Here is a 533,886-nt window from a genome sequence, read left to right on the forward strand (position 1 = left end):
CAGTCTTTACTAAAAATACAAAAAGTTAGCCGGGCGTGGTGATGGGCACCTACCTGTAGTCCCAGCTACTCGTGAGACTGAAGCAGGAGAATGGTGTGAACCCAGGAGGCAGAGCTTGCAGTGAGCCGAGATTGCACCACTGCACTCCAGCCTGGGTGACAGAGGAAGACTCCATCTCAAAAACAAAAACAAAAACAAAAACAAAAAAAACAAACAAAAAACCAAAAAAAAAAACCCCAAAGTTGCCATGTTGTGAGGACACTCAAGCCACCCTATGGTGAAGTCTGGGGGCAGGAAATCGAGGCCACCAGCCAAAGAGCCATGTGACAGTGCCATCTTGGAAGTAGATCCTCCAGCCCCAGTCAAACCATCAGATGATGCAGCCCCAGCCGACATAATGACTGCAACTTATTGAGGGACCCTGAATAGGACCCAACCACTAAGCTGCTCCTGAATTCCTGAGCCTTGCATGTTTTGAGCTGCTCCCTTTTGGGGTAATTTGTTCTGTAGCAATGGATATCCAACACAGTATTTTTGTTCTCCTTCCTGTTCAGACTAGAAAATCCAAGCTGGGAGGCTTCCAGGCAGGGAGCCTGGCTTAAGCAAAGGTGTCCTGGCTGGTGCACTTGTTTCAGCAAGAGAAGCTTTCATCAGGATCAAATGGGCTTTGGGTACAGACTGAGCGGTTGGGGTCTGCATCCCTTCCCCGCTTCTGAAGCCTGCAGTGGGGAGCCCCCCTCTCAGCTTCAGGGCTGCCCTCTGGACTCCGGAGTGAGGAGGCTGCATCACAGGTTGTTGCTTTGCAATGGAAAGTGGAACCAAGCAGGCCAGGGATCTCATTCATTCATTGATTCATTCCTTCAATCACAACCAAGCCCCTACAGTGTGCCAGGGGCACCTGCACATGAAGACTCTCCCTGCTGGGACACCGAACAGGACACAGGGTTCTGGGATGGAGGTCACCCCCACGTCCTCAGGTGCAGAGACAGGCAGATGTGGGCAGGGCGGAGGGAGGCCAAGGCTGTACGCTTCCTATTGAGTTAAGACAGTGTGGGAAAGAAGATGGGAGATTGGAAAGCAAGGCCAGAGCTGGGCACCGGGGATGGAGAGTCTTAAAGACAGTCCTGCTCTTTGACCCTGTAATTCTCTTCCTGGGAATCCACCCTAAGGAAGTAATTAGCAAGGCAAACTGCAGTTGAGGGCAAGGCTGTTCGCTATGCACTGTTTACAACAACTAGAAAGTAGAAATAAGTGTTCAGAAATAAGGGAGGTTTACCAACACCAATGCACCTCCCCCACCCACTCTGGAGTTAGATGACCTGGGTACAGATCTTTAAGTCTTCAACCGTGTGGCCACTCTGTGCTCAGTTTCCTCACCTGTGTACAGGGATAAAGAGTCACTATCAGGATTGGATGAGTTGGCACGTGTTGCACACCCAGCTCAGCTGCTGGTACAAAGAACATCCTACGTATTAGCTAATATCACTGTCAAATAGGCTTATGTTTAAAGGTGAGTTGGGGAGTTTTATTTATTTATTTATTTATGATGTTTTAATTTTTATTGTTTGAGACAGGGTCTCACTCTGTCATCCAGGTTGGAGTGCAGTGGTGTGATCATGGCTTACTGCAGCCTTGACCTTCTGGGCTCAAGCGATCCTCCCACCTCAGCCTCCTGAGTAGCTGGGGCCACAGGCACACGCAACCACATCTGGCTATTTTTTTTTTAATGTTTTGTAGAGATGGGGTCTTGTTATGTGTCCAGTTGGTCTCAAGCTCCTGGGCTCAAGCAATACTCCTACCTTGGCTTCCCAAAGTGCTGAGATTACAGGTGTGAGCCACTTTGCCCAGCTTGAATTTTTGAATTTTTGTTTTGTTTTGTTTTGGGGTGCAGTGGTGCAATCACAGCTCATGACCACCTTGAATTCCTAGACTCAAGGGATCCTCCTACCTCAGCCTCCTGAGTAGCTGGGGCCACAGGCATGCACAACTACACCTGGCTATTTTTTTAAAAAACTTTTTGTAGAGACGGGGTCTTGTTATGTTGTCCAGGTTGGTCTCAAGTTCCTGGGCTCAAGCAATGCTCCTACCTTGGCTTCCCAAAGGGCTGAGATTACAGGTGTGAGCCACCTTGCCCAGCTTGAATTTTTGTATTTGTTTTGTTTTGTTTTGGGGTGCAGTGGTGCAATCATAGCTCACAACCACCTTGAATTCCTGGACTCAAGGGATCCTTCTACCTCAGCCTCCCAAGTAGTTGAGACTACAGGCATGCACCAGCATGCCTGGCTTATGTTTTAATTTTTTTGTAGAGATGGGATCTCATTATGTTGCCCAGGCTGGTCTTGAACTCTTGGGCTCAAGCAATCCTCCTGCCTCAGCCTCCCAAAGTGTTGGGATTACAGGTATAAGTCACTACACCTGGCTTGAGTTTTCGGGTTTTGAAGAACGTGAGGGAAATTCTCACAATCACATGGGATCTATCATATAACCTCAGTCTGGGCAAGACAGGGTCAGTGGGGCACACTCACCCCTGCCTCGGTCATTGTCACATAGCAGCAGTAGGTGCTGCAAGAACAGACGTTAAAGGAGGATTTGCTGAATGGTTGTGAGAGGAAATGGGAGGGACACATCAAGCCCACATACATAGCACCCGGTTGCCTTATGGTGGCTTTTGCCAAAGCAGAGATGTAAATAGCAGTGGCTTCTTTGGAGGTGACCCAGGAAGCGCTGGAAGGCGAGTGGAGGGGGAGATGGGGAGAGGAAGGCATCCGTAACTGTGTGTGCTGTGTGTTAGATGAAGCACTGGGCACTGGGGCTGGAGAGCCCAGGGGAACTCTGGGAAACATGTAGAACATGCCCTTCCAAAGCACGAGGGAGCTGGGGTATTTATCCTCTGACTCTTCCAACCTTCATCTGCCATCGGCTGAGGGCTGTACTCGTGGGGAGAAGGTGCAATGGCAGGTCTTGGCACGTTCTGGAAGATTGAGCACTGAGTGGCAAGTGGATGGAGATCTAATGGTGCGAGCTGCATTGGTACATGGTGAATGTTGAATAAACACTGTTATTGTTTTCCCAACCCAACCCCAAGTGCCTGCCACAGAAACATCATGAAGATCCTTCTCCCCGTCCACGTTGCACATCAGTACAGACAAATAGATTCCCAAGAAGTTGCTGGTCCTGCTGGCCCAATATTTACAAGTCTCTGGCAATTACTAAGAAAAGAGAAGCTGGGCAAAGTGGCTCACACCTATAATCCCAGCACTTTGGGAGGCCAAGGTGCAAGGATATCTTGAGTCCAGGAGTTGCCCAGACCAGCCTGGGCAACATAGCAAAACCCAGTCTGTACAAAAAATGAAATAAATTAGCTGGTATGCACCTGTAGTCCTAGCTACATGGTGGTGTGCACCTGTAGTCCTAGCTACTTAGGAGGCTGAGGCAGGAGAATCAGAGGATCACTTGAGCACAGGAGGTAGAGGCTGCCATGAGCCATGATGGTGCCACTGCTCTACAGCCTGGGCAACAGAGTGAGACCCTGTCTCAAAAAGAAGGAAAAAGAAGAAGAAGAAAAAAGAAAACAGAGACTAGAAGGAAGCACCCCAAAATAGTAACCAGGCTTATCTCTGGGTACAGTGATAATAGGTGATTTTTATAATTGGAATATAAATGTGAAATTTAAAAGAAATACAGATGGCATGGGGCAGGAGCTACCATGAAGAAAACACACAAGGAGTGTCTCTGCTTTAGGCCCACAGTGAACTGCATGGTAGTAAAACAAATGAATGTTTGCTGAACAGCTGCTGTGTGCTGGCCAAGCCCTGGGGTGCACGATCTTATTTCCTCCTGTCACTGCCCTGGGAGGGAAGACAGGACCTTGCCTCTGCTTGTGTACCAGTCAGTTTTGTCTGTGCTATTCTGCGCAACAACCACTCCCAATATTCAGTGGCTTACAGAAACAGCATTTATTTTCCTGGCTCATAGATCTGCCAGGTTCAGGCCTGTGCCACATGTCTGTCAGCCTTCTGGGACCAAGAAATGTTCTCATGGCCATGAGGAAACTACAGAGTGTGCCTCTTAAGGCCAAGGTAAGTCATACAGCCAAGTCCAAGGTTGATAGTGTAGGAGACACAGTGGATGCACCAGGCAAAGGGTGTGGACATGTAATTCTCTAACAGTGAGGGAGGACTTAGGAGCAAGGGTTCCAACACCCCAAGAGCCATCACTCACCTGCAGCCCCTTCTAGAGTCAATGACTCGCTAGAACCCATCGCCCACCTGCAGCCCCTTCTAGAGTCAATGACTCCCTAGAACCCATCGCCCACCTGCAGCCCCTTCTAGAGTCAATGACTCCCTAGAACCCATCGCCCACCTGCAGCCCCTTCTAGAGTCAATGACTCCCTAGAACCCATCGCCCACCTGCAGCCCCTTCTAGAGTCAATGACTCCCTAGAACCCATCGCCCACCTGCAGCCCCTTCTAGAGTCAATGACTCCCTAGAACCCATCGCCCACCTGCAGCCCCTTCTAGAGTCAATGACTCCCTAGAACCCATCGCCCACCTGCAGCCCCTTCTAGAGTCAATGACTCCCTAGAACCCATCGCCCACCTGTAGCCCCTTCTAGAGTCAATGACTCCCTAGAACCCATCGCCCACCTGTAGCCCCTTCTAGAGTCAATGACTCCCTAGAACCCATCGCCCACCTGTAGCCCCTTCTAGAGTCAATGACTCCCTAGAACCCATCGCCCACCTGCAGCCCCTTCTAGAGTCAATGACTCCCTAGAACCCATCGCCCACCTGCAGCCCCTTCTAGAGTCAATGACTCCCTAGAACCCATCGCCCACCTGCAGCCCATCGCCCACCTGCAACCCCTTCTAGAGTCAATGACTCTCCAGAGCCATCACCCACCTCAAGCCTCTCAGAGTTGATGACTCCAGCCTGGATCTCTCTGGACTCTGGACTTGTATATCTGACGCCCACTCCATGCCCTTCCTGGAGGTCTAATAGGCAGCTGAAACGTAACACAGCCAGAATAAAACTCCTGATCACAGCCCGTTTCTCCTCCAGGTCTCCCCATCTCAGTGAGTGGCCCCACCATCCACCTGTGTCATGGGCCCCGGCTTTTGGCTCCGTCCCGCTACCTTACTCCTCATCTACTCCATCAGTCAGGCCTCCTGGCGCCATCTCCAAAACTTGTCCCACGTCCACGTCTGTCCATGTCTCACTGACTCTACTGCCAATGCCCCAGTCTGAACTACCTTCATCTCCTGCCAGGACAGCTGGCCTGACCTCCTCACTGGTCCCCACCACCCCAGAGGCCCTCAGAGCCCATCCTTGACACAGCAGCTAGAATGAGCGTGCAAAATTGTCCGTCAGCTCATGGCACGCCCCTTTCTCCCCACCTGCAATCTTCCAATGGTTTTTTCTTTTTCTTTTTTTTTAAAGATAGAGTCTCGGCCGGGCGCGGTGGCTCAAGCCTGTAATCCCAGCACTTTGGGAGGCCGAGACGGGCGGATCACGAGGTCAGGAGATCAAGACCATCCTGGCTAACACGGTGAAACCCCATCTCTACTAAAAAATACAAAAAAACCACAAAAAACTAGCCGGGCGAGGTGGCGGGCGCCTGTAGTCCCAGCTACTCGGGAGGCTGAGGCAGGAGAATGGCGTAAACCCGGGAGGTGGAGCTTGCAGTGAGCTGAGATCCGGCCACTGCACTCCAGCCTGGGCGACAGAGCCAGACTCCCTCTCAAAAAAAAAAAAAAAAAAAAAAAAGATAGAGTCTCACTCCATTGCCCAGGCTGGAGTGCAATGGTGCCATCTTGGCTCACTGCAACCTCCACCTCCCTGGTTCAAGCAATTCTGCTGTCTCAGCCTCCCAGGTAGCTGGGATTACAGGTGCCCGTCACTAAGCTTGGCTAATTTTTGTATTTTTAGTAGAGACGGGGTTTCACCATATTGGTCAGGCTGGTCTCGACCTCCTGACCTCAGGTGATCCACCTGCGTCGGCCTCCCACAGTGCTGGGATTACAGGTGTAAGCCACCATGCCCGACCCTTCAGTGGTTTTCTATTGCAACCGTGTGCTATCCAAACTCATCACCGGTGTGTACCTTCCATCGCTCATTCTCTCTCCAGTCTCATTTCTCCTCCCACTTGTCACTGCTCCAAACACAAGGCTTCTTTTCACATCTTAACACACACCAGCCTCGTTCCTGCCTGAGGACTTTACACCTGCCACTCCCTCAGCACCTCCCATGTGGTCCTTCAAATACCACCTCCTCACAGCCTCCTCCCCAGCCATTCTATATGACCTCCTTACTGGTCCCCACCACCCCAGAGCCCCTCAGAATCCATCCTCGACACAGCAGCTAGAATGAGCGTGCAAAATTGTCCGTCAGCTCATGGCTTGCCCCTTTCTCCCCACCTGCAATCTTCCAGCGGTTTTGTTTTCTTATCACCATTGAATGTGTCTTATTTGTTCATTATAATTAAACTATACATGCTAGTACTCAATAAATATTTGTTGAAAGAACCTGCTGGTGGATGGGATGTGGGAGGTAGGGGTAGAGGCGAGAGAACGAGAGTCTCCCAGGGCACACGGGTGGTCGGGGGAGCTTTCAGGTAGGCCTGCAAGGAAACCTGGGTTCCGTTGGGGGCACCGCTCAGGAACACCAGGCTCTGTGAATCCCCCCGAGGCTCAGGCAGGGAGCTCCCCATCAAGGAGCAATACAGGTGGGGCTCTAACCAAGGTTCTCTCTACGCAGCTTCACCTCCTTCTCCAGGCAGGGGCGTCAAAGTGGGGCCCAGAGTATGAGAAGTGCAGCACCCGGAACCCCAACCACAAAGCCTTGGGCTCTAGGAAGCCAACTTAAAGCCAAGGCCATGCCCCCAGGGAATGGGCAGACGGGCAGAAATTCTACCTGGGGGAAAGGAAGATGCCAGGGGAAGATTTCTCCTGCAAATTGATAACCACGGGCCAGTTGAAGATTTGGGGATTTGAATGGATAATTCTGCTAGTAGGAGTGTCAAGCAGTACAGCCATGTCGGAAAGCAATTTGTCCGTTTTTTTTTTATAAGGGCACGGCTGTTTGGTCGCTGATGTTAGAGGGTGCTGGGTACTTGCAGCTATGCAGGTGGGAGGGGTGACTGGGAAACAGAACTGAGATTGGCAGCCCTTCCGTACCACTGGCAGATTTCTGAGGTTTGACTCAGATGCCAACATCCTCGGAGGCACAGATGACAACTGATCTGCCCTTCCCTCCCCACCACGGCTTTAAGACACACCCTCTGGCAGGAGTGGTGCCAAACGGGGATACCTACCAGGGCAGAGCTGCACCCAGGGACAGGCGGTCCCCCCATCCGAAGAGCCCAAACTGAATTAGGACAAGGCAGAGTGGGTGAGGCTGCAGAGGAGGTGCTGGGTGGATGTTTGTGGAATGACTGACTAAAGGAATGAATTGAGCAAGTGAGTGACAAGGGCACCTGGCGCACACACACCACAGCCACCATCTCTCACTGTGACACTCAAAGGGACGCTGGAAGAAAACCGGGGACCTGGAACCCCAAGTGTTCCTAGTGGGGGTATCAAACAGGACAGCCACATCGTAAAGGAATTTTGTAGTGTCTGATAAAGTTAAACACAGTCCCACCCTATGACCCAGCAATTCCACTCCTGGGTATATGACCAAAGAATGTGTACTAGGGACAAGTGCACAAATGTCCACAGCAACACCGTTCTCAACAGCTCCAACTGGAAGCAGGTCAAATGCCCACCAACAGGAAAATGGTTAAGCAGATTGTGGCAGAACCATATGATGAAATACACGGTAATAAAAAGGAGTGAGCTGCCAATGTACACACAACATGGATGCACCCACAGCTCACCTGGGAAGCGAAGGAGTGAAGGAAGCCAGACCCAAAAGAGTACGCCCTGCAGGTCTCCATTTACATAAAGTCAGAAAAGGCAAAAAATAAGCTGACAGAAATCAGAACGGTGGTTGCAGGGGAAGCTACTGGAAAGGGGCACGGAAACTTTCTAGGGTGACAGAAATGTTCTCTGTCTTTTTTGTTTGTTTTGACACAGAGTCTCACTCTGTCACCCAGGCTGGAGTGCAATGGCACAATCTCGGCTTACTGCAACCTCTGCTGCCCAGGTTCAAGCGATTCTCCTGCCTCAGCCTCCTGAGTAGCTGGGATAACGGCACCTGCCACCGCGCCCGGTTAATTTTTGTATTTTAGTAGAGACGGGGTTTCACCATATTGGTCAGGCTGGTCTTGAAGTCCTGACCTCGTGATCCACCCGCCTCGGCCTCCCAAAGTGCTGGGATTATAGGCATAAGCCACCACACCCGGCCATCTTTTTTTTTTTTTTTAAGCAGGGTCTTGCTCTGTCATCCAGGCTGGAGGGCAGGGCAGTGGCACGATCATGGCTTGCGGCAGCCTCAAGCTCCTGGGCTCAAGGGACCAGTCTTCCCAGTAGCTGGAATCACAGGCACACGTCACCACTCCCAGCTAATTTTTTCTGTTTCTTGTAGAGATGGATTCTCACCATGTTGCCCAGGCTGGTCTCAAACTCCTGAGCTCAAGCCATCCTCTCGCCTGGGCTTCCCAAAGCACTGGGAATCCAGGTGTGAGTCACCACGCCTGGCCATGTTTTGTGTCTTGATTGGCATGGTGGTCAAAACTCCCCCAATGGTACCCTTAAGATGTGTCCATCTTAATAGATGTAAATTTGACTTTAAAATTTAAGAAAGAAAATAAAAATAGGCGTTCGAGAAGAAGAGACTTTTGCTTCCAACAATATGCAGACCAGACACCCAAACAAAAACTTGGATACAATAACTTGGATCCTTTTCAAGGCACAGCCAAATAGGAGCAGCAGGAAACCCAGAGCAGCTGGGGCTGAAGCCATGGAGGCCAAAGGCATCACCAGTTATGGGCACCATGGCCTTGGGTGTCATGGCCCAGGACACAGGCCTTGGGCCCCAAGGAGGCAGGGAGCCAGACCCAAACTAAAGCCAGGGCCACACCCTGAATGAACTGGCAGAGTAGGAAAATTCTCTCTGCAGGGGAAAAAGGAAGATGACAAGGAAACTAGGAAGATGACAAGGAAAAAATTTCCCCCATAAATTAATAAGCACAGGCCTGTCCTCATGAATATTTTGGATCTGAATTTATTCTACATGCAAGACGGGAACTAAACTTCAAGCAGTCTGAGGTTTGGAGTGTCTTCCGGTGCCTCATGGAAATACAAGCTCATCCCCCAGGGAGAGACGGACTCCCGGCCTAGACACACTGATTCCCATGGATAAAGCTCTGACAAAGATGGAACTCGCAATGCAAAATTGCAAAACACGTGACACAACAAGCCACCATACATGAGAGCTGGAGGAATTAACAACTAACAGGATTTGCACCCCAGGGACTTCAGATGGTGGAATTCTGGTAGACAGAATCTAACAGAAGGATGAGAAGAAGACACAGCATTTTTGAAAGTTTGGCCTCTTGTTGTTTGGTCGGGATGCGGCCACAGGTGGTATTCAGACTTCCATGCAAGAATTTCATTTAGGCCGGGCGCGGTGGCTCAAGCCTGTAATCCCAGCACTTTGGGAGGCCGAGGCGGGTGGATCACGAGGTCAGGAGATCGAGTCTATCCTGGCTAACATGGTGAAACCCCGTCTCTACTAAAAATACAAAAAACTAGCCGGGCGTGGTGGCGGGCGCCTGTAGTCTCAGCTACTTGGGAGGCTGAGGCGGGAGAATGGCGTGAACCCGGGAGGCGGAGCTTGCAGTGAGCCGAGATCACGCCACTGCACTCCAGCCTGGGAGCACAGCGAGACTCCGTCTCAAAAAAAAAAAAAAAAAGAATTTCATTTACCACACCCAGTTCCTCTCATTCAACAAGAAACGTTTGCACCCCAAGTGTCAGCTGCCCAGGGGTCCCCAAATTCTGCATCTGTGAGGTTAGAATGTGTCTCTAAAATGCAGATTGAAGTGATACAAGCTCAGGTACTCCCTCCTCAACCCCTGGTTGGATTTCCTGCTCGGCCTGAATTCTGGGTCCCAATAGGACCCCTCTTCTCCCCTCCCGACCTGTGCTGGACAGCTCCCTCTTCCCTTCCTGGACTTTGGTGTGAGGTACGGCCCACTCTTTTCATTTCCCCAAACCATCACCAACACAAGACTATTGAGCAGGGCGGACTTTATACCAAGGATTGGAGGATAATGAATGGGATTCTGCAGCATGACACTGAAAATCACTTTCCATGCAAGAGCAAACATCCCCTGGTGTGTATGGCGTCAGTGCTGTGGTTGCCAGCACTGTGGGCCCTCCCCCGAACCCCAACTGCCTGGGGGTTCTGCCCCCTACCTCATGCTGTCTCCCCTCCACCCCTCCACCTGGGCATTTCTTGCTGGGTTTCCTGCAGCTTCTCCTCCCAGGTCAGCCTCGAGCCTCTGCTTTTCACACCTAAATAGTCCATCAGGATGTTCTGCTGAAAAAAGAAAAAAAAAAGCCAGTTTTTTCCCTAAGAGGAACTCTGCATCCAGCTTTTCAAATCACGTTTCCCCTTTCTGCTCTGCATTTATTGAGCACTGATTCTGTTAGAAGACCTGTGGGAAGGGCTAGGGACACAAAGACAGAACTGGCAGGTGCTGTCCTCACCTGGAGTGACCACATTGTCCTGTTCCTGGGTTCTAGCCTCAGCCTTGACAGTCCAGCCTCAGACACAAGATGCCACACACAGCATTCCAGTGGGCTCAGGGCACAGACCCACCACCCATGCACCCACGAATTGACACAAAGGCTGCACACACACTCACACACACAAACACTCTCACACACACTCACTCACACATACACATGCACACACACACTCACACAAACACACTCACACGCACACACATTCACACACACACAAACATGCACACACGGTCACACACACTCATACACACACTCACACACACAAACATGCACACACGTTCACACACACGCACACACACAAACATGCACACACATTCACACACACAACCATACACAAGCACACACATTCACACACACACAACCACACACACCTATTCACGCAAACATGCACACACATTCACACACACAAACACGCACACACATTCACGCACACACACATTCACATGCACTCATACACTCACACGCACAAACACACACACTCACACAAACACACACACACATTCACACACACACTCTCACACTCACACACACATTCTCTCCGTGCTAATTCTCACCTTTGATCACGGCCTCTAGTCTGTCATCACCACTCAATGTTGACAAAGCAAAATAGAAAGAAAGAAATTCGGCCTGTCACTTGGACTCCCCCCACCCCCCACCAGGCTTGGCAGCCCCCACCCCCACCTCCGCCTTTGTATTATGGGTTTATGTCAAGGTATGTTGGATTCTAAATTAAATGTCAGCCCACTGTACATTTCTGGCTCCAGCCGTAGAAAATGAGGAGCCGGCGTTGGAGACCATCCAGTCGTTCAGCTCCCCGTGCCTAACCGTGAGGGGTGACAAGCCCATTGAATCACTGCACAGTAGATTTCCACGCCACAGGAAGCCAAGATGCATTTATTTTTAATGATAAATGTGACTGTCAGAGTTAAGTTGAAACAGCTTTATGGTGAGAGCTGAGTGCCCTTGGCAGTGCGGGGCAGAGGCTGAGCGGATGGGGACCAGAGGTCCCGACCTTCTGGCCAGTCAGTCCCCCAGGCCCAGAGAGACAAGCACATTGGCTATTCTGCCCACGTCCGCTAAGCCCTGCTGAATGCTGGCTCAGCGCGCTCACCGGGTAACTCAGGCCCAGCTCTGGCAGACCAAGAGGCACCGAGGTACTGAAGAAAGAGAGATGGTCTCTGGAAGTGCACAGACTAGGGTTCAAATTCTGCCCCACTGGCCAGCCTCAGTGGCTCACGCCTGTAATCCCAGCACTTTAGGAGGTCGAGGTGGGCAAATCAGGAGGTCAAGAGATCGAGACCATCCTGGCAAACATGGTAAAACCCTGTCTCTACTAAAACTACAAAAATTAGCTGGGCGTAGTGGTGTGCGCATGTAGTCCTAGCTACTAGGGAGGCTGAGGCAGGAGAATCGCTTGAACCCAGGAGGTTGCAGTGAGCCAACAAGCCGAGATCTCACTACTGCACTCCAACCTGGCAACCAATAGAGACTCTGTCTCAAAAAAAAAAAAAAAAAAAAAAAAAAAAAAAAAAAATCTGCCCCACTAATGGCTGTGTGGTCTTGATCGAGTTACTTAACCTCTCTGAGCTTCTATTGCCTCATCTAGAAAATGAGGCTATTAATAACACTTACAGGTCTTGGGTGAGGATTGCTTGAAATAAGATGGTATTGCTAATGGTATTGATGTATCCAGCACATGGAAAATGTTCGGCAAATGGTAATTCCATATTGATTTTTTTTTTTTGAGACAGTCTTGCTCTGTCACCAAGGCTGGAGTGCAGTGGCACAATCTCGGCTCACTGCAGCCTCCGCCTCACAGGTTCTAAGCGATTCTCCTGCCTCAGTCTCTGGAGTAGCTGGGATTACAGGAGTGCACCACCATGCCTGGCTAATTTTGTACTTTTAGTAGAGATGGGGTATCACCATGTTGGCCAAGCTGGTCTCGAACTCCTGATCTCAGGTGATCTACTGACCTTGCTCTCCCAAAGTGCTGGAATTACAGGTGTGAGCCACTATGCCTGGCCCCATATTGATCGTATCATCTTGTTAATTACACAATTACCCATGTCATGTAATTTACCTTTCTGAATCAGTTTCCTTACCCACAAAATGGGGACAATAGTGCCCACTTAGGGAGGTTGGGAGGATATAAGGTGCCCAGCACAGGGCTGAGCGTAAGGGTGCTGCCAACAGGGGGCTGTTGGTCACGGCTGGCACCCTGAATGTTGTCCCCCTGTTTCCCTGGCTGCTGTTCCTTATCTCCCCTTGGGCTCTTGTTTCCACCCCTCCCATGTCGCCTTACTGCCTGCCCTGCACCCACTCCCTGCTAAGGGAGGGGTCCTGCATTAGGCCCCCAACAGCCGTGCCCCCATATTGAACCTGACCAAGGTCTGATTGGTTGGTACCCGACCAAGGACAGCTGTCTCTGGCCATCTGCCACCTATGATTGATATACCTAGTTCAGTCCTAGATAGGAGTTGCCCATTGGTGGGGCCGTCACATCCAGGTGACCTTGGAAAGGCAAAGTAGGAACAGGCAGAATTGGTGAGGCAGAGAGAGGAAGGTGAGCGGATGCGCAGAGAGTGAACAAGTGTACCAGACAACCTCAAGTCTAACCCCATGCAGCCTCCCGGTCCTGAGTTCCAGCACCCTGAGGTGCTGGCTCATCCCTGACAAGGAATGCTCAGTCTTGGGCCAGCTGGAAAGCCCTGATTCTGTCCTGTCCCATCTGCTGAGCACAGCCAAGCTTGCCCCCAGGGCTCTGTGGCCATCAGCCTTGTCAAAGGGAAATTTGAGGGTGGAGGGCCTGTCTGCTCTGTGGGGTCGGCTGCCCTTTCTCTCGCACAGATCTTGGCTGTGGCTCAGCACAGGCTTCTGGGATCCACTTCCACTTTATTCCTCTCCACCAATTCGGAGGCTCCAGGGAATGGGGGTGGCCCTCCCTTCTCCCAGAACGATGCCCTAAGTATGTCCGCTGAGTGCAGCCTGTAAAGCGCTGAGCAGATGCCTGCAGGCTCATGACAGTCTTGCATCACGGCTGACCCTTCTCCTGGGGTGTTAAGCAGAGGTGTCAGCACAGAGGGGGTGACAGAGTGAGACCCGCTCCCAAAGACACACATGTAAGGCACATCCGCAGGCTGGAAAGTTGAGGAACTTGTGGCTGAGCAGGTGAGATGATTCAACCTCCAACCTCCTCCAACACTCCCAGGAGGAGCCGCTAGGTGGCCCCGCTCACCTGTCCAACAGCGCTTCTGCAGGCCTGGAAGGAGATCCTCCAGAGCGTCCTCCCGTCCTCCGTCCTCCGGTTTGCACCTGCCCAGGTACCCCCGGGTCACTCCCCGAGCTCCGCCTTCCCTTCTGTGGCCCCGCCATTGGAAATGCCTTTCCCTCAGTACCCAGACGCCTGGATGCTGCCTTCATGGGCCTTGGGGGTAGGCTCACACCCCTCCATCCCAGGATGCTTCCCTGACTGCTCGGAGCACACCCCCAAGACCTCCTCCGTTGGCTCTTAGCACCCCTCCCTTGGGTTCTCAGTTCAGCCCCCCACCCCCGCTCCACCCCCAGGGTGATCTTTTATCTGTGCACAAATGCGTCTGAAGTTTACATCCTCTCCCCAGACTGTGGAGTCAGAGCCTTGCGTTTCTGCCACCTGCCTGCTTTGTGCCTGTAACTGCACAGGTGTCTGCAAACCCCGCCACTCCCCACCAATAGGCAAGTCCTTGTTTACGAGGAAACCGAGGCTTGGGGATGACGTGGAATCTGCCCAAGGTCACAGCAGGAACACCTGAGCCTTGCTCTGCTCAGGTGCTGTGATGCACTGTGGCAGAGCCCTTCCGAAGCGTGTGCAGTTAACCCTTTGGCTTACAAGGGGAAACTGAGGCTAGGAGAGGTATGTTGCTTGCCCTCAGCCACACAGCCAGGGCCCTGTGCCCTCTACCACAACCTTCTTCCCAAGTCTGAGGGCCCTGTTAATTAAGCCCTGTTAATCAGTCACCTGCTGACCCTCTTAATTCATAGGAAAGGCCCAAGGGCGAGAAAGAGCCAGAGGCCAGAATTGGAACCTGGGTCTCCTAACTCCCAGCCATTGCTGTGGGATCCTCTCCAACTCCCGGGCCGCCTCAGTCCGGGAAGCCGGGATCCGGCCGCAGGTGAGGCCAGCGGTCGTCCTGGAAGGAAAAGGTGGCTGGGGACAAACAGCTGGTGGCTTGTGAATCCAGCGCCTGGCGGGTGACAGTCTCCTCGGATGGCACGGGGCCCAGGGAGTGCCCCAGCCCAGGCTGGACGCGGCCCCCACCCGCAGCCAGTCTGCCCTGCCGGTGCCGGACGCGTAGAGGGATCGGGAGAGGGACGAAGATGGGGCGACAGACTGGCAGCCAGTGGGGGAGAGACGGAGACGGTGCCAGGGAACAGCGCGGCGGCCAAGGCGCCCCGGGAGCCGGAAAACAGCTTTGGGGAGAAGCGGGGGCGGGGAACGGGGGTGTCTGTCTGGAGCTGGGGGAGCAGAAAAATATGGGGCCGCAGAAAGGGGCGGAGGAGGGGCGGCCGGCGGGCTCGGCGGGAGGGGAGCGCGGCGTCGGGCAGTGTGGGCGCCTCCCGGTCGGAAGCCACAATAGCAGCTCCTTCGCCGCGCAGATTAAGGACTTTGTCAATTACCTCCGAAAGCCGCTCCGGGCGGATTAAATGCTTTTAAAAGTGCTGCTGGTGGGAAGGGGCAACTAAGAAGCCCCCTCCCGGCACAAATCCCCTCCCGGCGGAGGAGAAGGCAGTGGCTGGGACCGCGCGGGGCGCGCCGGGGAGCGCGGGATCCGCCGGGAGCGCGGGCCAAGCGCGGAGCGGCTGGTACTCGCGACCACAGAGCAGTCGACTGTAGCAGTGGCGGGGACCCCCATTTCGCCCACGGGCCGCACGGGCCGCGCGGGCCAGGGGGCGTCGGGTGGGCTCTCCGACCGCCGGCGCGAGGGCACGCGTCTGCGGAAGCGGACTGGGACGCCCCCAGGACCAGGCTCACGCGTCGGGGTCGGGAGCAGGGAGTTCCCCGGGGGCTGGAGACACCACAGCTGGGTGCACTTGCCCCAGAACCTGGACCGAGACCTCGGGGGCCCGCAAGGGCGCACCTCCACCGAACCTGCCCCAGGTGCAGCCAGGGTCTTGGGGCGAGCTCTGCTCCTTGAGCCAGGAGGGAGCCAGGAGGAGCGCCGCGCCACTCCTCCGAGACGCCGAACCGGCCGGCAGGGGCGCCCTTGGGGCCCGCCCCGCGCACGGTGAGTTGTGCGAGTCCGGCCCGGGAGGAAGTTTGAGCAGAGACGCCGCCGGGGGGCTGTCAGGCCCCTCTGGGAGCCAGCAGGAGCAGGGCCGCCCGCGGCTGTTTGCTGCCCTTCGGCCGGCCGCGGTGTCTGGGGGCCAGTTCGGCCTCCTTTCTCTTGGCCTTTTCGGAGGCGGAGTTCACTATCCAAGTCCCCGGGTGTGAGCGCGCGCGTGTGTGTGTGTCGGGGGAGGCCAAGGGGAGCAATATAAAGCAAAGAGAGTCCGAGACCAGAAAAGACGCGGAGATTGAGAAGGAGGGAGGAGGGACGAGGGAGGAGGGAGAGGAGCGCGCCAGGGAGGCGCGGGAGCCGTGAGCGGGGACGGCGCGCAGCGCGAGCGGCGGGCGTTGGGCGGGCGGCTCTCGCGCTCCCGCTCCCGCTCCCGCCCGCACACAGCGGCGCGCTCATCGGCACACGCTTGCCCGCTCCCGGGCCGCCCCGGCGCGGGGCACAGAGGCGGGGACCCGGTGGACAGAGCGCGCCCCGCGCCCGCGCCCGCGCCCACCCCGCTGCCTTTGCGCTCCGCAGCGGCGCGTCGCGCCCGGCGCCCCCGCCAGTCCTACCGGAAGATGGTCAACGACCGGTGGAAGACCATGGGCGGCGCTGCCCAACTTGAAGACCGGCCGCGCGACAAGCCGCAGGTACGCGCGGGCGCTGGGACACTGGGCCTGGGCGGCTGGCCAGGAGGTGGCTGCTCGGGCCGGCGGGGCGGGCACCCAGTGCGGGGGCTGGAGTTTGGAGCGCACCCCTTCGAGGCTCCGGAGGCACGGGTCGGGATGGGGACCCTCCTCTCCTCCTCCCCTAGCCGAGGCTTGAACTCGAGGTTCGATGGGGGCGGCACCCCTGCAGGAACCACGCGCGCTTCGGGCCGGGTACCCTCTGTCCCCGCACCCCCAGCGACCCCCTGGTGCACGGGGGTGCAGAGGGAGTCGGGGACTTACAGTTCGCTGTGTGTCCACAGACAAATCAGTCCCCTTGCTGAGTCTCCGTTTCCTCGCCTCTCCAATGGGCATCTTAGCCACCCACAAAATCTCCACTCTGGGCGCCACCCTCTGTCAGGCACCTGGTCCCGAACCTGACCCCCTGAATCTCCTCTGCATCCTTCCCTCTTTAGCCAGGGCCCTGCATACAGTAGGGGATCAATAAAGATTCATCTCCTGCAGGAACGCTGGGTGTTTTGATTTTCTGACTTTAAGACAAGGAAAGCAGGGCTCCGAGACGGTTGGCTCCTGCCTGAGGCCACGAAGCTCTGCTGGGATTTGAACCCTTGTCTGTGTGCTCCAGGGCTGGTTCATTCCTCCCTTCCTGCTGCCTCTTCAGGGGCAGTGGAGGTGGGGCTTGGAGGGTGCCCAGGGCTGTGCGGTGGAAGCGGGTGAGGGCAGAGCACCCGGGCTGGCCAGCAAGGAGGCTGGAGTCCGGAAGCCGAGGCGGAGGGGAGCCCCAGGGCTGCCCGGGGCTGGGCTGCCAAGGGACTGGGGCAGGCAGGCGAAATGAGGAGGCAGCTCGCTCACCAAGGAGAGGAAAGAGTAGGGCTGCCCATTTTAAATTTTAAATTTCTCCCAGACAGATGTCATTGGGGAAGGAACAGTTCGTGCTTGCAGCTGCAGGAGGGGGTAGCACGGGCAGCCCTTGGTGGTCCCTTCCCCTCAGGAGCTGCAACCTGCTCATTCTTCCTGGTGTGACACTGCTGTGGCACAAGGGCCCAGCCCTCTACGGTTTGCAAAGCCCCTTCCCATTCATCAGCATTACCTCACTTCTCCAAGCAGGCTGGGGGCCAGTGCGTCCCCACATCACAGACCAGGGATCAGAGAGGTTGGGAACATGCCCAAGTCACACGGCACGTTGGCAAGAGAGTGGAGATTCAAATCCTGGTCTAACCACACACCTATCCCACTGCTTCTCGTGGGCGGCCGGGCCCTCTAAAGGTTAGATCTGCACCTAAGCCCCCCTTCAAATAACAAGTTCCCTTCTGCTGAGATCTGACTTCTCCCCCTTAGCAAGAACTGTCTTAACTTCTAGACCTGTCCTCCAAGGCCATTCCTAGCCTGGCGCACTGTGCCTTCCCATTGGTCCCTTACAGGCAGTGACTGTTTGTTATTTGCCAACCCTGGGCCCCACACCACGCCGCCCCATTTCCAGATCTTTTCTGTGTCATCTTGTTTGCTTCCCCAGGCTTACACACACACACACACACACACACATACACACACACACACCCCCCTTCAGTCAGCGACACCCTACATATACTCAAAACCTAACTCAAATGCTGCCACCTCCTCCAGGAAGCCTTCCCTGATGCCCTGTGGCTGTATCTCTAAGTTCTAGTCGTGTTGTAGCTTGTGCCACTCAGCTGCCTTGTCCTGGGCCCCTCCTGCATCAGGAGATCCCTTTGCACACACCCTCCTCTGGAGCCCATCTCTTGTTCTCTGCCCGGGCCCAGGCTCCATTCCTTCCAGGCAGCTCAGGTCAGGCATTGAGGATGTTTGCTGAATCGAACTGCACGAAGCTTCGGCCAGGAAGAGCCTCAGGAGACAGCCAGCAGGCACTGGTCAGGCACTGGTCTGTCTCAAGGGGAGGTGCCTTCTGGGGAATGTTTGAAATGTGGCTTCAAGGCCTCTGGACCGGGCCTTGCCTTCCTCTGTTGCTCCCTGAGGACACAGCTTTCAGCTGCCACCAGGCCACACAGCCCAGCTGTCTGCCCCTTGGCACTGGAGACTGCTTGAAGGCTGTGGCTCCTGGAGCCTGGGCCAATAGCAAGCACCCCCGCCTCCCCTCCCCACCCCTTTGGTGACCCAGCATGTAGACAGCCTGTTCCCTGTGCCGGCTCTGGGCTTGTTTGAAGCTTCAGACAAGAGGCAAGGCCCTTCCTGTGGCCACTGTCAGAAGAAAGAGAGAGCGCTGGCTGCCCTGGTTCCCTTGGGCCTGCCCTCCCTTGGGCCAGCCTTCTCTCCTCCTTTGAGGCCAGGTTCATCTCACCCGCTGACATGCTGTGTGGCTCTGGGTAAGTTACTCCCCCTCTCTGGGCCTGGGCTTCACCATCTGTAAAGTGGGAACAGCAATCTTCACTTCCTCCTCATTTCACAAGGGCTGTTATGAGGGCCACGTGAAATACTGGTGTGTTTTGCAAACTGTAAAGCACTGTATGCTCATGAGGAGGATGCCTCTCACAGCAGCCTGTCCCCTCCACAGGCTGGCTGTGTCCCGGTCTCCTCTCTGCCCACCAGGAAACGCCGTCTGAACATCTGGCTCCTACCAGAGGGGCCTGGCCGAGATTCTTTAATGGGGGATTTTCCTCTGGGAGCATAATGCCGATGCTGCACTCCAAGCACCAGTAGGTCACAGGCCACACCTCTCGTTTCTTAGTCACAGGCACCCTAGGAGCTTGGTGGCAGGGATGATGAACCCATTTGATAGATGAGGAAACTGAGACTAAGAGCTGGAGCGGGGACTCGAACCTGGGTCTTCTTGGACAGCAGACAAGGGCCTCTGTGGGAGGATGGAGGGAAGAGAGGCTGGCCGCCCTTTCTTGGTTCAGCCCACTCAGCCCAAGTTGGGGCTCCAGTGTCCAGGCTGTGTGGTTCCCAGGGCACCAAAAGCACCTGCTGTGAGTGGGTATAGCCCAGGTCCAGAAGTCCTAAAGGATCATTGTCCAAATGTAGCCATTTCTGGGGACGCTGTGGGCCCCCTCTATCCCAGCCCTATCCAGCCTCAGCTCCTCTTTGCTGGGTGACCTTGGATGAGTTGCCAACTCGGACTTTGTTAGCGCATCCTCCCTCTCCCTGCAGATTGGACTTTGTTAGCGCGCCCTCCCTCTCCCTGCAGATTGGACTTTGTTAGCGCGCCCTCCCTCTCCCTGCAGATTGGACTTTGTTAGCGCGCCCTCCCTCTCCCTGCAGAATGAAGAGCCTCTCACACCCTTGGGGCAGAGTGAAACGATATTTGCCAGGAGTTTGGAGGTTGTCAGATGAAAGGCTCTAGAAATAGCAATGATTCTTCTGGTCTTGGAGCGTGGGGCAGGAAGTCACCCTGCAACCATCTCCGCTGGTCAGAGGGGCTTGTTTTTCCCAAGCCACCCTACAGGGAGGTCAACTTCCAACCCACCCCAGGCAAGATCGCTTGATGCTTTCAAAATTTGTAAGAACATTTCAGAAAGAAAGAAAGAAAATCTCTTGGGGAAGTTCTTCCTGATGTCTAACCTAAATCCCTACTGCATTAAATTTACTCAGTGACTATTGAGGGAGGTCCCACCTCATGCTAGGAGGTATAGTCTGGTGGATATGGTCTGTGCCTCAGGGAACTTAGAGTCTCTTGGGGGGCACAAGCTCACAGGTCAGAGGCGATTACAAACCATCATGGGTGCTAGAAAGAAGATTTATGCCTCTTCGTGTCCCTTGGGGTTTGGGTTGAGGTCACTGTGCTAGGCTTGGGGTTTCCCGAGCCCCTCCTTCTGAGCTCACTGTTTAGCCGAGGTGTGGTGTGGCTGAGGAGGCAGAATGGACGGGAGCAGGTGACTGGCCAGATGTTGAGTGAGGGAGGGAGGCCTGGGGAGGTGCCAGCTTTGTGGGGGCAGCAGGTGGGGTTGGTGCCATCCCTGAGTGAGAAATAGGAGGGCTCAGGTTTGGGGTGGAGAGATGCTGGTTTGGGCCTCAGTGGGCTTGAGGCCCCGGTGGGCCCTCTGGGAGGCCAGAGCTGTATGCTGGGGGGATGGCAGGCAAGACCCTTATAGGAAACATCTGGAGAACCCCTATCCATGGTTCAGAGCAAATGCTCCCAGGGAGTGAGACAGCTGGAGGGCTTGGATCCTCCAGGAGGGGCAGAGGCTGGGAGCTCTGTGGGGTGCTCTTATCCCCTTGGACACCTTCAGCCCCTCCTGTGCCCCTCCCTGTGGCCTGAGGCTCCAGATGGCCCTGGCAGGGTTCTTCTGAAGGGCCACCAGCGGGATGGTGGTTCCCGCTCAGATCTCACAGAACAAGCCTGCAGACCCCCTTCCTAAGTCTTTGGGACCCCAGATTGGTGAGCGGAACTACCAGCCCTTCACCCCCAGGGGTGTCTCCGGGACCCTCCCTCTGCCAGGGCCAGGGGCTCAGAGTTCAGCCCTTACTGGCAGTCGTGTGCCCAGCCATGTGCCAGCCGGGCGCGGAGTCGGCTCCTGGGGGACAGGAGGAATTTCCCCAAGGCTCTGGCCTGAGGCAAGGCCCAGTCCTGTCAACCCACGGAGCCCATAAGCCCCCGCCCAGGCTCTGTGCAAGCCTCTACTGGATCCAGAGCGCACAGGACCCCGCCACCTCCAACTTTCCATCTCCCAGTGCAAAGCCCCAGGATGTGTTTTTGTCATGCACAACAGCTGCCTGCCTTGGGCTGGGTGCTCTTAGGAGATGGGGGTGGGTGGCAGGAGGGGCGCTTACCTGGGTCTAACCTGGCCTGGTCTCCCCTGGAGGGAGACGTTCTTCTTCTTACTTTCATCTGTGGAGTATGGTCCCAGTCTCCCCCGGGGACTCCTGCCAGCCAGCTCCCTTAGGAGGTGAGGAGGAAGGGAGGTGTGCCAGCTTAGCAGAGCGCCTTGGCATCAAATCCCTTCCTCCTCAGCTTCCCCCCACCCCGCTTCCTCAGAACCCCCAAGGCTGGGGCCTCAGAGAAGGTAGCCTGGACAGAGGTCACCCTATAACTGAGGCACCCCCGGGGGCTGCCTGCCGCCCTCCTGGCACGAGCCTTATCCTTCTTTTGGCCAAGGCTTCTTAGGCAACCATGAACCCTGGGTGGGCACTGGGGGTCACTCGAGTGAACCAAGCTGAGTCCCTCCAGCTGGAAGCTTATGCAAGTGGTCAGTGGCAGAAGTGGGCTTTGAACCCGGGGCTCCCGGCTTAGGACCTGGTCTCTCTCCTGCCCACCTGCCCGGGATGCCCTGTCTTGGGAGCTGGGGGCTCTCCCCATTCCGCGGCCCCCAGGGAGTGCACCCCGCTTGGCCACGCCAGGACGGATGAATCAGTTCCAGCCTCAGGCACACCAGTTGGGCTGCTCAGCGCCCAGAACCCCCCTTATTATCTCGGGCAGATTTCTTCGCAAGGCACGTAAACGGCAGCCCATAAAAGCGAACAGTACTTCATCTTTAAGGTGATCTCTGAAGACTAATTCTCCTCTGCTGAGTGCCCTGTTTCATCTCCAAGCTCTGCTGTTCCCTGCCTCCAGGGGACCCCCTGCGGCTTCCTCGAGCCCCTCCCCATTTTGGTGCCCTCTGCCTTCCCACCAGGGAGGGGCTTGAGTGGGAGGAGGGTGCAAGATAGGGCAGGGGTGTGGGAGTTGCAGAGAGGAGATGGCTGACCTCTCTGCCATGCCAGCCCCAGCCTCGCCAGCCAGCGGACCTTAATGCTACACAGTCTGGTGATGCGGCCCTGAGCTGCTCGGGGCAAGGTATCTCCCGACGGACTCCAAAAGCATGCATGACAGGGACTTAGCTGCTGACACAGAGCTTTGTCTATCAAACCCAGCCATATTTTAGGCAGAGGAAGGAAATCATAGAACAGCCCAGTTAGCGGCCCTGGCACAGAGGCAATTCCGGAGTGCCCCAATCCTGGGTCCAGGTGGCGGTTCCAGTGCACCTCCCCCACGTGACTTTGGATGAGGGTCTTGTTCTCTGAGTCTCAGTTTTCCAATCTGCGTCGTGAATTCAACCATAGCCTCAACTGCATGGGGTTACTTGGAGAATTCAGTGATGGGAACATGGTCCACGCCCAAGGAATGGCAGTGATGGTGCAGCGCCCACCTGTCTGTAAGCTGCTGACCTGCAGGTGGCTGGGGGCTGGGGAGGGCCTGAAGCTTGCCCATTCTGTGCCAAGCTATCAGAGATGGGCACCGGGTCAGAGGCAGCCCTGCCTCGGGGCCCAGGGCCCAGCCAGGGTCATGAGCCTCTGCCCTACCAAGTCAGGTAGATCTCAGGAATGCCTTCACCCCTGCCCCATGCCAGCTCCCTCCTGTCCATCTGCCTGTCCACCCAGCAGCGGCCATCGGGGCTGCTCTGTGCCAGGTGTTGAGCAGGTCCCTACCTGTGGAGGGGCTCCCAAGTTTCCTGAACTTGGGATTCACTAGTCCCTGAATCCTCAGAAGCTGTGCCCACAGCTTTCACAAGACACCCCGAAAGAGTTAGACAAAGTCAAGAATCACAGTCTATGCACCAGGCATGGTGGCTCGCGCCTGTAATCTCAGCACTTTGGGAGGCCAAGGTGTGAGGATTGCTTGAGCCCAGGTGTTTGAGGCCAGCCTGGGCAAAGTAAGGAGTCCCTATCACTACAAAAATTAAAAAAAAAAAAAAAAATTAGCCGGGCATGATGGTGCATCGTCCCAGCTACTCAAGAGGCTGAGATGGGAAGGTTGCTTGAGCCAAGGAATTTGAGGCTGCAGTGAGCTAGGATTGTGCCCTTGCACTGCAGCCTGGGTGACAGAGTGAGTCCTTGTCTCTTAAAAAAAGAATCCCGCCAGGCGCGGTGGCTCACGCCTGTAATCCCAGCACTTTGGGAGGCCGAGGTCGGTGGATCACGAGGTCAGGAGATCGAGACCATCCTGGCTAACACGGTGAAACCCCGTCTCTACTAAAAATGCAAAAAATTAGCCGGGCGCGGTGGCAGGCACCTGTATTCCCAGCTACTCGGGAGGCGGCTGAGGCAGGAGAATGGCATGAACCCAGGAGGTGGAGCTTGCAGTGAGCTGATATCGCGCCACTGCCCTCCAGCCCGAGTGACAGAGCAAGACTCCGTCTCCAAAAAAAGAATCCCAGTAATCCAAGTCCATAGAACAGGAACTCCCCAAGAGCAGGAGCTGGAGCTGACTGGTCCCCTGATACCTCCTCAGGATTGGCCCAGAGCCTGGTCATGGGGAGATCTAGTGAATGTGGAATAGATGATTGAACGAATGATTGAGTGAATGAAGTTGAAGGCCACAACAATCTGTCTTGTAAGCACCCTCACGGGGGGAGCACAGAGGAAGAGCCCCTCCAAGCTGGGGGGAGTGGAGGGGAAACAGTCAAGGAAGGCTTCCTGGAGGAAGTGACAGCTAGCTGAGCCCTGAAAGAAGAGAATATATTAGGCCAGTGGAAGAGGAGGAGGGGAAGCGGATGCTCCTGGCTAGCCAAGGGAGCAGTTTGTGCAGAGCTGGTGCAGGAAAACTGTGCATTCAGGTCTGGCTGGAGTAAATTGTCTTGATGCGTGGAGCCTGGAATGGACGTAGCCCCCAAGGGGCCCGGGCAGGCATGGAGCACTGAGTCCTGGCAGCCGCATGACAACAGCGACAGACCAAGGAACTCTCTTCCACATCCTGAAAACAAAGCAGATCTCTTTGCTGGGGATCTGCATGTCCAGGCGCATGTCCCCTCCACCCTGTCCTCTTTGGGTGCCAAGTAGGTCATTTGGCAGGTCCTTGTAGAATTTGAATTTACAAAAATGATTCTTTCCTCTGCCTCATCTTCTAGGTAGTACGATACAATGATGTAAGAGGCATCTATCGCTGTACAGTGTATCACTAAGAAAGCAAGCAAACTGTCCATTACAATTGTAAGACGTCCCCCCATGTTGGAGATGCTAAAACGTGAAAAAAAAGAGAAGGTGCATCCCAGCATTGACGACACACAGAAGTAACACTTTGGGTGGAAAAAAAATGTCCTCCAGATGCTGTATGCACATTGATCATGGGATAATAAAAGCCACTAATATTTATTGCGCGAGCACAACGTGCCAGGCACAGCTACAAGCGCTTTAATATACGAAGTCATTTAAAGATAAGTCTCAAATTCAGAAAGTTGAAAATGTGGGGAAAATGTGTCTGAGAGTTGAGGAAATTCAATCATAGGAGGGGCCTGGCCTGGGGAGGAAGGCAGGAGGCTTGGGGCCTAATCCCAGTTCTGCTTTTGTTTGCTGTGTGACTCTGGGAGAGCCCCTTGCCCTCTCTGGGCCTCAGTTTTCCCTTGTGTGTAATGCTCAGGGGCTGTGAGCAAGTCTGCCCAGTGAATCTGGGCCTCCGAGAGCATGTGCAATCACACTCTGGCACCTCCATTCACCACAAGCTGTTCCTCGGCCCTGGCTTCTGGCCAACACAGTGTTTTGTTTTTTGTTTTTTGTTTTTTGTTTTAATCGCGCCTGCCGTTCATTCCCATTTTGTTTGTTTGTTTGTTTGTTTGTTTGTTTGTTTTTGAGATGGAGTCTAGCTCTGTCTCCAGGCTGGAGTTCAGTGGCACGATCTCAGCTCACTGTAACCTCCACCTCTCAGGTTCAAGGGATTCTCGTGCCTCAGCCTCCCGAGTAGCTGGGACTACAGGCATGCGCCACCACGCCCAGCTAATGTTTGTATTTTTAGTAGAGATGGGGTTTCACCTTGTTGGCCAGGACGGTCTCGATCTCCTGACCTCGTGACCTGCCCGCCTCGGCCTCCCAAGTGTTGGCCTTACAGGCGTGAGCCACCGCCCCCGGCCCCGTCCCCGGTTTTGAGATATGGCTTGTTCTGGAGTGACAGCCACTTGTTGCCTCGGCGCCCCTCCTCCTTGGAAGGCAGCAGGCCTCTTCTCCAGGGTGGCCTTAGGGCTACCTGGCCCAGCAGGTTGGCATTTGCCCTGCCAGAGGTCTGCTCTGTGAAGAGGTAGAGGAAGGAGAGAGGATGGGGTGGGGTATGGGGAGGAGGTGCCTGGGAGCCCCCATGTGCCCTGGGGACTAGAGGACAGTGGGACAGAACACGGGATGTGGCCGCCACTGTTGGAAGGGACCTTCCGTGATGGGTGCCCACTACCCCAGGGCACTCGTTCCAGAGACAGCACGAGACCATCTCTAGCATCGCTGCTGTTGCATCACGTCTGTCTCTGACCCGTGTATAGAGAGGTGGGTGTCTCTGTATCGCTCTATTTTACAGGCGAGGAAACTGAGGCTCAGAGAGGTGAGGCCCCTCGCCCAAGGTCACACTGTGGGAAATGCAGCTTGGAGGCCTGAGCCCTGACCCGTCTGGCTGCAGAGGTGGGATCTCCACCTCCAGCCCTTACTGGGTGGTATGGGCTCCACGGGGGCCACACGGCCGCACACACAGGTGACCATGGGTCCTTGGGCTGTCACCGTGCAGGGCATGGGGGGTGGGGGGCAGGCGGCAGGGGCGGCGAGAAGGAAGGCTTGGCCTTCTGCTTGTGTCTGTGTGTCTTTCTGCCTCGGTTTCTATTTCCCATCCTCTCCATCTCCATCTCCCTGCGTCTCCCTGCGTCTCCCTGCATCTCCCTGCGTCTCCCTGTGCCTCCTTGTGTCTCCCTGCATCTCCCTCCCTGTCTCTCCCTACGTCTCCACCTCCCACTCTGGGGCCCTGTCTCTCTCCACTTTCTCCCTGAGGCGCTCGCTGTGTCCCTCTCACTGCATCTGTGCGTGTCCCTGTCTCCCTGTCTCCTTGGACTGTCTCTCAGTGCCTGTCTCATCTCAGTCTCTCTGTGCCATGCCCTCGCCCAGCCCCCAAGAAGGGGCTCCTCTGACCCCAGGTATGCCTCTAATGCTGGCCCCTTCTCTCTCCTGTTTGTCTGTCTGTCTATGTCTGTGTGTCCTGGGCGGGCCTGCAGCGGCCTAGCTGTGGTTACATGCTGTGCACCGTGCTGCTGGCCCTGGCTGTGCTGCTGGCCGTGGCTGTCACCGGTGCCGTGCTGTTCCTGAACCACACCCACACTCCAGGCACGGCGCCCCCGCCTGTCGTCAGCACTGGGGCTGCCGGTGCCAACAGCGCCCTGGTCACTGTGGAGAGGGCAGACAGCTCCCGCCTCAGCATCCTCATCGACCCGCGCTGCCCCGACCTCGCCGACAGCTTCGCACGCCTGGAGAGCGCCCAGGCCTCGGTGCTGGAGGCGCTGACCGAGCACCAGGCCCAGCCACGGCTGGTGGGCGACCAGGAGCATGAGCTGCTGGACACGCTGGCCGACCAGCTGCCGCGGCTGCTGACCCGAGCCTCAGAGCTGCAGACGGAGTGCATGGGGCTGCGGAAGGGGCATGGCACGCTGGGCCAGGGCCTTAGCGCCCTGCAGAGCGAGCAGGGCCGCCTCATCCAGGTAGGGCTGGGGTCTGCATCTTGGGGTCTTGCTAGAGGCAAGGGGTTGGTGCTGCCACGTGCCAGGCGCCTGATGTCCACAGCCTCACTTAATCCCCAAGTGCCCCAGACAAGGGGCTACTGCTGTTCCCATCTACAGACAAGCCCATGAAACTCAGGGAGGTGCAGTCACTCATCCAGGGCCGCACAGCTACTGGGAGCCAGGATTCAAACCCAGTTTCTTTCCCGGTGACCCTGGGTAATTGTATAGCACCCCACGGCATTTGGCACTCAGTCAAATCCAGGGCTCGAGGGCTTCCCCAGTGCTCCAAGATGCGGGCGAGGCAGGGCATTGCGCCCCCATCAGCAGCAAATCGAGGCTTAGAGAGGGGATGTGACTTGCTAAAGATCACGTGACTGGTCAGTGCTACCCCATCAGAGAGAGCCGCACCCCATCTCTCCACGACCCTCCCAGTTCACTACCATGCAATGCCCACAGCTTCCCAGGGACAGAGATACCAGTCCAGGCAACCCAGCCAGACCCCTAGCCTGTCCCAAACCACCTCCACCCTCCCCACCCCTGCCCCCAGCCAGCTCCAGGCGGATCTGGGTGAAGATTTTCCAACTTCAGCTCTGAGACCATACTGGAAGCACCACCCACAAGAAGTTCCTCCTTCATAGGATGAGGGACGTGGGATCATCTCTTCTGCCTCCACCCTTTTCCAGGACAGAAAATGGTGGCCCAGAAAGGGGTGGTGATTTTTTTCCTGGGTGCCGTGGCCGGGTCAGACCTGGAATCCAGCCCCCTTGGAGCCCTGCCCAGCCCCTGGCCCTGTGCCACATCCTCCCGGTGACTCAGATCCATGGAGGCTAGGAGCCAAGCCCCTGCCCCCTTGGGCGCCCCAGCCCCTTCCGCCCCACCTCCCAGCAGCCACTGGGAGAACCAGGCATTTGGTCACTCAGCACTCATGAGCAATGGGCCCCTTCCCTGCCTCTGAAGGCGGCAGCTGGAGAAATTACAGTCCTCATCACCCTGTCTGGGTGACTGATGGGAAGGTGGCTTCCCCTTCCCGGGGTAGAGGGATGTTTAGACTGCCTTCCAGCTGCCGCCCGCCCCCCGGCTGCAACTTCCCCAGGCCTCATCAGCAGGGCTGGGGGCTAGGAGTACCTCCTGACTTTCTGGCTGACCTGGGACCCCTACCTCACTCCAAATCGCCCAGCCCCTGGTCAGCTCAGGCCCAGTTCATGAAGGCGTGCCCTTAGAGCTGGGGTGGGGAATTTAGAAGGAGGGACCCCAGAGTCCTGCCCTCCCAATAGCCTGCGCAGAGGTACAGAGTCTTCCCGCAAGACTAACAGCCTGTCTGGGCCCAGGAGCGCCGGCTCACCTGACATATTTACTCCCCCAAAAATGTTTGATTTGACTCATTCCCCACAGACTGGATGATTCAAGAGACAGTGTGTCTTTATGTTTCATTCAGAGGCAGCGAGCCGTGCTCTTAACTCCTCCCTTCCAAGCTTCCCAGACCCTCAGTCGATCAGACGTGGGTTTCTCAAAGCTGTGCCTGCAGGCACCTTGGGTTGAAATCACCAGAGGTGTTTGTTACAAGGCAACTTCCTGGCCGGGTGCAGTGACTCATGCCATAATCCCAGCACTCTGGGAAGCCGAGGCGGGCAGATTACCTGGAGTCAGGAGTTCAAAACCAGCCTGGCCAACATGGTGAAACCCCGTCTCGACTAAAAATATAAAAATTAGCCGGGCGGGCGCCTGTAATCCCAGCTACTCAGGAGGCTGAGGCAGGAAAATCGCTCAAATCTGGAAGGCAGAGGTTGCAGTGAGTCAAGGTCACGCCACTGCACTCCAGCCTGGGCAACCAAGCGAGACTCTGTCTCAAAAAAAGGAAAAAGCAAGTTCCTGGGCCTCATCCCCAACCCCCCGCAGCCCCCCGGACGGGGGTGATTCTCATGTGTAGTCCCTGAGGCCTGCTGGTCATGGCTGAGCTGAGCCGTTCTGCCCAGAGGGTCTGAGTCCACAGAGCTTAGATCCAGTCTAGGCCCCATCTGTGCCAGCTGTGGGATGCTGGGCAGGTTGCAGCCCCTCTCTGGGCTGGTTCTTCTGACCCATAAAAGGTGCATAACACAGTCTATGCTGAGGGGATATTGGAGGGCCTGGCTACAGGGCTTTGTTGGCTCTGTCACCGTCTGTACCATCAACATCTCCTTATTACTATAGTAGAAATTGTTTGTGAGCTGAAATTTAAACCTATAGGGAACCACCATGCTACTATTGAAAACTCCCTTTTATTTTATTTTATTTTATTTTATTTTATTTTATTTTATTTTTTTCTCTGAGGCGGTCTTACTCTGTCACCCATGCCAGAGAGCAGTGGCGCGATCACGGCTTATTACAATCTCCACCTCCTGGGCTCAAGCAATCCTCCCACCTCAGCCTTCTAAGTAGCAGGCACTACCAGTGTGCACCACCATGTCTAGCTAATTTTTTTGATTTTAAAAAAATGTTTTTGTAGAGAGGTCTTGCTGTGGTGCTCAGGCTGGTCTCAAACTCCTGGCCTCAAGCAATCCACCCACCTTGGCCTCCCCACGTGCTGATATTACTGTGTTGGGCCGAAAATCCCTTTTCTGATAGGAATGATAGGTCTACACCACGTGCTGGGCTCTGTGTTGATGGCACTTTGCAGCCCAATAACCCCAGGAGGTTGGTACATTTGTTATCCCATTTTATTTTATTTTAATTCATTTATTTATTTTTTTGAGACATGGTTGTATCGCTCTGTCACCCAGCTGGAGTGCAGTGGTTCGATCTCGGCTCACTGCAACCTCTGTCTCCCGGGTTCAAGCAATTCTCCTGCCTCTGCCTCCTGAGTAGCTGGGACTATAGGCACGCACCACCATACCCAGCTAATTTTTTTTGTATTTTTAGTAGAGACAGAGTTTCATCATGTTGGCCAGGCTGGTCTCAAACTCCCGACCTTAGGTGATCCACCCGACTTGGCCTCCCAGAGTGGTAGGATTACAGACCTGAGTCACCGCGCCCGGCTTTGTTATCCCATCTTATGGAGAGGCAGACTGAGGCTCTGAGTGGCAGGTGCCTGTGCAAGCTCGCTCACACAGCTAAGCAGTGCTGGGGACAGCAGCTCTGATGCCACTACCTCTAAGCGCTGCCCAGCCTTCCCCTGATGTGCCTGTGCAGCTTGGCGAGTAGAGACTCACTTCGCCATTAATTCGGGGCATGTTTATATGTACATTTTCAACTTTAATCATCTGCTGGTTTAAACGGAGGTCTTCCCTGCCCGTTAGCAAGAGGGAGGAGGCCGTGCCTGAGTTTTCTGAGTGTGTTGTGGCTGTGTTGACTCAGATAAATGGGCAGCACCGGTGTGATTTAACCAAGTGATCTTTGCCGCACACACATCGCAGGGCAGCCCCCACCTGCCGTCTTCCCTCCCGCCCTGGTTTGGGGGTGCTCCCTCTGTCCCTCTGTGGGGCATGAGCTCGTCTACAGGACGCTGCTGTGACGCCCAAACGCTCTGCCTGCTCATCTCTGCTCCTCTCTCCCCCCACCTCATCCCTCACTGAATCACCTGCTCAGCCGAGGGGAAACTGACAAGGAAACTAAAAGCTTTGCAGGGCCCCTGCCTCTGGATGAGCCGAGAATCATATTTTGTAAACTGCCGGCACTGTATATTTCTATTTTCCTTCCGCGAATGGGCTATTATCTGACAAGTGACAGGTTCGGTGTGTAAAGATCTGGCCGACTCCACGCTCGCTGGCTGGCCAGCTGTAGCTTGCTCGCCACCCCTCACCCTCCACGTGGTCCTGCAGCCTCCTGCAGCCCAGGGTGGGGGCAACAGACCTCAGACCCTTCAGGCAGCCAACACAGGCGGAGGTGCTGGGGGACAGCACTGCGCTTGCCAAACTGCAACCCCAGGGCTGTGATGGAGGGAGGGGTGGGAGTGAAGGATGGAGAACAACGGCTGAGCTCCCCAGCCCAGGCTCTCCTGAATCCCCCCGCTCAGAGAAACAGGGCTCATTATCCTGGGTTACAAGGCAGTGGAGACATGGAGAGATTCAGACACTGTTCCCGGGTCACGCAGCTAGTGAATGGGGGAGGGATTGGAGTGAAAACACAAGACAGTCAACACCAGAACCTGGGTCCAAACCACCACCCCGTCCCCATCCTGACCCTGGTCTCCTACACGAGAACACAGCCCCGGGCCCCTTTCCTGCCAGCCCGCCCTGAGGAAGTGGCCTGAGTCCTGGTCCCTGCCCCCAGTGCCATCCTTCACTCTCAGGGATCTCTCTTTCGGGGCCTCAGTTTCTCCATTTGTCACAAGAGATGACAACCCTAAGTCCTCCCTCTGTGGCGTGGTGGGGGACCCAGTGAGCTCATGGACGTCAGAGAGCCACAGAAACTCAGAGTGGTGTTTGCATGGGGAGTGGGGGTGGGATGGGGAAGACCTGTTGGTCCAGAAGCCCTGTGGCCTCCCCAGCCTCAGGGCACCCCTCTGTCAAGTCCAGATCAATCACTCCTGCCTCAGCAGCCTTGCTCAGGATCGGAAGAGGCAGCGGTGGGGATGTCTGGTAGCCTGGAAGGTGCTGTGGGAACTTGGTGTGCCGAGTACCCGGCCGGTCCTTGCGGCTGTGCTGGGCACCTCCCACGTGTTGTCACTGGTCCCCATAACAGTTCGGCCAGGCCAGGGGAGAGGAGGCGTGGTGAGGACACTCACCTCCAGTCCTATAACTGGCAAGTAGACGCGCTGGGCTGAAGCTGGATTTGCCCAACGCTGGGCGCTGTCTCCCCGCACGGCATGGCCTCCTCCAGTTTACTGTTCCCTGGGCTGAGCACGCAGAGATGGCTGAAGAAGACAGCCTGGGGCAGCAGGGGTGGCAGGTGCCTGCTGGAGCTTCCTTCCCTTCCTGCCTGCTCCCCGGCCCTCCCAGCCCTCGAGGTCCCAGAGCACAGGCTCCATCATAACCCGCTGGCCCCTCAGACCACCTTGGACAGGGACCCAGGGGGCAGGGCAGGGCGGGGGCTACCATTGAGCCAGGAGCCCACCTCTGCCTCAGGAGAGGGCCCACTCTGGCCAGTGACCTGCTATGTGCTCCACCCAACCCCCAACAGAGCCCCTGCTCCCTCGGCTCATCCCCTGTGTCCGCAGCTTCTCTCTGAGAGCCAGGGCCACATGGCCCACCTGGTGAACTCCGTCGGCGACGTCCTGGATGCCCTACAGAGGGACCGGGGGCTGGGCCGGCCCCGTGCCAAGGCCGACCTTCAGAGAGCGCCTGCCCGGGGAGCCCGGCCCCGGGGCTGTGCCACTGGTGAGTGGGGCAGGGGCTGCTTTCCTCCGGTGACTTGGGTCCCAGCTGTAGGGAGTGGGGAAGCTGGGGTGAGGGTTCCCAGCCATGAGACTTCCAGGGCCCGACCCTGCTTCCATGTGGCCTGCACTTAAGCCCTCTTGGTCCATTCTCCAGATGAGGAAAGTAAGGCCCAGAGAGGGTGATTCTCTCACCAGGCCTCAGCAGGGAGTGGCAGAGCCAAGGTCGGACTCCAAGGCTGGTGCTCTCTCAACCCCATGGGACCCCCACATGCGTTATCGACGGACAGACAGTGTGGGCGAGGGGGCTGGGCAGGAACGCGCTGGGGGCCGCAGCCACCCTGACGGCCTTGCCTGCCTCAGGCTCCCGGCCCCGAGACTGTCTGGACGTCCTCCTAAGCGGACAGCAGGACGATGGCATCTACTCTGTCTTCCCCACGCACTACCCGGCTGGCTTCCAGGTGTACTGTGACATGCGCACGGACGGCGGCGGCTGGACGGTGAGTGTCCCAGGCCGGGCGGGCAGCAGGACAGGCACCGGGGACCTCGAGGCTGTGTACGTGAACCTGGGCGTTCTGAGCAGCCTCCCACCCAGCCCTCCACCGTGCACCTGTGGACTGGTCCCGTCCCGGTGCCCTTTGGCCTGGCCTGACCCCACCCCTACAGAAGAGGGGAACAGGGGACTCCATGAGCTGACCCTGGGGGACCCACTCTGGAGCGGACATCAGGCAGGAGCCACCTTGGGCTCCCTGAGATCCTCGGCCGTGGCTCTTCCAGTGGGGGGTTTCTAGGCAAGTTGGGGTTTGGGCCTAGGAGGACACGTGGCAGCAGGAACCTGTTGCTAACGTGGGTTCCAGGGCTGTTGTGTGCGGGCGCCTGACTTTTTGAACTACCCAATACACGGCGCATGTGCAGAAGAGAAAGGAGGAGTGTGACTGCTGGGAGCGGAGACCCCCCGCGGCTACAGGCTGACAGGAGCTGTCTGATTCCTGCGCCTCCTGGTTCCTGCTTGGGTGGGAAACAGGAGCGAGATGTCCCAACTGCCAGTCACAGGGCAGGGGCGGGACCACACGAGGTGGTGGGAGAATGGGGCACACACCCTGGTTTGAAGACCCCAGGGCAGCTCCAGAGGGGCCTCTGGGAAGCTCCTTCCAGAAGTGGGTTGGCAAGCTTTGTCTGCAAAGGGCCAGATAGGGAGGCTCGGAGGCCTGCTGTCCACACAGTCCTACAGAGGACGGAGGGAAGCTCTGATCTCCGTAGTAAAACAACTTCCCTCTGTCCTTTGTAGGGAAAACAGCCACAGAGCAAACCAAAAGGCGCAGGCGTGGCTTCGTTCCAGTGATGCTTGTAGACACTGAAATGTAAATGTTATAAAATTTTCATATTCTTCCTTACATGTTATTCAGTGGATATTTAAACTTTTTTCTTTTGATTTTTTAAAAACCATGTTAAGGCAGGGCATGGTGGCTCACAACTGTAATCCCAGCACTTTGGGAGGCTGAGGTGGGTGGATCATCTGAGGTCAGGAGTTTGAGACCAGCCTGGCCAATATGGTGAAACCCTGTCTCTACTAAAAATACAAAAATTAGCCAGGTGTGGTGGCACATGCCTGTAAACCCACTACTCAGGAGGCTAAGGCAGGAGAATCGCTTGAACCCGGGAGGCGGAGGTTGCGGTGAACCGAGACTGAGCCATTGCACTCCAGCCTTGGGTGACAGGGCAAGACTCCATCTCAAAAAAAGCTAAAAAATAAAAATAAATTAAAGCCATCTTAAAAATTCAGACCCTTCTTAGCTTCCTTGCTGTATACAAGCAGGCAGCCGGCAGGAAGTGTCCTGTGGGTGGTGGTTTGCTGACCCCATCCTAGAGCTGGAGACCCCTGGTGGCGGGAGCTGAGCTCACGGCCCCCTTCTCCCGCTGGTGGACTTCTGACCCCCTCCTGAGGCTCAGGCTTGGGGTTGGGCATTAGCAGGGCCAGCACTGGCCGCTGAGTGATTGTGTGCACATTGAAACGACGCATAGTTCTTCCTTTGTGCATACTGGGAAGCTGGGCTTGGAGGAGAACAGATGTGAGCCCTGCCCACTGACTGGGTGCTCTTGAGCAGTGAACAACCTGCACTGCTGTCCCTGGAGGTCTGCGTGCCACCCCGAATGCTGCCCGGCCTTCCCCAGTTGGCTGTGGTTGGGACACCTAGTGACAGTGGAAAGCGGGACTAGGAGGACTGGCTCTTAAAGGCTTCTCCGCTTCACATTTCATTTCAGTTGGACAGATATTTTTGAGCGCCTACTGTATACTGGGTTCTGGGGAAGCACAGAGATGGGGAAGCCCCTGTCCCAGTCCTCCCGAGGAATTTACAGGCCGGGGGGCACTGGGGGTGGAAGAAATCACTATAGTAGAGATGAGGGTAAAGCTTCGTGGAGAAGGGGCATTTCTCATGAGCCATTACAGCGGGGAGGATTTCTGAGTGCGGGCATGAAGGAGAAGGTATTCCAGGAGGAGGGGGCAACCTAACGCGGCTCCCGCGGCACATCTGGGGAGCAGGGCCTGAGAGATTCGTGGTGCATGAGGAGACGAGGCTGGAGTGGTCCGGCCCCAGGCTGCAGGGTTGGGACACACTCGGGAGCTACTGGGGGTGTCGAAGAGAGGAAGACGGGATGGAGACTGTGCTTCAGGCGGGGTGACTTGGCGATGTGCATCCTTGGGCAGTGGCGAGAGGGACAGGGAGGAGGTGTTATGAGCGTTCGGTCCTCAGGTCTCTGATGGGGCCCTGACAGCAGATGTCAGAGAGGCGGGGAGCCTGGAGGTTCTGCGCTCTGGCTCTGTCATCCACAGACCGCCCCAGGCATGGCTCTGAGTCCTGCTGTGTGACCTGGGTCAACTTACCTCGGTTCTCTGAGGCCCCATTTCCTCAGCTGTGAAATGGGGATGCCTGCCTGTATCCTTAGAGCTCTTAACTGCAAGCACAAGAAAGTGGGGGGCTCGGCTGAGAAGGAGTGTGCTGGAGAAAGACTGGGAGGCCAGAGATGCCAGTCAGGACTGCTCAGCCAGGAACAGAGACCCCAGACCAGGCCAGGGGGTGGCCCGGTGAGAACCCCACTGCCCCAGGGCTGCTGCCGCTGAGTGCAGGATGCATCTTGCCCGGGATCTTAGTGTTGACTATCTCTGGTGTATTGATGTCTAGACCCACAAACATCCGGGAAAGGGGCTTAACATCAGACAAAACAAGTGACGGAGAAACAGGAGACAGGGAAGCCTCTTGGCGGGGAGTTTTGGGGGAGGCAAGGTGTAGGCGGCCTGGGTCGGTTTTGAAAGGGGTCAGCCGTCCTCAGCAGAGGCAGGAAGGACGCGGGGAGGCCCGCACAGGCGGGCGGTGGAGGGGCGAGTCCGCCAGCCGGGAAGAGCCTGCTGTGTTAGGAGCCAGCGTGAGAACAGACGAGAATCCCCCCAAGACCCCAAAGATAGACACATCTCTAAACCTGTCTGCAAGCTCCAGAGGAGAGCTTTTAAATGGACTGGAGCTGCTCTGGGGGATAAAAGCTCTTTTGTTTTCCTAACGCTGAGAACGTCTGAGTTATGGCATTTGCTTCAGGGAACCCCTTGGCGGGCGGAACAGTGAGAAGGCACCAGCCGAACCCAGAAATCAGAGTTCAGGGTCAGGACAGGTTTAATGAAAGGTCAGGACGCCGGAGCGGGCCATGCGTCCTCCACTCCGGTGGACGTGAAGCCAGTCTCCCGGGAAGTCAATCAGGATTTGGGCTGGGAGGCGGGTCATTCTGACGGCCTCGGCTTCAGGGGCGATGAGAGGGGAGTCGATGGGGAACTCCCCCCGAGCCCTGGTGCTCAGACACCTGGTTCCGGGGTCTCTGGGAGAGAGGCCGTTCTCATCTGAGAAGTGCTTGCGTGGCCAGTGAGCGTTAGTATCCATTTGGGCCTCCATCAGAAGCAATCTTTTCCCAGGAACCTCTCGACATCTGTCAGGATCACCCCCCTGCCACACGGAATCTCTCAGAAACTCAATTTTTGTTTGGGAAGGAGCTGGCTGCCGCCTCTCCAGCCCCGGATACCATCCATCCTCATTAGACTCCCTGTCCAAACTGCCAGGCCTTGAGCGCCAACGCCACCTGATCCTTCCTGGAGGACAGGCACCTGGAGCTGTGTCCCGAGACCCTGGGGCTGGACACGCTCACCAGAGCCTGCTTCCTGGAGAGACCTGCGTGTCGAGGGTGGAACTCAGCAGCCCTGTCCCCAGGGCCACTTTACAGTTCATACACTCCTGCCCCCTCCCCCAGCATCATGCCAGCGCCCTTCAATCCCTGGAGGCAGGCAGGGCAGCCTCAGAGAAGGCCAGGGATGTGCCCAAGGTCACCCAGCAGCCTCCAGGCCTCCCGCAGTGGCACACACTTATTCTTGTGTTCAAACACTGAGCGCCCAAAGCAAGCCAGGGCCAGGGAGGTCAGCAGTGACTAGACAGGTCAGCAGGCTCCCGGCCTGGCGGACAGAAGGACGAGGAAGCCGACTTGTGCCAGGAATGGGGAGCCCCGGGGCTCAGAGGAGAGACCCCTATTCCAGTCTGGGGGATGGGAGGAGTGAGAGGCAGGGAGACGGTGTGGCTTGTCTGGGGGCCGTGGTAGTTCAGTGCTACTGGCCTGTCTGGTTTAAGGAGGTTTGGGTCCACGACAAGGCAGGGGAGGCGGCAGGGGCTGGGTCATGCAGGTGATCCTCAGACCCCATCATCACTCCCATCACAGGTCCGGCCCTTCCGTGACAGGAGTCCCAGGGGCAGGGACCACACCCTCCTGTGGCCACGTTAGCTTAGGGTGGGCACCACACCCGCACACCCTCGGCGCTCTCTAAATGCTTGCCAGATGATGGCTGTTGGCACCCTTTGGCTGCATAGTCTTATCTCTGTAAGTCTTGCTTTTCTCATCTGTAAAATGGGTACAATGTAGAGCTGCTCTGCAGATGTGGGCGAAGTCAGAACCCTTCACAGGCTGCTCACCCACCTGTGAGGAGTGAGCGGGGAGAGGGGCTGGGAGGGAGTCAGCGCTGAGCCCCGGAGGTTCCCTGTGAACACAGGATCTGGCTCTGCCTTGTAGCATCTTATAATCAAGGGGAGGCAGAGTCGTAAAAAGAAAGACCGGTTTTTCTTATTCAGAAGGTGCCGAGTGGGATGAAGCCAGCCATTGCCAGCCCACACCCCCCACCCCCAGCGCCCCTGGCTGTGTGAGATGCGAGGGTCACATCCCTTCTTGGAGGGCCCTTGCTCATCTGTCCAGTGGGGTGACCCTCTTGCCTGCCTTGCAGGGCCTGGGGAACGGGGTGGCTGTGCCCGGAACCTGCTGCCGGTGGGCGGAAGGAGGGTCTCGGCGCCTGGACTCCCCGCCCCCACCCAGGCTTCCTGTCCTGCTGCACAGTCTTGTCCCCACCGCAATCTGCCGGGGGCAGCGCTGCCCCCTAGGCCTGATTGCCAAGCCCTCATCATTGCATAGTCACTGGCCGGGTCACACACACTGGGTCCAGATCAACATGTCCTTCAGCAGGGACTTGGAGTGGCCACGATGGGACCCTATACCCGCCTGCTCCGATCCAGTCTCCCAACACCACAGTGCCAAGTGGCCCAAACCCTATTCTGTGCGGCCCTGTACTCTGCCAGGTGCTTCCTGTGTGCGAGGTCAGCCAGTACACATCTGCCTGTAATTGGTTCCCCTGGAACGGAGCCCCCACTTCCCCCCACCTGAGCTCTCCAGGCAGGGAGGAAAATCCTGCCCTCACATGGAGAACATCAAAGGAGCCCAGCAGCAGGCGCAGGCTCGGGGAGGGATGAAAAGCTCCCGGGGCCTCCCCAGGTGCCAGCCTGGACCCCTGCGCCGGGGAGGCTGAGCAGCAGGACCTCGGGGTCCAGTAGATGAGATGTTAGCTCCTTCCTACTTGGGCTGCAGCTGTGGCCAGCTCTCCTTGTCCCAGAGGCAGTGGGGGCAGGGGATCTGCTGTGACATTGATGGGCCACAGTGTCCCCACGCTGCTGCCTGGCCCACGCCCTGCCCTGGGGAATGGGTCCTCAGAGCACACACACCTCATAATGGCAAGGTGACTGGTGATTGGTGACAACACCCTCGCGTTTCCTTGGTTCATCGTGCAGAGAAAGCATGCCTCTGTTGGGAGCAGTTTGGATTTTTCAAACTTTTAACGGAAATAGGACAATGCACGTGCAGGGCCCAGCCCCGCGTCCGATGTGGCTCAGCACCCAAGAAACAGCAGCTTGGCAGTGCTGTGCCAAGAGCCGGCAGACACCGACTGCCAAGCCTGGGAATGACGGCAGGGCGCCAAGCCCGGGGGTACCATTTTCAGTCAAAAACAAGGAGTGGGTCCGATTTCCTTCTGGGCTCAGCAGCTGGCTCTGAAGGTGGTGATGTTGGTTAGACCTACTGTGTGCCATCCATTTAGGCATTGACTTTGTTGCGTCTTCCCCACCGGCCCTGCGGGGGCTTAGGCAGAGAGAAACAGATTTGGAAAGGTTCCGCGACCTGTCCGAGGTCATGTGGCCTGTGGGAGGCAGAGCCAGGATTTGAACTCAGGTCTGCCTTGTTCCGGACTGAGCCCAGAGGCCTCCCTGCGGGCACTGCCCAGAGGTGTCCAGAAAGGAGTGAAGGAAAAGCCAGACTCTGGGAATGCCGCAGAGCCGCCCCAGGGCTGCCTGTGAAGGGTTGCCGTAGTGCACACATCCAAGTTCTTTGTTCTTTAAAAACATGAATCCTCCTCTGCCAGGACCCCTCTGCCCCCCTCCGAGAATCACCTGATCAGAAAGCTGGGGAGGCTGGTGGAGGCCACAGCTCCACAACCAACGCAGTCCTGTCTGTAACTGGTTTCTGCAGCCGTTTCATCACAGTCTAGGAAAAGCTGCAGTTGCTGCTTCCAGGGGGCCGTTCTAAGGCATCGGAGACCCTCTCTCCCAATCTCATAGGGTTTGGGCCCACCCATCCCCCATTCCTTGGGTTTCAGCTCCTCTGACCAGCTGGCAAGGCCCTGCTTAATGTGCTGTTCAGCCAGGCATCTCCTCCTCCAGGGAGCCCTCCCAGATAACCACCTCCAACTGCCCCAGGAGAGGGACTCACTCCTTCTCAGGGTTCCGAGCGAGCTCTGTTGAATGCTGTGCACCAGCACATTTAATTCTCATCAAAACTTTGTGGGTTGAGGCGTTTATAATCCCAGCTTTACAGATGAGGAAACTGAGGCCTGGGGTTTGGAGGAATGTACCAGGGTGGGAGCTGCTCGCCCTGTGGCTGCTGGCTTGTGCGTCTGTCTCTCATGGGGCTGTGAGCTTTGAGGGCCAAGGTCATCCCTGTGAGCCCAAGCACACATGGGGTGCTGTGCAGGAGCCCTTACTCTGCAGGGGAGAAGCCACGTATCCTGTTGGCTGGAGTCTGGGTAGGACTCACGTCTCCTGGGTGCCAGCCCAGGGAGCTCCCTGGGAGTGAGCGTTCACTGTCATCCCCACTCCTCTGGCCATCTCAGCCCTGCACACCCAGGTTGCCCACTCCTCCAAGCCTCAGTCTTCTCATCTGCTTAATGGGGGCACCAGCCCTCCCTCCAGGGCTGTGGCAGGAGGGCCAGGCCGTGCTCATCCTCTAAGGCATTGGCTGGGTGCTGGGGCGACCACAGAGCCCAGTTCAGTGCTCAGGACGCCAGCTGCATGTTCTGGGCATGGTGGCAGAGCAGTAGCTGGTTGGTCAGGGTCTGTTTGCAGAGGCAGCCCTGGGCGGGATGCAACCTGCGGAGTGTGAGGCTGCAGCAGCCCAGAGGCCTCTCTGCCTCCTTCGGTCCCCGGGCCCCGTCTGACAACACAGGGCCGTCGGTGGCTGCTGCTGTGTCTTCCTTCCTCTGCGTCAAGAGCTGTCACTCCTTCCTTTGAACCCGCCCAACACCATCTGCAGGACCATGTGGGCCCAGCTCTCCCTTGGCAGAGCCCCTCTAAGTGGCACTTCCAAGATGCGCCGGGCGGCGGGCTTCTGAGAATCCGCACCAAGGAAACACTGTCTGTCTGTCTGCCCACTCGTGGCATCTGCCCAAGAGGCCGCGGCCACAGTGAGTGTTTCTACTCAATCGTTTTCCAGCCAGGACCCAAGAAAGATGCCCCCGGAGCTGGACCAATTCATATTTTGGCCTGAAAACGAATCAGTAATTTTTGTTTCCCTGCCTTTTGCTCCCCGCCTCCATTTTGTTTTGTTTTGTTTCAAGACAGGGTCTCACTCTGTCGCCCAGGCTGGAGTGCAGTGGCGCGATCTCGGCTCACTGCAACGTCCGCCTCCTGGGTTCAAGCGATTCTCCTGCCTCAGCCTCCCGAGTAGCTGGGATGACAGTCAGCCCGCCACCACACCCAGCTAATTTTTGTATTTTTAGTAGAGTTGGGGTTTCGCCATGTTAGCCAGACTGGTCTCGAACTCCTGACCTCAAGTGATCTGCCCGCCTCAGCCTCCCAAAATGCTGGGATTACAGGCGTGGGCCACCGTGCCCAGACTCCCCACCCCTTTTTGCTGAGTGGGGATTCATGTTTGGTGGGTGGGGCAGAAAGAAGGGGAAGTGGACGCCTGGATCCCTTCCTCACTTCCTCCCACTGTCCTCCCATCCCGCCGGTCCTCGTTCTGTAATTAAAGCCCTCTGTGCTTGGCCACATGCAGGCGCCTGGCGTCACCAACGTCCAGCGTCGCTGAAGCTGTTTGCCAGAAATACGAAGTCACAGCTGCAGTTCACCGTGGGCTCAGAGTCAGACTAAACATTCCCCCACACGGGGGAAGCTTGGAGAACCCACCTGGTGATCTGGGCTGTGCTTGGCACTTGCACTAGTCAGGCCACATTGGGCTGTCATTGGCTCGAGGTGGGGGCAGGTTTCCAAGCCTGAGATCCTAGCACAGGGCCCGGCACAGGCAGTCACTCGGGATTTGAACCAAGAAATCAGGACAGCCCACGGCAAAGGTTGTCAGCGGTTCCCAAACCGCGGCAGTACTCCGTGGGCCACTGGCAAAATCAACTGAATCGGTTTGATCAACATTATTTTTCCAGTCAAATAGAGTGGAGTACTACACGATAGAAAATATCAGTGCACTAAGGCCAGGCGCGGTGGCTCACGCCTATAATCCCAGCACTTTGGGAGGCTGTGGCAGGTGGATCACAAGGTCAGGAGTTCCAGACCATCCTGGCCAAGATAGTGAAACCCCGTCTGTACTGAAAATACAAAAAAATTAGCCAGGCGTGGTAGCAGGCGCCTGTAATCCCAGCTGCTCAGGAGGCTGAGGTGGAGAATTGCTTGAACCTGGGAGGTGGTGGTTGCAGTGAGCCGAGATCGTGCCACTGCACCCTAGCCTGGGCGACAGAGTGAGACTCTGTGTCAAAAAAAAAAAAAAAAAAGAAAAGAAAAGAAAAAAGAAAATATCAGTGCGTGCCCTTCTGCATTAAGCTAAGTCTGCAGTCTGGCAGTCTGGATGCATGTGCCAGTGTGGTGACGTCGGCTGCATCTCCCTGGGACATGGTCAGTCTTCAGGTCACTTCTCCAAGGCCAGAACACGGATGTGTCTTGGTGCCTCAAGAGGGGGTCCGCAGTCCGTCACTGCACACGGCAAAGTGCCCACGTTGGCCGACAGTTGCTGCAGCTAATTTTTTTATTTTTTTGAGACAGAGTCTCGCTCTCGTCACCCAGGTTAGAGTGCAGTGGCGGGACCTCGGCTCACTGCAACCTCTGCCTCCCAGGTTCAAGCGATTCTCCTGCCTCAGCCTTCTGAGTAGCTGGGATTATAGGCGCCCACCACCATGCCTGGCTAATTTTTGTATTTTCAATAGAGATGGGGTTTCACCATGTTGACCAGGCTGGTCTCGAACTCCTGGCCTCAGGTGATCTGCCAGCCTCGGCCTCCCAAAGTGCTGGGATTACAGGTGTGAGCCACCGCTCCCGGCCAGTTGCTGCTGTTTCTAAGTGGGTGTTGATTTGGGCTACATGGACAGGAGTGCCAGCCATGTGTGATTTTAGTGTCCTTTCTTGGGCAGAGGCAAAGGCAGAGGGCCAGGTGTGCTCACCCCAATTGATTGGCACCAAGGAGGAGCCCCAGGGGGATGGTGGGGTCACTGTAACTGGCACCCAGACTGGGAGGGCAGTGGGAAAGAGGGGGCCGAGGACTGTGGGTGCAGGGATCAGCTCTTGGCACCAGAGGCCTAGGTAGGGGGGCACACTCAAGGCTGCAGCCACCCTGGTCAGTGGACCCACCACCAAGCGCGAGTGTGGACATAGTGTAGGGCACCGGCAGCGAGGGTAGGTCCAGACAGTCATGGGACTAAAGGCACAAGATGTAGTCGGACCCTGCTTTCTGCTGCTCACGGCCGCCTGGCCTCTGGCCGGTGTCCGAGCTTGGGCCCTGTAAGGGTGGGGCGCCTGGGCTTGGGGAGGGACATGGGCGTGCAGAGAGCACGCAGTCCCCACGCTGAGTCTCGACTGCCCATCATCCCGTCAGGCAGGACACAGGGGCGGGAACAGCCCCTCCCGCCGCATCCTGAAGAGTCAGGGTAGGGCTGGGGTCTGGCGAGTTCCGTACGTGGCAGCACTGGTTCCAGGCATCCCCGGGTGGGAGTGAGTGCTGGAGGCAGAGCCTGGGGGATCCTCTCGGAGGCTGTCGTCTGGGCTACCGGGGCTTCTTGCTGTCATTCTGGATGGTCCCTCTGAGCCTTTTGGAAGAGGCACAGCCGGGCACCTGTACATCAGCCCACCCGCCCCTGGTTGGGCATGCCCACAGGCTGCTGGGGTCTCCCCACCACCCCTACTGTGGCCTACTTCCCTGCATTTCCTGCCCCGCCCAGCAGGCAGACACAGGGCCCAGGACCCTGCCCCTCCTCCAGGGCCACCCTGCTGGCCAGACCTGCTCTTTCCCCATCCTCCATGTCTGTCCTGCCTCACCGGGTTGGGGTCCCCCGAGCACGGTATCTCCTGTGTTCCTTTGCCCTAAGGTCCCTGAGGGCAGAACTGTGGCCTTGTACCCGCTGACTTGGCTTCTGCAGCTGGTGCCTGGCAGGAGATGCTCAGTGGAACATCTGTGTGAATGAGAGGCTGGGACAGACCCCTCGGGAGGGCTGGGGGAGAGTGGAGGCCGGAGGCCGGGAGAGGCGCAGTGGAATCAGGAGCCCTCGCCCAGGCCTGGACCTCGGTGCTGTTGCTCTCCATCCAGCTGGCACTTGCTGGACACCTGCTATGTGCCAGGCCTGAGCTTATTCTCGGTGGATGGTCGTAGCCTGGGAGGAAGGTGTGGCTATGATCTCTGCTTTACAGAGGTGGGTGCTGGGGCCCGGAGAGGTGGGGGTACTTGCCAGGGCTCTCTAAGGCAAAGCTGGGGCCCTGGAACCCAGATACACAACCCCTGCCTTCAGGAACTCCTTTATGGAACTGAGCACTGAGTATGCCCAGGTCCCCAGTCCCTAGGGCAGAGGCCCAGCTGACGGCCAATGCCAGCCAGGCATCCCAGGGGGCTTCGGGCCTGCTGGTCCCTCTAGCTCCCCTCCTCCTTCAGAAACAGGCTCCCGCTGCCCGTTGCCTTCTCGGGGGAGAGCCTGAGCTTCTGCCAGGATTAGGCCTTTGAAAAGGTGCGTGCTCAGGGTCCCAATATGCATCCATCAATACGGCTCTCCACTGCTCCTCAGATCTCCCCGAGCCTGATCGAATTTCCTTCCGCCCCGAGCCGGTCACTCCTGAGGACTTTCAGATTTCAGAGCTGGGCCAGGTTTGAGGCAGCAAAGCACGAAAAAGGAGGTGCCATCTCCCTCCAGCTCCCTGACGTCAGAGCTGCCCAAACGCCGTGACGGACACGTCCCTGAGAGCTTAGAGCATCGGCAAACGCTCACACAGCAGACGCCTCGGGTCAGACTGGGCACCCAGGCAGTTCCGAGCGACTGAAATCAGGCTACTTAGTAATGAAACTGGCAGCTTGCTGGTGCCGCAGCCAGATCTCTAACACATCAGACTGACACAGATGGAGGCCGGCCGGGCCGCGGTAGCTGCCTTGGAGAATAAGCAGGAAAAGTCTTGTTAAACAGAAAGAGGGCTGGGAGGGCTGGGGAGGCCAGCCGGGATGGATTGTCAGCGGATCCTGTAAATACTCCAGGCAGCTCTGGCCGGGACCAGCGTGGTATTATTTCAAAGCAATTTAACCGATGGGATTCCTGACTCCCAAATCAAGAATGTTATTAAAATGAAGAACAGAGGCAGCCTGGGCACTCGTTGGTACCCAAGTCACACCCCGCCAGCTGTGGGCTCCTCGTCCTCCCCTGAGCAGCCACTTGGACTCCGGTTTCCCAGCCCCCCGACCCCCGCCCAGGCTTGTTTTGGGGGAGGGGAGCTTATTGAGGGATGGGGCTCTGGAGGCCAAGCCTGGGGTGTGTGGGGGATGCTCTTGGTTCTCAAAAACTGGAGGATAGGCCGGGCACAGTGGCTCACGCCTGTAATCCCAGCACTTTGGGAGGCCGAGGCAGGCGGATCACGAGGTCAGGAGATCGAGACCATCCTGGCTAACACGGTGAAACTCTGTCTCTACTAAAAATACAAAAAAATTGCCGGGCGTGGTGGCGGGCGCCTGTAGTCCCAGCTACTCAAGAGGCTGAGGCAGGAGAATGGCGTGAACCTGGGAGGCGGAGCTTGCAGTGAACCGAGATTGTGCCAGTGCACTCCAGCCTGGGCGACAGAGTGAGACTCCGCCTCAGAAAAAAAAAAAAAAAAACACTGTTCAGTTTTGTTTTGATCTGGAAAAAGATATTAGGACCCTGCCCCTTCCTCACTTTATTTGACCATTGGGGAAACTGAGGCCCAGAGCAAAGTGCTGGAGGTGGGCCCCAAAGCTGACTTTCCTCCACCCCACCGAGATTCGTTTTTTTTTTTTTTTGAGACGGAGTCTCGCTCTGTCGCCCAGGCTGGAGTGCAGTGGCATGATCTCAGCTCACTGTAACCTCTGCCTCCTGAGCTCAAGCAATTCTCCTGCCTCAGCCTCATGAGTAGCTGGGATTACAGGCACGTGCCACCAAGCCCGGCTAATTTTTGTATTTTTAGTAGAGACAGGGTTTCACCATGTTGACCAGGCTGGTCTCGAACTCCTGACCTTAGGTGATCCACCTGCCTCGGCCTCCCAAAGTGCTGGGATTGCAGACGTGAGTCACCGTGCCTGGCCTACCACTCCCCCCTACCTTTTTTTTTTTTTTTTTGAGAGGGCCCAAGCTGGAGTACAGTGGCATGATCACAGTTCACTGCAGCCTCAACCTCCCGGGCTCAAGGGATCCTCCTGCCTCAGCCTCTCAAGTAGCTAGGATTACAGGCGCCCACCACCACACCTGGCTAATTTTTTAAAATTTTGTGTAGAGACGGGGTCTCACCATGCTGTCTCAAACTCCTGGGCTCAAGCGATGCTCCTGCCTCAGTCTCCCAAAGTGTGGGATTCCAGGTGTGAGCCACAATGCCCGGCCTGGAGTAGCCTCCCGAGCAGCTGGGATTACAGGCATGCGCCACCACACCTGGCTAATTTTTGTACTTTTAGTAGAACCTGGGTTTCATCATATTGGCCAGGCTGGTCTCAAACTCCTGACCTCGTGATCTGCCCATCTCGGCCTCCCTGAGGGGCCATTTCGGGGGCCTGTGGGTGTTTGGGCAGTCCCACCTCGAGCCACCACGAGGCTCTGGAGCCCCTGCTATTTTCCAGGCCCCAGGCTGGGGGCTGTTGGGGGAAGTGGGCAGCCGGACCCCTGCCCTCCCGAGAGGGCAGATCGGGAGCAGGGTGAGAGGAGTCTCTGGGCGGGGTAGGCCCAGCTGTGAGTCCTGGGATGGTCGGTGCCAGCGCCCCATCCCCATCTTCCCTTTGCAGGTGTTTCAGCGCCGGGAGGACGGCTCCGTGAACTTCTTCCGGGGCTGGGACGCCTACCGAGACGGCTTCGGCAGGCTCACCGGGGAGCACTGGCTAGGTGAGCATCCCGCCCGCCTCCCGGCCCAGGTGGGCCTCCTCCCCATGCCTTCCGGACACAGTTGGGTCCCAGCCGCTCCTGAATGGGTTTGGACTGGGTTTCCCGGCACACCTGAGCCAGCTCACAGGTGTCGTCCGTGAAGGTGACAGGCATTCAGAAGGAACCAGGCCAGACATTGCCAACGGAAGTGATTGGCGTGGGTGGGCTCCGAGTGCTCATAAAGGCTGAGGGTCCCACACGCCCTTGGAGGCCAGTTCCTGCCGGGCTTGCCCTGGGACCTGCTCGCTGTCCCGAATCAAGCAAGCTTGGGCAGGTGGTCAGCAGCATCCCAGGCAGCGGGAGGACAGAGGAGGACCCGGCACCGCCCTGCCCACGGGTGCGAGGGACACCAGGCATGTAAATCCCAGGAGCAGCCAGTGGTGCTCCCAGCCAGGGCTCCTGTTTGCGCCTGCAGGCAACCGCACGCCTTCCCGCCACAGTCCCTGCCTGGCACAAAGTAGGGGCTCAGAAGGTTCTGTCAATATTATTATTTACCTTTCAATTCACTCAGTATTGCCGGGCACGGTGGCTCACGCCTGTAATCCCAGCATTTTGGGAGGCCGAGGTGGGTGGATCACGAGGTCAGGAGATCAAGACCATCCTGGCTAACCCGGTGAAACCCCGTCTCCACTAAAAATACAAAAAATTAGCCAGGTGAGGTGGCGGGCACCTGTAGTCCCAGCTACTCGGGAGGCTGAGGCAGGAGAATGGCATGAACCCGGGAGGCGGAGCTTGCAGTGTGCCGAGATCAATCACGCCACTGCACTCCAGCCTGGGTGACAGAGCCAGACTCCGTCTCAAAAAAAAAAAAAAAAAATTCACTCAGTATTTTAAAATTTTTGAAAGTCCTTAACATTTCACTATCTAAACAAAATATTCTAAACAAAACCTCATTTACCTAAAGAAAATATTTATCTTAACAATATCCTAAAAGAATCACAACTTTCAGGTCTACCTATATATTTGGGAGGTGGCTGTGGCTTGACATGAGGTGGGTTTTTCTGGTTGTTCTTGAGATATAATTTACATACAACAGAATTCCCCGTGTGGAAGCGCATGACCCCATGGCTTTTAGTATATTCAGAATATTACATCCATCATCACTGGGTCCAGAATGTTTTCTTCACTCCAGAAGGAAACTCTGTGTCCCCGGGAGCAGTCACTCCCTTGCAGGCTTTGAATATACCTGAAACGCACAGGTGCTGGGGGACGCATGCCCTGAGTGTCATCTGGGCGGCCTCGAATGCCCCACAGTGTCGTCCTGCACTTAAGCCCCCCAGGGTGCGTGCCGACATCCAGGGAGTTCCACAAGCTGCGGTGGTTCCACAACCTTGGGTGGGAGGGAGAGGGTGAGAAGGGTGAGGACATCCGGGGAGTTCCCCAGTGCAGGGCAGAGCTGGCGGGGGAGGGAGAGGGTGAGAAGGGTGTGGACATCTGAGGAACTCCCCTGTGCGGGATCAGGGCTGGTGGGGGGAGGCTTGGGCAGGAAGGAGAGGGTGAGAAGGGTGTGGGCTGGCATGGCTGGCGGGAAGCACCACCTGAGGGGCTGAGAGCGCAGGTCTGGGCACCAGCTGGGGTCAGGGGGGCTCCAGGCCTGTAAGGATGTTCAGTGACACCTTTGGGGTGGTGGCCCCAAAGGCAGGGTTGGGGTGGCGAGGCGGGGCCACCCCTCTGTGTGCATGGAGGCCCCTGGGCAAGATCTGCCACCGATGCCCCCTCCTCACCCGGGCCCACGAGGGCAGGGCCCTCTCCGACCTGCCGTGCCCTGGTCCCTAGGGGGTGCCGGCAACAGGGAAGGTCACACCCCGTGTGGACTTCATGCCCACACCCCGTGCTGAGCCCCGACCCACTGAGCGCCCAGCTACACGCTTCCCATGCATCGTCCCCAAAACCTCACATCTACCTAGTTGGGGGCCCTGCTGTCGTCCCCTCCTTTTAGAGATGAGGAAATTGAGGCCCAGGAAGGGGAGGTCTCTTGTCACAAGCATGCGTGGGTTGGGGTGGGGGGAGCCCCAGCAGGGTCCACACACTGGTGCCCAACCAAACTCGCCTCATCCCCTGAACCTGGTGGATGGCAGGAGGGGAGATGGGGAGACCCTGCCTCAGGCTCCCCAAGCTGGGGGTAAAGAAAAGGACAAGGCGGCAGGAATGAGCTATGCCCTCGCCACCACCCACCCACCCCCGGAGCAGCGGTGATGCCCGTGCTCATGGTATCTTAATTGAAATCTATCAGCAGCCACAGATGGTGCGGGAGGAAGCATTTAAGCAGGTCCTGATTCCAGCATCCTGCAGACGAGCCCTGACAGGAATGTCAACAGCGCCGGTCCCTCCTCTGCCGCACCACCCTCCCCATCCCCTCTCATTGAGTGCTTTGTCTTTTCCTATTGAGTCATGGGAGCTCTTTATATATTAAGGTTATCGATCATTTGTCCAATACACATGATAGGTATTAACTTCTGGCCATTTGTCTTTCAGCTTTTTCTTTTTCTTTTTTGGGGTCATGTTATTACTTATTTCCTAGGAATTTAAGATGTTTATGTACTCAGTTCTGCCACCCTTTTCTTCGTATCATTTCTGGGTTTTAGCCCCTGCTGTCCTTTCCTTCTCTTCCTAGTTTTATTTTAAGTCTCCTTTATTTTTTCTTCTGTTTTTCTTCTCTTTTTTTTTTTTTTTTTTGAGACGGTGTCTTGCTCTATAGTTCAGGCTGGAGTGCAGTGGCATGATCTCGGCTCACTGCAACCTTCACCTCCCGGGTTTAAGCTATTCTCCTGCCTCAGCCTCCCGAGTAGCTGGGATTACAGGCGCCCACCTCCATGCCCGGCTAATTTTTATATTTTTAGTAAAGACAGGGTTTCACCATATTGGCTAGGCTGGTCTCGAACTCCTGACCTCGTGATCTGCCCGTCTCGGCCTCCCAAAGTGCTGAAATTACAGGCGTGAGCCACCATGCCCGCCTTTTCTTTTGTTTTTCTAGTGTTGTTTTAGGTTGAGAGCTTTGGTCCAGCCGGAATCCACTGGGGTGGCCGTGTGAGGTTTAGGGTCTTACTGGTTTCCTGTCCGTTTCAAGCCGTCAGCCCTCTTTCTTACTCCCTGCGATTTGAGCTGGGAGCTGGTGAAGGAGTTGGATCAGGGGCCCAGGGAATCTGGGAAGAACAGCTAACATGGCTGGGGGCGGTTCTGGAAGGAGGGGGAGAGCGGGGAGAGCTGGAGAAAGCCAAAGAGCAAAGACAGGGAGGGAGGGAGGCAGAGAGGGAGGGAGGGAGGTGAAGGAGGGAGGCAGGGAGGCAGGGAGGGAGGGAGGCAGGGAGGCAGGGAGGGAAGGAGGCAGGGAGGCAGGGAGGGAGGGAGGCAGGGAGGCAGGGAGGCAGGCAGGCAGGGAGGCAGGGAGGGAGGCGAGGGAGGGAGGTGAAGGAGGCAGGGAGGGAGGCGAGGAAGGGAGGTGAAGGAGGCAGGGAGGGAAGGAGGCAGAGAGGCAGGCAGGCAGGGAGGCAGGGAGGGAGGCGAGGGAGGGAGGTGAAGGAGGGCGGGAGGCAGGGAGGGCGGGAGGCAGGGAGGCAGGCAGGCAGGCAGGCAGGCAGGCAGGGAGGCGAGGGAGGCAGGCAGGCAGGGAGGCGAGGGAGGGAGGAGGTGGCATGGACTGGAGGAAGGACGGAGAGGAGCCCAGGCCCCAGGTCCCCACACACCCCTCCCTTGGGCGTCCTGCACAGCAGCCCCCAGGACACCGCTCATGAAGCGTCACTCAATCCAGAGGAGTGGCTGATGGAGGCCTTTGGGCCCCAGTGGCCATTTCGTGGTGGGAAAAGGAATCTTCCAGCATCCCCGGCAGGGGCGGTCTCCCTCTCTCCCTATTCCTGCATCGTCTGATTTGTTCTGGGTAAGGTCTGAATAGCAGCAGGGAGTCGGGGCCCTTCTGCCTGGGTTCGAATCCCAGCAGTGCCACTCACCAGCTGTGTGACCTGGGCCAGCTCCTTAACCTCCCTGGGCCTCATTTTCCTCCCCTGTAAAATAGGGAGTCATACGCACTCCTTCCCCGGGGCCTTGGGAAGCAGCAGTCAGCACCTGGATAATGTGTGCAGTGGGCCAGCCCTGCCAGAAAAGCTGCCCAGGGATTCTGTAATTAAATCGGACTCACTCTAATTCCACTGGATTCACTCATCTGCACGAAGGGCTGAGAACGGTGCTGGGCCCTCGTGAGTCCCGTCCAGGTGGCGGCTGTTGTCATGATTACCTCCCGCCTGCCCTTTCGTGGATGATGCTGTCTTGGCCCCTCATGTCCGCCCTGTGCTAGCTGAGCTGGGGCCCAGAGAGGGAGAGCGGCTGCCCTGAGACTCAGCAGCAGGAGAGTCAGGGAGGGGGGACACCGGGTGAGACCCCAGGCTCTTGAAGCCCGTGCTCTGGCCGGTCCTTGGGGAGGAACGGAGGAACGTGGGTTGGGCGGTCAGCTTTGCTGTGACTCCTCCCACAGCAGCTGCTCCTGGTTCCTGGACCTGGTGACTGGGACCAAAGCCTTCTTGTCCGGGCGGGATCAGGGAGGATCCGTACAACCTCCAGCCGGCACACACTGACCCCGGGAGGTGTGGAGACAGGGAGAGGCAGGAGGAGGGAGAAGTGGACGGAATACCACTCGCTGCTACCCACTTGTAAATCATTTCATTAAATGCCCTCTTAATCCAAAGTAATCACACCGGCAGTGAAGCACCTTGGGTGTCTGAGCACATGTGTTTATGGTGAGGGAGGCCTGGCATGAGACCCCGGGCATGGGCAGGGCAGAGCTGAGGTGGGGCGGGGACAGCAGGAGGGAGAGAGTGGAATGGGGGCACAGAGCTGGCCTAGAGGGATGAGGGTGCCGCCTCCTGCCTCCCATTCATTAAGTCAGTGCTGGGTGAGCACCATTGTGCCGGGCCCAGCCCAGGCACTGTGGTCAGCAGTGGTCAGGTTGGACACGCCACTCTCATGGCGCTTCCGCACTGGCGGGGAAACTGACAAGATAGGCAGCCGGAACCCTGAAAGATAAACACCCACAGGGGCAGAGGAGGTCCTCAACGCCGACGGGAGGTCAGGCAGCCTTCCAGAAATGAACAGAAGGTAACCAAGTGAGGAGGAGTAGGGACAAGCATCCCTGGCAGAGGGAACAGCATGTGCGAAGGCCCAGAGGCCTGGTTTAGAAAATGTGAACACCAGATCCTGTCTGGCTCTGGCTGGCGTCTGGGTAAGGGTGCTGTCACCCCCACCTCCTCCCGCCTCCCGCCAGCTCAGAGCCCCAACGTTTGAAAAGCATCACAGCTCCACTTACAGGGAACAGAGAAAACCAAACATGAAATCTGTCGGTCCTCAGTGACTGGCCCAACACAGGCCGACAGGAAGAAGGAAGTAGCCCAGGGCAGACTGCACGCACTTGGTGGCTGTCCCTTTCTGTCCTCAACTGCATGAGCTCAGCTATCATTTATCATTTCTCCCTGGGGATTCGCTTCCTACGCCCCTCAGCTTCTCCCACCATTTTCTCCCCAACTTCAGGCCTCAAGAGGATCCACGCCCTGACCACACAGACTGCCTACGAGCTGCACGTGGACCTGGAGGACTTTGACAATGGCACGGCCTATGCCCGCTACGGGAGCTTTGGCGTGGGCTTGTTCTCCGTGGACCCTGAGGAAGACGGGTACCCGCTCACCGTGGCTGACTATTCCGGCACTGCAGGTGAGGCTCCAGCTGCGGCAGGGATGGGGAAGGGCGTGGCCTGGGAGGATGGAGGACGGAGGAGGTCCTGCCCTCCAAAATGATCAAGGCTCATGGATTTGGCCCCCTTTGAAAGTAATCAGGTTTTTGAAAAATAACAAATATTGATAAACGACCAACCCCACATCACAATCAGAGGCCTGAAACCAATCTAAATTTTTTTTTAAGTAATAAATTTTTCAAATTGAAAGAGTGAACAAGACAGAAAAGGGAAAATTTTCTTCCTTACCAAGGATTCCTCAATCCCTGTCTTCATCAGCTGATTCCGTTGCGTCATAGAAAATGAGCTTCTGTGAAGCTACCGTTCGTTTTTTCATAATAATGTTAATTATGCCCTTCGGCCCTCTGGGGTCAGGGTCGAGGCCACTGGCCTCCACCTCCAAGTCCTACTTGGTCCTCACCCCTGCAAGGCAAATCCAGCAGAGCCTGGACTGTTTTCCCGTTTTGCAGATGAAGAGACTGAGCTCAGAGCCGGGAATCAGGAGACCCGGGGTTCGGGCCTGCTGGGTCTCTAAAGTGTGGTGGCTGGACCCCCTGGGCTGGGTGTCCCCTCTCAGGCCGAGGAGGGGGAGGCAGAAGAGGGAATGTGGAAAAGCCGGGGGAGGGATAGAGACCGCCTAGACCCAGGGGCAGCCCCAGGCACACCTGAGGAGGGACTGCGTGCGTGTGACCTGCATGGACACACCCGGGTGTGGAGGGTGGGTGTGGAGGGGCAGGTGTGCGTGCACGCGTGCACACCAGTGTGTATGTGTGAGAGCACGTGCGTACGTGTATGCCCTCACGTCCAGGTTCACGTGCAGTGTCTTGGTGTCTGCTCACACATGCAACACCAGTGGGCGTACCCGTGCCCCCCGTGCCCACACCTGTGTGCCCCCCTGCACAGGCGACTCCCTCCTGAAGCACAGCGGCATGAGGTTCACCACCAAGGACCGTGACAGCGACCACTCAGAGAACAATTGCGCTGCCTTCTACCGAGGCGCCTGGTGGTACCGCAACTGCCACACGTCCAACCTCAACGGGCAGTACCTGCGTGGTGCCCACACCTCCTATGCCGACGGCGTGGAGTGGTCCTCCTGGACCGGCTGGCAGTACTCACTCAAGTTCTCCGAGATGAAGATCCGGCCGGTCCGGGAGGACCGCTAGACCGGTGCACCTTGTCCTTGGCCCTGCTGGTCCCCATCGCCCCATCGCTGACCCCACCTCACTCCTTCGTGAATGTTCTCCACCCACCTGTGCCTGGCAGACCCACTCCAGCCGGGAGGGGCTGGGCCATCCCTGACACGAAGCCCCCGGGGCTGGTGAAGTCACACATCACCTTCTCACCGTCCCCACCCGCTCCATTTGGCAGCTAACTGATCTCTTGCCTCTGTTGATGGGGGCTGGCAAACTTGACGACCCCAACTCCTGCCCGCCCCCACTGTGGCTCCCGTGCTGTTTGCCGTCCCCTGGCCAGGATGGTGAAGTTTGCCCCAGGCAACCCTCTGCTCTGCCCACCCAAACACCTGGCATTATGGGGACAGAGAGCAGGGGGCAGACAGCACCTCCGGAGTCCTCTTAGCGGATCGTGTGGAACGTCAGGTCTCTCTGAGGTCAGGTCTGAGGCCAGTGTCCTCCAGCCCTTCCAGTGCCAACCCTCACCCCCATTTCCCTAGTGCCCAGATAACCCACCTCTTCCCCCAGGGCCTCGGCCTGGCTGTGGGCTGGGTGGCCCCATCCTACCGTGCCCTGAGGCCAGGAAGGGGAGCTGCTGCCTTTGGGGACCCACGCTCTAAGGCTGAGACCAGTTCCCTGGAGGCCACCCACCCTGTGCCCCGGCAGGCCTGGGGTCTCCAGTCCCCTTACCTGCTGTACCCACCTGCTCTCTGTCTCAAATGAGGCCCAACCTATCTCCCACCCACCCATCCCATTTCTCCTGCCTCTGGAAGGTGGGTGGGGCCCTGCACTGTGGGGCTGGGCTGTGCTAATGGGAAGCTGTTGGTTTTCTGGGCTGGGGCCTAGGCAGGGCTGGGATGAGGCTTGTACCACCCCCACCACCAATTTCCCAGGGACTCCAGGGTCCTGAGGCCTCCTGGGAGGGCCATGGGGGCGGCGACCCCCTCCCTGAGGCCGCTGTCTCCATGGGGAGGCCAACTCCTGCCAGCGACTGTGGCCATTTGGACCCGGGCCAGGCCCAGCGAGTGGTCAAGGGGCAGGGACCACGTCACTGGGCAAATGGGGTCGAGGGGACTGGGGCACCAGACGAGGCACCACCTGGACACTTTCTTGTTGAATCTTCCCAACACCCAGCACGCCGTCATCCCCGCTCCTTGTGTGTGCACATGCAGAGGTGAGACCCGCAGGCTCTCAGGACCAGCAGCTGCAAGGGCAGGGCTGGAGCCGGGTCCTCGGCTTTCTGCTCAGCAGCCCTGGACCCACGTGCATTATTGTGTCAGGCCCAGATGCAGGGCGGTTTTTCCAAGGCACCCCGATGCGGGGCCTCTGAGAGGGCTGGAGTCAGCCTGGGGGAGCTGCCCAGCAGCCCCTCCTCAGGCAGGAGGGGAGGTGGCTTCCTCCAAAGGACACCCGATGGCAGGTGCCTGGGTAGTGTGGGGTTCCATTCTCCCTTCCCCTCCCACGAAAGTTTGTGCTTAAAAAACAATCAATTTGACTCGGCACCACTAGGGGGGCGGTGGGAGAGGCCGTGAGACCTGGCGTCTGTTCCAGCGCCACCAGGTCACCCACATGCGCAGATGTCTGCAGCGCTTCCCTCTGCCGTGGCCCTGGGCTGCTCTGCCTGCTGGACAGGACCTGGTCCCTGCCCTCTCAGTCCTCAGCTGGACGCAGATACACCCAAGAATCAGGTGGTGGCAGCCCAGTGTGGCTGGGCTGGTGGATGGAGCAGCCCAGGTGCGGGGCCACGAGGGGCAAGATGTGGGTAAAATGACCACATGAGATTCAAAGGGAAATCTCCCCTCAGCTCCTCTTCCCACCCTCTAGAAGCCAACGGAGCCCACCCAGACCACCTGGGTTCCCAGGGCACGCTGTCACATTGCAGAGGCCGGGTGGAACTCAAGTTCTCATCCCAGGAGCCCCCACCGACAGGCCCCAGGCGGGAGCTACCAGCCTCCTCATGCCAGCGGCTGCTTAGAAAGTGCCAAGCGCTTTCTGATGTGTCATCAAACAAACTCCTGGTGAGTGTGAAGTTAATGGACTCACAGATGTGTGGGTACAGCAGGAGGCACCGGGGCCCTCGTGCCAGGGCTTGGCTATGGAACAGATGCATCATGGCTGGAGCCTGGCAAGGGGCTGGGGGCAAGTGGAGGGGGCCTTTGGGAGCCTGTGGACCAGGTCCAGGCAGCATCTGTCCTCAGCGGCCGGCTGCACTGGAGATGCTGTCCCTTCCAGAGCCCTGTTGCTGCCCTAGAGCACCAGCCCCCGTCCCAGACCAGGAGAGGGCACACGGCCCCACCAAGCACCAGCTGAATGGGCACAGGGCTTGACATGGTGGGGAGGGCCCAAGCCAGTGCACTGGCCCCACCCTCCCCAGGGGCACCTTCAAAGACTGGCACTGGGAAAAAACGGTCCCTGCGCACCTGCTCTGGGCCACAGCCTCTCACCCTAGCCCTGCAGAGCCTACAGTCTGATACCAGTGCAAATGGCTGTCATCTGAGACTGGAGGACGGGGATGCTAGGAGAGCCCTGGGTGAGGGACAGCTGGAGACCTGTGGGTTGACTGACCAGGCCAAGGGCTGGCGTGTGCACAGGGTTGCCTGGGACCCATGGGCCCCCAACCCTTCTTCATTTGAGGGGAGTAAGCTGAGTGGGAGGGGTCTCTGCATCGCCACACTGGGACTTGGAGGCGGTGCACCTGCGCCGTTGCCTCTCCAGTGCACAGGCAAGTTCTGTGGATCAGCAATGGCCTTCCTCCATTCCCCTCAACTTCGCACACATCTCAGAGTTACACCAAAGGCCACCCAGCTGACTGCCTGAGCACCAGGGTCCAGAGGATGGAAGGACCCTTGGTTTCCATGCTGGTGGCCTCAGCACATTCAGCCAGAGATAGGAACAGAGCTACGAGCCGTTCTCAAACGGCTTTCCCCTGCAACTGCATGTAAATCGGTTTTATAATGTTTGTCTTTGGCAGAAAAGCTGTACCAACAGCGCCCCTCTCTTCCTGGTCCCCCTTACCCTTCCTGCCACCTATCCTCATCCACACAGGCCTCTGGCTGGCTTGGCTGGGGGCAGAGCCCTGGAAGCTGGGAGCCAGGGTCTCTGGAGGCCCTGTCACCCAGGGGCGGGTCTGACCAGGCAGAGATTTGGAGGATTGTTGAACCATCTCAAACCATGAGGACGCTGACTCCAGAGAGGGGAAGGAAGAGGGGGAGGTACCGTTTGTGTGAGATGGGGGGACAGGGGACATGAAGAAGGCCCGTGGCCAGTGGCAGACCCCTGTCCTGTGACTTCAGGAGCAATGCACCAGCAGGAGGACCCAGCAGAGGACACACAGAACCCGCAACAAGGAGACAGGACACTAAGCTTTGACCTCAGCAGACTGGGCTTCCCCAGGGCCTCCATTTCTTCATCTGCTTTCAGAGAAAAGGGTGTCCCCAAACTGTGTGGCCCAAGCAGCCGGCAGGACTTGGCAAACCCAGAGGGCTGAGGTCAGGCCTCGGTGCAATTTGTGGGGAATGTGGGGGAGCTCTGGCCCAAGGCTGGCCACGTTGGCCCCCTATGCGCTGGCAGGTGTGTGTCTCAGGCCACACAGCGCTGGACAGGGCTGCAGAGGGAGCTCAGAGGGCCAGCACAGTGACTGGTGGAAGAAGCCTGGTACGGGAGCGTCGCTAGGAGAGGCTGTGGGTGCTTGGTGTCTGTGCGTTCTGTCTTTAATAAAGTCTCGTGGTGACCCGGCTCCGGTCTCCGCCTCCAGCCCAACTCCACGCCTCATGTCAGAGCTTGAGTGGATCAGATACCCACATGTTCCAGGACTGCCTCTTGCTCTGTCTCCCCTGAACTCCCCCCATCATTATTTTTAGAGACGATCTTGTTCTGTCACCCAGGCTGGAGAGCAGTGGCACAATCACAGCAAACTCCTGGGCTCAAGCGGTCCTCCCACCTCAGCCTCCTGAGTAGGTGAGACTGACTACAGGTGCGCACTACCACACCCAGCAATTTTTTTTCTACTTTTTGTAGAGACGGGCTCTTGCTATGTTGCCCAGGCTGGTTTTGAACTCCTGGGTTCAAGCCACCCTCCCGCCTCGGCCTCCCAAACTGCTGGGATTGCAGGCATGAGCCACCGCACCCAGCCACCATTTTTATTAGAGCAGCCAAAAGGCATTTCCCAGATAGCTTTGGACCCACCAGGGCTGCTCAAGACCCTCTGACTGGGCCAGTTCTGGGCTTTGCAAAGACAGCCTGGGCCTGGTCAGGCGGACGCAGGGCCTGCCTCCTGCACAAGCTGTGCCCAGTGGGGTTGGTCCTCCTGGGGCCTGGGCTCTGGAGGATGAGCCCGGGGCCTGGTCCATCGGTGCATCCCTCCCAGGTCCCCGGGGTGATAAACTATCCCGTGGGTCCCTCCTGTGGCTGGGCCTAGAGTTCCAAGGAACTGAGACACTATTAAGAACGAACAGTCCCCAGTGGCTATTTATTCATAAAACCAATTTGAGGCTTACGGATAAAACAATCCCCGGAGTTTATTTAATAAAATCCAATATTTATTGAGTGCCTGTGTTGGAGGTACTGCATGGGGCCAGTAGAAAGAGCAGCAGTGGTGATGCCCTGTGCTCGGCCTCCGTCCGACACCTGTCGGGGGCAGGCAGCCTGGGAGTCTCACACCCCCCTGTGCAGCCAGAGGTTTCCAAGTTGGGGTTCACAGAACACGAATCCCTCTCTTCCCTCCACCACGGACTCTCACTCAGCCAGCATAGCGCCCGCTGCTCTGACAGCTTGAGGGGGCAGAGGTGGGGTGCCAGAGGAGGGAGGGCAGAGGTAGGGGGGCAGAGGTGGGAGGTCAGAGTGGGGGGTAGAGGTGGGGGCAGAGGAGGGAGGGGCAGAGGAGGGAGGGGCAGAGGTGGGGCAGAGGTGGGGACAGAGGAGGAGGCAGAGTAGGGAGGGGCAGAGGTGGGAGGGGCAGAGGTAGGGGGGCAGAGGTGGGAGGTCAGAGTGGGGGACAGAGGAGGGAGGGGCAGAGGTGGGAGGGGCAGAGGTAGGGGGGCAGAGGTGGGAGGTCAGAGTGGGGGGCAGAGGAGGGAGGGGCAGAGGTGGGGGGACAGAGGTGGGTGGGTAGAAGAGTGAGGGACAGAGGTGAGGGGGCAGAGGTGGGAGGGGCAGAGGTGGGAGGGGCAGAGGTGGAGACTCTGGGGATGCGACTCCTGAGCCAGGCCGCAGAAGTCACAGATCATGGCCACCTGCCTCCCACAGGCCACACGAACCCCAGGTGCAGGTGTGCCCAACTCAACTCCTTTCCCGCAACCACCAGACCAGCCTGAGGCAGCTCCTGGAAAGGTTCAAGGACTCAGTCACAGAGGTCCTCAGACAAGGATCCATGCATTTAGGCAAGAAATTGTGCCCAGCAGCGTGGGAAGCGGCTCCCCAGGGCAGGAGGGGTTCAGCCAGCAGAAATGGAGCGGCAGTTGCCAACAGCACTGGGGACCCGGGCTTAGTTGGGGGCCACCACCCTGTGCCCTCCCCAGCAGCAGTGAACACCGCCTGAGAGGGCACCATGCCACCCCGACAACCCCACCCCACCACACAGGCACTGCGGTCATCCCCAGCCAGGCGGGGAATTGGAAGCTAAGTGAGGTGGAGGTTGGCTGTGGCTGAGTCTGGTGTGGAACCCAATTCGGGAGTGACATGTGGCTAAAGGGGGCTGGAAGGGAGGGGTCGGTGAGCTGAGCCAGGGCCTGAGCTTAGCACAACCAGGCACTGTCACCCCAGTCCCAGCCTCCTCACTTTTGAGAATCCTGGGCAGGCGCTGCTGGTCAGCTTGGCCGTGCGGGGACCTGGCCTGGATCTGTGTCTGGACAGTTTCCCAGGGAACCCCACAGGCTTTGGGGGTGGCCCACTGACTCCACCCCCAGAGCGGCTTCCTCTACCACCAGCCCCACCACCCTGGCACCTCGCCTCCCTGCATTACCCGACAGCATGAAAAGCCTCCAGCACTGGAAGCCGCCCCGATGGGTACTGCCGCTCTTGGACTGCTCTAGCCCCGGCCACCCTGTGCTCCCAGGCAGCCCCAAACCTGCCCACCTGGGCTGTGGTGGCAGAAACAGTGGCACAGTTGTCATCCCCCAGCTGCTCAAGAGGTGGGGGAACCCAGATGCTTCCAGGGGCCCAGGAAGGGCATCTGAAAGCAATTTTTCCGTCCGGGAGTTCCAGGGATGGAGGGGACCAGGCAAACCCCTGGAGTCGGCAGGTTTGGTGCCAAATCCAACACCTGACTGGGCTCCAGGCACCCCGGTCTGATGGGGACAGGTGGGGACCTGAGGCTGGGGAACATGTGGGCCATGTGGGGACCCTCATCCTCACCCCCAGCATTGCTCCCACCCCAGACCCGCCCCTCAAACGCTCCCACCCCAGACCCGCCCCTCACATGCAGGACGTTCTGTGGCCACCACTCAGAGCCACAGACCTCAGTCCTGAAAGAGGACTCTGGGCCCTGTTTCAAAGCAGAATCTTTTCTGGGAGCCCAACATGTCACACACAGGAAAGTGGGGCTTGGCCTGGGGGCAAAGGGGCACGTGCGAGGTAGAGTGGTGTGTGTGGGATACAGGGGTGCCTGCGGGGCAGAGGGGTGTCTGCAGGGTAGAGGGGTACCTGTGGGGCAGAGGGGTGCCTGTGTGGGGCAGAGGGGTGGCCTTTGGGACAGAGGGGTGCCTGTAGGACAGAGGGGTGGCCTGTAGGGGAGAGGGGTGCCTGTGGGACAGAGGGGTGCCTGTGTGGGGCAGAGAGGTGGCCTTTGGGACAGAGGGGTGCCTGTAGGGCAGAGGGGTGGCCTGTAGGGGAGAGGGATGCCTGTGGGACAGAGGGATGCCTGCAGGGTTAGACCCCATGTTACCTTCCCCAACTTCCATGGCCATTCCTGAGGAATTCTGCAAAGCACAGCTTGGGAACCCGAACCTCATTTTACACCACAGGGCACTGAGGCACCCAGAGGGCAGGCATCCGGTTCAGACTCACAGCATGGTAGGGACCCACCCTGGGAGGCACCCCATGGATAACTGGCACTCACTGTCTGAATCAACCAGCACTAACAAGGGAGACAGAAGAACACCACACCCCGTCTCACGAGCACACACATACACACACACGTGTGCACATACTCACGTGGGTGCATACACACACACACACACACACACACAGGACAGGGGCACCTCAGGCCATCGGAGGCAGCCCTGGCCTGGGGGATGGAAGCCGGTTCTGGCCAGCACAGCTCAGTCACCAGCTTCAATCCACAGACTCTCCGCTCGAACCTGGGCGCTCAGCCCTGAAGTGGGGGTTGAGATTCCAACGCCTTCCTCAGGTCACTGGGGAAGTGTCCACAGGCTTTCTATTCCCATGACTTCTGACCCCCCAGCACCCCAGATGCAGGGGTAGGTCAGCTGGGTGAGGGCCCCTGGACTGGGGGAGGTCCTGTGTGCTGTTTCCAACAGTGGTGGGGTGGGGCCGCCTCATCACCCACCTGCCTGCTTTCAGTGGAGGGAGAGTCTCTGCCGGGCAAGGAGCAGAGGCTGGGTCCTCCCGCTGGCCTCCCAGAGGTGACTCTCAGAGACAGTCGGGGCTGCCCAGGGCATGGGGCAGGAGGGGCTGGGGGCCACAGGCAAATGCTCCACTGCTGTCCGGGCCATCTGCGGTCCCCCCTTGGTTGGTTCCTGGAGAACATGCCGCCGAGGGCTCCACCTGCCGGGGAGGTGCACCTGGCTTAGCCACACAGTCCTGTGCCTCTGAAACACGGGCCTCATGGGTTTCTGTGACTTTCCTGCCCATGGGAGCCATCCTGCTAGCTGGGCAGGTGTGTTGGGGGTAGACGTCCACCCACCCCATGTCCTCTCCGGAGAGTGAGGGGCCGACCCAACAAAGACAGGACCCTTAGGGTGATGAAGGGTGGGCTTGGAACCCCCACCAAGGGACTCAAGGGTCTGTGCCCACAATTTGCAGTTAATGATGCTGTCTGCTCTCCTCCAAAGGGCAGCCCGCCTGCCCTCTCATCAGACCACATCCTGTGTTAGGTTTTTTTTTAATCAATGCAGTCAGCACTGCCCCCTTCACCACCGGCGTCCCCAATGGAATCCCAGGGTCAGGAATGCGCAGCAGGCAGTCGGCACAGCGGCAAGCACACTGCGGGCCATATAAAGCGGGGAGAGCCTAGGGCCCATGCCTCCTGGACGAGGACCCAGAGCAGCTCTGCCCAGCCCAGCCCCGGAGCCCAAGAATCCACCAGCCAGCCCTCCTGGGAGCAGTCCCAGCCACATGGTGAGCACAGATGCCCTGTCCCCAGCAGGAACTGCAGCTCAGGCCCTGCCCGGGCAGGAGCCAGGCACGGGCAGTCAGAGGGCACACAGACGTACAGGGAGGGAGGACCCGGAGAGGGGACACCAGTGCCTCACATGCCAACAGCCCGGAGCAGCACAGACTGGTCACGGCTGCCCTGCCAGGGCTGCGACCCAGCCTCACCCCTATGCTTTCCCTGCTGCTTCCTGGCTGTGGGGCCTGAAGCCCTGACTTGCGCTGGGGCCCCCTTTCCAGTGATGAACACCCCCAGTTTCTACCAGATTCTCAAAGGGGTGCATGAAGGGGTCCAGGGCCTGCTCTGTGTCAGGGTGTCTCCTTTCTAGACACCCAGCGGCTACTCCCAGGTGGATTCATCCACCAGGATGGAACGGTCCCCAGTCCACATCACAGTCAGCAGAGTGCTTTCTATGAGGAGGGAATGGGGCTGGGCCCCTGCGGAAAACCACCTCGTGGAAGCCCCACTCTGTGCCCTGATGGGAAGGTTTTCCTGGTGGTATGTGAGGGAGGTCGCTCCATCCCTGGGGGACGAGAGAAGCTTCGAACTGGATTCGGGTAGAAATTGGGGTTGCGTTTATTATTTTTTTAAAAGCTTCCTGGCTGAGCTCGCTTCTTTGAAATGTGTTCAAGGGAGCCATTTCTGGAAAGGGCTCTGGGGACTCCTGTACTGTCTTCTCCAGGGCCGGTGCTCTCTATTCTGGCCTCAGTTTGACTCAGCAGAGGACAAGCCAGCTCCAGCTCCCCTGCAGTCACTGTCAAAAAGGCTTCCTTTGCTAGACAAGGGAGCAAGTGCTTCCAGGGCAGGTTCATTCCAGGAGGATGGGTTTCAGATACCCCGAGTGCCATGTGGAGTACAGAGTAGGGACTTAGGGCACGCCTTCCTGAGTCAAGCCCAGTTAGATCTGGGACTGAACTCCAGCTCTGGCACTGGTAAGGCCATGCGATCTGGGGCAAGTCACCTCAGCTGTTTGAGCCTGATGCCACGCCTGCGAAACAGGAGGGTTGGGAGGACCTAGCAGATATGTATGCTTCTTGAAGAAGCCGTCCGGCCATTACAATTGTGAATTCAGAGCCTCCACTTTCTAGCTGTGTGGCCTGGGCACAATCTCAGTTTTTCTGAGTTTTGTTGCCTGAAAAAGTGGGACTGGCAGGACCTACCTAGCAGGATGACTAAGAAGATGAAGTACAATCACGTGAGAGCTCTTAGCTCGGAGCCTGGCAGACCTATGGTGCCCAGGCCCCAGCGGTGTCTGCACGCTCCTTCCCAGGTGGGTGTCCGAATTAGGCCAGGACCATCAAATCTGTTTCTGGCTTTCAGGAGCAACTCGTTCCCACGTGAAAGAGACATTAGCAGGATGTCCCAGCTAAACGGCAGAGCTAGACCCATTTAGTATTAAGTTGAAAACTAAGGGAGATTGATGCTTTTAACTTTCCACCCCACAGTTCTGCAATGATACGGCTATTTTATAATAAGAGAAAAATGAGCATAAATTTGCTGACTCTCCCGGGGCCGCCTGGGCACTGCTCTGCCATCCAGCAGTGGATTTACAGCGCTAAGCTGCCCAGGCAGGCAGATCGTGGGGACTGCAGGAAAAGAACCGGCCTAATTGGTACAGTCACCTCCAGATCCTAATACAACAGTGGCCTAGTCCCAGCATTGCTCAGAAGCCGGGCTCAGCTGAGCCCTCTGCTCACACCTATGCTGGCGGCCTGTCCCGGGGAAACATTGTGGTGAGTTGCACTTGGCCACACGTGCAGCTTGTAACTCTGCCTCTCTCTCCTCTGGGTCAGATGGTAAGGTCCTACCCCCTGGTCTGCCTCCTCCTCCTGCCGCTGGGCACCTGCTTTCCTCTACTGGACAGAAGAGAGCCCACAGACGCCATGGGTGGCACTGGAGCCAGAGAAAGCTGGGCCGACCTGGCCGAGGGGCCCCGACCCCACTCTGTGTGGGGCTCCTCTCGGTGGCCGAGAGCTTCACAGCCACAGGCCCTGCTTGTCATAACCAGGGGGCTGCAGACATCGGGCAGAGAGCATGCCGGCTGCAGGTTCCGCTTCGGGAGGCAGGATGAAGGCAGTGAGGCCGACGACTTCCTCCCTGCCGGAGGGGTGAAGGCCAGCGGCCCGTTAGGGAACCTGGCTGAGGAGCTCAATGGCTACAGCAGGAAGAAAGGCGGCTTCAGCTTCCGCTTCGGTCGTCGGTGAAGGGCCAGGATGCCTTGGAAGGGTTTGCTGTTTGGACTCACCCCCATTGTCTTCACTCCTGCCTTCTCCCCCAGTCTCAAAGACCACGACACCCAGGTGGTGTAGGCATGGTTACGATGAACGATCCATGGAAGGACAGGTTAGGAGGGTGCTTGCTTTTGATTTCCAACTTTGCTGAAGCGAAAAACTAGGCAGTGTCAAAAAGGAGGCTGTCTTGGCGCCTCGGTCGTCCCAGCCTCTCTCTTCCCCTGGGGCTCTGACTCGGAGCAGCCCCCTGGCCCCAGGGGCACGGAGCTGAGGCTGTGGCTGGGCCATGAATGGGAATAGCAGAGCCAGGCAGCGGGCTGAGGACTTACAGTTGGGTAATCAAAGTTGTGACAGTCTATAGGGACAACTGCAGCTGACATCAGAGTGCAAATGAGTACATTCCACTGGGTACAGAGGATGGTTCTGAAAGTTAAAAACGGAAAAAAAGAATCCGATCCCCTTCTCCATCCCTTTAGCACCAGATCCCCCTGGCAAGAAGCCCCTGCTGTGGTGAGCCTTCCCCTCTGATGGCCGCCCTTCTCCGCAGCCCAGTGTTAGCCCGGCCAGGAGTCTCCTGGGAGATGCATTGGGAAGGAATACGTTTTTGCTACAGCAAGGTTGCATTTCATTTGTTCAAAATCAGAATATGTCGTGTGTATCTTTTCAAATAAAAGGTGTGACAACTGCAAAACCATACTGGAATGCTGGCCGCCCCCACAGTCTGGGTTCTGGGTGCCTTGCCTTTGGGGAGATGGAGCTCCTGTTACCTGGACCCAAACACCCCTCCCCTAGATCCCTGTAACTGGCAGTTGGTCAAAGGTGCAGAGGAACACAATACATGTGCTTTTCACTTCCACCCGGCTGCTCCTTCCCAGGTTTCCTAAGAGCGAGGAGCATTCGGAAAACAATTTCTCTGCGCCGGGGAGAGCCCACGCTCAGCCGGGAGTGGCTGCAGGCCTGAGGCCAGGCAGAGCATCCGTTTCAAACGCGCCTTTGGTGTCTCCTGCATCCCATCCCGTGTCAGAGGCAGCCGTCGGATGCTGCTCACTCCCGGGCTGGCTTCCGCTGCTGAGATGAGAACTTACATTGATGTTACTATGGCAACCCCTCCCCTCCTCCTTTTGAGCTGCAGCTTGCCCCTGTTCACAATTGAATAATTTCCCATTGAGCTGTCACAATTAATTGGTGGATTTTTATTAGCCTTTTAGAACCACACTGGGCTGGGCCCAGCTTGGCACCTTGGAGCATTTCACAGTGTTTTCCATGCTATTAGTGACTTATACTCCTCAGTAGCAGCTCTCAATCCTTGGCAGCCAGAAAGCCACTTCATTAAGGGGTGACAGATCTGAGCCACAAAGAACCAACCTGACTGGGGAGCGGAATGGGTGCTGAGATGGGAGAGAACACTGGAGTCAGAACATCACCTGGTATGAAAGCTGCCGCCTTCTCCGGGAGCTCCTCACCACTTCCCCACCGCTTCCCACACAGACACTGAGGACCCCTAGGCTTGGCGCATGTGCCCTGAGTCTTAGGGCTGCTGTGATGGGGACAAGACAATGATTCCTGAGGCTGGTGGGGGTGGGGGTGTGGGGCACATTGTTCTCTTGGGGTCTGCCATTGTCCGATGACACAGTGGTTCAGGATGCCTCCCGCAAAGGGATGTTGTCACCGCTTGCTGACATGACACTGATGGGGACGGACACATCCCCGGGGTCCTTGCTCTAAGGATGGCCCTGGCACAGGGTGAACAGATTCGCTCACCGTAGGTGTGCTCATGCACCCCATTCTGCTTGACTCAAGGGAGGGGGAGGCAGTAAGCTAGATCAATCCCTTCCTTGGCTCATTCACGCAAAGCAGCCAGAGAATGTGCTCACCAGAGACCGGGTGAAACACAGCAGACTGAGGGCAGAGGGACACCCTGAAGCAAGGTCCCCGGGCCACCCGTCACTTGCCAGCTTCTGTACCCTGAGCAAGGAGTCACCCACGGCCAGTACTTTAGAGAACACCGAGGCTGAACCACCCTGCACATTCCACAGGCTCTTTGGGGATGCACTGGCTGGCTGTTAATTTAGCAGGATTAGATTAACCTTGATGGAGAAACCTGAGATAAAGAACACGGGGGTGGGGGATGCCTTCAAAGCAGTGGATATGCTGTCATTATGCTTTTATCATTTTAAAAAACCCAACAAAGCTATTCTTTCCAGTTTGCTTGTACACTTGAGCTCAATAGCCCTGAAAATCCGAACAATCAAGCTGCTAAGGGCACTGCTGTCAAATCAACTCCCGCTGGGCTTGGCTAAGCTTCCTCTTTAACCCCGTGCCCCGCTGCCAAGCCCACCGTGTCTGTCAAGGTCTTTGGGCCTCTCATGCCACCCCCGTGCCCCCTCAGCCCTCGCTCTCTCCTCCACAGGTAAGATGACCCCTCTCCAGGACGGTGAAGGTGATACTCTAGAAAACATGTATTTTGGAAGCAGAGAGGTGAAGCTCCCCTGGGCGGTGCTGGCTCACTCCACCTGGCCTGGCAGTTCCAACTCCTTCAGCCCAGAGCACCTGCGAGCTGCCTGCATCTGCTCGTTCCATTTATCCAAGACACAAGGCGGTCTTCATCTTGGTGTGTAGATCTAAAGGTATTTAGCTATCAAGATGAATGGAAAATAATTGTCTTTTCCTGTATGTTCGAAATATTAATAAAAATATTTAAGAAAAAAACCCCAAACAAAACAGGCTCCTGGGGGCGGCCAGCCAGACAGCTGCTGTAGTCATCAAGAGGGAAACCACCTCGTCCTAACTTTGCCCAGTGCCAAAGACGCTGCTTGACACATTTCACTGAAGAGCCTGACACGGTACTTTCCAGATTCTGGGCGGGAACGGGGTCATGCCCCGTGCTGCTGGTGCTCCTCCAATCCACAGCTCCTTGGCCCCTCAGAAATGCCCTCCTATAAAAAGAGCTCAGAGGGTTCCCTGATTACAGCAGTGGTATCCACTGGAGTGTGGGGGCAGGGGAGCAAGACGTTAGGTGACCCCCAGGGACAAGGGCAGTGCTGAGAGGGACACTATGGTCAGTCTGGTTTCACCTAATGTCTTCTTGTACAAGGACATTTAGAGTTTGCTTCCCCAGGGCACTCCATTCAGGAAGGCCTCCTGTAAAAGATCTCTGCCGCCCAAGTTGCTGGGCTGGCTATAATATTTGGCTGCTTCTCTTCCACTGTGGAGGGACGAATCCGGCCCTGGGCACAGCTCTCTCCTGGTCCTGTTGGGGCTGTCTGCACTGTCTACAAATTAGGCTGCCATGGTAGGCACATGCTGTGTGACCTTGGCAGAGCTGCCTGACATCTCTGAGCCTCTCAGCTTCCTTACCTGTCAAAGGAGGACAGTAACAAAAACTCCTTCATTAAAAAAAAGTGGTGGGCTTCGCTGGGCGTGGTGGCTCACGCCTGTAATCCCAGCACTTTGGGAGGCTGAGGCGGGTGGATCACGAGGTCAGGAGATCAAGACCATTGTGGCTAACATGGTGAAACCCCGTCTCTACTAAAAATACAAAAAATTAGCCAGGCGTGGTGGTGGGCGCCTGTAGTCCCAGCTACTCGGGAGGCTGAGGCAGGAGAATGGTATGAACCCAGGAGGCGGAGCTTGCAGTGAGTCGAGAAGGCATCACTGGACTCCAGCCTGGGCAACAGAGCAAGACTCCGTCTCAAAAAAAAAAAAAAAAAAAAAAAAAAAAGTGGTGGGCTGGGCGCACTGGCTCACGCCTATAATCCCAGCACTTTGGGAGGCCAAGGTGGGCAGATCATGAGGTCAAGAGATCGAGACCATCCTGGCCAACATGGTGAAACTCCATCTCCACTAAAAATACAAAAATTAGCCGGGCGTGGTGGCGGGCAACTGTAGTCCCAGCTACTCTGGAGGCTGAGGCAGGAGAATCGCTTGAACCTGGGAGGCGGAGGTTGCAGTGAGCGGAGGTTTCGCCATTGCACTCCAGTCTGGGAGACAAGAGCAAAACTCTGTCTCAAAAAAAGGAAAAAAAAATTTTTTTTTGAGACAGGGTCTTACTCTGTTGCCCCAGCTAGAGAGTCTAGTGGTGTGATCATAGCTCACTGCAACCGCCGCCTCCTGGGCTCAAGCAATCCTCCCACCTTAGCCTCCTGACTACTGGCGCGTGCCACCCAGCTAGTTTTTGTATTTTTTGTAGAGATGGGGTCTATGTTGCCCAGGCTGGTCTTGAACTCCCGGCCTCAAGCAATCCACCCACCTCAGCCTCCCAAAGTGCTGGGATTACAGGCATGAGCCACCCTGCCTGGCCTTTTAAGAAAATGTCTAATACCTTAGGTTGGTGTTTCGTAAATAATAACAACGGACCTCGAAGGCAGGACTCGAAAAGACCTGGAAACTGCCGGGTGTGTGCACACAGGTGCATTTTTCTGGGGCTGGGATCCAGTTTTCATTAGGTTCTCAGGAGGTTTTGTGACCCAGAAAAGGTTAAGAAACCACTGTCTTAGAATGTCTAGACCAAACTCAGCTTTTTAAGCTCAGGTGACACCCAGGAAAGACGCCCATTCGGGAGGTGAGAGGCGTCCTCCTCCACACAGCCCCAGTGTGGCTGACTGGCCTCACGTGCAGGAGCTGACTCTGGACATGATGACTCTGGACACACAGCCTCAGTGATTAGCGCTGGGAGGGCAGGGTGACAGTCCACATCTGACACAAGGAAGAAGCCACCAGCTGTGGCTGTCACCAGAATTGTCCCATGTCTTCGTTCAGACCTGGGAGGAGCAGCCATTCAAAGGACAGCCCTGAGAAGCCCCAGGCTTGGTGGATCTGGTGGCCAGCTATGGTTCAACTGGCAAGGAAACTGGGGGCCCCAGCCTGGTTTTGTCCCTGTAAAATGAAAAGCGGAGAATCTGGTGCCTGGCACTGCTCACAGCCACTCACTGTGAGAGCCCTATGGCGGGCGCCACCAGCCCTGGCCCGGCTGGAGTTCCACCTGTCACCCGCCGCACAGCACGTCTCGCTCCAGGTCTCTCAAGGGGAGCTTCACCGAACTGTGATCTTCATATGCTCTGCTAAGCAGGATTCGCACCCCTGACAAACCCGCTGGCCTGATCAGTATCATTATCGGAGTGCGCTACTCACTTCCCAACTGCCCCTTTCCAAGCTGTCAGCTCGGTGGGGACTAAGCCAGGAAAGGGTGGTGGGGCTCAGTCTGAGATGGCCTTCCCGGGCCCCAAAGGCCAGCACACCTCCACTCCTTCCCATCTACACAAAGATCTAAAACACCTGGCTCAAGGAACATAAGTGAGGACGCCTGGGGGCTTAGGGCGGAAAGGTGGAGAGAGAACAGGTGCAGGTGGGGAGGGATTTGCCCTCAGTCAGCAAGGAGCACAGGACCTGACCTCGTCACCCCACTTCCATGTCTTTGCGACAGCCTGACACCACCAGTCAGACGTGGCTTGTACAGTGGCACAGCCCACTCCCAGTGATGCTGGTGGGGCCAAGCTGCCGGCAGGTAAGTGCCAAGGGTACAGAAAGGGTCAAAGCATAGCAGGGCAAGTGCCTGAAAGATGGCTGTGGGCACCCAGGCCGCAGAGGCTCTGGGTAGCTGGGGGCAACCTGCCACTATTCTGCTCTTAAGACCTGATGCTGGACCCCAGCCCTGTTGGGAAAACCGGAACCCACTATATCCCGGCCGCCCCCCCATCACAGGCTCAGAACAACAGGGCAGGATCACAGGCCGAAGCAATCTGCCAAGGATTCTAATGTAAACACTGATTTATTTAAAAAATACTACAGAGGACAGATTTGGATTCAAAAAAAACACAGAGAATCATATACAGAAACAAAATGCACTGGACCCAGAGAAGCAGAGGAGCCACCACAGGCATCCGAGGGAGCAGGGCAGGGCGCTGTGCACACGCCACTTATAAAAGAGCGTCTATAAAAGATGCATACCAACAGATGCGTGTAAAATAGAGTGGCACGTCACGTTAACAGAAAGAAGGGACCAGTACCTCATGGAAACGGGCAGTCGGGGGACCTGGGTGGGCGCTCTGCTTTGTCTTCAAGGCCGCTGTCGGTGACTAGTGCCTCCCTCAGGCTGCGTCACACCCGTCGGGGGCAAAGAGGTGATGTGCTGTAAGAACCGCATAAAACGATCCAGAGGAAACCATTTCTACCAGAAAAATAAAGTACAAGTTTAGGTGATGAGTACAAAGCTAGGGCCTGTGCGAGGCTGCTGGCACGAGGCAGCGTGGGAGGCGGGAAGGTGGCTCCTCCTGGCTCTCCCAGCGTGAAGCCTCGGGGGCGGCCACCTGCCCACTGCTCTTGGAGTTAGCTGTTCTGTCAAGGTCCAGGAGACCCCGGGTCCCTGCCCAGAGTCACAGCCCCTGTACCTGGGCTCCAGCCTGGGGCAGCCTCGGGGAGAAGACGGCAGGCGTGCTCTGTGAAACACTCGAGGCTTTCACTCAGGGGCTCCATTTGTGGTTTTCCTAACACTCCCTGATGACCCCCCACAGAACATGAGGCTATGTCACTCACGGTAATTAAATAAGACATTCGCCCAGTTAGAGTGCAGCCAGGACCAGGACTGCCCAGGCCCTTTCCTCCCGCCTGTGCGCAGGTGCCCGGTGGCAGCTCTGTTCTCTCTCAGGGTGGCTACAGAGAGGCAGGGCTTTGAAATGCTTCAAGAAAAGCAAAGACTGTCTTGTTCCAAAGGAAAGGGCCTTGGAAGAATCTACTTTGTCTTAGAGGAGTGGGGGAGGGGAAGGGCCCTTTCAGGGCACCCAGATGTGTGAAAGGAAAGTTCACTCTGGGCCCTTGCAGACCTGCCTGGGCCCAGTCTGGGGCTATTTGGCACCAGCTGTTCACCCAACTAGCCACTGCCTCCCTTGTCCCCTGCCTCCATTCTGTCGGGGGAGGGATGTTGGCAGTGACAGTGACCTGCCACCCTTGAGACTCAAGCTTTCTTGCCAGGATTCACAGTGCACGTCACAAGAGAGCAAGAGCTGCGCTCTGGGGATGTGGAGAGGACAGATGGAAAGCACATGCCCCGTGCCTCGATCCTTTTCAGCTCCCACCTGCCCAGGACTCAAAGGCTGGTTGGCTTTAGCACCCTGTTTTCCACCCAAATCAAGAGCTGTCCTGCACATGAGGAAATGGCGAGTGCACCCCACCCCGGGCAGCAGCGGAGGACAGACTGACCAGCCGTGATGCATGCCCGTGTGTGCCCTTCCCGAAATGTGGTTCTTGAAACATGTCTTCAGCACAGGACAGGCAAGGCCAGGGAGTGCAGGCAGAGGGCCTGATGCACAAGGCCTCGGTTCAGGCTTCCATTCTTGGAGAAGTGGAAGGAGAAGCCCAGCCAGGGGAGGAGGGGCTCCAGAGAGAAAAAATGAAAAGGACACTCCACATCAGCTGTTCCCACCTGGCCTGGAGAGCTCAGTCTGGAGCACTAGGTGGGAGCGGGGCTGGCGGGTCCTGGCATGCTGACTGCAGTCCACGGAGCAGGAACTCCACAGATAAAACTCGAGGACAGAGATGGAGCAGGGAGCCCGGGTGGGGAAGAGGAAGGTGCGGGAGGGTAGGCGGTGCAAACGTAGGTAGTAGAGCTGGACTCCACAGGGCCCTCAGCTCTGCCTGGTGCAGAGCTCCTGGGCCAAGGTGCTGACTCACTGGTCCCTTGTCAGCCACTGTCACGGGTATGGGAGAGCCCGCATGTGCTGCAGGCAGCTCCGGCGGGCCTGACACCTGACCCCTGACTGCTGCTACCTCTGCACTATGTCACTGATTTCCTTCACCGAACTGAGGAGCTTGCTGAAGTCCTGAGTGGCTGCCGGACCACTGCCTGCTGTCGCCGGGCAGATCTGAAGCTCCCGGAGATTATTCTCCAGTTTGTTGATGGCCTCTCGGAAGGCAAACTTGTTCCTCATTTGCTGGATGGAATCCACGTAGCTCACGCAGAACGTGTAGAGGTTTTTGCCGGCCTCGAGCACTGCACTGTGGCTGGCCATCTGCTCTGAGTTCCTAGAGATGGCGAGGCACAGCGCCTCGGTGCTGTCTAGGACCACGCCCTTGGTGATGGCGCCACTGGCGATCCGCTCTGGAGGTTGGCGGGTTTTCCGAAGAGACACTCGGGTTGATATGAGAGGGATGAAGGCAGTGGAAGACGGCTGGTCCCCTGCCAGGGCTGAGGATGCTGTTGGCAACGTGGAGGGAATGGGGGCTGGGCTGATGGGGGTCCCCGACGGCTTGGTGGACTGTGGCTTTGGAGTGGCCGGGAGCACGGGCTTTTTGAGTCCCTCTCCTGGCTGGCTGGGCTTGGCAGCATCACTGTTCACAGCATCAACCAGGCTCGTGGCTTTTGTCTTTGCACCCGGGCCTGCCTCCCCAGCCGCCTCCTGGCTCGGGCTCTGCGAGGGCTTTCCTCCAGCCTTCCCTGCAGAGGCTGCTGGTGGGGGCGGCGGGGCAGGTTTGAGCCTGGACAATTTCCCCTTGTCCCTTCCTGGCGACTCAGAGGAGTGCTTGTGCCTCCTTATTCTGGACTCCTCGGCGGGGCCCTTGCTGGTGCCTCCTGGTGCACCTGAGCCTGCTTTGCTGGTGGGGGTCACTGGCTCAGCTGCAGCAGGGGTCCCTAAGGCACTGCCCTTTCCAGCTTCTTCCTTGTGGGGGAGGCCTGAGGCAGGGGCCATCATGACCTGCCGCCGGAGGGGTTTTGGAGTCAGGTTGGGCGGGCTGGAGCCTGGGCTGGACTCCATGATGTCTTTGAAGACCTCATCAGCAGCTTCCTCGTTCTTTTTCACCAGCCTGGGCGGGGGCGTTACTGTGCCTCGGGCCACCTGGTCAGACCTGTTCTCCCCTGCCCTCTTCCGAGGCAGAGCCGGCTTCTCACTTTTGTGCCCTCCAAATGTGGACGAGTCAAACTGTCTTCCCGTAGACTGCAAGTCCCGAGGCAGCGTGACCGACCTCCACTCTGTGTCCTTGGCCCCGTGGGGAACGCAGGAGGCCGAGCAGGAGCGCAGGAAGCGCTTGCTGGAGCTGCCACCACCCTCCTCCTCGCCAGTGGCCAGGCGGCTGCTGGTCAGTGTGCTGGACTTCTTCCACAGGTGGGGAGACCGAAAGCCTGAGCCCCCAGACTCCCGGAGGGCTCCATTGGGGACCCCAGCCCCATTGCTGGGCTTTGGGGACTTGGCTGGGTCAGCTGTGTCCAAAGGGGTGAGAGCCAGCGCCCCATTGCTGATGTCTCGGCCCTCTTCCTCGCCGGCCCCCCTGCGCTCCGGCTGGCCGTCCATCTCCCGGAAGGAGCTGCTGCGTTTGGGAGGGGTTGGGGCTGTCTTCTTCTTCTTCTTGATCAAGGCGCTGAACAAGTTGGTCTTTTTGTCTTTGGGGAGAAGGCGTTCATCCTCATTCAGGCCGCCCTCCAGGGGACCTCGCTCTTTTCGAGGGAGCAATGGAGACACGGCAGGCTCATGGTCCAGAGGATCTGAAACGCAAGGGGAAGAGCTGACAACTCCAGACAACTCCAGAGGCTAAGGCAGGAGAATCGCTTGAACCATAGAGGCAGAGGTTGCAGTGAGCTGAGATCTCGCCACTGCACTCCAGCCAAAACAAACAAACAAAAAAATTGTCCAAGGTGAACCCTTCTTATCTCCTATGCATAATGGCCCATTGTCCCTTCCCCACAGTGGGACATAGCCCCTTATTCCCAGAACTCCTTGTAGGCCTATCAGCTAGCTGGCTGGCAGGAAAGCCACAAGTTTTGACCCTTTGCTTGGCCTTGTCATCGTTTTTACTCACCAGAGTGATGTGGGTGGGTTGGGGGACTGCTGCCTTAAAGTAAACCACTGCAGGGATGAAAAGGCCAGGGCCATCCAGCTTTTTGTTCCCATCTTCAGGGAAAGAGACCAAAGCTTTTCTTTTGAGTTGGAGTCTCGCTCATTGCCTAGGCTGGAGTGAAGTGGCGCAATCTCAGCTCACTGCAACCTCCGCCTCCCAGGTTCAAACAGTTCTCCTGCCTCAGCCTCCCAAGTAGCTGGGATTACAGGCACGCGCTACCACGCGTGGCTAATTTTGTATTTTTAGAAGAGACAGGTTTCACCATGGTGGTCAGGCTGGTCTCAAACTCCTGACCTCAGGTGATCAACCCGCCTTGGCCTCCCAAAGTGCTACGATTACAGGCATGAGCCACTGCACCTGGCTCAAAGCCTTTCCTAACAACAATCCTAACAGCAATGACGGCTTTATTGAGAGGAACGTGACACGTGCTTCACCTTTACAACGTCATCTGCTGTGCATTCTCACAACAGCGCTGTAGCACGGTTACAAGTGAGAAAGCTGAGGACAGACGGAGAGAAGGGACTACTTGCCTGGCCTCATGGATGGTGGGCATCAGAGCCGGTTATCAGATCCAGGCCTGTCTGAGCCCAGATGCTTGGGTGCTCCTCTGGGAGCATGGGGTGGGGGCAGCCCCCAGCTTGTGCCAAGGGAGCCTGACCTCATGATTCGCCCACTTTGGCCTCCCAAAGTGCTGGGATGACAGGTGTGAGCCACCACACCTGGCCAACAGTTTTTTAATGAGCACTTTTAAAATATGAATCATAGCTTATAAGAAATCTTTTTGGTAGCCAGAAGCGGTGGCTCACATCTGTCATCCCAGCACTTTGGAAGGCCAAGGCGGGTGGATCACGAGGTCAAGAGATCGAGACCATCCTGGCCAACATGGTGAAACCCAATCTCTACTAAAAAATGCAAAAATTAGCTGGGCATGGTGGCACACGCCTATAGTCCCACCTACTCAGAAGGATGAGGCAGGAGAATTGCTTGAACCTGGGAGGCGGAGGTTGCAGTGAGCCGGGATCACGCCACTGCACTCCAGCCTGGCAACAGAGTGAGACTCCTTCTCAAAAAAAAAAAATCTTTTTGGTGTTGCCAAGCTCCTGCTAGTGAATAACAGAATTTTCCCTCAGAGGTCAGCTTGCAAGAAGAGGTTTTCTGTTGGCACCTGTAACTCAGAACAGAGGTACCAGTGTGCATTTATCAGAACCCAAGGCAGCACGCGGGACATCTGAATCAGGGAACGCCAAAGCCCTCTCAGAACTTTAATCTAGTAGAAGGAGGCCAGGAGAGTGAAATTGTAATGAATTATGCACCACTCGATTTCAGCACTGAGCAGTTAATTGACACCCTCGGCTCACCAAGAGATCACTATCAAAATACCCCTCAGATGAGACTGACAGGCATAAATGAACATGACTGCTGATCACACAGCGTTCCCACAGAGGCCTCCCCCCACTGCTCAGCCACCTGAAATCAGGAAAACCAACAGGAGGAGGGAGGGTGGAAGCTTCTGGACAGTCTATATGCCATAACCTCCAAGGGGGTGAGCGAGATGACCCAGCAGGGGTGAAGCATTGTTAATTTGGACTTATTTAGCATGCAAGCCTTTGAAATGTGCGTTTTGGTACATAACATACACACTATACTCCTACGGTAGTAGACGTATGTACTTTATACACCATATATATGGGCTGCATGTTCATTTTTTTTTAATTTAACTAATATGAGTATGTGATAAAGAAAACTCAGGTTTATAGATTCTGCTGTCAGTAAACATCCCACCATAAATCTCCATGAAGTGGGGATTTGTCTGGTCCCTTCACATGTACCCAGTCTGTGGTCCATTAGAATGGAGTCCACTATTGCCATCCCCAGGATCCTCTACGAACCCAGATGCTTGGCCTAGCCCCCACCTCCAATATGGTTTAGCTGAGTCCCCACCCAAATCTCACCTTGAATGGTAATAACCCCCATGTGTCAAGGGCGGGGTCAGGTGGAGATAAATGAATCATGGGGCAGTTTCTCCCACATTCTCGTGGTAGTGAATAAGTCTCACAAGATCTGATGGTTTTATAAAGCGGACTTCCCCTGCACAAGATCTCTTGCCTGCCACCAAATAAGACATGACTTTGCTCCTCATTCGCCTTCAGCCATGATTGTGAAGCCTCCCTAGTCATGTAGAACTGTGAGTTGGTGAAACTTCTTTCCTTAATAAATTACGCAGTCTTGGGTATGTCTTTATCAGCAGCATGAAAACAAACGAATATACCCTTCAATGCTTTTGTTCAGCTGGTCTGCAGCAGAACCTGGACTGCTGGTTCTGGGGGCCAACCACGAACACAGAACAGAGCCTGGCCTGTAGGCACACTACATAAATGTTGGCAAATATTATTATTGCTAGTGTTTTGAGACCCTCCTGAGCTGATCCCAACTCCCTCGCTTGCCTAGGCAACGGCACCAGAAACATGTTCTTCCCAGAGACCACCAGGACACGGGCTCTGTCCACGGGCGTGTCCTGGTTCCGCCTGGCTGCAGCGAGCTTGTTACATCAGTGCCTTCACCCTGAGCTGCTCATCACGCAGCCTGGTGATTACTATTGTTGCATCTGCTCTGAGACAGCAACCACAGATGCCGCGGCTAACAGGTGGGAGATGGGCTAGCTCCTTGGCGGGCTCCAGAAGCACCTCTGCCTATGGGACTGAACTGACCGCTGGAGCCTATGCTCCTCAGGGACTCCCAGAGGGAGGGGACAGGAGGCAGGTGGGGAGAGGAGAACCTTCTTCCTTCCAAAGCTGAACCACTGACACAGGCTGTGGCTGCACTTCTGTGTGGGCTCCATTCACAGCTTCCCTTTGGCCTATGCTGGCCCGAATGTAGCCTCTGGCAGGGAGGGGAAGAGCAGCAGGGTTTCAGGGGAGTGGGGGACATACCGCTCTCTCCCTGGCCCTTGGAGTGAGGCATCTCAGGCACGTCGGTGGCGTCTCTGTGCTCCGCAGCTCTCCTGGAGGTCCTCGTCTTGGTGGGCAGCTCTGGGGCCTGCAGCAAGGTACTCACAGCCCCACGGATGCCTTGTTTCCCCAGCTCCTTTTCCACTTCTAAGAATCACACAGGGACAGAAACAAAAATCCAGTAGCCATCAGTACTGGTGTTGGCTTGGTATGGTGATTCTCTTTCTTTGTAAGATAACAGTGCTCATGTGCACACAACTAAAGAAAAGGCACGTGGATGCCAGAGAAACAGCCCTTAGCATTTCTCAGAACTCTGCAGGGCTGCAGCAGACAAGAGAGCAAAACACTCCACGCCTCTGCCCAGCTTTCTGGTCTCAGGACAGGCTGGTCTGTGAACTTCCACCAGGAAGTGAACCGAATGACCCAGGCTGCAGTACCCCATGGCCACCCTTTCACTCCACTGCAGGTACCCCGGGATGGGTACTTTACCGTCTGAGATACTGGATTCCTGGAACATGGTTTCAAAGGCTTGGTGGATTTCAGCAAAGGAGGGCCGGTCAGAGGGATTCCACTGCCAACCTGGACAGATGAAACCCAAGTGAGATCATCCATGAGATCTGGCTAGCAATACAGGGCTAGCAGTGTTCAAGGAAAAGTCTAGAATGAAAGTAGCATTCCAATCCTGCTAACCATCTTTTGCTGCAACAAGTTAAAATGACAAATGTCATCATGTCCTATTATAGACATTAAGAGTCTGAAAAGACATTAGATGCTGGCAAGAATATGGATTGTAAAACCCCAGAGAGACAGTGACAGCAAGAGCTGCATTTACAAATATATTTTTCCCAGCCCCACTCTAGTAGGTGTAGAAAATTACTAAGCCGTTTTAAACAGCTCACCTATCTCATTCTTTCTTCATGGTTATCAAAGTCTGAAGTAAAGAAATTCTCACGAAAATGAGACTAACATGAGGACTAAACAGACTAAAAAAGCCTAGTACTGGGGACCAGGAGCAGTCACTCCCATACCCATCTAATTGGAGTATACAATGGCATAACCTTTTTTAACAGTTTGGTAAAATTTATCAAAATTTAAAATCCACGTAGTTCTTTGAATCAACAGTTCAACTTTTAGAAATACCAGCCAAAGTGCCCAGAGATTCGTGTACATGAGTATTTGTTTCTGCTTTGTTTATAATGGCAAAAATCAAACAAATGTGTAAAACAACCAATGCACATCAAAAGAGGACCGGATGAATGAGTGAAATCATTTAATGGAGTGCTAGGCAGCTACATATAAATAAGAGGTGGGGAGAGGGAGAGATCTGAATACATGGACATGTGGGAAAACAGTGTAAGAAATGGCCGTATAAATACCTTCTAAGATATATGAAAACATCCTGTGTGTGCACAGTACAGATAACATATATGGAATTAGAAAAAAACGACTGGATAAAAATTACCTCACGGCCGGGTGCAGTGGCTCACGCCTGTAATCCCAGCACTTTGAGAGGCTGAGGCGGGCGGATCACCTGAGGTCGGGAGTTGGAGACCAGCCTGACCAACATGGAGAAACCCCAACTCTACTAAAAATACGAAATTAGCCAGGCGTGGTGGCGCATGCCTGTAATCCCAGCTACTCGGGAGGCTGAGGCAGGAGAATCGCTTGAACCAGGGAGGTGGAGGTTGAAGTGAGCCAAGATTGTGCCATTGCACTCCAGCCTAGGCAACAAGAGCGTTGAAACTCCGTCTCAAAAAAAAAAAAAAAAAAAATCACCTCGTGAGCTTAGCTACTATAGCAGAAGGTCTGAAGGTAGGACCCAGGAATCTGTATTTAGGAATACACCCAGGTTTGGTAACTATCAATACCATTTTTGCTTTAAAAGACAAGTCATGCACATACTATCTATCTGTAAATAAAGATCAATAGGTATCAAATGGCTACATTAGCTGCTTCTGAAGAACTGGAATGGAGAGAGCTCATGGAAAAACTTTCAACTTTGTGTACACACTCCTGCATAGTTGGAATTTCCTGGAATGCCCACATATACTTGTGAGAACAGGCTGAGGAAGGCTTACATGCTCGCATGAGTTCATAGACCTTCTCTGGGCAGCCTTCTGGGCGCTCCATGCGGTAGTCCTTCTCCAGCAGCTCATACACCTGGGACAGGTCAATTCCCGGGTAAGGGGACATGCCATAGGTAGCAATTTCCCAAAGCAATACTCCAAATGCTGAAAGAAAACCGAAAGAGGCTGTTCAAGATGTGTAGCATTTCACTACACTACATTTAAAATCGGTTACATCTGCAGCAGACCTCAGAAGGGATGGCCCCAGCAGCAGCCCAGGCTCTGACATTTTACCAGACTCTTTATCATCAGAAGACCAGGACAAGGCCGGGTGCAGTTGCTCACGCCTGTAATCCCAGCACTTTGGGAGGCTGGGGTGGGAGGATCGTTTGAGGTCAGGAGTTCAAGATCACCCTGGCCAACATGGCAAAACCCCATCTCTACTAAAAATACAAAATTAGCCAGGTGTGTTGGTGCACAGCAGTCGTCCTGGCTACTTCGGAGGCTGAGGCAGGAGAATTGCTTGAATCTGGGAGGCAGAGGTTGCAGTGAGCCGAGATTGCTCCAGCCTGGGCGACAAGAGCAAGACTCTGTCTCAAAAAAAAACAAAACAAAACAAAAAAAACACCAGGACAGAACAAGACTCAGTAAACTTACCCCACAGACAAACATGCTGGAGGAGGGCAGAAGATGAGTTATCAGACCCTGTGGGGTATTTTAGGTAATGTGACCATCTTGCCGGGATATGTGGTAGAAGGAAACTGGCACTGGAAGTCAGCCGGCCATGTTAACTCATAGCTCTGTGACCAACCAGCTCTGTGCCTAACTGGCCACCACTGCTTTCCGGGTGCACAAGACTATCTCCAAAGCCCCTTCTAACTCTAAACATTTCATAAAAATCTTACAAAATCTTCGAATGTTTTGAAATCTCAGATTATTGCCTTGAAATTCCATTTCCCATTAAAGGGTAAGATTCCTTGGAGAAACGGGTGATTCAGGCCTGGGGCACAGAATGAACCTGCAATAATCTTGTCATTTGAGGGCATGGATATCACAGAAAACTACACAGGTAATGTCAAAATGACTAGGAGCTAATGTGAAGTTCCCACTGGCCAAGATGAGACAATCTGAGTATCAACAGGGAAAATAACCACAGTGGATTGAAACACATCAAATATATATAAATCTGAGAGTTCATAATAATACCACAAATGACAACAACAAAAACCTAATTGGCCACCACTGAAGGGTATTAAGAAACTAACTTGTGCACTTTGGGAGGCCGAGGCGGGCAGATCACGAGGTCAGGAGATTGAGACCATCCTGGCTAATGCGGTGAAACCCCATCTCTACTAAAAATACAAAAAAAATTTAGCCGGGCGCGGTGGTGGGCGCCTGTAGTCTCAGCTACTCGGGAGGCTGAGGCAGGAGAATGGCGTGAACCCTGGAGGCGGAGCTTGCAGTGAGCTGAGATCGCACCACTGCACTCCCGCCTGGGCGACAGAGGGAGACATCATCTCAAAAAAACAAAACAAAACAAAACAAAACAAAAAAAAAACTAACCTGTGGCAGGGCATGGTGGCTCATGCCTATAATCCCAGCACTTTGGGAGGCCAAGGTGGGCAGATTGTCTGAGCTCAGAAGTTCAGGACCAGCCTGGGCAACATGGTGAAGCCCCATCTTTACTAAAAATACAAAAAAAATTAGCCTGGAGTGGTGGCAGGCACCTGCAATCCCAGTTACTTGGGAGACTAAGGCAGAAGAATTGCTTGAAACACAGGAGGCGGAGGTTGCAGTGAGCTGAGATCACGCTACAGCCTGTGTGACAAAGCAAGACTGTCTCCAAAAAAAAGAAACTAATTTGTTATTTTAAGAACTGGTAGGCCGGGCGCGGTGGCTCAAGCCTGTAATCCCAGCACTTTGGGAGGCCGAGACGGGCGGATCACGAGGTCAGGAGATCGAGACCATCCTGGCTAACACAGTGAAACCCGTCTCTACTAAAAATACAAAAAATTAGCCGGGCGTGGTGGCGGCGCCTGTAGTCCCAGCTACTTGGGAGGCTGAGGCAGGAGAATGGCGAGAACCCGGGAGGCGGAGCTTGCAGTGAGCTGAGATCCGGCCACTGCACTCCAGCCTGGGCGACAGAGCGAGACTTCGCCTCAAAAAAAAAAAAAAAAAGAACTGGTAAAAGGCCGGGCGCGGTGGCTCAAGCCTGTAATCCCAACACTTTGGGAGGCCAAGACGGGCGGATCACGAGGTCAGATCGAGACCATCCTGGCTAACACGGTGAAACCCCATCTCTACTAAAAAATACAAAAAACTAGCCGGGCGAGGTGGCGGGCACCTGTAGTCCCAGCTACTTGGGAGGCTGAGGCAGGAGAATGGCGTAAACCCGGGATGCGGAGCTTGCAGTGAGCTGAGATCCGGCCACTGCACTCCAGCCTGGGCGACAGAGCGAGACTCCATCTCAAAAAAAAAAAAAAAGAACTGGTAAATAAAACCAAAGAAGCAAGAATTGATCCTGCTCTTCCTATATGAACTGTACCACTGAGTAACCAAAGAGATGAGGAACTGTTTCTCCTCATACAAGTATTCCACTAACAACTGAATAGGAATGACAGAATTAGAGAATTCCCATCTGGCAACACCTAGTAAACTATTGGATCTAGGCACTGTATATCAATAACTGCTAAAAATTACTCAAAAAAATTTTAAAAAGATAGAAAATCAAGCATTTTGGGGCCGGGCGCAGTGGCTCACAGCTGTATCCCAGCACTCTGGGAGACCGAGGTGGGCAGATCACGAGGTCAGGAGTTCGAGACCATCCTGGCCAACATGGTAAAACCCCTGCCTCTACTAAAAATGCAAAAATTAGTCAGGGGTGGTGGCAGGCACCTGTAATCCCAGCTACTCAGGAGGCTGAGGCAGGAGAATCACTTGAAACCGGAAGGCAGAGGTTGCAGCGAGCCGAGATTGTGCTACTATACTCCAGCCTGGGCAACAAGAGCGAAACTCCGTCTCAAAAAAACAAAACAAAACAAAAACAAAAACAAAAAGAAAGAAAATCAAGCATTTTATGTCTACTGATGGAAGGGCACACCATCTCTTCTGATCCACTCTTACTAAAAGAAAAACAGTCAAACCTGAATGTGATGAGGCTGTCCAGATTCAGCCACCCTTAACTAGGAATATGGAAGCCAGAGGAACATTAAATCACACCATTGGAGACAATGGGCAAAACTCAGAACGTAAGAAACTCTGCGGAACAAATGATGATTTCTTCAATAAACAAACAGCAAGGGAAATAAAGACATGGAGGGGGCTCACAGAGGACACTGTTTTAACAGACAAATCAGCAGATACACTGTGCACCATATTTGGACCTCAGGCCAAAGGTTTTAAAAAAAAAAAAAAAAGGTGGCTGGGTGCAGTGGCTCACACCTGTAATCCCAGCACTTTGGGAGGCCAAGGCAGGTGGATCACCTGAGGTCAGGAGTTCTAGACCAGCCTGGCCAACATGGTGAAACCCCATCTCTACTAAAAATACCAAAAATTAGCTGGGCATGGTGACGGGCGCCTATAATCCCAGCTACTCAAGACACTGAGGCAGGAGAATTGCTTGAACCTGGGAGGCAGAGGCTGCACTGAGCCAAGATTGTACCACTGCACTCCAGCCTGGGTGACAGAGTGAGACTCCCTCTCAAAAAAACAAAAAGAAAGGAAGAGCAAGAAAAAAAGGGGAAAAAAAAGGGAAGAGCAAGAAAGAGGCAGAAAAAAAAAAAAACCAAAAAAAAACCCTCCCGTAGCCAGGAAGGACCACTTCAGTGCAGCAGCAACCCTTACCCCAGACGTCGGACTTGATGGAGAACTTGTTGTAGGCCAGGCTCTCGGGTGCAGTCCATTTGATGGGGAACTTGGCTCCGGCATGGGCTGTGTAGGTGTCCCCTGTCATCAACCTGCTCAGGCCAAAATCAGCTACCTTCACCAAGTGGTTCTCCCCTACCAGGCAGTTTCGGGCAGCAAGATCTCTAAGAAAGAAAAATGTTCACCCATGAGAGCTCCTGGCCAACTTTCCACTTCACAAATCCACCACTGTTGAGCGAAGCTGCAATGCTGACAATGGGAAGATTGAGTCCAGTGCCCTGGAAATTTGTATTAATGCCCACTGCAATTAACACAGTGCCAGCCTCTCAGCAAACACACCTTGAGATAGATCCCAACATCGCGAGAGGCTGGTGCTGGGAGCGGGCTCCCCGGCCCCATGACCTGGAGCAAGTTAATTACCTTGGGACTCAGTTACCTCATCCGTAAAATGAAGACGATAATAATGGCACCCACCTCTTAGGGCTGCTGTGAGTGTAATTAATTAATATGCTAAATGCTTTGATTGATGTGTCGAGAATATTAAGTGCAGTTATTGCTACTCTATGCCAGGCACAGAGACAAACACTTAGCCCAGTCTTTGATTGCAAGAAACTTTTATCAGAGTGCATCTCCACTTGTGATGGGACAAAATAAAACAAAGCCCATGACATTCTTTACCCAAACTGTGTTTCCTACTTCCCTCTTTCTTCCTGATGTGTACCCAAATGTATCCTAAAAACACTCTCCTGTATAATCTGTTTCCTCTCACTTCCTGATTCTCCCAGGGAGGTAGGAATCTAATCTTTGGTTCATGAACATTAACCATGAAATCACAAGGCAAGCGGGAAGAGGGGAATGACAGGAGGCAGCAGCTTGAGGCGATGGTGCACGAGATAGCCTGATCGTCAGCAACGAGAGTGAAATTAAATACAGAAGAGTTGTGCCTAAGAGGATTTTGGTAAAGCATTTTAAGTTCGCTTGAATGAAGAAGGAACAGACCTGGCCGTGCCAAGCAAACCAGAAGTCAAGCAATCTCAATTTGCAGCATCAGAGGGTTCACTTTCCTGAAAGCCAGGGGTATCTGGATCAGGCTCTCGTGGAGCATAGAAAATCTGTCTTACAAGGAGCTGCCAGCATTTCACACATGCTACCCTTATTCCTTGCTATGAAATCTCATGTAGAGGTTTCATACTTGAGCTAATTGGGAAGGAAAGGTCACAGTGGTGGTGTGGAGAACATCTCATATAAAAGACGTCAGCAAAGCCCATCAGGCACTGTCCTGCACAGGCTGTCGCTTTGCTAGGAAGCCATTTCCACTAGCAAAGAATTTGAAGACCGAGATAATTGTGGCACATTTGAAGGTCAAAACACTTCAGGGTTTAAAACAGCAAAGACGCTTAATTTAGACCTCCATATATACAATTCTGACAATTGTGGAAACATCCCTGAACCCGAGGACAGCAAGTGGAGAATGAAAAGATAATAAAGAGAAAGCAGGAAAAAAAAACCACACACACTAAAAAACAAAAGCCATGTATTGGTTGTTCCCATGAGTTTGTGTAAAAGCAATGCCAGCAGCTCCCAGGAAGAGGCCATTACTGATGGACGCTGGCCGCGGAGGAACAATGAGCACTCTCTTTCAGAGGGGCTGTGATTATTAGGAAGGACGCCTTTTATGAACTTCATTTAATATTCCACTTAGCCCAAAATGGTTCAAAAATGAAATATTTCTTACTCCGGGGATTAGCTGCTCCACTGGTCCAGGTCTAGGCCTGGCTGAATTTAGCCCTGGACACATGCCCAAAGCTGGCTTTGCCAGGAGCCTAGTGTTTGCCTTTGTTCCAAGGTTCAATGTGTTGCCAGCACTGAGGTTAGAAGCTGTATCCTGAGACCTCCAAGGCTGGGGCTTTTTGTAAAAGGCTGCCCGGCTCCACGCCCTGCGACTCCATGGTACAGGCTGCCTGGCCAGGCCCCTACCTGTGGATGAAGTTTTTCTTCTCCAGGTACTCCATGGCTGACGAGATCTGAGTGGCCATGTACAGTAGCACCACGGCGTTCACCTCCTGCCGGTTGCACTCCCTCAGGTAGTCCAGCAGGTTCCCGTAGGTCATGAATTCGGTGATGATATAGAACGGGGGCTCCCGGGTGCAGACCCCTGCCAACAAGATACCAAGGACTTCAGCACGTGGCTCCACTCCCGACTGAACAAACAACTGTCTAAAGAAAAAGCCTTCTGAAGGATACTGACTCTGTTTCTAAGTCCTGGGCCCAACTTCCAACATGGTCCCAAGCACCTGTGTCCTGAGACTGGGCTCATGTGGGAGGGACATGGCCAGCCTCTTTTCTTCTTCTCGAGCCAGTGAACTTGAATTTACACAGGGAGAGGCTGCCACAGAATTCAGAAGCAGACCTGGCCCTACCTCAAATGATCTTCACCACCATCAGTTTAGCCCCAAATGGTTATATCTGATGGTTATATGTCTACTCACAGAATCACTTCAGTGAGAAAACTCTGGAAAGTTTCAGAAACTAATTTCAGATTTGCATTTGACTGCTTTTAGGTATCCACTTAAAATAATCACATTCTCTCTCTCATACATACATGTGCGTACGTGCACACACGCACACACCCATCCCATACAGGCCTCATTTTACTGGCGGCTGAACGTCAGCAGAGCTCAAGCGTTCCAGTGAGTTTCATGCAGTGAGCCACCTGTGCTTCTTCTCCAGCACCTGTGTCACCCTGGAGGTGTGGTGTGAGACCCTCTCTTCACAGCCCCAAGCTTACTCACCAAGGAGCTGCACCAGGTTAGGGTGTTTGATCTCTTTCATGACTGCAGCTTCTTTCAAGAACTCTTCCACCTCCATGGTGTCCTCCTGCAGAAGGAAAAAACGAGGGTGAAATTATTTCAGGAAGTGCTTTTCAGTGGGTAAGTACTGGAATGGTTAACGCAAAATGGAGCTTCAGCGCACACTTGTCCTGGGCTGCCTTTTGTGACAGCCACATTGTTGCAGACAGGTTCCATGACAGCTGAACAGCAACCTGATGGCACAAAGAATTTTCCCCTTTGGGGACAAACTTTTTAATTCTCCCCCAGGGCAACAGGGCAAAGCTGGCTTGCATGTACAGACAACCTGCTTCTGGTGCCTGCTAGGCAGGCCACATGTGCTTCCCCACCTCTTGGAGTTTGTGGTGGCGTGGGAGAGCTATACAGGCAAACACCACAGATGTGGCACTCTTTCCCTGGGGAATCTGGTTTCCAAGGGGTGCTAACACACTCACCCTAAAAAACATCACCTGAAGAATCTGAAATGCACCTGATTTAAGGGAAGAGACCCTGATGACAAGAAAGAGATATTGCATCACAAAGAACGAAGTCTCGAAGTATGGTAGCAACAGAGGATGTTGAACTGTTCTGGCACGTGGTGGTGGGCTCTTAATGAAGCAGTCATCCCTGTCTGTCAGGTCAATTACTCAAAGTCTAAAATCATCCTCACCAGCAGCTCCCCTACCAACAAATTCACAACGATCATCAGTACATGTCACATTTTAACAAGTCCACAGTATCTAAATGCCAAGGGGGAGAAAAAGATAGGAGCATGGGCCCAGCACAGACAGGCCGTGACTTCTACAGCTCCTCTCATCTTTTCAGTCTGGGGTCAAGTCTGAAGTGCCGTGGCACTGAGCCCTGGGGAGAGCCCATCACACAGAGCCTTGACCTTGGCCTACATCACTAAGCCTCTTTTTGACTTAAAAAATGCTACTGTCCACTGAGCCAACCATCAGAACAAGAAGCAGGTGGGTGTTAAATGATATGGTCTGTTTGCTGCGAAAACCTGGCTACAAAGGCCAAGAGAGGAAGCGAGATGCCTCCAAGTTTCAACAGAGTTTGGAGAGAAAGACTGTGCAGTGAAACAGAGTGAATGGCTTAAAAATTAGGCACCCAAAGAGGAAGGCTGGATCAACTTTCTGTTAAACGTAGAACCTTATATGTTCTGGCCCCTTTGGGATAACACAGTGTCCTGACGGTCCTACTTGCTGTGGCTGCCCCAGTTCCCCACCCTGCTGTGGAGGAAGCTTCCAGAGGACGGGCCAACCTTTACTTACAGCCTTCTTGCTTTGGCCAATCCTGTTTACAAGTGAAGCGTGACCAATGAGGCTATGTGTCAGCCCATTATCTCTTAGCTCAGGGCTCTGAGAGGCTGAAACTTGGAAACAATTTATTGCTCTTTAAAAATGGTGAGCTGCTCTTAATGTCAATTAAACCTCGTTGGTAGTCACTGTGCCAAGCTGTCCGAGGGGGAAAGAGCTCACCCCTGCCGCCACCCCATTGGCCGTTTAATTCTTCTGAGCCCTCTCTGCTCCGTAACATGCTCAGCAGACCATGCTGTTTTTGGCATGGAGTGCTTTGATTTACCAGGGTGACATGCTAATGTCAAAGGCTGGACAGCGAATGCCTGCCAGCATCCGGGGATTCAATGCTGCTCATGTACAGGACTGGGGTTTTAAGAATCTTGCTTGATCAACAATATGGTTACAAAGTAGCTCTCAAAGGAAGCTTTCTAAACAAGTGGGGTTTTTCTTTTTTGAAGACCACATAATAAACCACACACAATGAAATCATTTCATAAGTATCATTTGCTTTTATAGCTACTGACCCTCTTCTAAAAGACCAAGTAATAATCTTGACAGGCATGTACATGCAAAAGGAACATGGCTTTCAAAGGCAGCCCTCTTCTCATCTGTCTCTCTTTTCTCTCTTACATACACAAAAACACACACGGGAGGAAAGTACAAATAATTCCTTTTCTTACAGAAAAATCAATGTGAATTTGTCTCCCCCTGCTGGAATCAGACCTTGTTCAATTTATAATTTTAACTATTAACAGCAGCAGCCGCGTGCAGTGGCTCACACCTATAATCTCAACACTTTGGGAGGCCAAGGTGGATCACCTGAGTTCAGAACCAACCTGGCCAACATGTTGAAACCCCATCTCTACTAAAAATAAAAAAATTAACCAGGCATGGTGGCGCATGCTACTTGGGAGGCTGAGGCAGGGGAATCACTTGAATTCGGGAGGATGAGGTTGCAGTGAGCTGAGATTGCACCACTGCACTTCAGCGTGCGGGACAGAGTGAGACTTCACCTCAAAATAGAAAACCAAAACAACAACAACAACAAAACAGCCTACGTTTGTAGTTGTGTTAAACTGGAAATATCCTGATGCAATTCTGTGACATTCCTTTACTTTCATTAAAAAATTTCCTATCGTTTTGTTGAAGAGAATTCTCTTTATATAGTAAAATAAAACTAACTTGGATGAATGAGGGTGAAGGAAACACTTTGAGTGAAAGCTATGAATTTTCAGCCTGCTCTCTTCTGTATTTGTTAGGGAGGGAGATGAGTCAACTGGCCTCTCTTTGCATGGACTGACTGGGCTGGCTCAGATGCAAATGAACATTCTGGGTGGTCCAGCAGAGTGGTTAAGAGAATGACTTGTGAATTATACTGACTTCGCTCTGCTGCTGTGTGACCACGGTAAGTTACTCAACCCCTCTGAGTCTGTTTTCTCATCTGCACAACAGAGAGAATGTCAGTATCTCCCTTGTGCACAGAGTGCCAAGAGCAGTTCCTGGAATGCGGCCAGGACTCACTCAGCGGTGCTTGCTTTTATTACTAGTAAGGCAGTTTATCTCTATTCCTGAGTAGACAGAACAGACAGCTCATAGAAAACAAAAGGCTGGTTCTTTAATGAATATTAGGGTTGTTTGTCTTCTCACAGATGCATTCTCCTAGACTCAACATCTCACAGGTATTTCTCTTTTTTTTTTTGCGATGGAGTCTCACTCTGGCCCAGACTGGAGGGCAGTGGCACAATCTCAGCTCACTGCAAGCTCCACCTGCTGGATTCACATCATTCTCCTGCCTTAGCCTCCCCTGTAGCTGGGACTACAGGTGCCCACCACCACACCCAGCTAATTTTTTTTGTATTTTTAGTAGAGACGGGTTTTCACCATGTTAGCCAAGATGGTCTTGATCTCCTGACCTTGTGATTCGCCCGCCTCGGCCTCCCAGAGTGCTGGGATTACAGGTGTGAGCCTCCACGCCCAGCCCTCACAGGTATTTTCTAATCAGTTTCCTCCTTTTTGCTCACCCTCAAGCATAGGTATTCTACAGCATGAAAAAGAGCACTGTTTTTAGAAATGGCTTGGCCTCTCTGGGAGGCCAAGGCAGGCAGATCACTTGAGGCCAGGAGTTTGAGACCAGCCTGGCCACATGGTGAAACCACGTCTCTACTAAAAATGCAAAAATAAGCTGGGTGTGGTGGCAGGAGCCTGTAATGCCAGCTACTGGGGAGGCTCGGGCAGGAGAATTGCTTGAACCCGGGAGGACGTTGCAAGGAACCGAGATCACGCCACTGCACTCCAACCTGAGCAACTGGGTGAAACTGTGTCTGGGGAAAAAAAAAAAAGAAAGAAATGGCTTGGCCTTCCAGCAGTTTCTGTGTAGCAGACTCTCAATGTCTCGCTCTCAGCAGGGATCCCTCTCCCTGAGCAGGGCCATTATCTACTGATAGATCAGTTTCCACATCTGTTTCTGGTTAACCAAATGCTAGGTGAGAGAGGTTACAGGCACAGTGAAACACCACAGGGATTATCCCTATTTCCAATATTCCTTCACCCATCAGATGAATCAGGATCAACATGGCTAAAAACACTGAAGAGACTGCCGGGTGCCGTGGCTCACGCCTGTAATCCCAGCACTCTGGGAGGCCAAGCAGGGCGGATCACGAGGTCAGGAGATCGAGACCATCCTGGCTAACACAGTGAAACCTCACCTCTACTAAAAGTACAAAAAATTAGCCAGGCGTGGTGACATGCACCTGTAGTCCCAGCTACTTGGGAGGCCGAGGCAGGAGAATTGCTTGAACCTGGGAGGCGGAGCTTGCAGTGAGCTGAGATGGCGCCACTGTACTCCAGCTTGGGCGAGAGGGCAAGACTCCGTCTCAAAAACGAAAACAAAAACAAAACACTGGACAGAGATAGACTGAGGAAGGCAGTTCATACTCCAGACGTGGGACTTGAAGCTCAAGAGGAAAGCCCAAGAGAGACCACCTCGCAGAGGAGCCCCCAGAACTCATCTCCCTGGCCAGAGGAGAACCCACTGCAAGGAATGCCTGTCTTTCAAGAGTAAGTGCAGCCTGGCAACAGCAGGCTCTGAGCTGCATGGCCTCTCTCCCTATGCGTGGCCCTCCTTGTGCAGCCAGAGAGCCACTGCGTACAACTGCCAAGTGTACGACTGCCCTACTTCTCGGCTTCTTTCTGGAGCTCCCCAAGTGACACCCATTTCCTGGGAGAAATTAAACCGAAACACACTGTGCTGGGTGGAGGAAACGTGCACTCTCTCAACACCACTGGGGAGTGCAAATTGATGACACAAACTCCTTGGAAGGTACTCTGGCAGTATGGTCAAGGCCATACATGCACATGGTCCCTGATCGGGTAGTTTCAGGAAGCTGACCCACCAGGACAGTTTAACATACATGCAAATGAGGGGAATCCCTGTGCTGCTGTTTAGAGGAGGGCAAAATACTGGAAATAAGACAAAGGCCCACTGAAAGTTGGTACATGTTAAAATATATCCATATAAAAACAAGACAACCTTATGTGTATCGATAAGGAACAACTGCCAAAACACATGATGTGGACAACAGAAGACAGAGATCTGTCTGTCACATATGCGGACTTAGGAAAGACACAGAACTCGAGGGCGGGATAACTTATTCAAAAAAATACATGCTGTATATTATTTTCCACTGTTTAGTAAATTTGTCAGTTAGCTCACGAGTCAAGCTAAATGCCACAGCTCAATCACCAGTGGTCTTTTCCAAATTCTATTACTTAGAGAACTGATTCACAGAAAAAAAAAAAAAAAAACAACACTGATGTACAAACTCCGAATACAGCTCATTTAAAAATTGCTGGCTCATAGCTGGGCACAGTGGCACAAGTCTGTGATCCCTGCTATTCAGGAGGCTGAGGTGGGAGGACTGCTTGAGCCAGGAGTTGGAGGCCAGCTGGGCAACAGAGTGAGACCCCATCCCCCACCTCAAAAAAATTAGGGCTTCTTGCACTTGACTGTTGGTTTTCTTAAGCACATCTTCCCTTTAACAGATAGCAAGACTATGTCCTGCCCAATACTGTCAAAATTCAAGGGTGCAGTTCCCAATGAGCCTTTGTTGTAATTCCAGTTTCCCATCTGCAGGGGTCAGCCTAGTGTCCTCCTTTTTTCCTGTTCTCTTCCCTCTTCCTTCTGCCTGAAAGGTACATGACCCAAGGCTGTTTTACTTGTTCACTATGGAGTCATGGTTAAAAGTAGGCCCTTGCTCCCCCTGCTGGCAAAGGAGGACTCTGGCTCTGTCCTTGGAGAAGCCAGCGATAGGAAACAAACAGACTGGATGGGAGGAGGGTGGGGGAAAACGTGATTTTTTTTTTTAAAGGCATAACTGTGGCTTATGTACATTTTTTACGGTGTTCGAGAAATAAGAACCTGGGTTCAATTTAAAAAAAAGAAGAGCTGAGCTCTCGAGTTGAGTGCCCCGGTTCAAATCCTGATGATGCCACTTCTGGCTGTGTGATGCCAGGTCAGTCACTTAACCTCTCTCTCTTCCATTTTCTCAGCATTAAAATGTTGATACAGGGTGAATGTCCCTTAACTGAAAGGCCTGGGACTACAAGTGTTTCAGAGCTCGGATCTTTGCAGATTTGGGGATTGCCGCACTGTATTACCAGATGAACACCCCAAATTTGAAAACCCAAAATCTGAAATGTTCCAATATGCATTTCCTCTGAGCTGCATGCTGGTGCTCAAAAAGTTTTGGATTTGGGAGCATTTAGGATTTGGGATTTTAGGGTTCAGGATGCTCAACCTGGAAGGATCTTAAGGTTGTGAGGATTCAATGAGATGCAATGTGTAGTAAGCACAGAGGCCTCTGCCAGGCACACAGTAAGGGCACGATGAAAGCTGAACGTTAGCTGCTGCCATGATTTAGAATCCACTCCAGGATTTCAGCTTTTTTTTTTTTTTTTTTTGGAGCCAAGTCTCATTCTGCTGCCCAGACAGGAATGCAGTGGCGCTATGACAGCTCACTACAGCCTCAACCTCCCGGGCTCAGGTAATCCTCCCATGTCAGCCTCCCAAGTCCTAGCCTGTAGCTCAGACTACAGACGTACCACCAGGCTTGGCTAATTTTTTTGGTATTTTTTGTACAGGCAGAGTTTTGTCATGTTGCCCAGGCTGGTCTTGAACTCCTGGGCTCAAGCAATCCACCAGCCTTGGCCTTCCAAAGTGCTGGGATTACAGGTGTAAGCCACCGTGCCCGGCAATTTCAGCTTCTATAGCAAAGGTAAATGCCCAATATTTACACTAATCTTATTTGGCAAATAGGCAACATACTGCAGGGCCATCTGCGCATGGCCGGGAGGAAGGAGGGCTGATTTATTTAGCAGCTGCTTAGTACCGTATTTTCAGTTAACACACCTCCAGAAAGGGACATACTGCCTTTTCCCTAATTAGATACCACTCCAGGTGAATACCCACAGAAATCCACGCAATGACATCCTGTAATTCTTTACCAACTGTGAGATGGTAAGTTAATTAGGCTCTTGGGAAAAATTATTAGAAGTATAATTAAAAGCAGAGTAACATATTATTAGTAAAGCACAGTCTGAAAGGCACCCACTTTAGATTCAGTGATATATAAGAAACCCACCCCCCAAACCATACTGGTCTCCAATAGGTACCCTCCTCTGGAGTGTCCTTCAGTTGTTCAGAAAACAATGCCACAGCATCATCTACTGAAGTAGCATTTCCTCAAATGTCACGTTGTACAACCTGATCTTGGAAGTTTTCAGACAAGCCTTTACTGGTTGAAATCTAGTGTATTTTGCACGTTGAACCTTCCTTCGTTTTACAAATCCTGGTAAAAGTGTGCTGAAATCTAGGCCTTTCTCAGTTTGCTGACCCAGTCAAGCCCCATTTTTTGGGTCTGCTCTTCAACCCTGTGCAACCCAAGGAGCTGGGGGGCACCTGCACAGCCCCCCAGTCCCTCCTTTATTCACTCCCTGGTGGTGTCCCGAGAACTGCTGCGCTGCAATTCTTGCTTCTACTACCTGGACCACGCCATGCCTCAGGTGAAGAACTCTGTCCCATTCATTTTCTAATCCCAGTGTTGAGCCCAGGAACCGTCAAATAGAAATGAGGAACTTGATAAATATTTACTCAATTAAGAAAAAGTCCAGGGCCGGGCGTAGTGGCTTATGCCTATAATCCCAGCACTCTGGGAGGCCACGGTAGGCAGATCACTTGAGGTCAGGAGTTCAAGACTGGCCTGGCCAACAGAGTGAAACCCCGTCTCTACTAAAAATACAAAAATTAGCTGGGCGTGGTGGCAGGTGCCTGTAATCCCAGCTACTCATGAGGCTGAGGAAGGAGAATTGCTTAAACCTGGGGGGCAGAGGTTGCAGTGAGCTGAGATCATGCCACTGCACTCCAACCCAGGCAACAGAGTAAGACTCTGTCTCAAAAAGAAAGAGAAAAGAAAAGAGTCCTATCTGAGAAATATCCAGGGTCCTTAAGGTAACCCAAACCATGCCCCCACCCCAGTGCCAGTCCTGCCCAAAGACAGGCACGAGTTGAACAAGAGATCAGGGAGCCACCTTTGGTTTCCAGGACTAAAGAATGTGATCTCTTCTCTAAAGCAGCCACTTTATACCAGCCAGAAATCATACTTCCCATTTCACTATGTCTTTGGGTGAAGGCATCAGGTCAGTCAGTCCCTAAAAGGCAGGCAGGTGGCTGCAACCAGTCTCAATGTGTGCACCTGACTTCTGAGACGTGTACAAATTAAGCTCTATTTTTCCCAGAGGATGTTTCGGTTCTTTTCTAATAGCTCTAAAAAGGGGCTCCCTCTGTTGATTTCTGTGCACAGGTCAAGGTAATCAAAGTTCATTTAAAACAAGTGGAAATAATGTAAGTCAACACTAGGGGACACCCTCGCCACAGGAAAAAGCCTGGAACACATTTTGAAGAACGCAGAGGGCTGAAAATGAAAACTTCTTTCCCTTGGCGTCCTAAGGGTTTCAAAGAACTTCAAAAGAAGAAAAAAACCTGCCTGGAAACTACAAACACTATTCATTAGTGGAGAGGTAAAGTCCCAGTTAACAAGAAAGACCAGACTATCTGAGTTGGTAAAAATCGAGTTTCCTGGACGCCTTTCTAGCGGGGGCACTGCCACCTCTGCCTGCAGGAGTCTCGGCAGCTGCAGAATTGGAACCCACTGGGGATGCCCAGGGCACCTGCCTTCCAAATCAGCCAACAAAAATCCACAGAAGAGTCAAATGCATTTTGGTTAAATCTTTCAAAACTCAGAGATCTTTTTTTCCTCCTTAACTCTCAGTAGGAAGTGATCTCCATGCCGCACGAACAGCATGGAAATCCACGGCTTTAAAAGAATCTTGCCATAGAATGAGAAAACTTCTCCAAATGACTAATCTTTTTACACTAAAACCCCTCCGTGCTTGTCAGCTCTCACTATATGTGGAAACACACTCGGACTATGAGAATGATTCCACTCCTACAAAGACACAAGGATGATGTAAGACGGAAAAGTCATTTCTGTGGCACCAATGAAGCGCTCGGACAGCAGGCGGGAGGTAGGCTTCCGGGCAGATGCATCGCCTAATGCCAGTAGACACCTTGCCCCCGCCAAGTACCCTGGGAGGCCCCGGCGGTCCCAGCCTACCTTCAAGGTCTTCACGGCCACCGTCAGGCTGTATTTCTTCCACACACCCTCGTACACCTCCCCGTACTGGCCCCCGCCCAGCTTGTGCTTCATGGTGATGTCCGTGCGTTCCATCTCCCACTTGTCGTAGTTGGGGGACACACCGTAGACGGTGGGCTTGTTGCGCTTGGGGGCTGGATAATGGAGCGTGGTGATGAGCCCGTCGGCCACTGTCGAATGATGATGAACCAACTCGGCCAGGGTGTTGAAGCGGCTCTCGGAGGAGACGTAGAGCTGAAGGAAACGGGGAACAGCCTTCAGCCCACAGAGACAAGCAAGCTCAAAGAGCTCATGTGAGCCAGTTTGGCTACTGCACAGCAAAACCTCACATAAGCAGCTCTCCACACAGGACAGAGTGTTTAGAAGACCACTGCTGCTGTCTTTCTCTATGAGTGCTCTAAGTTACTTGCTCAAGCAGAAAGGCACAATAAAGGGCCTCAGGGCCTCTGTACCTGCTGCTGCTCCCTCTGCCTGAAATCTCCCAACCCCTCATCTTCCATGCCCAGTTCTTGCTTCCCGTTCCACGGCCAGTTTTAATGTCCGTGAAGTCTTCCCCAACCATCCAATCTAAAGTCATCATGCGGCACAGGTCATCCTACCACCTGTCTTACTTCTCAGCAATGGACCCACCACTAGCTCATAATTTCCTGTTTATCTGCTTAATTACTGTCTGTCTCCACCTAATAGCATGGAAGCTTCATGAAAGCAGAGCCTTAAGCTGTTTTCATTCCAATGTTGAGTACAGGAAATCAACATGTAGTAAGTACTCAATAAACAACTGTTGATTAAATTAACACACAGTAGAACTTGGTGGGTAGTTGCTGGTAGGAAAAGCAAAGAATTTATTTAATTTATAATTTAAAAGGGATAAACCTAGAATGAAATAGTGATCAGAAGATGAAAACCACTAAACACATCCAACACGAGGAAGCAAAAGGAAGGATTTACAACACATGAGCATTCAGTCCTCATGTGAGAGCCACAGCAGGTGAGGACCTAGGGTCAAACCCTCCATGTAGAGTTTGCATCTGGACACAACAGAGATGGAGAGGAAGGAGAAGGAGCAGGCTGGCAGAAAGCAGCAATGCAGGGGGTGCCAGCTACCTGTTTTCTTCTCTTTTCATTGGTGTGGCAAGGGAATACTTCCTTACCAAAAACAATTCCACATGAAAATCCACATAAAACATCTGGACTCCAGACACATAACTGAATCTACTGGCTTGCTCAGGGCAGCCACCCTTCACTGAAGGTGGAAAGAAGACTTAAAATCACGACTAGGCGTTCAGAAGACTTGCCCAAACTGCAAAGACATGGGAAGAAGGAACAGATTTGGGACAGTGGTAATGCTTAGGACGTGAGGGAGAAAAGGGAACAGGATCAGGCTTCAGCTGTAATAACTTTTTTTTTTTTTTTTTTTGAAATGGAGTCTCGCCGTGTAGCCCAGGCTAGAGTGCAATGGCACGATCTCGGCCCACTGCAACCTCTGCCTCCCGGGTTCAAGCGATTCTCCTGCCTCAGCCTCCTGAGTAGCTGGGACGACAGATGCCCACTACCACGCCCGGCTAATTTTTTGTAATTTTAGTAGAGACAGGGTTTCGCAGTGTTAGCCAGGATGGTCTCAATCTCCTGACCTCGTGATCTGCCTGCCTCGGCCTCCCAAAGTGCTGGGATTACAGGCGTGAGCCAGTGCGCCCGACTACAACTGTAGTATCTTATTACTTAAAAAAAAGAAAAGGGAAGAAAAAGCCTGAAATACACGCAGCAAGGCCAAGGCCTTTGGCTGTGGGTTATGTCAGGCACCATTACTGTATGTCTGTAATAGTAAATAAGAAAAATGTTTTTAAAAGAAGGTAGCTAAGAAATATGCAAATTAGTCCCACTGACAACCCTCAAGAAGGTAAAAAGGATTTGTCAATAGGAAGGTTTCTCTTTCTTTTGTTTTGCTTGGGGAGATAACACAAGTGAATTCCAAAAACTTAGGCAAGCCACAGGCACACACTTTGGGGTTACAATCTTTTGGTAACAATCTTACTAAAATAAAATTCTGAGAAACGCAAAACTTGTCCAGAAAGACAAGGAACTTGCTCCTAGTGTAAGGACTGTGGCCTGGGGACACTGGCTTATCCCTCTGCAAGACAGGGCCTCTGAATGGCAAGACTTTATAGGACATGGCAGCCCCACTTTTATTCTTGAGAGCACGGAAGAGAAGAAGCCTCTGAGTGAACTGCTCTAGGGACAGACCATGAGTCACGCTCAGACCCGCGAACGTGCGCACAGGAATGCATCGGGGAGCGGAAGTCGGCACTGCTGAGGGCTGCCGTTAGCTTCATACTCACACAGCGACATACTCTCTTCAGTACTAGTCACCAACACAAGCGCTGTACACAAAGAAAACGGAGCGGGACTTGGGGTTAGCTCCCAATCCCTGACCCTCTGGAAGAGTCTGTCAGCTGTCCAATTACTTCACTGCAGGTGGCAAGTGCTCCAACCCCTGTTCTCAGGTTAGCTCCGCTGATGGTGTGCTCCCTACCAAGGAGTCTAGAGAAGTGAGAAAAGCCATTCCAAGACATTCCTGGAATCAGAGCACCACTCCCACCTTGGAAATCACTGGCACAGTACAGGGTCAAAGAGCCCGTGTGGCCTGCTGGGCTCCAGGGCAGGGCACCTGGGAGCAAGTCTCATTATCCTTCTCTCCTGTCGGAGCAGGAAGCACAGGCCTCAAAGGAGTGCTCCCCAACTGGCGGATCTGGTTCCTTCACTCCAGTGTGGAATGCTAATGGCTCCCCTAAGTCCTAGTTTATGCAGAATTTCTTGGGCTCATTTGATTCCCCCATTGGCTACTGTGTTAGAGATTTCAGTTACAGGAGGTTTCACTGAATGGCCCAACTTTATCCTTTTCAATAATTAAATTTACAGACCTTGTGACTTAGTTCATTTTTCAACATAAAACTTACATACTGATACTTCCTAAATATTAAAACCATTCTCCCTCAAAGGCACTGCATATTCGGTTCACAGCCATCTTCCCCGTGTCCCACTAACAGTCAAGGCTGGTGCTTGCTCCTGATTAGTTCTAGGTTTTGAGCAGCATTTGTTGGGGAACTGTGTGATCATCAGGAATTCATGGCATGTTCAGGGAAGAAAGTAAAGTCAGTGTCATGAATGCCATGTCATTATGCTATGCATCTGGTTCCATTAACACTCAGGTGCTCAGCCAGGGCTGCTGCCTCTTCCTAATCATGCATGAACCTGAAGGATAGGACTTGTCAAAGAAACTCTTAGAAACAGCGTTTTGCTGGGAGCAGTGGCTCGTACCTGTAATCCCAGCACTTTGGGAGGCCAAGGCGGGCAGATCACGAGGTCAGGTGTTCAAAACCAGCCTGGCCGACATGGTGAAACCCCATCTCTACTAAAAATACAAAAATTAGCCGGGCATGGTGGTGGGTACCTGTAGTCTCAGCTACTTGAGAGGCTGAGGCAGGAGAATCGCTTGAACCTGGGAGGCAGAGGTTGCAGTGAGTCAAGATCATGCCACTGCACTCCAGCCTGCGTGACAGAGTGAGGCTCTGTCTCAAACAAACAAAAAAAAGAAACAGTGTTTCTTCTGACAGCCACACTGACAGGCTAACAGAGCTTAGACTGTGCAACCTTTGGCTGCCTTGGGCCCAGGAGTCCCACCTCAGACATATTGTTTACCGGTTGCTCAGCCAGGAAGCAAGTTCCCCCGAGAGCTGCTCAGACACCAGCAGGAAGGCAAGCCTTGCAGTACAAAAGAACGGTCCAAAGCTCCTTCACTGGAATAGGTGAGCCATGTGCTCAGCTTTTCACCAGGAGGCCTATGCCTGCTGAGCCACTGTCAGGGAGGGTAAACCTTAAACATCCAAGAAGCTGTGTAAATGGTCCCTTCCTGCCACTCGGCTGAAGCTTAGGGCCCTGGATCTGTCACTTCAGCAGACCATGAAAACAAATGTCAACTGGGCAAATTTCTTTCAAGAAAAGGAAAGACTCTATTAAGGACTAGAAGGAATTGAGGAACGTGACAGGGGCATCTCACAGAAGTCAATGAGGTGTGGACAAAAACATTCAGAACTAAGAACTTTAGGCAGGAGGTGGTGAAGAAAAATCAATCTTCAATTCTGCTATGTCGATGGAGGGTTACAACTTTGGGAAAGTATCAGAAAAATGACAATCAAATCCCAGGGTATCCAAAGAGTTCTGAGACTGTCTAGGCTCCTAGGAAATGGCAATGGCTCAGTTTAGTATTGGCCCCTTCAAGAGTCCAGCTCATAACTCCCAGTCCCCAACTCTGAGCCCCGAGCTGGTGGTCCTGGGCTGACTGATGAGCCACAAGGGCTGCTGAAAAGCTCAGAACATGAGGAGAGAGGCAAATAAGAGCCAATAAGGAGGAAGCAGAAAGAAATCCTTGGGGGCCTTATAGAAGAATCTTCTAAATTCAGTTGTTTTCTGAAGATGAACTAATTTAAAAATAAGAACCAAACTTACTCAACCCCAGCCTATTCCTCCTATCAGTCTTAACTTTTCCCCTTAGAAATCCAAAAAGGATTGCATCAAAGTTCTGCTATGTGAGCAGCATTTTTCAGCGGCGAGCCACGTGGTCACACACATAGCTGTGGGAGCTCCCTCTAATGATGTTCACTCATTCCAGCGATACGATCCCACCCAGCACACGCTCCTCGAGTGCAGCCCTCACAGGAAGGAACCTCCGCAGAAGGGACGCTGTGGGCTCAGAAGTCCCCAGGTGCCCACACAGCTGATAGGAGAGTCTTTGCCGGGGGGGAGGGAGGAGGCAAGACGCCAAGGAAAGTGTGATGTGTTGCCCAGTGGCGGACACTGCCTAGTCAGATGAGCTCCCTGTGCTCTACCTGGAATGAAACAAACCCACCTGGCACATACTAGCTTTTAGACAGAGGCCTCTTAGGCAGATTCTCCTTCTTTGGATGAATCTCAAATTCTGCAAATCACGTATCCCATATGCAGGTCTTTCCTTGCCCCTTTGAACAGTATTTTATAACAACCCCTAGCTAATGAGCTGTCACACTAGATCATGCCTGCCTGCATCTGTTCCAAGGTTGCTGATTAAACAGCTCTAGGGAAAAGAAACCATTATCCCGTTCAGTGCAAACCTCAAGTGATTATCTTGGTGCAGCATGACTTGCCTTGGATAGATAGCACAGATGCGAAGCAAGCTGTCTGCTGCAGAAAATCACCTCCTATGGGTGGTGCACCCTGGTGTTCTGATTCACTAGAAAGGTACCCTTGTGGTCTGAAGGCTCTTTCAAAGGGCGCAATGCCCTGAAGTACATCCCTCAGAATGGAAGGACATAGCTCCACCTCCGGGATAAGAACAATAACCCAAAAAGCAAGCTGACAGGCCCATGTCTAGTCACACATGGACAACAGGCTCTGTTGTCCAACATACACACTGCAGTGTTGGTACTAAAGAATTCTGCAGTGGTGGAAAGCATCAGATATGGGCAACAGGACTTCAGCCAGAAGACTTTGGGATGTGAAGAAAAATAAGAAAATTTAAAAAGGAAGTAGATGTACATTCACATGGTACAAGTGAATGTGTGAAGACAGCCAAAAAAAAAAAAAAAGTTAAAAAGCTAAGTGGGGACTAGCCTATCAGATACCACAACACAGTATAAAGCTACAGCAATTACAAGTTTGGTACTGGCATACAGATAGACAGACCAATGGAAGAGAACAGAGAGGTCAACAGGCCTAGATACACATATACACTTGGTATATTTCTAACATGTAGGAAAAAGATGAATTTATTAAATGGCATAAAGATGACTCAAAATATGCCACATGCATATTCAACATAATGAGATGCCAGTCTTTGCCAGTCAGAGTGACAAAGATGTTTTTACATATCTAATAATAAACTGTTGGTGTGGGTTAAGGGGAAACAAGCCCTTTTGTGGATTGTTCGTGGGAGAACAAATTTGTACAATTTCTATAGAGGGTGACTTGGCAATGAACATAACCTTCAATCAGTTCTAGCGACTTATCTACATACACTTACACCACACACAAAGAAGCATGCGCAGCACATTTTCAAACCAGGCCGTGGGCCGCTAGTCAGTCTATGAAATAAATTTAGTGGATTACAACCAGAATTTTTTAAAAAATGAAACAGAACAGAATGAAATACAAAATCAGAGTGCATTACACACATAAAGGTGGGTAAGACTTTATGAAACTTTTGTTATATTTTGAGGGCTGGGTGGTGATGTAAAATGAATTTTTCTTATAGCAGACCCAGATTTTTAAAAAGGTTTGAAAGCCACCTCGTATCAGCATTATTTATAATAACTAAAGATTAGAAGCAACCTAAAAGTCAACCAGCAGGGGACTACTGAAATAAGTGACAGTCCATCCACGGTACATAGTCACTGGTAAGATGAGGCAGCTCTAAACTTGTTGCCATAAAACAATCTCGAAGGTGTATTATCACACGGGAGAAGCACGATGCAGAACAGCCTGGAGCATGCATCATTTGTGTGCCTTTTTGAATATAAACATCCATATAAACATCTATATACCATCCATCTATGTCCAGGTAACTCTGGAAGGAACTAGTAACAGTGCTTGCCTCTGCGCAGGAAAAGTGAATTAAGAGACGACGACTTTTTTTTTTTTTTTTTTTTGAGACGGAGTCTCGCTCTGTCACCCAGGCTGGAGTGCAGTAGCCGGATCTCAGCTCACTGCAAGCTCCGCCTCCTGGGTTTACGCCATTCTCCTGCCTCAGCCTCCCAAGTAGCTGGGACTACAGGGGCCCGCCACTTCGCCTGGCTAGTTTTTTTGTATTTTTTTTAGTAGACATGAGGTTTCACCGTGTTAGCCAGGATGGTCTCGATCTCCTGACCTCGTGATCCGCCCATCTCGGCCTCCCAAAGTGCTGGGATTACAGGCTTGAGCCACCACGCCCGGCAGACGACTACTTTTTACTGTAATTCATCTTGTTCTTTTGAATTTTTGTAACCACATGCATGCATTACATACTATTAAAAAAAATACAGACTGGGCGCAGTGGCTCATGCCTGTAATCCCAGCATTTTGGGAGGCCAAGGAGGGCAGACTGCTTGAGCTCAAGAGTTTGAGACTAACCTGGGCAACATGGCGAGACCCTGTCTCTACTGAACATACAAAAACAGCTGGGCACGGTGGCTCATGCCTGTAATCTCAGTACTCTGGGATGCTGAGGCAGGTGGATCACCTGAGGTCAGGAGTTCGAGACCAGCCTGACCAACATGGTGAAACCTTGTCTCTACTAAAAATACAAAATTATCTAGGCATGGTGGCGTATGCCTGTAATCCCAGCTACTTAGGAGGCTGAGGCAGGAGAAGTGCCTGAACCCGGGAGGCAGAGGTTGCAGTGAGCCGAGATCGCACCATTGCACTCCAGCCTGGGCAATGAGAGCGAAAATGTCATCTCAAAATAAACAAACAAACAACAGCTGGGTGTGGTGGTGTGTGCCTGTGGTCCCAACTACTGAGGAGGCCAAGGTGGGAGGATCACTTGAGCACGGGAAGCAGAGGTTGCAGTGAGCCAAGTTCGCACCACTGTACTCCAGCCTGGGTGACAGAGTAAGACTCTATCTCAAAAAAAAAAAAAAAAAAAAAAAAAAAAAAAAAAAAAAAAACGAAAAACAAACATACACCATCCGGACCACACCAATCCACCTATCTACACTGTACCTCAACTACAGCCTGGTGCAATAGAGCAGACTGTGGGGATCCAAGCCTATTCCATCAATGTCTCACTACACTGATATCGGCAAGATCTCTTTATGCCTCCCTTTCTGCAAAGATGCAGGAATTACAGCAATACCTCAGTCAATGTTAACTCCTCCCTTCTCTTTATGGACTCTGAAGGACTATTTATATGAAGACCACAAAATTACATATGCCACCTCCCTTACAACAATACGCTTTGGGTTTGGTAAGCTGTGGGTCTGATCCTGGTTTTCACTGAAAACTGCATGTGTATATGCACGTACGTCCACACACCTCTCCATGAATGTGTTCATCTGCAGGAAGAAGCCCACATGCCAGGCTTCTGTGGGGGAGGGGATATTAAAGTGGTCTTTCGCTCTGGGAAAGCTAATCTATTATTTGAATTTTTCTAATTGAGGATGATTACTATCATTATAAAATATATCTTTTTTTAAGGAAGAATCTTATTGTAAAAAGTGTGTCCAAAACCCAACAGATATTCCTCCTATTTTAAGTAACTTGCTAACAACAAAACTCTAGCAAGACAATAAGAGAATCATACTGGGCCCAGGAACTTGTAATATCACGGAACCAATCCTCAATAAAGCGTCTTCATAAGGCTAAAAGAATGACTCCTACTGTTTACTTGAAAGATTCTTTAAACATCTTCCTGGTTGAGCTTTCCTGCAATAATTTATCAATCCGACACCAGGACCTCTGGGTTCCCCTGCCCCGGGCCCATCAGCCCCCCTGCCAAGGGTCCCCTACCTTGCCATCAGAAGCAGTGTTGATCCTGTAATGGTACACCCTCCCTTCGTATCTCAGCGAGATGGACCTCTGGCCAGGACTGCTCTCACTCTCCCGCACCAAGAAGCTGCCATTGATCCCGCTGCTCAGCAGATACTCAGCGGCATTGCGGGACACAGGCCCATGGTACCAGGAGTGTTTCTCCAGACTGTTGACTGGCGTGATGTAGTTGCTTGGGACCCAGCCTTGGCCATTTTTGGTTTGGGCTTCACACCATTCCCCATTGTGATTATAGCCTAAGACCCGGAGCTTTTCACCTTAGAAGAAAGGAACCAAATCAGACATATCAGCTCTGGAAACCAGCTTCATTCTTTTTCATTGATTCTTGTGTAACTACTAAAGATTTCCAAATTCCTAAATGCCAATTTCATTTTAACAAGTCTACTTAAAGATATGCATTTATAAGTGTATGAGAATACACATTTATATCTGAAGCTTCCTGTTTGTACGGAACAGATAGGTAAGTATATAGCCTCAGTTTTTATAATCAATTATGTTTATTCAAGTGCTCTGTTCCTAATATAAGACAACATTTTAGGGAAATAATGCTTTTTCTTAGGGGAAAAATTGCATTCAGTATTTTGTTCAGCTGTCCCTTTCAGTATAAAACATAGGGCAAGTTCTGTTTTTGCTCAGGGCTATTGTACAAGAACTCCTCTAAGGAGAGGCGACTCCCTTAGAAACATGCAGTTGTTGTTTTGGATATCCCTGCATTCCAGATTTCAAAGCTGCTCCTTCAATGAGCAAAGGGTGGCAGGTCAAGCCGCAATTCCCAGATCTCTGTTTCCTGCAACCACCACTAGCTGCCCACAACCCTTTTACCTTTAGTTATGCTTAGAGTGTTATCTCCACTGGCCACAAAATCATACAGTGCAACGAAAAGGTTGGGGTCATTTTCACTGGGTCCAGCGAGAAGGTTTTCCTTAGAGTTCCAACGAGCGGCTTCACTCAGACCCTGAGGCTCAAAGTCAGATGCTACTGGCCGCTGAAGGGCTTCTGGAAGAGAAAGGGGGGAACAGAAAAAAGAAAAAGCAAGAGAAAATCGGGAGAAAAAATTAGTTTTATTTTCAGAAGCATAAATATTTATGTTTCCAACATTATACATCCCTAATTTATTTCATTTATTAACATCTATACATACTATTATTATTAAGGTGGTTTTAAAAAAAATCTTCCTTTACTAAATCTTGTGGAAAACATTAAGTATTTTCATTCCAAGGCGGTAATTACTGTTCCCCAATAGTTTGAGCTTTTAAAATTCATTGATTCAATATAAGTTTAGTCAAATTAAAACAGTCTATCCACATATGCGTTTCCCTTTGCTTAAAATATGCAGTGAAAGTTTCTTGTTTTAGCCGGGCACGGTGGCTCACGCCCGTAATCCCAGCACTTTGGGAGGCCAAGCTGGGCGGATCACCAGAGGTCAGGAGTTTGAGACCAACTTGACCAACATGGTGAAACCCCGTCTTCATTAGCCATACAAAAATTAGCTGGGCATGGTGGCGCGTGCCTATAGTCCCAGCTACCCGTGAGGCTGAGGAAGGAGAACCGCTTGAACCCAGGAGGTGGAGGTTGCAGTGAGCAGAGATTGCGCCACTGCACTCCAGCCTGGGTAACGAGAAAGTCCGTCTTAAAATAAAAAGAAAGAAAGAAAAAAAAAAGAGGCCAGGTGTGGTGGCTCACGCCTGTCATCCCAGCACTTTGGGAGGCCGAGGTGGGCGGATCATGAGGTCAGGAGATCCAACATGATGAAACCCCGTCTTTACTAAAAATACAAAAATTAGCCGGGCATGGTGGCAGGTGCCTGTAGTCCCAGCTACTTGGGAGGCTGAGGCAGGAGAACTGCTTGAACCCGGGAGGCGGAGGTTGCAGTGAGCTGAGACGCGCCACTGCACTCCAGCCTGGGCGACAGAGTGAGACTCCATCTCAAAAAAAGAAAAAAAAGAAAAAATAAATAAATAAGAAAAATCAAATTGTGCAGAAGGGCTTAATATGAAAGATAAATACTTTCTATCCCAGTCCTCTCTGCTCCTAGAGGCAGAGCTGTTTTTTTGGTGATCACCCCCACCTCTCTTAAGTATCAGCTGGAGCCCTATTCTCAGCAACAGACACACACCTTCACTGCTGGTTCTTCCAGCTAGGACAGTGTCTCTGAAGGACTTACTTCACAAGACAAGGCTATTAACATCCTACCCATCCTTCCAGCTTTCTTGCCCCCACGGCCACCCTCAAATATGATCTTCTGTACATTTTTTTTTTTTACCTTGTGTAAATTATTATTACAGAATAGAAAAAACTGTTACTAAACTCTTCCATGTTTTGTCTGAAACAGATTCTAAAAGTTGGAAACCAATCAACAGCTCTTAAATTAGAAAATGCGTGAATACTATTCATTACAGGGTCAAATAGGTTATTATTTGTTTCTGAAGTTTCTTCTTGCCTTTTTTATTTTTAACAGGGCTGAAACTCTCCAGAATTTTTTTGTGCTAAAGACAAAGTGTAGACGGGTTCTTGCAAACCAGCAAATCAAATCACCTAAAGTAGATCTTAACAGTTTAAGAACATTGTGGAGTGAAATCCAAATTACTCATTTAAGGAGCTACAATTTAAAAATCACTAACTGGGCTGGGTACGGTGGCTCACGCCTATAACCTTAGAACACTGGGAGGCCGAGGCGGGCAGACTGCCTGAGCTCAGGAGTTCGAAACCAACATGGGTAACATGGTGAAATCCCGTCGCTACTAAAATAGAAAAAACTAGCCAGGCATGGCGGCAGGTGCCTGTAGTCCCAGCTAGCTACTCAGGAGGCTGAGGTAGGAGAATCGCTTGAGGAGGCAGAGGTTGCAGTGAGCTGAGATCTCGTCTCTGCACTCTAGCCTGCAGACAGAGTGAGACGTCGTCTCTAGCTGGGAGACAGAGTAAGACTCCATCTCAAAAAATAAATAAATAATAAAAATAAAAATCATTAACTGAAGTAAACTGTCAGGAACTGTTTCTCTGAAAGAGTAAATCCCAAATAATGTCATTATGATGTTTAGTAATTTTTATGATCTTAAATAGAGAGGCCCGGCGTGGTGGTTCAGGCCTGTAATCCCAGCACTTTGGGAGGCTAAGGTGGGCAGATTACCTGAGGTCAGGAGCTCGAGACAAGCCTGGCCAACATGGCGAAAACCCATCTCTACTAAAAATACAAAAATTAGCCAGGCAAAAATACAAAAATTAGTGGTGGGTGCCTGTAATCCCAGCTACTCAGGAGACTGAGGCAGGAGCATTGCTTGAACCGGGGAGGTGAGGCTGCAGTGAGCTGAGATTGCACCACTGCACTCCAGCCTGGGCAATGGAGTAAGACTCTGTCTCAAAAAAAAAAAAAAAAAAGAAAGAAAGAAAAGAAAAAGAGGAACACTATAATTTGAAAAGAACTTAAGGATCTACCAGATGCTTGAGCCAAACACAAATGGTAACAGAATTATGTTTTAGTTTTCCTTCTCTATGGATTTAGAGGATCCTCACACATTCTTTCCTGGGTAATAACACCATCTCAGGGGTGGGCCTGATTCTGAATTCTCTTTAAAAAACAAAAAAGGACCCACCTGAGAGACTAGCCTAAACTTCTGGAAATATGACCAGAGAACTTTCAGAAATGGATGTGCTCTAAAATATCTCTTTGGGATAAACCAACAGAACATAAATCATAAAGGTCTTCAAGTCTAGCTTCTGTACTACTAACTGAAGTCAACCTTCAGGAACTGTTTCTCTGAAAGGATAAGTCCCAAAATTACATTATTATAACAGTTGGTAATTTTTCTGAATGGTGGGGGGCAAAGATAATTTCAAGCAACAGAGTCTTGCAATACTGCCATCTCCTAGAGTGTGGAAGAAGCTTAGTCATACGTTAGGTTCCCTTTGTCGAGTATTTACATTGACTCTAAAAGTACAACTAGCGCCATCACTATTAGAGATTATCAATTTTATTAAAATATGTGATCTCCGAGGTCAGGAGATCGAGACCATCCTGGCTAACACAGTGAAACCCTGTCTCTACTAAAAATACAAAAAAATCAGTCAAGCATGAAGGCAGGCGCCTGTAGTCCCAGCTACTTGGGAGGCTGAGGCAGAATAGCGTGAACCCAGGAGGCGGAGCTTGCAGTGAGCCGAGATCGCACCACTGCACTCCAGCCTGGGTGACACAGCGAGACTCCGTCTCAAAAAAAAAAAAAAAAAAAAAAAAGTGATCCCCCACCCCCATCTGGTTTATGCTGGTTTGGTAGTCTTGACTGTAGGGCTAAAGACTGTCCTTTGAAATGTAGCTATGTGGGGCTGGGCATGGTGGCTCATGCCTGTTATCCCAGCACTTTGGGAGGCCAAGGCAGGCAGATCACCTGAGGTCAGGAGTTTGAGACCAGGCTGGCCAACATAGCAAAACCCTGTCTCTACCAAAAATAAAAAAATTAGCTGGGCGTGGTGGTACACACCTATAGCCCCAACTACTCAGGATGTTGAGGCACGAGAATCACTTGAACACAGGAGGCAGAGTAAGTTATAGTAAGCTGAGATCATGCCACTGCACTCCAGCCTGGGCAACAGAGTGAGGCTCTGTTTCAAAAAATAAACAAACAGAATGAAATGTGGACATGTGATTAGAGCTTGATGTTTTCTTCTGTAAGTCCTCCCTATAATGAATGTATCATCTCACTTCCAGCTTCAATTTCCTACAGATGGAGGGAGAACTTAGAGCCATTCACTATGCATTCCCACTGTCGAAGCTTTCTAGATTTCTGTAATCCATTCCAATCATTTACAGTTGTCTTACACCTAATTCTATAGTAATTTTTAGAAGTTATCTTCCTGGCCGAGCGCGGTGGCTCACGCCTGTAATCCCAGCACTTTGGGAGGCCGAGACGGGTGGATCACGAGGTCTGGAGATCGAGACCATCCTGGCTAACACGGTGAAACCCCGTCTCTACTAAAAATACAAAAAATTAGCCAGGCATGGAGGCGGGCGCCTGTAGTCCCAGCTACTTGGGAGGCTGAGGCAGGAGAATGGCGTGAACCCGGGAGACGGAGCTTGCAGTGAGCTGAGATTGCACCACTGCACTCCAGCCTGGGCGACAGAGTGAGACTCCGTCTCAACAGAAAAAAAAAAAAAAGTTATCTTCCTTTACTGAGTCTTTCTAAAGCATACATCTTAATTTTCCTAGAAACAATTCCCTTTTCACCCTTGCATTTCATTGGTTTCATATTAACCAAGTAATTACAACAACAGATATATCTGAAAGAAACAGGCTTGGAAACAAACACGACTGGCTCTTGTGGACATGTGCAACAGCAGACAGTGGTAGTGTGGCTACCCCACGGCACATGGGAACTATGGAGGCATGTTTTATAAGGAAGTGAAGAGTGCTGGTCAATTTCGCAAGTCAGTCAAGTGGAAGCCAGTTAAGAGCTTCCACCATCATTATATTAGAAAAACTGTCAGGCAGAGCATTATTGACACACAAGGGCCTTACATACCAACAAGAAAAAGCAAAATCCCTCCATTATGGAAAAAATGGGCAAAGCCATGAACCAGCAATTCACAAAAAATTTACATTATCATTAAAGGTCAGGCACAACGGCTCACACCTGTAATCCTAGCACCTTGGGAGGCCAAGACCGGCAATCACTTGAGCTCAGGAGTTTGAGACTACCCTGGCCAATATGGTGAAACCCCGTCTCTAATAAAAATACAAAAATTAGCCGGGCATGGAGGTGCATGCCTGTAATCCAAGCTGCTAAGGAGCTGAAGCAGGAGAATCACCTGAACCCGGGAGGCGGAGGTTGCAGTGAGCCACGGTCACGGCACTGCACTCCGCCTGGGCAACAGAGTGAGACACCATCCCCCAAAAAAAAAAAATTACCATTAAACATGGAAAGTGTGTGAACTCTTTTTTTTTTTTTTTTTTTTTTTTTTTGAGACGGAGTCTCGCTCTGTCGCCCAGGCTGGAGTGCAGTGGCCTGATCTCAGCTCACTGCAAGCTCCGCCTCCCGGGTTCACGCCATTCTCCTGCCTCAGCCTCCCGAGTAGCTGGGACTACAGGCGCCCGCCACCTCGCCCGGCTAGTTTTTTTTTTTGTAGTTTTAGTAGAGACGGGGTTTCACTGTATTCACCAGGATGGTCTCGATCTCCTGACCTCGTGATCCACCCGTCTCGGCCTCCCAAAGTGCTGGGATTACAGGCTTGAGCCACCGCGCCCGGCCTGAACTCTTGATAATAATCAAGGAAATGCAAATTCCTTGCCAAATCTGCAGACACATCTTTTTGACGCTGACGGCCAGTACGGGTAAGATTTCATAGAAACGGGCACTCTCATACAATGCTAGTAGTAGGTGTATAAATGGAGGGCAACTGGAATATGAACCAGAAGTCTATGAAGAATTTAATATCTGATTTTTTTTCTTACCTCTAGGAATTTATCCTAAGTGATCAACACAATGATTTCTATACACTAATTTTAAATAACAGCACAGAAAAGGGCAAGTACAAAATATCTATCAACACAGAATAAGTTTGTTTATGCTGTATCCATAAAATAGGATATATTTTAATAGCCACTCAAAATATTTTTGGAAAAAATATTCAAGTTTGAGTATTCACAATAATATATTAAGTGTTTATATTACAGTTCAGTATATAGGCAAGGTCCCAATTATGAAAAAATTGAAAGAAGACTAGGAGGAATTTCAAACTGTGAACAGTAGTTAACTCAGGGTGGTGGGATTTTAAGTGCTTTAAATTTTCTTTTTTCTTTTTTTTTTTTTTTTTCTTGAGATGGAGTCTCGGTCTTGTCACTCAGGCTAGAGTGCAATGGCGCGATCTCTGCTCACTGCAACCTCCGCCTTCCGGGTTCAAGCAATTCTCCTGCCTCAGCCTCCTGATTAGCTGGGATTACAGGTGCCCGCCACCACACTTGGCTACTTTTTTTGTATTTTTAGTAGAGATGGGGTTTCACCATGTTGGCCAGGCCGGTCTTGAACTTCTGACCTCAAGTGATAAGCCCGCCTCAGCCTCCCAAAGTGCTGGGATTATAGGCGTGAGCCACCGCGCCTAGCCTTAAATTTTCTTTATACTTTTCTATATTATGGTATATTTCTCACAATAAATGTGGATTGTTTTTATTACCAGAAAACAATGATATAGAAAAACTTTAATAGAAGCCAACTAAAGTTTGTTTTTTTGTGTTTGTTTTTTTTTTGAGTTGGAGTCTCACTCCATCGCCAAGGCTGGAGTGCAGTGGTGCGATCTCAGCTTACTGTAACCTCCGGCTCCCAGGTTCACACGATACTCCTGCCTCAGGCTCCTGAGTAGCTGGGATTACAGACGTGAGTCACTGCGCCTGGCTAATTTTTTGTTTTTGTTTTTGTTTTGCATTTTTAGTAGAGACAGGGTTTTGCCATGTTGGTCAGGCTGGTCTTAAACTCCTGGCCTCAAGTGATGTACCCACCTCAGCCTCCCAAAGCGCTGGGATTACCGGCGTGAGCCACCGTGTCTGGCCCTAAACTTATATAATTGATAATTTAACATGAAAAAGCATGCTGGGGAGGGAGGCCTCCCTCAGGCTGTCCTGAAAAGGCACTTGTGTGCCTCCCTCTGGTGCGTCAACCTCATGGCCATGAGCATACAACTTTGGCAGACCAGGCCCACACAGGAAATTAAACCAAAGTCATGAATACAGAAATGCTTTTCTTCTCAAATGCCATTTGACCTCTTCTATCAAACATTCTGACACATCTGGATTTGATCAAAGTTACATAATCGGGGAAGTGGCCTGGAAAACACCTGGAATAAGCAGAATGCAGCTCCCCACCCAGAGGTGGCCATCCACTTGAAGTGTGGGTTAAAGTGGGACGGTCCCAAACATGTCGACAGATGCTGGGAATGTTATGCAAGAGGATGAGGCCTTTGTTAGGAAGGAAAGGGCCTCCCACTGCTTTTTGATTCAACAGGACGTCAGGCGATCCAAGGCAGTCTCTCAACTTTCCTCTCCAGTTCTTGCTCTATTCCATAAATTAATGGCCAAAGCCCAAAGGGAAGTATTGCTCATGCTTGCCTCTGGACCGAGACACTGAAGCGTAGCCACAGTCCAACACCAAAATCTTCCAGTCAATTCCCAATCCAGGCTGATGTCAAAATTGACTCACAATGTATAAATGCCAAGTTACTTGCTTCATTTCATAGTGAACTATGCTCGTCAACCTTAAAAATGATCACAGCTTACAAGGCCAAAGTTGCAGAAAGTACTTAAATCTTTCTTGCTTAAGACATGAACTTTCCACCGGTCCCTCTGTTAGGAAATGAGATCCCCTAAAGAAGCCCGAAGGCTTCATTCAAAAAAAAGATGCCCCAAATAGTTCCCTTCTTCTGTTCTTCCAGAAGATCTTTTGGCTATTGTCTTGGGAAATAAATTTTAGCATCTGCTATTATTCTTACTTTTTTTAGTGAACATTTTCTGCAGCCTCCTTTCTGAGTCATACTTTAAATAGGTTTAAGATCTGGATCTTCAAAAGTGCCTCTCACTCCACTTAAAACCGTATTGTTATTTTGTCATAATGTTAACAAAAAGGTTTCCACTCACCAACTAAACTCAGAAAAAGTCACTAATTAGCTAGCCGAGCACCAAGAACAGTGACATCTAAAAAATGCCTCAAACCTCTAAAAAGCTCTGGCTCTGGCTATGAGAGTATAAAATTATTTGGAAATTTTGTAAGAACCAGGCCACTGAATTCACTGGAACTGTGCATGATTAACTTGTTTAGACAGTATTCTAAGAAAATGGTTTGGGTCTTTAAAGTAGAATTAAACGATCGTCTTATATAAAAATAATCCTTTCTCAAAGCTATGAGTCACTGATAAAAAATGTTGACAGAAGATTCTCGGACATGGCCTATCTGGCCTAGACTCCAGGGGCTGCTGGTGCTACGCCGGACACTGGCCAACAGTCAGGGAAGGGAAATGCCCATGAACCCCAGCACCGGCTACTTCACAGCCCAAGGGGGGACTTGACCTCCAGGAAAAACATCCCCAGGAAGCTTCCCACCTTCCTGCTGGCACTTGTGCCCAACCTCATAGTTCCTACTAGAGTGCAAGGCAGCCAGCTATGGAGCATTCATTACTGTTCACACTGTGGGCTCTCCGGAAGGTTCTTGGAGACAGTTCAGTGTTGGGGGGACAGGAGATGGAGCATGTCAGACGTGACAAACGTTCCCTTTAATTTTGCTCACATTCAATTATTTAAACTTGTGCTGCTTTATTCATATTTCCTTTGTGGGTCCTTCACTATTATCCTCCAGTTCAAGGAATCTCTGTAATTTAAAAATCTATAAAACAGATCCTTCTAAAAAGAGGCTTCGTGTTTTATTTCATACTCTGTTCCAACGGATGAGATCATGCTCAGACTATTCTCAAGTTATTTTATAACAGTCTCACACAACTTTTCAAAATATGAGCTTAGAGGAAAAGTATTATTTCCCACATTTTGAGCTTGATGAAAGTCATTTTATCTATTTCTACATGGTCCTTTATTTTGTAAATTTACACCTTCACCCAGAGAAGTTAAAATTATTAAAACACACACACACACACACACACACACACACACACACACACACACACACAGAGACATACGTTTAACTGAACACAGCCTTTGTGTTATCTTCAGACCCCAAAACACTGTGTCAGCTGCTAGGGTGCAGGGAGAGGCAGGGCAGTGGCAGAAAGATGTAAAGAACCAGCAGTAGCGCCTGCTCCTCGTGGGAGAAACACAGCTCCTGAAAACTTACAGACTCAACAGCAAAAGTCTAATGGAAGGCCAGCGCTGTCCTGTGGATGAATTTTTTTTTTTTTTTAAATGGAGTTTCGCTCTTGTTGCCCAGGCTGGAATGCAATGGTGCGATCTCGGCTCACTGCAACCTCCCCCTTCCAGGTTCAAGCGATTCTCCTGCCTCAGCCTCCTGCGTAGCTGGGATTACAGCCGTCCACTATCACGCTGGGCTAATTTTTAGTATTTTTTTAAGTAGAGATGGGGTTTCACCATGTTGGCCAGGCTGGTCTCGAATCTGAGTCACCTTGGCCTCCCAAAGTGCTGGGATTATAGATGTGAGCCACGTGCCCAGCCCTGTGGATGAGTCTCTAAGTCCAAGAGCACAGACAGTGGGAGCCAGGAGTTGAGGGGGTGAGCTCACTGGGATGAGGAAGGGGACCCTGAACAAGACAGTGCCTCACAAGGCAAGGAGGATTCACCAGGGACCCATGGCCAGCCTGCCACACCAAGGCCACTAAGGTGGGGCTCCTTACTGTGCTGTGCTATGGACCCCTCTGGCAGCAGGCGATGCCTAGGGACTTCTCACAACGAATTTTTAAATGCACAAAATAAAATACGGAGAATTGCAAAGGAAAACAGTCTTCAAAAGACTTTTTGAAACAGTCCTCAAAATACTTTTAAAAACTTGTAATGATAAGCTCTTATTAATGTATTAAACAGTTGTGTCTTTGTTCGCACATTAAATAACAAGATCCAGTAGCAATTGTGTCATTTCAAAGTAGTGGTGCGAATAATAACCACAACTGTTACCTGATACGAAATACTGGTTTCTGGCCAGGTGTGGTGGCTCACTCCTATAATCCCAGCACTTTGGGAGGCTGAGACGGGCAGATCACCTGAGGTCAGGAGTTCAAGACCAGTCTGGCCAACATGGTGAAACCCTGTCTCTACTAAAGATATAAAAATTAGCTGGGCATGGTGGCAGGCGCCTGTAATCCTAGCTACTCAGGAGGTCGAGGCAGGAGAATCGCTTCAACCTGGGAGGCAGAGGCTGAAGTGAGCTAAGATCATGCCACTGCACTCCAGTCTGAGTGGCAAGAGTGAAACTCGGTCCCCCGACCAAAAAAAAAGAAAAGAAAAGAAAAAAAGAAATACCTGGTTTCTACCAGAGACAGTCACAAGCACTGTAATATTACCGTGGTTTGTTACCTGTGTTCTTAAAAAACTGAAATGCTAAATTTTAGTAAGAGGTTAGTGAAATAAAGTTTTAATTTTTCCCATCAGAGGACATGGAGCCCTTGAATTCTATCCCAGACTCCCAGGGTCTTCCAGGTTAACAACTCTTGCACTAAGGAGTTGGCTCAATAAAACCTCAGCATTCTCACAGGAAGAGCCTAAAAAGGAGACTGGGATAAATCAGTGAGAAGTCCAAATTATGCAATTTTCTTTTAAAATAAATGCAGTTTTATTACTTTCCACTTATAGCCATTACAGGCAGTATATTAAATGAGTTTCTAGAGAAACCTCCTTTAAAAATAAAGTTATTTAAATTAGTCCAAGGTTTAAATATTTCCCCTGGAATCTTTTACATGACAATGTCTTAGCCAATTTTTAAAAAACAAAATTCTCCATCCTAACTCCTATCCCTATCAACACTCCAAATCTTAACTTTTCTTTTTTTTTTTAAAGACAGAGTCTGGATCTGTGGCTGGAGTGTGGTGACGCAATCTTGGCTCACTGCAACCTCCACCTCCCGGGTACAAGCGAATCTCCTGCCTCAGCCTCCCGAGTAGCTGGGACTGCAGGTACGCACCACCATGCCCAGCTAATTTTTGTATTTTTAGTAGAGACGGGGTTTCACCATGTTGGCCAGGCTGGTCGTGAACTCCTGACCTCAAGCGATCTGCCTGCCTCAGCCTCAAATACTAACCTTTCTGAAGATACACAGTCCCTGTCCCTCTCCCTCAACCAGAAAGGGAAAAAAAAAAAAAAAGTGTCACCTTCTAAGAATCTATGGTGAAAAAGTCTCCAATTACTGGAAATGGAATATGAAGCCACTCATAGATAGAGATGCTACTATCTTCAAGGCCATTCTGAACACCTGCCATTCAAGCCCATGTCAGGATCGAGGCTGGAAGTCATCCTCTGTCAGTTCCCACCCTGCATCTTGGCACTTTTCCTCCTCAATCTCTCATTGCTTCTGTCCTTTCCATGTTCCACCACACCCTTGGCTGGGTCCCCCTTTGGCCATTCCACCTCCACTCCCTACTATCAGGGCCATCTTTCTCAAATGCAGATCTGAGTAGGTCACTCTCTTGCTTCAAATCCCCTAGAGATGGCTGCCAGCTGAGAGGCAGAAGAGAGCGTGGGCTTGGGAGGTGGCCCTGTCTGCCAATGGTCAGCTACCACTTACTGGCAGTATCATCGGGGGCAATGCTGGGATCATGATGTGCTTTGTAGGGTAGCTGGCAGCTTGTAGCTAACATGGGACATGTTTTTGAGGGCCTAGGCATGCACAGGCCCTCAAAAAATGGCTGGGGTTGTTATTCCTTCCACCACTATAGTAAAAGTCTGAGCTCCTGAAGTAGGCATGCCAGGCCCTTCAGGGTTGAGTCTGGGAGCATCTGGCCCTCTACCCCTGCTTTCCACTCCAACCTCCCCAAACTCCTTTCAGATCCCCCAGGCCTCCTGTTGCTTGCCTCTCCTGACTGCACTGTGACAAGTACCATTTACTCTCCCGAGAGTTCCCTCCCCAGCCACTTCTGCTCTTCCTGGCCTCCCTATCTCCCAGAAACCTTCTCTAACTGGTCCTTCCTCCTCCCATCACCTCACCCACAACAGGTTGCTTCTCCTTTAACCCATTGGGGTACCTGGTATCTGTCTCTATCACCACCCTGCATCTATCACCCAGTAAGCAATCTGTTCACATGTCCCCTGCAGTACAATAAGCATGGGCTCTGGTGGACAGGCCTTGTTCAAATCTCAGCACCAGCATGTCTTGAAGATGTTTGTTTCTGAGCCTCAGTTTCTCAACCGCACAACAGGGCAACAATGGCATGGCATCAACCTAGTTGGGTTGTCAGGAGGGCTCAATGAATCCTGCATGCAGAGAATTTCTGCATGGATGCCAACTGTGGCACCTGACACTGGGATGCTCACTGCAGAACAACTGTGCCTTCTCTTATCTTATACCATGCCTTCTCTTCTGCTGCCACAATGTAAACTCCTGTGGGGTAGAGACCAAGCCGTCGTATCTCAGAGCCTTCTGTGCCTGCTCAGTGCAACGCAACGACACAGCACTGCTGGGTGAACTCAGATGTAGAACACCCTGCATATGTTTGTCTTTAGCAACAAGGTACTGAATAATGCAGTTTAATAATCTGTTAACCTGTAATAAGAATAGCAATAATGACAGATAGTAAAGTTGAAAAACAAATGCAATCTGACCAGGAAAACCTATATAAAAGCCTAGGGAATGCAATGATTTGTTTTGAATGAAATATAAACCATGGCCAAAATCCTAAAGGTATAATGTAAAAACACAGTTCTCTGTGCTTTCAAAAGAAATAGGATTTGCTCCAGATTCCTAACAGACACCACAGTGAGGTCTCCGGACACCTTCCCAAAAGGTTCCGGGAATTCCTGCACTGGCCACAGATCCAAAGTGTCCAGAGTCAGCCTGCTAATACCCACAAAGGCATTTTTATTGTCACAGGCCATTTGCAACAGACTGAAAGGCCTCCCCTTCTGCTGCCAACCATGGATGGTTTGAAAGCGTTCATTTCACATTTCCTTTTCTTTTAATATGTCTTCATGGACTCCTGCGTCAGCTGACACCAGAGTCACTGGGCTACCCAATTTCCCCAGAAAGCCTTGTTAGCCATCAGTGTTTTTATTGCTGATCTGGGTAAATGAACATGACCCTCCCCACCTCATGGTATTTTGGCTTCAAAAAGCAATGCCTAATTCTATTCATGGCCTGTCTTTAAACACAATTTTAAGGTATTCAATGTACAACACTACTAGCTACATTTGAGGGCTTCTAAGACAGATAAAGACTAGGTTTCTATAGAGAATTTAAGAGTAATGAGGTTAAAGTTTATACAACTTCACGTGAAAGAATAATAGCTAATACTGGCTGATTCCGTACCGAGCGCCAGCACTTCATCTGCACTGAATCCCTATAACCTTATTAGGTAGACTCTATTATGAAGGCATTTGAGGGCAGGAATGGAAACAGAGACATGAAGTTACTGATGGCCTCTTCCTTCAGCTACTCATCCATACATCAGCTGCCTGCCCATCAACTAACTGTCTCCTGTGCTTCACTTGCTCTCATTCTCTCTCCGTACCCACCCACCCCAGCCCCACTGGCCATCCTCTTCCTCTTTGTCCCCCTTCTGTCAGTCTTCCTTCCCTCCCAGCTTGTTTTTTTTTCCCTTTCCTGTCTCAACCTTTTTGTCTCTCAGTCTCTGTCTCTATAGATCTCCCCCTTCTGTCTGTCTCCCCTTCCTCCCTCTCTCTTCTTCCCACCTGTTTCTCTCTGTCTTCCCTATCGCCAGTACTCAACACACACAATATAACAAAAATACTTATGGTGTAACATGGTAAAGAAAGTAGGATTTGAAAACCAACTTCTTTTTTTTTCTTTTTTTGAGATGGAGTTTTCGCTGTTGTTGCCCAGGCTGGAGTGCAATGGCGAGATCTCGGCTCACTGCAACCTCCGCCTCCAGGGTTCAAGTGATTCTCCTGCCTTAGCCTCCTGAGTAGCTGGAATTACAGGCACCTGCCACCATGCCGAGCTACTTTCTTGTATTTTTAGTAGAGACAGGGTTTCAGCATGTTGGCCAGGCCGGTCTCGAATTCCTGACCTCAAGTGATCCACCCGCCTCGGCCTCCCAAAGTGCTGGGATTACAGGCGTGAGCCACCGTGCCTGGCCTGAAAACCAATTTCTAGAGCAAGCTTGTTCAACCCATGGCCCGCAGGCTGCATGTGGCCCAGGACGGCTTTGAATGTAGCCTAATACAAATTTGCAAACTTTCTTAAAAACATTATGAGATTTTTGGCCAGGTGCGGTGGCTCACACCTGTAATCCCAGCACTTTGGGAGGCCGAGGCAGGAGAATGGCATGAACCCAGGAGGCGGAGCTTGCAGTGAGCTGAGATGGTGCCACTGCACTCCAGCCTGGGCGACAAAGTGAGACTCTGTCTCAAAAATAAAAAAAAATTAAAAAAAGAGATTTTTGTGGAATTTGTTTTGTTTAGCTCATCAGCTATCGTTAGTGTTAGTGTATTTCATGTGTGGCCCAAGACAATTCTTCTTCCAATGTGGCCCAGGGAAGTCAAGATTGGACACCCCTGTTCCAGAGTAACCACTCTACTCATCTGAGGACAAAGTTACACTATCAAAACTAAGTAATTATAATTAGCAAGCTATTCCTAATAGCTTTGAAACTGTAACTTCACTATGTAAGAAAACAAGACTGACCACAAGCTGGTAATTGTTGTTTGTTGTTGTTTTGTTTTTGGTTTTTTTTTTTTTTATGAGAAGGAGTTTCGGGCCGGGCGCGGTGGCTCAAGCCTGTAATCCCAGCACTTTGGGAGGCCGAGACGGGCGAATCACGAGGTCAGGAGATGGAGACCATCCTGGCTAACACGGTGAAACCCTGTCTCTACTAAAAAAAAATACAAAAAACTAGCCGGGCGAGGTGGCGGGCGCCTGTAGTCCCAGCTACTCGGGAGGCTGAGGAAGGAGAATGGCGTGAACCCGGGAGGCGGAGCTTGCAGTGAGCTGAGATCCAGCCACTGCACTCCAGCCTGGGTGACAGAGCGAGACTCCGTCTCACAAAAAAAAAAAAAAAAAAAAAGAGAAAGAGTTTAACTCCTGTTGCCCAGGCTGGAGTGCAGTGGCGCAATCTTGGCTCACCGCAACCTCCGCCTCTCGGGTTCAAGCTATTCTCCTGCCTCAGCCTCCCCAGCAGCTGGATTACAGGCATGCGTCACCACGCCCAGCTAATTTTGTATTTTCAGTAGAGACGGGGTTTCTCCATGTTGGTCAGGCTGGTCTCAAACTCCTGACCTCAGGTGATCCGCCCACCTTGGCCTTCCAAAGTGCTGGGATTACAGGCTTGAGCCACTGCGCCCGGCCAGGCTGATAATTGTTAAAGCCATATAGTAAGTACATGGGAGTTCATTATGCTGTCTACTTTTGAGACAGTTTTAGGCTGAGTGAGGTGGTTCATGCCTTTAATTCCAGTACTTTGGGAGGCTGAGGTGGGAGGACTGCTTGAGCCCAGGAGTTCGAGACCAGCCTGGGCAACATAGTGAGACCCATCCCTATTTCTTTAAATTAAAAAAAAAAAAAGAAATAGTTTTAAAAAGTGACACTAAAGAAGAACAAACCTATGAACTTATTTTATAAATTGTTCTTCTGTGTGTTTAATTAAGATCCACCATTATGGAGGAAAAGTCAAGGTCTTCCAATGTCCCATTTGATCTTTAGTTCTTACATATTTAAAGAAGCTATCCATTTATTTTTTTTTTTTCTGCTTTTATTTCAGATCAGTGATTATATTGGCATGATTACAATGACTTGATTTTACAAGGTGATAAGTAACACCAGATTTTCAGTTTTCACGTTTGAGGCTGTGGAAATATTGTCTCTGGACAGGAGAAATAAAATGCCAACCATGAGCCAATGGGAATTTCTCTTCCACATTTAAAATATTCACTATGGGAATAACAGAGGGTTACAGGAAGAGAAGAAATTTTTCAGCCAAAAATCAAGGACAGGAAGTATTAATTATATGCATCAAAACAAACTTAGAAACAAACCGTTTCATTAACAAGAAAAACTATGGGTGGAATCAGCTCAATTCTACCATCACTTCAACTATTAGAGAAACTGGTAAAGCCACCATTTTAGGCTGCTAAATATTTGCTCAAAATAACAACTTACTTTTCTGCTAGGCTCTTGTTCTGTGCCAGGCTCTCTGCTAAACAATTTACATGAAGTCTCTCAACAACTCAGTGAGGTAGGGATCACTACAGGCCTTATTTTAGAAATGGGAACACCAAGGTACAGTGAACCTCAGTGAATGCGCAAGACCAGCCAAGAGCACAGATGGCATCTGGGTCCAGCCTGGCTGGCTCAGGAACTGCCTGCCCGTGCAGAAGAATGGGACCCTAGGAACACTGTGGGAGCCATAAACCTGCCTGGACTAAAGCGCATCTCAGAGGAATTTCGTATCAACATTAATACAAACATACATTTAACTCTTATCGGTTTCAGAGCTTTCCTTCAATCACCTTATAGACCCTCAAAACAATCCTCTAAGGTGGCTGAACAGAGGATGGTCTCTCTGTTTTAGAGGTAAAAACATGGAAACTCAGAGAGGTCAGAGGAAAACTGGCGTCTCCTGCCTCCAAATTGAAAAGTACTGCCACCTAAACTGGGGCCTTTCCTCTTCTCTAGAAACCTCAGAGCGCTGGTGTGAACATGAAGTGAGGCTGTACATGAGTTGCTCAGGCCAGGGCCTGTGACATCATAAATGGTCAGCAATGTTAATAGCACCCAAAATGAAATGGATGGACTGGCCTTTTATTAGGTAACAGAAAGAGTCTCACTTCCTTTGTTACTGAACAAGGGAAGTATCTGATGACCTCAGGAGAGAGCAGAAAGCAAGCATAATCTTCTCCAAAGCTCAAGTTCTAAAAGCGAATCTGTAGGGCTGGCACCACATGAAGCATCCGCTGGAAAGTTAGCTGCTGAAAAGAAGCATTTAAAAGTGGGCCCTTAAAATAACTTTCGAAAGTTCAGGCTGAGGGCAGTGGCTCATGCCTGTAGGGATGCACTTTGGGGAGGCCAAGGTGGGAGGATCACTTGAGGCCAGTAGTTCAACACTGGCCTGGCCTGGGCAAACTAGTGAAAATAGTGAGACTCTGTCTCTACAAAAAAAAAAAAAGAAAAATTTAAATTAGCCAGGTAGCATGTGCCTGCAGCCCCAGCTACTTGGGGAGCTGAGGTAGGAGGGCTGCTCGAGCCCAGGAGCTCAAGGCTGCAGTGAGCTGTGACTGTGCCACTGTAGTCCAGCCTGGGTGACAGAGCAAGATCCTATTTCCAAAAACAACAACAACAACAACAACGAAAAGTTCAAGAAGAGTGCAGTTCACAGACAATAGTGTTTGATTCTACAGTACACAACTGTCACATACATGTACAATATTCATGCACAATGTATGTAAATACAAACACATGAACAAATGAAAATAAAATGAAAAGAAAACCCCGAATTCAAAAGGCTAGTGTTCATGTTTTCTTTGATGTCTCCAGGGGAAAGAAATAATCAGATAATTCAGTGTTCACAGTAGACCGAAGATTGCAAAGCTAAATGTGCTCCTGGTAAATAGATACTGCTCTAAACACGCATCTTCACAAAAAGCTGGAGAGCAAAATTCACATGTTATAAATGCTTATATGTGTACACAGTATTTCTAGAAGGGCACACATAAAACTCCAGGGTGATTACCTCTAGGATGGGAAACTGAATAGGAGAGGGAATTACTTATCACTAAATACCCTTTTAGGATTTCTTACATACAGGTATTTTTATATACATTTAAAAAAATTTAATCCTACTGCGAAAGCTAATCATTTTGCCAGGATCAGGTTTCTAGAAGAGAGAGACTACCCTTATATTTCAGGGATTAATTGGAGGAGTTTCTGGAGATACTATTTTAAAAACCACAGTGAATTCCAAAAAAGACAAATTGTCACAATCAGTAGAGCATCCAGTGGCTAAAAGTGGGCTCTCCCGAGCCAGACAGCATGAGTTCAAATCCCAGTACCCCCACTCACTGACTCTGTGACCCTAGACAAGTTACTTAATCTTCTGATGACTCAGTTTCCTCATCTATAAAATGGAAATAATCATAGTGCTATCATGAAAGATAAGTATATTAGATCACATAGAGTAATGAAACAGTATTTGGCACACAGTAAGCATTTAATAATTGTTAGCCATCTTTATGTTTACCAATGTTGCTTTGACAGCTAGGCTGATTAGCAGGTAGCACGCACCATCAAACTACATTTATGGTGGAAGCTTCTTTGATAGAACGATGAAAAACTTGATCTCATTAAATTCTCTCCCTGACATGGGATGCCTGGGACCCTGAGTGGGCGTCAATAAACACTGACTGACTGACACTGATTGGCTGATTTAGGCTGTCAGTGAGAGTGGAAAGCCTGGATTACTTATCCAGATGTTAGGAACTATTCTGCCCAAAAGACAAATAGCACTTTCAGTCTTTAAGAGACAATCACTGAGGCTTGTTAAATTCTACCAACTACAAAATAATTCCATTTACTTTCTCTAATTAAATATAACAACGAAAAGAAGAAAACTCAGTAAGAAAGAATTCCCAGAGTGACACCTTCCTAGATGAAGGCTTAACTCAAGGCAGTCTGCTGTACTAGAACTTTTTTTTTTTTTTTTTGAGACCTGAGAGTCAACATTATAATTCATTTCAAGACATGTTGGAATAAGATGTTTTAGATTTTTCCCCAAAACAATAATTAAACCAGCCAGGTCCATACTAAATCTCCAGTTTACTCCCAGGAAAACAAAACAATGCCGTGGCAAAGACGTGACCTAAACTTTGCTCCAGCTTTGCAGTTACAAAAGTCCATTCATCCCCGCCTTAGGCACCCATCTGCAAAGTGGAGATGATGATGCCTAACACTTAACTCGTTACAGATGTAAATGAGAATGTGCTCAGAATTTTGAGCAACTTGGAAAAAATAAGCGATGTATTAACTGAAGATGATTTGGACTGCTCAGACGTCAACTTTTAGGGACAAATAAACCATCTCCACCCTCCAAATGCTAGGCTCCGTGAGCCCACTCCACCTAGATGAGCCTTCTCTGGGCCATTCAGCCCCCTGGAATCCCAGAAAGAGAAGAGAAGTGAGGTACACAAACTGTGGCAAGAAGGGCAAACACGTTTCATCCACATCACTAGTGTGAGCTGCATATGTGACTCCAAGCAGGCATTCAGGGTAGAGTCAGAGGTTAAGGAAAGAAAAATAGGTTATAAAATTAATGAGGCCTCTGTTTATTTCTCCTGCTTTTAAAAAAAGAAAACCATGGCATTCTAGCAGAAATTCTACTTGCTCTAAAGTGAGCTTCACAGTTCTACTGTTTTTTTTTTTTTTTACTGAGACACAGTCTTACTCTGTCACCCAGGCTGGAGTGCAGTGGCGCGATCTTGGCTCACTGCAACCTCCACTTCCCGGGTTCAAGCAATTCTCCTGCCTCAGCCTCCCGAGTAGCTGAGATTACAGGCGTGTACCACCAAGCCTGGCTAATTTTTTGTATTTTTAGTAGAAATGGGGTTTCACCATGTTGGCCAGGCTGGTCTCGAAATTCTGACCTCAAATGATCCACCCGTCTCGGCCTCCCAAAGTGTTGGGATTACAGGCGTGAGCCACCGCGCCCGGCCACATTTCTACTCTTATATTTTAAGTCTTAAATGAAAACAACTGTGAAGAACAAGTGCCACTCCATCTCTAAAGCACAGTCTTTCTGCTGAAGGCAACGATCTGGGAGCACCAGTCTCAAATCAGATCAATTACATAGCCACCTAGAAGCAGCGAAAGTGAAGACCCACAACCCTTAATTTACTTTTTTCCATTTAGAAAACTAAAGACTACAACAGGAAAGAAAAATAAAATAAAACAGATGTAATTAAAAAAGGAGAGTAGGTAGAAAGAACGCAAAAGTGAAGCCACCGTGGCCCTGAGCTTCACTTAAGGAACCGAACATGACACCCCAGTACTCTGGGGGACTCCTTGGAAACGCCTTCTTAAATGGGCTATGATCTCTCTCTCTTCCCCTGAAAAGTCAGCGAATTCCTAAGACCTCTTCGTGGTCTGCAGATAAGATGGGGGTGGGGGAGATGGAAAGATCACTTGAAATTCTGTATCCATAAATGGTAGAGTGGTGTTCCTTGTGTACATGATGCTTAATGGAAATCGCATGTTTTCACAAACACGGGTCGATCTTTTTAACACACAGTTCCAATTAACGGTGGAAATTCCATAACGTGGGATCCCAGGGATGTTAAGGCCTGTCGAGTTCACTTTCTCAAACTTTTTCGGGGGAGCCCGCAGTGTGGGGCCCCGGACGCCACCGTCACCATCCGGCGTGGCTCTCCCGGGGCTGGCGCCAGGGCTGGGGGCCACGCTCCGCCGGCGGTGCCTAGGGGCCATCGCGAGAAAGAGAAAGAGACAGAGAGAAAGAGAGAGAGAGACAGAGACAGAGAGAGAGAGAGAAGAGAAAAGAAGAGAAGAGGAGAAGGGAGGAGAAGAGAAGAGGAGAAGAAAGGAGAAGAGAAAGGAGAAAAAGAGAAGCCCCAGGGAGGGCGCAGGAGGGAGCGCGCGGGCGGCGAGGCCTAGGAAGGGCCCAGCAGCAGCGGGAGGGCGCGCGGCTACTCAGCCCAACCCGCGCGGCCCGGGCTTACCTTCCAGATAACAGCTGGAGGACGAGGACAGCCCCTTCTTGGATTTGCAGCCCACCAGCTTCAGGCAGATCTCCAACATTTTCCCGCGCCAGCGACGTCGGGGGCCAGAGCCCCTCTCCCAGCTCGGTCTGCGGGCCCGGCTCAGGCCCGGCTCGGCCTGCGCGCCCCCACGGGCGCTCCCGGCCCCGCCAGGCCGCCCTCACCGCAGCCCCGCGCGCCCGCGCCCGCCCATGGCCGCGGCCGCGTCTCCGCCTCGCCAGGACGCGCCTGTTAACAAAGGGCCCGGAGAGGGCGCCCGCCAGGCCCGCCCCCGCCCCGCCGCCGCCTGCGCCTTAACCCCCTCCTGGCCGCGCCCGTCCACACCCTGGGGCCCCCGGCGTTCCCGAGGCCGTGCCTGGCCCAAAGCCACCGCCGCTTTCCAAAGCCAACCCGGGCCAATGGCGATCCTCGCAGGGGGAAGGCCGCGCGCGGCCGGAGGAGGTCTTTCTCCGCCTGGAAGCGAAGTCCCAACCCCGGCGGGGAGGTTGCAGGCCTGCTCCACTCCACTTTAAAAGCCGCGCGCAACTCCACCGCGTCCTGGGGCGTCCCCAACCTGCACCGCATTTGGCGAGTTTCCCAGTGCGCGGTGCCAGGCAAACCCTCTGACCCGAGGACGCTGGTGAAAATGCAAATTCCTCTGCAGTTACCAATACTAACTGGTCTCATTTCTACTCAACGCGCGTCCTGTGATTAAGGCTGAGGCAGTGGGTGTCTGGGGAGGAAGTCAGAGCTGGCACCCACAGGACAACCACACGGGCGCACGACACTCCGGTCAGGCCGCACACCCAGACCAGGATGTGAGGTCAGGCTGCGAACAGACGGGTGTGAGTTCAGAGTGAGAAGCCTTAGTGCCCACAATGAGAATTTTCAGATGCAGGGTCTGAGCCTCTTCTCTGATTCATTTTCTTTACCAGAGAACTTTTCCCCTTCCTTTGGCCGAGTGCCACGGGGTGAGGGTGGGGAGGAATCATTATTTAAAATCCATTTCATTCAATTCTTTTAAACTCTTGTTTGGACTGACCACAGACAATGTTATAAAGTAGCAGCAATCACAATCGTGTTATTGGCACAGACCCAGAAATCTAGGTCAGAGGGAAACAGTAAGGAACCCAATGGCACCAAATAATTCAGTAAAATCTGGTAAGTTCCCCTCATGACAGGAAAAGGAATTTATTTCATTTATTTATTTCATAAATGGTGTTAATCACAAAACTGCAAAAGGGGGAAGTTTAGTCCACATCTTCTAGCCACGAAGAGTAAGAGCTGACATGTACCAAGCTCTTCCCGTGTGCCATGTTACCTTCATTACTGCATCTGCGCAATTATCTTGTGAGGAAACAGATTATCCCAATTCTTCAGGTTAAAAAAACAAGCAAACAAACAAACAAACGCCACAGATGCTCAGAGAAGTCAAACACCTTGCCCACAGCTGGAAACAAGCGAAGATGGACTCAACCCAGGTCTGCCTGGCTCCAAGGATCAGGCTCCTGACCAGTGGATGATGTTGCCCCTTCACACCAAGAATAAATTCCAAGTGGATTAAAGCACTGGATATCTTTGGTCAAATAACTAGCATTGTCATTATATGTTTCAGAGAAAGCCTTGGTTATGAGACCCTGGCTACTTTCTAGCCTATCCTGTAAGGACAAAAACCCGAGTATCTTGAGTACATCAGGAATGGCTAAGTAACAAGATCTTCACCTAGCTCTGCCAAAAACAGCACATAAAAACTCCAACTGGACTGGATGTGACTAGTGTATATCACAGGGGTTCTCGGCCAGGATGTCATTAACTTTTCACGTGTGTCCTGCCAAATTCTGATGAACATACAACATGCATTTTTACTGCAATTGAATGGACCTACTGCTAGAGTCGTGGTACTAGATCAGGCCTCATGAGCATCCAAGAGGGCACCATCAGGGAAGTTTGCAGCTCCCATCATCTGGAGATGCAGGACGACAGGGTCCCCAGGGGATGGGTGCAGTGACTCTGGATGCTTTCTATGATCTGGGAGGCGCTGTTATTCTGCTGGACGGCCTGCATGTGGTGACTGCTAACGTGTTTGGTGTTGTCTTGAATCTTTCAACCTCTACACATAATGCCAAAAATAACTCAAAAGGGTGCCACCAATACCAACAAGTGAAAAAATACATTATCTGTCTGTTTTGTTGCCCTTTTGGAAAGTTCAGGGGCCTGGTTTCAGACAATAAAAAAGTCTTTCATTATACAGCATTTCATATTAAAGGGCCATATTCAAATTGGCAGCTTAATGCCAGGAATTACACATTATTAGGCATTTTGGAAATTCTAGCCATATCCTTCAATACCGTCTGTTAATACAGGCCCAGATATTTGCTTGCCTTGTGCTGTACTTTATATTGGTATATAAGTTTATTTTTTAAAGCTAATTATTATTACTAATATTCTGCTCCTGAGTCTAAAATGATCTTATCTCTTAAAATGAATAATGCTTATAAACTGTATCCAAATCTTTTTTAGTTATAAAACCATACATCAACAGATCTAACAAAACCCTAAATTAGTGGCAATGAATACTGAAAAAACTGCCAAACTCTACACTACCGTATCAAACCTGGCCTAGTCTCTCCAGATCCAAGTTTTGATGCTTTTGAAACTCACTTGCCAGATATGAAGAGCATTTTGTTATAAGCAAATAAAGGAGAGCTTCAATCTTCTTACCAAAAGAACACCCCAAGAAGGATTCCTTCTAATTAGCCTAAGACCTAAAAGCCATTAGCTAAAAAGACTTTTTAAAAAGAAAGAAAGGGAAAGGAAAGAAATTAAAGACTGTGAACTAACTTGTTTGCTATGTTGCATTAGTTTGGGAAAAAATACACTTTTAATGTGCATGTAATATGTGCCAGTCACTCTTAAGCCTCATAGCAACCTAATGATTTTGTATAGTTTAATTCCATTTCACAGGTAAGAACTGACTGGAGGGAGAGGGGGAAGTATTCTGTCCAAGTTCACACAGCCAGGAGATAGTAAAGGAGGAAGGTCTTGAACTTTGTAAAATGGCAGAAAATTTCCAATTTAAGTGAGAGGTGGATAATATAAATAAGATCAGAAGATGAAATAAATAACATTAACTGTTGGGAAAACATGTCTTAGGAGAAAGTAATTCAGGGAACTAGAGCTATTTAAGAATTTTTTTTTTTGAGACGGTGAAACCCCATCTCTACTAAAAGTACAAAAAAATTAGCTGGGCATGGTGGCGGGCACCTGTAATCCCAGCTAATCGGGAGGCTGAGGCAGAGAATTGCTTGAACCTGGGAGGCGGAAGTTGCAGTGAGCAGACATCGCGCCAACACACTCCAGCCTGGGCGACAGAGCAAGACTCCATCTCAAAAAAAAAAAAAAAAAAAAAAAAAAAGAATATTAAGAAGGAAAGGGGCCGGGCGCGGTGGCTCACGCCTGTAATCCTAGCACTTTGGGAGGCCGAGGCAGGCGGATCACAAGGTCAGGAGATCGAGACCACGGTGAAACCCCGTCTCTACTAAAAATACAAAAAATTAGCCGGGCGCGGTTGTGGGCGCCTGTAGTCCCAGCTACTCGGGAGGCTGAGGCAGGAGAATAGCGTGAACCTGGGAGGCGGAGCTTGCAGTGAGCCGAGATCACGCCACTGCACTCCAGCCTGGGCGACAGAGCGAGACTCCGTCTCAAAAAAAAAAAAAAAAAAAAAAAAAAAGAAGGAAAGGATAAAATCCCCAATTACATTAAAGGGATCTGAACAATGTTTCTAAAAGTATAATCCATGGACAATCTATTTTGAATAATGTGGGGCTTGCTTAAAATGCAGAGTCTTGGTTTCTAGTCTAGAATCAGGATATGTGCAGTGGGCTGGATCTGAAGTTGATCTGCATGCATATGTAAGATGGAAATCCACTGTTTGGGGGCCAGGAGCGGTAGCTCACGCCTGTAATCCCAGTACTTTGGGAGGCCGAGGTGGGTGGATCACCTGAGGTCAGGAGTTCAAGACCAGCCTGGCCAATAAGGGGAAATCCCGTCTCTACTAAAAATACAAAAATTAGCCAGGCGTGGTGGTGCACACCTGTAATCCCAGCTACTCGAGAGGCTGAGGCAGGAGAATCACTTGAACCTGTGGAGGCTGCAGTGTGCCAACACTGCGCCACTGCACTCTAGCCTGGGCAACAGAGCAAGACTCCGTTTCAAAAAAAGAAAAAAAGAAAAGAAATCCGCTGTTTTGGAAGAGGGAAGAGTTGCTTATTTTCACTGGGAGTAGGACAAACAGGAATGGATATTTCTAAAATTTAATTCATTTGAAAGCAATTTCAGAATTTAAGATACGCATAACTCTAGAACAAGTTACCAAAAGAAGACTCTTCTCAGAGGATTAGAGGAGAGAGACTGAATTTTTTTTTTTTTTAATTTGGAATTTAGTCCTATTGAAAAGCTGGGCAGGCACCCACCATAGAAGTGGGTCAAGGGAAGGAGGCAGGATTCAGGATGTGGATGCTCCATCTCTCAGCAGCAGGACTGGGTGTGAGTGCAGGTGGAACAGAGAGAGATGAACCTGACAGGAGGCCTGGCTTGAGACCCCAGGACCAGATGACCCCAGGTCTGGATGACGCCTTCACTGTTTCCAGCACAGCTAGTAGCTTTAGGGGGAGAACAGCAAAGATCTTGAGGTATGTGCATACTATTTCACATGCAAATGCCAACAAAGCCCACTTTCTCTGATTCAGCAAACACTGTCCAGTGAGAGCCTGCCAGGTAGGTCCTCTAGCTCTGTGGGTCTAGTGTATGTCCAACTAAAGGATAAGATAGCTTAAAAAATCATTTCCGTCATACCAGTTTTTGCCACTGTATAGGAACATGTGCATCCCTTTAAGTCTCACATTTTTTCAATCGGGTAGCACTACCTGCTGGTCATGAGTTATGTGTGACAAAGGCTAGTGCTGAGTCTCAGATCTGCCAGTCACTGTGGGGCCATGGGCAATGACTTCACCTCTCAGAGCCTCGATTTTCTTATCTGAAAAATGGGAGGTGGTCATAAGAGCAGTTATCTCACAGGATTATTATGAAGATTAGGAATCATGTATGGAGAGTGCCCGAAGCACAGAAGGTGCTTGATAATCAGTAGCTATTGTTATTTCCAAAAGAGGATTATTCCTGTATCAGGTCTATGTTCCTGCCTACATCTTACTGGGACTCAGGCAAGAGCTCAAGTTAACAAACATGCTATATGAAAATGATTCCAGAAAGCAGTCTGGAGGTTTTCCAAGAGACAAGGAAATCAATTTATCCTATGATGAGAAAGAAACACTAGCTATGAGGTAGGAGTAGCAACTAAGGTTCAAACGTAACAGAGAGCCCCACCTTTCATCCTAAAGCAAAGGTTTGCAACCACAGCTTCAGCAAAACACAAACCCCACACTGCCGCATCTTGGATGGGGGCCTAATTCAGACCCAAGATTTCGTGCACAGGCTGCACAGATGACTGTCCTTCAAATGACAATGATTTTTCTGTTAGTCCTCTTGGTATTTCCACGCTATAATTCTCAGCTGGGGAGCAAATCTGAACTGCCTTAGAGTAAATCCGCTTTCTAGAAAATCTCATTACAGTAAGACTTTACTATATTTTTATAATTAACAAGTCTAAACCTAACTGTTAAACATTTTTCTCTAGAAGGAGAGAATTAATAGTATTAGTATGCTCATTTTTAAAATTAATTTTTCTTTGATTTTTAACAAAGTAATATACATAACATGGTTAAAACTCAAACAGTATTAAAAGTCTTATAAAAAAGGCTAAAAATAGTCTTGTAAAAATCTGGTAATAAAAAACAGCAATCCCATTCCCCTGTCTGTTTCCCCAGAGACAGCCTCCTTCAGATTTTAGCTAATAACATCACTTGCTCTTTCTGAATTCATTAGATTTATCCATTATCTATTAACTTATGACAGCAGTATTATACTATCACCATCCATAACCACCCAAAACAATAAAATCACAATTTGGGGATAAATCAATAGTCAGTGTTTACATTACTAGGATGATGTAAATATTGTTCACTGCTTAGCCAATAATATACTATGAATGTTTCCTTTATTATACAACTTTGTTTATCCTAGAGATATTACCTTGTTTTCATTTCACCAGTCTTCTATATACCTATTACCATTGTCCCTCAAATACTTCAAAGATCTGTCAAATATCTAGTGATATTTTTTCCAATCACTAAAACATTTCAAATATTCTCAGTTCTACTTATTGACTTAAATTCTTCATTTTGCTGGAATTCATCATCCAGTAGCTTCACAGAGGTGGGGCGGGAGGGTGCATGTCTAAAAAAATACCTTTCTTCTACCCTGACAGTTTGTCTGGGTATAGAATTCCAGGTTGAAAATAATTTTCCCAAATGAATTTTGAAGGCATTTATCTACTACTATCTAGTTTCCAGTAAGTATTGTTTAGAGATGCAGTCCCATTCTGGTTCCTGAAAATGACTTGCTTTTTTTCTCTTTGGAAACTTTTAGGATCTTCTAATATTCTTGGTGTTCTGAACTTTCACAATGATATGGCTTGGAGTGAGTCTCTTTCATATATTATTCTGGGTACTCATAAATTCAGAGATTTATGTCATTCAGTTTTGGAAAATACTCACTTCACTAAACTCTGAAATTTTTCCTTACATTTAATGTCTCCTAACTTCTCCTCCATTTGTTTCTTTGTTGTTATCATTATTTTTTTCAGTTTTCATTCTGGAATTCCTACAAAAAGGATATTAAAGCCCTGGGATTGAGTTTCTAATTTTCTTTTCTTTTTCTTTCTTTTTTTTTTTTTGAAACAGAGTTTCACTCTTGTTGCCCAGGCTGGAGTGCAATGGCGTGGTCTCAGCTCACTACAACTTCTGCCTCCTGGGTTCAAGCGATTCTCCTGTCTCAGCCTCCCGAGAGTTTCTAATTTTCTTACCTGTTCTCTCTTATAGTTCTCTCAATAGTCCATGTCTTTGTCTTTATGTTCTGTTAGGTTGGTGCAAAAATAGTCACGGCTTTTGTCATTAAAATGGCAAAAGCCCCAATTACTTTTGTACCAACCCAATACATTCTGAGACAATTTTCCACATCTTCTGTTGGATTTTAAATTTGGGCCATAATGTTTTTAATATTAAACAATTCATTCTTGCTGGGCATGGTAGCTCACGCCTGTAATCCCAGCCCTTTGGGAGGCTGAGGCAAGAGGATCACTTGAGCCCAGGAGTTCAAGACCAGCCTCGGCAACATAGTGAGACCCCATCTCTCTACAAAAAATTAGCCAGGTGTGGTGGTTCGTGCCTGTAGTCCCAGTTGTTCAGGGGGCTGAGGCAGGTTGGGAATGCAATGAGCTGTGATCTTGCCATTGCACTCCAGCCTGGGTGACAAAGAGAGACCATGTCTCAAAAAAGAAAAAAGAAAAAAGAAAAAAATAAATAAAAGAAAAATAATTCATTCTTATTCTGATTGTTATTGTTTTTAAAAGCATCCTGTTTTCTGACATTTGCAATCTCTCTCTCCGAGGATAGCAAAGAGTAGTTCTTTTTTTTAAAGCAGTGTTTTGTGGGAAATGTATAGCTTTATTTATTTATTTACTATTTTTGAGACAGAGTCTCACTCTGTTACCCAGGCTGGAGTGCAATGGCTCAATCTCGGATCACTGCAACCTGCATCTCCCAGGTTCAAGCAATTCTCCTTCCTCAGCCTCCCAATAGCTGGGATTACAGGTGCCTGCCACCACACTCGGTTAATTTTTCTATTTTTAGTGGAGATGGGGTTTCTCCATGTTGGCTAGGCTGGTCTCAAACTCCTGACCGCAGGTGATCTGCCTACCTTGGCCTCCCAAAGCGTTGGGATTAGAGGCGTGAGCTACGGCACCCAGTCTGAATTGTTCTTTTGCACTCTTCTTCTGTTGCCTGCATTGTCTTTATTTCTACCAAGTTCCTATTTTCTGCTATTTGTTTTACCCTTTATCTATTAATATCAGGTTAGAGACTTTCCTCTAATGCTTAGAGAAATTTGGCTGGCCATTCACTCTCTATGAATGAACAACTAAAAAGATGACTGTTAGTTGTGTATGCGTGGAAGGGGCACAGCCACTGGAAGGCTTCAGTGAAAGGAGATGGTGAACTCGCTTTTTCAAGAGAATCCCTAAATGTTGGTATCTACAGGGCTTTTCTCTAGGGTCATTCAACTTTTCCCCCCTAGAAAAGAATATTTCAATCTCTTCTCTATTAGGCCTCTGGCTAGCAGGTATTAGAAGAGGGCTGGGAATTCAATATGCAGACTTTTTAAAAATCTGCTCTTTGCCCACTCAACTATTTTTCAGCCAATGGCCTACCTGGACCCATGCTGGGGGTCAGGCTCCTGAGTCCAGAGCCTCTACAGGGCATTTCTCAACACAATGCCTCTGGTCTCCTGTAGGTGGGAAGGAGAGGTGGTCATCTGACTATATGGGGTTGGAGAGGGGTTTGAAGAATCTAAACTCTCTTTTTACAGGCTTTCAACTGATCCCCTTGATTTCAGCTTCAGGCCTCACCCCCTGCTTTCTGTGGCACTAATGTCTCTAATTTCTGAGCTTTCCCCAGATTCTTACAGGCAAACCAGGTCACTCTTAATCAGGGTCTCTCTCAGAAGAGGTTAGGTTTTGGCATCCTTGGTTCTGCTAAATCTATTACCCCTCTCTTTGCCTTTCTTATCCCCTACTGTCTCCTTTGGGCTCCTTTAGTCCTTACACATCTTCACTTAAAATATACATATATATATTTTGGCCAGGCATGGTGGCTCATGCCTGTAATCCCAGCACTTTGGGAGGCTCAGGCGGCTAGATCATTTGAGCACAGCCTGGCCAACGTGGCGAAACCCCATCTCTACAAATATACAAAAATTTGCTGGGCGTGGTGGCGTGTGCCTGTGATCCCAGCTACTCAGGAAGCTCAGGCAGGAGAATCGCCTGAACCCAGGAGGTGGAGGTTGCAGTGAGCCGAGATTGCGCCGACTCTGTTTCCAAAAAATAAATAAATAAAATAAATCTTTTTATTGTCATTTTAAGAATTTATTTTCCCCGTATTGCAGTTCAGACAACTGTGACACAGATAGGTTATGTAACTTGCACTAGGTCACATACCAAGTTAGTGGCAGGGCAAGGAAAACCCCTATCTTCAAACTCCCTTGTTAGATCCCTTTCCCATTGCATGACACCTACTAGGTACCCATGACAGACATATTTTAGGACACTAGGCTGAAAAACTAAAATTTGTTGCAAACTATAGGTTTTAAATCTTCATTTCGCTGGCGGTGAAGAAACAACAAAACTCTAAATTCTTAAATCCAGTTACAACACTGTACCTTAAGGTTTAATGATAAACAGAAATATTATTAAGCAAAAATTGTTTGGGATATTCTTATTAAACTCTAAGGGCTTGAATTCAACTTAAAGAGATTTTGCCATGGTTTCATGAAATGTCTCTGTCCCTTTACCTTAACTTTTTAAATAAATACCAAATAATTTTATTTTAAATCAGTGTACGTCTTGTTTTTAATCTGAATATTGAAGAAAGATTAAGGTATCTATAAAACAAATAAATGGAAAATAGCAATGTTACAGCTTTGTTGCAATCGAAAATAGCAATGCTGTAAAAACCCTAAACCCTTCAAATTATTATCTGTGTGATAAGATTTATAATGAGGTAAAAACTCAGCCAAGCAGGAGGAACTGATAAAAGAAAAAGCCCAAGCCTGGTTACTGGCAAGCTCCTTTTGTTTAAAGTGTTGTTAACTTTGAATTGGTAAACCAATGGTTAATGTTTTCCTCTCTTTCTCTAAGACTAAAAGAATCTGCGAAAGCAGCAGAGCAGGCCTAGGAGATCACATTACATTTGGGGGTGGGGGAAGAAGGCAGCTGGAGGCGAGGGTAGAGAGAAGGGCTAAAAGGGAAAGAAAACAAGTTGTCTAAACCTCCCCACAGTGTAAAACCCAGCAGGGATTAGGAGGCAGTGGAGGAGCCAGTGTTTACCCAAGATATCTCTGGGGCAGTTGGAACTGGCTATAAAAGTATAGGCTCCTCCGGTATGAATATCCTGTCAGCAGCCTAGAGCTGTACCCCACGAAAGCAAAGTTCTTGGTAATTGTTACCAAGGCTTGAAACCCTAGAAATGAAATACTAAAGGGGAGTTAATGTTTATTTCTTCAAACCATTCAGTACCAATTTGTTTTGTTGTCAAGGTTTTCAACACACACAAAGGACAAATGGAACCAGAAGATTTCTTCCCTCTACTTGTTAGAAATGACTGCTGTCCTTAGAAGAGCAATGGGATCTCTAAACGGAACTGCTCTTTTTCTTCCTTTAAGTGACAGATGTGGCATATTAATCCAGAACTACATATTAACTGAACAAGAGCAGCTACAGTTAACCTTGGAGAAACTGTTCACTAAGTGGCACTGTGGTGATGGCAGGAAAGGGCTAGCTCAGTGGCCATGCAGCCACTTGAAAACAAAACAGCAAAGCAGAGGTTTGCTTTCAAAGGCAACCTGGTAAAAGCTGTCCTCTTTGTTTGCCACCTCTCCTACGAGCTGGTGCGTAAGATCTATATTCTTTACAGCAACACCAAAATCAAATTTAATGTCTAAGTTACTTTCATATTCCCCAAGTGGGGTGGTGAACTGTATGTGTCAGCTTGACTAGGCCCCCAGGATGCCCAGATATTTCCAGGTGTGTCTGTGAGGGTGTTTCTAGAAGAGATTAGCATTTGAATTGGTGAACTGCCTAAGCAGATGGCCCTCCCCACTTTGGCTTGCAGGGCCTGATTAGAACAAAAAGACAGAGTAACCTCAGCACTTTGGGAGGCCGAGGCGGGCAGATCATGAGGTCAGGAGATCGAGACCATCCTGGCTAACAGAGTGAAACCCAGTCTCTACCAAAAATAGAAAAAATTAGCCGGGCGTGGTGGCAGGCGCCTGTAGTCCCAGCTCCTCCGGAGGCTGAGGCAGGAGAATGGCGTGAACCCGGGAGGCGGAGCTTGCAGTGAGCCGAGATCACGCCACTGCACTCCAGCGTAGGCGACAGAGTGAGACTCCGTCTCAAAAAAAGAAAAAAAAAAAAAAGAACAAAAAGACAGAAAAAGGTAGGTTGGATTTACCCTCCCTCTGCCTGACTGCTTGACCTGGGACATGGATCTTCTCCTTCCCTCAGCCTTCTGGGTTCTCAGACCTTCAGACTCAGACTGGAATCCACATCACTGGCCCTCAGCTCTTAGGCCTTCAAACTACACCAGCAGCTTTCCAGGGTCTCCATCTGGCAGAGAGCAGACTGTGGGACTTCTCAGGCTCCATCATCTCAGGAGCCAATACCTTATAATCAATCTCTTCAAAAGACACACATTTAGGATGTCTATTCCGATAGACAGACTCTATTGGTTCCTGTGTCTCTGGAGAGAACCGTAATACACTAGGCAATAATCAGTCATATTTACAGTTATTTCATATGACAAATGTTCTGGTGTAATTCAACAGTAAAATTAACTCCTCAATAACACTTAGGCCAACAACTGCATATCAACTAGACTTTCCTTGATGAAAATGAACAGGAATCCCATACAGGACCCTGGAAGCCCAACACTGGCTCTTGACATCTGTTTTTTCTCTTGTCTTCAACCCCTAAGTTTTAGGCCTTAACCCTTCAGTTGTAGATGGGACACACCACCCCAGAATAAAAGACTTCATTTCCCAGACTCTCTTGTGGCCAGGCACTGCCACAAGACTAAGTGATGGTATGTGGGCAAAAGTGCTGTGAAAGACTTCTGGGTCAGGTTCTTCAAAGCAATAGGCACGCAGTCCCTTTCCTCTTTCTGGTGTCCACTTTCCTCTTTCTGGTGTCCACTGCCTGCGATGGGCCACGGCAGCTGGCGTGGGCATTTTGGATCCTGAGGTAGAAGCTATGCCTTACAGAGTAAGGGACAGGAGGTGTCTGACCTTGAGGAGTCATTGTGCCCCTCAAGAACTGCGACTGTCAGCCTGTTACAGAGAGAAGCATCTTGCTTGTTTGAATTGCTCCTATTTTGGGTCTGTGACAGCCACTTAGTCCTTATGGTAATAATGTTAAAAGTTGAGTTCTAACTCGCATTAACCTAAGAATTCCCCAAATCAATCTTTTGTTTTCTTTCTCCATTGAAAACTGTTAATAGAAGGGGAGGTGTTTGAAACAGTCCTATAACCTTTAGAAAATTAAAGAGTGACCCAAATCATCCCTGTGAAACACGCAGCCCAGTGTCCAGCTCCTAAAAAACATTCCAATATTAAACATTATTATGATTACTATTAACTGTCCCTTTTCCTTTCTATAAACTCGCACTGGTGTAAGGAAGATAAAAAGCTACATGTGCCAAAAACACAAAAATTAGCTGGACGTGGTGGCTCACGCCTGTAGTCCCAGCTACTTCGGAGGCTGAGGCAGAAGAATCGCTTGAACCCAGGAAGCGGAGGTTGTAGTGAGCTGAGATCGTGCCACTGTACTCACCCTAGGCAACAGAGCGAGACTCCGTCTCAAAAACAAAAAACAAAAAACAAAAAACTTGTACCCACAATACAGAGAACTCTTACCACTCAATAAAAAGACTGTGCACAAACTTAAAAAAAAAAAAAAAAAACAGGCAAAAGATTTGAATTCACAGGTCACCAAATATGAAATACAAATGGCTACTAAGCACATAAAAAGATGTTCGGCATCATTAGTCATTCAAGAAATGGAAACTAAAATCACAATGAGATGCTGCTTCACACCCATTCCAATAGCTATAATCAAAAGACAACCCCTGGCACACTGGCGCGTGCCTACAGTCCCAGCTACTAGGGAGGCTGACGCGGGAGGATCACTTGAGCCCAGGAGTTTGAGGCCAGCCTGATCAACATAGCAAGACTCTGTCTTTAAAAAAAAAAAAAAAAAAAAAAAAAGCAGGGGTCGGGGTAGGTGGGCAGACAAAACCAACTATTGGCAAGGACGTGGAGAAATGGAACAATCACACGTTGCTGGTGGGAATGTAAAATGGTACAGTCACTTTAGGAAATAGTTTGGCAGTTTCTCAAAAAGTTAAACATAAACTTACTATAAGACAGCAATTCATCCAGACGTGGTGGCTCACGCCTATAATCCCAGCACTTTGGGAGGCCAAGATGGGTGGATCACCTGAGGTCAGGAGTTTGAGACCAGCCTGACCAACATGGTGAAACCTCGTCTCTACTAAAAATACAAAATTTGCCAGGCATGGTGGCTCACATCTGTAATCCCAGCACTTTGGGAGGCAGAGGCGGGCAGATCACGACGTCAGGAGATCGAGACCATCCTGGCTAACATGGTAAAACCCCGTCTCTACTAAAAATACAAAAACAAAATTAGCCGGGGGTGGTGGCGGGCGCCTGTAGTCCCAGCTACTCGGGAGGCTGAGGCAGGAGAATGGCGTGTACCAGGGAGGCGGAGCTTGCAGTGAGCTGAGATCATGCCACTGCACTCCAGCCCAGGTGACAGAGCAAGGCTCTGTCTCAAAAAAAAAAAAAAAAAAAAAAAAAATTAGCCGGGCGTGGTGGCGCATGCCTGTAATCCCAGCTACTTGGGAGGCCGAGGCAGGAGAATTCCTTGAACCTGGGAGGTGGAAGTTGCAGTGAGCCCAGATGGCACCACTGCACCCCAGCCCAGGCAACAAGAGCAAAACTCTATCTCAAAAAAAGAAAAGACTGAGCAATTATACTTCTAAAAATCTACCCTAGAGAAATGAAAATGTATATCCACACAAAGACTTATACATGGATATATTATAGTAACATTGTTCATGACAACCAAAATTGGAAACAATCCAAATGTTTACCAACTAGTGAATGAACAGAGAAAACATATATCCAAACAATGGAATAATACTCAGCGATAAAAAGGAACAAAGTACTGAGACATGCTATAATCAGATAAACCTCAAAAACATGCTGAGAAAAAAGTCACAAAAGGTCATATATTGTATAAAACTTCATTTACATGAAACATACAGGAAGGACAAATCTATAGAAAAGCAAATGAGTGGTTGCTTGGGGCTGGAGGTGGGAGCGGGACTACTGCAAAGGGACAAAAGGGATCTTTTGCGGATGCCAGAAATGTTCTAAAACTGGATTGTGGGGCCAGGCGTGGTGGCTCACGCCTGTAATCCCAGCACTTTGGGAGGCTAAGGCTGGTGGATCATGAGGTCAGGAGATTGAGACCATTCTGGCTAACATGGTGAAACCCCATCTCTACTAAAAATACAAAAAAATTAGCTGGGCATGGTGGCACGTGCCTGTAATCCCAGCTACTCAGGAGGCTGAGGCAGGAGAATTGCTCAAACCGGGAGGCGGAGGCTGCAGTGTGCCAAGATTGTGCCACTGGACTCCAGCCTGAGTGACAGAGTGAGACTCTGTCTCAGAAAAATAAATAAATAAAAATAAAACTGGATTGTGGTTATGATGAACACTCTAAATTTAGTAGAAATCATTGAATTGAACGTTAAAATGGTAAATTTTATGGCATATAAATTACACCTGAGTAGAACTGCTAATAAAAAAGGGGAAAAAGCAATATGTTACATGATTTTAACACCTTTTTCTAACTGGATGTCATACAAATGACGAGACAAAGAATTAGTAATGCACCCAGTGAGGGCTGCTCAGTTCCAAGCTGCGAACACAGAAAGACTGTGCTGTATGTGTTGCTGGTTTTCAGCTTCTTTACTGATGCTTCTAATGAGAGCCATGTCTGGAGAGTCAGCCTGAAATGATTCCACCCAACTCTGATGCCTCTCTTCCCAACGCCCAGTGCAACGAAACTTCTGCAAAGAAGTGTGTGTGAGGGGAAGGTTGTATATACACAAATGAGATGATCAACACAGGGTGGGAGTAAGGAGATGGAATACAGGTTGACTCAAATAAAGACATCTGAGAGAGCCAGCAATCCAGCACAGCGAAGACAGTGAGGCACAGAAACACATCTACCATTCACAGGAAGCACTTGGACGCCCTCACAAGTAATGGCAGCTTTCCAACCTGCAGCCTTTGCAAAGGCATGAAGGGCTGCCATTTGTAGAGTTCCCAAATACATACCATGACCCCACATGCATCTTATGGGCAGTACAGTTCCAAATGTTAAATCTCTCATGGAAACCAAGTATCATGGTAAATTGGTTAAGATCAAAACGTTAAGAATTAAAAATCTACTGTAGGAAAATTTCTAGGTAGTAAACATGTTTCCAAAGTGCTGAGAAAGAGAAGCCATCAACTAAATATTGGAATTAACAATAAATATTTCATGAGTCTGAAACTTGTGAACTGCAGTGACTGAGGTCCAACAAGCAGAAGTCACCAAAGATAGGGTATAGAGAAGCCAGGTTCTGAAGCTGAGAGCCCACCAATGACCAAAACACCTGGTGTAACATGTCCATACCAGGAATTTTCGGCTGGGCGCGGTAGCTCATGCCTGTAATCCCAGCACTTTGGAAGGCTGAGGCAGGCAGATCACAAGGTCAGGAGTTCGAGACCAGCCTGGCCAGCATGGTGAAACCCCATCTCTGGCCGGGCGCGGTGGCTCAAGCCTGTAATCCCAGCACTTTGGGAGGCCGAGATGGGCAGATCACGAGGTCAGGAGATCGAGAGACGATCCCGGCTAACATGGTGAAACCCCGTCTCTACTAAAAAATACAAAAAAATAGCCGGGCGAGGTGGCGGGCGCCTGTAGTCCCAGCTACTCGGGAGGCTGAGGCAGGAGAATGGCGTAAACCCGGGAGGCGGAGCTTGCAGTGAGCTGAGATCCGGCCACTGCACTCCAGCCTGGGTGACAGAGCAAGACTCCGTCTCAAAAAAAAAAAAAAAAAAAAAAAAAGAAACCCCATCTCTACTAAAAATACAAAAAAAGAGTAGCCGGGCATGGTGGCGTGTGCCTGAAGTCCCAGCTACTCGGGAGGCTGAGGCAGTAGAATTGCTTGAACCTGGGAGGTGGAGGTTGCAGTGAGCTGAGTTCGTGCCTCTGCACTCCAGCCTGGGCAACAGAGTGAGACCCTGTCTCAAAAAAAAAAAAAAAAAAAAAAAAAAAAAAAAAAGGTATTTTTCTTCACTTCCTGGTCTCATTTGGCTGGTTTAGCTCTCCTAAAAATGCTTGAGTTATCAGAGATTTGGGAATGGCCCTTTCATTCAACAAACATTATGGACCCAGCTGTGATGAAGATGACAAAAAAGGATGAGAACATGTCTTTTTTTTTTTTTTTTTTTTTTTTGAGATGGAGTCTCGCTCTGTCACCCAGGCTGGTGTGCAGTGGCGCGATCTCGGCTCACTGCAACCTCCCCACTTCCCGGGTTCAAGCGATTCTCCTGCCTCAGCCTCCCAAATAGCTGGGACTACAGGCATACGCTACCACGCTTGGCTAATTTTTGTATTTTTAGTAGAGACAGGGTTTCACTATGTTGGCCAGGCTGGTCTTGAACTCCTGACCTCGTGATCCGCCCGCCTCGGCCTCCCGAAGTGCTGGGATTAGAGGCATGAGCCACCACGCCTGGCCGGATGAGACAATTTCTGACCTCCAAGGATGCACAGTCTTGAAAAAGAGGCTGGGGGAGAGGGAGAATCAGACACTGAAATAATTGCAAGGCCAGAAAAACTCAATCATAAATATACACACAATAGCTACAGGAGCCCAGAGTGGTTAATTCTGCCTGCAGGTGTTAGGAAAGCATTCTTGGGGGAGAAATGGGAAATGCAGATACAGTAAAAGAATCTTCCTCTTTATCATTTTCCTTTCAGAATTTAGAAATCAATTAAAAACATATGTGACCCATACATAAGGCTGAACTGATCTTCCACAAAGGTGAAAGGGCAATTTAATGAAAAGAGGCTATCTGTTGAACAAATGCTGCTAGAACATCCGAAATCCCTATAGAAAATGATGACTCTAAAGCAGTACCTGGCACCACATACAGCATTTAATGTGGAATGAATTATAAGCCCAAAAGTTGAATTAAAACTTATAAAATTTCTAGAATTTCTTTGTAAACTTGAGTTAGGTGAAGATTTCTTAGCTATAATACAAAATGCATGAACCTTAAGAGAAATCACGGATAAGCTGAAATTTTTTTTTTGAAATGGAGTTTTAATCTGTTGCCCAGGCTGAAGTGCAGCAGTACAATCTTGGCTCACCGCAACCTCTTCCTCCTGGGTTCACGCGATTCTCCTGCCTCAGCCTCCCGAGTACCTGGGACTACAGGTATGCGCCACCACGCCTGGCTAATTTTTATATTTTTAGTGGAGACAGGGTTGTGCCATGTTGGCCTCGCTGGTCTCAAACTCCTGGCCTCAAGTGATCCACCCTCCTTGGTCTCTCAAAGTGCTGGGATTATAGGCGTGAGCCACCCAGCCTGGCCCGATAAACTGAATTTCATCAAAATCAAAAACTTCTGCTGTTCTAAAGATACTGTTAAGAGAATGGAGACAAGTCACAGAACGAAGACCAAATGGAGCAACTGGTGTGAATGCATATGGTGTGAACTGCTGGTAGTAACGCAAAACAGCACCCTTACTTTGTAAAATAGTGTGGCAGTGTCTCCTAAGTTAAGCATATACTTATCCTATGACCTAGCAATTCCACTCCTAATTGTTTACCAAAGAGAAATGAAAACTTATGTCCACACCAAAGCCGACATGTGAATGCTTACAGTGGCTTTACTCATAATCACAAAAAACTGGAAACAACTCAGATTCCTTCAGTGGATGGATGGATCAATACACAGGGTACATCTGTACAATGGAACACTACTCAGCAATAGAAGGGAATGAACCACTGATTACATGCAGTGACACATATGGATCTGTTAGAAATGCTTGTTCCCTGGTGCCATAAAGAAATAGCACTTGGCTGGGCGTGGTGGCTCAAGCCTGTAATCCCAGCACTTTGGGAGGCCGAGACGGGCGGATCACGAGGTCAGGAGATCGAGACCATCCTGGCTAACACGGTGAAACCCCGTCTCTACTAAAAAATACAAAAAATTAGCCAGGCGAGGTGGCGGGCGCCTGTAGTCCCAGCTACTCGGGAGGCTGAGGCAGGAGAATGGCGTGAACCCGGGAGGCGGAGCTTGCAGTGAGCCAAGATTGCGCCACTGCACTCCAGCCTGGGCAACCGAGCGAGACTCCATCTAGAAAAAAAAAAAAAGAAATAGCACTTGAACATAAATTTAATTTCCTCAGCAAGGCCATTTTTTACTTTCTGCAGAAAGGGTACACTCACCAGCAGTTTTGCCACGAGAATACACTGAACAAAGGAGACAGGCTCATTTATCACCTGATGCGTTCACCCTACTGTTGTGTCTAGTTCCCACTGGCTGGAACGGGACCTCATATTCTGTATTTGTCCTGATTGGCTAGTAACTTGGAACTTTTTAAAAGCAGCAAAGGCAGAGGAGAATGAAGGAGGAAGTAACTTGTGGAGTGCTGAGAAAGATAAAAAGCCTTTAAATAAGGAAGAGGAACAGGCTATGACCTAATGCTTGCTTGGGCCAGTATAAGCATGCCAGGGCAAGTATTTAGGCTAAATTGTGAGAGCTAGGAATATAAAGTACATTGATTTCTTTATTACGGCTAGCAGATATTTAAGACTGTTAGCACAGGTCTTTGAATAAATTTTGCTTCTAAGAGAAGTTACTATTTATTCCTAATTAGATGGGGAGGAAAGTCTTTGAAGAGGAACCTCTACTTTACTTTTTATAGATCTTAAATGCATTAGGACTTAAAAGCTTAGACACTTTATAATTCTACTTATATGACATTCCGTAATAAGCAAAATTGAGCAGCAGTTGCCAGGTCTGGGGGGATGACTGACAAAAAAAGAATGAGGGAGAGCAGTGCGGTGGCTCACACCTGTAATCCCAGCACTTTGGGAGGCCAAGGTGGGGGGATCACCTGAGGTGAGGAGTTCAAGACCAGCCTGGCCAAGATGGTGAAACCCTGTCTCTACTAAAACTACAAAAATTAGCCAGGTGTGGTGGTGCGTTCCTGTAATCCCAGCTACTTGGGAGGCTGAGGCAGGAGAATCGCTTGAACCCGGGAGGCAGAGGTTGTAGTCAGCTGAGATAGCACCACTCTGCACTCTAGCCTAGGCAATACAGCGAGACTCCATCTCAAAAAAAAAAAAAAAAAAAAAAGGAATGAGGGAAACATGGAGGACAGGGAATGGTTCTATATCTCAAGTGTGGTGGTAGTTACATGACTGTATGCATTGTTAAAACTCAGTACTGCTCATTAAAATGGGTACATTTTACTGTACGTAAATTATATCTCAATAAAAACACTATTTTCCTGGGGAAAGGATTCTGGGAAAGTGGCAAAATAGGAAGCACCAGGAATCTGTCTCCCCACCTAAATCGGAGTGACAGTACTATTTCAGAGCTCTAGAGTTTCACCATTCCTTTCATCCTAATTGCCCCAAAAGTCTTAACTTGTTCCAGCATCAACTAAACATTCCAGAGTTTCATCTAAGTCAGATATGGGTAAGACTCAAGTCACAATTCATCCTAAGGCAAATTCCCTCCAGCCATGAGCCTGTGAAAGGAAACAAGTTATCTATTTCCAAAACACAATAGCGGGGCAGGCATAGGATAGACATTCCCATTCCAAAAGTGAGAAATAGGCAAGAAGAAAGGGGTAACTAACTGGTCCCAAGTAAGTCCAAAACCTAACAGGGCAAACAGCATTAAGTTAAGAGAATAATCTTTTTGACTCCATGTTCCTGCCTTCTGAGCACACTAGTGGGGCAAGAGGCCAAGGTTTCAGGCAGCCCTGCCCCTATGGCTTTGTTGCGCTCAGCTCATGCTGCAACTTTTACGTGTTAGAGTCTTGTGCCTGCATGTTGCCCAGGATGGAGCTGCTGCTGGTGGTGCTACAGTTCTGGGGTCTGGTGCAGCAGCCCCAGCACTGCAGCTCCACTAGGCATTGCTGTAGTGGGAGCTCTTTGTGATGGCTCTGCCCCTGTGGCTTATGTCTGCCTGGGTCCCCACGATATCTGATACATCCTTTTAAATCTCAGTGGAGGCTGCCAGTCCAGGCACTCTGCACACCTGCAGAGTTGGCACTACATAGATGCTTCCAAGGCTTGCCACTCGCACCCTCCAGAGCAGCAGCATGAACTAACCGCACCTGGGCCTGCTTGAGCCATGGCTGGGTGGCTGAGGGCCACTGGGCCAGAATGCGGTGAGCAGAGACCTGAGGCAGCACTGGACAGCAAATGCTGATTTTCCAAAGCTGCCTAGGGCCACTCTCTTGGGGCTGCCTCATAGATCTTTGAAATGGCTTCTGGGTTGTTCTCCCATTATCTTGACATATAGCACCTGGACTCTTTCTAGCCATGCTAATTCCTTTATCAGAGGGTCACTTGGCCACACCCCTGCATGTTTTTTGTTGTTGTTGTTCTTTACTTAGCTAGGCTGTGAATTTTCCAAATCTTTATGTTATGCTTCCCTCATAAATTACAAATTCTGTCTTTAAATCATTTCTTTTCTCTCTCATTTTACTGTATGCAGTTAAAAGAGGCCACATAGCACCTTAATATTTGGCTTAGAAATTTCTTCTGACAGATATCCTAGTTCATCACTTTTAAATTCTGCCTTCCTTAAAGCCCTTGGGCATGGACACAATTCACCCAAGTTCTTCAAGGCTTTATATACAACAAGGAATGCCTTTATCCGGCTTCCAATAAGAATTCATCATTTCTACCTGGGACCTCATCAGAATGGCCTTTACTGTCTATACTTCTATCAACATTATGATCACAACCACTTAAGTGATCACTGGGAAGTTCCATAGTTCCCTACAGTTCTCTTCTTCAGCTCTCACTAGAATCACTCTCAAATTGGCTCAGTTCAGGACAATACAGGCTTTTTCTAGCCTGCTCCTCCAAATTCTTCCAGCCTCTGTTCCTTACCCAGTTCCAAAGCCACTAACACATTTCCAGGTATTTGTTATAGCAACAACCCAACTTCTTGGAACTATTTTCTATCTTAGTGTTTTGTGCTGCCACGACAGAATACCACAGACTAGATAATTTATAATAAACAGAAATTTATTTTTCACAGTTCTAGAGGCTGGGAAGTCCTAGACGTGGGGACTGCATCTGGCCAAGGGTTCATCATCAATGACAGAATGGCAAAAAGGGTAAGAGAGAGAAAAGGAGGCCAAATTAATCCTTTTTTGTTTTTTGTTTTTGAGACAGGGTCTCACTCTGTTGCCCAGGTTGGAGTGCAGTGGCACAATGTTGGCTCACAGTAACCTCCACCTCCTGGGCTCAAGCGATCCTCCCATCGCCTCAGCCTACTGAGTAGCTGGGACTACAGGCATGTGCCACCAGACCTGGTTAATTTTTGTATTTTTTTTGAGATGGAGTCTTGCTCTGTCACCCAGGCTGGAGTGCAGTGGCGCAATTTCGGCTCACTGCAAGCTCCGCCTCCTGGGTTCACGTCATTCTCCTGTCTCAGCCTCCAGAGTAGGTGGGATTACAGAAGCGCCCACCACCACGCCCTGCTAATTTTTTTGTATTTTAGTAGAGACCAGGTTTCACTGTGTTAGCCAGGATGGTCTCGATCTCCTGACCTCGTGATCTGCCTGCCTTGGCCTCCCAAAGTGCTGGGATTACAGGCGTGAGCCACTGCGCCCGGCCCAATTTTTGTATTTTTTGTAGAGACGTGGTTTCACCCAGGTTTTGGTCTCAAACTCCTGGCCTCAAGTGATCCGCCCACTTTGGCCTCCCAAAGTGCAGGATTAGAGGTGTGAGTCACAGCGCCCAGACCAAACTTGTCCTTTTATAAGGAACCGATTCCTACGATAACAAACCCCTCCCCTTCCCACAGCATTAATCCATTCGTAATGGTGGTGGCCCCAGGACCCAAACACTTCCTATTGGGCCCCACCTCCCAAGACCTCTGCATTAGAGATCAAGTTTCCAACATGTGAACTTTGGGGGACACACTGAAACCACAGTACCATGGTAACCACAAAGAAAATAGCTATGGAATATATACAAAAGGAAATAAGAAAGGAACTTAAATGTTTTACTACAAAAAATCAACTACACAGAAAAAAAAGACAGTAATGCAGGAAATGAGAGACAAAAAAGCTGTAAGGCATATAGAAAACAAAACAAGAAAAATGAAAGAAGTAAATCCCTTCATCAGTCAGACTTAAAAGGAAGGACATTCTGTCATATGCTACAACAGGGAAGAACCTCGAAGACATTATGGTCAGTGAACTGAGACACTCACAAAAAGACAAATACGTTTAATTCTACTTATATAAGGTACTTGGGATAGTCAAACTCATAGAGACAGAAAGCAGAATGGTGGTTGCCAGGAGCTGGGGGAGGGAAAAGGGGAGTTATTGTTTAATGGGTATAGTGTTAAATTTTGCAAGATGAAAAGGGTTCTGGAGGTGGATGATGGTAATGGTTGCACATTAGTAGGAATGTACTTAATCCAACGGATGTATAAAAACAGTTAAGATGCTTAATTTTGTATGAGTGTTTTACACATACATACACACACACACACATACACACACACAAAGTTAAACACCTCCACCACCATTTTCCTTCTGCAAGGCCTCTTTCCTCAGGAAGTCCACTGCTAAGGCCCAGGCTTGGTGCTTCCCTGGGAGTGGCACCTCTTAGGTGTTGTGAGAGGGGACTCCATCACTGCACTCTGAGTGATTTGGCCACTGGGAATTACATAAATGGTCCTAAAGGAGTGCTTGTGATCTATGCCCCATTTGGTTTCTTTCCCTCTTGATTATTTTACTTACTTATTTATTTATTTATTTATTTATTTTTCAAGACTTGAGTCTCGCTCTGTTGCCCAGGCTGGAGTGTGGTGGCGCGATCTCGGGTCACTGCAACCTCCGACTCCCTGGTTCAAGTGATTCTCCTGCCTCAGCCTCCTGAGTAGCTGTGACTACAGGTTTGCACCACTGTGCCCAACAAATTTTTGTATTTTTAGTAGCGATGGGGTTTCGCCATGTTGGCCAGGCTGGTCTCGAACTCCTGGCCTCAAGTGACCTGCCCACCTCACCCTCCAAAAGTGCTGGGATTACAGGCATGAGCCACCATGCCCGGTCTTTCCCTCTTGATTCTTTCTGCCCTATGAGACTCAAAGTGGGATACAGACCAGAAGTCTGCACTAACAAGTAGCTTTATCCACTGTCACCCAATGTGGTAGAAATCCACGCTACATGTGTCCTTCTCTAATACAAACCTCTCTTCACCTGTCTGGGAGAGCACTGGTGGCCATGGAGAGGCAGCTGTGGGTGATAGAGAGAAGTCACGCAGGAGGGCAGGGTCCTGGGTTCCAGTAGGTTCTGAGAGTCTAGGTGAGGCACATCCTCACTCCAGCCTCACTCATCCGCAAAATGGAGGCTGAACCAGATGGCTGCTCTGAGCTATCCTGGCTGAGTCTGTCACCTAATGTAAGGTCTCAAGTAAATTTTCCTCAGCTTCTTCTTGTCAAGGGCTTTTAGAAAATGACTACTTACAATTTATTGACTAGAAAGAGTAAGTCTGCTAATCTACAGACACCAGACTGGCTTCCCCTAAAATCCATAATCAACCAGCACTTCACAAAAGGGATTTAGGAGCCTTTGGGCCACAGGACAAGGGGCAGGTGTCTAGCAACTCATATGAAGAAGCTGGACAGTTAGGCCTGGCTGGATGTAACTGGGAAACTTGGCTTGTATCTCATCACTTTCAGAGCAAACGAGCAAGAAAACTTAATGAAAAACAGTGCCCAGAACCCTGGGTGTTCACCCTCCTGCCAGTAAGCTGCATACAGATGAGGGTGCATACAAGTCTCCTAAGGACTAAGAGCACCATTCAATTAATTCTGCAGCTTTCGACTACTGAAGGTGACAAAACTGTCTTTGGCTCTCCTGTAGAGTTGCACGTCCCTAAAGGAATACTAGCTGCTAAGCCTGCTTAGTGCTTGCGTTTCTGACTTCCTATTCTCAAGGAGCCCCATAAGGGGCACCTGGCAATATTCAACATCTGTCAAAACTGGAAATGCATTTACTCTTTTATATAAGGAAATATACATCATATATATATATATATATATATATATATACACACTCATATTTCTCCGTGTGTGTGTGTGTGGTGTCACTGTATCACTGTTTAAATAAAAAAAGTGTCCATCATTAAGTTAAACTCCAGGTTGACCTTCAAAATGGGATATATTTAGGGCTAGATGGGAGTACACGAAACTTTTCCAGAAGTATGCAGGTATCTTTTTTTTTTTTTTTTTTTTTTGAGACGGAGTCTCGCTCTGTCACCTGGGCTGGAGTGCAGTGGCCGGATCTCAGCTCACCGCAAGCTCTGCCTTCCGGGTTTACGCCATTCTCCTGCCTCAGCCTCCCGAGTAGCTGGGACTACAGGCGCCCAGTGTTTTGTATTTTTTAGTAGAGACGGGGTTTCACCGTGTTAGCCAGATAGTCTCGATCTCCTGACCTCATGATCCGCCCGCCTCGGCCTCCCAAAGTGCTGGGATTACAGGCTTGAGCCACCGCGCCCGGCCTGCAGGTATCTTTTTAAAGAAGGAAACAACTTTCAGATCCTCAATGTCATACATAAGCTTTTCTAAAACTGATCTGCCCGAGGACATCCCTGCCAGTTCTCCTTTCCTGATGTTGCTTTCAAAATCACCCTCTCCCTCTCACACAGGAGAGGAATGCCCCTCATGTGTCCCCATGGGTTTAAACAGTCCTGGGCACCGAATTACAGGCCAAGCTGAGAATACATCACTTTAGAGGGAAAGACGTGAGAGAAAAGCTGCGAAGTGTCATTAAGAAATAAACATGGCTGGGCGTGATGGCTCATGCCTGTAATCCCAGCACTTTGGGAGGCCGAGGCAAGCGGATTACTTGAGGTCAGGAGTTCGAGACCAGCCTGGCCAACATGGTGAAACCCCCGTCTTCACTAAAAATACAAAAATTAGCCGGGCATGGTGGTGCAGGCCTGTAGTCCCAGCTACTCGGGAGGCTGAAGCAGGAGAATCGCTTAAACCTGGGAGGCAGAGGTTGTAGTGATCCAAGATCATGCCACTGCACTACAGCCTGGGTGACAGAGAGAGACTCAGGAACGGAACAGAAGGGAGGGGAAGGAGGAGAAGAGGGGGAGGGGATGGGGAAGGGAGGGGGAGGGGAAGGGGGAAGGGAGGGGGAGGGGAAGGGGAAGGGGAAGGAAGGGAAAATAAAGTATTCCACAAACACTTACTGAGTACTTACTAAGAAATAGGTACTATCTTAGGCTCTAGGGTTATGACGGTAAAATACAGGCAAAAACTCCCTGCCCTCCCAGAGCTCACATTCTAGTGGGGGAAGTCAGATAACAAAAAGAATTAATTAATTACAAACTGTGTAAGACGGTAACAACTGATAGGGAGAAAAAAAAAAAAAGCAGGTTAAGAGGAATCCGGGGCCGGGCGCGGTGGCTCATGCCTATAATCCCAGCACTTTGGGAGGCTGAGGCGGGTGGATCACGAGGTCAGGTGTTCGAGACCTGCCTGACCAACATGGTGAAAGCCCGTCTCTACTAAAAATACAAAAATTAGCCAGGCATGGTGGTGCGCAACTGTAATCCCAGCTACTCAGGAGGCTGAGGCAGGAGAATCGCTTAAACCCAGGAGGCAGAGGTTGCAGTGAGCCAACATTGTGCCACTGCACTCCAGTCTGGCGACAGAGCAAGATTCTGTCTCAAAAAAAAAAAAAAAAAAAAAAAAGAGGAGCGAGGATGCTGGGGTTGGGGGCTGGGAACTGCAATTTTAAATAAGGTGATCAGGGGCCAGGTGCGGTAGCTCACACCTGTAATCCCAGCACTTTGGGAAGCTGAGGCAGGAGGATCGTTTGAGTCCAGGAGTTTGAGATAAACCTGGGCAACATAGTGAGACTCCATCTCTACAAAAAAAATTTTTTTAATTAAAAAGTAAAAATTCAATAAGGTGATCAGAAGAACCATCACTGAAGATGACAACTGAGCAAAGACCCAAAGGAGGTGAAGAGTGAACTATGGAGGAAGCACCTTCCTGGCAGAGAGAACAGCAAGTGTAAAGGCCCTGGGCAGGGAGGATGACTGGGGATCATTCAAGCACGAGCAAAGAGGCCAATGTGGAAGGAACAGAGTCAGCAAGAAGGAGTGTAAAAGGAGGTAAGGTAGAAGTTATAGTGGGTGGGGACATGGGGTGAAGCCTCACAGGTGACTGCCGGGGCTCTATTGCCCAGGCTGGAGTGCAGTGGCACAGTCTTGGGTCAATGCAACCTCTGCCTCCTGGGTTCAGGTGATTCTCTTGCCTCAGCCTCCCAAGTAGCTGGGATTACAGGCACCCTCTACCATGCCTAGCTAATTTTTGTATTTTTAGTAGAGATAGGGTTTCACCACATTGGCCAGGCTGGTCTCCAACTCCTAACCTCAGGTGATCTACCCGCCCTCGCCTCCCAAAGTGCTGGGATTACAGGTGTGAGCCACTGCACCCGGCCTCTGGTGCTTATTTAGAAGGAGCTGGGAAGACAATGGAAGGTTTGCAGCTGAGGTGAGGCAGAAATATGACATTTAAAATTATTAACTCTGGCTGCTGTAGGGAGAAGAGACTAAGGAAATACCAGCAGAAGCAGGGCCCCTGGCCAGCAGGCTAATGAAATCATCCAAGTAAGAGATGACAGGGGCTTGGACAAGCAGAGGTTGTGAAAAGTGGATATGACCTGGATAGATTCTGAAGTTACAGGTACCTGAAAGATTGGTGCAGGGTTTGAGAGAAAAAGAAGAGTCAAGGAAGATCCCAAAATTATTGGCCTAGACAAGCAGAAACATGAAGCTGGGTTTAACTGAACAAAGGAAGAAGTGACTATATCAGATTTGGGGACAAAATATGAAGTTCAGTTTTTTATTTTTATTTATTTATTTAGAGAGAGTCTTACTCTGTCGCCCAGGCTGGAGTGCAGTGGCATGATCTCAGCTCACTGCAACCTCCACCTCCCGGGTTCAAGTGATTCTCCTGTCTCAGCCTCCAGAGTAGCTGGGATTACAGGCGTGTGCAATCATACTCAGCTAATTTTTGTACTTTTAGTAGAGATCGGGTTTCACCATGTTGGCCAGGCTGGTTTGGAACTCCTGACCTCAGGTGATTCACCTGCCTCAGCCTCCCAAAGTGCTGGGATTACAGGCATGAGCCACCATGCCCAGCCTGTCTGATTATTTTCATTTATAGTAAGACTTCAAGTCAGACAGAGGAGCTTATTTTGGCTACTCTAGATCCTTTGTTGCACATGCATTTTAGAATCAGCTGATTTATTTTCACTAAAAACCTTCTGGGATTTTTATTGGAGTGGGTTGCTTCTATAAATTATGTGGGATAGAAGTGACATTTACAGTTGTCCAATCCATAAATTTAGTGATCTCTTCATTAATTCAGGCCTTCTAATTCCTCTCCATGATATTCTGTAGTCTTCATTATGATGGTCTTGCACACCTCTTGCCAGATGGATCCTTAAGTGTTTTTTATGCTACTGTAAATGGTACTCTTATTTCATTTCAGTTTCCAGTTTGTTGCTGGTATATACAGATAGAACTGCTTTTACATTCAATTTACATCTTACAAGTTGCCAAATTCACTTATCAGTTGTTGTAGCTTTTTTGTAGATTTCGTCATTTGTTTTACACAGGCAATCATGTCATCTGAGCATAAAGACAACTTTGCTTTTCCCTTTTCAATCTCGATGTCTTTTATTCCTTTGCCTAGCCATACTGGACAAACTGGAGCCTCTAGTACAATGCTGTGTAGAAGCAGTGATGGCTGACTTCCTTTCTTCGTTTCTGATATTAGGGGTGGAAAGCATTTAGTCTTTCATCATGAAATATGATGTAAGCTGAAGGTTTTTCATAGATGCCCTTCATCAGGTTGAGAAAATTCCCTTCCATTCCTAATTTGCCTATCAGAAGCGGACATCAGATTTTGCCAAATGCATCTACTGCATCTACTGCATCTACTGTGATGATCACAGGGATCTGTTGTTAATTTGCTAAAGTGGACTTGCTAAAATTTTAAGAATCATGAGGGATGTTGGTCTAGTTTTCTGTTCCTGTAATGTCCTTGTCTGGTTTTGGTATCAGACTGACTTCATGGAATGAGACAGAAGTTTCATTACCTCCTTTTCTATTTTCTGAAAAGGTTGTATAGAATTAATACTGTTTCTTCCTTAAATCATTGGTAGAATTCACCCATGGAGCAACCCAGGCCTAGAGTTTTCCTTGTGGGAAGGTTTTTAACTACGAACTCAGTATCTTGAACACATTTGGGGCTATTTAGATGAGTGAACTTTGGCAGTTTGTGTCATTCAAGGAATCTGTTTCTTCTAGATTGCTGATCAATATTCACTTATTACACTTTCAATATCTTTAGAATCTGTGTGATGCCATCTCTTTCATTCCTGATATTACAGTTATCGTCTTCCCTTTTTCCCCCCTGATCAGTCTGGATAGAGGTTTATTAGTTTCATTGTTCTCTCAAATAACTAGCTATTGGTTTCATGATTTCTTTTTTTTTTTTTTTTTTTTGAGACGGAGTCTCGCTCTGTCACCCAAGCTGGAGTGCAGTGGCCGGATCTCAGCTCACTGCAAGCTCCACCTCCCGGGTTCACGCCATTCTCCTGCCTCAGCCTCCCGAGTAGCTGGGACTACAGGCGTCCGCCACCTCGCCCGGCTAGTTTTTTGTATTTTTTTAGTAGAGACGGGGTTTCAACCATGTTAGCCAGGATGGTCTCGATCTCCTGACCTTGTGATCCGCCCGTCTCGGCCTCCCAAAGTGCTGGGATTACAGGCTTGAGCCACCGCGCCCGGCCGGGTTTCATGATTTCTGTACTAGTTTTCTGTTTCACTGATTTCCACACTGGCTTTTTCTTTTTCTTTTATTTTTTTTGAGACGGAGTCTCGTTCTGTCGCCAGGCTGAAGTGCAATGGCACGATCTTGGCTCACTGTAACCTCCAACTCCCTGGTTAAAGCAATTCTCCCGCCTCAGTAGCTAGGATTACACAGGCAAGCGCCACCACGCTCAGGTAATTTTTGTATGGTTAGTAGAAATGGGGTTTCACCATGTTGGCCAGGATGGTCTCGATCTCCTGACCTTGTGATCCGTCTGCTTTAGCCTCCCAAAGTGCTGAGATTACAGACGTGAGCCACCCTGCTTGGCCACACTGGCTTTTTCTTCTGCTTAATAATGGGGTTTCACTAGTCTTCATTTTTTTCTAATTTCTTAAAGTGGGACCCCAGGTCATTGATTTGGGACCTCTGTTCTTTTCTAATATAGATGCTCAACTTAAAATTGGGTTATATCCTGAAAAACCTATCATAAAATTGAAAAATGTAAGTTGAGATATCATAAGTCAGGGACCATCTGTACTATATAAATTTCTCTTTAGCTCCATCCCACAAATTTTATGTGTCACTTTCACCTTCATTCAGTTCCAGATACTTACTAACTTCACTTTTGATTTTTTTCTTTGATCCGTGATTTAAAATTATGTTATTTTCCAAATATTTGAAAGATCTTCCAAATACCTTTCTGTTATTAATTCCTCATTTAATGTGGCCAGAGATCATACTTTTTTTTTTTTTTTTGGAGACAGAGTCTCGCTCTGTCACCCAGGCTGGAGTGCAATGGCGCCATCTCGGCTCACTGCAACCTCCGCCTCCTGGGTTAAAGCAATTCTCCTGCCTCAGTCTCCTGAGTAGCTGAGACTACAGACGAGTGCCACCACGCCCAGCTGATTTTTTGTATTTTTAGTAGAGACGGGGTTTCACCATGTTAGCCAGGATGGTCTCGATCTCCTGGCCTCGTGATCTGCCTGCCTCAGCCTCCTAAAGTGTTGGGATAACAGGCGTGAGCCACCACACCCAGCCAGAGATCATACTTTCTACAAATTGAATTAGCTTACATTCAGTGAGGCTTTTTTTTTTTTTTCACCCCGAGATGGAGTCTCGCTGTTGCACAGTTGGAGTGCAGTAGCGCAATCTCGGCTTACTGCAACCTCTGCCTCCCCGGTTCAAGCGATTCTCCTGCCTCAGCCTCCCGAGTAGCTGGGATTACAGGCGCCTACCACCACACCCAGCTAATTTTTGTTATTTTTAGTAGAGATGGGGTTTCACTATGTCGGCCAGGTTTGTTTCAAACTCCTGACCTCAGGTGATCCGCCTGCCTAGGCCTCCCAAAGTGCTGGGATTACAGCTGTGAACCACCGTGCCCCACACCCGGCCTACTGAGGCTTTTAAATGGCCCAGAAAATGATTTGTCTTGGAAATAGTTCCATATGCACTTGAAAAGAACGTGTGTTCTGCTGTTTAGGGGTCGAATGTTCTACTGAACATCAATTAAGTCAAATCAGTTGATTATATTGCCCAAATCTTCTATATCCTCATTGATTTTTGTTTGTCTACTTGTTCTATCAGTTTTTGTGAGACAGTTGTTAAAACCTTCAACTATAATTATAAATTTATTTCTCCTTGAAAAGTTTGTATTTTGAATCTCTGTTAATACATGCATAAACATTTAGAATTATGTCTTGATGAATTTATCTCTTTATTATTATGAAATAATTCTCCTTTATCCTTGGTGACATTCATTTTAAAATATAGTTTGTTTAATATGTCACTAAGGTTTTCTTTTCATTAATGCTAACATATTAACATCTTTTCCCACTCTTTTGCTTTTAACATATCTGTATTTTTATATTCAAAGTGGGATAACTGTAGACAGCATATAAATATAAATATGAATGCTTTTTTATCCAATCTCACAATGTCTGCTTTTTTTTTTTTTTTTTTTTTTTTTGAGACGGAGTCTCGCTCTGTCACCCAGGCTGGAGTGCGGTGGCCGGATCTCAGCTCACTGCAAGCTCCGCCTCCCGGGTTCACGCCATTCTCCTGCCTCAGCCTCCCGAGTAGCTGGGACTATAGGCGCCCGCCACCTCGCCCGGCTAGTTTTTTGTATTTTTTAGTAGAGACGGGGTTTCACCGTGTTAGCCCGGATGGTCTCGATCTCCTGACCTCGTGATCCGCCCGTCTCGGCCTCCCAAAGTGCTGGGATTACAGGCGTGAGCCACCGCGCCCGGCCAATGTCTGCTTTTAATGAGGATTTTTTTCAAGATACCAAAAAAATCTCGCTGTCACCCTGGAGTGCAGTGGTGTGATCAGAGCTCAATGCAGCCTCAAACTCATGGACTCAAGTGATCCTCCCACCACAGCCTCCTGAATGGAACTACACCACCACACCCGGCTAATTTTTTTTTTTTTTTTGTAGAGATGGGGTCTCACTTGGCTTCCAAGGCTGATCTCAAACTCCTGGCTTCAAGTGATCCTCCTAACCCCCCTCCCCAAAGTGCTGGGATTACAGGTGTGAGCCACTCTGCCCGGTCCTTAATGATGAATTAATTACTGATACGAATTTTAACCTACCGTCTTGCTCTTTGTTTCATATTTGTCACATCTGTTCTGTTTGCTTATCCTGTTTCTTTTTTTCTGCCATCTTTTGGATTATTTAAAGATTTTTATCACAACTTTTTATTGTTGTTGGCTCATTAGCTACAACTCTGCTACTATAGAGTTTATCATATGCATCTTTAACTTATCACAGTCTACCTTCGATTGATATTATACAACTTCACATGTAGTGTAAAAAGCTTACAAGAGTATACTTGTTCTCCCACTCGCAGTCTTTGTGCTACTATTGTCATAAGCTTTACTTCTACGTAAGTTATAAATGCTATAATGTGTAATTACCTCTAAGACATATCTTTTAATGAGATTGAAACAAAAAGAAAAAATATCTTATGTATTTATCCACTTAGTTACCCTTTGCATTGTCTTCATTTCTTTTTATAGCTCCAGTTTTCTTTTATTTGTTTGTTTATTTTTTATTTTTTTTGAGACGGAGTCTTGCTCTGTCGCCCAGGCTGGGGTGCAGTGGCCGGATCTCAGCTCACTGCAAGCTCCACCTCCCGGGTTTACGCCATTCTCCTGCCTCAGCCTCCTGAGTAGCTGGGACTACAGGCGCCCGCCACCTCGCCCGGCTAGTTTTTTATATTTTTTAGTAGAGATGGGGTTTCACCGTGTTAGCCAGGATGGTCTCGATCTCCTGACCTCGTGATCCACCCGTCTCAGCCTCCCAAAGTGCTGGGATTACAGGCTTGAGCCACCGCGCCCGGCCTATTTGTTTGTTTATTTAGACAGAGGGTCTCACTCTGTCACCCAGGCTGGAATGCAGTGGTACGATCATAGCTCACTGCAGCCTGGGACTCCTTGTGGTTCCAGTTTTCTACCAGGTATCATTCTCTTTCTGCTTTAATTAACATCCTTTGATATTTCTTGTACTGTATATCTACTGGTAATAAATTCTTCCTTTTTTTTAATGCCTGAAAGATACCTTATTTTGCCTTCATTTTTGAAAGGTATTTTCACTGAGGAAAGAATTCTAGGTAGACAACTGTTTTCTTTCTTTGCTTTAAATATATTGTTCCACTGTTACCTGGCTTACATTGTTTCCAATGAGAAATCTGGTGTCACCCTGATCTTAGGTATATAATGTATCTTTTTTCTTTGGCCACTTTAAACCATGGTTTTAAGCAATTTGCTTAGGATGTGCCTTAGTATATAGTTTTTCTTTATGTTTCCTGTGCTTGCAGTTCCTCAAGATTCTTGGATCTTTGTGTTAACTGCTTTCATTATACTTGGACATTTTTCAGCCATTTTTCTCTCTCTTTTTTTTTTTTTTTGGTCCCTCATGCCCTCCCTTCCTTCAGGGACTCCAATTCCACATACATTTGGCTACCTGATGTTGTCTCTCTCTTCACTGATGCTGTGTTCATGTATGTTTCTCAGGGTTTCTTTTTTTTTTTTTTGTCTGCTTCATTTTGGATCGTTTCTATGGTTAAGTCTTCAAAATCACAAATCTTTACTTGTGCAATGTTTATTCTGAGTCTTCATTCAGTGTATTTTTCATCTCTATACCTTTCTTTTTTTTTTTTATTTGGAGATGGAATCTTGCTCTCTTGCCCAGGTTAGAGTGGTACGAATCTTGGCTTACTGCAACCTCCACCTCCCAAGTTCAAGTGATTCTCGTGTCTCAGCCTCCCATGTAATTGGGATTACAGGCACGCGCTACCACATCCGGCTAATTTTTGTATTTTTAGTAGAGATGGGGTTTCACCATGTTGGCCAGGCTGGTCTCGAACTCCTGACCTCAGGTGATCCGCCCACCTTGGCCTCCCAAAGTGCTGGCATTACAGGCGTGAGCCACCGTGCCCAGCCATCATCTTTCATGTCTTTACTTAACATATTGAATCTTTTCTTTAGCTTATTTAATACATGGAATACAATTATAATGACTAATGTCTGTAATGTACTACTTATATCATCCGTCTCATTTTTGGTCAGTTTTTGCTTGTATTTTACTACTGCTCATACCTAGTAATTCTAGAATGGCTGGTAAACATTGTGCATTTTACTGCACTGGGTCCTAGATAGTTTTGTATCCCTAAAAATATTCTTCAGCTTTTGTTTGGAAATGGTTTGATCTTTTTGGTCTTGCTCTTAACCTTTGCTAAGCAAGACCAGAAGAGCATTTATTCCCAATATTAATTTTTCCCAACTATTGAGGCAAGATCTTTGTGATGATTAACATTATGTGTCAACTTGACTAGGCCATAGGTGCTCAGATCTTTGGTCAGACATTAGTCTGGCAGACTGCGTAAAGCAGCTTGGCCTCCCTAATGTGGGTAAGCCCCATTCAATCTGTTAAAGGCCTGAATTGAACAAAAAATCTGACCCTTTCCTGAGTAGAAGAGAATTCTTCCTGCCTAACTGCCTTCAAACTGAGACATCAACTTTTCTCTGCCTTTGGACTTGAACCAAAACATTGGCTCTGCCTGGGTCTTGAGCCGGTCAACCTTTGAACTATAGCCACACCACTGGCTCTCCTGAGTCTCCATCTTGCTGACTCACCCTGAAGATTTTGGGACCTGTCAGCCTCCATAATCACATGAGGCAATTCCTTATAATAAATCTCTTCACATGTGCGCGCACGCACACACACACAAACACACACACTCTCTCTCTCTCTCTCTCTCAAGAACCTTCACTAATACAACTCTTCTGAGTACTTGTATAATCAATACCCCTGAATCATGAAATTTTCTACTCCGATACTGGGAACAGGAACTATTTCTGGCCCTGTGTGAACTCCAAAAATGGTTCTCTCTAATCCTGTTGAGTGGTTCCTTCCCTGGACATAAGGGGTTTCCTCACATATATGCACTATCAGTACTCAACCGAATACTCGAGTGGGCTCCCTGTGTATCTCCAGTCCAGTGTTCTCTTCTCTGTGCACCTCTTGCCTCTTTGTTTCTCTGCCTGTGACCTCTAGCTTCCCTGGCTGCCCTGGATTTTCAGTTTTACCTCTTCAATGGGGAGAGACTGCTGGGGCCTGCTGATGTTCCTTCTCCCCGCACTGCAGTCTGGAAACTTTCTCTGAGCATTAAATCAGAGCAATCATAGGGCTCTATTTCTCAGGTCTCAGGATTCACTGTCCTTTTTTTTTTTTTTTTTTTTTTTTGAGACGGAGTCTCGCTCTGCCGCCCAGGCTGGAGTGCAGTGGCGCGATCTCGGCTCACTGCAAGCTCCGCCTCCCGGGTTCACGCCATTCTCCTGCCTCAGCCTCCCGAGTAGCTGGGACTACAGGCACCCACAACTGCGCCCGGCTAATTTTTTGTATTTTTAGTAGAGACGGGGTTTCACCGTGGTCTCGATCTCCTGACCTTGTGATCCGCCCGCCTCGGCCTCCCAAAGCGCTGGGATTACAGGCGTGAGCCACCGCGCCCGGCCGATTCACTGTCCTTAATCACCTTAGATCTAATAACTTCAGTTATTGTTTGACATATTTTCTCCAGTTTTACAGTTGTTTCAGGTGACAAGGTAAATCTGAGCCCCATTAGCTTAGCCAATCGTGTGTGGACACAAATGTGGTAAGAATGATAAGAGTTCAGTTTTGACCTGTTAGATAAGTAGTTGAGTATACAAATCTGGGATTTATAAATGTGGGAGTCATCAGAGTATGGCTGGAGTTTAGAGCAAGAGACTAAACAATCTCACCACAGAAGTCTTCAAGGTGACACTGTCTTATTTTATGTAAAAGATGAATGCAAGGCAAGTCTGAGAGCCATAACTATCTACCCACGTGCCTACCTACCTACCTACCCACCCATCTTGAAATTGGGATAAAAAGGCTAGGTGCGATGGCTCACGCCTGTAATCCTAGCACTTTGGGAGGCCAAGGTGGGTGAATCACCTGAGGTTAGGAGTTTGAGACCAACCTGGCCAACATGGTGAAACCCTGTCTCTATTAAAAATTCAAAAATTAGCCAGGCGTGGTGGTGCATGTTTGCAGTCCCAGTTACTCGGGAGGCTGAGGCAGAAGAATTGCTTGAAACTGGGAGGTAGAGGTTGCAGTGAGCCGAGATCGCACCAGTGCACTCCAGCCTGGGTGACAGAGTGAGATTCCATCTCAAAAAAAAAAAAAGAAAAGAAATTAGGATAAAGGTTGTCACAGCAATACCAGGTTAACATGCTTATTTGATTTAGAAAATGAAGTCAAAATTTTACTGACAGAAAGTAAATCTATGTTTGACCAGTTAATCTGTGTGTGTGTGGTTTTTTTTTTTTTTTTTGACCAGTTAATTTGATAAAGAGAACTGGCTTGCCAATTTATATAAATCTGCATCTGCAAAAATTTTAAAAATTATAATTAAGGGAGGGCAGGTGCAGTAGCTCACGCCTGTAATCCCAACACTTTGAAAAGCTGAGGTGGGGGGATCACCTGAGGTCAGGAGTTCAAGACCAGCCTGACCAACATGGTGAAACCCCATCTCTACTAAAAATACAAAAATTAAATGGGCATGGTGGCGGGTGCCTGTAATCCCAGCTGCTAGGGAGGCTGAGGCAGGAGAATCTCTTGAACCCCGGAGGCAGAGATTGCGGTAAGCCAAGATCACACCATTGCACTCCAGCCTGGGTGACAGAGTGAGACTCCATCTCAAAAAAAAAAAAAAAAAATAAATATATATATATATATATATATATAGAGAGAGAGAGAGAGAGAGAGAGAGAGGGAGATATATATATATATAATTAAGGAATGTATAAAATATAATGGAAAATACATCCTTTACAACTATTTAAACTTATAATAAAAATCTTAGATGTCAATTTAAATGTGCAAGGGGGTAAATACAGTTTTTAAAAATCCTGTTAGAAGACCAGGCACGGTAGCTTAAGCCTGTAATCCCAGCACTCTGGGAGGCCATGGCGGGCAGATCACTTGAAGTCAAGGAGTTCAAGACCAGCCTGGCCAACACAGTGAAATCCCATCTCTACTAAAAATACAAAAATTAGCCAAGTATGGTGGCATGTGCCAGCTACTCAACAGGCTGAGGCATGAGAATCTCTTGAACCCAGGAGATGGAAGCTACAGTGAGCTGAGATCATGGCACTGCACTCTAGCCTGGTCAACAGAGCAAGACTGCGTCTCAAAACAAAACAAATTGTTATGGAGTACACGGACAAGTTTGCAGACCACTGGATGATGGCCTACACACACAATAGAATTCTATGCTGGTATGAAAGATAAAAGTAAATTTTTTTTTTTAAGATGGAGTTTCACTCTGTCACCCTACTGGAGTTCAGTGGCATGATCTCAGCTCACTGCAATCTCTGCCTCCAGGGTTCAAGCGATACTCTTGCCTCAGCCTCCCGAGTAGGTGGGATTACAGGCACCCGCCACTACACCCAGCTAATTTTTTGTATTTTTAATAGAGATGGGGTTTCACCATGTTGGCCAGGCTAGTCTCGGACTCCTGACCTCGTGATTCGCCTGCCTTGGCCTCCCAAAAAGCTGGAATTACAGGTGTGAGCCACCATGCCCAGCCAAAAACAAATTTTTTTAAATAATGATGAGACTTTCTGTAGACAAATAGGAAAATATCTCCAAGACATATTGTTATGTTAAAAAAATAAAGGTGTATAGGTCCAGAATACGTTACACAGTATGCTAGCTTTTGTGTGTAAGAATGGGATTTAAAAGTATATACTTACATTTGCATAAATTAAGACATATAATATTTTAGGTCATAATTAATTTTTTTGAGACAGGGTCTTCACTTTGTTGTTCAGGCTGGTCTTGAACTTCTGGGGCTCAAGTGATCCTCCCATCTCAGCCTACCAAGTAGCTGGGACAACAGGCATGCATTACTGCACCCAGCTTATGCTAATTTTTAAATGTGTGAATGCAATTTTTTTTAAAGTCCTCACAGGAAATACAGCTGGCCTGGCTTATTAACAAGCTTGAATGCAATATGGAATTCTCTGGGATACAAGCCTTATTGGTACAACTACCTACAGTAATTAAATCACCTTGGATTGACTCCAAGGCAGATTTATCTCACCATAAAGGCAACAACTTTAGTAATATTTGCCTCAAAAGAAGAGCCAGACTGTGAGCTCCTTGGGGGCTGAAATTATAGCTGATCCATCTTCGTATACCTGTTAAGCAAATGATATTACAGTGAGCTTCCATAGACCTATTTCCTAAGGATGGTGATAGACATCTACTGCTGAGGAGTGTGCTGGGATTCTACCTGGTGGCATCTGGTCTTTGACCAGATTCTGTAGACATGAGGTTTGCAGAAGCATCATTTTCACTAATTATTGTAACTCTCATGGGGTCTTCTTAATCTGGTCCTCTAGGCCAAACACCTGCTTTCTTCCTATTTTAAATCATTTGCATCTCTCTCTGACTGGTATAATTCCACCATTCTGAAACTGCAGTTGCCACTCTGAAAATGTTGTTATAAATAAGATTATTCATTTAAAAGACACATTAACTTCAGAACAAAAAGGTTAAAAAAACCTCATGAGGAGATACTCTGTGCTGCCTGTCTAAAAGACACGTCAGTAACTTTGTTTAACTGAAGGGCTTCCCCCTTGATCCCCCTACTTAATAAGAGCTGGCTTTTAAAGGACATGGCTTAACAGAATTGTCAAGGTCCTGAGTTACTACTGAAACCAGCTGAACTGACTCTGACTTCTGTGGTTTGAGCTGGCATGTCAAAATTAGTTTCCCTGCATCTAAGTCTTCTCGCCTCCTTAAAGAGAGAAGGGAATTAGCCCTTCCTATCTGTCTGAAGCCAACTTCTGCTCACTTCTTTCTTCCTTCCTCTCCCACTTTTTCTCTTTTCTTGGGAAACTTTGGAGATCAATCAATCATAAACAATTGTTCTGTCATTATGGATATACTGAAGAAATACCTAGTACAAATAAACAGTCAAGAAATTCCACAAAAAAAAGAAAAAAAAAACCATTCTGGACATGTAACTATAGAAGGTTTATTCATATTAAAATGTGCCACTTTGAAAATGTTGTTATAGCCAGGCGTGGTGGCTCACGCCTGTAATCCCAGCACTTTGGGAGGCCCAGGCGGGTGGATCATGAGGTCAGGAGTTCGAGACCAGCCTGACCAACATTGTGAAACCCCGTCTCTACTAAAAATACAAAAAAAAAATTAGTCGGGAGTGGTGGCACACGCCTGTAGTCCCAGCTACTCAGGAGGCTGAGGCAGGAGAATCACTTGAACCCAGGAGGTGGAGGTTGCAGTGAGCCGAGATCGTGCCACTGTACTTGAGCCTGGGCGACAGTGCGAGATTCTGTCTCAAAAAAAAAAAAAAAGAAAAAAGAAAAAAAGTTGTTCTAAACAAGATTATTCACTTAAAAGACATATTAACTTCAGAACAAAAAGGCTAAAAGAAAACCTCATGAGGAGATACTCTGTCTTGCCTGTCTAAACACAAGTCAATAACTTTGTTTAACCGAGAGACCTGCCTCCTGGTCCCCCTACTTAATAAGAGCTGGCTTTTGATAGATGACTCTTTGGACTAGAAATAGAAGTTACTATTAGCTTAGAAACAACTGTATGCATCCTTCTGATTTTATTATGATACAAAAACAATGTTAACACAATAATTAAATCAATCCAAGATTTGGGCTTAATTTCTCGTGATTTAAACCTTCCAAATTAACTACATTAGCTTTATAGGTCCAGTAGGATCTCGTTTGCACAAATTGCTTAAAATTTCAAAAATATAAAAATGTTTAATTGAAAGAAACTATAATAAAAGAGATCTTTTTTAAATGATTTAGTCTTGTGAATTTTTTGTTCTTTTTTTTTTTTTTTTGAGATGGAGTTTGGCTCTTGTTGCCCAGGCTGGAGTGCAATGGTGCAATCTTGGCTCACTGCAACCTCTACCTCCCAGGTTCAAGCGATTCTCCTGCCTTAGCCTCCGAGTAGCTGGGATTACAGGCGTGTGCCACTACGCCCGCTAATTTTGTATTTTTAGTAGAGACGAGGTTTCTCCATGTTGGTCAGGCTTGTCTCAAACTCCTGACCTCAGGTGATCTGCCCAACTCGGCCTCCCAAAGTGCTGGGATTACAAGTGTGAGCCACTGGCGTGATCTTGGCTCACTGCAAGCTCCACCTCCCAGGTTCACACCGTTCTCCTGCCTCAGCCTCCCAAGTAGCTGGTTAGTACCAGGCGCCCGCCACGAAGCTCTGCTAATTTTTTTGTATTTTTTTAGTAGAGACAGGGTTTCACTGTGTTAGCCAGGATGGTCTCCATCTCCTGATCTCGTGATCCACCTGCCTCAGCCTCCCAAAGTGCTGGGATTACAGGCATGAGCCACTGCACCCAGCCTTTTTTTTTTTTTTTTTAAGAGACAGGTCTCACTCAATCTCTTGGGCTGAAGAACAGTGGCATGATCATAGCTCACTGCAGCTTCAAACTCCTGGGCTCAAGCAGTCCTCCTGCCTCAGTCTCCTGGGTAGCTGGGACCACAGGTGCGTGCCTTGCCTCATTAATTCTTAAAATGCTTCAAGTTGTAAAGACTTTGATGTGTTGGCCTAAGTTTTAATTTCCAGGTGTTTAGTGAACTTTAAGATCTCTTTTTTTTTTTTTTTTGAGACAGAGTCTCGCTCTGTCGCCCAGGCTGCAGTGCAGTGGCTGGATCTCAGCTCACTGCAAGCTCCGCCTCCCGAGTTTAGCCATTCTCCTGCCTCAGCCTCCCGAGTAGCTGGGACTACAGGCGCCTGCCACCTCGCCCGGCTAGTTTTTTTGTATTTTTTAGTAGAGACGGGGTTTCACCGTATTAGCCAGGATAGTCTCGATCTCCTGACCTCGTGATCTGCCCGTCTCGGCCTCCCAAAGTGCTGAGATTACAGGCTTGAGCCACCGCGCCCGGCCAAGATCTCTTTAACTCATAATAAACTGAGTTAATAAATAATCTTTGGATACATGGACAATTTCTAATTAGGAAAAAGGTCCAAACACCAGCCACTATATGTAGTTTTAAGTTACCCTCCCTCTTTATTTTTACAAATAAAATACTTAAAGATTATTAGAAGTGAAAATTTCTTTGAATGATGTTATATCCAGCTTATTTTGCCACCCTGAAATTTGTTAAAGTGATATAAAACGTATGTTCATTAAAAAAAGCTAGACAATTCTTGGTTTTCTTTTGTGCCTATAAACTTGAACTCTGCAATTGGTGAATATAAATGGTTACAGTGAAATTGAAATATGTATATAAAATGATAAATGTAGTTTGTCTGCTTTTTTCCTTAAGGAAACTGTTAATTTATTAAGATGGTAAATCAATATTATAGATATAATTTTATTTAATGTGTTGATATAATTAATATTTTAAAATTAGTTAAAAGCTTGAATCCTATCACCTACTCTCAGAATTATATATATTTATATACTAAACACACACCTAAAAAAGTATATTAAGATTGATTCAAAGGTTTATAAATGATAATAGGTAACAAAAGATAAATGTGAATGTAAACTATTAATGGCAAATGTATTAATAACAGATCTGAGGAAAGTTAACTCTGCATGTCTGGATTTGTAAGGCCTACAGATGATGAATCTGAAGAAATAAGGAGTTGTGTTTAAAGTCTTGCAATTGGCCAGGCGTGTGCTTCACATTAATATGAAAGTTTATTCATATTAAAATGTGCCACTTTGAAAATGTTATAGCCGGGCGTGGTGGCTCACGCCTGTAATCCCAGCACTTTGGGAGGCTGAGGCGGGTGGATCACCTGAGGTCAAGAGTTCAAGACTGGGCCGGGCGTGGTGGCTCATGCCTGTTATCCCAACACTTTGGGAGGCCAAGGCGAGCAGATCACAAGGTCAGGAGATCGAGACCATCCTGGCTAACAAGGTGAAACCCCGTCTCTACTAAAAATACAAAAAATTAGCGGGGTATGGTGGTGGGCGCCTGTAGTCCCAGCTACTTGGGAGGCTGAGGCAGGAGAATGGCATGAACCCACGAGGTGGAGCCTACAGTGAGCTGATATTGTGCCACTGCACTCCAGCCTAGGCGACAGAGCAAGACTCCATCACCAAAAAAAAAAAAAATTCTTGCAATCTTGGCTCATGCTAATAAATTTATTCAATTTTCAATAAACCTTTTATTGAAAATTGTCAAATGGGTGATATACAAAAAGTGAAATCAGAATTTGTTTCCTTTCTGTAAAATGGCCAAGTTATTCTACCTCCAGATAACAGATTCCTTTCCTCTTTATCATCAAAATATTTGGTTAACTGTCTGAATTTTCCAGCATATTCAGGAACCATTTTAACAAAATGTTCTACTTTTTTAAGTTACGTCTCTATAACCATTTTATTTATTGTTGTATGTTTCCAAATTATTGCCTTTAACAATTTTGTGTCTTAGGATATTATGATTTATGTCATGCACAGACATGACAGAAACATGCATAGAAAAACTCATAGCATTTTTGGCTATGTGAATCAGAAAAGAGAAGCCAGGAAACTATGAATAATAAAGAGAGTGGGCTGGGTGCAGTGGCTCACGCTTGTAATCCCAGCACTTGGGGAGGCTGAGGCGGGTCGCGGAGCATGAGGTCACGAGTTCGTGACCAGCCTGGCCAACATGATGAAACCCCATCTCTACCAAGAATACCAAAATTAGCTGGGCGTGGTGGCGCGTGCCTGTAATCCCAGCTACTCAGGGGGCTGAGGCAGGAGAATCCCTTGAACCTAGGAGGTAGAGGTTGCAGTGAGCTGAGATCGCACCATTGCACTCCAGCCTGGGTGACAGAGCAAAACTCTGTCTCTAAATAAATAAATAAATAAATAAAAGTGAAGTAATCCTAGAAGGGAAAGAGACAGGGGAAGATCTCCAATCCCTGAACAATCATATCCCTGACTGACCCTTGAGCCACTCACGCATGAGACAGACACAAAGCAGCTCAGCTACAGACTAAAGATCTCAGAGAGAAACACATCTGTGTTCAAACCCAGCCAAGAAAACTACCTGATAAAACCAAACAAGTATTAGAGAAAAGTAACAGAATCTAGAATTTCCAGAATTTGACATTCATACAGTCCAGTAAACAACCCAGAACTACCCACCATACAAAGAATCAAACAGTGGGACAAATTAGTTCAACCTCCAGTCTAACTTGTAGATCAACAAAATGTTGGAATAGACAAAGATTTTAAGCAGCTATTATAACCATCTCAATGAAGCAGACATGCTCAACAAGGCATGTTTTCAATGAATGAAAATCTCAGCAAAGAAGTAGGAAATCTCAATGGGGCAAATAGGAATAACAAAAAACAATTAAATGGCAATTCTAGAACTGAAAAAAATTAACTTCTTGAAATAAAAAATTCACTGGATATACTCAGCTGAATGGACAAAGAAAAGGACGGTATGTGCATTTCAAAAGAGATGAGTAGAAATTAACCAACGTAAAGAAGAGAGAGAAAAACTGAAAAGGCTTGGCATAGTGGCTGACACCTGTAATCCCAGCCTTTTGGGAGACCATGGCAGGCGGACTGCTTGAGCCCAGGAGTTTGAGACCAGCCTGGGCAACATGGCAAGACTCTTGTCTCTACTAACAATAAAAAATGACCTGGGTGTGGTAGTGTGTGCCTGTGGTCCAAGCTACTCAAAGAGGCTGAGGCAGGAGGATGGCTTAAGCCCAGGAGGCCAAAGCTGCAGTGAGCCGTGATCACACCGCTGTACCATCCAGCCTGGGCAACAGAGAAAGACCATCTCAAAAAAAAAAAAAAAAAAAAAGACTGAAAGAAAAAAATGAACAAAGACTCAGAAAAAATTTAGAAGAAACGAGAGCCAAAAACTGCCCAAACTTCATGATATGCAGATATTTGAAAATGCAAGATGCTGAATGTACACCAAGAAGAAACAAAGCAGGTTGCACTTCATAGTCAAATACTCCAAAACCAAAGATAAAGAGCAAATCTTGAAAGCAGCAAGAGAGAAAGGGCAGGTATAGGAAGAGGCATTAAACAGACGAGCACAAGGACCCAATAAAGGCCTGACTTCTCATCGGAACACATGAGCCAAAAGACAGTGAAACATCTACAAGGGGCAAAAACAAAAGCTAACAACAAAAAGGACACAACCTAAAATTAAACCAACACCAAAAAAACTTGTCAACCTCTGTACTCTCGAGTTATAATTCTAATACCCAGAGAAAATATCCTTTAAAAATGAAGGCAAAGGGAAGACATCTTCAGATGAAGGAGAAAACAAAGAAAATCCACTGTCAGCTGGGAGGCAGAAGCGGGCGGATCATGAGGTCAAGAGATCGAGATCATCCTGGCCAACATGGTGAAACCCCATCTCTACTAAAAACACAAAATATTAACTGGGCGTGGTGGCGGGCGCCTGTAGTCCCAGCTGCTCGGGAGACTGAGGCAGGAGAATCACTTGAACCCAGGAGGCGGACGTTGCAGTGAGCCAAGCGCTTCACTGCACTCCAGCCTGTGTGATTGAGGAAGACACAAAAACAAAAAGAAAGGAAAAAGGGCCGGGCACTGTGGCTCATGCCTATAATCCCAGCACTCTGGGGTTTCACAGTGTTAACTTCGAACTCCTGACTTCAGGTGATCTGCCAGCCTCGGCCTGCCGGGATTAGAGGCATGAGTCACTGCGCCCAGCCTATAAAGCCCAATTTTTAAAGGTACTCTCGTAAACATTTTTAAATAAAGTAATATAAACTTGTTTTAGAAAAGTCAGAGCAGGACTACTAATATTTTATATTTCTATCCAGTCTTTCCTAAAATTTAAATATTGTTGTATCATACCTAAAATAGAAATGTCTATCCCACTTTAAAACATGTTGATTATTTAATAAGTCCAGCTCTGGCTTTTTTGTTAAGAATTGTTCATATTTGGCCGGGCGCGGTGGCTCAAGCCTGTAATCCCAGCACTTTGGGAGGCCGAGATGGGCAGATCACGAGGTCAGGAGATCAAGACCATCCTGGCTGACACAGTGAAACCCCGTCTCTACTAAAAAATACAAAAAAACTAGCCGGGCGAGGTGGCGGGCGCCTGTAGTCCCAGCTACTCGGGAGGCTGAGGCAGGAGAATGGCGTGAACCCGGGAGGCGGAGCTTGCAGTGAGCCAAGATCACGCCACTGCACTCCAGCCTGGGCGGCAGAGCAAGACTCTGTCTCCAAAAAAAAAAAAAAAAAAAGAATTGTTCATGTTTACAAACTGAAAAATACTCATTCTCTCTTTTATCTGTTTTGTCCATTGAGACTGCTAGACATCAGAATCCCTTAAAGGGGAGATACCTAAGCAACAAAATAATTTAGTCAGTTTTCCAAAATAAAGTTATCACTTAAACCTTCAAGCTACTGAATACAATCATCAATATATCATATCTGGACACAACATAATTCATAAGTGTGATGACTGCAAGCAGAAGTTTCTAATCTGTCGTGCGAGCACAAATGATACTGTCGGGAAAACACTTTTAAAATTAAGAGCAAAGGAACAGCTACGAGGAACAGACTATTCTGAAACCACTTCCAGGAACAGGATTTGTTTAAACAAAATGTATTAAGTGAAACCAGCTGTATTAAGGAAAGGTCAGTGCCATCTGAAGTGGAATTTTAAAACCACCCACTTCATAACATCAGGGTAATGATTCCTTCCTGTTTTATGATGGAAATACTCAGTGGCAAACTAGCTACAGGACCACAAGGCAAGGAGCAGTTCACCAATGGACAAAAGGCCCAATTGCAGTGCAAGTGGATGCTCACAAGAAACCACTTGTGTCACACTAACTAGGCCAGCCAGCTTTATTACTCCATACCAGTCATATCAAGCAGTGCTGAAGAAACGGGAAGGGACTCACGGACAGCAAAAGGGAGATTAATCTGCTATTTACGGTACACTTTTGAGGGTACCCGAAAAAAGAAACCTGCAGTCAGAAATACTCAGCATATCCTGCCATTTGAAAGCCAAGCAAATCCATTGTTCCTGGGGTAAGAGGAACTCTAAAAATGCACACTTTTGTCATATCTAAAAAGTAACACAAATCTCAAGAAGAGTGGAACCTACGTTATAACTAAGGTTCCATTATTTAAAATCATTTTCCCTAACTTAGTAACAAAAGCATAAGAGCGAGCTTGCTCCTTCAAAGACTTTCTCGAGGCAACATATCTGGGCCTTTATGAAGTCATGTAACCCAGTCAACACTGATCACCAGTTATGAAAGCATTTCCCAATGTATCACCCAATACAGCCAGTAAGACTGTAATCAAAACAATGCAGTTGAGAAACGCAGCCACTAATCATTTTATTTTGGAAACCAATTAGGGAATGATGAAGGAAGGAAAAACTGATTCATTTGTTTTGATAAAATCTGACCTTCAAATGATCAAACGGCCACGAAATACACATATTTCTATGGTCTAAGGTGTCTTAAACTTGGCCTTTGGAAAAAGGTTCTTTCGAAGCTTGTGAGCAAAGTAAATCGGCTATTCATAAAGCAAAATCTCTTGACTATGACATATTTTGCTAACTTTATGGATGTGGGCTCACAGGTTAAAAAAATAAATAAAAAATGACCTACAGGCAGTTACAAACATTGCAGTTTGCAACGTTTAATTCAATAAGATAGTAATGTGTCATGATCCAGTGGCAACAGTCCCCAACCTTTTTGGCACCAGGAACTGCTTTTGTGGAAGACAATTTTTCCACAGACTGGGGGTGGGGGGTGGGGGGTGGTTCTGAGATTATTCAAGTGCATTACATTATGTATTTTATTTCTATTATTATTATAATATATAATAATTATACAACTCACCATAATGTAGAATCAGTGGGAGCCCTGAGCTTGTTTTCCTGCAACTAGACAGTCCCATCTGGGAGTGATAAGAGACAATGAAAGATCATCAGGCATTTGATTCTCATAAGGAGCACGCAACCTGGATTCGTCGCATGCACTGTTCACAATAGAGTTCGTGCTCCTATGAGAAACTAATGCCGCCACTGATCTGACAGGAGGCAGAGCTCAGGCAGTAATGAGTACTATGGGGAGCATCTGTAAATACAGATGAAGTTTCACTGCTTACCTGCCGCTCACCTCCTGCTATACGGCCTGTTTCCTGGGGGTTGGGGACCCCTGATCTATGGGACAGTGGTGGTTTGGGCTTGAAACTGCACTCAATAACTTGGTTTATCGCCTCTTTTCAAGCAAGCAACACTCAGTGCTGAAACTGCAGTGAAAATGTGCAACACAGCTTGCACAGACTCTAGTTATTTCTCAGAAGAAATAGTCTGAAACTTCTAAAATGCATGGAGAGGACAATCTCAGCAAATATCAAAAGTGTGAAGAATGTTCCAATTACAGGAAATCCTGATTAGTATGGATACCACCAATTTAAAATTCACGATAACTGAGGCCCAGGTTAGACATCACAATATGTGTGGGGAAGAAAGGGGGCAGATGCTGGAGGAGTTGGGGAGGTGAGGGGCAAATAGATCTATGGAAAAAACTTCTAAAGAAATCCATCAGTACTAACAGGAATACTAAAAATAAGCAAATTCCATGTGAATCTTAATGGCTGATTAAAAAGTATTACCCTTGGCCAGGTGCGGTAGCTCACGCCTATAATCCCAGCACTTTGGGAGATGGAGGTGGGCAGATCACCTGAAGTCAGGAGTTCGTGATCAGTCTGGTCAACATGATGAAACCCTGTCTCTACTAAAAATACAAAAATTAGCTAGGCATGGTGGCGGGCACCTGTAATCCCAGCTACTCGGGAGGCTAAGGCAATAGAATAGCTGGAACCTCAGAGGCGGAGGTTGCAGTTAGCCGAGATCGTGCCATTGCACTCTGGCCTGGGCGACAAGAGCAAAACTCTGTCTCAAAAATAAAAAGTAATACCCTATAGTAGCATTTTGTAAGTCATCAGTTTGCAGAGGCAAGATGGTGTTAGCGAAAAAACATCTGATTAGAAACTAGAAAGCAGCTGCAAGGGGTAGTTCTGGGCCTCTGCCACTTTCTAACAGTGATCACAAGCAAGTCACTTGATCTCTCTGAGGATCTTAGCTCTACAGTAGGGACAACATCTGTCATCTCAAAGACATCAAACGAGATGACATATGATCAAATTTGCCAAGTATGGTGACGTAAACAAAAGGTACCATATTATTTCAACTATCTCTTGAAATATCCTACTCAACATTTTTCACGCATCTTAAACCCTCTTATACCCTCCCCCAACTCAGTACTTCTTCTCCTTGTGCCATTCAGGGTTCCAGGTCAGAAATCACATCTGACATGGCTCCTGGTGTGTCATAGAGAAAGGGGGAGAACTGAAGGACTCATAGGACCACTAGGGGCAGGAAGTAGCTGATGGGAACCGGAAAGGGAAAAACAGCATCAAGATTAGGAGGAATGAAATTAAAGTCATCCTGCTCCTGGCAACACTGCCAAGACTCACTTATGTTCCATGCGAGCTACAATGTGACTACTTGAAGGGCAGAAAGTAAAATCCTCCAGTTAAGCAAACAACTCAGTGGCAAGAGAAACGAAAAATGACACATTAGCAATGGGAAGCTTAAAGTCCTGGAGGCTGTAAGACTCGACATGTAAGTGGTGGTATGTCCTGGCAAAAATGTAGGCCTTCTCCCAAAATGAGCCCCAAGGGACCCTGTGTCTACTTCCTGGGTGAAAATGAAATTCTGTTGCTAACTTGATTTCTTTCTTGCATCCTGTCTGGGTTTAAGTCTAGGCTTGGTTCTGAACCAAGTGTGATCTTTAGGCAAGTTAATGCATCTCTCTGGATCAACTTAATGTTGTCTTAAGTTTTAAATCTTCCTTCTTGGTGTCATTTCCTTTCTTCTTGAGGATGTTCTTTAGTGATGGTATTAGTCAGGGTTCTCCAAAGGGACAGAACTAATAGGATATATGTATATATGAAAGGGTGTTTATTTGGGAGAACTGGCTCACACGATTACAAGGCAAAGTCCCACAATAGGAGTTCTGCAAGCCAGGAAAGAGAGTTGGTAGTGGCTCAGTCCGAGTCTGAAAGTCTCAAAACCAGGGAAGCCAACAGTGCAGCCATTAGTCTGTGGCCAAAGGCCCAAGAGCCCCTGGCAAGCCACTGGTATAAGTCCAAGAGTCCAAAGGCCTTAGAACCTGGAGTCTTATGTGGAAGGGCAGGAAGAGTGGGAAGAAACATCCAGGATGGGAGAAGGAAGGAAGCCAGGAGACTCAGCAAGCTTATCTCACCTTCTTTGGCCTGCTTTGTTCTAGCTGTACCGGCAACCAATTGGATGGTACCCACCCACACTGAGGGTGGGTCTTCCTCTCCTAGTCCACCAACTCAAATGTCAGTCTCCTCTGGCAACACCCTCACAGACACACCCAGAAACAATCCTTCAACCCAATCAAGTTGACACCTAATATTAACCATCACAGTGATGAATTCTCAGTGGTAAATTATTTTTGTTTTTATTTATCTAATGTCTTTATTTCACTTCATTCTCATTCTGTAAAGACTGTTTCATGGCTACACAATTCTAGATCAATAGTTATTTTCACTGCCTACTTTGAAAATACTGTTTCAGGAGTTCCACTCTTGGTACAGAAAAGCCAGCTGGCATACTAATTGTTGTTCCTTTGTAGGTAATCTGTCTTTTCTCTCTCACTATTTTTAAGAATCGTTTCTGGTTTTGATGTTCTATAGGTTCACAGCTTTACTGATATGTTTAGACGTGAATTTCCTTCCTTTCCTTCTTTGCTGCTTTGGAATTTGATGGGCTTCCTGAACCAGAGAACTTCTGTCTCTCATTACCACCCTTAGAACCTACTCCAAGAGAAGCCCCTACCCTAGATTCTATAATTTAAAAGACTCCACCTCTCCCCACAGGGCAAGGAGTCTGAAGGCCCAAGGAGTTGCACCCACCCTGAGTCTGATCACCATATTCTAGGTATCCAGGATGCTGGAATTCCTTACTTAATTGAATCCATGCCTATATTCAGGGCTCACATGGGCCTTTTCCACAGGTCTGTTATCAAAGTGGAATGCTGGCCAGGAACAGTGGATCATGCTTGCAATCTCAGCACTTTGGGAGGCCGAGGCAGAAAGACTGCTTGAGGCCATGAGTTCAAACCCAGCCTGGGAAACACAGCGAGACCCTGTTGCTACAAAAAATAAAAATAAAAATAGCTAGGCGTGGTAATTAATGTAGACCCAGCTGCTCAGGAGGATTACATGAGTCCAGAAGTTCAAGGCTGTAACGAGCTATGATCAGACCAGCCTGGCCAACAGAATGAAACCCTGTCTCTAAATAAATAAATTAATTAAATTAAAATAAAATAAAGTAGAATGCACCAGCATATGGGCCTAGGCCAGAATTGCCACCTAGAAGCATGCTTGTGAGGAGCGTGAACAGAGCTTAGATATGCAGGCTGAAATATGTACACATGTGCGCATGAGGCCCCTCACAGTATGGATAAAGCTGGGGGAAGAAAGACAAAAGGGTGGGGGTCACAGGCGAAGGTCTGGCTCACTCTCCTGCTACGTGCCAGCGTAGAGCTCTGTGGAGTTCAAGAACTCTACACTTAAACCTCATCTTCTTGATTATCATAGAGACATATTTGTCAAGGTAGGAGTATACACATATTTCATTTCACAGTGTGTCACATTTGTAACTTTTAAATATTTAGACATGGCCTATGGGCCTCCATTTAAAACTGTTGTGCTAGCTTCCACAAATGACAGACAAAGATCTGTTGTTGATCAGTTATGAAGATTCTCACTCATTATCTGTTTCAACATTATCTCTTTGCCATTCCCTGTAGCATCTTCTTCTGGAACTCCAATTAGCCATAAGCTGGACCTTCTCACTATATCTCTGAGCCTCTCATGTTTTACATCCCTTTGTTTCAACAAGCTTCAGTCTGTGTTATTTCTTCAGACGTATCTTCTAGTTTACTAATTCTCATTTCTGCTGTTTCTATTCTAAGATTTAACCCACCCATAAATTTTTTATCTCAATGATTATGTTTTTTACTTCTGAACATTATATTTGATTTTTAAAAATAAAATTGCCTGGTTTTGATGTATCTCTTTCTTTCCTCATATTTTCAATTCCTTCTTTTGCTTCCCCAAAGGTACTAAATGAACTTATAGTCTATATTCAATATTTCCAGTATCTGAAATCGTCAGAAACAACTATTGTTTCTACTGACTCTTGCTCATGATATCTTGTTTTGGGTGTGGGTGTGTGTGTGTATGTCCATTTTGGTGTGTTCATATTGGCTGCAATGATCTATGGAAACTCTGAGTTAGGGAAGACTTAAACATGTTTTTGTCAAGCACCCAGGGACAGTAAAAACCTAACTTCACTCTAAATCAAGACTTCCAACTTGCAGCTATTGGAGGTCACATAGATAGGAAAAAACCAGTTTCTAAACCCATGTGGGAGCAGCTGGTCAGCAGCCACAAGTTCTCATGTGATTTTTTTTTTCTTTGCCCTCCACTCAAAGTGAAAGCTCAGACAGAAATATTCCTTTCTGGTTGATATTGTATAAGGTGCTTCTCCCCAGTACATTTTCTCTCTGATGTTGTAGCCTCTCTGAGGTATTAGCTTCATGAGAAACGGTCTTGGATCACTGATCCCTTTCTCCACTCTAAGAGAACCCGAGGCTTGTATTTTGTTTCATGAGGAGCAGGTTACTTATATGGTCACAAAATGCCTCCCCACAGATTGCTTTTTAGATGCAAGCAGTTTCAGGAAATCACAGGGAGAAAAAGTTAAGGGGAAAAAACAAAAACAAAAACAAAAATAGATGCAAGAGGAAAACTAGCAACTATCTAATGAAAGAACCAGACAGTACCTTGACTAAATAATCAAAATTAGTATCACTAACGACAGGCAAAAAGACAAGGTATGCAACTGGATGTAATACCAAGAGAAAGATACAGCATTACTTCTGTAATATTCTAAAACAGAAATGTGTAACTTGAATCTAATGGTAAGGAAACATCGAACAAACTGAAACTGAATGTTCGAGCCAAAATGGAAAAACATTCTATACAATAACTGCTCCATGTTCTTGAAAAATACCAATGTCATGCAAGACAGAAAGACTGAGAAACTGTTCCAGGTTACAGGATATTAAAGATCATGACAAATTAATGCAATCCATGATCCTGGACTGGATCCTATGCCCAAGGGGGTCACTGCTAGAAACGGCATTATTGGGAGAATTGAGGAAATTGGAATACGGATTTTAGGTTAAATAAAAGTATTCTATCAAAGTTAAATTTCCTAAAGTTGATAATTATACTGTACTTACATAAGAGAAGATCCTTGTTCTTACAAAATACACTTAAGGTATTAAGGGATAAAAAGGCAAAATGTTGTAACCTACTCTCAAATGATTCAGAAAAACAAATTTTATACCCATACACATATAGAAACGGGGGAAATGATAAAGCAAATGCAATGTGGCAATACGTTAAAAATTGATGACTCGAACTAAGTAAAGGACATGTAGGAATTCTCTGTATAATTCTTGTAAATTTTTTGTAAGTTTGAAATTATTTCGAAATACAAAGTAAAAAAGGGGTGCTCAAACTTAAACCAATGGTGGATGTGGAAAACAGAATATATATACAGTATTTGTATTAGCAAATTGCACTAAATTTTATTTTACTTACATAATTCTGCTGTGGGACAGGTGAAGAAACAGAGTTCTACTACCCTTGCTTAAGATGCAGAAAGCCATAAGAGAACATCATTTTCGACCCAACAAAAAGAAAAAGCCAGCTAATCAACAAAATCGCAATTATTCTTTTTCTTTTTTTTCTTTTTTTTTTTTTTTTGAGACGGAGTCTCACTCTTGTCGCCTAGGCTGGAGTACAGTGGCACAATCTCAGCTCACTGCAAGCTCTGCCTCCCGGGTTCAGGCTGTTCTCCTGCCTCAGCCTCCAGAGTAGCTGGGACTACAGGCGCCCGCCACCATGCCCGGCTAATTTTTTGATTTTTTAGTGGAGACAGGGTTTCACCGTGTTAGCCAGGATGGTCTCGATCTCCTGACCTCGTGATCCGTCCACCTCGGCCTCCCAAAATGCTGGGATGACAGGTGTGAGCCACCTCGCCCAGCCAAAATTGTAACTTTTATTGAGCTAATCAGAGAGCTGAGGCCACAAGGCAATCAGGTGAACTGAATTCTAATGAGTAACAAATCCCTCCAAGGAGAAATGGGACATGCAAACCCTGTGACCCTTCACAGAGCACAGGAGGAAGATGAGGCTGCCATGTCAACAGGTGACGGGAAAACAGCTCAAATTGTAATGAATTCTTATGGAGCTGAGCATGGGCTAGTGTAACACTAGAATTCCTGTCTGAACTCACTTGCAAACCCTTTTCCACAGGCCACTACCAGGTACTCGTGAGGATGACTGGGAGCAGAGCACGAGGCTGTAGAGGGCACCCCTCAATACTGGACTTGGGTAAAGTCTTGCCTCCTTCCTGAGCCCCTCTCTCAGACCTAATGCAAAAGCCATAATACACTGGGGGAAGGGCAAGAAACTTTCCCTGTCCCCGGGACCCAGGCAAAGATCTGCTGCTCCTGGGGGTGAGGTACCAGCAAATATCGTCTGCTGGATTGTGCATTGATACAATGCAAAAGTCACCTTCAGGTGGCGTTGGGGGAAAACATGGGAAATTCTCTCTCACACACGAGCTCGCACCACACACACACACAAACACACACATAGAAGGCACAGTCCAGGTGGCATGGAGGGTGAGGCACACAATGCTAAGAAAGCCCTATCCTGAAGTCCAGGCACACAGTACCTGCCTAAGATGGAGTCAGACCAAGAGAACCAAGAAAATCCCCATCCCTACCATGAGCCTGGCTCCAAGTAAAGAGCAACAGCAGTTCCCCACTGGGGCAATGACACAGGGAGGCTACAAGTACAAAGATGGGAAAAGGTGTATTATGCAAGCGTGATCAAAAGAAAGCTGAAGTGCCCACCAAAGTCAACTCAGAGCAAGGAATATTGCAGAGCTTAAGGAGAAATAGCATATAATGATAAAGAGATCAATTCGACAAAAAGGCATGGTGGCCCTGACCTAAGAAAAGAGTTTCAAAAATACAAAAAGAAATCACAGAAATAAAGTCGTGATTTAGTCCTTCTTTTAATTCTGACTAGCTAGGCCGATACTTTTCTTCCATCCTTATTGATCCAAGATGTTTTTTGCACTTATTAAGTTACTATATCATAACAGGACTTTAAAGCTAATAACTAATTGCAAAGTATGGCATATCTTCATTGCAGTACTGCTTGTATTGGCAAAGTCACTTAAATGCCCTTCTATGACAAGCTGACAGAGCTGCCTACCACACTAGGGAAGAAGGAGGAAATGACACCAGAGGAGCTTCATCCAGACAGAAAGATGTGGAAGGGTCCAGCCCTTCCCTCACATCACACTGCAAAGAGGAGGAGGCAGTCAAACATGTATCATCACTTCCCCGCCCACAAATTCCGCGGAAGAGGTGATGTACCAGGCAGGAGACAGAAACCAAATCAGTCATTTCAATAGGGAAAATTTAATAAAATAATTATTAACAAAAAGTAGATACTGCTAAAAGAGTGTTCTGTGTTTTCTTAGATTCTGTATTCATCTATTTGGCATCCATTAGTCTAATCACAGGGTCAAACTCATAGCCAAAGCTGTTTTCCGTCTCCCCTGCGACCCAGTGCCATACTCTGAACCACCTCCTTATCTAACTCTCATACACAAAGCCAATATTTCTCCTATCCTAAATCACCCAGAGCTAGGAACCAGACAACTAGGGACAGTCCTCTACCCCAGGGCCCCCCAGAATTATCCAAAATAGCCAATCCTAAGATGTGTCCCTGGCCCTGTCTGGCCTTTCCCACAGAAGCCCAACAAAGGCCCCGGTGTGGGCATTCCCCCAGCTCCTTTCTGCTCCTGTGGATGGTGCTTCCTCACATGCCTGTGTGACATGGCGTGGCGTGGCGTGGCGTGGCGTGGCATGGCACGGCATGCTCCCCTCTGGGAAATGTAAGTAATAAACATTTTCTTTTACTGGGATTGGCCTTCCTGTGCCATCACTCAATCACCTCTACAGACTGAAGTCCCACAGGAGATTTTTTCTTTTTTTTTGAGACGGAGTCTCGCTCTGTCGCCCAGGCTGGAGTGCAGTGGCCGGATCTCAGCTCACTGCAAGCTCCGCCTCCTGGGTTCACGCCATTCATTCTCCTGCCTCAGCCTCCCGAGTAGCTGGGACTACAGGCGCCCGCCACCTCGCCCGGCTAGTTTTTATATTTTTTAGTAGAGACGGGATTTCACTGTGTTAGCCAGGATGGTCTCGATCTCCTGACCTTGTGATCCACTCGTCTCAGCCTCCCAAAGTGCTGCGATTATAGGCTTGAGCCACCGCGCCCGGCCGAGATTTTTTTTTTTTGAGACAGAGTTCCAGTCTGTTGCCCAGACTGGAGTGCAGTGGCACGATCTTGGCTCACTGCAGTCACCACCTCCCGGATTCAAGTGATGCTCGTGCCTCAGCCTCCCAAGTAGGTGGGATTGCAGGCATGCACCACCATGTCCAGCTAATTTTTGTATTTTCAGTAGAGATGGGGTTTCACCATGTTGGCCAGGTTGGTCTCGAACTTCTGACTTCAAGTGATCTGCCCGCCTTGGCCTCCTGAAGTGCTGGGACTACAGGCGTGAGCCACCACACCCGGCTGAGATTTTTAACAAGTGACAGAAGGGTAAAAGAGGACTCACGGGTACAGAAGTAGCAAATGAACAAAGTGTCTACTACTTAGAACCCACTATATTACTATGTGTCTTAAAAAGGGCAGGTAGAGTGAAGAGGGAGGACCTAACAACTTAGGAGAGCCTCCCCCAATCCTAAAGCTGAGATTCAGACTTTCAGAGAGGGCAGCTCCACAGGAACACACAGCATGCCGGTGGCAAACATGCTTGTCAGAGGGCGTGATCCAGAGCTGGCCCAGGGCAGCAGCCCACCATGTGGTGGAGAAACTCTCTGCAGGGTGTGTGTGGTTGGAGCGGGTCCCCGGTACCACCCACTGGGCTGTCTATGATGGCTGCTACGTGTTTCTGGGCGTCTTGCACGCTAGTCCACTGATATTCACCAGTGAAAATCAGCACAGCGGGAAAGGACATCCTCCTCCCACCATGGCCTTGCAGTATCCCTCCAGCACTCTGTTGACAAAACCTAACACCTCGCCAGCAGGCAAAGGAAAACCATTGACAGAGTCCAGCTCCTACATCACGAAACATGGCAAAGAAGAATGGATTTGGAGATAACAAGCTAGAAATTGATAACTAGCACAGGTGGAGAGAGGGCAGACTGGTCATCAGGTTGAAGAGATGGCACTGGGGCTTTTGCCCCACTTCCTAATAGAAACTCTAGGAGACCACCTTGCAGACGCAACCTTCCACCCATCCCAACACAGATGGCTACAGAATAAAATGGCAGTGCTGCATGGCCTGATAAGGCAGGGGAAGGATCTCGGTTTTAGCACTCTAAAACTTAACTAGTAAGAAAGAGAGTGAAGTTCAACTTGAGAGCCATGACATCTGCCGCAAGGTGAATGTACCAAAGGGAAGCAAGGACAGTTCCCTGGCCCTGATGGAGACAAAAGAAAAAAATGCAAGATCACCAACCACACTTAAGGGCATACTTGTAAAAGGCCCAGGGACCAGAACAGACCAGACTAGACTAGACGAGCAAAGGCAGCAAGCATAGGCAAGGGCCTCCCTCACCTCCACAAGATCTCACAATCCCCCAAGGCCAGATGCTGGTTTTTAATGGTGGATGGCAGGATATATGAAAAAATCCAGAATTTACCCAAAAGATACTGTTTAAGCCAAAAGAATATCAGACCTTATTAACTGGCCAAAATACCATTCTTTGCTTCTCCCCATTTCTAGATGATGACTTATAAGGAAGACAGACTGGTGATTTTTTTTTTAACGCTGTAATTTCTCTGCACAGCTAAGTAGTAGTATATAAACCTATAACCCCACTGTATTCCTATGTGTCTTTAAAAGGGCAGAGGTTGGGGGGACAAAGAAAAACACAGAAATTTGTATATTCATAGAATATTATACTTCCTCAAATCAAAGATGCCACTGCAAGAGATGCCTGTATTTTATGTATCACTAAATCATGTGCCAATTAAACCATGGCAATATATTGCTTTTAAGATAGATGCTGATTTTAGAGATTTTTTAAAATACAAATAATGTACATTTTAGAATCAATTAAAGTGGCCCTGAAGAAATACAGAAGAAACTAGCAAGATGGGACTTATTGTTTACTGAATGTCTTTTTTTTGGTTGCTTGAATTTCCTTACCTTGTGTATATTTTTTGAAAAACACACATGCACAAGCCAGGTGCAGTGGCTCACCCCTGTAATCCCAGCACTTTGGGAGGCCAAGGTGGGTGGATCACGTGAGGTCAGGAGTTTGAGACCAGCCTGGCCAACCTGGTGAAACCCCGTCTCTACTGAAAATACAAAAATTAGCTGGGCATGGTGGTGGGCGCCTGTAATCCCAGCTACTCAGGAGGCTGAGGCAGGAGAATCGCTTGAACCCAGGAGGCAAAGGCTGCAGTGAGCTAAGATCGCGCCACTGCACTCCAGCCTGGGCGACAGAGCAAGACACCATCTCAAAAACAAAACAAAACAAAACAAAAAAAACACATGCACCAACTTCCACAGTGTTCACCCTAAATTCTGGCCTTAGAAGACAGCCTTTCCTTCTTAATTTGAGGGGAGACCTTACATTCCTACCTAGACACTTCCTAATTCCAAAAAATATTTCTAATTCACAGCCACTTACATTCAAATCCAAATGTAATCTATTGCTCGACTGCATTTCAGGATATATCCTTTTGGTCCCCCGTTATCAGAATACATCTTTATGAACTAGCAAAGGATGCACTCCTTAAAGCTCTTGTGATTACTGCCAAGCTAACTGTCCAAGCTAACACAGAGCAATCACAGCCTCTATTTCATCAGCTCTCTAGAGTTCACATCAAGGACGCCAAAAAAATACACAATTGATTTAATATTCCACACGAGAGTTACACTTAACACTGGGTGGTTATTTTTTACTTCACAGGTCCTCATATCCATGAATAACTCCATAGGCCATCTAATCCATCTTAAATTCATTGAATGGGTCATATTTAAAATATTATTGATACCTGGAGGATTCTGAATATGGACTGTATATCGAATAATGTTACTGGATCAATGTGGATTTTCCTAAGTGTGGCAATAATGTGATGGTGTAAGAGAGTGTTCTTGTTCTCAGCTATCGTGAGTATGTAGCCAGCTTCCAGGTGGATTGGTAAGAGGGAAATGTTTCTATGTAAACAGAGATAGCAAGTGTTAAGAGTTGATGAATCTAGGTGAGGGACATATGGGTAGCTCTTTGCATTGTTCTTTCAACTTTATAGGTTTGACGATTTTCATTGGAAATGTTTAAGAAAATAAAAACAACAATAAATGCTCTTGGTAAGTACAATCTGTCCTTCCCAACATCCTCAGGGAACAGAATTCCACAATTTCCCAAGAAGCCAATCCAGCTGCAGCATCTTAGTAAGGACAGTAACCACCACGGCAGCGGCAGCAGCAGCAGCTAACATTTGCTGGGGCTCTGAGCAGACATGCTAATACCTTCAGCGCATTGTATCTTGGCATGTTCTCATTAATCCTATGAGGTGGGTGTGTGTTATCAACATTCACATCTCACAGGTGTGGGAGTCAAAGCTTCAGAGGGTTAACATGGTTAATGGTGTGATCCCACCCAAGTTAAGGGGAAAGCCAGGATTTAAAACTGGGTAGACAAACTTTGGAGTCCCATGCTCTTTACCACTGCCAGTCTCTTCAAACTTGGGTCAGGATCCATTCTTAGTCATGAGATCCACTAATGAGTCACAGCCTATATTTTTCAAAATGAAATAAAATAGAAAATATCAGCCAGGTACAGTGGCTCACACCTGTAATCCCAGCACTTTTGGAAGGCCAAGGCGGGCGGATCACTTGAGGTCAGGCGTTTGAGACCAGCCTGACCAACATAGCAAAACCCCGTCTCTACTAAAAATACAAGAAAATTAGCCAGGCATGGTGGCACATGCCTGTAGTCCCAGCTACTTGGGAGGCTGAGACAGAAGAACTGCTTGAACCTGGAAGGTGGAGGTCGAAGTAAGCTGAGATCGCGCCACTGCACTCCAGCCTGGGCGACAGGGTAAGACTCTGTCTCAAAAAAAAAAAAAAAAAGAAAGAAAGAAAAAGAAAATATCACTGTGCTCCACAATAAGGAAAAGCACTAATCCATAGGCCTTCTTCAGCTGTATATGTACATATATGCATACACGTGAATGTGATGTGTATACGTATATGTATGTGTGCATATGTGAATGCTAAGTCATAACTGAATATGTATTCCTTACACAGGTCACAATGCTTGAAAGTCACTGCATTATTCTATATTACCTCCTCTTCTTTCATTTCCTGCCCAGAAGCCTCACTGTTTAGGAGACTAAATGGGAAAAAAGCAATACAGATTTAGATGGTTAAGGGGAAAATTCCATTGGGAATTATCTAATCTCAAAATAAGCCAAAATAATATACTTTCAGTACACACTAATAGATAATAATGCAGCTGGCAAATCTGCTAATATGAAAGACATATTTTCAAATAGGAATTTGGATAATCCCCTTGGTGTTTGTTACAGTAAGATGTTATCTGGAATTCTATGAAAAGATTATCAATTTAAAAGTCAAGCTGAAACTGCATATATAAATATGGTCAATGGTTAAAATTAGAGGAAGATTCTTCTCTGGCAATTCTTCTCCACTGAAAATCCAAACGCATGTCACCATGACAGAGGATCAAGAATGTTCAAAGAAAACTACCGTGACATTGCCGGAGGAGTCCAAAAGCAGCTACGAGTGCTTGTCTGTCTGAGGGTGGAGATGGGGACGCAGGCGGGCAAGTGAGAGGTAGAGAATTACTGTACCAGTGCCCTCCCAAAGCAGTCACCCTACTGTGTATCCTGTTTCAAAAGGCTAAATGGGAAAAGCAAAGAAAAAAATCATTCTACATGTGTTTAAGGTACGCTACTCAAGGAGGGTTTTCTGTGAATTAATCTTACCATTACCAAATGAAGTAATAGGAAGAACGCGCTATGTCTTTAAATCCATGGCTATTTTTCATTCCAAGTTTCTGTTTAGGGCCATTACTGCTCTCTTGGGACTGCGTTGACTCACTGCATCTTCAGAATGACGCAAGTGAGGTTCTCTGCACAACTTCAAAACAGGCTGAATACATCCAGCAAAGGCTGGCTTCAGAGCCAACAGACCAATCAGGCACCCATTTGCAGAGTCGCTAGGACCAGGCAGGAGGTGGGAATACTCTCCTCATTTTCAATTTCATTAGGGTCTGATCACCTTCTTCAACGGGCAAAACAATTTGACCATCTTAAAGCAATCTTTTCTTAATTTGCCTGTTCTCTTTAGGACCACATTTCCACCTTCATTGCCCACTCAGAGTCCAATCTACTTTCTTGGACTTACTTGGTCATATGGTAAGAAAAGAATGGAAACAAGAATTCCAGCCCAAATGTCTCCAGTGCTGAGTATCCCACATATCTGGAGCTCCCTCCTCTCAACTTCTTTTTATCTAAATAAAAGAAAACTCCTCCTTCCTGGCATCAGCCAGGCAGAGGAGAGAGGGAGATGAGGGAAGAGGGAGGAGAAAGGGGACAACTCGCCTAGAAATGGCATGTATGAGTACAGATACAAGGTGAGCACTATCCAAAAACGAAAGTTGCAAGAGTTTTCATCTGGAGACTGGTCAGATCCAGGGAGCTCCAAGATCAGCCCCAGTATCACAAACGTAAAAGTGGCTACATTTGCATGGCCTGGATCCAGATAACTTCAGCATCACCTGGTTCACCGTATGGCTTCCTTCCTAAAACAGCCAAAAACCAAAGGAAAATGTGTTTGCTTTTTTTGAAGTGGTTCACATTTAGGGCTGTTCAATTTCTTTCTTTCTTTCTTTTTTTTTTTTTTTTTTGGAGACAGAGTCTCACTCTGTTGCCCAGGCTGGAGTGCAGTGGTTCTCACTGCAACCTCCACTGCCTGGGTTCAAATGATTCTCCTGCCTCAGCCTCCAGAGTAACTGGGATTACAGGCGCCCGCCACAGCGCCCGGCGTATTTTTTTTTTGTAGTTTTTAGAGACGGTGTTTCACCATCTTGGCCAGGCTGGTCTTGAATTAACCTCGTGATCCACCCACCTCAGCCTCCCAAAGTGCTGGGATTACAGGCGTGAGCCACCGTGCCCGGCCTAGCGCTGCTCACTTTCACACAGTGTTCTTTTTAAGAACATCCAAATTATAAAAGGCATCCATGGTTCCTGAAGGCAGAGTGGCTCTAATTAATACAATGGCAGAGCAGCTGTAACTAATTAAACCTCTAGTAATCAAGCTAGCTGTCAGATTTGCCCGCAGTATCCCTCAAAATCAGATGCAACTTACCATATTTCTGTCTTATCCTTACCAAGATAATAGCTACCTAAAAGCATCAAGAGTATGACATTTGTTTTAAACCTAAAGTAACCCCCAACATAACACATTACTTATATGGCATATATGTTTGCTGTGTGTGCATTTCTGGAGCAGCCTTGTTTGTTTAGTCAAGGCATTTCACCATCAGACATACCACTGCCAATCCATTTCCCTCTAGAAATTTATAACCGCCCCCTCCCCAAGCATAAAGGGCTAAATGTATAGAGGGCTAAACAGTAGGAGGTCTTTAGCATTGAGGAATAAAGACTTTAATATATCTCAAGCCTTTACAGACTTTGTTTCAGAGGTGAAATGTACTGCGTTATGCCATAAATCAGCAAGCTCTAATGTCAAGCAAAAAAATGGTGGAGGGCAGCACAGAGGCAAGAAGGATGGAATTTTTATAGTAAACAACCTTGCCATCGTGAACGATGACTGTTATTAAACTGTGCTGCTGCTTTTCCAGCATCTCTTTCTTTCTCCCTCTGTGGATCTTCGTTGCCATAACTACCATTCGAATCATCTTAACAAACGGCACACACATCTCCGGTGCAGTCACTACCACTCTGTGACTCCAGCCTGGCTTTCACTTACCTGGCAGCGGCTTAGGCCAAAGGCTGTGATCACCTCACAGCTGCAGGACTCTTCTGTGAACAAGTAATTAGAAACTGATTCTAAGACGACACTTTTTAAAAGCCATAGTTCTTACCAGTATCTGATAATATTTAAATCTCACTTATCCTAATTCTCAATTAACTAGAAAGTTTTTCTTCCCTATTTGCCACAAACGTTTTTGCTTTCAAGGAGAAAATGAAAAAATTACAAAATACAAGAGACTTTTAAACAATTCTAAACAAGTTAAAACTAAATCTCTAGGGGTTAAAGTATATTTGGTTGAATGGTCTATGTTTTTCCTACCTGTAGGAATCCATAATATCACAGGAATTAAATGATGCTCTGGGGCTCCCGGTCAAGATGGTGGACTGAGCACATGCACTCATCCCGCTTCTGCCGGTGACCCCTTTAAATTACAGCCAAGGAGCAAAAAAAAGGTATAAACCACAACAATGGTGAGAACAGAAAGAAGCTGTCATCATACAAGATACTTCAAAAAACTGGCGGGATCTGAAAATGGATGGGCAAGCATTGCTTGGCAAAGGAGAGCAGAGGACTTCACAGGTGAGGAGCAAAGCCCATCTGCCCGGAAGAGCCCCAAACACGAAGATGGCAAGTAGAGGCGAGTAAGGGAGTGAGGCACAGAGGGCAGGGGAAATCAGGGGATTATACATCTGTATATGAAGCGGCAGCCAGCCAAGGCACACCTCTGACCCACTTCTCCACCCGCTCAACCCCAGCAAGGAGGGGTCTTCTCTGAAGAACATAAAGTTTGGAAAGTACTAATGCAGTGTGTCAGTGTCCCAACACAAAGCCCTGAGAGGTTCCTTGATTCCCCTACTCATTAGTCCTATACTGAAACCAGCCAATGGACAACCCCACCCACGTATGTAGAACTCCCAACAACCCTTCCATTCCCCTTCTTAAGCATGAATGGACAACCAGGATTACCAGACTGTTGAGGAAAGCCCAGAGCATCACAGAAAAAGACCAAGATGAACAGATTATCCTGAAGGAAACAGATCATTCAGGAAACTGTAGATAATTCAAAATACAAAAAACCATAACTCATATCCTCTGAGAGACCCATAAAGATTATATGCCCAGAAATCAAGAATGTGATACTAGGAAAATGATATTTTAAATAAGTAAGAGCTGTGGTAGTTAAAAAGTATGACTGCCAAAATAAAAACTTAATAGAAAATAAATGAAAAATACTCAAGGAAAGAAATCTCCCAAAATCCAGAAAAAAAGACAAAGATCTAGGAAAACCAACATTAAATTAATAAGAGTGAAGAGGCCGGGCATGGTGGCTCACACCTGTATCCCCTGCACTCTGGAAGGCTGCGACAGAAGGATCACTTAAGCCCAGGAGTTTGGGACCAGGCTGGGCAATATAGCAAGAACCCGTCTCAAATTAAAACCAAACAAAGAATAAAGAGCCCTAGAAGGGCACCTCACTCGTGGCTTCTGTAGCTTGTCTACACTAGCCCTGCAACTCCCCCCAGCTCCTCCAGGGCTACCAACTTCACGTCAGCCTGTCCACCAACAGGCAGCCCCCAAAGACCTCAAGAAAAGATTCACCACAGCTGCGTTTTTTTTCCTTTTTTTTTTTTTTTTGAGACAGAGTCTCACTTTGTCGCCCAGGCTGGAGTGCAGTAGCATGATCTCTGGTCACTGCAACCTCCGCTGCCCAGGTTCAGGTGATTCTCTGCCTCAGCCTTCCGAGTAGCCACTATGCCTGGCTAATTTTTGTATTTTTAGTAGACACGGGGTTTAGCCACATTGGCCAGGCTGGTCTCGAACTTCTGACCTCAGGTGATCCACCTACCTCAGCCTCCCAAAGTGCTGGGATTACAGGCATGAGCCACCACGCCCGGCCTCACTACAGCTTTTTAGGTTAACTTGAAGCTCACTTAATTGAATTTCCCAGAGGATCGAGTATTAACAGGACTCAGGACTCTAAAGTTTAGCTCTGTTATCCCAGGGCCAGCTTTATCTTTCTTGAGTGAGCTGCCATGTGATACCACATAACTAATTCTCTACTCATTCCACTTTTTCTTTTCCCTCACTATTCTTTCTCGCATTGCAGACATTTTTCCTTTTCAGATCATTTTCTCTTTCTTAAAAGTACAAAAGTTCCTTTGTGAGAGCGTGCTTGAGGCATCAGTTTTTTTTTTTATCTGAAAATGTCATTATCATGCTCTCATTACTAAATTATATTTTAGCTAAGTTAAAAATTCCAGGTTAACAATAATTTTTCTCTCAGCGCTTTTAAGATACTATTCCACTGTCTTCTGTCTCGTTTCCATTGTTGCTGTAGAGAAGTCTCCTTTCAGTCTAATAGGGGTCCTTGAGAAGTAATCAGTTTCTCTGATTGTTTTTAAGATCTTCTTTTTGTCTTTGGTGTTCTATTAGCCTTATATTTGAATAAGGCTTTTCTTTTCTTTTTTTTTTAATTCCACATGGGATTTGCTCTGATTCCTGAATCTAAAGATTCTTGTTTTCACTATTCTTGGAAATTTTTTAGCAATATCTCTTCAAATACTGCCTCTCATCTGTTCTCTCTATCATCTTCTTTTTTCTCTCCTTATAGGCTTATATTTTAGACTTCTGTCTCTCTATGCTGCATTTTGTATAATTTCATCCGCTTTATCCCTCAGTTTACTAAATCTCTCTTCAGTTGTGTCTAACTTGTTAAACCCATCCACTGAAGTTTTAATTTCACTGATTGTAGTTTTCATTTCTTTTTTAGTTTTTTTTCAATTCTCTTCTTTTTCTTCATAGGATTTTAGTCCTTACTTCTTTTCTATTTCACATTTTATTTATTTAAATGTTCTTAAACCAGTATTTTATATTCTGAATCTGATAGTTTTTATATCTAAAGTTATAAAGTACTGTGGTTCTACTGTTCATTTTCCTGCTCTGCGATCCAAGGTTGTTTGTTTTCTCATGTTCTTAGTTTTGAATTGTAAGATCATTTGGAGAAGCTGTATCTTTGGGAATCTGGTGCTAAGGCTCAGATAAAGATAGATATAGTCCAAGAGGATATGTATTGACTTCTGCCAGCTAACTAGGAACTCTAGCAACCTAGGATCTCTCTAAAGTAATGTCTCTTCTCAGAATTTCACAAACTACAGAGGCCAGGTAAAGTCAAACAAAGTTTAAAAGAAGGCATGCTTAGAATAAAAGTTATCTGGGGAGGTTTTTGTTTCCTCTCACTCGAAGTGCAGACCAAATCAGAAGAGTTTCTTTCTCTTTATTTTCTTTCCTTCCTCACTTCCTCCTTCCCTCCCTCCTTCCCTTCCTGACTTCCCTTCTTTCTTTCTTTTTTGAGATAGGGTCTCACTTTGTCACCCAGGATGGAGTGCAGTGGTGCAATCTCAGCTTCGGCTTCAACCTCCTGGGTTCAAGTGACACTTCAGCCTCAGCCCCCAAGTAGCTGCGACTAGAGGTGCACGCCACCATGCCTGGCTAATTTGTTTGTTTGTTTGTTTAAGAGATGAGTGTTCTCCATGTTGCCCAGTCTAGTCACGAACTCCTGAGCTCAGGCAATCCGCCCACCTCAGCCTCCCAAAGTAGCTGCTAGGATTACAGGCATGAGCCACCATGACTGGCAAGTTTCTTTTTTAAATATTCTGCCAACAGCTTATTATTTCTAGTCTATCATTTTGTTAAAAGTGTAGCCAATCAATGATCTTAGCTTCATAGGGTGGTCTGAATTCCAAGTCCCTGTTTACCACAGGCCCAAGATTGTGTCTCCTGTTCCCCAAACAGCCTTTAAGACTCAAGTGTCATAGACATCTACCATATGACCAGCCATCATGCTCCTGTTTACCCAAGGGAAAAGAAAGCAAATGTCCACACAAAGTTTTGTTCATACTGTAGGAAAAAGGCAAAAAATAAAATAAAAAAAGATGTGTTCATATATGTTCTAGTAGCTTTATTTGTAATAGCCCAGAAAGGGAAACAAATGCCCATCAACAGATAAACAAATAAACAAATTGTGGTACATCCACACAACGGAATAGTACTCAGCAATAAAAAGGAACAAATTATTGATCCAAAAACATGTATGAATCTCAAGATAATTATGTCAGGCAAAGAAGAGCACATAGTATATTACTGTATTTTCTAAAATTTTATATGAATGAAAACTAATTTATGGTGACAGAAAACAGGTAAGTATTGGACCAGGAAGGAGGTAAATCAGGGAAGAATTACAAAGAATCATAAGGAAACTTCTGAATGGATGGGCATTTTCACTACCTTAATTGTGGTGATTGTTTTGTGGGCATATACATATAATTTATAATTTATCAAATTTATACTTTAAATATGTGCAGCTTATTTTATGTCAATTATACCTCAATAAAACTATTGGGGAGCCGGGCACAATGGCTCATGTCTATAATCCCAGCATTTTGGGAGGCTGAAACAGGATACTTAAGTCCAGGAGTTTAAGACCAGCCTGGGCAACATGGCAAAACCCCATCTCTACAAAAAGTTAAAAAAAAAAAAAAAAGTTAGCCAGGCATGGTGGCTCACACCTATAGTCCCAGTTACTCAGGAGGTGGGAGGATCACTTGAGCCCAGGAGGTCAAGGCTTCAGTAAGCCATGATTGCACCACTGCACTTCAGCCTGGACAATAGAGCAAGACCCTATTTCAAAACAACAGCAACAAAAACAAAACATTGGCGGGAAAAAAGCATCTTGGTTACTGAAATTAGCAAACAATGTCAAGACACTTACAGTTTTGGCTTATCTCTCTTATTTTCAGCTCATCTTTTTTTTTTTTTTTTTTTTTTTTATTTGAGATGGAGTTTCATTCTTGTTGCCCAGGCTGGAGTGCAATAGCATGATCTCGGCTCACCACAACCTCCACCTCCCAGGTTCAAGCGATTCTCCTGCCTCAGCCTCCCGAGTAGCTGGGATTACAGGCATGTGCCACCACGCCCAGCTAATTTTGTATTTTTAGTAGAGACGGGGTTTCTCCATGTTGGTCAGGCTGGTCTTGAACTCCTGACCTCAGGTGATCCGCCCGCCTCAGCCTCCCAAAGTGCTGGGATTACAGGCGTGAGCCACCGCGCCCAGCCAGCTCATCTTTTACTTTATAGGCCTTGGGGATTTACCTTTTTTCTTGCAAGTTCAGCTATTCATTAAAAAGATGTTTGTTATATTTTAGGGATCAGGTCTAAGTATTTTTGTCAGGTCAATTTTCAGGATAGTTAATCTGTCCTATCACCAGCAAAAGTCTTCCTCATACCTGTGTTTGAAGACAATGCTAAATTGTCCCCGAAGTTCGTCTATCATGTTTGCCCCCATCTCACTCAAAATCCTCATCAGTGCAGCCCCTCGGGCAAGCATTCAGAGTTGGATCCTCACCTAATCCCTGTGCCCCTGGGTTTTCCTCTTCCCATGCCCTTGCTCAGGACATTCACTCTGGCCAGATTCTGTGTCTCCTGCCTGTACCCTTTCCTCTTTTCAACACATCTGGGGTGTGGTGAAATTCCACCTCAGTACCCCATGCCTCTTCATATGCCCAGATCCCAGCTCCTCATCTTCTCCCACCAAAAACCACTCCCATCTTTTCCCCTGACCAATCACCCTAGTGAGGAGATGTCTCTTTCCTCTCACCCGCTGTAATTCTCCATGTGTCTATTACTAACATAAACCCAGTAAGGCCTAGCATTTGAATCCAGTGTCTCAGTGTTCCATCTTCTCTATTCAATTCCTGAAAATCATGACCATCTGTGAGTCTACAATAGCACAAGCTCAATGCCCTTGTACTCATGTGGACAAACAGTAAATACTTGGCAAGTGAATTGATGAACATAGCAGGAACGAAAATCCTTCAGGGAAACTGTATGTTTGGGAGATATCTCTCTACCAAAGATGCAGGTGGGCCGACCAGAGCAGTGTCCTGACGTAAATGACTGAAATCCAGCCAGTCACAAATGCTTAGAAGTATCCATTTCAAATCTAAAAGGCAGGGATACTGTGCTTCAAGAGAATCAGAACTGAAATGTTAACATTATTCTCTCTAGGGCAGTTACCAGGAAGCATTTTTTTAAAACACCAACTTTTGGCTGGGTGCAGCGGCTCATGCCTGGAATCCCAGCACTTTGGGAGGCCAAGGCTGGCGGCTCACCTGAGGCCAGGAGTTTGAGACCAGCCTGGCCAACATGGTGAAACCCCAGCTCTACTGAAAATACAAAAATTAGCTGGGTGTGGTGGCATGTGCCTGTAGTCCCAGCTACTCAGGAGGCTGAGGTGGGAGGATTGCTTGAGCCCAGAAGGAGGTTGCAGTGAGCCAAGACTGTGCCACTGCACTCCAGCCTGGGTGACAGAGTAAGACTCTGTCTCAAAAAAAAAAAAAAAAGAAAAAGAAAAAGTCATCTGACCAAGGAAAATATACTGCAGCTTGTCTTAGGCTGTGTACTGCTATCCCCGTATGACTTAAGAACACATAAGGGGCCGGGCGCGGTGGCTCAAGCCTGTAATCCCAGCACTTTGGGAGGCCGAGACGGGCGGATCATGAGGTCAGGGGATCGAGACCATCCTGGCTAACATGGTGAAACCCCGTCTCTACTAAAAAAATACAAAAAACTAGCCGGGCGTGGTGGCGGGCGCCTGTAGTCCCAGCTACTTCGGAGGCTGAGGCAGGAGAATGGCGTAAACCCAGGAGGCGGAGCTTGCAGTGAGCTGAGATCCGGCCACTGCACTCCAGCCTGGGTGACAGAGCGAGACTCCGTCTCAAAAAAAAAAAAAAAGAACACATTAGGCTATAAATAAATAAATAAATAAAAACACCAGTTTTTGAAGGAGAAATACCTATCATATTTTCCTTACAGATGTACTTTTTCTTTTCCTGTCAAGCACATAAACTTCTGAGTGAAGATTTGGAACATTTAAAAAGTATGACGTCAGTTAATGTACATGAATATGTCATAGCGCCTAAGAAAGAACAAATGTTCCTATATTTTGGCATCTGTATAAGTTATCAAGCTAATAAAATGACAGGACCCTACTTCCCTAAAACTTAAAGCATAAATGTGGAATATAAACCTATAAATGTAGAATCTAAGCCTTCTACTTAGAAGGCTGAGGTGGGAGGATCACTTGAGGCCAAGAGTTCAAGACCAGCCTGGGCAACATAGTGAGGCCCTGTCTCTAAATACATACATACATACATACATACATACATACTGGCACTCTAACTGCCCCTATCAACTCCATGCCTAATACTCAATGCTGGCCTATAATTTTTAGTTTGGCTTTTTAAGGGAGCACCACCATGTGGTGAATGTTTTTAGTACACTTTTAATACAGATCCCAATAGGATGTTATATACTTGTAAAAAGGAAAAAACAAATTATCCAGACCCAATACAATTTAAAATAAACAGATATAGCCACATTTTATAACATTACTTTTATACTGACCAAACTTGAGAGTTCAAATATTAAAGTTGAGATATTATCTATTCCTTCAGGAGGATTCAGATTATGAACTTCCTTTCATATGTTAGTAAGTGAGACCCAGAGTCAATAATTCACCCAAGGGACTAGGTTAAGGGGTAGGCTGGGAATGTGATAGTACTTGGGTCTACAACCCTGGTCTCCTGCCTGTTTATATTATCCCACACCTCTTCTATGTGAAATACAAATTATTTGTAAACTTAAATTTTTATTTATTTAACAAGCAGATATATAGCATTTACTATGTGTTGTAACTGTTCTAAGCACTTTTAAATATTTGAAAGCCTTATTTAGAACAGTGCCTGCACACAGAAAGCACTATATGTGTCAAATAATTAAAAGTTTGAAACCTCCAAAACCTCCAAATAATTTGCATTTCATGCCGCTCCTTTCCTATGGAGACTCTGAACAAGACTATAGTATAAATCTTTTAAACATTTTTTGAGACAAGTGCTCTCATGCTGTGGCCCAGGCTGGAGTGCAGTGGTATAGTCATAGCTCACTATCACCTCAAACTCCTGGGCTCAGGCGATCCTCCTGCCTCAGCCTCTTGAGTAGCTGGGACGACAAGTGTGTACCACCACACCCGGCTAATTTTTAAATTTTTTGTAGAGATGGGGTCTTGCTACATTGCCCACGCTGGTCTTGAACTCCCGGCTTCAAGTGATCCTCCTGCCTTGGCCTCTCAAAGCGTTGGGATTACAGGCATGAGTCACCATACCCAGTCTTATAAATCTTAATAATCTTCTAGGGTTTTTAAAAAAAGAGAGAGAGAGAGGCATGACTGGTAGAAATAAAGATAACAAAGCCAGAATTCTGTGGTCTAGGACCCTGGAGCACCATCCTTCAGCTGGTGAATGGATAAACAAACTGTGGGCCGGGCGCAGTGGCTCACGCCTGTAATCCCAGCACTTTGGGAGGCCGAGCTGGGTGGATCACAAGGTTAGGAGTTCGAGACCCACCTGACCAACATGGTGAAACCCCATCTCTACTAATAATACAAAAAATTAGCCGGCGTGGTGGCGCGCCTGTAATCCCAGCCACTCAGGAGGCTGAGGCAGGGGAATCACTGGAATCCAGGAGGCAGAGGTTGCAGTGAGCCGAAATCGCGCTACTGCACTCCATCCTAGGCGACAGAGCAAGACTCTGTCTCCAAAAAAAAAAAAAAAAACAAACTGTGGTACATCTATACAAGAGACTACTACTCAGAGACACAAAAGGAGGAACTATGGATAACATGCAACAATGTGGCTGACTCCTCACCCATTATGTTGAATGAAAGAAGCCAGATTCAAAGGCTTCCAACTGTATGATTCCATTGACATGACATTCTGGAAAAGGCAAAACTACAGAGACAAAAAACAGATCAGGGGTTGCCAGCAGCTGGGAGAAGAGGGAAAGGATGACTACAAAGGGGCTGCACAAGGGAATTCTAGGGGGTGATAGAACTGTTCTGTATCTCAAAAGTGGTGGCAATTTCACAAGTGTATGCATTTGTCAAAGTCCATAGAACTGTATAATAAAGAAGAGGAATATTACGATATGTAAATTATACCTCAATAAACCTGATTAAAAAATAATACAATACAGGCAGGGCGCGATGGCTCAAGCCTGTAATCCCAGCACTTTGGGAGGCCGAGGCGGGTGGATCATGAGGTCAGGAGATTGAGACCATCCTGGCTAACACGGTGAAACCCCGTCTCTACTAAAAATACAAAAAATCAGCCGGGCGTGGTGGCGGGCGCCTGTAGTCCCAGCTACTCGGGAGGCTAAGGCAGGAGAATGGCGTGAACCTGGGAGGCAGAGCTTGCAGTGAGCCAAGATCGCACCACTGTACTCCAGCCTGGGTGACAAAGCGAGACTCCATCTAAAAAAAAAAAAAATAATAATAATAATAATACAATACAATACAATACAAGACTAGGGGCCAGGAAGAGTGGTTTACACCTGTAATCCCAGCACCTTGGGTGGCCGAGGTGGGTAGATCACCTGAGGTCAGGAGTTTGAGACCAGCCTGGCCAACATGGTGAAACCCCATTTCTACTTAAAATGTGTATATATATATATACACACACACACACACACACACACACACACAAAATTAGCCAGGTATGGTGGTGCACGCCTGTAATCCCAACTACTTGGGAGGCTGAGGCAGCAGAATCACTTGAACCTGGGAGGTAGAGGTTGCAGTGAGCCAAGACAGCACCACTGCACTCCAGCCTGGACAAGAGCGAAACTCCAGCTCAAAAAAAAAAAAAAAAAAAAAAAGACTAGGGCCATAGTTTGGCTCTCCAAATTAAAGCTAAGGAAGTTACATTCCATAAAAGTTAAACAACAACTGATTAAACTGTTTTTCTCTATAACCGACCTACTCTAGTTAGACCTTTGGCCCTTACTAACTTTATAATTACCTTTTATAATAGTTACAATTTATTGATCTAACTATATAACAAGCACTATTCTGTTTCTTTAGGTTTACTGCTTAATTTTCTGTGCCAATGACAGATGTATGTGAAATAAAGAGTGAAAAATTCCCCTCACATCTCCAGGCCATACCCACCCCAATCCATTCCACTCTCAAAAGATAACCACTATCGCCAGATCTTTCTCAACACTTTACAGACCCAATTTTTCTGTTGTATACATGGGATTATATTACCCTTGCTTTTCCATTGAACACATTGAACACATCAATCCACATAAAACTACCTCTATCACTTTAACAGCCACAGAGTGTTGTACAGAATGACAGCCACAATTATCTAGCTCTTCCCAATTAATAAATATTTAAGTTATTTCCAATTGTCCTTAGTTAGGTTTCTCATAGAGGTTTTAATTTGTTCTCACAAAGACCCTATAGGGTGGGCCTATTATAGATAGGTCCTCCAAGGCTTGGAAAGATGCACTAATTCATTCCTTCAACAGAGACTATTCTGTGCCAGGAACACGACAGCAGACAGGGTCAGACAGAGCCTTGGCCGTCATGTAATTTACTACCTTTCTTCTTCACCAGCTGTAACAAGCAACACCCCCTCTACCAGTGCAAAGCCAGGTTGATGCAAGGGCTCTGGAGAGGCCTTTCAGCCTAGCTGGGGGCAGGGTGGTCATCAGTGGAAGCTTCCTGTTCTGCTCCTTGCTGCTGCCTCACTTCCACCTCCATCAGATTGAGGATACACAGCTAGTCGTCACTGGCTCTGTCCTGGGGGGACTTTGCTCTTGCCAGTGACAGTCTTCCATAAGCCCTGAGTTGCTGCTAAATGCCAGGGCACACCAAGCCTCCCAAGAAGTTACAGACCTAGCAAAGCATGAACTATTTTACAAATTCACAAATGTAGCAACCAAGTAAATCCTGCTGCCAGCCTTCCCATCAAGAAGGAAACAGAAAAAGCAGGGGGCTGCAAGCTCTAATGCTTACAGGGTTCAGGAAGTTGTACACATAGGAGTGTATGGGGGGCGGGGGGAAGGGGGCCCTCTCATCTGGGTGATGTTGCTCAAGAGAGCAGTGGCCACTCAGCTCCAGCAGATAGCTCCCATGTGAAAACGCAGGGTTTTGGAAGTAAAATATTGTTTTTAAAAAATTACTATGGAAATCTTAAAATTTCCTAATTTTTAAATCCATAGGTTCCACTTCATTTTTTTTCCTCGCAATTTCCATGTTAATTAAACCAAGTCATTTGTTGTGTAGAATTCCCATCAGTCTAAATCTTGATGATTGAGATTAACGTGTCATTTTCTTCTGCATGAAACTTTATTTTCTCAAATGCAGGTGGCCATTTCTGTTTAAAAGAGATGCCCTATTTGTGAACATGTGTGTACGTGGGTGTGTGCACACACATGCACACAAGCACTTTACTTTGGAGAGCTGGCCTGTGGCTCCTCTGAGGAATCAGACGCGTTCCCTTCTCATAAAACCTGCAGCTCCTCAAGAACTAAAACTCGGTATTCAAATATGAGGTCAGGCCAGGCGCGGTGGCTCACGCCTGTAATCCTAGCACTTTGAGGGACCAAGGCGGGTGGATCACCTGAGGTCAGGAGTTTGAGATCAGCCTGGCTAACATGGTGAAACCCCATTTCTACTAAAAATACAAAAATTAGCCAGACATGCTGGCAGGCACCTGTAATTCCAGCTACTCGGGAGGCTGAGGCACGAGAATCGCTTGAACCCAGGAGGTGGAGGTTATAGTGAGCAGAGATTGCATCATTGCACTCCAGCCTGGACAACAGAGTGAGACTCCATCTCAGAAAAAAAAAAAAGGAAGTCGGACTCTCCACTGCAACATGGCATTCTGAGGCCACAAGAGATTTAAGAAGAATGGGATCACTCATTCCAAACAGATCAATCAATAATTCAATGAGGTGGTTTCAGATGGCATGAGCTGCAAAGAAATGAAAAGGGGAGGAGGACAAAGAGCTGATGCTGGTGTGGGTACTGTGGCCTGGGCCATCAGGGAGGGTCTTTCTGAAAAGATGCCATGTGAGCTGGGGCCTGCATGGGTCTGAAAGAGCCAGGCGCCAGAAGCTGAGTGAAGGGCAGGGCCCAGGGAGCCCTAAGAGGAAAAAGCACTGACAGTAAACAAAGGGAGTGACAGGAGGGAAATTCGAGAGGGAAACCAGGCCCAGACCACGCAGGCTGTGGACAGAAGTTGAATATTACTCTAACTGAGATGGGTACCCATTGAGGGACAGGAAACTGGGTAGTGAAAAGATCTGATGTAAGTTTCTGAGGGAGGCTCTCTCTGCTAGCGGAAGAAGGGCAGACCCAGATGGCAACAGGAGGCTGGGAAGTCTTTCAAATCAGAGCCAGGGCAAGGCAGGTGGGGCCAGGGTGGTAGCCCTGACAGCAGAGCAGTGGGTGGTGTGAGATGTATTCTAGGCACTTGTTGCTGTATCGGGCGAGAAAGAGAGGGCAAGTGAGGAGTCAAGGATGAAAGCTAGAGGGTGGCAAGGCCCCGGGGGGGATGATGCTGGGGTCACAGGCTGTGGCCTTCTCCCCAAGTCCTAAGGCATCAAAAACAGACAAGGCCACATTTGGTGGGAACTCACTAACTCAAAAGAAAAGGCCCTGCAAGTGCCTACACTTCCTCATCTTCCTAACCACAGGGCACACTCATCTGTATCCCAATGAAACACATCCAGCCCCTGCACCTTCCAACTCCCTGTCAGAAGGCACCCTTGGTGGGGCCGCCCTTCACTGCATGGTTAACACTCTTTCCTTCCTCAGGGCCCTACTCAGAAGTCTGTCTGCGATCACGGATCTCTTCCTGGGCTGACAGTAAGGCATCTGTCCTGCCCAGCAAGACCCGCCTTCCAGGCTCCAGTCATCCAGTATGCCCCTGAGCAGGCTGGCAGGGGCACTGGGGGCCAAGGCTGCTTGGTATGTGTCTGTGAGTGCCACGGCCACATTCTTGAGAGCGCACCAACGCATGCCACGGCCTGGGGCCCTCACAGTCACAAGCTCCTGAGCAGCAGTTTCTCTGCAAGCCTGGGAAACAGGTCGTGGGCGATGACCTGCACCCACTTCATCTCCATCTGCCAAATACAGTCTGATGAATTCACCCAATTCTTCCCTTTATCTTTTCTTTCCTCAGGGAAGCACTCAAACATGAGACCAACACCCTGTCCTTGTGACTGTTTCTTTACCAAATTCTGCTGACAAACTGTTTTTCCACCAAGCCACCACAGACGAGTGATTAGTTTGGTCATTGCCAGGATTAAGAAAACCTGCCTATTATGCCCCATTAGATTCACGGTAACTTTCAAAAATTTCAATATGTGTTCAAGCATTAAATCTGTAACATAAAGAAGAAAGCAGTAAAGGGAATTGAGGGGCCTACAGGACAGAAGAGAAAGACAAAGGCTGTCAGGTCTAATTGTGCCTGTACGCCACCAAATGACTTTCATTTCCTCCCTTATAAGAGAAATGAATACTGATTCGTCACTGTTAACACACACGTACAGTAGACCTCCCAGAAGGGCAACTGGCAATATCTATCAAAAACCTTTAAAAGTTTCTATTCTTTTGATGTACAAATTCCACTTCTAGGAATTCATCGCAAGGCCATAAGAATGTACAAAAATGGATCATGAAGATTCTGGGAGAAAAATTACGAACAACTGAAGCATTGGAGGCTTAGGGAAATGAATCGTGGCCTATCCAACACCACATGGATTTCCACGTAGACAGGATTTCCATCCTGCTAGCTACACGTTTTGAAGTGGGGAGCAGCACCCAGGTGGTCCCCAGGTTGCTGGCTATAGCACTGTCATAACCAAACCAAAGCCTCCCCTTGTACCTCTAACAAACCCCCTTGAGAAGCTGATGAAGGATATGGACCTCCTCGCCCAAAAATAGCAAACCCAAAAACCAATAACCAAACATGAGACTGCACAAATGTTTGCATGTAATTTCCAGAAGTCTTAAAAGTCCAGAGGAAAGCATATCATTCATATTTAACAGTAAAAAAAAACTTGACAAAATGATGAATTCTGAAAATTATCAACTCTGGCCAAAAAGAAAAGGGTGGAGGAACTTGTCTTTAGAGTGACTTTGGTTAATCAGCACACTACAAATTCTACCTGTATCCTCTTTTTTTCTTTTTTTTTTTTTGAGACAGAGTCTTGCTTTGTCACCAAGGCTGGAGTACAATGGCATGATCTTGGCTCACTGCAACCTCCACCTCCTAGGTTCAAGTGATTCTCCCACCTCAGCCTCCCAATTAGCTGGGATTACAGGCACGCGCCACCACACCCAGCTAATTTTTGTATTTTTAGTAGAGACAGGGTTTCACCGTGTTAGCCAGGCTGGTTTCAAATTCCTGACTTCAGGTGATCCACTCGCCCTAGCCTCCCAAAGTGCTGGGATTGCAGGCATGAGCCACTGTGCCTGGCCTTTTACTTGCCTCCTCTTAAATGACATTATTCATCCAAATCCAAGGTGTCAGGGACCCAAAACACAACATATTTGACCTTAGGCATAACAAGCCAAAGAAAACACAGTGCTACCAGGAAAAAGAAATCTGTACAGGCGTCCAGGTTTATCGAATGCATACATCAGAAGGATAATCTGATGCTGCTAAATAAGCTAAACACATTGTTACAAGAAGAAGCACAAAGCATAGTCCCCCTAATGGAAGGGGGAACTTTAAACATGGGAAAGGGTCAGAAATACAGTTCAGTCCCAACCAACAGGACCAGAGTTAGTTCCCTCCAGCAATAATGAAATAAAACTTGAAGAGCTCTGGACAGATGCCTCCTACACACAAACCTCATTTCACAGAAGAAACGCATTCTAGAAAACTTGGCTCCTATTTTCTCCCCTGGTTTCTGGGGTAAGCTCAGCTATATTCCTAGAGAAGAAAGATCTCCCTCAAGGACACAGTGATGAGTGTGTCCTGGCCTCCCTGATCCTGGTCCACCCTGCTGTCCCCTCCAGGCCACGCACTACCGCAGGCAGTGCCTTCCCACTCAGGACCTTCCCACACACCTCCCCTCAGCCTGGAACATCGTCACCTCCCGAATGCCCGCTCAGCAGCCCAGTCTCTGCCTAAGAGTCTCCTCCTCTGGGAAGCCTCTTCTGCCCGATCCCTGCCCCCATTATGTTAGGTTCATGTTCCCCTTATGCTGACAAGGGGTGGTAGCGGTATAGGTGGCATTATGATGCTCACTTTACAGACAGTGAGTGGCGAGCCTCCAAAATGCCCCCATTGATTCCCAGCACATTTGCTGAGTGAGTGCCCTCTCTCACTGAATAGGGTAGACTGGGGAACCAACAGTATACTGCAGAACAGCAGGGGAGCATCTGTGATTATAAAGACATCTTGCATCTACCCTGTGAGCTCTTGGATTGCTTGCTCTGCAGAAAGCTGCTTACATGTCGTGAGGACATGCAAGAAGCGTGTGGAGAGGTCTATGTGGCAAGAACAGTGGCCTCCTCTCAACTACCAGCACTGCTCGCCAGCCCTGTGAGTGAGCCACCTTGGAGGCGGCCTGCCAGCCCCAGTTGAGCCTTCGGATGACTGCAGCCCCAGCTGAAATCTTAACTACAATCTCATGAGAGACCACAAGCTAGAACCACTCAGCTATGCCACTTCTGAATTCCTGATCTACAGACACTGTGAAATAGTATGTATTTGTTGTTTTAAGCCACTATATTTTGAGGTGATTTGTTACACAGAAATAACTAGCTAATACTGATGGAGCTCAGAGTATAAGAAGCCACCATACAACTTGATAGGGGTAGAACCAGGATTTTTGTATGTTCCTAGCCTGGCTTCAGAGTGTGAGTTTTTAACCATTATACCATGTAGCCTCCTCCACAGAAGGGATGTTGCTCTAACAGACCTCAAGGGCAAGAACCATGACTGTCTTTTTTAATATTATAGCCCAACCTAACACCAGTATAATATACCTGGCATATTATAGGCACTGTGTTAAGAGAACGAATAAATGGAATTAATTAAATGAAAACAAAAATCACAAAAATGTTGAGTAGATGGTAGAGTCATGAGTGACACGCTCCATTCTTGACTTTGCTAAATTTAAATTTTTTCCACAATTAACATGTATTATGGGGTCAGTTCACTTGGATTCAATTTGAACTAGGACCTGAAATGGAAAAAAAAAAAAAAAAAGCAATTATCCAAATGTCCCCAGGCAGGGGAACCAGAAGGAAGTGCAAAGGCCCTGAGGCTGAAACAAATGTCATACTGAAGAAACAGAAAGATGGGCCAACGATACATGAAGCGATGATGGGACCTAGGCCAGATCTTGGTTATATGTTTGGCTTTTTTTTTTTTTTTTTTTTTTGACATGGAAGGAGAAGCTATTGGAAGGTTTTAAGCAGAGGAGAAACATGATCTCATTTGCATTCCTGAAAGATTATTCAGGTTTTCTTTTCTTTTTTTTGAGACAGAGTCTCGCTCTGTCACCAGGCTGGAGTGCAGTGGCAAGATCTCGGCTCACTGCAAGCTCCGCCTCCCAAGTAGCTGGGACTACCCGCCACCACACCCAGCTAATTTTTTGTATTTTTAGTAGAGACGGGGTTTCACCATGTTAGCCAGGATGGTCTCGATCTCCTGACTTCGTGATCTGCCTGCCTTGGTCTCCCAAAGTGCTGGGATTACAGGCGTGAGCCACTGTGCCTGGCCAGATTATTCAGGTTTTCATATGAAAAATAAGTTGTAGAGGAAGAAGACTGAAAGCAGGAGTATCAGCAAGGAGGCTATTGCACAAGCCCGCAGGAAGTGATGGACTCAATGAGACACCCCTGTAAAGTGCTCAGCAAAACCCTGCACATTCAACACACCCAACAACTGTTAATTTCTTTGTAAATGCTCAGTTTGAAAGTCACTATAAACAAGTTCCCCAAAAATGCACACCACACAAAATTTAAAATTACCATGTTTTATATTCAATGGCACAGAAGAATATTTACAATATATATATTTTTAAAGGCAAATGAACAAAAACAGCATATCTACTGTGAACCCTCCTTCATCAGACAAGAGTGGCTATGGCAGAGAAATAAATCTGAAATGTTACCACAAGGTGGTTATCTCTGGTGGTGGGGTTGTAGGTGACTGTTACCTTCTTCAGCATCTCTTTCTGTACGTGTGAATTTTTTTTTTTTTTGAGATGGGAGTTTCGCTCTTGTTGCCCAGGCTGAAGTGCAATAGCATGATCTCGGCTCCCCGTAACCTACGCCTCCCGGGTTCAAGCACTTCTCCTGCCTCGGCCTCCCGAGTAGCTGGGATTACAGGCATGCACCACCACACCCAGCTAATTGTGTATTTTTAGTAGAGATGTGGTTGCTCCACGTTGGTCAGGATGGTCTCGAACTCCCGACCTCAGGTGATCTGCCCGTCTCGGCCTCCCAAAGTGCAGGGAGTGGCGTGAGCCACTGAGCCCAGATGTGAATTTTCTTATTAAATAATGAGCATTTATTTATTTTTTATTGCAATGAAAATAAAATCCCTTTCATTTGTCAAATAAAAAAGAAACCTGTAACTTTCGTATATATTAAAAAACAAAATTTGAAAAAATGGTTAAGTCTACTGGCCGGGCGCAGTGGCTCAAGCCTGTAATCCCAGCACTTTGGGAGGCCGAGGCGGGTGGATCACGAGGTCAGGAGATCGAGACTATCCTGGCTAACATGGTGAAACCCCGTCTCTACTAAAAATACAAAAAACTAGCCGGGCGTGGTAGCGGGCGCCTGTAGTTCCAGCTACTTGGGAGGCTGAGGCGGGAGAATGGCGTGAACCCGGGGGGCGGAGCTTGCAGTGAGCCGAGATCGCGCCACTGCACTCCAGCCTGGGAGACACAGTGAGACTCCATCTCAAAAAAAAAAAAAGGTTAGTCTACTAAATGAAGATTCAAATTACTTCAGAGAAGTAACGTTCCTATTAATGTAGGTGTTCTGATCACACCATAGCAGTGGAGTAGCACCACATGTGATACGGAAAAGAAATACTGCGCTCATTGTTTGATGAAGGTCAATGGCTTCCAATGCCTAATAATGACTTTTGAAAAAATTAAAAGGCGAGTTGATTAAAACAGGGGTTTTTCAGCATGTCTTGATTTTCCTCCTTCTGGTCTGAATAATGCTTTAAAAGAGGGACCTTTCCTTCACAAGGGAGAGAGAAAGGACCATAGGAGGCTTCAGGGTAGGGAGGCACTGAGAGGTTTACAGACTAAGTCCTTACTTAACATGAGGAGAAAAGAGAGATACCACTCTCCCACTTAGAAGTCAATGATCAGATTTTAATGTATGCCAAAGGCTGTGAATGGCCATAAAAATGGGAGGAAATAGGCCAGGCGCAGTGGCTTAAGCCTGTAATCCCAGCACTTTGGGAGGCCAAGGCAGACAGATCACTAGGTCAGGAGATGGAGACCATCCTGGCTAACACGGTGAAACCCCATCTCTACTAAAAATACAAAAAAATACAAAAAACAAACAAAAAAAAAGTCAGTAGCCAGGCATGGTGGTGGACGCCTGTAGTCCCAGCTACTCTGGAGGCTGAGGCAGGAGAATGTCATGAACCCAGGAGGCGGAGCTTGCAGTGAACCAAGATGGCACCACTGCACTCTAGCCTGGGCAAAAGAGCGAGACTCCCTCTCAAAAAAAAAAAAAAAAAAAAAAAAAAAAGCCGGGGGGGAGAGGACATAGCACTTTGAGGGGCTGAGGTGGGCGGATCACGAGGTCAAGAGATCAAGACTATCCAGGCCAACATGGTGAAACCCCATCTCTACTAAAAAATAATACAAAAACTAGCTGGGTGTGGTGGCATGTACCTGTAGTCCCAGCTACTCAGGAGGCTGAGGCAGGAGAATCGCTTGCACCTGGGAGGTGGAGGTTGCAGTGAGCCGAGAGCACGCCACTGCACTCCAGCCTGGCAACAGAGCGAGACTCTATCTCAAAAAAAAAGAAAAGTGGGGGAGGAAATAAATCTAGTCCCCCAAAAAGTTTACAAGAGAAACTTTCTTCCTTAACAACTAGAGAAGCAGTATACCAAGAATTTAGTTTCCTAACATTTAGGCAGAAAAGTCATCTCCCAATATTTTCAGTTATTTTATGAGGGTCAGTGATGCAGCCACTTGAAAAAGATCAGAATACATCCTACTTTCAAAAACCCTTGACATCTGTGAGACTTGGAAGGGTCTATGTTAAGACAACTGAAAGAAATCCAGGAACAACAGATTTCTTGTTTCAATCAGTAACGATCAGGGGGACAGTAGCTTCTATTACAAACCCAAAAGAAATAGGAATCCTAATAGCCAACAGTGTTCCGGTTCTTAATGGCAAAGTCCTACACTAAAGGACAGATGTTAAGGAGGGAGCTACTGTTTACCCTCGGTACAGCAAAATGACATCCCAACAGCACCATGATCTGCAGGCAAGGCAATGGCAAAGTTAACCCAAATTGGTCTGTGACCCAAGCATAAGGGAACTAGCCACACTTCAACCAGGTTAAATCTTTAAAACTAAAGAACTGGCTGGGTGGAGTGGCTCACGCCTGTAATCCCAGCAGTTTAGGAGGCTGAAGTGGGAGGACTGCCTAAGCCCAGGAGTTACAGGCCAGCCCGGACAATATAGTGGGACTCCGTCTCCACAAAAAGTAAAAAAAAAAAAAAATTAAATTACCTAATAGTGTGGCACAAGCACGTAGTCCCAGCTAGTTGGGAGGCTGAGGTGGGACAATCACTTGAGCCTAAGAGGCTGGAGCTGCAGTTAGCTGTAATTGTGCCACTGCACTCCAGCCTGAGCAACAGGGTAAGACCCTGTTTCAGGAAAAAACAAAACAAAACAAAACAAGAAACCTAAACAATGACAGCGTGTCCTAGGGGAAGAAATGTGAAGCGTCCTATACTGGCTCCACCACTGAGACATGGTCTCTAGCCAGTTTCAGTAGAAAGATGCGTGGCTAGTATGAGGTTGGTGCAAAAGCAATCACAGTTTTTGCATTGTTGGAATTTGCCATTTGATATTCAAGTACATTCTTAAATAAATGTGGTTATGTTATACATTATTTCAATGGGCATTTCTCGCTTTATATATATATATATATTTTGCTAATGACTTATTCCTTGCTGTTTATTTTATGTTTCCTTTAGACTGTGAAAATGATGTTAGACAAAAAGCAAATTTGAGCAATTTTCTTATTCAAGGTCAAATTGGATTGTAAAGCACCGGAGACAATTCGCACCATCAACAACATATTTGGCCAAGGAGCTACTAATGAAACATACACTGCAGTGGTGGCTCAACAAGTTTTACAAAGGAGACAAGAGCCTTGAAGATGAGGAGTGCAGTGACCTGCCATCAGAAGTTGACAACGACCAACTGAGAGATCAATCACAGAAGCTGATCCTCTTACAACTATAAGAGAAGTTGCTGAAAAACTCAACATTGACCATTCTACGATCGTTTGGCATTTGAAGCAAATTGGAAAGTTGAAAAAGCTCAATAAGTGGGTGCCTCATCAGCTGAGCGGAAATAAAAAAAAAATCACGTTGAAGTGTCGTCTTCTCTTCTGTTATGCAACAACAAACCATTTCTTGATCAGATTGTGATGTGTGACAAAAAGTGGATTTTATACGACAACCTGCGATGACCAGCTCAGTGATCAGACCGAAAAAGGTTCCAAAGCACTTTCCAAAGCCAAATTAGCACAAAAAAAGGTCATGGTCACGGTTTGATGGTCTGCTGCCTGTGTGATCTACTACAGCTTTCTGAATCCTGGCGAAACCATTACATCTGAGAAGTATGCTCAGCAAATCGACGAGATGCACCGAAAACTGCAACACCTGCAGCTGGTATTGGTCAACAGAAAGGGCCTAATTCTTCTCCATGACAACACCCAACCACACATCTCCCAACCAACGCTTCCAAAGTTGAATGAATTAGGGCCAGGTGCGGTGGCTCACGCCTGTAATCCCAGCACTTTGGGAGGCTGAGGTGGATGGATCACTTAAGGTCATGAGTTCAAGATCAGCCTTGCAAACATGGTGAAACCCCATCTCTACTAAAAATACAAAAATTAGCTGGGCATGGTGGTGCACATCTATAATCTTAGCTACTTGGGAGGCTAAGGCAGGAGAATTGCTTGAACCCAGGAGGCGGAGGTTGCAGCCAAGACTGCACCACTGCATTCCAGCCTAAGTGACAGAGCGAGACTCTGTCTCCAGTGGCTCATGCCTGTAATCCCAGCACTTTGGGAGGCCAAGGTGGGTGGATCGCTGGAGGTCAGGAGTTCCGAGAGCAGCCTGGCCAACATGGTGAAACCCCGTCTTACTGAAAATACAAAAATTAGCCAGGCGTGGTAGCACACGCCTGTAATCCCAGCTACTCGGGAGGCTGAGGCAGGAAAATGGCGTGAACCCGGGAGGTGGAGGTTGCAGTGAGCCGAGATCACACCACTGCACTCCAGCCTGGGTGACAGAGCGAGACTCTGTCTCAAAAAAATAAATAAATATATATATATATAAAAAACACAATAGAGATACGTTAAGCACCCAGTCTAATACCTGGGTCAGAGTAAGTGCTTGATATAAGTTAGCAAATCATCTAAGTACTATTAACAACATCTCTTCAAGGAAGAGATTATTATAAGCCCCATCTTATAGCTAAGAGAACTGGGGGGAAAAGAAGGGACAGCACCTGGGTGTGCCCTGGAGGGGCCATGACTTCTTCACTTTCTCTTTTTTTTTTTTTTTTTTTTGAGACAGCGTTTCGCTCTTTTTGCCCAGGCTAGAGTGCAATGGCGCGATCTCGGCTCACCGCAACCTCCGCCTCCCGGGTTCAAGCGATTCTCCTGCCTCAGCCTCCCGAGCAGCTGGGATTACAGGCATGTGCCACCACCCCGGCTAATTTTGTATTTTTAGTAGAGACGGGGTTTCTCCATGTTGGTCAGGCTGGTCTTGAACTCCCGACCTCAGGTGATCCACCTGCCTCGGCCTCCCAAATTGCTGGGATTACAAGCGTGAGCCACCGCGCCCGGCGACTTCTTCATTTTCTCAAAATCTTCATCAACTTTCTCCAGTCTTTCAAGTAAAATTTTGATTTTCTTTCTTTTTATTTGAGACACACACACACAAAACGCCTGGCCGGAAGCGGTGGCTCACGCCTGTAATCCCAGCACTTTGGGAGGCCGAGGCGGGTGGATCATGAGGTTAGGAGAGCAAGACTAGCCTGGCTAACACAGTGAAACCCCATCTCTACAGCAAAACACAGAAAAATTTAGCTGAGCGTGGTGGTGGGCGCCTGTAGTCCCAACTACTCGGGAGGCTGAGGCAGAAGAATTGCGTGAACCCAGGAGGCAGAGGTTGCAGTGAGCCGAGATGGCGCCACTACACTCCAGCCTGGGTGACAGTATCGAGCAAGACGCTGTCTCCAAAAAAAAAAAAAAAAAAGGGCCTGCAGTGCAGTGGTTCAATCTTAGTTCACTGCAACCTCTGCTTCCCAGGCTCAAGCAATCCTCCTACCTCAGCCTTCCTAGTAGCTGGGACAACAAGCATGCGTTATCATGCCCCAGCTTTTTTTTTTTTTTTTTTTTTTTTTGGAGACGGGGTCTCTCTCTGTTGCCAGGCTGGAGTGCTGTGGCATGATCTTGGCTCACTGTAACCTCCGACTCCCTGGTTCAAGTGATTCTCCTGCCTCAGCCTCCCAAGTAGCTGGGATTACAGGCATGAGCCACTGCGCCCGGCCACCCCAGCTAATTTTTGTATTTTTTTATACAGACCAGGTTTCACCATGTTGCTCAGGCTGGTCTTAAACTCCTGGTCTCAAACAATCCTCCCACCTTGGCCTCCCAAAGTGCTGGGATTACAGACCATGAGCCACTGTGCCTGGCCAATTTTGGTTTTCAATAGGAAAATAGGACTGAATGCTTCCCCCATCTGGCTTTCTCCTCCAGGAGTCAGCCAAGCTCTTCCCTGGTGGGCTGATGCTGCTGATCTTACAGCCTATCTTAAAGTACCTCATTCTCACCAAGTTCGGAGAATATGAACACAGCCGGCCTCAGGTTCTTCACTTACAAAGCAAACTTCTAAAAGGGTCCCAAACCGCCTTCTCACAGAGGGCGGAAAGGGAATTCTGCAGAATGGAATGGTCTGGGTCCCCCTTTCCATCGGCTCCCTGCTCTGGAGCACAGCTGTGTAGTGAAGATGACAGGCAGTGCCCTAAGGGGACTCCAGCTCTGCCCACACGGAGGGCTTGAAGGATTCCAAATGCCCAAATTCCAAACCATGAGCTCAAGGCGAAAAGGAGCTTTGTTTCCATTTTCTTTTAAAACACCCTCAGATATACATTCTCCAAAACCTTCTTATAGCCAATACAGATCAGGCATCCGTGTTAGAACACAGTCAACCAAGGCTGACGCTGTGAAGGCCAGTGTCAGGCTGACACTGTTACAAGTTTCTTTTAGATATCTGAAGATACTCAGCAAGGAGCAACAACAGAAACATCCCCTTCCCCTCAACTCACACTAGCCCTAATTTCTCCTTTTTGGGAAAATGCTATCGAGTTGCCTTAAACACAGTGAGCAGAATCCAACAGTGAAGAGAAAATGTCAGAGTAAAACAGAGCTCAACGGCTTGGAATATAGCAATGCCGAAAAATAGCTGAAAAAGGCACCAACTTTGCTGTATTTAAAGACTCAAAAAATGTTTTAAAAGTTGTGAAGAATTAAGTGACCCACAGAATTAGCCAATTTGAAATCTAAAGATTGCTGCAACTGTGTGTGGGAAATCTGAACAAATGAAAGGTAACCTTTCATTTGACAAAAAAAAAAAATGAAAACTTCCATACAAATGCAGGAAGCCCAAGAGGCAGCTCTCTCCAGGAAAACCGAATGGGAAAGCTCTCTGCTCACCAGGTCTGTCAAATGTCAAGGAGAAAAGGGAAATGAGAAAACAAAGCCTCCCAAAGTCAATTGCCTTTCTAAATCGGTATAAATACCATAGCATTTGGATTTGTTGATCTTTTCATTTAAAAACCTGTTCTCTATGAGAAAAGTGGTTGCCCCTTTTCTCACAGACTTGCTTCCTTTGAAATAATACTAAGTGGTTTATATAAGGGGCCATCTACTATGCTATCAAGTCTTTCTTTTTTTTTAATAAATGAGAAGTGTAATCAACTTTTCACTGTGTTTTGACAAAAATTCATCTATGATACTATAGAGTGCTGCTGCTGCACACGGAAGCCCCTGAAGGACAGGCCCTGAACTGTGTCCTCGTCCTCCTTGGCCACCAACCTCGCAGCTAGAGCTGCTGTCTGCAGATGGAAGGTCACAGCCCTGATCTCTGGAGGCCAGGAAGAGCGGCAGACTGCCAGGATTCCACCAACCCACACAAACCCAGGAAAAGGAGCTTTGGGGCCGATGGCAAGGTCATTTGCTCAAGGAAACAGAGTTCTGGTTTTTCCAAGATGGAAAACAGGGGAACTGGTCAAAAGGGTCTCCTAACTCACACACTATTACAGCCTTATGAATGAACAGGAACACCATGTGAGGGGGCACGTCTTGCTGAACTCAAAGGAAATACATCCTACCAGGCAATTATTCTGACCATTATAGTTGATTCTTCCCAGAGACCATGAACATGCAGATAGTGATGAGTGAACAACACATATGCAGAAGCACTGAGGGGACAGAGTGCACAGAGACTGTTAAGTCAATGCTACTACCGAAGCAGGTCGACAAGCAAAGCCTCACCTTCAGCACGAGGAGGAACTACAGGGAACCACCCTACTCTGTGAATGTCACTCCCATTTCTAGTCGCCAGACTCACAGTCATGGAATCATTTTCACCTCTCTCCCCTCTGACAATCCCGCATCCAAGATGCTTACTGGTGTCCTCTGCCTTTCTTCAGGCTCTTCTTACCTCCTACTTAAGGGGATTTTTCTTCCCACTCCCAACCTAAATTCAGAATATAGAATAATTTTCCTAAATCATAGCTCTGATATGTTAACAAATTCCTTCAACAACTATTTACTGAAGATCTACCACGTGTGAAGTACTGTGCTAGGTGCTCAGGACACTTTTGTGGAGCTTTCATGGTGCTAATATCTTACTGGGTATCTATAATGCCCAATGCCCACCAAATATCTCCAAAATCTTTGGCTTCGTGCTCAAGGTCATCTTTGAGGAAGCCCAAACATGCTTTCCTGCCTTACTCCACATACTCCTCTGAATATCCCAACCAAGCCATTCCTAACACCCTTTGCCCTTTCCCACCTGAACATATCTTCTCTCCCTGAGCAGCCAATACTCTCCCTGAGAGCAGAGTCCCTATCCTTAATATTCCCTAGTCCGCTTGTTAAAAGCACTCAGAAAAGGAAGTGTGCTGAGAAGTCCCGCACAGCATTCAGACCCCATCTATATCTTCCTATCTTGCCTCTCCTTTAATACCTCCAACGACCAATAATCACTGGCTTCCAAGACACCCTATTACTTGATTGCTCTCATTATCTGAAAGTTATTTTCATACTGAACCCAAATGTGCCTTATTTTGTGACTTCCATCCACAGCTCCTAATTGTGCCTTCCAAAGCAGTGTAGGGTGAGACCAACTCCCCTTTACATGATAGTAAATACTTTTTTCTTTTTTCTTTTTTTGGGACGGAATCCCACTCTTGTTGCCCAGACTGGAGTGCAGTGGTGCAATCTCGGCTCACTGCAACCTCCGCCTCCTGGGTTCAAGCGATTTTCCTACCTCAGCCTCCCAAGTAGCTGAGATTACAGGCACCCGCCACTACCCCCAGCTAATTTTTTTTGTATTTTAGTAGACACAGGGTTTCGCCATGTTGGCCAGACTGGTCTCGAACTCCTGACCTCAGGTGATCCGCCTGCCTCAGCCTCCCAAAGTGCTGGGATTACAGGCGTGAGCCACCACGCCCGCCGACAGTACATATTTTCAAAACAGCGAACACATCTTCCCTTAGGCTTCTCTCCTCCAAGCTAAAAACATTACCCAGTTTCTTTATTCATTATTCATTCATGCATTTAACAAACATTTATTGAAAATCTACTATGTAATAGGCACTATACTAGGTGCTGGGGTTATGATATAATCTTTGCTCTAAAGACATTTAAGAGGAGATGAGGCCAGGCGTGGTGGCTTGCACCTGTAATCCCAGCACTTTGGGAAGCTGAGGTGGGTGGATAACTTGAGGTCAAAAGTTCAAGACCAGCCCGGCCAACATGGTAAAACCCTGTCTCTACTAAAAATACAAAAATTGGCCAGGTGTTGTGGCATGTGCCTGTAATCCCAGCTACTTGGGAGGCTGAGGCAGGAGAATTGCTTGAACCTGGGAGGTGGAGGTTGCAGTGAGCCACGATCGCACCACTGCACTCCAGCCTGGGCGACAGAGCAAGACTCCATCTCGGGAAAAAAAAAAAAAAAAGAGGAGATGAGAGAGAGGCAAGTGTAAGACAGTAAACACCGTTGTGATAAATAGCACAGCAATAGCACAGCATGCAGTGGGAACAGAGGAAGTGATAGCCAAGTTCACTTCTGCAGCATTTTCTTATATTTTTAGTAGAGACGGAGTTTCACCTTGTTAGCCAGGATGGTCTCGATCTCCTGACCTTGTGATCCACCTGCCTCAGCCTCCCAAAGTGTTGGGACTACAGGCGTGAGCCACTGCACCTGGCTCTTTTTTTTTTTTTTCCAGATGAATTCTTGCTTTATAACTCAGGCTAAAGTGCAATGGCGCAATCTTGGCTCACTGCAACCTCCGCCTCACGGGTTCAAGTGATTCTCCAGCCTCAGCCTCCCTAGTAGCTGGGATTACAGGTATTCACCACTATGTTCAGTTATTTTTTGTATTTTTAGTAGGGACGGGGTTTCACTATGTTGGCCATGACTAGTCTCGAACTCCTGGCCTCAAGTGATGTGTCCGCCTCAGCCTCCCAAAGTGCTGGGATTACAGGAATGAGCTACTGCACCCGGCCACCAAGGGGTATTCTTAACAGAGATGGCAGCAGCACACGCTAAGTTTCATGTTGGCCATGTTCTTCTGAGGAATGAATGAATACATACATACATGCAGTGACTAGCTTTGGGAAGGAAGACGACTTACTGGTTGTTTTTGGGGCCAGGCACTCTACCAGGCATTTACCATACAGGCATTCTATACTCCCCTCACAGCAACCCTGCAGGAGGGCAAGAAAGCATGTTTGGGCTACTTCAGAGATGACCTTGAGTGCCAAGCCAAAGATATTCTAGATATTTGGTAGGCAGCAGGAGTTACAGTTCCCAGTAGGATGCTGGTACCATGAAACCTCCATGAAAGCATCCTCAGAACCTTATTTTAAAGATGAGAAAATTAAGGGTTACAGAAGTGAAATAACATGCTCAAGATTTCATAACAGCTAAGAAGCAGAGACAGGATTCACATCTAGGCCTGCCTGCCTGCCTTCAGAATCTGGGCACTTAATCACTTAATTTATCTGGTTAATGGTGCTTAGCCTCTGTTGGGTCATCATCCCCTTTGAGAATCTAATGAAAGAAAAATGTTCTTGTGCACATTCCCGAGTGTGCATAAAATTACAGGGGTCAAAGCCTCCCTATATTATACCCATACATCTTCATATCAGGTTAAGAACTTGGAGTGAATACGGTGGATGTATACTCCGTAGCCATTTCATCCTCCTTCCAGGGTCTCTTCTCTTACAGTGCAGAGGCTGAAAATCTAAAAGCCACATCACCAACTCCCCTGCACCTACAGTTTAAATGTGATTTAGGGTCTGCAAGTTGGATACAATCACATGAGATTTGGAAAGCAGATGGGAGGCCCAGCACACATCTGTTGCTTCTGCCATTGCTGTGGGCAAGCCCCGCTGGGAAGCATTTGGTTTTCCGAGATAGGACGAGCAGTCCTGTGTCCAGGCACTGGCTTCATGGGTGTTGAGTGCAGGACATCAATTTTGCTGGCTGACCACACCTGGCTCTGGAGCCAGGTGCAGTAAGGCCTTGATTGTGGCAGAGATTCTACAGCTGACACATTCCCAATTCCTGAAGAGGCTGCAGCTTCCTCAGTGGCCCAGGTCTGTGAGGCCGTTCTGTCTGGGAATCACTCATGAAGTCCAACCAAGAATCTGCTTTTTCAGCCCTCCCCGTAACTGTTAGCTATTTAATACTCTGTAATAAACCCATTCCCATTAAAAAATAGTAGGTTTGGCTGGGCATGGTGGCTCACGCCTGTAATCCCAGCACTTTGGGAGGCCAAGGCAGGTGGATCACCTGAAGTCAGGAGTTCAAGACCAGCCTGGACAGCATGGTGAAACGCTGCCTCTGCTAAAAATACAAAAATTTAGCCGGGTGTCGTGGCACGTGCCTGCCAGCTACTCGGGAGATTGAGGCAAGAGAATCACTTGAATCTGGGAGGCAGAGGTTGCAGTGAGCTGAGATCGCGCCACTGTACTCCAGCCTGGGCAACAGAGCGAGACTCCATCTCAAAAAAGAAAAAAAAAAAAGAAAAGAAAAAAAAAGCTGAATAAAAAAAGTGAGTTTCAAAAGGACATGTACAAAATGATAACATTTATATATTCTTAAATATTATGACAGTGTCTTGCATATTTTCAACAAAGGTTAAAATTTCTTCGCTATCCTATCAACACTCCCCTACAACTACCTCACTCCTACCAAAAAAGCTGAATAGAAAAAGAACCATGTAGACCAGGCTCGGTGGCTCACACCTGTAATCCCAGCACTCTGGAAGGCTGAGGGGCAGATCACCTGAGGTCAGAAGTTCAAGACCAGCCTGACTAACATGGTGAAACCCCATCTCTAATAAAAATATAAAAATTAACCAGGCATGGTGGCGAGCGCCTGTAATCCCAGCTACTCGGGAGGCTGAGGCAGAAGAATCACTCAAACCCAGGAGGTGGAGGTTGCAGTGAGCCGAGATCGCGCCATTGCACTCCAGCCTGGGTGACAGAGCGAGACCCTGTCTCAAAAAAGAAAAAGAACCATGTTAGGTCAGGGGCTCATGTCTGTAATCCCAGCTATTCAGGAGGCTGAGGCTCGAGAATCATTTGAACCCAGGACGGGGAGGCTGCAGTAAGCCAAGATCGCACCACTGCACTCTAGCCTGGGCAACTCAGTGAGACTCTGTCAAAAAAGAAAGGGAGTGAGGGAAGGAGGGAGGGAGGGAGGGAAGGAGAGAAGGAAAGATGATGGGGTTTTTTTTTTCCCTCTCCTTTAATTTATCCCTACTATTTAACTGACAAAACTTAGAAGAAATAAGCTGAAAAATCCGTAATGAAAAAGCCTTTACGAGCCCACCTCTAAGTATATAATTATACTTAGAGATATATTACACACACACACACACACACACTGCACACACACACACACACACACACACATATATATATATATATATATATTTTTTTTTTTTTTTTCTTGAGTCAGGGTCTCATTCTGTTGTCCAGGCTGGAGTGCAGTGGTGGAATCATGGCTCACTGCAACCTCAACCTCCTAGGCTGCAGTGATCTTTCCTCTTTAACCTCCCAAGTAGCTGGGAACACAGGCGTGCACCACCACACCTGGATAATTTTTGTTTTTCAATTTTTGTAGAGATTCAGTCTTTCCACGTTTCCCAGGCTGGTCTCAAACTCCTGGGCTCAAGTGATCCTCCCGCCTCAGCCTCCCAAAGTGCTGGGATTATAGGTGTGAGCCACTGTGCCTGGCCTTGACAATATTTTTTAAGAAAGTGAGAAAATCCTCCATAAGCATTAGCAATGGAATAGAGACCTTATATCTCAAATTATGAAGATGAATCAACAATTTCATAAAATAATAACCCCATACATTCCTTAAGCACTTTATAGTATCCAAAGTTCTTTCACAGACATCAGCTCATCCCGATCTACCCGCCTGAGAGAGAGCAAAGAAAGAGTCTATCCCCATCCTCATTCAACAGATGGAGAAACAGACTCAGTTTTACCCATCAGCTAAGTGACTTCTACAAGATCACATGGCTTTAAGTGTCAGGATATGAGCTAGAAGCAAATATTTGTAAACAGTAAACGTTTGATCAGGTCAACATACTCTAAAGCCCATGTGACTGACAACAACTTAGTGGACCGGGCTTTAGCCCTATCACCCTTGGAGGGGGTAGGCTCTGGAAGGTTAGCAAGGAAATGGCATGTAATTCTGTTTTCGAGCCATGACCATTTTTAGGTTAAATAATGGACTTCTTTTTTTTTTTTTTTTGAGGCGGAGTCTCGCTCTGTCGCCCAGGCTGGAGTGCAGTAACGCGATCTCGGCTCACTGCAAGCTCCGCTTCCCGGGTTCCCGCCATTCTCCTGCCTCAGCCTCCTGAGTAGCTGGGACTACAGGCGCCCGCCACCGCGCCTGGCTAATTTTTTGTATTTTTAGTAGAGACAGGGTTTCACTGTGGTCTCGATCTCCTAACCTTGTGATCCGCCCGCCTCGGCCTCCCAAAGTGCTGGATTACAGGCGTGAGCCACCGCACCCGGCCAATAATGGGCTTTTCAATTTCCAGAGATTGAAACCTAATACTGTTCATTTATACTAACCCCCCAGTGTCAACATATGTCATTTATAGTATCCGTTCATTATTCTACTCTGCATTGCCTTTCTGAACAGAGGTTTTTAATTCTCAAATACTGGTCATCAGCATTAATTTCCCCTCATAACTACAAGAACTCAAGCAACAGAAGCTACTGTGTTGAACTTGATAAAGAACCAAAAAAGAAATTAGCACAATGTATTACTATAAACCACTGCTTCAAGAGAAAATAAATGGCTAGTGCTCAAGATCTAGTATAAAAAAATCATTAAATGTCCCTAAAAGTGATCTACAGCAATACTAAACCAGTGTGAACTACAGCCTAATAGCAGCAAACAGATATGCCCGTTTCATACTTGGGGTCATGGCTGAGGGTTGGGAGGGATAACAAATTTTTTATTTAATTAAGCATAATTTAGAGTCTTTATTATTCATTAAAGCTTATACAGAGGCCAAGCGCGGTGGCTCACGCCTGTAATCCCAGCACTTTGGGAAGCCAAGGCAGGTGGATCATTTGAGGTCAGGAGTTCGAAACCAGCCTGGCCAACACGGTGAAACCCCGCCTCTACTAAAAATACAAAAATTAGCTGGGCGGCAGTGGCACATGCTTGTAATCCCAGTTACTTGGGAGGCTGAGGAAGAACTGCTTGAACCCGGGAAGCGAAGGTTGCAGTGAGCCGAGATCACGCCACTGCACTCCAGTGTGGGTGACAGAGCGAGACTCTGTCCCAAAAAAAAAAAAAATTAGCCAGGCATGGTGGCTCACACTTGTAGTCCCAGCTACTGAGAAGAATGAGATGGGAGGATCACTTGAGCCAAGGAGGTGGAGACTGCAGTGAGCCAAGATTGAACCACTGCACTCCAGTGTGGGTGACAGAGTGAGACTCCGTCCCAAAAAAAAAAAAAAAAAAAAAAATTAGCCAGGCATGGTGGCTCACAGTTGTAGTCCCAGCTACTCAGGAGGATGAGGTGGGAGGATCACTTCAGCCAAGGAGGTGGAGACTGCAGTGAGCCAAGATTGAATCACTGCACTCCAGCTTGGGTGACAGAGGGAGACTCTGCCTCAGAAAAAGGAAAAAAAAAAAAAAGTGATACAACAGTCACCTTTTATATTAGAGTCAGGCGTGTCATCAACTCAACAAATTTTATAAAGAAATTTAACAGAGAAGATGAATCAAAGAGATTTGCAATGGATTATTGTTCCATACTGTATAACGACAAAGGTGTGAGTCTGCTTAAGACAGCAATGTTCTTCTTTCCTTTAGTTATGATTCAGTTCACACTTTTCTTCCTCATACTTATGCAGGTATAGGAGGAAAATTAAAAGATATGAAGTCTTCATACAAAAAGATGCTCAACCTCATTAGCTGTCAGGGACAAGCAAAACCATGATGAGATACTCACTAGAATGGCTAAAATTAAAAATACTGACAATAGCCAGTTCAGCCGAGGATACCAGGAATTCTGGCGTTCAAGGGTGCTGGTAGGAACATGAAATGACTGCCACTCTGTAAAACAGTTTGGCAGCTTCTCATGAAATTAAACACATACTTACCATATGACCTAGAGACCCATTCCTAGGTCTTTAGCCAAGTGCAGTAGGCTAAAAAATGGGCCTCCAAAGGATATGCCCGTCCTAATTACTGGAACCTGTGAATGTTACCCTATATGGGAGAACAGGGTCTTTGGAGATGTGATTAACAATCTTGAGATGGGGACATTATCCTCCGTTATCCTAGTGGGCATAAATGTAATCATAAGTGTCCCTATAAGAGGAAGACTGGGGCTCAGTACAGTGGGCCATGCCTGTAATCCCAGCACTTTGGGAAGGTGGGCGGATCACCTGAGGTCAGGAGTTCGAGACCAGCCTGGCTAACATGGTGAAACCACGTCTCTACCGAAAAACAAAATACAAAAACCAGCAGGGTGTCGTGGCGCATACTTGTAATCTCAGCTACTTGGGAGACTGAGGCAGGAGAATCACTTGAACCTAGGAAGCGGAGGTTGCAGTGAACCGAGATCGTGCCACTGCACTCCAGCCTGGGTGACAGAGCAATACTCTGTCCCCACCCCCACCCCCCGAAAAAAAAGAGGAAGACTGAGGGAGAGTTGATTTTGTTTTGGGTTTTTGAGACAGGGTCTTACTCTGTTGCTCAGGATGGAGCGCAGTGATGCGATCTTGGCTCACTGCAACCTCCACCTCCCAGGCTTAAGTGATCCTCCCACCTCAACCTCCCACGTAGCTGGGACTACAGGTGCATGCCACCATGCTCGGCTAATTTTTAAAATATTTTTTTGTAGAGACAGGGTTTCACCATGTTGCCCAGGCTGGTCTCAAACTCCTGAGCTCAAGCAATCTGCCATCCTCGGCCTCCCAAAGTGCTGGGATTACAGGCGTGAACCATTATCCCTCAGGGGTGCCCTGCCTAAGGGAGACTTGATTACAAAACAGGAAATAAAACAATGGAAGCAAGGGGTCAGAGTGATGCAAGAAGGGGTCACAACCAAGCAGTGCAGGTGGCCGTGGCCTCCAGAAGCCAGAGAGGCCAGGAAGTATTTCTGCCCTGGAGTCTCTGGAGGAAGCAAAGCCCTGCTGTCCCCCTGACTGAGGCCCAGTGATACTAATATCAGATTTCTGGCCTCCAGAAGAGTGGAAGAATAAATTTCTGTTGTTCTAAGCCACCCAGTTTTATGGTACCTTATTACAGCAGACAGAGGAAGTATATATGCTAAGTGAATTAAAAATGTATGTTCATATAAAAACAGTACGAAACTGCTTAAAACTCTATTCATAATCACCAATGCCCCACCGAGCAACAACCCAAACACATCCTCAGCAGATGAATGAATAAACAAACTGTGCCATAGTCATACAATGGAATACTACTCAGCAATGAAAAGGAACAAACTATTGTCACATGCAACATTGAGATGGATCTCAAAGACACTACGCTCAGGGAAAGAAGACAATCTCAAAAGGTCACATACTAGATGGTTCCATTTCTGTGACCTTCTCAAAAGGACAAAACCATAGTGATGAGAACAGATCAGTGGTTGCCAGGAGGCAGGAGCGTAGAATAGCACAAAGACAGTTATTGGGATTATGGAAATACTTTATGTCCTGTGGTGGTGGTGGTACTTACACAAATCTATAAATGTATTAAAATTCATACAACCATACCATGAAAAAGTCAATTTACTGTTCATTAATTTAAAAATAAAATTTAAAAAAAAAAGTTAAATTAGGAAAACCTACCCCCCCAAGAGTCATTACATTCATTTAAAAAACACATTAAATTCTTGAAACTTTAAATTTAGGAACAAGAAAGAAGAAACCGCCCTGACCAGAAGACCTTGGAAAGGCTTGGAAATAAGCTGCAGTGGGAGGTTTTGCTGGTGTCGCAGTCACACGGCTAGTAAGTGATCAGCTGAGATTTGAATTCAGATAAACCCCTGATTTTAATGTCACCCTTGTCTCCCTATTTGGCCAAGAGATGGACAGTGAAGCATGAAACTGGCAAGGGATAACAGTTCCTACATGTTCTAGAGTCTGTGCTTCCATTCACGTTCTGAGTCTGTAAGTATAAAGCCCACAGCTGGGAAGGTCTGGTTTGACACACAATGGCAAGTCTTACTTTTCCAGGTCCACTTTATTTATCTGATCTTCAATTTGCTAGGGGTACATTCTACTCTTTTTTTTTTTTTTTTTTTTTTGAGGCGGAGTCTTGCTCTGTCGCCCAGGCTGGAGTGCAGTGGCTGGATCTCAGCTCACTGCAAGCTCCGCCTCCCGGGTTCCCGCCATTCTCCTGCCTCAGCCTCCCGTGTAGCTGGGACTACAGGCGCCGCCACCACGCCCGGCTAATTTTTTGTATTTTTAGTAGAGACGGGGTTTCACTGTGTTAGCCAGGATGGTCTCGATCTCCTGACCTCGTGATCCGCCCGTCTCGGCCTCCCAAAGTGCTGGGATTACAGGCTTGAGCCACCGCGCCCGGCTACTCTTTTTTTTTTTAGACGGAGTTTCACTCTTGTTGCCCAGGCTGGAGTGCAATGGCGTGATCTCGGCTAACTACAACCTCTGCCTCCAGGGTTCAAGCGATTCTCCCGCCTCAGCCTCCTGAGTAGCTGGGATTACAGGCCCCCACCACCATACCCCGCTAATTTTATAGTTTTAGTAGAGACGAGGTTTCTCCATGTTAGTCAGGCTGGTCGTGAACTCCTGAACTCAGGTGATCTGTCTGCCTCGGCCTTCCAAAGTACTGGGATTACAGGTGTGAGCCACCGCGCCCAGTCCATTCTACTCTTTTGAAAGTAGAATTTTAGTCACAGTCAAGTAAGCAGGAATTTAATAATCAGACAATTCTGGAGTTCATGAGATAAAAAAATGTCAGATTTCAACACTGATAAACATTTTTCCACATGAATTTCAAAGAACAAGAGCTGAGGTCTGTTATTAAAAAAACTCAGGCTAAAATCTGAAAGAAAGAACTTTAGAATGAGAAACCTAAATGTGAAGGTTATTTTCCCCTCACTCTGGGAGGTTCCATTTCCTGTTATAGACCAGAATATGCAAGCAGAGGAGAGGAAGAGAGAGAACAGGAGGCATCATGAGTTTTGCTATTGTTGGTTTTTTTTTCCTTCTACAGAAAACTGAAAATCAGACAGTAGGCACTCTATTCTGCAGGCCAGCATGAACACCTACACAGTTGACAATTAAAAGGTTCCCAGGGCTGGGCACAGTGGCTCACACCTATAATCCCAGCACTTTGGGAGGCTGAGGCAGGCAGATCACCTGAGGTCGGGAGTTCAAGACCAGCCTGACCAACATGGAGAAAACCCATCTCTACTAAAAATACAAAATTAGCCAGGTGTGGTGGCACATGCCTGTAACCCCAGCTACTCGGGAGGCTAAAGCAGGAGAATCGCTTGAACCCAGGAGGTGGAGGTTGCAGTGAGCCGAGATCGCGCCACTGCACTCCAGCCTGGGCGGCAAGAGCGAAATTCCGCCTCAAAAAAAAAAAAGGTTCCCAGGAAGGGATAATACCCTTCTCACCACTCTACCGGTATTCCTTGCCCACTCTGTCTCAGATAAAAGCAAACAGGTGAAAAACATTCTACCCCAAAACCTCAAATGAAAATTTGGCAATTACATCATTAGGCCACCAATTCTACTGTAATTTCTCTCCTGAAAAGGAATAGCAAAGGAAATAGAGAGAAAAGACAGTTTTATCCTTCTATGTGTAGAACGAATTCTGGTTTATAAAAGCAAACTATAAAAGCAAACTACTGGGCCAGCTACTCGGGAGGCTGAGGCAGGAGAATGGCGTAAACCCGGGAGGTGGAGCTTGCAATGAGCTGAGATCCGGCCACTGCACTCCAGCCCGGGCGACAGAGCGAGACTCCGTCTCAAAAAAATAAAATAAAATAAAATAAATTAAAACAAAAATAAAAGCAAACTATTACTCAAAGGCTTGGTCTCCCACAGGGTAAAAAGCATTCATCATGTGACAAGCTACAAAAATAAGAAGGGGCCAGGCGTGGTGGCTCACCCCTGTAATCCCAGCACTTCGGGAGGCCGAGGCGGACAGATCACGAGGTCAAGAGATTGAGACCATCCTGGTCAACATCGTGAAACCCCATCTCTACTAAAAATACAAAAATTAGCTGGGCGTGATGGCATGCGCCTGTAGTCCCAGTTACTCGGGAGGCCAAGGCAGGAGAATCTCTTGAACCTGGGAGGCGAAGGGTGCAGCGAGCCGAGATTGTGGCCACTGCACTCCAGCCTAGCGAAACAGCGAGAGCCCGTCTCAGGGAAAAGAAGAAAAAAACAAGAAGGGTTGTGATAGGAGCTTTGATGTAAAAGCTGGGTAGCAAATCAGGGAACAGAAAAAAAAAGTTAATAAATGTTACCAGTACTAAAATTTGTTTTAAAGATAAAATGTTCCAATATTTGTATGCAGCAAGCATGTTGTTTTCAAAACTATCCTTAAGGGAGCATAGAAACACACCCCCTCCCAATCCCTCAACGTGGTCACTCCAGACATCTGCCTAACACCATGCCTCTTGACGGCCACCTCCCCTACCTCTTTACAGGACAGCTACATACGACCCATGTGGCTCACCCCTCTTGTTCCCCAACCCCACAAGTACTAGATGAATATGCTACAGTGACCATGTCTCATTCACAGCGTGACCCCCACAGAGCTTGTGCCCGCTCCCTTTAAACCCACCAATTAGAACTATCAGCTTGGGTAACATAGTAGCCCTAGGAAACCCACTTGGGAAACTCCCTGGACTCCCAATAAAGGTTTTGGCCCAGGGCTCTCTCTCTCTCCTCTCTGGGATCAGTAAGTAATAAAAATACTTCTTTTATTTCATGTGTCTTGCTGTGCTGCCCTGTGTCTCACCTGACCAACACATTCGAACCTAACTTATTTTCCTGGGCAGGGCTAGAATCTATAGCCACTCTCAAGAGAGAGACCTTATGACCAAATTAGAATTGACATTTGCAAAAGAGCCAGGAATACCAGGAGGTGGGGAATCACTGGGGGTCATCTTAGAGGCTACCTGCCCTAAGCACCGTAAAAGAATAAACTAGGCTGGGTGCGATGGCTCACACCTGTAATCCCAGCTCTTTGGGAGGCCGAGACGGGTGGATCGCCTGAGGTCACGAGTTCAAGACCAGCCTGGCTAACATGGCGAAACCCCATCTCTACTAAAAATACAAAAATTAACTAGGCATGGTGGTGCACGCCTGTAATCCCAGCTACTTGGGAGGCTGTGGCAGGAGAATCGCTTAAACCCAGGAGATGGAGATTGCAATGAGCCAATATCGCGCCACTGCACTCCAGCCTGGGCGACAAGAGGAAAACTCTGTCTCCAAAAAAAAAAAATAATAATAAACTTTAGCGTAAGATGTTAAAATAGCTGTATGACAAATGCTAAATCAAGATTTAAAAAAAAAGGTGAAGCAAAATCAGTCCTATTGCTCATTAATAATTTTTTAGAAACAAAAAAATTTTCTACCACTAACACATTTTTAAAAGTTTTAAATATTTGCAATGCAATTTGTTTCATCTTCTTCATTTTCATTTTATGAATGCTTTATAATATACAGTATTATAATATAGAGTATATATTATATAATATAAAGTATCTTAATAGCATATAGTAATGTACATACATCTGATATACATATAAAAATATATATGATACACACATATTTGTTTCTTTGCTCACAAAATTCTAATAAGGGTACATGAACTTTTTTAAAATGAAGACTGTTACTCTATATAATGGGAACCACCAGAGATTTTTGAGCTACTGAACCCCAAACTTAGATTTGCACTTTAGAATAAAGGCTCTTTATTACCAAATTTACCAAATTACCAAGTTTACCAAATTACCAAAGTTACCAAAAGCATAATTTGGTAACTTTTAAAAAAAAAAAAAGTCAAGAAAACTACATAGTGCCTAACACAGAGAAAGTCCTCAATGGCAGCAATAACAGGTACGGAATATATGACGAAACCTGGCGTCTGGCTAAGATGGGTTATTAAAGCACAGCCCACCATCTGTAAATCTAGTAATGCCCTCTAGTTTTCCCAATGCACTTCAGGACAGATGGAAGTGCTTTTGTCGAAATGGGTCTCAACTGCTAGCCAATGGAGAAAAAGCTTTAAATGTAGTCATCATCAGTACATCTCAGAAGTATGTCAGTAAAGGCATTGTCCTGGATTAATCACCGAAAAGCTACGTGTGCATCTTATGTGACTCACTGCTGAGCATAATCCCCAAAATGGCATCCACCACAGTTAGGGCACACAAGTGGCAAAAAGTACCAATACTCACAAATAGCCACCCTTTGAGTTCAGCCAAAACCAGGGGCAACCAGAGAACATACATGACTCAGTGGGCTGACGACTGAGTCTCGCACCACAGCAAAGGACTAGGTCTGTGGAACAAAAGGTCACATGGCTAGGTTCCTTTCTCTTCACAACTGCTCTGTAAAGGGCACCCAGGCCCTGCCTGAGAGGGTCTGGGCCAGGGACACCACAGCCACCACGGCACTGATTTGTCAACGGGCAGGGAGCTGTAGCACTCACCAATCCCAACCAGCTCACTTCACCCCTTTTTCCAGGCCCTCATCCAACTTCCTTTTCAGTACATTGTTCTTATCTTGCTCCTGTTTTTCTCTATACTAGATTGGAAAAGCCTGAGGACAGGCATGGTCTCGCCCTTTCTGTACAACCCAAAGGTCTTGGTCAAAACCAAGACCTTGGTAAAAACCAGTCACTCTGGCATGGTAACTGGTATATCAATGCAGTAACTGTTACTCCAGCATGGTAAGTAACTGGTACACCAGTATGGTAACTGTTATTCCAGCATGGTAACTGGTGTATCAGTGCGGTAACTGTTACTCCAGCATGGTAACTGGTATTCCTGCTCCTCTCCCTCGACCATGGGTCTGCTGTAGCATTTGTGGGTGCCAGGTAGCCATGACTAGCACTCACACATAACAATGCAGCCAGTCCCTTAGTCTAGGAACTCTGTACCTCAACACGGAGAAGTGGCAAACCTCCAGGACCCTTCCAGCCCTTTGACTAAAGGATAACCCAGGAGCAGGGACGTTGCGCCTTAGCCTATGTACCTGTGGCCGTTCATTGCTATGTAATAATCATTTGTGATCCACTGTCTCAACACGGAACTGTCTCAACATGGAGTCACTCGTGTTAGGTAGCATTAAGCCCACCGTGCAACTGTTTACCCCTCACAGTGATAAGCAAAGGCCAGGTGCAGTGGCTCACACCTGTAATTCCAATACTTTGCAAGGCCGAGGTGGGAGGATCCCTTGAGGCCACCAGGAGTTCAACATAGTGAGACCCTTCTCTACAGAAAAAAAAAAAAATTGAGTGTGGGGTGGTGCACACCTGTAGTCCCACCTACTCAAGTGACTGAGGTGGGAGGATCCCTTGAGCCTAGGAGTTAGGGGCTGAAGTGAGCCATGATCGTGCCACTGCAATTCAGCCTGGGTGACAGAGCAAGACCTTGTCTCAAAAGAAAAGCAAACAAACAATGATAAGCACATGTGTACTAGACTGGCAACTGAGATCGCAGTAAAATTGTTTTTCTTCAAAGTGATAAACGTATGTCTAACAGAATAAGGTGGTGAGATAACAACACCTGCTGTGTCACAGGACCACCACCAATGGAAAATGGAGTGAAGAGCTGACTGAGACCATGACACTGGGCAGACCTGTGGAGAATCATACACACAGCAAGGAGCTGATGATGTCTGGGGCACTTTTGGAATCTTGGTCCATGAGAACTCTGAAGCCTCCTCCTAGCATGACAATTGCCGCCCAGGGGCTCTCTTGGAGAGGAACAGCCACTCCTCACTTACCAGCATCCAAGGGACTTCCAACCCACTTGAGGGTCCATCAGTGCTCCGAACTTCTGAGCCAGCCCTGTGGTTTATTGTCCCCCTTATTAGTGCCTTTAATAACCACATTGTGAATGTTTAATTGATTGATTGTGTGTATGTGAATCTCTCAATAAATGGCGAATCTGAGCATTGCTAATTGGCCACTGAGTCACTGTGAAACATTCCCACTTCAGTGGAAATTGGCATGCAGGGCAGTAACCTGATTAAAACAACAATTAATATTAACATAATATTAATTACAAAATTCATTATTAATTTACTGGACACTCCTCAGCAAGCCAATTTAAACAAAAAACTTTGATTCAATTAAAGGATCATAACTTAGTAACTCTTCTGATTCACTTTAATACTGTGATTACACATTTTTTATTGTTATTTTTTATTTTCTGTAGAGATGGGGTCTCCCTATGTTGAGGTCTCCCTATGTTAGAGGCTGGTCTCAAACTCCTGGGCTCAAGCAATCTTCTCACCTCAGCCTCCCAAACTGCTGAAATTGCAGCATGAGCCACCGCACCAAGCCATGATTATACATTATTACAAAGCAATGTGGACTTACCAGCACCCACAGAAGTCATACCACGGTTGGATCAACTTATAAAATCCATACAGTAATTAGCAGTTCCTGATGTGGAAGTAATATAACCCAAATGCACCCTGAAAATGGTCTTAGGGTACCTACATCTTTCTTACTTTGACTAGGAGAGGATTACTTTTCATTCGAATAGGGGTTAAACTATCATTGATCACGCTGATTGAATTCAAATGGCTTTCTGAATCAATTTTCCTTGATTGAATAATTTACAAAAATGTGTGTTGTTTTTATAATAAAGCTTAAAAATTTTTTTATTTTTATATTTCCTGAAGGCTTTTCTCCATTGTAACCATATCTCAATTAAACTTTTTTTAAAAGCCTTCAAAAAAAAAAAAAAAAAATCGGGAAGCACTATGCATTTAGATTGACAATGACTGTGAATAAGACAGTGCTGAGGAGGATGCTACTAACTAAACATCACATCATGTGTCAGTCAAGGTAACACAAGAGCTACAAAGGCAGCTTACCACTAACAAACAACATAAGCACTGCTTGCCTAAAAAGATACTTATCGGGCCAGGCACAGTGTTTCATGCCTGTAATCCCAGCACTTTGGAGGCTGAGGCAGGTGGATCACTTGAGGTCAGGAGTCCAAGACCAGCCTGGCCAACATAGTGAAACCACGTCTCTACTAAAAAGAATACAAAAATTAGCCAGGCATGCTGCCACGCACCTGTAGTCCCAGCTACTCAGGAGGCTGAGACAGGAGAATTGTTTGAATGAGGGAGGTGGAGGTTGCAGTGAATCAAGATTGTGCCACTGCCCTCCAGCCTGAGGGACAGGGCAAGGCCCTGTCTCAAAAGAAAAAGACACCTATCACACAGAAGGGTACACATGAGGGAAAAATTTTTTTCTCCTTATATTATATTCACTAAACAATAATTTTGTTTTGAATGAGGAGGGAGTAACTACAGTAAGTTCTCACTTAATGTCATGATAGGTTCTTGGAAACTGGGGCTTTGAGCAAAATGACATATAACAATACCAATTTTCCATGATTGGTCCATCAATCAGCAAGGTAATTCATATAAACAAGAGTTAAGTTCCACAAGGACATGGAAGAATGTGTAAATTCCAAACAGACAGGAGCTCCAGTAGGGAACTGATTTTTTTTTTTTTCCTCATCAACATGATAATGAAACAACAGTGAACACAAGGCCATTATCTGGGGACCTGCTATATTACCATCTCTCATATCATGTTTTAATATTTTTGCGTATTCTTGTTCATGCACACAAACTGTCTCATTCCACCAACCACGTCTAATGAGCTTTTCAAGAAATATAAACACTCTGGATGTGCTAGTAAGTTCTTACTTTTCATTTCTTCCCTATTGTTCTGAATATTAAATAGCAAAAGTTATTCGACTACTGCCTGGAACTTAGTAAGCATTCAACCCAAGTTACTTGTTATTACTATTCATCTAAATAAGGAAAGGAAATTAAAATACAAACACTAGCATGACATTTCTTTCCCCCTTATGCAATGTTCTGATTGTATCTTTGCATTGAGACTACGATTTCCTTTGCCTTGGGTCTTATCTTTTTGCTTTCCTCCTAACAGACCACCATTCCTCAAGAAAGGACACTGCAGTGGCTCATGCCTGTAATCCCAGCACTTTGGGAGGCGGAGGCGGGCAGATCACGAGGTCAGGAATTTGACACCAGCCTGACCAATATGGTGAAATCTCATCTCTACTAAAAATGCAAAAAATTAGCTGGGTGTGGTGGCACACGTCTGTAATCCCAGCTACTCAGTAGGCTGAGGCAGGAGAATCTCTTGAACCTGGGAGGTGAAGGTTGCAGTGAGCCGAGATTGCGCCACTGTACTCTGGCAACAGAGTGAGACTCCGTCTCAAAAAAAAAAAAAAAGACACTGTTCTGAGACAGAGGCTGTTTTAATACACTGGCAAAGGCAGCAAACAGTAGGCACAAGCAGATGTAAAGGAAGACACTGGAACTGAGCGAATGCCTCAACATGACTTTTTCACTAGTCTCAGTCATGCTAGCACCAAGAACCAGCTTGGTGCTCAGCAGGCTTTAAACTCTGCCTTGTGGCTTCCCTGAAACATAGTCTGGACCAAACATAAAAGCTCCTTAAACCTGAGGTACTGGGTTCTTTAAACATGTCCAGGTGGCTGGGCGCGGTGGCTCACATCTGTAATATCAGCACTTTGGGAGGCTGAGGCAGGTGGATCATCTCAGGTCAGGAGTTCGACACCAGCCTGGCCAACATGGTGAAACCCCGTCTCTACAAAAAATACAAAAATTAGCTGGGTGTGGTGGCATACACCTGTAGTCCCAGCTACTTGGGAGGCTGAGGCAGGAGAATCACTTGAACTCCAGAGGCAGAGATTGCAGTGAGCTGAGATGATGCCACTGCACTCCAGCCTGGGAGACCAAGTGAGACTCATCTCAAAATAAATAAATAAATAAAATAAAAATTTTAAAGACTTTTAAAATGGAAAACATTTTTTGAAAAAGAAGATGCTTGCACACCTCCTTATGGTCAGAGTGTCTTCCCTATTTCAACAGTCCTTTCTCCCCCTTGAAAAGTCCTTTTCGGGCCGGGTGCGGTGGCTCACGCCTGTAATCCCAGCACTTTGGGAGGCCGAGGTGAGCGGATCATGAGGTCAGGAGATTGAGACCATCCTGGCTAACATGGTGAAACCCCGTCTCTATTAAAAATTTTTAAAACTAGCCGGGCGTGGTGGCGGCGCCTGTAGTCCCAGCTACTCGGGAGGCTGAGGCAGGAGAAGGGCGTGAACCCGGGAGGCAGAGCTTGCAGTGAGCAGAGATGGTGCCACTGCACTCCAGCCTGGGTGACAGAGCGAGACTCCATCTCAAAAAAAAAGAAAAATCCTTTTCAATAAAGTCTCTCCTTATTAAAAAACTAAAAACAAAAAACTGATATTCAGTCCTCTCCCCAGACCAATTAAATTGATCCCTGGGGGTAGACCTGGAAACAGTCTTTTCAAGCTCCTGAGGAGATTCTATTATACAAGCAGGGCTGAAAAGCACCTACTCAGCAGGCCCTCTGGAGCTGGGGATAGGGCAGCTCCTTGTGACATGTTTGGGCAGTGAAGGGGCATAGACAGGGTAGTGGATTCTATGTAGGCAACCAACTAGGCCCTACATAGTTTCCTGTTTAAATATCTAGCACACAAAGAACCTGGTGAGATGGTTCACAGAAAGATAAGTATATGTCTCCCTTAAACACGTTAAAAACATTCAACTGGTCAGGCACAGTGGCTCACACGTGTAATCCCAGCACTTTGGGAGGCTGAGGTGGGTGGATCACCCGAGGTCGGGAGTTTGAGACCAGCCTGGCCAACATGGAGAAACCCCGCCTCTACTAAAAATACAAAATTAGCCAGGTGTGGTGGCGCATGCCTGTAATCCCAGCTACTTGGGAGGCTGAGGCAGAAGAATTGCTTGAACCCGGGAGGCTGAGATTGTGGTGGGCTGAGATCACACCACTGCACTCCAGCCCGGGCAATAAGAGCGAAACTCCGTCTCAAAAAACAACAACAAAAAAGAATGTTCAACCGCACTCACAGGGAAGCTACCCTTTAAAACCATACTAAAATACTATTTCTCACATATCAGATTGGAAAAAGTCCCAAAGTTTGACAATACACTCCCTTAGCTAGGCTGTGGGGATGAAGGCACCCTCTGTATCACCAGCGGTGGGACTGTAAACTAGAATAATGTCTATGGAAGAAAATGTGGAAATATCTACCAATATAGATCTCTATTACGCTATATTAACACAGGCCAGGTGTGGTGGCTCATGCTTATTATCCCAGCACTCTGGAAGGCCGAGGAAGCACTTAAATCCAGGAGTTTAAGACCAGCCTGGACAACATGGCAAAACCCCATCTCTACAAAAAATACAATAAACAGCCAGGCATAGTGGCATACATCTATAATTCCAGCTACTAGAGAGGCTGAGGCAGGAGTATCACTTAAGCCCTGAGGACTGAGACCACAGTGAGCCGAGGTCATGCCACTACACTCCAGCCTATGTAACAGAGCCAGACCCTTCTTAAAAAAAAAAAAAAATATATATATATATATATATGCGTGCACACACACATATACATATACATATATATACACACAGACATACACAAAATGGTAGCTACCTACTAAGTAGAATCCATCTGCTAACAGAAATGACAAATGCAGGTATCCTTTAGCCCAGTGCCCTGACTTTTAGGAATCTCTCCCACAGCTATAAGGTTATCCCTGAAGCACTGTTTATAATAGCTAAAGACTGCAAACACTCCAAAACTCCAGAAAGGGAGCTGGTTGGAAAACCAATGATACTTCTAAGATAGTGGAATTCAATGCAGCCATAAAAAGAAGGAAGATATACATATTCCAATATGGGGAGATCCTGAGGATCTATTAAGGGAAAAACAAAAAAGAAGGTACAAAACAGTATACACTGTATGCTATCTTTTGTGTAATAAATATATATTTGCTTGTATTTGCAAAAAAGAGCACTGGAAGGATAAAAAATATATATATATACAAAAAATGCTTTCCAGAGGAGTAGGAGAAGGAAAAGGATAGAGTGGCAGAGATGTAAGCAAGCTTCGGAAAATGCACATTTGTACTGTAGTTTTGTAGTTTAAATTAGAAAATGTATTATCTATTCAAAAGTGTTCAATTTAGGCCGAGCACAGTGACTCACACCTGTAATCCCAGCACCTTGGGAGGCCAAGACAGGCGGATCACCTGAGGTCAGGAGTTCAAAACCAGCCTGGCCAACATGGTGAAACCCGGTCTCTACTAAAAATACGAAACCTAGCCAGATGTGGTGTTGGATGCCTGTAATCCCACCTACTCGAATGGCTGAGGCAGGAGAACCGCTTGAACCCAGGTGGCAGAGGTTGCGGTAAGCCGAGATCGCGCCATTGCACTCTAGCCTGGGCAACAGAGCAAGGCTGTATCTCAAAAAAACAAAACAAAAAAATGTTCAATTTAATTTTAAAATAAATCTTAAAACTGCCACAAAGCTTGTAGGACAATATATAGATTTTTAAAAATTATAAATAATTTTATAATTATAAAATTTCATAACAGTATAAAATTATAAATCATAAGAGCATACATAAAGTATGTTTGTTACACACCAAAACACCCAACTACCAAAGGGTAAGAATATTCAATAGAGGCTGGGCGCAGTGGCTCACACCTGTAATCGCAGCACTTTGGGAGGCTGAGGCGGGTAGATCACTTGAGGCCAGGAGTTCAAGACCAACATAGCCAATATGGCTAAACTCTGTTTCTACTAAAAATACAAAAATTAGCCAGGCTTGGTGGCATACGCCTGTGATCCCATTACTCAGGAGGCTGAGGCAGGAGAATTGCTCGAACCTGGCAGACAGAGATTGAAGTGAGCCAAGATCGTGCCACTGCACTCCAGCCTGGGTGACACAGTGAGACTCTGTCTCAAAAAAAAAAAAGAATAAGAATACTCAATTGAGTATTAAAAACCTCAAAATTGTGAAAAAATTAAAACTTTGATTAAATTCTAAAACTAGACCCCACTCATTTCAATGATGCAAATGTTTCCAAACTGCATCTTCAAAAAGTAATGTTTTCACTTTTTGATACAGTCTATCTTCAAAAAGTAATGTTTCCAACTGAAAAACACTCAAGCTGTCAAGAGACACTTGATTTCAACCACAGTTCTAAAACTATTCAGCAATGTAACCCTAAAAACACTACTACCCTGAAGCACAAGTTTTCCTACTGAAAGGAAGGAATAATGACTATCCGACCTATACCATAGACCTCCCCAAAAAAGTATATGAAAGTGCTTTACAGCCAGGCACAGTGGTGCATGCCTGTACTCACAGCTACCTGGGAGGCAGAGGCAGGAGAATCACCTAAGCCCAGGAATTCAAGATCATCCTGAGCAATACTGAGACCCTGCTACAAGAAAAGAAAATTTTTTTAACTTTACACATCCACAAGAGACACTCTTTGCAACCTAGGATGCTGCAGAATCATCAATAAAACAATAAATTACTATATGATACTGAAGAAGTAGAAACTGCAAACATTTATGCTGAATCTATTCACTACCAGGGCAAATCTGGGATGTTTGTTTTGACTAAACTCTTCATACTGGGTTGGCTGCCTTCCTTTCTCTAAAAGTGAATATGCCAAAACTAAACTCTATTCAAGTGAAGGTTCCAATCAGTTTAGATATTACTGTAAATTCAGCCCCTAGTAACTCATGATCTGTACAGGAAGTAAACCAACCCAAGACCCAACTAAGCCAAAGAGCAACCAAGACAGGCATCCTCAGATTACGGCCCCATCCTCTTATTCTCATATAAAAATATCTCTATTAAAAAACACTCCCCTTCTCTGTTTAGCAATTCTATTTCTCTATTTCTTGTTTTCTACCTCTCAAGAATGAAATCTGAAGGAATTCTCTACTTTTTAAGATTTCCCAATTTCATCCCTCATTGCTAATACCAATTAACCTAGTGACACTTGAGGAACAAGTCACGCTCCTGGCAGAAATTCAGTACTCTTAAAGGAGGAGTTTAAAGATCATGCTAGCCTTTGCTCCTCTAAGAACAGATGGACACAGTAAAAAAAAAAAACAAACACACACACACACATACACACACACACACACACCCCACCTGTGCCTGTAATGTTAGCTTCGCATAACACATCCTAAAATGAGTGGGATCCATCAGACCCCTGGGATTTGACCACAAGCTGGGGAAAAGGTTCGTAACCTGAAGATGGTAACAGGAACAATATTCCCACTACAGCAGCATCCCAAGTGGACAGAACAAATTATGGCAGCATCGGAAACCTGGAGAAAGGAATGAGGACTTAAGAAGCAGCTGTTAGTCACTTCCAGGAGAAAAATTAAATACACAGAGAAAATGAGTCCACCAGATTTGGGGAGAGGTCACAAGCAGCCACTGACATAAAAAAAGATGAAAACCAAGCTATTATAGATAAAGGGCACTGCTAGCTCCACCAGGGGTCTCTCTACTGCTTAACAAAGAAGATCAGGTTGAGTAAATGTCCCCTTCCCTCAGCCGGTTCCCTGGACCCACTTTACACTGTTTATTCAAGCCATAACCATTCTTCCAAGCAGATGGCCAATGGTGGTCCTCAGGAATATAAATTAACACAAAGAGCCTTTTGTTGGCTATGTTGTTCCTGGCTCTATTACACCAGACTGACACAGTACCTGATACAGAACAGGCACCGAGTACTTGTTCAACGCCTGAACCTGCCAAACAAATAGATTCAACTGCGTATTCACTGAGTAGCTAGTCTGTTAAAAAAAAAATACTGTTCGATCCATAAAAATGTATAAACATGGTCTCCACTATCAACGGACAAGTACTGAGTGTCAAAGAACAATTGGGAAAAAAAAAAAAAAGAACAGAGAAAGGCAAATTGGAAAGAAGCAGCAGGTATTTTGAAAGTTGAAAATCTGAAACAGTTGACAGCAATCATTTAGCCTTTATCATTAACAGAAAAAAAAAAAAGTCTCCCGAAATGGCATTCTTTCATCAGTAAGAATTTTTTATATTCTATTATTCATTTCTAGGATCAAAGAAACCTGTAGATTTAGTGCAATCAGAGAAGAAAATCCTTAAGGGTATTTCTGATTGGGTATGGAAGCTGATAAAACCCACTCTAAAATGTATATGGAGGCCGGGCGCGGTGGCTCAAGCCTGTAATCCCAGCACTTTGGGAGGCCGAGGCGGGTGGATCACAAGGTCAGGAGATCGAGACTATCCTGGCTAACATGGTGAAACCCCATCTCTACTAAAAATACAAAAAACTAGCCGGGCGTGGTGGCGGGCGCCTGTAGTCTCAGCTACTTGGGAGGCTGAGGCGGGAGAATGGCGTGAACCCGGGAGGCGGAGCTTGCAGTGAGCCGAGGTCACGCCACTGCACTCCAGCCTGGGAGACACAGCGAGACTCCGTCTCAAAAAAAAAAAAAAAAAAAAAAATGTATATGGAATACAAAGGAGCAAGCCAAGACAATATTTTTTTTTTTTTTTTTTTGAGACGGAGTCTCACGCTGTTGCCCAGGCTGGAGTGCAGTGGCGCGCTCTCGGCTCACTGCAAGCTCCGCCTCCCGGGTTCCCGCCATTCTCCTGCCTCAGCCTCCTGAGTAGCTGGGACTACAGGCGCCCGCCACCGCGCCCGGCTAATTTTTTTTTTGTATTTTTAGTAGAGACGGGGTTTCACTGTGGTCTCGATCTCCTGACCTTGTGATCCGCCCGCCTCGGCCTCCCAAAGTGCTGGGATTACAGGCTTGAGCCACCGCGCCCGGCCAAGCCAAGACAATATTGAAGAACAAAATAGGAGGCCTATTCTAGCAGGCATTAAAATTGATTTTAAAGCTCAGTAATACATTGTAATACTGGTGCAAGGACAGACAAAGGCAACAAATTAACGGTAAGGACTTCCCCGGCAGATCTACACCTACATGTATACCTGATTTACACAGCAGCAGATGTTCTTTTCAATTAAAGAGCTAGGTCAATATGAAGGAAAAAATGAACCTTCACCCATCACAGAAAAAACAATTCCAGGCGAACTATAAACATAAGATGTAAAAGAGTGAAACTTCTTTGTGACCTTAGGGTAGACACAAAGATTTCTTACACAGACCACAAAAAAAGTACTAACCATAAAAGATTAAATTAGACTAAGTCAAAATTAAGATTTATCAAAGACACCACTAAGAGAGTGAGAAAGCGGCCCGGCGCAGTGGCTCATGTCTGTAATCCCAGCATTTTGGGAGGCCAAGGTGGGCGAATCACCTGAGGTTAGGAGTTCAAAACCAGCCTGGCCAACATGGTGAAATCCCTTCTCTACTAAAAATACAAAAGCTAGCTGGGCGTGGTGGCGGGCACCTGTAATCCCAGCTACTCAGCGGACTGAGGCAGGAGAATCTCTTGAACCCGGGAGGCGGAGGTTGCAGTGAGCCGAGATCCCACCACTGTAATCCAGCCTGAGTGACACAGCAAGACCCCGTCTCAAAAAAAAAAAAAAAAAAAAAAAAAAAAAGAGAGTGAAAAAGCACAAAGGCTATAACTATATAAATAGAGTGAAAAGGCGAACCACAAAGTGTAAGAAGATAGTCATAATAAATACATTCAATGAAGGACCTGTATTGAGAGAACACAGGGTAGGCACAGGGTAGCAGCTCATGCCTATAATCCCAGCACTTTGGGAGGCCAAGGTGGGCCGATGGTTTGAGCTCAGGAGTTCGAGAACAGCCTGGGTGACACGGTAAAACCCCAACTCTACAAAAAAATACCAAAATTAACCAGAAGTGGTGGCGCACACCTACAGTCCCAGCTACACAGGAGGATGAAGTTGGAGGACTGCTTGAGCCCAGGAGGTCAAGGTTGCAGTGAGCTGAGACTATGCCACTGCACTCCAGCCTGGGCAACGGAATGAGACTCTGCCTCAAAGAAAGAAGAAAAAAAAGGAGAGAATATATAAATAACTCCTAAAAACCAATGAGGAACAAACATAAATAGAAAAATGGACAAAAGAGGTGAACTAGCAAGAGATACATAGGTACACAGATATTCCAAATGGCCAGTAAACATATGAAAAAGTGCTTACCCTCATGAGTCATCAAAGAAGGGCAAATTAAGGCTGGGAGATAATACTGCACAACTACCTGCAAGGCTCACATTTAAAAGTCTGGCCAGAGGCTGAGCGTGGTGGCTCACGCCTGTAATCCCAGCACTTTGGGAGGCTGAGGCAGGCAGATCACCTGAGGTCAGGAGTTTGAGACCAGCCTGACCAACATGGAGAAACCCCATCTCTACTAAAAACACAAAATGAGCTCCGTATGGTGGCACATGCCCGTAATCCTAGCTAAAGGGGAGGCTGAGGCAGGGGAATCACTTGAACCCAGGAGATGGAGGTTGCAGGTGAGCCAAGATTGCGCCATTGCACTCCAGCCTGGGCAACAAGGGCGAAACTCCGTCTCAAAAAAAAATTAAAAAAAAGTCTGGCGGGGCGCCGTAGCTCACGCCTGTAATCCCAGCACTTTGGGGGGCTGAGACAGGTGGATCACTTGAGGTCAGAAGTTCGAGACCCGTCTGGCCAACATGATGAAACCCTATCTATTAAAAATACAAAAAAAAAAAAAAAAACCTGGCACGGTGGCGCATGCCTGTAGTCCCAGCTACACAGGAGGCTGAGGCAGGAGAATCTCTTGAACCCAGGAGGCGGAGGTTGCAGTGAGCCGAGATCATGCCACTGCACTCCAGCCTGGGAGACAGAGTGAGACTCTGTCTCAAAAAAAAAAAAAAAAAGAATATGCAGAATTGTACTTCTGCTTCTGTCCATAATGCAGTAAAAGTGGTATTAGACATCCTTTCATCCTAAGCAATTGTACGACTGAAGAAAATATTTGAGATGACTGTTTTCAGGCATTAGACAATAGGCTGTGACCCTTGAGGAAAGAGAAAAACGTAAGGTAAGTTGCATGTTGCCTCCAACTTCCTGCCTGGGGCACCTTCCCAAACACAGTGCAGGGAGATGAAACCTAAACTGATAGCAGCCATTTCTGTGAACTGAGGAAGCAAAGACTTGGATTTGAGGATGCTGAGGCAGGTAGAATTTGTATGGCAAGAAATCTGAGAGAAGATGAGGGCAGGGGTGGGGTAACAGAACACAGAGGTAGGCAGAAGATGGTGGGAGGCATCCTATGGGTCCATGGCTTCCAGATTCTATAAAGTTTAGCAAACAGCAGTGGCTGTGAGGCTGAGAACTGCACAGACACAGAGGTTTCACAGTGCTGGAAAACATTCAAGTACCACTTCATCCAGGGTGGAGAGACTTTGCTGAGCACTTGTCATTTTGTTTTGATCCCAAAAAGGCCAATCATTAAGTCTAAAGAGTACCCTCTATTGTAAGGGCCGGGTGTCTGGACCGAGGATAAATCCATACTAACAAAGCATAAAACCAAACCTGGCAGGGTCAAACAAACTTAGCAACCAGTATAACTCACAGTAATTTAAGTAACTACAGTAACCTAACTATTTGTCAAAACAAAATGAAAACTTACTTAAAGAAAGATAACGAGATTTGAGAATCCCTACAATATAACACCCACATGTCTGGCATACAATCAAAATTATTTAACATGCAAAAATGCAGGAAAATCTGACTTATAATATGCAGAAAAAGCAATAAATAAAAACAGACCCCAAGATGACTCAGATATTTAAATTAGCAGATACGGTCTTTATTACAAATACCTTCTAGGATCTAGAGGAAAAGATAGGCCTAATGAATGAAAACATGGTGAATCTTAGCATAAAAACACAAACTATAAAAAAAACAAAAAACAAAAAACAAAAAAACAGGCCAGGCACCGTGGCTCACGCCTATAATCCCAGCACTTTAGGAGGCCGAGGCAGGCATATCACCAGGTCAGGAGATTGAGACCATCCTGGCTAACACGGTGAAACCCCATCTCTACTAAAAAAAAAATACAAAAAAATTAGCTGGGCATGGTGGTGGGCACCTGTAGTCCCACCTACTTGGGAGGCTGAGGCAGGAGAATGGCGTGAACCCAGGAGGTGGAGCTTGTAGTGAGCAGAGATCACTCCACTGCACTCCAGGCCTGGGCAACAGAGTGAGACTCCGTCTCAAAAAAAAAAACAAAAAACAAAACCAGCCAGGCACAGTGGCTCACACCTGTAATCCCGGCACTTTGGGAGGCCTAGAAGGGCAGACTGCTTGAGCCCAGGAGTTCAAGACCAGCCTGGGTAACATGGTGAAACCCCATCTCTACCAAAAAAAAAAAATCAGCTGGACGTGGTGGCGCACGCCCACAGTCCCAGCTACTCAGGAGGCTCAGGTGGGAGAAGAGTTTGAGCCTGGGAGACGGAGGTTGCAGTGAGCTATGATTGCCACTGCACTCCAGCCTGAGTGACAGAGATCTTGTCTCCAAAAAACAAATAAAACAAGAGGCAAAAACTGACAGAATATTTATAGTTATATTTTCAGTCTAAATATTGTTTATTTTCTAAATATTGTACCTTTTCTTTTTCTTCATTAGTCTTACCAGAAGTGTGCCTAGATCAATACTATTTTTCAAAGTTAGCTTTTGGTTTTATTGATCATTTCCATTCTTAATTTGTTTTTATTTTTATTATTCTCTTCTGTGTACTGTGGGATTACTTTGGTTCTCTGGCTTCTTGAGTTACATGCTTAGTTCTCTTGTTCTTTTTCAGTCTTTCCTGCTTTCTAATAAATGCTTAGTCTCACTCTGTCGCCCAGGCTGGAGTGCAATGGCACTATCTCGGCTCACTGCAACCTCCACCCGCCAGGTTCAAGCGATTCTCCTGCCTCAGCCTCCCAAGTAGCTGGGATTACAGGCACCTGCCACCACGCCCAGCTAATTTTTGCATTTTTAGTAGAGGCAGGGTTTCATCATCTTGGCCCAGGCTGGTCTTGAACTCCTGACCTTGTGATTCACCCGCTCAGCCTCCCAAAGTGCTGGGATTACAGGTGTGAGCCACTGCGCCCAGCCGAATAAATGCTTTTAAGACTAAAAGAAGTGATAGAATTAAAGGAAAAAATAAACAAATATATCATTATAGCTGTTGATCTTCAGCATCACTCTCAGTAAAAAAGAGAGATACCGCCCCCCAAAAAACTTCAGCAAAGCTATAGATGAAATATGTAAAAAATAAAAAGTAGGCCGGGCGCGGTGGCTCAAGCCTGTAATCCCAGCACTTTGGGAGGCCGAGATGGGCGGATCACGAGGTCAGGAGATCGAGACCATGCTGGCTAACACGGTGAAACCCCGTCTCTACTAAAAAATACAAAAAATTAGCCGGGCGAGGTGGCGGGCGCCTGTAGTCCCAGCTACTCGGGAGGCTGAGGCAGGAGAATGGCGTGAACCCAGGAGGCGGAGCTTGTAGTGAGCTGAGATCCGGCCACTGCACTCCAGCCTGGGCGACAGAGCGAAACTCGGTCTCAAAAAAATAAAATAAAATAAAATAAAATAAAATAAAAAGTAAGAATATAGAAGATGTTAAACAAAAGCATGAAACAACTTGATTTATAGAAAACTACACGCAGGCCGGGCGCGGTGGCTCAAGCCTGTAATCCCAGCACTTTGGGAGGCCGAGACAGGCGGATCACGAGGTCAGGAGATCGAGACCATCCTGGCTAACACGGTGAAACCCCGTCTCTACTAAAAATACAAGAAAATTAGCCGGGCGAGGTGGCGGGCGCCTGTAGTCCCAGTTACTCGGGAGGCTGAGGCAGGAGAATGGCGTGAACCCGGGGGGGGGCGGAGCTTGCAGTGAGCCGAGATCACGCCACTGCACTCCAGCCTGGGGCACAGAGCAAGACTGTCTCAAAAAAAAAAAAAAAAAAAAAGAAAACTACATGCAACAACACATACTCTTTTGAAGTACAAATGGAACATTCGCTAAGACAGGTTATATCCTGGGCCATAAAATTAGTCTCAGTAAATGTCAGAAGACTGAAATTTTACAGAGGATGTTCTCTGACCACAATGAAATTAAATTAGAAACCAAGATATCTAGAATTCCCAAATATTTGGAAATCAAACACTTTGATAATGACACATGAAAACTTATGTGACAGAGCTAACACAGTGTTTAGAAGGAAATACACAGCTTTAAATGCTTATGTTGGACAACCAAGGTTTGGAATCAATCTAAATTTCTACTTTAAGAAGCCAGAAAAAAAGAACAAATTAAACCCAAAGTAGGCTGGGTGCAAGTGGCTCATGCTATAATCCCAGCGCCTTGGGAGGCCAAGGCAGGAGGATCGCTTGAAGCCAGGAGTTTGAGACCATCCTGGGCAACATAGCGAGACCCCATCTCTAAAAACAAAAAAAAAAAATTTTAAGTAAAAGAAAGAAAATAAAGAGCAGAAATCAACAAAATGGAAAACAACTGAGAAAGTTAAATTTTTTTGAAAAGATTAATAAAATTGGTAAACCTTCAGCAAAACTAACTGAAAAGGTGTGTGTGACAGAGAAAGAGAGAAAAAACACAAATTACGAATATGAGGAACGGAAAAAGCGTATCACCACAGACCCTATAGACATTAAAAGGATAACAAGGGAATATTACAAACAAAAACAGGGGAAACTAATCGATGGTGCTAAACTGTAAGACTCTGGGGAGGAGGAGGAAGGCAGGAGTGAAACTGGAAGAGGGCACAAGGTTTCCTGGGGTGTGCTCATAATTCTCTACTTCTTGAGCAAGATAGTGGAACACGGAGGATACATTTTGTGATCATGCATCAAGCTGTACATTTACAATTTGTGCCCCTTTCTGTATGCATATTATATATATTTTTTTAATTGCTTAAAAATCAGGTCGCACAAGGGGGCTCAATCCTGTAATCTTAATACTTTGGGAGGTTGAAGCAGGGGTATCCCCTGAGCCCAAAAGTTCAAGGCCAGCTTGGACACCATAGCAAGACTCTGTCTCTATAAAAATGTTTATTTTAATTAGCCAGGTGTGATAGTGCACACAGCACTTTGGGAGGCTGAGGCGGGTGGCTCACAAGGTCAGGAGATCGAGACCATCCTGGCTAACACAGTGAAATCCCGTCTCTACTAAAAATACAAAAAATTAGCCTGGCGTGGCGGCGTGTGCCTACAGTCCCAGCTGCTGGGGAGGCTGAGGTGGAAGAATGGCATGAAGCCGGGAGCCGTGAGCCGAGATTGCACCACTGCACTCCAGCCTGGGCGATAGAGCGAGACTCCGTCACCAAAAAAAAAAAAAAAAAAAAAGAAGGAAATTCCGACACATGCAACAACAGACGCACCTTTAAAACATGCTAAGTGAGGCTGGGCGCAGTGGCTCATGCCTGTAATCCCCGTACTTTGGGAGGCCAAGGCAGGCAGATCACCTGAGGTCAGGAGTTCAACACCAGCCTGACCAATACGGAGAAATCCCGTCTCTACTAAAAATACAAAATTAGCCGGACGTGGCGGCACATGCCTATAATCCTAGCTACTTGGAAGGGTGAGGCAGGAGAACTGCTTGAACCCTGGGAGGCGGAGGTGGCAGTGAGCCAAGATGGCACCATTGCACTCCAGCCTGGGCAATAAGAGTGAAATTCCGTCTCAAAAAAAAAAAAAAATGCTAAGTGAAAGAAGCCAGACACAAAAGGGCAAATATTGTATTATTATAGCTATATGAAGTCCTAGAATGAGCAAATTCATAGAGAGAAAAAGCATAAAAGTGGTTACCAAGAGGTGGGGAAAGAGGGAAATGGGATATTATTTTTTAATGGTTATAGAGTTTCTACTTAGGATGATGAAAAAATTCTGAAAATGGACAGTGATGATGATTGTGTCCCTGTGAATATACTTAATGCCACTGAATTACACACCTAAACACGTTAAAATGGTAATTTTTGTGTATATTTTACCACAATAAAAAAATAAACACAGAGGGGAGATGACAAAGGGAACCTTATCATCTAAAAAGCGTTGCAATACGACGTACACGTGGTGCTGCCACTATGGCTCTAGGGCCTATCACCTTCCAAAGTCTACCTGCGGCAAATGTGGCTACCCAAACAAGTACAAGAGGAAGTATGACTGGAGTGCCAAGGCTAAAAGACTAAAGGCCACTGGGACTGGCCGAACGAGGCACCTAAAAAATGTACACCACAGATTCAGGCATGGATTTCCATAAAGGATTAACACCTAAACCCAAGAGGGCAGCTGCTGCAGCAGCCAGTTCATCTCAAGAATTGCCATTTTTTTTTAAAGACAGGGTTTCGCTCTGTCGCCCAGGCTGGAGTGCAGTGGCACAATCCCAGGTCGTTGGGATCACAGGTGTGTGTCATCATGCCTGGCTAATTTTTTAGAGATGGGTTTTCACCATGTTGGCCAGGCTGGTTTCAAACTCCTCAGCTCAAGTGATCCGCCCAGCTTGGCCTCCTAAAGTGCTGGGATTACAGGCATGAGCCACCGAGCCCAGCCAAGAATTTCAATAAATGTAGCCTCACAATTAATGTTCTGGTTTTTAAAAGTACAAAAATAAATAAATAAAATAAACATATATAAGTTTATTCACTGGCAAAGAAACCCCAGAACTAGATAAAAAGTCCTCAGATACATAAGAAAATAAGTTAACTATTTGAGAACTTTCATTCCTTTTAAGTGAATAAAAAGTTTAATTTCTCATTTAGTCCATTTAATATAATTCTTATCAAGAATTTTTTTTTTATGGAGAGCCCATGTATTCGGCATTATGCTGGGGAAATAGAAAATGAGATGAAACCTGCATTCACAAGCTTGCAGTTTACTTGAGGAGTTCGAGGATGCAGTGAACAGTGATCACATCATTGTACTCGAGCCTGGGCCACAAAGCAAGACCTTATCTCTTAAAAATTTTTTTAAAAGATTGGGCGCGGTGGCTCACGCCTGTAATCCCAGCACTTTGGGAAGCCGAGACAGGCGGATCACGAGGTCAGGAGATCGAGACCATCCCGGCTAACACAGTGAAACCCTGTTTCTACTAAAAATACAAAAATTAGCCAGGCGCGGTGGCTCACGCCTGTAATTCCAGCACTTTGGGAGGCCCAGGCGGGCGGATCACGAGGTCAGGAGATCGAGACCATGGTGAAACCCCGTCTCTACTAAAAATACAAAAAATTAGCCGGGCAAGGTGGTGGGCTCCTGTAGTCCCAGCTACTCGGGAGGCTAAGGCAGGAGAATGGCATGAACCTGGGAGGCGGAGCTTGCAGTAAACTGAGATCGCGCCACTGCACTCCAGCCTGGGTGACAGAGCAAGACTCCGTCTCAGGAAAAAAAAAAAAAAAAAAAAATTGGGAGGCCGAGACGGGCGGATCACGAGGTCAGGAGATCGAGACCATCCTGGCGAACACGGTGAAACTCCATCTCTACTAAAAAAATACAAAAAAACTAGCCGGGCGAGGCGGCGGGCGCCTGTAGTCCCAGCTACTCGGGAGGCTGAGGCAGGAGAATGGCGTAAACCCGGGGGGCGGAGCTTGCAGTGAGCTGAGATCCGGCCACTGCACTCCAGCCCGGGCGACAGAGCCAGACTCCGTCTCAAAAAAAAAAAAAAAAAAAAAAATTAGCTGGGCATGGTGGCAGGCACCTATAGTCCCAGCTACTCCAGAGGCTGAGGCAGGAGATGGCATGAAGCCGGGAGGTGGAGCTTCCCGTGAGCCGAGATCGCGCCACTGCACTCCAGCCTGGGTGACAGAGCGAGACTCCATCTCAAAAAAAAAAAAAAAAAAAAAAAAGTTAAAAATAAGTTACAAAATAAAAAACAAACCTACCTACGTTTCAACACTCTCTTCCATGAAACTCACATAAAACTAAGGAAATACTACTGGGCAGTATATGATTACGCATTCATTTGTGTTGCAGAAGAGTTACAAGGGCAGAAGTTACAGAAAATTAATGAAGACCAGAGATGTAAAATATGGTTTCAGAAGGGAGGTGGGACTGGAAGAGAGTGTTGAAAGGTTAAATAGGGGTTTTTTTGTTTGTTTGTTTTTTACTTTTAAGGGATAGGGTCTTGCTTTATCACACAGGCTGGAATACAATGATATGATCACAGTTCACTGCAGCCTTGAACTCCTGGACTCAAGTGATCCTTCTGCCTCAGCCTCCCAAGTAGCTAGACAAGCACATGACACTATTATGCCTAGCTAACTTTTTTATTTTTAGTAGTAATAGGGTGTTGCTATGTTGCCCAGGCTGCTCTCTGCAACTCCTGGTCTCAGAGGATCGTCCCACCTTCGGTTCCCAAAGTGCTGAGATTGTAAGTGTGAGCCACTGTACCTGGCCAGCAGGTAGGATCTGAACACAGGGGAGTGACATCAGAGGCACAACCACCAAAAAGGCAGGGATGAACACAGCAAGGAGTCAGGGAACCGCAGAGGCACAGGGCAGAGAAGGCTTTCGGAAGACCACCTCTTGCTGAAGCCCATCATAAGTACCATTTTAATCTTTTTACCCCCAGTCAGAAAATATGCCTGACACATTCCTATGGGTTTAATTCCCAGCTAAATCATGTTAATACATCCCTCTCCCTCTCACTCAAAAAATGCATCTATTTGCAACACACTTCACAACACATCAGTGTGTTCACACTTGGAGATCTGAAGCACAAGCACGGTTATGTCCTTAACTGACACAAATGATTTCACATTTTCTCCCACTTCTATTTTTTTTGACAACATGCTTCATTTAAATGAAGTAAAGCTCTTTTGGTCAAATCATCTTTGATCATCTTTCTTTACTTACCCCACAATGGAAACTTCTGTTTTCTTCTACATTACAAATTTCTTAAAATGGGCAGTAAGGTTTCATGAAAAATAAGAAGGCCATACAAAATGTATTAGACTATTGGAAACAATTGTGTGCCTATAAAAAAATGTGCATACACGGCCAGGTGCAGTGGCTCACATGCGTGATCCCATTGCTTTGGGAGGCCAACGCAGGAGGATCACTGGAACCCAGGAGTTCAAGGCTGCAGTGAGCTATAATTGTGCCACTACACTCCAGTCTGGGTGACAAAGTAAGACCCCGTCTCTAAAATAAAACAAAGTACATACCTCCAATTTTGCATTTTCACAGCCTATGTACCACAGTCCAATCCCTAGCATTAAGTAGATGGATATAATCTTTCCAAATAACTTTTTTTTTTTTTTGAGATGGAGTCTCGCTCTATTGCTCAGGCTGGAGTGCAGTGGTGTGATCTTGGCTCACTGCAATTTCCGCCTCCCAGGTTCAAGCCATTCTCCTGCCTCGGTCTCCTGGGTAGCTGGGATTACAGACACAAACCACCAAGCTCTGCTAATTTTTGTATTTTTAGTAGAGATGGGGTTTCACCATGTTGGTCAGGCTGGTCTTGAACTCCTGACCTCAGGTGATCTGCCCACTTCGGACTCCCAAAGTGCTGGGATTACAGGCGTTAGCCACTGCGCCCGGCCTGTTCAAATAACCTCTTTGAGAATCTGATGGCCAGGCGCCATGGCTCACGCTTGAAATCCCAGCACTCTGGGAGGTCGAGCCAGGCGGATCACGAGGTCACGAGACTAAAACCATCCTGGCTAATAGGGTGAAACTCCGTCTCTACTAAAAACACAAAAAATTAGGCTGAGGTAGGAAGAAGAATTGCTTGAACCCGGGAGGTAGAGGTTGCAGTGAGCTGAGATCATGCCACTGCATTCCACTCTGGGCAACAGAGCAAGACTCTGTCTCAAAAAAAAAAAAAAAAAAAAAAAAGAATCTGACAAATTTAACTTTAATGCCTATAGGATCCAATAATTGCACTTCCTCCCACCTTCTAATGTATACAGATACTTAGTATAATTTTTCCTTTTTTTTTTTTTTTTGAGACAGGGTCTCACTCTGTCACCCAGACTGGAGTGCGATGGCACCATTACGACTCACTGCAGCCTTGGCTTCCCAGGCTCAGGTGATTCTCCCACTTCAGCCACTTGAGTAGCTGGGATTACAGGTGCGTACCACCACGCCCAGTTAATTTTTTGTACTGTTAGTAGAGATGGGGTTTCGCCATGTTGCCCAGGTTGGTCTTGAATTCCTGGGCTCAAGTGATCCATCTGCCTCGGCCTCCCAAGGTGCTGGGATTACAGGCATGAGCCACCACACTTGGCCTCAGTATAATTTTAAGAGTAATGAGAATTACAGTGTTGGTTTTGTTTTTTTAAGACAGAGTCTTGCTCTGTCGCCCAGACTGGAGTGCGGTGGCATGATCTTGGCTCACTGCAACCTCTGCTTCCCAGGTTCAAGTGATCCCCCTGCCTCAGCCTCCCATGTAGGTGGGACTATAGGTGTGCGCCACCATGCCGACTTATTTTTGTATTTTTAGTAGAGACGAGGTTTCACCATGTTGGCCAGGGTGGTCTTGAACTCCTGACCTCAAGTGATCCGCCCACTCTGGCCTCCTAAAGTGCTGGAATTACAGGCATGAGCCACAGCGCCCAGCCTACAGTGTTGATTTATCAAGTTTCTATTATTTTAAATAAAGTTTTGAGAACCATAAAGTAGTTTTAACTGATAGTAAATACATATACATTTTTTTAGACAGGGTCTTGCTCTGTTGCCCAGGCTGGAGTGCAGTGGTGCAATCACAGCTTACTACTGCAGCCTCGACCTCCATTTTAATAAAAGGCAACTCTATTCTCCCAGTTATTCGCTTCAAAAACCTGAGAGTCACACTTGGCCCCTCTCACACCCCCATATCCCACATCTAATCCGAGAGCAAATTTTCTCAGTTCTGACCCTCCATCCAGTGCCACCACTTTGGTCCAAGCATCATCACCCTTATCTGGCTCCGTGCAATCAACGCCCCCGTGGAATCCCTGCTCCCTTGTTCTCCTTCAGATCATAGCAGCCAGAGAGATTCTATGTAATATTAAAACATACATCAGATAGTATAGCTCCCTTGGAAAATTCTCCAAGGCCTTCCCACATCACATGAATCAAAGTCAAAATCCTTGAAATGGCCAATGAGGCCACCCTCTCCTTCAGCCATTCTCTTCCCACCCTCCATTTTACCTCCTGCATCTCTCCTTTTGCTCTCTGCTCCACTGCAGTGGCCTCTAGGCTGCTCCTTGAAACTAGCAAGCTCTGCCTCAGGTCTCTGCATCCTGGTTCCCTCGGGCCTGAAATGCTTTCACATATTTCAACAGGGCTTGCCGCTCACCTTCCTCCTTCGGGTCTTTAATCAAATGCCACCCTCTCAGGCCTCTCTAGCCACCCTAACTAAAATTACACCTCCTACCCCATTCCCTGTCCCCTTCTCTATGTTATTCTTCTCCTCCGCACATATCAGTAACAAATCTGTATTTTATTTACTTAACTTATTTATGATGTGTCTCCTCCCACTAGAATGTAAGTCCTAGGAGGGCAGGGATTGTTTCGTTTACAAATATATATATCATCAGTGACTAGAACACTACCTGTCATAGTCTGTGCTCAATAAATGTGTGTTGAAGAAACAAGGAAACACTAAGGAAAAAGTTGACTACTAAATGCTTTCAATTGTTTTACCAACTCTCCCAAAAGTGAAGTTTCTTAGTCAAGCCACTGAAATTTGAAAGGAACATATGGTGCATGAAATATTTAATAACACGGTTTCCTTTTTTCCCTTGTAGATATGACTAGCCCTTTGACCCTGAATGATTCTGGCAAAAAGTTGCCATCTGCCCACTCTTTCAGATTCATCATCAACAACAACCACCAATGCTATTCTTGGCTTCCAGATCCATGTCTAATCCAACACTGTATATTTCTGAATAACACAAAATAACATGGTATTCCCTTAGAAAAAGAATACCCAGGGTCCAAAGAAATTGGTTTGACACAACTTAAGCAAATTCTTTCATAAAAAGGGATCTGAAAAAAGTGACAGGTTAGACTGCCATCAATTCAGTTTTTATTTTTACTTATTTATTTTGAGATGGAGTCTCACTCCGTCACCCAGGCTGGGAGTGCAGTGGCACAATCTCAGGTCATTGCAACCTCCACCGCCCGGGTTTAAGCAATTCTCCTGTCTCAACTTCCCGAGTAGCTGGAACTACAGGCACCTGCCACCATGCCCAGCTAATTTTTTGTATTTTCAGTAGAGATGGGGTTTTACCTTGTTGGTCAAGCTGGTCTCAAACTCCTGACCTCAGGTGATTCACACGCGGCAGCCTCCCAAAGTGCTGGGATTACAGGTATGAGCCACCGTGCCTGGCTTCAGTTTTTAAATCTTCGTATTTTTTGTATTACAAGATAACCCAAGTTTGTTGTTAGAAGACACTTGGAACATCACACAAACCAAAAAGAGAAAGTTTTCTCCTATTCCACCTAAAGCTCAAGTCCCTAGAGATAAAAATTTTGGTCTAAAATCCTTCCATACCTTTTTTTCCTGGACATACATCAACAGTTATTTTTGTTTTACAAAAATGGGGCCATACCATAAAGAATGATTTTCAAATTGCTTTTTTTCTACTCACCACAACACAGACATCATTCAGTGTTAGTACTTTAGCAACAAACATCCCTATGTGCCTTCTTGATAGACTTTCTACAGCAATGGTTCTCAAACTTTTTTTGAGATGGGGTCTTGCTCTGTCACCCAGGCTGGAGTGCAGTGGCATGATCATGGCTCACTGCAGCATTGGCCTCCCGAGCTCAAGTGACCCTCCCACCTCAGCCACTCAAGTAGCTGGGAACACAGGTGTGACACCACGCCTGGCTAATTTTTTTTGTTCTTGTTGTAGAGACAGGGTCTTATGTTGTCCAGGCTGATCCTGAACTCCTGGACTCAAGCGATCCACCTGCCTTTGGCCTCCCAGAGTGTGAAATTACAGGCATGAGTCACAGTGCCTGGCCTCAAACTTTTTAATCTCAGGCCCTTGTCACACTCTTGAAAAATCACTGAAGGCCCCAAAGAGCCTTAGTTTGTGTAGGTTATCTCATCAATAGTTACCATATTAGAAATGAATACTGAAATTGAAAAAAAAATTATTCATTTAAAAACAAATATTTTTATTACTGGAAAATAACTGTTTTCTCCCCCAAAAACAGACTTTCTAGATAACCACAGATATTGTTCTTTGATGCTACGTCAAAACATGGTAAATAGTAGTTTCTTTTTTTTTTTTTTTTTTTTTTTGAGACGGAGTCTCGCTCTGTCACCCAGGATGAAGTGCAGTGGCGCTTTCTCAGGTCACTGCAACCTCTGCCCCCCAGGCTCAAGATATTCTCCTGCCTCAGCCTCCCAAGTAGCTGAGATTACAGGTGCACGCCACCACGCCCATCTAATTTTTGCATTTTTAGTAGAGATGGGGTTTCACCACGTTGGCCAGGCCAGTTTCAAACTACTGACCTCAAGTGATCCGCGCCTGCCTCATCCTCCCAAAGTGCTGGGATTACAGGTGTGCGCCACCGCGCCCAGCCAGGAATTTCTTTTTTTTTTTTTTTTTTTTTGAGACAGAGGTTTGCTCTTGTTGCCCAGGCTGGAGTGCAATGCACGATCTCGGCTCACTGCAACCTCTACCTCCCGGGTTCAAGCAATTCTCCTGCCTCAGCCTCCCAAGTAGCTGGGATTACATACAGCATGTGCCACCACGCCCAGCTAATTTTGTATTTTTAGTAGAGACTGGGTTTCTCGATGTTAGTCAGGCTGGTCTTGAATTCTATACCTGAGGTGATCTGCCCACTTTGGCCTCCCAAAGTGCTGCGATTACAGGCGTGAGCCACTGCGCCTGGTCTAGCCAGGAATTTCTTAAAGGCTGGGTGCCATGCAGAATCTGAAACCCTACCAATGAACTGCATTCTTTTTTTTTTTCCTCCAGAGACATGGTCTCCCTCTATTGCCCAAATTGGAATGCACTGGTGTGTTCACGGCTCACTGCAGCCTCAACTCTCTGGCTCCAGTGGGAGCCTGGCTAATTTTTTAAATTTTTGTAGAGGAAAAATCTCACTAGATTTCATGGCTGGTTTCGAACTCCTGACCTCAGGTGATCCACCCACCTCAGCCTACCAAAGTGCTGGGATTACAGGCGTAAGCCACTGCACCTGGCCTCCATTTTGCACTTTGAATGGATCTTTAACCTGTGCATGATTTTATATCATGCACTGATCATTTAGAAAATACTGGTTTGGCTGGGCATGGTGGCTCACACCTGTAATCCCAGCATTTTGGGAGGCTGAGGTGGCCAGATCATTTGAAGTCAAGAGTTCAAGACCAGCCTGGCTAACATGGTGAAACTCCATCTCTACTAAAAATACAAAAAAGTATTCACTTGTGGTGGTGCGTGCCTGTAATCCCAGATACTCGGGAGGCTGAGGCACTAGAATTGCTTAAACCTGGGAGGCGGAGGTTGCAGTGAGCCAAGATCACGCCGCTATACTCCAGCCTAGATAACATAGCAAGACTCTATCTCAAAAACAAACAAAAAAGAAAATATTGATTTACTGATTTATGTAGATCTTCCAAATAATACATTTCATTATATTAAAATATGGCATCTGTAAATATTACCACCAATCTCTATATCACAGTGGCAGATAAAAATTCTCCATTAGCTGGGCGTGGTGGTGCACACCTATAATCCCAGCTACTTGGGAGGCTGAGACAGGAGAATCGCTTGAACCTGAGAGGCAGAGGTTGCAGTGAGCCGAGATTGCACCATTGCACTCCAGCCTGGGTGACAAGAGCGAAACTCTATCTCGAAAAGGAAAAAAGACAAAAATTCTCTAAAATCCTAATTTTCACTGGAAAGCTAAAATTTCATCATCGGCAACAAATACTACCTGGTGTTTTCTTCGAAAGATTCCTTCATACACTTTTTAGTTTGAATAACCATAGACTGTCATAGTTTCAAGTAAACATGGTAGTCCATGACAAAAGTGGCTAGTTCAGTTTGCAACCCAATCACCGAAGTGCTTTTCCTGGAGATAACCATTACACTTTACTACACAGTATAAGTGCTTGATGCATACCTCCCTTTTTAATCCACAGAATATTAAGAAGACATACACAAGGGTCAAAATTTAATAAAATTAATAATTTTTGCTGCTTCATCAAGGTATTTTCCAGTGAAAACTGGTCAGGCGCAGTGGCTTATGCCTGTAATCCCAGCACTTCGGGAGGCTGAGGCAGGTGAATCACCTGAGGTCAGGAGTTCAGGACCAGCCTGGCCAACATGGCGAAACCCCGTCTCTAATAAAAACAAAAATTAGCCAGGCGTCAGTGGCACGTGCCTGTAGTCCCAGTTACTTGGGAGGCTGAAGCAGGAGAATCGCTTGAACCCGGGAGGCAGAGGTTACAGTGAGCCGAGATCGCAATACTGCACTCCAGCCTGGGTGACACAGAGCGACTCTGACTCAAAAAAAAAAAAAGATATTTTTCAGTGAAAAGTGGATGTGTGTGTGTGTGTGTGTGTGTGTGTGTGTGTGTGTGTATTTTTTTAAGTGTGAGTGCATGTCATGAAGAATGCAATGACTGCAAGTACAGTTAGGTGCCACAACCCTGATTCATGCTAAGACACCTGCTTTACTTTGGTACCATTAGTGCAAACGTCAACACAGCAAAAGAGACAAGATCTTGGTGCTCTATTAACATGAAAACAGTTTCAGCCTCTCAACCCCTGAAGGGATATCAGGGACACGTAGGGAACTACACTGCTTTCTATACCAGCTTCCCGGAATGAGATTACTGGGTCACTGGCACATACATTTCAAATTCTGATAAGTTCCGCCAAAGCTCTCCAAAAAGTCTGTACCAATTTTCACTATGTAAGGTGCATGATCATCACAAGTCAAAATGTAAATAATTCACTTTTTAAATCCTAAATTTGGGAGCCATCATAACACATGACCATATTGGCTTGCCTAAAAACAAAGCTAAAATAGAATTAATGTTTCAAGGCAAAGTAAAATCCAAGCACCCAGATTTATTTAGATGAAGTGAGTATTTTCTTGTAAGAAAGTAAAACTTCAACCGTCAAATGCAAGTTCATCCAACAGAAGCCTTTGTTGATTGCAGTCACCCAATGTTAAGAAGTATTTCTGAATGAATTTCAAACTATAAGCCACTGGCACACTTGATACGTTTGCTTATAGGATAGGTGGGCTCAATTGATTTTTTAATATAAAGGACACAATCTGAAAAATGGCAGGCTGCAACAGTACAAACAGTAACCCTAATTAATTGGTTATAGACATTAGTGTAAGCCGACCCTTAGCTTTAACTTCACACAGAATTACTGGACATGAACAACATAAAATGTGCTGTCAGCACTCAAATGCCAAATATGTTCATAAAAATGTCAAAGACAACTTTTATTGGCCCAAATGTCACTCTAAACAGGGAGAAGAGAGGATGAAAGCTTCATCAACGAGGAAGGGATTATTACTCCTATGGAAGGTAAGACAGAAGCTGTGTATCTAAAATTAATAAGGAATGCTGCCTCCCCACTTGATTTTTCCCACATGGCTCCAAAGTGAGTATTTTCAAGTCCCACTTATGATGGAAAAGGTCAAGGATATTAGCATCAACCAGTATCTATGATTCTTAACTTTACCAGAAAAACAAACCACTTTGAGAATATGATAAAAGCTCTCTGTAGACAAAGCAGTAAAGAATCCATGCATGTCAGAAGAGCCCTTGACTTCGGTGAGAGCAGAATCATAGAACCATGCATCCTAAGAAACAACTGAAGTCCAGCCCCTCAGGAAACTGAAGCCCTGGAACAGTAAAATGGCTTGTCCAAGGTCAACAGTGAATTCGCAGAGGAAGCAGGCAAGAAATAAGCAACTCAAATAGATTCTGAATAAAGCCGAACTCACGAAGTAACTTTTTCTTATACAAAGTAAGTTTCACCAGAAACTTGAGAGATAACTAAAGTAACAAATGTATTAAGTGGAATTGGAAGGAACTGTCGCAAGTACTATTATTCAAAGTTCCTTGAAGGCCTAAGATGAACGCATGAGGAAAATAATGAGCAGAAATTTTAAAAGCACTCACCATGTTCCACAAAAACATTGCAGTGTGGACCCCCATGCCTCGATGATTCCTTCTTCCCTGCTCCTTTGATAAAATGCAGGGCAGGCAAGCTTGGCCTTCTTTGGTCCCCAAGAACTTTTCCAGGCTGCTGCCCCATAAAGTAATAATGGGTACCCCTTTCCAGAAGAGGGTTCACGATCTTCCAGAACGGTCAGAGAGCGTAGAGGCAAATGGCATATACGCAGGATTTCACATTCGCTGCATCTCCACAAGTCAGCAATTGAAGTCAATCAGAGAAAGACCTCTTCCATAACAAAAGGAAGCACTTTTTTTAGGTTGACACTTGCAAGCAGGAGTTCCAATTATTTTCGCAGTTTATCAATTTTAAGTAATGTAATTGCAGTGTTACCCAAAAGTTTCTTGACTTTTTTTTTTTTTTAACGGGCTGAATAACAATTTCTTTTCAAAAAGAAAAACCTAAGCAGAAATATTCACAGGGGATGCTGAAAAGGGTCAATAATGCTAGTCATTTCAATTCCCACATATAAAGGAAACGCTGATCGTCTTTGGCTACTCCTCCAGAACTTTTCCTGTGGAAGTCACCAACCTCCTATCTTAGCTTCTTCATCTTCCAACAAATTTCCTGCCGAACTAGTGGCCGCTCTCGCTTCTCTGCTCTGCTCTCCGGAAAAGGACACGGGTCACCCAGATTTCAGCGAGTTTGCCCTCGACTCTGACGAAAAGGAATGCATTGCCAGCAACTTTTAAGTCCGCTTTTTAAAAGGCCTGTGGAACCAATCCAGACTTTTCCTTTGCATTAAAGTTTTTGGCTGACCTGAGACTAAGGGGGCCGTAGGTGACATTGGAAGAAGTCAGGGCATTAGAGGCTCGCGGGAGCCACCTTGGGGAAGGGGAGACCCCTTGACAGCAGGGAGGGATTTGAATGAGAGGCTCTGTGGCCAAAGTTGGGGCCGGGATCCGGAACAAGGGGCGGCTCGGGGCTGAGGGAGGCTGCCGGGGCGCGGCACGGGCGGCTTACTCCAGGGCGACGCTCTTCCACGCCTCGGAAAACGGGGTGTCCCAAGCTGAGGGTAACAGACCCCCAGTGTCCCAAAGCCGGGGTGGAGCTGTAAGGGACGAAGGACTCTCGCGGCCCAGACAGCGAAAGGCGGACGCCGTGTAGAGGAGGCCCGGCCGCCTCAGCTGCCCCAAGCCCGGGGGTCTCTGCCTGAGACACCCTCTCCCCCGGCCCCGGACGCTGACACCACCACCGCCCTCAGGCAATCACATCCCCAGAGCTCCGCCGAGGAACCCAGCCGCCCCCCGCCGGTAGGGGCCGTGGACAGCGGAAGGGCTCCTCAGTCGCAGCACCCGGGAACCGGCTCCGGCTCCAGCGCTGCTCAGGCACAGACACCGACCCCCGCGGCCGCCATGATGGATTACGAGCCGCTCCACAACGAGGCCAGGCCCCGCCTTCCGCCCCGCCCACGACGACGTCCGGAGCCCGCCTCAAGGGGACCCGGATGCCCTCAGGGCCGCTTTCCCGGGACACCGCCGCGCGTCCCGGCTCTGGTCCCACTGCCTGCGAAAGCCGGGCCCGGCACGACCTTTTAAATGTGGCTTCTTTGAGCGCAAGGTGAGTGATAAGGAAGCACCCGCCTCCTCTGTATTGTCATTGGCCTCCGAGAATCCGGGTCGGGCCTCTTTCCCCCGTCCCATTGGCCAATGGGGGCAGTAGGGCTGGATCTCCCAGCCAACCGTGTTCGGCGCAGTACGCGGTGCGTCCCGGGAGTTGTGGTCCCACGGCACCCGCGCGAGTCCTCCCGCACCGAGACTCCTGGCCCGGACCCCGACCGCTGGGCCTCGCCCCGCCCTCCTGGGACCTGGTGGACTCTCGCCGGCCGAGCGTCGGCTGGACCGCGTCTCCCCGGCGCGAGTAGTAAGACCGGGACAAAGCGAGGGAAAAACTGCGGATTGGATTTTCCTGGAACCGGAATCGGATGATTTCCTTCAGTCTCTAAGGGAGAAAATGTGGCTTGCTCCTAGAAGCCAAGGTTTTTGGTGCCTCTCAACCCCTTCACCCTCCAAAAAGCATAAATATTAGAACTAGCGGACGGGGCGCGGTGGCCCACGCCTGTAATCCCAGCACTTTGGGAGGTCGAGGCGAGCGGATCACCTGAGGTCGGGAGTTCGAGACCAGCCTGACCAACATGGAGAAACCCCTTCTCTACTGAAAATACAAAATGAGCCGGGCGTGGTGGTGCATGCCTGTAATACCAGCCTCAGGACGTTGAGGCAGGAGAATCGCTTGAACCCAGGAGGCAGAGGTTGCGGTGAGCTGAGATCACACCATTGCACTCTAGCCTGGGCAACAAGAGCAAAACTCCGTCTCAAAAAACAACAACAACAACAACAAAAAAAAACAACTAGCGAAGAAACATACAGAAATAGGGAAAACATCCGACATGTTGCTAACGAATTCAACTATTTATTTGGGCATTAGGAGGCTTACTCATTACAGAAAAGCCATTTGTTGGGTTTGCCAGGCGCTATCAGATGTTTGCCCTGGAACGAATCTTTAAGACTATAAACATTTCACAGGTGAACACGTATTCACATGAAAACATCCTCTATATTAGCTGAGAAAATGCCCAGATGGTTGGGTTTAGCAAGTCTACAGAACCAATGACCTAGATGTGCCAAACCCACACCTGATAGAATCCATGTTCTGCGACTAAAAAGCACCTTGGTTCCTATTGGCTCTCCATGTCTCCCCAGAGGGATGCATCTGACAGGAATCCCATTTCTTTCTTTTTTTTTTTTTTTTTTTTTTTTCAGATGGAGTTTTGCTCTTGTCACCCAGGCTGGGGTGCAGTAGCAGGATTTCAGCTCACTGCAACTTTCACCTCCCGGGTTCAAGCGATTATCCTGCCTCAGCCTCCCAAGTAGATGGGATTACAGGCACGCACCATCACACGTGCCTAATTTTTGTATTTTTAGTAGAGACGGGGTTTTCCCATGTTGTCCAGGCTGGTCTCGAGCTCCTGACCTCAAGCAATCCACCCGCCTCGGCCTCTCAAAGTGGTGGGATTATAGGCGTGAGCCACTGCGCCCGTCCCAAGATCCCATTTCTAAGGAGGGATCTACTTATCAAAGCGCCTACTTTACACCCAGCACTGTTTGCACTTTCCATAAACTGCATTATCTCATGTAATCCTCACTATAGCCCAGTGAGGCATGTAAAACTATTCCCCATAATACAGATGGGGAAACAGAGATGTGACTTACCTACCCAAGGTCACTTGGCCAATATGTGACAGAGTCACAATTTCATCCCAGACTGACCTTGCTCCAAAACTCATAGTTTCCACTGTACCATTCAGTATCAAAAACCTGTTGATCTGAGACCACTGATTTTTCACAAGTTGCTGCTGATATCAGAGGAACAGCTGCATGATAAGTGTACATTCAGCTATTATATTATTTTAGAAATATTTCCGCTGCATTGAAAGATGACACTTACTTTTGATACTGGTTTCAATAGGAATTAGTTACTTGGAAGGTACTGAATGGAAAACACAAAAAATTGTGCCTAGATTTAGAACTGGAATTTATAAATTCAGATGTGATTTGGTTTAGCTTTGTTCTCTCACAAAATTATCTGGCTGACAATCTTAGTTCTGATCTGGAGTGTCATTCTTCAACTGTCAATGCCCTTGTTCTCCTTTATTTACCCATTATATTTATTTATTATTTACTTATTTATTTTGAGGCAGAGTCTCGCTCTGTTGCCCAGGCTGGAGTGCAGTGAAACGATCTCTGCTCACTGCGACCTCCACCACCCAGGCCGAAGTGATTCTCCTGCCTCCCAAGTAGCTGGGATTTCAGGCACACACCACACACCTGGCTAATTTGTGTATTTCTGTAGAGATGGGGTTTCGCCATGTTGGCCAGGCTGGTCTCGAACTCCTGACCTTAGGTGATCCGCCCTCTTGGCCTCCCAAAGTGCTGGGATTATAGACATGAGCCATTGCACTTGGCCTATTTATCCCTTATCTTATCCTGATTATATCCTAATTATTCCTTCTAGAGATTGTGCTTTCTTTTTATTCCCATTCATACTTTAGTCATTTCCTGCACATTCTTTTTTTTTTTTTGAGACGGAATCTTGCTCTGTTGTCCAGGCTGGAGTACAGTGGCACGATCACTGCAAGCTCCGCCTCCTGGGTTCACGCCATTCTCCTGCCTCAGCCTCTGCAGTAGCCGGGACTACAGGCACCTGCCACTACACCCGGCTAAGTTTTTTGTATGTTTAGTAGAGACAAGGTTTCACCGTGTTAGCAAGGATGGTCTCGATCTCCTGACCTCGTGATCCACCCACCTCAGCCTCCCAAAGTGCTGGGATTACAGGCGTGAGCCGCCGCGCGCATTCTTTATTCTCTAGTTTAGCTTAACATTGAGCAGTCAAATCAGAACCCCAATACACTTTTTCTTTTTTTATAGACAGAGTCTCACTCTGCCGCCTGGGCTCGAGTGCAGTGGCATTATCTCGGCTCATTGCAACCTCCGCCTCCTGGGTTCAAGCAATTCTCCTGCCTCAGCCTCCCGAGTAGCTGGGATTACAGGCGCCTGCCATTATGCCCAGCTAAGTTTTTGTATTTTTAGTAGAGACGGGGTTTCACCGTGTTGGGCAGGATGCTCTTGAACTCCTGACCTCGTGATTCACCCGCCTCGGCCTCCCAAAGTGCTGGGAATACAGGCGTGAGCCACTGTGCCCGGCCAATACACATTTTTTTAAACTAACAATTCATGGCCGGGCGTGGTGGCTCACACCTGTAATCCCAGCACTTTGGGAGGTCAAGGCAGGCGGATCACTTGAGGTCAGGAGTTTTGAGACCAGCCTGGCCAACATGGTGAAACCCCTCACTACTAAAAATACAGAAATTAGCCAGGTGTGGTGGCATATGCCTGTAATCCCACCTACTCAGGAGACTGAGGCAGGAGAACTGCTTGAGTCTGGGAGGCAGAGGATGCAGTGAGCTGAGATTGCGCCACTGCACTCCAGTCTGGGAGACAGAGTGAGACCATGTCTTGAAATAAATAAGTAACAATTCACTTAAGAAGTATTTATTGAACACCTGTACGTGAAGCACTGCTTTAGGTGCTGAGACACAGTGGTGGGGGAAAAAGCCCACCCTCGCCCTCACAGAACCTACATGGAGGGATGGGCAATAAACAAAATAACCGTCTAAACAAAACATCAGCCTCAGTGCTGGAATTACATTTCTGGGTCCATAAACTTTCAGTCAGCCCAGCCCATCCTTTAGAGGATGGGACAGACTTATGACACCTCCCTAGAGCTTCAATCTACACTGATTCACAACTGCAAAGGGGCTTCATCGAGTCCCTTTAATTCTGAGTTCATTTCTTCACTGGTAAATGGAGGTCCTACAGCTTACTTTACAAGGGTTTTGGGTTTTTTGTTTAATTTGGTTTGTTTGTTTGAAGACAGGGCCTTACTCTGTTGGCCAGGCTGGAGTGTGGTGGAACAATCTCAGCTCACTGCAGCCTCAACTTTCTGGGTTCTGGTGATCCTCTGGCCTCAGCCTCCCAAGTAGCTGGGACTACAGGCACATGCCAGCACACCTACGATTTTTTTTTTTTTTTTTGTAGAGACAGGGTTAATGAGAATCAAACTAGATCTTGTTTGGTTTTCCACAAAGATTGGGACCGTGCTTGCTGGGAGTCATAGCAGAGGTCAACTGCATTTGATCTGAAGGCCTATCCCTAGTTTTCCACTTTGTCATTTTCTCGTTTTAGGTGAGCCCTATGCCCAATGCCTAGACTCTAATATTTTTTTCTAGAGATGCACTGTACTTTTTTTTTTATTTTTTGGAGACAGTCTTACTCTGCCTCCTGAGGGATTACAGGCACCCACCACCACGCCCAGCTCATTTTGTATATTTAGTAGAGATGGGGTGTCACCATGTTAGCCAGGCTGATCTTGAACTCCTGACCTCAGGTGATCCACCCGCCTCAGCCTCCCACAGTGTTGGGATTACAGGTGTGAGCCACCGCCCCCAGCTGATGCACTGTACTTTTAAAATCCCTGTATAATACTGTAGAATGATGCCTTTTTAAAAACCGAGGCACAGAGGTCCTGAGAACATAGGCCCTGAATGATACTTTTAAGGGCTTAAAAACTAGAATCCAAAGCCTGGCAAATGCCTGACAATCAGAAACAAATATTGCTTGGCTGGGCACGGTGGCTCACACCTGTAATCCCAACACTTTAGGAGGCCAAGGCGGGCAGATCACCCGAGTTCAAGAGTTCGAGACCAGGCTGGCCAGCCTGGCGAAACCCCATCTCTACCAAAAATATAAAAATTCAGCTGGGCGCGGTGGCTCACTCCTGTAATCCCAGCACTTTGGGAGGCCGAGGTGGGCAGATCATGAAGTCAGAAGACAGAGACCATCCTAGTTAATACAGTGAAACCTCGTCTCTACTAAACATACAAAAAATTAGCTGGGTGTGGTGGCACATGCCTGTAGTTCCAGCTACTCAAGAGGTCTGAGGCAGGAGAATCGCTTGAACCTGGGAGGCGGAGGTTGCAGTGAGCCGAGATTACACCACTGCACTCCAGCCTGGGTGACAGAGTGAGACTCCATCTCAAAAACAAAAAAAAATTAGCCAGGCATGGTGGTGGGCGCCTGTAGTCCCAGCTATGCAGGAGGCTGAGGCAAGAGTATCACTTGAACCCAGGAGGTGAAGGTTGCAGTGAGCTGACATCCCGTCACTGCACTCCAGCCTGAGGGACAGAGCAAGACTTTGTCTCAAAAAAGAAAAAAGTAATATTGAGTAATATTGTCAAATATTGAATAAATCCCTTCAAGTTCATATATTTTAATTAAAAGTGATTCAGTTAAAGCAACACCCCAAGTTGCTAGAGGGATTCAGTACCCAGGTAAAGATCTCAGTTTATTCCATTTTTTGGAAAAAAAAAAAAAAAAACCTACCGGAATTACACTTAACAATGGCGCCCTCTAGCGGGCCACTGCAAGGAGCTAATCACTAAAGATTGCTTTTAGATAGACTTTTATTAGTTCCACTTAGTAGGTAATCACCGTTCAGCAGATACTGGCTGAACAGCATAGGCTGGCAGGCTGGGGGACACGGAGTAAGGAGGGTAAATAAGCTGACATATGACCCTGGTGAAAACCAAACCCAGCTACTCGGGAGGCTGAGGCAGGAAGATTGCTTGAGTCCAAGTCTGTAGTGAGCCATGATCATGCCAGTGTACTCCAGCCTGGATTAGACACCTTGTCTCCTAAAAAGTTAGGGCTCTGTCGAAGGCATTTTGTCTGCCAAGCCCTTCCTCAGCTGTCCTCAGCTCCTTATTATCACCCAGAACAAAAGAACAGAAAACAATGATGTTAAGACATCTATAGCTCTATAGCTGGGCGTGGTGGCTCATGCCTGTAATCCCAGCACTTTGGGAGGCTGAGGCGGGGGGATCACAAGGTCAAGAGATCAAAACTATCCTGGCCAACATGGTAAAATGCCATCTCTACTAAAAATACAAAAATTAGCCTGTAATCCCAACTACTTGGGAGGCTGAGGCAGGAGAATCGCTTAAACTCAAGAGGCGGAGGTTGCAGTGAGCTGAGATTGCGCCACTGCACTCCAACCTGGTGACAGAGTCTCTGTTTCAAAAACAAAAAGACATCTATAAATATCAAAAAATATGGCTGGGTGCGGTGGCTCACGCCTGTAATCCCAACACTTTGGGAGGCTGAGGCGGGTGGATCACGAGGTCAAGAGATCTAGACCAGGCCGGGCATGGTGGCTCATGCCTGTAATCCCAGCACTTTGGGAGGATGAGGTGGGTAGATGACGAGGTCAGGAGATGGAGACCATCCTGGCTAACACGGTGAAACCCCGTCTCTACTAAAAATACAAAAAATTAGCCAGGCGTGGTGGCATGCTGAAGAATGTGAGAATTCCTGTGCATTGTTTTTTCTGATGACTATCGAAAAATGGTGCCCTGATGTAGGTTGGGGGAACATTTTTAAAAAGGATATTATGGCGTCTTTTTATCCTTTAACCCTGAATTATCCACAAGTTAATGCACTACTACTTCAATTATAGGAGGAAAACAGCTTTGCTTTTCCAGTCTCCATTTTTCTTAGTTTATTTTCATGTTTCTCAGAGTACATGGACCCAGAACATTCACCCTATTATGAATAATTCAGCATCTTACAAGTCACCCTCCAAGCAGGACAGATTAAGGCAGCCTGGTATGGACATAATCGCATCTATGGCTATAAGGAATATGCAACAGAAAATCAGATTCCAACCAAGCAAAAGTCTGCTTGGTTTTGTGTTTTTTTTTTTTTAAACAGAGTCTCGCTCTGTCACCCAGGCTAGACTGCGGTACGAGATTTCAGCTCACTGCAACCTCTGCCTCCCAGGTTCAAGCGATTCTCCTGCCTCAGCCTCCCGAGTAGCTATGGACTACAGGTGCGCACCACACCTGGCTAATTTTTTGTACTTTTAGTAGAGATGGGGTTCACCATGTTGGCCAGGCTGGTCTCGAACTCCCGACCTCAGGTGATCTGCCCACCTCAGCTTCCCAAAGTGCTGGGATTACAGGCATGAGCCACCGCGTCTGGCCTGCTTGGTTAACTATTCTTCCAACTTTACCAGCTGCATTCTCAGTCATTTAAAGGATATAGGAATGGAGGCCAAAACAGACCATTTGGGGGTCAGGGATGCCATGTTTTCTACTGGGGCAATTTCATGGGGCACTGTGCCTTGTGAATGACAGTGAGTGGAAGACAAAGGATTCTCCATATTATTCCAGGATGGGAGGCCATTCGACTGGAACACCATGCACTTTGAAAGACCTGAAACTATTCCCTAATGCTGGGACTCAGCCGGCAACCCAAGGGAGCACTGTTCATCTGCCACCCAGGCTTGGTGTTAGGACAGGAGAAAGCAGGCCTGTAGGCTGGAGGCAGTCACAGGGCTGTCAATGCAGACAAAGTAATGACCTCTCGAGTCTTCGCTGAGCCACATATGGGGACCACACATCACAGTCTTCACTCCTGCAAGGTCCACAGTCCTGTCCTTCTGGAGCACCTCCTTATCCCTCCTGTTCTAAAAGCCTCTGGCGTGTTTCCATCACAATCTCCTCCATTATTTCTGGCTTTAAGATGTCTTTGATCTAAAAAAGGGAAAAAGGCATTTGTTCAGAAGAGAAACCAACCATAAACAGACCACCAAGCCAATCCAAACATAAATCAAGCCGTTAACATAAACTTTCTGTATTCCTTTCATGTCTCAGAGACTAAGCGTTACAAGATATGATCTGCTAAAGCAGCCTGATACATCAGCAAGATTCTCTGGGATGTAGCCGACAAGAACAATTATTCTGACATCCATCCAAAAGCTGGCTGAAATCTGGGATAGGTAAGATGCAGTCCGAGGTTGCTCTCATAAACTAGTCCCACCTGACACCTCCAGCCCTAAAATCCTTAGACTGACACTACGCATTGAGAATCCTGCAAGTATCTTAGGGAAAGATCTACCAGACACTCATTAGGGCTGTTTCAGGCCAGTTCATACTGATGGATGTCTGGAAAGTATTGGGAGACACGCACATTGTCTCTGCGCAAACAACAGAGCAGCTCACAGATCAATGAAGAAGTGAGAGGTCCTAAGGAGAGTACCTGATGTGGAAGGGATGCTTCATAGCAGTAGAGGATGCTGGTATCATACAGCATCATCCTCTGAGTTACCAGCGAGATGACACAGTTCCGAAGCCGGGATATCACCTCTCGATCAGCAAGAGAGACAGGCTATAAGGAGACACAGAGGAGAAGGGAAGGGAAATATAAACAGGACCAAAATACGTGACCAGCCACAGAAAATCACAAATAAATTACTTCACCCTGGAACTCCAAACCAACCAAACAGCTAACTCCAAGGGAGATTAAAAGGAATGGGGCAGGGCGCAGTGTCTCATGCCTGTAATCCCAGCACTTCGGGAGGCCGAGGCGGGTGGATCACAAGGTTAGAAATTCGAGACCAGCCTGACCAACATGGTAAAACCCCATCTTTACTAAAAATACAAAAATTAGCAGAGCATGGTGGGGCACGCCTGTAATCCCAGCTACTCGGGAGGCTGAGGCAGGAGAATCTCTTATACTCGGGAGGCGGAGCTTGCAGTGAGCCGAGATGGCACTACAGAGTGAGACTCTGTCTCAAAACAAAACAAACAAACAAACAAACAGAAAAAAGAATGGCTTCTTCAGTGGCTCTTCGGCGTTACCCTGCAACTTTGCCATTGCCACCAACAAACATCGAACCATCTCCTTAGAAGAGAGAAGATAATATGGGGTTCATGAATACACCTTGATGGAAAGTCAAAGTGACTCAGCCTACAGCAGTAATAGAGCTAAAAACCACCAATTTCACTGGCCACAAAAACACAGCAAAGACTGAGTCCCATCCTTCCCACCGACAGTGGCCACAGTGTTTGCTCACCTCCAGGTTTGCAATGAAGCCCCCTGCTTCCTCTTCTTTGTGCTCAGGTGTTGGGTAAATCCAGATGAAGCCGTTGTTACCGAGAATCACTGAGGCACCACATGGCAAATCATGGAAGTGGGTCTTCTGCCGTTTCACCAGGGAGGGGGAAACCTGGACCAAAACCCCCTGACCTAGCTAAAGAAATACATCACAAAGCTAGGTCACTACAGGATCATCAGTGGGATGAATGAAAAGGAGACTACAGAATACACATCCTAAGTATATTCAAATTGGTGTCCTTCCTGTTTACAATTGCTGTCGCCTATACGCACACCCATAGTACACATTTTTGCAGAGAACACTTGGGGACTCAGAGGCTATTCATACATCCCAGCAGAAGGTGACTTTCAATGCTCTTCTCTGTCATTTCCCTTTACAGTCTCCCTTGCACTCTAAGCCAGAACTCAGGTGCCAGACATTAGAGAAGTTGAAGCCAATGAGGGAGCTGAAGCCTCCTGCTGGTCCAGTAGCACTGTGTTGTTCCAGGACCCTAGCTCATACCTGAACCCCAAACACTCATCTTGCCTGTGAGATGTGTGCCTCTGGGTAGGTAAGGAGCTGGGTAGAGCTGGGTGCAAATCCATGTCTGGTCCTGGCAGGCCAGCTCAAGTGCATGTCCTGCCAAGGGCGAGTCCACAGGACCCAGGGTTGCAAAAGTCAGCATACTGCAGCAGTCCTCTGCCTACTCCATGTACTTGAACGTGGCTGGCTGCAGCCACTCCATTAAGGGAAGAGGTTTTGTTCCACTCAGAAAATAAAAGTGTTCACCCAGATAAAGCTGAGAGACTAGTAAATCCTAATTTGTTTTAGGAAGTATGCTCTCCTTAAAATAATAAATAGCTTCAATAATGCAACCTCGTACAAGAAAAGCAGTGAAATTCCATTTAGAGGCTCAGATGACAGAGCAAGCTTTGCCAGCAATAACATCCACTGGACTGACTGGACGCTTGTCCAAGGGTTGTTTCTCCAGGCCCAGCCTCCCTTTGTTCCCAGGACCGCCTCAGCCCCGGCCCCAGTGCTGAGCTGCAGCGCCCCCTGGAGGGAGAGAGACAGCTGCACCTCCCAGCCCACAGTTGGACGGGCTCCTCTGTCCAAAGAGTCAGTCTCCCTGGAGAAAAAGGATAAAACTTGTTCTTTACAAAGCTACTGACCCATGACCCTGTGAACCCTGACCTGTGAACCCTCATGTCATGTTTAAGGAACACGATCAGTTTGTGGGATGCCAACCTCTATTAATGCTTAGCTACTGGGGTTCTTTAGGCCAGAATTCCAGAGAGCTATAGGGATTAAGAAATAGCCTTGCAATCTCAGTCAGCAAACAGGAACATCAAGAGCCCAACTTACTTTTCCATATTTCAGGCTCCTCGTGTGCAGAGAGACAGCTCCATCAGAGAACACTGCCTGGACCTCAGCCTGGCCAGGGTGATGAAGGAACAAACAGTAGCCTCGGCCACACACTGTCCTGTCCTCTGCAGCCTCTGCCCCTTGACCCCACACCTCCATCTTTTCCTCCCCTCTCCAATGGTCCAGGCTCAACAATCTTAGACAGACCCAGAGGACATCACTGTGACCTCACTTCTCCCCTTGGTTGTCATGAATATCTTTTTTAAAAAAATAGAGACAGAAGGCCAGGCGCGGTGGCTCATGCCTGTAATCCCAGCACTTTGGGAGGCTGAGGCGGGTGGATCACCTGAGGTCGGGAGTTCTAGACCAGCCTGACCAACATGGAGAAACCCCGTCTCTACTAAAAATACAAAATTAGCTGGGCGTAGTGGCAGGTGCCTGTAATCCCAGCTACTCAGGAGGCCGAGGCAGGAGAATTGCTCGAACCCAGGAGGCAGAGGTTGTGGTGAGCCAAGATCGCACCATTGCACTCCAGCCTGGGCAACAAGAGCGAAACTCCGTCTCAAAAAAAAAATTAAATTAAATTAAATTAAAGGCCAGGCATGGTGGCTCATGCCTATAATCCCAGCACTTTGGGAGGTCAAGGTGGGCAGATCACCTGAGGTCAGGAGTTCAAGACCAGCCTGGCCAATATGGTGAAACCCCGTCCCTACTAAAAATACAAAAATTACCAGGGCATGGCACACACCTGTAATCCCAGCTACTCGGGAGGCTAAAGCAGAATTGCTTGAATCCGGGAGGCGGAGGTTGCAGTGAGCTGAGATCATGCCACTGCACTCCAGTCTGGACAACAGAGCAAGACTCCGTCTTAAAAAAAAAAATTTTTTTTAAATAACATAAAATAGAGACAGAGTCGTGCACTGTCACCCAGGCTGGAATGCAGTGGTGTGATCAGAGCTCACTGTAGCCTTGAGCTCCTGGGCTCAAGCAACCCTCCAGCCGCAGCCTCCTGAGTAGCTAGGCATGTGCCGCCATGCCCGGCTAATTTTTTATTTTTATTTTTTTGTAGAGAGGGGGTCTTGCTATGTTGCCCAGGCTGGTCTTGAACTCTTAGGCTCAAGCAATCCTCCCTCCTTGGCCTTCCAAAGCGCTGGGATTACAGGCATGAGCCACCACACTCGGCCTGTCATTAATATCTTGATGTGAACAACACCTCTTCCACTCCCTGGGCTAAAAGTTAACATCATTAACAAAAGCCTCAAGCACAGGCTACCATAAGTTACAAGACCCAAAGAAATGACTTAGCAGCAGGTCTGAACAAGAGCTGGGGAGTCAGCCTGAGTTAAGGAGACCGAGAAAGGACACAGCAGAGCCCGACACCTGGTCTAACGGTTCTTCCGTCAGAGACATACAATGGAAGGCCCATTTCCCAGCCCCACAGAAAAGCATGAAGAGGCTGCAGTGCAAAGCACAGGATACACTGATAAGGTCCCCTTCCTGTAAGAAACCTCTCATTGCAAGCTCATCTTCTGCAGATCTTCTCCTCTGAAATACACAAAGAAATGACATTACTGAAGCCAGGTCCTCAGAAAGGTCTCCATCACTTCTTTCTCTTTCACTTCCTTTTGAGATTTTTGAGGCCAACCACAATACTCAAACACTGAGAACTATGGCAAAAGTAGGTAACCCGAGCCACTTGAGGGGAATGAGTGATAATCACGACTTTCCATCGCAAGAGACTTTTCCATAGTCCTCTTCTCTTCCTCTTTCCCTCCCTTCCCTGAGGAGCATTCCAACCCCTCCCAATCTCACCCAGCCAACATTTCCACACTCATCTTCCATGACAGCTCTCTGTGGTCCAGCAGGACCAGACTAACTCCTGCTTGGATATATCTCTGCTCACACATTTCCCTTTATCTCAGATTCCCTGAACTAGTTATTTAAAGTCTCTCCATCCTGTCTTTCCTACGAGCTTCTCTCACTGGAATGAACCACTCCTTTTGTATAACCACAGCTTATTTATTCTTCTACTGCCAGATACTGGGTCAGTTATCTTATATCCCCTGCTGGGGAACTCAGTCGTGCTTGGCACTTGGCACAGAGCTTGGCACAGTAAGCCTCTCTGTAAATACATGCTGGACTGAAGATAAAGGTGAACCATGGTATTTTACAAAAGGCTGTGGCTTAGTTACTGTGGTTGTCTGGAATAACCAAATGCCTTTCAATTCACAAAAAACTAACGTAAAGACAGCTTTCCAAGGAACATCTTCACTGTGCAAAGCTGATACGTCCAGAAAAGGAAAGCTATTAACAAGCAGCATCTAAGAGCTTCTCTCCCCAACTCTCTGTTGGGATCCCACCCCATGGATGTTTCTGATCCTACCGTATGCCAACTGCTCCCTCTTTCGGGAGACCTGGACAGGGTGAAAAGTCTACATACACATCCAGACAGCAAACTTCACAGCAGACAAACGGGAGTCAAAGGGGTAACCTCAGTGTAAAGCAAAGTCCTCTGGTGGAACAAAGGGTCCCACAGCTCCCCCCAGCCCACTGGGCTCCAGTCCATGGCCCCAGCTGTAGCCCTTACCAGCTCTCCTCCAGGAAGGTTCATGGACGAGAGCAGCAAGACCGAATCCAGCCTGGAGTTGGTCTCCACCTTCCACCTCTTCTGTTGAACCTATAAGCCAAGTTCCACACCTGGACACATGCTCCAGGGACAGGAGTTCACATCATAAGTAACCAGTAAGGCTGGGTGCGGTGGTTCACGCCTGTAATCCCAGTACTTTGGGAGGCCGAGGTGGTGGCTCACTTAAGGTCAGGAGTTTGAGACCAGCCTGACCAATATGATGAAACCCCGTCTCTACTAAAAATACAAAAATTAGCCGGGCGTGGTAGCAGGTGCCTATAATCCCAGCTACTTAGGAGGCTGAGACAGGAGAATCGTTTGAACCCTGGAGGCGGAGGTTGTAACGAGCCAAGATCGCGCCACTGCACTCCAGCCTGGGCAACAGAGCGAGACTCCATCTCAAAAAAAGAAAAAGAAAGTAACCAGTAATCCCAAATCGAACAAGCCACATATTTACATCAGAGGCCACACAATAGCCAAATGCAACGAATGCCTTTTTCATGTAACTACAAGTGGAATGACTGTCCCATGAATACAATCGCCAGCCTGCCTCGACTTTGTAAACACCAATCTGATATCGACGTTACCTCTGTGATTCTTCCCACTACAATGTCTCCTACTTCACCAATGTATCTGAAAGATAAAACACAAGGGATTCGTGCATCTGTGAGCAGACTTTCTGACAAGACCACACACCATTTGAGATGTTGGTTTAACAGAGTGAAAGCCTTGAATAGGCGTCACATTCAGCAAATTCATGTAACTATATTGTCTGGACTTATTTTCAGAAATTGCTAACTTCAAACATTCCTCCATGTATAAAGTCTCCATTAACCTCAAACAAATCGCTATTCAAGTAGTTCATTTAGCCAAAAAAAACCCCCTATTTTGTTCAATTACATGACACTGAAAAACATGGACTATTTTCCTGTGGCACACGGATGAGTTCTGCACCAGCCAAAGGAAGAGAAAGGAAATCTGAGCCAGACGCCAACCGCATGAGTCTGCTCATGTCTCTCCCACTCACTCACTGCCTGCTCCTCTCAAGCCCCTTTGCTAGCTCCTCATCCACAATTCTAATGAGACGTACTCGGTGCTGAGGCCAAGTCCTTAGACCTCTTCGCTTTTCGGCCACTCAATCTAATACCATTAAAATACCACTCTGTGCTGTCACTGTGCCACTCTCCTGAATTCCAAATCCTTCTCAACTGCCAGCTACCCAACTCTGCCATTTAGATGACTAATAGGCATTTTCAAATGTATCGCGCCCAAAACTAAGCTTTCCCACAGCCCCCTCCAGTCCTCCGTAGCAAACCGAGGTAGGGGATGAGTTATCCCCATCTCAGTCAATGGTGACTCCATCCCCAGTTGCTCAGGCCAATAAACCTTGGAGAGTTCTTTGATTCCTCTCTCTCTCTCACACACTTCAGGACAAGTCCAGTAGCAAATCCTGCTGGCTCTACCCTTAAAACATATGCAGGAAATAAAAGGCATCCAAATTGGAAAGGAAGAAGTAAAATTATTTCTATTCACAGTTGACTGGGTCCTATGTACAGTAAAGTCCAAAGAATACAAAACCCAACACCTTTTCATGATTTCAAAAAAAACACTCAGAAAATAAAATCTATGTGGATCCCAATCACTCCTCCACCTTCCACTGCTACCACCTTAGTCGAAGCCACCATCACTTCAGATTATGAGTATGGTCCCTAATCCACCTCCCTAAGCTTGCTCTATCCCCCTTCAATCTCCCATCGGCAGCCACAGTGAGCTTAAGTCCAGATCAAGTCCCTCCTCTGCTCCACCCCTTCCAGGGGCTTCCCAGATTACACAAAGTAGAAGCCGAAATGCTTACTCTGGCTACAAGGCAGGCCTATGTCTGCCCACCTCAGCTTTCTGCTCATATCTGCCCCTACTCTCTCCCTCACTCACTCTGTTCTAACCTCACTGGCTTGCTTTCTGGGGCTAATCTTCATTGAATGCTTCTAGGTATCAGGCCCTGTGCTAAATACTTTACATGCACCATCTCACTGAATTCTAAAGAAAATCCTAGGCCAGCCGCAGTGGCTCACATCTGTAATCCCAGCACTTTGGGAGGCCAAGTGGGGGGGAAATCTTCTGAAGTCAGCAGTTCGAGACCCGCCTGGCCAACGTGGTAAAACCCTGTCTCTACTAAAAGTATAAAAAAATTAGCCAGGCGTGGTGGCGAGTGCCTGTAATCCCAGCTACTTGGGAGGCTGAGGCAGGAGAATCGTTTGAACCCGGGAGGCAGAGGTTGCAGCGTGCAGACTGTGCCACTGTACTCCAGCCTGGGCAACAGAGCGAGACTCCGTCTCAAAAAAAAAAAAGAAAATCCTGTGAAGTAGGCCATGCTATTATACTCACTTTGCAGAGGAGGTAACCAAGGCTTGGAGTGGTGACATAACATGGGAAAACCTCTGAAGCCTACACTGATCTGCACCACCCCACCTACAGTCATGGTCAAAACCTCAGACTTACAGCATGACAGGGCAGGCAGGGGTGGGGTAGGGGATATGGAGGGGGCAGAAAAAGCCTGGTTGTACAACCTGGATGCCGCAAGAAAGGGAATACACACCTTTTGTTCTCACCTGGTTTTCAAAGCTTTCACACAGATCAACTTGTTTACTCTCTCCACAGAGCCAGCAACAGATGCAATGAGCTTCTCTTCTCCCATATACGTTCCGTGGCCCCTGATGCAAGGCAAAGGTACAAAGAAAGGATACCAGGGTAACTCGAGGTGACCTCTCTCCTTTCAAGAACAATGTGTTCCTCAAAGCTAACAAGCTCCCCCTGCAAAGCCTGCCTTCAGTGCTCCTTCTCCAGACTGGCTACTTGGAAATCACTCCTCTCACTCAGGTCTGCTCAGGTGTCACTTTCTCCAGCAGGCCTACCTTGACTGTGCCATTGAAAACACAGCCCACCCCGTTGCCACCACTCCCCCACATTCCATTGACCCTGCTCCACGTTTTTCCCCATTGCATTATTGCCTAACATTCTCCGTTAGAACTCCACCAGGACAGAGATTTTTCACTCTGCCGTTATATCCCAACTGCACAAAATATAAATATATGTTGAAAGCATTAACGAAAGAATGAATCTTAAGATTTCCTGGCCAGGTGCGGTGGTTCACGCCTATAATCCCAGCACTCTGGGAGGCCGAGGTGGGTGGATCACGAGGTCAAGTGTTTGAGACCAGCCTGACCAACATGGTGAAACCCCGTCTCTACTAAAAATACAAAAATTAGCCGGGCGTAGTGGCGTGCGCCTGGAATCCCAGCTACTTAGGAGGGTGAGGCAGGAGAATTGCTTGAATCCAAGAGGTGGAGGTTGCAGTGAGCTGGGACTGTGCCACGGCACTCCAGCCTGGGCGACAGAGTGAGACTCTGTCTCATTAAAAAAAAAAAAAAAAATTTCCTAGGGGCTGGGCATGCCTGTACTCCCAGCACTTTGGGAGGCCAAGGTGGGCAGATCACACTTGAGGTCAAGGGTTCGAGATCAGCCTGGCCAACATGGTGAAACCTCATCTCTACTAAAAATACAAAAATTGGCTGGGCATGGTGGCAGGTGCCTGTAATCCCAGCTACTCAGGAGGCTGAGGCAGGAGAATTGCTTGAACCCAGGAGGCAGACGTTGCAGTGAGCCGAGATCCCACCACTGCTCTCCAGCCTAGGCGACAGAGAGACTCCGTCTCAAAAATGAAAAAAAAAATATTTCCTAGGATCCACTAGCCTTAAACTAACAGGTTAAAGGGCAATGCTATGAATGCTGTGCCCCTTGTATAGATACATGTACAGAAAAAAAAGGTTGAAACGCTAGTGTTATCTATGATGATGATATAATGGCTGGTTTTACTTCTTTTCTTACATAATTATCTCATTTAATCCTCATTACCGTATCATACTGTTATTATCACTATCTTACAGATGAGGAAACTGACCGTGGAGAGGCAATGCCGCTAATAAGATGTGATGGTAGCTGGACTGGAACCCCAACTGTCTGACTCAAGAGCCTGCCCTCGGCCGGGCGCGGTGGCTCACGCCTGTAATCCCAGCACTTTGGGAGGCTGAGGAGGGTGGATCACCTGAGGTCGGGAGTTCAAGACCAGCCTGACCAACATGGAGAAACCCCGTCTCTACTAAAAATACAAAAATTAGCCAGGCATGGTGGCACATGCCTGTAATCCCAGCTACTCGAGAGGCTGAGGCAGGAGAATCGCTTGAACCTGGGAGGCGGAGGTTGCAGTGAGCTGAGATCGCGCCATTGCACTCCAGCCTGGGCAAAAAGAGTGAAACTCTGTCTCAAAAAAAAAAAAAAAAAAAAAAAGAGCCTGCCCTCTTAACTACAACACACTGTACTGCACCCCTTGGATTCAAAATGTGTATAAATGGGTGCAGGCAGCACAATGTAACTGTTTGCCCTAAGCTGGAACAATTACGGATTCTAAACTGAAGAGGAGGCGGCCAAGAACACCCACCGTCCCCTCAGAGAGCTGAAAACTGGAAAGAGAGCCTGCGCCTAAACCTCCCCGGTTTTCCAGGTCTCCTACAAGGAAGGCTCAAAGATTTGGACTTCAGGCAGAAGACCCAAAAGTCACAGCCACCAGAGGTCAGGAGTGGAGGGTTTCAGGGAGCTGAGACAAACGCAGAAGGGGACACACAAGACGCAGGGGGCAAGAAGCACGAGGCTCGGAAGCGAGGCGAGTAGGATGCTCAGACCAAGTGCCTGGGGTCCCGCGGGGAGTTAGACACACCGGGATACGAGGCCTGGACCACGTGCAGAGAGCCCTGAAGCCGCTCTATGGAAGCCTCGACTCCCCCAAGTCCCCACGTACCGCATGAATCCCGTGTCCGTAGTGATTGTGTCCCCCGGCACCACTAGATGTTTCTTAGTGTCGCGACCCAGTCTCTCGCTAAGAGGCTTGCGAGCCGCTGGAAGCCTCATCTCCATCGCCATCTTGGCGCCAATGAGTTGCGCAGGCGCAGCTCAGCCGGGAGCCGCGATATCCGACTCCGCGACTCCTGGCCGCGTTCGGAGGGGCGGGGAAGGGCGGGGACTCAGAGCAGCTGCCAATGAGAACTCACGGCCTGGAGGCCATGTTTACAATTGGCAACACTAAGGCGAACCCGAAGGGAAGGGAGCCGAGCTGCCATGTTTACTATTGGCAAGGGAGCACCCGTGGAATAATACAATCTCATGTTGTGTGGGGTGTGACTTTTTACCAAAACTGTCTTGTACTCACCATCCCATTTATTGTTTACAAGGGTTAGCGATAATTGAGAAACGGACCTCTGAGTTTCTGTCCGATTCTAAGCTGCTGAAATCCGGTATTTTCTAAGAGAGAGCTCAGGAGGATGGAGAGATGGGATCTACAGAAAACACTATTTGAACAGAGAGAAGAGCCCCTGTCCACACGGTTCCTAGTAGCCCCAGTATTCTACATTGCTGCCGCCCCGTGGGTGCTTGCTCAGCATCATCATCTATACCTCCAAACCGGGCTCCAGATACTTCTCACTTGGTTCTGTTCTTTCATAAAGACTTCTTTAAGCAAGCTAATTTACTCCAATATTTCTTTTGGAAACAAGTTAAAAATCGTCTAACAGTATAGGTCAAACCTTGCAAGCCAGGTATATTTGGTAGGGAAGGGAAGTGCACACATAATACGAAGATGGCTTGCATTTAGTTACACAGCGAGTTGAGTGCTCTGTGTGTGCCAGGCGCTGTTCTAAGGATTCAGCAGGGAACAGACATGTCTCTGTGGGTTTTGCTGCGGCTCCGTTTTAATAGGAGCGTACCCCCTCGCCCCTTCTCCCGTTCCCCACTACCGTCTCCCTCTCCTTGCCCTACATTCACAACAAACTAATTGGGAATGGTAATTCCCCATGCACAGGGACTCTAAAGAGGATTAAATGAAATCATTTACATCAACTGTGGTCAGAAAAGCAGGTAAACCAAGTCTGCCTCCTGAAGAAAGATCCATCGAACCAATTGTTTTATAAATCTCCAAAGCGACAGCATTTCTTCCACTTAAGCAAGGCGCACGACCACACTTAAGAAAGTCAGCCCTGCCAGGCAGTCCGTGACGTGAATGCTAGTGCCCCAAGGCCCTAGGTAAGTGAGCGGCCAGACCCTCGCCCTCCGCCGTGCTTGGAGGAAGGCGCTAGAGCCCAGCCCCTTGGTCCAGTACTGCCGGGGCCATAAGAGGGCGATGGTGTCCTTTGAGCCCGCGTAGCCCGACGGCCAGGAAGCCAGGCCCAGCGAGCGGCCCTAGGCGGAGCGAGAGTGTAGTCCTGACACCATCCAAGTTCTTCCCGGGAGGGAGAGACGCGCACTCTCACAGCGTTCACATTCACGGAGCCTGTCGCAAGGTTGGCATTGTGGATACCAGTTTATGGAGGAGGAAATCGAGGCCCCAAAAGGAATGGAATTCACATTAGCAGATGGCAGCAAAGCCGATGCGTGTTCCAGCTGCACGCGATTTACCCCAGAGCCTGCACCCTTTACCAAACATAACCCGAGTGCTTCGGCTAGTCCTTTGCTGAGTGCATTACAAATACTATGTTATGTATTCCTCACTTTCAGCCCATCTTTGAGGTAGACATTGCTATCCCTGATGATCACTTGGGGGCACCGAGCCCCCCAAACAGACCTGTAGCTGGGACTAGAATCCAAAACGGCAGACTCCCCCTCCCCCATCCTCTTTCTGCATCATCACACGCACCCTTATTTATTTATTTATTTATTTATTTATTTATTTGTTTATTTATTTATTTTGAGACAGGGTCTTTGTCACCCAGGCTGGAGTACAATGACACGATTATGGCTTACTGCAGCCTTGACCTCCTGGGCTCAGGTAATCCTACCACCTCAGCCTCTTGAATAGTTTGGACTACAGGCACATGCCACCAGGCTCGGCTAATTTTTTTGTACTTGTTTTTTTTTTTTTTTTTTTTTTTTTTTTTTTTTTGAGACGGAGTCTTGCTCTGTAGCCCGGGCTGGAGTGCAGTGGCCGGATCTCAGCTCACTGCAAGCTCCGCCTCCCGGGTTTACGCCATTCTCCTGCCTCAGCCTCCGGAGTAGCTGGGACTACAGGCGCCCGCCACCTCGCCCGGCTAGTTTTTTGTATTTTTAGTAGAGACGGGGTTTCACGGTGTTAGCCAGGATGGTCTCGATGTCCTGACCTCGTGATCCGCCCGTCTCGGCCTCCCAAAGTGCTGGGATTACAGGCTTGAGCCACCGCGCCCGGCCATTTTTTTGTACTTGTTTTGTGAAGACAAGGTTTCACTGTGTTGCCCAACCTGATCTTGAACTCCTGAACTCAAGTGATCCGCCCATCTTGGCCTCCCAAAGTGCTGGGATTACAGGCATGAGCCACCGAGCCTGGCCACACTTACCCCTTTACCACCAGTAGACAAGTGGGTACCCGGAGACAGAGCAGCACATCCCAGGGGGCTTTGTAAAAAGTATAGATTCCTTAGGCATTGAGGCTGTAAACCCCGAATATCTGAGACAGGTCTCAGTTAATTTAGAAAGTTTATTTCGCCAAGATTGAGGATGTGTGCCTGTGGCACAAGCTCAGGAGGTCCTAACAACACGTGCCCAAGGTGGTTGGAGAGCAGTTTGGTTTCATACATTTTGGGGAGACATGAAGCATCAATCAACATATGTGAGATGAACATTGATTCAGCCCGGAAAAGCGGGACAACTCTAAGCTGGGAAGGGGCTTCCAGGTCATGGGTAGATAAGAAACAAACGGTTGATTTTTTTTTTTTTTTTTTTTTTTGAGTTTCTGATTAGCGTCTCCAAAGGAGGCAATCAGGTATGCATTTATCTCAGTGAGCAGATGGGTGACTTTGAATAGAACAGGAGGCAGGTTTGCCCTAAGCAGTTCCCAGCTTGACTTACTTTTCCCTTTAGCTTAGTGATTTTGTGGCCCCAAGATTTATTTTCCTTTCATGAGGTTCTGCAAAGGTAAGGTCCAGAAGTCTGTGCATGTTTTAACTCCCTATGTAATTTCAGTGGCAGAAAAGGTCTAAGATTCACTGATGCCACCACATTTGTGCATCTCTGCAGCCACTGCCCCAGGCTGATCAACGGCATCTCTTACCAGGGAGATAACCTCCTAGCTTGTCTTCCTAATTCTACTTTTGTCCTTCCTTCATCCAATCTCCACACAGCAGCCAGAGGGAGCTTTAAAAACAGATTAAATCACTTCCCTGCTTCCAACACTTCTAGACTCCTGCCTGTCTCTGACCTCACGCTCGTCCTAACCCACTGCCTTACTCAATATGCTGCAGCCAGACTGTTACCGGTGGAGGGTGCCCAGGTTCTTGGCGTCTTGGACAAAACACACAGACAAAGCAAGGAAAGAATAAAGCAACAAAAGCAGAGATTTATTGAAAACGAAAGTACACTCCACAGGGCGATGAATGACCCAAGCAAAGAAACTCAAGAGGCTCTTTACAGAAGTTTCTAGGGTTTAAATACCTTCTAAAGGTTTCCCATTGGTTATTTGGTGTACACCCTGTGTAAATGAAGGAGCCGCCCGTGATCAGTCTGATTGGTTGTGGAAAGTGACCAATGAGAGGCTGAAGTTACAAGTTATGCCTTATGCAAATGTCTGATTGGTTGTGGAAAGTGATCAATCAGAGGCTGAAGTGAAGTTACAAAGTTATACTCCTATGCAAATGAAGACTTGGCCCCCCGGAGCAGCCTGACTGGTTGTGGGAAGAAGGGACCAATTAGAGGTACTTTCAGTTTTTCATGTGCCACACAGAAAAGCCGAGATTGCAAACGGAGTAGCCTCTGGTCCTTTTGTTACTTTGACATGGAAAGTTGGGGTTTTCCTTTTGATTTACTTCTAGAAAGTCAGTGTGAATCAGCCTTATGTTCCCTGCCTCCAGACCCTATTCTCCTGCCTCAAGACTAGCTGGCTTCCCCTCGGGGCCACAGCACCAAGCTCCGCATCACTCCAGGGCCCTTTACTCTGGTCTCTTTCTGCATAAATTCTCTTCGCCCAGGCTTTTGTGTGGCTGGCTCCTTCTCCTCACTCATGTCTTGCTCAAACATCACTTCCTCAGAGAAGACTCCGCTGATCATCTTATCTGGAATAACTCTCCAGTCCTTTTTTTAATCCCTTGATCCTGTTTTACTTCTTGTCACTGATATTTCTTTTTTTCTTTTTCTTTTTTTTGAGATGGAGTCCCGCTCTTGTTGCCCAAGCTGGAGTGCAATGGCACGATCTCGGCTCACTGCAACCTCTGCCTCCCGGATTGAAGCGATTATCCCGCCTCAGCCTCCTGAGTAGCTGGGATTACAGGCGCCCATCACCACGCCCGGTTAATTTTTGCATTTTTCAGAGAGACGGGGTTTCACCATGATGGCCAGGCTTGTTTCGAACTCCTGACCTCAAGTGATCTGCCTGCCTTGGCCTCCCAAAGTGCTGGAATTACAGGTGTGAGCCACCGTGCCTGGGCTCGAATTTTCTTTTCTTTTTCTTTTCTTTTCTTTTTTTTTTTTTGTTCATTTATTGCGGTCTCCCTCCACTAGAACATGCATGTGCTGAAAACAGGGACTTGATCTGTTCTGTTCATCATATATCAATGCTTAGAACCAGGCCTGGCACACAGGGCAGCCATAAAATATTTGTTGAAAAAATACAATATACTTTCAAACTACAGGTTTGTTTGTCTGCTCGTCGCCTGTTTTCCCACCGGATATGAACCCCACAAATACCCAGACTGTACATTTTGTTCACTGCCTGTTTCCTATGTATGCTTGATATATAGTCGGCCCTTGTATTAAGCATGTCTTTGCTTTTTTTTTTTTTTTTTTTTTTAAGATGGAGTCTCACTCTGTTGCCCAGGCTGGAATGCAGTGGTACAGTCTCTGCTCACTGCAACCTCTACCTCCCAGGTTCAAGTGATTCTTCTGCCTCAGCCTCCCGAGTAGCTGGGATTACAGGTGCGCACCACCACGCCTGGCTAATTTTTGTCTTTTTAGTAGAGACAGGGTTTCACCATGTTGGCCAGGCTGGTCTCGAACTCCTGACCTCGTGATCTGCCCGCCTTAGGCTCCCAGAGTGCTAGGATTACAGGCGTGAGCCACCACGCCCAGCGCCTTTGCTTTTCTGTACTCGGATGCTTTGAGATCTTGGGGCCTTGCTCTTCCCAGATGGACTGCCCCACCTAGGGTTAACCAGTTCCTGGAGATAGTGAACAACTCACCCAGGAGGTCCCTTGCAAACGCACACCACCCAATCCAGAGCCCACACCCACAAACACCTCCTTTATTAGGCTCTCTTACTCAGGACCAGTATCCAACTGCCCTGATCATCCCAAGGCCAGACACCAGACAACTAGGGAAAGTCCTTATACCCCAGCACCTGCTGCAGTTGTCAAACCAACCAATCCTAAGCCTGCTTACCTTGCCTCACCCATTCCTTCCCACGGAAACCACAATAAAGGGTCTTGCTCATGTTTTCCCCTCCTTCCCTCTGCCTCCTGACCAACCCGGTGCTTTCCTGTGCAGCTCTGCACGGCGCACCCTGCCTCTTGTTTCTAGAACAAAGATCTTTCTCCATGACAGTCATTTCCATGTTGGCATACCATGTCAGATTTCAGGACCCTTAAAACAGCTCTCTGCCAGGTGCAGTGGCTCACATCTGTAATCCCAGCACTGTAGGAGGCCGAGGCGGGTGGATCACATGAGGTCAGGAGTTCAAGACAAGCCTGGTCAACATGGTGAAACCCCATCTCTACTAAAAATACAAAAAATTAGCCAGGCGTGCTGGTGGGCGCCTGTAATCCCAGCTACTCAGGAGGCCGAGGCAGGAGAATTGCCTGAACCCGGAGGTGGAGGTTGCAGTGAGCCATTGAACTCCAGCCTGTGCCACAAGAGCGAAACTGCGTCTCAAAAATAAAAATAAAAATAATGCCTCAAGCCCAGGGCTGGCCCACAGAAACTGCCATGGCTGTGTTTGCATGTCTTTGATTAGGGGGACTGAAATCTCAGGAAAGGGGCCTCAGGCCTCTGCTGCAAATGCAAGCAAAGTAAGAGGTTAGGCTTTTCAGCATCATGCCTCCCTCCAGCGTGCAAGCCACAAGTCACATCCTTTCACCCTGGTATCCCAGGCCTTGGCACCCGGGGCAGCACACTTCTGTGGGAACAGATCTGTGGGCAAAGCAGAGGCACCTTGGTCTGCAGTTACAGCCAGCTACCACCAGGTGGGTTCTGGAGCCTGGGATGGGGATCCTGGGATCTGTTAGCTGAGACGTCACAGGACAGAATGACCTATGGAGAACAATTTAGATTTCTGTTCAAGGGCCTCACTGACTCCTCTGAGTATCTGACTCTGGAAGTCCCTACTTCAGGAAGCCAGAGTTATTTCCTGGGAGTCTCAACATGTGAGCAGGACAAGCCACCTGCCACTTCACCCCTTGGCATCCCTCGGGGGACTCAGGACAGATAGACTTTGGTCGAGGGAACAAGAGGCCTGGGTGGGGGCTGCATGGGAGAGGGGAATGCAGGGGCCACCGGAGGCAATGGGAGCCTAATGGTGGAGTGTCAAAGGAGAAGCGAGGTTCCAGTGGGAGGAGAACCAAGGGTGACTTCCCCCACTGGCCTGAGGGAGTGAACCCCAGATGGGGCCTGCAAGTGAACTCATGAGGTGTCCAACCCTGCCTGTGCCCCAATTTCCACGGTGCAGGACAAATCCCTCAAAGTATGGGGGTCTTTGGGAGTACATCCCTGAAGTTCCAAATGGGGCTCGTCTGTGTGTCCAAGTGTGAATTCCCAAGTGTCTGCAGGTGTGCATGTGTGCACATGTGTGTGGGATGAAGATGCAGAGTTGTACCTGTGGGATGCCAGGAAGCCACACATGCAGCGGGTTGGAAGATGACACCCTCATAGCTGGTGTATGCTGGAGCACAGGTGTGAACTCACACTCCCCTGCACACACCTCCTTCCTGGAGAGGAGAGGGGAGCCTGGCCCTATAGGAACCATGAAACCCTCTGGCTTTAACTAGAGGCCTTCCTGCTTCCTGGTCTTCTTCAAGAGGGTCTGGAAATGGGTGCCCAGAACATTTGGAGAGTCTAGGCATTGGGAGGGCACTTGGTGGCCATCTTGTCCCATTCCCACTGGCTGCTTGAACATCTTCAGCTTGACCATTAAAATGAAAAAAAAAAAAAAAAAAAGTAAATATTTGGGAGAAGTTACAAAGTAAGGCACTGACGTTTGAGCCAGCTGGAAACCACGAGAATCTGCCCAGCCCCTTTCAAGATTTCCAACTGCTTTGCACTGTAACCCATCTCACTGGGATCTGACACCCCACTTGCGACAAAGAAAATTTTCCTGTACACACCAGCAAGTGGAACAACTCTTACCCGTCCCTTTCCAGCTTCTAGACACTTTCTATATTTCCTTCATACAGATAAAAGTGTCCACCCATTCAGATGCTAAATGATAAATGTTCCAAGTAATTTTTATTTTAGAATACAAGAGAGGTACAAATGTATTTACAGTTGTACATATACAATCAAATAATAATATATCACAGTTTTGTAAATATCATTTTAGATAAATATTTACAAGGTTAAAGTGACCATTTTCTGGAAGTAGAACACAGTGTCTTGAAAACTCTATACATTTTATACTTTTCATTAATATTATAGTTTCTTTATTTTACAAAACGCCCCACGGGAATCCTGGTAAATGACTGCAAAGTGTGAGAGGCGACACCAGAGGGCGCGCACGGCCAGAGTTTGAGGAAACGGGCAGGACCGAGGGAAGTGTGGGCAGACGGGGCGGAACTCCCGGGACTGGGCACAGTTCGGAAGTGCCTCCTGGCCACAGAAGCCACCTTAACCTCCCGGGCAGCAGTTCCAGTCTTGCCCTCCTCTCGCTGGGGTGTGTGTGTTGGAAGGGGTTGGGGGGAACTTTCGCCTTCCAAGGCATGATGTCACAGCTGAAGGGGAGGGGGCATTGGTCCAACTCCCGCATTTTACAGATGGGGAAACTGAGGCCCAGAGAGGTGCAGGGTCTTGCTTGGGGTCCTACAGAGGATTTCCGTTGTGCCTCCACTTTCAACGTGCCTGGTGTACTGCAAAGAGCTCCTTCCTCATCCATCCCCAGGAGCCAGGTTTGGGGGTAAGGGCCCAGAAGATGCAGGTCTCTCCGGGTCTCTTCCGGCTGCCGATGGACCCCGGTAGCCCGCACCTGTCAAGGTTGCGTAAAGACTCCCGACACTTCAGGACACCAGTCCCAGGGGCCAGAAGAGGAGGTGGCGCCCCCACAAGTCCCGCGCCCGGCCGCACCCGGACAAGGAGGTCGCCCTCCCTTCATTCCGAAGCACAGGACTCTCGGTGGCGGAGGTGGGGACTCCCCTTCCTCTGCTGAGGGGTCCTCAGGGCGCTAAATTTCGCTTTCCCGGGACCCACGAGGGGGATGCCGGTCTGGGCGCCCGGTTCTACAACAGGAGGGAGATTCGGGGGCGAGGCCAGGCAGGGGGACCCCATCCCAGAGGAGGCGGCCGAGTAGCCGCACCATCTGCGTGGCCTGGGTGAGGGACGCCGCCCTCAGTGTCCTCATCTGCTACACGAGCCGAGGCGGGGGTGCCTGGGGTCCGTCTCTGGGGCGCACCCCCAGCGCGCGGGGCTCCGCGGGGGCGCCGGGCCGGGGGTCGGGGCGGGAGGGCGAGTCGCGCTGCGGGGCCTGGTTGCCGAGGGCCCGGGAGCGCGCGGGGCCGGGCGAGGGCGCAGGCGCGCTCACAGCACCATGGCCGGCAGGTGGTGCGCGGCGGCGGCGGCGGCGGCGGCGAGAGCGGGCGCGTGCGCGTGCGGGGCTGGCAGCGCGGGCGAATGTGCCTGCAGCGCGGCGCTGGGCGGCCGGTGGCGCGCGCTCTTCTGGTGGGCGCGCAGGCCGGCCAGCTGCGAGTAGGCACTCTGGCACACCTGGCACTTGTAGGGGCGCTCGCCCGTATGCAGGCGCACATGGTTGCGCAGCGTGGACGACTGGCTGAAGCGGCGGTTGCAGAAGCGACACACGAAGGGCTTGTCCAGCGTGTGGATGCGCATGTGCGAGCGCAAGTTGCTGCGCGAGTTGAAGCCGCGGTGGCAGATGACGCAGCGCATGCGGCCCGCGGGGCCCGCCGCCGAGTCCGCCGGGTGGAAGTCCTCTGGCCGCGGGGCGGGAGAAGGGAGACGAGGAAGGGGAGAGAGCAGCCCCGTTAGAACCGGCGCCCCGCGGCCCGGGCCCCCAGCGCCCCCCTCCCGGGGGGGATCCGACCCTGAGGGCGGGTGCTGCTTGGACGGTGGCAGACGGACGGGAGGGACAGCGAAGGGTCCCCCTGCTGGGGGATCCAATAGGAGTTGGACTCACGATCGCGATGCGAGACCTCGGAGACTTAGCGACTCAGCCTAGCTAAACCTCAGCTTTCTCATCTGTAAAATGGAAACCTAGCACTGCCTCTTCGGGTGTACGATTGCCGGGAGAGGATGAGAAAAGACATCTATGGAAGGTCTCTGCGCTAAGCACCCGACCTGCCTTAGCCAGTGCCTGAGAGATGCCTGGATTGGAGAAGGCCTTCCGTAAAGGGGAGCAACTATGATGACCCCCACCCCCAAACCTTTCATTAACTCATCCCACAAACATTTACTGAGTGCCTACTCTGTACCACGGAAATGCGCCTCGGTTTTCTCCTTCCTGAAATGGAGGTACTACTAGCATCGCCCTCGTAAGCCTGGTAAGGATCAGTGAAAAAAGATTCTTTTTTTTTTTTTTGAGACGGAGTCTCCCTCTGTCGCCAGGCTGGAGTGCAGTGGCGCGATCTCCACTCACTGCAGCCTCCGCCTCCTGGGTTCAAATGACTCTCCTGCCTCAGCTTCCCGAGTAGCTGGGACTACAGGTGTGCGCCACCACGCCCAGCTAATTTTTGTATTTTTAGTAGAGACAGAGTTTCACCATGTTGGCCAGGATGGTCTCAACCTCTTGACCTCGTGATCCGCCCACCTCGGCCTCCCAAAGTACTGGGATTACAGGCGTGAGCCACAGCGCCTGGCCCAAAAAGTTTTTTGTGTTTTTTTTGTTTTTTTTTTTTGAGACAGGGTCTCGCTCTGTCACACAGGCTGGAGTGCAGTGGTGCCATCTCAGCTCACTGCAGCCTCGACCTCCCAGGTTCAAGTGATCCTTCCACCTCAGCCTCCCAGGTAGCTGGGAACACAGGCTCGTGCCAGCACACCTGGCTAATTTTTAAATTTTTTGTAGACATGGGGTCTTGCTATGTTGCCCAGGCTGGTCTGGAACTCCTGGGCTCAATGATCCTCCTGTCTCTGCCTCCCAAAGTGCTGGGATTACAGGCATGAGCCACTATGCCCGGCCTAGAGAAATTAATGTTTGTAAAACATCAGCTGCAGAGCAAGGACTTAATAAACAGTAGCTCACCAGCTCAGGTTCATCCTCCAAAAATAAGGACCACCGACCACAGTACCTCAGGCCTGTGATATCTGCCAAAGGTTTAGCCTAGTTCTTGGCAAGAAATAGTTGTTGAGCAAGTGGTCTCTGCTGTGATGGCCAGCATCCCCACAACACATACACAGGCACAGTCTGTCCTGCCTTCCTTCAACAGGCTTATACGGAGCACCTACTCTGTGCCAGACCCTGCACCAGACATCAGCAACAGGGCAAGGAAATATACGGAAGGGAACTTAGAGATTATCTTGCCTAGGATCTTCCCTTTACAGATGAGGAAACTGAGGCACAGGGCATTTCCAAGATTGCACGGCAGAACTAGAACTCAATCCAGCTCCTTTCTTCTCCTGTCACACCTCATTGCCTCTCTGGTCTCCCCCACATACCCCCCAGACAGTCTATTTTGGCCAGGAAGCCAAATGCCCGGCCCATGTGGCAGCTCCAGGGGCATCAGCCTCTTTGGACCTGTATGTCTTATCTGCTCAATGCTGCCAGACATTGAACTGAGGTTCCCGGAGGTCAGGAACCTCCCTGCCTCTCTCATTCTCTCTCTCCCCTCCCTGGGCTCCCCTCTCCATGGGTCTGTGTCTCAGTGGCCCCATGGAGAACACCTACCATGCTTGTTCTTTTTCTGGTCCTCCTCTAGCCCAGGCACACCAGGGATCCCCAGGAAGGTGTTATGTGAGTTTCCGTACCACACCAGCAGTTCCTGGTCGGGCGGGATCATCTGCAGGGAGGGAGGCAAGAGGAGGTCAGGGAGGCAGCAGCTGGGAGGTGAGAGTTGGGGGTCTCTGAGCACCCCTTCACAGTCAGGAGACCTGGACCCAGTCTCAGCCCTGAGACAGCCACACAGGCCCATTTCCACTGAGCTGTCCCAGCAAGCTGCATAAACACGGAAGACCCTGGGGTGTCAAACCCCTCTGTCCCCCTCTCCCTGCCCAGGCCATCTCTGTCCATGCTCTGGCCACAGGAGAGCTTCCAAGCTGACAGCACCAGAATGGACAGCAAGCGGAAGTAACGGAAGATGGAAAATTAGAAATCTTTTCAATTCTTACGCAGGAGAACTGGAGTCAGCCAGCCCCCGGGGCTGCAGGGCTGAGCCGGATGTTTCCAAGAATTGTGGGCTGTGGGGCACCCTAGGGTACTTGGCTACACCCTGCGGGGATAATGTTCTGGAAACATCTCTTATCCAAAGCTTCCATAGACACCCCACATCACAGGTACTTCCCGACCAAGCACAGGGCTCTGAGTGTCTCCGTGCACATGGCAGATGCTAAAAAAGAAGCATTCGGATGGATGAACACCTTCACCCCAAGAAACGTTGGGGTACACTGTCTTACACAGAGTCCAGTTCACCACGTCCTAGGTCAATGACAGCGAACCCCACAAGTGATGTGGGGGCTCTGCTGCTCTCGGGGAGGACCTGCCTCAGGCTCATGGCAAAGGATGTTGGTCAGAGGATTTTTGCAGTGATGATCCAGGGAGGCGTAAGGGGCCTGCTCCCGGGGTGGCACTGGCCATAAATACCACACGCTCCAGGACAACCCAAGGGGCCTGCCAGACCTCTCATGGAAGCCAGTTACCCCTCCCAAGTGGGGAAGCTCCAGGCCCTAGCCAGGCAGGGCGTATGAGAGAAGGGACAGCCTATCACTGTCCCGAGGCATGGACCCCAGAAGTGCTGGCCTTGGCACCTGCCCCTGGGGGCCACTATCTGATGTGCCCAGAGAAACCCAGACACCCCCCTGGCAACAGCTGGTTTGTTTTCCTGGAGGGTTCTTTATTAGTTGAAGCACAAAAGATCAGTGGGGTTCCATCTAGAGGTGTCTGAAACCAGGCCAGGATCCCGCATTGGCTTCTGTGTCTGTTTGGTTCAGCCTGCAGAGCCCACACTCAGAACTCTGGCGTTCACTACGTCTTCCTTCCTCTGGTCAGAGCCTGGAAGACCCTCAGACCATTGCAACAAGCTCTGCTCACCCTTGAAAAGAAGGGAACATGGAGGTCGGGCGTGGTCGCTCATGCCTGTAATCCTAGCACTTTGGGAGGCCGAAGCAGGTGGATTACTTGAGGCCAGGAGTTTGAGACTAGCCTGGGCAACATAGTAAAACCCTGTCTCTACAAAAAAATAGAAAAATTAGCTAGGCGTGGTGGCGCATGCCTATAGTCCCAGCTACCTGGGAGGCTGAAGCAGAACTGCTTGAACCCAGGAGGCAGAGGTTGCAGTAAGCTGAGATTACACCACTACATGCCAGCCTGGGTGACCACTCCAGCCCGGGTGACAGAGCAAGAGCCTGTCTCAAGAATAAAAAAAAGAAGAAGAAGGGGAGGTCGAAAGAGAAGGGGTGCAAACAGGAGGATGTGAGGGGGCTTAGGCGACAGCCATCCTCCTGAGACTCAGCCTAGAGTCACCACATCCATTTCCTCATGCCCCCATGGTTCACGGGGCATCATGGCGAGCCTTAGGATCGGTAAGTGATGAGAAGCCAACGTGGAAACACCAAGTGCAGTCCCAGAAGCCACAGAAGGTTAGATGGTGCCTCCCAGAAAGGGGACAGATTACAGTCTGGCACCACAGCAAGAGTCCTGGTGACCTCTCTGCTCATTCATAGTCATGGCCACTGTCCAGGAGGCCAGCAGGTCAGAGGTGGAGGCCCCTGCTGGAAAGGGGTAGAGAAGAAAGAGGTACTGATTTGGGTTTTTTTTTTTTTTCGTTTTTTAACACTTTTAAAAATTCTACTTTTTTTCCAGACCTCACCGGGATAGAAGGAAGAGGTTTTGTGAATCTCCCAGAAAAGTGGATGATGGCATTGAAATATTTAACATAAATTAATTGTGAAGGAAATCTGTCTACGAGATAGTGCAGATGAGCCCTCTGTCACCGGGTCCCTGTGTGACCTTAGGCAAGTCACTTTGCCTTTCTGTGCTCCTCAAATAAGGGGGTCAGGGGACATGGTCCCTGAGTTCCCCCCAACTCTAAGACTCTGGTTGTAAGTCACCTCCAACATTGTCCCAACCCTTGGCTTCCAGTCTTGGATGAAACCAGACACGTTGATGTCATGGTTCTTCCAAAGCAATCAGCACCCTCCCCCGGACGGCTGAAGACGCCCCACAGAGGGTTCCTGCCCAGTCTGGAGTCAGACATATTGGGGTCCACTAGGCTCCCCATCTGAGCAAGTGACCTTGGGCAAGTTGCCTTACCTCATGGGGCCTGTTTCCTCACATTGCCATGGCCTCACTGAGTGGTTTTTGGGGTGCAGCGGAGCCATATGCATAAAGCTCTTTGCATAATCGAGACATGGAAGCACCAGTGATTGTTTTCCTGGAGCCCACCAACCTCTCAGAGAAGCTGGCAGCGGTTTCTGGCACGTCCAGCTCTCCGCAGGAGTGCTCGCTGAGCCAGCAGAGTTGCAGAGGCCGCTGGTTCGGTGGAAGCCCAGGGTGACCAGGGTTCTGCCGTCAGTGTCCAGCAAGAACACAGCCTGGGCCTGAATGCTCCAAGGACACCAGCCCCATGCAGGTACCCCCACTTCCCAGCCCCATCTCCCCTAGAAGAGAAGTCAACTCCTCCAGCACAGATGTGGGATGAGATGGTAGGCTCAGCGAGCCCCCAGTGGAACTCCACCTCCAGGCTGCAGGCCTGGGGATCATCAAATTACTAAGCCAACACCAGCCTTTTAGTTTTAATTGAAACAACTACTATTAAATATAAAATAAATACAATAACTGTCGGCTGGGTGCAGTGGCTTATGCCTGTAACCCCAGCACTTTGGGAGGCTGAGGCGGGCAGATCACTTGAGGTCAGGAGTTTGAGACCAGCCTGGCCAACATGGCGAAACGCCTTCTCTACTAAAAATACAAAAATTAGCCGGGCATGGTGTGTGCGCCTGTAATCGCAGCTGCTCAGGAGGCTGAGGCAGGAGAATCGCCTGAACTCGGGAGGCAAAGGTTGCAGTGAGCTGAGATCGCGCCACTCTACTCCAGTCCAGCCAACAGAGTGGAACTCCATCTCAAAAAATAAATAAATAAAATAAATAAGAACTCTGATGGCAACAATTGCAGCATAAGGGTGAGTCATTTATTTACTAAGAATGCTTTTAATGTACTAAAATTAATTTTACTAATGAATTTAAAACTTAAAACAGCGATGCAGACATGGGGACCAAATTGTATAAACATACAACGTGGTATAAAATGAGAAGTCATTCTCTGCCACTCTGGATGCCAGCCACTGTCACTGGTTTGCTGCTTGTCTTTCCCAAGACAAGATGGGTTTGCCATTTTGAGACTATTTTGAAATGCTGACTTAAGGTTCATGGAGAGTAGCATGATGCCATCTACATCATGCCTCTGGCTTTTTAAAAAATAATGAGCACATATTACTTCTGTACACACACACACACATTATTTTTTAAAAGCAAGAGAAAATCAATTAAGAAGAGCCTACAGGTTGGGTGCGGTGGCTCTCACCCGTAATCCCAGCATTTTGAGAGGCCGAGGTGGGTGGATCACTTGAGGCCAGGGGTTCAAGACCAGCCTGGCCAACATGGTGAAACCCTGTTTCTACTAAAAATACAAAAATGGGGCCGGGCACAGTGACTCACACCTGTAATCCCAGCACTTTGGGAGGCTGAAGCGGGTGGATAACGAGGTCAGGAGTTTGAGATCAGCCTGGCTAACATAGTGAAACCCTGTCTCTACTAAAAATACAAAAATTATCTGCGTGTGGTGGCCTGCAACTGTAGTCCCGGCTACTCGGGAGGCTGAGGCAGGAGAATCTCTTGAACCCAGGAGGCGGAGGTTGCAGTGAGCCGAGATGGCACCATTGCACTTCAGCCTGGGAGACAGAGCAAGACTCTGTCTCAAAAAAAAAAAAAAAAAAAAAAAAGGAAGGAAGAAAGAAAGAAAGAAAAGAAAAAGAAAAAAATAATAATGGCCAGACTTGGTAGCTCACACCTGTAATCCCAGCACTTTGGGAGGCCGAGGTCGGCGAATCACCTGAGGTCGGGAGTTGGAGACCAGCCTGACCAACATGGAGAAACCCTGTGTCTACTTAAAATACAAAATTAGCCGGGAGTGGTGGTGCATGCCTGTAATCCCAGCTACTCAGGAGGCTGAAGCAGGAGAATCGCTTGAATCCAGGAGGTGGAGGTTGTGGTGAGCCAAGATGGCACCACTGCACTCCAGCCTGGGCAACAAGAGCGAAACTCCATCTCAAAAAACAAAAAATTTAGCCGGGAGTGGTGGCATGTGCCTGTACTCCCATCTATCCAGGTGGCTGAGGCATGAGAATTGTTTAATCACCTGAACCCAGGAGGTGGAGGTTGTAGTGAGCTCAGCACTCCGGCCTCAGGGACAGAGCAAGATTGTCTTCAAAAGAAAAAAAAAAAAAAAAAAAAGAGCCTGCTGGAATTGAGAATGACACATATTTCCAGACAGCTAGAAGCCAGCAACCCCACCTGCCCAGAGGCTGGGAACTGGGAGTCTCTCTCAGCCCTTCTGTGCCCAGTGCCCAGGCCTCTGGTGTCTGCCTGCACCCAGGCATCCGCCATCAACAAACTTCTACTATCAAACCCAGAAAACCCAGGAACCTGTAGCTTCTTCCCTGGAACCCTGGGATCACTGTGCAGAGGCTCCTGGGGTCCCACCCGCTGACTGCCTGGATACAAAGAACAGCCACCATGCCCTCTAGGTGCCCTCGGCAGCACTCTCTACTGCTGAGACTCAGGCCTGGCCTGGCAGGCCGGGGCTCTCTGCTGGGGCTCGGAGAAGCAGGATCAGTTGGTCATTCACTTTTTAGGGGAGCAGGAAAAGGCTCAGAACACAAAACAAACAAAGCAATTCCCAAAGGAACTGAGTCCTGTACCACAAAACCCACATCAGCAGAACTCTGGAATACCAGTGCCGGGGTCTCTTTCGACAAATGGACATGCCCTCTCAACGTGCTTCTCTGAGCCCTATCAGCCCAGAAGGTCTGTCCTGCCCCACTTTCTCAATTTTTATTATAAATTGGAAATGAGAGAATTTGGGGTTTGTTTTCCTGCTGTAAATTCATATCCTGCCACTGAACATGCTCCCAGGAGACTGCAAATACCCCCCCCTTCTCCACAGGCTCTGAAGCCCTAGTGTAAAAGGATCTCAATGTCATCTGGACAAACATCAATTTCCATTGTACCACAGATGTCCTGACACACCAATTAATAGAGTTCCAGCAAATAGATATTGGCCAGGGAGGCCACACGTTATGGTGACTCAGCGCTCCAGCTCTGGGCTCAGATGGGCCTGGGTTCCCATCGCAGCTCAGCAACTTCCCGTAATCTCCCTAAAATTTCAGTTTCACTGTGATAAAAATGAGGATAGTAACAGAGAGCAGCACTCTGAGGGCTTAGCAGATTCTATTTTTTTTAAAAAGTTGTTGGCCAGATGCAGTGGTTCACACCTATAATCCCAGCACTTTGGGAGGCCGAGGTGGGCAGATCACCTGAGGTCAGGAGTCCGAGACCAGCCTGGCCAACATGGTGAAATCTACTAAAAATACAAAAATTAGGCGGGGCGCGGTGGCTCAAGCCTGTAATCCCAGCACTTTGGGAGGCCAAGACGGGCGGATCACAAGGTCAGGAAATCGAGGCCATCTTGGCTAACCCGGTAAAACCCCGTCTCTACTAAAAAATACAAAAACCTAGCCGGGCGAGGTGGCGGGCACCTGTAGTCCCAGCTACTCGGGAGGCTGAGGCAGGAGAATGGTGTAAACCCGGGAGGCGGAGCTTGCAGTGAGCTGAGATCCGGCCACTGCACTCCAGCCTGGGCGACAGAGCCAGACTGTGTCTCAAAAAAAAAAAAAAAAAAATACAAATACAAATACAAAAATTAGCCAGGCATGGTGGCGCATGCCTGTAATCTCAGCTGCTTGGGAGGCAGGAGAATTGCTTGAACCTGGGAGGTGGAGATTGCAGTGAGCCAAGATTGCACCACTGCACTCCAGCCTGGACGACAGAGTAAGACTCCATCTCAAAAAAAAAAAAATTAAAAAGTTGCTAAGACCCTTTTAATCCTTCAACATTTAGTGGCCATTTGCTATGTGCTAGGTACTTTCTAGAACTGTCATTTTAGGCACCTGAAATTACAGTAAATTCTGTGACTGGAGTAAGCCGGGAGGTTCCCCAGGGGTCACATCAGTGGATCCAACCAGATGCATGCCCTGCTTGGGTGCCTCCACTGACTGCCTGAGCTCTAAAACCCTATTGCCTTCGTTTCTGTTGAGAAGGCTGTTATTCTGTACTTATGGAAAGTTTTAGAGCAGCAATAGCATATTCTGCTTATTGAATAAAGATGTTCCTTACTATTTTTGGCAAGTAATGGGTTACTGTTATGAAATATGAGCGGCAGTTCTGAGTGGCAGAAAGTTTAAGAAAACATCACAGCAGAGGTCCTTCTCCTTGGCTAACTCACCCACACACACAGAATAAACAGCCGATTGATTCCCAAGTCGTCCAGGGAGAGGCCTGGGGAACAGCAGCATCTTCTCATCTAGCCCACAGGGGCTGCGTGAGCTCTGGGCCTCGGCCTCATCTCGAGGGTGGCCACATACACCCAGACACATAATTTATCTGGTAAGTGGAATCTGACATTGTGACAAAATGATTTGAGAAACCTGCCACCACAAAAAGTATATCCAACTTTAAAAGTAAAATGGGTAGCATTTTGCTTCCTTGTCATTCATGCAAACAGTCCCTTCTTAGAAGTCTTGCTAACTCTGTAAAAGCATTGACAGCCAAACTGGTGGATCTGTCTGTATCACATATGTTATCACATATCTATACCTATATCATGTGTGTGTGTGTGTGTGTCCTGATCCTCTTTTTTTGGTTGTTGTTGTTGAGACAGAGTCTCACTTTGTCACCCAGGCTGGAGTGCGATGCTGCTGATAGCTCACTACAACCTCCGCCTCCTGGGTTCAAGCAATTCTTCTGCCCCAACTCCGGAGTAGCTGGGATTACAGGCACCTGCCACCACGCCCCGCTAGTTTTTGTGTTTTTAGTAGAGATGGGATTTCTTTTTTTTTTTTTTTTTTTTTTTTTGAGACGGAGTCTCGCTCTGCCGCCCAGGCTGGAGTGCAGTGGCCGGATCTCAGCTCACTGCAGGCTCCGCCTCCCGGGTTCACGCAATTCTCCTGCCTCAGCCTCCCCAGTAGCTGGGACTACAGGCGCCTGCCACCTCGCCCGGCTAGTTTTTTTGTATTTTTTAGTAGAGACGGGGTTTCACCGTGTCAGCCAGGATGGTCTCGATCTCCTGACCTCGTGATCCCCGCCTCGGCCTCCCAAAGTGCTGGGATTACAGGCTTGAGCCACCGCGCCCGGCCAAGAGATGGGGTTTCACCATGTTGGCCAGGCTGATCTTACACTCCTGACCTCAGGTGATTTGTCCACCTCATCCTCTGAAAATGCTGCGATTACAGGCTTGAGCCACTATGCTCTGCCTGATCCTCTTTTTTCAATTTAAATTCCTGATCGAATGTAGATGACCATTTTTCTTAATCCTATAAACTCGGTTGCTTCCCTGAAGATATTCTTCAGCCTCCATGCCCTCGGACTGAATTTCTGTCTGAATGTCTATTCATGTTTTCTGACTTTGTTTGGCTTCTAGCCAGTGTGACCTGCACAGCGAGATGAGACTCCGGCCCCCACATCTGCCTCAGCCTGAAGCCCTCTTGCCAAAATGATGTAGGCATTTCTGGTCTGTCTCTTGTGTTCACATGTGTGTGCGTATGGGGTTGGTGAGGGGATGGGTGGGAGCCCTCCATCACATCTATATCAGGATGGCTGGGAAGGAGGGTATGAAGGTGAAGATGTGTGTGACAGGGTGGTGGGGTGAGGATCTGGGAGGGTGCATTCTGTTAGATGTGGGATTCAGCCGCACTGGAAGCAAATTTTAGGATGCGGTGGCCCAGCCAGATGGGCCACCTCTGTCCTGGGCCTGCGCTGCTTTCAGTCGTCTCTGCACCCTGCCCCACGGCCGTCTTACCTCACTTGAAACCCAATCCAGGAACCGCTCAGCTTTTTTTTTATCCTCCACCTCCTGCTCCTCCAAGCACCACCCCTCAGCTGGGACCCAGGGGCTAGTCCCCCTGCTGTCACCTCTGGGAGAGTCCCTAGGGCCTTGTTATTCAGGAACAACCAAAGGAACCCATCCCAGAAACTACTAGGCCCTGGCACCCCCAGGGGTCTTAGAAAGAGCTTCAGGGTCTGAGTCCTGGGGAGAAAATGGAACATGGACTAAAGGTCAGTCGCTCTCTGCTCCTACAGAACACCCGAAAATCTCCATCAAGCCCCAGCCCCACCCCGAGGGGAGCAGAGAAGTGTGGTGGGAAGCGCCTGACCGCCTCCGCACAGCACTTGCTATCAGTCTACCCCCAGCAGCCGGTGGGTAGGTGGGCACCGTCCCTCTACTCCTGGGCCAGATTTCCTGCCAAAGGACACTGTCCATGGAGGGTCCCAGTGTGGGCCTGCCCGGGTGACCACCTCTCTGCTTGGTTTGCACTCTCTGCCACTGCCCAGACACCTGGATCTTTTCTGCCTCTGCCCAAGCCTTACCAGGAAGCCCTCCTCTTTCCATTCCCCTCTGAACCTTCCTGGCTCGGCCTCATCCCTGCCACACCACAGGAAGTGATATTTATCTGCCGTCTTTTTTTTTTTTTTTTTTTTTTTTTTTGAGATGGAGTCTCATTGTGTCGCCCAGGCTGGAGTGCGGTGGCGTGATCTCGGCTCACTGCAACCTCTGCCTTCCTGGTGCAAGCAATTCTCATGCCTTAGCCTCCTCAGTAGCTGAGATTACAGGCGCCTGCCACCACACCCTGCTAATTTTTGTATTTTTATTAGAGATGAGGTCTGACCATGTTGGCCAGGCTGGTCTTGAACTCCTGACCTCAGGTAATTCACTCACCTCGGCCTCCCAAAGTGCTGGGATTACAGGCATAAGCCACCGTGTTCAGCCTGTTTCCTGGCCCTGTCTGTCTCCTCTGAGAAGGCTCAGGAAGCGCAGCTATTAGTGCTAACAGTCTCCCCAGATGGCCTGCAAAACCCCCAAGTCTGCTGCCACCAAGGGAGATCTGGTTTTCTGGTCCGTAAACTGTAAATAATCACAGAGTCCTCCTCCTGGGGCCGCGTGGGGATTAAATACCGTACCGCATATCCAGCATCTGGGAGAAGCCTGACACGCGGGAAGCCATCGCTGAGACTGGAGTCATGAGCCGTAAGCCACTGGTGCCCACGCATGCAGAATGAGGGCCATCAGACCGCTAAATGGCTGCAGACACACACCCTCTCTCCCACCCCAACTCGTTCCCTGGGCTGCCTCTCCCCATCTTGCTTCTCTGTGTCTCTGTGACCCCTGAACATCGGGACACCCTCAGCCAACATCCGGGGACCTCACTATTGGGATGCTCGTGACATTCCCAATGGCATCAAGTTGAGAGCCCTATCCTTTCTGATCTGCAGCAGAAAGCTTCCCATGGAGGTCACACACCTGGAGAGCGGGGTGTCTGGAGACCACCTGTCTGCTGTAGCCCCATGGCCTGAGCAAAGCCAGCGAGGCCAGTGTCAGCTCCCCCTCTGTCCACTGTGGTTCCTGGACATCGCTGCCCTGCACACCTCCCCACACCGGGTTTACCAGCTGGTCCCTACACAACAGTGCACACGCACACACCTCAATGGCCTTGTAGAAGATGCTGGTGCCGATCTGGACCACCTCTAGGTTCTGCTCCTGCTCATTACGTGCACACTTGATGTAGGTCATCCAGCTCCGGTGGTCCTCCTGGCTGGCATCTATGAAGTAGCGCACCGTGCCATCCTCATTGAACACCTGGGCACAGATGGATCGAGGACCAGGTAAGGCAGGGCTATGTCATGTGTACAATCTTCCAGGCACTTCCACACATACACTCTCCATCCTCACAACAGCCCCAGGAAGTGGATAAAGCTTCATTTTCCCACTGAGGAAAGGAAGGCTGGAGAGGTTCAGGGACTTGCTTGAGGCTACCCTGTTGGAAGTGGCCCACAGGGGGTCAGTCTCCAGGGCCCTATGGGCTGACCATGATATACACTCCTGTTGCCACGTCCTCCCTACCCCCAGAAGAAAACGGTCTCCAAGGATCACTGCTCAGACAAAGTGGCCCTGAGCTATTTCAAGGGATGCAGAGGTGCTCCCCATGGCACTGGGAACATCAGCCAGGACCTCAGAGAGGGAGGATCCTGGAGCCCAGGGAGGAGGGCTGGCTCGCTGTGGCACTCCAGTTTGGCCTAAACCCCTTCACACAAGCTGCCAAGGCCACTCGGAGGTCATACTGGACCCCAACTTCCTGACCCAGCAACTGGAGAATGTGGTTAGTGGCCCAGCCCTCCAGAGGAGGGAGAAGATAAGGTCAAGAGAGGCCTCTGGGCCATCCCCCAGTTCTATAAAGTTGGGCTTCTCCAGGGTCCACCAGGAGGGGCCTGGAGTGGGGGAACGGGTGAGGGAATGGGATTAGGAAGGGTGTGCACCAGTCTGGCACACTGGTTTCCCGTTCTGCAAGGTTAGGAGGAAGCACAGGGGTGGCCCTCCCTGGCACTGTCACTGTCATGGGTGGAAAGGCCTAGGATGGAAGCCTCTTGGAGCTTCCATTTCCCTCGGTAAAAAGGGAACAGTAAGGCATGGGCTGCTGAGGTCATCCGTGACTGCAGGCTGGGGACACAGAAGCTGACTCAGTGCCAGCTCAGCCACGGTCATCGCGAATGTCATTCTGCCTTCACCAGCCATTCTCCTTTCCAGCCCCACCTCACCCCTAGCCCAGGACTGGCCTTGAGGGGCTTCCCAGGCTGCTTCTGGGGCCAGGGAAAGAATGCAAGTAGCTGGTAGGTAGCCTGGAGGGAGGGCACATGGGGACCCTGGGCAAGCCACCTGACTGCTTTGGGTCTCAGTGCCCTCATCTGCCAAGTGGAGCCAACGACAGTCCTGCTCTGCCGGGGTGTCCCGAGGAAGGAGGGTCGGATTTTCCGTGCCTTCTCGGCACGGGTTGGGAGGCGCCTAGAGGTGGGGTGAGCTCCAGGCTGGGGCGGCTTAGAGTCCGGGCTCAGGGGGCGTCCAGGCGGGGAGTGTCCGCTGCTCCCTGCCTGGTGGAAGCGGCGACCACCGGACACCGCAGTCCCACCCGCGGCCAGCGCCCCTCGCCGGTCCCTGCGCCCCTCTGCCCCAGCCCGCGCGCACTTACCTCCCACATGAGATTGTTGTTCTTGCAGATGTCCACGTGCTCCGGGGCGATCACGCGGCCGGTGAAGGGGCCCATCTCGGTGCCCGCCTTGATCCACGTCTTGGAGAAGATGCCGAGGCCCTCGCCAGGGATGGAGCTCTGAGCGATGATCACCTCCGCCGGCAGCACCAGGCTGGACAGCTTCTGCACTTCTGTGGCGGCAGGGCCAGGAAAACCGGTCAGAGCCCGAGGCAGCTGAGGACCGGCCCTTCCTTCCCCGCCGGGACCCCGGCTTCCGTCCTGCCCAGACCGGCCAAACCCAAGTCGGCCCCAAATCCAGAGAAGCCACCCGGGTGTTGGGGGCAGTCGGATGTGCAGAGGCTCAAGGACCTCTCCTCTGTTTGCAACCTGGGGACCCTCCGTGCCCTGGAAAGCGAGTGGTGCGTTGGGGATCGTTTTTAGAAGCGGGTTTTTAGTCTCTCCGCGAATTCTCAAAGCATTCACAACTTCTTCCGCTCTCTGCCCTGGATAAGTTTAAGAATTAATGAGCCAACGGCACCGAGCGGTTTTATGCACGGGAGAACTGAGGCCAGGTCCTGCAAGGAGGTGAAGGCCAACCGGAGACTCTTTTGCCTAGTCGGGTTCCGGGAGCCCACTGTACGTCCAGGCTCCGGGCACTGGCAGAGGACCCAGTGATCAGCGCTGGGGACAGACCTCGGGCTGGCAGGTGTTGGAGGTGCCAAAGAAGCACCGGCAGCAGCTGGCCAGGCTCCGCGCTCGCTGTGTGACCTCGGGCGCGCCCGAGTCCCTTTCTGTTCCCAGGCCATGGGGTGCCAGGGAGGGCGGCGCCCGGGCTCAGGCAAGCCCCGATGTCTTCTCTCTGGGCGGGGAGGAGCCGCGGCGGCCCCCAGCTCCCCGAGGGTTCTCCTGTCGGGCCTCTGCGGCCGGGCTGGGAGCGGCGAGGCGTACAGGGGCGGCCTCCATGTCTTACAAGGTTCCCCTCTAAGCTACCTGGGAAAATACCCGGCGAGCGGGCCGGCTGAAAGGGGGGGTTAAACGGTGTCCATTGCGGCGCGGCCGGCAATTTGTCACGCTGTTAAAGTGATCGCATTCATTCGGCTCCATTCGAAAGAAATTGCTAATTCTAAATTCATTAGCCCTGGAAGAATGCTGTAGCAGTAAATTGTAGCTCAATGCGGAGGGGACTTGTTTAAAAGGGGCCGAGGAATTCCCCTTACAAAAAGGGGGGATTAGATGGTTGACATAGCGTGAATGGAAGTGGAATTAGTCTTCACGGTAAATTAAGAGAGGAACAGAAATCGTAAAGGGGGAAAAGAGGGCGACGCGCAGAGATGCCAGAGCCAGGGGAAGATATTGTTTGCGGGTTGATGAATGAGGAATAAGAACTTGAGACATCTTAAAGAAAAGAAACTTCTCTCGCTCTCTTTCTCTCCCCCGCTCTCCCCGCGGCTTTCTCTCCCCGCCCGCCCTCCCTCAACCCCCTCCCCGGGCCCGGCTGCCTTTTAAAGTTCTTGGTTTAAGTGGGAACTTTCGCGGGTCAAGCCCAAGTTAACTAAATGAATTTAAAACCCCTTCTTTTTGAGTCAACTGCTATTACACGCCTAGTAAGGCTTTAAATGCCAGGAACCCGCCAGCTCAAGCGCGGGAGGGGAAAGGAGGGGCCGGCGGGGGCGACGGAGCCGAGCGACGGGGTCGCCGGGATCGGTCCTTGAGCCGTGTGGACTGTGGGGCTGCCCCGCGCCCCACCTCGGCTTGGTGGCTCGCGTCCTTGTTTGGCCCATGGGGAAACTGAGGTGCACGGAGCGCCGGGAGCGCCCAGGTTGGCGCAAGCAGCAGAGAGGCCGGGTATCCCAGCCGCGTCTCGCGCATCGCCAGGACTGGAATGGGGGTCGCCGGGAGGAGGGATTGCGCCAGGCCCCGACGGCTTGACTCACCGCCGGAGAAGGACTGCGCCAGCACCTCGGCGGTGAAGGCCGTCTTGGGGCTGGCGTGGTGGCTCTTGTCCTCGAAGAGCTGCTCCCCGAGCACGTTGCGCCAGCGGCCGTACAGGAAGCTGTGCAGGATGTCGGAGGTGATGACCTCGGCCAGCGCCAGTCCCGGCGCCTTCAGCCCGGTCTTGAGCACCAGGGCCTCAGCCGGGAGCACGGAGCCCATCATGGGCGGCCCGGAGCTCCCCGGCGCCGGGGGACGGCCGGGCCGACGGGGGAGGTGGGCGGGCGAGAGGGGAGCCCAAGGGGCGAGAGGAGAGGGCTGCGATGGAGAAGGAACCAGAGCAGGGGGAGGACGGAGAGGAGGAGGACGCAGGAGGGAGCGGGAGGTGAGGGGGCGACTGGGAGGAAAGTGAACGAGGGGGAGAGAGGAAGAGAGATGGTGAAATCTGCGGAGATGGCAAAGGAGGCGCGGAGGGTGGAGAGACGCGGGTGGAGGCGGAGGCGGGTGCGGGGGGTGCGGGGTGGGAGAGAGGCGGGTGGTTGCAGGGAAGCGGCAGCAAGGGGCTCTCAGACGCGCGCTAGCCTCTCGCACACTCGGCCGGGGCCGTCTTCCCCTTGGCAAAATCTCAGCGCCTTTATAGGAGCCGCAGTAACCCTCCTAATTGGTTATTAATGACCCCCTGACGTCGGAGGACAGACTTGTTGTACCCGGCTGGGCTTGAGGAGCCTTCGTCGCGAGAGCGCGAGGGGCGGGGGCTCGCGGACCGCTCGGAACAGTCCCCCTCCACTCCTCCCTCCCCTTCCTGGTCGTTCCTTCCCCCTCCTGTTTTTTCTTCTCTCCCCGTGGGAAGCGCCAGGCAGGGAGGGAGGCTCAGCCGGCTGTGAGGAGAGGAGGGGACAGAGCAGGGGAGGGGGTGCGGCGAGGCTCGCCAGGACTCCAGGGAACGGGCTGGACAAGAGGGGACGCCTGGCTTCGGGCCCCGCGCTCCCCTCAGGCCGGATCCACGCTCACCTGCCTGGCCCAACCCGGCGTTCACCTTTCCTCTGTTGCCCCGGCCGGCCGGCCCAGCCCGGCACAGCTCTCCCTCCCTGTCCAGGGCCCGCGTCCTCTTCCCTCCCCGGCCCTGCACTCCCCTGGCCACCACAGTCGCCCCGAGCTCGCGCGCAGCCCCAGTTGCCACGCGGATCCCCTGCTCAGACTCTGCTGCTGAAGCCGGCGCTTCGCTTCAAACGGGCCGCACCAACTCCGGCCGCACCAACTCGCTCCCTGTGCGCAGTCGGGTGCGAAACTCCTCCGCGGGCTCACGGGGCTGCCGAGGCGGGGCTGCAGCCGTCGTCGGGGCTGGGGCTGGTCCCGGCCTGAGACAGCTTCGTGGGCGGCCAGGCTTCTGGCTCTTGCGGGGCCAGATCCGGGGTCGAGATGGGCGGACGGGAATCGCACTGGCAGCCTGTCTCTGGGAAAAGAATTTCCTACTGGATATAGGGGGATTGAAAGGGGTCCCGAGACCGTTCCTAGGTGGGAGCAGGCGTGCCTGAGAGCTAAGTCCCTCCGAAACTGCAGGCAGCTCCGCGAGAGGCCTCAGCGCGGGTTCGGCTTGCGACTCGGCCTTGGGGCTCCTTGCTGAGCTGCAACCTCGGGAAGCCCGTGGCGTTGCGGCGCCCCTTCCTTCTTGCCTCCTTGTTCTTTCTTTCTCCTCTGCCTCTCTCTTCTTTCCCTTCCTCCCCTCTATTCCTCCTGCCCATCACCCCAGGAGTAGACTTGCTTTGCGGCGGTTTTGAGGCACCTCGGAGCCCAGCAATCCCCTCTCCTGAAGCAGGGAGCTGCTGAGCCGGGCGGAAAGCCCCGAGTTTCTGCAGGTTTCGCCGCTCCCCAGTGTCAGCCTCAAGCCTCGGACCCCAGGCCCTGACATGCTTGGTGAGGGGGCTCACCCCACCTGCCGCACTTCTGGCTCCCACCGCAAGGCTACAATTTCAGATGCCACTAACCGAGGTGCCGGGACCCTCTCGGCGTGGGTCAGGCTCATGGGTTAGTCTCCGCTGGACCGTGTGGACTCCCCAGACCTTCTCCGCAGCGCGGAGGACTTGGGTGGAAGGACAGCGAGCTGACCTCCCATAAGCGAGACCCTGTCCTAACGCCTCTTGGCATAGAGGCCCCTCCACCACCCGGACGCGCCTTGGCTAAGAGGGCCTCACACCTGGCGGCCAGACTCCAGACCCCTGGTCCCCAGTTCCTGCCAGTAGTCTCCGGCATCCCCCGTCCCCGTTGGCACGCAAAGGGGGGAAGGCGGCGGTAGCTGGCCTTCAGACCCGGCGCCCGGGTCCGCCCGAGGCTGGCGCCCAGGGAAAGGAACACCTGGCAGAAGGCAGGACTGTTGGGCAGGGCGCCAGCAGAGGGCAGCCCTGCTGAGGAGGGAGGTGGGTTACTGTCCCCGAACCCTCCACTCATTTTCCGACGCAGCCGGCGGGTCACATCGGCTCCCTGGCCAGAGCTCGAATCTGACGGGGCGTCTGCAGTCCGATGGCTCCTGCAGGGAACCCTCACCTGCGCCTACTTCTTGGCTTCTAGGAAGACCTAGGTGGAGAGGAGAAAGTGCTGCGAGCGAGGGAGACGACGTCGGGGAGCGCTGCCAGGAGCCAAGCGCTGCGGCAGCTCCCAAGCCCCGAAAGCGACCTCAGTTCCTCCAGCAACCCAAAGGAGGATAAGGAGTGCTGTGTGTCCCGTAGACTGCCCCTTTCCTCTCTGAGCCTCAGGGTCCCTGTCTGTGCAATGGTTTGAGTTGGACTTTGTGAACTGAGGTTTCTTTGCTTGGTCTCACTTTAGGTAAGATCACTTTCCCCCACGACAATCCCGAGGATTTTGCCCTCTCCAGGGCCACGTCCCACTGCGGGAAGCCCTCAGGTCCGTGCATCCTCCGTGCTGGGGCGCAGCATTTGGGTCCTGAACCTCGGCTTAGAGTCAGAGGCTTGGATTCCGCTGGCGCAGTGACCACGGGCTCGGACTGCGGCCAGTTGAGTCCCGTTCCTCTCCTCCGGACCCTCAAACCCGGGGAGCAGTGCTGGGAACGGGGCGGAAGCGGAGGCCAGAACAGCCTCCCAGCTGGTGCGCCGAGACCTCCACCATGCTCACATTTTGTGCTTCTGTCTAGCCGCAAACCCACCTGGACCCCCGCCCGGGGAAAAAGGAGCCTGTTGGTAGCGCCCAGTCTCAAGGTGCATTGAAATAGGCAGCAAGACCCTGGGCTTGCCTCTCCCCGGGAGGAGATTTCGAGGGGAAACATGCCGGGCTTTCCCAGCGGATGACCCATGTCATTTTGTCATTTTCCGCGGGGCCCAGGCGCGGAATCTGCTCGCGCAAAAGCCCCCTCCCCTCGGCCGGGCCGGAGCTCGCAGGCACTGTCGCCCCCCTCGCCCGCTGGCCGCCACTTGGCGATCTCTTTAATATTCATGGGCGTTAATAGAGAGGCCCCCAGTATATCGGTCCATTGTGGGCGGCTCGTAGGACTTGAATAGGCCTCGGCCCCCTTTCTTCGGCGAGGCTTCCCGAGGGGCCGGGCCAGGAGTGAATGGCCCCGCTTCCCGCTCCTCGCCCCCTCCCCCTTTCAGGGAGAACATCTTTATCCTCATCGCCGCCGCTGCCGCCGCCGCCCGGGCCCCCATTCACGCGGCCCCGGCTCCGGGCGGAACGAATCAATTTGCCGCGGCTCTTCGGAGGTCATCCTCGCCGCTCGGGTACCCCCTTCCCCCGAGCCCACGGGAGTGGAGAGAGGGCCGCCGCGGCAGGCTGACGGCCCCACGGAGGGACATTGAAGGGGAAGTGAAGGAGAAGAGCAGGGGGCGATCCGGAGGGCTGGTCGGGCCGGGGCGGGCAAGACAGGCTGAGGGCCCGGCAGCCACCCAGGGTCGGCTAATTTCTACTTGTTGCCTAGCGCAGGGCGGAGCGCCGAGGGGAAGGAGGCCGCGGCCCAAGCCCGGAGGTCCGTCCGGCCTCCCCTCGAGGCACCAGCGCGTGTCCCTTCGGCCTGGCTGAGGCACCTATGAGACCGGGGGCGTGTGGGACAGCCCAGGGTTTCCCCGGCCCCGCGCCCCAGCCTGCACGACGCTTTCGTTCTCGCCAGTGCGCCGGGGCTCAGCTCCGGGACGGCCAGGTTGCCACAGTGCCCTTCAAGGGGACGCTCAGAGGGGCTGCCGGCTTCGCGGCTCCTGCACCCGAGCTCTGGGGCCCCTGCCTGGGTGCGGGGGAGGGGGGTGCAAGTCGGTCAGGCCGGACCAAAGCGCACGGGTCCCCGCCCCGCTCGCCTCGCCGGCTCTCAGAGGCGCAGAAAGAAGCCCATTGTCCGCCGAGAAATACATTTTTGGGGGCAGAGTGAAAGCCCGTCTTTCTTTTGAACTTTAGAAGAAAGTCTCCTGTTCTCGCCCCTCGGAGGGAGAGATTTGTCCCCCCTCCCGGGAGCTCCTCGCGGCTCCTCCTCCCGAAACATCTGCCGGGGGAAAATCCACCCTGGAGGGCAGATCGCGCTCGCTTTAAGCCTGGCGAACTCATTAAAAAGATATTAGCGGCGGGGGTAGGTCCCGCGCAGGTATCGATCGGCCGGAATGAGCCCCAGGAAGAAAAGGCGAAGAATGTGCCCGCGCCGCGCTCAGACGCCCACCGGCCCCGCCCAGCCTCCGCGCCCCAGCCCCGCATAGGGAGAGGGGCCACCGCGCCGCCTCGCGCTGTCCGTGAGTCCCGCGGCCCGCGGTCCTGCCGCCCCCGCGGGCTCCTCGGCACAGCCCGGGTGCAGCCGCTCGACAACCCTCCCCTGCCCATGCTGCCCTCCGTCCTGGCTTCCCCCGCGCACAGGTTCTCGTCCGCTCCCCTCCTCCGCCAGCTGCCGTCGCGCGCCCAGCAGCCGCGTCTCTCTTCTCCTCCTCTCCTTCTCTTCCTCCTTCCCCCGCGCTCCCCTTTAGCTGGCGCTCCGGCCCCCTCTCCAGCTTCTCACACCCTCTCCGTTTCCTCCTCACATGTCTCTCTCTGGCTTTCTGAGCCTCAATCTTTCTTGTTCCCATTATCGCAATGGCCCAGGAAATTCCTTCCTCGCGTGCCGCCCGCGCCGCTCCCCGCCCCCAACCCCCTGTTCCCCGTAGGACGGTTCAGGGCTCCAGGGCGCCCCCGCCGGCGCGTACAAAGGTGCCGGTGGGCTGCCTAGGTGGTGGGGGCGAGGCCGAAGAAACGGTTTCAACAGACGTGACTAGGGGACGGGCCTGCGCGGGGCTGCCGGCGGAGTGGCAGCCTCGGCGCGGTGCATGGGGACGGCGGCCCAGTCTCCCACCCCACCTCCGTCCCCGCCCAATATAATTAGCCTTCGAGGCTCGGTAGAGACAAAGGCGCGCCACGGGGCGCCCACGTGGAGTGCATAGGCGCGAAGCCGGCGCCCCAACCGGCAGGTGACTGGCACGCGAGTCTCCCCAGGCGCCCCGGGGCGGAGGAGGGGGAAGCCCCTCCCTTGCGCCTCTCGAACCCCCCTCCATCGCCCACATCCCCGCCACAGCCCAGGCCGATCAAGGCGGTGGGACCGACGGGAGAGACGCCGGGGACACCAGGAGAAGGGGCGGTGGGAAAGACAGAGGCGCAGGCTTCTGGAAGCAGAGGGGGCGAGACGGCGGGGGCGGGGCCGAGACTGAGGCAAGGCGATGCCCGGGTGGAGGGAGCAGGTGAAAGGCCCAGTCAGAAACGCAGAGGTACAAAGACGCCGAGATGAAGGAAGCAGAGGGGGAGAGGCATGGCTTCCTAAAGAGCCCGAGGCCTGGAGAGGCTTTCAAGAGCTGGACCACCAAGAGGGAGCGACAGGGTGCTACAGAGAGACTGGGGTGTGGGGGCAAAAAGAGTCCTGGGGAAAGCAGGAGGGAACGGATGAAGAGGGCAGGCTGTTCTGAGTCTGCCAGAGGCATCGTGCCCTCCCTGTCCGTCTTCCCTGGCCCCTCCGGCCTCCAGCTCACCCTCCTCTGCTGCCTGCCCCTCTGGTGGGTCTAGGGGTAGCCAGAAGGAGCCCTCCCCCACCCATTCACAACCTCCTCTTCCACCGGAGCCCCTTACCACCCCACGCCCAGCCCTTCCTCCACGACCTCTCCTGCCGCAGCCTCCTGCCTTCCAGAACCTTGCACTCTACTCTACCTGAAATGTCCTCCCTGCATTGCCCCAGAGCAGACAGGGGGCTGGAGTTAGGGGCCTGTGCCCTGACTGCTGCTCCCTGAGGCCACCTGCTGCCATCCAGACCATCTCCTGCCTCAGGGGACTCATTAGGTTGTTCAACAAACATTTATTGAGCATCTACTGTGTGCCAGGTCCCATACAAGGCCCTGTGGGCACCGAGTGACCAGGGCAGACCCAGTTCTTGCCTTCTTAGACCACCTTCTAAGCGGTGCACCCTGGTAAACCAGAGCTTCTCCTAGGTCACCCTGGCGGCTCAGGCCTCTCTGGACAGCTTTCTCTGAGGGCTCCCGCTGAAATGGCTATGACCTCATTTGTAGAGTGGGAACAATAACCAGACCTGTTTGTGATGCCTGATGTGCCAGGTGAATAAGCTCACACTCAAGTTGCCAAGTGAATGGTGAAAAGGTGCTTGTGACTGGCATTCCTATTACTGTCCCCTCCCCAGAGACCACTCCCCAGGTGAATAGGTCCTCTGGGGCCATCAAGAAATGCCCAGGGCTCCAGAGACCTGCAGATATGGGTCCAAGTCTGGTTCCAGCAGCTACTGGCCAGGAGCTAAGGCACCCACTTGTCCTCTGTGAGCCTCAGTTTGTTCATCTGCGAAATGGAGATAAAAATAGAACCTCCACTGGGAAGGTTTTTGTAAAGGATCAAAGATGTTGCACGAAAAGCTCACAGGAGAGAGGATGCACTTGACTTACAAAAAATGCGGGCACTTTCATTACATTTAAAGGATAACATATGGCCGGGTACGGTGGCTCACACCTGTAATCCCAGCACTTTGGGAGGCCAAGGCAGGTGGATCACTCGAGGTCAGGAGTTCGAGACAAGCCTGACCAACATGGCAAAACCCCATCTCTACTAAAAATACAAAAATTAATCGGGCGTGGTGATGGGTGCCTGTAATCACAGCTACTCAGGAGGCTGAGGCAGGAGAATCACTTGAACCAGGGAGGTGGAGGTCACAGTGAGCCATGGTCACGCCACTGCACTCCAGCCTGGTGACAGAGAGAGACTCTGTCTCAAAAAAATAAAATAAAATAAAATAAATAAATAAATAATAACATATGGTAGGTCACGTGTGGTGGCTGACGCCTATAATCCCAGCACTTTGGAAAGCTGAGGTGGGTTCAGGATTGCCTGAGCACAGAAGTTTGAGAACAGCCTGGGCAACATGGGAAAGCTGAGGTGGGTTCAGGATTGCCTGAGCACAGAAGTTTGAGAACAGCCTGGGCAACATGGCATAACCCCGTCTCTACTAAAAATACAAAAAATCAGCCAAGAGTGGTGGCACACACCTGTAGTCCCAGCTACTTGGGAGGCTGAGGCAGGAAAATCACTTGAATCTGGGAGGCGGAGGCTGCAGTGAGCCAAGATCACACCACTGCACTCCAGCCTGGGCGACAGAGCAAAATTCTGTCTCAAAAACAAAACAAAACAACAAAAACAACAGCAACAAACACCACGTGGCTACACGGCTTTGGGAAACATGGAAAGAACAAAGGTAGGTACCAAATAACACCTGTAAATACATACTGAAAGCAAAACCACATGCTAAGAAAGTTGACCAGGACGCCAAGGAGTCTGTGAGCCGTATCTTACAAAGAGTGACTGGAATGAAGAACAACAGTCATCGTATAATGAACAATTGCTAGGCACCCAGGGTATCTCCATCCATCCTCAGCCCTGCATACTGAGGTAGCTGCTGTCATTATCTGTAACTCACAGAAAGGGAAACTGAGCCACAGGGAAGTTAAGTGTCTCATCCAGGAACACCTCTGGCCCCAAGCAACAGTGGACCTGACCCCAGTGGCTGCTGTCACAAGAGATCTACTTTTTCACCTAACAGAGTGCAGAGGTGGATGTGTGTCTATGACCTTGGCTCAGCAGTTCAAGGATGTGAGGCCTGAGGTTCCTTCTGTTCTCGTGGCAACACAATGGCCGCTGCAGCCCTGCCGCCACATTAGAGGCTGGGAGGAAGAAGGGGCAGAGTATCACTGATATGCCCCTGGTCACACACAGTAAGCAAAGAGGAGAGGTGAAACTGAAATCCAGGCAGCCTGATTCCAGGCTGGGACTTTAACTACAACCTCCTGGCTAGGGCTGTCCAAGCCAGAGGAACAATGACTTGGGGGACGCATGCACTGTCTGCCAACCCCAAGAGCCCGTTCCAGTGGGCAGGGAGCAGCTTTTGGTTACTGCACAGAAACTAGGCCCAGGTGTGCAGAAATGAACTCCGTGGTCCCTTCTGACCCATCTCAGGACTGGGGCTTCTAGAGGACAGGCATCTGGTCTGAATCTTCCTTGGTCTCCCGGGCCAGCACCAGGGGCCAGCACCAGGGCCTGGCACACAGAGAATGCTCAGCCCGTGAATGAATGACAGGGGTAGATGTCATACCCACAATGGCATGGACAGGTTAGGGAAGTACAGTGAAGGCTCCGGCCTTGCCTGCCTCCTCTGGGTGGCACGAGGGAGCCTCTGAATCCCAGCAAAGCGGATGGCAGCTCCAGAAAGTGCCAACAGGCCAGGGCAGCCCAGATCCTCAGAACCCGGGGGCCCAGCCAAGATGTGGGAAGAGATGGTGAAGCCCAGTCATAAATGCTCCCCGCTAAGTAGACGCAAACAGCAGGATGTGTCCTCAGACCCCAGCTCGGAGCAGGAGGGATCTGCTGCAGTGGGTTGGGCCTGCCGAAGACACTCTATTCCCTCCCCTTCCCTGAAGCCAAGGCCTCAGCCTCCCCTGGCCTCTCCCTCCAGCCTCTGCCTGTCTACCCTGTGAGGTGCCTCCCCAGCACCTTCCATATCATCCCCACCGCCCCAGCTTCCAAACCATCAACAGCATGGAGGACAAAGCACCAACAGCCCTGATCCTCAAGAGATCCTTTCTGTTCCCGGGAGAAGCATTGGGTCCAGCACATTCACATGAGGCTGTAGGCAGCTCCTACCAACTCTGTGAGATGTGTCCCCGTGTTTGCCTACTTTTACAGAGGAGGAAACTGAGGCTTGGCGAGAGTCTCGAATGCTCTCTAAGCCTGTGCCCTTCCTCTCTCTGTTGACCTCAGCCTTCACCATCTCTCTACAGTCCAGAGACTAAAACCCTCAGGGGTCCTATCTGCTTATCCCTCTGCCCCCATGCGAGTCCAATGCTCAGAACTGTTGAGATGTCAGAAAACGTGTGTTACACTGGCCTGGAAAGAGATGTTTAATTCTATTGTTTGTTTGTTTGAGATGGAGTCTCTGTTGCCCAGGCTGGAGTGCAATGGCGCAACCTCGGCTGACTGCAACCTCCACCTCCCAGGTTCAAGCGATTCTCCTGTCTCAGCCTCACGAGTAGCTGGGATTACAGACGCACACCACTTTGCCTGGCTAATTTTTGTATTTTTAGTACAGACGGGGTTTCACTGTGTTGGCCAGGCTGGTCTGGAACTCCTGAACTCAGGCGATCCACCCACCTCGGCCTCCCAAAGTTCTGGGATTACAGGCGTGAGGCACTGCGTGCAGCCGGAGATGTTCTAGATTCTAGAACATCTAGAAGGGAATTCTAGATTCCCTTCCCCACCCCCTTAACTCCTTCCCACCTACCTCCTCCTCTGTGTCCGGGGTCAGACTTTGGATAATTAGGGAAGAAACTTATTTGAAGACCAGTTCAATTACTTGTAGTTACAACGAAAGGGAATTTTGCTGCTCCAAATGTTCAAGAAGACACAAGTATTCCAGAGCCTTCTGGACACGCCAGACTCTCAGATTGATCATGTATTTATTTTAATTACACAAATATTTAATGCCCACCCACAATGCATCAAGCTGGACCTGGAGCTGGGGGCATGGAGCAAGGGCGAGTCATACGGTGCTCAGCCAGCCCAGCCCTGGCAGCCCCTGGTCACTGGAGACTTTAGTTAAAGATGAGTCAGTTCCACCAGCAGCTACTGGGAACTTGTCCCTTGCTGTTGCTGTCCACGCACCTAGAGGCCAAAGAAGAACAAGCTGGGTTTTGGCCACGAGGTGTTATTTCCTGCACAAACTGGGCCTGTGGACCCTGCCCCCACCATGCCGAGGGATGCTTGCCAGAATTTTAGAATCCTTCCTGTGGGATTTCTTTTTTTTTTGTTTTTCTTTTTTGAGACAGAGTTTCACTTTTGTTGCCTGAGCTGGAGTGCAGTGGTGCGATCTCGGCTCACTGCAACCTCCGCCTCCCGGGTTCAAGCAATTCTCCTGCCTCAGCCTCCCAAGTAGCTGGGATTACAGGCATGCACTACCATGCCTGTCTAATTTTGTATTTTTAGTAGAGACAGGGTTTCACCCTGTTAGCCAGGCTGGTCTCAAACTCCTGACCTCAGATGATCCTCCCACCTCGGACTCCCAAAGTGCTGGGATTACAGGCGTGAACCACCGTGCCTGGCCGGAATTTCTTTTTGCTTTTCTTTTTTTTAAATAATTTTAATTTTCTTTTCTTTTCTTTTTTCTTTCTTTCTTTTTATTTTTTTTGAAAGAGAGTCTTGCTCTGTCACCTAGGCTGGAGTGTAGTGGCATGATCTCAGCTCACTGCAACCTTTGCCTCCTGGGTTCAAGCAATTCTCCTGCCTCAGTCTCCTGAATAGCTGGGATTATAGGCACCTGCCACCCCGCCTGGTTAATTTTTGTATTTTTAGTAGAGATGGGTTTTGGCTATGTTGGCCAGGCTGGCTCGAACTCCTGACCTCAAGGGATCAGCCCACCTTGGCCTCCCAAAGTGCTGGGATTACAGGTGTGAGCCACCGCCCCTGGTCTAATTTTTATTTTTATTTTTATTTTTATGTTTTTGAGACAGAGTCTCGCTCCGTCACCCAGGCTGGAGTGTAGTGGTGTGATCGTGCCTCACTGCAAGCTCCACCTCCCGAGTTCATGCCATTCTCCTGCCTCAGCCTTCTGAGTAGCTGGGACTACAGGCACCTGCCACCACGCCCGGCTAATTTTTTGCATTTTTAGTGGAGGCGGGGTTTCACCGTGTTAGCCAGGATGGTCTCGATCTCCTGACTTCATGATCCAACCACCTTGGCCTCCCAAAGCGCTGGGATTACAGGCATGAGTCACCGTGCCCAGCCCTAATTTTTATTTTTAAAATAGCTTTATTGAGGTGTAATTAATATATATTAAGCTGCACATATCTAATGTATACAATTTGATGAGTTTGAACATACGTAGATGCCCTGAAACCATCACTACAATCACAGTAATAAACATATTCATCACCTCCAAAAGCTTTCCCCAGCTGCCATGTGCGTGTGCTGGGGCTGGTGGTGGGACACTGGTAAGAACACTTGAGATCTGCTCTCTTAAATTGTTTAGTGCACACTACGGTATTATCAACTATAGGTACTACGTTGTCTTTTCGATCTTTTTAAGACAGGGTCTCGCTCTATCACCCAGGCTAGAGTACAGTGGTGTGATCATGACTCAGTGCAGCCTTGACCTTCCGGGCCCAAGTCATCTTCCAGTCTCAGCCTCCTGAATAGCTGTGACCACAGGTACGTGCCACCACACCCGGCTAATTTTTAAACCTATTTTTGTAGTGTTGGGGGTCTCCCTGTTTTACTCAGGCTGGTCTCAAACTCCTGGCCTCAAGTCATCCTGCTGCTTCAGCCTCCCAAAGTACTGGGATTACAGGCGTGATCCCTCACACCTGGCAAAAGTTTTGTTTTGTTTCATTTTGTTTTTAAGACAGGGTCGCAGGCCGGGCGCGGTGGCTCAAGCACTTTGGGAGGCTGAGGCGGGCGGATCACGAGGTCAGGAGATCGAGACCATCCTGGCTAACACGGTGAAACCCTGTCTCTACTAAAAAATACAAAAAAACTAGCCGGGCGGGGTGGCGGCACCTGTGGTCCCAGCTACTCAGGAGGCTGAGGCAGGAGAATGGCGTGAACCCAGGAGGCGGAGCTTGCAGTGAGCCAAGATCGCGCCACTGCACCCCAGCCTGGGCGATACAGCGAGACTCCGTCTCAAAAAAAAAAAAAAAAAAAAAAAAGACAGGGTCGGGCTCTGTCACGATGGCTGGTGTGTGGTGATGCCATCATAGCCCATTGCAGCCTCCAGCTCCTGCTTTCCATGGAATTTTGAGGGAAAAACCCTCTCATTCTTGTTCTTTAGCTGGGCAGGATGTCCTTTTGTTCCCCAGAGCGCTCTTAGAGGGGGTGCTAAGGGCCCCCCCACCACAGAGGGAGGAACTGCATTTTCACAGCTGCAGATTTTTATGGCGGAGGATAGGCTTCAAAAACATGTTTTTTGTTTTTTCTTTTGAGATGGAGTTTCGCTCTTGCTGCCTAGGCTGGAGTGCAATGGTGTGATCTTGGCTCACCGCAACCTCCGCCTCCTGGGTTCAAGCGATTCTCCTGCCTCAGCCTCCCGAGTAGTTGGGACTACAGGTATCCACCACCACACCCGGCTAATTGTTGTATTTTTAGTAGAGACGGGGTTTCACCATGTTGGCCAGGCTGGTCTCGAACTACTGACCTCAGATGATCTGCCCGCCTTGACCTCCCAAAGTGCTGGGATTACAGGCGTGAGCCTTGGTGCCTGGCTTGAGATTGTGTTTTTTTCTTGCCTTCTGGCATGCCTTGCAATATTTTGTTGAAATCTAGACATACTGTATCAGATCACAGGAACTAAGGTCAAGAGGCCTTTAGTGTGAGGAGGGTATATTTCATTTTATATTTATTTATTTATTTATTTTAAAGGCTTGTTGTATTTTAATGGCTGATCCACATAATAACGGAGGCCAGTATGTACAGACAAAGGGGGAGCTTCTATTTCTTGGTCTTTTCCTCCTGGGACAAAGTCTTGATGATCTCCTTCTTGGTCTGGAGGCGTTCTTCATGGACCTTGTGTGCTTCCTTGGTCTTAGACCTGTGGGCCTCAGCCTGGTCAGCCAGGGGCTTCTTGCAGGCCTTGTCTGCGTTCAGCTTGTGATTTGTTCCATGAGAATCCGCTGGTTTGTGAACACATTCCCTTTCAACTTCAGGGACAGGCTGTGATGCACGTGGCGATCAATCTTCTTAGATTCTGAGCAGCCGGCGCAGAACCTTCATTCTCCTCATCCACGTGACCTTCTCTGGCATTCAGGCATTGGCTGTACCCTTCCACTTACCTATCTATGCCCAAGTGCCTGCCCTTCCGGCGGGTCAAGGTGCTTTTCAGGCATCGAGCCCGGGAATGGACCATCCCAGGTTTGCGGATGATCGGCCCATCTTTGATCAGCTTCCGGATCTGCTGACGGGAGTTGGCATTGGCAATTTCATTGGTCTCATTGGGTCCAACCAGATCTTCTTCTTGCCACAGTGGAGGACACTAGAGACGAGCCTCTTCTGAAGTGTGAGCATACTCATGGCTGCGGCTGCAGCAGCGAAAGGAAAGCGCTCGATCGCATTTTGTATTTATTTATTTAAATTTTTTGAGATAGGGTCTTGCTGTGTTGCCCAGGCTGGGGTGCAGTGGCTCACTGTAGCCTCTAACTCCCAGACTCAGGTGATCCTCCTACCTCAGCCTCCCAAGTAGCTGGGAAAACAGGCACATGCCACCAAGCTCAGATAATTTTTTTGTAGTTTTTGTAGAGATGGGGTTTCGCCACGTTGCCCAGGCTGGTCTCGAACTCCTAGGCTCAAGCGACCACCTACCTCAGCCTCCCAAAGTGCTGAGATTACAGGTGTGAGCCACTGTGTCCGGCCCAGTCTAGATTGTCCTCTCTAGGAGCTGGGCGGTGTTAGGTATTTGCTGCAGCTGCAGGTGCCAGAGGCTCCACGTCTTCTACTGTCCTCATTGTTGTCTCCCTCCTGACTTTGGGAGGTCTGAGCCTTGAGTTCTGTCGCCTGTGACTCCCATGATTGTACCGCAGCCTGTGGATGTGGTGAGGTGTGGGAGAGGGGGAACATTCTGTCGTCAGTCCTGTCTTGGGCCTGGGTCTTAGGGCTGCGACATTCACAAGTATCCCTGCAGGGGCGTCACTGTTCCCCCTGCCACTTACTACCTTCTCTGGCTCAGGTTCCTTCCGGACCTAATTGCTTGCAACCTGGCTCTTGCGCACTGTGCTTGTTCTCTGCGAAGCCTGGAGGGGGCTGGAGGGGGCTGGAAGGAGTATTCCCTTCCCCCACCTGGGATAGGCTCTGGCAAAGCTCTTCCCCCTGGAATGGGGCCTTGGCTAGAAGGCTTTGAGTGTTTTCACAAGGATCTCTACCCACAACGCAGCCAGAGCCTGTGGGATCTTTTTTTTTTTTTTGAGACAGAGTCTCGCTCTGTTGCTAGGCTGGATGGAGTGCGGTGGCGCCATCTCGGCTCACTGCAAGCTCCGCCTCCGGGGTTCAAGCGATTCTCCTACCTCAGCCTCCCGAGTAGCTGGGACTACAGGCGTCCGCCACCACGCCCAGCTAATTTTTGTATTTTTAGTAGAAATGGGGTTTCACCATGTTGGCCAGGATGGTCTCAATGTCTTGACCTCGTGATTCACCCGCCTCGGCCTCCCGAAGTGCTGGGATTACAGGCGTGAACCCCCGCGCCCGGCCCCGGATCTTCGACAGAATCAAGTGGGATTACTGGAGGGAAACCCATGAAAGTGTGGGGCACCCCCTAGCCTGAAGACTCGAGGACTTTGTCCCTCCGATGCCAGTCCACACTCAGCTTCTAGCAATTTATCCGAGTTCCCATCTGTGTTCCCAGTTCGGGCTCCGGTGGCTTCTGCTCCGGGTCTGCAGATGTCGCTGGGATTCTCCAGGTTCTCCTGTCTCTCCTGACATCGCGTGGAGCTTTGCCTTGAAAACTCAGTGCTCTGAAACCACAGAGAACTTCAAGAAAAGTTTCAACTGCAAGAAAAGTCATCGATTTTCAGTTTGTCCAAGTTTTTTTTTTTTTTAATTTTAATAATGAAATAAGAGTGGCGACTTTCAAGTTTATTTTTTTTTTTTATTTTATTTTTTTTTAACTAGTGCTTGCTCAGTCACCAAGGCTGGAGTACAGTGGCACCATCTCGGCTCATTGCAACCTTGGCCTCCCAGGTTCAAGTAATCCTCCCACTTTAGCCTCCCAAGTATTTGGGACTGCAAGCACTCATCACTATGCCTGGCTAATTTTGTAGTACTTTTTGTAGAGATGGGGTTTCACCACGTTGCCCATTGCACTACAGCCTGGGTGACAGAGCAAGACTCTGCCTCAAAAAAAAAAAAAAAAAAAAAAAAAAATTAATGACAGGCAGATAACCACAGATCCAGAAAACTTAGAGAACACTAATCTGGATAAATAGCAACAAAAAACCACAACAAAAATACCAGAAACAGAAAGACACACACACACACACACACACACACGCAAAACAAAAAACACACACACAATCCACACCCAGCCACAACATATTCAAACTGCAGAAAGCCAAAGAGAATGGATACAAGTGCAAGTGGCATTTATTGCTTCTTCTTTTTCTTTTTTTGGATGGAGTCTCACCCTGTCACCAGGCTGGAGTGCAGTGGCATGATCTTGGCTCACTACAACCTCCGCCTCCCAGGTTCAAGCAATTCTCCTACCTCAGCCTCCCAAGTAGCTGGGATTAGAGGCACCTGCCACCATGCCCAGCTAAATTTTTTTGTATTTTTAGTAGAGATGAGGTTTCACCATGTTGGCCAAGCTGGTCTCGAACTCTTGACCTCAGGTGATTCACCCACCTTGGCCTCCCAAAGTGCTGGGATTTCAGGTGTGAGCCACTGTGCCTGGCCAGCAAGTAGTATTTAAATAGCCACATATAAATATATATATAAATATATGAATACATATGTATATGTGTGTGTGTGTGTGTGTGTGTGTGTATATATATATATATATTTTTTTTTTTTTTTTTTTTGTGGGGGGACAGTCTCACTCTGTCCCCCAGGCTGGAGTGCAGTGGTGTTGATCTTGGTTCACCTCAACCTGTACCTCCCTGGTTCAAGCAATTCTCCTGCATCAGCCTCCCAAGTGGGTGGGACTACAGGCGCCTGCCACCATACCTGGCTAATTTTTGTATTTTTATTAGAGGCTAGGTTTCACCATGTTGGCCAGGCTGATCTTGAACTCCTGACCTTAAATGATCCACCCACCTAGGCCTTCCAAAGTGCTGAGATTACAGGCATGAGTCACCGTGGCTGGCCTAAATAGCAATACATTTATAAGTCCACATCTACAGGATTTATTTGTTATATGCCACAATCAGTGGCAACAATGAGATTGTTGGTTTCGGTTATTTTTAGACGAGGTCTTGCTTTGTCACCCAGACTGGAGTGCAATGGCATGATCTCAGCTCACTGCAACCTCCACCTCCTGGGTTTGAGTGATTCTCCCACCTCAGCCTCCTGAGTAGCCGGGACTACAGGTGTGTGACCCCATGCCTGGCTAATTTTTGTAGTTTTGTTTGTTTGTTTGTTTTTTGAGACGGAGTTTCACTCTGTTGCCCAGGCTGGAGTGCAGTGGCACTATCTCGGCTCACTGCAACCTCTGCCTCCTCGGTTCAACTGATTCTCCTGCCACAGTCTCCTGAGTAGCTGGTATTACAGGCATGCATCACCACGCCCAGCTAATTTTTGTATTTTTAGTATAGACAAGGTTTCACCATGTTGGCCAGGCCGATCTTGAACTCCTGACCTCAAGTGATCTGCCTGCCTCGGCCTCCCAAAGTGCTTGGAGTACAGGCATAAGCCACCATGCCCAGCCTCACACCCTGCTAATTTCTGTATTTTTTTTTTTTTTTTTGAAATGGAGTCTCACTCTTTCGCCCAGGCTGGAGTGCAGTGGCCGGATCTCGGCTCACTGCAAGCTCCGCCTCCTGGGTTTACGCCATTCTCCTGCCTCAGCCTCCTGAGTAGCTGGGACTACAGGCACCTACCACCTCGCCCGGCTGGTTTTTTTTTTGTATTTTTTAGTAGAGACGGGGTTTCACCATGTTAGCCAGGATGGTCTTGATCGCCTGACCTCATGATCCACCCGTCTCGGCCTCCCATAGTGCTGGGATTACAGGCTTGAGACACCGCACCGGCCTAATTTCTGTATTTTTAGTAGAGACAGGGTTGCACCAAGTTGGCCAGGCTGATCTCAAATTTCTGACCTCAGGTGATCTTCCTGCCTCAGCCTCCCAAAGTGCTGGGATTACAGGTGTGAGCCACTGTGCCCAGCCTGAACCAGTTTTACTACAGCGTATCCAAGACAACAAGGTAAGCAGTTCAAAAACTGTCAACATTGACAACTGCTTATTTGTTTGAATCAAGATCACGAGGTCAAGAGATCAAGACCATCCTGGCCAACATGGTGAAACCCCATCTCTACTAAAAATACAAAATCGGCTGGATATGGTGGCACACGCCTGTAGTCACAGCTACTCGGGAAGCTGAGACAGGAGAATTGCTTGAACCCAGGAAGCTGAGGTTGCAGTGAGCCAAGATCGCACCACTGCACTCCAGCCTGGGTGACAGAGTGAGACTCCTTAATAAATAAAATAAAATAAAATAAAATGGTTCAGAAGATTCAAAGAGAAAGTGTAGGAGGAATTTTTTTGTTTCAAAGTTGAATGGCTCAGCGGGGTGTGGTAGCTTACACCTGTAATACCAGATCTTTTGGAGGCCAAGGTGGGAAGATCGCTTAAGACCAGGAGTTCAAGACTAGCTTGGGCAACATGGTGAGACCTCGTCTCTACAAAAAAAAAAAAAAAAAAAAAAAAAAGCTGGGTGTGGTACACCTGTAGTTCCAGCTACTGGGAGGCTGAGGTGGGAGGATCACTAAAAAAATAAAATTAAAAAAATATAAAGTTGAATTGCTTACTAACCATTGCCAGATACAAACAAGTCCCTCTCCTAGACAAGCTCCATGCAGGGAGAAGTGACTTATGTCCCATCCCCCAGGGCTGAGCACAATGCCTTGGGTATAGCTGGTGACTCAACACTATTAGTAGGATTTTATTTTATTTTTTATTTTTATTTTTATTTTTTGAGATGGAGTTTCGCTCTTGATGCCCAGGCTGGAGTCCAATGGCATGATCTCGGCTCACTGCAACTTCCGCCTCCCAGGTTCAAGAGATTCTCCTACCTCAACCTTCTGAGTAGCTGGGATTACAGGCACGCGCCACCACACCCGGCTAATTCTGTATTTTTAGTAGAGATGGAGTTTCACCATGTTGGTCAGGTTGGTCTTGAACTTCTGACCTCAGGTGATCCACTGGCCTCGGCCTCCTACAGTGCTGGGATTACAGGCGTGAGCCATCATGCCCGACCTTGTTTTCTTTTATTTTTTTGAGATGGAGCCTCACTCTGTAGCTCAGGCTGGAGTGCAGGGGCTCGGTCTTGGCTCACTGCAACCTCTGCCTCCCAGGTTCAAGTGATTCTCCTGCCTCAGCCTCCTGTGTAGCTGGGACTACAGGCGTGTGCCACCACATTGGGCTTTTTTTTTTTTTTTTTTGTATTTTTAGTAGAGACGGGTTTTCACCATGTTGGTCAGGCTGATCTTGAACTCCTGACCTCAGGTGATCCGACCACCTCGACCTTCCAACGTGCCTTCCACCTGGCCTAGTTGTGGATTTTAACTGCACAAGAACCATCATTGGCCATGGTGAGACGATCTATTTGCTGAACCTTGCCTGGCATCTGAGCATGGAATTCCTTAATGAACTGAGAAATGAACTTTAGGGCGCTAGAGCAGATGCCCACAGGCTGACTTCAAAGAACAGTGTTAGAACATTCCACAACGGGGATGTATGCAACGAAGACACACCTGCCCAGAAATGAGTTCAGGTAGTAGCACAAGTTGACCTGTTATGCATCTTTGATGGTGATATGGTTTGGATTTTTGTCCTGGCCAAATCTCATGTTGAATTTGAGGAGGGGCCTGGTGGGAGATGACTGGATCATGGGGGCAGATTTCCCCCTTGCTGTTCTCATCATAGTGAGTGAGTTCTCATGATAGCTGATGGTTTGAAAGTGTGTGGCATTTGGGCCGGGCGCGGTAACTCACACCTGTAATCCCAGCACTTTGGGAGACTGTGGCAGGCAGATCACGAGGTCAGGAGACCGGCCTGACCAACATGTTGAAACTCCGTCTCTACTAAAACTACAAAAATTAGCCAGGTGTGGCGGCACATGCCTGTAATCCCAGCTACTCGGGAGGCTGAGGAAGGATAAATGCTTGAACCCGGGAGGCAGAGGTTGCAGTGAGCCGAGATTGCACCTGCACTCCAGCCTGGGCAACAAGAGCAAAACTCCATCTCAAAAAAAAGAAAAAAAAGAAAAAAAAGAAAGTGTGTGGCACTTCATGCCTTGCTCTCTCTCCTCTGCTCTGCTATGCTAAGATGTGCCTGCTTCCCCTTCGCCTTCGGCCATGATTATAAGTTTCCTGAGGATTCCCAGTCGTGCTTCCTGTATAGCCTGCAGAACCGTGAGTCAATTAAACCTCTTTTCTTCATAGATTACCCAGTCTCAGGTAGTTCTTTATGGCAGTGTGAGAATAAATTGATTAAATATGGTATAAATTTACAGACCAATGCTTTTCATGAATGTACATGCAACAATCCTAATAAAAAAGTTAGCAAACCAAACCAATTTTATATATATAATATGTATATCTATATCAACTATATCTATCTATCTGCCTATCATCTATCTATCTAGCTAGCTATCCATGTATCTATCTATAAAATAGATAATCCATTACAACCATTATGAGGTTTATTCTAGGAATGCAAGGCTGGTTTAACATTTGAAAATCAGTGTAATTCATCATATTAAAGTGAAAAAGGAGATAAATCATAGATGATCTCTACAGATGCAGAGGAAAGCATTGAAACAATTCAATACCTATTCATGACAAAACTCTTGACAAACTAGAAACAGAAGAAAACCTCCGTGTCAGGCAAAATGTATGCTAAACATACACTCTGAGGCTACAAACAAGACCAGAATGACGACTCTTTTGGATTTCAATCAACAAGATACTGGAGGTCTTGGCCAGTGTAGTCAAGCAATACAAAGAACAAATGGTATAAGGATTGGGAAGGAAAAAAAATAACACCATCATTATTCATAAATGATCTGACTGTTAACATAGGAAGTCCAAAAGAATCTTCAACATTGTTAGGTTGCCAGTTCTTCCCAAATTGATCTATAGATTCATTGCAATCACAGTCAAAATCCCAGCAAATTTAAAATATTTTTATGGGAGTTGGGAGATTGATAAGCTGATTGGTATAGAAATGCGAAGGGCTGGGAGTAGCCAAGACAATCTTGAAGAACAACAAAGCTGAAGGACTTACTGTAAAGGTACAATAATTAAGACAGTTTTTTTGGGAGGCCAAGGCGGGGGATCACAAGGTCAGGAGATCAAAACCATCCTGGCTAACACGGTGAAACCCCGTCTCTACTAAAAATACAAAAAATTAGCCAGGTGTGGTGACGGGCGCCTGTAACACTCCCAGCAACTCGGGAGGCTGAGTCAGGAGAAAGGCATGAACCCAGGAGGTGGAGCTTGCAGTGAGCCAAGATTGTGCCACTGCACTCCAGCCTGGGCAACAGAGCGAGACTCCGTCTCAAAAAAAAAAAAAAAAAAAAATACAGTTTTGGCCAGGCACGGTGACTCAAGCTTGTAATCAAAGCACTTTGCGAGGCCGAGGCAGGAGGATCACTCGAGGTCAGGAGTTCAAGGCCAACCAGTTTGAGACCAGCCTGGCCAACCCCGTCTCTACCAAAAATACAAAACTTAGCCCAGTATGGTGGCGGGTGTCTGTAATTCCAGCTACTCAGGAGGCTGAGGCAGGAGAATTGCTTGAACCTGGGAGGTGGAAGTTACAGTGAACCGAGATCATGGCATGGCACTCCAGCCTCAGTGACAGAGACTCCATCTCAAAAAATAAATAAATAAATAAATAAATAAATAAATAAATAAAAATAAAAAAAAAGAAAGAAAAAAGAAAATGCAGCATATAATGTACTTGAGTGCGTGGTGCATGGTGTTTTTTAAAAACATTATGCTTACAAATTGTTTTTTAAAATGTATAAGGCCGGGCGCAGTGGCTCACGCCTGTAATTCCAGCACTTTGGGAGGCCGAGGCAGGCAGATCATCTGAGACCAGGAGTTCGAGACCAGCCTGGCCAACATGGTGAAACCCCATCTCTACTAAAAATAAAAAATCATAGCCGGTCGTGGTGGCATGCACCTGTAGTCCCAGCTACTTGGGAGACAGAGACAGGAGAATTGCTTGAACCCAGGAGGTGGAGGTTGCAGTGAGCCGATATCATGCCTCTGTACTGCAGCCTGGGCAACAGACCAAGAGTCTGTCTAAAAAATAAGTATATAGGCCGGGCGCGGTGGCTCAAGCCTGTAATCCCAGCACTTTGGGAGGCCGAGGCGGGTGGATCACGAGGTTAGGAGATCGAGACTATCCTGGCTAACATGGTGAAACCCCGTCTCTACTAAAAATACAAAAAACTAGCCGGGCGTGGTGGCGGGCGCCTGTAGTCTCAGCTACTTGGGAGGCTGAGGCGGGAGAATGGCGTGAACCCGGGAGGCGGAGCTTGCAGTGAGCCGAGATCACGCCACTGCACTCCAGCCTGGGAGACACAGCGAGACTCCGTCTCAAAAAGAAAAAAAAAAAAAAAAAAAAAAAAAAGTATATAAACAGAGCCATTGCCCCTTTATGTCACCACCTAATCTTTTTTTAAAAAATTATTATTTTTTACTAATAGATGTGGGGTCTTGCTATGTTGCCCAGGCTGGTCTTGAACTCTTGGGTTCAAATGATCCAACTGAGTTGGCTTCCCAAAGTGCTTGGAATACAGGTATGAGCTGCTGTGCCTGGCCTAAAATTCTTTTTCTTTTTTTTTTTTTGTTTTTTGAGACAGGATCTCGCTTTTATCGCCCAGGCTGGAGTGCAATGGTGTGATCTGAGCTCACTGCAACCTCGGCCTCCTGGGTTTAAGCTTCCTCTGCCTCAGCCTCCTGAGTAGATGGGATTACAGGTGCCTGCCACCATACCTGGCTAATTTTTGTATTTTTAGTAGAAACGGGGTTTCACCATGTTGGCCAGGCTGGTCTTGAACTCCTGACCTTGTGATCTGCCTGCCTCGGCCTCCCAAAGTGCTGAGATTATAGGCATGAGCCACCACCACATCTGGCCCTAAAATTATTTTTCTAATTAGTTAATTGTTATTGTTATTTTGAGATAGGATCTCATTCTGTCACCCAGCCTGGAGTGCAGTGGCGTGATTTCAGCTCACTGTGATCTTCACCTCTGGGGCTCAAGCGATCCTCCCATCTAAGCCTCCCAAGTAGCTGGGACTACAGACGCACGCCACCACGTCCCGGTAGTTTTTGTATTTTTTTTATAGAGACGGGGTTTTGCTATGTTGCCCAGGCTGGCTGATCTCAGAATCCTGAACTCAAGTCATCCACCTCGGCCTCCCGAAGTGCTGGAATTACAGGTGGGTGCCATTGCGCCCTGCTCACCTTGTTTTTTTTTTTTTTTTTTTTTGGTTTTTGGTCCTTTTTTCTTAAACACGGAGCTGCAGCCTCGAGACCCTGACTGCACCCTAGTGAGTGGAGGGTGTGTGGATCTCTGGGACTTGCTGTGAGCTCAGCAGAATGGTTGGTAGTGAGTGACAGCTGGGACGGTTGGAGGGCCCTGGTCCCTGGTCAGCGTCCAAGGCAGCTGCTTCTCGAGGGAAGTCAAGGTTACAGAATCTGATAAAGAGAGACATCCCAAGGATTTGACTCCTTTTCAATGTGCTTGAAATAGGAATTCCTGAAATGTCGTCTTGTGGGCCAGGATTGGATAACTTGCTCTACCCATGCATGGACCAAGTTGTCACCCAAACATCTGTTACTCACAGCAGTGGGGCTGGGGGATGGTCCTGGCTGCTCTTAGAGTTGGCTCACCTGCCCCATGGGCATTGTTCTTTCCCAGCCGCTTAGCTAATGTGACTCCAGGGGACCGGCAAGGGTCCCTGGGCTCGTGATATCCTGGAGACCTCTGGGGCACCCAGGAGAAGCCAGTGGGTCAGTGCTGAGCTGACGTTTTATCACATCACACAGGCTGTCCCGGGCACTCAGGGTGGAGCAGACAAAGCCATTGCAGCAGTGAGAATCCTGGACTCAATCATTACTATTGGTTGCCAAGATTTTTTTTTTTTTTTTTTTAGACAGTGTTTTAATCTTGTTGCCCAGGCTGGAGTGCAATGGTGCGATCTCAGCTCACTGCGGCCTCCGCCTCCTGGATTCAAGTGATTCTTTTGCCCAGCCTCTCTAGTAGCTGGGATTACAGGTGCCTGCCACCACATCTGGCAGATTTTTTGTACTTTTGGTAGAGACGGGGGTTTCACTGTGTTGACCAGGCTGGTCTCGAACTCCTGACCTTAGGTGATCCACCCACCTTGGCCTCCCAAAGTGCTGGGATTACAGGCGTGAGCCACTGCGCCCAGCTTTTTTTTTTTGGTTTGTTTTTTGAGACAGGGTCTTGCTCTGTCACCCAGGCTGGAGTGCAGTGGCATGATGACAGCTCACTGCAGCCTCGACTTCCTGGGCTGAAGGGATCCTCTCACCTTGGCTTCCCAAGTAGCTGGGAATACAGGTGTGCGCCATCATGGCTGGCTAATTTAAAAATTTTTTTTTTTTTTTTTTTTTTTTTTTGAGACGGAGTCTCGCTTTGTGGTCCAGGCTGGACTGCAGTGGCTGGATCTCAGCTCACTGCAAGCTCTGCCTCCCGGGTTTACGCCATTCTCCTGCCTCAGCCTCCCGAGTAGCTGGGACTACAGGCACCCGCCACCTCGCCCGGCTAGTTTTTTGTATTTTTTAGTAGAGACGGGGTTTCACCGTGTTAGCCAGGATGGTCTCGATCTCCTGACCTCGTGATCCGCCCGTCTCGGCCTCCCAAAGTGCTGGGATTACAGGCTTGAGCCACCGCGCCCGGCCAAAATTTTTTTTTTTTTTTTTTTTTTTTTGTAGAGGTGGGGTCTCACTCCGTTGCCCAGGCTGGTCTCAAACTCCTGGCTCAAGCGATCCTCCCACCTTGGTCTCCCAAAGTGCTGGGATTACAGATGTGAGCCACTGTACTAGGTCGGTGGCCAGTTTTTGAGTGCTTATTAAGAACCAGGTGTGAAGCGCTTTACTTGTGTGCCATTGACTCCTATCGTAGCCCCACGGGCAGGCAGGTGCCTACTAGCCCCACACTTAGGATACCAGAGGTTAGGTCATATGAGCTGCAGACAGGACTCAGACCCAAGTTTCGTTTACACATTCATGCCTCACACCCTGCTGCCTTAGGTAGGCTGAACCCGCCAGGCCCCACTAGAACCATGTTAGGTATTCCTTGCACATGTGTCTGGCTCTGCTCATGTGTGGGTGTGGCAAGGCAGGCCGGTGTTGCAGCCAGGCTGAGGTTCGAGGAGGCCTCAGCAAGTGTAGCTCTCCGCTGAAACCCCAGCAGAGTGTAGCACGAACTTGGCGTGGAACTGGCCCCTCCAAGCCTGTGTGAGTAAGGACAGGTTCCAGCCTCATCTGTAAAATGGGGAGCATAGTCCTGGTTACCTCTCAGGTCACATATGCACAACCATGGTATGACTCTGGTCAGAACCTATTCAAACCTGTTTCCTTGGCTGAGCGCGGTGGCTCACGCCTGTAATCCCAGCACTTTGGGAGGCCAAGGCGGGTGGATCACGAGGTCAGGAGTTTGAGACCAGCCTGGCCAACACGGTGAAACCCCGTCTCTACTAAAAATACAAAAATTAGCCAGGTGTGGCAGGCACTTGTAATCCCAGCTACTCAGGAGGCTGAGGCAGGAGAATTGCTTGAACCCGGGAGGTGGAGCTTGTAGTGGGCCGAGATTACGCCACTGCACTCCAGCCTGTGTGACAGAGCGAGACTCCATCTCAGAAAAAACAAACAAACAAACAAACAAACAAACAGAACCCTATTTCCTCATCTCCAAAATAGGATAAGAATCGGATTTTCCTTACAGGAAAGTAAGAGCTGGTGGATTGTAGTTCTTCATGGTAGTGATGTATAAAGTCTCTGCAAACACTGAATCATCAAATACTGAACCCTTGTTCCTAAGGGAAATACAAGGCAAGGTTCCTGCAAGCCAGTGTCCACACCAATCTACAGATAATCTTTTCTATTTATTTTATTTTTAAAAATTTTATTATTATTGTTATTTTTTCAGATGGAGTCTCACTCTGTCGCCCAGGCTGGAGTGCAGTGGTACGATCTCGGCTCACTGCAACCTCTGTCTCCCAGGTTCAAGCAATTCTCCTGCCTCAGCCTCCTGAGTAGCTGAGATTACAGGTGTGTGCCACCACACCTGACTAATTTTTGTATTTTTAGTAGAGACGGGGTTTCTCCATGTTGGCCAGGCTGGTCTCAACCTCCTGATCTCAGACGATCCGCCCGCCTCGGCCTCCCAAAGTGCTGGGATTACAGGCACAAGCCACTGCGCCTGGCCTCTTTTTAATTTTTTTGAGATGGGGTGTTGCTATGTTGCTCAGGCTGGAATGCAGTGGCTATTCCCAGGCATGGACATAACTCACTACAGCCTTGAACTCCTGGGCTCAAGTGATCCTCCTGACTCAGCCTCTCTAGTAGCTGGAACTACAGGCATGCATCAGCACTCCATAATCTTGCTTTATGTGTGTTTCTGTTTGAAGACCCCTTATTGGCCGGGCACAGTGGCTCATGCCTGTAATCCCAGCTGTTTGGGAGGCCCAGATGGGTGGATCGTCTAAGATCAGGAGTTCGAGACCAGCCTGGCCAACGTGGTGAAACCCCGTCTCCAGTAAAAATACAAAAATTTAGCCAAGTGTGGTGGCACATGCCTGTAATCCCAGCTACTCAGGAGGCTGAGGCAGGAGAATTGCTTGAACCTGGGAGGTGGAGGTTGCAGTGAGCTGGGATGGTGCCACTGCACTCCAGCCTAGGTGACAGAGCAAGACTCCATCTCAATAAATAAATAAATAAAAATAAAAAATAAATAAAAATGAAGACTCCTTACTTAATATGTTTATTGTTCACCTATTAACATTGAACTCATGGCCAACAGCACTGTAACTCAAGCCTGCAAGCAGCAGAACGCATGTATTGTCTGCATCAGCCACATCTCAGTCTTCCTATGCTCAGGACTGCTAGACGGCCCTTTAGTGCCATGCTTGGGGCCCACTTTAGACAGTGAAACTGTCAAAAAAAAAAAAAAAGGCACATAAAGCAAAAACTGTGGCACTAAGTAGACTCCAAGGAACAGCGCTTGTTTGTGGCGCAAGAGCTGGAACCAGAAGGCAGAGCGCCGCCACCTTCCCACCTCAGCTGGGAACACGTGCATTGAGTAACTCACGTTTTTCACCGTGAATGGCAGCAAATGCCCTGTGAGGGTAGATTTGGGGGTTGCAAATACATTTCGGTGAGTAGGTGAATTTGCAAATACAGAACTGAAAACGATGATTGACTGTAATGCAATTCCAGGGCTGGCCATGGTTGGTCCTCAGCCCTAACTTTTAAGATCGTCTCCCCATCCTGCCAACCACCTCCCTTGGTGGTGACTACAAAAGACAGTGGACCCCCAGGAGGCGGTGGTCATGCTGTCCTCTGAAGCCCCAGCTGGAATGCAGCATAGAACCTGGCACAGAACTGGCCCCTCCATGCCCGTGTGAATAAGGGCAGGTCTCAGCCTTTGACTCTGAGCCGTCATCTGTGAAATGGGGAGATTAGGCCTTTCTACCTCCCAGGGTGCAGAGACCACCTTGGAAGCAGGTGCCTGGAAAGGGCCAGGACCCCCTTGGTAGATGCTACAGAAACACCTTCAAGACAAAGGACGGGCAAGATGACCATTGTTTCAAGGGTGGTGAGGGTTGTCTCTGCTTCCCCTTCCACCCCACCCAAGACACAGACGCAGGGCCGGCAGCCCCCTGCGGAATTGAGTGTCAAGCCACTTTCTGGCCATTAATCTCTAAGCATCTATCAGGCCCATTTGCTTCAGCCCATCTTAAAAAACCCCAGCTGGGCCCTAGTGGACCAGAAGTGGGGCTGGGAGACAGTGAGGCTGTAGCCAGCTAGAAGCCGCGACTCTGAGGTGACCCACGTTCTCGCAGACCAGGCACTGCACTGTGCCGTCTGTACCCCAGCCGACCCTACTGTGGGGGCTCTGGGACATCATGGCTGGTCACCGCTTTCGAGTGACCCTGGAAAGATGGTGCCTCCTACCTGATGAGAAGCCAGGGGTACTGACTGAGGCCCGTTGGCTGAGAACTCCTCAACCCCAGCCCAAATTTCTGGGTGGGGCTGGGATCGCCTCAGCAGGGTCCTTGATGAATCCTGAACCTGGGAGGCTGGCAGAGACCCAGTAGGCATGGGCGGTGGCGGGTGGGGGTGGGGCATGCATTCAGAAGACAGACTGGGCAGCCGCCCGCCCCGCCTCCCCGACCCGGACTGCCCTTACAGTGATGACCATGCATCTTTCTTAATGGAACACAACCGCTGAACTTGGTACATTTCAAGCACTTTAGCCTTCCAGTACACCAGACTGCTGATGAAAATCGTCTTCCTTGGGCGCCATGTTAATGAGAGGCCAAATTTCATATGCTTGCAAACTTTCCCCCCTGCCTCCTGTGGTACTACACCCCCCTCCCCCCAATAAAAGATTGCATCAGAGAGAGAGAGAGATTTCCATAATTTATAGTATGGGCATTTCACTGGGGACAAGCGCTAATCTGTACTTACCGATACATTTAAGAAAATGCATCCTCCGCAAGCCTGCACCATTTATGACTCTTGGCACAAACCGCAATGCTCAGTCTTCAATTAAGGGACACCTTAGGGTTCATTATCACACAATCGCTCCCTGTGAACCATGCCAAATGCTGTTTTGGCACAGAGCTTGGAAGATGAATTAGAAGGAAGTCTTCTCTGTAATGCCCTCTCCCGAATTCCCATTACCGTCATCAGCGTTTACGCCCTCCTCCCACTCGGCCCCCTCCCCCCACTTTCCAAGTGCCTTTTACTATTCAATTTCTCAACGTCAAACTCGATTCTCTAGAGGTGCAGTTAAAAATGCCACATCTCCTTTTTGTCTTCCGGCTCTCAACAGGCCTGCCATGGCCGCAGATGGGCTGCTCTCCACACCCCTTTTCGGCCTGAAGGAGCCACAGATGCTTTTTTTCCCCTCCCGTCAGAGCTTGGAGTACAGACAAGCGGCCAGTATTGGCCAGGCACACCCCAGCAAGCCCCGTTCGGGATTGAAACAGGTCCCTGCATCTAAGTAGAGGCGACCCGCACAGAAAGGCTGAGGGCGAAGGCAGGGCCCGCTCAGACATGAAAGCAGACACTGCTCAAAGCCAGTCACCCCAACCAACGGGACACAAGGTAAAAAAAAAAAAAAAAAAAAAAAGGCGAAGGCTGGTGTTCTCTATTCCTTAATGCTCTTCCAAGTCGGAGGCCCACACTGTCGCCACGAGTCCTAAGACCACAGGACTGTAACTTAACCCCTCTGGGGAAGGACGCCCCATTTGTTTCTTCATGAAAGGAAGGATAGAATGAGCACGTGTGCTGACGCCTCCTAGCCCTCCTGGCAATCTGGCATCCCACCGTGGGCACGGGGCTGAGAGCGAGAAAGCACCACCACCAGAGCCACAGGTGAGGCTGGGGACAAGGAGGCGGGGGTTGCAGGCAGCAACAGTCAGGGAAACCGCACCGCGCCTAGGGCAGCCCACCTACATTTATAGGCGAGTGTGTGTGCATGGGCATGCCGGGAAGGGGAGCGGGCGGAGGGCAAGGGGCTGCCCAGTCAGTCGCAGAAGCCCGCTGACCCGCCGCATGCCCTTCAATGCATCTCCCAGCTCCATCCGATGACACTCCCGTACTGACTGTGACGGAAGGGGAGCTGAGCCCAACCACGGCACTCAAGTCAAGCTGTCAAATCAAAGCCATTAAAATAAAATTAGCTTAACGAACTAGCTAGACATCTAGGCTGTGCACCAGCGAAGGCGGGCTGACGCGGTGCAAGACGATGGGCAAGGCCCGCAGGAATCCTCTTGCCCTCTCGCGCGGCAGCGGGCAGGGGGCAGAGGGACAAACTGGCGAATGGAAGGCAAACAGGCCAGAAAGACTTTGCCCACAAGATGTCTTGTGGAAATTTTATTATATAGAGTGTAAAATGAATTGTCAGTCAAATAAAAAGAACACTTTTTTTCTTAAAAACCACATGCATAACATTTTCCAATTGTCTTTTTTAATAGTTAGACATTTCAAGCATTATAAGAAAAATAAGGAGAAAAAACCAGAAACTGTAACTTCAGTACATTTCAAACGGAATGTCCCTCAGGTCAATTAGAAATGCAAGAAAAAATAGCTTCAATTCCGTTTTTTTTCCTTTAAAAATACATGTTATCTGTACAAGATACACTACAGTAAACACTGGAAATCATATTATCCCTTTTATTAAATCAAAATTATTTAATTCATAATGCGGTTAATACTAATTTATTCATCTAGTTAATCTGACAAAATATTAAGAAAATATTTAAAAGAAAAGAGCAAACAACACCTTGGAATTAAAAATAGTTATAACTACATTTTTATATGGTTTAATGTTCCACAGTGTGTGTTAAAAGTTATATTGAATTTCTTAATATTAAAAATAACAGTATTTATATTTCTGAGAGAATAGAGAAAGGTTTTTTGTTTTGTTTTAAAAACAAGCTTGGAGGTCTTAGATACACAGTTGCGACTGGTAATGGAGACATGAAACAAACGTATGCTAAACACACGAACACATTTTTATATTACCCCTTTAGAACTCTAGAAATTATACAAACCCTACAAAATGCCCCTCCCAACCCCTGTTGGACAGCAATACAATTATCTGTCTCAATTCAGAATTCACATCATTCATTACAATACATAATAGTTCAGTTTTTTTAAAAATGCAATAAAACCAGACAGCCAAGATACAACAAATTAGAAGTAAAACATTAAATGAATTTACACATTTAAGAATACTTAAATACTGCTTTAAAATTTTTAAAAAGAATTTGTTACATACCACCTAAGACTTCCAAGCCACTTTCTGTTGCAACAGAAAAAACTGCAAATAAAAAGGACACAAAACAAAACAAAACAAAACCGAAACCATCATGTTGAAATGTCACAGCTCTGAGGCACGTTCCGGTGCCTGACTTTGTAGGTACTGCTCCAAAAAGAATCCCAGAGCTTATACATGTGAAATAACAAAAATAATGAAACAAAAACGATCAGCAATTTTTAGTAACTAACTTTCCCGATTTTTAGAAAAATTCCGTTAATCTAAATATAGTGTTTCACAGAACAAAACAACGGTTCTTCATCAAAAGGTTTGCGAATGTAAAAACCTGTTACAAATAGGTTTTCTTTGACAATGATTTTGAGGGAAAGTTGGCCAGGAGGACACTGTCCTACTGCTCCTGTGGGCGGAAGGGAAGAGGAGTTAGTCTGTGATGGCGGGTTCTCAGGTCTGCGTGCCAGTGAGGAGGTGACAGGCCACCCTCTCCCCTCTGGCGCCATGCCGGCACCGACACACACAGACGGGGCCGTGTCCCAGCACCTCCCCTGGGTCTCGCGTCACGGGAGCTGGGCCAGATAAAACCTCTGCTGAAGAGGTGGTCTTGGGCTTCTCTCTCTGCTAGGGACTCGGGGCAGGGAAGAGCGGACAGTGTGAGCCGCTGTCGCCACCAGCCCTGACACCTGTTTCCCCAGGACCAGACCCAGACGGCCAATTTGGCAGTGAGTGGCCTACCCAGCTGAGTCCAGGGCCAGGAGGTAACTGAAATGTTATCCATGAGGACCTGACTGGCAGCAGGTGGGAAATGCGCCCTGTGGGAACATTTGGACGTCTTCCCTTCTTTAATAAGAAATCCGTTTTTGGCCTCTGAACAGAACCCTCTAGGTTGTGCGCAGAAGAGGAAAGCTGGGCTCTGCCCCCACTGCCCTCTCCCTGCCTCCTGCTGCTGCCCAGGCATGGCTGACGGCCTGGCCACTCCACCCTGCTCGGGAGCAGCCGCTGGAGCGCACCCTCTGCACACGTTCCTTTACAGTCAGGGAAGCTGAGGCTTAGAGGAAGACAGAAACTACTCATCAGCCCTGAGGTCTGGGGCCCGGACTTGAGAAAAGATCAGGCAGTTCCTTGCAGGGGCTGCACCACCAATCCTCCCACTTGGCCTACACTCTTTTTCTCTGGAGCGAGGAGGGACAGAGGGGCTGGAGCCAGGCTCTCAGCAGATGCAGCCTTGCTGAGGAGCTGCGGGGCCCAGAGGCTCCTCCTAGCCCAGTGCTCTCATCCTGGGGTCAGGAAACACAGGCTTGGGAACAGGGGCTTGGGGATGGGGAGTGGCTGCGGTGCTGGTGATTAGCTACAGACCTGGCTGTGGGCCTGCGCCTGCCCTAACGTCTGTCCGTAGAAAGCGACCTGCTGTCTGTAATATTCTGCCCAGGCCATTGTGTAGTCCGGTGGGGAGCTGGCCTGAGGAGCAGCACTGGCGGCGTGACCTGGTTGACAAAGGAGGAAACAGGTTATCGGGAGCAGGGGCGCACTAGGCAGGGCCCTTCCCAAAGGCCCTGGGCATCTGCTCTCCCTCCGGACGGCTGGAAGGCAGGGAGGTCTGGGAGGTGGTGCAGCGAGGCTGGTGCTGCAGGAGTGCTTGCTACAAAAGGTGCGGTTAGCCGTTTGTTGCCCGGTCCCTGCTATGCCTGTGAAGACCAAGTCTCACGTCTGCCTTCTCTCTGCGGAAGCGCGTTCTCTGCATCTGCCTGCCCCTTCAGCTCCCGGGCCCGTGACAGAGACAGAAGGCGGGATTCTGGGTTGGGGGTGGGGGAGAAGGGGAGTGCCTAGCTTGGGTGCCTGTGGTAGTGTCCAAATCCTGTAAACAGCTTGAACACAGGCCCAGGTGTGTCTGGGAATCGGGATTTGGGGAAGACTGGGCAGCTAAGCTTACACCAGGTCCCCTGGTGACCGTGACTGAACACCCTCGCCTCCAACCCCTAGAAGGGCCATGAACCCGGCAATGATTCCAACACCAGGGGACCATTTCTCTGGTGGCCTTCAACCCGCTCTCTTCCAACCAGCAAGAAACAGCCTCCAAACACAAGGCACGGGAGATACCGCTTTAAACAAATCCCCAACCCTCCGGTTTAGCAATGGTGGAAATACGCAGAGTCTGGCACTAACTTTAGATGACTCCCCAGAGACCTTTGGCTTGTGGGTCCCTCGCCCTGCTCTGAAGGCTGGTTTCGTTTCTGGTAGTTAGAAAACTGACCTACTTAAGAGGAGAAACGAAGCACCCAGCTTCAGTGTCCAGGTAAGGCCTTCTTCCCTGAGTCTCACCACCTTTCCTCATCTGCCCTGAAGCACCGAGACAGAGAACAAGATGCCCGGCTGGTCTGTTTGCTGGCCAGGTGGCACCCAACCCGAATCTTTCTGTCCCTAAGGAGACCAGACGCCAGCTGAGCCCACACTTCCAGGTGCCACGCCTACCTCGAAGTCCTTTGGAGCCCAGCAGGGGGAGAACAAAGAGGAGGGGACGGCAGGCCTGTGCCGGGTCGCAGGGCAGCCTGTGGTCACTAACTGACTATGCCTGGACTCCTGACAGAGAGAAGCAGGCAGGCACAGGGGTGGAGGACGAAGGCAAATAATGAGATCAAGCCACACCGGGAAGGCATTAGGGAAAAAAGAGGTGACAGCGAGCCTTGGACTCTGAAGTCTCCGGGCTAGAGGGGACTGTGCTGCCGGGAGCCACAGGTTAGGAGGGCCGGGCACTCACTCTGTTTTTTGTAATAGTCTTCCCAGGCCTTGCTGTAGCTGGGCTGGCTGCTCTGCGGCTGGCTCTGCTGGCCTGTGCGAAGAACACAAAAGCAGTCAGGCCTTCCGGGCTCCTCACAGCCTCGGCCCCAGCCCGCCAACTGCAGGCCCTGCCCTGCACTCCTCCACCTCGCTCCTGGCCACACACGGTTCCACAGCCCTGCCTGGGAAGGAGGCGGCAGCTGGCAGGGCTGGGAGGGGTGTAACTAAGATCACTGTAAGGGTGGGGCTGGGCAGACCTGCCCCTCACAGGGCAACTAGCAAGGCTAGCCTGACCCTCTTCAGACGGAGACATGAGATGTGGGTCCACAGACGGGGGCTTGAGGGCCACAGCCACTGTTGTTTTGAGGCTCCCCAGTCAGCCTTCCAAAGGACAAACACTCCAGAGGCTGCTGACCACTCTTCGCGTGGCCCTCTGTTCAAGATCTGGGGGCTGTGCCTCTGGACCAGCGGAAGTGGAGGGGCCACGCGGCACAGGGGTGGGCAGCACCAGTGGGCTTCTGGACCCTGTCCAGCCTGAGGCTGTGCTGGGGTAGGGCAGAGGGAAAGGGGATGCACGTGTTGGGGTGGTCCAGCCCTTCTCTTCCATGCAGGACCCTGGGTTCACCGTCTAGGCTGTGGGGCAATGAAGACTGGGAGGGGCAGAGAAACAGCCGGCGCCCGGAAACACAGCCTCAGCACCGAGCCAGGCACAAGACGGGGTTCAAAGACTTGACCACAGCAGTGGGTCAGGACCTTTCCTTCTGCCCAGGCTGGGGCTGGCTCAGGTGTCCACCTGCCAAGGCCCACAAAAGACCCCCTCACTGTCTTGTCTCCTGTGAGGATTGTAGCCTGAAGCAGGCAGGAAGGGCAAACCACTGCAGAGTGAGCGCAGCCAAATGCTTTCTCCACCAGTTCACTTTACTGCAGGCTGAGGAAGCAGCAAGCAGCGGGGGGAAGGAGGGAAGGAGATGCCCCGCTTCCTCCCACAGGGGCAGGGCGAAGGAGGGACACAGGCAGCAAACACTCTTCCCTCTGACACAGAGGGCGCCAGCAAGCAGGACTTCACTGCCAAACAATATTTCACCAACCCAAACTGGTTCTCAACTGCAAAACCCTGGAATAAACAAATGAGCCAAGCTCAACAACATGAGATGAAGGCTGCTCAAGGGTGGCAAGACCACTGGGCGCCTCCTGCGCTCTCCCTTCCTCAGCCCAACAGGCCTCTGCCAGTTCTACCCGCCAGGGGGCCGTTTCCCCTGAAGGCCTCCCAGGCCTCATGTCTCCAGAGTCAATCCTGGCCACCTTGCTGCCTGGAGGATTCTCTCAGACCAGAACAGCACCCAAAGGCCCCGGCACTGTGAGTGCAGCTCCCACCGAGACGTGAGGAGCCAAGGAAAGGAAACAGGGTCAGCACCCATGGTCAAGCATGCAGAGAGAAAGGGAATGGTGGGATCTGGGTGCTGTGTGGGTGCTCACTGCAGTGTTCTATGATGTTTGAAACGTTTCATAAGATGATACTGGGGAAAAAAGGGAAGAAACACAACTATACAATTTCAGAGCATGCAAGTGCTTTAGAATTCAAACCCAAACCCATGATTTTACATGTGACAGAAGTGGAGCTCCAGAGAAGGCAGGGCGTGCCTAAGGCCACACAGCACTGGCCTCAGGACTCTGTGTAAGGCTAAAGCGGCAGAACCCCAGAAAGGGGGCTCAGGCCGTCCGAGCCAGGCTGTGAGGCGGGGCCTGCGGCCTGGGTGCTGTCAGAATCTGCAGACACTGAAGAAGCCTTTCCAAACACAGGACAGAAATTCCAGATGGGTCAAGAGAACCTGGATCGTACTAAGGTAAGCGTTCTGCTTTGCTTTGTGAAGGCCATGCCAGAGGAGCTAGACCAGCTCTGAAACCCAACAGTGGCTCCTGAAGCGGCTGTGGGGACAGAGTGGGCGGGGCTTTGATTCCCACCCGGACTTCCTCCTTCACAACCAGTCTCCCTGAGAGGCGGGACGCAGCAGAGGTCATTCCCTAGCTGTTTGCTTCTGAAAAGTTCAGGAGATGAAAGCCTAAGAGGGGAGAGGAAGGCAGCCAGGAGCCAGCCCCCACAGGGAGTGGAGAAGAGGAGGGGCAGAAGCTGGCTCAACCCACACCCACAGCCCATCCATGCATGGGGAACAAAAGTGACAGAGGCCCAGAGCTCTGAGGAGGACAGGTGGGCCAAGAGGGCCAGCCCAGAGTCCCCAGTCCGCCTGAGGTTTGTGCAGTTTCCCTCTGGGCCTTTCTCTGAGCATGCGCAACCCCCGGGACAGGCCTACAGGAAGCCCCAAGCCCCACCCGGAGGGCTCCTTGTCATTTGGGGAGGGGCATCCTGGGCCTGCGGGCTGAGTTGAGTGGGGGCGTTTTAGCCCCAGGACTTCTGTGGGTCCCAGCCTTTCTGGAGGGCATGCGCTCCCCACCCCGAGTCACTTACTTGGGACCTGCTGTGTGGGCTGCTGCCACGCCTGGTAGGTGCTGCCCCAGCCCTGGGTCAGAAAGGCCGGAGGACCACTGTGGATGACAAGAGAGTCACTCGTTCCTATAGAGGGCAAGTCACCCCGGTCGTCTCCCTCTTCACTGCTCACCTCCCTCACCCCAGCCAAGCATCACTGGACCCTTGCCTGTCAGCAGCAGCCAAGTGATCACCCTAGTCCCGTCTATCCCCAGCTGAGTCACAGCAGGTCACCTACCTCACGGGGGTGCTGTGGGGGTTCCCGTTCACCTTGGCAGCCATGTTTGGGAAGCACCCGGAGCTCCTCGGAGGAAAGGTACTGGGAAAAGGTGAAAGAAACAACAGACTGAGCGCCTCACATGGAGGGCTCGGCCCCTTCCCCCAGCCACAGGGCACTGAGGGGGCGGTCAGGACGGAAGACCCTCTGCCCTATGGGAGACTCCCATCCCACTGCGGAGGTCAGTGAGTGACAGGCTGGAGGAACCACTGGTGAGACGAAAAGAAACGAGTCCTGCCCACGCCCAGAACTTCAGGCCTTGGCTGGCGCTCCCTAGAAGCAGCTGGAAAGGACAGGGGATCTCTTGGGAGCGAGGGAATTTTCCCGGGCAAGACGGATGCAAAAGACTCACTTTTGATGAGGTGGGGCAGGTGGCTGGCTGAAGGGACTCTGTCCGAAGGCTCCAGGTGCTCCGAGATTGGTCCCCTGTGGGGGCACAGAGGGAGCTCTCACCCGCTGTTGGCTGCACACCTCTGTCCTCTGCCCAGGCCCGCCCCGAGGCAAAGCCCAGCTATTGGGGGGTTGGAGTCGAGTGAAGTCAGGACACCTACGCACTCACACTAGCCTTCCTTCCCACAGCAGGCTGCACTGCAGAAATGGCTTCTGCCCTCCAGCGACCAATACCACCACACAGCCAGTCCTGGCACCACCACAACTGCCCTGGTATATCACCCTGGGGGTAGGGACCAACCTGCTTGACTCTCCCGTCAACTTAGGCTGGCCCAAGGCTCTTTCTGCCATTCTACGTCCCCATTGAGGTGAGCAGTGGCCCATCTGTCCTCCATCAACACTCCCTTTCTTTATCTGCCTTGAGGTGCCTGAAACTAAAGCCAGAGTCAATGAAAGCTGCCTGCTGGGCTGGCCGCCAGGGCAATGCCAGCGGAGTCCCGGGGCAGCGCTGGGGGGAGGCTGCTGCCCCAGCTGCTCATCTAAGCCTGCAGGGGAACGGCTCTGGGGCCTCGGCTGCTGCGGCCTTGGTGAGTCCTGCCAGGCTTCCTTCATTGCTTCTGGGCCTGGCTCTGGCACTCCCTGGGTCTCCGACCCTCCCCTTCGGCAAAGCAGGAGGGGGCTTGCCCTCAAGTGATGTGAGAACCCACAGGCACAAGCAGCGCAAGGTTGCGGGAAAAGCTGGTACCTTGGACATCCAAAAGCAAACAGCTATGAGTAAGCCAGGTGGGGGAAGGACCTTGTACGTACGCCAACTTTCTCATCTATGAGCTGCCTGGCCACCTCGATCTGCTGGGGAACCCCCCTGATGGTGAATCTCCGCAGGTTGGGGTCGCTGTTGGGAGGGGGGTTCCTCTGAAGCTCCACGTGCGCCCCTGACTGCTGGTTGATGCTTTTGATGTTCTCACCCCCTGTGGACAGCAGAACGAACACAAACCGAAGAGTAAGCCGCTACTGTGGCAACCCAAGGCTCTGGGCACTTGGCTCCAGAAGAGGACTCGGGGGGATTTTGTGCATGTCGGCACTTGTCCCGACAATAGAGAAGTACTCTCTCTTTACTCCAAAGTGGTTGTAACTAAACCCAGGGCTCTCTCACCTGCAAAACTAGCTGTTTGGAGTGAAGCTGGACTTCCTCTCAAAGCCAAGCTGAGGCCACAGATGCCATGTGAAACCTCCATGTGGAGGCCCTGAGTGGCCCAGTGACCAGGTCTGGCTGAGGCCCGTGGGTCTACACCATGGAGCTCACCCCTGGGGGCCAGCTGTGGGGCTCCTGCCCAGCCAGGGATGGCACTGCCCTTCTTAGCACAACAATGGTGAGCCAAGGGCCCCTCTGTGACAATGGGGCCTTCAGCCTGGCTGTGGGCAACTGTCTCCATAGGCCAAACAGACCACAGGCCCAAACATGCCTGGAGCCCGCTCGGGCCTTCAGTATCCCACCCTGTCACTTCTCAAGTCCCTGCCTCCTCCATGGGGTGGGGCAGGTCTAGCCAGGCAGTGCAAGGATGGGGTGGAGGCCACAGAGACCTGGGTGGAGCAGGGCTAATGAAAATTTAGTTGGTCTCTTTCAAAAACCTGTGAGAGTCTCAGTCTCTTAATGAAATTTGCATAATAAAAGCTCCAGCAGTGTAACAATAGTTGGATTCTTCTGAAATTCACAGAACTTGCAGATCTGCTCTGCTCAACTCCGTGGGGGATGGAGGGTTGCTAAGAGGAGCCAGAATACAAGGGTAACTTGGAGCACAGAGTTTGGAAAAGTGGAGAAAAAGGTAATCTGCTCCAAAGCTGGTATAGGGCAGCAGTGAGCCCGGTGATCAAAAGCAAAGGCCAGGGGCCAGTGTCGGCCCCTCCTCTGCCCACAGTCAAAACAGGCCCTAAATGCCATGTGCCACCTCACCAAGACACCATCCCCACAATCCACCAAACACTCCCAGCTTCCCTCCACCCACTGCCAGAAAAGCCCTGTCTCAACAGCCTATCAGGCCAGTCGGGAGGGGACGCTAAAGGCAGACACAAGCTGCATCTTGTCAGGACTCTATAGGGGTCAAGGAATGAAGAAGGAGACTTCAGGTGGTCCTTACTGAAGGCAGCGGGGGCAACCCTTACAGGGGAGAAAAGACGCTGGGAGACATGGCATGCAGATAAGGTCACATGCAGAAGAGGTTAAGTTTAGGGTGGTTTTAAATTTAAAAAACCAATAAAATCAAATGTTGTGCTTGTGATTTCCTTAAAGTCCTGCTGGAGATTCAGAAAAGCATCCCTGCATTTTCTATCCTGGCCAGGACCCGCCTGTCTGGGGACACACCAGGCCAACGCCCACAGCTCTGATTTCCTCTGGGCCGGTGCAAGCCCCTCCTAGGCGACCTTTACCTCTGCCCTTTACTCAGAGGCCACGGATTTTATCTTCTCTGCGCCATGAAAAGCGGGATCCAAGGCAATGGTTTTTGGAGAGCAATAAAGAATAGAGACTTGGCCAGGCGCAGTGGCTCACGCCTGTAATCCCAGCACTTTGGGAAGCCAAGGCGGGCGGATCACCTGAGGTTGGGAGTTCGAGACCAGCCTGACCAACAGGGAGAAACCCCGTCTCTACTAAAAATGCAAAATTAGCTGGGTGTGGTGGCACATGCCTGTAATCCAAGCTACTTGGGAGGCTGAGGCAGTAGAATCACTTTAAGCCAGGAGGCGGAGGTTGCGCTGAGCTGAGATCACGACACTGCACTCCAGCTTAGGCAGTAAGAGTGAAACTCCATTTCAAAAAAAAATAATAATAATAAAATAAAAAAGAATAGAAACTAAAATGGAGACCATTTCCCCAGGCACACCTAAGACTCGAGGGAACCCTACCAGCCTCCACCCAGATCCACTTGGTCTGGAGGCAAAAGCACAAAGACATGAGTGTCTGCGACTGAGAATCCTGCGGTCCCCAGACAGCCGAGGCCCCAGCCCTCCCCACTGGGCCCTGGGACCCTCGTCCCCAGGCCTTGGGAACATGCTAATAAGGTGAGGAGGCACCACAAAACCTTGTGGGGCCGGAAGGAGTTAATTTAAGTTCATCTTCTTTCAAAATGAGGTCACTAGCTCGGCACATGGTGGCTGTCTATAGACTCATTCAGCAGCCCGCTCCATTCTTCTACCTGATGGGGGGCAGAAGCGCCCCACCAGTGGCCCCCCGGCTGGACGTGAAATCGTAAAGCAATTAATCAAACCTGCTAAAAGGCCTGGCTGACAAGAGCAGGCTGGCTGCGCTATCTGTCAATGTTGCTGTGTTTATCATGGAAATCCAGCAGGGGCCAGGGAGGCTCTGTGTCTGTCCAGGCCAGAGGCCAAGGAAAGCTGGGCCTGACTGCATGCAGCTCCTCTCTCCCTTACCCAGGCGCGCCCATCTCAAGGAAAAGAGAGGCCTCACACGGGCCCCGAGCGGGGGGTGTATGTGTGTGTGAGACACAGAAAGATCCTCCCATATCCGAGACACTTATTAGGCCTCTTTAGGCTGCTACTCAAGCATGGGACACAGACCAGTTACTGCTTCGTTCTCATCACTGTTCTCTAGGAATCACTCAGGATGACTCTGTGAAGGACCAACTACAAGGGGCTGCTCTGTGAGCACCAAGGGTTCACCGTGAGAACCTGTCATGGTGAGGCAACAATGCTCACTCAGGGTTTAGAGACACAAGCAAATGAAAACTTCGCTGACAAAATGGTTTGCAAAAGGCCAAGAAATCTAGATCTAGCAAATCCTCAACCTATAGGCATCAACTAGCTGCAGTCTCACAGCGGTCAGGCTGGCGGTCTGCGCAGTGTGAGACTTCTGGCAGCATCTGGTGCAGCCCGCGATATCCCAAACACTCACCAGCCCGCACACCTGTCGGCAGATGAACACAAACCCATATTGTTTCTACCACCTCTGAGTGGTTCAGCATCTAAAAGACAACACAGTTTCTTGCATTTTGCAAGAGCATAAAGCCCACAGTGTCCGTGAGCTGGGACAAGGGCAGCTCCTGGGACGTGAGTGTGGGGGGCTCCCACCTGCCCAGCTCTGGAGGTCTCTGCTGGTGAGGCATCCCCAAGTCCTGCCTATCCAATACGAGTGCCCCTCAGGCAGCTAAGAGGTATTTGGTGATCACAGAAATGTGAGAAACTCTGGAGAGGCGACTGTCCTCTCCACCTGCTGTCAAATACCTAATGAAGGCAACTACGAAACCCAGAGACGACGGAGGCCCCGCTGGCCGTGAGGCCTGGCTCAGAGCCCCCCGGAAGCCGAGCCCACTGCCACACTGGGAAAGGCCCCACAGCCTCAGCCCTGGTCTCTATAGCCTTTCTGGGTCCCAGGGCCAGCCAAGATGAACTGCTGCCAATGGCTGAGAAATACGGCTGCTCTCTCCCGGTTCTCAGTGAAGGACAGGAAGGAGCTACAGTAGCCATGAATGAGGGTTTCTTCCTAATGTTCTCCAAAATGCCCAGAAAAAACGAACAAATCAATGTTTATTTCCCTCCACAGAGAGTCCGGGACTCACAGTAAGTATGCAGAAAGGATAAAAACCATTTTCACCTGTTGTGCGGATCAAGACCAAATACTCAAACCTGGTAAGGGAAAGAAGTGATACAGTCGAGAAGGGATTTTCACTGAGGATATTGTCTCAACCATCCCTCTAAGTTCCTTGTCCCTCTAAGCTCCTTTGAGGTGAGTTAATTACCCATCGGTCGACTGACAAAGGCCCCCCACCTTGCACAGGGTATCTTTTCACCAAGTTAAGCTGCCCTCAACAGGCAAGGGGTTTTACTGCTGTCTTCTTCATATTCACAGGAAAAAATTCACTTTGCCCCTCAAAACAGGCCCGTCAGCAGCCTCAGAGAACCATGCCAAGCAGGGTTTCAGCAGCCCCAGCCTGCAGCAGCGAAGGGACTTCACCCAAGGTTCTGGAGGCCCGCTGACCTGCCTTCCCTCAAGCCAAACAGCTGAACGGGGATGTGAAACCCCAGCTGCCTCTTACCTTTGCCTATGACAAGGCCACACTTATCGGCTGGCACCGTGTATGTTATCTCCTGGACGCCACCAGGGGCTCCCACGCTCCAGTCGCCACGGCCACGACCTCTTCCTCTGGCTGCTGCCAGGCCTCCAAAGCCGTCTCTTTCCTGGAAAGATCACAGAGCTCTCGTGACCTCTGCCACTGCCACAGCACCACTGCTCCTCTTCTCCAGGGTGGAGGTTAAGTGACAGGATGCAATCAATGCCACCCGTGAGAACCTAGCACCTTTCCACACTTCCCATTCTGAAGGGCTCTTTCAAGCCAGTATTGACACCAATCACGGGTGTATCCGGGGAGGGCCTGTGCAGACGAACACGCATGGTTACATAAACAGCTCCAATGTACCCAACAGAAACAGGCAGATACAAACTCCAAGGCTGAAGCCCAGTGGCCTTTCTCCCTGGAGCTTTCCTCACTGGGCCCCGATCTACAGGCATCAAGAGCCGGTTTCTCCCCTGCAGCTGAGGCCCCTCTTTTCCATGGCAGACACATACTGGGCCTGTGGGAAGCCAGGTGCGCAGAGCCTGCTGACCCGCCCCGACCGGGCACTGCTCAGCCACAACACCTGGCACTCTAATCAGCAAGAAGGGTAAATGGATTTTATTCAGTTTTAGAAAACTTCTTGGTGGTTGTGCCCCCAAGCAGCAGCAGCAACAGGTTCGAGGGTGACCAATTTGGGGCTACTTTAGAAGGGAGGAACAGAGGGAACCGGCCAGGGCCTCCTCCCCATGCGGGGCTGGAGAAGTCTCTGACTCATTCTCCCACTGTTCGCCCAGCAGAGAGAACAACCTAATCTACCAGCTGACAGAGGAAGAACCCTTTCATTCAGACGGCGGCAAGTCTCATTCCAGCCGCTGTCCACTGAGTCATTTAAACTCAGCTGCAGCTGCGGTATTTAAACTCTCTTAAATGTGGAGGGTGAACCTGGTCAACCTAAGAGCTATTTCATGGAAGGGAGACGCTGCAGACTTTTCAACACACTGAAGAAATGTTGGGCAAAACCTGCTCGTGTTGATTAAGAGTAAACTGAACGTTTACCCAGAATCTAAACCAGCAGAAAGCGGAGACAACTGGAGTGCTCTTCCCCCGCACTCTGCTTTTATGAGAGACAACTGCCGAGTAAACAAGGCAATTTTAGGAATTTATGTTCACACATGCACACGAGCGCACAGTCAACTTTCTGGGCATGGCACAGATCTCAAGGAAAAGGTTTTCTCCCAAACATCTCACAGCCTCGGCAGCACAAGGTTCATAAACTTTTTTTTTTTTTCTTTTTTGAGAGATTTTTGCTCTTGTCGCCCAGGCTGGAGTGCAAAGCGGGATCCCGGCTCCCTGCAACCTCCGCCTCCTGGGTTCAAGCGATTCTCCTGCCTCAGCCTCCTGAGTAGCTGAAACTATAGGCATGTGCCACCACACCTGGCTAATTTTGTATTTTTAGTAGGGACGGGTTTCACCATGTTGGTCTTGAACTCCTGACCTCAGGTGATCCACCTGCCTCAGTCTCCTGAAGTGCTAGGATTACAGGCGTGAGCCACCACGTCCAGCTAATTTTGTATTTTCAGTAGAGACAGGGGTTTCACCATGTTGGTCAGGCTGGTCTCGAACTCCTGACCTCAGGTGATCCGCTTGCCTCGGCCTCCGAAAGTGCTGGGATTACAAGAGTGAGCCACGGCGCCTGGCCAAGGTTCATGAACTCTTGCTACAAAAAAGGATGCCAGAGATCATTTAGAGCAGGGGTGTGCAATCTTTTGCTTCCCTGGGCCACACTGGAAGAAGGCTTGTCCTGGGCCACCCATAAAATACACTAACACTAATCATAGCTGATGAGCTTTTAAAAAAAAAAAAAAAAATCACACAAAAAATCTCTTAACATTTTAAGAAAGTTTATGAATTTGCGTTGGGCTGCATTCAATGCTGTTCCTGGGCTGCGTGCAGCCCACAGGCTGAACAAGCTTGATTTAGCGGCTGTTTTATAAACTTGTCTAATCCTAAGAATTGCCTGGGTCTCTAGTGAAGACCCAAGACCCTCCCCTGGAAATTCTGATTCAGTAGATCTGGGGTGGGGGCCTACACATTTGTAATTTGAGTAAGAACCACCAGATGGCTCTTAGGGGATCACATGGAGAGCACTGCCTGGCACAAAGCACCCCGAGTCTGCTGCTGGGAACACCAGACCCAGAGGTTCAAAGGCTGCTCCAAGGTCACATGACTGATGCCAGAGCTGGGAGTATAATTTCCAGTCTCTTGCTTTATTCTTCCGTTCTGGTCTTTCTCAAATGTGTCCTCAGTCCTACCATCAGTTACAGGGGTTCCTAGCACTGTCACACAGGCTGGCTCACAGTCCGAAGACGTAAATGAAATCAAGTGCATGAAGGCAGCTTTAGGACTTTGGAAGATCCTGAAGTGCTTTCTACCACTAACACTGGATTTCACTAACATAGTTTAACATGAGATACACTTGATTATTTGAAACTTGGCGGCCAGTCTCCACGGTATTTCCCCACTTGGTTTAAATAGCCAGAAACTTACTGTGTAAAGGCAATCTAGATGGTGAGGTCAATAAAGGCAGAATGATAATTAATGAGCAGAAAAAAAACACCAAGAAGACAGGAAAGATGCGGATGTAGAGAAACTGCTGGCTTCCCACAATGTGATGTGAGATGCCTCGGGTGACTGCTCTATGCGCTGCACCGAGAGCCCTGGGTAGCACTTTCCACTTCTGCAGCTCGAACGCTCACACTCCACAGAGCTGGACCCACCTGGGCTGTGAGAATCAGCTCGCTGATGATGTGCGCTGCGTGCTGACACCGATCCGGAGGGCCCATGACCTGGGCAGCTCTTTCTGGACTAATCCCATCATCTGAGGAGCCAGGTGAGAGACGGGGATTAGAAAAAAGCCCAACGTTAGAAGGAAACAAAGATTAATCTGATTCCCAATCAATATTCTTACCCGCGGTGCCAAAAGGGGCAACAGGAATACTGCCAGCTCCAGGGACTCTTTGGGAGTGATGTGGTTGATAGGAAAATGTGTGTAATTATATTGTTTCGCATATTTCAGGTCCATGCTCAATTCTTATGCAATTACAGCCATTTAAAAAATATATCATTAAAGAACTGAAACAAAACTTGACTTTAAAAAAGCCAAGGGAGTCAGAGCAGAGCTATGGCAACAGCTTCCAGAGAACAGCCTGCCACGTTTTCCTCTTTTCAGACCACATGGAACAGTTTGCTCATTAAGGCAAATTTATAAAATTTAAAAATTTGTCCTTTATTCTGAGATGTTTTGTCTTTGTAGTTTTAAATTATCTCAAATAAAATCAAAATTATATATATATACATATATATATTTAAATTTTACTTGGCAAAATCAAAAGCTGACATACTATGCATATAGTCCAAGGAGGGAAAAAAAAAAAAAAGAAAGGCCTGGAAATCAAAGGTGACTGACAGGGATCCAGGGAGGGAAAAGAAGGTTGGGAAAAGAAACTGAGATTGGTAATCTGGTAGCAGAAATGCTGCAAGGACGAGAAAGGTGAACACACATGAACCAACAGCCAAGCCCTTGTTTTGTAAGGTATTTTATCATCCTTTCAACACTAAGGATTTCTGAATCATCAAACCCACCTGGTTTAAACTGAATCCTCACACCAGCATCATTCTGGATCTTTTTGATCATTTCCCCGTTTCTTCCTATTACAATGCCCACAGCAAACCTAGGCACAGATACCTAGGCACAGAGAAACCAAACCTCATCAGAACTTTTCACAAACCTGTCTTTTTAAAGGGCACTTTTTTTCCCTTTTTTTTTTTTTTTTTAAACTGAGTCTCGCTCTGTTGCCCAGCCTGGAGTGCAGTGGCACAATCTCAGCTCATAGTAGCCTCCGCCTCCCGGGTCCCAATGATTCTCCCACCTCAGCCTCCCGAGTAGCTGAGAAAAAAGGCACAGGCAACTATGCTCAGTTAATTTTTGTATTTTTAGTAGAGATGGGGTTTCACCTTGTTGGCCAGGCTGGTCTTGAACTCCTGACCTCAGGTGATCCGCCCACCTCGGCCTCCCAAAGGGCTGGGATTACAGGCGTGAGCCACCGTGCCTGGCCAGGACACTTTATTTTTGAGATGCAGTCTCGCTCTGTTGCCCAGGCTGTAGTGGCACGATCTTGGCTCACTGCAATCTCCACCTACCCCAGGTTCAAGCAATTATCCCTGCCTCAGACTCCTGAGTAGCTGGAATTACAGGCACCTGCCACCATGCCTGGCTTATTTTTGTATTTTTTAGTAGAGATGGGGTTTCACCATGTTGGCCAGGCTGATCTTGAATTCCTGACCTCAAGTGATCTGCCTGTCTCAGCCTCCCAAAGTGCTAGAATTATAGGCGCGAGCCACCACACCCGGCCCAGGACATATTTTAACACACAACTTAGTTTTTATTATAGTGCATTCCTAGAAATGATATAATAAAGGACATTTTTCCCTTTTAGGAATAACATTGTGGTTGAACTGCATTCTTAACTGTTAAATGCATCCAATTTGAGATTTGATCAAAATAGTTATAAAAATGAATAAACCTTATAGATAAAAGATGAAAAATAGTACTTTTGCCTTCCAATAAACACACCATACACACAGTTACCCAGGCTGGACTTGTTACCCAGACTGGATTACAGTGGCGTAACTGTAGCTCACTACAGCCTCGATCTCCTGGGAGGAGTGAGCCTCCCTCCTTAGCCTCTAGAACAACTGGGACTATAGGCATGTGCCACACCGGGCTAATTTAAATAATTTTTTTTTGTTTTGGTAGAGATGATGTCTGGCTATATTGCCCAGACAGATCTCAACCTCCCGGCCTCAAGTAGTACTCCTGCCTAAGCCTCTCAAAGCACTGGGATTACAGGCATGAACCACCATGCGTAGCCCTAGTGGTTCTTTAAAGTGTATTTTTTTCCTTCATTTTTCTTTTATTGTGGCTAAAATATACATAATATTTATCACTTAACCACTTGTAAGTACACAATTCAATGACATTACAAACATTCACAATGTTGTGTAACCATCACCACTATCCATATCCATTTCATCATCCCCAGCAACTCTGTATCCATTAAACAATGACTCCTCCTTCCCCCCACATCTGATAGCTTCTACTGTACTTTCTGCCTCTATGCATCTGCCTCTTGGGTGCCTCAGGTAAGTGGAATCGTACAATATTTGTTCTGTATCCGTCTTATTGCAATGAGCATACTGTTTGTAAGGTTCATCCATGTTGTCGCACACAACATTTCATTTTCTAGGACAGACTCTGACCCCCCTGCAACCTCATCAATAAATACAGGCTGCTGAGTTTGATAGAATCATAATATACATCACCAAGAAATCCTGAACTTTGGTTTTTACCTGGGCAACTGGTTAACCTCTAAAGCAAAGCTTCAAAACCAAGGGAAACGGCCCCATGCCCTGAAATGCAGCCAGCTCCCCTCACTGCAGGCCGATTCCGTTCCAGTCCACCCTCACACCCACCCTAACAAGCGAGGTAATTCTTAAGGTTTTGAGACAAAACTTAACTTGCTCAAGGTTAAAGAGCTGACAGAAGTGTGACCTACAACTTTAATCCTCATCTCATTTGCCTACTAACCTGTAATTTAAGCATACCTCTATACTGCCTCCTCCCACTCGGGAGCTGAAGTCACCACGTACACCCCGAAAGTCAGCTTGGTCTTTTTCTCGGATAATCTCTAGTACCATTTCTCTTGCTTGCTGCGTAAACACAAACAAAAAGCATTATGAGAAAAACTCCTGAAAAAAGATACACCACCAGGTGAAATTTCAAGATCAAACCCTCTTAACTTGGGGTTTAAAGGCGCTCAGCTTTAGGACAATTCGCTTACTGCTTACGGGACATGTAGGGATGCACGTATCAAATTTGAAGTGATGTGTCCAAATGTCCACACAGGTAAGGGTCCACCTTCTATAAAAAGCCTCAGTTGGGTGAGCACATCTGCGTGTGGTCAGAAATGGATTCCTATCACCCCTAGGTGTTTTTAAATTTTTAAATCTTTTTCTTTCTGATCAATACAGTGGATTGACCTAGGTGTTTCTTGGTGCCATTTCTTTCTAGCAGGAAGGGGTGTCTAAGACGCCCACTGAGGGCAGGTCCACGAGACAGAGAACTCTGCCAAGGCTTTACATCACAGAGGCACTCCAGTAAGTTAAAAAGAAAAGGCTGAAAGCCAAATACATTGCTTTAAACAAACAAACAAACAACAACAAAAGGGCAAGCCTATCTTATTTCTATAATCTCCTGCTGAGACTTCCTTGTGGACGTCACTATATCCCAGGCAGACTCAAGTGTCCTTCTCCCCAAAACACACACTTGGCAAGTCTGTCGCTGCAAGTCGGCCAGCCCGTGCCAGTACCAGCCACACAGGAATCTGTGCTCAAGATCTACTGTACCTTACAACTCAAGGGAATGTGAGAACTGTGTCTAGGAAGAAACAAAACAAACCCGTCAGCAATTTAAATCTTAGGACAGTTGGAGAAATCTGGATATGTACTGGATACCAGACGATGTTTTACAAGTACAGTTTTCTTAGCCCTGGTTATTCTTAGGAGATACATGCTTAAGGATTTAGGGGTAGAGTCATAACATCTGCCACTTGAATGATAAAGAAACACACACATATGCACACACATACAGCAAAACGTTAGGCAGGCTGAAGAGGTATATAGGTGCCCTAAATACAGCAGACTCCATCTCCTAAATGAAAAAAAAAAAGTGAAATATAGTTTTAAAATTTAAAAAATACTAAAACCCATTAAGTTAAAATTATTTCCTGCAAATTTATGGGACATTAATGATATATTCTTTGCTTGAGGTTTTTCCCTAAAAAAGACACCATCAAAGGCTGTGACAGAGAAAGGCGGCCTCTGAGGGAGGCAGTCAAGAAGCAGGCACTCTGTGGCCCCCCCGCAGCCTGCCACAGGCCTGGATCCGACACCACCACAGTACTGGAGCCCACGCTGGATGCTGAGCAGGGTGGGGAAAGGCAAGAGGCAATCTGGTTCCTTAAATGCCCAACTGTTCACACTGAGAGAAGGCCGGGAGCTCTGGAGGAGACAGCACATGAGGACTCTGGCCTGATGGAAGTGAAGGACCGCATCACCGACTGGAGTCCCCAGGCAGAAGCATGCCCATCACTGCCCTCACTCCTGTTCTAAAACTGTTATTTTACAGGTGTACCTTGACCAGCTTAGCTGAAGGATAGGGTTCAGAATTGGGAGAAATATTTTGCCAGGGACTGGAAACTTTCACTGATCAAAACCCCAGTGCTCCCGGAGAAGACCCATTCTTGATGGTGGCCTGGCTCATCGAGGAGCATCACCCTGGAGCTACTCTGAATGTGGCAATGGTAAAACAGGCTGCAGGTGGCAGAAAAAAGTACATCTGTGTTTCACTGAGGACAGACAAAAACCTTACACCCTCTGCCCACTTGAATTCCTGCTACCAGCAAGAGTTGGAAGGATAGGACCACCCCAGGGGATTGAAAACCAAGCCCCTTACTGCTTTCAGCCAGTGGGGCTGTCTCCCCTGGCAGCTCGGGGCCCAGGACACTTGCTATGAGGGTGCCCAGGTACCTGGATGGCTCTGGTACCTGTGCTCACCTCCAACCTCAGCTGAAGGGCTTGCAAAATAAGCCCAGAAGAGAATGAGCAAGTAAAAGCCAAGCACAGCCTGCATCTAAGCTGACCACAGGTCAGCAAATCAAAACTGCACCTGGAAGGATGACACGGGGGAAACAAAACAAAACAAAACAACCGTCCTGAGCCGCGCCACCAGCAGAAGCGCGGAACTGTTCTGCACACACACGGTCCAAGAACAGTCACCACCAGCCTCAGGTGTTATGGGCATTTGAGGTGTGGCCAGTGTACATGAAGAGCTCAGTTTTTATTGAATGTGAGTGAATTTAAATAGCCACAAGTAGCTAAGGCCTCTGGTTTTGGGCAGCACAAACCTAGATTCTTTTCATCACCAAACTTTGTTGAGGAGAACAGTTTACCTTCAATAACGGAGCAGCCAGTTTCACAATTACTTGAGAAAGATAAAAGCTCTAGGGTACCACCAAGTGACAGTCCCACAGCCAGGACTCACCCAACCCATGGCTCTTTCCTACCTGTACTTTAAATGCGTCTCCAGTGATACGAAGAGGCTTGTCTGCTCCCGTGGGCAATGGGCCATCCTGGATCATGACCATCTTCACTCCTGTCCGCTCCTGTGGGGAACACACACCGGCACAGCCCTCACTGTCATGAATTGGATCCAGTCACACCCACAATAAGCCCACCTCCCACCTACCACCAGGGACTGCCTTCCAACCTGGGCCATGAAGCTGGCTTCTGTGACAGCAGACATATAGGTTGGGTAAGACCACGTCCAAATGCGAGATGTAAAACCATCTGCTAAAATGATTCCAGTCCCTGCAGTATCTAAGCACTAAGGAGCTACTTTTACTGAACGCCAGGCACTTGGCACACACTCCATCTGACATTATGTGATTAGAACTTCCGTGGAACTGAGAGTCAAGTCCTGCCATCTTTCTACTTCAGCGTGTAATGGCTCTAGGTCCAGAGCTAATGAGTGGGGGACCAAAACTTGGAGGCTGGGATCCCAAATGATAAACTCTCAGAATCTACATTAGGATACCATCCTTACAACCGGGACCCAAGGACCGGGTTATGAGATGGCACGCAAGGGAAGCCACAATCCTTTACTTGCAACTGCAAAATCCCTTTTCTGAAAGAAAAGTTTATTTATAATTCATCTGGCAGCAAAACTGAACTCATGTCAATGTATTTTTTTCTTTTCTCTGAGTGTATCACTCTATTTAGCTACAGAAATACACATTTGATTTCAGGGTACTACCCCAGAACTTGCTGGGAGTGTCAAATTCTGAAACGTGTCTGGTGCCGAGTCTCTCAGAAGAGCGATTCTGGCACTAACAGGAGCTAATGCTCACGGAACATTCACTCAGTAACAGGCTCTTACATAAGAAGAAAAGAACGGCTTTTATTTCAGCTCCATCACAACAGTGAGGCCGGCACTTGCCCCTTCTGACACACAAAGACCCTGAACCTTCAAAAAGTAAATGAGCACATTTAAGATCAATCAATGAGGGAGGAAGAATGCTGGGTCTGAGCCTCTGACTCCAAATACTGCACTTTTATCTGAGATGCTGTCCTCTGATGATAAAAGCAGCCCTCACAGAGCTCACTGCCAAAAAGGCTGCTCAAAGTTCACAGGGGCCCTGATAGGGCACGCCTGCCCCAGTACTTGGCGTCATACTTGGCATCAGGCGTGGCCGTGGTGTACGTTCAGAAGCTGTCTGTCAAATGGAGGAAGGAAGCCTCAGCATCACGCTGTGCAAAGCCAGCCCAGTCAGGGAATGCCGGCCGTGAGCAGATCTCTGGGCCAGGAAGCCGAAGACCTGCTGAGAGCGGCCGCTGTGCTCCGCGCTCCGGGCTTACATACCTGCAACTGCTTGATTGTTTCCCCTCCTCTGCCGATGACCAGACCCACTTTAGATGCGGGAATGAGAATCTCCTGGATTGTGCTGTTGCTGTCTATGTCATTATGAAAGCCAGGTCCATTTCGACAGCGGTCCACAATCTGTCCCAGGAGCCGTTTGGCTTGTCTTTGGGAGGGAAAAGAACCACAAGAGAGCCAGCATTAAATGGAGGCTCTGGGTGTGCAAGACAGGGAAATAGCACTGAGGGAAAAGCTGCGGGAGTCAGGGCAGCCCTCCATCCAGCTCCAGCTCCTGCCCCAACCCGGAGGTCTCTCTGCCATCCGCCACGCTACTGGGCTGGAATTTAAAAGCAACACACACCATAGTACCAACGCTGCGACACAGAGCCTTGCCGCCCCTTTCAAGCCTGCCCTCTGCTCATGCTTATGTCTCCACAAAGGTGTTGTCTCCTACTAGGATGCCAGCTGCTCTGGGGGCAGAGACCATCTTTTATCCTTTTACATCTCTCTGTTCCCCCATCCAACACGACCCTTCTCACAGAGTATACTCAGTACACATTTGTTAAATAACGCAGGCAGGAGAGACAGCCAGCAATGAGAAAGATGGGAAGAAAGCAAGCAAGGATTAGTACTCACTGTCTGAACTCCCATACTCCACGCTGCTTCTTCATAACCAACAACACTGCTCTATGACTTCTAAGCTAAGGCTATGAATCCCAGTTTGGTTCCAAGAGGTGGGAAAGGGGGAGGCGGTGCTGGATGCAGCTGTGCACTCACAGACACCTGCTTTGGGCTTTCCATGGCAGCCAAGTTGGGACCCTGCATGTCACATGTCCTGCCATTGTGTTGATTTCTTGGGCAGCGGGGGAGGGCAACTGTAACATGGCGACAGCACAGCCCAGACCACCAAAGTCATCTGCTGGGCCAATTTCCTTTTCTGCACCAGAATTTCTCCTGGCTGTTATTTCTCGTATTTATTCTCTAAATTGCCACACATGATCTGCTTTTTGGCTTCTCTAATGGAGAAGAATTCAGCTACTGAACAGGCTGGCTGTGCTGCTCACTGAAGAAAATGAAATTTGTCTCCTCCTAAAGTTATAATCCCACTGCCTCTGGTCCTTGGGTAGACAGGAAGCAGGAATGGTTAGAAGAGTAGTAAGAAAGAAGAGAAAGGCAGGAAATAGATGTGGCCTTTTGTCGTCTTGAGCCTTTGCGTACAGAATCAGCTTCGTGTATCTTCCCAGTTACAGCAGCTTTTTAATATTTTGCTTGTGTACTAGATTAACCTGTGTTGGAAGAAAAATGCTTTGACTCCAGCAAACCATCCAGCTTGCCCTGTAATGCACACCTGCCAGCGATATTTATTCTGGTTCACTGCTTGCAATGTGATGGCAGAACAAGAGAATTTAAGCTCATCTAGACTCCCTGAGAAATGGAAACAATAAAACAACCCGTATTGAGCCAGATATAATCTTAGCACTCCTGGCCCCAAATGCAGTGCTGCTCTGTAGATTGAAGGACAGCAAGCAGGCTATAAGTCAGTATGTTTCCCTTTCCTGGGAGATTCTTGGATTTATGACACCTGCACCTGGTATAAGGTTCTGAGTTTGTGAGTAATAGGGTAGGAAAGCAATGTTAGTCTTAAGGCTGTTGCAAGGGCGCCAAAAGTCAAGACATCCTCTGGCCAGTCCATACGGCCCTCTGAGTAGAGCAAAGGTCATGAAGAGTTGACTCATTTGGTTCACAAATATCAGAAGGGTAACGGGATCAGCCTCCAGCCAAAAGACCTGGTACCAGGATTCTCAGTAGCTCACCAACTGACTGGCTTACTAATCCAGACCTGCTCAGGTAAAGGAAGTGTTAACAAGGAAGAAGTAAGTTGATTAGAGCATTCAGGTGGGGTGAATGTACACTCCTGAGACCCTGGTTTGAAGGAGAAGTTATGACAGCTGTGGGGTTTAGAACGAAGGCGATATCTCGTGTACTTAAGGTAACAAAATCCCCTGGCACAGTAACCTCCCAGATTTTTTCCTGTGGAATTATCTGCCTGTGTGGCCAGACTGCAGCACAGATTCACAGTGTTCAGTAACAGTGTTGCCCTTCCATTTCTCCCCATTTGGGGAAGGAGGAAGAAGAGTGAAAGAAAAAGTAAATAAAATAAACTTACTCAATACTTTCTGGGGTTCCGGTAAGTACACAGGGCCTCTCTGGAATCCCAGAACTCTCTATAAGAAGAATCAAGAAGATGAGGGGTGTTGGTGGGCACCGGGCACATGCACCTCTGCCTCTGTACAGACTCTCTCTAGGGCTGCTGCCTGCGCCAGCCCCGCAGAGGCCCAGGCTCCCAGAAAAAGACAGTTTGCTTCCGCTTGTGGACAGAATGTGAAGCTGGTAGCTTCACCCTGGGTTCTCGAAGCAGAAACAAGTCCCACAGGGGAAGCTAGAAGGACGTGACAGGATCTGTGAGTTGGTCCTGATTACCCGTCTCAGCTTCACTTCTGAGCCATTCACACGCTAGTAATTGTTTCAGTCCCTTTATCGTGCTATTCCTCAGTTTCTCCATTTGCAGCTCAATGGTGATGTCTCTGCACACGGCACACAAGCTAGCACACTAGGAAGGAACTTCATGACACATATATCAGGACATACCAGTTATGGCATGAGTGTCCCAAGAGATCAGTGACATCTATGTGGAACTAGGCCATTGAACGAGAGAAACACGTTACTTTCTAACACCACACGATGCCTCATTTTGTTCCTAAAAAATTTGCTTCTCAAAATCCTTCCTCAAAAAAATGAAAGAGAAACAGCTAACGGGAGTTACTGCCTTCAAGACACTGTAATACGTCTCTTTTAAAAGGACAAACATTTTTCTAGTCAAATGTCCTTCAAACCCCTTCCTTTGCAATGGAAAGAGGTCAAGCTCAAATTAGATGACAAAACCATAAATAAAATAAAAAACTGTTCTTCACTCCATCTCTCTCCATATTGCATGGTCAAAATGAACCCAGCTAGGAAAGGTTGGAAAACATGTTCAGTGAGTGCTAATCCAGCCAGGACCCCCAGCTATCCTCTTCCCACAAAGGGAAGGGACAGTCTCATCCAGGGGAGGCTCTCCTGATGCACACAGTCAAGGAGTGACCCCAAAATCGTAGGATTCCTACAGGCCCCACTATGCCACTATGTCTGGCATAACATTCTGGTGCAGAAAACATAGGTCCTAGAGTGGCAGGTGTTTGGGAAGGGGCCATGTCTGGCCACAGAGCTGAGGGAGAGTTTACCCCAGAAGCCAGATACGAGGCTTTATCTCCGGGCCCACCTTTGCTCTGATCCTTCTGGTTCTCATTTAGGAGTCCAACTCCCGAAGTGCAAGGAAAACACCAATCGCATATACTTACCCAAGCAACAAGCAAAGTACCGAACCTGGAAATGTTTGTAAAATACTGATTTCTATAAAATTGGTATCTATTTTTAAAAAGCCCTTACCTGAAGCAATCTGAATTTTGCAACCAGATTCTGCTTGAATCCGTGAAATCTGCTCACCTCCCCTGCCGATAACTGAAACAAATTGAACAGGGTCAGAATACACGCCCCCATTCCATATTTCACCACGCATGAATGACTGAATTAATTCCACAAACTGTGACACTTGGCTCACAACACTACACATCGAGTTGGCCCCTGTGAGCCCATCTCCACTCTTTGGGCACGATGGCAGCAGAAAGCCCGTGTGAAACAGCCTACAGGCAGAGGCGATTCAAGCTGAGGTGAGGAGACGTGGGGAAGGCGGGGGCATCCACAGCCCAGCGCTCTGGTTTCTGCAGCACTTCAGAGCTGTGGGGAATGGCATGTGCAAAGCATTCTACTACAGGTGACACCCACAAGAGAGATCAAAACAAAAAGGACCTCCTGGCAAAGGAGCTCAGAAAAAAACAGAGAGAAAAAGGGACAGGAATCAGGGAAAAAGTAGACAACACGGATACTTACTAAATCCAACCATTTTGTCAGGCACTTTGAATTCTTCCGTTATTACTGTCCTAAAAACAAAGAACATTTTGGAAAAAATACAGAATACAGAATTTTGCAGCCATTTTAGGTCCCCAAATTGCCCACACTGGCAATGTTGCAAGATAAAAGCTTAAAATACATCAGGCCAATCTGGCCAACAAATCCGCCACCATCTACAAAGAGTGTCACGTAATGAACCCTCTGGTCAATCATTCCTCCTAAAGGTCTAAGCCTTTCATCTCCCTGTGTCAGAGGAAGAAACCTCGGGTTTTCACGAAACCACCACCTCCTCTAACAGCTGCCTTTTCTTCAAACAGCACCTCTCAGCGTTGCCTCATTCTTCCTGGTTAGGTGCTCTCTAACCAACGGGCCATCAATCCCAGGTCACTGAAAGGTCCTCCGGTGTTGTGGGAGATGTTCAGACTTCCACTGTGGAGTCCTCTCTAGATGAAGAGATACCCAACTTTTCTTCAACATTCCTTGTTTCCCAATCTTTTTATTGTCTGCTGGCCTCCCTTCTAATTTATGGATGTTTCTTAAGTTGAGATGCCCCAAATGGAATCAGTATCCGATGCAGGCGTAATCAGTGTTGCCAGAACAGAATAATTACCTCACTTACTCTGCAAGGTACTTCTGTTAAATGCTATCCCATCCATTATGTGCCTTTTTTTTTTTAAAACTACTATTGCATTGGCTTTTTTCAAACAAACCTTCAAATCTGCCATACAGTGTATTGTGGACAATGTCCAATTTGCCCAACACCCCAGAAAGCAATTAAATCTCAACATTTACCTTGGGAGGATGCTAAATGCAAGTAGTTAAAAACAAAACAAAAAAAAGGGGCAAGCATTTTTAAACATCTCTCACACAGCTGGATTTTTACCCATCACAGAAAAGATGGAATAAGTGCATATTTTTAGGGAGAGTGCATTACTTAGAAGAAATGCAACAGCATAAATAGCACTTGCCACTGTATCATTTTGATGGGAACAACAGTCTTCTCTTTGTGGAGTTTACACCCTCAAGCTTATGTACAAGACGGGATTCTCTCCACCTCTTGGGATATATGTGTTCTCCCCAGATCAGGCAATTCATTCCCAGCTTGCTAATCAGTAACACCATGGATGTGAATGCCAAGTCTTGCCGTCCCAACATGTCCTGCAGCAGAAGCCAGGTCCCTGTCAGGATGTGCTTCCTGACTCTGTTGCGACGGAAGACAGGGCTCTTGTGCCTGTGGCCAGGAGGCTGCTGCTCATACCATGTGTAGCATGAGCTGTCTACTCTGTCTATTCTCAGAAAATACTACCTGGGAATTGACTAGAGGGGCTTCAACACTACTGCAATACAAAATGTCACAAAGCCCAGGCAGCTCCTGGCCCTAAGGAATAACTTTAGCGGATTCTGAGCAAGAAACATACTCTGGGTTTCCAGGAAGAAAACGTTCTAATCTCAATGCAAGGCTGAAACTTGTCCAAGGTATAAAATATAAACACCTTGGAAAAGAAAATCCTGGCTAGTTATGGCTTTATAGGAAAGTCAGCATTTGATACTAATGATCACCTCATTTAAATTTTTCAATTCATCAACAAACAAAACAAAGCAAACAAAGAAACAATAACAAAAAAACCCAGGATAAAACTTTTGTTTAACTGATGCCTGGTGATTTCTAGAAACTCCCAAACAGCTAGGCAGAATCCAAGATGACAGAATTGTTTTGCTGATAGAAGGTTAAGGATATGTTACAGCAACAGATACACAGCACAAAATTCATCCTTCCGGAAGAGAAACTGTGGCAGTTTCTTGTATATGTTTTCCTGTTTGAAGGGCGATACACTATGACCACACATACCCCATCTTACAGACTGGCCTTTGTAAAACTCAGGGCTCTTTCTGTGTCTCTCTAAATCCTCAATGTTTGACAGAAGGCTATGAGGGGACACAGAAACAGATAATCAGCTGGGCTGAGGCTCTCTGGCAAGTCCCTACCACTTTGGAGGGATGGAACCCTGGCTTCTGGCCTCCCCACTACACACTAGCCACCCACCCATACTTCCTGGGCATTCTCTTGGGAGTGTCTGACCCTCACACTTCGAGGTGTCCCTTCTCAGGTGAAGAGGCTGAGGATTAATGAAATATTGGCAACACCACAAAACCAGGTGGGAAAATCTCATTCTCTCCTTTTAAATTAAATGTACACTGGTAGAAAGAGCAACTCCAATCTTCTACAAGTATTTTAAGTTACTGCAATAATGGCTGATTTTTAATGCCTTGTATTAGTTTATCCCTGAGCTGACACTATCTTGGAAATGGCTAGCAAAAACCTCGAGTCTTAAAGAAGCCTAACCCATGCTTTTTCACACACTCAACCTCTGACTTTCTAGCACTCTAGTACAGATGGTGGATCAATAAACAATTAGAAATGATCAATAAATAATAAAACATAACCCACTGCTTACCTTTGATGTACCAAGGCCCCTAACTGGTTACCTACTGTGGCAAAGAGAAAGAGAAAAAAAAAAAATCAAAGCATTAGCACGGATAAACTAACTTCATCCTTACCATTCTTACCATTTCGGGGAGGGGTGAAAGAAAGGCAGAAAGAAAGCAAACAGTAATTTAGGCTCAGTGGCTGAAATGAATGCGTTATATGATATGAAACAGGAGGGGACATCTTGATCAACACAGTCTCTAACCCAGTGTCCAGCTGAACACAGGATAAGAAATTGATCTGTGTGTCCACATGCTGTGAGGCCTGGGAGAAAATCCTGCTAGCCTAAATCCCTCTAACTTCCTACCTCCCTCCTGCTCTGGATCCAAACTCAATGTAAAGATGGAAAGAGATCCTTTTTTAAAAACAAATGAGAAGATTGACCCTCCTTGGATGCATTGTTAAGGACTGCCCCACAGCAGCTGTAGTCATGAGGAACACGCACATATGCTCCTCCTGGCCACGGGGCAGGAGACGCCCCCTGGTGCCCCCCCACCGGATCCCCCCCCACCAACAGCATAAGCATCTGAAGGAGAGGATCTGGCCTCCTCCCTCCACAGGCCTCGTCACGGACCCACCAGAGCAGTCCATGTGCAGTGGACACTAAGAATGAGCAACTGCCTTTCAAGCCCATTTCACAGAGACAACGGTGCCAAACAGCCTCTTATTATTAAAACCAACTCTGTAATCACATTCCCACAAAACCACTTTAGCTACGCTTTTTGTTCCAGTTTCTCCTCTTTCAGCTATTGATGAGTGTCTCCTTCACCAGCCATCAGCAAAAATGATTCTGTAGTCTTTCTCTTTTGGAAAATGCAGCTCAGGAAACAGTCAGCAAACAATGAAAAAGTACAAATCCTAAACATATCACAAAGAACCGACCAAACGCACCTTACAAGATGCTAAAAAGGGCATTCAGAAATACGTCTTTGGGGAAAGCTATTCTAAGGACATGAGGTAAGTCGGAAAGGATCGATTCCACCCACTTGAGGTCAGAGAATGAAATGATTTGACAACCGAACTACATCTGAAACAGGGACCCAACTGCTCTGCTTGTGCTCAAACTCAGTGCTGTCATTCTCTGACTGGACAGTGAAGAGACAAAGGAAAAAAAGCAGACCGTGACATTTAAAAAGAAGAAAAAGCAAAGCAAAACAATGCTAGCAAAAAGTAAACGAAGCTACTGAGTCAATACCATATTTCTTCCGGATCGATAACAAGATAATGGTCTACAGCCAAAATATTGACACTCGACACTATTAATCTGCTTATCTCAGGGATACGAGAATTGTTTTTTATTGACTCTTAAAATTTTCTCTTTGCATATCTGTTTGAATATAACAAACATTCTTGCTTGGAACAGGTAGTGCTCACAATTCCCATTTTGCAGGAAAACTGGACAACCGCCAGGTCGGGAAAGGAATCCTCACCACAGACTCAGGCCCTGAATAGTGTCGGGGCTGAGACATTCCTGAGGGAGGAACATTGGCCACACAGGGCAGTGGGGAGGAAAAGAAACATAGCAAAGGAGAATGTCCATGTCAGAGCCCCTGCGAGCCTGTTAGCTGTTCCTCAGTCAGCTGAGCTTCCCTGATTGCTATCAGAATCCCCCTCTTCGTGGGTAAAGAATCTACTGAAGCCAGAAGAACTAAAATGTCTTGAAATGATGAGAACACAGAGGAGAGAGGTACTCAGCATTCCTCAGCTGGGGCAGAGGCCGCACCGTGGGTCCTGGTTCACTGTGTTGTTTGGTAAAGGATGTCAAAGGGCCGATGATCTTCAGAAATTTCTGTCTCAGCCAGAGAAGCCACAGAAACAAAGGGTAGTGCTACCATAAAGAACTCCCTGAGATTCACAAGAATATTCAGAGAGCTCCTGTTCAAAAGCCATTTGAAATTTTGTGCTCATCACAAAAATGGCAATTCCTTTTTGTTGGCAAAGTATGTGTTACAGGTGCCACGCACACAACACCATTCCGACCAGCCACAGTGGAGGCACTCACAATGGCCAGAGATGGAAATGTACACACTATCATCCCAAATAGATGGGCTGCTGAGAGCTACACCACTGAGAGGAAATCAGGTTCAAGCCCAGAGTCAACTCTGAGCTGGCGGATGCTTAGGAAGGATAAATCATCTCCCTCCTCCATGCAAATTCTGGAGCCCACCCAAGGTTGAAACATGCGATTACAGTTTCATTCCCTTCAGAACGTTCCCATTTGGTGCCTAAAAATGAAAACCAGCAGTTAGATCGGGGCATTGGGTACTCATATGGCCAAGTTCTATGTCCAACTCCAGGAACAGGAACCTCTCCTTAGTCTTCGCAACGAGAAGGGGTCACACTAAGGAGGCAGATGGGAACACCTATCATGTTCAATTGAATGGAACTACACTCATTTTCCTGGAAAAAAGGAAAAATGCTGGGTAAAATCAGTCCTATTTCCACTAATGGCGTGTGCTGGTTGACAATGCATCATCTTCTTGCTTCCAAAGGTCCCCCTGGAGCAATTCCAGCACATCCAGGTGTAGTTCTCATTTCCTTTGTGCACTATGTAATACGAACTGCCTGGGCTGTGAGTCATTCCACAAAATCATAAATTCTTTCTGAAGAGTAATACTCTGCCAATTTTAATAATAATCTTAAAAAAAAAAAGGTCAGGTCAGGTGTGGCCACTCATGCCTGTAATCCCAGCACTTTGGGAGGCCAAGGCGGGCAGGTAACTTGAGGCCAGGAGTTCGAGACCTGTCTGGCCAACACGGTGAAACCCTGTCTTTAGTAAAAAAAAAAAAAAAAAGAAAGGAAAAAAAAAGAAAAAAATACAAAAATGTGCTGGGTGTGGTGGTACACATCTGTAACCCCAGCTACTCGGGAGGCTGGCATGCAATGAACAAAGGAGGCGGAAGTTGCAGTGAGCCGGGATCGTGTCACTGCACTCCAGCCTGGATGACAGAGCAAAACTATCTCAAAAATAAAACAAACAAAAACAAACAAAAAAAGGTGATCAGACATTTTTTCCCTGCTAATGAAGAGAAAAAAAAAGACTTCATTTTTTTTCTTCCTCTGAAAGAAACAAAACAGCACTGGGAAATACACGCAACTTTGCAATATGCATCAGCTTTTTTTTTTTTCTTTTTTCCGAGACAGAGTTTCACTCTTGTTGCCCAGGCTGGAGTGCAATGGCGCGATCTTAGCTCACAGCAACCTCTGCCTCCTGGGTTCAAGCGATTCTCCTGCCTCAGCCTCCTGAGTAGCCGGGACTACAGGCATGTGCCACCACGCCCAGCTAATTTTGTATTTTTAGTAGAGACAGGGTTTCTCCATGTTGGTCAGGCTGGTCTCGAACTCCCGACCTCAGGTGATCCACCTGCCTTGGCCTCCCAAAGTGCGGGGATTACAGGCGTGAGCCACACTGCCCAGTCACATCAGCTTTAATAGTTACACCCCCACTCCCACCCCAGCACAAGGAACAAAAGTGCCAATTCCTCCTTCACAACAGCTCAGCCAGCACACCCACACGGAACCACTGGCCAGAGGCAGGTGAGTGAGTCTGTTGTGGGGGGGGAGGGGAATACCAATATTTATAACTGCAAAAGCAAATAACCCAAATCTTCTTTAGAATTTGAAAACAATCCTCCCTCCTCTGCCTCTTCTTTGGATGTGCAGTCTCCTCTGACTGACCAATGGCTTTCCACGCCCCACCTCAGGTCAGTAACACACACTTAGCGGTGCAGATTCAGGGAGTTTTTAGAAAGCTTTTCCCCCAGGGACACTACAAAGACCTCCTGTGTTCTAGGCAGCAACTCTTGCTCCAGGGCCACGAAACACTGACATGCTGAGTTCAGCTGAAAGTACTTTGGCAAGCATAATTTATTAATTTTGCAAATTATTTTTAAAAAGTGAAAGTAAATTCAAGTTTATCTCAATAATGTCACTCTTTTTTGTTGTTGTTGTCTGAGACAGTCTCGCTCTGTCTCCCAGGCTGGGGTGCCGTGGCGCGATCTTGGCTCACTGCAACCTCTGTCTCCTGGGTTCAGGCGATTCTCCTGCTTCAGCCTCCCAAGTAGCCAGGATTACAGGTGTGCGCCACCACGCCCAGCTAATTTTTGTACTTTTAGTAGAGACGGGGTTTCACCATGTTGGCCAGGCTGGTCTCAAACTTCTGACCCAGGTGATCCGCCTGCCTCAGCCTCCCAAAGTGCTGGGATTACAGGGTGAGCCACTGTGCCAGCCAATCACATCACTCTTACCTGCAGTCTACTATAAACTTCTGTGAGTGGAAAGAACACCCCCCACCCCCAGCCACACTAGGTGCTTTCCTGGGCGCCTCACCTGCATGAACCCACCTGGTCCTACAATAACCCACCTTTGAGGCAGCTACTGTCACTGCCATTCCCATCTAACTGAAGAGGAAGGTGCTATCGCACTGCACCCAAGCCCTCAGAATGGCATGCAGGCAAGGGGCCTGTGCCCGTGCAAACTCTGTACCGCTTCATCTTCCCCTGTCCTCTAATCTTGTGGGTTTCAACACTTATCACTGTTTAATTTTGTGATATTAACTCTCTTGATCATTCTTCATCTCACAGGTCAGTGCCTTCCAGGTGCTGAGCACTGTGACAGGACTTGAGGATACAACAATCTAACAAAGTCACCTTTGCCCTCAGGGAGCTTAGAGTCTAGCAGGGAAGGCAGAAGGCAACAGATGAGGGGGCCTACCCTAGCCTCCAGGGACACGTTGGGCCCTGCACCTTCTCCCCAAGTGCCTAAGAGGAAAAAGAATTCTATGATACTATACTCATAGCCCTAAGCTTTACTTTCATTTACGCCAGTGTCATGAAATCAATACAGGGGGTCACAACCAGCTTTATTAAAACATGAAAGAGAAAACAGAATGTACCATATATAAAAAGGGTAATGTATTTCATAAAACTTTCATTTCAGTCACATACGTGTTTTAATACATCTGTACTAACTAGTTCTGATGGAAACAGTTTTTCTCATATGGAGAGTGGTATTTTTTCTTTTTTGTTTGAGACAGAGTCTTGCTCTGTCACCAGGCTGGAGTACAGTGGCACGATCTTGGCTCACTGCAATCTCCACCTCCTGGGTTCAAGCAATTCCCCTGCCTCAGCCTCCCGAGTAGCTGGCACTAAAGGCACGCACCACCATGCCCAGCTAATTTTTTGTGTTTTAGTAGAGATGGGGTTTCACCATGTTGGTCAGGGCAGTCTCCATCTCCTGACCTCGTGATCACCTGCCTCGGCCTCCCAAAGTGCTGGGATTACAGGCGTGAGCCACCGCACCCGGCCCGGGAGTGGTATTTCTTAAAGTTTGAAAATAATGAGATACAACCTTCATGATAATCTGATGAGGCAGGTTATCATCAGGTCCATTTTACAGACGGGGAAACACAGGCTCAGAGATATTAAGGAACTTGCCCGGGGTCAAACAGCTAACACCTAGCAAAGCTGGGATTCAAGCCTTGATCTCTCAGACTCTGAAGTCCACATGTTTAAGTACTAAACTATTAGGGCACATGAGACAGAGACCCAGGTTCAACTTCCCTTCTGTCACTTACCATGTATCTATCTGGCCTTGGTCAAACCACTTACTTCTTCAGAAACTGGTTTCCTCATCTACAACAATAAGGAGTTTAAGCTTCAGGTTCCCTTCTGGCTGTGATCTCACACGACCCCCTCTCCTCCGACTCAATCCCTAACCCCTGGCAACCACTAATCTGTTCTCCGTTCCCAAAAGGTTACACAAATGGGATCATGCAGTATGTAGTTTTTTGGGATTGGCTTTTGCCACCCTGGAGATTCATCCAAGTTGTTGGATGTACTCAGCATTTGTCCCGTTTCACCACTGAGTAATATTCCACGGTATGGCTGTATCGCAGCAGAACCATTCATCACTTGAAGGACAGGTGGGCTGTTTTCAGTGGGACTATTACGAACAAAGCTGCTATGTGAACAGGCTCCTGTGTGAACATTTTCATTTCTTGGGGATAAATGCCCAACAGTGCAATTGTGGACTGTGCATAAGTGTAGGTTTAGTTTTGTAACACTCCAAAACTGTATTCGAGAGTGGTTGTACCATCAAGTTGAACTCTGGAAACCTATGAATCCTCTTTTCATTTGGCAACTACTTTTCCTCCCTATTAACAGCCATGAAGAATGTAACAGGCACTGTACATGAGCTCGAGTTATATTTTTGTCACAACATTGATGCCACAGGTTTAGCTCATTCATTTTTGTGGAAAATGTCTACTATTTTACCCAGCTGGCTAAGCCAACTGTCAACCAACCAGCCAGATCATGCTTTGCCAAGGGGAAAAATCTCTCTGCCTTTTTCCAGCTTACACGTATGTATGTACCCATGTAACTATCATCTCACTTCTGAATCAGCTTACACATATGTATGTACCCATGTAACTATCATCTCACTTCTGAATTATAACCCTAACATGGATAGATGGGTGAAGGGAGGAAGAAACAAATGGGGGTGGCTGAGGTGGGGGGTAGGGCACAGAGCCTTTGCCAGGAGTTGTCAACTGGATAAAATCAGACCCTGTCCCCTTCACTATTTCTTTTTTTTTTTGGAGACAGTCTTGTTCTGTTGCCCAGGCTGGAGTGCAGTGATATGATGTTGGCCCACTGCAACCTCTGCCTCCCGGATTCAGGTCATTCTCCCACCTCAGCCTCCCGAGTAGCTGGGACTACAGATGCAAGCCACCACGTCTGGCCAATTTTTGTATTTTTAGTAAAGACTGGGTTTCACCACGTTGACCAGGCTGGTCTTGAACTCCTGACCTTAGGTGATCTTCCCACTTCAGCCTCCCAAAGTGCTGGGATTACAGGGTTGAGCCCCCATGCCCAGCCTCCCTTCACTATTTCTTACCAAGGCTCTACCCTTTGTTACCTTGGGATTCTCTATTCAGAATTCTTGCCTGGCCCCACTGCTTGGGGATTTTTCCACCCCAGGTGACTGCCCACGGTACACCAAAAGCGGAGAATGGGAGAAGGGGCGTGGCAGGAAAGGCATAAACTTCTGGGGCAGACGTGACTCTCAGAAAGGCCCATTTTAGGGAAGAGGGCAGACAGGAGGCAAGGAGCTGGAAAAGGAACCTGGGAAGCCTGCCCATGTCCACCTGCTCCCGGAAAGCCTTCATCTGCCCTTGACGACAACTGCCCAACCACATCCCAGTCTCACTTTCCCTCTTCCCTCTTCACAAAAGGCAAACCTTCCTCCTAACCCCTCCTACCCTCAGGAACTAGGTTTTGGTTTTGGCTTTTCATCCCTCCAGCATCTGTCATCATCCCCCATTCAGGGAAAGTATCAACACCCCTGAGATTCGCTTTCCTCTTTCCAGAGTGGAGACTGGTGCCTGCAGCACCTGCCTGGGGTGCAGGTCACAGGCAGGGGTCCGGGCATCATGGCTCTCACCACCCGCTACCACTTGTACCTCCTATCTCCTGTCTCTCCTTAAGGTCTTGGATTTTCAAACGTCTTTTTCTCCTCATTCCTTTTTTTCCTCCTTCCTGTCCTCCTCTTCAGTCCTTGCCCTATGCCACAAGTACTGAAACAAAGCTTGGAAAGGATCATAGAAATAGTCTATTTCACTCTTCCTGCAAATAATTCACTTGGCAGTACGCCCAAGAATTCGTCCTTTACCTCGTAATAATACAGCAATTTCCCCTCGTCCATGAGGGATATGTTCCATAGACCCCTGGTAGGTGGCTGAAACCATTGAGAGCACCAAACCCTGTATATACTATATTTTTTCCTATACATTGGTGAGTGGGTAGCGTATACAGTGTGGATACACATGCTACTCAGAATGGTGTACAATTTAAAAATTAGGAATTGGCCGGGCGCGGTAGCTCACGTCTGTAATCCCAGCACTTTGGGAGGCAGAGGCAGGTGGATCACGAGGTCAGGCTTTCAAGAACAGCCTGGCCAACATGGTGAAACCCCATCTCTACTAAAAATACAAAAATTAGCTGGCTGTGGTGGCGCATGCCTGTAATCCCAGCTAATCGGGAGGCTGAGGCAGGCAGAATTGCTTGAACCCGGGAGGTAGAGGTTGCAGTGAGCCAAGATCGCACCCCTACGCTCCAGTCTGGGTGACAGAGCAAGACTCCGTCTCAAAAAAAAAAAAGGAATTATTTCTAGAATTTTCCATTTTTCCATTTAATATTTTTGGCAGTGGTTGACTGTGGGAAAATGAAGTCATGAATAAACGGGGAACAACTCTATTATCAAAATTAGGAAGTGTGGTACTACATAAAAGGTGCTTTCTTCAGCAGCTCACGAAGTAAAACGAATAAGGAAAAAAGAAGGTGCCACATAAATAGCAAAGGCGAGTCTTCGGGAGAAGAGGCAAGCACAGTTTCAAAGCCCCTTGCGTGGCCTTTCCCCCGCCACCCTAGTGGTGAGGACAGTGCTGTACTTTCCCGAAGCCCTCATTTTGGTGCCACCCACTACACAGAATGCAGGGGAGGGTAAGGCCTGCTTAGTTCAACTAAGAAAGCTCCTTAAAACTCTCCTGAGGAAGAAAACTCGAAAGGCTTTGATCTTGGATCAGGAGAGATACACAGGGGCAAATGGGAAGTGACTTCTCCGTCTGGCCATCAGCTCTGGGCAAACATGAAAAAGCACTTTCGGTGGTCAGGGCAGCTGGACAGTGAACCATGAGACAGGAGACTTGTTTAAAGAAACTGGGGGAGGGGTACTCTCTATATACTTCCCTAACTAAAGATGAAGAAAATGTTCATCAACTGATGAGGCTGATTTTAGCTGAGGACTGGCAAATTAAGCTTGAGGGCCAGCTGCCTGTTTCTGTGAAATATCTTAGTGGCTCACAGCCATGCTCATTTGTTTATACAGATGCTACAGCTGTTTCTGAACTCTAATAGTGTAGCTTAGTAGGTGGGATACATAGCCTGCAACCTTACATTTATTTTTGTTTGTTTTGAGATCACTATGTCGCCCAAGCTGAGTGCAGAGGTGCGATCACTGCTCGCTGTGGTCTTAACCTCCCAGGCTCAGGAAATCCTCCCGCCTCAGCCTCCTGAGTAGCTAGCTGCAGCTACAGGCATGCACCACCACACCCAGCTAATCTTTTTTCTTTTTTTTGTAGAGATGGGGTCTTGCTACATTGCCCAGGCTGGTCTCAAACTCCTGGATGCGAGCAATCCTCCCACCTCGGCCTCCCAAAGTGCTGGGATTATAGGCATAAGCCACCATGCCTGGCCCCTAAAATGCTTACTATCTGGTCCCTTATAAAAAAAGCTTGTTGCCAGGTGCAGTGCAGTCCCAGCTACTCAGGAGGCTGAGGTGGGAGGATCACCTGAGTCTGGGGGGTAGAGGCTGCAGTGAACCATGATTGCCCCACTGCACTCCAGCCTCAGCAAGACCCTGTCTTAAAAAAAAAAGAAAAAAGAAAAGCTTGCCAACCTCTAATTTAGATTACATTTAAATTTGCACTTCTAAATCACTTAGCTAATATTATTCTCTTAAATTTGGAAGTTACTTTTTCCAAAATTTTAAAATGCTAATCGTAGGAAACGGGGGAACTTGAGCATGAAGAGTCCATGGGAAATGAGGCCAGTATCTATGGCCACATCACGTAGGCTCTGCTAGGAGAGGTGCGTGGCGGGACCCAGAAACCGCAGAAGGAAGGATGGGATGTTGTCTGCCCCAAGCAGAGGCCAAACACACTGCTTTAGAAATTAAGAGAAGGATATGACTTAATATTCACTAGTGAGGTGGGTGTATGAAAAAGGGAAAAGGGAAAAGGGGAGGGAGGGAGGAAAGGAGGAAGGGAGGAAGGGAGGAAGGGAAGGAAGGGAAGGAAGGGAAGGAAGGGAAGGAAGGGAAGGAAGGGAGGGAGGAAGGAAGGAAGGGAGGAAGGAAGGGAGGAAGGAAGGAAGGAAGGAAGGAAGGAAGGAAAGGGTAGAGAGAAGACCAAGAGGCTAGGTGGCATGTGGGCTGAGCACTGAAGAAAGTCAAAAGATACAGAAGAGGATAGGTTTCTAGGAGGAAGCTGGCTGAGCAGGAGTGGGGCAGGTTAAGAGCTGGGTGAGAGAGGAGAGAGAAGAGACAGCCGTCCAGGCTGCTGTACAGGGTGCACAGGAGGAGCCGAGCAGGGAGGGCAGGCGACGGCCAGGTTGGAAGATCTGCACCTCCCTGGCTACTGGAGGAATGAAACTGGTTGGACTGACTGCAGGGAGATGCTCCAGCTGAAGCATGAGACACGTACTGGATGGAAAAGGTGCCACAACTGAGACCAGAAGGCAGATTCCTGAACTGGTGGGGTGCCAAGGATGCATATCAAAGACTGCTGGAACATGTGGGTGTCAAGATTGAAGACAGGGAAGGTTAAAATGGCCTGATCCAAAGCTGGAGGGCGGTGGAGTGACTGGTGACAGCTACCTCCCAGGGAGAGGCATCCAGGCAAGCTTTCACACTGAGCTCTAAATTCTGCTCTGGGTTCTAAGCAGGCTCATGAACAGCATTCTGACAGCCGGCTCAAAACCGCCACTCCCTGAAACACAACTAACCCAAATCCCTTTTCTATATCAGGAACAAATCCTTCCCCTTGTTCCACTGCCTAGCACATTAAAAAAAACCTTTACACACACACACACACACACACACACACACACACACACACACACACACACATTTTTTGAGACAGAGTCTCGCTCTATTGCCCAGGCTGGAGTGCAGTGGCGCGATCTTGGCTCACTGCAACCTCCACACCCCAGGCTTAAGTGATTCTCCTGCCTCAGCCTCCCAAGTAGCTGGGACTATAGGTGCAGGCAACGGCATCTAGCTAATCTTTTGTATTTTTAGTAGAGACGGGTTTCACCATGTTAGCCAGGATGGTCTCAATCTCCTGACCTCATGATTCGCCCGCCTCGGCCTCCCAAACTGCTGGGATTACAGGTGTGAGCCATAGTGCCCGGCCTTAAATATTTATTTTTCGGAGATATGGTTTTGCCATGTTGCCCAGGCTGGCCTCGAATGCCTGGGCTCGAGCTTTCACACTACCTCAGCCTCCTGGGTAGCTGGGATTACAGCTGTGAGCCACCATGTCGGGCATCTCTAGGAATTCTAAGAGGAGATGGCCATTGTTTTTAGATGTGGGAGCCTTTGCGGGAAAATTCTTGAGACTCACACTGAAGATTTTAAGGGGACAGCACTCATTTGATTGTAAAAGTTCTTGTGTATTTACAAAGTGTTTATGACCACAAAACAGAAAATTCACCCCAGGGCCACCGGAACTAAGATAACCATTTAAACTGCTTATCCAAAATAACAAGCTGTGATCTTTTTATATTTGACTGGTGTTCGTGACTCCCTAGGCCAAATAGGGGTGACTGCATTATCGGCATTTTTGCCTTAGCAGAAAGCTGTAATGCAAATTAACCTTTTTATCTTTTCGGGGCAATCATACTTTGGTTCCTCTTCGGAGACAGCAAAGTAAAAACTAAGTTGTCTGCCCCTGTGCACATAGCCCATTAAAGGACAGTGTCTCTTTGGCCCAGTGTTTCCAGAAATCGAAATCAATATATTTCACAACTCATTCAGCCTTTCACAACAATTTCACAATTCAGCCTTGTTTTTTTCACTCACTGCGTGGAGCTGAAGTGTTAAAACCTGTGCTTGCAGTGAGCAGGTATCTGCTGTGTCCTCTGCATAAGGAATACCTAAATATTTGCAAACGAAGCCCTTTAGCATTTTGCAGACATTTTTCTCCCATTAGTCCATTGCCCACACATTTGAAAGAAATTAGCACTAATAAAGACATTATCAGTATTGACAAAGAGAACTGGGTCACAGGCAGATGTAGTTGACTTGGCCAAGATCACCCCGTAGGTCCAGAATCTCACTTAAAACCTCAGGGGTTCATTAGTATATTGCGTATTTTCACTTCTTTGTTTTGATAACCATATTTTTTTCCATGTGTACCTTTTGGGGAATAAGTCTTTACAAACAGAAAATGACCATGGTTTATCTTTTTCTTCCCTCTAAATATGAACCCCTCCTATAGCAAGAAGGAAAGTTTCTGTGTCGTGCTGAACCTCCTGTCCTCCCTGAACACCTGGTCTTATGTGACCACAGGCTGTATTTGAAGAAAAAGGAATTTCCTTCAGGCTTCTTACATTCTGCATTAGAGCTTGAAAAAATGAATCCTGTCTTCTGGGGAGCACTGTTTAAATCACAGGATTACACATATTGTTTTCTTCTCCAAGCTCTTCTCCATGTGTAGAATTTGAGTTCTGCGTTGGTCTCAGCGTCTGGGGACTGCCACAGCCCCATTTTGTCACTTGTCTTCTGGTAGGGGGAAGGTCACTGGGCCACTCTCTTAAGAGAGTAAGAATGTGAACAAGCAGATCCTGTGAAGGGAAGTGATGTTCATGTTTACCTGGCTGCCTTCTGGGCTCACAGTCTTGCTGATGGTGTGATGAAAAGTTTAGAAAAGCAGAGGCAGACCAAGCCGCCGGAATTCTGGCATATTTTTCTTAGCAATAAAGATTTCCAAAGGCTGTGTAGCTGTTTGTTTGGTTTGGCTTGGGTTACCTTTGACAGAGGCTACCAGACCACTTCTTTAGCAATATGAACTTTCTAACTTTCCCTTGAAGCAGGGTTCTTTAACCTTTAGGAGGTTGAAGTTCAGTCCTCTAGAACTTTTTGGAGGTGTTATTTGGGTCTATTTAAAAACGCTTCAACTCAGCCATAAAAAAGAATGAGATCCAGTCATTTGCAACAACATGGATGGAACTGGAGAGCATTATGTTAAGTGAAATAAGCCAGGCGGAGAAAGACAAAAATTACATGTTCTCACTTATTTATGCGATATAAAAATCAAAACAGTTGAACTCATGGACACAGAGAGTAGAAGGATGGTTACCAGAGGCTGGGAAGGGTAGTAGGGGGCAAAAGGGGCTCGGGGAGGTGGGCAAGGGGGGTTAATGGGTACGAATAAGACCTACTATTTGATAGCACAACAGGGTGACTATAGCCAACAATAACTTAATTGTACATTTTAAAATAAAGAGAGCAACTGGATTGTTTGTAACTCAAAAGATAAATGCTTGAGGGGATAGATACCCCCATTTTCCACGATGTGCTTATTTCACATTGCAGGCCTGCATCAAAACATCTCATGTACCCCATAAATATATACACCTATGCAGTCACAAAAATTATAAATAAAATAAAATACTTCAACTCTTAAGTTAACTAAAAAGAACCTTAACATAGGGTTTATTCAGGACATTGAGATTTGTGAACAAGTCTATGAACTGGAGAATTTAAAAATGCACTAGGAGGCGTGGTGGCTCATGCCTGTAGTCCCAGCTACTTGGGAGGCCAAGGTGGGAGGATCACTGGAGCCCAGGAGTTCAACAGCGCCAGTGCACTCTAGCCTGAGCAGAGTGTGATCCCATCGCTAAGGGGGGATTAAAAAGAAAACCAGAATTCCTGGAGACCAGAGAAATGATTCATGGCAAATTATATTTTTCTATGTACATAAAAACATGCACTTTTGGGAGAAAAGATTATACAATACATACTGCTCTACACCTTCATTTTTCACATAATACATCATAGAAATATGTACAAACATAAATGACTGGGTACACAGCGACAGAAAAAGAACACAGAGAAGACACCGACTCACTTGACTACATGCAAATTCATGTCAATCTAGTGTATTTCACTATCTCTTCTATAGTAACAGGAGACAAAATATGATAAAGATGCCCAAGCTCTCTACAGAAACACATCTGATAGATAACTCTGCCAGAGTGCTGGGGATGGCCCCTTCTAAGTGTTCTCAAATTCTTTTGGGGATGGAGTAGGGTATATAAACCAGCCAACAAAACAACAAACAAATAAATGAATTAAAGAAAAGGGATGCTTCTAGAAAAAGCCTGACATAAATGGGAATGGTGAAAAATCTGGCAGCCAGACTGTAGAAAGGTCACCATTCTTCTCTTTAAGGTCAAGATGTAGCCACAGCTTCCCTTGAGGCATGCACCAAATCGTAGCTTTCTTTGGAGAAAGTGGGAACTTCAATTCCCACGCGCACTGAAGAACAGAGGGCTAAATCAAACAAAATTCTCAAATAGGTCAAATTACTTCCAAGCTGATGCTCAGGGGCCAAGTCTTTATCTCAGAGCCCAGTGAAAAGATTTCTGTATTATCAAGGCAAATAGGAACTCAAATGCTGAAGGACTGCTGCGAAAAATCATCCTAAATACTTCCCTTCAACCATTCCTCTGGACAGAGTGACACTTCAGAGAGTCGTTAAGGTAATGGCTGACAAATTCAAACTTAACTGGCAGGTTCACTACCACCTGAAAGGCAAAGATATTTCTGGCAACTTACCTCCATCATCCAAGGGCCGTTTTTGTACTCCATATCCATATACTGAGGGGTCCACTAGAGGTGTGGAATTATTCAAGTGAGGAATTGAATCAATTTTAGCAGCAATCTACAGAGAGAATCAGATTTAAACACTCAGTAACAAACCATGGCTCTATCTGAGGGAGAAAGACAAGTGTCCTCTTTAAAGGGCTGTTATCCCATTTCTCCCCTGACCTAGATTAATGGAAGGCAGCACCACAAGAGCACAAACACTTTTCACTGTTAAGTGAGTTTTCTTTTGGTCTTAATAATAATGTGTCTTCAGAGTACTTTCAAAAATGTGTCTCTACAAACAAATTAGTATTCTTTTTCTTTCTTTCTTTTTTTTTTTTTGAGACGGAGTTTCACTCTTGTTGCCTAGGCTGGAGTGCAACGGCGTGATCTTGGCTCACCGCAACCTCTGCCTCCCGGGTTCAAGCGATTCTCCTGCCTCAGCCTCCCAAGTAGGGATTACAGGCATGTGCCACCACGCCCGGCTAATTTTGTATTTTTAGTAGAGACGGAGTTTCTCCATGTTGGTCAGGCTGGTATTGAACCCCCAATCTCAAGTGATTCGCCCGCCTTGGTCTCTCGAAGTGCTGGGATTACAGGCGTGAGCCACTACACCCGGCCGCAAATTAGTAGTTTTAAGTCACCTCTTAATATATAGGCATGTCACATCTTAAGAAAAAAAAAAAAAGCGAGCCAACAATTGAAGAACTTTCTTCAGAAAGTTTAGGTTTTCTCACAGGGTTCGCTTATGCAACAAATTCCCCAAGAATATTTGAATGGCCTTGTGTGCTCAAATGTGACAAAGGGGTCTCACTCTGTCATCCAGGCTGGAGTGCAGTGATGTGATCATTGTTCACTGTACCCTCAATTTCCCAAGCTCAAGTGATCCTCCCGCCTCAGCCTCCCAAATAGCTGAGACTACAGGTATGCACCACCATGTCCAGCTAAATTTTTTAAAATTTATTTTTATTTTTTTTTGAGATGAAGATTTGCTCTTGTCACCCAGGCTGGAGTGCAATGGCATGATCTCAGCTCACTGTCACCTCTGCCTCCTGGGTTCAAGCGATTCTCCTGCCTCAGCCTCCCAAGTAGCTGGGATTACAAGCGTGTAACACCACGCCCAGCTAATTTTTGTATTTTTAGCAGAGACGGGGTTTCACCACATTGGCCAGGCTGGTCTCAAACTCCTGACCTCAGGTGGTCTGTCTGCCTCGGCCTCCCAAATTGCTAGGATTACATGCATAAGCCACAGCGCCCGGCCTATTTTTTTAAAGTTTTAATAGAGATGAGGTCTCAATATGTTGCCCAGACTGGTCTCGAACTCCTGAGCTCAAGCAATCCTTCTGCCTCAGTCTCGCAAAGTGCAGGAACTAGCACTTTGGCTAATCCCATGGCTCAAAAGTGTGAGTCATGGTGCCCAGCCTGACAATTCCTCAGGAATACACCCATCCTATAAACTTTAATCTCTATAAATTGATGTGTGATCTATAGAGATGTAACATAAGCTTGTCTTTACTGGAAGTGTCCAAACAATTTCAGAAGGATTCCTGCAGCAGAGAAAGGGAGATGATCTCTAAGAGGTATTTCAACTTTTAATATTTATTGTCAGTGAAAGAACAGAACACAGCTGTTAAAAATTTCCCCCAGAAACAAATGGTATGCAGAACTTCTTATCTACTTTGTTCTCAGCAGGAAATTATATGTGATCTTCATTAGAAAGTAACTCTTTCATTTAACCAAAGGAATATTTACAGCAACTGCTCTTGATGTTAGTCCCTCAGTTAAAGTTAAAAAACAGGGGTCTATTGGGGGCAGCTAGCACAGCTGTCCCCCAGAGCAAAGTCTTCAGTGGTAGCTCTGAGCTAGTCCAAATGTTCCCAGAAGTCTCAGACCTATTGGGACCAACAGAAATTACCTGAAACAACCAACCAACCAAAGACAATCATGATACTGAAAACCAAATGCAGGATTTAAACAGCAGACATCATCCCTTACATTTATGAGTTGTGTGATGTTGAGGCAAGTCTCCTTCCTCTCTGCATGATGCCCCAGGGTAATACCACATAGTTCATAGTTTTTGAAAAGATAGTAAGATCCCTGAAGGCAGAGGAATACTTGAGCACACCAAAATACTACACTATGGTTGCAAAACAAGGCAATTCACCCAATAAATGTTAAGTACCTACTGTGTGATGGGCTTTTTGAGGCACTGGAGCTTTTGTGGTGAGGGAGAACCACCAGGCCTAGTACTTAAGAGTCAGCAGCTGGGGGAAGTTAAAGGTAAACCAGATAATCAATAAACTGATCATTTTGGCAGGTGATAAGCATTACCACAATAAGAGAAGATAATGTCACACAGAGCATGCTTAGGAAGCTGCTTTAAATGGGGTGAATGGGAAGGCCACTGTGAGGAGTGACATCTGAGTCCTACGTGACAATGAGGAGCTGGCTACATAAAAATCTGAGAAAGTATGTTCTACACAGAGGAACTTGTACAAACACCCTGAGGCAGGAGCAAGCTTGGTAGGTATGAGCCTGGAAAAGAAGTCAATCTTGCCAGCGCGGAAGGAACTAGATATGTTCCAAAGGTGGTAGATTCATACTGGACCCTTTCAGGTCATGGTGAGGAGCTTAGACTTTACATGAAGGCTGTTGGGCAGCTAATACAAGTCTTAAGCAGGAGAGTAACATGCTGATTTATGCTTCTAAAAGATCCCCAGCCAAGAGCATGGTGGCTAGCAAAGGTAACTCCAGCACTTTGGGAGGTCAAAGCGGGATGACTGCTTGAGGCCAGGAGTTCTAGACCAGCCTGGGCAACACAGCAAAACCCCCATCTCTACAAAAAATAAAAAATTAGCTGTGCGTGGTGGTGCATTCCTGTCGTTCCAGCTACTCAGGAGGCTGAGGCAGGAGGACTGCTTGAGCCGGGGAGTTTAAGGTTACAGTGAGCTATGATCGAGCCACTGCACTCCAGCTGGAAGATGGAGCGAGACCCCATCTCTAGGAAACAACAAAAAAGATCCCCTTGACTGTGAGGAGACAAGATAGGAAGAAGGAAGGAAGGAAAAGATAGTCCAAGTCAGACTCAGCCTTAGGAGACATTACTGTAGTCTAGGCCAGGGCTTGGCAATCTACGGCTGGTGAACCACTTGCTTTTGTAATTACAGTTTTGTTAGAACACAGCCACACTCATCTCAGAGTGAGAGACTGACTCAAAAACAAAACAAAACAAAACAAAACAAAAAGACAGGACCCCAAACACAAGCTCTATATGACTTTATACCAGCTCCCTTTAAATGACGCCTCTGGGCTTCCAGATCTTTTACCTTCCTTATTTTATTTTTGAGACGGAGTCTTGCTCTGTCACACAGGCTGGAGTGCGGGGGCTGGGTCTCGACTCACTGCAACCTCCGTCTCCTGGGTTCAAGCAATTTTCCTGCCTCAGCCTCTTGAGTAGCTGGGATTCCAGGCACATGCCACCATGCCTGGCCCATTTTTATATTTTTAGTAGAGACGGAGTTTCACCATGTTGGGCAGGCTGGTCTCAAACTCCTGACCTCAGGTGATCCACCCACTTTGGCCTCCCAAAGTGCTGGGATTACAGGCGTAAGTCACCACGCTTGGCCCTTTTCTCTTCCTTCTAAAGTAGCTAAACTGTATTCCTGAGTCCTTGGCCTGCCTTCTAACGTATGTAGTAGTTTCATGTCATTTTTTCCTCCAAAGTTGCCATGATAAAGTGTTACAACAGCTTCCTATTCCTAATTTAGATTAAATCAACAAGTGTTCTTCCAAAATGTGACTAAGCCTTTCAGGTTTCTTCTTAATTCATGCTTACCTCATTATCTACAATTTGGGAAATTTCCACTATGAGAGAAGTAGTACAGAATAACAGTTGACATACAGCTCTGAAGTGAGGAAACTGCATTTCAACCCTGGTTAAACAAATGTTGGGTATAAATTCAATATTACAATGTATAAATCACATTTATACTATGGTGTAGACTATGTTACACTATACTGTAAAGAAGCAATATACTCCTTCATTCTTCCACATACAACCTTGTTCCAAAAAATGATTTTAAATGCCTAATAAAATAGAATTAAAATGTAATGAGTGCTACTCTGCTAAAACCACTTTAAATATGCTATTTCATTTATTCCTCACCCTGATTCTCTAGCAGGTTCTCGGCTCACTGCAACCTCTGCCTCCCAGGTTCAAGAGATTCTCCTGCCTCAGCCTCCTGAGTAGCTGGGGTTACAGGCATGCACCACCATGTCCGGATAATTTCTGTATCTTTAGTAGAGATGGGGTTTCACCATGTTGGCCAAGTTGGTCTCGAACTCCTGACCTCGAGGTCTGCCCGCCTCAGCCTCCCAAAGTGCTGGGATTACAGGTCTGAGCCACCGTGCCCGGCCTTATTATTTCCATTTTAAGACAATAAAAACTGGGGCTCAGACATGGAGTGACCTGCCCAAAGTCACCCATCTTATAAGTGGCAGAAACAGACTGCTCTATTTTATTCCTTTCTTAATAAACTTGCTTTCAGTTTACAAAAAAAAAAAACAAACAAAAAGGTGGCAGAAACAGTATTCAAACCCAGATCTTCCTGAGTCTGGAGTCCAAGTAAATAGTACATCGAAGGTTCAACGATATGGCAAAAACCATAAAGGAGGTACACAAATCACTGAAGTTAGAAAACATTAATTTTCTATTTTCAATTAATTATTCCCTTGCCGGGCGCGGTGGCTCACGCCTGTAATCCCAGCACTTTGGGAGGCCGAGGCGGGCGGATCACAAGGTCAGGAGATCGAGACCACGGTGAAACCCCGTCTCTACTAAAAATACAAAAAATTAGCCGGGCGCGGTTGTGGGCGCCTGTAGTCCCAGCTACTCGGGAGGCTGAGGCAGGAGAATGGTGTGAACCCGGGAGGCGGAGCTTGCAGTGAGCCGAGATCGCGCCACTGCACTCCAGCCTGGGCGACAGAGCGAGACTCCGTCTCAAAAAAAAAAAAAAAAATTATTCCCAGTGTCCATTTTCAAGACTAAAATTCTCTGACCACTTGGCTGCTTCCTTCCCTCCACCTAATATTTTCTTAAACATATCTCAGTTCCCAAGGACTTAAATAAAGTCTAATGACTTCCAGTGCACAGAGCCCAAGCAATTCTTCACACAATTGATCATTTTAAACAGTAGTTACTTAAGGGAAGTGAGATACAGTGCTCAGTTCATAACGGTGTAGGCCAGGAGATAAAAGCCAGGATGGTCCACAAAACCAAGGCCACTCTCTTCTTAACTGCAAGCGTGACCTTGAGCGGACTCTGCTATCAATTTTCTACCACACAAGTTATTTTCCCTTTTTAGGGGGAGGCAAATGGGTTATCTCACTACCCGTGCTATTTTAAGCACAGTGATAAATGAAAAATAAATCAACGTCACAGACACTTAACCACCAGTGGTTAGAGGAAACTCATGGGAGGAGAGTACTGGACCAGGAATCAGTCAACAGTCCTGATTTTCCAGCCAGTTCTTCCCGTTTGTGACCTTGGGGAAGACCTTCACGAGCCTTGCTCCTTGGTGTCTTCACCTGTAAAATGCAGAGGCAGACTAAACCAGTGTTTTCCCAAGAAAAATGCACCAGGTGAGGCCGGGCGCGGTGGCTCACGCCTGTAATCCCAGCACTTTAGGAGGCTGAGGCGGGCGGATCACGAGGTCAGGAGATCGAGACCATCCTGGCTAACACGGTGAAACCCCATCTCTACTAAAAACACAAAAAATGAGCTGGGCGTGGTGGCGGGCGCCTGTAGTCCCAGCTACTCGGGAGGCTGAGGCAGGAGAATGGCGTGAACCCAGGAGGCGGAGCTTGCAGTGAGCCAAGATTGCACCACTGCACTCCAGCCTGGGCGACAGAGCGAGACTCGTCTCAAAAAAAAAAAAGAAAAATGCACAAGGTGATCTTGGGAGGTACATGGATGAATGTTTTTAAACTTCCATTGTTCTTACAATTACCTTCTATGCATGACAAAGTTTTCCACTTATGATATGATACTGACTTAGTTCCCTTTTAAAAAATATTTTAGGGGCACATGTTCTCAGGATCTCCTTGGGGATATGTCACTGGCAAAAAAAAAAAAAAAAAGTTAAATAGGCCGGGCATGGTGGCTCATATCTGTAATCCCAGCACTTTGGAAGGCTGTGGTAGGAGGATCGTTTGAGCCCAAAGTTTGACACCAGCCTGGGCAACATAGTGAGGCTTTATCTCTACAAAAACAAAAACAAACCCCCAAAAACCTAGCTGAGTGTGGTGGCATGAGCCTGTAGTCTTAGCTTCTTGGGAGGCTGAGGCAGGATGATCCCTTGAGCCCAGGAGTTCAAAGTTACAGCGAGCTATGGTTGAGCCACAACACTATAGCCTGTGCAGGAGCCAGACCCTGTCTCTCAAAAAAACAAAACAAACAAACAAAAAATATATATATGCATATATATTCAAAATAAATCTGGCTGAGTGCAGTGGCTCACGCCTGTAATCCCAGCACTTTGGGATGGAAAGGCTGGTGGATCACTTGAACTCAGGAGTTCAAGACCAGCCTGGCCAACATGGTGAAACCCGATCCCTACTAAAAATACAAAAATCAGCTGGGTGTAGTGGTGCATGCCAATAATTCCAGCTATTCAGGAGGCTGAGGCAGGAGAATTGCTTGAACCCGGGAGGTGGAGGTTGCAATGAACCAAGATTGAGCCACTGCACTCCAGCCTGGTGACACAGCAAGACTCCGTCTCAAAATAAATAAATAAATAAATAAATAAATAATCTAAATTTAAGAATATTAAATAGTGTACTGAAGGTTCAATGATATGGCAAAAATCATAAAGGTAGTACACAAATCACTAAAGATAGAAAACATGGCAATTAATTATTCCCAGTACACATTTTCAAGACTAAATTCTCTGACAGGTTTCATAACCAAAGTAGATCACCTTACAAATCCAAATAAGAAGTTGCAAATAGCCCCACAACTTCATACTTACTAGAACTCTACACCAATCCGAAATAGGCAAAGCCACCTGAATGCCATCCACATATGTGTCCATGCTACTCAACACAGATCCTGTTGATTCGCATGGATACAGCAAGCAGAGGTGGAGACTCACACCAGCATCAAGGGCGTGGGAACCCAACTTGCTTCCCCAGACCCTCAGTGGCACAGCCACCCAGAGAGGCCCTGCCTGGGAGAAAGGGAGGTTGGACCGCAAGTCTCTACTCCCCACAGTGGGAAGAAACAGTATGCAGCCAGGCAAGTAGCCCCGTGGCTAAGAACAAGTTCCTAAGACAGGCTTGGAGTCATGGGCCCTAGGGGCAGGTCCCAGTCCTGCATCCCACTACCTAATGTTACAAAGAAGACAGTGCATCAAACATATTGCCTACTAAGTGCCTGACAGTGTCCTCATTTAATTGTCACAGCAACCTTCTGAAGTAGCTACTATTCTCCTTACTGTGGGACTTGGAACCAGTTTGCCTGGAATTGTATTCACAGGGATAACAAGATAACAAATGTAAAGCACTAGAAACAATGCCGGGTGCACAGTAAGGAACCAGAAATGCTTGCTATTTTAACCTCTTATTGAAGAACAATAATGACACAGAAAAATCCATGGATCATAAGTTTATAGCTCACTGAAGTTTTGGATACTAAAATACCTATGTAACTAGCACCTAGATCAAGAACCATCACCAGGACCCCAGAAGTCTGCCTCATGCCCCCTTCAGTCACTACCCACCCCACCACCCAGGGTAACTTCCTAATTTCTAATACTCTTGTTTTTAAAATTATTACTATCATCAACTATTTCTGCATTACAGATGAGAAAACTAAGGCTGAAACAAATAACTTGTCTAAAGTCAAACTAGTAAGTGGCAGAACCAGAAATTGAACTTATACTGTCTGAACCTCAAGTCTGTCTCTTAATAATCACATCACAATGCCATTCCCCAGGAGTTTTGTGACCATCAAATGAAAGAACATATATAAGAATCCTTGCCTGGCACCCAGCACAACATGGGCTCCATGAATGACAACTATTGTTGTCATCAGAGATGGAGCCCCGGCTGATCCTGCCCTACTTACTGGCAATAACTGAAATAAAGAATTCTATGACAATTGAATAAGATGCAGCTCTCCTTGGGAGGTTTTCCTGACAACCTCATCCCTCCTATGCTTAGGCAGAATTAAATACTCCCACATTTGTGTTTGCAAATCACCTTATGAACTACATCTAAATAGCATACTCTCACTGAGTGACCTGTTGGTTATACTGTCTCCCCACTACCAGAGCTTAGGACTGGAGCTGTCTCCATCGTCTTGGTACCCTCAGGACAAAGAGTCCTTAATTAGGAGCCCCAGGGGTTAGTTTTAGAGAATTCACGACTTCCCAAAATTACATCCCAAACTATTTAAATATTTCTGGGGAGAGGTTCAAAGTTTCAAGAGTCTCAGAAAGGTCCATGTTCTGAAAAAGTTAAAGAACAACTTTCCTAATGCATAGCAAAATACTTGGCACGTAGAAGGTGCTCCTTAAACATCTGCTAAATTTAAAGTGGATATGGAGAGGCCCATCTGTAGGCAGAATGCTAAGACGATCAGGTGAGGCTCTACGCCGAAATACTGTTCCGGGTGGGTCGCTCCCACCAAAGGCCCTAAATGTGACACGCCCATTAGCTTTCCCCTTCCATTTCATTGAATTCCACCAACCATCCCCTCCAATGATCTGTTTAAAGACTGCTAGGCTGGGCACGGTGGCTCACACCTGTAATCCCAGCACTTTGGGAGACCAAGGCGGGAGGATCACGAGGTCAGAAAATCCAGGCCATCATGGCCAACATGGTGAAACCCCATCTCTACAAAAAATACAAAAATTAACTAGGCGTGATGGTGCGTGCCTGTAGTCCCAGCTACTTGGGAAGCTGAGGCAGGAGAATCACTTAAACGCGGGAGGTGGAGGTTGCAGTGAGCTGAGATCATGCCACTGCACTCCAGCCTGGTGACAAGAGTGAGACTCCATCTCAAAAAAAAAAAAAAAAAAGGCCAGGCATGGTGGCTCATGCCTGTAATTCCAGCACTTTGGGAGGCAGAGGCGGGTGGATCATGAGGTCAGGAGATCGAGACCATCCTGGCTAGCACAGTGAAAACCCGTCTCTGGCCGGGCGCGGTGGCTCAAGCCTGTAATCCCAGCACTTTGGGAGGCCGAGACGGGCGGATCACGAGGTCAGGAGATCGAGACCATCCTGGCTAACACCGTGAAACCCCGTCTCTACTAAAAATACAAAAAACTAGCCGGGCGAGGTGGCGGGCGCCTGTAGTCCCAGCTACTTGGGAGGCTGAGGCAGGAGAATGGCGTAAACCCGGGAGGCGGAGCTTGCAGTGAGCTGAGATCCGGCCACTGCACTCCAGCCCAGGCGACAGAGCGAGACTCCGTCTCAAAAAAAAAAAAAAAAAAAAAAAAAAATCAGCCAGGCGTGGTGGCGGGCGCCTGCAGTCCCAGCTACTCAGGAGGTTGAGGCAGGAGAATGGCATGAACCTGGGAGGCTGAGCTTGCAGTGACTCGAGATTGCGCCACTGCACTCTAGCTGGGCGACAGAGCAAGACTCTGCCTTTAAAAAAAAAAAAAAAAAAAAAAAAAAAAAAGGCTGCTGCTTCAGCCACCTCATTGAGATGAAAAACTACCCAACTCCCTCTGCTAAGGAATCAAGTCCTTCTTAAAATGCAGAGGGCATGGGTTCAAGAACTACTGCATATATTAACTATGTGTACCTCTGAGAAAACTGCTTTATCTCCCTCTGGCTCATTATTTTCAATTATAAAATGAGAATTAATAGCCCTTATTAGCTGGGTGTAGTGGCAGCTACTGGGGAGGCTGAGGCAGGAGGACTGCTTGAGCCCGAGAGGCAGAGGTTGCAGTGAGCCGAGACTGCGCCACTGCACTCCAGCCTGGGTGAGAGAGAGATCCTATCTCAATTTATAACTAAAATGGAGCGAGAGAGAATTGATAGTCCTGGTCCTATCTTACCTGGTGGTTGTAAAGCCTGAATTCCGCACTAAGATAAAACCACTTACAAACTTGTCTTAGTTATCTTTGCACTGGCCCAGCATCCAGCCTTGGACTCAGTAGATCTTCAATTAATGGTAAGTAATCTGAATCAAATCACTGCTTCCAATCACGCTACTCAGTCTTACAAGTGATTTGTAACCATCTGGTATTAGAATAAAAATGTAGGCCGGGCGTGATGGTGCATGCCGGCTACGGAGGCTGAGGTGCGAGGATCCCTTGAGATCCAGGCTGCACTGAGCTGTGATCGTGTCACTGCATTCCAGCCTGGACAACAGAGCAAGACCTTGTCTCAAAAAAACCCAAAACCAACGAGCAAAATCTTTACAATAAAACTCCAAATGCAGAACATTTTCAATTGGGATGATTCTAAGATAAAGTATCAGAATAAAGACTACACAGCAAAGAAGCGGAGAGAAAGGAGTATGAATAGATAGCAGATATAACATGAGAAAGCACAAGAACCAAAATAACATGGTGAAATTTTTCCAGATCCAGTTAGATGGACACTCTGAATATCTAAAGGTTTGAAGAGACTGCTGAAATTATCTAGCTCCACATTTCCTGACGTTTGATGCACAGAATGTGATTTGGTTCCAGGGAAAGAGGGCATGAAGTGATCTAACTTCAGAACATTTACAAAACACATCCTACACCCCTGCGGGAGTTAATGCAGCAAAACACATTGTACACCCCTGCGGGAGTTAATGCAGCAAAACACATCCTGCACCCCTGCGGGAGTTAATGCAACAAAACACATCGTACACCCCTGCGGGAGTTAACGCAGCAAAACACATCCTGCACCCCTGCGGGAGTTAATGCAGCAAAACACATCCTGCACCCCTGCGGGAGTTAATGCAACAAAACACATCGTACACCCCTGCGGGAGTTAATGCAACAAAACACATCCTACACCCCTGCGGGAGTTAATGCAACAAAACACATCGTACACCCCTGCGGGAGTTAATGCAACAAAACACATCCTGCACCCCTGCGGGAGTTAATGCAACAAAACACATCCTGCACCCCTGCGGGAGTTAATGCAACAAAACACATCCTGCACCCCTGCGGGAGTTAATGCAACAAAACACATCCTGCACCCCTGCGGGAGTTAATGCAACAAAACACATCCTGCACCCCTGCGGGAGTTAATGCAACAAAACACATCCTGCACCCCTGCGGGAGTTAATGCAACAAAACACATCCTGCACCCCTGCGGGAGTTAATGCAACAAAACACATCCTACACCCCTGCGGGAGTTAATGCAGCAAAACACATCCTACACCCCTGCGGGAGTTAATGCAGTAAAACACATCCTGCACCCCTGCGGGAGTTAATCATCCTACACCCCTGCGGGAGTTAATGCAACAAAACACATCCTACACCCCTGCAGGAGTTAATGCAACAAAACACATCCTACACACCTGCAGGAGTTAATGCACACAAGCATGTTAAAGGTTCTGACAAGTCCTAAAGAAGTCAATTCACCTTTATTTAATCCTGCATTCCCCAAACTTAACTGCCCATGATCTCTTTTCCACGGAAGATCTTTAAACAGCCTACGGATCAAATGCTAGGGAAGGCCAACCCAGCCCAAGGTCATGCATCGGCTTCCAGGCGACTCAGACCTCCTAACTCTCCATCCAGAGCTCTTTCCATTAGAAATTTCAAATAAAAACCAGAGGCGACTCACTCACAATTTAGAAAAAGATAAGTAAAAAACTGTCAATTAGGCATCCCAAAGAACAGTATAAAACAATAGCAAGATGGCGGGAATGAAGGCAACCTGGAGAGTGTGAATGCCTCACATCAAAAGCGCAATAGCTACTCAGCTCCTCCCCGATTATCGCTGTGCAGGCTGTGGGAGCGGTGTGGCCAGATCTTTTCTAGGGAAACCAGAAATCTTTTTTTTTTCCTCTTTTGAGACAGTCTCACTCTGTCGCCCAGGCTGGAGTACAATGATGCAATCTCCACTCACTGCAACCTGTCTCCCAGGTTCAAGTGATTATTGTGGCTCACTCAGTCTCCCGAGTAGCTGGGATTACAGATGCGCGCCACCATGCCTGACTCATTTTTGTATTTTTAGTGGAGGCAGGGTTTCACCATGTTGGCCAGGTTGGTCTCATCCTAACCTCAAGTGATCTGCCTGCCTCGGCCTCCCAAGTGCTGGGATTACAGGCATGAGCCACTATGCCTGGCCAAAACTTTTTTTTTTGAGATGGAGTCTTGCTCTGTCGTCCAGGCTGGAGTGCAGTGGCACCATCCCAGCTCACTGCAACCTCCACCTCCCGGGTTCAAGCAATTCTCCTGCCTCAGCCTCCCGAGTAGCTGGAACTACAGGCACCTGCCACCACACCTGGCTAATTTTTTATATTTTTAGTAGAGACGGGGTTTCACTGTGTTAGCCAGGATGGTCTCGATCTCCTGACCTCGTGATCCACCTGCCTCGGCCTCCCAAAGTGCTGCGATTACAGGCGTGAGCCACCATGCCTAGCCCGAAATCTCATTTTTTAAAAAATACAAAATCACTCTAGTTTGTTTTTTTGAGACAAAGTTTTGCTCTTTTCGCTCAGGCTTCAGTGCAATGACGCGATCTCGGCTCACTGCAACCTCGCCCAGGGAATCTCTCCCAGGCTGCAACCTCGCCCAGGCTGGAGGGCAGTGGCACCACCCCGGCTCACTGCAACCTCCACCTCCCAGGTTCAAGCAATTCTCCTGCCTCAGCCTCCTGAGTAGCTGGGATTACAGGCATGTGCCACCACGCCCAGCTAATTTTTGTTTTTAGCAGAGACGGGGTTTCTCCATGTTGGTCAGGCTGGTCTTGAACTCCTGACCTCAGGTGATCCGCCTGCCGTGGCCTCCCAAAGTGCTGGGATTACAGGTGTGAGTCACCATGCCCAGCCAAAAATCACTCTAGTTTCTAAGCATTAGTGCTGTGTGGGTCAAATAAAGCATGCCTGCAGGCCCACTGTAAGTCTTCTATAGCTTACAGGTCACAAGTTTGAGAACTGTGGTCTAAGTAAATTTCTATCTATGAAATAACTGTACTTCAGAAGAAACCAAAGTTTGATAATACACATGGGCTATCAGATTTTAAAATAAAGACAGTCAGGCATGGGGGTAAGGTGGCTCACACCCATCCCAGCACTTTGAAAGGCTGAGGTTGGAGGATTGCTTGAGGCCAGGAGTTTGAGACCAGCCTGGGCAACATAATGAGACCCTGTCTCTATCCCAAAATAATTATATGATAAATTATCATATTATAAATGTTCTCACCTGAAAATGAGAAAAGCCTTAGAGACATACAGTGGAATATATAGTTCACTATCTACTTTCCAATACCCAATATGAAGTTCAGCACTTCCGTTAACATGTGGTGGCGCATACACCCTCAGTGACGTCACCAAAACCCTTTAAGGAAGACTCACTCTGCCAGGTACTCTACTGGATCCCAACAAGGTAAAGCTACAGGAGCAGCCCATGGATTTCCTGCAGACACTAGTTTCCTTCAAGTGTTTATGAAAGCTAAAATGAGTGTACAGGCAGGGGTTAGTCCCTTGAGAAATGATGACCTGAGCTATTCAATCACTGGACATGTACAAGACAGTCTCAGTGGAGTACCACTCATATCTCTTGAGTGCTCAGTACACTCAACTGAACCGGGAGTCAAAACCATGTGTTAAATGAGCCTCGCAGGGTGAACACACTGGCCAATGAATGGAGGCTTTTTCTTTTAATGGTAGATGTACAGTGTTCTCTTAAAAGGAAACTCAGTGCTTGTTCTAAAAAGCCAGAATCGTAAAGTAACTAAAGCTCTAAATCAGCCCAAGGTATACAGCACACATCCCAAATTATCTAGTGCTCAGGCTTAAAGTGTGAAACAGCAGCACTGGGAGAGATTTTCAGGAGGACTGTGGAACTTCTGAGGCCCCCACACCAATCAACATTTCCCCAAAAAAGGTGCCAGTGAAGAAGAGATTTGGGCCTAAAAATCTGTCAAACGGTTACTTTCTACTAATTCTACAATGGCTTGGTCACACTCATTTGAGTGTAGTGCCACCACGATGCTGAACTTCATGAAGCACCATTTACACTGCATTCTGTATCAATATTATGTGCTGTAGTTACACAATCCAGAGGCATTGAGTGAGTCTATCTAGATCAAAACAGATCTAATGCTTTTTTTAAAGCATTAAAAAGCATTAGTAGTTTCTCAGGAGAACAATTTCTATGTAGGTGATGACTGGCAGACAGCTGGCTGGTCCAGCTTGTGGAAGGCTGCTGTCAACCTACAACGCACTGTGGTATCACACTATCCTAACAAGCGATTGCTTGCGCGTGATGACAGGTGCTACTAAATTATCAGCGGTAGACTTTCTAGGAACATTCAAAAATATTTTTAGGAAAACTGAACAACATAAACCAGACTTGGATCTACTCATTCAGAGGTCCCCTTGTAACCTAGACAGACAGGATAAAGACGGCCGTGGAACATCATTTTGTCTTATCTGAACTAGTTGAAGAAACACTACTTCTGCTAACCAGCCAATGACTTGGGAAAAGTAGACAATATGTTTTTTAATATCCAGCAGTTTTTTAGATCTTCATCCATGGAACTGAATGAGATCACATTTCTTTCTTTCTTTTTTTTTGAGACAGTGTCTCACTCTGTCACTCACGCTGGAATGCAGCAGAGCAATCACGGTTCACTGTAGCCTTGATCTCCATGCTCAAGCTATCCTCTTGCCCCAGCTTCCCAAATAGCTGAGACAATAGCTGAGACTGCAGGGGTGGCCACCACATGCAGCTAATTTTTTAAATTTTTAGTAGAGACAAGGTCTCACTATGTTGCCCAGGCTGGTATCAAACCCCTGAGCTCAAGCAGTCCTCCTACTTCAGCCTCCCAAAGTGCTGAGATTACAGGCTTGAGCCACTGTGACTTGCCCAGATCACATTTCTACTACCCTATAGAATGGATGTAAATTACCTGCTTGTGCCAAACATTAACTCACTAGACTTCACACTGCTGGGGATAATTTTTACATTTTATTTGACATCTTCAGAGACGACTTCTCAATCTAAGAATGCCACGCTCAGAGTAAACCAACAACTGATGCACTTTGCTGCAAAGAGTCCAAAGGATATACACGGAGGCTTCAAGATGTCAGAGGGAAAGCCTAGTTGATAAGGTGTTGGACTTCACACACCAGACTTAATAGAAACTGCAGGTTCCAATCCCAGCAGGGTCAACTGAGATTCTATTAAGATCTGCTAGAAAAACTGAGCATGAGACACTTCACTGTCTGACAAATTTAAGAGGGCCTTACAGACTGTCTCTGGGGTTTATGAGGAGACATAAAAGGGGAAAAAGCTTTGCATTTAAATAAATATACCGTCTTTTAGTTCTATTTAATGGTGAGAAAAATCACATCTCTGCAACATGCTGTGTATATAACAAAGAAACAGAAGTATCACCTTCCAGATGCCCAAATGAGATCCTTTGAGTAAGTTTACCATCAGCATACAGTATTACAGATTTCTAACATTCCATTCTTGCCCAATGCAAATCTATATGCAATAAACCTAAAATTACCCACCAACCTGTTTTTTTCTTTAGTTTTTAAAGGCCATCAAATCCTTGGAGATAGTATGGACCTCCAGCTGTTAACATTCAGAAGGAACACACTTACAGCCCTGTCTCCATTGGGCTTATTACTGCTCCAGTCAATGGTGCATTTCAGAGCTGAGAACAAATCCAATGAAGTTTTCACTGCTAGTAGTAAACACCACTGCTTCAACAATCCACATTAGGTCAGCATTTAACAGAGGGTTTCCCTCTGGAGCAGGTTGTCCAAGAATATGAGTTCAACCACTGGCTCAAGAGAAGCGGAATGTCTTCTCAATGGTTCAAAATTCACTTTATGTTCAACTACAGGCCTTCTGCAAACTGAGGATCTGAGCCCTTTAAGGCAGTGACTATAATTCTTCCCGGACATAGAAGGCCAACAAGTTGACTGTCACACATCAGCACAGAGCGAAAGCCACTACATATTAGTAGCCAGTGAGAAACAAGGTTCAGGACCCTGTACTGTAGAGGAGAGCACCGTAACACACCAGCAAGCAGAGTGGTGGAAGGGGAGCTGGGTGGTATGTTCATCCATTATAGCCATGGGTGGATCTGAAGTCTAAGTAAGATGGATACTCACTACCGTACTGGTTGGCACCTAGGCAGTAAAGTAACAATTCATCAGATAAAATTTTAGGTGGAACCACAGGTTTGGAAAGTTCTGGGATCCAATATAATGTCTATAGGAGCATCAATATATAACATGAAAAGTCAGTATCAGGGAAACAGGTAGGGTTCCCTCCCCTGGAATACTGGAAAGAGATGTAAAGACCATATCTTCAAGCGCCCGAGTGAAGACCTTCTTCTAACACAATGACTCCTGTGGCTTTCTGTTAGGAATCAAGCAGTAATTAGTTATAGCCCAACTTTTAAAGTATCAGTGCGCTTACAATTACGTAAGAAGAGAAGAGAACATAAGACATCTAACAGCGGAAGTTTAAGTGTTAGGGCTAACTTGTAAGTAAGTTTGAGATACAATTTAAGAGCACGTTCTGTTCTAATGAGTATTTTTGGCAGGTCCCATATTCACTCTCTAGGGAAGCCTGGAGCCTTTTAAAACCCAGTTAATTTAACTCTGACAGAATGTACGACATTGTCAGACAGTAAAGTTTCAATGTCGGAATGAGGCCATATCATTCTCCCAACCAGAGGCAAGATTGCCATGAGAAATTTCTGCCTCTTGGGGACCACCCCCACACTTGTAACACCTCCCTCTCTCCCCTCTCCAAAGAGCACCCTCACATATAAGATGCCCTCGAGTTCCTTCTACTCAACACAAAGTCTAAAGACGTCGTTCCCCAAGTTTTAACAAGCTACTGGGCGTGAGACAGCTGCTTTACGTCTACACCCAGATCCTCCCCGTGGGCTGCCCGGACCCCTCCCCTTGCGAGGTTCAGAACCCCGCGCTGGCTACACTGTGGGTCCACGCTGGCCGCTGGGGCACGATGGGGTCAGAAGCTCTAGGCAAACCCTTTTCCAGCGACTTCAAGCACCTGGGAGACCCGCCCGACAGGTCGGGCCTGGGCCTCGCAGTGGCGCCTTATCCCCCTGGCTCCTCCCGGCTGTAGGAACCCCACGGAACGGCCCGGCCTGGCTGAGACGTCGGTTCAGGCTGCCTCCCGCCCCCAGGCCCGAACTCCTCTTCCCCGCCCGCCAGGCCCCGCCTCGGGATCTCGTGTTCCTGCCAGCCGGCTGCGCCCGTACCTGTCGGACCCGGTGCAGGGCGTCCACGATGCCCTCGGCCTTCATCCCCACAGGAGCGCTCTGCCCCTGCACCAGCTCTGCCATTACCGCCCCCGCCGCCGTCGCCCCCGCAGCCGACGCCGCCGCTTGGCTCCCCGGTCCGGCCTCCCGCTCTGCTTGGGGACCCGTAGCCGGAAAAGGAAAGTCGCCCTACTTCCGGCGGAAGGGAAGCCGGGACGCTCGCAGCTCTCAGCTAGAGGAGCCGCGTCTGCGGGGGCGGGGTCAGGGCACGTGACCTTCGACCAATCGGAAGTGGGGGCGGGAGGGCAGCGCCGGGGTGGGTTCAGATCGCCAGGCAGCCGTCGGTCTCCAGGGTCCGGTCGCGACCCTTCCCTTCCCGGGCGAGATGTGGTCCAGGATCGTCGATGGCGTCTTGACAGGTCCCTGAGGCTCGGATGTGGTCCCGAGGTGTCCTCTGTCGGCCGTTTGGAATCTCAGAGGGACTGACGTGGCTCTCCCAAGACGACACCCTGAACGTGGTTCATCAAAAGCCTGGTCCTGGGCAGTCCCTCCCTGAAATGGCTATTAGTTGGAAAGTTGGGGGCTGAGCGCTTTGAAATGGCATTGGGACAGCACCACAGAATGTCAGCGTCCCACGTTTGCGAGGAGTCCTGGGCCCCAGTTCTTACACTGCAGTTTGCATGAGGATGGGCTGCCGCCACTTCCGCCTGGGGCTGTCTGGTGACGCCCCCAGGAGGGACGCGCCCACTGAAAAGCCAGCGTGGTGTCAACTCTGGGACTCTGGGGGTGCAGGAAGTACCACAGGACCATCGTTACTCCCATGCCTGCTGAGTCAAAACTGTATTGCAGGAGGCTTCTTGCAACGCCCGTGTAACTTTAATGGAAGTGACTAGGTACAGCTGTTCTACAGCAAGGAAGGAATCTTAGTGCTAGAATTCAGTTGAGCCTTTGAATTGGCTCTTCTTATAAGTGAGCAAACAAGTAACAAGGTTTAGGAGGCCCCCATTTTTGTATTAGCACGATTGCCTTTGTGCATATTATTTCCCAAGCCCTATTATGACTAGGAATTGGACTTAATGAAGAACCATGTTGTCAAACATTTTTATGCCCATCTTGAAGTTGTGAAGGAAGATAAGCACCAAGAAAAGGAAATAAAATCCAATATGGGCCAGGTGCGGTACCTCACGCCTGTAATCTTGGCAGTTTGGGAGGCCAAGGCAGGCAGAACTCTTGAACCCAGAAGTTCAAGACCAGCCTGGGCAGCATAGTGAGACCCCGTCTCTACAAAAAATATAATTAGCCGGGTGTGGTGGCATACACCTGTAGTCCCAGCTCCTTGGGAGGCCAGAGGGGGAGGATCACCTGAGCCCTGGAGGTCAAGGCTGCAGTGAGCTATGATCCCACCACTGCAGTACAGCCTAAGTGACAGCAAGACGCTTTCTTGGGGAAAAAAAGTCCCATATGACTTTCCTTGATGACCCCACCCTCAACCCGCACTGTGTCATTATGCCAAGAGAGGTTTGGGCATTCTAAAGAAGTATGAGGAATACTTGATCAATAACATAGCATAGTTCTTTATTTGTGAATCACTTCTCTCCTAGACTATGAGTTACTTTAGAACAGAGATTTATTTTTCCCTGTATCCCTAGGGTTTGGCACATGGTCGGTGCTTAGTAAGCTTATTTTGTATTCAATAATGCCAAGTAGAATAATTCATAAATTATGGAAAAATAAAAGAATTTGGCAAAATTGCAAGCTCGAAGATCGCTGTCAGGAAAAATGTTTCAACCCCTGCTCAAAAGTACATAGCTTGCTGTGTTGTTGAAGTGCCAGCATGAGGAGGATCATGCCAACACATCCATTTATTGCCCATTCTGGGTGTGTGGAGTGTTTTAACTTTGCTATGCTTCTAAAAATCAAGGAATGGCAATGGTATCAACTTTCATGAACACAGTTGTTCACGTGAACCCAGTATCAGTGATAACTTCTGTTTTGAATTTTTAAAATATATCTCTGAGGTTAGAATGTTGATTCATGCATAGTCCAGCTGGCTTTGCCTATGAATATAAATAGTGAAAACAAGGCTGTTGGCCCAAATATAAGTTATATTCCAAGGTTTGGTCCAAAGACCGGAGAATCTGTAAGTAGGAAGATAGAGTTTTGTTTCCCCCTCTTTTACTGGTTGAATAACTTTCAACAGGTCACTTATATTTGGGGGCATAGAATATGCAGATGACCCTGTCATGACGTTCTACTAACACCCTAGACTTCATCATCTTGTTATAGCACTTACCACAGTTGCTTTTAAATCATCATGCAGTTATATGTTTATTGTCTGCCTTTTCCCCTAGAATAAAGCCTCTGCTGACATAAGGTCTATGTTTGTCTTGTTAGTTGCTCTCCCTACCACCTAGCACCAATGCCTGACATTTGATTGGCTCTCAGTATTTGTGAAATGAATGAAGGAGAATGCTCTTGTCCAAAGAAGACAGGGAAAGATTCTTAGAGATTAAAAAAGAAAACTTTGGCTGGGCGTGGTGGCTCACACCTGTAATCCCAGCACTTTGGGAGGCCGAGACGGGCAGATTATCTGACGTCAGGAGTTCGAGACCAGCCTGACCAACATGGTGAAACCCCATCTCTACTAAAAATACAAAAATTAGCAAGGCGTGGCGGTGGGCACCTGTAATCCCAGCTACTTGGGAGACTGAGACAGGAGAATCGCTTGAACCCGGGAGGCAGAGGTTGCAGTGAGCCAAGAAATGTGCCATTGCACTCCAGCGTGGGCAAGAAGAGCAAAACCTTGTCTCAAAAAAAAAAAAAGAAAAAGAAAAAGCCAGGCGCAGTGGCTCACACCTGTAATCCCAGCACTTTGGGAGGCCCAGGCAGGTGGATCACCTGAGGTCAGGAGTTCAAGACCAACCTGGCTAACATAGTGAAATGCTGTCTCTATAAAAAAAAAAAAAGATAAATTAGCCAGGCATGGTGGCAGGTGCCTGTAATCCCAGCTACTTGGGAAGCTGAGGCGGGAGAGTCACTTGAACCTGGGAAGTGGAGGTTGCTGTGAGCCGAGATCATGCCACTGCAGTCCAGCCTGGGCAACAGAGCAAGACTCAGTCTGAAGAAAAAAAAAAAAAAGAGAGAAAAGAAAAATCCACATACTGTGGTTGTGAGTAGTTTTGCAAACCTTTCCTATTGATAACATTGCAATGCCTCTAGATACCACCAACTAGAAGCCACGCTAAAATGAAATTGTATCAATAAGGAGAGTCTAGGTTATGCTACAGTAACAAGGCTTAAAACTTCAGTAGCTTACAACAATACAGGTTATTTCTCACTCGATACATGAACATGGTGGTGCCTCCACTACATGTCCTATTTAGTCTTCAGCCAAGGCTGATAGCAGCCTCTGTCCAGAACATTAAACTTCATCAGGGCAGAGGAAGAAGCGAGTGACAAAGCGCGAACTGGTTTTTAAAGCTTCTGCCTCAAGTGCTAGGCACTACTTTTGTTCGTGTTTTATTGGTTGAAGAATGTGTGCCTGTTGTCAATAGGATGCAGAAGTATGAAGCATACATTGGCTTTTAAAGCTTTGCCTAGAAGTGACTGGCATGTGGCACTTCTGCTCACGTTTAATTGGTCAAAGCAAGCCGTGGCCAAGCACTGATCAAGTGGCAGAGAAATATAGTTCATCTCCAGGGAGAAACAGCAAATATGTTTGAATAGTAACACGATTTTTCAAATAAATCAAGAGAAAAAAAGTAAGCATGGAGAATGTTGTACAGTAGATTTTAAAGGATATAACATGGGTGGTTTCCAACATTCATTAACTACCCTAAAGACCCTCAGCATCCGGTCATTTGTAATTTGGGGAAGCTTTGCATTGCCATCCCAAGATCTGCGTTGTTTGTATCTCTAAGGCAGAAATAGCTTATAGCAATAGATCGTGAGTGAGAGGATTCTCCATTTAGAGATTTTTACAGGTCCTCAGACCAGACCTTTTCCAATGTCAAGGGTCCACTGGAATGTCAAGTGCAGACTAAACAGCATGTCAGCATGAAATCTGAAAATTTAAAAATAGAATTATGAAGACTCTCCAACACTGACTGAGGGATACAGGCATGTCTTAGACCAATAGGAGTGATCCAACTATTGGAATAGTGCTTTGTCTTAGTATCAGAGAGTAAATTAGAATCTACCTTTAATAGGGAATGCGTGTGTGTGTGTGTGTGTGTGTATGATATATATAATTGTCACTTAGTGATGGGATTATGTTCTGAGAAATGCATTACTGTGTGAACATCTCAGCATACTTACACAAACCAAGATAGTATAGCCTACTACAACACCTAGGCTATATGGTGTAGGCTATTGCTCCTAGGTTACAGACCTGTACAGCATGGTACTATATGGACTACTGTAGGCGGTTATAACATAATGGTAGGTATTTGTGGATCTAAACATATCTAAACATAGAAAGGATCCAGTAAAAATACAGTGTTATAATCTTTTTTTTTTTTTTTTTTTTTGACGGAATCTTGCTCTGTCTCCCAGGCTGGAGTGCGGTGGCATGATCTTGGCTTGCTGCAACCTCCACCTCCCGGCTTCAAGCAATTGTCTCTGCCTCAGCCTCCCAGGTAGCTGAGATCACAGGCGCCCACCACCACACCCAGCTAATTTTTGTATTTTTAGTAGAGACGGGGTTTCGCCATGTTGGCCAGGCTAGTCTTGAACTCCTGACCTCAGGTGATCCACGCGCCTCGGCCTCCCAAAGTGCTGGGATTACAGGCGTAAGCCACCGCGCTAGGCCCAGTGTTATAATCTCGTGGAACCACCGTCGAATATGCTGTCGATTGTTGACAGGAACGTGACTGTATATCTCCCTGATTCCACCTTTGGCCTCGTACCACCCTGCTGGTACCATAGAGTAGTGCTACACCCTCAAGTAAGTTCTAAGAAACTTAGTAAATTTGGCTAGTAAATTTTTTGGGACCACACTTGTCCAAAACAATCTATTCGGCCTTCACTCTTTAAAAAAATTATTATTTTTTAATAGAGACAGGGCCTTACTATGTTGCCCAGGCCGGTCTTGAACTCCTGGGCTCAGGCAGTCCTTCTGCCTTGGCTTCCCAAAGTGCTGAGATTATAGGCATGAGCCAACTCAGCTGGCCCCTCAAAATTAATGATTTAGCTAGTTATAGAGCTCTGGATTATAAATAATTCTCCTTTAGAACACTGAAGGCATCTCTTGTTGTCTTCTAGCATCTCATATATATATGTGTGTATATATATAACACACACATACACATATATACACGCATACATATAAATATATATATACATTATATACAAATATATATATTTTTTGAGATGGAGTCTCACTCTGTCACCCAGGCTGGAGTGCAGTGGTGCAATCTTGGCTCACTACAACCTTCTCTTTCTGGGTTCAAACGATTCTCCTACCTCAGTCTCCTGAGTAGCTAAGATTACAGGCACGCACTACCATGCCTGGCTAATTTTTGTATTTTTAGTAGAGACAGGGTTTTGCCATGTTGGCCAGGTTGGTCCCCAACCCCTGACCTCAGATGATCTGCCCACCTTGGCCTCCCAAAGTGCTAGGATTACAGGTGTGAGCCACCTCACTGGCTCCAACATTTCTTTGAACAGTTTTATTGCTGTGCGTGGTGGCTCACTCCTGTAATCCTAGCGCTTTGGGAGACCAAGGTGGGCAGATCACTTGAGGTCAAGAGTTCGAGCCTGGCCAACATGGCGAAATCCTGTCTCTACTAAAAATACAAAAATTAGCTATGCATAGTGGTGCATGCTTGTAGTCCCAGCTACTCAGGAGGCTGAGGCAGGAGGATCTCCTGAACCTGGGAGGTGGAGGTTGCAGTGAGCTGAGATGGTGCCACTGCACTCCAGCCTGAGTGACAGAGCGAGACTCTGTCTCAAAAACAAACAAAACAGAACAACACAACAACAAAACAAAAAACAAGAAACTATAAACCTACTTTCCAAAGTGGTTGTACCAGGCCAGACATGGTGACTCACCTATAACCCCAGCACTTTAGGAGGCCAAGGTGGGAAGATCCCTTGAGCTCAGGAGTTTGAGACCAGCCTGGGCAACATTGTGAGACCCTCTCTCTAAAAAACAAAACAAAACAAACAAAAACAACAAAATGCTTGTACCATTTTTTAGTTTTTTTCATTCTTGTAAGCAACATGTGAACATTCCAGTTTTCCAGTTTCTTTACCTACTTGACAACATTTGAGTCTGGTCACATTTTAAACTTTAGCCCCCTTTTTTTTTTTTTTTTTTTGAAACAGGATCTCACTCTGTCACCCAGGTTGGAGTTCAGTGGCGCGATCTTGGCTCACTACAACCTCCACCTCCTGAGTTCAAGCAATTTGTCTGCCTCAGCCTCCTGAGTAGCTGGGACTACAGGCCACCACGCCCGGCTAATTTTGTATCTTTAGTAGAGACAAGGTTTCACCATATTGGCCAGGCTGGTCCTGAACTCCTGCCACCTCGGCCTCCCAAAGTGCTGGGATTACAGGTGTGAGCTACCACGCCTGGCCAACTTTAGCCATTCTAATAGGTATGTTGTACCATTTCATTGTAGTTTCAATTTGCATTTATTTATTTATTATTTATTTATTTTTCCGAGACAGAGTTTCACTCTTGTTGCCCAGGCTGGAGTGCAATGGCAAAATCTCAGCTCAGTGCAACCTCTGCATCCCAGGTTCACACAAGTCTCCTACCTCGGCCTCCCAAGTAGCTGGGATTACAGGAATGTGCCACCATGCCTGGCTAATTTTTTTTGTGTTTAGTAGAGACGGGGTTTTACCAGGTTGATCAGGCTGATCTCGAACTCCTGACCTCAGGTGATCCACCACCTCGGCCTCCCAAAATGCTTGGATTATAGGTGTGAGCCACCGTGCCTGGACTGAATTTACATTTAATTAATAACTAATGCTGTTGAATATCTTTTTCTATGCTTATTTGCCATTTGATATTTTGTTTTGCTTTGTTTTTAGCAAACAACTCTGCTAATTTATTTGCCATTTGTAGATGTTCTCTGATGAACTGTCTGTTTAAAAGTTTTGCCCATTTTAGAAGTTGGGTTTTTAAAAAATTTGGGGGACGTTGAAGGTTCTTTATATACTGTATACAAGTCTTTTATAAAATATGTGATTTGCAAATATTTTCTTTTTTTTTTCTTTTTTTTTTTTTTTTTTGAGACGGAGTCTCGCTGTGTCTCCCAGGCTGGAGTGCAGTGGCATGATCTCGGCTCACTGCAAGCTCCGCCTCCCGGGTTCATGCCATTCTCCCGCCTCAGCCTCCCAAGTAGCTGAGACTACAGGCGCCCGCCACCACGCCCGGCTAGTTTTTTGTATTTTTAGTAGAGACGGGGTTTCACCACGTTAGCCAGGATAGTCTCGATCTCCTGACCTCGTGATCCACCCGCCTCGGCCTCCTAAAGTGCTGGGATTACAGGCTTGAGCCACCGCGCCCGGCCAATTTGCAAATATTTTCTTTCAGTCTGTGGCTTGTCTTTCTTTTTTTTTTTTTTTTTTTTTTTGTTTTTTTTTTTTTGAGACGGAGTCTGGCTCTGTCGCCCAGGCTAGAGTGCAGTGGCTAGAGTGCAGTGGCCGGATCTCAGCTTACTGCAAGCTCCGCCTCCCGGGTTCACGCCATTCTCCCGCCTCAGCCTCCCAAGTAGCTGGGACTACAGGCGCCCGCCACCTTGCCCGGCTAGTTTTTTGTATTTTTTTAGTAGAGACGGGGTTTCACTGTGTTAGCCAGGATGGTCTCGATCTCCTGACCTCGTGATCCACCCGTCCCGGCCTCCCAAAGTGCTGGGATTACAGGCTTGAGCCACCGCCCCCGGCCGCTGTGGCTTGTCTTTCTGATCATTTGTCTTTTGAATAGCGGAAGTTCTTCATTTCAATGATGCCCAATTTATCAATTTTTTGTTTTATGGATTGTACTTTTGGTATCTTATCTAACAAGAGAACTGTCTAGCCTAAGGTCACAAAGATTTTCTCCTATGTTTTCTTCTAGAAGTTTTATAGTTTTATGTTTTACATTTAGGCCTATGATCCATTTTGAGTTAACTTTTGCATCAAGTGTGAGGTAGGGGTCAAGATTCTTTGTTGTTGTTGTTGTTTTGAGACAGGGTCTTGCTCTGTCATCCAGGCTGGAGTGCAGTGGCACAAACATGGCTCGCTGCAGCCTCAACCTCTAGGGCTAAACAATCCTCCCATCTCAGCCTCCCCAGTAGTTGGGAGTACAAGCATGCACCACTACACCTGGCTTTTTTTTTTTTTTTTTTTTTTTTTTAAGTATAAATGAGGTCTCACCATCTTGCCCAGGCTGGTCTTGAACTCCTGAGTTCAAGCAATCCTTCTGCCTCAGCCTCCCAAAGTGCTGGGATTACAGGCATGAGCCACTGCACCTGGCTCCATTTTGGTGTCATAAGGATGTCTGATTGTTTCAGTACCAATTGTAAAAGGGACTATTCTTTCTTCATTGAATTGCCTTTGTACCTTCGTTTAAAAAAAAAAAATGAATTAGCCACATAGGTGTAGGTCTATTTCTGGACTCTCTATACTGTTCCATTGACATATGTACCTATCTTTTCACCAACACCATACTGTCTTGATTACTTTAGCTTTACAGTAAATCTTAAAATCAGGTAGTGTAAGTCCTTCAACTTTGTTCTTCTTTTTCAAAATTGTTTTGGCTATTCAAGTTCCTTTGTCTTAGCAAATAAATTTTAGAATTATCTTGTTGATATCTAAAAAAAATAAAATCTAGGCCGGGTGCGGTGGCTCATGCCTGTAATCCCAGCACTTTGGGAGGCTGAGGCAGGTGGATCACCTGAGGTCAGGAGTTTGAGACCAGCTTGGCCAACCAACATGGTGAAACCCCATCTCTACCAAAAATACAAAAATTAGCAGGTCGTGGTGGGGTGAGCCTGTAATCCCAGCTACCTCGGAGCCTGAGGCAGGAGAATCGCTTGAACCTGGGAGGCGGAGGTTGCAGTAAGTCGAGATCACACCACTTCACTCCAGTCTGGGTGACAAGAGCGAGATTCATTCTCTAAAATAAATAAATAAATAAATAAATATCTATTGGGAATTTGATTGAAATCATGAATCTATAGACCAATTTGGAGAAAATCGACGTCTTAACAATAGTGTGTCTTCCAATCTATTAACATTATACATCGCTCTATTAATTTTGGTCTTTAATTTCTGACCCAGTGTTTTACAGTTTTTAGCATACAGATCCTGCACATATTTTGTTGGATTTATACCTAAATATTTCATGGCTTTTGGTGCTGTTGTAAATGATACGTTTTAACATTTTGATCTTCAATTGTTTATTACCGATGTATCGAAATTAATTGTTTTGTTTTTGGTTTTGAGACAGAGTCTTACTCTGTCACCCAGCCTGGAGTGCAGTAGTGCAAACACAGCTCACTACAGCCTCAACCTCCCCAGCTCAAGCAATCTTCCCATCTTAGCTTCCAGAATGACTGGGACTATAGCCCCGTGTCACCATGCAGTGGTTAGTTTTTTATTTTTCAGTAGAGACAGGGTCTCACTATATTGCCCCGGCTGGTCTCAAACTCATGGGCTCAAGCAGTTATCCTGCTTGAACCTCCTAAAAACGCCAGGATTACAGGCATGAGCCACCACACCGAGCCTAATTGTTTTTTAGATTGAACTTCTATCCCTAAACCTTGCTAAACTCACTTATTAGTTCTAGTAGCCTGTTTGGGTTGATTTCCTGAATTTGTTTGTTTTTCTTTGAGATGCAGTTTCGCTCTTGTCGCCCAGGCTGGAGTCAAGTGGTGCCATCTTGGCTCACTGCAGCCTCCCGGGTTTAAGCGATTCTCCTGCCTCTGCTTCCTGAGTAGCTGGGACTACAGGCGCCTGCCACCACACCCAGCTAACTTTTGTATTTTTAGTAGAGATGGGCTTTCACCATGTTAGCCAGGCTGGTCTCGAACCCCTGACCTCAAACTATCTGCCCGCCTTGGTCTCCCAAAGTGCTGGGATTACAAGAGTGAGCCACCTCACCCAGCCCCCCCTTTTTTTTTTTTTTTGACACAGGTCTCACTGTTGCCCAGGCTGGAGTGCAGTGACGTGGACACAGCTCATTGCAGCCTCGGCATCCTGGGCTCAGGAAATCCCACCCACCTCATCCTCCTGAGTAGCTGGGAGCACAGGAGCATCCTCCAGTGTAGCTGGGAGCACAGGTGCATGCCACCATGCTCAGCTAATTTTTAAAATTTCTGTAGCAATAAAATCTCACCATGTTTTCCAGTCTGGTCTCAAACTCCCGGGCTCAAGTGTCTTTCGCCTTGGTCTCCTAAAGTGCTAGGATTACAGATGTGAGTCACCACGCCTGGCCTGCAAAGACTATTGGCTTCTGCTCTGCTTTATGAGTTGCTACTCTGCCATCCAATTTGTGCCTTCCAGGATTTTTTGTTTTTGTTTGTTGGAGACAGAGTCTCGCTCTGTTGCCCAGGCTGGAGTGCAGTGGTACAATCTCAGCTCACTGCAATCTCTGCCTCCCAGGTTCAAGCAATTCTCCAGCCTCAGCTTCCTGCGTAGCTGGGATTATAGGCGCCTGCCACTTGCCCAGGTAACTTTTATACTTTTAACAGAGATGGAGTTTCACCATGTTGGTCAGGCTGGTCTCGAACTCCCAACCTCAAGTGATCCACTCGCCTTGGCCTCCCAAAGTGCTGGGATTACAGGCATGAGCCACTGCACCCAGCATAGAAATTTTTTTTAAATGATGTTTTTTTCATAGAGATGAGGGTCTTACCATGTTGCCCAGGCTGATCTTGAATTCCCGAGCTCAAGTGATCCTCCTGCCTTGGCATCCAAAAGTGCTGGGACTATAGGTGTGAGCCACGTATCTGGCCTAGAAATGTATTAGTACTTGTCAGCTGTTGTTCTCCCTCCTATGTACTTTAATACTGTAGTTGTTTGTTTGTTTGAAATGGAGTCGCCCTGTGTCCCAGGCTGGAGTGTGGTGGCCCAATCTCGGCTCACTGCAACCTTGGCCTCCCTGGTTCAATCAATTCTCCTGCCTCAGCCTCCTGAATAGCTGGGATTATAGGCATGCACCACCATGCTCAACTAACTTTTGTATATTTTTTGTAGAGACGGGGTTTCACCACATTGGCGAGGCTGGTTTCAAACTCCTGACCTCAAGTGATCAGCCTGCCTTGGCCTCCCAAAGTCCTGGCCGTAGGTTTTAAACCTTTAATATTTTTACTTTCATTTTTAATGTTTTGTTTTCCCCTCATCCCTGTGATTGCCTGGAGATACTTTCTTTGTAATGAGGTCTTTAAACAGAAGAGTTACTCACATATATTTAACTGGCTATTATAAATAGGATCAATTCTGACCATATGATATGGTCTAATTTTCTACCTTAGGCCTCTAGGTGGTCTCTCAAATCTACCCTCCGATAGTCTGAGAACGTTCATTTGTGCCTTGATTGCAGCAAGTAATGGTGGTGGCTGACAGGTGCTTCAGGCAGGGTTATGCCTGTGAATACAAAGCTCACTGGCTTGTGGGAAAAACTCAGCCAAAGAAACTCTTGGGAGATTGGGAATATCCCTTTCAGATCGACCAGCCCCAGCTATTGTATTTTGATTTTATTTTGTGTATAATCTGGGAGACTTTTCACTTCGGATTGTGAGACACTTGTTCAAGCATGACATTTGTCAAAAACTGGCTGTATATTAAATGCCAGGAAGCATACAGAAATGATTATTAAATAATTCATGCAAAACATGTATTGATAGCCAGGTGTGGTGGTGTGCACCGGTAATACAAGCTACTTGGGAGGCTGAGGTGGGAGGATCGCTTTAGCCCAGGAGGTGGAGGTTGCAGACAGCCAACGTCATGCCTCTGTACTCCAGCCTGGCCAACAGAGCCAGCCCCTTTTTCAAAACAAACAAACAAATAAACAAACACACATGCACACGTACTGAGCACTTACTATGAGCCAGCTCCTGCTGGACTGGATGTTACAAGATTCAGAGGTCATTTCTGGTGTACTTAGCACAACAGTCTCAGTCCTAGTAGACATATATTAGATGCTTAGTGAATGTAGACAAAAACAAATTATGTGTGAATGAATTTGCCACATTCTGAGGCTAAAAAGATGAAAACAATGTCATGTTTTGAACATTTCTTCTCTTCAAGCTTCTGCTTACATATTTATTCCATAATGCCTGCCTACTAAATAGCTTGTACATGCTAAACCCCACTATCTTAAATTACTACTCTCATTCTCCTGACTACCAGGCCCCAGGGTGGAATAGTACAAAAAGTATCATTCATTTTCCAGTTCCCAGACTTCATTCCTACCTAGATTTTCCCATTCAGAATTTCAGACGGGTCTGGGGACACATTGGGGTTGGATTATTCATTCTGGGAAGGCAGGAGGTCATCTGGCTTTAGGGATTACAGTTTCTCATTTCGTGTATTAGATAGAAATCTTATGATTGTCTGAAACAAAAATTATCACTGATTGACATAAACCAAAAAAGGGATCAGGGCTGGGTGTGGTGGCTCACACCTATAATCCCAGTACTTTGGGAGGGCAAGGCAGGTGGATCACCTGAGGTCAGGAGTCCAAGACCAGCCTGGCCAACATAGCAAAACACCGTCTCTACTTAAAAAAAAAAAAAAAAAAAGCCCAGGCATGGTGGCTCAAGCCTGTAGTCCCAACACTTTGGGAGGCCCAGACGGGCAGATCACGAGGTCAGGAGATCCAGACCATTCTGGCTAACAGGGTGAAACCCCGTCTCTACTAAAAGAAATACAAAAAACTAGCCGGGTGAAGTGGTGGGTGCCTGTAGTCCCAGCTACTCGGGAGGCTGAGGCAGGAGCATGGCGGGAACCCGGGAGGCAGAGCTTGCAGTGAGCTGAGATCCAGCCACTGCACTCCAGCCTGGGCGACAGAGTGAGACTCTGTCGCAAAAGAAAAAAAAATTAGCTGGGCATGGTGGTAGCCGCCTGTAATCCCAGCTACTCGGGAGGCTGAGGCAGGAGAATCCTTTGAATCTGGGAGGTGGAGGTTACAGTGAGTCGAGATCACACCACTGCACTCAAGCCTGGGTGACAGAGTGAGACTCCGTCTCAACAACAACAACAACAAAAAGGGATCTGTCTTACACCAATGTTCATGGCGGCATTATTCACATTTGCTAAAAGGTAGAAATAATTCAAATGTCCATCAACAGATGAACAGATAAATAAAATGTGGCATATAGATACAATGGAATGTTATTTGGCCTTAAGGAATGAAATTCTGATATACACTATAACGTGGGTGAATCTTGAAAACATTATGCTAAATAAATTAAGCCAGACACAATAAAACAAGTATTGCATGATTCCACTTATACGAAGTACCTAGAGTAGTCCAGTTCATAGGGACAGAAAGTAGAATGGAGGTTACCAGGCACTGGGAGGAGGGAGGAAATGGTAAGTCATTGTTTCATGGTACAGAGTTCCTGTTTGTGATGATGAAAAATTCTGGAGATGGATGGTGGCGATGGTTGCATAACAATGCCAATGAATTGTACACTTAAAAATGGTTACAATGATACATTTTATGTTGTTATTATTATGATGATAATTATTGAGATAGAGTTTTGCTCTGTTGCCCAGGCTTCCTGGGTTCTAGTGATTCTCCTGCCTCAGCCTCCTGAGTAGCTGAGACTACAGGTGCCCACCACTATGCCCAGTTGATTTTTTTTTTTTTTGAGACGGAATCTCACTCTGTCACCCAGGCTGGAGTGCAATGGCGCAGTCTCGGCTCACTGCAACCTCGGCCTCCCCGGTTGAAGCGATTCTCCTGCCTCAGCCTCCCAAGTAGCTGGGATTACAGGCACCTACCACCATGCCCAGCTAATTTTTGTATTTTTAGTAGTGACAGGGTTTCACCACATTGGCCAGGCTGGTCTCGAATTCCTGACTTTGTGATCCACCTGCCTTGGCCTCCCAAAGTGCTGAGATTACAGGCGTGAACCACCTCACCAGCAAATTTTTTTTTTTTTTTTTTTTTGAGATGGAGTTTCACTTTTGTTGCCCAGGCTGGAGTGCAATGGCATGATCTCGGGTCACTGCAACATCCACCTCCTGGATTCAAGCAATTCTCCTGCCTCAGCTTCCCAAGTAGCTGGGATTTCATGTGTGTGCCACCATGCCCAGCTAATTTTGTATTTTTAGTAGAGATAGGGCTTTACCATGTTGGCCAGACTGGTCTCGAGCTCCTGACCTCACATGATCCACCCGCCTTGGCCACCCAAAGTACTGAGATTACAGGCATGAGCCACTGCACTTGGCCAATTTTATGTTATCTATATTTTACCACAATGAAAAATGTATTCACTCCAGGAAATAAAACTTTGGCCGGGTGCAGTGGCTCATGCCTGTAATCCCAGCACTCTGGGAACCTGAGGTGGGAGGATCACTTGAGTCCAGGAGTTTGAGAATGGCCTGGGCAACATAGTGAGACTCTATCCCTTAAAAAAATTTGTAAAAAGTAGCCGGGTGTGGTAGTGCACACTTGTAGTCCCAGCCACTCCAGAGGCTGAGGTGGGACGATTGCTTGAGCCCAGGAGATGGAGGCTAGGGTGAACCATGATCACTCTGGGCAACAGAGCAAGACACTTTCTCAAAATAAATAAACAAAATAGAATTTTGAGGAGTGGAAAGAAGGCTGGGGATATGCTGCAGTGATGCTGGGGAAGCTTGCGAAATGCATACCACAGACGGTCTTAGGTTGGTGCATGGGAAAGGCTGGCCAGTCAGGAAGCACTCTCTTCAGCTCTCTCCTTGGTAAATCTCAGTGCCTTTTTTTTTTTTTTTTTTTTTTTTGAGACGGGGTCATGCCCTGTCACCCAATCTGGAGTGCAGTGGCATGATCTCAGCTCACTGCAACCTTCGCCTCCCAGGTTCAAGCTATCTTCCCACCTCAGCCTCCTGAGTAGCTGGGACTACAAGCATGCCCCAGCAAGACTTGCTAATTTTTGTATGTTTAGTAGACTTGGGGTTTCACCATGTTGGCCAGGCTGGTCTCGAACTCCTGACCTCAAGTGATCCGCCCACCTTGGCCTCCCAAAGTGCTGGGATTACAGGCTTGAGCCATGGTGCCCAGCCTTGTGTGCCTCTTTTGGCCTCATCCTTCTTTCCTGTGGCCAACCTGCTATTTTTGTTCCTCAGCCTGGATGATGGAATATTGGAGCAAACAGCCCTGCTTAGCCTCAGATGAACTTAGGAGTTTACATGACTTCATTTTCAGCCACTGAAGAGAAACTGACTTTGCTATCTCAGTTCTAGAATCCCAGGGCAAGATTCTGATTGGCTCAGAAAGATCAGGTATCATCCCTAAACCAATCAAGAGTGGCCAAGGTTGGAGCCCCATCAACCATGAAGTTGGAGTGGAAGGGCGGAACCATTCTCTCCAAATTCACTGTGTTGATGCAGTGTTTACCCAGCAGACAGAACCGTCCATGTCTATGACAGAGTTACACAAAGAGAAAGGATTGGACTCATATTTGTTCATTTTCCTTTTGAGGTGTGGAATTACTCTCTCTCTCATCCTTTTGTCCTTTCCATCATCTTTGTGAGGCAAAGTAGGTGAACATCAGATCCATTTTATAACAAAGAAAGTCAGGCACAGTGAAGTCAAGTGACGCATCCAGAATCCTGGTAGAAATTATTACTATTATTATTATTATTATTATTTTGAGACGGAGTCTTGAATTAGTCAAGCTGGAGTACAGTGGTGTGATCTCAGTTCACTGCAACCTCTGCCTCCTGGGTTCAAACAGTTCTTGTGCCTCAGCCTCCCAAGAAGCTGGGAATACAGGTTTGTACCTCCACGCCCTCCCAGCTAATTTTTGTATTTTTGGACAGGGTTTCTCCATGTTGGCTCAGCTGGTCTCAAACTCCTGGCCTCAAACAATCTGTCCACTTTGGGCTCCCAAAGTGCTGGGATTACTGTGTGATAAGTATGAGCCACTGCGCTTGGCTTATTTATTTATTTTTTTAAGACAGGTCTCACTCTGTCACCCAGGCTGGAGTGCAGTGGGGTGATCATGGCTCACTGTAGCCTTGACCTCCTGGACTCAAGTGATCCTTCCACCTCAGCCTCCTGCCTTGGCCTTCCCACGTGCTGGGATTACAGATGTACAGATGTGAGCCACCGTATCTGGCCCACCCAGAGAGAGAGAGACAGAGACAGAGACAGAGAGACAGAGACAGAGAGACACAGATGTCAGCATTACTCACAATGGCTCAGGCACACTGAGGAACTTGCCATAGTCACATAGCTTTCTCTATGGAATACATGGAAGGCTGCCCTTAACAATATCATATTAGTTTTCTATTGTTGCATAACAACCACAAATTTAGCCGCTTAAAAGCACACAAGTATGTTATCTCACAGTTCTGTAGGTCATAAGTGATGCCAGAGTGTATCTGGACTCTCTTCTTGGGGGCTCACAAGGCTGAAATAAATGTGTTTCTGGGGTTGAGGTTCCATCTGAGGCTTGGGGTCCAAGCTTATGTATTTTTTTCGGCAGAATTCCTTTCTTGCAGCTGTAGAATTTATGGGAGCGGCAGGAGTGAATACTTCTCTCTGACACTCCACCTTCTCTTAAAGACTCACCTGATTAGGTCAGGTCCATCCAGAAGAATCTTCCTTTTGATGGAGTAAAAAATCAACTGATGCCAGGCGTGGTGGCTCATGCTTGTAATCCCAGCACTTTGGGAGGCCGAGACGGGCGGATCACGAGGTCCGAGATCGAGACCATCCTGGCTAACACGGTGAAACCCCGTCTCTACTAAAATACAAAAAAAACTAGCCAGGCGTGGTGGCGGGCGCCTGTAGTCCCAGCTACTCAGGAGGCTGAGGCAGGAGAATGGCATGAATCCGGGAGGTGGAGCTTGCAGTGAGCCGAGATCGCGCCCCTGCACTCCAGCCTGGGCGACAGAGCGAGACTCCGTCTCAAAAAAAAAAAAAAAAAAAAAATCAACTTGATTAGTAACCTAACCACAGCAGCAAGATCCCATAATATTTACAGATCTCACCTACACTCTAGGTGAGAGGGTTATACAGGGCATGTACAGGAGGGGACAGGAACCCAGGGGCCATCTTAGAATTCTGCCTACCACAGGGACCAACAAAAGTTTCTCTTCCGAATCGCTTGAACCTGGGAGGTGGAGGTTGCAGTGAGATGAGACTGCACAATTGCACTCCACCCTGGGTGACAAGAGCGAAACTCCGTCTCAAAAAAAAGTTTATCTTCCATGTGATGTGTTGATTGGTGGGGCTTGGGGGAGTAGGTAGGGTAAGCAGCCATTCAGGAATGAAGAGATTCCTGGAGTGTGGAGCTTTTCAGTGTTAAACCAGGAAAGTCCTGAGAAAATTGGTATGGGTTAGTCAAGCAAGGAATAGAAAAAATCAGACCCAGCCAGGTGTGGTGGCTCACGCCTATAATCCCAGCACTCTGGGATGCCAAGGCAGGCAGATCACCTGAGGTTGGGAGTTTGAGACCAGCCTGGCCAACATGGTGAAACCCTGTCTCTACTAAAAATACAAAAAAAAAAAAAAAAAAAAAATTATCTGGGTGTGGTGGTGCAAGCCTGTAATCCCAGCTACTCAGGAGGCTGAGGTAGGAGAATCGCTTGAACCCAGGAGGAGGAGGTTGCAGTGAGCCAAGATCACGCCATTGCACTCCAGCCTGGGCAACAAGAGTAAAACTCTGTCTCAAAAAAAAAAAAAAAAAAAAAAAAAAAAAAAATTAGCCGGGTGTGGTGGTTCATGCCTGTAATCCCAGCTACTTAAAAGGTTGAGGCAGAAGAATTGCTTGAACCCAGGAGGCAGAGGTTGCTGTGAGCTGAGATCGTGCCACCGCACTCCAGCCTGGACAACAAGAGCGAAATTCCGTCTCAAAAAAAAACAAAAACAAAAACAATAAAAAACTGCGGGTGGATCACAAGGTCAGGAGTTTGAGACCAGCCTGACCAACATGGTGAAACCCTGTCTGTACTAAAAATACAAAAATTAACTGGGCGTGGTGGCACTTGCCTGTAATCCCAGCTATTCAGGAGGCTGAGGCAGGAGAATTGCTTGAATCCAGACAGCGGAGGTTGCAGTGAGCCGAGATGGCGCCACGGCACTCCAGCCTGGGTGATAGAGAGAGACTCTGTCTCAAAAAAAACAAAAACAAAAACAAAAAACGACTACTTAGGGATTGTTGCACTAAACTTCCGCCCATCCATTCATCCAACAAAGGTCCTTCCTGTGGATGAATTATTAAGGCCAGGGCCTAGAAACGGCCCTTGCCTTCAATAATCCATCCCCCAGAGGGGGAGATGCTATCTGGAAAAAGATAGCTCAGAAGAGGGCTGCAAGTAAAACCCAGGGGCGAGCTGCGAAGGATACAAGATAATAAGCAAGCCATAAAGAAGCCCCCTGCAGGAGTCTGCTACTGGAAAGCAACAAGAGTTAGCAGATAAAAATAGACTGGGGTAAGCCGGGTGCCGTGGCACATGCCTGTAATCCCAGCACTTTGGGAGGCTGAGGAGGGAGGATCCGTTGAGCCCAGGAGTTCCAGACCAGACTGAGTAACATAATGAAACCTCATCTCTACAAAACATTTAAAAAATTAGGCTGGGCGTGGTGGCTCATGCCTGTAATCCCAGCACTTTAGGAGGCCGAGGCAGACGGATCACCTGAGGTCGGGAGTTCGAGACCAGCCTGACCATGTGGTGAAACCCTGTCTCTACTAAAAATACAAAATTAGCCGGGGGTGGTGGCGCATGCCTGTAGTCCCAGCTACTCTGGAGGCTAAGGGAGGAGAATCGCTTGAACCCAGGAAGCAGAGGTTGCGGTGAGCCAAGGTCACGCCACTGAACTCCAGCCTGGGCAACAAGAGTGAAACTTACTGTAAAAAAATAAAAAATTGCCAGGTGTGGTGGCGCATGCCTGTAGTCTCAGCTACTGGGAAGGCTGAGGTGGAAGGATCACTTGGGGCTGGGAGGTTGAGCAGTGAGCCATGATTGTGTCACTGCACTCCAGCCTGGGTGACAGACCAAGACCTTGTCTCAAAAAAGAAAAAGAGAAAAAAAAAAAAAAGACTGGAGTGACTGGGGTGGCAGTGGTACAAGAAATGCCTATCGCCCTGAATTCACTGGGGCTGGGGATCTCATTGGTAGTTAGGAAAGAGAAGGCCATGCTAATGGTTCTAGAACAGTGACTGTCCAAACACAGGCCACAGACTCTATTTGTTACCCAGAGGTTATGGGATTTCTTTTCTTTTTTTTTTTTAAGATGGGGTCAGGAGTTCAAGACCAGCCTGACCAACATGGAGAAATCCCGTCTTTACTAAAAATACAAAAATTAGCTGGGCGTGGTGGTGCATGCCTGTAATCCCAGCTACTTGGGAGGCTGAGGCACGAGGATCTCTTGAACCCAGGAGGCGGAGGTTGAAGTGAACCTAAATCATACCACTACACTCCAGCCTGGGCAATGGAGTGAGACTCTGTCTCAAAAAAAAAAAAAAAAAAAAAAAAATTTAATCACATAAATAATGCACGAAATATTACTAGTTCTTAAAAAAACACACATTTTAAACATGATAAGTAAGACTAAAGTCTCCTGTGACTGTCTGTTTTACATGCTCTCTAATCCCCACATCCATTCCCGGCTCTCCAGAGGTAATCTCTGTTATCATTTTGTGGCAGCTGCCTCGGGCATTTTTCTACGTATTTGCATGCATATATACTTATCCTTTGAAATAAACAGTGTGGTTGTGTGCATTTGATTTGTTTTCACACAAAGGGATCAGACCGATCATATCATTCTACAACTTGGTTTTTTTACTCAATAACACATCTTGCAATTTACCAATGCCAGCAGGAAAAGAAGGAGAGAAGGACCTCAGATCTGGAAGCTGAACGGACAAACCTCAGGAGCGAAGGCCCGCATTGGGTAAACTACTGGACACAGTCTTCAGGGCACTCCCTTGTGCTCTCCAGAGGCTTATCTGGTTTATCTCTCCTTTTTTTCTTTCCTTTTTTTTTTTTTTTTTTCCACCTTTGCCACTTCTTCCAGGATAGTTTATCTTGGCAAACAAACCACTCAGGCAATTCACCCGCTTTGGCCTCCCAAAGTGCTAGCACTACAGGCGTGAGCCACTGTGCCTAGCCTAAACATCTATTTTTAAAAAGAGCTTAGTCTTCAGTTCATAATGAAGATACGAAAGCTGGGTGAAAGTAGCTGAGCCTTGAACACCATGGGTTGAACTGCGCAGGTCCGCATGGATGTGGAGTTTCTTTCACCTCTGCCAGCCAGGAGACAACCAGAGCAACCCCTCCCTTGCTCCCCTCCTCCTTAACCTACTCAACATGAAGACAAGGATAAAGACCTTTATGATGATCCCATTCCATTTAATGAACAGTAAATATATTTTCTCTTCCTCATAATTTTCTTTCTCTTTTTTTGAGATAGGGTCTTGCTCTGTCACCCAGGCTAGAGTGCAGTGGCCCAATCACGGCTCACTGCAACCTCCACCTTCCAGGCTCAAGTGGTTGATCCTCCTGCCTCAGTCTCCCGAGTAGCTGGGACTACAGGCTCGCACCACCACACTAATTTTTGTATTTTTTGTAGAGATGGGGTTTCACCATGTTGCCCAGGGTGGTCTTGAACTCCTGGGCTCAAGCAATCCACCCACCTCAGACTCCCAAAGGGCTGGGATTACAGGCGTGAGCCACTGTGCCCAGACGATTTTATTCTTTTTTTCCTTCCTTCCTTCTTTTTTTCCTTCCTTCCTTCCTTCCTTCCTTCCTTCCTTCCTTCCTTCCTTCCTTCCTTCTTTCCTTCCTTCCTTCCTTTTTTTTTGAGACAGAGTTTCACTCTGTCGCCCAGGCTGGAGTGCAGTGGCACCCTCTTTGCTCACTGCAACCTCCGCCTTCCTGGTTCAAATGATTCTCCTGCCTCAGTCTCCTGAGTAGCTGAGATTACAGGTCTGCACCACCAAGCCCGGCTAATTTTTGTATTTTTTAGTAGGGACGGAGTTTCACCATATTGGCCAGGCTGGTCTCGAACTCCCGACCTCAGGTGATCTGCCTGCCTCAGCCTCCCAAACTGCTGGGATCACAGGCATGAGCCACTGTGCCTGCCCATGATTTTCTTTTTGAGGTGGAATTTTGCTCTTGTCGCCCAGGCTGGAGTGCAATGGTATGATCTCAGCTCACTGCAACCTCCGCCTCCTGGGTTCAAGTGATTCCCCTGCCTCACCGTCACGAGTAGCTGGGATTATAGGCACCTGCCACTTTGCCCAGCTAATTTTTTTTTTTGAGACAGAGTCTCTCTCTGTGGCCAGGCTGGAGTGCAGTGGCGTGACCCCGGCTCACTGAAACTTCTGATTCCCCGGTTTAAGTGATTCGCCTCCCAAGTAGCTAGGATTACAGGCATACACTAACATGTCCAGATAATTTTTGTATTTTTAGTACAGTCGGAGTTTCACCATGTTAGCCAGGATGATCTCGATCTCCCGACCTCGTGATCCACCCGCCTCCGCCTCCCAAAGTGCTGGGATTACAGGCTTGAGCCACAGCGCCTGGCCTAATTTTTGTATTTTTAGTAAAGATGGTGTTTCATCATGCTGGCCAGGCTGGTCTTGAACTCCTGATGTCAGGTGATCCACCCACCTTGGCCTCCCAAAGGGCTGGGATTACAGGTGTGAATCACCGCGCCCATCCCCAGATAATTTTCTTAATAGCATTTTCTTTTTTCTAGCTTAATGTTGCTGTATGAATACGGTATATAGTATGTAGGGGCAGGACCGGGAGCAGTGGCTCATGGTTGTAATCCTAGCACTTTGGGAGGCCAAGGCTGGGGGATCGCTTTAGCTCAGGAGTTTGAGACTCGCTCGGGTGACATAGCGAGACCTTGTCTTTACTTAAAAAAAAAAAAAAAATTAGCCAGGCATGATGGCACACACCTGTAGTCCTAGCTGTTACCAGAAAGGGGTCCTGATCCGGACACCAGCAGAGGGTTCTTGGATCTTGCACAAGAAAGAATTCAGGGCAAGTCCACAGAAAAAAGTGAAAGCAAGTTTGTTAAGAAAGTAAAGGAATTGGCCAGGTGCAGTGGCTCACGCCTGTAATCCCAGCACTTTGGGAGGCCAAGGCGGGTGCATTACCTGAGGTCAGGAGCTTCAGACCAGCCTGGCCAACATGGTGAAACCCCTGTCTCTACTAAAAATACAAAAATTAGTTGGACGTGGTGCCTGGCGCGTGCCTGTAATCCCAGCTACTCGGGAGGCTGAGGCACAAGAATCACTTGAACCCAGGAGGTGGAGGTTGCAGTGAGCCGGGAACATGTCACTGCACACCAGCCAGAAGTAAAGGAATTAAAGAATGGCTGCTCCAGAGGCAGAGATGCGGCCTGAACTGCTCAGCTACTTACACTTGTTGTTACTTCTTGATCATATGCTAAACAAGGGGTAGAATATTCATGAGTTTTTTTGGGAAAGGGATGGGCAATTCCTAGAACTGAGGGTTCCTGCCCCTTTTAGACCATATAGGGTAACTTCCTGACATTGCCATGGCATTTGTAAACTGTCAAGGTGCTGATGGGAGTGCCTTTTAATATGCTAATGTGTTCACATTAGTGTATAATAAGCAGTGAGGGCCAGGCAGCGGTGACTCACGCCTGTAATCCCAGCACTTGGGGAGGCCGAGGCGGGCGGATCACGAGGTCAGGAGATCGAGACCATCCTGGCTAACACAGTGAAACCCCATCTCTACTAAAAATACAAAAAATTAGCCGGGCGTGGTGGCGGGCGCCTGTAGTCCCAGCTACTCGCCAGGCTGGGGCAGGAGAATGGCGTGAACCCGGGAGGCGGAGCTTGCAGTGAGCTGAGATCATGCCACTGCACTCCAGCCTGGGTGACAGAGCGAGACTCCGTCTCAAAAAAAAAAAAGCAGTGAGGAAGACCAGAGGTCACTTTCATGGGCATCTTGGTTTTGGCTGGTTTTGGCCGGTTTCTTTGCCACGGGCTTTTTTGTTTTCAGGAAGGTGTTTGTGACTTGTATCTTGTGCCGACCTCCTATCTCATCCTCTGACTAAGAATGCCTAACCTCATGGGAATGCAGCCCAGAAGAACTCAACCTCATTTAACCCAGCCCCTATTCAAGATGAGGTTTCTCCAGTTCAAACGCCTCTGACAAATTGACTTTTTGTGTTATCACTTAGGCTTCTGGTCAACAGTAGGCAATTAGTAGTTAAGTTTTGGGGGAGTCAAAGTTATACATAGATTTTAGACTGCAGGGTGTGGGGCAGTCAGAACCCCCAACCCCAGCGTTGTTCAAGGACCAACTGTATATTGAAGATCAGATAAAGGAAGGATAGAAACTAACATTTGCTGTCTGGGCACAGTGACTCACGCCTGTAATCCCAGCACTTTGGGAGGCTGAAGCGGGAGCATCACTTGAGGCTAGGAGTTCGAGACCAGCCTGGCCAACATTGTGAAACCCTGCTTCTACTAGAAATACAAAAAAAATTAGCCAGGTGTGGTGGTGTGTGCCTATAGTCCCAGCTATAGACAGGAGGCAAGAGAATTGCTTGAACCTGGGAGGCAGAGGTTGCACCACTGTGGTCCAGCCTGGGCGACAGAGTGAGACTTCTTCTCAATCCCCCACCCAAAAAACTAATATTTGTTGAGTGCCTATCACTTACCCCCCTCATTATTACAAGTAATGATGGTGGCGATGATTATGTTAGTTAATATTATTGAGCTGGGGGTAGCCTTGGGTTAAATCATTAATCTATATTATCTAATTTAAGCCTATTACCTTATGAGTTGGGTACTATTAATTATTTCCAGTTTACAGATGAGGATCCTGAGGCTCAAGGCTAGTAAGTTGCAGAGCTGAATTTCACAGCCATGTCTTTGGACTTCATGAGCTCAGCTTTTAACTATAACGTTATGCCATCTGGTGGCATTTCTCCCCAGCAGTGGAGAGGACCTCTAGAACTTTGCTGCCTCTAGACCCTCTTCTCTCTAAGAATGTCAGAAAGTGGCAGAAATTAGGCCAGGCACGGTGGCTCATGCCTATAATCTCAGCACTTTGGGAAGCTGAGGCAGGCAGGTCAACTTGAGGCCAGGAGTTCGAGACCAGCCTGGGTACTATAGTGAAACCCTGTATCCACACACACAAAAAAAAGCAACAAAAATTAGCCCGGTGTGGTGACAGGCCTGTAGTCCCAGCTACTAAGGCTGAGATGAAAGGATCATTTGAACCCAGGAAATCAGGGCTGCAATGAGCTATAATCACACCAGTGCACTATAGCCTGGGCAACAGAATGAGATCTTATCTCAAAACAAAACAAGGAAATAAAAAAGGAGGGAGGAAGAAGAGGTGGTACAGAGGAGGTGAAGGGAACAGGGCAGAGGAAACAGGCAGCTGGGGGCACTGTGGGGGGAGCCCCAAAACTCCGAGGGTCCTGGGTGAGGTTGGGAACCTGCCTTGGCTGTTCTGCCTAGGACAGTATTGCTCAGTGGGCCTGGGCCCAGCCCCAGCTCTGCCACTTCGTCACCTTGGGCAAGCCTCTTGTGTTTCTGAGTGACTCGGGTGTCCTCTGTAAAATGGGCATGTCACAGGGCGATACTGTGGAATCCATGCGGGAAGCTCCTAGACCACTCTGGCAAATGGCAAGAGGACGCTCTGGAGAGCCTGTTATGAGAATCGGTATCACCAACAGGGTCAAGGGCTGGGTCGCAAGGACTAAGCCACCAAACTGGAAATATTTCCACTCAGTAGCAGAGACCACAGCGAGGCCAGGCAGCTTCTATCCTCCTCTTCCTATTGCTGCCTCGGCCTGACTCCTGCCTTCAGGAGGGCACTCCCATCCCAGCTGGGCCAGGTTTTTTGTTTTGTTTTGGTTTGGGTTTTTGTTTTTGAGGCAAGGTCTCACTCTGTCTCCTAGGCTGGAGTGCAGTGGCATGATCTCGGCTCATAGCACCCTTGACCTTCTGGGCTACAGCAATCCTCCCACATCAGCCTCCTTAGTAGCTGGAACTACAGGCGTGCACCACCACACCCAGCTAATATTGTATTTTTTTGTAGCGACAGGGTTTCCCCATGTTGTCCAGGCTGTCCTCAAACTCCTGTGCTCAAGTGATCCTCCCACTCCAACCTCCCAAAGTACTGGGATTTTAGGCAAGAACCACCATGCTCGGCCTCCACCTGAGGGTTTTCAGAGTAGGTGGAGGTGCTGTGAGGGCAGATCAAACCCTACCAGGGCCCAGACAGGGATCACCGTCCTTCAAGAGAGACAAGAGGGATTCCGCCATGCCTAGTTCTGCTGCACTTTCCCCATCAATGTCACGGAAGTGCCATGGGGGCCAGGCGCGGTGGCTCACGCCTGTAATCCCAGCACTTTGGGAGGCCGAGGCGGGCAGATCACTTGAGGTCAGGAGTTAGAGACCAGCCTGGCCAACATGGTGAAACCCCATCTCTACTAAAAATACAAAAATTAGCTGGGCATGGTGGCACGTGCCTGTAATCCCAGCTACTCGGAGGCTGAGGCAGGAGAATTGCTTGAGCTTGGGAGGTGGAGGTTGCAGTGAGCCTCTGCACTCCAGCCTGGGAGACAGAGCAAGACTCCATCTCTAAATAAATAAATAAATAAATAAATAAATAGAAGTGTCATGGGGCCAAAGGATTCCCTTTGGAAAGCCTTGTGAAGGGGTCCAGGTTGCCGATTCCTGGTGTTTGGTTCTCACTAGGAGGTCACAGAAGTGTCAGATAATCCAGCACACTTAAGAAATTAAAAAATAAAAATAAAAATAGAATCGGGATCTCACTACGTTGCCCAGGCTGGTCTTGAACTCCTGGTCTCATGCGATCCTCCAGCCTCGGCTTCCCAAAGCGCTGGTATTACAGGTATGAGCCACTGCACTTCGCTGATCCACCACACTTTACCCCTTTGGAGGCCTCAAAGCTGTGCTTTTAGGGAACATACAGCATTGAGGTGCCAGGCTGGCATGTGAGGGTGACCTTTGAGATGTTCCTGCAGGCATGACTGGTTCAGGAGAGAACAGCAAGCTAAGTGGGAACAGATTTTTGTTTCCCAGTTACACTGCTACCTGCTACAGGATGGTTCCTAAATTGGTACTCTGGTTACTATTTTTTTTTTTGAGACGGAGTCTCACTCTGTCACCCAGGCTGGAGTGCAGTGGCGTCATCTTGGCTCACTGCAACCTCTGCCTCCCGGGTTCAAGCGATTTTCCAGCCTCAGCCTCCAGAGTAGCTGGGAGAACAGGCGCCCATCCCCACACCTGGCTAATTTTCATATTTTTATTAGAGACGGGTTTTCATCATGTTAACCAGGCTGGTCTCAAGCTCCTGGCCTCAGGTGATCTGCCTGCCTCGGCCTCTCATAGTGCTGGAACTATAGGCGTGAGCCGCCGCACCTAGCTGGTTACTCTTACTAAGTAATAAATTACCCCCAACTTTAGCACCATAAAACAAGCATTCTATCATGCTGACTTTGTGGGTGAGGAATTTGGGAGCGCTTAGCTGGGCGTTTCTGGCAGGGGAGCCTCTCGTGTGTGGGGCTACAATCAGGTAACTGGAGCTGGAATAGCAGGTGTGGGCAGAAGCTGCTGTTGGCGGAGTGTCTGGGACCACCAGGGGCTAAGTGAGCCTCTGTCTATCTTTATGAATGTCAGATCCTCTTATGCGGCCTCACCACACAGCAGCCTCAGGGTCTTGGACTGCTCACATGGTGGCTCAAGGCTTCTTCAAGAGAAGTAGTCGGGCCAGCAAGGTAGACACTGCTTGTCTCTTGGACCTTGCTTGGAAAATCACCTCTGCCTTCCTGGATTGGTTGCAACAGACAACAAAAGCCCATTCTGATTCAAAGGGAGGGGACACAGACATCGCTTTTTCATGGCAGGAAAATCAGTCACCTTGTGGGTAAGCCCGTGGGATAGGATGGAGACGCTGTTGCAGTTATTTGAAAATGCAATTGCTCACACCTGTCAAATTCCTGAACAGTAACCTTAACTGCCCTCTGGGTTGCTGTCATCCTCAAGGGAGTGGGCAGCCTGCACAAGAGAGATTTGGGACCCAGGACTGTGACTGAAGCACCATCAATTTTTCGGAGTGAGGTTACTGGACACAAGAGCTGGCTTTAGCTACAATCATGAGGAAATAACTCATAAAAATGGCTAACTTCCGGCTCGGCGCGGTGGCTCACGCCTGTGATCCCAGCACTTTGGAAGGCCAAGGTGGGCGAATCACCTGAGGTCAGGAGTTTGAGACCAGCCTGGCCAACATGGTGAAACCCCATCTCTACCAAAAATACAAAAATTAGTGGGACATGGTAGTGCACACCATAGTTCCTGCTACTCCGGAGGCTGAGGTAGGAGAATCGCTTGAACCCAGGAGGTGGAGGTTGCAGTGAGCCAAGATCCCGCCACTGAATTCTAGCCTGCTTGGGCGACAGAGCGAGATTCTGTCAAAAAAAAAAAAAAAAAAAAAAAAAAAAAAGGCTAATCTCCATGCCAATCACTCAGCTACAAATACTGCATGCGTGCATCTCGGTTACTCTTCACACTGACGCTGGGAGGCAGGACCATCAGTATCCCCATTTTATAGATAAGGAAACCGAGGCTGGGAGAGGTTAGGGACTTACAGTTAGTGAGTGACTAAGACAAACACCTGGGTGCAGGCAGTGTGGGTGAGGGGCAGAGAGACCAGGACAGGAGGAGAACCAATCAAGGATGCCCTGCCAGCAGCTGGGGTGGGGGAATTTTTTAAATGGCCACAAATTCCCATGAAGAGGTAGAGTCTACACCCCCTTCCATTGAATCTGGGCTTGTGACAACTTCAGCCAATATAGCAAAGCAAACGTGACAGTGTGTAACTTCCATCCCTGATGAGGTCATAAAAGGCAATGCAGCTTCCTGCCTTGTCCGCTGGGGCCCCTGAGCTGCTATATTGGAAGTCTGACTACCGGAGGCCGCCATGCAGTGAGGAAGCCCAAGCTACGTGAAGAGGCCACGTGTAGGCACTTCAGTCATCTGCCCCAGCTGAGCTGAGGCTTCAGACCATCCCAGCTCAGTGCCTGGCATTCAGGGAAAGATGCCACCAGAGGGTTTTTATCTCTAGGCATTGAAGTTGTCCCCCAACCATTCCAGTATTCCCAGCTGGATTCTCAGGCACTGAGGGGCAGAGTCAAGCGCACCCTTGTGTATGTGGTCTAAATTTCGGATCTGTAAATCTGCAGGCATAATAAAACAGTTGCTACAATAGTCCTTGGAACAGGGTGCAACTAGGGTTCAGTTTTTGTGGGGGCCCTCTGAGCTACTGTGTGGGGCACCCCTAAGAACTGCCCACCTCCTCCCTTTCACTGATTGAGGGCCACTCCTGAGGCACTAATTTGCTGGCATTTTGGGCTGGCCCCAGGCAGAGAAGGGAGGGAAGCCCCCAGGCAGACATGGGACCTATCTTGTGGATAACCTCTGGAGGTGGTTAAGTGGATAGGGTTGGGTGAAACAGAGACTGCACAAGGACGAGGTCAGGGTTTGAACCCTGCATCCCCTGCCTCCACGGAGCCCAGTGTTGCCTTTGGACTTCTCTTGGGACAATGAGAGGCCCCAGAAACCCAGATAGGACAGAGGACTCCGGACTCAGGTCAGAGTGGTTTTGTGACATCTTTTTTTTTCTTTTCTTTTCTTTTCTTTTTTTTTTTTTTTTTTGCGACCAGGTCTTGCTCTGTCACCCAGGCTAGAGTGCAGTGGTGCTGTCTTGGTTCACTGCAACCTGGACTTTCTGGGCTCAAGAGATGCTCCTTCCTCAGCCCCCACCCCCAACACCAAGTAGCTGGGATTATAGGTGCCTGTCACCACAACCAGCTAATTTTCAATTGATTTTATTCTATTTATTTATGTTTTTTGAGACAGAGTCTCACCCTGTCGCCCAGGCTGGAGTGCAATGGCACTATCTTGGCTCACTGCAACCTCTGTCTCCTGGGATCAAGCGATTCTCCTGCCTCAGCCTCCCAAGTAGCTGGGATTACAGGCGTGTGCCACCACACCAGGCTAATGTTTTGTATCTTTAGTAGAGCCGGGGTTTCACCGTGTTGGCCAGGATGATCTCAATCTCCTGACCTCGTGATCCACCCGCCCGGCCTCCCAAAGTGCTGGGATTATAGGCGTAAGCCACCACACGAGGCCAAATTTTCATATTTTTTGTAGAGACGGGATTTCACCATGTTGCCCAGGCTGGTCTCTAACTCCTGGGCTTAAGTGATCCACTAGCCTTGGCCTCCCAAAGTGCTGGGATTACAGGCATGAGCCCTTACACCTGGCCCTGTGACATGTATCAATGCTCAAGGACCAGGCAGTCCACCAGCACATCCTGGGGCCTCCCTTTTCCCATCCATGGCCGGTCAGCATCTATTGCAATCCCTGCCTAAGCAGAAAGCAGGAAGCAGACCAAGGTCACATTCCAGGGTATGCTTTGCATATTCGCCCCATGTCTGTCTCGCCAACCAAACCAGCGCCTCCTGGTGGGACAGGAGTGGGGGCTTCCATCCCTGGGGACCCTCCTGGTGCCCAGCTAGCAGCCCTGCCTCTAGCATCTAGCTGGGAATTCTCTGCCTGTCTTGTTCACCTCTGTAGTTGTGACACCTGACTCTCCGTAAGTGCTCCGCAAATTCTTTTCAGCAAACCGGGCACGGTGGCTCACACCTGTAATCCCAGCACTTTGAGAGGCCAAGGCGGGTGGATCACCTGAGGTCGGGAGTTCAAGACCAGCCTGCCCAACATGGAGAAACTCTGTCTCTACTAAAAATACAAAATTAGCTGGGCATGGTGGTGCATGCTTGTAATCCCAGCTACTCGGGAGGCTGAGGTAGGAGAATAGCTTGAACCTGGGAGGCGGAGGTTACAGTGAGCCGAGATCATGCCATTGCACTCCAGCCTGGGCAACAAGAGCAAAACTCCATCTCAAAAAAAAAAAAAAGAAATTCTTTTCAGCAAAGGATGAAATAGGTGCTTGACTTTGTTTCACATGTGAATAAATAAATGTATGAGTAAATAAATGCAGACTTCTCTGAGACAGCCCAGCCCATACAACCTCTCCCTTCTCTCTTGGAGGTCTCCACATTTAATGCCTACAAAGAAGGCAAGTCTATACGTCTATTCTCTGGTTTATCTGAGGTGGCCTTGGCTTTATGACTGAGCAGGAAGTCACCTCAACAGCAGCGCCTGCTTCTACCCCTGATGAATAATTATAGAAACTCAACAGTTCCCAGTTTTATTTCCCTCCGATGCTTTCCAGGTGAAAGTGCTGAAAAAATTTTCCAGTTTTTTTCAAGATGAGTTGTTGTTGTTGTTGTTTTTTTAGATGGAGTCTCGTTCTGTTGCCCAGGCTGAAGTGCAGCGGTGTGATCTTGGCTCACTGCAACCTTCACCTTCTGGGTTCAAGCCATTCTCCTGCCTCAGGCTCCCAAGTAGCTGGGATTACAGGCGCCCGCCACCATGCCTGGCTACTTTTTTGTATTTTTAGTAGAGATGGAATTTCACCGTGTTGGCCAGGCTGGTCTCGAACTCCTGACCTCAAGTGATGCTCCCGCCTCAGCCTCCCAAAGTGCTGGGATTACAGATATGAGTCACTGCACCCAGCTGAACTCTTAAATCTAATTCGGCTAGTTTTTCTTTTAACAGTTGCTAAGGTAGTTGGCGTATGCTACGGAACACACTACCTACAGAGACTGAGTCTCTCCAGGGGGCTTGGCACAGTGCTGGGTGCTTTGAGAGCCCCGGGTAGTGATCTGTCATCAATATTCCTCAGCTCCCTCCCGCTAAACCCCAAGGGTACCTGTTGGGTGTTCAGTAAACGCCGGATGCCTCGTTGCCCATGTCTGGAGTTGGGGCCAGGGTTCCCATCCCTGAACTTCAGTCTCTAAACACTGGGCTCCTGTTGGTCTTCTGTCATGAAATACTCTGGCTGGTGGCTCTTGGCCTCCGTGGCCTTGCTCCTCACTGTAGCTGCAGCCTCAGCCCCGCCTCCAACCCAGTGTGAAAAAGACATTCCGCTGCCCCCACAGGGATCCTCAGCCTGTGGTGATGTCCCAGACCCTACGTTCAGAGTTTTTATGAACGGATCTGAGGAGCCCTCCCAGGATGTGGCTTCAGAGGGCCCGAGAATCCCCTAAGTGCCATCATCTGGACAATGCTACACTGCCTCCTCTGTCTAAATTTCTGTGCAAGTGGCACCAGTACCACAAAACAATTGCACCTGCTAGACAGCCGTGCCTTCCTAACATTTAGGAGCTCCTTGGGGAAGAGCTGTGTGACTTTGGATGCACACCTTAAACTCTCTAGGCCTATTTCCTGCTTTACCGATCCTGGGCCCAGGCTGCTGGTTATGGTATACAGCAGGTGCTCAGCCATGGGGTCAGGGCTCTGCCCAACCTTTTCGTGAGTCTTGAGAGCTGAGGAGCTACTTCTGAGATCATATCTCAGTGGGCAGCGTGGATTCGATCCAGGGAAGCCATGCCCCACCGAGCCCTGTGCTCTGTGTGGAGGCTGGAAGTCATTCGGCTGGGAAATCGCTTGTCCTCAAGCCCAAGCCCACTCACAGAGCTGAGCTACCGTGAGGGAAATTGCCCTAAATGTGAATCCACCTACGAGCCCGCGGAAAGTGATTGTGATGCTCATGAGCGAATTGCGGTAGCCCTTCCGTGCACAATGTTTCAGCTTGTCTGCCTTCCAATCACTCCTAAATAATATGTTTTATTTGGTGTGACTGCTCGCCGGGGCCCTGCTCCACCCGGCACCAGCAGCCAAGGCACGACATTTAAAATCACATCTGCTTTTCATTCATAATGAACAAAATAGGTTTCAGACTACCACAGCCGGCTGCCAGGCACTGAGGAACTGCCCTCTCCAAGATGGCTTTGGGTCACTGACAGGGCTGTCGCTGAGCCGGCACCAGCGTGAGCCAGAAACCTGTGCCATCTGCCTGAAAGAAGGGATGAACAATGCCTGGCGCGGTGGCTCACGCCATAATCCCAGCACGTTGGGAGGCCAAGGTGGGCAGATCACCTGAGGTCAGGAGTTCGAGACCAGCCTGGCCAACATGGTGAGACCCCCCCCCCCATCTCTACTAAAAGCACAAAAATTATCCAGGCATGGTGGCACACACCTGTATTCTCAGCTACTCAGGAGGCTGACGCAGGAGAATGGCTTGAACCCGGGAGGCAGAGTTTGCAGTGAGCCGAGATCACACTACTGCACTCCAACCTGGCCAACAGAGTAAGACTCCACCTCAAAAATAAAAAAAATAAAAATAAAAATAAGAAGGGATGAACACAGTGGCCGGGTGGCTGCACGGCACAGCCTCACAGAGTGGCCCTGGGTTCAAATCCTCCCTCCACCACTTCTGGGCAGTTTGACTTTCAGTACGTTGCTCGTCCTTCCTCTTTGTGCCTCATTTCCTCATCTGTGCAAGAGATGGTGACGTCTCTGCCAACCAATGGCTCCCCCAGGCTTCTCCCCAGCAAGAAACCAGTTGGGGGAGTCCTTGGTTTGCCCCCTCTTTATGACATTGACTTCAAATATCAGCTTCTGGCCAGGCACAGTGGCTTACATCCCCGCACTTTGCGGGGCTGAGGCAGGAGCATCACTTGAGCCCAGGAGTTTGAGACCAGCCTGGGCAACACAGCAAAACTTCATCTCTGCATAAAACACAAAATAATTAGTTGGACGTGGTGGAACACACTTGTATTCCCAGCTACTCAGGAGGCTGAAGCAGGAGGATTGCTTGAGTCCAGGAGGTCAAGGCTGCAGTGAGCCATGATCATTGCACTCCAGCTTGGGTGACAGAGTGAGACCCTGTCTCAAATTTTCAAACATGTCAGCTTCTTAAAAAAAAAAAATTTTTTTTTTGCCAGGCACGGTGGCTCACGCCTGTAATCCCAGCACTTTGGAAGGCTGAGACAGACTAAGGTCAGGAGTTGAAGGCCACCCTGGCCAACATGGTGAAACCCCGTCTCTACTAAAAATACAAAAAATAGCTGGGCATGGTGGTAGGTGCCTGTAGTAATCCCAGCTACTAGGGAGGCTGAGGCAGGAGAATCACTTGAACTCAAGAGGCAGAGGTTGCAATAAACTGAGATTGTACCGCTGCACTCTAGCCTGGTTAGCAGAGAAAGACTCCGTCTCAAAAAAAAAAAAAAAAAAAAAAAAAAGGTTCTTATTTTTTCAGTATCTCAGCGATGGCATCAAAAGCCATCTTCTGTAGGTGTATACCTACCGTCCATAGCAGTATGACTCACATAGCAAAAAGGTGGAGGCAACCCAGTGTTCACTGATGGATGAATGCATGAATGAAATGTGGTCCATTCATACAGTGGAATAGGATTCGGCCTTAAAAAGGAAGGAAATTCTGACACATGAACCTTGAAGACATTATACTAAATGAAATAAGTCACACATAAAATGACAAATTCTGTGACCTTACTCACATGAGGTCTTTGGAGTTATAAAATTTATAGAGATAGTAATGTAATCTCAGCACTTTGGGAGGCCAAGAAAATGCCAGATTGGTTATAGCTTGGTGTTTGTCTTATTTGAACATGGTTTGAAAAGTGGGCCACATTTGATTGGTACAAGTGTACATTACTGTCTGTTTACAATTCCATTTAGATTATACTTTATGATGTACAGAGAAACCTTTAGGTTGAATTTAAAATATGTAAGGAGGCAGCTTTAGGCTAACTTGGTTTAACACAAGTAATCCCACAGTAAGAGCTTGTTTCCTGCTCACATCACAGTCCAGTATGAGAAGTGTCGGGTATGGGATCTGCTCCATGAAGTCATACATGGACCCAGGGTCTAGAGCATGCAGGATGGTGCAGGATGTTTTAGGAGCCAGGACCAGAAGTGGTGACATCACTTCCTCCTTATCTTTCATTGGCCAGAACTCAGCAACATGGCCCTACCTGCTTGCAAGGGATCCTGGGAAATGCAGTCTAGCTGTGTACCTGGGAAGAAAAGGAGACCTTTTGGTGAAATGCAGCCAGGACTTGCCACTGGTAGGAACCATTAGTATTTCTTTCCTTTTTTTTTTTTCCTTTGAGACAGGGCTTCACTCCTGTTGCCCTGGCTGGAGTGTGATGGCACGATCTTGGCTCAGTGCAACCTCCTCTTCCCAGGCCCAAACGATTGATTCTCCTGCCTCAGCCTCCTGAGAAGCTAGGACTACAGATGCGTGCCATCATGACTGGCTAATTTTTGTATTTTTTGTAGAGACAGGGCTTCGCCATGTTGCTCAGGCTGGTCTTGAACTCCTGAGCTCAACTGATCTGCCCACCTCGGCCTCCCAAAGTGCTGGGATTACAGGAATGAGCCACCACATCTGGCCAACCATTAGTATTACAAGTAATGACAAAAGCCAGAATTACTTTTGCACCAACCTAATATTTTGATTTTGCAGGTGAGGAAACTGAGGCTTGTAGAAGTTAGTGGCCCAGCTGGGAGGGGGTAGTGCTGGAGTTCAGCTTCAGGCTCTCTTAACCACTCGGCTACGCTGCCTCTCTGAAAGTGAGTGCTGAATTGGATAAATAGGTATTGAATGCCCACTGGGGCCCTCATGGGGGCAGCATGTATGTTTTCAGAGTGAGGGCATCAGATCCAAACTTCCTGGGTTGCATCTTCAACTCTGCCTCTTACCAGCGGTGGGATTTCGGGCGGGTCAGGTGACCGCTCTGTGCCACAGTTTTCCCTTCTGTAAAATGGGAACAATAAAGTACCTATCACACGGGGCTGCTGTGAGAATCCAATGAGTTAATCCATACAGAGCCCCGGGGGCAGGGCCTGGCAGATGGCAATTGGACCATTCGCAGTGTGGTTTTACGGCACATACTGGGGACACAGGAGTGACCCAGCCTGACTCCTCCCAGGTAATGCCACTGGGAGGTCAGGCTTCTCCACTCCTAGAGAAGAGTCCTGGCCTTTTCTTTTTTTTTTTTTTTTTTTTTGAGACGGAGTCTCGCTCTGTCACCCAGGCTGGAGTGCAGTGGCCGGATCTCAGCTCACTGAAAGCTCCGCCTCCCGGGTTCACGCCATTCTCCTGCCTCAGCCTCCCGAGTAGCTGGGACTACAGGCTCCTGCCACCTCACCCGGCTAAGTTTTTGTATTTTTAGTAGAGATGGGGTTTCACTGTGTTACCCAGGATGGTCTCGATCTCCTGACCTCGTGATCCGCCCGTCTCGGCCTCCCAAAGTGCTGGGATTACAGGCTTGAGCCACCGCGCCCGGCCGAGTCCTGGCCTTTTCTAAGCCTGTCCCTTCTCTCTCCCAGGGATGGCAGGGGCAGGGGAGGAAAGCAGGGCAACATAGTAAAGCCACTTCTTTCTTTAACCCGGTGTCTGAGGGATTTTGTCCGCGGCTCGTCCTGCTACAATAGGAGACAGCCAAGTCGATCTCACTGGGAACCCAGCTGGACCAAGGAGGAGGTATATTGAGAAGTAAGGGCTAGTTCTCTACCTTGTCCGTGGGAGCCCTCGTTTGGTGATGCCAGCCCCAAGGCAACCGCTTCTCCTTCTGCCTCTGTTCCAATGTGGATGTATTGTAACTCAGCTCCTCATTTAAACAGCACCTGCTGGCCAAGCGTGTGGCTCAAGCCTGTAATCCCAGCACTTTGGGAGGCTGAAGCAGGCTTGAGGTCAGGAGTTTGAGACCAGCCTGGCCAACATGGTGAAACACCGCCTCTACTAAAAATACAAAAATTAGCTGGGCGTGGTGGTGCACACCTGTAATCCCAGCTACTCAGGAGCCTGAGGCAGGAGAACTGCTGGAACCTGGGAGGCAGAGGTTTCAGTGAGCCGAGATTGCGCCACTACACTCTAGCCTGGGTGACAGAGTGAGACCGTCTCAAATCAAACAAGCAAACAAAAAACATCCAGTGGCTTCTCAGGGGCGAGGCGCTGGCACCTGCCACCTGCCCGCAGCTCCTCCTCCAGTCCTCGATCCCATTTCCTTGATCCTGCTTTCTGCGCACCAGGGTGCTCCATGAGGGCCATTAGCCAAGGAGAAAGGGCTGAGAAACCAGGAGCTGATGGGCTCATTTTGTCACTCAACAAACTGGTCAAGGAGGCCCATGAAGGGTAGGCCCTGTTCTGGGCCCCAAAACCCACAGATGAGTAAAGCCAGGCCCAACCCCAGAGATGCTAGAAGGAGTGGGAGAGAGAGTGGGAAGGGGAGCCAGGAATAGGAGGAGAAAAGTGTCTCAGCCCCTTTGCTACTTTCTCTGTAACCAGGGTGTGCATTTAACAAAGCTCATTTCATCCCATCTCTTTCCTGCTTGAAATCCCTGCATGGGCCGGGCGTGGTGGCTCACGCCTGTAATCCCAGCATTTTGGGAGGCCGAGGGGGGACTGATCATGAGGTCAGGAGTTTGAGACCAGCCTGGCCAACATGGCAAAACCCCGTCTCTACTAAAAATACAATAAATTAGCCGGGTGTGGTGGCAGGTGCCTGTAATCCCAGCTGCTCAGGAGGCTGAAGCAGGAGAATCATTTGCACCTGGGAGGTGGAGGTTGCAGTGAGCCGAGATTGCACCACAGCACTCCAGCCTGGCTGGGCAACAGAGCCAGACTCTGTCTCAGAAAAAAAGAAGAAGACAAAAAAAAAAAGAAGTCCCTGCATGGATGTCCTCCCCCACTCTCCACTGCCCTGCAGGTAATGTCCCCGATTCTACATACTCCACTGCAACTGCTGCCATTTTCAAACTCCACGCACCCACCTTGCTCAATTACAGCAATTCTCAGAACGTGCTGTTTCATGTCTCCATGTGTGTTCGTTTGCTAGGGCTGCTGTCATAAAGTACACTGGCCGGGGGCTTAAACAGCAGAGCTTTCTTGTCTCGCAGTTCTGAGATCTACAGGATCTGAGATCAAGGCGTCGGCGGAGTTGGTTTCTTCTGAGGGCTGTGAGGGAGAGTCTGTTCCCTGCCTCTCCCCAAGCCCTAAGCTTCTGGTGGTTCGCTGGCCATCTTTGGCATTCCTTGACTTGTGAAGGCATCGTCCTGATATCTGCCTTTATCTCCGCACAGTGTTCTGCTTCCGCCTGCGTGTCTGTGTCCAAATCCGCACCCCCCCACCCCACCTCCTGCCTTTTTTGGAGACAGGATCTCATTCTGTTCCACAGACTGGAGTGCAGTGGCGCGATCTTGGCTCACTGCAACCTCTGCTGCCTGGGCTTAAGCGATTCTCGGGCCTCAGCCTCCCAAGTAGCTGGGATTACAGGCATACACCACCACACCTGGCTAATTGTTGTATTTTTTAAGTAGAGACAGCATCCATTTGCTTGTGAAAGCTGGGGCACCACTCCTTGGTGAAGATTTTATCTTCATCTGCTTCTGCAGCTTTAACAAAATACCTCAGACTGGGTAATTTATAAAACATAGAAATGCACTTTCCACGGTTCTGGAGGCTGAGAAGTCCAAGTTCTGGTGCTGGCATCTGATGAGGACCACCTTTTTTTTTTTTTTTTTTTAATATTTATTTTGCTTAGAGACAGAGTCTCTACACAAGAGACCTGTGTAGAATGTGGACCAGCTGATCTCGAACTCCTGGGCGCAAGTGATCTTCCTGCCTCAGCCTGCTGAGTAGCTGGGACTACGGGCATTTAGTCGGCTGTCTTTGTGCTCAGCTAATTTTTAAGGTTTTTTTTTTTTTTTTTGAGACAGGGTCTCTCTCTGTTACCCAGGCTGGAGTGCCATGGCACAATCATGGCTCACTGTGACCTCCACCTCCTGGGCTCAAGTGATCCTCCTGCCTCGGCCTCCCAAAGTGCTGGAACTACAGGTATGAGCTACTGCACCCGGCTTGGTGAGGGCCTTCTTGCTGCATCCTCACATGGCAGAAGGCAGGAGGGCAAAAGGGATGATCCTTCTCTGTCAAGCCCCTTTACAGAAGGGCACCTAATACTGTTCACAAGGGAGGAGCCCTTGTGGCCTCATCACCTCTTAGTGGCCCCACTTGCTGATACTGCCACATTGGCAACACCTCAATCTTGGAGGAGACGCCACGGCAGAGGCCAGGCGTGGTGGCTCACACTTGTAATCCCAGCACTTTGGGAGGCTAAAGTGGGTGGATCACCTGAGGTCAGTAGTTTGAGACCAGCCTGGCCAACATAGTGAAACCCCGTCTCTACAAAAAATACAAAAATCAGCTAGTAGCTAAGCATGGTGGCAGGTGCCTGCAATCTCAGCTACTCCAGAGGCTGAGGCAAGATAATCACTTGAACTCGGGAGGCGGAGGTTGCAGTGAGCCGAGATCGCACCATTGCACTCAGTCTGGGCAACAAGAGTGAAACTCCGTCTTAAAAAAAGAAAAAGAAAGAAAAAAAAAACCATAGCAGACCTCTCAGTAGCTGGGTTAGAAGCAGCGCTGACCAGCACATCGTCAGATACTCTGCCCCGTCCGCCGGCCTTTTTGTCTCCTGGAGCCCACTAGATTGTCATCTCTTCAGGGGCAAGGATTGTGTCTTACTGACCTCGCTGTGCCCAGCAACTTGGCAGGGCCAGCTCATTGGAGGTGGCCCCGGACTGCCCATGGAATGAATGCACTGAAGGCAAGAAAGATGAGGCAAAAGGTAAAACAGCTGAGGCCGGACGCAGTGGCTCACGCCTATAATCCCGGCACTTTGGGAGGCCGAGGTGGGAGGATCGTTTGAGTCCAGGAGTTCAAGACCCGCCTGGACAATGGAGTGAGACCTTGTTGCTACAGAAACAAGTTAAACAATTTTTTAAAAGATGGAAAAGCCAGAGAGAGTGGGGAGGGAGGAAAGTCACTGACGCTTGCCCCTCTGGATCTCGCCTGCCCCGGAACCTCTTTTTGGTGGGGAAATGTGCATGGTTCCCATGGCTCTCCTAGAACCTCAAGACTCTTTGGAGGTCTGGATTTTCCCCAGTGGGTAGTCGATGGGGGCTGGCAGCTTGGGACCAGGAAGAGAGAGGTGGGAGTCCCAGGGGCTCAGGCGGATAGAGATGGGAGCATGCATGAGGGGGTGCAGTCAGGCAGGATCCAGAAACCAACAGCGCCAGGCCCAGCCTTCCTCAGGAGCAAACCACAGTCCTTAAACACTCCCCAAACATACTGATGATGTAAATCTAGTTTTAAAATAATAACAATAATGAGAAATAAAAAGAGTGAGCGGATGCAAGAGGGAGGGAAAGGGGGCTCTGCCAGGGCCCCGCCAAGAGGGAAAGCACGTGGAAAAATTGAAATTAGTTGTGACAGCTGAAATTCTCTACTCTACAGTCGACATTTTGACAGGGTACTTAAAAAAATAATAAGAAAAGGGAAAGTGGTTTGGGTCGCCCAAGGAAGGGGGAGAATGGGGGATTTCAAGTGACACAAGACGCATAATTCAAGCTTCTTAGATTGCAAAAGCTCTTCTTACCTAAGGGGCCTGCTGCCTTTATTTTTATCCAAATGGCTCAATTACCGCAAAGCCCCACAGAGAAAATTACGGATGTTTGCCTCTATTTTTCTCCTCTTGTCTCGACAACTGTAGATATTTTGTTTTCCTTCTTTCTCTCTCGCTCTCTCTCTCTCTTTTTTTTTTTTTTTTTTGGTGGTTGCGGGGGTGAAGAGAGAAGGGGGGTGTTCAGATGGGCTCAGGGACCAAGGGCTTTTAAATTGCTCCTCAAAGCCCGCATCACACACACACACACATGCGCGCGTGCACACACACACACACACACACCCCTCCCACAGTCCTAGGTCACACACCACAGCTGGTCTTTTTTGTGTGTCCATTTTGACATTTGTCCTTTTTGTCTTCTGCTGTTCCTTTCCTCCCCTCCCCTCCCCTCCAGTCTCTCCTCTTACTTCTTGCAACAGCAGCAGCAGCAGCTTTGGGTCTCTCCTCTGCCCAGCGGGCACCCCTCCTAGCAGCTCTCGTCTCATCTCAGCTATTTCCAAACCCTGCAATAGACACAGGGAGGCATGGAGGTGCCCATTTTCCAACCTTCTTATTGGCTCTCCATTTGTCATTTTCGCAATTGGCACTCTGGGGAGCCAGGGCTGGAGGCTGCAGCTCTCACTCCTGCCCGCTCTGCCAGATGAGGGGTCCCGGCCTTACAACCTGCCGCAGGCTCCAGAATGATCTCTGGGAGCACTAGGACTGCGAGGAATGGTGTCTGAGCATGAGGTCCTAGGCCTTGATGCTGCGGACATGCAGAGGAGGGAGCTCCTGCCAGTCCAAGTTACCTCTTATGCACCTCTCTCCATCCCACCATCCCTGGCCTGTGTGCCGTCCTCATCCACCTCTGCCCTGGGTAGTGCCATCCACCACCTCCCTGCCCCCCTTAGGCTCCTCCTACCAGGCCACACCCCTCCCTTGCTTAGAACCTCCATGACTCATTGACCTTGGGGTACAACCCCTCACTGGCCTCGGATAAACCCAAATCTCTCCCTGTGGCCCCCAGGGCCCTGTGGACTGGCCCCACCTCCTCTCCAGCTTCACCACCAATTCTCTTTCCCAACGCACAGCTCCCTCCTGCCTTGGGCCTTGTAGCTGTGGGTCCTCCCCTGCCCTGTTCTCTCTGTCTCTCCACCCACTTAACCCTCACTGGGCATCACTGAACCATCTTGTCACCTCCTCAAGCAGCCTCCCCACCCATCAGGTCAGGCTTTCATAGCACCTGCATGGGGACAGGGAACAGCCAATCAGAGCCCAGCCGCAGGGTCCTGATGGTGAGGCAGGTGCAGCAGGACCCAGGTGAGGGAAATGGACACAGGAAGAGTTTAATTTATTTTTTTGAGATGGTGTCTTGCTATGTTGCCCAGCCTGGAGCAAAGTGACCCAATCGTGGCTCTCTGCAGCCTTGAACTCCTGGGGTCAAGCAATCCTCATGTCTCAGCTTCCCAAGTAGCTGGGACTCCAACTGTGTTTTAGTCACCATGGCTGCTAGTTTCCATCAGCCTGTCTATCCCTGTCCGTGTGCCTCCACCCCCAAGAAATTCTCAATTTGGTGGCAGGCACCTCCACTAGCCTGGAAGCCTCCACCCTGCCTCACACATTTGTAGCTATAAAGGGCACACATCATAGGTGCTCAATAAATAGCTGGTGATGGATGGAAAAGCCCTTGGGACCAGGCCCTTTCTGGGGACCACTAAATTTGTGCCTACCAGCCCCCTCCTATGCTGCACCCGCAGGTGCCTTAGCTGCATGCAACTGCCAACAGAGCAAGAAAACTAGTGCAGTGCATGGCATTGGTGGGGTCCTTGGCATTGTGGTTTACTTCAAAGGCTTCCGAGGCAAAGGGCTGGGTGCAAATTCCAAGCTCAGTGCTCTCTTGCCGGGTGATTTTGAGCAATACATCGAACTCCTTCGAGTCTCAGTGCCCTCACTTGTAAATGAGGGAGATGTTGGGTTTGTGGGGGACTAATGTATGTACATCGCTGAACGCCTTGTGTCTTGAGCCTGTGTGATTATTGAATTTGCTATATTTATTGTCCTCTTGCCTTCCATAGTCAAGAGGAATCCCTGTTTGCCCCTCCAATCCATCATGCACTCAGCAACCATTTCTCCATTCACTGCGTACATATTTTATGGAGTTTCTATAATTTTCCAGGTATAGAAATACAGCAGTGAATGAATCAGATGGAAAGTCTGCCCCTGACAGCTCCCATTCTGAGGGATCCACTTCCTGCAATGTCTCATGGATTCCTCCCATGGCTCTTGGCAGTGGAGACTATTATTGTCCCCATCTTACAGTGGGAGAAACTGAAGCTCAGAAGCTTAGAGAAACTGAAGCTTGATCAATTTACCCAAGATCATTCACTTTCTGGCAGAACCAGGACTTGAACTCAAGCCCTTGGGATGCCAGAACCTGAACTTTCAACTTCTAATTTTTTTTTTTTTTTAGTTGAGATGGAGTTTCACTTTGTTGCCTAGGCTGGTCTCGAACTCCTGGGCTCAAGCAAACCTCCCACATCAGCCTCCCAAGGTGCTGGGATTACAGGCATGAGTCAACACACCTGGCCTCAACTGCTAATCTATAATGCTTCTACAGAGAGGCTTTTCTTTCTCTTTTTCTTTTTTTTTTTGAGACGGAGTCTCACTCTGTTGCCCAGGCTGGAGTGCAGTGGCGTGATCTCAGCTCACTGCAACCTCTGCCTCCTGGGTTCAAGTGATTCTCCTGCTTCAGCCTCCCAAGTAGCTGGGATTACAGGCACCCGCCACCACAACCGGCTAATTTTTGTATTTTTAGTAGAGAGATGGGGTTTCACCATCTTGGCCAGGCTGGTCTTGAACCTCTGACCTAGTGACCCACCCGCCTTGGCCTCCCGAAGTGCTGGGATTACAGGCGTGAGCCACCGTGTCCGGCCCAGACAGACTTTTCTAAGTGCATTTCAGATTGGGTCATTTCTTTGCATAATCCTCCTCAGTGGCCTCCAAACTCCTGGGCTCGGCCCAAGGGTTCTGCCAGTCCTGACCCCACCTTCATCTTCTGCCTCCTGTCTCCTTTGAGCCCCATCACCCTGGCTGGGTGTCTCCTTCCAGCCACACTGGTCCTTCCTGTTCCCAGACAGATCTGCTCTCTCTTACCCCCAAGCCTTGGCATGTGCTGTTCCTTCTGCCCAGAACACCCTTCCCCTCCTCTTTGCATGGCTAATCCTCCTCCTCCAGGTCTTGGCCGGACCTCACCTCCCCAGATATGAGCTCCTCATCTCCCTGAGGCTGTGAAGCAGCCCCCACTTTCATGCTTCCCTATGTGGGGCTTGCCAGGAACGAGGGGACTCATGACCTGTTTTTCCTCTAGCCTGTGAGTTCCCCTAGGCTGGTGCCTGCTTCTGCCTTTTTCAAATTTATACTCCAAGCACATTGCAGGAGCTCAACACTTACTTGCTAAAGGAGCAGATTAAAGAAAAATTGTGGAACGTGCTCTCGTGGCGCCCTCTTTTTCACCCTAGCTGTAGAAGTGAGCAATAGCCACGTTTTTCATGATAAATGAAGATGGGTGCTCCTTCCTTCCTCCCTCCCTCCCTTCTCTCTCTCTTTCTCTCTCTCTCTTTCTTTTTCTCTCTCCCACTCTTTCTTTCCCTCCCTTCCTCCCTCCCTTCCTTTCTTCCTCTCTCTCTCTCCCTCCCTTTTTCTTTCTTTCTCTCTCTTTCTGACGGAGTCTTACTCTGTCACCCAGGCTGCAGTGCAGTGGTGCAATCTCGGCTCACTGCAACCTCTGCCTCCCAGGTTCAAGCGATTCTCCCGCCTCAGCCTCCCCAGTAGCTGGGATTACAGGCACCCGCCCCCACGCCTGGCTAATTTTTGTATTTTTAGTGGAGATGGGGTTTCACCACATTGGCCACGCTAGTCTCAATCTCCTGACCTCAGGTGATCCGCCCGCCTCAGCCTCCCAAAGTGCTGGGATTACAGGGGTGAGCCACCGCGCCCAGCTTGAAGATGGGTACTTCTTAACAGAAGTCTTGACTTTATACAAACTTGCCATGTCTGGGGAAATACTCAAAATCAGCATTCTATTAAAAAAAGGTGTTTGACAGCCAGGCACATGCTCACATGTTTGCAGTGAGCCAAGATCACGCCACTGCACTCCAGCCTGGGCAACAGAGCGAGACTCTGTCTCAAAAAAAAAAAAAAAAAAAAAAAAAAAGGTGTTTGAAGAATTTTTTCCTCTTAAAAAAAAAATCAGTGAACTCCCTGTGTAGAGAGAATATTCCATAAAAGCCCCACCGGCCACACACTTCCAGAGCGTAAGGCAGAGCGTGAGGCAGAGCGTGAGGCAGAGCATGAGGCAGAGCTGCTCCCTGGGAGGGGCGCACAGTCCGCGTCTCTCCCTGATCGTGGTACTCCATGTGAGTTTCTGCTCAGGTGAATCCAAAATCAAGGTTGCAAGACAACGCAACTGTTGGGTAAAATGTACAGCAGGGTCCGACTCACCAAAGCTGCTATGTCAAACCACGCAGCAGAGGTGAACCCCAGAGGTGAACGGCAGAGACTGGGAGTGAGGGTACCTGAGATGTCAGATGTCTGATGGGTCTTCCAGATTAGAAGAGGAACCACCATAGTAGCCAAAGCCAGAACCAGTACCCCAGGCACTTCTTTCTCATTGAGTCTTCACAAACATCCATTATTTTATTTTATTTTATTTTACTTTAAGTTCTGGGATACATGTGCAGAACATGCCAGTTTGTTACATAGGTCTATATGTGCCGTGATGGTGTGCTATACCTATCAACCCATCATCTAGGTTTTAAGCCCTGCATGCATTAGGTATTTGTCCTAATGCTCTCCCTCCCCTAGCCCTCCACCCCCCGACAGGCCCCGGGGTGTGATGTTCCCCTCCCTGTGTCCATGTGTTCTCATTGTTCAACTCCCACTTATGAGTGAGAACATGTGGTGTTTCGTTTTCTGTTCCTGTGTTAATTTGCTGAGAATGATGGCTTCCAGCTTCATCCATGTCCCTGCAAAGGACATGAACTCATTCTTTTTTATGGCTGCAACACAACCACCCATTTTACTGGGAATAAAAACCGAGGCTCAGCAGTGAGGTCACTTGCCACATACTGGAGGCAGGACTTGAACCCAGGGCCGGTGGCTCTGAAGCCTGCGTTCAGTACCACCTTCCCAGTGGGCAAAGGGCGGGGGTGGTCTGCCTGCAGTAGCTGTGAACAGCCCCCAGCCCTGAGGTCCTCCAGGAAGCAGAGCAAGCAGGCAGGAGGTGTCCTGTGGAGCAGAGGGAGGAGACGGTGGAGGTCCCGGGGGATGTCGAGGAGCAGAGACGGGGGGAGCACAGTGACCACCCTGGAACCCCCCAAGCCCAGCCATCTCCAGGAAACGTCACTAAACCCACAGCACTGGTGTGGGTGACTGTGTGGTATGGTGGGGGCTGGGGCTGGGAACAAAGCTCCCGTTAGAGCTGCCAGTGTGAACCAAGGTGGATCCCCAGAGACAGCAGGAGGTGGAGGCCAGGAGGGAAGTCCTCAGGCCCTCAGCACAAGCATCACATCCCAAGACTGGGAGTGACTGGCCATAGTCAAGGGTGGGCAGGCAGGGAGCACCTTCACAGACCAGCCAGCACCTGCCCTGTCCCTTCTTCTAGTGGGGTCTTGAACTTTCCCTTCCTCAGAGACTTGTGCTGGTCACCTTGATGTCTGAGAGCACGGCAGCCTGGAGGGCCTCAGGGGTGGGAGCTGTTCACAGCGGCTGCAGGCAGGTTGTCCATGTCCTCTTCCTCCTGGGGTGGTGGTGCTGAAGGCAGGCTTCAGAGCCATAGGCCCTGGGCTCAAGTCCTGTCTCCAATATATAGCTGCTGAGTGACCTCACTGCTGAGCCTTGGTCTTCCTCCCTGCAAAGTGGGTGGTTGTGAAGCCTCAATGAGAAAGAAGTGCCTGCAGTACTGGTTCTGGCGGTGGCTGCTGTGGTTGCCATGGTTCTAATCTGGGAGGCCCATCAGGAGTGCATGACTGCCCTGAAAAGAACCGGCCAGGGTAAGATTATTTCTGGCCTGTAGCCACAGGCATGGGTCAAGTCCAAGGCTGAGGGCCAGAATCCTGAGACCCAGAGAGGGGGAAATCCCCCTAGTAAGTCTCAGGTAGCACTGGGACTAGAACCCCAGGATCCTGACCCTGGGCTCATGACACAGGATCCCCAAGGCAGGCACAACAGAACACACACCCCCTACAGCCAGAAGTCAGGAAGGTAGAGGGTGAAGCTCTGCCAAGTTTTTTGTTATTGTTGTTTTGTTTTTGTTTTTGTTTTTGTTTTGAGACAGTTTGGCTCTTGTCGCCCAGGCTGGAGTGCAATGGCGCGATTTCGGCTCACTGCAGCCTCCACCTCCCAGGTTCGAGCGATTCTCCTGCCTCAGCCTCCCAAGTAGCTGGGATTACAGGCACCCGCCACCACGCTCTGCTAATTTTTTGTATTTTTAGTAGAGACAGGGTTTCACCATGTTGGCCAGGCTGGTCTCGAACTTGACCAAGTTTTGAAGGTTGCATAGGAGTTAGTTCAGTGGAAAGTAGGTGGAAAGCATTGAAAAGGAGGCAACAACCTGTGATCAAGCCAAAGGTATAATCAATTGTGGTGGGAGAACCACGGGCCATTCTGGGTGGAAGGTGCAGGTGCATACGGAGCAGGGCAGGGAGGTAGGGGAGTGGGCTGACCAGCCGGTGGCACCATGATGTGCCTTATACACTCCAACCAAGCATTTGGACCTGAGATTTAGGCCAGTGGTTCAAACTGAGCTCCCTGGAATCCTCTGGGTTCCTTAGAGCCCCATTGGCACCTGGGGGAAGGTGAACCAGAGGGAGGGAACGGACGAGACGATACAGGTTCTGCACCCAGCCCCACCCCCGTCTCAGGGAAGCTGTGCTTTCATTGGGTTGTTCCTTTAGATTTTCAGTGTAAGATTTCATTGGAAGGGTTTGCAGCAAATGCATTTGAAACTGCTCCTGCAAGCTGGGAGAAGTCTTAAGCCAGAAGTGACATGACCAACATTTTATGATTCATTTGTTCTTCAAAAAACTTGGCAGAGGCCGGGTGCGGTGACTCATGCCTGTAATCCTAGCACTTTGGGAGGCTGAAGTGGGTGGATCACCTGAGGTCAGGAGTTTGAGACCAGCCTGGCCATGATGGTGAAACTCCGCCTCTACTAAAAATACAAAAATTAGCTGGGTGTGATGGGCACCTGTAATCCCAGCTACTTGGGAGGCTGAGGCAGGAGAATTGCTTGAACCCAGGAGGCAGAGGTTGCAGTGAGCCGAGACCGTGTCACTGCACTCTAGCCTGGGTGACAGAGTGAGGGACTCTGTCTCAAACAAACAAACAAGAAAAAAAAAAAAAGAAAGAAAGAAACATGGTCAAGCATCATCCCAGGACGATGGCACTATCCTTCCTGTGCCAGGCATTCCTTGCTGAGAGCAATGTCCCCTGCCCTGTGCCATTACTGAGCTGTACAAGGAAGCAATCCCCTGTAGCAGCTCAGAGTTCAAGTCTCAGAGACTCAGGTTCAATTCCTGACTCTCAGCTCACCCATCGTGGTTCCTTGGGCAAGCTTGTATAAACTCAATTTCTGTACGTACCTGAAAAGTCAAGCTAATAACAACACCCACCTCCCATCGTCAAGGTGAGGATCACACAAGATCATTGGTGCCAAGGGCTTGGCATGGTGTCCAGCACATGCAATCCACAGCACCTGCCCTCCCTGCAGGCAGCTGCGAGGTTCATCTCAGCAACAATAGGTGCTAGGGATGAGGATACAGAGACAGAGCTGTAGGTCTGCTCGGGGGGGCCTGACAGTCCAGGCTGGAACAGGAGTCTAGACGCCAGGCAGAAAAATAACAAAAAAACCAATGAAATGCAGGCAGAAGGGGATGAATCCAGATGGCCACATCCTGTGTCTTGGCTCAAAGTAGAGGCTCAATAAAAATTTGTTGAAATGAAAAGGATTGCTGGGCGTGGTGGTTCATGCCTGTCAGTACTTTGGGAGACCAAGGCGGGTGGATCGCTTGAGCTCAGGAGTTTGAGACCAGTCCAGGTAACATGGCAAAACCCTGTCTCCACACACACACAAAAATACAAAAATCAGCCACCATTCACACACACAAAGGATGGTTAAAATAAAGTTCACACAGAAAAAAACAGAAGCGGCATCAGGAGCAAAACTGAAGAGGGAGGTAATTATGACAGGAACCCCGGAAGAGGAAGACTGAGTTATTTTTGATGAATGATTCACCCTGACTTAACAGCCTCCAAGAAGAGGCCAAAAGGGAAATCGGGAAGGGTGGAAGATGGGGTAAAAAAAGAACGCACGCGGGCCGGGCGCGGTGGCTCAAGCCTGTAATCCCAGCACTTTGGGAGGCCGGGCGGATCACGAGGTCAGGAGATCGAGACCATCCTGGCTAACACGGTGAAACCCCGTCTCTACTAAAAATACAAAAAAACCCCCAAAAAACAAAAAAAACAAAACAAAAATACAAAAAACTAGCGGGGCGCGGTGGCGGGCGCCTGTAGTCCCAGCTACTCTGGAAGCTGAGGCAGGAGAATGGCGTGAACCCGGGAAGTGCAGCTTGCAGTGAGCCGAGATCCGGCCACTGCACTCTGTCGAGATCCCGGCGACAGAGTGAGACTCCGCCTCAAAAAAAAAAAAGAACGCACGCCTTGCAGAGTGGAATAACCACAGCAACTCTGGTTTGCCGAGCGCGTATCTGAGCCAAGCGCCCCGCTGAAATATCTCCGTGCTGTTCTGGGGAGGAGATGATCTCTGCCCACACTGCGGATGAGCATCGCATCCGAGGTCTGGAAGCGGGAAGTGGCAGCTCAGACCTCTGAACCCACAAATGCTAGTGCTAGCTGTGCCCTTGGCTCTCCCTCCTCTGCTGCAGGGGCAGGAGGAGGCTGCAGCACCGGCCAGTAGACAGAGCTGTCCTCAAGCGCCGTTGTAGGGGTGCAAGAGCTCGCCACCCTGGTCTGAACACTGCAAGCTGCCGCCTGAGCCTCCCTAATGGAGTCCTGATACAGCGCAGTGATGAGCCCAGAGATGGCAGGGTGCGTGTGTGACAGAGGGGACAGGCCATGGAGCTTAACCCCTGCCTCTCCAGTGGGGCCAGCCAGGAAAGGGGTCTGCGGAGCCCGGGCAGGAGCACTGGTTTCGGGTCTCATCCTTGTCCCTCTGAGGGAGGATCCATCCCTTTTGCCATCCAGCCTGGGCTGTTGGAACAGGGGAGGGAGCGCGCCTTGCTTCTGTTCTTGAACCCTGACCGCCAGCTTCTTCTCCACCTGAAGCCAGGACGGGTCTTTGAAAAAGGTACCTGGGTGCTCCCCTCCCTCCATGGCTCTCTGTGCCCTCAGAATAAAGGCAAGCTCCTTACCACGGCTTACTGAGTCCTTCTCACCCGGCCCCGCCACTTCTCCGGCTCCTCCCTTGGGACTCCACTCAGCTGGCCTCCTTTCTGGTCCTCCAATTCAGCTCTGCCTCAGGACCGTTACATATGCCGTGCCTGCCCACTGTGTGCCAGCCCCTGCCTGTGCCCATATCCTAGTCTGGTGAGGTTCTTATCCTTCTGGTCTCAGCTTAGCTTGCCCTAGTTTCCAAGTCTGGGCCAGGGTGCCCTCTTATGGGCCCCAGCAGCCTTGTCTTGTGCTGGCTGGCTCCAAAGACTACCCAGGCACCACCTCATCTTGTGCCAATCATGACAGGTGCTGCTGGTATCTCATTTTCCAGATGAGGAAACAAGCTCAGAGAGCCTGAGGCTACAGGTCAAAAGGCAGAGCTGGGATTTGAACCCAGGTCTGTCAGAAGCTCCCAGGGTGTAACAATGGGCAGCCTTTGGGAGCTGGAGGAGACCTCAGAACCCACAGTCAAACCCGCTTACGGGGTGGGTGGGAAAACTGAGGCCCGGAGATGGCCAGTGACTCCTCGGGAGCTGGCAGAGAATCCTGCCCACCTGGCTCCCCAACCTGGCCCCCAGGCCCGAGTTCCTCCCCTCCCCGCCCTCCACCCAGTGAGCAGAGCTGCCTCTTCTCTCCTTGCAGAGCCTTGTGGTGCAGAGGCACTGGAGGGAGGCGATGGCTCGGCTGGGCGTCCTCCCCAGGAGCTGGGTTCTGGCTAGGGGAGCAGAGGGGCCTCCAGCTCCCTTCCCCACCCCGCCCCTAGCCCTGCTGGCAGATGCTTAGCACAATTAGCCAACAAGTGGCTGTTTTGTGGAGTTACTGCTGATGTGTTTTAAGTGGCTTTCTGAGTGGGAAATGTTCGGGAGGAGAATCAGGCAGACAAAGGGGCGCGAGTGCATTAGGTTTTATCGCTCTGTTTTGCACACGTCTGACATCACTCTTTTAAGCAAGTTCTGTTTGGCCCTGGGAGAATGATAAAGAGACAAGAAGGAGGGAGTGCAGGCAGGCGGACACGCGCGCTGTCTCCCCAGCTCTCTCTCTCCCCTGCTCCCTTGCACGCACGCCATCCCGTCCTCCAAGTGGAGGCATAATGGCTGGAGACGGTTGGAGCAAACTGTCCGACAGATGGGGCCTGCCCCGCTCGGAAGGGGAGGCTCGGCTGCAAATAAAGTCTTCAGGTGAAATAGAATAACTGAAGTAGCCAACTATTGTGCGGTGAGAGGGTAATGCGTCTGCCTCTTGCTAATGGCTGCCCAGTTGCCAGAGAATGAAACCTCTTCTAGTCACGCAGGCGATCCAAGGACAAAAGTCAGCGAGGGAGATGGCAGAGACAGCGGGGAGGAGGGAGCCCCCCAGCTTCATCCCCCACCCCCACCCTCGGGCTGAGACTTGGACAAAGGGCCCATCCCCCGCTCCGACTGCTCAGGGCTTCGGCTCCAGGTTTGGTAAAAAGTAATAAGCAGGAAAGTAGCTACCTGTGAGGGCGGCACTGGAGGGGATGCTGGGGGTGAGGGGCAGGGATCCTAGGAGGAGGGAAGACTGGCATAGGCAATGGTCACGCAGGGTGGATGGCAAGAGATGGTCTGAAGGTACAGCGGCTTTCCTTTTGCCTCAATGCAATGCAGTCATCTTCAGGAACCCCCTTTCTTTCCAGCCCGCGGTTTCTGTTTCCTTAAAAGGAGGAGCTTTGCTTTAATCTATTGCCCATCTGCCTGTCCGTCCATCCACCCTTCCAAATAGTCATTCGTTTGGTAAGTTTTTTTTTTTTTTTTTTTCTTTTGAGATGGAGTCACACTGCCCAGGTTGGAGTGCAGTGACACGATCTGCTCTCACTGCGGCCTCGCTTCCCAGGTTCAAGCATCCTGCTTCAGCCTCCTGAGTATCTGAGAAAACAGGCACGCGTCACCCCACCCAGCTAATATTTGTATTTTTAGTAGAGATAGGGTTTCCCCATGTTAGCCAGCCTGGTCTCAAACTCCTGACCTCAAGTGATCTGTCTGCCTTGGCCTCTCAAAGTGCTGAGATTACAGGTGTGAGCCACTGCACCCTGCCATGAGTATTTTATTTATACATTTATTCATTTATTCTGGTGATTCATGATTTGGGCAGTCCCCAGACCAGAATAGGTTCAGAGAGACTCCCAGTATTTTTTGTAAAAAGCTTAAAAATATTTGTGTTTTGCTGTGTGTGCACTTCTGGGCATGGAAGTTGGCACACACTTTCCTGCTTCCTCTTTTTCGTTCATGGTGAGCCCTCCCCGCAGAAACCTCCATTCCTCCATCTTTGCTTAGTGAAATTGTATCCACTTTCAAAGCCCATTTGGCGTGCTAGCTCCTGTGTGCCACTTGTTCCGATGTACTCATCTCTGTCTGAGTTCTATATAATTTGATTTAATAAGTATCTTTTGAGCATCAATTATGGGTCAGGCCTTCTGCTAGGGGCTGAGAATACCGAGGTGAACGAGAAGCTCCCAGGTTAGCATGGGGGGATAGAGGGTGAATGAAAAATCCCCAAAATCATCATTCATTACAGCCATGACACTGCTCTGAGGGGAGTCACACAAGCCTGTAACAGGCCCCAAGCTGGCTGGAGGGTCTGGAGGTCTCCTGGAGGCAGAGATCCTGTGGGTGGGGAGACGGTTGGGGGAGAGGGATGAGGGGCCCTGGAACACTGAGCCCTGAAGGAGGCCGAGCCCCAGGTGGGCAGAGAGAGAGGGAAAGGAAGAGTCTGGGTAACAGAACAGGGAGAAGGTTCTGGAATATCCAGGGAAGAGACACTCACTTGTAAACCCAGCACTTTTGGAGGCCAAGTGGGCAGATCACTTGAGGTCAGAAGTTTGAGACCAGCTTGGACAATATGATGAAACTCTGTTTCTTTTTCTTTTCTTTTCTTTTCTTTTCTTTTTTTTTTTTTTTTTTGAGACGGAGTCTCGCTCTGTCGCCCTGGCTGGGGTGCAATGGCCGGATCTCAGCTCACTGCAAGCTCCGCCTCCTGTGTTTATGCCATTCTCCTGCCTCAGCTTCCTGAGTAGCTGGGATTACAGGCGCCCGCCACCTCGCCCGGCTAGTTTTTTGTATATTTTAGTAGAGACGGGGTTTCACCGTGTTAGCCAGGATGGTCTCGATCTCCTGACCTCGTGATCCGCCCGTCTTGGCCTCCCAAAGTGCTGGGATTACAGGCTTGAGCCACCGCGCCCAGCCTCTTTTCTTTTTTTTGAGATGGAGTGGAGTCTTGCTCTGTTGCCAGGCTGGAGTGCAGTGGCGCGATCTTGGCTCACTGTAGCCTCCACCTCCTGGGCTCGAGTGATTCTCCTCCCTCAGCCTCCCAAGTAGCTGGGACTACAGCCGCGTGACATCATGCCCAGTTAATTTTTGTATTTTTAGTAGAGATGGGGTTTCACCATGTTGGCCAGGATGGTCTCGATCTCTTGACCTCGTGATCTGCCTGCCTTGGCCTCCCAAAGTATTGGGATTACAGGCATGAGCCACCACGCCTGGTCATCCTGTTTCTACTAAAAATATGAAAAAAAAATTAGCTTCGTATAATGGCACACGCCTGTAATCCCAGCTACTCAGGAGGGTGAGGCAGGAGAATCTCTTGAACCCGGGAGGCAGAGGTTGCAGTGAGCCGAGATGGCGCCACTGCATTCCAGCCTGGGTGACAGAGCAAGACTCCGTCTCAAAAAAAAAAAAAGGAAGGTTCTGAGGAGGGAAGGGACCCCTGAGGGGCAGGAGGGACCACAGCCAGGGCCAGTGAGGCCACAAGAGGCTGGGCGCAGGAGTGAGACCAAGAGACGTCCCTGTTCTGCAAGTCATAGTCACAAACATTGGCAGTCCCAAAGGCCATCCTTGCCCAGAACACGCCCAGTGGCCTGGGCTGAGAATCCAGTCAACAGGGGAGAAAGATGCTCTTTAAAAAAAAGTTTTGTTTTAACCAAAGGCAAGTCTTTCATTGAACTTCTTGTAGCCCTCATCCACCCCCAGCCCCAGCCCCAGTGCCGGCTCTTCCCCACTGTCCATCCCCGCAGCACCTGCTCAGGGGCTGGAGGACAGGAGGGACATACACAACGGGAAGAAGGAGCAAGAGACAGAGACAAACCTCGTGCAGCAGACAGGGGCAGACCACCGGGCGAGGGGGGGACCTGGGAAAGATGCGTGCTGCCTTCCTGGCTCCCCTCGGGAAAGGAGTGGAGAATGCTTTCAACACGGAGAATGCCTTCTGCCCTTCCAGGAAAACGTATGTCTTTTTGGGGTTTTCTCATAACAATGGTAATGCACACCTGCTGTAAGAAAAAGCCAAGTGTCTATCAACTGGTTCTCAAAAGGAAAAAAAAGGAAGCGCCAAGGGTCTTGGAAATCTACAGGCCAGAACTTTGGAGCTGTCCTGGCTCCTGTCTTCCTCCCACCCCCAGGTCCAGTTGACCGGTTCCACCTTTACAGTGGCTTCCACCCCGACACCCTCGGCTCTGACCCGAGCCCCCACCGCAGATGAGCCCCCACCGCAGATCTAATGGGCTCTTCACTCAGCAGCCAGCGGGGCCCTTTATCAATGGCAGGGCAGGGCACTCCTCTGCCCAAACCATTTGGTGTCTTCACTTTGCTCAGAGCAAAAGCCAAACCCTCCTGTCAACCTTCAGGGCCCTGTGTGATCCACTCCCACCCTTTCCTCTGCCATCCCCCATCTTCTCCCCCAGGGAGTCTTCAAGGATCTGGTCCCACACTCCACTCACAGCAGCTGCTCTCTGGAAAGCTTCAAGTTGTCTCGTCCTGAGTGTGTGTCCCCCAGGCCATACTCAAAGATGTGCTTAGAAACCCAGCCTGAGGCCGGGCGTGCTGGCTCATGCCTGTAATCCTAGCACTTTGGTAGGCCAAGGTGGGTGGATTGCCTGAGCTCAGGCATTTGAGACCAGCCTGGCCAGCATAACGAAACCCTATCTCTACTAAAAATACAAAAATTAGGCCGGGCGCGGTGGCTCAAGCCTGTAATCCCAGCACTTTGGGAGGCCGAGACGGGCGGATCACGAGGTCAGGAGATCGAGACCATCCTGGCTAACACGGTGAAACCCCTCTCTACTAAAAAATACAAAAAAGTAGCCGGGTGAGGTGGCGGGCGCCTGTAGTCCCAGCTACTCGGGAGGCTGAGGCAGGAGAATGGCGTAAACACAGGAGGCGGAGCTTGCAGTGAGCTGAGATCCGGCCACTGCACCCCAGCCTGGGCGGCAGAGCAAGACTCCGTCTCAAAAAAAAAAAGAAAAAAAAAATACAAAAATTAGCCAGGCTTGGTGCATACCTGTAGTCCCAGCTACTTGGAAGGCTGAGGCAGGAGAATCGCTTGAACCTGGGAGGCGGAGGTTGCAGTGAGCCGGGATTGTGCCACTGTGCTCCAGCCTGGGTAACAGAACAAGACTCTGTCTCAAAAAGAGCCGGGTGCAGTGGCTCATGTCTGTAATCCCAGAACTTCGGGAGGCTGAGGCGGGTGGATAACCTGAGTTCAGGAGTTCAAAACCAGCCTGACCAGCATGGAGAAACCCCGTCTCTATTAAAAAATACAAAATTAGTGGAGTGTGGTGGCACATGCCTGTAATCCGAGCTACTCGGGAGGCTGAGGCAGGATAATTGCTTGTAGAATTGCTTGTACGCTGGAGGCGGAGGTTGTGGTGAGCCGAGATTGTGCCATTGCACTCCAGCCTGGGCAACAAAAGCGAAACTCTGTCTCAAAAACAAACAAATAAAAAAACGCAAAGAATCCCAGCCGGGGCATCATCCTTTTCTCTAGCCCTGCAGACCCGACGGCTTCAGTAGCTCCGTGTCCTGATCTCTGCCTCCCAGCTCAGCAGGATGACTGCAGCTTGGATCCTTGCTCTCTGGTCTGTGGCTGGGAAATTGGCCCCAGGCAGAGATCTGGTGATTGTGGGACTCACCTCAAGGGTTTCCTTTCCCCTAGGGACTGTGGTCTTGCACAATCTGAATCTATGGTCTGGCACTGAACACAGTAGCCTCGTAGATTCCGTCAAGGGCTAGTGGTATACCCACTACTTCACCGTGGCTTGTAGCAGATGTCTGCTATTAGCTTTATTTACTTATTTTTGTAAAAATTTTTATTTTGGAATTACTTTATTTTATTATTATTTATTCTGTACAGACAGGGTCTCACTCTGTTGACCAAGCTGGTCTTGAACTCCTGGCCTCAAGTGATCCTGCAACCTTGGCTCCTAAAGTGCTGGGATTACAGATGTGAGCCACCACGCCTGGCCCCAAAATAATTTTAGCTTTATAGAAAAGTTGCAAGGATAGTGCCGAGAGCTCCTGTATACTCATCATTCACTTTCTTCTACAGTTAACATCTTCTATAACCATGGCCCATTTGTCAAAACGAAGAAATTAACATGGGGGCAGTATTACTAATTGAACTACAGACTTGGTTTCATTTCATCAGTTTTTTCATTAATGTCTTTGGATTGTCTAAAATCTGGTCCATTATCCCACGTGCTAGCAGCTCTATTTCCATAGCCAGAAACTGGGAGCAACCCAAATATCTGTCAGCAGAAGTTGTGAAATGAATTGTGGTGCATTCCCATAATGAAATACGATGCAGGTCGGGCGCGGCGGCTCACGCCTATAATCCCAGCACTTTGGGAGGCCTAGGCAGGCGGGTTATTTGAGGTCAGGAGTTTGAGACCAGCCTGGTCAACATGGTGAAATCCCGTCTTTACCAAAAATACAAAAATTAGCCAGGCGTGGTGGCTGTGCCTGTAATCCCAGCGACTCAGGAGGTTGAGGCAGAAGAGTCGCTTGAATCCGGGAGGCAGAGGTTGCAGTAAGCTGAGACCATACCATTGCACTCCAGCCTGGGTGACAGAGCGAGACTCCATCTCAAAAAAAAAAAAAAAAAAAAAGGAAAAAAAGAAAAAAGGAGTCTGACACAATTAACTGATGAATTCATACGTTTTTTAGTAAATGATTAATTTTTAATTGGGGTTGAAGAGGTTAGAATTCTCATTACCATTTGTGGCAGACAGACCCTAAAGTGACCCCCATAATTTTTTTAAAGGAATGGGGTCTTGCTATGTTGCCCAGGCTGGTCTTGAACTCCTTGGCTCAAGAGATCCTCCTGCCTCAGCCTTCCAAGTAGCTAGGACTACAAGCATAAGCCACCATCCCTGGCTGACTCCCACTAATTTTTAACCTTTGGTATTTACACTCTTCGTAACCCCTCCTTTTGACTGTGGGTAGGACTAGGGATGTGCTTTTGGCTGAGATAATAAAGCTGAAGGTGTAATTTAGATCTCGAGGCAGTTCATTTTGAGTTCATTGAAAGGGTTAGGCTGGACTTAATTAGGTAAAACCTTAAGTCTGGGCCCAGTGGCTCACGCCTGTAATCCCAGCACTTTGGGAGGCCGCAGTGGGTGAATCACTTGAGTCCAGGAGTTTGAGACCAGCCTGGCCAACGTGGCAAAACCCCATCTCTACCAAAATACAAAAATTAGTCTGGCGTGTTGGTGCATGCCTGTAATCCCAGCTACTTGGGAGGCTGAGATGGGAGGATCCCTTGAGCCCTGGAGGCTAAGGTTGCAGTGAGCTGAGATCGCGCCACTGCACTCCAACCTGGGTGACAGAGTGAGACCCCATCTCAAAAAAAGGAAGCAAACAAAAAAAGCTGAAGAGAGACTTGCAGAAGCAAGCTTCTATGGTGTGAACTGCCTTAGAGATGGCCACGTGGCACCAGGGGGCCACTGGCTGACAGCCAACCAGAAAATCAGGAGCTCAGTTCTATAGCAAGGAACTGAATTCTACCGACCAGTGCAAGACCTTGGAAGAAGACCTGAGCTCTGAAAGAAGATGCAGCCCGGCTGACACCTTGACTGCAGCCTGGTGGGACCCTGAAGACAAGACCCATTCAACTTTGCCCAGACTCCTGAGCCACAGCCACTGTGAGATGATCAATGTGTGTCGTTTGAAGCAATTGGTAGCTAATGCACCACCGCAGCCATAGTGACCAGAAGCGGCATGGAATACTTCTGGTGTGCAGTTCAGATGTGTGCAGTTGACTATATGTAACTTACACCCAGGCTAAAGTGATCCTCCCACTTCAGCCTCCCGAGTAGCTGGAACTACAAGCACCCACCACCACACCTGGATAATTTTTTGTATTTTTAGTAGAGACAGGGTTTCATGGTATTAACCAGGATGGTCTTGATCTCCTGACCTCGTGATCTGCCTGCCTCGGCCTCCCAAAGTGCTGGGATTACAGGCGTGAGCCACCGCGCCCGGCCACACCTGGATAATTTTTAAATTTTTTGTAGAGATGGAGTCTTGCCATGTTGCCCAGGCTAGTCTCAAACTTCTGGGCTCAAGTGATCCTCCTGCCTCAGCCTCCCAAAGTGTTCGGATTATAGATGAGCCACTGTGCCGGTTCGTATGTCTTTATTTGAAGAGCCCTCATTCCTCATCTCCAGTCCTGCATCTCATCCTGCTGGTTTCCTTCCCAGGGCTTTTCATCACGTGTAATCTTACATTTTTGTTTGCTTGTAACTTTTTGTTTGCTTATTAGTTTGTTTTCTGTCTCATCCTCTAGAGCAGTGTTGTACAACAGAAATGTGAGCCTCATGATTTAAAGTTCTCTAGTAGCCGCATTAAAAAAAATAAAATAAATACGTGAATTTGTTTAATGCAATGTATTCATAGTATGATCATGTCAGCATGTAATGAATATTTTAAAAACTGAGCTATTTTACATTCTTTTGCTTGCACTGTTTTTTGAGACAAGGTCTTGCTCTCTTACCCAGGCTGGAGTGCAGTGGCAGTGTGATCATAGCTCACTGCAGCCTCAACCTCCTGGGCTCACGTGATCCTCTCCCCTCAGCCTCCCGAGTAGCTGGGAGTACAGGCCGGGCTAATTTTTGTATTTTTGTAGAGGCGGAGTTTTGCCATGTTGCTCAGGCTGGTCTGAAACTTCTGAGCTTAGGAAATTCTCTTGCCTCGGTCCCCCAAAATGTTGGGATTACAGGCATGAGCCACTGTGCCTGGCCAGTTTGCACTGTCTTTGAAATCCAGTGTGTATTTAACACTCACAGCACATCTTAATGGGGACTGGCCACATTTCATGTACTCACATGTGGTGGGGCTACTGCTCTGGACAACATAGCTTGAGACTGTAAGCTGTGCAGTGGTGGGGTGCATGGGGCTGAGGTCACCATAAGCTGTGTGGTGGCAGGGTGCATGGGGCCGAGGTCACCGTAAGCCGTGGGGTGGAGGGGTGCATGGGGCTGAGGTCACGCCCATTTTGCTCTCGGCTCTACCCCAGCCCTCAGTTCAGTGCTTAGCATGTCCTTGATGCTCAATAAATGTGCAGGAAGGAATGGGAGGTGAATGAAGTTACTTCAAGTACTTTTTGGACATCTGCAGGGTATCTTTTTTTTCCTCCCTTCCATTCTACCTTCCTTTTTCCTCCCTCCCTTCCCACCTTCCCTCTTCATCTCAGGTCCTTTCTTTAGGGTAAAGATTTTAAAGTGTACACACACACACACACACACACACACACGCACACTCACCCCTTCTCATTTCACTCCGGGAGGTTCTAAACACCAGCAGTCTCAATCTTGGCGATCACATGGATCAGCTGTTAAAATGCAGGCTGTGGTCAGTAGGTCTGAAGGAAAGGGGCCAGATTCTGTCTTTCTAGTGAGCTCCCAGCGACCTCTGTGGGTCTATGGCCCCTGCTCGAAGGCAGGAGGCTGTAGAGCAGCCTGCTCTTCCTGCTGGCTCAGGCTAGGGGTGGGGGGGTCACAGGAGGACCGAGGAGAATTTGGACGCAGCACCCTCCTTTTCTTGTTAACCTTCCTCCCTAAATATGGGCTACTGTGCTTTCTGGGGAGCAAGGGGGTCCCAGCACGGGGCGGCTTGGTGCCTCTGGCCTCTGCCCTTGTCGGGAGGTTGTGACTTAGGCAGGACGCTGTGTTGAAGGTGGAGTTTCTGCCCCACACAGTCAAAGGCAGGGAGTCCCGCCTTAGAGGCACACTGGGTCCACTGGTCCTGCCCAGAGGCTGCAGTACAGCCAAGCTTGGCCTTGCAGGGACCTATGATACCCCCAAAGACACGACTGGCCCACCAGACTGGCCACTGCCACCTTTGCCCACAGGAGAAGGGAGAAGCTGAGCAGGGGGAGTTCCCCCTGGGGAAACTGGAGACTTCCCTGAACTTGCTCTGTGACTTTGCAAAGCCCCCCAGCCTCAGTTTCCCCACCCGAATTCTAGGGGCTGAACTCAGTAATCCCAGCTCCTGCCTGAGACATTTCAGTGAAACAGTGGGCGAGCCCAGCGAGGTCCTGGGGCCATGGGTGTGCGCAGAGGCTGGCTTTGCAGCTGTCCGGGTGGGATTTCTGGTGGCAGGGGTGTCTCCCTCCTGTCCCAACTGGCCCACATGGAGCTGTTTTTCACAGCACCATTGATCCGGCTAAACCAGGGAGATGCATTACATCTCCTCCGGAGGTCAGGGGTTGGGCAGCCCAGCTGGTAAATCGCCCACTGGCTGTGTTTTAAGGCCCTGCCCTGTGTTTTGGCTCCTTGGGCCTTGGGAGAAACTGCTGAAGTTGATATGGCTCTGGGGGCCAGTGGGGGCAAAGGGCTCCAGCCAAGGGAGGGACAAATAGATCGATGGGAAACTGCCATGACCCCATGACCTCGGAGATGGCTTCAAACTGTGTCTTAACATGCCCTAGTAAATCTGAGGGTGGACCGGCCTCCCCTGGGGACAGTAGGGACAGTGAGGACGGGGTGGGAGGAAGCCGTGAAGGGCATGCCAGGGAAGTGAGAGACCACGGTCTGAGCGGCTGGATTCTTAGCGTTCACAAGCTGCAGCCAGGCTGGGTTTGATCTGCTGTCCCTTGTCGTCATGTAGCGGGGGCACTGCACTTTACAGTGTGCACCCTACATGTTCCATATTCTGTCCTTGCGGGTGTAGACTTTGATGATGGGGAAGACTGGGCTCAGCCTGGGCCCAGGTGGCCTGGTTTGCAGGTGGCAGAGCTTTTGAGGGGCTGTAAATGGGTCAGTCTAGCTGGGGGACAAAATCCAAAAGGAGTCCAGACAGGTGGGGACAGGGCTCCAGAGGTGGCCAGGGACCAGCATCACACTTTAAAGAGCCCCAGGAGGGCTTCGGCTCATGCAAGGGAGGGAGGAATAAGATGCAACTGTGTTCCAGAAAGCTCACATGGCTTCAGTGCGGGGCCAGAAGGGGAGCTGGTTTGGTTGCAATGATTCCTTGCGTGCCCCCACCATCTTCCTAGGCACTTCCCTGCAGGGCCTGGAGTCACAGACCTGGGTTCAAATCCCATCTCTGCCCCTGACTTGCAAGTGATTTTTCTCTGAGCTCCAGTTTCCCAGCCTGTGTCTCTATGAGTGTTAGAAGTTTGACTGAGATGAGCTCAGGCGCAGTGCCTGGGGCTGAGCCATCAACGCAGCTGCTGTCACCATCCCACTTCCCCTCGGCCAGGCAGCCTCTGTCTCCCTCCCGATGCCACAGCCCTCCTGGGGTCTGCAGGAAGTAAAGCCTGCACACCTGCCCAGTCCCTGGTGCCCAACCCAGATGGGCTGAGGGCACACAGTGTGGGAGACAACCAGCCATTTCTTCCTTCGCCTTTACCCTCTTTCCTGGGGTTGGGAGGCAAGATCCAGGGGGCGCCTCGCTGTCCTCCCAGCGGCATTAACTCCTTGCTGGGCCACCTGTGGCCCCCTGGGGTGCGGCACAACCAGAGGCTGGCAGCCCCAGGTTCCAGCCTGGGCGTGACTGTGACTGGCCCTGCATCAGGGTGTGCCCTTCTCTATGGGCCTCAGTCTCCCCATTTGTGCAATGACTGGCATTTCCCAAATGCAACAGGCATGACTGGTGGCCCAAAAGATGATTTGGGCTGAACATTGCACCCGCTGTGATAAATGTATCCTCTTTTTTTTTTTTTTTTTTGAGACGGAGTTTCGCTCTTGTTGCCCAGGCTGGAGTGCAATGGCACGATCTTAGCTCACTGCAACCTCTGCCTCCCGGGTTCAAGTGATTCTCCTGCCTCAGCTTCCTGAGTAGCTGGGATTACAGGCGCCCACCACGACACCCCGCTAATATTTTAATGTTTTTTTTTTTTTTTTTTTTGAGACGGAGTCTCGTGCTGTCACCCAGGCTGGAGTGCAGTGGCCGGATCTCAGCTCACTGCAAGCTCCGCCTCCCGGGTTCACGCCATTCTCCTGCCTCAGCCTCCCGAGTAGCTGGGACTACAGGCGCCCGCCACCTTGGCCGGCTAGTTTTTTGTATTTTTTAGTAGAGACGGGGTTTCACCGTGTTAACCAGGATGGTCTCGATCTCCTGACCTCGTGATCCGCCCCTCTCGGCCTCCCAGAGTGCTGGGATTACAGGCTTGAGCCACCGCGCCCGGCCAATATTTTATATTTTTAGTAGAGAAGGGGTTTCACCATGTTGGCCAGGCTGGTCTCGAATGCCTGACCTCAGGTGATCTACCCACCTCGGCTTCCCAAATTACTGGAATTACAGGTATGAGCCACCGTGCCTGGCCTAAATGTATCCTCCTTTTCGTTTTCTTCCATTTCATCCCACAAATTCTCACTGCATCAGAGAGACTTGGGCTGGTGTCACTTGGTTTAGCGCTTCTCGAATACTGGCTAGACTCACTTTTTTCTTTAAGTTTGAACATTTAAAAATTTAAATTGTGGCTAAATATGCATAACATAAAATTTACCATCTTAACCATCTTTCAGTGTACAGTTCAGTCATGTTCATAAACTACCTTTTTATTTTTTGAGAGAGTCTCGCTCTGTCACCCAGGCTGGAGTGCAGTGGTGAGAACAAAGCTCACTGCAGCCTCGACCTCCTGGGCTTAAGCAATCCTCCCACCTAAGCCTCCTGAGTACCTGGTACTACAGGTGTGTGCCACCATGCCTGGCTAGTTTTTAATTTTTTTTTTTTAATGGAGTCTTGCTCTGTTGCCCAGGCTGGAGTGCAATGGCACAATCTCAGCTCACTGCAACTTCTGCCTCCCTGGTTCTAGTGATCCTCCTGCCTCAGCCTCCTAAGTAGCTGAGACTACAAGTGCACGCCACCATGTCTGACTTTTTTTTTTTTTTTTTGTACTTTTCGTAGAGATGGGGTTTCACCATGTTGGCTGGTCTAGTTTTGGACTCCTGACCTCAAGTGATCTGCCTGCCTCAGCCTCCCAAAATGCTGGGATTACAGGTGTGAGCCACCGTACCCGGCCTAATTTTTAAATTTTTTGTAGAGGTGATGGCTGGGGTTCCTCCCACCTCTTACATCCAGGATGTCCGCAGCCAGGACAGAGCTGATGTGGGGCTTCTGGACACAGCGTTGGCAGATGGGGGGACCCAGCCAAGCTGCAGGGCACAATGTTCAAGGCCTGGGCTCTGTCATCAGACGATCCTGGGTTTGAATCCTGGCTGGGCCTCTAGCGTGGCTTTGGGCAGGTGGTTTAGTCTCTCTGGGCCTCTGTACCTGTCGCTGTAAAATGGGGTTGCTGCTTCTTGCCACAAAGGGTCATTGTAGATGGTAGAGGTAATCGCCATAGAGGCACTTGGAGTACATCATTGTTGCCATTATCCACATTAACCAGGGCTAAGCAGGGTGGCAGAAACCCGGCTGAGAGGCACCACATTCTGCGCACCCAGGAAGAGGTGGCTCAGAAATACCAACCTTTCTGGCCTTTCTTCTTTCTGCTTTTCATTCTCTCCAGTTGGCCCAGTGGTGGCTTAGGGCATCAATCTTTCCTGAAGCTCCTTTTCATTTGGAAAGGTGCCGTACTTGACAAACGGTTCCCACCCTCCCAAAGCTTCCCAGGACCAGAGAAAGGAATCGGGAAGCAGGCCTCAGGAGGCCCGATCACAGGCAGCCCTGCCTTACCTGCCTCCTTCTCCCCTGGGGCAGGGGCTGCACAAAAGGCGGAGGTCCAATTACAAGCAGCCCTGCCTTACCTGCCTCCTTCTCCCCTGGGGCAGGGGCTGCACAAAGGGCTGTGTCACTGACCACTGCGATAGAGTGACCAGATTGCGGGGGAGAGGAGGGGGTGCAGGGGCGACTGTGTAGTCCTCTTGTCTTTCTCTGGGGCAGGGCTGATTCCCCAGGGCACCCTTTTGTCCTGGGCTCTCTCTGTGTCTGCAGCCCCAGGAGTCAGGGCTGCCGCTGCTGCCTGGCCCCATGTGCCAGCCCCGGCCACTCACTTCCCAGCAATCTGGCCTGGGATGCAGATAAAGCCTCCATTCAGAACTCTGCACAGGCCGCTGTAGGGGGCCTGGGGAGGAGCGTGGGGGTCCTTGGGGCTGCCAGACAAAGCCGCCTTGTTGAGAGGGCTCGGAAGGAGTGGGGACCCCAGTCCCTGGTGAGTGGCTTCCCCTCAGGGGCTCACCAGGGTGCACCGGGTCAGCTGCTCCCAGGAGCGGCGCCATGAACCTCACTGAGCCCCAGGTCCATGAGGTTAGGGAGGGTGGGGCTGAGGGGCCTGGGATCTCTGAGAGCAGGACTCCTGGGTCCTGGAGTTCCCTGGCTGCCACTTGACCTGGCTTTTCTCCATCACTTCAGGCACCCACAGCTTCCCAGGTCTCTTAGAATCAGCCCTGCCCACCTCTCCAGCCCCTTCTTCTTCTCTCTCTCCTGAGCCAACTCTCTTTGGTTCCTTGACCCTCTGGCCTTTGCACATGCTGTTCCTTCTGCCTGGAATGCCCTTCCCTGCACTTTTCACAGGGCTGCTCTCACTGTCCCTCCTGGGAGGCCCCCCTGACTCCCCTCTCCAGATGTTCCCTCCCTCAGCACACCCGGGAGCTGGTTTGTTTCCTTCATCTCCATATCCCCAGCACCTTGAACAGTGCTGAACACAAAGGGCAAGTGTAATCAACAATTTCTGAATGAATCAGGTGTCCCTGCCCCTCCAAGGTGGAGTCAAGCCCCTTCCCAAGTCACGTAGTGAGTGGGAGGAGCGGCCAGGACTGTAGCCCTTGCGTACTTCATCCCAGAGCTTTTCTAGGGCCGCATCATCTCACCCACAGCTGTAGAGCGTTGCCCTCCGCCACTCCCATCCAGAGGAAGGGGAAGGGGGCATCGAACTCCTACTTCTGGCCCTGCGCGGTGGCTCACGCCTGTAATCCCAGCACTTTGGGAGGCCGAGGTGGGCGGATCACAAGGTCAGGAGATCAAGACCACGGTGAAACCCCGTCTCTACTAAAAATACAAAAATTAGCGGGGCGCGGTTGTGGGCGCCTGTAGTCCCAGCTACTCAGGAGGCTGAGGCAGGAAAATGGCGTGAACCCGGGAGGCGGAGCTTGCAGTGCAGCCGAGATCGCGCCACTGCACTCCAGCCTGGGGGACAGAGCCAGACTCTGTCCCCCCAAAAAAAAAAGAACTTCTACTTCTATCTCGCCACACACACACCCCCACTCCACCCTACCATTGGCGCCCAAGGGTGGGGGCTGCCACCACGGAGGCAAATGAGGCGGGAGCCGGGCCTGCGAGCGGGTTAACACAGACATAAATAAGTGATTGCAGCTGGGCACCGTGGCTCACGCCTCTAATCGCAGGCCTTTGAGAGGATGAGGCGGGAGGATCACTTGACTCAGGAGTTTGAGACCAGCCTGGGCAACATAGTAAAACTTAATCTCTACCAAAACTAAAACAAATCAGTCAGGCGTGGTGGTGGTGCACACATGTAGTCCCAGCTACTGGGGAGGCTGAGGTGGGAGGATAACTTGAGCCCAGGAGGCTGAGATTGCAGTGAGCCTGAGCCATCATCACACCACCAATAAACAGCTGGGCCGGGGCGGGTGGGGGGTGGGGGCAGCATCCACACAGCAGATACCCCAACCTCAGGCAGGAGTCAGGTCAGCTGGGATCCCAGATGGAAAGGCCTCCTGTTTCACAGCTGCTTCATTACCATCTTAACTGAGTGGCTGGCTGGGTCTCTGCAAGCCCAGTGGGGGTGGGGGTTGTGTCGTGATTAGTAACAACGGGTGCCTGCCATCACTCCAGGGTCAGGGTGTGGGGGAGGGGCTGGAGGAGGACGCCAGTGCATGGGTGATTTGGTTTGACTCTGTGTCCCCACCCAAATCTCATCTTGAATTGTAATCCCCATGTGTCGAGAGAGGGACCTAGTGGGAGGTGATTGGATCATGGAGTGGTTTCTCCCAGCTGTTCTCGTGATAGTAAGTGAGTTCTCACGAGATCTAATGAGATCTAATGGTTTGAAAATGTGTGGGAATACCCGCTTATCTCCTTCTCCCCTGCCACCACGTAAGACGTGCTTTGCTTCCTCTCCGCCTTCTGCCATGATTGTAAGTTTCCTGAGGCCTCCCTCGCCATGCAGAACTGTGAGTCAATTAAATCTCTTTTCTTTATAAATTACCCAGTCTCAGGTACTTCTTTAGAACAGTGTGAAAACAGACTAATACAATGGGGTCAGGGCAGAATGGTGATAATCAGTAGCAATAGGACAAAAGTTCTCATTTGTGGAACCGTTACCCGGTGTCTGCCCTGTTTTAAGATTTTTATGTGCATAATGTATTCCTCAGGGCAACCCTGTAAGCTAAGTACTATTATTGGGCCCACTTTACAGATGAGGAAACTGAGACTCAGAGATGGAGTCATTGGCACGCTCCAGTTCTGCCTGCGTTCTAACTGGGGCTTGTGACCACTTGGCTCCCCAGAATACCTGTGGCTCTGCAGGGACCCCTCGGAGACTGGCAACTGTGATCGTCTTTTCCGGGGAGGCTGGTGATTGTGGGCTTATGGGTGGGGGAGGCCTGAGTGGGCAGCAACTGCACAGCTGGTCCTGGCTAAACATGCAGATACTCAACCCGCCCAGATCCTGGGAACCACCCTGGAGCCTGGTCATGGGGCATCAGCTTCTGTGAATGCCATGGGCCTCCATCTCTCCAGGCCTGTGTTCTTCAAATTTCAGCGAGCATCAGAATCACTCAGGCAGCTTGTGAAACAGGTGGATTTCTAGGCCCCGGACTCAGAGAGGTTCCAGATTTAGGAATCTGCCCATTTATCAAGAAACACCCACTTCTAGTGCGCACCACTCCGCCATTTCAAAAGTCACAAAGGAAATCAGCCCCGAGTCCTTTTTGTATCGGCATGCCCAAGCCGATCCAGAACTCTGAGAGGTGGGCTGAAACCACTTGTCTCAAATTCTATGGCCTGCCCCCTCCCAGCCCTCCCATGGGGTCTTACCAGCAGGGCCCACCCCTCCCTGCCCCTGGAAACCTCACAGAGGAGAATACTGGAGGGGCTTTCAAAATTGCACAAATTTTAAAAAGGACGTTTGAAAAGAAAGGGAATCTACCTTCTTGAGGGGTCATGGAGTTCAAGTCTTTTGTTTTACATTTGGAGAAAGCTAGGCCCAGAAATGTTCAGAGCCCTGCCCAAGGTTCTGGCCTAAGGAACCCTGCAAGCTCATGGCAGAGTCAGTTCAGTCGCTTCCCGAGACGTCAAGCTGCTCAAGGTAACAGGTGTTTGGAATTCCACCACGAGAGGGTAGTGCTTACTGCTAACTTCTGGGAGGGCTCCGTAAAGGAGCAGCACATGAAGCCATTAAAATAAAGGGCTTCTAGCTGGGCATGGTGGTGCACACCTGTAGTCCCAGCTACTTAGGAGGCTGAGGCAGGAGGATCATTTGAATCCGGGAGTTCGAAGCTGCAGTGAGCTATGATCGCGCCACTGCGCTCCAGCCTGAGTGACAGAGTGACAACCTGTCTCAAAATGAAATAAAAAATAAAGGGCTTTGGCTAACTGGGCTGATGAGTCCTGGGGCCTGGCATATAGCAGCTGCTCAGTTAATATTTACCGAAATGTGCAATGAGCATCATCCACAGCAGTGGGCAGCAAGGCACACAGCCTGCCAGGCTCCATGGCCTGTGAGCCGGCACAAGGAGACCAGATCTGGAGTCCCACCCTCCAGGGGAGGGGGCTGATTTCCTTTCTCCTCACCCCATTATGTGGAGACCTCAGTTTTACTGATCCAAGATCAGATAGATGACAGAGTGAGTGAAGCTGGCTGAGTGTGAGACATTAGGGAGTGGTGAGGACTGTAGCCAATATATCGATGGTATTTGCATTCTAGTTTTTTTCAAGAAGCATTGAGCCGACCAATAGAAACCCTGGCATACCTAAGGGCCAAGTTAGGCCCCTGGCCATGGGTTGGTCATAGTCAGTGTTCTGTGTGATGCTGGTTGGGGAGTCTGGAGACCAGAGTTTCATCCTGGCCCTCTTCCAGTTGATTCCATGGGCTTGGGCAAATCACTGACCTTGGTATCCCCACCTGTGCTGGGAAGGAATGGGTCAGGATCAGCTCTGGGGCTTTGTGCCAGGAAGGTGCCAGGAAGACCAGGATGGACACCAGCATGACACAAGGCTGCTGTGGCTTTAAATATGCCTTGATTTGATACGTCACTGGATGTGGGCTTAAAAAAAAAAAAAGAAAAAACCTGCCTCGATAGCCCCATCAGCGGTGGCAGTGACAGCAGTGAGTCTCTGAGCGGAGCCTGCTGGTGCGTGGGCCACCTGCAGAGCCCTCCACAGCTGGGAAGATTAGTCTCTTCCACTAGACAACACCCATTACCATGTTCCAATAGCCATCACTTCCGCTAGGAGAGCTGCAGATGAGATATCGATTGCACTGACCCCAGACGAGCCCTTTCCCCAGCCTGAGAGGCGTGCAGATCAGCTCAGCACCTGGCTGGCAGCCCGTGGCTCCTGGCTTCAGGCGGCCAAGGCCCTCTGGCCTCCTCCATGCAGCCAGGAGCTTCTGGATCCAGGTGGAGCTGACAGCAGCCGCACCAGGTGGGCTGGTTTGAGCTGGCGTCCTGAGGTTCGGAGCAGGCTGAGTCCTGGGCTCTGAGCCTGTGTTCCCCATGCTCTTTGCTTTCAAGATCGGAGATGGGCAGGGGCTGTTTCAGGGGGTGGCAGCAAAAGTGTGAAGATGGAAGGTAAGCTGCGTCTGGCTGAGTCTGCACTGAGCTGCAGGAGGAGACGCCTGGCTGGGTTGTGGGGAGTGGAAAGGAGGCTGTCTCAGACTGGGGACGGCCTGATGCCAGCACTTGGGAGGACAGTGGAAGCTTTGGGGCCAGGAGGCAACAGGACCTTAACACCCGCTTTGTCCTCCTGTGCTTTAGGCCTCCTTCCCAGGTACCCCCGCCTGCTGGCAGCTCCTAGGTCATCTGTGACTCCCTCTAATCAGGCAAATTTAGATAAAGGATTATTAAACACAAAAAGCAAAATGTTATTATAAATGCATTTCTTTCTTTTTTTTTTGAGACAAGGTCTCACTCTTTCACCCAGGCTGAGGTGCAGTGGCACAATTCTGGGTTCACTGCAGCCTCAACCTCCTAGGCTTAAGTCATCCTCCTGCCTCAGCCTCTGAGTAGCTGAGACCACAGGCATGCACCACCACACCAGGCTAGTGTGTGTGTGTGTGTGTGTGTTTTCTGTAGAGATGGGGTTTCGCCATGTCTCCCAGGCCAGTCTCAATCAATCCTCCCGCCTAGGCCTCCCAAAGTGCTGGGATTACGGGTGAGCTACCTCACCCGGCCTATAAATGTATTTCTTAAGGAGAATAAACGGGGACAAATGTAAGCCATTTTTTCAGCTTTCAGGGTTAGTAGCTCCTCATTCTTCCACTTGGGTAGGAAACTGGATTTTCTGGGAGTGTTGATAGCTGCTGGAGTTGGATAGGGAGTTCTCCATGAGCAGATGGGGACTGATCCAAGTTTGTGTGTGTGTGTGTGTGTGTGTGTGTGTGTGTGTGTGGGTAAGGGAGGGTAGGTGCATTTCAACAAGTTTGGGATGGCTAGTTTGAGAATTCTGGCAGGCTCTGGGCTGTTAGGGGTGGCTTCTAGTTGTCTGGGAAATGGCCCTGGATTGATTTAGGGCAGGGGAAATCCTGACTTGGGGTGTAAGAGTTAGAGGAAGGAGATGCTTGGGTACACAGGCTCTGGATTGGTTTGTACATGAAAGGCAGGTTTGCAGGCACGTTGTTTGCTAGCTCTAGGGATTAGCCAGCCCCAGGAGGAGCAGTCTCTCCAGGATTAGCAAGGCCCCAGGATGTGAAAACATCATAAAATACAGGAAATAACAAACCTGATAAGTACAAGAGGGGCTAGAGGGAGGATGCTGTCAGCCTGCTGGAAACTTTCTACTGTAGCCGCTGGTGAACTTCGGGGGCAGTGGGGAGAGGGTGGGTACCAACAGCATCTGAATTCACCTGGACTCCGGCTATCGGGAACTGCTCCCTCCTCCCCTCCCCTCCCCAACCCTGGGTATTTACTGAGACCTTACTGAATACTGGTTCTAGCACAAAACCATGCACAGCATGTATTCCCCTTGATATTCACAAGTAAGGTGAGCCCTAATGTTATACTGGTTTTATAGCCGAGGATATGGAGGCCAGTCCGATGCTAAGGAAAGTCACTCCGAGTCAGGGGTTAGGAAGTGACAGAGCCACGATTCAAACGCAAGCCTGTGCTGCCTCACCTGAAAAATGGGTTGCTCATTCTACCTCCTTTCCTCTCCGTGATGGTTGTGAGGCTCCAACGGCATAAGTAAGGAGGAGAGGGCGCCTTCTGAGCTGTCAGCCCCATGCACACGTCAAGGCAGGTTTTTAATTTTTCTTTTTTAAATTTTAATTTAATTAATTTTCTGAGACAGAGTCTTGCTCTGTCACCTAGGCTAGAGGGCAGTGGTGGGATCTCGGCTCACTGCAATCCCTGACTCCTGGGTTCAATCAATTCTCCTGCCTCATCCTCCTGAGTAGCTGGGATTACACACATGCACCACCACGCCCAGATAATTTTTGTAGTTTTAGTAGAGATGGGGTCTCACCATGTTGGCCAGGCTGGTCTCGAACTCCTGACCTCGTGATCTGCCCACCTCGGCCTCCCAAAGTGCCGGGATTACAGGTGTGAGCCACCGTGCTTGGCCTATTTATTTATTTATTTTGAGAAGGAGTCTTGCTCTTGTTGCAAGGCTAGAGTGAAGCAGCACGATCTCGGCTCACTGCAACCTCCGCCTCCTGGGTTCAAGGAATTCTCCTGCCTTAGCCTCCCGAGTAGCTGGGATTACAGGCATGTGCCACCACGCCCGGCTAATTTTTGTATTTTTACAAATTTTACAAATTTTAGAGATGGGGTTTCACCATGTTGGCCCGGCTTGTCTCGAACTCCTGACCTCAGGTGATCCACCCACCTCAGCCTCCCTAAATGCTGGGGTTACAGGTATGAGCCACTGTGCCTGGCCAGGATTTTTATTTTTTTGAGACAGGGTTTCACTCTGTTGCCTAGGCTAAAATGCAGTGGCACAATCATGGCTCACTGCAGCCTGGACCTCCCGGGCTCAAATGATCCTCCTGCCTCAACCTCCTGAGTAGCTGGGATCACAGGTGTGTGCCACCACGGCTGGCTAATTTTTATATTTTTGGAAGAGATGGAGTTTCACTATGTTGTCCAGGCTTGTTTTGAACTCCTGGGCTCAACTGATCCACCGGCCTTGGACTCCCAAAGTACTGGGATTACAGGTGTAAGCCTGGCAAGATCAGGCAGTATGTATGTATTTATTTATTTAGAGACGGATTCTCGCCCTGTCGCCCAGGCCGGAGTGCAGTGGCACGATCTTGGCTCACTGCAACCTCTGCCTCCCGAGTTCAAGTGATTCTCTTGCCTCAGCCTCCCAAGTAGCTGGGATTATAGGTGCCAGCCACCACGCCCAGCTAATTTTTGTATTTTTAGTAGAGACGGGGTTTCGCCATGTTGGCCAGGGTGGTCTTGAACTCCTGACCTCAGGTGATCTGCCCACCTCGGCCTTCCAAAGTACTGGGATTACAGGTGTGAGCCACCATGCCCAGCCAGTCAGGCACTTTTTATGTGCCTTGACTAGCTTCCTTGATGCTGTGGAACGTCCCCGTGGAATAGTGACTGAGACCGGGCTCCTGTTCCTGACGGTCCACTGTGGGCCTCCTGGGTCCTCCAATAGCCCTGGAAGGAAGGGCCATTACAATCCCATCCTACAGATGGAGAAACTGAGGTTCAAGGAGGTAAAGTCCTGGCCCAAGTTCTCACCGTGAAAGAGGAAGGAACCAGGATTTAATCTGTGTAACCTAAGCCTGGTCCCTGAGCTGGGGCTCTCCCCTTTCACTCTGCACCCCACGTCACCTTCCTTAAAGGCCAAACTGCCTGTCCAGCATCCTGCCCCTCCCCTCATCCCAGCTGCCTTGCCCACAGTTGCCTTGGAGGATCCTCGGCTCCACTCTGACCAGATGCCTCCTCTCCTCTCCCTTCTGCTCCAGCCCAGCACTGTGCTAGCCCAAGCTCTTCTCAATGCCTTTCTTTAACATTGGCCATCTTTCTCCCACTTATATTAAAAAAATATTTATTTACGTTTTTGGCTGGGTGTGGTGGTTCACACACCTCCCTGTAATCCCAGGACTTTGGGAGGCCAAGGTGGGGGGATTGCTTGAGCCCAGGAGTTTGAGACCAGCCTGGGCAACATAGTGAAAAACCCGTCTCTTAAAAATAAAAAAAAAAATTAGCTTGGTGTGTTGACACACACCTGTAGTCCCTGCTACTCAGGAGGCTGAGATGGGAGGATCACTTAAGCCCAGGAGCATGAGGCTTCAGTGAGCTGTGATGGTACCACTGGACTCCAGCCTGGGTGATAGAGTGAGACCCTGTCTCAAAAATATACATGTATTTATTTTTAACAGATTTATTAATTTATTTGAGAGGGGGGTCTTTCTCTGTCACTAAGGCTGGAGTGCAGTGGTGTGATCACCACAGCCTTAATCTCCTGGGCTGAAGCAAACCTCCCATTTCAGCCTCCTCAGTAGGGGCTACAGTTGTGCATCACCACACCCAGGTAATTTTTCTTTCTTTTTTTTTTTTTTTTTTTTTTTTGAGTCTTGCTCTGTTGCCCAGGCTGGAGTATAGTGGCATGACGTCGGCTCACTGCAACATCTGCCTCCCTGGTTCAAGTGATTCTTTTGCTTCAGCCTCCCAAGTAGCTGGGATTACAGGTGCATGCCCGGCTAATTTTTGTAATATTTAGCAGAGACAGGGTTTCACCATGTTGGCTGGGTTGGTCTTGAACTCCTGACCTCAAGTGATCCACCTGCCTTGGCCTCCCAAACTGCTGGGATTGCAGGTGTGAGTCACCATACCTGGCCTTCCTTTTTTTTTTTTTTTTTTTGGGCAGAGATGGGTTTGTACTATGTTGCCCAGGCTGGTCTCAAACTCCTGTCCTCAAGTGATCCTGCCGCCTCTACCTCGCAAAGCACTGGGACTGCAGAGGTGAGCCACTGAGCCTGGCTTTTAACAGCTTTATCGATGTGTGACTTACACATCATACAAAATAGGCCAATTTTAAGTGTACAATTCAAGTTGGTTCTGGAGCCTATCAACAACGTGGAAAATTAATTCTGCTATTATGTTAAATGAAACAAATGTGCAGAGGCCAGGCGTGGTGGCTCACGCCTGTAATCCCAGCACTTTGGGAGGCCGAGGCAGGTGGATCATGAGGTCAGCAGTTTGAGACCAGCCTGACCAACATGGTGAAACCCCGTCTCTACTAAAAATACAAAAATTAGCCAGGTGTGGTGGTGCGTGCTTGTAATCCCAGCTACTCGGGAGGCTGAGGCGGGAGAATCGCTTGAACCTGGGAGGCGGAGGTTTCAGTAAGCCGAGATCATGCTGCTGCACTTCAGCCTGGGTGACAGAGTGAGACTCGTCTCAAAACCCCAAAAAAACAAAAAACCAAATGCACAGGTGCACAGTGTAAACAGACTACATGACATGCCTGTAAACAAATGTGCATATGAAAGAATGACTGGCAGGAAATGCAAATGAATATTAACCAAAATATTTTGGTGAAGATGTTGGAATCAGAAATAAAAAATTTTTTTCTGGGCCAAGCATGGTGGCTCATGCCTGTAATCCTAGCACTTTGGGAGGCCGAGGTGGGTGGATCACTTGAGGCCAGGAGTTTGAGACCATCCTGGGCAATATGGCAAAACCCATCTCTGCTAAAAATATGAAAATTAGCTGGGCATGGTGGTGTGCGCTTGTAATCCCAGCTACTCAGGTGGCTGAGGTATAAGAATTGCATGAAACCGGGAGGTGGAGGTTGCAGTGAGCCAAGATAATGCCACTGCGCTCCAGCCTGGGCAACAGAGTGAGATTCTGTTTCACAAAAAAAACAAAAAATTTATTTTTCTGAGTCTTTAATTTTCAATATTATTCTATTTGGACACTCTGAGAAACAATAAGATTTTATTTTAATTATTTTATTTTTATTTCAATAGTTTTTGGGGTACAGGGTTATTGCTTACATGCCTAAGTTGCTGCACCATAAACAACCACTAAACAATGGTTGTTAGATATCAACAATTGTATTTACATCCTAGTATTGATTTGTATTTCTAGATTGACTTGAGGACTAAGGACATTCCTAGAAAATATTTTCAATGTTGGGAGTGACCGGGATTCAGACATACCCAGTCTTCAGTGGCAGTCTGGGGGCAACTCCATGGAAGCCTTATAGCAGGGGGTAGGAGGATTGAGGGTCTACCAAAGACAGAATTTACTCTGAGAGAAGGCAGAGTCAGTCCCAATAAGCTAATCCCTGCAATAGAGTATGAGAGCTGGAGGACAAGGTGGTTCTGGTGACAGCTGGAGGCTGTTTGTTGAAACTATAGCTAATCAAGATCATTTGGCCACACTGGCATGCCCAGGTGGAGAGAGGCTGCATAGATGAAGAGCTAAGAGTTCTAACATCTCCGTGTCCAAGCAAACCTACCATAGCTTCCCTAAGGTGGTGGTTTCCTACCCACTTCTCAGTGGAGCTGGGCTCAATTGTGTTGACAACAGGGGCAACCGCATGTCAAGAGTGTATGCAGTGACTAGAGAGGAGTGACAGGAGGGACAAAGAGGTGAATGAGCGCAGGTCCTGGGCTGTGGCATGAGGACTAGATTGGAATAGCTTCTGAATGCCTAGGTACCATTTTATGGGCTCCTGGAGCAGAGGAGGAAGTATGTATTCCTGATGCTCCTCAAGTGGGGTTCTGAGTCCACTTGAAGATGAATATTCAAGTCATTCAACAAATATTAATTGAATACTTGTTATGGACCAGGCATGGTTTTAGCATCTGGTACACAGCTGCAAATGAGGCAGACATGGTCTCCGCCCACATGGAGCTTCCTATCTATTGGGAGAGATACTCAACAATGTCCAGCATTCAATAAAAAATTACTAGATACACAAAGCAAACCAATGCATATGTTTGGTGGTGGTATGTGCTGTGGAGAAGAGGGAGGCAGGATAAAGGTATAGTCAGTGCCACACTGGGGCTGTAATGAGTGAGTCTTGTGGCTATTTGGGGGAAGATGTTCCAGGTGGAGCTTGGATTGTTTGAAGACAGTGGGCTGTAGCAGAAGGAGAGGGAGCAGGAGGGAGGGGAGGAAGGAAAGCAGGTGGGAGCCAGATCATGAAAGGGCTGGTAGGCCATAATAAATGCATCAATTATCTGTTGCTGCATCATAAACAACCATAAAACTTAGTGCCTACATTGGATGCAATGTACACGGTTCGGGTAATGGTACACTAAAATCTCATAAATCACCACTAAAGAACTTACCATGTAAGCAATAACCCTGTACCCCAAAAACTATTGAAATAAAAAAAAAATAATAAAAATAAAACCTTATTTATTCTTTCTCATGAGCCTGTAGGTGAGCAGCCTAGGGAATTCTATTGCTAGTCTCATGTGGGATCGTTCAGGCAGCTGCTGTCAGGCTTGTCTGCGGAGGGAAGTTCCTATGTGGTCTCACTTTCACGTCTGGTAGTTGGTGCTGGCTGTAGTAAGGACTTTGGGTTTTATGTTGAGTGAGATGAGAGCCAATGAGGGGTGGAATGTTAGTTAGGATGAGAAACTACACGATTCATGTCAGCAACTTATTAAGTGTGATCTCAGGCCAGGCTGGCCTATAGGCATTTAGATTATATTATTGTTATATTGAAAAACATCAGGCCAGGTGCAGTGGCTCATGCCTGTAATCCCAGCACTTCGAGAGGCCAAGATAGGGGGATTGCTTGAGCACAGGAGTATAAGACCAGCCTGGGCAACATGGCAGGTGGATCACTTGAGGCCAGGAGTTTGAGAGTATCTGAGCAATATGGCAAAACCTGTCTCTGCTAAAAATACAAAAATTAGCCGGGCATGGTGGTGTGCACTTGTAATCCCAGCTACTCAGGTGGCTGAGGCACAAGAATTGCTTGAACCTGGGAGGTGGAGGTTGCAGTGAGCCATGTTTCATGTCCCTATGAAGAATACAAAAATTAGCTGGGTGTAATGGTGGGTGCTTGTAGTCCCAGCTACTTATGAGGCTGAGGTGGGGGGATGACTTGAGCCCTAGATTTTGAGGTTTCAGTGAGCTGAGATCACAGTGCACTCTAGCCTGAGTAACAGAGCAAGACTCCGTCTCAGGAAAAAAAAAAAAAAAATCAGCTTTCATTTCTGTCCACAAAAGACTGAGATGGTCCAGAATTATCCTCCCACTGTAAACAACAGATAATTGTACAAAACACAAGGAACAACTATTTCCAGACACTCAACAACTGGTAGCACAGGGCTGTGATTCCTGAGAAAAGGGAAACTAACAAGACGAGCCTTGTCATCAACTAGCTTTCTGCTTGCAGGTAATTCTAAAACTGCCAAATGGGGAGGAGACAGAGTCCAGTGATCATGCAAAGCCGAGAAGACAGATGGGGTTTGGGGAAGCCAACACAGCTGAAATCTGGGACTGACAACCAGCAAGGAGGGCACTACACGAGAAAGACCTCCAGCAGTCTGTTAAGTGTCCATTTGAGTCTCTGGTGGTTGCCAGTCTCCTCATGTATAGAGTAAAACCCCATGAGACCAAATAAGAGCAACTTCCCCCCCCCCCCCGCAAGACGGAGGCTTACTCTGTTGCCCAGGCTGGAATGCAGTGGCCTGATTTCGGCTCACGGCAACCTCTGCCTCCCAGGTTCAAGCAATACTTCTGCTTCAGCCTCCCAAGAAGCTGGGATTATAGGCATGCACCACCACACCTGGCTAATTTTTGTATTTTTTAGTGGAGATGGGGTTTCATCATGTTGGCCAGCCTGGTCTCAAACTCCTGACCTCGTGATCTGCTGCTTCAGCCTCCCAAAGTGCTGGGATGACAGGCGTGAGCCACCGTGCCCGGCCAAGAGCAACTTTTGAGGGAAAAAAAAATACTGAGAATCCCATACAGGACTGAGAATTGTTTTGAGTTTCCCCCAGTCAGAGTAGACACACTTCACTGAATATAAGAATCATTAAGCAGAAAAGCTAGAAGGGGCCAGGCGTGATGGCTCATGCCTGCAATCCCAGCACTTTGGGAGGCCTAGACAGGTGGATCACTTGAGGTCAGGAAAACTATAAAAAATACTTTGTGCTAATAAAATTGAAAACCGAGATGAAATGGTTAAATCCCTCAAAAGAAACAAATTACCAAAGTTGATCCAAGAGGAAATAGACAACTTAAATAGCCTTACATAAATCAAAGAAACAGAATATTCTATTCTGTTCTGTTCTGTTCTGTTCTGTTCTGTTCTGTTTTATTTTAGACAGAGTCTCACTCTGTCACCCAGGCTGGTGTGGACTGGCAGAATCCCAACTCACTGCAACCTCAGCCTCCCGAGTAGCTGAGATTGCAGGCATGCACCACCACACCTGGCTAATTTTTGTATTTTTAGTAGAGATGGGGTTTTGCCATGTTGGCCAGGCCGGTCTTGAGCACCTGGACTCAAGTGATCTGCGTGCATTGGCCTCCCAAAGTGCTGGAATTACAGGCGTGAGCCACGGCACCTGGCCAAATTTATTTTTTAAAAGCCTCAGGCTGGGAACAGTGGCTCATGCCTGTAATCCCAGCACTTTGGGAGGCGGAGGTGGGTGGATCACCTGAGGTCAGGAGTTTAAGACCAGCTCGGCCAACATGGTGAAACCCTGTCTCTACTAAAAATACAAAAAATTAGCCCGGCATGGTGGCAGGTGCCTGTAATCCCAGCTACTTGGGAGGTTGAGGCAGGAGAATCACTTGAACCCGCGAGGCAGAGGTTGCAGTGAGCCAAGATCATGCTATTGCACTCCAGACTGGGAGACAAGAGCAAGACTCCATCTCAAGAAAAAAAATAAGAAATAAAAATAAAAAAATAAAAGCCTCACACACATACAAAATTCCAGGCTCAGATGGCTTCACTGGTGAATTCTTTTTTCTTTTTCTTTTTGTTTCCTAGCAGAGATGGGGGTCTTGCTATGTTGTCCAGGATTGTCTTGAACTCCTGGGCTCAAGCAATCCTCCCACCTCAGCCTCCCAAAGTGCTGGGATTACAGACATGAGCCACCATGCCTGGTCTTCCACTGGTGAATTCCATGAAACATTTATGAAAGAATATTACCAATCCTACCCAAAAGCTGTTTTAGAAAACAGAGGAGGTGGAGAGACACTTCTGAATGTATTTTTTGGGGGGCAACGCTCTCCCTGACACAAAAACCAAAGAACCACAAGAGAACTACAGATCCACATCCCACATGAATATAGACACAAATCTCTGGCAAAATTTCAGCAAATTACATCCAGCAATACCAAATGGTATTTTTCCTGTGAATATACAATTGGTTTAACATTCAAAAATCAATTAATATAATTCATTGTATTAACAGAATACAGGAGAAAACATCTCAAAAGATGTTGAGAAATATTTGACAAAATTCGACTCCTAATTTTGAGAGAGAAATATACACATATGCAAAAAAATTAACCACAGTAATAAGTTCACACAAGATCTAGTGGTTTATTTTTAATTTTTTTGAGACAGAATCTTGCTCTTTTGCCCAGGCTGGAGTGCAGTGGTATGATCTCAACTCACTGCAACGTCTTCCTCCCAGGTTCAAGCGATTCTCGTGCCTCAGCCTGCTGAGTAGCTGGAATTACAGTTGTGTGCCACCGAACCTGGCTAATTTTTGTATTTTTAGCTTCGCCATGTTGCCAGGCTGGTCTCTAACTCCTGACCTCAAGCACCTTGGCCTCCCAAAGCGCTGGGATTACAGGTATGAGCCACTGCCCCTGGGATCTGGTTGTTTAAAAAGGAGCCTGGAACCTGTCCCTCTTCTCTTGCTCCCTCTCTTGCCATGTGATACAACCTTCCGTATCCCGCTTCACCTTCTACAGTAATTGGAAGCTTCCAGGAGTCATGATTGGAAGCCTCCTGAGGTCTCACCAGGAGTAGATCCCAGCACTATGCTTCCTGTAGAGCCTGCGTAAACCAAAATAAACCTCTTTTCTTTATAGTCTCAGACAACCCTTTATAGCAATGGTAATGGACTAACTCAGATGACAATTCTCTTCAAATGAATCCGTTGTTTTAATGTAATTCCAATGAAATTGTAGCAGACTTTTTGAAGAAATGAATAATTTGTTTAAAAAATTTATATGGGCCAGGCGCAGTGTCTCACGCCTATAATCCCAGCACTTTGGGAAGTGGTGGAGGCTGAGGTCAGGAGTTCGAGACTAGCCTGTCCAACATGGCAAAACCCCATCTCTACTAAAAGTACAAAAATGAGGCGGAGGAGGTGGGGGGCATCCGTAATCCCAGCTACTCAGGAGGCTGAGGCAAGAGAATCGCTTGAACCTGGAAGGCGGAGGTTGCAGTGAACCGAGATCGTGCCATTGCACTCCAGTCTAGGTGACAAGAGTGAGACTCCGTCTCAAAAAAAAAAAAAAAAAAAAAAAGGTATGTGGGCTGGGCAGGTGGCTCACACCTGTAATCCCAGCACTTTGGGAAGCCGAGGTGAGCGGATCACTTGAGGTCAGGAATTCAAGACCAGCCTGGCCAACGTGGTGAAACCCTACTAAAAATACAAAAATTAGCTGGATGTGGTGGTGCACACCTGTAATCCCAGCTACTCAGGAGGCTGAGGCTGGAGAACTGGTTGAACCTGAAAGGCGGAGGCTGCAGTGAGGCAAGATGCACCGCTGCTGCACTCCAGCCTGGGTGACAGATCGAGACTCTGTCTCAAAAAAAAAAAAAAAGTATATGGAAAAGTAAAGGACCCAGAATAAAAGGACCCAGTAAAGGACAAAACAATCTTAAAAGAATGAGGTGTAAGATTTACTATAAGCTATAATAAGCAAGTCAGAGAGTTTTTGGCGTAAGGCTAGACACATAACATTAATGAAGCAGAATTGAGAGTCCAGAAGTAGACCCATACCCATCAATTGATTTTTTTTTTTTTTTTTTTTTTTTTTTTGAGACGGAGTCTTGCTCTGTCGCCCAGGTTGGAGTGCAGTGATGCGATCTTGGCTCACTGCAACCTCTGCCTTCTGGGTTCAAGCGATTCTCATGCCTCAGCCTCCCAAGCAGCTGGGATTATAGGCTTGCACCATCACAGCCAGCTAATTTTTATATTTTCAGTAGAGATGGGGTTTCACCATGTTGGCCAGGCTGGTCTCCAACTCTTGACCTCAAGTGATCCACCTACGTTGGCTTCCGAAAGTGCTGGGATTACAGGCGTGAGCCACCATGCCTGGCCTCATCGATTTTTGACAAAGATGCTAAGGTAATATAATAGGAAAAAGACTTTTTAAGAAATGGTGCTGGAACAGCAAAATATCAGTATTTTCAAAAATAAATTTTGATCCTGAATCACGACCTACACAGTAATGAACTCAAAATGGAGCAAGGATCTACTTGTAAATGTTAATAAAATTTTTTCAAAGAAGTAAAAGCTGGGCCGGGTGCGGTGGCTCATGCCTATAATCCCAGCACTTTGGGAGGCTGAGGTGGGTGGATCGTTTGAGGTCAGGAGTTTGATACCAGCCTGGCCAAATGGTGAAACTCAGTCTCTACTAAAAAATACAAAAATTAGCCAGTGTGGTGGCGGGCACCTGTAATCCCAGCTACTTGGGAAGCAGAGGCAGGGGAATTGCTTGAACCTGAGAGGCAGAGGTTGGGGTGAGCAGAGATCAAGCCACTGCACTCCAGCCTGGGTGACAGAGTGAGACTCTGTCTCAAAAAAAAAAAACAAAAAACTGAAAGAATTAATCACTGCACTAGAAGAAATACCTTTAAAAGTTCTTCAACAGAAGGAAAATGATATATATTGAAACTTTGATCTATTCAATGGAATGAAGAGCATCAGAAAAAGAAATATATGGATAAATATAAGACACACTCTTCTTATTTTAAATGTTTTATTATTATTATTATTATGATTTTTTGAGGCAGAGTCTCATTCTGTCACCGAGGCTGGAGTGCACTGGTGCAATCTCAGCTGTTTATTTTTATTTTCTTTTTCGTTTGTTTGTTTTGTTTTTTTTTGAGACGGAGTCTCGCTCTGTCGCCCAGGCTGGAGTGCAGTGGCCGGATCTCAGCTCACTGCAAGCTCCGCCTCCTGGGTTCACGCCATTCTCCTGCCTCAGCCTCCCGAGTAGCTGGGACTACAGGCGCCCGCCACCTCGCCCGGCTAGTTTTTTGTATTTTTTTTAGTAGAGACGGGGTTTCACCGTGTTAGCCAGGATGGTCTCGATCTCCTGACCTCGTGATCCGCCCGTCTCGGCCTCCCAAAGTGCTGGGATTACAGGCTTGAGCCACCGCGCCCGGCCTATTTTTATTTTCTGAGACAGAGTCTTGAGATATTGCCCAGGCTAGGGTACAGTGCTGTGATCACTCCTTACTGTAGTCTCTACTTCCCAGGCTCATGCAATTCTCCCACCTCAGTCTCCTGAGAAGCATGTGCTACCACAGGCATGTGCTACCACACTTGGCTAATTTTAAATTTTTTTTGTAAAGATGGGGGTCTCTCTATGTTGCCCAGGCTGGCCTTGAATCCCTGGGCTTAAGCAATCCTCCTACCTTGGCCTCCCAAAGTACTAGGATTATAGGCATGTCCCGCCATTATTTTTCATAGTTTAAAATCTTTATTTTTTTATTTTTTATTTTTATTTTTAATCTTTTAAAAGTGATATTTGACTGTCTAAAGCAAAAATAATAGCAATGTATTATGGGATTTTGTAGCATATCTATGACAACAAAAGCATAAAGTGAACTGTTCTAGGGTTGTACTGTTACAAAGTTCTTATGTTACACTCGAGGTGGCATACTATTAATTGAAGGTAGACTGTGGTAAGTTAAAGATGTATAAAATAACTCTCAGAGAGGCTACTAAAAAAGCAATAACTAATAAGTATAGCTAATAACCAACTATTAAAAACATTCCATTAAATTCAACAAAAGGGCTGGCCATGGTGGCTCATGCCTGTAATCCCAGCACTTTGGGAGGCTGAGGCAGGAGAATCACTTGAGCCCAGGAGTTTGAGACCAGCCTGGGCAACATAGTGAGACTCCATCTCTATTTATTTAAAACATAAAAAATAAGTTCAACAAAAGGCAGAAAAATAATTTAGAATATGGAAAGAACTAAATATATAAATAGGGAAAGGTGAAGTTAGGGAGTATCAATGTAACAAAATATTATGTAATTGCTGAAAATGTTTAAGGAGTTTTAAAATTTATTTATTTATTTTATGGAGAATGGGGTCTCGCTATGTTGGTCAGGCTGGTCTTAAACTCCTGCACTCAAACGATTCACCCACCTCAGCCTCCCAAAGTGCTGGGATTATAGGCATGAACCACTGTGTCCAGGCTTAAGGACTGAGTTTTTATTGTCATAGGAAAGCACTTACGATATGTTAAAATTTTAAAAATAGGGTGTAAAGTATATCCATTAAAGCATAAATATATACAATTTATACTTTAAAGTGTAAGCTATACATTTATAACTATAAAATATAAAGCATTTATACTTCAGCCTAAATAACTGCAAAAATATTGTAGGCATAGGAAAAAGTATGTGCATTATAGGATGCTTAGCATAAAAACAAAGAAAGAAAAGAAAGACAAAACATGACTGATAATATACCAAATGTGGTCGGGCGTGGTGGCTCATGCCTGTAATCCCAGCACTCTGGGAGGCTGAGGCCAGGCTGGTCTCAAACGGGCTGATCTCGAACTCGTGACCTCGTGATCCACCTGCCTCAGCCTCCCAAAGTGCTGGGATTACAGACGAGAGTCACTGCGCGTGGCTAGTTATTTCTCTTTTTTTTTTTTTTTTTTTTTTTTGAGACAGAGTCTCGCTCTGTCGCCCGGTCTGGAGTGCAGTGGCCAGATCTCAGCTCACTGCAAGCTCCGCCTCCCGGGTTTACACCATTCTCCTGCCTCAGCCTCTCGAGTAGCTGGGACTACAGGCGCCCGCCACCTCGCCCGGCCAGTTTTTTTTTTTTTTTTTTTTTTTTTTTTGTATTTTTTTTTAGTAGAGACGGGGTTTCACCCTGTTAGCCAGGATGGTCTCGATCTCCTGACCTCGTGATCCACCTGTCTCGGCCTTCCAAAGTGCCGGGATTACAGGCTTGAGCCACCGCGCCCGGCCGTTCTTTCTTTTCTTAAAGATGCTGCAGTTTATCACTATGGTTAAAGACATAATGGCCGGGGGCAGTGGCTCAGGCCTGTAATCCCAGCACTCTGGGAGGCGGGAGGCGGAGGAATCACCTTACGTCAGGAGTTCGAGACCAGCCTGACCGACATGGTGAAACCCCATCTCTACTAAAAACACAAAAATTAGCCAGACGTGGTGGTGGGCGTCTGTAATCCCAGCTACTCAGAAGGCTGAGGCAGGTGAATCGCTTGAACCTGGGAGGCGGAAGTTGCAGTGAGCTGAGACTGCACTCCAGCCTGGGTAACAGAGCAAGACTCCATCTCAACAACAACAATAACAAAAAGACAAACGCACAAGATTTGGGGGCTCAGTCAGGCCAGGGTTTGGTTCTTGGTTCTGTCACTTGCTAGCTGAGTGGCTTTTGGCAAGTCAATTTATCTGCAGCTTCGTTGCTACCTCTACATAATGGAGATCAAAGTGTCCACCTCCAAGTGTGATTTTGAAGATTCAACGAGCTAATGTGAATAAAGTATATAGCGAAGTGTTTGGCACAAAGCTAATATTGAGTCATTATTACCACGGAATGGTAATAATAAATTATTGGTATAATTTATACCAATTATATAATTATATAATAATTATACCAATTATTATATAATAAATTATTATTACCATTAATAATCGGAGGAAAAAAGTTTTTTTTTTTTTTTTTTTTGAGATGGAGTCTCGCTCTGTCGCCCAGGCTGGAGTGCAGTGGCCGGATCTCAGCTCACTGCAAGCTCTGCCTCCCGGGTTCACGCCATTCTCCTGCCTCAGCCTCCTGAGTAGCTGGGACTACAGGCGCCCGCCACCTCGCCCGGCTAGTTTTTTTGTATTTTGTAGTAGAGACGGGGTTTCACCGTGTTAGCCAGGATGGTCTCGATCTCCTGACCTCGTGATCCGCCCGTCTCGGCCTCCCAAAGTGCTGGGATTACAGGCTTGAGCCACCGCGCCCGGCCGGAAAAAAGTTTTGAAGGTAAAACTTCTTTTGCGAGGAACCCTCAGGGACACAGGCAGTGGAGTGGTGAGGCAGTCCCTGAGGTCAGGTTCTGAGTTCAGAACCAGGGCAAAGCACAGAGCAAGCAGCACTCAGGTCTTCCCAGTGAAGATGCTTTTGGTTGCAAGGAGCAGAAACTCCCTCACTGAGCTGCAGTCCTGAGTTCATTATTATATCAGGTGTCAGGGAAACCATGCCAAGAGATGCCACCAGCTTTCATGAAGCACCAGGATAGGAATACGGACTCTGTGCCCCAGGTCCACAGCATCCCACGGTGAGTGCCTGTATTACATGTCCTCACTTCCAGCCATGTGCGAGGCCCAATTCCTGGGGTTTCTGATTGGCCAGCTCTGGTCAGGTGTCCATCCACAGTTCAATCAGATATGACCAAGGGGGGGGAGGGGCTACACTGCAAACATGGCTGCCTTGGGCCTGGTTTGTGGACAATGGGAAGTGCTGCCAAGTTCAGGGCCTGTTCTTTTCACACCTCTGCTCAGGCCTCTCCCTCCTCCTCCATGAGTTAGGCTGCTCTAGGCCACACAGCTGTAGTAAGTGTCCTGGGGTCACTCATGGCCGCCCTGTGTAGAAGCTCCCTGTGGGCTGTGAGTAAAGGTGATCCCCAGAGAAAGGGCTGTGCGTTGATGCCCCCAAAGGGCATCCCCTACATTTTCTTCGGTTTCCTGACATTTGCAACAGGACCACAGTTGGTGACTGATTCCCTGGCTGCTGGCTAGGATCTGACCCAGGCGGCACTTCTGGATTCCTAGTTTTTGCTGGAGAGGGGTTGACTCCCAGATTAACAGGCTGTCTGGCAAATGGTGGCGTTCGGCAGCACTTAGGTCCGAAAACACAAAGGTTGGGCTAAGAAAAGCATGATTAACTACACACACACACACACACACACACACACACACAGTAGAAATAAAGAAACAAAAGACTAGTGTATCTTTTAATTGTCATTTTATAGCTCCCCACCGCAGCTGCCCCCCACCCTTCCCTTTGGTGACAACACGTCTGCAGGCTTCAGGGGGACCAGGGAACAAAGCTGGGGCCTGGCAGCCCCACTACGCTGCCAGCCAGGGAGAACAAGTCACAATTACAAATTATCACAACAATTAGTGCCTGTACTTGGGGGATCTGCAAATTGAGGAGGCCCCAGCTCCTCATTGTACAGGGGTCTATTTGGCAGTGACCTTGCTCTGGAGACGATGATATTCCTTCAGCCTGTAAACCAGATTCAAAACAAAGAAAAATGTAAATTAACAATAACAACACACACTGGGTTCAATTAATTCAGGCAGAACTGGGGTGGCGGGGGCAGCTGTTTGTTAAGATGTGTGTGAAGTTGTCTTTTTTTCTATTCCCTCTCCCGCCCTGGCCCCTCCTGCCCTCCAATCAGGATAATGTAATTAATTTATCTTAGGGGGAAAACATTGTTTGTCATTGTTGAAGACAAAGCGTTTAACTGGCAATGGGAGAAATGAAGAGGCCATTATGTAAGCCCTGTGTGTTCTGGGCCATTTAAAAGGGTTTATAGAGTCATAAAATACAAACAGAGGGCGCAGGAAGCAGGGGAGGTGGAGGTGACTGAGGGGAAGGGAGAGGACCCTCGGCAGATGGGCGGGATTCAACATCTCTCCAGGCATGAGCTGCCTCCAGGGACAAGAAACTGGCTCTGGGAGAAAATGGTGGCTCTGTGCCCAGGGTATGTTGTTAGCAAGAGGAGACAGACTTGCATCTTCTTCTAGATTCCAATCCCCATGAGAAGGGAGCTGGTGATGGAGAACCCCCAGCAGGACAGGTGCTCCGGACTCAGCTCCACCACCTCCTAGCTGTGTGACCCTTGGAAAGTTACTTAACCACTCAGCCTGTTTCCGAGGAGTTGCAAATTTTGCGTAAGAATTAGACATCCTAGGAGAGTGCCCCAGAGCAGCTTAGTGTATGTTAGCTGCTGGTGACAAACAACCCTGTTTGCCCTTGAGCACATCAGCCCTGGGCTGAGAGTGCTTGCTGCTGGCACTGCCCCCTGGCTCTTCCTGCATGCCAGGGCTGAGCCCAAGCCACATGCTTGATTTCCACAGGCTCATACTGAACCTTCACTGAATCTGTGCGGCAGGTACAGCTGACACCCTTACTGGTGACTCCCAGAGGATCAAAGGTCTGAGTGACTTCAGATGATGTGCACCACCCTCCTGGGCCATGGAGATCCACGTGGCTAGGATGGCTTCCAGCTAGACCTACAGCTCAGGTATGGTGACAGAAAACAAAGGCTTCTCTCCACCTCTATGCTATTTCCTTGTTTAACCTGCTCTGCAAAGGAGCGCATAGTGGAGTCCCTGTGGCTTAGGGGGAGGGGAGGGCAGGTATCAGAGGCACCGGGTGGGACACAGGAACCTAGGACCCTCTGTTACTGTTGGCTATCAAAGCATGCCTCTGAGGATGCTATGGGCAGATGGACAGGAAAGTGGGGTTTGTCTAGGGCAGGGCAGCGGAAAGGTCCCATCTAAAGCCTACTCTTTACACCTGGGGGCTTTGATGGCCCATTAGGGCCCTGAGCTTCTCACCTGAGGGAATTGATGTTGATGAACCCGGTGGCATCAATCGGCTCATAATCACCCTGCACGTTCATGCTGCAAGGAGAGTAGAAGCTTGTCAGCTCAGCCTGGCCCTGGCCTCTGCTTGAAGGGAGGACTGCTGGGGCCAGAGGCAGCCCACCTCCCAGATACCAGGGCATTTCCCCTGTGTGGGTCCAAACCCTCCCTGCACGTCGGCTTTCCATTTAATTTCTGTACAACTCCGGGAACCCTCTTCTGGGCCAGGCACCAACCCAAAGGTTGGAGCGCCCTAGTGGAGCACACAGCAGCCTCTTCCCTGCTGTACAATGTGGCGGGAGGCTAGGAGCAGCCGCCCCAGAACTAGCCCTATGAAATCCTACCAACCAGAGCACTCCATCTGTAAATGGAGCACGCGTCCAAGCCAGCTGTGCCTTTGGGACTGTGTGGATGGCATCCACTGACCTGAAGGCTCAGAAGGCCTTAGGGTGTGAATTGCAACAGCACAAAGGCATTTTGCAAGCTGCAGGGAGGCCTCCAGCATTCACAGCAAGATTGGCCCATGAAGTCACCTTCCCCCTCATTTGTCCAACCAGTTAGACTTCATCTAATCCATCCTGAAACCTGGGTACCCACCGCCAGTGTGTCGTGGAAAATGCTGGGTTGACTGCTGCTGTACTCAGCAGAGCAGATTTTATCTCTCTACAGTTTCCATCTCCCAGACTCACCAGCCTTCTGCTTTGGGGCTCTCCACCCTTAGCTGCTCCTCCCAACCTTCCTAACCATGGCAGTCACTCCAGCCGGCCGACTGGGGTTTGCGTCCTGGCTCCGCCACACACCACCAGAGAGCCCAGGCAAATATTCCTGCGCTTGGAGCCTCAGCCTCGCACCTGTCAAATGCGTGGTTAGCTCTCAACGTCACTTTTGGTTCCACATGAAATAATGTAGCTGGTGCCTGGCACACGGTGAGCACCCACTAGTACTAACACTATTCATTCACTCATTCATTTGTTCAGGCATTTATTAAACCTTTTGCTGCCTGCCAGGTGCTGGGCCAGGTGCCAAGGAAGGAAGAGCAAGAGTGGTGTCCACAGGGAGGGACCAGATACAAGCAATCAATCACCCATTGCCTTTGTTAATTATGGTTGTGCTAAGCACTTAGGGCGCGTGGACTCAGATGCCTCCTATTCTACTCTGAGAGGATGGGGTCCCTTGTCATGTCCTGCTCTGAATCAGCCCCTCCTCTGCAGAATTGCAGCCCTGGGACAAAGCTGATTCAAGGTTCCCAGTGACAAGGAGGTGGCTTGTCCCCTCAGGGGCCCTCTCTAGAGAAGTGAGATTGATGGGGGTGGGGGGGGGGGTTGGTGTCGGGGGGGGGGCGGGGGCAGGAGGATCTGCTGCTTTGAGACCCTGAGGCTGGACGTCTGACTGGTTCTTTGTAGAATGTGGACTTTTTACAAGAACCAATGAGGTCTCTGCATCTGCCTGGCCCCAGTGACTCGTTCAGGACCCGGGCCCTGACCTTCACCAGGCCTTGAAGCCGGTGGGCGCGTGGAACTCTCTGCAAAGTCAATCCCATACTCCTGCGCCTCCTTGATTTCCCTTCCTCCCTCCTCTATACCTCCATGGCCCCTCCAGGGCTCAGGCACTGAAGCCACTAGGAGCTTTCATTCCCTGGAAGAGGAGGAGATGCCAGACTTGCTGGCCACCCCTTTCTGTGCAGAATCGGTGCTTAGGAAGGGTTGGACCAAACTAGACCACCAACCTTTTCAGATCCCTTGAACAGACCTTGTTTTGGAAACCAAGCCTCAGCCCCACTGGCCCCTGTCCTCAGCGCAGGGAGAATGCAGGACGCAGAATCCCCCCCCCACCTCCGTGACCATCTGTCCCTTCACCTCCATCTCTCACAACAGAGTCACAACAAACTCTCCCCATCCCGTTCCCCAAGGCGGGACCTTCCCAACTGCCCTGGCAGCCCCTGCAAAGAGGGCTCACGTCCAGGGACAAACGTCCCATGAGGCTGCTGGGAGTTCCAAGAGGGGTTTCTCAGAAACTAAAAAAACCTCTTTTAAAAATTGTGGTTTGAAGTGAGAGGGGAGGTGGAAAAAGAGTTTACAATGAATTTTTTTTTCTTTTTCTTTTTCTTTTTTTTTTTTTTTTTTACCTCCCCTGACGGTCTACAGAAAACCTCTTGTGCTTTTATTTTTGCTCATTCGAGTGGCTCTGACCTGCTCTATAATTACGTTACTTTCTACCGACTGTGCCGCGGCATTTCCAGCTCTGCTGCCTCTCGCGGCTTCCTCGCTGGGCCCTGTGACGCTGTCACTCAAGGGCTTTCAAGTCAGCGATGTAGAAATCAAAAAGAAAAGGGAAATGGTCGGAGACACAGTGAGAATAAATGCTCCTGCTTTTCTCTTTTTTTTTCCCCCTTTCCCTTTTTACTTTATTCATTTAATCTCCCTGAGTGAGACTGTAAGGCTTAATGAAGGGTTGGACAGATTATTAGAGGCTGTTGATTTGGAGGGGGAGGGAAGAAAGAGCCAGAGAGAGAAAGAGAGAAGATAATTTGACATTTACCCCGACTGATCTAAACTGATTCAGTTGTATTTATGGCTTATAACGTGTTTAGAAAGACTGAAGGGGGGAGAAACTCAACATGGCAAGGAGAAGGGAAAGAAAATAATAATGACTGGCAAGCAAGACTCGTACTTTAATTCCCAACCAGCCTCCAGGAGGGAGGGGCTGGGCTCGGCCTGAGCTAAGCTGAGGGGGACCCTCGTCCAGTGGGGGCTGTCTGTCCCACAGGGGCCTGCCCCATCTCTGGTGACCTCTGGAGGTGACACCTGGTCCGTTGGTGCAGGTCACTCGCATCCACGGGACGGACGCAGGAGTGGCCAGTCGTTAGCTGCCACCTTGGCCCTGGCTCACCAGGGCCCTCCTGCCTATCCAGGGGCTCCTCCTTGGCCACCTTCTGCCTGGTCCATCAATGAGAAATCTCCTCATGGTTCCACTTGCGTTAACCCTTTTTTTTTTTTTTTTTTTTTTTTTTTTTTTTTTTAAGAGACAGTGCCTAACTTTGTTACTAAGGCTGGAGTGCAGTGGTGTGATCCTGGCTCACTGCAGCCTCCAACTCTTGGGCTCAAGTGATCCTCCTGCCTCAGCCTCCTGAGTAGCTAGGACTACAGGTGCATGCCACCACACCTGGCTAATATTTTATGGATTTATTTTTTGAGACAGGGTTTTGTTCTGTTGCCCAGGCTGGAGTAGTGGCATGGTCATGGTTCACTGCATCCTTGATCTCTCAGGCTTAAGAGACACTCCCACCTCAGCCTCCCAAGTAGTTGGGACCACAAGCACATGCCACCACGCTTAGCTAATTTTTTTATTTTTAGTAGAGATGAGGTCTCACTATGTTGCCCAGGTTGGTCTTGAACTCCTGGCCTCAAGTGATCCTCCTGCCTCGGCCTCCCAAAGAGTTGGGATTCCAGGTGTACGCCATCTTGCCCAGCTGGTTCCCTTCTTGTCTCACTCCACACTTTCCCCTAGGCAGTCTCTTTTGGCCCAGGGCTTCAGAGAACATCAAAATGCCTATGATGCTCCAGGGTCTTCAGTCTAGGTTCTCCTCAACTCTAGACCCAAGTGTCTGACGGCCTTCTAGTTAGTTTTCCCAGCTATCTCAAAAGAAACCCATGCTCATGACACCTAAATCCAAATGCATGATCCTTCCTCAAGAGCATTTCCTCAACCCAGGGACTGCACCCAGCTGCTCACGACCCCAGACACTAGAGTGATTCTGGATCCTCCATCTCCCTCCACATCCAAGTCATTTCAATCCCTCCTCCTAGATTTGTGTCACCTTCGCCTGCTGCTATCTAGTCCGGGAGTCATCAGCCTGGTCCAAGCTACCGCATTTCCACAGGTGCCCTCCCACCTACTCAAATCCGTTCTCCAGAGCAGCCAAGAGGACCCTCTAAATGCACAGATCTCATCTTGCCTTTCCCTTTAAGATCTAGCTTCGGCTCCCTCCCCCTGGCCTCTTTTGCCCTCCCACCCCTCCCTGCTATTCACCTGTTAACTCTTTCTGCTATTGTTTGAATAGCAAAGGAGCTTCTCTACAACCCCAATTATTTTATATATATATGTGTGTGTATATATATATATATATATATGTATTTTTTTTGAGACAAGGTCTTTCTATGTTGCCCAGGCTGGTCTTGAACTCCTGGGCTCAAGCAATCCTCCCACCTCGGCCTCCTAAGTAGCTGAACTTACAGGCATGCACCACCCCTCCTAGCCAATCCCAGTTATTATACCCAGCCAGACTATCCTGCATTCGTCATAGCCCGCTGCCACCTTGTCTAATTCTACATCTGGTTTGATCCATGCCTTTCTCCCAGCTAGCCTGTAAGTTCCACGGAAGCATAGTGGTGTCTATATCCTCTGTGACCACTGCTCTATCCTCTGCATGGTGCCTGACATGTGCTCAGGCACAGATGTCTTGAGGATCCAGTCAAAAGATAGGCTCTGTGCCCAAGTCGGGGTCAGAATGAAGTGTGGGGCACCTACCTCACCAGCTCCTCGTTGTAGAGAGACAGTGGGGACTCCCGGCCGAGAATGTACACCTGGCCCTTGAGGACGGACACCTGCACTTTCCCTTCCACTCGCTCCTGGGACTTGGCAATGCAGTGGCGGACAAATTCACACTCAGGGCTGTGCCAGAAACCTGCGGGGAGGAAAACGGGATATCACTAGGGAGGCTTCCTGCACTGCAAGGGCACAGGACGGGTGCCGCATGCTTTACCCCGCCATGCAGACCATGACTGCCTCCCATGCGTCTGGTACAATGTGCGCTTGCCAGCGGCTGAGTTGAGGACCATGCTTTCATAGCCTTGCCCTCTAACCTTGCAAAGGGCCTGTGAGTAAGGCGGTGACCACCTAGGTCACTTCCCTAAGGGTCAGGACGAGGGAAGTGACCCACTGCTTCATGCCGTAGGCATTCAGGAAGTGCCACAAGCCAGCAACTGGGGACACAATGGTAAAGGGCCCCCATCCCTGGCCCAACAGAGGCGCTAATCTTCCGGGGGAAGCAGAAGGCTCAGACAGTACTCAGAGGCACATGCTGCCTGGGGCTTGGTGCTGTGGGTGTCCAGTGCAGGCAGCTGGGTGGTGGTTCAGACCATGGCCATGCATAACCTTCCCCTCTCTGTGCCTCTGTTTCCCCATCTGTTGAGTGGGGATGTTACAGTAATATTTCGTGTGGAGCCCCTAGCACTGAGCCGCACCGGCCTTAGGGGCTACCGTGAACTGGAGTCCTGGCTGGAGCCCACCCCTCGGGGTGCGTGGGCCCCTTGGAATCAGTGGACTGTTTTCTGCACCTGCTACTGTTTTCCTGGGCAGATAGAATATTTCTGCATAGATAAGCGGCAGCACAGTGCTCAGGCTTTCATCTGCGCTAGCTCCCTGAATCCTCATAGACAGCCCTCTGAGAGACACTCTCTTAGCCTTTCGCCTTTCTGGGTGAGGAAGGGAGGCTCAGGAAAGTTAAGAAACTTCTCCAGGATCAGGCCGGGCACGGTGGCTCAAGCCTGTAATCCCAGCACTTTGGGAGGCCGAGACGGGTGGATCACGAGGTCAGGAGATCGAGACCATCCTGGCTAACACGGTGAAACCCTATCTCTACTAAAAAATACAAAAAACTAGCCAGGCGAGGTGGCAGGCGCCTGTAGTCCCAGCTACTCAGGAGGCTGAGGCAGGAGAATGGCATAAACCCGGGAGGTGGAGCTTGCAGTGAGCTGAGATCCGGCCACTGCACCCCAGCCTGGGCGACAGAACAAGACTCCGTCTCAAAAAAAAAAAAAACTTCTCCAGGATCACACAGGCTGGAAGTGGGGAGCCTCCATTTGACTTCTGTTGGCCCAAGGTGTAACAACTCTGCTTCCTACGATCAACTGGGAGCTTTCTCTATGGCCAGAACATCCCTTGGTGTGTAGGTGGGGGCAGGAGGTGCCTGAGAAACATGCTCCCTCCCCTCTCCCCCAGAGCCCTAAAAGCCAGGGAGGGGTAGCACTCAGACCCCAGTCTGGCCCGGGCCTCTCTCTAGCCGCTTCTGATGGAGGCTGGGACCAAGGGGCGGCAGGCAGGCCGGCCATGGCTTGGGGGAGGGACAGGGCAAGGCTAGGGTTTCCTGAAACGGAGCTGGGAAGGTGAGCCCACCTGGGCAGCTGCGGGGCCAGATGGCGCATGATCTCCTGCCCTGATAAAGGGCAGGGTCAGCCCAGGGGCTGCGGCTATTGTGGGAGGCCCAGGCCCCTGGGGGCACCTGCTGAGGCCCTCCGTGGGAAAGGGGACAGGCCTCTGGGATGGGGTCCTGGGGCTTGCAGAGGTGGGGGAGGGCCAAGCAGGGAGAGTAGAGGTTGAGCCCTTGCTCTCCAGTGTCCCATTCTTTGAGTCCACATCCCAGCCACACCTGGACAAGTGATGTAACCTCCCTGTGCCTCGGTTTACTCATTTGCACAATGAGAAAACATGACGAACCAGAGGTTGTGTGGATACAGTGAGAGAACGCAGAGTGCAAAGCATTTTGCATTTGCAGTTTGAACACCATGCTGTGTGCCAGCCCTCACTACACGGGGAGAGAGGCCCAGAGAGGGAAACAGCCTGTGCAAGGCCACACAGCAAGCCTGTGGAAGAGCCCAGGTCTGATGAAGCACTCCTAACTCTGGCCCAGGGCTTTCTCCAACACACCCCGAGACCCTTGTGGATGGGGCCACTGATGTTCTCCCAGCCCCCCATGCCCTGGTGTCCTGGGCTTGGCCATCTTTCTGACAGAGCGGGGATAATTAGCCCATTAAGTTTCCAGGCTGGAAGACAGGAGATCTCCGTGGGAGCAACTGGCCTGGGCTTTATCTCTGAATTTTTTACCTCTGCCCCCACGGGGGTCTTCTGCTCAGATTTCTTTTCCCAGCAGACCCAGCCTGGGTTAGGGGACAGCGAGCCTGGCTTAAGCTGCATTGGGGGAGACGCTGCACCCCCTAGACCTGCAGATACACTGTGGGTGGGGCGTAGGGCTGAGCTGGAGAGGGACCCCTCCCCCATGCTGCTAGCCCCAACCAAACACATGCAACCCTTTCTAACTGGAGCAATTCTGTGTGCCTTGCACCTTATACCCATTGTATTGCTGAAGAAATGGAGGTGAGGGGAGAAGAGGTGAGCTATACCCCCTGGATGAGACGCTCCACTGGGCCCTGCCAGGGTCTTGAAGCTGAAGTCCTGTCAGGCTAACCCTGGATGCCATTCCTGGAGGAATGGTGGGCTTTCCACCCAGGAGCTAGACGGGACTGGGAAGAGACCCTGGTGTGCCCTCAGCCTGGTGCCCTTTATTTGACAGGAGGGGAAACTGAGGCTCAGCAAAGAGACAGACCTGCTCAAGACCATTAACCCAGCCAGAGGCAAGGCTCCAAGTGCCCTGCCTCCACATTGGGAACCCACACCAGGCGCTCGCAGTTATTTCACGCACTGGAATAACCACTCGTCCCCCAGGCGCTTTTAGTCCTCACCACCAGACGGAACTGTTATTCCCACTCTTCAGATGGGAAAACTGAGGCCTAGGGAGGTTAAGTAAGATGATCAAGCAAAGCCCTAGTCTGTACCATTTCTGTATCCCTCACGGGGAAAATCGCATCAAACAGCCCCTCTGAGCTGTGGGGGTCAGCCTGCTGCCTGAGGCCGGTCTTGGTGTTTGTGGAGCCCTGGATGTCAGCGGACCAGGGCAAAGTTAATATTACTGATAACCACCAAGAAGAAGCCCCCTACTGTCCCTCACCTCCACTCTGAGGTTTGGTTTCCTTTTAAGTCTCCTAATCATTGTGCCTCAGTTTGGGACGTAGAGGGCTTGTCGCTGGCTGACAGAGTAGGGACTCAACCCAGTCAGGCCCGTGTAGAGGCACTGTGACCGCAGCCAGGAGCCAAACTGTGCCCTACACCCAGGGTTCCCGTCTGTGCCGCCGCGCCCCTTGATCATGAGCATCCTGGAATCTGTTGGAATAACTGGGAACTTGGCCGCTACAGCTGGCCTGTCCCCAGCCCATCACCAGCCAGGAGAGCCCAGGCGAGTGTCTTCACCTGGGGGCCCCCGTTTCCTCACCTCTGCACAGCTAATATTAGATAATACCCCATCAGGTGCCCAGCTCAGAGCCTGGCAGCAAGACAGCAGGATAAGTGGCAGCCACGGCCCCAGCCATGGTGGGATCAGCCTCTGTGGAGGCCCCGGAGCAGCCCAGCCAGGTGCTCCCTCCTCTGCCACATCTTAATAACTCTCTCACTTTGTAACTAAAATCCTTTCAGGGTTGCGGTCCCACCAGGCTGGAAAGCCCGCAGGAGACAATGGTATTTAAGCACCTGTCTGTACCTGGGAAGGGGGGCAGAACTCGGCTTCAAAGCTGCCAGGAACAATGGCAGGGAGAAATAACGCCAGCCAATAACCACCGAGCCCTCTTGAAATCCTGAGATGAGTTACAGTGATTAGGAGGCTTAAAAGGAAACAAAATCTGAGAGTGGAGGGGAAGAGGCAAGGCGAGGGGAGGAGAGCTTAGCCCAGGAAGCTATTAGATTAACTAATACTAACTTTGCACGGGTGCCCTGACGTCCAGGCACCCAAAGATGTGAGGGTCGGCCTCAGGCAGCAAGCAGCCTGTCCTCCCACAGCTCAGGGCAGCTATTTAATGTAATGCCCAAATCAGGGGTATGTGTATGTTACGGAGTGGGGGTGGGAAGGGCCAGAGAGTCAATATTTGAGGCTCTTCGGGTCCTAGGGTCTCTCTCAAAATGGCTCAACCTACCCTTGCCACTCCAGGGGAGCCACAGACAATGCAGAAACAGCCACCTCGCTCGGCGTGAGCCACCGTGCCCGGCAACACTTGAATTTTACATAATTTGTCATGAAATGGCATTAAATTTTTTTTTTCTTCCCAACCATTTAAAAATGTAAAAACTGGCCAGATGCAGTGGCTCATGCCTGTAATCCTAGCACTTTGGGAGGCCAAGGCGGGCAGATCTCCTGAGGTCAGGAGTTCAAGACCAGCCTGGCCAACATGGTGAAACCCCAACTCTACTAAAAATACAAAAACTAGCCAGGCATGGTGGCGCGTGCCTGTAATCCCAGTTACTCAGCAGTAACTTGAATCACTTGAACCAGGGAGGCCAAGATCGCACCGTTGCACCCCAGCCCGGGCAACAAGAGTGAAAGTCTGCCCCAAATAAATAGATAAATAAGAACGTAAAAACTATTCTTAGCTCATGGGCTGAACAAAAACAGGTGACAGACTGGATTTGACCCAGGGACTGTAGTTTGGGGACCCCTGTTACACCATATGAGGGTTGGATTTTGGAGTCAGGATTCCAAGGCTGGAATCCAGGCAAGGCATGGAAATCTGGGGCAAAACGGGGACACCCCCGCCTCAGGTGCTCATGTCACCCACTGGTCCTTCCACACATCGGCTGGGTATGTGGCAAGGTGCAGGCCTTGTGGCCACCCCAGTGGTTTCATGGTCAAAATCTGGCTCCTGCAGTACTGGGGTCTGGGGCTGAGTTCCTGGTCCACAGAGCCTCTCCCTCAAGTTCATGGAATAGGTTCAGGTTCTGCCTGGAGACAGCCTGACTTAGGGGTCAAACCCAGCTAGGCCACTTCTGGTTTTAGGCTTTCCTTCTGAGCCTCAGTTTCCTCATGTGTACAGGTTGCTGCAGACCTTCTGGGAAAGTTGTGAGGACCATGTGGGGCGATGCATGTCGCCGCAGTGCCCAGCGCCTGGCACGTGCTGGAGTCATGCAAACTGTAGGCGGTGGAGGCTGCTGGACACCTTGGGAGGCCGGTGCATCACCCCGGACACACCCCATGTCAAGGTAGGTTCCAGCATCCCCTTGCTCCCTCATGTCCTGCACTTTCCCTCAACCCCCTTTGGCCTGCACCTTTTGGGGTCTCACACGAGGATGGCAGTAGGTGGCAGGGGAGGAAGGTGCTGATACGGAGGGGAGGGCCAGGCCCGAGGGCCTGATGGTGATTTGGGATCCCTTGTGGGGTGGTTAGAGGGGACAGTCGTAGAGTCTTACGCACCGGTATACACCAGCTCAGCAAATTTCAAGCCCAGGCCCTGTTTGATTTTGCGCACTTCTCGGTCCATGGTGAAGGCCTCGATGTCTAAATGAGCGTGGTAAAGGATGGTGCCTGCTGGGGTCTCGTAGATACCTAGCCATTTTTCCAGGCAGGGGGAAAAGGAGAAAAAAGAGAGAAACGCATGAAACCCAAACTGTCAGCAAATGACAAAAAAAATAATAATAATGACTCGTGTGACAGGAGACAAGCTGGTCGGACCCATTCACTCCCAGCTTGCTGCAAAATGCATCTGTCATTATGTTCATGCTGGGGCCACGACAGTCCACTCTGCAGCTTGCGGAGAAAATGTCTAGATGCCCCCTTTGAAGGGGCCCTCCGACGCTAGAAAATGACAGGGTTTCGGAGCAGCAACCCCTCCCTCCCCATGCGTGCCCACCGGCCCGAGGTTGAAAGCCTGTAATTAAAGCGACTACGGTAGAGCCCAGAGCCCCAAATATCCCTTCCTCCCTTCCACCAGGGAGCCAGGGGAGGGGGACGGCTGTGCACATACATGTACACATGTATACACACATGCCACCTTCAGCCTGTGGGGCCCCTGCGGCCAGGTCTTTCCAGAGACCACTGGGTGGCAGAGGGCTTGGGTGATCACCTAGGCTGACCCCACTGTACAGATGGGGAAACTGAGCCCAGGAGGAGAGGGGGCGTGCTCTAGGTGGAACTGGGGACTAAATGTAGGTCCCCGAGTCCCTCACCAGTGCTGTCTGCTGCCCTGTAAGTCAACTGGCCATGGAGGCCCAACCCTGGAAGGTCAGGGGAGAGGGGATTGCTCAAGTCCCCTCCTGCGACCTCAGGCCCAGTCCCTCCATTTGGAAAACAACCTGCTTGGAACAGATGCTCTCTGAGTGACACAGAAGTGCCTGGCCCTGGGCTGAGCTGGGTCTGGGGTAAGGCCCTACTGCATTAGAGGACAATGGGGTACCAAGAGGCAGGACTGCCCACACCACACAGCCCAGGCTCCCTCTTGCCCCCAGAGTGCAACCTCTCTCATCAACTTCAAAGACCTGGCCTTGCGCAAGCCTGCCCTGCAGCTGCTGTCTGGGTGGAACAGGGCCCATAGCTCCCCCATCTCCAGGGATTCTACCCCGAGAACTTCCTTTCTTCCACCACACGTTACATCACTAAAGGAGCAGGTTCCCAATTATCCTGGGAATTTACTAACATCTTTCTACAGTGGCTGCTTGAAAAAGACCCAACTCATGTTCATAGCAGCATTAATCACAATAGCCAAGAGGCAGAAGCAACCTAGGTGTCCATTGAGGGATGAGTGCAGAAGCAAAATGCGGGATGGACTATTATTCAGCCTTAAGAAGGAAGGAGGCCGGGCACAGTGGCTTACGCCTGTAATAATTCCAGCACTTTGGGAGGCCGAGGCAGGGGGATCACCTGAGGTCAGGAATTCAAGACCAGCCCGGCCAACATGGTGAAACCCCGTCTCTACTAAAAATACAAAAAACTTTAGCCGGGCGTGGTGCTGCATGCCTGTAGCTCCAGCTACTTGGGAGGCTGAGGCAGGAGGATCACTGGAACCCGGGAGGTAGAGGTTGCAGTGAGCTGATTTCACGCCACTGCACTCTAGCCTGGGTGACAAAGCAAGACTCCGTCAAAAAAAAAAAAAAAAAGGAAATCCTGACACATGCCACAGCATCAACATAAGGCCATGACGCTAAGTGCAAAGGCCAGGCACAAAAACACTGTGTGTTCCACTCATGGGAGGCCCCTCGAGTCGTCAAAATCATACAGACAGAAATGGTGTCTGCCAGGGGCCGGGGGAGGGAAAATGGGGAGTGTTTCATGGGGCCAGAGTCTCAGCTTTGCAAAACGAAAATGTCCTGGAGGTGGATGGTGGTCACGGCGGCACAGCCCTGGGAACGGACCTAATGCCGTTGAGCGGCACAGCCCTGGGAACGGACCTGATGCCACTGAGTGGCACAGCCCTGGGAACGGATGCCACTGAGCGGCACACTTACGCATTTTAAAATGGTTCATTTTATGTTACGTGTATTTTACCATAAGTTTAAAATTAAAAAAATAAAACATAAAAAAATATAAAAACCATGAAGGATATTGGTTTTGACTCTGAAGCCCACCGGGGATCTGGGGAGGCTGAGTCTGCCGAGCCCTCGTGTACTACCAGAAGTTTCCTCCTTGGAGAACTCCTCCAATCTTTGATCCTTAAGTGTTAGAATCATGGAAATGTCAGAGCTTGCATTAGGATCAATCCGGTACCGTGTTCACCCGACTGTTAGCTGCCAACCTAGTATTCCAACAGCCTGCGACAGGAGCCCAGCATATAGAAAAGATGGCAGAGGCTGTGCTGGGAGGAACGGAGGCCCCTCTGCAAACTCTGGACTCACCTTAAATCTAGTCCCACACACCAGTTTTACAAATGAGAACCGAGCCCTGGGGAGGGGACTGGCTTGCCTAATACTACCTGGCCAACTGGAGGGGGAACGGTCCCAGCACCGGGGTCTCCCGTTCGGCTCCAGGTGGCCTCGAAGGGCCTTTGGCAAAGTGATCAACTGCTAGCCAGAGCATGAGAGAAAGCCCAAGTCCGGGCTGTTGCTGTGGAGGAAAAGCTTGAGTGCTCACCATGGCTCTGTGTACCTGGGCCGAAGGGAACCTCTCTGGAGGCTTGGTTCTCTCATCTGTAAACCCGATATACTGGTGTCAGGTGACATGCTTGTGAAAGCCCCTCAGAGCAACCAGGTGCAAATACGAGTATCGCGTGCCACCAAAGAGCCCATCCCGTTTCACTGGTGGGGGCTGTAGCCTTCAGCAGTCTCCACCGTCTGAATTTAGTTGTGACTGCTGAGCAGGAAATGGCCTCTCTCCAAGTTTATGCAGCGGCCCAAGCCCTCACATCCCTCGGGAGTTCCTCAGGCCTCACCGTGACTCTTTTTTTTTTTTTTTTTTTTTTTTTTTTTGAGACCGAGTCTGGCTCTGTGGCCCAGGCTGGAGTGCAGTGGCCGGATCTCAGCTCACTGCAAGTTCCAGCTCCCGGGTTCACGCCATTCTCCTGCCTCAGCCTCCCGAGTAGCTGGGACTACAGGCGCTTGCCACCTCGCCCGGCTAAGTTTTTGTATTTTTAGTAGAGACGGGGTTTCACCGTGTTAGCCAGGATGGTCTCGATCTCCTGACCTCATGATCCGCCCGTCTCGGCCTCCCAAAGTGCTGGGATTACAGGCTTGAGCCACCGCGCCCGGCCAACGTGACTCTTGTAAACACAGCTCAAATGGGTCCGTCATCATTTTCTGCAGAGCAGCTCAGAGCCACAAACCAGGAAAGGGTAAAAAGGCTGATGGCGGCAGAAACAGAGGAGTGACTGAGAAAAGTCATTATAGACAGCCTGGAGAACAGGGACATAGAACTCAGCACAGGCCAGGTGTGCGGGGGATCATACCTGTAATCCCAAAACTTTGGGAGGCCAAGGCGGGAGGATTGCTTGAGCTGAGTTCAAAACCAGCCTGGACAACATAGTGAGACCCCATCTCTACCAGAAAATTAAATAATGAGCTGGGTGTGGTGGCATGTGCCTGTGGTCCCAGCTACTTGGGAGGCCAAGGTGGGAGGATCATTTCAGCCCAGGAGTTGAAGACCAGCCTGGGCAATGCAGGGAGACCCTGTCTCTACAAAAAAAAATAGTAAATTAGCTGGGGGTGGTGGTGTGTGCTTTGTGGGAGGATTGCTTGAGCCCAGGAGGTCGAGGCTGCCGTGAGTCATGACTGCACCACTGAACTACAGCCTTGGTGACAGGCAAGAAACACAACACAAAACATGACGACCCCAAACAAACACGACGGTGCCAAGCCACCAGAAAGGGGAATGGCTGAGCAATGTGTTTAGAAAGATCAGTGCGTGTAGAACCTTGGGAAATCTCTGTCTCCAAAATGGCAGATACAACGATAATGTTGGAGGAGCAAGTTTTCAATTAGCCTAGAAACCTTATTACCAGAAATAAAGCAATTTCCCAAGAGCCACCAAGAGCACGACACTGACAAAGTCCTGCTGGTCTTCCCATCCTGGTACATACTCGAACTGGATACATATTGGGTTGGAAACAGGCCTTCTAGTGATGAGTTTGGATACATTTTGGAATATTCTAGAAACTTGCAAAGCCCATCCTTACACTGGCCACAGAGTCGTGATAGCGCCATCTTGGACAGGCCAGGAGCAGGAGCCCTCCTCATTTTCAACTCCTAGACACCCAGGGCCCGCCTCCCTGCTTTTCTGTCCTCAGCTGGGCCAACTGCGGGGCAGTCCAAACTATATTTGCAGGGCTGGAGCTGGGCACCAGGAGTCTTATAACCATGTCTTACAGAAAGTGCCCAGCTTGGCCTTTACAGAAGGTGCCCAGCTTGGCTTTGCTGTGTGACTTTGGCCGGCCTCAGCCCCGTCTCTTAGACCCAGGCAACAAGAAGGCTGCAAGTTCCTGCTGCTCTGACATTCCAACTTCCTTTGGGACCTACCTCAAAGGTAAGTGTTCAGAGTGTCCTCCAGGTGTGCCCTATTTACTGACAGTCTTGTCTCGAGAACACTCTAGGCCAAAGTGTCACCTCCCATCAATCCAGAGAGGGGAGGACACAGGTGAGGTTCAGGGCTCGAGGAAGAGCTCTGACTTGCTCCAGCTACTGGCCCATCACAGGTGTCCCCAGGAAAATGAGGCCAGTGCCACTGGGAGCAGAGAGTGTCCGGTGGGCAGAGGGAGGGCAGAACCCTCCTCTTCCCGAGCCCCCAGCACCGGCTTCCTGGCTGCCACCCTCAAGGGGAAAGGCTGCAGACACAAAATACACCAGCGCAATTAATATTCCTGCTCCTTTTCTTAGAAGGTGTTAAAGTTAACTGTGACTGATCAAAAAGCTTGTTTTTAGGTTGCTGCTGTCACGCGCGCACGCGTGTGTGTGCGTGCGCGCGTGCATTTTAAAACTCTTCCCTCTCCTCTCCGCAGGGGTAGGGGGTACAGACGATTTCTGTGTGTTTCTTCTGGGAAAAAAAAGACTTAAAAAAAAAGTGACAGAAACCTGATGCTAAAAGACTATAGATTTGGGGCTTTTGACAGTCGGCATACAAACCACCGTGCAGAGAGAAGGAGGAAATGACAGCTGAGCCTCTGTGTTGCCGTGGAAGAGACAACAGACATCTTTGGAGTGACACGCACAGCAGCTCCAAGTGTCTATTTTCATCTCCCCATGTTTACAGGAAAAAGACAGAGGTGTCAGCAGTTCTCTCTGGAGAAGCTTCAATCACACCATAATTACTGCCAAGAAGGGTGCGGCGGGGAGTGGGGAGAAGGGCAAGGAGCTAGGGGTGGCCAGGGGTGGCGGGGGCGGGGAGAGTGGACCAAGCAGAAAGAGGTGGGAACCAAACAGCTGCTGTGGCTCAAATTCTTCTCGTCTGTCCCTGAGGCTGCCAGGTTAGCCTGGAATGAGCAATTTTGCAGAATTGAGTGGGATCTGCCAGCTCAGCTGGGGCCCGGGCTGGGGGTGCGGGCACCTGGACTAAAGACTGTGGTCCTTTGGGAAAGCAGAAGTAGTGATTTGGAAAAGGTGGGGCATGGGGGTACCTCTTAGGTACCAGGGCCAAGGTGAGAGGCAGTTGCCATGGTGATGGGAGGCAGGTCAGTCAGGGTGGGACTCTAGCCATCCTCTATGTTCCTGGTGCCCGGCGGGCCCCATGCTGTGTGGGCCTCTGGGACTGAAAACCTCTTTGCTTCACAGGTCTCCCTCCATTCTCCATCTGGAATGTTCCAGATGGTGGGTGGGCAGGTTGGGCAAGTGGGTGGCAGCCCTTGTTCCTTCTGGGCCAGAAAGTGGAGGAGGAAGGAGGAAGGGAGACAGGAGGAGAGAGTGGGGAAGGGGAGGAGAATGGGCAAAGAGGGAAGGGCAAGGGAGGAAAGAGGGGAAGGAAGAGGAAAGGGAGAGAGGGAGGAGGAAAGGGAGAGAGGGAGGAGGAAAGGGAGAGAGGGAGGAGGAAAGGGAGAGAGGGAGGAGGAAAGGGAGAGAGGGAGGAAGAAAGGGAGAGAGGGAGGAGGAGCGAGGCGGCGGCAGGCAGAGGTGAGGCGGGCAGGGCTGGGAGGAGAGCAGAGGCAGGAGAGCAGCTGGAGAAGTCTGAGGCCACAGAGGAGAGAGAGGAAGAAGCTGAGCACAAGGACGTGCGCTGGCTCCTTCCCAGCCTCCCTCGGCTTCCCTCCGGCCTGCCTTGCCCCCCGCTTCTCCTCCCCACTGATTTCATTTACTTCACTTAATTAGCCCCCCTCCAGAGTTAAAAAGATAATGTGATAATGACATGTGAACAGCCACAATATGGAGAAGGCTACTCCAGCCTCCAGCCAAAGCTTCCCCAGCCCCCTGTCCCTGACCCTGAGTGCCACTGACTAGGCCACCCCAGACCCAGGGCACAGGAGCTGCCCAACTTCCTACCCGCTCCCACCCCCCAGAGAAAAAAATCAGCCCTTAACGAATGTCAATTACGAGCTTTGTAAAATCAATACAAATGACATTTTCCCCTTGTACACCGAGATACGGACAATAGCATCTTTCTGCTCTGCCCTCAATATAATTGACGATTAACAGCTTCTCTCATTACTGTGCACTTAATAAAAACCTTGTTATGGGAGAATCCACAGCGCCCTAATTTACCGTCTCTCCTCTTTCCTTCTCACATGAAATATTTGGGCCGGGTGCGGTGGCTCAAGCCTGTAATCCCAGCACTTTGGGAGGCCAAGGCGGGCAGATCACGAGGTCAGGAGATCGAGACCATCCTGGCTAACACGGTGAAACCCCGTCTCTACTAAAAATACAAAAAATTAGCCGGGTGTGGTGGTGCGCGCCTGTAGTCCCAGCTACTCGGAGGCTGAGGCAGGAGAATGGCGTGAACCCGGGAGGCGGAGCTTGCAGTGAGCCAAGATCGCGCCACTGCACTCCAGCCTGGGAGACAGAGCGAGACTCCGCCTCAAAAGAAATATTTGGAGTAGAGAAATAAAAAGAAGATACCACCCTAAAATTACCTAGCAACTTTCTCTTCTCTCCCCAACCCAAAGCAATAAAATAGGCGAGTGAGGACGTTCAGAGGGAGATGATACGACCTCCTCACCTGGCCCCTTGACAATCGGAGTTGCAGAGGGAGAGACTTGTCTAAGATCACACAGCAAGTTCTTGCCGTCAGAATCCCAATTTTCTTTCCTGTACCATGCTGACTAAATTCTGTGCTTTTGGGGACAGCCTCCAACAGTACACACAAAGTACCAGGGCAGAGTGGAGGCTGGCCTCCGGGAACCTTTCCCCAGGTGGTGGTAAGGAGCCATGGGGGTTGGAACAGACTGTTGATCTATCTCATGGCTCTGACCTTCTATGGGGACGAGGCCTCCATTCTGGGAAAAAGGTCCAGCCTCTCTGGCATGCTGTCAGCTACCATTCCACGTTCAGAATAGTGCAGTCCAGGTCTTCCTCACTAACCACCTCCTCCAGTTCACTTTTGCTCAAGTCTGCTTGACTCGCCCCACCCAGCAGGATGCCATTTCACAGTGACTTCAGGCCAGTCCTTATCTTTCCAATAGGGAAGGCAATGCATTTTCATCACGTGTGCCAATCCTGATCATTTGGTAGTGCCTGCAGGCAGCCCTGAGACACCTCTGGAGTTCACAGAATAGTGCCAGCATCGACTGGTGATGCCTGCCACAGGCATGGCAAGGGCATAACAACAGGTGCAGTACTGGAACCCTCCCCATCCCCCGCCACACTGACAGCTCCTAGAGTGTGGGGGCTACTTCTGTCCCCATTCCGCAGGCCCTGGGGACGGATGGCTATTTATGGAGCACTTCCAGTGTACCAGTTCCTGCCCCCATACATGAGTTTGAACCCAGATCTGTCCAACTCCAGTCGAAGCTCTTAGCCCTCCACTCCATGCCACTCTGGGCCCAGATGGCAGTCCTGGTCCTGCCACTAAAGTGCCTGCTACTTGAAGCAAGGCCTCTATGCCACCCGTCCCCAGCCCTGGCTTCCCCATCTGTAAATGGGGTGCTGGTCTGTGACTCCCCAAGGTCCCCCCCAGCTCTCCCTGGAGGGTGCACACTTCGCTGGCTCCCAAGGGCAGGCGGCGACAAAGGGGCATCTAATCACATGTTAATATAGGTAAGAGACAAAGGTAAGCCAGGATAAAAAGGAGCAGCTAATTAGTAACATTGTTCTCAAGGCCTTCCCAGAGCTTCAATTAGGTTGTTTCTCCTGAATAACAGCAAGCAAGGAGCTAAACCACAAGAAAGAGGCAAACCCGCCTCCCCTTTCCGTGCTCCTATGTCTTTTGAGGTAAATGCAAACAGGTCAGAACCAGAGTGATGCAACTCCCAACGCTTACCACATTACACTTGGGGAAACTGAGGCCTAGCGATAGATGACAAGTCCAAGGTCGTTGGGCAAGGCAGGGCAAACCTGGGACCAGAAACAGGCCTCCAGCCCTCCGCACCACCACCCTTTTCTTCTGGCCCACATGGGGCGATCAGCTCTCTTCGGATTTTAGAATCTTAGTAAAAATAGCCTGAGGGACATGGGGCCGTGACTATACCGTGGTCAGGTTTTATTTGGCTTGGTATCTTTTCACATCGACCCTAAGCAAAGAGATCTGAACATTTACCAAAGTGGGGAGCCCTGACCCCACCACCAGTATTAAAAATTCAGGTGCCCAATTCAGGGGATCCAACTACTGAAACCTTGTCCTCTCCCTCTTAGGACCCCCCAGAAAACACAGCATGGCTTTATCACACACTAGCAGACCCTCAGGGACCTGAGATCCCCTTGGTGTATGAATGGGGAAACTGAGTCCTGGAGAGGAGGATGTGGTCAAGATGAAATGGTGAGTGACCAACAAAGGGAATCATGGGCTTTGGCTACTAAGAGAAGACAGAAGCACCTGCCTGGGGACCAACTGCCCTGCTCCTGGGCCCAGCCAGAGGCGGATACGGGGCTAGGCAGGCTAGAGGCCAGCCGAGGTGGCAGGCATGCCACACTGAGGCTCAGCCCCAACCATCCCTGGAAAAAGGGCCCCGTGAGCCGGGCCTGATGCCGGGACAGGACCTTAGGCTCTGGCCGGCTCCCAGCGCCAGTGCAGCCACAGTGCCCACCTCTGGCAGGACTTTTGCCCTGCCTGGCCGACGGCCTCCATGCGGCCTTAATGACCACGAAATCGGGCCTGCACGGTCTGCCTCCAAACCTGGCCTGCCCGCCCCAGACACAAGACAGCCTGACCTCCAGGCCTGGCCCTGGCCTGCCTGCTCCTCGGGGACTCCCCAGGCCCTCCTGGGCCTCTCTCAGCCCTTGGGCAGCCCTTCTCCTAACACCCTGAAAGTCAGTGGCAAAGGGCCCATGAGCCCCACTTGGCAGGAGGGGAACTGCAGTCTCGGAGGCTGTGGTGAAAGGACGCGCCCAACGTCGCCCACGTAGCATAGGGGTAGTAGCGTCCAAATGGGACAGGTCTCAGGGATCTCTGGGTTTGCTGGGCCCTGAGGCGGGCTCTGAGCAGGGCTGAGCAGACTCACCTCGGGACTTCATTCCAATGAAGCGGTTCTCCACGATGTCAATACGGCCCACACCGTGCTTTCCCCTGTGGGAAGAACCGGTCCATTAGGTTCAGGGACTACCGCAAGGCTCAGAGTCACCCACCCAGCTGGGCTGCCCTAGGGTGGGTGCAGCTTAGGCCACAGGTGAGGCAGCATTTCAGGATCTAAGACTCAGAGGACATCTGAGCCTGGTCACCTAGTCCAAGTGCCCACTGGACAGGTGGGGAAACTGAGGCCCAGAGAGAGAAGGGATTGCCCAGGTGTGAGTTCAAATTGTTCCTTCTGTTACCTGTGTCCTGGGGCCCTGCCTAGCACCAGAGCTAACTACCGCTCACTTTCCTTCTATCCTGGCCTCCCATCCAGCCAAGGGCCTGGGAGCCCCAGCCTAATGATCCCTTGGAGGCAGAAGGCCTCCTTGGGTTGTTATCTTCCAAGGCTAAGGACCACGGAGCCTCTCCTGCCAAACGGGGCTCCCCTAGTCCGGGAAACTCTGTGGCTATGGGGAAGGGACACGGCCTGTCCTCTGCACCCCTGAACCTCAGCCACAACCATTAGCTGCAACGGTCCAGGTCCGTGCTCGCCCGAGACAGCGGCGCCCAGGAGGCCGGACAGGGCTGCAGTCACTCACGCGACCTCGTTCAGGTACATGAAGAGCTCCAAGGAGGTCTGGTGAGTGGTGCCATCCTTGACGTTGGTCACCTTCACGGGGACCCCTAGGGTGGGAAGAGAAGGCAGTGGGCCCCTGGGCCCGGCTCAGCAGAGGAGCCTGCACCCGCCACCCCACCCTCTCCCTCCTCCCGCAACGCCTTAAATGGATGTGACAGATATGGACTCCAAATGACTCCTTCAAAAGCCCTGTGCAGGTTGAGGCCTGCTGCAGGGAGAGAAGGGGCGAGAAAGCCCCCCAGAATGAAAGGGAAAATGTAATAAAAACACTCTCCCCCACCCTCCCATTCTCTTTGCCCCTTTTGCATTTAGGGGCTGTGAAATTGGAACCAGGCCCTGAACTAATTGAATTTCACGCTCCACCATTGTCTTACGCCGGGAGCACCTTCTGTCCCACCAGTCACCCGGGGGCCGCCTGGCCGAGGTGTGGCTGGGCTCAAGCACACACACACTCGCTCACACACACACACACACAGCCCCCTGCCACGTCTGTCAGGCGGACCCCGCGCCCCGACCCTGTACCCCAGACCCACACGCAGCCATCTGATTGATGGGGGTGACACGGTGCCCGCTCCAGCAGGCGAGGTGTCGGCAGCGTCCCTGAATCCAAGGAGCTGGGTCTGGGGTGGCAGGAGGGCAGGAGGGAAGGGGTTGGGGGGGGCAGTGGGTGGGTTCGGGGTTGACTTTGAATAGCAAGGGGCACTTTCTCGAGCGGTGTGAAATGAGCAATAAATGTATTGGGGCTAACAAGAGAGCTGAAACAGTGACAAAGAAAAGCTGTTCAAAGTTGGCGGCTAATCCCCCACCCATCTGCCCGGCTCATTACCATGGAGCGAGCCATCGGGTGCCAATCAGGCCTCAATAGCGGCTTTCGAGGCTTTATTAGCCAGGCGCCGCTTGGAGGGGCTTCGCTCAAGGCGCTGTCAGCCTCGCCATTCTTAACCCCCATTTCCAGGGGTTTTATAACTTGGTTGTAAATTGCTATTAAATGTAAGTCTGCCCAATAATGAACCTTAAGCCCCTCTCGCCACCCCCCGCCTCTCCCCTCTCCCTTTCTCTCCCTCCCGGTCCTATTATCGGCCTTCGCTGGGGCCTTAGATGGGGCCTGCCCGGGAGAAGAGGTGACATTGTTGGTGCTGCTGCCGGAGAAAGCCTCTTAGCCTTTAAAATAGTTAATAATTAGATTAAAACTTCAAATAAATTAACTAGAGAGTGAATGGGCACTGGCCAGGGGAGGGTTCCTCCCGTCTTTTTTTCTTCTTCCAGACAGTCCCCAAATCATGACAATAGGTCACGTTTCTTCTCCAGCTCAGCCCGCGGAGCTGCCCGGGTCCTTGGGCAGGGCTGCCGGAGCCTGGTGCCCGAGACCCTCTGCAGCCTGCCGCCTGCCTCCCACCCTCACGGGTCTCCGGGCTCCTGGGGGCCCCGTGCAGGGAGCCAGGAGATGCTGGTGGGGCCACTCCCACCATCTCCTCAGAGATGGTCCTCAAGGGAGGCTGTGTGCCTGCAAACAGGCCTGGGGGCCCGGCTGCCTTTGGGGGCCTCTTTGACCCCCAGTGGGTTGGGACAGATGGAGGGGAGCAAGGAAGACACTCGCTGACTTGGCCAGGCTCTAGGGAAAGGCCCAGAAGAGGCAGATTATTAAAGCATTCAGCCTCCGACACCCCATTCCACACACCATGCCGGGCACCTGTGAGCATCATGCCTGTGGGCCTGTTTTTAGATGAGTGCACCCAAAGCCCAGCACGGTGAAGCTGGCTGTCAAGGTCACACCAGCAAGAGGGAGAGTGGGGTCTGCAGCTCTGCTTCCCCACCGGCCTGAGCCTTCCCCACCCAGTCCTCCTCTCTGTGGTACCCAGGGTAAGGGCCGAGCATCAGAGCTGGGCCAGGCCTCTCCACGAGCCTGTCTCCCTCTCATCCCAGCTCCAGTGTGGGCAGCCACTTTGTGGACAAATGGACCAGCCCCCGCCTGGTCCTGGGATGCCCTTGTGCCCAGCACCACCTCCTCCAGGAAGCCGCCCTGATCTCTCCAGCCTCCTGAAAAGGTACCCCTTCAGGCCTTCTGAGCCCTCCCTCTGAGCCCAGGCAGGTTCGCCTTGCTTCTCTGTCCTTCCTCCAGGCCAAGAGACGCCCTCTCCCAAGCTCAGGCACTCGGGCTTCTTGTTGACAGCAGTGAGGAGGAGGGAGTGAACAGGACAGGCTCCACTGCCGAGGGGAGCAAGAGTGGCCACAGCTTTGAACGTGGGGTCAGAAGGGTGAGGCCCAGAGCGGCTCAGTGAGGACTGGCGAAGGCTTTCCACGTGGGGTCCCAGGGGTCCCTGAGGCCAGCTCACCAACACTGACTGTTTACTGAGGACCTTCTGGGATCAGGGCCTGGGGCTGGACGCTCCCTTGCAGGCCTCATTCTACCCCGGGAAAACAGCAGGCACTCTCTTTCATCCTCAGGTGAGGAAACTGAGGCCCAGGAAAGGTGAGAGGCTGTTCAGGGACTAGAGTGCTCTCATTCCAGACCTGGTGCCCATGAACCCAAGTGATGGGTGGCCGAGGGCGTGTTCCTCCCAAGCCTAGAGGCATCCATGGGTTGTACTGTCCAGGGAGGTGGGCTGTGCGGCACCCTTGAAACCCCTGTCTGAACTCCAGCTTCCAGGGATGCAGGGTGGGGGTAAAGAGGGCCTAGGTTCCCAGGCAGGGACGGAAAAGGAGCCAGGGCCCCAACAGTCAATCCCTTTCGACCCTTTTGAGTCCCAACAGGTGGGACGTTCAAAAAACATACCTTTTTTGAACTCGATCTCGAGAATGTCAGGGGTGTTGGGGGCTTTGGCCGGGTCCTGGGTCTTCGTGTAGAGACCTGGAGGCGCTTGGTTCTGACAAAAGACAGAAAGAGGTGGGAGGATGACATGCCAGTCCCCGGACACCCTACAGTCCACCTCCCGCAGGGATCTGCACCCCTCTCCTCCATCCACTTGCCCACCAGCTGGTGGGGTCCAGCAGATCCCCCGGTCCCCAGCCTTCAGCCTAGCATCAGTCCCGCTTGCCAGGGGCCTGGGAAACAAAGGGCTTGAGAAATCAGACAATTTTTCCCCTCAACTTGATCTCATCTTTTTCTTCGACGCCCCCACAGCTGGAGGTAGAATAGCAGGAGAGGAACAAGTCAGGCAGGAAAAAGTGTGACTTTGGAGGAGCGAGGCGGCGTTCCGAGGGCTTTCCAGGAGCGGTATGCACACTCTCGCCGGCTCGGGAATTGGGGTTTATTCTGCACTGACCGCAAAGCTAATGACTGCGTGTGACCCCAGCAGGTGCTCTGGCAAGCCGAGCCGTCCCCTGGGTCCCCAAGGTTAATACTCACAGGGAGAAAAGAGAAGAGCAAAGCAAAAACCCATTTGAAAACACATCAACCTTTATGTATATTTTTTCTTGGGCGTGTTGGAAAATGGGCCTCTCGTCTGATGCAGTGGTGGAGGGGCTGCGTGTTGCCTGGAACTCTTGAAATTCCCTCCCATCTTCGGAGGCCCTAGCTCCCCCAGGCTGCGGCTTGGACACTTGCCACTGTGGGGACTTGGGCCTCTTGGGCCTGACTGCTCAAGTCCGTCCTTTGGGCATCCTGTGCCTGGGGTTCTTGTTCACCTGCTGACATCTAGGAACTGCTGTCTCATTTTTGCTTTAAAAACTTTGCAGACGGCTGGGCGCAGTGGCTCACGCCTGTAATCCTAGTGCTTTGGGAGGCCGAGGCGGGTGGATTGCCTGAGCTGAGGAGTTCAACACCAGCCTGGGCAACACAATGAAACCCCATCTCTACTAAAATACAAAAGAAATTATCCGGGTGTGGCGGCATGTGCCGGTAGTCCCAGCTACTCGGGAGGCTGAGGCAGAATTGCTTGAACCCAGGAGGCGGAGGTTGCAGTGAGCTGAGATTGCACCACTGCACCCAGCCTGGGCGACAGAGTGAGACTCCGTCCCCTCCTCCGCAAACAAAACAAAACAAAACACCTTGCACACATTCACGTATCACTTCCCATCTGCAGTCTGAGTTCTCAGCAGCTCCATTTGGTAAGAAGGTCAAGCGCTCTTACCCCATCTACAGATGAAGAAATGGAGGCTGAGCGGGAGGGACTGGAGCTGCAACTGTGAGATCCGTGCTGGCAGAGACCACATGGGAGTTATATTCCCTGGCACTCAGGACAGGAGCCCTGTGAGGTCCTCACCAAATACATGTTGGATTTTACAGTGATGGGCAATACCCCCATGCCAGGATCAAGATCTCAGGCTGTGAGGCCTTGGGGAGGCTTAACTTCCTCCAGCCTCAGTTTCCTCATCTGTAAAATGGGAGAAAATGATACCTGCCCTTGGCCATCTTACAATTTAAGCGTATATATATATATACGCTTAAATATATATATATATGCTTAAATTGTAATATATATTAAAAATATATTTTATTTTTAATAAAATATATTTTTATCTTATTTATATATATTTGTATTTTATATTTATGTAATATATATTAAAAATATGTATATTGTATATTTTATTATATATTATAAAAACATATTTATATTAAATATATAATATATATACTTAAATTGTAATGTATATTAAAAATAAAAAACATTTTATTTTTAATATATAAGCATACATACTGTAATATATATTTAAAATATATATATATAAATATAGACAGATATGTAACTGGAAATGAAAACACACAAGAAAATGTCAGGGAAGGCCTGGTACAAACTGGAGTGTGCTCTGCAGCTGGAATTCACTCATGGGGGTACCTGCTCGGCCCAGCCTCCTTCTGCATGGGATGGGGCTACATAAGTACCCTGGAAGCTCACCCGTGGTCATTCGCCTGTGACTCTATGTTAGAGTGGCCAAGTACCCTGGTTTCTCCTGGTTTTAGCACTGAAAGTCCTTTGTCCCCAGAAACCTCTTAGTCTTGGGCAAACCAGGACAATTGATCCTTCTAAGTTCAGACAACGACCGTGGTGGATCCTCCACCCCCACCTCCAAGGGACGACGTGACTCAGGACCAGCTGTATCCCCGTGTCAGTGCCCATTTGTGGGGCAGGAACAAGAACCCAGAACTTTCCCTAAAGGCAGACTCCAGGCAGTAGGAGGGGCCCTGAAGGACCCCCAGCCTGATGCCTCTATAGACCACAGGGAAAGCCAAGGCTGAGAGGTGGCTTCTCCAAACCATGCTTTGGAAGCTAAACATAGGGACTCTTTCCACCACCTTATGCTGGTTCCCAGCTGCTGTAGTAACCTGGGCTGACAAGCAGGGTGAGGCCTGTGGCCAGAGCCAGCCAGCATCACAGCCATAGGCAGGCATCAGGGCTGGCCCACTGGGCCCTGCCAACTGCAGCATTCCCTGGGCACAGATGGGCCCCAAGGCTCATCCTCAGCAAAAAGGTAAAGTGAACTGGACTGGATCTTGGGGTGACCACACAACTCCACAGTCCCATCTCCAGCTGCCTGGGACTCCCCCAAGCCTCCAACCAGAGTGCCGGTACGAGGGCCCCACTCCCATCCAAGCCCAGCTCTCTCCCACCTCCACCTGCGCTGGGCCCGACTGCAACTGTTTTCAACGCGTTGCTTGTCACTTCCTCTCCCGCCACACTTCCTAAGGGAGCCCCAGACTGAAGTGGAGGCTGACAGTGCATGCATTTGGAAGGAGAGGGGATGGGAAGATTGGAGGACGAGTCTCTGCAGACCGCAGCGGAAGTCAGAGGCAGCTGTCGGGCGGGCACCTGACAGCGCCGATTAAATAAAATAACTAAATAGAAATAAAATGACATTTGCTTTGCATTCCGTGGTGGCTCGAGCGCCTGCCTTCTTTTTACTCTCCTTCCTAAAAGCCCAGTTCAAATGACAAATAGTTTGTTGCTGAGTATCAATGCCATCTATTTATCCCTCCCAGCGGGAGGGCTCACTTCCAATGTCATCTGTGGGGGGGCAGGGGAGGGAAGAGAGTGAAGAAAAGGAGAGAGAGAGAGTCGGGGTGGGGGGTAGGGGGAGAGGGCGAAAGAAAGCATGAAACAGGCCCCGAGAAGGAGAAATTGGAAGCAAATGGCCCATGAACTAAACCATGATGTAGAGGCATGATCGATGCCGCAAATGGTTTATTCATCCATCAGCTATGGCGGGCCGGCGACTGAATGAACTCTTTCACTGTGGACCGTATGAAGTTAAAGCAAGTAAATTTCTATCTTTCTTCGCATTAGCTGCCTCATTGCCCTTCAATCAGCCCTCACGGAGGCAGAAAATGGCTCAGCCATCTGCCTTCAAGCCCTCCCTTCCGCAGGTCTCCTGGCTTTTTTTGGAGAGGGGGAGGGGCACGGGTTCCCCGAGCTCTGTCCCCCTGAGCTCATCCCGAGGGGGACAGGGCTGCCAGGTCCAGGGATGCAAGGGCGCGTCCTGACGTTGAGCCCCGTCCGCAGCACAAAGCCCCTGGGGAGTCTGCATGGCTGGCGCAAACTCCCTTCCAGAGCGGCTGGACTCTGGGTGCCCCAGGCGTCTCCGCAGGAATTAGGTTTCCCCTTGACTCACACCCAGCTCAGCCCAGCCCAGCCTTTCTTGAGAGGGGTCCCCGAGAAGACTTTGGAGCCTTCTTCCCGTGAGGAGGGAGCATGGGACCCCCAGGTCCATGACTGAGGGCTTGCCCTGTGCCAGGCCAAGTGCTTTAGATGCCCCAGGAGGGAGGTGCTGTGTTTTCCCACCTTGGACAAGGGGTACTGGAGGCTCAGAGAGGTTGGGCAACTTGCCCGAGGTTGCACAGCAATAAGAAGAAAAGTTGGGATTTAGACTCGGGTTTCCTGTCTCTGGGACCCAAGTGTGGGTGAGGTAGCAGGATCCTTAATCCAGATTCTCTTTAGCACAGACTTCTCCACCCGATACCCTCATGAGACAGGAGGCCTGGGAGGGTGCAGGACCTGCCCACAGTAGCTCAGTAACCTACTCCAGGCCCGGGGGCCCTCCTGCACGGTCCGAGGGGCGATTTCCTTCTGGCCTTGCTCTCTCTCTCAATCCTGAGGTCCTCCATTCTGGGGGGCCTCCTCTCTGCCCCATAAGCTGCTTGCAGAGGCCATAGGCTGCTTGGAGAACGGCCAGGAGTGGTTGCCCGGCATGCTTGGGGCCCACGGGCCTGAGAGGATGCCCTGCCTGGAAGCCACTCCGCAGGCTCAGCCTCCCTGCCCCCCTTGGCGCTGACTGACTGGCTAATTAGGGTGGCTGGCCTGAGTGTTGTGGGGTCAGCAGAGCATGAACTAGAAAAACCTGTGACCAGCAGGCAGCAGCCACGCACAGGGCCCATCAGCCCCCAGCGGGCAAGGGTGGCGGCTCTCCTGAGTGACAGGTTTGGACAGGGAGGGGGCCATGGGCAGTAGGGGAACCAATAGCTGGAGGGCACCAGCCCCAGGGCCCGTTCCCTCGCCCCAAGCAGCTGGCACCCTGGGGCGCGTCACGGCTCCGGGCCTCAGTTTCCTCACCCATAAAGTGAGGCTGCTCCCAGCCGGTGTCCTAGGAACTGAGCCAGGGCAATGCCACCCCCGGCCCGCGCCCCAGACATGGTGGCTGCCATGTGATATTACAGCCAACACCGACCAGGGGGCGGCATGCGGGCGTGAGAGTGACAGATGCCCAGGCCCTGGGGGATCCCGGGCGGGGCTCTGGCGCTCCCCAATTTCACCAAACCTCCCTGGGCACCCTCCCCTCCAGCTGGCCTTCTTGGTTTCCCCAGGCCCAGCTGCACCCCCTCAGAAAGCACACTTTTCCCACCCCCAAACCAGCCTCCCCGGGGTGTGGGGCTGGCTGGGCTCGAGAACTAAGACACATTCCCTCAGGGACAAAGAGATTTTTCTCTTCCCATGATAGATTTGGCCCTGCCTCCCCCACCTCCCACAGTGGGCAGGGGTGGACACAAAGAAGCCCCCTACCCCGGGGAGAGAAACCCGAAACTTCAAACAGAGCTGAGGGCCCAGCCTGGCCCGCCCGGGAGGCTTGGGACGGGATCAGGGTGGCCGGTGGTGGCGGGTGTGCAACACGGATCCAGACAAATGGGGCCTGGGGCTCTCAGCCATGCCTCCCCCAGCCCCCTACAACCAAAACTCCAGCAGCACAGCCTGGGAGCTGGTGGGCACAGGCTGGGCCCTCCCCCAAGTGTCTCATCTGCCTAATTACTTCTTTATTGTCTCACAATCACACACTCTCTGTATGCTGCCCTGAGATATTTCCTTCCCCTGTTCATCCCAGCGGCAATTAGAAGAGGAAGGGCGGGGGGAGGTCTTCAAATGCAGCGAGGAGAGGGCGGGCAGAGGGGGGCCGGTCGGGGGGTCGGGGAACACAGGCAGGGCTTGGCCCCAGCCCCATGGCTGGCCCCCGTGAAATTTCAAATTAGGCTACAAATACATCAGACAGCATCGGCATGGAGCAGCTACCACCAAAGGTGGCCGGCTGGGAGGAGACGGGGTTGGGGGGATTACCTTGGGGTTCTCCAGGATTCCAGCCTCGTAGCTGCAGAGGGGAGAGGAAAGACAGGGTCAGCTGGGGAGGGACATGGCATGCCCCCATCCCCCAACACACACCCCCCGTTGTGCCCATGAGCCTGGTCTGCCTTTTACTCTCTGCCAGAGCATCTGCTGCCAACCTGTCTGAAACATTCTGGGCCCACCACAGTCACCCGTGGAGCTGCAGGTTGTAAGAAAGAGTTGGGGCCTTTCCCTGAGTCTTCTGGGGACTGCCCTGGGGCTCTGCACATTGGTGAGGGGGCCTCCGCCTTAAACACTTCCCCAGTGCCCCATCTGGGCCTGTTCTCCATCCTTGAGGTTTTAACCTTCAATGCCAACTCCTCTAAGAAGCCCTCCTTGATACTCCTGATGAGGCTGCATGCCCATGATCTATCTCCTTGACAATACTCAGCAGAACTGCAATGAGGGCAGTGCATGAGCTGGGCGCTTTGATCTCTGTCCTGCCTGAAGCCTCTCAGCTCCCCGAGGGCAGGGACCACTGGTGTAGGGGTCACCAGCACGTCCTGGGGCAGCACATGGCCATCCTTTGGAATGAGCCCAGGAGGACCAAGGATGGGTGGAGGGCGGGCATTTACCTGATGTGCATGAGGTTCTCGTCCATACTCCATGGGCTCTTGGGGGTGACCGGGATGGGTATCCCGTGTTGCTGCAGGAAAGAGAGAGCACAGGCGGAGGTAAGGCGGCTGGAAGGAGGTGTGAGGTCTGTCCCAGGGGCCCTGCTTTTTCAGAGAGCCCCAAACTCTGGCCCCCATTCAGACAAGACCCCAGCTACCTCCTAGTGTTGGTCACGGTCACCTCCCTGGGGGGACCCTATTGCTGGACATGTCCCAGAGAAACTGCAGGACCGTGCGTCTGCGATGCTGACCTTGGAGGTTCCTTCCAGAAGACCTGAAGTCTACACTTCAAGGACACCTGAAGCACTGAGCAAGCGCGCAGGTGCCATGCCCAGGTCTCCCAGCACCAGCCAACCAGCCCCGCTATCACTCTATGAGCTGGGGCTTGCGTGAACCCACTCACACTGTGGACCAGGGCACCTGGCACCAGATCCCATGCGGTGCTTCCTGTGGACCCAAGGACAGGTGGGATGCAGGGAGAGCTTTTAGCTCATGGCCCGTACCTCCCGGGGGCTCCCCTCCCTGGGTCTGGCACAACAGCCGCACACATCACTCTGCGGACCCTAGAAGGGAAACACCCAGCAGATCCCGGCTCCATGGGACTCGGCTCTGGCTCTATTTTGCTTCCTAAATGGCCTAGTCTGTTGTTAAGAAGAGGACACCCACCTCTGCCCAGGATGCCCAGGCTAGGAGGGCTGCAGGTCATGCATGGAAGGCCCACCTGACTCAGCCTTAAGAGGAGGAGGAAGATGAGGCTGGTTGCCCTGGTGACCCGCAATGCCCTTGGTCCCTTGATGATGCCCGACTGGGAATCCAGCGCGTGCACTCCAGCCTCCTCCTGCACTCGGACACCCGGCACTGCTCTGCTGGTCCCCACGGCTTACTGGGCACAGGGGGCAGTGAAGGAGCTCCACCCAGCCCCTCGGAGCCAGCGAGACTGGATGCTCTGCCTCTGACCCCCTTCAGTCCCTCAGCCCCACTGGGTCCCTGTGGGAACCATAGGCAGCCCCCACCGGGTCACCCCCCATCTCTCTCCTGAGGGTGTCCACCCCACTCAGGCTCATTCCCAAGACAGTGAGATTCTAGAGGCCTCCTCCAAGGAGCGGCTGTTTCCCCGTCACCACCTTAACTTAAAATGAGGCTAAATGCTCTGGGTTTGGGGTTTTCTAGAAAGCCAGGAGACTCACTTTAAAACAGCCTACAAGGCCAGGTGCGGTGGCTCACTTGAGTTCAGGAGTTCAAGACCAGCCTGGCCAATATGGTGAAACCCTATCTCTACTAGAGATACAAAAATTAGCCTGGCATGGTGGCAGGCGCCTGTAGTCCCCGCTACTTTGGAGACTGAGGCAGGAGAATCACTTGAACTTGGGAGGCGGAGGTTGCAGTGAGCTGAGATAGTGCCAGTGCACTCCAGCTTGGGCGACAGAGTAAGACTCTATTTCAAAAAAGAAAAAAAAAAAAAAAGAAAAAGAAAAAAATCACTGAGGGCCCCTAAGAGCCTTAGCTTGTGTAGGTCATCTCCTCAATAGTTACCCTATTATACATGAAAACTGAAATTTAACAAAACAAAACACAGCCCACGATCGACTCTAGAATTTGAGGACATTTCGGTCCACACACTCGCCCTGTGCCCTTGGCCAGGCATGGGCACCCAGACCTAGTGCAAGGCAAGGCTGGACTCACCGGCGGAGACGTCCCGGTGGCTTGCTGGGCTCCGTCCTCGCTCCTTACTCTCAGCTCAGCTGCTGGGTGCTAAGAAAAGCAGCCGGCCAGGCTCCATGGAGCCCCTGTTTTTGGGGGGTGGCGTGGAAACACCCTCGCCTCCCTTCTCAGCGGACCTCCCTCCAGGTGCAAGGAGAGGCGAAAGGGCGGGGACAAAAGGAACAGGCGCCCGTGACAACGACCCTCCAAGGACCAAAGAGATTTGTGTTTTCCAGCCTCTCTCTGTCCCGAGGTGCCCCCCTCATACTCTCATCGTAATTGAGGAGAGAAAACAAAACCATCTCCAACATGTAGACAACGTGAGACCATCCTGTTTCTAGCTCCCACCTTGTGGTCTGGCTTTAAAAAGAATAATAATTATAGCCAGGCTGGGCAGCATAGCAAGACCCTGTCTCTACAAAAAAAATGTACAAATTAGCCAAAGTTGGGTGCGGTGGCTCACACCTGCAATCCCAATACTTTGGGAGGCCAAGGAGGGTGGATTAGTTGAGTCCAGGAGTTTAAGACCAGCCTGGGCAACATGGTGAGACCCTGTCTGTAATAAATAAATAATTAAATAAATAAAAATTTAAAAAACCCAAAAATGAGCCAGATGTACTAGCACACGTTTGTAGTTCCAGCTACTCAGGAGGCTGAGGTTGGAGGGTCAGATGAGCCCAGGAGGTTGAGGCTGCAGTGAGCTAGGATTGTGCCACTGCGCTCCAACCTGGGTGACAGAGTGAGACAGTGTCTCTAAAATTTTTTTAAAAAAAATTATGGTGACAATGACAAGGATAGGGTGGTTCTGAGTGCTTTTCCGTTGGACGATGGGTGGGGAGAGGATGGCCAGGGAAGCAAATGCATGTTTTCTATGAGTCCTCTGGCACATTTTGGCCTTGGCTACCGAAGGGTCTTGAAAGCGGAGATTTTCAAAGCCCCATTGATTTTTGTGTCATCCAGCTCAGATCCTGCCTGGCTCGGAATTTTGGAGGAGGCCTCATTGCTGCTCAGTCATTCTGACATTTCCTGGGTGCAGAAACGCTGCCTCTGCCTCATTCTACAATGTGCTCAGATTCCCCACAGTCATTTCTGATGAAACCCGTCTCTAGGAGGAGGGTAGGTGGCCGAGGGGCCCATGCTCATCTTTCCCTGGCAAACTTTTCCTGCTCAAAAGGTTATTTGGGATGGAAGCTGAGCTCAGCACCTTCTCCCCAAAACCTGAGAAGGAAGGACAGCAGCGCTCCCGAGACTCATCTATGCTAGAAAAATCAGAAGCCGCTTTTGTCTGGGGACTTAACGGAAAGAAAGGGCAACGTAGGGGTCAGCCCTGCCCCTGTCTATCCAGGACTCGAGGCATGAGGGTAGAGCTGGGTGGGGGCTCCAATTCATTATTCTTAAAGATGAAACATGCTTCATATTCTGTATCATCAAGGAGACAAGCGGGAGAAACCTCGCCAACCCAGCTCCCTTAATAGGTCTGCTATTTGACAATTTGTTTGGCAACATATGGGCTTTGCTCTTGTAAACTCCCCTCTTAATAATAAAACAACAGATGGTGGAGAAGGTCTTCCCTCCCAGCACTCCAGGTCTTAATGGGATGCTGGCGGCGGGGGCAGGGCTGCGTCCCTGCCGCGTCCCCTACCACGCGGCACCTTGGCTGCAGCGAGAGCTCACAGCCAGCCTTGGCGACTGCTATTTAAAAACCTGAGCAATTTTCTGGTGTGTGCACTGAGTTGCTTTTCCCCGGCCTGATTGATTGAGGCTGTTTGTCAAGGGCTGCCATCGAGTCGCTAAAAAGAAAGGTGCCCTGGGGAGCGGCTAAGGTTCTTGATGCAAAACTTCTAATATGTTTTATTGCAACTTGTACTTCAAAAAGGGCTGGTGCCGTAAAAGGCTTTGTCTGTGACTGTCCCTTGGAGCGTCTACCTGTTCCTGGGAAAGAGCTAGGGGCAATTAGTATCTAGGGAATTGGGAGAACAGCTCCCGATCACATCCCCCAGCCGTCCCCCCAAGAGACACACACCAAGGGGGACACACTGCGGAGGTGGCAAGCAGAGCTCTGGTCTCTGCCTCCCGGGGAGCAGGAGAGTGAGCCCTGTGTCCTCTGACTCGGGGGACTGGGAAATGGCCTCAGAGAGGCTCCGCCCCGGCAACGGGCCTGGCAGATGACCACACCTCTGCGGGGTCGGCCCCAGGGACAGAGGCCACGTGTGTAGGCAGCCGGGGTGGAAGTTCAGTGCCCCATCACATGGGGTCAGTCCCGGCCTAGGCCACTGGCTCAGACAGCCCCCAGCAGGGACGTGCCCGGGGAGGGGGTTGTAGGGAAAGGTTGGGGGTGGTGGGGAGACTCGGCCATACCTTTGCGTATTCCATCAGGTCACTGCGGCCCTTGAACCGGTTGTAGAATTCGGGCATCCTCCAGGGAGCAATGACCTGGACATAGGACAATGGGTCAGAGCCGGGAGGGCCGAGCTGTGGGATTCCTCTGGCCTGTAGACTGCAGAGCTGACGTCTCCTGGGAGGGGCCCGTGGGGGTCTCTGGCACGTCCCCAGAGAGGATGCCGTTGTGGAGGGTGAGCAGGGAACACCATGAAGGAGGGGAAGGACACAGACTCCTGCACCGGGGCCGGCTGGACGGAGCCTGCACTCCATGGCAGAATGGTGGTATGTTGGCGGGAGAAGGGGGTCCCTGTTCCCTGAGGGCTCAGTCTCTCCAACCGAGACCTGAGAGTTTGAACTAGACGGGGTTCATGGTCCTTGCCAGCGTCTTCAGCCACAGGGCCACTGCCATGACCCAGGGAGAGTCCACAGAGCTACCGCCGCTGGCCTGGCCCCACGTGTGGTCGGGGGCCTGGAGAGGCATAGGCTGCCCCCCGTCCACTTCTCTGGGTGTGGAAGGGAAAGAAGTGGGGGAAGACTCAGCCTGGCTGAGGCACCAAGCTCGTTCCACCTGAGCCCCTCGGCCTGAGCTGGTAAAAAGAGCCCCCCACTCAGCCCTGGAGCTTACCAGGCCCCTGCCTCTGAGCAGGACTCGGGGGCGTGTGTGTGTGCTGGTAAAGACACCATTCGGTTGCTGGGCCGTGGAGCTGATGGTGATACAGGGCGATGGAAGGGGCCTGCCACCTCCTCAGCCCCTCCGAGCAGCCGTGGGAAGACTACAGCCCTATTCCCAGCTCCTGGAGCAGCTTGGCCCCTGCCCCAATCCCATCTCAGTGCCTGGGCTTGGCCTCTGCAGACAAAGACCTCGAAACTGGACACCCTGGCCCCCCAAGCTGCTGTGGGAACCGAGGGAGGGCCCCGTCCTGCGGCCTCGCCGGCAGCAAGTCAACAAGCAGCTCCTGTCCCGGCCACTCAGCTGCCTGGTGTCTGGGGTCAAAACAGATCATTAGAGCTCATTACGGCTCACCTCCAGGCCACGCAGCCCAGGCAGCTACCAGCTGGTTAAAGGCACGGGAAAGGGGAAAGAACAAAATGGAAACTCCTGTGAGCCCCTTGGGGGCTTAGGAGGGGCAACTCGTCCGGAGATTTAGCCCAAAGTGGTCTCAAAAGAGCTCATTCTCGGCCTGTGCTGTTCACAGGTGGCCACAATCCACGGGTGGCCATTCAGAACACCTGAAATCCGGCCAGCTAGCGAGATACGCCCGCATGCAGCACATTCTGGGTCTTGAAGACTCAACACGAAAAAAAAAAGACGGTAAACATCTCATTAATAATTTTTTTTTCCATTGATGACACGAGGAATGATAACATTTTGGATATATGGGTTTTGGTAAAACAAGTTATCAAAATCATGTCCCTTGTTTCGTTTTTCTATTTTTTAATATGGCTACTAGAGCTGGGCAGAGTGGCTCACGCCTGTAATCCCAGCACTTTGGGAGGCCAAGGCGGGTGGATCACGAGGTCAGGAATTCGAGACCAGCCTGGCCAACATGGAGAAATCCCAGGTGTGGTGGCGCGTGCCTATAGTCCCAGCTACTCAGGAGCTGAGTCAGGGAGAATCGCTTGAACCTGGGAGGCAGAGGTTGCAGTGAGATTGTGCTGCTGCCCTCCAGCCTGGGTGACAGAGTGAGTCTCCAGAAAAAAAAAAATCTCTCTCTCTCTCATATATTTATATATATATGGCTACTAGAAAAATTGGGCAGCTTGCAGTGGCAGTATGCATCAAAATCTCACTGCTCAGCCCTGCCCCAGGCCCTGCACATGGCACTCCTGGAGCTGAGTGAAGGAATGAACGTGTCCATTCATTCATGCGAAGACACAGGCCAGGTCCAAGGTCAAGCTGGAGGGGTGGGGGTGCTAGTAGCAGGCTGGGCAATACCCACAGGTGCCCTCCTGCCTGGGTGACATGCCACAGGCCAGGGTGGTTGACGCCCTGAGATCCTGGTGATTCCCACCCTAGGAAAGGCTCAGAGATGCTGGGGACCCGGTGCAGGCGGCCTGGGGAGGAGCCAGGCATAGCTGGGGGCTCTGACTGGGGCTCGGAGGGCTCTGAGCATCCCAGACGCCAGCAACCACATCTCAGAGCCACCCCTGCCCGCACCTGGGGATGCCAGAGCCACCCCTGCCCGCACCTGGAGTGCCAGAGCCATCCCTGCCTGCACCAGGGGATGCCAGAGCCATCCCTGCCCTCACCTGGAGTGCCAGAGCCATCTGCCCGCACCTGGGGAATGCCAGGGACGTGGCTGAAGAGTGGCAGGGACTCTCTATCCCATGCCCCGGCACCTGGATAGCACCTCCGGGAAGAATGAATGGCAGGGGAAGAAAGTATGTCCCCTGGAGCTGGCCCCAGCGACGGGAGCCTCCCCAGCAGGCTGTCCACCTGATGGGCACCCCTGCCACGGAGAAGATCCTGTGCCTGTCCTGTGCAATCTCCCAGAACCCTGCGCCCTCCTCCCCACCAGGGGCTGCAGCTGCCAGTGCTCCCGCTCAGGGGAGGAGCCACATCCTACCTTTATCTGGGGGGCCAGCGAGTAGCAGGTGAGCTCAAACCGGACCTGATCATTCCCCTGCAATGCAGAACAGAGGGCTGTCAGGAACCACAGGATGGGGGTTCTGGGGTCTGGGGGAGGAAGTGAGGACAAGGACAGTCCATGGCAGAGACAGAGCTGGGCAGAGCACGTACACATGTGGAGTCATGCAGCGTAGGTCATGTATGTGTGGGCACGTGGCAGGAGGGAGATGTGCACATCTGGGGACATGGCAGAGTACAGGAGAGGGCACACATGTCACATGGGTAGCTGCAGGGCACGTCTGACCCCTTGGGGCTGGAGGCCCAGCCACTGTCAAGACCTGGGGAGCCAGGCCCTGTTCCTGCAGCCCCAGAGCTCACACTATATATAGTCTCTTCCTCAAGGCTCCCATGTTGCTGACCTTGCCCAAATCAAGCTCACTTCAGGGCTGGGGCATCAGGGTGCTCGGACTCCCCCATACCCATACATTTGGGAACCCTGTCACCTCTCTGAGCCTCAGTTTCCCCATCTCTTCAATGGCTGGTTTCAGGGAGGAGGTGGAATGAGGTGACCACTGAAGGCCTTTTGCTCCACAGCTCTTCTCTGCACAGAGAGGGAAACTGAGGCCCAGAAAGGGAAAGGAACCAGCCAGGTGGACACACAGCCAGGGTAGGCCCGGGACCCAAGGTCAGGACCCCCAGGACCATGGCCACCCCCTCAGGCAGGTTGCCTCGCCTGCATCTTCTGTGGGCAAATGGAGACAGCCCAACACCCCCACTGAGCTGTGAACGCTACTCCCGACACAGCTAGGACCGCCGTCCACACTGATGCCGAGGGGGAGGAGGAGGAGGAGGAGGAGGCCGGGGTCAGCGCAGGCAGCCACCAGCCCAGCTCTATCCCCAGAGAGAAAATGGCTGCCCACGTCTCCTGCTTCCCCATGGGCTCGGCGGCCCGGAGGAAGACTTAAGCGCTGTGGAAATGACAGAGGGACCTTTCGCCTACTGTGAAAACTGCATGGGCGCAGCCAGGCAGCGGTGGGAATTACATGCTATTTTCCAGACTCTCGTCAGGTGGCACAGAATCCAGGGTTCAGCCTCTGCAGAGCTGGGAGCTGTGCGCGCGGCACAGGCCTCGGGCTGGCCTCGCTCACCCTCCAAACGGGCCCTTTAGTGAGCACCCACTGTGTGCTGTCACTCAGAGAGGCCCAGGGCCAGGGGGATTTTTAGCCCTGTTTCATGGATGAGGAAAGTGAAGCTCAGAGAGGTGCAGCCACTTGTCCAGGGCCACACAGCAAACACGCTCATCCTAATAGTTCACACTCAGGCAGCGGGGCTGAGCTCCATGCGTAATTAACTCACTGAATCCTTCGAGCAGCCCCAGGAGGCAGGTTCTGTTAGTCCCATCTTACGGATGGGGACACTGAGGTGGGGGTGGCCACATTTGCCTGCGGACCCCCGGCTGGCCCCGTTCCTGGAGCAACTAAAAGACAGCCTCGTTTTAGATGGTAAGGCATGGTCCCGTGTTGCATGGCCCAGCTATTTCCCCCGCACGGCTTCATGTTTCCCCAACACAAAGACGGCTTGTGCCTCACCAGCCAGGCACGGCCGAGCTGCTGTCTGCCCATCCAGATGCTGCCATGGGGACACCCATCTGTTCAGGAGCCAGAGACTCTCGAAGAGGCCAAACAAACGCTTCCTTGGTTCAAACTCTGCCCTCGTCTCAGGCAAGAGCCAAGGAGGCCAGTCCAGTCCTTCCCCTTCTGCACCCCAAGACCCCAGCACCAGGGCAGCTCCCGGCAGCTTTCCCGGGAGAAGGGGGATGTAGGGTCTCACACACGAGTGTCCGCATGCTGATATTAGTGCACATGTGTGTAAACATGTGTGTAAACACGGGCCCACTGGGACGGGGGGGGGCCTGGGGTCTCCCATCTGCCCTGGGCCAGCCACACAGATGGTGCCATTTACAAAACTCTTGCTCTCCAGTCAGAGTCTCAGAATCATATTTCCAGGCCCCTCTTCCAAAACCAGGGGGAGAGAGGTGCCCTGCAAGGGCCACCCCAGCTTCGGTGCAGCTCTCCGGGTGGGCAGGGGTGGGGCTGGCAGCAGGGCATGGGAGGGGAGAGTGGGGCTCAATTTCTGTACCGGGTGCCGTCTGGACGGGGTGCTGTGGGGGAGGCTGCCTCCGCCTCTGCCTCCAGGGCTGGGCTCTGGCAGTTCCTGCAAACAGGATGCCCTTCCCCCTCACATCCCAGGCCAATGCGTGCTCCCCCTGACATTTTGCTGTCACCTTCCCTGAGCCCAAAGACCCGAGGTACCTCGGTCCCATGATGGTATGCCCTGTGATGGCGCCCGGGGCGGTGCTGGGTGGATACTCAGGGGTAAATGCCTGAAGGCTGGACCAGCACCTCCAAGGCCTTGGATCCCCCAGCTCCCAGCCTTCCTGGTTCCCCACTCACACCCCCAGTTCTCGGAAATTGTCTCCGGAGGCTGTTGGGGGTTTCCTGGGTACTGTCATAAAGGGACACTGAGGCACAGAAGTAGGCGTTGCCTGTCAACCCCAGGAAAGAGGTGGCTGTGCCAGGTAGCACCTGCTGCGGGCATCCCTGGAGTCCATCCCTCTTGGGTCCTCTGGGTGTGAATGCAGGGACGCCCCCAAGTCCCGAGTGGCCACAGCACTACTTCGGGGGGCGTTCTTCTCAGAACCACGCCCTGCAGGACCAGGGTGGGAAACAGGACCCCGGTGGTGCCGCCACCTCCTCCCGCCTTGGTTGGCTCCCAAGGCCTCAAACACAAGCCTCTGGCGCCCTCTGGTGGCCATATGGAGGAGGGGCGCACACGGCTGCGGGAGGCTGTTCCAGGCTAAATGTGGGCTGGTCTGGCGTCGGGGTCTCCACGTGGACTTGGTAGCTACCCGAGCCAGAGCGGACCCACCCACACTCACCCACCCACCCATGCACTCCACAAGCCCTGAACGCCGCCCTACTGAACCTTAATGGTACCGTTGGAAAGACCTGAGGGCAGGACCCCTCCTAGAATTCTGATCCCCTGCCCTTGGCTTGTATGCCTCCTGGGACGGGGAGCTCACGATCCAGCTCATTCCATTAAGGCAGACGGGTCGGGAGCTTTTTTTTTTTTTTTTTTTTTTTGAGACAGAGTCTCGCTCTGTCGCCCAGTCCTGATCCTCTGGGTTCTCCCTCCTGTGCATTCCTTCTCTGGCACCAGCTTTGCATGGATGGCAGCACACACATGTCCCTGCCCAACAGCCCAGGGCCGCCCAACCCTCCTTGCCTGGTTTCCTATCATCCCATCACCCACAGCTGGAGTGACAGTAAAAACCAAGGCCGCAGTCTGTGTGAGAAGCTCTTCCCTGTCTCTTCCCCAACATCTCGCTGGGGGAATCACTGGCCACCTCCATCCAACCGGAGACCTCCTTCCGCTCCCTCATCAGTTGCCCTCGGGATGAAGCCAAACCTCCCGGCATGGCCTCCTCCCAGTCCTGGCCCTACTGCCTCCCCCACGGCAACAGCTCCTGCTCCACAGCCCCAGACAGACTGTCCTTCAGGGCCTCTTGGCTCTAAGCCTTTGCACAGGCTGTTCCCTCTACCTCTCACACTCTTCCATACCATTATTCACTCCTCTAGACTCATCCTTAGCCCCTGCCTGCTGCCCCTGCAGCTCCCTGGCACAGACCTCCGGGCCCGCCCCCATTCCTCATCACACATCCATTTTCTCTTCTTTTGCCAGGAAATGGGCTCTCTGAGGGTAGGCAGTGAGCCCAAGAAGTTCAGCACTGTGCCAGCGCCAGCAAGCGCCCAATCCCAGCAGACACCCAGTGCAAGCTTGCTGAACTAGTGCTCCAGTGAAGAAATGAACACTTGGACTTTCAAAGACATGACAGGTGCCATCCTGGTGGGTGGCTGTCTCCAAGGCCACCCTCAAATCAACCGTGTCTCCTCCCATCATCATCTTAGCTGTGTGTGTGTCCCTGCACCACAGTGAGCAAGGACCTGTTCCCACCATCAGCACCCTGACCAGCCCGGGTCAGGGTGAGCTCCCAGTCACCGGGGAGTTTCTGAGCCTTCTGACTGTGGGGTTGGTAAGCAGTCAATTCCTGTACCAGGCTCTTGGCATGCTGTCCACTGACTGGAAAAGCTCATGACTTGAGTCTTTATAAAAACATTGGCCAACAGTTGCCAACATTGTCAGGAATCTGGTTTCTCAAGGATCGCCTTCTGAAGGGCAGCAGGCAGGGGGCTTCCTGTCTTGCACCCCACGGGGGCCCTGCAGTCTGCACTGGGACACACGGCCTGGAGGGAAGGGGTGTGGGACGGGTTGATGTGTGTTTCCACAAAATGATGGGTTCAAGTCCTAACCCCAGTCCCTCCGAAGGTGGCCTCGTTTGGTCTTGACAGAAATAACCAAGTTAAGGCTGGGCATGGTGGCTCACGCCTGTAATCCCAGTGCTTTGGGAGGCCAAGGCTGGTGGATCATGTGAGGTCAGGAGTTCAAGACCAGCCTGCCCAACATGGGGGAAACCCTGTCTCTACTAAAAATACAAATATTAGCCGGGTGTGGTGGGGTACACGCCTGTAATCCCAGCTACTCAGGAGGCTGAGGCAGGGGAATTGCTTCAGTCTGGGAGGCAGAGATTACAGTGAGCCGAGATCGAGCCACTGCACTCCAGCCTGGGCAACAGAGTAAGACTCTGTTTCAAAAAAAAAAAAAAAGAGAAAAAAAGAAGTAACCAAGTTAAGATGAGGTCATTGCAGGGCCTCATCCAAGGCAGGATATCCAAGACTGGGGTTCCTGTAGCAAGGGGAAGGTAAACAGACAAGCAGAGGGAAGACGATGCGAAGACAGGAAGAAGACAGCTTGGGAAGACGGAGGATGGGAGTGACACAGCCACATGCTAAGGGACACCAGAGGCCACTGGAAGCTGGAGAGAGGCCTGAGCCAGAGGCTTCCTGGCGCCCTCAGAGGCTGCGTGGCCCTGCCCACGCCCTCACTATGGACCTCAGGGCTCCAGAACCCTGAGGCAGAACAGTTCTGTGCTCTAAGCCACCAATTTGAGACATTTTGTTACCCCAGCCCTGGGAAACTAAGACAGGGCATGACCCCCATCTTGCAAATGAAGAAACCGAGGTTCAGGAAGTGGCGAAGGGCCCTGGCTGAGGACACACGGCGAGCCGGCAGCAGAGCTCGCCTTTGAACTCCACTCTGCCAACTTGGGGTTTTCAACACTTTCCTGTGTGTCCTCTGGGGGACTCACGCAGTGACCTTCATCAGTGCAACCTTGGACAATGTCCCCAGGCCTCAGCAGCAAGTCTGCCAAGTGGGGTGACATTGCTCCCACAGCAACGGGTGGAGGTGAGGACTCAGAATGGGCGTTCAGGTGCCGCAGTGCACGGATCACAGGGGCGAGCTGTTATCCATCTCACTGGGATCTAAACAAAGCTGTGCAGCCGCCTTGCACCAAGTCTGCCCCTGAGGCACACCAGGAAACTGCTCGAGAGGTGCTCATCTCCTTCCCACACCCCTCCGCATCTCCCTCTGCCCGGCCCTTCCCAGGTGCCTCACCTTTCCTGTGGCGCCATGGGACACATACTTGGCCCCCTCCCGCTGGGCGATTTCCACTTGTTTGCGGGCGATGCAAGGCCTGGCGAGAGAGGTGCCCAGGAGGTAGCGGTCCTCATACAGTGCGCTGGACTGGATGGCCGGCCAGATGAACTCCTCCACAAACTCCCTGCTGACATCCTCAATGAACACCTATGGGAAGAGAAGCCCGGAAGGAAGAAGTCGGCAAGGACAGGGGCCAGCTGGCATCCAGAGCCCCAGGGGCCTCAGCTAGCTGAGAACTACAAGGGGCCACCCAGGCTGTGCCTGGTACTTCTCCTTCTGCATTTGCAGTAGACATCATTCATCAACCCCAGCACACTGCACTGTTACTCTCCCTCCTGCACTCATGGCAGACATTGCTAATCAATAGCTTGTTTTTTTTTTTTTTGAGTTGAAGTCTCACTCTGTTGCCCAGGTTGGAGTGTGCAGTGGCTCAGTCTCGGCTCACTGCAACCTCTGTCTCCCGGGTTCAAGCGACTCCCCTGCCTCAGCCTCCTGAGTAGCTGGGAATACAGGCACGCGCCACTATGCCCTGCTAATTTTTGTATTTTTGGTAGAGATGGGGTTTCACCATGTTGGCCAGGTTGCTCTCGAACCCCTGACCTCAGGTGATCCACCCGCCTCAGCCTCCCAAAGTGCTGGGATTACAGGCATGAGCCACCGCGGCCGGCCTGCTCATCAATCCTGATGCACTATTCTGTGAAACTGGATGTGACTTATAAATCCGCCCCAACAAGATAAGACTTAGTTGTCACCTAAGATCTCACAGCAGTAGTTCCCAACCAGAGACGGTTTTGTCCCTGTGGGAGGTGGGAGTAGGGGAAGCATCTGGAAATATCTGGATATATTTTTGGTTGCCACAACTGCCAGGTCGGGGGTGAGGGTAATTCTGGCAGCTAGTGGGTAAAGCCTAGGGATGCTGCTAAAATCCTCCCATGCACAGGACGGCCAGCCACATGGAAACAGTGCCAAGACTGAGAAACCTCCATCTAGAGGAATGGTTCTTGAAATGTAGACCCCCAGGCGTTCCCAGTGACTTTTCAGGGAGACGCTGAGTGAAATTTTTTTTTTTTTTTTTTTTTTGGAGACAGGGTCTTTCTCTGTCACCCAGACTGGAGTTCAGTGATGGATCCTAGCTCACTGTAGCCTCAGCCTCCTGGGTTCAAGCAATCCTCCCACCTCAGCCTGGGACTACAAGCATGTGCTACCATGCCTGGCTAAGTTTTTTATTTTTTGTGGAGATGGGGTCTCACTATGTTGCCCAGTTTTCTTCATAGACTTCAATAAAACAAGGCATCACATAGCAAGGAAGCCCAGGGAGGCTAAAAGAGAAAAACAAACAAGCCAACAAAAAACAGGTTAATGCAGAAAACAATTACAGGAGTCCATCTGTTTTCTGTTAAGCCAGACATTAAAGAGATTCGCAAAAATGGAAGCCAATAAGATTCTTACTAAAATTTTTTGTTTGAGAAAATATTTTTCATAAGTATAATGTTACTTATGTTAACATGTACCGTTTATTTAAAACATTTCAGCTTTTATTTCTTTCTTTTTTTTTTTTTGAGACGGAGTCTCGCTCTGTCACCCAGGCTGGAGTGCAGTGGCCGGATCTCAGCTCACTGCAAGCTCCGCCTCCCGGGTTTACGCCATTCTCCTGCCTCAGCCTCCCGAGTAGGTGGGACTACAGGCGCCTGCCACCACGTCCGGCTAATTTTTTTTTTATGTGTTTATTAGAGACGGGGTTTCACCGTGTTAGCCAGGATGGTCTCGATCTCAGACCTCGTGATCCGCCCGTCTCGGCCTCCCAAAGTGCTGGGATTACAGGCTTGAGCCACCGCGCCCGGCCTCAGCTTTTATTTCTAACATGATAAATATCAACAGATATTATCCACAAAATCTCTCTAAGGCCTTCAATAATTTTTTTTTTTTTTGAAACGGACTCTCACTCTGTCATCCAGACTGGAGTGTAGAGGTGCAATCTTGGCTCACTGCAACCTCTGCCTTCCAGGTTCCTCCTGCCTCAGCCTCCCGAGTGGCTGGGGCTACAGGCATGTGGGGTTTCACTACTACAGAAACCAGGCTGGTTGGCCAGGCCGATCTCGAACTCCTGACCTCAAGAGATCTGCCCTCTTCAGCCTCCCAAAGTGCTAGGATTACAAGCGTGAGCCACTGCACCCAGCCAAGCCCTTCAATAATTTTTAAGAGTCGAGAAATTCTTAGTACTGCTTTTGCAACTTCCTGTGTCTATAATTATTTTGAAAAAATCCTTTTAAAAAATGAAATAAAAGGCAAAGAAAAGAAAGCAATTGGGACTAAGGATATATGAAAAACATTAGGATAAGTGTGTTTTGTTTGTTTGTTTGGTTGGTTTTTTTTTTTTTTAAAGATGGAGTTTCGCTGTTGTCGCCCAGGCTGGAGTGCAGTGGCATAATCTCGGCTCACTGCAACCTCCATCTCCTGGGTTCAAGTGATTCTCCTGCCTCAGCCTCCCGAGTAGCTGGGATTACAGGCACCCGCCATCACGCTTAGCTAACTTTTGTATTTTTAGTAGAGATGGGGTTTCACCATGTTGGCTAGGCTGGTCTTGAACTCCTGACCTCAGGTGATCCACCTGCCTCGGCCTCCCAAAATGCTGGGATTACAGGCATGAGCCACTGCTCCTGGCCCATCCTAATGTTATATGCAAGAAAATAAATATGGAAAAACTCCACGTTAATTAGAGTGTAGAGGGTTCCTAAGACCCAAAGGTTTGAGAACTGCTCATTTAAAGGACAAAAGCCGAAGGCGTGCACAAAGCCCCTGCTTCCGCGCTGCTGAAAATGCACTCGAATCTTCAACACTCAGAGCTCTTTCACCCCGTCCTGGGCTACTGCTCGGACAACCCCTCTCCTCCAATCTTCAACACTCAGAGCTCTTTCTCCCCGTCCTGGGCTACTGCTCGGACAACCCCTCTCCTCCAATCTTCAACACTCAGAGCTCTTTCTCCCCATCCTGGGCTACTGCTCGGACAACCCCTCTCCTCCAATCTTCAACACTCAGAGCTCTTTCTCCCCATCCTGGGCTACTGCTCGGACAACCCCTCTCCTCCAATCTTCAACACTCAGAGCTCTTTCTCCCCGTCCTGGGCTACTGCTCGGACAACCCCTCTCCTCCAATCTTCAACACTCAGAGCTCTTTCACCCCGTCCTGGGCTACTGCTCGGACAACCCCTCTCCTCCAATCTTCAACACTCAGAGCTCTTTCTCCCCGTCCTGGGCTACTGCTCGGACAACCCCTCTCCTCTCCAGCACTTGGGAGACACAGAACCAAGGAGGGACATTCTAGTTCCGGGCCTGTGGCCAGTAGGTGACTTGGGACTGGGGCATCCACTCCCTCATTTTAACATGCTAATTTTAACATGTCCATTTTAACATGCTAATTACCCTGACAACCTTGCAGAAGCACCCCACAGAGGGGATCAGTTCTGACCCGGCAGGTGGGCTGGTGGCCTTGCACATCATCCCTGTTATGTCCCCTGCTCACTCCCCCAAATGAAGGGGCACAAGTGGCAAGGGCTTCTCCATGGGGAGTGAGCACATGTGAGCAGGGGTCCTGATGACCCTGTTCACCATATATGTCCCGTATGGGACAGGGGTCTGCCTGCCACATGCCTAGATTCACAATCAATGCACCAGACTCAATGAGTTTTCTGATTCTGTTGAATGAATGGAAGAATGGGTAGACAGAGAGATAAAAGAGGGAAGGACAGGTAGGGGGATGATGGACAGATGGATGGATGATGGACGACAGATGGATGGATGGATGAATGGATGGATGGATAAATGGTGGATGGATGAAGGATGGAGGGATACACGGATGGGGGATGGATAGGTAAATCGCTGGCTGTCTAGATGAATAGATGGATAGACAATGGAGGGATTAATGACAGATGGATATGTGGATGGATGGATGGATGGATAGTGGGATGGATGGATGGATAGATGATGGATGGATGGCTGGATGGATGGATAGATGGATAGATGATGGATGGATGCATGGGTAGATGATGGATGAATGAATAGATGATGTATGGAAGGATGATGAATGGTGGATGGATGGATGATGGATGGATGATGGATGAATAAATGGATGATGGATGGATAGATGGATGATGATGAATGGATGATGGGTGAATGGATGGATGGATGGATGATGGAAGAATGGATGGATGATGGATGGATAGATGGATGATGGATGGATGGATGGTGGATGGGTGGATGGATAGATGATGGATGGATGGCTGGATGGATGGATAGATGGATAGATGATGGATGGATGCATGGGTAGATGATGGATGAATGAATAGATGATGTATGGAAGGATGATGAATGGTGGATGGATGGATGATGGATGAATGGATGGAGATGGATGGATAGATGGATGGATGGATGATGGGTGAATGGATGGATGTATGATGAATAGATGATGGATGATGGGTGGATGGGTAATGGATGGATGAATTATGGATGATGAATGGATGGATGGGTGGATGGGTGATGGATGGATGGGTGGATGGATGATGGATGAATGGATGGATGAATGGGTGGATGATGGATGAATGGATGGATGGATGATGGATGGGTGGATGGGTGGATAGGTGATGGATGGATAGGTGGATGGATGATGGATGGATGGATGGATGGTTGATGGGTGAATGGATGGATGATGGATGGATGGATGGATGGTTGATGGGTGAATGGATGGATGGGTGATGGATGGGTGATGGATGGCTGGGTGGATGGATGGATGGGTAATGGATGGATGAACGATGTATGATGAATAATGGATGAATGAATGGATGATGAATGGGTAGATGGATGATGGATGGATGGATGATGGATGGATAGCTAATGGAGGGATGAATGATGGATGGATATGTGGATGAGTGGATAAACAGAGATAAAAGAGGGTGAGTGGGTGCATAGATGGACAGAGAGATAAAAGAGAAGGGTAGGTGGGTGGGGAAGAGACACTCCACCTGCATGGGAAGGTGAGTGGGTGGAAGGGGGCCTGGGGGAGGCAGAAAAACAAGAGTATTCACACACCTGAGAGCAGATCTCACACTCTTAGAAGCAAGAAGACACATTGGAAGGGATGGGATCCCTGGGGCAGGAGCATCCACCACTGCCCCTCCACATCACCGCCCCACTCCCAGCCCAAACCCCTGCCTCCCGCCTGGTACCTTTTTGGCCCCAAGCTTCAGTGCCTTCTTCCTGGCTTCCTCGAAGTCTTCCTTCTGGCCAATGTTGGCCTGAGGAGCAGAAGCAGAGAGGCCCTGTCAGCTGCTGCGGGGAGCCCTGGGTTCGCACCGTCCACATACAGCAGCCCCCCACCCATCCCCTGCTACAGAAAAAGCTTCCATTCCATGGCCAAGTCACAGTAAGAAGGAAAAAGCACAAAGTCCAAGGCTTGGAGAGGTGAGATTCTTCCAGGAGGTGAGACAGGTAGCTGGATTGCAACGTGGCGCTGGCCGGTGGCTTCCGTGGGTTGGAGCACTGGCTGAGCCTGGCCCTGGCCACATAGGCTGCAGTCGTTGCTGGAAAAGTCTAGGGTTCTCCTGAAACTCATCTGTGTTTTCCAGAAAACTCTTTCTCGGCCAGTGCAAAGATTAGCTTGTCAGGGCCTTCCTAGCCTCCAGCTCTCCTCCCCAGTCAAAGACTGGGCCATCCTAAGGCAGCTGAAGAGGCGGGAGGCAGAGAAGCCCGTGCTCAGGAACTTCCAGCTCTGTCCCTGCGCCCGGTGCCCTGACCTCGGGGTCCGACGGCCCCTGTCTAGACACTGCCATGCTTCCTCCTGCCTGGACTCTGGCCTGCTGCCCAGATCCTGGCCTCAGCCCTCGCGCCCTTTATTCTGCTCACCAGACACTGGAATGTTGCCAAAGCCCAGCTGCAGGTGCTTCTCTGAATCACATTCAGCTTTTAAATCGCCCAGGTGGTAGCCCAGGGCTCTATACGGCCAGCTCCTGCTCAGATTGCCCCGCTGTGCTGCCTACAGTGAGATGGATACACCTGGGCTCTTTGCAGCCCCTCAAAGCTGTGCTCTCACCCACCAGGTGACTGTGAGCAAAGTATTTCTTCCCCTGCTCACTTTCCCCAACCTGAATGACAAGGGCATTGAGTGTGGTGAGACACGCCGATATGCCAGCAAACAAATCACTTTTGGCAAGAGCTAAGTTTTGTCTGTCCAGAGACCCAGCCTCACTTCCTCTGGAAACAGAACCTTCTTTCCTGGGTGGACCCCATTCCACAGGGATGGAGAGGAACACATCCTGCCCACTGTAGGAGCAGGCTTATGGCCCAAGTCTCGCACCCCATGATGCAGTCATAGTGACTAATGCACGGTGGGTTCCCATGGGCCCTACTGGTGGTAAGCCCTCCTTTTTGGGAAAGGTGGGCTATGAGGGTGACCATGAGCCTTGCCTGCCCTGTGGAGAGGCCAAGAATGAAGCCAAGTAGAGTTGGGGACAGATCTTAGAAGCACCTGGATCCAGCCCTACCTGAAGCCATCCTATCCCTGGACTTCTCAGTTATGTGAGCCAAGAATTGTCTTTTCCCTTTCCTTTTCACGTAAGTTGGTTTGAGTTGAGTTTCTAAAATTTACACCCAACAGTCCTGACTAGCACAGCCACACAGAGGACTCACAGCTGTGGTCAGGTTCAGTCGGAGAGGAGCTGGTTTGCAAGGGATGACTCCTATGGGCCCTGGATGGGGAAGTGGCATCACGCATAACCCATTACCCGTGACCTATTTCCCATCCCAGAACCAGGTGACCCCCAGCGTCCTTCCAGCTCGGGTTTCCACAATCTTTGCGGAATTATTGCAGGCTGATAGCGTACTCTGGAGATGGGAAGACTGTGTGCCTTCCCAGGGCTGGTAGCAGGTCCCAGCCCACCTGCAAGCAGGCGGACCAGCAGCACTGCCAAGGTCACTGCTGTGCCCTCCCCGCGCCCCCATCACCTGGCTCTGGAAGGCATCTCAAGGATGGCCAATTTGCATATAGAGGAAGTGAGGCAGTACAATGAGAAGCTATTTTCCTAGTTCCAGTTCAAGACTGGCTTAGAGAGAAGAGGCCAGGCTTGATTGAGTGACGGTGAGCAGACAGGCTGACAACCCGGACAGAGGCTGGCAGGGGGCGGACAGGACAAGCTGCGGGACATGCAGGAAGACAGACACCCAGGTCGCTCCCTCACCAGATAGGCAATGACGTCGTAGCCTTGTTCCTTCAGCCACACGAGGATGCACGAGGTGTCCAGGCCGCCACTGTAGGCCAGAACCACGGAGCCTTTGCTGGACATAGTGTCTGGCGGGAGTCGAGGAAGAACCTGAGTGACCCTGAGACAGCCAGTGCCCCCCGCCAGCCCCTGCAGATGGCCCCGCCTCAGCCTTGGCCCTGGACAGCCTTGTCTCCCAGGCAAGCTGCCACTGGAGGTCGGGAACAGGATGTTCACCTTCAGCGCCTGCCACCCCCGGGGACCCTGACCTCGCAGTCTGCACACACCCCCACGGACCACGCTGGGGCCTGGGAATGCTGACTGCCATCCTAGGCTGGCCGGGTAGAGGCATCTCTTGGACCTGATCCCCCAGCAGGGAGGTAAGGCGGCTGAGGCTGAGCAGTTTGGCCCAAGGCCAGGATGTGAAGAATGCACTCAGGCAGGAGATGTGGGAGGGGCCTTGGCTCTGAGCCTCTGACAGCTGACACATCCCCCATCAGAACTGCTCCTTGCCAAGCACTGGCAGGGCCCTGGGAGCCTCAGCTGGATCTCCCTGTGCCCCTGAGCCCCCAGTACAACCCCATGAAGTAGGAGTCGTCATCCCTACTGGAGAGGCAGACAGCAAGGCTCAGAGAGGTCAGTGGCAGGCTCAGGGTCACACAGCGCACACGAATCCGTGCTTCCCCAGTGTGCAGTGCCGACACCCACCTGCAGGTGGAGCAGGATGCTGTGGGGCAGGTGCCCAGCCCCAGTGCCTCTCCTACCTGGAGCCCCATGGAACCTTCGCTGGTTGGAATTTTAGACATGGTGTCTCTCCAAATGTGAGCACCTCTGAATTCAACTCTGCCAATGCCCAGTTTGGAGGGACTCAGAGACCAACTCCCCCAATGTGCAGGTAGAGAAACTGAGGCCCAGGGAGGGAAGGCGATAGATAGGCAGAGGCCTAAAACCTCTGCAACCAGCGGCCCTTCCCGGGAGGGGGACAGATGGGTGAGCAAGCCCCCTGCAGCCGGGAAGCGCCTGCGGTCTCCCATCCTGCCCCACCCTCCGCCACAATGTAGCGTCCTGAAGGCACCACAGCCTCCTGTCTCCTGGTCTTTACAGCCATGCTTCTTCCCCGAGGGCTCTCCCTGAATCCTGGGCTGCCCTTGGGCTCACTCTGCCTCCCCCACATGCCTCCTGTGGCCCTGGGCTTGGGTGCCCTTACTGTGTCCAATTTGCTGAACAGGAAACCAGGGTTGGAGAGACGAGGTCACGTGCCCTAGGCCATCCGATCAACAAGCAGCAGGGGCAGATGTGGGCCCAGGCCTCCGGGTTCCAGCCTCTGCGGACACCTGGCCCCAGCATCCCACATTTCCTGAATGGACAGGGCATGTTTGCTCTGCCTGGGAATGTTTCCACCTGAGTCCGACCAACGTCACAAGGTCAGTGTCACCCAGGGTCTTTATTAGACACTATTGGGGAAGTGGAGCCCCGAAGGGTCACCCGGCCATCACCATTGCAGTGATGCAGGCATCGCTATCCTGAGCACTGTCCGTGTGCCTGGAAGCTCGGGGAGAGGAAGTGGCTCTCCCAGGCCTCCCGGCCTGTGCCGCAGAGCGCGGCCGTGTAGCCAGGTGGACTTTGGAGCCCTGTCACATGAGTATTCAGTCCTGTCATGTTGCACGGTCCCACCCGCCAGTCAGCCGGGGCTCACAGGCCTGTGCTGCCCTTTGGACTTAGAAGGGGAAACACCTCACGGGCCACGCAGCTGGGGCAGAGGAGGTGGTTCTGGTGGGTGCCCACAACGTCCCTACTGGGCATTCAAGCCCCTGCCCCCGAGTTGCTGGTGACTCAGCAGGCCCTGACCCTGGAGCCAGCAGGTGGTATCCATGGCAACTGCAGCCAGGCAATTGGCCATGCAGGATGGAGGGAAGGAGGGAGGAAGGGAGGCAGGGAGGGCTTAAGGTGGGCAGTACCTGGGATTGGAGGCGTGAGTTCCTGGCGTCTGGAATCTGTCTTCACGGTGCAGTGAACCACTGTGCAAAAGCAAAGCTACTCAGCTGCCTGCAGGCGGCCCGGGCCATCCCAGAGGCCTTAAACCTTATGTCCTGTGAACAGCCTCACTGAGCAGGGGAAGCCCAGGAGCCCCAGAGCCACCTGTCCTGCCTCCTGCCCCCTGCCCCCTGCCCCCTGCCCCAGAAGGCATTCAGGAAATGCGTGGAAGCCTATCCCTGTTTGTGTGTGATGGCGTGGGTGGTGTGGTTGGGTTGGGAGAAATTCTGTTGTATGTTGTAAAACAGCTCTATTGAGGTCTACTTGACAGATCATAAATTGCATTTTTTTTAATATCAGATGGGTAATGAGCCAACATCATAACAAAGTTTGAGGGTGGTACCTCGCAAACACACGAGAATAGCCCATCAGCACACTCATGAGCTACAAAACTAATCGAATAGTTTTTGGTGTCCAATTTAGCAAGTTTCGGCCTGCAGATGCGCCTGTGACACCAACTCCACAATCAAGGGAATGGACATGTCCGTCTTAGGCCGACCCCTTCCATTTGGGATTCTCTTCATTTTAAAGGCAGGAAAACTGAGGCTTGGGCTAAGGAACTTTGCCCTGCATCTTGTTTGAGCCAGGACTCAAACTCACATTGGCTCAGCTCCTTAACCCACTGCTCGCAGGTACAAGACCACCATCCCTCTCGGGGAGACTCAAAGAAGGGAAGTCCTGGGCAAGTGTGATCTGATGATGCTGGCCCAAGATTCACCCAGTTCTGAGAGTCACCCCTGCTCCTGCCCCCTCCCAGAGGCACCTGGAGCCAAGAGGGTAGGCACAGGGAGCGGCAGCTCTGCAGAAATAGCTGCATCGCCTCAGTGACCCGCCATGCCTCCTGCCTATCAGAGCTCTATCCTCCTTCCTTTTTCTTTCTTTCTTTTTTTTTTTTTTTTCCAGACAGGGTCTCATTCTGTCACCTAGGCTGGAGTGCAGTGATGCAATCTCAGCTCACCACAGCCTCGACCTCCTGGGCTCAAGGGATCCTTCCACCCCAGCTCAGTGCCACTAGCCCCAAGTAGCTGAGACTACAGGCACATGCCACCACACCTGCCTCATTTTTGTATTTTTTGTAGAGATCAGGTTTCACCACATTGCCCAGGCTAGTCTTGAACTCCTGGACTCAAGTGATCTGCCTGCCTCAGCCTCTCAAAGTGCTGGGATTCCAGGCATGGGCCACCACATCCGGCCATCATGCTGTATTCTAACTGCCCTCTCCCCCACTATGAGCTCCATGGAAACAGGGACCATCTCCCAGATGCCTGTGGCAGGCACTTAGAACAATGCTGTTAGTTCCACTCTCTGGAGGTCAGCTCCTCACTGCAAAGAGACGGCTGGGGTGCCCCGAAGCTGTGGAGTCCTACACATGCTCTCATGGCTGAGCACAGTGGCTCACGCCTGTAATCGTAGCACTTTGGACGGCCGAGGTGGGTGCATCACTTGAGATCAGGAGTTCCAGACCAGCCTGGCCAACATGGCAAAACCCCATTTCTACTAAAAATACAAAAATTAGCTGAGTGTGGTGGCATGCACCCGTAGTCCCAGCTACTCGGGAGGCTGAGGTATAAGAATCACTTGAACCCGGGAGGTAAAGGTTGCAGTGAGCCAAGATCGTGCCACCACACTCCAGCCTGGGTGACAGAGTGAAACTCTGTCTTAAATAAACAAAACGAAACCAGTGAGCCCCTCCTGCCTGCCAGGCTGTATCTGGGCAGATGTGGGCTCTGAGGCCCTCAGCCTCTGGGGCTGGGCATGGTGAAGCAATGCATGGACTTGGCGTGTGTACCTGAGACAGAGTGTGTGTGTGTGTGTACTCACCCAGGGGTGTGTACCTGAGAGTACACAATGTGTGTGCTTGCATGCATGTTTGTAATGTGTTTGGGCTTGCACATGTGTGCCTGTGTGCATGCACATGTGTGTGGGTGTTGGGGCCTGTGTATGCATGCAGAGAAATGAGCTGGGCAGATGGACTTGGGAAAATGATGTAATCAGACAGCAGCGTTGCTCCTGCCCTCCCAGCAGCGGGTGGGGCACCCTCTTCCCTCAGCCTCAGCAGGTCCCTAAGCTGCATTTGCAGCCCGAGGCAAAAACTGAGGGCTTGCTGTCAGGGAGGAAGTGACAGGGAGAGAAGGAATGGCAGCTGCAATCCAGTGAGTGCTCACGCCAGGCACGGCACACAGGTCAAGTCCACCAGACATGGGTTTGAGTGGCTCCAGCTCTCTAGCATAACTGCTCAGCTGCGAAATGGGGGTTCGAACAGCCTGCTCCCCACAGGGCAACTGTAAGGATTTGGTGAGATGCTGGGGGAAGGAGCCCAGAGCTGGGCACCAAAGTATGTGTCCACTAAGCTCTGTGCACCGCTGCCATGGCTGACCTCAGCCAAGTTCCCGGCTTGCTAAGCGTCAATTTCCCCATCTGTACAACCTAACAGCCCTCTGGGTTCTGACCCTCCCGGACGTTGAACTTTCTTCCTGGGAGCTGCGCCTGGCAGGCAGATCCTGGCTGAGTTCAGCCTCCCCTAGTCCCAGCTCCACCCCCACCACATCCCCCAGAAACGGCCACAGCAGGTTTTTCCAGCTCCTTGGCAAATGCCCACTGCCCTCCAGCCCTCCTTCACCAGAAGAGACCAAAAGGGAAGGTGGCCTTGCATCAAGGTACCAGAGCCACCTGGCTTTCACTGGGATGGCGTTCTCTGTGGCCCCAGCCACAGCCATCTGTTCAGCTTCCAGCAAACAGGCCAGCCTGGGCGCCCGCTTGACACTAAGGAAAACTCGTGCTACTTGAAAACGTCAGAGCTGGAATGACAACAAGAGCAGCTACTATGTTCAGAGTCACAGGTGCATCATCTTAAGGTGGAGACTACCATTGCCACCTATTTACAGAGGCAGAGGCAGAGGCTAAGCGGCTCGCCGAGGTCACAGGCTAGTGGCTTCAAACCCAGCCTGACTGCAGGCCACTTGCTCTTCCCTGCACTCTGCCCTTCTCTCCCTGGCTCCTAGGAGACCTCACATTTTCTCCCCCTTGCTCTACACACCTTCCAGAAAACCAGTCCCCCAGTGGGTCATGGTCAACCTGCCCACTATTCCTCTGGAGAGCCTGTGTACTACAGCTCAGGCCTGCTGCCTGGTGGAAGGTTCCCCTGCAACCCCTCTCTGACATTCTAACTCGGCTGAGCTCGGTTTGTCTTTGGTGATGGAGGAAGGGCACATTCTTCATTCACTCAACTCATATCAGAGTGCCTGTGGGTGCCTGGTCTCCCCCAGTTCTGGGGAGGGGGCCACGCCCTGGAAGATCAACTTTGCCCAAAGCTACATCAGAAAACAGAGCCTTAGACTCTGAATTCCAGAGAAGTTACCTCTTTCCACATGGGTGCCCGGTGCCCACAGGCAAACCACTGACTTCGGGGGCTGTGTAGTCAGTGCTCAAATGAGGCATCTGGTTGACCTGGCTGGCCTTCCAGCACCCACGGGCCAAAGATGAGATGGGCCCGGGTTGGGAGGGGGAAGCACGTGCGCAGCAGGCAGTTCTGGACCTGGCTCCACCCCAAAGCTCCTGGGGCCCTGGGCCTGCTTCCCAAGCAAGGAGACTGTGCTGAGAGTGGGGCCTCCCCTTCCCTCTTACCACGTGCCTGGCCCTGCCCAGGCGCTCAGCAGGCAGGAGTCACTATTCATTCACTTGATCCACCCACACAGAGCAGAACCAGAATTACTTCTCAGCATGGTGCACAGATGGCCCCTCCAGGACAGGGCCCCGCCCCCACCCCCAAGCTCCCGGCCCCAGGCCCTGGGCCAAAGGAGTCTGGGAGGGAGAGGGAGTTTGGAATGGAGACTCCTCCAGTACCTGCTCCTAGCCAAGCTTCCCAGTCTGTGTGGCTGCTTCTCCCTCCTTCTCATCAGAACCTAACCCCAGGCACAGTTATTGTGTAATTGGACCCAAGCCCAGCGCCCAACAGTCTATACAGAGCCCTTAGCAGCCTCACACTATCTGCATGTTTCCTGAGCCCTCAGCCCCAGCCAGCTCTAACAGACTGAAGTTTGGGGGCCAGGCGCTTCGGGGGGCTGGAGCCTGTAATCCCAGCTCTTTAGCAGGCCAGAGGGAGGAGGATCGCTTGAGCCCAGGAGCTCGAGGCCAGCCTGGGCGACATGATGAGTCCATATGTCTGATAAATTTTTAGAAAGAAACGAAAATGAAAGGGAAGCTTGGGAATCTGGAGGCTGAGCCAAGGCCTCACCAGGTCTCCCCATCACCGGGTGTGTGCTTGCTGGGAGCCGAGGATCAAAGCCCAGGTCCCCTAGGTCTTGATCTACCCCTGGGGAGAGAACAGGTCTGTTCCTGCCCTGAGACCTGCAGCCTGACCCAGCTGCTCGAAAGCGGACTCTCCACTTCTCAGAGACTACTGAGGCCAGGCCAGCCCTCCTCAGGAACAGCCCCCGCGGACTGGGAGAGGAGTTTCCTCTCTTTCACAATGACCCTGTCTCCCTGGAGGGGGCAGTCGCCGAGGGGCCAAAGGCAACAGCAGCCCGGATAGAGGATATTCCTGGCACCGCCCCTCCCACAGAGCCCAGCCCAGGCCAGCAGGAAACCCGCCGCGAGGCCGGGAGACAGCCAGCCCCACCGGGGAGAGCCGGGTGGCTGCAGCCCCCTGCAGGGAAGGGAGCCAGGGCCACCACGCCCATCTATCCAGGGTAAACTGAGGCTGCGGGGAAAGCGATACGTCCAAGCCCGAGAGGGGCTGGAATCCTGGTTTTACGCCGAGAAATAGAGGTGGAGACAGACGGCGAGTCGGAGAGAGGGAGAGAGAATCGGGAGCCCCCCCACACGCTCCGGACTCCCCAGTTCTCCATGTGGGGGCTTCACGACACAGAGGAAGCCGGATCCGCGAATGAGTCCCGAAGGGACCCGGCTGCGCAGGGAACAAATAACCAGACCCGCTCCTCGGACCCGGGGACTCGAGCCCCCGCCGCGTCACCCAGGCTCCAGGAACCTGGGATCCGACGCCAGGCGTCTGAGCACCGCGAGCCTCTTCCCTCCTGCCTGGGTCCCACTCCCGGGCGAGTGGCGATCGGGGGTCCGCCCTCTGCCTCCGCGGGGCCCGGAACGCGCGTCTCCTCCGCCTCCTCGGCTGGGCCCGGGAAGGGGGTGCCCTAGGCTAGGAAGTGGGCAGCGAGAGGGGCCGAGGGCTCCTTACCGGGCTCGGGCAGCGGTGGTAGGCGGCAGAGCAGGGCCGGCAGGGGTGCGCATACCAGGTTATAAGCACAGGGCCCGGGGGGCAGGGCCGGCGACCGGGGACACGTGGGGGGAACGCGCGCCACAGACCCCGCCCCCGGGCCCGGCCCCCGCCTGGAGCAGCTCGGGGTTTACAGCCACCTGCAGATGGGCGGGGCCCGCCTCCCCCGGCCTCGTCCCCACCTCCACCCGCCTCCCACCAGGTCCCCGCCTGGGCCGGGCGCCGGCTCACCCTCCCAGGGGCGTGCCGGCGGGGGTGCAGGCGGTTCACGGCTCCTGGCCCTGGCCCGCGGGCTGGCGGCGCCAAGGAGGGCGGCAGTGGCTGCGACCCATGTAACTCAGGGGCGGGGGGTGGCCGCAGCCGTCCTTCGAGAGACTTGCTTCTTGGGCCTGGGGAAGCGTTCAAACCCTTCGAGGTGGAAGCGGGGATAAAAGTTCCACTGGCGCAGGGAGCTTGGTGCTCACTTCTATCCGGTGCCGGCCGCCCGGGCCTTCTGCAGCTCCCAGAGCCCCTCATTCCCCACCGCAGCCCCCGGGAGCCGAGTAAGGATGAGAAACCCTAAAGTGAGCCAGTGCGGGAAGGCCCGGCTTTCATCCCTCAGGCCAGGGCTGGTTGCTGGCTGTCTTCTCAGAGTCTGGCACCTGCCCAGACTCCAGAGGGCACCCAGTAAGCAGTGAATAAAAGACTGTCTGGCTGCGAACCCACTGGACAGGAGGGAAGGTTGAGGTTCAGAGAGGTGAAGTCTCTTGCTTGAAAAAAGCAGCTGGGAGTTGTGACCCCAGGCCCGACTTCAAAAATTTCTCTACATCAGGAGTTTCCCAGCTTGTTCTCGCGGCTCCAAAGCCCTGATCACCGCAACCACAGCCCCAGTAAAACAGCAGGTCCTGGGACCCCATCCAAGGCAGTTGTTCCATAGTGAGCCCTGACCCCAGAGGGGAGGACTCCTGGTCCTCAGCCGGCTCTGAACCTGGGGGAGGTGGGAGCCCCAAGCCTTGCCCAGCTGCTACCCTGGAGTCAGCACTCCTTTTAACCACCATCCACTCTTAGCCCCTCTGCCAGCCAGCCCCCACCACTGCCTCAAGCCCGTGGCCAGCAACAATAGCTGCGAGTCCTTCGAGAAGGAGAAAAGGATCAAACCAATTCACAAACAAAGCCATAGCTCTATTCTCTCTTAAGCCCCTTAGTTCTCTGGCACCTAAACCTGGGATGTGGCCCTTGATGGCAAAGGGGCCCCCGGTGAGCCACGTGGGGCTGGGTGTACATAGATGGCTTGAGGCCCCTTCCAGCTAGGAGGCGGTATCACAGCTGGCCCCCCTTGGCCCTCTCACAGGACCAGCTGGGGGCCTCGTGGAGTCTCTGGGCCTTCCACACTAGCAGGAGGCAAGTGAGGAATGCCCACAAAATGACACCCTTGCAGCAGCTGTGTGGCCTTGGGGTGGTCACTCCCCACTGTGCCTGTTTTCTCATTGGGAGGGCTCCCTGGAGAGAGCAAGCATTCTGTTTTCATCTTCACGATTACCCTGTATGAAGTACCTGTGATTGTTATTCCCATGGTATGGGCAGAAACCTGACGCACAGAGAGATGATGTATCTTTCACAAGTCCACACAGCATGTGAGTGGCAGAGTGGAGCCACAATCCAGTGTCTGAAGCTCTGGCCCAAACCCTCTGCTCTAGCTCCAGTCTGAGCTGAAGTCACAGTCCCAGGGTCACAGGCTGCTGGGACCTTTACTCCCTGCCTCAGAAATTGTTCCAGCCTAGGGGACAGACCCTTCCTAACGTACAGGCACCAGTGACATGAGGGGCAGTGAGGTCACAGCTCTCCTGAGAAGAAAACAGGGGCCCAAACTGCCAGCAGCAACCCTCCCCCGCCACCACCCTCCTACCACCAACAGCAGGGTGAGTGGTTTCCCAGAGGCAGAGACCAAGGTGAGGGAGGACTGGCCAGCTTCTGAATGAGCTGTATTCTCCCTGGACCCCTCCATCAGCCAGGTGGACCTTCAATCCTGCCCTGGCCCTCACCCTGTAGAGCAGTGCTGGGGGCCAAGGTGGGGCGTGGCCCAAAGGGATTCCCCCACCTGAGGCTGGGGCACCATGGCCTTTGTCTTTCATCCTACCCCCTGCCTACACCCAGGTCAGGGGTCCTCCAGGAGTCTTTGCACCTTTTAGGTAAGCGATCTTGGTGGCATTCCTAAAAACAAAGCAGCACCTAGGCCTGAGCAGGTGGAGAAACAAAGGCACTGGGATCTGAGGCACTCAGACTTTCTTCTTTTTTAAAATTTTTTTAATTTGGAGTCTTGCTCTGTCACCCAGGCTGGAGTACAGTGGCACCATCACTGCAGCCTCTGCCTCCCAGGTTCAAGCAATTCTCCTGCCTCAGCCTCCTGAATAGCTGGGACTACAGGCCTGCCACCACACCAGGCTAATTTTTGTATTTTAAGTAGAGATGGGTTTCACCATGTTAGCCAGGCTGGTCTTGAACTCCTGACCTCAGGTGATCCACCCACCGCAGCCTCCCAAAGTACTAGGATTACAGATGTGAGCCACTGTGCCCAACAACATTCATATCTTCTAAATATATCAAGTCTGCCCCTTTCTCTCCACCTCCACTTCCTCCACACAGGGCCACTATCTTCTCTTACTCAGACCCTTATAATTTCTTTCTTAAGTCTCTTTGCTGGTTCCCCTGCTTCCCCTAGTTGCCCCTCCAACATTTCCTCCCCAACAGCCAGAGAGGTTTTTGTTTGTTTGTTTGTTTGTCTGTTTTAAGAGATAGAGTTCTTGGGTTCACAGCTACGGGTACTCCAGGGCCCAGCTCTGAGATGAATATTTTATTGGATACTTTGGATGACTGGCCAGGTGGAGGCCTGTGCCCAGGCAAAGGCCTAAGTCTTCCATTCAGTGGAGAGGAAGACCTGGTAGGTTGAGACATCTTTGATAGGTGGTATAAAAGTCCTCAATTTCTTTTTTTCTTTTTTTTTTTTTTTGTATTTTTCACTGATATATCTTAGTTATACATATTTTGGGAGTACATGCAGCTCTGGGAGCTGCAGAAGGCCCAGGCATTCATTCAGTCTTTCACCATTAAGTACAATGTTAGCTGTAGGTTTTTCATAGGTTGTTTTTTTTTTTTTTTTTTTTTTTTTTTTGTCAGAAGAAGTTTACTTTTCTTCCTAATTTATTGAAAGATTTTTAGAAAAATAGGCACTAAATTTTGTCAAATGCTATTTCCACACCTATTGAAATGATCATATGATTTTCTCCTTTATTTTATAAATGTGGTGATTATAGTGATTGGCTGTCAGGTGTTGAACCAACCTTGCATTCCTGGAAAAAATTATACCTCAATTAAATTGATTTTTAAGAAAAAAAAAGAAACAGAAGGGGAATCTTTGGGTTAAAAGAGTTATAAAAGATAAAATCAAGGCTGGGTGTGGTGGCTTATGGCTGTAATCCCACCACTTTGGGAGGTTAGACAGTCAGATCGCTGAGGCCAGGACTTTGAGACCAGCCTGAGCAACATAATGAAACCCTGTCTCTACTCAAAATACAAAAAATTAACCAGGTGTCATGGCATATACCTGTAATCCCACCTACTCAGGTGGCTAAGGCACAAGAATTGCTTGAACCTGGGGAGCAGAGGTTGCAATGAACTAAGACAGAGATTGCAGTGAACCAAGATTGCACCACTGCACACTCCAACCTGGGCACAAAATGTGTTCTGTCTCAAAAATAAAATAAAATAAAATAAAATAAATCACAATGTTTAGATCTCATTTAGATCCTGATTTCTTTGAAGTGCAAAATAAATATTTTTATAAGCAATTGGAAGTTTGAACACGGATATTCAATAACAGCAAGACAGAATTACTATTGATTTTTTAGGTGTAATAATAATGATATTGTAGTTACTTTTCTTTTTTGAGACAAGGTCTCCTTTATCTCCCAGGCTAGAATGCAGTGGCACGATCTTGGCTCACTGCAGCCTCCACCTCCTGGGCTCAAGTGATCCTCCCACCTCAGCCTCCTTAGTATCTGGGACTACAGGCATATGCCACCACACCTGGCTAATTTTTGTATTTTTAGTGGAGATGGGTTTCGTCATGTTGCCCAGGCTGGTCTTGAACTCCTGGCCTCAAGCAATCTGCCTACCTTGACCTCCCAAATTGCTGGGATTACAGGCATGATCCACTGCACTCAGCTTGTAGTTACATTTTTATTGAAACATTTGTAAAGTTTTAGAGCTATATACTGCAATATTAATGAATAAAATGGTTTCTGAAACAAGGTTTTGATGGTCCCCATGACTCTTAGGATCAAATCTCAATGCCTGTACTTCCTCCTCTGCCCTTACCCACTATACTGCTGCTACCAGCCTGGCTGTGGTTGTTTCAACGTGTCAAGCCCTTTTTGCCATGTGGTCTTTCCACACACTGCTCCTTAGTGATGCCTGTCTTATTCTTTTCCTCCCCTACCAGATCAGTTGCTTGTCGTAAGCTCTGATACTGGTACAGAGCAGAGGGCTGAGGGCTCCAGCAAGAAAATGGAAGAACGTGAGCACTCTGGTTCCTGCTTTCACTCCTCACTGCTGTTATCTTAGCCTGGATGATTAGGACTTCTCACATGCACCTCTGCAGGAGACACCTCACCTATCCTCCTGCCTGTGCTCACCATCCCCTCTGCTGCATGCTCCACATTGCAGCCAGTGGGCTTTTCTAAGAGTCGGCGCTGACCTTTTTTTTTTTTTTGAGATAAGTCTCGCTCTATCCCCCAGGCTGGAGTGCAGTTGCACAATCTCGGCTCACTGCAATCTCTGCCTCCCGGGTTCAAGCAATTCTTCTACCTCAGCCTCCAGAATAGCTGGGATTACAAGCGCCCACCACCGCACCTGGCTAATTTTTGTATTTTTAGTAGAGACAGGATTTTACCATGTTGGCCAGGCGGGTCTCGAACTCCTAACCTCAGGTGATCCACCCACCTCGGCCTCCCAAAGTGCTAAGATGACAGGCGTGAGTCACCGTGCCTG

At 49.5% G+C, this 533,886-nt stretch overlaps 8 protein-coding genes, 15 long non-coding RNA genes, 1 other non-coding gene and 2 pseudogenes across 68 annotated transcripts; 14 read left to right on the forward strand and 12 right to left on the reverse strand.

The window, feature by feature from the left end:
- Positions 1-15,260: 15,260 nt before the first annotated feature.
- FIBCD1 (fibrinogen C domain containing 1) lies at positions 15,261-56,980 on the forward strand. 9 transcript variants are annotated; one of them, XM_077967504.1, is made up of 9 exons: positions 15,957-16,151; positions 16,520-16,632; positions 25,877-26,047; positions 26,559-27,038; positions 32,191-32,350; positions 32,710-32,846; positions 46,225-46,321; positions 51,875-52,054; positions 52,977-56,980. In XM_077967504.1, exons 3-9 carry the CDS (start codon positions 26,012-26,014, stop codon positions 53,234-53,236), a joined length of 1,350 nt encoding a protein of 449 aa, XP_077823630.1. In that variant the 5' UTR covers positions 15,957-16,151; positions 16,520-16,632; positions 25,877-26,011; the 3' UTR covers positions 53,237-56,980. The 9 variants fall into 9 exon arrangements, 7 of the variants coding, with proteins under 7 accessions (XP_077823626.1, XP_077823625.1, XP_077823630.1 ...); XR_013405380.1 differs by lacking the exons at positions 15,957-16,151; positions 25,877-26,047 and having other exon boundaries at positions 16,380-16,632; positions 52,977-54,419; positions 55,070-55,263; positions 56,217-56,980; XM_077967500.1 differs by lacking the exons at positions 15,957-16,151; positions 25,877-26,047 and adding an exon at positions 15,261-15,949.
- Positions 16,594-23,301, reverse strand: LOC144335032 (uncharacterized). Its single transcript, XR_013405412.1, has 2 exons — positions 21,756-23,301; positions 16,594-17,758 (listed from the first exon to the last, which is right to left on the reverse strand). It is a non-coding gene; the product is annotated as an uncharacterized LOC144335032 (long non-coding RNA).
- A 3,445-nt stretch (positions 56,981-60,425) lies between the features above and the next one.
- Positions 60,426-64,496, forward strand: QRFP (pyroglutamylated RFamide peptide). Its single transcript, XM_015116550.3, has 3 exons — positions 60,426-60,660; positions 61,255-61,540; positions 63,368-64,496. The coding sequence occupies exons 2-3, from the start codon at positions 61,442-61,444 to the stop codon at positions 63,776-63,778; spliced, it is 510 nt and encodes a 169-aa protein (XP_014972036.2). The 5' UTR covers positions 60,426-60,660; positions 61,255-61,441; the 3' UTR covers positions 63,779-64,496.
- On the reverse strand, positions 62,127-67,528 carry LOC144335018 (uncharacterized). The gene is made up of 2 exons (XR_013405398.1): positions 66,557-67,528; positions 62,127-64,509 (listed from the first exon to the last, which is right to left on the reverse strand). It is a non-coding gene; the product is annotated as an uncharacterized LOC144335018 (long non-coding RNA).
- Positions 67,529-69,553: 2,025 nt separating this feature from the next.
- Positions 69,554-254,769, reverse strand: ABL1 (ABL proto-oncogene 1, non-receptor tyrosine kinase). 3 transcript variants are annotated; one of them, XR_013405373.1, is made up of 12 exons: positions 124,226-124,500; positions 103,728-103,901; positions 102,867-103,162; positions 94,314-94,586; positions 85,301-85,385; positions 84,486-84,663; positions 82,488-82,672; positions 78,657-78,809; positions 77,068-77,157; positions 76,561-76,725; positions 71,223-73,277; positions 69,554-69,971 (listed from the first exon to the last, which is right to left on the reverse strand). XR_013405373.1 is itself a non-coding variant. In XM_015116551.3 (11 exons), the coding sequence occupies exons 1-11, from the start codon at positions 253,279-253,281 to the stop codon at positions 71,563-71,565; spliced, it is 3,450 nt and encodes a 1,149-aa protein (XP_014972037.3). In that variant the 5' UTR covers positions 253,282-254,769; the 3' UTR covers positions 69,554-71,562. The 3 variants fall into 3 exon arrangements, 2 of the variants coding, with proteins under 2 accessions (XP_014972037.3, XP_014972038.3); XM_015116551.3 differs by lacking the exon at positions 124,226-124,500 and adding an exon at positions 253,146-254,769 and having other exon boundaries at positions 69,554-73,277; XM_015116552.3 differs by having other exon boundaries at positions 69,554-73,277.
- Positions 89,888-93,114, forward strand: LOC144335027 (uncharacterized). The gene is made up of 2 exons (XR_013405407.1): positions 89,888-91,873; positions 92,871-93,114. It is a non-coding gene; the product is annotated as an uncharacterized LOC144335027 (long non-coding RNA).
- LOC144335015 (uncharacterized) lies at positions 95,747-97,947 on the forward strand. The gene is made up of 2 exons (XR_013405395.1): positions 95,747-95,802; positions 97,910-97,947. It is a non-coding gene; the product is annotated as an uncharacterized LOC144335015 (long non-coding RNA).
- LOC144335034 (uncharacterized) lies at positions 118,002-118,981 on the forward strand. Its single transcript, XR_013405414.1, has 2 exons — positions 118,002-118,285; positions 118,878-118,981. It is a non-coding gene; the product is annotated as an uncharacterized LOC144335034 (long non-coding RNA).
- On the forward strand, positions 122,184-136,525 carry LOC144335036 (uncharacterized). Its single transcript, XR_013405416.1, has 2 exons — positions 122,184-122,960; positions 135,348-136,525. It is a non-coding gene; the product is annotated as an uncharacterized LOC144335036 (long non-coding RNA).
- Positions 163,600-166,836, forward strand: LOC144335014 (uncharacterized). Its single transcript, XR_013405394.1, has 2 exons — positions 163,600-163,660; positions 166,577-166,836. It is a non-coding gene; the product is annotated as an uncharacterized LOC144335014 (long non-coding RNA).
- Positions 166,708-168,986, reverse strand: LOC144335019 (uncharacterized). Its single transcript, XR_013405399.1, has 2 exons — positions 168,687-168,986; positions 166,708-168,155 (listed from the first exon to the last, which is right to left on the reverse strand). It is a non-coding gene; the product is annotated as an uncharacterized LOC144335019 (long non-coding RNA).
- Positions 190,805-205,857, forward strand: LOC144335030 (uncharacterized). The gene is made up of 2 exons (XR_013405410.1): positions 190,805-190,944; positions 204,814-205,857. It is a non-coding gene; the product is annotated as an uncharacterized LOC144335030 (long non-coding RNA).
- On the reverse strand, positions 238,753-240,410 carry LOC144335038 (uncharacterized). Its single transcript, XR_013405418.1, has 2 exons — positions 239,980-240,410; positions 238,753-238,913 (listed from the first exon to the last, which is right to left on the reverse strand). It is a non-coding gene; the product is annotated as an uncharacterized LOC144335038 (long non-coding RNA).
- LOC144335020 (uncharacterized) lies at positions 238,753-241,501 on the forward strand. The gene is made up of 2 exons (XR_013405400.1): positions 238,753-238,902; positions 239,972-241,501. It is a non-coding gene; the product is annotated as an uncharacterized LOC144335020 (long non-coding RNA).
- Positions 241,938-247,035, forward strand: LOC114672870 (large ribosomal subunit protein eL37-like; annotated as a pseudogene).
- On the reverse strand, positions 251,523-253,987 carry LOC144335005 (uncharacterized). Its single transcript, XM_077967515.1, has one exon. It carries the CDS (start codon positions 253,985-253,987, stop codon positions 253,889-253,891), a length of 99 nt encoding a protein of 32 aa, XP_077823641.1. The 3' UTR covers positions 251,523-253,888.
- Positions 254,770-260,203: 5,434 nt separating the features above from the next.
- Positions 260,204-272,680, reverse strand: EXOSC2 (exosome component 2). 7 transcript variants are annotated; one of them, XR_013405382.1, is made up of 10 exons: positions 272,538-272,680; positions 270,295-270,396; positions 268,273-268,318; positions 267,647-267,736; positions 266,539-266,604; positions 265,060-265,128; positions 263,674-263,850; positions 262,857-262,985; positions 261,803-262,351; positions 260,204-260,601 (listed from the first exon to the last, which is right to left on the reverse strand). XR_013405382.1 is itself a non-coding variant. In XM_077967507.1 (9 exons), exons 1-9 carry the CDS (start codon positions 272,657-272,659, stop codon positions 262,271-262,273), a joined length of 882 nt encoding a protein of 293 aa, XP_077823633.1. In that variant the 5' UTR covers positions 272,660-272,680; the 3' UTR covers positions 261,286-262,270. The 7 variants fall into 7 exon arrangements, 4 of the variants coding, with proteins under 4 accessions (XP_077823633.1, XP_001106567.2, XP_077823635.1 ...); XR_013405381.1 differs by having other exon boundaries at positions 260,204-260,978; XR_013405383.1 differs by having other exon boundaries at positions 260,204-260,575; positions 261,789-262,351.
- Positions 272,681-280,167: 7,487 nt separating this feature from the next.
- On the reverse strand, positions 280,168-297,621 carry PRDM12 (PR/SET domain 12). The gene is made up of 5 exons (XM_015116553.3): positions 297,339-297,621; positions 295,405-295,595; positions 293,865-294,020; positions 283,785-283,896; positions 280,168-281,877 (listed from the first exon to the last, which is right to left on the reverse strand). Exons 1-5 carry the CDS (start codon positions 297,559-297,561, stop codon positions 281,468-281,470), a joined length of 1,092 nt encoding a protein of 363 aa, XP_014972039.1. The 5' UTR covers positions 297,562-297,621; the 3' UTR covers positions 280,168-281,467.
- LOC144335013 (uncharacterized) lies at positions 281,523-287,217 on the forward strand. The gene is made up of 2 exons (XR_013405393.1): positions 281,523-282,444; positions 285,915-287,217. It is a non-coding gene; the product is annotated as an uncharacterized LOC144335013 (long non-coding RNA).
- Positions 297,622-310,305: 12,684 nt separating the features above from the next.
- Positions 310,306-310,884, reverse strand: LOC722467 (large ribosomal subunit protein eL19 pseudogene; annotated as a pseudogene).
- A 15,744-nt stretch (positions 310,885-326,628) lies between these two features.
- FUBP3 (far upstream element binding protein 3) lies at positions 326,629-386,615 on the reverse strand. Of its 22 annotated transcripts, none has more exons than XM_077965600.1 (20): positions 386,442-386,615; positions 384,713-385,335; positions 368,979-369,084; positions 354,547-354,580; positions 352,070-352,119; positions 351,569-351,640; positions 350,250-350,307; positions 348,086-348,248; positions 346,731-346,829; positions 344,212-344,316; positions 342,190-342,292; positions 341,325-341,425; positions 338,530-338,671; positions 334,292-334,452; positions 333,447-333,520; positions 333,056-333,136; positions 332,800-332,876; positions 330,316-330,387; positions 328,917-329,044; positions 326,629-327,963 (listed from the first exon to the last, which is right to left on the reverse strand). In XM_077965600.1, exons 5-20 carry the CDS (start codon positions 352,080-352,082, stop codon positions 327,955-327,957), a joined length of 1,458 nt encoding a protein of 485 aa, XP_077821726.1. In that variant the 5' UTR covers positions 352,083-352,119; positions 354,547-354,580; positions 368,979-369,084; positions 384,713-385,335; positions 386,442-386,615; the 3' UTR covers positions 326,629-327,954.
- On the forward strand, positions 357,516-381,386 carry LOC144335041 (uncharacterized). Its single transcript, XR_013405421.1, has 2 exons — positions 357,516-357,960; positions 381,276-381,386. It is a non-coding gene; the product is annotated as an uncharacterized LOC144335041 (long non-coding RNA).
- LOC144335042 (uncharacterized) lies at positions 369,317-381,052 on the forward strand. The gene is made up of 2 exons (XR_013405422.1): positions 369,317-370,020; positions 379,043-381,052. It is a non-coding gene; the product is annotated as an uncharacterized LOC144335042 (long non-coding RNA).
- Positions 386,616-454,276: 67,661 nt separating the features above from the next.
- LOC144335061 (uncharacterized) lies at positions 454,277-475,259 on the forward strand. The gene is made up of 3 exons (XR_013405500.1): positions 454,277-454,426; positions 472,096-472,262; positions 474,009-475,259. It is a non-coding gene; the product is annotated as an uncharacterized LOC144335061 (long non-coding RNA).
- Positions 470,958-528,857, reverse strand: ASS1 (argininosuccinate synthase 1). 8 transcript variants are annotated; one of them, XM_077967834.1, is made up of 18 exons: positions 528,823-528,857; positions 523,556-523,615; positions 522,805-522,954; positions 521,577-521,686; positions 519,570-519,638; positions 514,310-514,498; positions 508,734-508,790; positions 506,143-506,217; positions 502,045-502,115; positions 501,425-501,455; positions 497,018-497,083; positions 495,721-495,811; positions 492,910-492,994; positions 492,261-492,325; positions 482,675-482,806; positions 477,133-477,289; positions 472,579-472,644; positions 470,958-471,238 (listed from the first exon to the last, which is right to left on the reverse strand). In XM_077967834.1, exons 4-18 carry the CDS (start codon positions 521,679-521,681, stop codon positions 471,193-471,195), a joined length of 1,305 nt encoding a protein of 434 aa, XP_077823960.1. In that variant the 5' UTR covers positions 521,682-521,686; positions 522,805-522,954; positions 523,556-523,615; positions 528,823-528,857; the 3' UTR covers positions 470,958-471,192. The 8 variants fall into 8 exon arrangements, with proteins under 8 accessions (XP_077823960.1, XP_077823959.1, XP_077823964.1 ...); XM_077967833.1 differs by lacking the exon at positions 522,805-522,954; XM_077967838.1 differs by lacking the exon at positions 497,018-497,083.
- LOC114672937 (small nucleolar RNA U13) lies at positions 523,926-524,027 on the reverse strand. Its single transcript, XR_003723460.1, has one exon. It is a non-coding gene; the product is annotated as a small nucleolar RNA U13 (small nucleolar RNA).
- Positions 528,858-533,886: the final 5,029 nt, after the last annotated feature.

This window comes from Macaca mulatta, chromosome 15 (assembly GCF_049350105.2).
Source record: "Macaca mulatta isolate MMU2019108-1 chromosome 15, T2T-MMU8v2.0, whole genome shotgun sequence".
Classification (NCBI taxonomy): domain Eukaryota; kingdom Metazoa; phylum Chordata; class Mammalia; order Primates; family Cercopithecidae; genus Macaca; species Macaca mulatta.

Excerpts from the sequence above, each read along its gene's own strand:
- QRFP (XM_015116550.3), top strand. The coding sequence starts at position 61,442 with ATGCCTCCTGGACGAGGACCCAGAGCAGCTCTGCCCAGCCCAGCCCCG. Across the intron at positions 61,541-63,367 it reads GGAGCAGTCCCAGCCACATG|ATGGTAAGGTCCTACCCCCT; the intron begins GTGAGCACAGAT and ends CCTCTGGGTCAG.
- ASS1 (XM_077967832.1), bottom strand. The coding sequence starts at position 521,681 with ATGTCCAGCAAAGGCTCCGTGGTTCTGGCCTACAGTGGCGGCCTGGAC. Across the intron at positions 492,995-495,720 it reads CGAGATCGAGTTCAAAAAAG|GGGTCCCCGTGAAGGTGACC; the intron begins GTATGTTTTTTG and ends TTCCCACCCTAG. Across the intron at positions 472,645-477,132 it reads TACAACGAGGAGCTGGTGAG|CATGAACGTGCAGGGTGATT; the intron begins GTAGGTGCCCCA and ends CTCTCCTTGCAG.
- FIBCD1 (XM_077967500.1), top strand. The coding sequence starts at position 16,561 with ATGGTCAACGACCGGTGGAAGACCATGGGCGGCGCTGCCCAACTTGAA. Across the intron at positions 27,039-32,190 it reads AGCAGGGCCGCCTCATCCAG|CTTCTCTCTGAGAGCCAGGG; the intron begins GTAGGGCTGGGG and ends CTGTGTCCGCAG. Across the intron at positions 46,322-51,874 it reads CACCGGGGAGCACTGGCTAG|GCCTCAAGAGGATCCACGCC; the intron begins GTGAGCATCCCG and ends CCCCAACTTCAG.
- LOC144335005 (XM_077967515.1), bottom strand. The coding sequence starts at position 253,987 with ATGTCACCTACGGCCCCCTTAGTCTCAGGTCAGCCAAAAACTTTAATG.
- FUBP3 (XM_077965592.1), bottom strand. The coding sequence starts at position 386,525 with ATGGCAGAGCTGGTGCAGGGGCAGAGCGCTCCTGTGGGGATGAAGGCC. Across the intron at positions 354,581-368,978 it reads ACGGCCCTTGGATGATGGAG|TAGGTAACCAGTTAGGGGCC; the intron begins GTAAGTTGCCAG and ends TCTTTGCCACAG. Across the intron at positions 341,426-342,189 it reads GAGGATTCAGTTTAAACCAG|ATGATGGGATTAGTCCAGAA; the intron begins GTGGGTTTGATG and ends CTGGCTCCTCAG.
- EXOSC2 (XM_077967507.1), bottom strand. The coding sequence starts at position 272,659 with ATGGCGATGGAGATGAGGCTTCCAGCGGCTCGCAAGCCTCTTAGCGAG. Across the intron at positions 262,986-263,673 it reads GCTTCATTGCAAACCTGGAG|CCTGTCTCTCTTGCTGATCG; the intron begins GTGAGCAAACAC and ends GTCTCCTTATAG. Across the intron at positions 262,352-262,856 it reads AAGCATCCCTTCCACATCAG|ATCAAAGACATCTTAAAGCC; the intron begins GTACTCTCCTTA and ends TCCCTTTTTTAG.
- ABL1 (XM_015116551.3), bottom strand. The coding sequence starts at position 253,281 with ATGGGGCAGCAGCCTGGAAAAGTTCTTGGGGACCAAAGAAGGCCAAGC. Across the intron at positions 85,386-94,313 it reads TGGCCGTGAAGACCTTGAAG|GAGGACACCATGGAGGTGGA; the intron begins GTAGGCTGGGAC and ends TTCCTTCTGCAG. Across the intron at positions 84,664-85,300 it reads TAACCTGGTGCAGCTCCTTG|GGGTCTGCACCCGGGAGCCC; the intron begins GTGAGTAAGCTT and ends TCTTGTTGGCAG.
- PRDM12 (XM_015116553.3), bottom strand. The coding sequence starts at position 297,561 with ATGATGGGCTCCGTGCTCCCGGCTGAGGCCCTGGTGCTCAAGACCGGG. Across the intron at positions 295,596-297,338 it reads GGCGCAGTCCTTCTCCGGCG|AAGTGCAGAAGCTGTCCAGC; the intron begins GTGAGTCAAGCC and ends CTGCCGCCACAG. Across the intron at positions 294,021-295,404 it reads ACAACAATCTCATGTGGGAG|GTGTTCAATGAGGATGGCAC; the intron begins GTAAGTGCGCGC and ends ATCTGTGCCCAG.